The sequence below is a fragment of the Canis lupus genome, chromosome 2 (genome assembly GCF_003254725.2).
Source record: "Canis lupus dingo isolate Sandy chromosome 2, ASM325472v2, whole genome shotgun sequence".
NCBI lineage: Eukaryota > Metazoa > Chordata > Mammalia > Carnivora > Canidae > Canis > Canis lupus.
Window position 1 is genome coordinate 75,629,300 of NC_064244.1, and position 566,292 is coordinate 76,195,591.

At 50.1% G+C, this 566,292-nt stretch overlaps 9 protein-coding genes, 6 long non-coding RNA genes, 1 other non-coding gene and 3 pseudogenes across 49 annotated transcripts; 10 read left to right on the forward strand and 9 right to left on the reverse strand.

The window, feature by feature from the left end:
• The first annotated feature begins 3,853 nt into the window (after positions 1–3,853).
• Positions 3,854–30,919, forward strand: WNT4 (Wnt family member 4). Of its 2 annotated transcripts, none has more exons than XM_025447324.3 (5): positions 3,854–4,000; positions 18,096–18,331; positions 26,957–27,088; positions 27,170–27,312; positions 27,867–30,919. In XM_025447324.3, the coding sequence occupies exons 1-5, from the start codon at positions 3,924–3,926 to the stop codon at positions 28,332–28,334; spliced, it is 1,056 nt and encodes a 351-aa protein (XP_025303109.1). In that variant the 5' UTR covers positions 3,854–3,923; the 3' UTR covers positions 28,335–30,919. The 2 variants fall into 2 exon arrangements, with proteins under 2 accessions (XP_025303109.1, XP_025303110.1); XM_025447325.3 differs by having other exon boundaries at positions 27,966–30,919.
• Positions 30,920–53,037: 22,118 nt separating this feature from the next.
• On the reverse strand, positions 53,038–100,558 carry CDC42 (cell division cycle 42). 5 transcript variants are annotated; one of them, XM_049106020.1, is made up of 7 exons: positions 100,407–100,433; positions 96,903–97,009; positions 71,035–71,189; positions 68,644–68,716; positions 59,777–59,886; positions 59,459–59,656; positions 53,038–54,567 (listed from the first exon to the last, which is right to left on the reverse strand). In XM_049106020.1, the coding sequence occupies exons 3-7, from the start codon at positions 71,137–71,139 to the stop codon at positions 54,478–54,480; spliced, it is 576 nt and encodes a 191-aa protein (XP_048961977.1). In that variant the 5' UTR covers positions 71,140–71,189; positions 96,903–97,009; positions 100,407–100,433; the 3' UTR covers positions 53,038–54,477. The 5 variants fall into 5 exon arrangements, with proteins under 5 accessions (XP_048961977.1, XP_025302965.1, XP_035569010.1 ...); XM_049106024.1 differs by lacking the exons at positions 53,038–54,567; positions 100,407–100,433 and adding exons at positions 55,853–56,037; positions 99,480–99,538; XM_025447180.3 differs by lacking the exon at positions 96,903–97,009 and having other exon boundaries at positions 100,407–100,558.
• Positions 100,559–112,881: 12,323 nt separating this feature from the next.
• Positions 112,882–117,342, reverse strand: LOC112660222 (uncharacterized). Its single transcript, XR_004813647.2, has 2 exons — positions 117,060–117,342; positions 112,882–113,771 (listed from the first exon to the last, which is right to left on the reverse strand). It is a non-coding gene; the product is annotated as an uncharacterized LOC112660222 (long non-coding RNA).
• A 7,203-nt stretch (positions 117,343–124,545) lies between these two features.
• On the reverse strand, positions 124,546–130,178 carry LOC112660522 (proproteinase E). Its single transcript, XM_025448074.3, has 8 exons — positions 130,097–130,178; positions 129,035–129,120; positions 128,088–128,185; positions 127,839–127,973; positions 126,557–126,693; positions 126,055–126,197; positions 125,328–125,480; positions 124,546–124,633 (listed from the first exon to the last, which is right to left on the reverse strand). The coding sequence occupies exons 1-8, from the start codon at positions 130,134–130,136 to the stop codon at positions 124,616–124,618; spliced, it is 810 nt and encodes a 269-aa protein (XP_025303859.1). The 5' UTR covers positions 130,137–130,178; the 3' UTR covers positions 124,546–124,615.
• A 13,116-nt stretch (positions 130,179–143,294) lies between these two features.
• Positions 143,295–146,174, forward strand: LOC112660519 (uncharacterized). Of its 3 annotated transcripts, XR_004813648.2 has the most exons (5): positions 143,295–143,576; positions 143,868–143,952; positions 144,301–144,391; positions 144,588–144,779; positions 145,867–146,174. It is a non-coding gene; the product is annotated as an uncharacterized LOC112660519 (long non-coding RNA). The 3 variants fall into 3 exon arrangements; XR_003137002.3 differs by lacking the exon at positions 143,868–143,952 and having other exon boundaries at positions 143,367–143,576; positions 145,867–146,169; XR_004813649.2 differs by lacking the exons at positions 143,868–143,952; positions 144,301–144,391 and having other exon boundaries at positions 143,384–143,576; positions 145,867–146,167.
• Positions 146,175–156,711: 10,537 nt separating this feature from the next.
• Positions 156,712–157,284, forward strand: LOC112660409 (cytochrome c oxidase subunit NDUFA4-like; annotated as a pseudogene).
• A 791-nt stretch (positions 157,285–158,075) lies between these two features.
• On the forward strand, positions 158,076–160,634 carry LOC112660502 (uncharacterized). The gene is made up of 2 exons (XM_025448044.1): positions 158,076–158,196; positions 159,669–160,634. Exon 2 carries the CDS (start codon positions 159,741–159,743, stop codon positions 160,563–160,565), a length of 825 nt encoding a protein of 274 aa, XP_025303829.1. The 5' UTR covers positions 158,076–158,196; positions 159,669–159,740; the 3' UTR covers positions 160,566–160,634.
• Positions 160,635–170,564: 9,930 nt separating this feature from the next.
• Positions 170,565–269,835, forward strand: HSPG2 (heparan sulfate proteoglycan 2). Of its 6 annotated transcripts, none has more exons than XM_025447973.3 (102): positions 170,565–170,726; positions 204,212–204,347; positions 204,922–204,966; positions 210,541–210,650; positions 210,746–210,804; positions 211,077–211,237; positions 212,817–212,945; positions 213,200–213,460; positions 213,574–213,693; positions 215,422–215,553; positions 215,708–215,852; positions 215,945–216,096; positions 216,188–216,334; positions 219,179–219,342; positions 220,016–220,195; positions 220,295–220,491; positions 220,587–220,734; positions 221,444–221,571; positions 222,261–222,347; positions 222,440–222,498; positions 222,677–222,744; positions 223,802–223,963; positions 224,072–224,248; positions 224,421–224,600; positions 224,719–224,837; positions 225,484–225,595; positions 225,774–225,887; positions 225,971–226,098; positions 226,460–226,546; positions 227,008–227,057; positions 227,382–227,476; positions 227,771–227,911; positions 228,170–228,361; positions 229,367–229,405; positions 229,961–230,062; positions 230,631–230,828; positions 231,475–231,558; positions 234,307–234,399; positions 234,712–234,792; positions 234,974–235,204; positions 236,812–236,925; positions 238,665–238,792; positions 238,918–239,004; positions 239,749–239,807; positions 240,000–240,167; positions 240,320–240,430; positions 242,343–242,443; positions 242,553–242,733; positions 243,395–243,520; positions 243,629–243,781; positions 243,866–244,008; positions 244,313–244,448; positions 244,541–244,695; positions 244,919–245,069; positions 245,766–245,935; positions 246,030–246,177; positions 246,597–246,748; positions 246,928–247,063; positions 247,161–247,312; positions 248,075–248,210; positions 248,365–248,516; positions 248,946–249,084; positions 249,187–249,338; positions 249,937–250,072; positions 250,190–250,341; positions 250,547–250,685; positions 251,239–251,390; positions 251,574–251,721; positions 252,789–252,940; positions 253,380–253,521; positions 253,765–253,916; positions 254,299–254,440; positions 254,556–254,696; positions 254,899–255,033; positions 255,277–255,458; positions 256,109–256,304; positions 256,564–256,743; positions 257,050–257,310; positions 257,484–257,688; positions 258,645–258,742; positions 259,123–259,389; positions 259,877–259,986; positions 260,184–260,331; positions 260,414–260,530; positions 260,896–260,913; positions 261,176–261,287; positions 261,952–262,096; positions 262,185–262,284; positions 262,418–262,527; positions 262,648–262,756; positions 263,318–263,416; positions 263,744–263,965; positions 264,197–264,441; positions 264,725–264,896; positions 264,985–265,107; positions 265,198–265,242; positions 267,330–267,405; positions 267,497–267,575; positions 267,695–267,765; positions 267,947–268,030; positions 268,396–268,499; positions 268,600–269,835. In XM_025447973.3, exons 1-102 carry the CDS (start codon positions 170,664–170,666, stop codon positions 268,770–268,772), a joined length of 13,668 nt encoding a protein of 4,555 aa, XP_025303758.1. In that variant the 5' UTR covers positions 170,565–170,663; the 3' UTR covers positions 268,773–269,835. The 6 variants fall into 6 exon arrangements, with proteins under 6 accessions (XP_025303758.1, XP_048961991.1, XP_025303759.1 ...); XM_049106034.1 differs by having other exon boundaries at positions 223,823–223,963; XM_025447974.3 differs by lacking the exons at positions 229,367–229,405; positions 229,961–230,062; positions 230,631–230,828; positions 231,475–231,558 and having other exon boundaries at positions 223,823–223,963.
• On the reverse strand, positions 196,938–199,753 carry LOC112660445 (uncharacterized). The gene is made up of 3 exons (XR_003136939.3): positions 199,664–199,753; positions 198,941–199,022; positions 196,938–197,428 (listed from the first exon to the last, which is right to left on the reverse strand). It is a non-coding gene; the product is annotated as an uncharacterized LOC112660445 (long non-coding RNA).
• LDLRAD2 (low density lipoprotein receptor class A domain containing 2) lies at positions 268,875–279,019 on the reverse strand. The gene is made up of 4 exons (XM_049106044.1): positions 278,581–279,019; positions 276,402–276,854; positions 271,963–272,094; positions 268,875–270,653 (listed from the first exon to the last, which is right to left on the reverse strand). Exons 1-4 carry the CDS (start codon positions 278,648–278,650, stop codon positions 270,112–270,114), a joined length of 1,197 nt encoding a protein of 398 aa, XP_048962001.1. The 5' UTR covers positions 278,651–279,019; the 3' UTR covers positions 268,875–270,111.
• A 1,961-nt stretch (positions 279,020–280,980) lies between these two features.
• Positions 280,981–294,280, forward strand: LOC112660373 (SNW domain-containing protein 1-like; annotated as a pseudogene).
• On the forward strand, positions 285,850–285,960 carry LOC112660710 (U6 spliceosomal RNA). Its single transcript, XR_003137150.1, has one exon. It is a non-coding gene; the product is annotated as a U6 spliceosomal RNA (small nuclear RNA).
• Positions 294,281–303,199: 8,919 nt separating the features above from the next.
• On the forward strand, positions 303,200–387,440 carry USP48 (ubiquitin specific peptidase 48). 5 transcript variants are annotated; one of them, XM_035713133.2, is made up of 27 exons: positions 303,200–303,516; positions 330,859–330,979; positions 332,173–332,329; positions 336,409–336,536; positions 337,232–337,356; positions 337,841–337,949; positions 340,017–340,150; positions 340,811–340,893; positions 344,741–344,920; positions 348,109–348,237; positions 348,896–349,045; positions 353,119–353,316; positions 354,444–354,558; positions 355,524–355,654; positions 358,952–359,023; positions 364,542–364,666; positions 364,832–364,954; positions 365,253–365,314; positions 365,577–365,687; positions 366,883–367,013; positions 367,317–367,423; positions 372,217–372,321; positions 377,298–377,453; positions 381,418–381,543; positions 383,204–383,252; positions 385,791–385,817; positions 386,886–387,440. In XM_035713133.2, the coding sequence occupies exons 1-27, from the start codon at positions 303,383–303,385 to the stop codon at positions 386,906–386,908; spliced, it is 3,111 nt and encodes a 1,036-aa protein (XP_035569026.1). In that variant the 5' UTR covers positions 303,200–303,382; the 3' UTR covers positions 386,909–387,440. The 5 variants fall into 5 exon arrangements, with proteins under 5 accessions (XP_035569026.1, XP_035569023.1, XP_035569028.1 ...); XM_035713130.2 differs by lacking the exon at positions 386,886–387,440 and adding an exon at positions 386,549–386,769; XM_035713135.2 differs by having other exon boundaries at positions 303,203–303,516; positions 348,112–348,237.
• Positions 317,188–317,374, reverse strand: LOC125754405 (guanine nucleotide-binding protein G(I)/G(S)/G(O) subunit gamma-5-like; annotated as a pseudogene).
• An 8,474-nt stretch (positions 387,441–395,914) lies between the features above and the next one.
• On the forward strand, positions 395,915–459,944 carry LOC112659979 (RAP1 GTPase activating protein). Of its 15 annotated transcripts, none has more exons than XR_004813656.2 (26): positions 395,915–396,017; positions 412,846–412,881; positions 431,851–431,944; positions 438,010–438,045; positions 439,032–439,079; positions 440,017–440,055; positions 440,538–440,723; positions 442,777–442,880; positions 443,156–443,234; positions 443,610–443,663; positions 444,743–444,826; positions 445,043–445,143; positions 445,277–445,406; positions 446,423–446,578; positions 447,023–447,094; positions 447,748–447,834; positions 448,259–448,396; positions 450,812–450,943; positions 452,816–452,893; positions 453,790–453,899; positions 454,820–454,975; positions 456,529–456,652; positions 457,606–457,708; positions 458,049–458,183; positions 458,469–458,510; positions 458,915–459,944. XR_004813656.2 is itself a non-coding variant. In XM_035713139.2 (26 exons), the coding sequence occupies exons 1-25, from the start codon at positions 411,000–411,002 to the stop codon at positions 458,475–458,477; spliced, it is 2,304 nt and encodes a 767-aa protein (XP_035569032.1). In that variant the 5' UTR covers positions 410,967–410,999; the 3' UTR covers positions 458,478–458,510; positions 458,915–459,944. The 15 variants fall into 15 exon arrangements, 5 of the variants coding, with proteins under 5 accessions (XP_035569032.1, XP_035569035.1, XP_035569036.1 ...); XR_004813651.2 differs by lacking the exon at positions 395,915–396,017 and adding an exon at positions 410,963–411,043; XR_004813652.2 differs by lacking the exon at positions 395,915–396,017 and adding an exon at positions 410,966–411,043 and having other exon boundaries at positions 454,862–454,975.
• Positions 428,925–435,345, reverse strand: LOC112659980 (uncharacterized). 2 transcript variants are annotated; one of them, XR_007408505.1, is made up of 3 exons: positions 435,034–435,345; positions 434,240–434,316; positions 428,925–430,154 (listed from the first exon to the last, which is right to left on the reverse strand). It is a non-coding gene; the product is annotated as an uncharacterized LOC112659980 (long non-coding RNA). The 2 variants fall into 2 exon arrangements; XR_003136631.3 differs by lacking the exon at positions 428,925–430,154 and adding an exon at positions 432,487–433,088.
• Positions 459,945–472,811: 12,867 nt separating the features above from the next.
• Positions 472,812–526,781, reverse strand: ALPL (alkaline phosphatase, biomineralization associated). Of its 2 annotated transcripts, none has more exons than XM_025447283.3 (12): positions 526,633–526,781; positions 490,913–491,077; positions 487,164–487,283; positions 486,732–486,847; positions 485,052–485,226; positions 484,204–484,379; positions 480,953–481,096; positions 479,014–479,083; positions 477,287–477,421; positions 475,005–475,196; positions 474,404–474,523; positions 472,812–473,804 (listed from the first exon to the last, which is right to left on the reverse strand). In XM_025447283.3, the coding sequence occupies exons 2-12, from the start codon at positions 490,971–490,973 to the stop codon at positions 473,536–473,538; spliced, it is 1,578 nt and encodes a 525-aa protein (XP_025303068.1). In that variant the 5' UTR covers positions 490,974–491,077; positions 526,633–526,781; the 3' UTR covers positions 472,812–473,535. The 2 variants fall into 2 exon arrangements, with proteins under 2 accessions (XP_025303068.1, XP_025303069.1); XM_025447284.3 differs by lacking the exon at positions 526,633–526,781 and adding an exon at positions 501,722–501,847.
• Positions 479,741–482,555, forward strand: LOC118353935 (uncharacterized). The gene is made up of 2 exons (XR_004813660.2): positions 479,741–479,924; positions 482,196–482,555. It is a non-coding gene; the product is annotated as an uncharacterized LOC118353935 (long non-coding RNA).
• A 34,510-nt stretch (positions 526,782–561,291) lies between the features above and the next one.
• Positions 561,292–563,543, reverse strand: LOC112659999 (uncharacterized). 2 transcript variants are annotated; one of them, XR_004813659.2, is made up of 3 exons: positions 563,377–563,543; positions 562,680–562,814; positions 561,292–561,590 (listed from the first exon to the last, which is right to left on the reverse strand). It is a non-coding gene; the product is annotated as an uncharacterized LOC112659999 (long non-coding RNA). The 2 variants fall into 2 exon arrangements; XR_003136636.3 differs by having other exon boundaries at positions 561,297–561,594; positions 563,377–563,542.
• Between the last annotated feature and the right edge of the window lie 2,749 nt (positions 563,544–566,292).

A 566,292-nucleotide genomic window follows, 5' to 3' on the forward strand; every position in this document is an offset into this window, starting at 1 on the left:
TCTCAGTTTCTCCACCTAAAAATCTGGGGAGTTGGACTGGAAATCCCAGACACCCACTGGGCAGACACCCTATTCCTGGGTGTTCCTAAGATTGGGCAGGAGAACAGCTAACCACGTTGCTTTGGAGCCATTCATCGAGAACTGGCGCTAATTTAGACACGCTGTATGTGATTCTTTCTGATTAAAAACTTGGCCAGGTTTCCCTTCCCTAGTGTATTTTCTAGTAAGGAAGAATAACTCACTCCAAGAAATGGACCACTTGGAAAGTTAAAGAAGTGCTTGCTTCAACCAAAGAAAAGGAAACAACTAGGATGTATTCAGATTCCACTTCGTGGGAGACACTCAATACCCTGGGCACAGAGAGGAGATACAGAAGAGGGACCCCATCCCAGGCCCTGAGAATTGACAGCAGCTTCCAGGAGGAGCCTAGAGAAACTCTACGACCATCCCCTTCTAGACCCAGACATCAATCCTTACGTGGAAGGACACCTGTGTCCAAATCCTGGCTGGGCCACTTCCAAACTGTATGGCTGTCAGCAATCCTTTGATCTCTCCGTGCCTCAGTTTCTCCATATGTAACACAAGAGTGCCTATGTCCTAGGATTGTTGGTACATCTTAAAGCACTTTAGGGCAGCCCCTCGGCTTCACCTATAAATGGGAATAGCAGTTTCTACTTCCAAGGCTGTGGCCAGGATTAAGTGAGTTAATATAAGCAAAGCCTCTGGCACAGCGGCTCTTATTATCATATATGATTATATATGAAAGAGCTAATGACGAATGAACTTTCTCGTTAATTTGTATGTAAATCTTCCCAATTGGACTGTTCTTGAAAGTCAGAAGAGCATTTCCTCAAAGAGACTTTCACATTAAGACTTTCCACTGACTCAGACCAGAGGACTCCTCCTCTCCCTTATCACAATCAGGGCGGGTCTTTCTGGCCCCAGGCCTCTGTTCCGCCCTCCTCCGCTCAGCTCGGCCAGCTCTCAGGACTCTCACTGCTCCCTGTGGGTCTCCCAGCGGCCCCAGGAGAAGGCGAGTCAGGTGATGATGTCCCCACCTGACAGACACAGACATTGGAGGTCCAGCAGCTCCCCCCAAGGTCAGGAGGGCTGCGGGACAGAGGCTCAAACCCAAACACCTGAGTCCAGGCACATGACATGCTCTGGAGTCCCACGTCCATCCCTTTCCTTGGGCAGGTCATTTACTTCTCTAACCTTCATTTGCTCACCTGTAAAATGGAAACATAAAAGTATGTACTTCCTAGATTTGAACCAGTGACACCCCGCAAAACACTTTGAATGATGCCTGGCCTATGAGGACTCAACCTTTCAGCAGAACAAGGCATCTGAATGTGCCGGGTAAGGTACTGCTTTATGCCTAACAATTAATACATCTTCCAGTTAGAGTCCTGAGCACTCTCAAAAATGTCCTGGGGCGGGGTGGGGGGGGAGGCGCCTGGGGGTGCAGTGGGTTAAGCATCAGGTCATGATCTCAGGGGCATGAGATCCAGCCCTGAGTTGGGCTCCGCGCTCAGCATGCCTGAGCCACCCAGGCGCCCCAACAATTATTATTCTTATTTCCCACCATACCACACTGAGACTCCAGGAAGCAAATATGTTGGCTCAAAGTGGTTCAGGAATTCAGTTCTGCCCTTAGGTGAGAGTATCCCCTGCCCTGGGGTCCCTGGACTCTGGTTCTCCAGCCAAGTTCTCATCACAGGGCGAGGAGACCATGAGGCCAAAAGGATGTGTCCATTTGAAACCTGTGCCCCCTTCTCTAGATCACAGGCTAGGTGCCCAGGCCCCGGGGACTCCTGCCCAAAGAGCCCCAAGCCCACTTCCAGGACCTGCGTGGGCCTCTTCTGCAGATCCATCCCGTGGAGACAGACTGCACGGCGCCTGAGGGCTGGCCAAGGGGCAGCTCTCTGCGGGGAGAGGTGGTGTGGACTGGGCTTGCACGTGCAGGCTGAGAGGTTCACGTGCAAGGGCAGGCCAGAGGCAGATGTGGGAAAGAAGGGGTCTCCTCTCCCGGCGCCACCCTGCTCCACACAGGGTCCGTGGAGTCTGAGAATTCTACACTCAAAGCTGGCCTTCCGGGTTGCTATGAAAGTGTAGTTGTCAAGGTAGGAGAATAGGACATATTTTATTTCACATTTTGTTAGCTTGATTTATAACTTGCAAATATTTAGACATATGGTACGTGAGCCTCCATCTGTACTCTTGCTCAGCCCCACAAATCCCCGCCACCTTCTGCCCACCCTCAACACCAAATGTTTACTGAGCCCTTCCTCTGTGCCGAGCCCCGGGGACTCCATGGAGGGAAGGGCACTGTCCCAGCACCCAAACACGACCATCCACATGAGAGCAAACTGGCTGCTCCCAAAACAGTGAAGAGCGCAGGGTCAGAGGTGAGGGCACAGGCCTGGTCTGTGGGCCTGTCCCCAACCCCTAGTGTGGTGGGGCAGTCCCCTGCCCCTCCCTGGGCCTTGGTTTTCCCATTTAGATATGACGTCCTTCCAGCTCTGAGTCACCATGGGACACAGGTTGAGCAGAATCAGGTCCAGGACCTGGAGAGACCATGACCAGGGGACGGACAAATGACTCTTACCAGGCACCACGGTGTGGCATTGAGCACTGTACCCTAGCAAGGTATGGTCCCCGCCCCATGCACTTCATTCATTCATTCATTCATTCATTCCACCAACACTGCCGCCACCCCCTGCAGTGCCAGGCACTGAGCTATGGAGTGTCCCAGGTAGGGGAGGATAAACAAAACAAGCGCTCAGAGAACCAAAACCCAAAGCAGGACTTGGTGAGTGTGCGATAGAGACCTTCCCTAAGCATCTCCCATCCTCACGATCCTTGGCTCTCAACGTCCATTTCTCGGATGAGAAGACAGAGGCCCACAGGTGCAAGGGGCGCGGTGAAGCCCCAAGTCTAAGTCGCTTAGAGCGCCCGGGCTCGGGGCGCCCGGAACGAGGTCGCGGATTCCCGCAGCGTCCGGCCACCGCGCCAGGCTCGGAGGCCCCGTCCAGCTCCGGGACGGCTGCAGGGAGGTGAGCGCGGGGGAGAGGCTGGCCCAGGGGACGAGCGGCCCCGGGAGGCAGGGAGGGGCCCGGCGGAGCCCCGGGGCGCAGGCCGGTGCGCAGCGCCCGGAGCCCGGAGCCTGGAGCCCGCAGCCCGGAGCCCGCAGCCCGGAGCCCGCAGCCCGGAGCCCGGAGCGCCAGCCGCTGGGCGCGCGCGAGAGGCAGCGGCGCTCGTGGGTCCGGCTCCGCGCGCTGGGGTCGGGCTGCGGGCGCCGGCGGGGGGCGGGCGGCGGGCGGCGGGCGGCGCTGCAGTGCCCGAGGCTGCGGGCTGGGGGAGCTGTGCCCGCCTGTCCCCGAGGCCGGCGGGCAGCTGGGGGCCGCGCCTCTGCCCCTTGGCGCAGGGCGGGCGCGGCCGGCCGTGCCTGGAGCGGGCCGCGGGCCTCGGTGCCCCGGGCGCACGGCCGGGAGGCCCCCGCGGAGCCCAGTCCCGCGGGCCAGGGCGGCCGCCGCCGCCGCCGCCGCCGCCGCCGCCGCGGCCCGCCCCCGGGGGGTGTCCCGGGCCGCTGGGCCCGCCCAGGTAACCCCATCCTCGGCCCGCCCCCGGCCCGCCCCCCCGGCCGCCCGCCCGCCCGCCCGCCTCCGCCGCATCCCGGCTCCGGGGCGGCGCTGACAGTCTGGTCCGCGCCGGGCAGCGGGCGCAGCACGGGCAGGGCTGACGGCAGGCTCGGAGGCAGAGCCCCGCCGCGCGCCCCGGCCCCGGCCCCGGCCCCGGCCCCGGCCCCCGCCCCCGCCCCCGCCCGGCCCCGGCCCCCGCCCGCCCGCCGGGCGCCCACCTGCCGCCCCGACGGGAGGCCCCCGCGGCCGCAGCCGCTGCCCGGGCCGGGCGCCCGCGGCACCATGAGCCCCCGCTCGTGCCTGCGGTCGCTGCGCCTCCTGGTCTTCGCCGTCTTCTCGGCCGCCGCGAGCAACTGGCTGTAAGTCGGGCCGGACCGGGCGGGCGGGCGGGCGGGCGGGCGGCGGCCGGTGCCAGGCGGCGCGGGGCAGGGGGCAGGGGGCAGCGGCGCGGGCGCGGGCGGGGGCGCGGGCGGGGGCGCGGGCGGGGGCGCCGGCAGGTGTCTCGCCCGCCCTCGCCCGCCCTCGGCCGCCCTCGCCCTCGCCCTCGCCCTCGCCGTGGCCCGCGCCCGCCCCCGCCCCGGGCCTCCCTGCGGGCACCCCTCCTGTCCGGGTGCGGCTCCCAGCCCGAGGCGGCAGGGGTGGCGGCGGCGTCCGCACCCATGGGCGGCCCGGGGCGCCCGAGAGCGAAGGGGCGCGAGCGCGGGGCGGCGGCCGGGTGGGGTGCGCGGCTCGGGGTGCAGCCCAGGCTCGCTGACAGGTCGCCCGCCTCCGGGAAGGACCGTGCGTCGCGGTGGCAGAGTCATCCCGGGAAGTCCGGGAGCAGCCCCGGAGCGAGCTCCCCGCCGGCGGCGCCCCGCTGCGGGCTGGGCTGGAGGCGTGCAGGGACCTGTTTCTGCTCGGGGGGCGGGAGCCAGGGCTGGAGGGAGGGAAGGGACCGGGACACCGGCCTCGGGGAGCCCGCGGCGGAGCTGGCCGGCCTCACTCTCCGCTCTCCGGGGGAAGGAACTCCGGCCAGCCCTGCAAGGGGACAGCAGCCCACCACCTCCCTGCCTCGTCCCACCTAAGGCGGCAGGGAGGGGTGGTGGCCCTGGTGACCTGCCTGTTTCTCTCTTGCGGGGCCTGGCTCGGGGGACTCCCAGAGGAGGGACAGAAGGTTGGCTGGGACGGGGAAGGGGGGGGGGCGGTCTTAGGTGGAAGGAGGGAGATTCTAGAGGGATGAGCTTTGGTGAGGGGATGAACAGGGAAGCAAGGACACTCTGGAATCCTTCATCCCCCCTCAGGGATGGTGCACCAGGCCCCGCACTTCACCCCGGCCCCAATCCCTTCTGCCCAGAGCTCTGCCCCCATCCGCTGTGGGCAGCCAGTGGGGAGCCAAGCTCCAGTATTGATCTGAAAAGCATGAGGTGGGAAGGGGGATAGCCAACAGTGTAGCTGGGGTTTCCATGGAGACCGCGGGAGAGGAAAAAATTCTCTCTGCATCAAGACTAAAGAACAAATATCTCCCATGAAATTGCCCCGAGTGTCCAATGGCTGTTGCTATGAGGTCATTGCGGCCAGCCGGGGCCCTGCAGGCTGGAAGGAGTGTGTTCGTTGGGGTCAGAGCCACCCAGGGCTTGGGGGACCGAGGTGATGTGGAACGCTCCCAGCTGTTGGGAGAGCGAGCGACTCCAAGGCAGCCCAAAGTGGCTGCAGAGCTTTTGTTTTTCTTGGAGGCTTAATTTGATTAACACTTCAGGGGTAGTGGCAAAGTGTACCGAAAGCTGGGCACCACCCCCCCCACTGCCCCCGCAGGCCATCTTCCTGAGCAAGGACTAGGCCACCTAGCTGAGGAGGGGAGCTGATTTGGATTCAGGGGGTCTGTGGTCCCTGGAGCTGCCCCCTTGAAAGCCTGGGTTCAGAGCCAGGGTCTCCGAAGTGAGCGTGAGCGTCTGGAAGAACAAGAAGCGGGTCTGACCCACCCAATGCCCAGGGCTACAAGAAGGCAGAGAAAGAAGTGGCAGTGCCAAGAGTCTGACCAGGGCCTTCAGGGAAGAGAGTGACATCCACAGTGGAACGTCCTTCAAGGGCATCTAGTGTTTGAGCTCCTACAGATGAGGAAACTGAGGCCCCAGGAGGGGAAGCTACTTGCCCAAACCCAGAGTGGAGAACTGAACCCAAGTGCCGATTCCCAGGCAGTGACATACCCCTGCCCCAAAGTGGTCCCCGAGTCAAGCCAGTATGGCCCAGGTGGTGTCACCACCCACCCTCAGCCACATCCAAGCCCAAAGTCCCAGCCAGGGAGGCAGCCCCGGTTTTGGGTCATGCGAACCACGGGGAATTCCAACAGGTCGGTTCTCGGGCTTGCATCAAGGGGGGCGGGGTGAGGAGGGGCGGCCTGGAGGGAGAAGAGAGGTTGGCAAACCTGTTCTGTGCAGTGGTGATGGTTCAGGTTGCCATGAAGCAGGTCTCTGGATGACCCAGCTCACTCCTGCTCCACCCCGGGCCCCGAGCCAAGGGTCTCTGCCCCGCCCAAGGCAGGAAGAATAAGGGGCTTCCTGGGACCCCTACCAAACCAGAGAGGCCGTGATGGAGAAGAGAGCTCTGGGCACATTCCAAGACCGGGTTGTTTGCCTTGTATTTATTAGCCACCTCCATCCCTTCAACAGGGACTGAGCCAGCTCGGGGGGTGGGGGGACTCAGCATCGTAGCCCGGCCTCCAAGGACCTTGGGGTCTGGAAAGACAGGATAAAAGCAAAACCACGAGTGGGTGGAACGGTGCGCATGCTACTGCCGTCAGAGGAAGGGGTCAGCGAGAGCCGGAGCGGTCACAGAGGGGACTTGGCCTGAAGGTAGCAGAATCGTGACGATACTAGTAAATACTATTACACTAGCTCCCACTGTACTATCTAAATCCTGACAGCATCTGAATCCCATTCCACAGATGGGAAGATTGGGGATCACAGAGGTCTTTGCCCAAAGTCACCCAGCTGGTGAATGGCAGGGGCATCTGACCCGAAAGCTGCCCCTAGAAGGAAAAGCTCTGGGCAGGCAGATGTCCCTCCAGGCATGGTGGCTGGCACTATCTTTTCACGTGTGAGTCACCATGGAGGTCTGGCCCCAAGAGGAAGGCTGGTAGTGCTCTCAGAGGGGCCAGGCCGGGGTGTCCATTCCCCTTCCAGTACCTGGAGTCAGGCTTCCGTCCAGGGTCGGCTGGCTGGCTGGTTGCAAGAGACGGTGCTGCCTGTTGTCTCAGAAGGGCGGGTGGCCTGGCGGGGGAGGCCAGGTGTCCCGCTGCGTGCAGCTGTTGGGCAGGACAGAGCCTGGAGCTGGGAAGGCTCCACCGCCCGAGGCCTGGGCAAGCCCAGAGAAGCTGGAAGCTGTCGATTAGACTTGCGTCTAGCACCCCGGGCGAGCTGACAGCTTGTGGCAGCTCCCACCACCGACGGAGGGATGGATGGATGAAAACAGGCCACCGGTGGAGGGCCTGGCTCTGCCACAGATGGGCTCAGAAATGGCCCTGAACGCTCCCTCCGACACAGGTTGTGCTGAGAGCTGAGAGGCTGAGGTTCCAGTCCCTGCTCTGCGCCCCCACCCCGCCCCCCAGCTGGCTGGTTCTGGGTGAGCCTCTTCTGCCCCCTGGGCCACAGCCCTCAGCAGATTGCTCTGAAATCCGCATGGAAGGCCTGGGAAGGGTCAGGGAATAGGTGAGCCAAGATTTCCTTATTGTGGATTTGCTGAAGAAGGCAGTGGTGCACTGAGCGGGGGCCCCAGCAGAGGCCCACTAGACGAGGGTGGGGAGCCCATCCTGCACTCGGAGATAGTCCGGGACGGTGCCTAAGAAGCAGGTCTCTGAGACAGCCCGCGGTTCCATCCCAGGTCCGCCACTGACCAGCTGAGTGACCACGGACAGGTTACTTAACCTCTCTGGGCCTCAGGTTCTTCATCTGTTTCAGTGGCGCCCAACCGTGGGCAGTTGTGAGGCAAGTGCAAGCCCTTGCACACAGCACGCCGAGCACGGTGCCGGGCACGCTGATGGAAACAGCAGCCGTGGCTGCTGCTGGAAGCTGAGGGTCTCTGCGATGGGGGAGTCGTGTCCTTGTTTATAGGGATGGTGGAAAGAATGGGCCTTCAGGCCACTGCTCCCAGGTCTTGTTTACCCCAAACCGTTCTATCGGGAGCCTGTACTCTTACACAGGTCACATAAGTAGGATTGGAGGCAGCCACCCGCCCTGCTCTTCAACCGGGGCCCCCACCAGAGCCTCACAGAGCCAGAGAGGTCCAGCCTGGCGAATCCTGGTAGCCAGGGGACTTGAGTCTGGGGGCACCCCTCAGGGTGGCTGGAGGGTGAAATCTCACCCTCACGGGATCTGACTCCCTGCAGGTGTGTGTCTCAGGTCCAAGCTCCTGTGTGCCTACTTGACCAGCAAGGGGGGCAGAGGGAATGACTCCTTTGACCATGGGAGCCCCACAGGTAAAGGTGTGGCCCATCTCCTCCCAGAAAGTGTCCCCCAATCCCCAGCTACAAAGGATCTCTCCTTCCCTTCTAAACAGTAAACTCCACTCCTAGGAGCTCCTTCCCTGGCTCTGGACATTGGATCATTTGCGAACACGTCCGCAGCCCTTTATAGTTTACACCAGAGTCTCCTAAATCGTTCCATTGATATTTGGGGCCTGTCCTGTGCATTGAAGAACATTCAGCAGCATCCCTGGCTTCTACCTGTTAGATGCCAGTAGCAAGCCGGGGGCTCTAGACATAGCCAAATGTCCCTCGGGGGTGGGCGGGGGGTGGGGTGAAGAGCTCCCCTCGTTGAGATTCAGTGGTTTACAAAGCACTTTCATGCCCATGACCCTATGAGAACCACATCACTTCTCCCCACTTTGGGGGGAAGGAGTCTGTATTCTTTTTAGCCCCACTTCAGAGGCCCAGAGGTACAGTGACTTCCCCAAGGACATTCTGCAAGTCAGAAGCAGGACTTGAACTTGACTTGTACTCACATGTCCCACATCTCCTGGTTTCTATCCCCCGCGTATGGGACTGTTTCGTATTATGTGTAACTACAGTTCAGGAGCGTGGCTCGTTCTTCTACAAGGTTATAAACCCCTGAAGGCCACGGCTGTGGCACAAACGGCTCTCAACGTCTCCTAGTGCCTGGCATGTGTCTGGCATGTAGTAAGTGCTCAGTCAGTATCTGATGGATAAAGGGAAGAGGGGCTTGTTCCCTCCAGAAGGCTTTAAGTTTTTGTCAAAGGGTGCCCTATCTTAGAGACCTTGAATAGTAGGGAAGCTCCGCTCTACCGCTCTGAGTCTCAGGTGATGATAAGACAGGCCAAATGGGTGTCAGGAAGTGTGGCTGTCACCCGCAGGGCTGCTGCTCTGACCCTCAGCTCCCCTGCCAGGGCGCACCCCCTGGAGCCCGGCTAAGCCCTTCCCCCCCCCACCACCCTCCGCGGCAGGGCCCCGAGACCAGGCTCTGCCCGAGGGGTTTACTCAAGCGGCAGTAACCACCCAGCTGTCTGCTATGGCTTGACTTTCTTCCCTCAGCCCTGGATTAGCAATTGAGCAACTCAGCAAGCATCTGACAAGACAGTGTTCCCCAAACCTGTTGAAACTCGCCCAACTCGGGCCCTGTGGGTGCGTTTGCAAAGCTGAGCATTTACGCCAAGCCTCTTTTTCTTGTTCCTCCCCCTGGGAAGAAGGGCTTGGCCGGAGCCAAGTGGGCACAGGGTTGGCCTGGGAGCCACGGAAGCGAGTGACAGCCGCCCGCCACTGTCCCCCCATTCCGGTCACCCCCACTGCAGACGAGCTCGGCAGAGCTCAGCAAGCTCAGCTGGAAGGCGAAGCTGGGACCCCATGGTTGCAGTCCAGATGTCCACACGAGTTGCCAGCTTTTATCTCTGAGTCCCGAACTACATCTTCTGTGATTCAGCCAAACCCAGGAGAAGGCTCGCTCCCTGCCGTGACCCCACCAGCTCCCCCTTTCCCCATCCAAACCCCTCTCCGCCTCCCCCATCTCCTGGCAAACTTGAAACCAAACTATGTTCTAAAAGTTCCCCTGACCAAGTCATGAACCCTGCCGTGGACGGGACCTGGTCTGAGCAGAGAGGGGAGGAAGGTGGGTAGGAGGAGGGAGGGATGTGCTCAGAGAGGAAGGAGCCTCCCAACAGCTCGCCGCTCACGCTCACAAGGGAGCTTTGGAGAGGCCCATTAGAAGCTGTGGGAAATTTCCAGGGCAACTCCAGGGGCCTCTTCCTGCTGTGACTCCTGGATGGTCCTTTCCGATCCTATTTCGCACTCGGGTCACACACAGGACCTATCATGGTACGACTGGTCGAAACTTCCCCGAGGGCTGGCGGCAGCAGGGTATTCCTCTTGCATCAGGGATGCCCAGCAGTCCTGGGACCCAGGCACAGAGGACTGGTCGCAGCCCCTGTGACTGTCAGAGTTCGAGGGGTCCCCACAGATTGTCCGTTCAGCCCCTTCCAGCAACAGTGAACCCCCAAGCAGGGGCATGCCCAGTAAGCCCCGTTCAATCCTGTCAGATGCTCACTTGTGGAGACTACGCCACCAGGCACTGTGCTAGGCACGTGGGGTCGCAGCACATTAGTGCTAGGGCTGGAGCTCCATCCCAGGTCTCCTGGCGGTCTTCCCAGGGCTCTCCCTGCAGCCCACACCCTCGCCAGTCATCCTCTGGGGGAGGTTAGGAGCAATGGAGCAAGGAAGGAGCCCAAGTTGTCCTGGCTGCCTCGTTGGGATGGGGGTGCGAGTTTGACCACAGGATCTCCCAGAACGGGGCCTTCAGAAGGGATCCACCAAAGCCAAGGAACCCACTAGAAAGCCAGCACCCGCCCTGGACAGCCCAGCTGGGGTTTTACCCGCCCTCCGAGCTCCCCCGGCTCCCGCCCCCCGAGCTCCCTCGCAGAGCTCGGGAGGACAGTTCAACAGTTCAGCGGCTCTCCGGGACAAGAGTTGGGTGGGTCTTTGCAAGGGAGAAGCTCTCCGCTGCCACATGAGGGGGCAAGGCAAGGTCAGGAAGTGCCCTCAGTGTGACACTCACTCACCCCCACAGTCACACCTGCCCCGCGGAGAGAAGGAAAAGTCCTACATCCTGGCCCAGCTCTGGGGCCCTCCAGGCTCGGGTCCGAGTGGCTACGTCCTGGGTGTGTCGGCCACCCGCTCCCCAGGAACACACGCTACGAGATGGGATGTGGAATGGGGGCTCCCGCGCAGGAGGTGGGGGCACGGAGCCCTCGGGAATGCCATGTAGAGAGCTGGGGTGTGGCGGGGTGGGAAGTAATGGAAACTGGAAGCAAAAAGGACCCCAAAAAATGGGGTTGCTGAGGCTTCTGAGGATGGGGAGCCAAGGAAGCCAGGAATCCCAGGAGACAGAGAGAAGGGGAATCGTGCCCTGAGCTACAGGAGTGAGGGTTGGGCTCCAGGAAAGGCCATCGTTCCCCTGAACCTCCGAGGAAAGGGACTTGGGACCTGACCTGAGCATCGAGGACTCCCGAGTTCCACCAAGGCTGGGGAGAAGGTGGAGGGAGGCTGCACCCACCACCCCACAACCGCTGTGTCTCCAAGGCTGGCCCCTCCTCACCGGCTGCCCCACTGGGGGCTTCGGGCCACTGGCAGCAACTCCTTCCACAGCCCCAGAAGCTGCCGAGACCACAGGCCAAACGCCGTCCAGGCAGCCCCACTGAGACCCCTCGCTCCCCAGTAGCCCTGGCACCTGAGAGCGGTATAGACGCCTTTGCTGGGGTGCAGGAAAGCCCTGGGACCCCGACCCACTCATCAGTGAAAGAATGGAGCCACCTTCCTCAAATCACTGTCACTGCCGAACCGTCATGCCCCGGGCACCCTGGGCCATCCTCAGAGTCTGATCCGCCAGCCCAGGCTTAGGAGCCAGAATGATCTAGGTGCTGACCACCCCTGACTGGCTGCACGGCCTTGAGCTCGTGCCTCCCGGAACCTCATCTCTAAAATGGAGGGGATGACACCCTCCTGGCCAACCCTGCATGGCTGCAGCAAGGATATAGTCAAGCATGTGACTTGCTTGAAGAGCACAGGTGACAAGGGACGGAAGGTCCCTCCCGTCCAGCCAATCTCATCCCACAAAGGGCTCCCAAGTCCCCCGGGGCACACTGAGCCTGTTCTGGGCCCCACTGTCCCTGGTCTCCTCACCCCAGTGTCCCAGCCTCTGATCCCCTAACAGCCCTCCCCTCCGTCCTACCTCTCAGACTCCTGGTCCCTGGAGGGTCCATCCGATGGGCCCGAGTCACTGGCACACATCCTCTTGCTGCACATGCTCCATCTGGAGATTCCGTCCAGTTGGGGGGGAGGCTGAAGTGACCCACCGCTCCCAGCAGGAGTGTGTCCTTCCCTCAGGCTGGAGAACCCAGGTCTGAAAGAGTAGAAGGAGCCAAAGAAGACCAATGAGCAGGATGGTCTGCGGTCCAGCAGAGGGCCCAGCTCAAGGCAACAGGAAGGGGCCTGGAGGCGGCGGTGCTGATGGTGACGATGATGATGGCGTAAACATCTTAATGAAGGCCATAATGATATGATATAACGTAATAAGGCGGCCGAGAGGGGGGCAGTGTCTACTGTGTGACCCTTTAATCCACTTAAGCCTCCCGAGGCAAGCCCTATTGTTTTCCCCATTCTACGGATGAAGACCCCGAGGCTCGGAGATGCTCACTAATTTGCCTTTGGGAACTCAGAGCCGGGATTCTGCCCCAGTCGGCCGTCTCTCCCTTGCACAGTGCGCCACACTGTGGGCCGTACGAAAGGACAGGTCTCCGGGACAGGACCACGTCGGGGAGTGGGCAGCAGGGCTCGGAGACTGTGGGGGGACAGAAGCACCCGAAGGCCCGAGCACAGTTGAGGGGCGCGGTGAGGACCTGGGAAGCCAGGCTCCGCTGCCCCCGGGGAGAGGGCGGTCCTGGGTGGGGTCTGCGGCTCGGGTGCTTCACCCGGCAGGGTCTCGCCGGGCGGCTCGCTGTTGGGCAGGCTCTCGGGCTCCTTCCGGCTCCTCCTCCCACCGGCTTGGCCTCCTTCCTCCCTGGTGTCCCAGGCACTGCCACTCCTGAGGAGGCTCTAAATGTGGCCCAGGCAGGCAGGGAGGCCAGAGGGAGGGGGCAGAGAGGCCTGGGCTGGCGTCCCAGCCCCCACCTGGACACCCGCGGGGCCGGGACCCACGACACTGATCTGCTTGGCCTCCCAAACGCTCCAGCTATTTCCCGTCCCCTCTGCTCTGGACGCGCAGAGTAAGAGCCGGAGAGGAGTCGGAGAGGTGCGGATTTTCCTCTAGGAATTTGTATATTTTTTTTAAAAAGCAAGCAAACCTGGAAAAGCTTGGGACAAGCCCAGCTAATTTTAGTTTCTAATGAAAACAGCAGGTGGCCGAGAGGATCTGATCTCCCTGGCAGGGCCAGGGCCCTCCAGCCTTGCATGCAGGCTGCGCACACGGGCCGGCGGGGAGGGCCTCCTGGGAGGAGCCTGCAGGACCTGCAGCCCCCCGTTTGAGGAAATGGGGGCACGGGCTGCCTGGCAGCGGCAGCCGGGGCGGCCCGGGCTGCCAGGGTAACCTGATCGATGGCAGGGCTGTGGCTAGAGTTCGGGGGGGGGGGGGGGGGCAGCAGGTGGCAAATTGCTACGCCTGTCCTCAGCAGGGGCAGGAAGGAGCCTGGGCTGGGGCAAGGCGACCAGAACGGGGGAAGAAGCAGAGATGGTCGGGGCCCTCCGCAGGCCTGGCCAGCCCAGCCCAGTGACAGCCAACACAGCGCGCCCGGGAGGCGCTGTCTCCCCAGAGTGGCTTGTGCAGCCAACACTGGAGCCCGGCCCGGCCCCGGGGTCATGGAGTGGCACATGTATCTCTGGGGAGAAAGCAGGGCCACCTTAGGGTGCGGGGAGGGGCTTTCCGAGGCCCCCAGGGCCAGAGGGCCAACCCCTCACGGTCTCCGAGCGCTCAGCAGGCTGATAGGCAAGGGCAGCCCCCACCCTATTCCTCACCCCTGCCCCTCCCTACCCTGGGGGCCCTGCCAGGAGGCGACAGACCCTCCATCCGCCGCAGGCATCTACCCAACGCCTTCTGTGTGCCATGTGCCGTGCCAGGCACGGAGGAGGCCACGCTGGACGGGCCGCTCAAGGCACTGTCAGCCCCCGCAGCCGTCAAACAGGGCGAGACCGAGTTCCCGGTCACTCACTGGCTGCGTGACTTGGGGCGAGTCACTCCACCTCTCTGGGCCTCGGTTTGCTCCTCTGTAAAATGAGGCCAGGCCCCCAAACCAGACACCAGAACAGGCAAGCCATCCGGGCAAGGACCTGTAATGGGACCTGGGGTCCCCACTCTCTCCACGCCATCCCCAGCTGCGTGTCCAGCCACAGCAGCCACCCCTTCCCAGGCAAGACCCTGGGATCTGGGAGTGTCGGGGTGGGGTGGAGCTGTGCCCCCCGGGGCACGGAAGGGGACAGCTGTTGAGCCAGATGAAGCAGGGGCTGGGGGGTGGCACTGGTGCCAGCCGTAGGGGCAGGCACGCTCCTCAGCGGAAGAGGGTTCTCAGCTTCTTCCTGGAAGCTGTCCCAGTGACTCACGGCCATGGCAGCCCAGCAGCTCACCCCTAAAGCCCTACTACTGTTATTTCAGGCTGCCTCCCCTCATTGAGTCTGAACCTAGGAGAGAGGGGTGGGCAGCTCCTCCGGTCTACCTCATTTCTCATTTAACCGTAGGGGCTCCGTGTATCCGCCTGGCCAGGCCCCCGCCCCCGGTCCCCGTCTGTAGGAGGAGGACTGCCACTCTGACAGTGGGAACGGCCACACAGACCTACCAGTTTACTGTCCCCACCAGGAGACAGGCTCCAAGTGGATGGGGATTTGCCCAAGGTCACACTGTGGGCTGGTGGCTCAGCCAGGCCTCCCCAGCCTGCTGTCCCTACCCAGAGAACCCCCGCCCTTGAACAGCTCCCTTCACCAGGAGCCGGGAGCCCGGACATCCTGACCCGGCCCCTTGGCTGGACGCAGAGGGAGCAGGGGCTGAGATGGGTAGTCAGCTCTGTGCCCCCATGTCATTCGGGGGATAGGGGCCCCCACCCTTATCCAAGAGGCCAGGCCTGGGCCTGAGCAGGAAAGGACCCAACGTGAGACCCAACTCCTTGTGCCCTCGCTGGCTCGCTGCCTCCCAAACGTGGACCTGGCCCCCGGCCAGTAGCTGGGCTCTTGGCGCCCCCTGCAGGCCGAGAGCACCTGGTGGGACGAGCTCCGCAGGGGACCCCCTTTCCCCAGCTGGCCCAGGCAAGGGAAGCACCCAGACAGGGTTGAGGAGCCAAGTGTGCGCCCTCCCCTTCCGGATGCACCTTAACCATCCCCCCCACCCCCGGCACTTGTCTCCCCTCTAGGAGGCTCAGGCTCCTGCCCCGACCCTACGGGTCTCTGTGCATCCCCTAGGCAGGACCTGGTAGAGACGACAGGGAGGTCCCCCAGGAGGCAGGGAACATGGGGGAGGAAGGGAAGGCCGGGCCGACTCAGCCCAAGACCACCCACCTCCTACTCAGCCGTGCTGCCGGGGAAGGGGGGTCCTCACGGTTACAGCAACCTGCGGCGTGCCCGGCTGAGCCCAGCTGCACCAGCCGCATCAGATCACCTTGATTTCTCACAGCAGCCCTCCGGGATAGGATCCATTATCTCCACTTCGGATAAAGAAAGCTAGACTCAGACCCCACAGCTGGGGGTGGGGGGTGGCTGATGCGACCGTGAGGAGGGAAGTGGGTCCCGGGTTCAGATCTCCCTCGGGTGCAGGCGGAGACGCCGCCGTGGTTAGCCAAGAGCTTCCCCTGCAGTGCTCTCCCGTGCCAGTCTCGCTTCACAGATGCTCCTGGGAATGTGTGAAAAGCCCAGATGCCCACCCAGCCCCGCCTGGAGGGAGGCCCAGGCACCTGCGCTTTCGGCAAACCCCGCACATGTTTCGATGCACAACCAGATTTGAGGACCATCCCTCTGGTCCAACCCACGCACCTGACAAACAGGATCCACCTGCTGCTCACGCACCTCCGGGGGCGGGGAGCCTGTGACCAGCGGGCAGCCCACCGGCTGCACCCGGACCAGCATCCTTAGGTCCCACGAGCCCGCCAACCAGCGGCTTCTGCCCAGGGCGGTCAGTTCTAGTCCTTGGGCCGCTTAGAGCAACAGTGTGTCTGCCAATGGCTTTGAAGTCAGGCAAAACCGAGTCCAAGTTCAAAACCTTTTACTCGCTGGCTGATCTTGTGCACAAGGCAAACTACTTGGCTGCGCCTGTCTGTGCCTCAGTTTCCTCCTGTATAAAATGAGAGCCCATTGGCTTGCTGAGAGACTAAATGCAATAATGTAAGTAAAGTCCTTAGCCCGGTCCTAAGTTCCATTTCCACGGGGCTTTCTGCGGATTTTTCCATCTGCTCTCCATTCATTCACCTCTTTCAGCAAACAGATGGCGAGTTCCTGCCCCACTGCCTCAGACCCCTTGTCAGACCATCTTTCACACACACACAGGACCCCTTTTGCCCTGATGACAGTTCCTTGACTTAGCCAGAAGCAGCGCTAAGCTCCCTGCATTACGGATGAGAAAACCGTGTCCCAGAGAGTGGTGACCTTCCCCTCTGATCCTTCTTTGGACAAGAAATTTCGTGCAGTTTCCCTCATAGATGCAACAGCATCTTCGCCCCTGTGCCCTGGAAAGCACCCTCCCTCCCCCCAGACCAGGGTTCCTGGCCAAGCCCTGGGGGTGTGTGACTGGTTCACTAATAGAGTCAGGGCAGCAGGATGCCCACTCTCTTGTGTTTCCAGCTCCTGAGCAGTGTGACTGAGCCTGAGGGGAGAGCCAGGGTCTGGGTTTCCTCCTGGGAGGTGGTGGGAAGGCCCCTTTCCCTCTCTGTGCTCACCTGTAAAAGGAGGGGTCTGGACCAGACTATGTGTCAGGGAACATTCCCTAAGTGTGCGACTCTCTGTACTCTGTACTCCAGGAATCTGGAAGGCAGCCCCCGACAGCCCTGCCCTGGGAGGGAGCCGATCATCTCCCACGGAACGGGTGGAAGCGGAGGCAGGGAAAGGGGGAGGAGGCGTTCAGAGTCCACTCCTCAGCCCTCCTCCGCCGTTCAGCTGCTACTTGGGCACCTACTAGGCGCACGTGGCCCTGGCCAAGGATGCCAGTGGGGAGCGGGGACAGGCTGAGGGGCAGTGGTTGGAGCACAGTCGTGGGGTTATCGGACCTGGGCTTCAATCGAGATCTGCCCTCACAAGCCAGGTGACCCTGAGCCGGTCCCTCCACATGACCCAAAACACCTGAACCTAGCAGGTGTTCGGTTAATGCATACCTCTTCCCCTTGAGAGGGACCGCTTCTTCCGATGGCCGTTCCCTGGCTCTGCTCCCATCCTGGCGAGCGTTCTTGCGTCTTGCTCCCAGCTCCCTCGCCTCCTGGCCCAGACCACAGTGTCCGTCCTCCGGTGCCGCAGAGCCCGCCCGGGCCCCTCAACCTGCCACGGAGGAGGACAGGCAGGAGGAAGGGCCTCGGGGCTTGAAGAGGGCTGCAGGTCAGCCTTGGCACCTGCTATCTGTGTCACCTTGGTCCTGGCACCCTCTTAGCCTTCATTTTGGAATCCATAAAATGGGCCTAATAATTATGACCTCATAGACTGGGGCCGAGGCTGCAGCAGGAAGCAGGGACTGCCGCTGTGCAGGGCACATGGTGGGTGTTCAGTGAACGGTAGTGCTGTCTCCTGCCCTCCCCCGAGATGGACGCTCTGGAGCCCCCTTCTCCCCATAGGCCTGGTCCCCGGCACCCTGACAGATGACCTAGTTTGGGATCCTCACCACAACCCCATGGCACCGTTGCCCCATCTCCAGGCTGTAAAAACTCAAGGGGCTGAGGGAAGAGCACGGCACACTTGGTCTTTGAAGCCCTCCTCCCCTGCCACCATCCTTGCGCTGGCCCGAGTCCCCCAGCTGCACAGCCCTGGTGCTGGCCTCCATCTGGCACCCCGAGATGTGGCTGGCAGTGGCTTGGTCTTGCAGCCAGAAGGTGGGCTTAGGTCACTGGGGCCCTTGCCTGGTGGGGCAGGGTAGTGGGGAGACACAGGGCAGTGGTTGTGGCCTCCCAGCCAGAGGGACAGGAAGGGGCCAGAGCCCAGGGCCCAGATCTGAGGTAGCATCAGGGCACGGACACCAGTGCAGCACCCCCGGCCAGGAGGGGTCCCATGGGGGCTCCGTCCGTGTCCCTCCCGGGGCTTGGCCTGCTTTGGCTGGGGAAGAGGCTTTCCTATGCAAGACGGTGCTTCCCCCTCTGGTCCCAAGAGCCAGGCAAGGGGGTCTGTCCCTGGCTCCAGGAGTCATAGCCGGGACCCGTCAGCGGGATGAGGCGGTTCCCAGAGCCATGGGCTGGGCACAGCCTGCGCCTGGCAGTGGAAGGAGGAGGAAGGAGCACTGCACGGCGTTCCACCCCCCGCCCTCTCCCCAGGTACCTGGCCAAGCTGTCCTCGGTGGGGAGCATCTCGGAAGAGGAGACGTGCGAGAAGCTCAAGGGCCTGATCCAGAGGCAGGTGCAGATGTGTAAGCGGAACCTGGAGGTGATGGACTCGGTGCGCCGGGGCGCCCAGCTGGCCATCGAGGAGTGCCAGTACCAGTTCCGGAACCGGCGCTGGAACTGCTCCACGCTCGACTCCCTGCCCGTCTTCGGCAAGGTGGTGACGCAAGGTGAGGGAGGGGCTCGGGGGCGCTGGGGGGGGTGCATCTCCCGGGCAGGGGCGTCGGGAGCCGCCTGTCATTCAGGGAGCTAAAGGCCAGGGTGCACGGGAGCAGGGGAGGCGGGCGGGGGGCGCGAGCCCGGCCGAGGGGGCCGCTCCTGGTGTGGGCGGCGCGCCGTGGGCCGCAGCGCTTCGGTCCCCGTTCTCCAGAGGAAAGAACTGAGGCTCAGGCGGGGGACAGGACAGCCTGGCCCAGAGTCCCTCGCAGGGTGAACCCGGGCTCCAGCGCCGCCCCAGCCCCATGCTGCTGTGTGACCTCAACCCTTGGCCTCCTGGGCGAGCCCACCTGCGTCTGTACCCTGGCGGGCCATGTGGACGGCCTCCCCATGCCCAGCTCCGAGGCCGAGGAAGAGCAGCACCTGCTCTGTCCTCCTGGGATCAGTCAAGTCAAGCCCAGGAGGGGCAGAGGCCTCTACACCAGCAGCGCAGACTGGGGACCAGACACGGTTTTACGTAAACACCGACTCCCCCGGCCCTTGCGATAGGCGTTCACGGTGCAGATGAAGACACTGAGGCACGTGGAGGTTAAGTAACTTGCCCGAGGTCACAGGACGAGCAAGCCGCAGAGCCAGGGCTGGAGCCCGTGCCGTCCAGCTCCAGGGTCTTGCTCTTGCCCACAGCGAGAAGATGCGGTGACGGAGGGGACGTGGGAGCCTGGGGAACACAGGGGACACGCCTCCCTGGCCAGGCCGGTGCTCAGAGAACGCTGGCCTGAGGAGTTGGGCCTCCGCTGCGATGAGAAACATGAGAAGGCATTAAGCCAGAGGAAGGTGGGCAGGGCAGAGGGAACGTTCCATGCAACTGGAAGGCTCCTTGAGAGGTCACTGGGCCAAGCTGCTGCCCTCGAGGAAGGGCTGCCACCAGCTGCCTCTGTTTCTACTTCCTGAGCGTGAAACCGACACTCCGGAGCCACTCCCGGTCGCCGGGGCCCTTTGACCCGCGAGGCGGCGGGAGGGCACAGCCTGGGCCAACCTTTGTCTTGGCACCTGCGGTCCCGGACGGCCAGGGCTGCCGGGCTCGTGGCAGAGCGTTCGGATGTTGTCGGGAACCAACTGTGATCGAAATTTGGAAGCAATTCTCCTGGAAGCTGGCAGAGACCAAAAAGGCAGCATCGGGCTTGCCGTGACCGGATGTCGCTGCTCCGGAGAAGCAGCGGAGACCCAGTGAGGAGCCGCGTCGAGGAGGGTCTTCCCGGGACGACGGTGCGCGGCCGGGCCCTGGGGCCACCGCCTGGGGAGGCCCAAATACTAGGCTCGTGTGCAGCGGGTGCTTGGAGCCGTAGGTGCACTGGTGGCCGGATCGTCAGGGTTCCCGTGTGCCAGGCCCCGTGCCTTTGCACGTGCTGTTTGTTGCCTCCACCCCAAAAACTCACCCCCCTTTCTCTGCCAGCTCAGCGCTCCCCTCCCCGCTGTGCCTTCCCAGCTCTTACACCCTGGCGGTTGCTTTTTCCTCTGGGCTCTGAAGCTCTTTGCTCATGCTGGGGTAGGGTGGTTTGGGTTTTTTTTTTTGCTTTTTGTGTTTTTTTTGGTTTTTTTTTTCCGGTGTTTTTTTGTTTTGATATAATTTCAAGCTTACCGGGAAAAATTACAAAGTTTTTTTCCCCACCTCTAAATGATGGATTTACTTTTCTTTTTCTATTGAGGTATAATCGACACACAACATTACATTCAAGTGTGCAACGTAACGACTCCACGTTTGTATATATTATGATCACCACACACAGTTACACGTTTTTATTCCTTTTTTTTTCACATTTTTTTTTTCTTGTGACGAGAGCTTTTAAGACCTACTCTCATAGCAACTTTCACATCTGCAACATGGGATTATTAGCCGTAGTCACCACGCTGTACCTGACATCCTCAGGAGCTACTATTGTGTAACTGGAAGTTTGTACCTTCTGACCCCGTCCCCCAGCCCCCACCCGTCTCCCCGACCTCCTCACCCCTGCTTTGGCAACCACCAGCCTGTTCTCTGTATGTGTGAGCTTGGTTTTTCCTAAGGGGAATTCCCATAATACTCTTTCCCTAGATTCACCAAGTGTTCACATTTTAACCCACCTGCCTTATCAAATTCTCTCTTTCTCAACCTCTCTCCCTGCCCCTTAGTACACCTCACACACACACACACACACACACACACACGTCTAAACCATTTGTGTTCACACACCTTCCATTACACCTTTTATTTATTTTTATTTTTTGAGCAAAAGAGTGCGTGGGCGCATGCACATGCGCAGTGTCGGGACGGGGCCGAGGGAGAGAGAACCTTCAGTGGTCTCCACGCCCAGCGTGGAGCCCCACCCAGGGCTCGATCTCACGACCCTGTAATCATGAGCTGAAATCAAGAGTCAAATGCTTAGCACTGAGTCACCAGGCACCCCTCATTACACCTTCTAGGCTAAACTGCAATGCCTGTCCCCTCACCCTGCTCCCCGATCCCTGAACCCTGACCCTTCCATGGCCAGGTGTTGTGTCATGCACCTGTTTCCCGGCACACGGCACAGCCTGGCACGGAGGGGACAGCCAGTGGATGTCATCCAGTAACAGAGAGCAAGTCTGGGCAAGGACTCAAAAGGGCGTAGAAGGGGAGGCATGGGGGTCGGTGCTGGCCTGAGGCCGGGGAGGAGCCCCGCGGAGAAGTGCCCTCCTCACCGGTGTTTGCAGCAGGAACCAAAGACGGGCCCATCCCTGGCTCTGCAAGTTTGGGGCAACACTGAATCCTTCCAGGCGTGGCCGAAACCCACTTTGGACTGAAGTCTGAGCGGCTTGCTCGAGCGTCCGGCGCCCCCAGGGCCGAGTCAAGGCACCCACACTCCAGGCCGGCCCCACCAGGCAGACGTCAGGCGTGTCTGGAGGAGGAGTCCGAGCTCTTCTGTTCGTCCATCTCCTCACTCTTGTATTTCTCGTGTTCCTCCCTAGTGAAAGTCCTCTTGGGAGAGTCTTAGTTTGTCTCCACTGAACAAGAGGGGCTTGGCCGGCACAAGGTGCTGCTCTCAGAAGGGCCAAGGGCCGAGGAGGCAGCTGCAGGGACGGGGTGGGGAGGGGGGCGCAGGAGCAGCCGAGACCATGGGTGAGGGGTTGTCACTCTGAGCCGCCGTGTCCTCGCCTGTCAGACGAGCACATAGGGCCTGTCACGAAGGTCCCGTGACACAGTGTGTGGCAGCACTTAGTGTACACCCTGGCCCAAGAAGAGCCGTGCCCATCACCAGCTGCTGTCACTGGGGACAGCCACAGCAGCAGCCAGTCTGGGTAGGCCTTCTTTGAGGCCACCAGCTTTTGGGGTGATGGCAAGGGAGAGCTTGGTTTGGTGCCCACATTCGTGAGCTGCCTGGCTGGGATCGTGGCCTCAGACATTGGAGGAGGCTCAGGAGCCAGGCCATCCTTGGAGAAGAAAAGGAACCCCATTCGTTGACAGCCTCCTGTGCTATCTTGCCCTCAGGACAACTCTGAACATGGGGTGGTGTCCCCCACTTTACTGCCGAAAAGGGAGGCTCAGCAAGTTGAGGGTGGTGATACACCCAACTCCGGGACCTGCCAACTCTTGGCTCTGAGATCTCAGGCAAGGTCCATCCCCTCTCCTAGCCTTAGCATCCTTCCCATAAGGGAACAATTGTGGGGACAATCCCAGGACCCACCTCCTGGGATTCCTGCCAGACAGAGATGGTGCCTCTGAAGGGCTAGTTGGCTCCCCAGGACCCCCGGGCTGATGTTGCCTGAGGTCTCCTAGCCTCCAGCCCTGCACCCCACACCCCCAAGCAGCGGAGGTCACCCTGTTCCTGGCCTACGGAGGGGAGCTTGACGTGAGCTAATGGTGACCGATGAGGACAGCGAGTGACTGAGGGCCAAACTGTGTGCTCTAGGCTGACAATCTAGCAGAAATTTGGAGAGGTTAGCACCCAGGGCACCCAGGAATGGGGGCAGGTGGCAGTTCTTGGCCAAGCAGGGGTTAAGGACCAGATGTGGGATGTCCTCTCTACATCTTAGTCACTGCTTTGTCCCAGAATCTAGAGCAGCACCTGCACATAGTAGGTAACTGATAAATACATGTCGAATGAATAAAAAGGATTTGAGGATAGGAGGGCGAAGCCATAGAGTCTGGCAGAAGTTCAAGGTCACCAAGAGCAGGATATATACGGGCCTCTCGGAGCAGGCCGGCCTGAGCATGGCAGGCGGAGGTGAGAAAGGCACTGCAGACTCCTCTCCTCTTCCCTCCATCTGTGGGTAACGCTGTGTCTCTTCGCATCTTGTTCTGTGATCTTGACAGAGGCCTGTCCCGAGAGAGGGGACTCCATGAGCCCCGAGGCCCTCCAGCCTCTGGCTGCCATGGTAGGGAGGTGATGCAGTGCACTGGTCAAAGCAAAGTGAGGATTCGAACCCAGACCCGCCTTTCCATCCCTTGCATGTCTAACGTCATCTAGACGCCTTCCTTAGTGACTGTGGTAACATCAGCCTGGTTTTAAGATGTGAGGGCTTCTCAGTCCCAGGCTGTGACTTACCAAAACCTCTGCTCTCACCTTGATCCCCAGTACTGGCATCATGGTGAGCCCCATGAGGCTGAGAATGTGCCCTCCTTCTGGGGAACCTCCAGGCCAGCCTTTTGGTGTCATCATTAGTTACAGGTGGGCTGGGGTGGGTTCCCAGAGATCCTCCGTCACCAGGAGTTCCTTGAGGACAAAGTCACCTCAGTAGCCCTAGTGTGTAGCATAGGGCCTGGCTTACAACGGGTGACCAATAAGTGGTGGGGGAGCAAGCAAGGAAGTATCTCTACCCCAAGGAAGCGTTCAGCCCACTAAGTGCCCTACTGACATCTGTTAGCAAATGAATAAAATGGCATTAATCACGACAATAATCACAAAATATGTCTCGAGTGCCCATTATGTGCCAGGGACTTGACTAAGCATGTTCTAGATTTTACCTCATTAGAGTCCCATAACCACCTCTTGGGGTCAGGACTATTAGCCCCATTCTGAGGACAAGAAAACTGAAATCACACATCTAGGAAGTGATAGAGCAAGGAGTAGATCTCAGGCCTGCGGCCTGAGCCCTATCCAGACTCTTTCCCAATAACCCACTCCTGTCTCCGAGGGCTGCTGTGTGTGCAGCCCTGTGCTGGGTGCTGGGGGGCAAAGGAGAAGTATGGGCACAACCTGGCCCCGGGAGCTTCCAGTCTGGCTGCAGAGGACACACAAATACGCAAGACACTGAGAAAATAAAAGCACCTGCGGCCTGATTCTGGTCCTGGGGGCAGGCAGGCCAGCAAGAGCGCCGGCAGCCCTGGGAGGCCCGAGATGCTGGGCAGGAAGTGTGGGGTCTGGCCAGCCTGGGCGGCACTCTCCTCCCCTTGTTCGAGTTGGGACAATGAGGCTCAGAGAGGACGGTCATGCCACTAGTAAGAGTCTTAATTTACTCTTTCCCCTGTCCTACATGGTCTCTCACATCCCAAGAGACTTCCTGGAGGTGGTTTCAAGAAAAGGTGAGCTTTTGCAGCTAAGAGAACAAAGGAAACTGGGAAGGCAGGCTGGGAGCATGAAAGGGGACAGGACGGGGCAATGTCCTTCTGAGGGACCAGTGCCTGTCCTGCCCCATCTCCCAGGGAGATGGAAGCTTTGGAAACTGAGTTATGTTTGAATGGCCCTTCCCCCGGGACATCGGCCTGGTGCCCAGGGGATCACCATGCCCGTGGCTTCTTTTCCAGCCCAACTCAGCATCCGCGGCTTCTCCTCCAAACATTTCTTACCACTCCAGAGTCCCTCCTTCCAACATCTGGGAGAGACATCGCACATGACGTGCTCAGAAGGGTACGGGCCTTGAGTCACACAGGCTTCAGCGCCTGTTCCCACTTAGCTGCTGACAGCCTCACTCCTTCCTCCACAGAGCAGCGCCGGGGAGAGCCGGGTGCTAAGGTTGTCATGAGCCGTGGACAGCGTATGGAAAGGCCCTGGCACTTAGTAGGCCCTCAGAAAGGGTGGTTACTACTGGGCCCACGGGACAGCTCTGAATTCCCAGCCCCAGGCCACCTCAGCATCTCAGAAAAATGGCCCTGAGGTGGGACCCAGAGGACCCACATTGGAGCCAGGGGAGGAGGAAGAAAGGAGCTGGCTGCGGGATGGGCAAATGGCTCTATGGAAGAGGCAGGCGGTGGCCGGGCAGCTGCTGGCACCTTCCAGAATCCTGCCTGACGGCCAGCTCTGATGTCCCAGGAGGACAAAGCCAGGTCTGTCTCCCTGCTGCAGCTGGAACAGTTGAACCCCCGACCAGGGAGCAGCTATCTTGCACGACACGAGGGGCCTCCCGCTGCCTCGTTTGCGGGCGCGCCACCGTCCTCTTCTGTCTCTGTCAGGCACCTCTCTAGCGAGCGAGGCTCCAGCCTGGGCACCCAGGCAGAGGGGAGGAGCCAAGAGGGGCCGCAGCCCTGGAGTCCAAGGGCTGGGACCCGGAGCCAGCTGGAAAAGGCTGACAGGGCCACTGCTGTGGGATTTGAGGGCATGATGGCTTAGCCACACTCCCCAGGTCTTCTGGGGCCTTCTGGGGCCTCCTGGCCGAGCACAGGCCCCCTGCTCGGCATCCCCAGGGAAGAGCCCACAAAAGGGACCGGACTTGGCCCATGGCACATGGCACATGAGATTTCAGGCGGACCAAAGAAAGCCCTTCTTGGCTTCACTCGCTGGTGGGAAGGAGGTGGGAAGAGATCCACTGCACGTGTATTCCTGGGGGCTCCGGGCTCGGTGAGGAGGGCAACGTCAAGGCTGCCTGAGTTCCCATAGTGGTTCCACGACCTCCTGGCTGCGTGTTGTCGGTCCCGTTGCTTCGCCCCTCGGTGCCTCGGGTTCCTCATCTGTAAAACGAGGGTGAAGTCTCACAGGGCTGGTGTGAAGAGTGTGTAAATGATGTAAAGCGCTCAGGCAGGGCCCAGCACAGAGTGAGCGCTCTAGAAGCCTTCGCTCTTGCTATTAGTATTTTCCTTCCAGAACTTCTTCCTTCAGGCCCACTCCCAAGCAGAGAACAACGGAGTGTCCTGTTCCTGAGACCAGGGCAAGAGGGACCTGGAGCCCCCCGGAGATGGACGCTGGGTCTGGGGAATGAGGCAGAGGTCCCCCTGAGCAAACTCGCAGAGAGCCTTGCACACCAGGGCCGCGGCCCTCGGGAGGAGAGGAGCCCAGGGACGGGGAGGACCAGGGGCTGCCTGAAAGCCCAGAGAAACGGAAGTAAGGACCACGCCCGGCCAAGAGCTGGGGCCACCCTACCAGTCCCATCTGCTCTATCTCCCGCCGCCCTTCCCCCTTAGTCTTTGGGGCAAAAGATTTGTGCTGGTTCAGGCCTGGAAATACCAGAAATACCAGAAACTAAAGTCGTCCCTCTTTGGGCGGCCACAGCACAAAACCAACCAACATGATCCTGCTATTAACCTCGATTAACTTGGAGAAGATTCCATCTCAGGCTGTCGAGGCCCCTGTGGCTCCAGCCAAGCCCCCTGATGCTGGCCCAAAATGGCAGAGGGTGGGCAGCAGGGAGCGGCGGGGAGGCTGTAGCCCCAGCTCGAGGGCCGAACCTAGAACAGGGCGTCCTGAGCCATCGGGGCCCGAGCTGCCCCCCACCCCAGGGCTCGGCCTCTGCTGCCTGTCCCACAGACACGGGCACAGAGGAGGTGATTGTTCCCATCTGACCACGGCAACTGCTCCCGGGGGCAGCCAAAAGCCCAGGCCTGGGTGTCACGGTGGTAATTGCCAACCACGAGGCCAAAACCTGCCCCCTCCACTCCTGTGGACACAGACACTGCAGCGAGAGACAGAAGGACAGTCACGGGCACACAGAGGCCCTCACAGGGCCTAGAAGAGGAGCAGGGCCTGTCTGGTCACACACCCAGCCAGCCACACGCACACGCACCCCACACTCACACACACGCGTGCACGCACACACGCCCACTACCACCCACAGCCCCAGAAAGAGGCTCCACAGCAGCTACACCCCGAGGCACAGTTCCTAGGAGGATCAAAACACCCATTCAGGCAGGCGAGGAGGGCAGGCACCAAAATAGAACGGCTGAGAAGTCATGGGGCGGCAGGGGACGCACGGGCAGCAGGGGCGGGGTCTGCGTCCTGGTGGTGTCACTTCCTCGCCGCCGGGCCGCTGGGGCCAAATCCCCTCCCCTCCCCAAGCCCGCCTTCACCGTCTGTGAAACGGGCACAGCGAAGCTCCGCGCAGCAGAGGACACCCTCTCCCCAGCACTGGCCGTTGCTCCCCTGAGGTATCGGGGAGCAAGACGGCCTCAGCGGGAGGGCAGGGCCGCGGCACGCAGGGCCCTGCAGTCTTGGCGGCTCAGGTCACCCGTCGGGCGATGGCCCGACTCCCGTACTGGGAGCAGGGGACGCGGGGCCGTGTCGGGTGGGCCGGGGGGTGCATCTGTAGGGTGCGGCGCTCACCCCACGGACGCTCCGGGCTGAGCCATGTGCACCCGCGCGTGTAAGCGGCGGCTCAGAGCACCTCCTGGCCCCGGGGGCCCCCACGTACCACGGCTCGCGGAGGGGGAGCGGCCCGAGCACTGGGACCCAGCCCTGCCCTCCCTCTGCCTCCCACAGGGACTCGGGAGGCGGCCTTCGTGTACGCCATCTCTTCAGCAGGTGTGGCCTTCGCCGTGACGCGGGCGTGCAGCAGCGGGGAGCTGGAGAAGTGCGGCTGTGACCGGACGGTGCACGGGGTCAGCCCGCAGGGTAAGCGTGGCAGGAGGGGGCGTGCGTGGCAGGCGGGGCCGGGCCGCCCTCCCTCACAGCGGCCACTGTGCACCCCCGCAGGCTTCCAGTGGTCGGGGTGCTCGGACAACATCGCCTACGGCGTGGCCTTCTCCCAGTCCTTCGTGGACGTGCGCGAGAGAAGCAAGGGGGCCTCGTCCAGCCGCGCCCTCATGAACCTCCACAACAACGAGGCCGGCAGGAAGGTAGTGCAGCACGTCCCCTGCCACCTCACCACCGGGCGGGGTGGGCTCGGCGGGGTCCCCGGCACGTCCCTCCCCCGGCGCGCCACGCAGAAAATGTTCGGGCTCCTGCGGGCCAGCGGGCTACGGGGCGGCCAGGCGAGCAGGTGTCACAACAGCGTGTGGCCCCCGACACGCACCCACGAGGATATGTACACGCACACACCCTTCCTAAGTAGCAGGGCTAGGACGTGAGGCACGTGCCTCCCCCGACGCCACGTGCCTTCTCCTCCCGGATGCAGCAGCCCTGCTGGCCCCCTCCCGTCACTCCCCCGCTGCTTCCCCTAACAGTGCCCTCTGAAGCGTTTCCCCTCCCTCCACCCCAAGTGCCCCGAGGACAGGGACAGGGTCTTCAAGTCCCCAACACAGCTCACCGCCCACCCCAGTATACAGCAGGTGCTTAATACAGAGAAGATGCAGGACAGTAAACCGTTCTCCAATTCTGCGGCCTCCCCCCACCCCGACCCCCAGCCCCTGCCGCCTCCTGATGGGCCCTCTCCCCTCCCCGTCCCCTGCAGGCTATCCTGACACACATGCGGGTGGAGTGCAAGTGCCACGGGGTGTCGGGCTCCTGTGAGGTAAAGACGTGCTGGCGAGCCGTGCCGCCCTTCCGCCAGGTGGGCCACGCACTGAAGGAGAAGTTCGATGGCGCCACCGAGGTGGAGCCGCGCCGTGTGGGCTCCTCCAGGGCACTGGTGCCACGCAACGCACAGTTCAAGCCGCACACGGACGAGGACCTGGTGTATTTGGAGCCCAGCCCGGACTTCTGCGAGCAGGACATGCGCAGCGGCGTGCTGGGCACGCGGGGCCGCACGTGCAACAAGACGTCCAAGGCCATCGACGGCTGTGAGCTGCTGTGCTGTGGCCGCGGCTTCCACACGGCGCAGGTGGAGCTGGCCGAGCGCTGCAGCTGCAAGTTCCACTGGTGCTGCTTCGTCAAGTGCAGGCAGTGCCAGCGGCTGGTGGAGCTGCACACGTGCCGGTGACTGCGGCAGCCGCGCCACCAACCACCCCGTGGCCCGGGGAGGGCCGGTAATTTAAACAGTCCCCCCGCACCTACCCTGAAAGATACTGGTTGTATTTTTTGTTTTGGTTTGGTTTTTGGGTCCTCATGTTATTTATTGCTGAAACCAGGCAGGTGGCCCCAAGGGCACCAGCAGGGCCTCCCTGAAGCCTGGGCCTTTGTGGCTGCCACTGACCAAAGGGACCTTGCCTGTGCCTCTGGTTGTCCACATGTGGCCACTGCTGACCACTCGGTTGTTACCTGTATCTGTTTTTCTACTCGCAGACTTAAGCTGGGTAACAAGGAGTGTTCGCCACATGCCTACTGACCCTGCCATCTAGGGAAGGAGGTGGCCCTATGGCCAGGGGAAATCGGTGCCATCTTGATGGAAGTTGCACCCCTACACATACACACCTGACCCCTGGCAGCTTCGGCCTTGTAGCCTTGTCTCTCAAGCCCCCTGGAAAGGGAGTGCGCAGATACCAGCCCAAGGGCAGAGGGTTCGCTTCGGCCCTCCATGAGCAGCTGGAGGTTCAGTCTCTGTGGAACCTTCCAGGCAGGAAGAGCAGAGGAGACAAGGGCAAGAGAAGGCTCCAGGCCCACCCCGGAGCCCAGCCCACCCAGCCTCCCCATCACAGAGGGGAAGCCGCCACTCCCCGGGCCCTCCCAGGCAGAAGCACCAGCTGTCATCCTGGATCAGAGGTCCCAGCCGGGCCTTTGCAGGGACACCTCTATGCCTGTCTCCTCATGGTGCTGCTCCTCTGTGAGATAAAGAATGGAATCACACCCATAGAGGAACCGGCCAGTGAAAAGCCCTTTCCCACCCATTACTTCACACACTGAACCAAATTTACTGAGCAAATACTATGTTCTAGGGCCTCTACTGGGGCATCTCAGAGGATGATCACAACAGTCCTGGGACGTGGACAAGACAGAGATGCTTGTGCTCACTCTACAGGAGAGGGGGCAATGCTCAGCCGGGTCCCAGAGCACACTGGCTGCAGAGGCACAGCCAGGGGAGCCCTGCAGCCAAGGCTCCTCCTGGGCACCTTACCCAAAGGCCTGCTTGGGTCCCAGCCTTGGGGAGGGGCACTACCTGGAGGAAGAGGGGCCAGGAAGCAACAGGAGCCAGAGACTACAGGCGAGGCCTAAAGGCCACATGGTTCCAGGGGGCACAACAGGTTCTGCGGGAAGCAGTGGACAGCTAGAGGGCTGATGAAGTGAGGGGGTCAGCAGCTGAGGCACCCCTGCCGCCAGGGACCCTGGGCACAGAGGAAGAGTCTCCCAGATAAAGCAGTGGCAGCCTGGGCCCAGCCCTATGCCCAGCAAACCGGTAGGAGCACAAGGCCAACCTGTGTGAGTAGGACATGCACACAGCAAGGTTCGGCCTGACCCCGCTGCTGCTTCTCAGGAGGGCTCCCAACCTCCAGAGGAGCTCACCGGAGGCCCAGTCTCCAAGCTGCCCCCTTAATGGGGCGCCAGGCTCCTGGTTTGAGATCTTGAGTTCTTAGATCCCCACCGGAGGTTCTCAGACCCCAAGCTCCTGGCTCCAGGGTTCCACGTCTGAATTCAAAGTCCCAGTTTGAGAATACAGGCTCCAGCCTGTAGAAACTCTCCTCCAGGCCTTGCGGTTTGTGCCTCCTGGTGTTGGCTCCCTCACTGAGAGGGTCAACACCCTTGGCCCCCAGCCAAGCTCTCTGCTCAATGTCCATCCACGAAGAAGGCCAAAACCAAGTGAGATGCTGCAGCCACACTGGAATGAGGGGTAATCGTGGGGCGGGCAGGCTCTGATGTGGATGAAAGCTGAGCCCACTAAGTGTCCCCACAGCGGCCCAGCTGGGCTCACTGCTCCTCTGGCAGGCTCTCTTCAGCTGTCTGCTCAGTGCCAGGGAAAATGCTAGCCCTCACTGGCAAAGGCCAGACCCAGACAAAGGAAACAGGGGAGACCCCTCCCCCTGCAGAGACAGGGCAGAGGCACTCTTCCCCAACCCCGGATCCTGTGCCCAGAGCCAGGGGACTGCTAGGTCCAGGTTGGATGCTGGTATTACAGATAGTGCCCCAGAAGAAGTGAGAGGGTCTGTGTCCGCTCACAGGCGTCACCTTTCCACCTGCCTGGAGACTCTCTCAAGGCTGACCATTCTGGGCTTCTGAAGGGTATGACCTGTGTAAAGGAGACTAGATTCTAGGAACCTCTGCCCAACCCTTCTGCTGCCACCACCAGCAACCCAAAGGCCGAAGGGACCCACAGCTGCAGGAAAACGGAGCTTCCTTGGACACACCTACATCCAAAGTGTCCCAAATAAAGAGGTGGAACCAGCACATACCTGACGTAGCCCACCCACTCTAGAAGCTGGCCGGAGGATCCAAGTCCTGCCCGAAACCCTCTCCACTAGTCTCCACAAGACAAAGGTGATGTCCTCTGAGGCCTAGGGCTGGATAAGCCCCAGCTCGGGATGCTGCTACTTCCTTTGCTGCCCTACCCCATCCTCTAATTTTTATACTAGGCCCCTTGCCATTGTGACATCCCCATGAAATAGTCTGATGCACGATAAAATGATTATTTCTTTATCTTGCAATTGTGAAAGTGACTTTGTTTGCAGAAAAGGGAAAAGAGAGACATGGGGAAGGACACAGAAAAAGCAGATAAATAGTTCATATTCTAATACGGGGACTCTCCTGGCCCTCTTTCCTTCTGGGTTTGATCGCCACATGGAAAGGAGCCACCTGCCTCCTGTCTGGAATAATCCCCCTTTACGGCTCTACCTGCACTTCACCAAGCCACAATCAGCTATTTAATCCTTGGTCTGAGCTAAGGCCTCAGAACCCTTGCTGAGTGTTGATACAGAAGAACAAATACAATGACAGAGGAGGGTCTGGTGAAGTGGGTGCCAAGTGAGCAGGTAGGGAACAGATGGAAAAGAACTTAGTATCTGCCCAGGGACACAGGGACCCAAGGCCTGTGGCTAGAAGTCCACTCCAGAATTGAAGCCTAGTCAGGACAAGAAGCCTGGATGGAAAACTCCATCTAACTCAAGTCAGAGCTGATGGGAAGACCCAAGGTGGCTTCTCAGAAACTTCAGTCTAGTGGAGTCTTCGTCCTTACCAAGGGGGCCATGGTCTCCCCCCACCCAACTCTTGCCCACCCCCCTGTAGCAACTTCACACATCTGGGAGCAGTTAGGCTGCTATATGCTTGGCTTTCCAAAAGTTTCGTGGAGTATAACAGGGCTGAAGCAAGTGCTTTCAAGACAGCAGAGGTGCACAAGGATTTGTGAAGAATTAGGGAAGGAGTTAGTGGAGGGAAGGAAGGATCTAGAATGTGGGTGGAGAGAAAAAGGACACCCCATCCCCAAATCCGGGTCAAGGCAGACAGAAGGAAACTGGTGACAGAGAGGGTCTGAGATGGCAGAGCAAAGAGGTGAAAGTCTCCATACCCAACCATTTCCTACAACTGTGAAAAGGACCCAGGCTTTACAATCAGAACAGACATGGGTTGGAATCCCAGTGCTGCCCACTTCTTCACTATATGGAAAATTGAATAACTCACTGTCCCTCTCTGGGACTCGTTTTCTTCCTTTGGAATATGGGACTGATACCCCGCCCCAACTTCAAGAGGGGCTAAACAGTAACAGAATCAGTTTCTCAGGGATGTTAGATAAAATATGTAAATCTCAACAAATGGCAGCTACTATTATAAATATTATTACTCCTTTTTCAGGAATGTAGGAGGCAGTTAAGGTGGCTCTGAAATTGGGCCAGAGGAGGGGATGAAACAAGGAAGAAATCAGAGACCGTTGGGAGCTGAAGACAGGTGATCCTACTTTGGCCCCATCTCCCAAATCAGCAACAGACAGATGTCTCAGGACAGAGATCCCCAGCCTGACAAGAGAACCCCAGGGGTCAGAAGACCCAGGCAGCAGCGAGTAAGGCAGTGGCACCAACAGGAGAGGCTGCACCAAGTTCTCGGTATTGGCTGAGAAGCAGGGCTAGGACAGGGAACCGTGACCAAGGAGCGGAGGAAAGAGTGTCAGAGCTGTAGGAAGCATATGCAGTGGGGCCCAGGGGCTCCACCTGCGAGGATGGAAGGTTTTCAGGACTTCCAGGCAAGGTCAGCTCACAGAGGGCCTGTGTCCAGATTGTTCTTGACAGCTGCCCTCACAACTCAGGTCTCAAGGTCTCTGGGAAAGCTGTCAGAGTGTAATAAAGTGGACCTCCTTCTCAGCCCCTGCTGGACAGCCAGTGGCCCCAGAGATGTCTGGGGAAGACCAGGGACATGGTTTAAATGGGTCTTGGGGCAAGGAAGGAACAGAGAACACAGGATGACAGAGGGTAGAAGGAAGTACAGGGTCTGGGCAAATGAGAGGAGCCAAGACTGAGAAACAGAGTGAGGGAAAGACAAGGTGGGAGGACAGACACAGGAACAGAGAGGGTGACACAGGAAGAGTGAGGACAGCACCGAAGGACCATCTGGGCAGAGGAGCCCAGCAGCTTCCTGACAAAATGAGAAAGTGCTGAGCTTCAGAAGGCGTCTGCCTCGAGGAGAGGGGAGGGGGTCTCGAGGATATGGGGGAAGGGGAGTAAGGCCCAGCCTGGCCCAGGCAATGACTTCATAGGCATCTCCCCCCACTCCTTCCTGAGCCGCCAGCCCTGGTGACCCCCTGCCCGCATCTCAAGGGTCTGGGCCAAGCAGGCGCTGACAGGGGAGAGAGGGGCCCTCCTGGGCCAGGCCCCCAAGCCTGGCATAGCGCCTGCTGGGGAGGAGGGGCCTAGAGGCCCAGCCCTTGTCAGCATCCCGGCCGGCACTTCGGAGGCAATTAGCAGCCCAGCTGAGCTAATCCCCCGCCTGGCGAGGCCAACACAAACAGGCCCAGGCTGGGTGCACACTCGCCTCCCTGTTTGCTGAGGGGCCCGGTGGTCCGCCAAGAATAACACCAATAACCCGGGGCCTTCTCTAGGTTAAGAGGAGGACCGGGGCTTGCTGAAGAGCGGACAGTGCCCGACAGAGCATACTCTGGCCAGGCGCCCTGGCTGCCCCAGAAAGGCAGCCACTGTTCCCAAGCCTTGGGCCAGCCAGGAAGAGGAAGCTGGACACAAGGAGCCATATACTCTGATTCAGCACCCACCCCCACCCCTGCCCATGCCACCTGTGAGGGAGAAGGGCCAGCACAGGACTGTGCTGCCTTGGCCAGCCTGACAACTGAGGCCCAGAGGGGCTGGGCCCTCTGGTCAGGACCCAAGGATTACGGGCTCCATGCTGGATGCAGGAGCCCAGAGGCCATTCAGACCTGCACCCTACCCTCAAGGGGTTCACAGTCTAGCGAGGCCAGACTGAGTATGACCTTGGAGGAGAGCCAGTCTCTAGTCCCAGGAGCAACACCTTCAGACTTATGAAGACTGCGGTAGAAACCCCGCGACCGAGAAGCAAAGGGACCACGGAGAAGAGAAAACCTGAGGTCCAGAGACTGATAAATGGGGGACCTGGCACCAAGGGAGGCAGGAGGGACTCAGAACAAACTCTGGCATACACTGGTCCTGAACCAGGAATGACTGGATGTAATCGCTTCAACCCAGCAACCAGTGGGAGAGCCCAGGTCCAAGACCTGGCCCTGCTCCCGACTCCCCACTTCCTGGCTCCACCTCCACCAGCCTGCGGCTGGAGAGCATCTCCTTTTTGATCCTTACTTTCTATCCTCGATTTGGTTCCTCACCTACCCAGGTACCTCTGGACTTTGTGGCAACATCAAGAACTGCAGCCTCCCTGGAGCCTCCACTTGGGAAAAGTGATGCAGCCTCCCAGAATGAGCCAGGCCCCTCAGGATGGCGTCTGACCATCATATGTGACAGCGCCACCATTTACTAAGAACCTATTGACTCTGAAGTCAGGTCAGGCCCACACTAACCACGACCCACCAGCATTATCCCCCAGCACCATCACAAGCAAGCAATGGAACACAGGTAATTCCGATTGGATAAACCAGCTGAGAGGCAAGTGCATGATTTAACCCCACTTCACAGATTAAGAGATGGAGACCCACAGAAAGGAGAGGCATAACTGCAGCCAGAACTGGCATCTTCAGGCTCCTAGTCAGGATGTAGCGTGTCACCAGGCCTCTCCTCCAGTCCCACAGCCATCTCCATCTTCCCTCCCACTGCTGGCCTAGACTGACCTTTGATAGTCCTGGCCCAAAGGGCCTCAGAGCCTTGAGCCCAACCCTCCCCCACAAAGCAGCATTATGTCTCTGGCTAAGGGCTAAGGTCAACTCTACCACTCTGCTGGAAACCTATACACTGCTCTGTAGACAGCTGTCTCCAGGGCAGAGAGTGAGAAAGACTGGAGTCACACTGCTAAGGCTTACAAAGCCACAGCTGGAAACAGCAGCCCTGCTCACCACCTCCTGCCCTGGCTGGTGTGGCAGGAGAAGGTATGGTTCCAGTTCCAAGCCTGCCAGATGGGCTGTTAGGTTCCTAATCACAGCAGGAAGAGGCTGACAATCCACAGCCTGAACTCTCTCTGGGCTGTTCCCACACCTGCTCTAGAACATCTAGCCTCAACCAAGGTAGAAAGGAGTAGATGACTCTTTTTCCCCTTCAGTTCAGACAACAAAGGGAGATTTTTTTCGAAAAGATTTTTTTACTAAGAAACTGAAGAAAAGCAAACAGATGGTAAGTACACAGAAACCAGCAGATTCCTAGGCAGGCCTTAAATAGCTCCTAACCAGAGCCCTACAGATGCTGCCTCTCCCTTCCCGCCTCATGAGGCCCCTCCCAGACATCAGGACCCCAGGTCTCATTCTAGCTCCACTGCTGACAGCCTGTGGAATGTGAAGCTAGCTAATAACCTCTAATTTCATCAGTAAAAAAAGGTGAAGACAATAGCAGAACCAGAACCGGACCCAGTTCGAAATCCAAAGCCTCTATTCAAGATGGCCTCCACCCCAGAGAACCAACTGGAACACTGAGTGGGGAAGTACTCTGTGGACTGTAAACACCACTAATGGTTGACGTCACCAGCCAGCACCTGGCTCCTTCTTTAAGAATGAGGGAAGCGTATGTGAGGGCGTGGGAATGGCACTGAAGGTTCCTGGCCTCATAAGGGTTCAATGACACTCCAATTTGCTCTCTCTTCTCCTGGGAGCTTTTCCATCCCTTCTCCTCCCTCCTTCCAGTACCTCCTGCAGCCTGGGCCTCCTCCTCACCCCCATCCTGGACAGTGGCTGGAGCCACCTGGGAAGCTTCAGGAATGGCTGATGGTTATCGCAGCCAGGACAGGGCGAGTTGCTGCCCCTCTGATTCATCACAGAGCTGAAATAAATCCAGAGAAGTGACCAAGAGGATGCAGGGCTGCTGCTAAAATTCAGATTGCTTCAGTCTGGAAAGAGGGAGGCTGAGAGAGAGGGCAGCTCAATCATTCAAATCAGAGGGGTGTCAGGGGAGGGGACTTCAGACTCATTCCTCAGAAGAGCAGGCACAGAGTGGTGCAAGAAGCCTGAGCACCAATGTTAGCACTGATCTGGGAATGAGCCTCTTCAGGCCTCCTGTTAGCTGGGTGACCTCAGATAAGTTAACCCCTATGAGTCTCTGCTTCCCCTCCTCCTATGCCATTTCAAAGGCTACTGTGGGAACTAAGTGTCAAACAGGCAGTGTCCAGTAAACAGTTCCTTGTCCCGGTCCCCACTTCTGCCCTAGGACATGCATGCTCCCCTTCCTACCTAGCCAGTTAGCATAGCCATCCATCTGATGACAGTGCGCGTGCACACACACACACACACCCTCCCACCCCTCTGCTCAGCAATACAGCATGTGATTCCTGGTGCCCATGCTGCTCGGGCACCCACATGAAACCACAGCATGCTTCAGTGAGATAGAAGGGCCCAGCATGGTGAGAAGAGAAGCAAGTTACTCCCTTCCAACTTGCCCTGAAGGGTCAGAACCCTCCTTGGTCTACTTGCCCCACAGAAGGATCAGCTCATTAGCAAGAAAGGGGTTCTCGATCTTTAACCTACACACCTCCTGCCTTTAGAGACAAAACCCTTAGTTCATTAGCTCTACCGGACATTTCAAAATAAATCAGGTATCAAAAATAAGCCTTTCAAATTATATACGCCTTGTGTCCACCCCAAGGGGGTCTAGCGCTTAAAAGCCTTGGTGTCAAATAACCCCAGCCCTACCATGTCTTGTGTACCTTGGCTAAGTCACTCCACCTGCTCCCTCAGTTAGAAATTGAGCTACTGTGAAGATAAAGCACGAAAAGCACTTAGCACGCTGTCACACTGCTGGTACAGGGCCATTAAGCTAGCATTTCTGCTGTGAACATTACAGATGCTCCTGCTGCCACCTCCTCAGCCATGATCCTAAGCCTGGCCAAGCCAGATGCTTCAGGATGGACCCCTCAGACTCTGGCTGGGCAGAGGACACACTTTACAGAAAAATGGGGGGGCACCCCTTCTGCAGTTCTGTGCTTCCCCTGAAGTACATGGCACACTGTACACCACATACTACTGCTTACACTTTCATATCCTCCCTCTTAGACTGGGAGCTCCTGCGAGGTGGGATCTGGATCTTCTATTTTATATGGGCAAGGCAGGGCAGGGAGGCCGTTACCAGCAGTCATTGAATACATTTCAAATGAACCAATGCATGCGCTCCAGAAAATAATGCAATTCAGCCATCTGCTGAGCACCAGATAGGCTGAAGAAGGGCTACGCAGGAGTGGGCTCAAAAGCTACCAACACAGCTCTATGGCTTTATTCAGCTCCAGAACAAGAAAGTCAGGCAAATAGACAAAACCATCTTCATCTACCACTATTCCTGGACTGTAGGACCCCAACTCCCTTCCAAGGCCCCAGAGAAGAACCTCAGGCGGGGTCCACAGCCCTGGTCCCTGTGAAAGGCCTCCCCAGAGGGCCAGCCCACGTGGCCTCATTATAAACGATGCCCTGGACAGCCATCTGACCCACTGTTTCATGGTCCCCTCATCCCCATGTTCCTGAAGCCCCAGCCAAAGACAACAGTGTGGACTCATTCTTCGGGGCCCAGAGCAGAAGGCTCCCCAGCACCTGGGAGCAGCTGGAAGTTGGAACTCAAGGACTCATCGCCGCTGGTCTCCCCATCCCATGCCAAGTGCATCTGTAAACAAGACTTCTCAGTGGCTCCCTGCAGCTGTTCCCAAGGGGACAAAAGGGAGAGAAAGCAGCTAGAATCAGGGCAGCCCATGGCTTACAAGTAAGAACTGAGCCAGGCGGAGTCTGGTCTGAAGATGCTCCCTGGGTGCAGCCAGGCCTGCACTGCTGGTCCTGTGCCCAGGGTCTCAGATGGGTATACACCACTGCCCAGCACTGCTGCCCCGTGCCAGGCTGCTGGGACCCCCGGAGGCAAGGGGCCTGTGTCACACTGCTGTAGGTCCCACTGTTTTACAAGCTGGCGGAGAGAAAGAGCTTGCTGGGGCGGAGATGCCTGGATGCTGGGCTGTTGTGCGTGATCCTGTTTGCTATAAAACAGCCAGACATTCCTAGGACCTGGAACTGCGCCGAGGCCATGGAGCTAGCTTTCCCGGCCATATATCTCCAGGCGGGGGACAGGCCTGAGACATCTGAGATAATAAAGACATGATTGTCTCAGCCCTGGGGCTTGTCTCCCTTTGTCCCAGGGCCCAGCAGCCAACACGAAGTTTAAAGACATCCTCCCCCTTCTCCTGGGAAAGTACAAATGCATCAGATTCGACCGCCCCTGGGGTGAGCTTCCCAAGAACCAGGCCTGGGATTCCTGTTCTCAGCTCACCAGAGCAGAAGGCAATCAAGGGTCCATCCGTCGGCAGCACCCAGGAGAGACCACAAATAACTCAGATGCCCGACAGCCACTCAGGGACATACCTTCTCTGTGTACACATCTCTGACTCTTACCAGCCCTACAACATAGCAACCGTGCTACTTTAGGGATGAAGAAACTGAAGCCGAGTGAGGTTAATGGACTTGTCCAAAGTCACAGCTGTTCATTGGCACAGATGGTTTGAAACCTAGATCTGTTCTACTCCAAAGCCTATTAACTTCCTCAGTAACTCTAAAATTCCACACACAGGCTTTTTTTACATGTTCCTTCTTCCCTAGTGTCCTGCTTCTCAACCTCAAAGGGGTATAGTTTACCCTTTAACATCTGAAGGGAAAATCTTCAGATGACTGAAGCAAAATGCAAACTCCTTAATCTGGAAACCAAAGCCGAAGCTGCCAGCCTGGTCTCCGGTGAGTCACATCCACCTCAATCTGACCAAGCAATAGCAACAACCTGCCCCAGGGGTATGTGGCTTCGCAGAAGGAAAATGGACAGGAAAGGTGATGAGGATGAATCTCATTCATTTTGTGAATTAGTGGAATGCCAGTTCTAGCTTTCCTAACTGCAGAGGACACTCAGTGGAAGAGGGGCAACACTCACACGGAGGTAAGGTGCTCAAGCAGAGAGGGAGCATTGGACTCAGAACCAAAGACTCTGATTCCATCTGTGAAATCTTATAGAAGCTGAACTCTAGGCCAGTTTACTCACTTGTAAAATAAACACCTGCTCTACTTGCCTCACAGGCTTTTCGCAAGACGAACATGAGATGATATCATGACCCATGCATGTTTTTCCCCCTGCTGGGTTCTTTTGCGTTCCTGATTCCCCTTCTCCCTGTCTCTCTTCTGTTCAGACACCTGAACTCACTATGTGCTTCACACCAGACTAGATACAAGGAGAGGCTCATACACAGGTTAAAATGACAGAGACATATGAAGATTAGACAGTAGGAGACCAGAGCCAATTGGCCAGGGTCTGTTCAAGCCTCAGCCTGCCCAGGGCCTCTCAGCCATGGAGCTTCAGGACCAGAGGTTTACCCCTCCACTAATTCAAACATTCATCTGCCCATAGGCAAGGATACGGACCACATGATCTCTCAAGGTTACCTTCCAGCCCAGGATCCCACTAATCTGCCTCTAACTCTCTACATTTTCCATTTTCTACTCACAGGCCCTTGCAAGTTGAGAAGCCTCAATTCTATTAGATATACAAATCCCCTCCTTGGCGGCAGAAGGGGAATGGGAGAAACCAGTCAGTAGGAAATCTTTTTGGATGACCCAGGAAAACGCTGAAGATTCCGCTTTCCCTGGCTCACCTGTTCTGGCCAGCTAGGCTCAGAACTGTAAGAAAATGGCCCACTCCCAGTACCCACCTTTAAGAGGACTTCTCTGCCTGCATACATTCCAACCAACCCCAATCTTCTCTACATCCCTGAAATAAACCAATTCCCTTCAACTCCCATCCCACACATGGACATTTCACTCCTCCCTGGCAGTCTAAATGATTTTGCTACTTATAGGGACAGAATATGTCTATCTGTAACAAAAGGGGTCTTAGTCTACAACTTCCCTAAACAAAGAGTCTGCACCAAAGTTTAGTTCATGATCCAATTTTTAAAAATGGGGAGAATTAAGGACTGATGCTTGGCTGCAGGTTAAGTGAAAGATACTCAATTATTTGAGAAATGGAATGCAAGATCACTGGCTCCGGAGGGCAGTAATGGTTCTAAGAATTATAAGGCTAAAAGTATGAGTGACAAGTGACTGTGGGCAGTGGGTTCTTTTCCCAGCAATTTGAGAGTTTTTCCCAGGGGCAATGAGAAAAACAGAAACTCAAGAACCCTTGCTAAGTCCCAGGTGCACAACCAACCAGACTTTTCTTGCTATTTCTCTGCCATCTAGTGGCTCCTCTAGAGCATTGCAGGCCCACCTCTGGCCATTTCCTCCGCCCCTCCACTATCTTCCTAAATAATCTTACCACTTATGCTGGGTGCTTCCTCTACATTACTGCTAGTCTTCATAATACTGCAAGATGGCCTTTAATTCCATTTTTCAAACAGGAAAATCAAAGCTCACAGAAGTCACTTGTCCAGGGTTGCCCTGAAGGTCAGTGGAGAACGTGATACCTAAGTTCATCTTCATGCCCTTGCTTTGTTATCACTCATCCTGGAGGAACAGAAAGCCCCCAAACTAAAGACACTCTCAACTTCTCCATAAATATCTACGTTTCAAGCTCCTCACAGTTAGCTACCATGCTGGTCAAACAGATGGACACTCCCTCAGCTTCAGGATACACCAAGCATGGCACTGGGAACTGGGCAAATCACCCCACTCAACTTCTCCGTTTGAATATTGGAAGGTCACACAAAAAACATGTACAGAGGGATGCCTGGGTCGCTCAATGGCTGTGTCTACCTTCAGCTCAGGTCGTGATCCTGGGCTTCTGGGATTGAGTCCTGCATCAGGCTCCCTACAGGGAGCCTGCTTCTCCCTCTGCCTGTGTCTCTGCCTCTCTCTGTGTCTCTCTTATGAATAAATAAATAAAATCTTAAAAAAAAAAAAAGGACACAAATGTTCACAAAAGCAGTATGCATAGTAGCTGAAAGGTGGAACAACTCAAGAATCAATCAACTGATAAATGAATTAGACAAAATGAACTGCATATCCATACAACAGAACATTTAGCCATAAAAAGTAATTAAGTTCTCATATATGTTAAAATATGGAACCGTAAAAACATTATGTTAACTGGAAGAAATCACAAAGGACCACACATTGTGTGATTTCATATAAATGGCAAATCTACATCAAGAGAAAGTAGGTTAGTAGTTGCTTAAGGATGGAGGGACTAGGGGCAAGGGAGAAGGGTTTAGGAGGTGACAGCTAAAGGTGATGGGGTGAGTTTCTTTCTGAGGTAAAGATGATGTTCTAAAACATATCGTGGTCATATTGTACAAGTCAATGAATTATAAAACACAATGAATTATACACTTTAAGTGAATTGTACAGTATGTTTTATCTAAATAAAACTATTGCACCCTACCCCACCCTCCCAAAAAAGTGAGAGGGTTAGGCTAAATAGCCTCTAAGTGTCCTTCTAGTTGGCTTTTTACCAGATAGTTATCTATCACTCAGTCCCAGCACTGGTGACTTGGCCTGAACCAACTCAAACTGGTATTAAGATTAGTCCCATCAAAGGCCACCTGAGTAACTTGGCTCCACACCCTCCCCTCAAGCTCTAGGCAGCCTCTGCCTGGAATAGGTGGCTAGCCTGTCTTCCTACCTTAAGGAACCCAAAACACAGGCATCTACACACCTACTGACGCTAGGAAAGAAAAATAGGGCAGATAACAGCCTGCCTCCAGTTCTGGTCTTTTTTCCTTTTACAGAGGTTTTCCTAAAGTGTGGATCCAGCCTGAGCTCAACCTGAGAATACTCATTCACACTGGTGGGGTCGGGGTCAGCATATATGGTGGGAAACACACTGGCTCTGGAATCAGATGGATCTAGAGCTGAATCATGGTTTCATCATTTTTCAACTTCCTTCGGCAAGTTACTCTGAGCCTAAATTTCCTGAAAAACAGTTATGAGTAAGTGCTCATTACTGTTAGAGAACCAGCATGTGTATTATTTGGGAGTAAGAGTATCACAAATCAGACCCACTATCTGGAATTCCCATCAGGAATACACTCTCTCCTGTGAGCCATAGCTCAGTAACTGTATATTCTTTGAGACAAGCTGTCTCAAAGTGCCACCTGATTATTCTCCTCACTGACAGTCTTCCAAGCACTTAGGTAGAGAGTGTGATGGCCTACAACCTCTAGGGAAAAACTCTCGTTTCTGCAGATTTCCTGTTTTCCTATGAAATACTGTTTTGCTACTTTTCACTAAGAACTGTTCATCCAGTCATTTAAAATAGAGAGTATCCTCTGGGCCGCCTGGGTGGCTGTCAGTTAAGTGTCCGACTCTTGGTTTCAGCTCAGGTCATGATCTCAGGGTTGTGAGACTGAGCCCTAATTGGGCTCTGCACTGGGCATGGAGCCTGCTTAAGATTCTCTCTCTTCCTCTTACCCTCCACACCACCGCTCTCGGTCTTTCTCTCTCTCAAAAGAAAAAAAAAAGTGAGAATCCTCTGCTGTGAAACACTAACAAAATCCTAGACTGTATATATGATCTAGGTTGGCTCTGCCACTAAATAACCTTAGATCTATCTCTTCTAGGTATATAAGACCTGTCCTGAAAACCTGTGACTGCTAATACTCATCTGTTTAACAATCAATCAAACAAATAGTATGTCTGAAGTGGAAAAGATGTCTATAACCAGAAAGTAGAAAAATGCTGTCAGGGCCAGACTAGCCACTTGCTCAATTTTTAGCTGTTATCACTGGTACCATACTACCCAGACCTTCTCTCTGTGTGATCTAACTTTTCTTTCTACAAGACTCAACATGGATTTGTCATCCTGCTTTTAATAGACTCCTGAGGAGGTAGGTATTACTAGTAGCCCCACAAGAAAAATATCAAAGTTAAAATAATGGCTAAGATCACAAAACAGGTAAACAGTGGAACTAAGATCCAAACGCAGGCAGTCTGGTTCAGAAGTCTCTGTTCCTAATTATTCCTCTATACTGCCTCTTACAAAATGGACACTATATAAGCAAATGTTCCCTGAAATGAGCAAACACCAAAGAGTAAATCACACTAGGTGACTTAACATTTTCAACCGATTAACATAAAACTGGATGATTTTCTATGAGAATTCCCTAACAGACTAATCTTTGTCCTTTCATCTGACTCTATATTCACTGGGGGGTGAAGATACGTTATCCACCAATCCTTAGGACAATTCTGCAAAAGGTTAGCAGACTCAATTTAAAGATGTGTAAATCAAAACTAAAAAGCTAAAGCAGTCTGTTCAAACACAGCTACTCAGTGACAGAGTCTAATTCAAATTTACATTCCTCTACTCCAAAGTATATATGCTTTTCTTATTATTCAATATTCCTAGATCCCTTAATATAACACTGGCACCAGAATGATTCTCAAAACACAAACAACAGCAAATGTTCTACCTGCTTTATATAAATCGTAGTGGAGAATGCCAGGATACTTTTAAGAGAGAATGCCAGATACTTTTAAAAGCATCTACTTTCACTAGATCATTATATTAATGCCTGGATCATAATGGTATTCCCAGAAGGAAGTGATTCCTAAGAGAGGGAAATATGCATGTGCCTTGCCACTCTTAAAAATCATATTTATCCTACAAGCAAAAACTAAGCTAGTCTCTATTGGACATTGCAATATATTAAAGCATTATAGATGGAACCAAACTTTAGTATCTCAAATATATCAATGAAAATCTAATTCTTCTTAAAGACTCAATAGTCTACTTGTACATTTCATAAACAGGCTTTACAGATTTTTATTAACAACCTGTCAACAGCAAAAAAAAAATTTAGAGCTGTAGAGATGACCTGTACCAGTGACATTCACATCTCTTGGAAGAGCCCTAGAAGTCCCACAGTGGGGTACAAAGCACGTACATCTACATTTGGGACAAGGAGCAGTGGGAGAGCAAAACTGCTTGCCTGGCTTCAATTGCAGCATCAATGTTCCACAGGGCACCTTTTCTATTCCCCTCATGGAGCCGTCTGTAAGATTTTACTTGGAAGAAAGAAGATGGCACTGCTAAAGAGACACAAACCAAAAAGGAAGAGAAAATCACTTTTATCTATACATGGGGAAACTGACGCCCAAAGAGGTACAGCAACTTGTCCAAAGAAAGTGGTGGCTCAACCTCAAACCTGGGTTTCCAGCTCCTGATCCAGAAAGTTATATTACTACCATGGGAGAGAAATGAGAGAATATCAAACACCATAATGCAAGCTAAATGCAAAAACAGGGCTCCATTTAGTCACGCTGCATTTACTAGGGGCCAAGATCCCTGAGGGCTAAGGAAAGACTGATCTTAGAGCACACTGGCATCTAAGACAGGGAAATTTCTGCAAACTCAGCACCCTGGGGTGAAGTCATTCTCGCATGAGTCAAGTGAAGAATTCACAGTGCCTGCCCACCCTTCACAAGCTTCCAAGGGATGCATCGAACTCCCTAACAGTTACTGAAACAGTTGTGAAGTCCTCAAGTTATGAAAGAAAGGGGGGCAGCTCTTCAGGGAGTAAGAGATTCAGAACCAAGCCCAAAATCTCTCCCCCATCACACCAACGCAGACCTTCCAAAGCTTTACGATGGAGGTCTAAGAAGCTGGAAATGAGGCTCCACTGTGGGTCTGGAGCTCCAAACAAATGGCCAGCCCTATCACAGAGTTGGTTAGAGATGAGACGTAAGGGAGGGTAACATATACTCTCATGCTCGCTGAAAGTCATCCTATTCCTGGACGTGGAGCTGAGGGCTCCTCACTCATATAGCAGCCTGAGACCCAGAAGTCAGCAGGGTTCTCTGGCCCTGGTCTGAAGAGAGCTGATGAGGATGAGGATGAGGATGGTGATGACAGCTTCAATCCATCACATTTACTGTCTAGTACCTCCTGCTTGCAAACACTGTGCTAAGTGCTTTACATACAGTGTTTCATGTAACCTTCACAACTCACAGGTAAAGAGTTAAGTATAGCTATTTCCATTTCACAGAGAATGCAAAGCTCAGAAGGTTGAAGCTACTTGCCTAAGGTCAAAGGATCTAGTAACAGAACCAAAACTCAAGTTCAAAGCCAGTTATGCATTTTCTATCACAATGCCAACCTGTTTAACCTTACTCTTGCCATTTGACAACTGGTACCATCTAGCCACCTCCCTTTCAGGGTTGTATTTAAGGACCTAGTGAAATCACTAATATAAAACCTGATCTGAGGTTTCTAACACCTAAACTCCCAACAGTGTGAAGACCCCTAACCTTTGTGGAGAGAAGGTGGAGCTCCAGAATCCCAAACACCTCACTTTATTTGGGTCAAACTAATGAGATTTTTGTGACCTAATACAGTTCCTTTCTCCTAATAGGCCCCTATTAAGACATACAGAAAACAACGGTGCTATTCTAAAGGCCACCCTGTGGAATGGTAAAGAGAAAAGGAAAAGGTGCCAGGTTTCAGAGCTGGCACTCCCATCATCCCTCTGGCATTGGGTACTCACTAAAGTCCAGCTTTCTCATCAACAAACCCTGCTCTGTCAATTCACAAAGCTGCAACAATTTTTTAAAAGGGTAGCTGAACAGACTCTAGGGGCAGACTACCCAAATTCAAAGGCATCTCAATATCCTCTAAAGCTACATAAAGGTAAAGAATATTATTCTCTCATGCTACAATTGCTCCTCAAGTTGCCTTCCCCAAAAACTCCTACCCAGTTAACCTGTCATTGTAGATGAAGCCTTTTATACTGCTATCCTTGCTCTGGGCATCATACAGTACTTGAACTACAATTTCAGCATTATAATTAGTCACATATTTTTATTTTCACAAGATACCAATGGCAAAGCACACAGTTCCAGAATCAGACAGATCAGAGATCCAACTCTGGCTGAAGACATTAAGCAATTATATGGAATCTCAGAGTCCTTATCTATAAAATGAAGATATCTGTAGTATCAATCTCAAAAAGCTGTTGTGAGGACTAGATGTGATAATACTGTGGCTTTAACATAGTGCAAACCACAGAGTATGTGCTCAATAAACATAGCTGTTCTCTCACCACAGTATGGTCTGTTTCTGTATGATCCTCAGTAATTTCGGTAGAGCCCTTCCCTGAGTGTGACTGATGTTCCCTCCGTCTTGAACTCATTCACTTGTTTAAAAGGGGCCCTTAAAAGCTAGCTCTCTTCTTCTTACACTTGTCCCAAAGCAGGGCTCCAGGCCCCTCCCCAAACATGCCAGGTGTCTCCCATCTTTGTTCACATTCTCTCCACCCAGAAATCCATACTCATCCATCCAACCCCATCCCATGTATCTCTGCATGTCCAAACCAGACCTGTCTTTTAAGATATAACTAAAATGTCACCTTTTTCAAGAAGTCGTTCCTGAATTCCTTTCATCCCTCCACGCCAGCACCTCCCACCAAAAAATATACACAGTGGAATGTGATTTCTCTTCTTCCTGGTACACTCAGTTACCTAACTCCCTTACTTACATCCTTACTAGAACCAACTTCATCCACCCTGCTATCAGAGGCCCCCAGTACTAAACAAACATCTACCTGTTAAACTGACTTTACACAAAAGTCTGAGAGATTTGTGTTTTGTGGGTTTTTTAAAGATTTTATTTATTTATTCAGGAGAGATAGAGAGACAGGCAGAGACAGAGGCAGAGGGAGAAGCAGGCTCCCTACAGGGAGCCCAATGCAGGACTCGATCCCAGGACCGCAGAATCATGCCCTGAGCCAAAGGCAGATGCTCAACTCCTGAGCCACCCAGGCATCCCAAAGAGATTTGTGGTTCTTAATGTAAAATGTCTTCTGAGTATTTCTTATCCCTTAATATGTCCATAAACTAGTGTGAACCAGCTTCAGAGATTTAGCCAATCTAAAACAACCAGTCCTGGTAATTCTGGGACACAGGGGAAACTGCACAGCTGACCTGATCTTCAGAGGATTTTTGTTTCTCTACCTCCCAGATGTCCTAAAAAGACAAAGCAACTTCAGAGGTGAAGCATCTAGAGTTCTCTGGATACTACAAACTGTACACATGAAGTACCTCTACAATATTAAAAAGCTTGGGGGAGATCCCATCTCTGGGTCTTAGGTTCTTAAAGAAAGCTCTAAACTATCTGCAGCCCTAACACCCTAGTTCTAGAAGTATTCAATCTGTACTCCTAGAATTTCTAAAACACAGAATCTCCAATATATATATATCCAATAGTATTCCACAATGTTATCACACACAGCCTAAATTCTTCCCGTTGCAGTGCAAATCTGATGGCTGTAAATATTTTCATAGCACTTTTACATTTACAAAATATCTTCACCTATATGATCCTATTTAGTCCTCAAACACACCTCTGAGATATAGATGTTACCATTGTTCCTCATTTACAGATGAAGCAAATGGTGCTTAGGAACATTCACTGAACATATCCAAGATCACATGCTTAGTAAGGCCAGAGTCAAGACTCAGGGCAATTATTTCCCTACAGGAGACACCATCCTGAATTTATAGGTGTGAATAAAGCCTCAGACCGACCCATAAGAGTCTCTCCTAGATAACTCAGAGTCTCCCCAGTCCCTCAGTGTACTGACTCAGCCTCTAAGCCTTTCTGCCTCACCACCTTTTCCCCACCCTTCTGCCATCTATCAAAACCCCAACAGGAGTGGTGTCCAGATAGTAGGTAAAGTATACCCTAGATTCAACGGCCAGAGTTTTAACTTAAATTCACCACTAGGTGGAGCTAATCTCAACAATCCAAGAAGCTCAACGGTTAGCTCACTGGGAAAGAGCACAAGGGCCAGAGTTAAAAGTGGCTTAATAAATGGTTTAAAAGCAAGAAATAGATGGCACAGTACTGGCACAAGCTCACCCACCTTTTTGAGATTATGCCCCAATAGCCCTTGATCAGGGAGTTAAGAAAAAACTGTGCTTTTGGCTCAAGGGCACTAACTGCAAACCCCTCTTTAATTCCTGCCTCTGAGAAGACTGGCCATCTGCACCAATGTACAGCTCAACCACAAACCAAGACACAGAAACTAAGACCCTATCCAGTCTGAATCCAGATGAATGAATGTTAATTCATCAGTATCAGGCCAGAACACAAAGGGAGCAGCTACCTATTTAATCATTCAGACTTAGATCAATCCACCCAAAACTAAATATTCACTGACAAAAGGGGGAAATAAAGCCACATAACAACACTGGCCCACACCCTGCCAAAAAAGGTCTGACAAATAAGGTGTGGGGGTGGGGGCGGGAGATGGGGGGTGGAGACATGACAGGGGACTTCTACCAGAGGAACAAAGTGACCTTGAAGTTGTTAAGTTAGCAAGACACTTCATCTCCTAGAAGTCCAACTTAGTCTGTAAAAACTTCAGTTTCATACTCATTTCTAGTACTAACTTTACACTATTTGGAATATGGTTCAATGTACTCTCTGTAGGTGAACCGGAATTATTTGTGAGGGGAATGAAAAAGATATCCTTCTCCAGTAAAACTATACTTGTCTGGAAATTATCAGGGAAACATAGCTGTCTACACTCTAGCTTTGAGTTAGAAAACCTTAGCTGATCTTTACAACTCAAGAAACTGCTCTCTCTCACATTGCTTAAGATCTCAGTGCCAGTTCACCATAAATTATATCCCAATGAACTCTGTACATGTTCTTTTCTGGTTAAAGAGTCAAGAACTGAATGCCGGTTGGAACCACGAGTTTGGAAAAATCTCTTTCCTCAAAGAATAGGTAAAGCTGAAAAGACTTGTGACTCAAAATTACTCTAAAATTCATGTTGGATATAAATGAAACCTTAAGAAATTATTTAGTGGTATGGTTCTCAAACCTGGCAGAACAGTAAAATAATCTGGTAAGACTTAAAGAAGTGATGCTCCTCAAGACATAATTTGAAAAAAAGAATTTTTTGAAAAAAATAATTTAAGTGACATGATCTCCAGAAACTGCCTGAAATGGTCCCAGGCATTAATTTTCTTTTTTAAAAAATTAGCTCCCTAGATGACATTCAGAAAACCAGAGTTAAGAACCACTAAGCTGGGGCACCTGGGTGGCTTACTCAGTTGAGCGAACAACTTCTGATTTCCACTCGGGTCAAGATCTCTGGATCCTGGGATGGAGTGCAGGGGGGAGCCTGCTGGAGATTCTCTCTCTCCTGCTGCCCTTCCCCCCAACTCCCATGTGCTCTCTAAAATAAACAAAATTTTTTTAAAAGAAAGAAAAGGGAATAAAAGAACCACTGAGGTGTGCACTGGTCTCCAAACATATCTAACCAAGGTCCTAACTGGAAGTTTTTAAAACTAAATTGAGGGGCACCTGAGTGGCTCAGTGGTTGAGAGTATGCCTTCAGCTCAAGTCATTGGGATCGAGTCCCGCATCAGGCCCCCACGGGGAGCCTGCTTCACCCTCTGCCTGTGTCTCTGTGTTGTGTCTCCCCCATGAAAAGATAAATAAAAATCTTAAAAAAAAAAAAAAAAAAACTAAATTGATTCCCAGACCCCACTCCATATCTGTACATTCAGAGTCTCAGAGGAATTTTTTTTTTTTAAGTTTCCCATTAATTGTTGACCAACCAGGCAACTGACTTGCATCTGAGACCCCAATGATAACTAAATGCATAATTATTTTACAGCTAGAGCCTAGGAGAGTGAAAGTTATCTGCCAAAGGGCACACTGGGTTAGGGCTGTCCTGCTCCAGTGCCCAGCATGGAACAAGTGCTCTGATGAATGTGTGCTATGGGCATGCACACACAAACAAGAGTTTTACTTTCTTGATAACCATTCTAAGGGCAAAGAGACCAAATTGGTATTAAAAAAAAAAAAAAAAAAAAGCTATCAAGTTTGCAAGGAAAATTCCAACTAGAAGTCAGGATCCCACGTCCATTTTATTCTCCACTATATCTTCAGAGCCTTATTAAGTGCTTTATAAAAAAAAAAACTATTTAGAATTTACTATATATGAATGAATGAATGAATGAATGAATAAGTGGTACAGACTTTAGGCTTGGCTATATGGAATTTTCTGTACAAAGAAATATGAGAAATTAAATGTTCTTGAACCTTGTACCTGGCTTTGGCTTACCAGGCTCACAATAAGAAGTCCACTCTTAGATAGCTACTGCTCTCTGGAGCTAGGCTCCAGCTGAGAAGCTTGCAGCCAACCTGAACCAAAGCTGAAACCTAGAGGCAAAGCCCAACTGACCCATCAGTAAAAGAAAAATAAGCTTGTGGTAAGCCAGAGGGTTAGGCTGGTTTGTAATGCAGCATTAAGCAAAAGCTAATGACATGAGGCTTAAGAAAAAGGTAGGGCACTTTGGAAATATACCCAAGTTAATATACTTATAAACTTAAAAGTATAAAGTTTAAAAGTATTTAAACAGTCCCAGAAAGAAAATAATAAGGTAAGGTCTTCTGTCATTCTATGTTGTTAAAGGACCACGCTCTAAAGTTGGAGGAACTCAGAGTAAGGCCTACAGGCAACAAGGAGATCGGAATTAGAAGTGCAATTTCAGGGCAGCCCAGGAGGCTCAGCGGTTTAGCGCCACCTTCAGCCCAGGGCCTGATCCTGGCAACCCGGGATCGAGTCCCACGTCAGGCTACCTGCATGAAGCCTGCTTCTCCCTCTGCCTGTGTCTCTGCCTCTCTCTGTGTATCTCATGAAGAAATAAATAAAATCTTAAAAAAAAAAAAAGAAGTGCAATTTCAAGCTACTTCCCTCAACATGTCATGACCCTAACAGGAAGAGCTCAGCCCCTCCTGAAAGATAACGAAGTTGCCACTTCCTGGTGAAATGCTGTCCCTTATCCACCGGTTATACACCAAATCTCTAACAGAGGTTAGCCATACCCAGCAGCACTAAGTTGCGATCCTCCTCAAGAAGCAGGGTCCTTGTGTACCAGTTTCTTAGCACTGAGTATCCAAAAAGCTACCAATAATATCAAAATGGGAGGAGAAAAAAAGAAAATATTACAAAACTAACAATGAAGGAAAAAAATACCATTATTTTTATCCATTCTATGAAGACAGCAATTAGAAGACACCACGGGGGTTAATGACAGCTTTTCAAAACAAACAAAAAACAAAAACAAAAAAATAGTAAAAATACTACTAAATTAACTACAAATTTTAAGAGATATTCTGACAATGTGAAGATTGAGGATATATATAACTCAGAATGAAGGAAATACTACAATTGGTGTTTTCATACCATCATCCTCCCTTCCCCTTGGAATATGCTCCCCTATTGGCATAAAATCCAGCCCTAAGGGTACAACTTTAACAAACTACAGAACCTATTTCTAAAAGCTTCAATAAAACAGATATTTTAGAAAACCAGAGATGTATTAGTGTCATATTAGCCTAAATGTTGTACGTTTTGCCACAAGCTAAGTCTGCTAAGGGTTGTTTTTATTTTTTTTTTTATTTTTTTTAAGTTTTTTTATTTATTTATGATAGTCACAGAGAGAGAGAGGCAGAGACACAGGCAGAGGGAGAAGCAGGCTCCATGCACCGGGAGCCCGATGTGGGATTCAATCCCGGGTCTCCAGGATCGCGCCCTGGGCCAAAGGCAGGCGCCAAACCGCTGCGCCACCCAGGGATCCCTAAGGGTTGTTTTTAAAGAACACTTTTCCAACCTCTAGATCACACTCCCTGAGCAGTATCAGTTCACTAAGCCAAGATGACAAACAAGTTTAAGTCAAATAGAAAACAGTATTAAAAAAAAAAAAAAAAACCACAGTATCAGCTTCATCCATTTGTCACCCATGTGCTTCTGATTATGTGAAAGTCAAATTAAAAATATTTAATTAGGGGTGCCTGGGTGGCTCAGTTGGTTAAGCATCTGACTTTTGATTTCAGCTCAAGTCATGATCTCAGTGTCAGGAAATTGAGCCCCATGTTGGGCTCCATGCTCAGCATGGAGTCCGTTTGAGAATCTCTCTCTCTCCTTCTGCCCCTCCCCTGGCTCATGTTCTATAAATTATCAGATAAATAGGTAAGATCTTTATAAGAAAATATTTAATTAGAAAATGATGTTAGCTTCAATCAGTCCCCTTCTCTTTGTTGTTGTTCTGATGTATGATTTCATTGACCCAATCATGTGACCTGCTTTATTTCATTCATTCTTAAAATCATGTACCATCTAATGACTATTTTTAGAGCCATCTCTCATGTGTCAAACACTAATAATCTAGGCCAGGGATAGAGCAATAATCAGGATGGACCTATGTGCCACTGTACTAAGAACCAGGGATATATGGTCCCTGCTCTCTAGGATCTCAGAGCACAACCCTATACCTCTCCCTAGCACGGTCAACAAAGAATAAGTAAGAAACACTGGTTAAAATCAGTAAAACTTAAATCTGCCTCTTTCTCAACCCTTCCCAACCAAGCTACCTAGTTAGCTCCAGCACACCATGGAATCAAGCCAAATATGGTTCCACCTAGAAAACCACCAAAGTGATGGCAGCCTGGGTGGTTCAGTGGTTTAGCACCACCTTCAGCCCAGGGCCTGATCCTGGAGACCTGGGACCAAGTCCCATGTCGGGCTCCCTGCATGGAGCCTGCTTCTCCCTCTGCCTGTGTCTTTGCCTTCTCTCTTTCTCTCTCTCATAAATAAAATCTTTAGAAAAAAAGAAAACCACCAAAATGAGGTTATGTTACACCAAAGCTCTTAGTTTTCTAAGACTCTCCTACAGATCAGTATAATGCCCTGAAGGTAGATGAATCATTCCTGTCACCTAAAGAAAATGTATCCCATATTCAGATTCACAACACAGAATCTGGAATCTGATGGAAACATCTGAGTAACAACCTAGGACTAATGGTTCTCCAACTAGGATGTGTTACAGAAATACATGGAAAACTTTTAAATACCCATTGCTCAAGCTGTACTCCAGTTAGTAACAAAATCTGAAAAGCACTGATACAGAAAACTGGCTGCTCTCCAACTAACCAATGGATGAGAGAGGTGTGCTGGTATTCCCGCCAAACTTAGGGGAGAAGACACAAACCTGAACATACAGAGGGAAAACCATCACCTCAAACTGAGGCCAGAAAGGAAATCAGTACATTAAAAAAAAAAAAAAAAAAAAAAAAGTTTAAGATCTTATCCCAAAATTTGTTAGAAATTGAGGTTACTAAGAGTCAAGTTCCCACTCCTAAGTATCTAAAAACAGGCGGAGGGAAAAGAACAACCCCCAGGCTGGCTTGTGAAGGGTTTTTTGTTTGTTTAATACATCTGAAAAGAATGCATATACAAAGAATTGAGACATGAGAAAGCATTGGTTCAACACTAATGAATCTACAAGAATTAGGATTTGGGGAAGGGGGAGAAGATTACCTAAATATTTTTAAAAATTGGAAACTGCGACCAAAATAAGTGGATAATATCCCTATTAACACTTATGAAGAGTCTTCATAAGACTCCATGATTTTATTAAACTAGAGAGCCTTAACTAGCTACTCTAGGGTTCCTCATATGCAAAACAGAAATAAGGGGATTCCCCTGACTGGTCCCCATGTTGTTAAATGTTCTCCCCACCCCCACCCCCACCCCCAGCTTCTTCATGAAGCAGGTCTCCATCCTCCCAACTTAAAAGAGGATGTGCATCATTCCCCTAGACATCTGTCTCCTAGCGCCACCTCTCACATTTCTTCGATTCACCAGGTCTTCAGTTGTGTTCTAGGAACACTGTTATCATACACTATTAAGCTGGACATCTATGCTAAGCATATAAGACAATGACTGACAGGGAAAAAAATGTTTTTTAATTACGTACTCAATCCATTTGGTGTATTTCAAAAGGTGCAATACTTTTCTTCATTTATCAGTGAAAGAAGTTAGAAATTAACTTCAAAAAAAATTCAGTAAATGGCAAACAAATTTCCTTGAAAGTCACAGTCACATATATAGTGCATCCTAGAAAAGAGGAGGGGCAAGACAGGTTCCACCCACTTTCATGAGTTTCATCAAATACTGGACCTACTCAAGGGTGGAGAGAAAAGGCAACTTTCAAAAAGGAGTATGTTATTAAATGAGGCATTTACTATACTCCTTCCTAAGAGCACCAGGTGGGGAACAAGTTTTCTAAACTAGATCTAGGAAGTGGAATGTGGAATCAATCCGTCCTCCTCCCCTTAAGGGCTGTCCAATGGTTAATGAATTTAAAAAACATGACTAAATAAAAACAAACCCCACACACACTCCCCGCACCACCACCCCACCCCACCCCCGCAAAAAAAAACAAAAAAAAAAAAACAAAAACAAAAACTAAATGTCCCAGATCATTCTCCAGAGTGGATGGAGCCCGGGAGCAGCTTCAACAACCCAAATTAGTCTGTTACAGAGTCATCACAAGCATGCCTTGCTTTTAAACAAAAAAAAAATTTTTTTTTTGAAACGACAGAACAAAAACTAGTACTAATCACTTTTCTGACGATACACAATTACTCAAATTAACTAGTACTGAGAGGGGTAAGGGGACCATACCTATATGGGCCTTGTCTCACACGAGTGCATGTGGGTAGGTGCAGGGCATTTGTCATTATTGCAAAAACGAATTTTAATCTTTAATCTTTAGTTTGATTTAACATTGCTTTTAGTACGATGCTGACACCAGTTGTGCAGAAAGGGCTCTGGAGAGATGTTCATAGCAGCACACACCTGCGGCTCTTCTTCGGTTCTGGAGGCTCCAGGGCAGCCAATATTGCTTCGTCAAATACATTCTTTAGGCCTTTCTGAAAAGGGGTAGAGAGAAAAAAATGGGCAGTCTGATTTTCAGTATCAAATTAAAACATTCAAACCCCCAAGAGTCGGCAAAGAACAAAACGTTAAAAACAACTCTGAATCTCAACACAATCATCCCATTTCATTAAGTTTTGTCCAGGCAGGACAACTGGAAGGATCCAGCAATTCAGGAGCAGAGGACTGGATATTCATGAATGAGACAGTGGTCCTTTGAGAAAGCTTTTTGCAGACCAATGTATGTCACAAGAAGCAAACAAGCCACATGTGTCATTTGCTCATTCAATATGAGTTGTATAATATGCTGCTGAAACATTTTACATAAAAACAAGTGAAGCAGCTCTGCATTCCAATGAAACAGCGGAGTATGGAACAGGACCAAGAGGGCCGGCAGTGGGCAGCAGCATCCTTGTTACATGGAAGGCGCAGGCAAGGATGGAGAGAGCGGCTACCGCAGCTGCATCAAAGACCTTCACTCTGAACTCCCTGCATCCCACCAATCAGACAGAGCCAGGGGGCTCAAGGAAGCAAAATGTGGGCACCTGATACATATGTAAAACTAGAACCAGTCAGTGCAACAAGAATAAAGCTTCATCAGGCATTTATACAAACAATTGTATATTTTTAATTTCAAAATTTGAAGGTAACCACAATTTTATGTTTCCCTCAGAACAATAAAATCAGAAGCAGGAAAATATAAAGGTGGCAGCTTTACATCTCAACATTAACAAACCTTAAGTCAACTGTTAAAATGGATGCTATTCTTAAAAGATAGTGTAACAAATGATTTCATAAAGCAGTAGCAGATACATTGATACCTTTCCCACCCCAGACTGACAAATACTCCACTAAAGCACAGACAGCCAAAGCAATAGCAACACAAAGTTTCACTGCACAAAGGAAAACCAGAGAAGAATCCTCCCTTCCCCATTACACTCTACTAGCAGGTCACCCTTTTTCCATAAAGTTTGTCATGCAATTACAATTACAATTGATCATAAGAGTAAAATGATGTTTGTGTTACCTTCTCCATCTAGAGCTAAGAAGTGTTAGAACTCTTATTTTTTCCAAGAGAACATTCTTAATGCCACACCAAGTTCCCTTTTAAAATAGTAATCCAAACCAAAAGCTCTAAGCATCAGGCAACTCAAGAAGCAGAAAGTTAAACAAGTCCAACTTGACTACTGATCACAAAAAATATTCTATAAGATATTGCATTCTTGATCAAAAACTAATACAGAGGTTGCTCTTAGGTGGTGAGTAAAAAGACGCAGAGGCTTTCAAACAGGACGGTTTTATTCCTTTGTTTTTAAATGCTCTTTCTACAGTAGTGGGACAGGAAGCAGCAGCAAAGAGGGGAAGGAGAAAACAGTTTAGAATATACAGCACTTCCTTTTGGGTTGAGTTTCCGGAGGCTCGAGGGCAGCTAGGATAGCCTCATCAAACACATTCTTCAGACCTCTCTACAAGACAGAGGGGAGGAGAGAGAATAGCAGCCAGGTTAGAGGATTAGAAAGACTAGCAGATACAATAGCAGTCCGGATTAAATGGGCTGAATTCACAGAAGCAATGTGCCTTCAGAAAAATAACTGCCAGAAAGCGAGATCTTAAGCCCATTATCAGGACAGTAGATAACTGAACAGAAACTTCTTACATAAAAAAGGTTAACTGAGCAAGAAAGCAATTTTTATGAAAGTGCTATAAAAACAACATTTTAATGAAAATGCCAGGAGGAAAAAATAGATATGTAAGCGAAAGATAAATCAAGTAAGCCTTGTAGAACTCCCCAGTATTTCCAGTGAGAAGAATGGCACACACATTCTGGAACTAATTCAATTACAATTTCAGGCTTCTGTGAATTCAGCCCCTGAATAACTGAAGGACACAAATAGCAGACTAACAGGCATGCCACATGTTTCTAGATTCAATGACATAACTGGATGGGATTAATCAAGATTTAGAGTAAATCCGTTTCCCAGAACAAAATGGTGCAGATATTTACAAAGAGTGTTAATTGTTCAACAGTACCACCTAAGAGAAGTTTAAGGAACAGACTCTAGAAACAGCATACACTTCAGTTATTCAGTAATGTTATTAGAGCAAGTAACCACCACCCAAGTCATAAGAAAACAAAGAATGGGGTCCTAGAATGAGTTTTAGCAAGCAGTCCAATGCTTTAAGATGTCCGCATGGATATCAGAGCATAAAGCATGGAGTGAAAACAAAGAATATTCTCGAATCTACAGGGATTAAGATGCAGAAACACACTTACACCTCAGGCAGAACTCCAACGTGACAGTGTGACTCAGTAGCACTGGTACCTTGGGCCCAGGTCTATAGACTCATTTAAACTCACCTAAATCTGAAGCCACAGGTTTACCACCCAAAGAGGTTTCGTGTGTTCTTTAAGTCAATTTGATCAGTTTGGTAAAAATTTCCCAAAAGTCCCAGAATACCACTCCAGTAACAAGTACCAGCCCCAGACAATCCCAGGTATTCCCACGCCCACCCTAGGCATCCCAGAGGACTGGCACCTATATATCCCATGAGGTACAAAATAAATGAGAAATAACATTAAGTACTTAACAGAAGCAAAGAGGTTAAAAAGTTTTCTTCTATGTCTTTTACAAAGTAAAAATGCTAAACAAAAGTTCCTATGGAATTCTTTCTACACATCTCAGAGCAAACTCTGGTAGTCAAATATAAAAGGAAAAGAAGGGGATCCCTGGGTGGCGCAGCAGTTTGGCGCCTGCCTTTGGCCCAGGGCGCGATCCTGGAGACCCGGGATCGAATCCCACATCGGGCTCCCGGTGCATGGAGCCTGCTTCTCCCTCTGCCTGTGTCTCTGCCTCTCTCTCTCTCTCTCTCTCTCTCTCTCTCTCTCTCTCTGTGACTATCATAAATAAAAATAAAAAATAAAAAAAATAAAAATAAAAATAAAAGGAAAAGAGGAGGGTGGAAAGGGAAATTCCTTTTATAAGGTGGAAGAAAAAAAAAGGACAACCATGTGAAACTAGGGCACCCCTTCATAAAAAGCAAGTCCCTTTCTTGCTTATTGACAAAGATAGCTACTGCTCTACAAAAGAAAACTAATCTTTGCTTTACCCACACTATCTGATCATATGAAGAATCCAGTTTTAGAGGAACCAACAAGATAATCTGAAGTCCTAAAAATTCTATCTCCCAAATAAATACAACCAAACACCCCATTTTCTATCTTCTGACTTCTCCAAATGCCAAAATCTGGCTTAAAATAAATAAATAAATAAATAAATAAATAAATAAATAAATAAATAAATAAATAAAATAAATAAATAAATAAATAAATAAAGTTGCTAAATCTGTTCAATTTCCTACTGTCTGCAAAGTGACTTACTGTATAAACCTGTTCATACTGTAAGAAAATCTTAAATGGAAGCATCCAGTTCTTTAAATAAACTTCACCAGTGACCTAGAACTGGGTTCACATGGTCTATTTGCCTCCATTTCCCCCAAAAGCAACCCATATTTAGAGAACAAGGGTATGCAACGGATGCATATAGTTATAATCTGACACACGTTTCACATACATCCTTCCCCAACACACACATGCACACACACAAACACCCCTCTCACAGTTTTCTGTATCAAAACAGAAACATTGGGCTTTTTTTTTTTTTTTCTAAATCTCAGTGCTATGGATATAAATCTTCTGAACTTTAAAAAATCTTTTACAATAGAACTGAACTGCCAAGGAAAGTTGGGTTTGGGAGAATGACTTTAGACCTGGAAGTAATCCTGTGGAATATCCAGCTAAGCATAAAAATTTTATCTTCAAATATCCAACCTAGCACTGAATTGGAGATTATTAAATTATGTCTAGGCCATACATACTAAACACCTAGTACATGCATAATAGGTAATTATATATGCTATTTGCCTTAGTATACATATAATCAATCAGTATACATGTTTTTTAAAAAACTTAATAAAAAGAGCCTATTACCTAAAAAAAAAGTAAGCACGATAAATCAAAGTGGATTTAATGTAATTTTAAGAAACCTCTTCAGCCCTGCCCTATTTTAATTAGACATATTTGCTCAATGTTCAAACCTCAAAAGCACCAGTACCAATAGAATAAAATAGTTCTGTGCTATTTCCATTTTTTCCTTTGTCCCCAAAACAGTACTCCAAGGGGAAAATTGGTCAGTAAAACCATGAGGGTGGAAAAGATGAAACCACAGGTCAGTTACAGGTCCCTCTAAATATTCTAACACTGCCCCCTATCCTCAGAATCTGATGTTTCCCATTAAACTAGAGGAGCTCCAATTAAATTATTCAGAAAGGGACAAAAGGATAGAAAGGATCATATGATGAAGGAATGTCTCTAAACACACAGGAACTGACATCCTTTTATAAAGCATGCTTAAGAAATAGCCAAAGCAGCTTTCTCTGACATCAAAGTCTCAATTACAACTAATTCCCTATGTCAGCTGAATTACCCCAGAAACTGTAGCATTAGCAGTCAAAATTGACAAGAAAAGATCAGATACATTTAGCTAAAAATTTAAGTGTCGGGGGGGGGGGGGGATCATCCACATACTTTCTTGTAAATTAGTGCTAATCTAGAACTTTCCCATAAATTTTTTTTAACACAATCCCTGACCACGACAAATGAGTCAGTACATTACGGGAGCTCACCAACTAAGAGTTTTATTCAGACTAATAATTTTCTCCATAAACAAAAAACTTTTAGGAAAAGAATATATACCATGAAGCTGGTCCTAAGTCTTCCTAGGCAGCTTTCTTGAGCACTGCAGACCACTGTTAAAAATAACCCCCGAATCCTAATACTCTTAAGAAACTACCCAACTGGAAATAAACATGGGGTTACACAGTCCTCACCTGTGTGAGTGCAGAACACTCCACATACTTGACCGCCTTCAGGTCACGGGCCAGCTTTTCAGCAGTCTCTGGAGTGATAGGCTTCTGTTTGTTCTTGGCAAGTTTCTCGATAGTAGAGGGGTCATCTCGGAGATCAATTTGGGTCCCAACAAGCAAGAAAGGAGTCTTTGGACAGTGGTGAGTTATCTCAGGCACCCACTAGAGAAAAAGTATTTTAAAAATACACCTGCATTAATTCACAAGACTCTAAGGCTTTTCACAACTCAGTAGAAGTTCTATGACCACCTTTTTCAGGGCAAGGGTATCTGACCAACTCACCTTTTCCTTCACATTTTCAAATGAGGATGGAGAGACCACTGAAAAACAGACTAGAAATACATCTGTTTGTGGATAACTCAGCGGTCGTAATCTGTCATAATCCTCTTGCCCTGGGGGGAAAAAATTGGAGAAGTCAGAAACTGAATCTTGGTGTCCTCACAGCATCAAAACCATGAGTCAGTCAACAGACTAAGCATATGGCTAAGAGCACAATGACCATTACTGAGAAAGCAACTTAACTGATCTAATAAAATGTATGGCTTTTGTAATATAATAGTACTCAATGAACATTCTTACTCAGCTAGTTCTATTTAATATTTCAATCCCTGAAAATAGCAATGAATCATTATACATTAGTTGTTTATTACCAATTTGTGTAGTTTTCAATCTTTGCGTCCATCAGCAACACAACAATAATGTAATAAAAATAAGCTGTTGCTACAGAAATAGTTAAATCAATCCTACTCAGATCTGGTTAAGAAATAATAAAAGGGGGATGCCTGGGTGGCTCAGCGGTTGAGCATCTGCCCTCACACCCAGGGCGTGATCCTGGAGTCCTGGATTGAGTCCTACATTAGGCTCCCTCCATGGAACCTGCTTCTCTCTCTGCCTGTGTCTCTGAGGCCTCTCTCTCTCATGAATAAATAAAATCTTAAAAAAAAAAAAAGAAAGAAAAAGAAAGAAAGAAAAGAAAAGAAAAGAAAAGAACAAGAAATAATAAAAGGACTCTGAGATCATGACCTGAGCTGAAGACAGATGCTTAACCAACTGAGCCACCCAGGCACCCTACCATCTTATTTTTTTTGTTTGTTTGTTTTATAGGAACTTTTGTATATTGTCAAATGTGTCAGAGCTCCAGCCAGTGTCAGAGCTCCAGCTATTTAGATTGAGAGAATTAAGGAGTTTGGCTGATTTTGTTTTCTTTAAGTCGAGTCATTTCTTTTTAAATCTCTTTCAGGGATCCCTAGGTGGCGCAGCGGTTTGGCGCCTGCCTTTGGCCTAGGGCGCGATCCTGGAGACCCGGGATCGAATCCCACGTCGGGCTCCCGGTGCATGGAGCCTGCTTCTCCCTCTGCCTGTGTCTCTGCCTCTCTCTCTCTCTGTGACTATCATAAATAAATAAAAATTAAAAATAAATAAATAAATAAATAAATAAATAAATAAATAAATAAATAAAATAAATAAAATAAATCTCTTTCATGTCTGTAATTACACAATTTAAGAAGTGAAAGTTACACTTCTAAGTGCTTATCTTTAAAGTCTTTGACTGGGGATCCCTGGGTGGCGCAGCGGTTTAGCGCCTGCCTTTGGCCCAGGGCGCGATCCTGGAGACCCAGGATCGAATCCCACGTCGGGCTCCCGTTGCATGGAGCCTGCTTCTCCCTCTGCCTGTGTCTCTGCCTCTCTCTCTCTCTGTGACTATCATAAGTAAATAAATAAAAATTTAAAAAAAAAAAAAAAAAAAAAAAAAAAAAAAATAAAGTCTTTGACTGTGACCCTAGCATACTGTTAGAGTAAGCATGCAATCAGTACTAGAGGAGCTGATGATGATTTTATTTTTTTATAACCTCCTCTTTCCCTTTTCATTTAACCTTTATTTTAATCTCTGTATTGTCCTAAAGATAGATACCTTTATTTATTTACACCATTCACAATGTATTGCTTATTCAAGTGGCAATAACAAGTAATATCTTTAATTGTCATGTTCTGATAGTGACCCTAACTTCTTGTATTCTCTTTCAATGCTGGGGAAAAAAAATTCACTAGCCTACCAAGTATTTAACTCTCTTTATTTAACTCTCTTTTTTTGCCTCTTTAAAAATATTTTATTGTGGTAAAATATATATAATATAGAATTTATCATTAACCATTTTTAAGTGTACAGTCCAGTGGCATTAAGTACTTAACTATTCCTTTATTTTTTTTAAAGATTTTATTTATTTATTCATGAGAGAGACAGAGAGAGAGAGAGAGAGAGAGAGAGAGAGACATGCAGAGGGAGAAGCAAGCTTCCATGCAGGAAGCCCAACGTGGGACTCGACCCGGGTCTCCAGGATCACACCCCTGGCTGAAGGCGGGCGCTAAACCACTGGGCCACCAGGGCTGCCCTTAACTATTCACAGGATTACTATAGCTCATTTTTGAAAATGAAATGTTAAACCCTGTCCTGGCATCTCCTCTCCTCCTCTCATGATTATGGAAATGTATATAGATATTTTTAAAAAGTTTTTATCTGGAAATAATTTTCAAACCTACAGAAGAGTTGAGAGAATTGTACCAGGAGCTTCCATATACCCTTTAACCAGATTTACCAATTAGCATTTTGCCCTGTTTGCTCTATTATTCTCTTTCAATATAATACGCACATGAATTGTTTTTCCCTGAACTGTTTGAGAGTAAGTTATATACAGCATAGCCATTTAGTCTTGTATTTCCTAAGAATGTAAGTATGTATTTCCTGAGAACGGAGGCATTCTTGTGTAACAATTATAAACTTTCAGAAATTTAACTTTGATGTAGAATTTGATTCCAACATCTCTAATTCCAGCTTTGTCAGCTGAACCAAGTCCAGTGTTTTCTGCTTTCAGTACAGGATCATGTATAGCATTTACTTGTCATGTCTTTTTTTTAGTCTCTTATTTTGGATCAGTTCTTCAGCCTTTTTTGAAATGAATATATTTCAAAAAAATTAATCCTGGCCTAGACTAGAAAAGGCTTTATTTTTAATCATTCAGCCACTGCAATCAATCTGTGTAAGTGCACATTAAAAACAGATCCAACTCTATATTCCTGAGCACCACTAAGAGCATCTAAATGAGTGTCCAACGTGTTACATACAAGGAACTTTCTACTCAGATGGAAACAGAAAACAAACATAGCCATTCTTTTAGAATACTAGGTCAACAGAAGTATTGGTCAGTCCATTTATTTGTGATAAACTAGCCCTCAAAGCTATATATACCTTTCTTTTCCTCTCCCAAGGAAAAATAAAATCAGAAATGAAATTGTTCAATCAACAGAAAGTATGCTACCTTACCTCTACTTCTGCTTCAAGTGCTACATTTAAGGAAAAAGAATGAAGTTAAGGAAAAAGAAAAAGAATGGTTCCTTAAGATGAGCAAGATTCTTCACTATCCAAGCACAATTTATCCAGCTAAAATGTATCCTCTATGTATATCACAAATAGCTATTACTCAATAGAGGCAACGTCATCACTTAGCATCCTTTAAGGTACACAACATGATCAAGAAAATCTCACTCTACATGTAAGTCAGATTTTGACGACAGGTCTTATATTACACCTACTCTAACAGCACGCCAGCTCACTGCTTAACTTCCAACATTTGCCAAAAATCAGGGATATATCTCATGGGTTGCTGACCTTTCACTTGCTTAGAATCTATTTAAAACTGAAATTCAAGAGGAACAAGGTCAGCTTGAACTGAGGACTCTGGTCCAAATGAAAGTCTGAAAGAATCTCATGGTATAAAAAATAAGAATATATTGCTAAAAGCCACATTTTTAGAGAATTCCAGCAGGCACTATAAACACCAGAAGAAAGCAAATTAAACATTTCACAACAATTTACCACTAGAGATTCAAACCTAATCATTATGTTCTATAACCAATTGTTCAAAATTTAATGGCACTTAGTGATCCTGCTTCCTATGTGACCACCCCTGTCAGTGGTTATTAAATCTAGAGAGAGACCATTTAATGAGACCAGAGTATTCACACAGTTCTAAAGTTATCTTCTCACAAATTATTAATTATAAAAACTCTAAACAGGGACATGTGGGTGACTCAGTGGTTGAGTATCAGCCTTTGGCTCAAGTCATGATCCCCCATGTCCTGGGATCAAGTCCCCCAAAGGGCTTCCTGCAGGGAGCCTGCTTATCCCTCTGCCTATGTTTCTGCCTCTCTATATCTCTCATGAGTAAATAAATAAAATCTTTTTAAAAATAAATAAATAAAATTTTAAAAATAAAAATTCTAAACATACAGTAGAAAAACTGAATACCATAACCAAATGATCAAAATTATTTTACCAAAGAGTGATACCGTAAGATGGACATAACATTACTAATCCAGTATTCAAACCAAAAATGCATATTCTGGGGATCCCTGGGTGGCGCAGAGGTCTGGCGCCTGCCTTTGGCCCGAGGCACGATCCTGGAAACCCGGGATCGAATCCCACATCAGGCTCCCTGCACGATCCTGGAGACCCGGGATCGAATCCCACATCAGGCCCGGGGCACGATCCTGGAGACCCGGGATCGAATCCCACATCGGGCTCCCAAGCCTGCTTCTCCCTCTGCCTGTGTCTCTGCCTCTCTCTCTCTGTGTGACTATCATGAATAAATAAAATAAAATCTTTAAAAAAAAATGCATATTCTGAATCCGCTTGTAAGGAAATGGACAAACTCAAACTGAGAAACATTATATAAAATAACTGGCATGTTTCCTTAAAAAATGCCGATGGCTGTGAGGGGCTGAGGTTCCTTATTTATTTCTTCTTATTTAGTAAGATATTCTTAAGATATTCTTCTTATTTAGTAAGGATATTCTTATTTAGTATCCTTAAAGGATACTAAACTAAAGAGAGTAACCACTACATGTAATATAGGATACTAAATCAGAACATGTACCAGAAAAAACATTTGCTATGAGAGAATTATGTACTGACTGTAGATTAAAATTTTAAATGCTGTATATAATGTTAAAATTTCCTGCATTTAGTAAGTATACCGTTAGATAATATCCTTGCTCTTAAAAAATACATACACTGAAGCATTAAAAGCAAAAGGGCAGGATGTGTACAACTTACTCCTAAAAGGTTTAGAAACAAAAACAACATGCACACAGAGCGAGAGAAAGTCACGTTAAAAAGTGGTAAATCTGGTTAAGGAGTTCTTTGTACTGGCAACTATTCTGAAATTCTGAAAAGTCTGAAATTCAATCAGGATAAAAAGTGACAAAAAGGGGAGTGCCTGGGTGGCTCAGTTGGTTAAAGGTCTGACTCTTGACCTCAGTTCAGGTCTTGATCTCAGGGTTCTGAGTTCAAATCACACATTGGGCTCTATGCTGGGTGTGGAGCCTACTTGGGGAAAAAAAAAAAAAAAAGGTAGTAACAAAAAAGAATGTATGTCAAAATATAAAAACGTTTGACCAGAGAAAAGGTCTTAATATAAAATACCACAAACAGACCCCAAATTTTAACAGAAGAAACTAAACCATGGTGTGATCTGCCATACAACAAACTACTATGTCACCATGAAGACTGACATATAAGTACAACCTTGATAGACATCACCACATTATTTAAGAGAAAAAAGATGCTAAAGGGATTGGGGGGGGTGGATAGTAACAGCCCCTTTCCCTAAGGATAAATACAGTAAATGTATAGGAGGAGCTCTGTTTAGGACATACACTAAAATGTGGCAGTCTCTGAATACAGATGCTTTTTCATTTTCTTTTATCTATATTTTTATTATTTTCCCCTATAATAAGTAAAACCTGCATCTTTGTAATAAAGAGTAACATTTAAAAGTCTCACACAGAAAGGAACGGACAGTGGGGTGATTATGCAACATGGGAAAGAGTATGATAAACACATTAAGTAAAAAAAGCTAAATATAGAACAAAATACACAATAGAACAACATGTGAAGGAAAAAGAAAGAAGAAAATAACTATGGAGGGAACTCATGAACAAGAATATACCGTTATGATCACAGAGATAAATAAAAACCTCACAAGACAGAGCTCCATGTTCTTTTTTTTTTCCCTTTTAAGTAGGCTCTACCCCCAACCTAGGCTTGAACTCATGACCCTGAGATCAAAAGTTGTATGCTCTACCGACTGAGTCAGCCAGATGTCCCCCCATCTCTGATCTTAAATGGTATTAAATATAACTGTAAGAGTTGCAGCCAGCACCTCCCAAACTCCTTATACATCAGCCATCAGCTTTGTTTAGAAGTATGAAAAGTATAGTTCTCCCTTGTCAGTTTTTATTTCACACTAAAAAAAAAAAAAAAGAGAGAGAGAGAAAGAGAAAGAGAGAATGAGTTTTAGCCACAGGTGAGATAGGAAAAGCTATAAAAAAAATTCAGAACAAAATAACAAAAAGCAGATTAAACACAATCGAACAGTCTGAGGCCATCTCAGTGGGGATGAAAGCTTTAGCAGAAAGAAAACTAAGTTAATGGCATGACTTGAACTAAGGACAAGGGCTCTGAGATTAAGGCCTCTGCAGAAGTATACAAGTCTCCTCTTAAGTGTATCAAAGATAGAAACTCACGTGGATGCCTACTGCCCCAATTCTCCAATGCCTGTCAAAAAAAAAGTATCTCTGGCTTAGAGTGACCTCAAAAGCGAAGATGGAAACCCCCCAAATTGCCTGGGTTGGTAAAATCATTTCCTTAGTGAATGTTTTTAATCCCCAGAAAGATTCAGAATCTAATATAAAGATGAAAAAAATCAAATACTATTACTGTTAATTTTCAATTACATTTAGGAACAATCTATCCTTTCTAACACCCAGTGCCTATAATATTCAAAATAATCTGCTATATTAAGGAACATGACAAGTTTGTTCTGATTCCAATTTAAAATGTGTAACTGAGTAACTGATCTTAACCTTGAGATTTTTTTGTTGAAAAATGTTAAGAATTTTATAAAGGTTATAAATAACACTGTTTATGATAAATTAAAACATAAATACAGGAAATAATAAGCTATCAGGCTTACTGAGGCTATGTGTGTAAAAGTATGGGAATGTTCACTGTCAGACCAAGCAAACTGAATTGATTAAAACAGAAAACTGAATATATTAAATTTAAAAATGCAATTTAGGGACACCTGGGTGGCTCAGCGGTTGAGTGTCCACCTTTGTCTCAGGGCGTGATCCCGGAGTCCCAGGATCAAGTCCTGTATCAGGCTCCTTTCATGGAGCCTTGCTTCTGTCTCTGTGTCTCTCATGAATAAGTAAATAAAATATTAAAAAAAAAAAAAGAAAGAAAGAACTACTTTTATAAAAAAAATAAATAAAAACACAATTTAAAGTGCTGGAAAAAATTTAACACAGTTGTAAATGAGGCTGACTGGGACTAAAGTCTTGTCAATATAAGTTAATAAACCAATATTAATCAAAGGACACTTGGCCACCTTGAAAATGATTCATTAAAAGTGACTATTTTAGGGACACCTGGGTGGCTCAGTGGTTGAGCGCCTGCCTTTGGCTCAGGGCATGATCCCAGGGTCAGGGATCCAGTCTCATATCAGGCTCCTCGCAGGGAGCCTGTTTCTCTCTCTGCCTGTGTCTCTCATGAATAAATAATCTTTTTTTAAAAAGTGACTATTTTAATTAAAAAATGTATTGTTATACAACAAATTTAAAGGTTTACCCACTCCAAAACTACGTACTAAAGAGAAATAAAATATGTCCATACAAAAACTTGAATACAAATGTGCACAGCACCACTATTCACATAGCTTAAAACTGGAACCCAAATATCCATCAACTTGTAGATGGATAATCAAATTGTGCTATATTCACAGTATGGACTAGTACTCAGCAATTTTTTAAAAAAGTATTGATACATACAAATAGATGAATCTCAAAAACATGATGCTAAGTGAAAGAAATCAAGCACAAAAGACTCCATATTCCAGAATTTCATTTATATGAAATTCCAAAAAAGCAAAAAAAGCACAGTGACAGAAAGCACATCTGGGACTGCCTGAGGCCAAATCGAGAAGGGGCTCTTCAAGAGTTCAACGCAATGTTTTAGGGGACAGATCTTGATTATGGTGGAAATTACATGGCCATACAGTCAGTAAAATTAAACTGATTACTGATTTGAAATTCAAAACTAAAATTTTAAATTAATTTTTAACCCCGAGAGACAATAAATTATCTTTTTTCTGCGCATAGATTGCCTCCAAGGGCACACAAAAAAACACAGAAAAATCCCTCACCTATCTATCATGAGATGAAGTCATCATTTTATTTTTTCTATTTTCAAGTTTCCTCCAGTATACCATTACTCTTGTAATTTTTGATTCATAAATATTCTAAAGGTCTAAACCACCTTCAGGAAGCCACTGGTCTCTAAACTGAACTGCTTACTACTATCTCTCCATTTTACCCTCCCAACTAAATCTAGACAGTCCCTCCAAAGTGAGCAGTGTAAGATACTCCCTAAGAGCTATATGTCAGAAAGCAGACAAGGAGAGGCTAACTCATAAAAAGTGAAACACTTAGAATTCCTAAATACCAAACATTATCTTTCTGAAATTTTCCTTTGGCTAATTAAGCTGATAATTACAGAGACTGCAAAGAGAGAAGTCAGATATTAAGATGTATAGTCACTGTTAAAACAAAGAGGAATTGGGTACACTTAACGAAGAAAGCAATTTATTCCCTAAATTTCAAAAGTTGACCACAAATGTTCAACAATGTGAGCTAAATATTGGTTCACATCCAAAGTATTTTCAAGTGTAGTATAGAATAACAAGCTCTCTGTATAAGAAGCTATCTGTGCATATATTATACAGCCATAAATCCTAAGTAAACCTTCAAATTTCAAAGACTGATAATACAGCTTGCCTAATGTACTTTGTTCTTGCCCTACTTTATCTCCTTCCACACCATCCACCCAAGGAACTCCAAACTCCTATTGCAATGCCAGGACTGGGACTGCCTCTTGAGTCAAACATCAACCATCACACTATTCAATCCTGCCAATTATTAACAAAAGGCCAAGTAGTTTGCTAATATGCTAGCTTCCCAAAATGTCCACAAAAAAAGACAACCCGCAACTGTTAATAGTTATAGACTAAAAATAAAAGACATCAAGTTTTCACCTGCAGTATCAAAAAGTCCAAGGGTATATGGCTCTCCACCAATCATAACCGTGACTGCATAGTTGTCAAAAACCTAAAAACACAAAAATACAATACTGTTAGTATGCAAGGGGATGATCAAAATGAGATAGGGCAAATCTTAAGTAAAGGCAATATTCCTTTCCTAAGACTTAATCCTATCTTAGTCCATGTGGTTCTTATATAACCAACCTTCCCAACTAACCCCTGACATGAACTAAATGATTCTTGGAAAAAGTGACAGGGGACATATTCTGGGATGTCTACTCTACCCACAGTAAAGCCAGAGGTGTCACAGAAGCAAAATCCCCTAGCTATACAAAATGATCCTGTTCAAGTTTAAAGCTTTGAGACAGTAAGTTTATAGTTTACCTTAATGTTCAATCTGATTTCCAAGAAATTAATTCTTCACAGATCATTTCATTTTAACCTAGAGTTAAATAGTTAAATATCCTAGATCCATGATAATCTTTTTCCTTTCAGGGTTCAAGACAAGAAGTGCCTTATTGCAAAACAAGCCCATTAGAGAGAAATAAAGGTTCCTTCAAGGTCAAGAAAAGTGTCCAAGAAAAGGCTGGCAGGTTATTTGAGATTTCATGAATAAAACTTACGTTACTGGATAGAAACCACATGACCTAAGAGATCTTCTGTGACTAGATGCTTTTATTTTTGAACACTGTAAAACTCATGACAAACTCAGTATATACTAATATTGGTTGTGCTAAATTATTTGTGAAAATGGGAAGAAATGGTGTTAAATGGAAAAGACCCAACACTAATTCCTAGATTCCTCTGAATTGACAAATGAAAAGCAATCTCCCAACTAGAAGGATGTTATATTTTCAGATCAGCCCTGTTTTATCTAACTCTAACCTTCTGGTTCAGGCTTTAATGAATTGTTTAAATGTAAACAAGAGTGGAAGCAAGGGCATGGGGCAGGTGGTAGTTAAAGGAAAGTCAATTCTTGCTACCAAGAACAAGGAAAATTATAATGAATGTGGTTAAGTTCTCAACCACACATTATTTTAAGTCACATCTAACCCTCCTCCAGAGACCCACATACAAACACATGTATGAAATATCTACCAACCCGTCTTAAATAGAACACCTTGTGACCAAAGTCATAACACAGGCTTAGAAATCAGGTTTACAAGACAATAACTTTAATGGAAACTGAAATGCCAAAATTCCAATAGCTGCCCTCATGGTGAAACAAGATTCACGAATCTCTGAAAGTCCCCTAAAAGTCCCTCTCAATCTCAGAACTTCTTTCACTTACCTTGTCCCCAAATGGGCCAACCCAAAAATATGACTTTATATTGAATTATATCTTCAAATTCTCCCCCTCCAAGAAATCTAACCTTCCTTGTTCCTACAGCCTTGGCCTACCTCAATCACTTTACCTACTTTGAGATATTACAGATTGTCAATTCTAATTAAACATAACCACCAAACCCTTAACCTATACTCATCCTCTTATCAATGTTCATGTCTCTCAAGATTAACCTAAAGTATCCATTTTCTTCCTTTTTACTTCTAAACAACACTAACCCCATTTTAATTATATAGATGTTCTTCATAACCCCTAAAATAACTCACTTAACAGAGGTGGTCATTGCCAAGCCAGGCCAACCCTTAGCTCGGCCCTCATTACTGAAGGAACGTCTGTGTTTAACATAATTATACCACTGGGATGGGTCACCCAACCTGGGACAAACAGATCCCCAAATACATTCTTTCACAAGTGAGTGTTACTCTAAATAATTCTCCTCTCCCTCTTCATCATCTTTATTATTTCCATTTTCCCTCTACTCTTCTAAGGAGCTGATAAAAAGCGTTTGTGTGAGAGGATCCCCAGAGGCTTCTGTTAGTGTTCTCATAACAAAAACAGGTCTCTGCCTTAAAAACCAATTTGGAGCTCCATTACTGCTAAGACATCGGCTCCATGAGATTCTCTTCTATCCCCTAAGGAGAATAAATGAAGACAGACACTACTTTCTCTGAAGTTACAAGGTCCCAAAAAGCATCCCAGACCTCCAAGCTCTGATTACTCATTGGCCAAGTTACAAAAAAAAAAAAAAAAGTCACCTCATTCCAAGACATAGAGCATACTTCTCCAAACTGAGACCACCACTCTTTAGAATCTTGTCTATTGGAGTTTTGTCTCCCAGCACTTCTTGCATACCCTTGTGTCACCCCTTCTGACTCTTCACTGATTTTTCAGCCATTAATTTTAAAGTGTATATAATTTACCCATGAGAAGATCTTTAAAAACAGGACACAAAGGCAAACAACAAAGAAATTTCAGTACACACAGTTTTCAAGATATTCAAACAATATATTTCACTAACAGATGGAAGCCTTTATACTTACAGTCGGTACATACTCAGATGGAAATTTGTTTGTTGTGTAGGATATCAGGAGACATGTTTTACCAACGGCACCATCGCCCACAACAACGCACTTAATTGTCTGCATTGCTGAAACAGTTTTGTATCCACTTTAAATATATCAAATTCGATGATGACCTACAAAAAGATGAAAGATACCGGTTTCATTCGTAGTGATACGTGTATTTTTTTTCTTCTACTAGCAATAGATTCACTCACTCAGACCAAAAACAGAACTAGCACCCCAACTAAGAAAGAACCTAAAAAGAGAAATAGTGACTAGCTCAAAGTAACAATAAGAGTCAATTTTCTAAGTTTCTCATCTCTGATGGTTTCCAACATAAATGGTTTTCTTTTTAAAGTTCAAAATAGTGTAAAGAGGAGCATATTTATTTCTATAATGAAAGAGGAGGGGACACCTGGGTATCTCAGTCAGTTAAGTGTCTGACTTGATTCTGGCTCAGGTCATGATGTCAGAGTTGCAAGATCAAGCCCTGTGTCAAGCTCCATGCTGGATGTAGAGCCTCCTTGGGATTCTCTCTTACCCTCTCTCTCTCTGCCCCTCCCCACTGCATGTATGCTCTCTTTAATAAAAAATTTAAAAATTAAAAATAAAAAAGGAAAGAAAGAAGCTATTTCAGAATGAATCCCATGTAGGGATCCCTGGGTGGCGCAGCGGTTTGGCGCCTGCCTTTGGCCTGGGGCACGATCCTGGAGACCCAGGATCGAATCCCACGTCGGGCTCCCTGCATGGAGCCTGCTTCTCCCTCTGCCTGTGTCTCTGCCTCTCTGTCTCTCTCTGTGTAACTATCATGAATAAATAAATAAAATCTTTAAAAAAAAAAAAAAAGGGATCCCTGGGTGGCGCAGCGGTTTGGCGCCTGCCTTTGGCCCAGGGCGCGATCCTGGAGATCCGGGATCGAGTCCCGCGTCGGGCTCCCGGTGCATGGAGCCTGCTTCTCCCTCTGCCTGTCTCTCTTTCTCTCCCTCTCTCTGTGACTATCATAAATAAAAAAAAAAATAAAAAAAATAAATTAAAAAAAAAAAAAAAAAGAATGAATCCCATGTAGTGAGCCAAGTATGACTGTGTGAAACTTTTCCTTCAGATGTATGTGTCCTAGACTGCAATACTGACGTCACTGATTTAAAGAATGGTCCATTTATCCAATCTTACAGCTATTGTTACCCAGCTTTAACCAACAAGCTAAAGAGCACCACCACAAAGAGAAAAGCAATATGAGGAATTGGAAAGGTCAAGGTGATCCCCAGTCTTAGCAGCTATTTTAACACCAGGTTGCCTAGTTACTAATTCAATATTCATGGCATGGAAAGATTAAAACCTACATTTTTATAATGAAGAGTCAGATCACTCTAAAACACACTGATGTACTCCCTCTGCCCCTCCCCCATTCATGCCCACTCACAAGCTCTCTAATAAATATTCTGTAAATAAACATCTTTAAAATCAGAACATGTCTCTACTGAAGGATTCTTAAAATCATTATCATTTTTTCCCCACATTTTGACATCTAAGAAATTACGATAAATGGCATCTTATAGTCAATGAAAACTTAAGAAAAAATTTATTTGGGGCGCCTGGGTAGCTCAGTTGGTTAAGCATCTGCCTTCGGCTCAGGTTGTGATCCCAGGATAATGGGATCAAGCCCCACTTCGGACTCCTTGCTCAGTGGGGAGCCTGCTTCTCCCTCTCCCTCTGCTCCTCCCTCTCCCTCTGCTCCTCCCACTGCTTGTGTGCATGCTCTCTCTCAAATAAATAAATAACTTTATAAAAAATAAATAAATCAAATAAAAATAAAATTATTTATCTTTGACAGTGTGTTCACAGGAGGAAGGGCAGAGGAAGAGGGAGAAAATCTTCAAGCAGACTCCCCACTGAGCATGGAGCACAAAGCAGGCTCGATCCCAGGACCCTGAGATCATGACCTGAGCTGAAACCAAGAGCCAGAGATGCCCAACCAACTGAGCCACCTGGGCATCCCATCAATGAAAACTTTTAAGTTTTTTGGGAAGAATGAAGAAACATCATGCTCTGTATACCTACATTTTAAGATAAAGTCCTATTTCAATTACAATCCTGAAGGGATTACAATTTCTTAGTGGCGAGAGCAACCACCTTACTAACCATAAAAATGTCAGAACCACCTAACTCTGGGCTGGATGTCATGCCTACGTCATCCTACAGTACTCTTAATATAAATATCTATTAACATCTCTATACATACATTAGGAGTAACGTAAAGGAAATATACACTCTCCCTTTCCTCAAAATCATCCTATTATATTTCTCTTTATTTAACCTTTTATCTTGCTCCTTCTCTTTTCCTTACAATGCACTACAGAATCACTCATACTAGTACAGCACTAAAGGTTAAAATCTTAATTTCTAAACTAAATCAAAATTATTTATCAAAATAACTAAGCACACTGAGTACTAAGTGTAAAGAATTACTCCTAAAGAATGTGTTTTGCAAAAAGTGTTTTACATAACAATAAAAAAGAGGAAACAGCTGTCTTCTCATGGTTCCTGAATCCATCACTGAAGAAAAGCATAAACGTTCTGCTGGAAAAAAAAAAAAAAAAAGCTCTCCTATAGAATTTCTCTTCAACTCACAGTGAAGAAAAGAAAGGTAAACAGAGTTCTGATCATTCTACAGAATATTTTCCAGATGCCTACAAATCTATTTCAGGTTCAGTTCTTATACCTTCTACTTCTCCCAATCATTATTACCAGGTGACTTTTTAATATAGAGTTTAATCATAAATACTGGGCAGAAAGTAATGGCTGACCACTGTGGAAGAGACTGCTAGCAGTCTACCATTTCTTCCTTTCTTTTTTAGCAAAAGAATTTTCACCAAAGCATATGGTCCCCAGTAAAAACAGACTACGTTTCCTAAATTCCTTTGCAGCTGGATGTGACCACTGTGATTAATGGGAGTGGAAATGATGGATGCAACTTTCAGGACTAGCCTTAAAAGCAAGGGAATAGTCTCCCTGTTCCAGCCTGTAGGCTAGAATACAGACATGATGATGAGAGCTGAAGCAGTCATACTGAACCACAAGACACAAATTAGATGTTAAGGATGAGTAACACAATAAGAAGGACTAGCCCTGGATTGCCTTCAGGACTTTTACACAGGATAGAAAGAAACCTCTCTTTCATTAAGTCCCTAGTAGTTTGGATTTCTATGTTACAGCAGCAGAATTGATATCCTAATTACTATATTTCATAGATTCTAAGAAGCCAATAGTTTTTAAATACAACCTAAATTTAAAAGGGCTAAATGTGGGAGAAAAAGGTCTTAGAATCACTGAAATTATAGTAATATCTGGATTTATCAAGTAACTTCACAGTTAAGCTGATCACTTTTGAGACTCTGACTCAAAAACATCTAAGATAAAACCTCCTCCTAAATTTTATTTATTTATTTTTAAAGATTTTATTTATTCATGAGAGACAGAGCGACAGACAGACAGAGGGAGAAGCAGGCTCCATGCAAGGAGCCCGACATGGGACTCGATTCCGGGTCCCTAGGATTATGCCCTGGGCCGAAGGCGGCGCTAAACTGCTGAGCCACCTGGGCTGCCTCCTCCTCCTAAATTTTAATTGTGGTTGCAATCAAATTAATTGTCATACCCAAATATGAAGCTCCTTATCTTCATCCTATATCTGGTATTCACTTTTAAGACTTATAACCCATACTAACAAACAAATATAAAATCATAGGCCACAGCTCTGAACTCCTAGTGGAAGAAGACCATTGCTTCTTGAAATTTTCATTAGGACTCCTGAGGGAATAAGAGGAAACTGAAAACAAAAAAGTTCCCATGATCAGAGCTATGACTGTCTCGTGTGAAATCACAATCACAACTATCACAACCTATGATGGACAAGATCGGAGCTGGTCTAAAACATTCCAAAAAAGAGATTTCATTAATAACTGTATTTAAAAAGAATCATTTAAATCTGATTCACACTGAATTTCCTTTTTTCTATATTATAAATATGTTTGGAAATTCCACCCAAATTAGCTGTCCTCAGCAGGCCATTCACAAAAATAGTAGTCTCAGAATACTGGTTCTTTCTGTGGAAGCCTTAAATGCAGTACCTCTCTCTCATATCAGCAAGAATAAGAAGATGTTAATGAGATCATTCTTGGGGTGCCTGGGTGGCTCAGTTGTTAAATGTGCCCAACGCTTGGTTTTGGCTCAGGCCATGATCTCATGGGTTGTGAGATCAAGCCCCACGTTGGGAACCATTCTCTCTCTCTCAAATAAATAAACCTTTAAGAGAGAGAGAGATCATTCTGGCCACCAGGAAACTTTCAACTATAAAGTAAAACACATGGATACAACACAATTTGTACCAGAAGAAATCTACAATGTAAGTTTAGGAACAAAGGTAACAATATTTCAAATGGGCTCATAAATCTGTCTGCATTCTTTTTTTTTTTTTTTTTTTAAGTAATCTTCACACCCAGCATATCCTGGGCTTGAACTCATGACCTTGAGATCAAGACCCAAACCAAAATCAAGAGTCAGATGCATAACCAACTGAGCCACCTAGGTGCTTCCCCTCTCTGCATTCTTAAGCACAAATTCATTAAAGCTAACTGACAGACTTTCTGAAGGCAATCTTTTTTAAGATTTTCCAATGGAAGATAATGGATTCGTGTAATAGAGATGTGCCCTGCATATAGTTTGGCTAGATCATTAAACAAACATTACTACTTTGAGAACTTTTAGAAGTTTCTATCTTTTCTTGTCCCAGCAAAAGAACCAGCCCCCAAGCCACTCTTTGGGGGGCCACTCTTTGTGTGTCCTGCCTAAAAAGTTGGAAAACCTATCCAAAATCCATAAGCTTCACATATAAATAATTTTCTTAACTTTGAAGTCAGGAAAACTCTGAGTTTTAATCTCTGTTCAGCACTTACTTGTGACCTGGACAAGGGTCTTCACCTCTTTTTGCCTAAAAGTTCTTATTTGTAATACAGAATTATGTCAACACCTTGCATAGTTGTAATAAAAATTAAATAACATAAAAGGACTTTACAGCTCACAGCACATACCCAATATACATAAATTCATCTACTAAGTGTGGTAGTTAAATCAATCCTACTTCACACCTATTTTCATCCAGTGGGTCAAAACTTAGTACTTTTTCTCTTTGGTGGATTATTACCTAATCAAAACTTTTCATACTTTGCACAAGCTGGTACACCAAAAACATTAAGTTAAAATGAACTGAATATATTTGCTATTTAGCTAATCACACACACACACACACACACACACACACACACACGAAACAAGAAATCCACCCAACTACTTCTTCATCTGAAGACTTCTGTATTAATTGCTTCTTTGCCTTTTGGCTAAGATCAAGTGTGAAGACTTCTGTATTATTTTTTTTCTATTTCCTGTATCTTATTTATGTATTTAACGAGTAGTTTCTAAAAATAAGTTACCTAACAGGTGTTAACAAAATAATTTAGTATAAGAACAGACCCAATCACTACTGTTAAATGCCAAAATAAATGTTTTTAGTTTACAAATCATCACTGCCTACATGTTTGAATTTAGCCTCTAAATGAGCAATTCCAAAATTATCAGACCACCAGAATTACCTCGAATGGGTTTAACAATTCAGATTCCCAGATCCAAACCCCAAATCGAATAAATCAGAATTCAACACTCCCTACGTCATTCTAACGTATAATAAAGCTTGAGAACTACTATCTTACATGACAGCATGACAAGGAATACCAGTAACACAAGAATCTAAGCAAAGATAAACACTACTGGCATTTCAGATCACCTAGAAGTGATTTTCTTAAACTAGAATCAAAATTACCAACATGAATTAGTTGTATTAGTCAGGCATTTCACATTTACATTACATTTCATTTACTAATGAAAAACTCACATTACATATTGAGAAAGCATGAACCAAGATACTTCAGAGGCATTTCAATTATTAGTTCAACCTAAAAGTGCTCTCAAATAATAATAATAATAATAATAATAATAGCAAACACTTACATAGCACTTAATATGTGCTATATATGTTCCAAACATATTACCTATTTTTGTACATTTCATCTTCCCAACAACCCTACAAGGTATGTACTATATTATCCCCATTTTGCAGGTAAGAAAAATGAAGCACAGTAAAGTTAAGTAGACCAAGATTACTCAGGTAGTTAACAGCAGAATTAGAATTTAAACCCTAGTGGTATGACTGCCATGCACCTACTCTAAAATACTATACTGGCCACTACCTCTCCTGAAAAGTAACAGTGATTAAAAAACATGATCACTGCAAATGGAGTGGCAAGTATATACCTATAACAGCTGCCAGCACTGGGAAGAGGAAGGGAGAAGAGGAAGCAAGAAACAGGAGTTAAGTTCATTTCCTGTTTCTTCACCCTGCAAACTACTAAATTTTATTGGGGAGAAGGGAAGAATTAGTAAGGCAGAGTTTGCTCTTCCCCTTTCTTTATTTCCATAAATCTTCCATTTCTTAGGCTTCCTAATCTAAGCTCAGCAACGTTAGAAACTGGTTGTGGGTCCCCAGTTAAAAGCATTAGTTCACAAGTCAGACTGGGTCTAACTTCTCTGTGGCTGTTTTCCCTCCAAAAATGAAAATAGTAATAAGGCCTTCTTCATAGGGTACGTTGATTGAATACAATAATATATGTAAAGAATTTAGAACACTGCCTGGCATACAATAAATGCTTACTAAGTGTTAGCTATTATTCTTGAATGATTAAAGGCACTTTTCAAGACAATATAAATTTTATTTTATTTTATTTTATTTTATTTTATTTTAGTCAATATAAATTTTAAACAGGAACAATTCCATACCACTTAGAGAAGAGCACATGAATTTTTCTATTGCCAAAATAATTATAGTACTCATTGTTCTTACTACAAATACAGTCAAATTTAGCTGTAACTACAAAGGTGGTCATTTCAAAGTCAAGTTGCAATTTAATTAAGACTGTTCTATAAAGCATTTGACATGTATTACTAATTAGTAATTTCACATATTAAAATATCAGCAGATGACCCACAGATGGGAAGGGGGCAAGCAACCATGGAAGACTTTGGCTTTGCAACACCTACAATGCCAGCTTCAGCAACGTGGAAATAACTAGGCCAGACATGTCTCTATCCTACATTAGCTTCCTTTTTAAAAACGTCAAATCACTATAGCAGCAAACAGGCTACGTAGTACTAATTACCATTTTGCTATCCAGGGCAGCTAGAAAAGTTATTTTACATCAATAACTAAATACTCTTCCTCTTTAACACTGAAGTTCAATTGTACCAGCACTTAGAACTGGGGCTGGGGAACTTTAAGCATAAAAATGATTCTGCCGGGGATCCCTGGGTGGTGCAGCGGTTTAGCGCCTGCCTTTGACCCAGGGCACGATTCTGGAGACCCGGGATCGAATCCCACGTCGGGCTCCCAGTGCATGGAGTCTGCTTCTCCCTCTGCCTATGTCTCTGCCTCTCTCTCTCTCTCTCTGTGTGACTATCATAAAAAAATAATAATAATAATTAAAGGGTTTGTGCCCTTTAAAAAAAAATGATTCTGCCAATCATAAGCAAAATAAATTGTGAAATAAGGTGTATCTTTCCACATTCCTTCCCAGTACCCACCATTCCACCACATGATGACATTAAAACCCCTATCTCCTAGGTTCTTGAATGCTTTAGAGGTCCAATTCCCTCTTGAGAATCTCAGAACTACAGTCCCTTAAGTTTTCTGGAGTTCTTGAGCTCTAAGTTTAAAGAAGCCATGGAACCCTCTCTATAATACCATTATTACTGGCTGGCTGCCCACTGAACCCCACCAGACAATCCAATCCCTAGGGAAAAGATCAGTACGGGGTAAGAGGAAGCTCCTAGCTACAGATGCCCCTGCCCAGTAGGTTCATTCTAGGTACAAAGCACAGTGTATGAAAAGATCTGAAGATTAAGTTTTACTAAAAATGAGCATCTTTTGCAAAAAAAAAAAATATATATATATATATATTCTCAAAGAACTATGTCAAATATTAACAGTAAACAAAATAAATGAAAAGCAAGTTAAGGGAAAAATAAAAACAAAAAAATAACAAAAAAAGAAAAGCAAGTAAATTTTTCAAGAATTTCAATGTGGTAAAATAAGTTTTGGTCTTTCTCCTGGGTTCCTAGTACAGAGCTCCTAAAACCCCTGGAATTTCCTAGATGATAGGAGCATCTTTTGTCTTTCATAATGATCCCTTCCTAATCACACAAGAGTATATGCTAACATAACAGGGCCACGTTAGGGTGGGGTCCCCAGACAGCTTCTAGAAGGGATTGCTCACCAGAAAGACTAAGTGATTAAGGGGCTGGAACCCTACCAAGCTCAGGAAGGGGAGCTGGGGAAGCCCACTGGAGGTTGAGCTCTGTGAAAACTCTTGAACAAAGAGATCTGGAGAGCTCCCAACCTGGTAAACACAAGGATGTGCAAGAGTGTGCCATGCGCCTAGGGAGGACACAGAAGCTCTGTGCCCCACCCCCACAGTCCTATACATCTCCTCTTCATTAGACTGAGTTGTATCCTTAACAGTAAATGAGTAAATATATTTTCTTGAGTTCTGTGAGTCATTCTACTGAACTGTCAAAACTGAGCGGGGGCTAGGGGAACAGGCGAGCCAGAAAGGCAGACAGCCTGAGCACTCCATTCACAACCAGTGCCTGAAATGGAAGCAGTCTTATGGGACGGGCCTAAGCTCTTAAACTGTGGGGTCTGTACTCACTCTCAGAGTCAGTGTCAGAACTGAACTGACAGCAGTGGTATCAAAACAAACAGCTTTTACACTAACACAAAATACATCAAAAATAATACTGTTTTCATTCTAAATACATTTCTCCCTGAAGTAACCCATTTTCATACCTAGGAAGAAGGCACTACATAAATTAAGACAATAGTAACCCTGAATTTCACAAGCCTTCCTTACCTATCCAATGATTTGGCTACAGGAATTTATATAGAACAAATAAAATCAGCATCACTTGTCTCTCCTCCCAAATCCAGTCACCTCAGAGGGTATTTTTTATAACTTTCTGCTATACATTATAGTATCAGATGCAAAGCATAATTTTTATTTTTTTAAAAGATTTTATTTATTTATTCATGAGAGATAGAGAGAAAGAGAGGCAGAGACACAGGCAGAGGGCGAAGCAGGCTCCATGCAGGCAGCCCAATGTGGGACTCGATCCCGGTCTCCAAGATCACACCCCGGGCTGCAGGCGGCGCCAAACCTCTGCGCCACCAGGGCTGCCCCAAAGCATAATTTTTAAAATATCTGCCCATGCAACTGTTAAGTAACCCAAAACAAAATACTCAAACTAGAGACATATCCCATGCATTCACATGTATGCAGATGTTCTAACACATCATCTTGTTTGGTTTTGAGTCAGAACCAAATATGGTTCAAATATGGCTAACCTTATATGTTGAACTAAACACACAATATTGTTGAGAAAATCCTACCCAAAAATCCTATTACACCATCATAATTACCTTTCTCCCGCAAAACAAACAATACACTATAAAAGGAATGTTTTTAAACCTTGAAATAAATGTTAAGCTTCAAACAAAATTTAAGAGGTCAATTATATGAGCTCACCCAATATTACATAAAAGAACCAAAATAAATAATAAGAATTTTTTTTTTTTTTTTTTAGAATTGAAATACCCTTTCATAAACTAACTTAACCCCATCTTTTTGTAGATTTTCTGGCTTAAAAGCAAAGGACTTCCCCCAAAGCTAAATTGTTAACGCCCATGTATCCTGATATTCTTTTCCAACTCTTAAGCCTTCAGGCAAATAAAGAACAAACCACATAAAGACCATTCTTTTCAAACTTTATAATTTGTTTTCAGAGTCCTCAGTAAATAGCAAATAATCTTAGAAAACTTTGGCATTCATTCAAAAAGCCAAAGCAATATAGCTACTGCTCAAAGTTATCTGCCCTAATAAAAATCCAAAAGCAGCTTCATATGAACAGCAGTTTGCCTCAGTTTTCAGTAAGCGTATCCACTCCAATTTGAAAAATAAAATTAGAATCCTGTAAAATAGCTTTCAATTACTAAAAAGTAGACAACCCTGAGTCAGGAAAGACAGTCTCCCATGGGTCCCTTGTGCTCCTATACAGCTGGCTGAGTATGCTAAGAAATGCAAGGTCTTGACCAGCCCACCCAGGCCAGGTGACACTGTAGGGTTTTTGCAGCAAATAACCTTGAAGAATACAATAATGTGTCTCTCTAGGACAAAGAGCTGGCTTACTTCCTGCTTACTATTAAACAGTGGGTTCCCAAGCTCAATGCTCCTTAGCTGAGACACAAACCCACCATATCTACCATGTGGAAGTCTTGGCGGCAAAGGGAAGCAACACAGACACTGACCTGCTACTGGCTGTTCCTTTAATAATTAAATTCTTTGTCACCCAGGAGTCTCATGTCTTCGGCTCGCATCCATAAAACAATACCAGGCTAATACAACAAGGCTTATAAGGAGAGTAAAAGTCCCAGACCTTGTTTACTTGATTGAGCTTTTTAGACATCATCTTGTTGCAAATTTAAGTTTTTTTATGTAAACAATATAGCTTAGTTTCTTACACTAATTACTGGAATGGGAGCTAAGAATACATCATCTTAAGTATTTCATTCAATATTCAAATTTTATCTTTTTTCCCCACTTTCTCCTCCACACTTCCAAGCCAGCTAGCACATCTTCTCTAGAAATTGGTTTTAGTTTGTTTATGGTTCCATCTTCTAGGTGTCTATTCTAACAGGAAGAAATTAGTGAAGGCCAGAATCCCACTATCAAGAAAGGTAAGAGGTGGTGCCTGGGTGGCTCAGCTAGTTAAGCACTGCCTTCGGCTCAGGTCATGATCCCAGGGTCCTAGGATGGAGCCCCGCATCAGGTTTCCTGCTCAGGGAGAAGCCTGCTTCGGCTTCTCTTTGTCTCTCTCCTTCTACCCCTATGTGTGCTCTCTCGTTCTGTCAAACAAATAAATAAAATCTTTAAAAAGAAAGAAAAGAAAGGAAAAGTGGCAAGTGACGTGGTTCCTCATAGTGAGTATATAAAAATGAGGGAGATTGGGGCACCTGGATGGCTCAGTGGCTGAGGTCATGATCCCGGGTCCTGGGACTGAGTTCAAAATAAGGCTCCCACAGGAAGCCTGCTTCTCATTCATTCTGCCTACGTCTCTGCCTCTGTCTCTCTCACGATTAAATAAATAAAATCTTAAAAAAAAAAAAAAAAAGAGGGAAGTTATGTGTTTTTAATTTGTTTTGCTTTAAAGTAGTAAGGCCAGGGATCCCTGGGTGGCTCAGCGCCTGCCTTTGGCCCAGGGTGTGATCCTGGGGTCCCAGGATCGAGTCCCACATCAGGCTCCCTGCATGGAGCCTGCTTCTCCCTCGGTGTCTCTGCCTCTCTCTCTCTCTTTCTCTCTCTCTCAAGAATAAATAAATAAAATCTTAAAAAAAAATTCCTAGTATCTTCAGCTGCTAATTAAATGCATTACTTACAGGGGTACTCGGGTGGCTTAGTTGGTTAAGTGTCCAACTCTTGATTTCACCTCAGGTTGTCATCTCAGAGTCCTCAGATCAAGCCCTAAATCGGGCTCCATGCTGAGCATGCAGCCTCCTTAGGATTTTCTCTCTCCCTTTCCCTCTGCCCCCACCCCCACCCACCACTTGCCTGTGCGCACACATACACACACTGTCTCCCTCTCAAAAAAAAAAAAAAAAAAAGCAGCATTAATTAATTCAGAGTGTTGGACAGCAAAATTAACCACTCATTAAAGCAATTATTCAAATTCCTCCATTTTCTGCCACTTGTTTAAGAAATTGTTATGTGTGAAATCACAAACTACCTAAGAAAGAAGGGGCTCTCAAACTAAGGTTCTAGGAGTCCTCAGGATGACAAAAACGAAGCCACTGTTACAGGGAAAAGTGCTGACAGCAGCGCTCATAAAGTGAAAGATTACTAATCTATGTGGTAAAAATGTTTTCAGTGTTGCTAGAAGTTTGTTGTGGCAGCTTCATTTATGAAAATGACTTCATTCCAAAATGTCTGATCCAGTAAGAATTTAAGTCCTTATTTTTGCTGTAATGTTGAGTTTTCCTTCCTCAAATTGGCAAAAACAAAGAGATACTAGCCAGAGTGATCATTTTATATTGTATTTGTGAATCAAAAAATAACGTTAAAAAATATAATTCATAAATATTTAAATAAGATAATTTTTAAATTTAACATTTCCAAAAAATTTGGTAAAACTGAAGAATGTATTTAGTTATGTTTAAGAGTACTATTTAATTAGAAGAGAATGGAAATGAAGTGCTTGGGTGGCTTGTTAGTTAAGCAACCTCCTTTGGCTCAGGTCATGATCAGGCTCCCTGCTCAGCGGAGAGCCTGATTCTCCCTCTCCCTCTGCTACTGCTAATGTGCACGCGCTCACTCTCTAATACATAAAATCTTAAAAAAAAAAGAAGAAGAAGAAGAAGGAGGAGGAGAATGGAAATTACAGTTAAGATTTTTCCTCAAAATATTCAAGACTTGTAAATAAGGGGGGAGGTGGGATATCTAAAATTTATTCTCCAACAAGACAGCACAGGAGTTTTTCCATAGATCATACATTCACAAGGCATATTTGCTTAACAGTGAGAAAGCCTCTGGGTGTGTTCTCTGTAATAAGAACCCCTTCACAGTGTAAAGAGGCATTAGTAGTATTGTGTTCAACTTAAAATTCCAGAAAGAAAGAAAAAAAATGTTTTGGATCCTAGGGTCCTGTGTAGTAACACAAACTTCTGATAACAGTCTTGATCTACTTTTCCACATAGAAGGGGACTTCTCATATAAGCACTTACTATATGCCAGTACTGGCCTATACATAGCCATATCCCTCCTGTGCCTGGAACAAAGCTCATGTCCTCTGGGGCAACAACCCTAAGTGGAGTATCTGACAAGGAACAAGTAACACAACACCATCACCACCATCCCAAACAAACTCTCTTCTCCTTTGTAACATTACTGACACCCTCCTATGCAATTTTCCCATTCTGGTCTCTTAATTAGGGCAATTATCATTTTATTCTCTTATGAAAGGCCAAGGAGATATTAAACACATTCAAAGTCCCCCTCCATTTCATGCAAAAGAACAGATAACTACGGGCACCGCGGTAGAGCATGAGACTTGATCTCAGGGTTGTGAGTTCAAGCCCCACGTTGGGTATAGAGTTACTTAAAAATAAAATCTTAAAAAAAAAAAAAAAAAAAAAAGATAACTAAGGATAAGGGCGTTTTGCTTATCCCAAATCTCAAATCTGAATTTGCCATAGCTCTGAGGTCTACACAGAAAGGAAAAAAGGGGGTAATAACAGGATCAAAACTGTTCAACCAGCTTGTCTGCATCTTATTCTGCCCATCTAAACAGCTGCCAATCGCCTGGTACTATTTAAATTATCCAGTGTGGTTTGTACTTATTTCAAAGTGTAAGCCTTTATTCATATCATCTCTCTAAACCCTAGACAGATGTCTAGCCTTACAACTCCTAATTCTATCCTAACTTTCCACCCCCGATTCCTACCTTATCTGAGACACCTTCCCTATTTCGGCTATCAAAAAATGCCCCAATTTTCTGAACCCCCATAGCAAGGCCTTGCTTAGTTCTTAGATCTCATTTATACTCCTCTCCCTTTTGCTTCCCATGCTCTAACTACAGAGACTTCTTTCTATTCCTCCAATATGCCCTGTCCTTCCTGCAGGTCTTTATACTTGCCAGTACTGTTCCCCCTCCTCTTAAAGCTGCTGACTTCTCCTTCAGATCTCAGCTCAAATCATCCTCTTCTCAGAAAATCCTCCCCTGGGCACACACTATCCACAGGAATATCCAGCTTCCCCCCTCCTTACTTCTATCATATTACCCTGTTTATTTCCTTTATAGTATGGTCATAATCTATAATTATCTTGTTTGTTACAGTGCAATGAAGGAGACATTAAAAATAAGGAAATCTCTGTAAAGGTAGGGACTCCGTTGTATTGCCAGAAAACAGTTCAATACTAAATACAAAACAGGCACTCACTTAACAAATGAATCACACAACTAAGTACTTGATCATACTGGTTTTATTCACATGTGTTTATTCTAATAGATTTTAAGCTCTCTGGGATCCCTGGGTGGCGCAGCGGTTTAGCGCCTGCCTTTGGCCCAGGGCGTGATCCTGGAGACCCGGGATCGAATCCCACGTCGGCTCCCGGTGCATGGAGCCTGCTTCTCCCTCTGCCTGTGTCTCTGCCTCTCTCTCTCTCTCTCACTGTGTGCCTATCATAAATAAAAAATAAAAAAATAAAATAAAATAAAAAATAAAAAAAAAAAAGATTTTAAGCTCTCTGAAAAACTAGGCTTGTACTTCCCAAGACACCTAATGCAGTACTGACCTTATATTAAGGGTAAAATATATTTTAAATATATAATAATATATTTTTAATCTAATTAAATTCAAAAAAAATTTTAAGTCTTGCTGACTAAATTTTTTTTATTTAATTTAAAATATTTTTTAAAGATTTTATTTATTTATTCATGAGAGAATGAGAGGCAGAGACATAGGCAGAGGGAGAAGCAGGCTTCCTGCAGGGAGCCCGATGTGGGAGTCGATCCGGGTCTCCAGGATCGCATCCTGGGCCGAAGGCGGCGCTAAACTGCTGAGCCACCCGGGCTGCCCTAATTATTTTTTTTTTTAATCTTCCTGACTAAAGTTAATACGAAAAAAGCATGGGATTTTTTAAAGACAAGCAAATATGGGTTCAAATCTTAGCTCCACTTCAGTGTGTGATCCCGGGAAGTCACTTCACTTCTACATCTTAAATTTCTCATCTACACAGTCACATCTAACTTACAAAACTGCCATAAAAAGAAATGATGTGGGATCCCTGGGTGGCGCAGCGGTTTAGCGCCTGCCTTTGGCCCAGGGCGCGATTCTGGAGACCCGGGATCGAATCCCACATCGGGCTTCCGGTGCATGGAGCCTGCTTCTCCCTCTGCCTGTGTCTCTGCCTCTCTCTCTCTCTCTGTGTGACTATCATAAATAAATAAAAATTAAAAAAAAATTAAAAGAAATGATGTATATAAAGCCACTAATAGATCACCTGTCACAGAATATATAGCATTCTCATCCCCAATTAAAATTTGCAAAGACCAAAATGGGCCTAAGATAAAGATCAGAACTATAACTATTAAATGAAAGCATCGAAACACCATATATAAAAGGAAATTCAGAAAAATCTTCACTTCTACTTGCAGCCTTATTTGCCAAATTAATCCTTTCTGAAATCCCCACACTCTGATCTTGAAGAACAATTAAAACTAAACGTCATGTTTGTAGTCAGAGGATTCAGAATGTTACATAAACGGTTGTAATCTGCCTCTATTTTAAGAAGAGATAAATTAACATAACTTAATTATACAAGTATTTATCAAGTCTCTAATTAGCCCAAGGAAGACAATCTAAGAGTAGTAGTCAAAGCATAGAAGCTTTCAAGTCCAGTAATCCTAAACCCATATCTCCATTCCTGTGCAACTTTATGCAAGCTAGTCATCATCTCTAAGACTTTGTTTCTCCATCCATAAAACAGAAATAGTATTAACACCACAGGCTTAAGAATTAACTGAGTTCCTGTTCTGTACAGCACTTAATACTGAAATACGAGGTCTTTTTTATCATCATAAAGTAACCCAGATAAGCGATCAATTTAGAATCTGATTATCTAGACAATCTTGTATAGGGAGGGGGCTGTGTTTATACTCCATCAAAGTGCTAAGTGAAAGCAAATCACGTACTCTTCAAACCAAATCTGGCTTTAGATTAGTACCTAATACACAAGGCAAATTTTTGCTTTCAAAACAACAGAAACAAGACTTACAAGGTCTGGGCCAACACCTACCAAAATTTAACACGTACATTCTTTGACCCAGCAACTCCATTTCTCAAGAGGTAAGCATAAGGATATTTACCACAGCCTTGCTTACAGAAGCAAAAACAGGAGACTATAAGTCAACTAACAGGGCACTGGTAAGTTACAAAACAAAGGAATATTATAATTATAAAAATATTTTAAAAATGAACTATAGTGCCTACTATAGATATAATTTGGGAGAGGCAGTTTTATCTATAACCCCCCAAAATTTATGTTGAAGTCCTAGCCCCTGGTACCTCAAAATATGACTGACTGTATTTGGAGACAGGGCCTTTAAAGTAAGGTAAAATGAGGTCATACTGGTGAGCCCTAAAGCAACATGGTTGGTATCCTTAAAAGATTAGTACACAAAGAGGGAAGACCAGGTGCAGACACTAAAAGTCAGCTACCTATAAGCCGAGAGAAGTCCTCAGATGAAACGAGCCCGTCAACACCTTGATCTTGGGTTTCTAACCTCCAGAACTGTCAGGAAATAAATTTCTACTATTTAAATCACCTATTCTAGTCTTTGTTATGGCAGCCCTAGCAAACTAATACAGTGTCAACAAGGAAGAACCCCAAATGTATTGTTTTTAAAACACAAAGTACATGGGGCCCCCTGGATGGCTCAGTCGATTAAGCATCTGCCTTCAGCTCAGGTCATGATCCCAGAGCTCTGGGACTGAGCCCTGCATTGGATCTCCCCGCTCAGCAGTGAGTCTGCTTCTCCCTGTCCCTCCTCCTCCTCGTGCACTGTTGCTCACGCTCTCACTCTCATACTAATAAATAAATAAAATCTTTAAAATAAAAAATAAGGGACACCCGGGTAGCTCAGAGGTTGAGCATCTACCTTGGGCTCAAGGGTGCGATCCTGGGTCTGGGGATGGAGTCCCACATCCGGCTCCCTGTGAGGAGCCCTCTTCTCCCTCTCCCTGTGTCTCTGCTTCTCTGTGTCTCTCATGAATAAATAAATAAAATCTTTAAAAAAATAAAATAATAAAATAAAATGCAAAGTACATAGGGCACGTGGGTGATTCAGATGGTTAAGCATCCAACTCTTGATTTCAGCGTAGGATCCTGGGATCAAGCTCCATGTGCTCGGTGGGGAGTCTGCTTGAGATTCTCTTTCCCTCCATCGGACCATCTCAAAATATTTGTATCCCTCTTTAAAAAAATAATTCCAGGGATCCCTGGGTGGCTCAGCAGTTTAGTGCCTGCCTTCGGCCTAGGGTGTGATCCTGGAGTCCAGGGATCAAGTCTCACATCAGGGTCCCGGGATGAAGCCTGCTTCTCCTTCTGCCTGTGTGTCTGCCTCTTTCTCTCTGTGTCTCTCATGAATAAATAAATAAAATCTTTAATAAATAAAAAACTTAAAAAATTCCACTTCAAACAATGTATCCAAAATGAAGAAAATACTTTATCAAAATACAATGGAATACTATAACATTAAAATAGTTAATACAAGAAAAAGGTATTAAGTAATAGAATACCACAGGATGAAATGCTGTGCGTATTAAAAATAGTCACGAAGACTACCAACATAACAACACAATATTATTAAAAACATATATTATTGGGGCACCTGGGTGGCTCAGACAGGCATCTGCCTTTAGCTCAGGTCATGATCCCAGGGTGCTGGGATAGCCTGGGGTTGGGCTCCCCACCAAGCCTTTTCCTCTCCCTTTGCCCCTCCCCCTGACTCGTGTGCGCACCTTTGCACACTCTCTCTCAAAATAAAATCTTTAAAAACAAACATATTATCACTGTTAAAATGTTGAGTTCTCATGTATTAAGAAAAAAGAAAAAAAAGCAAAAGGAGTTAAACAGTAGCTGTGTTGGCATGTGTATGGGGTCAGTTAAAGAACAAGACTCAAGCACCTAACAGATCTGACCCAATCTTCCCCACATCAGGACACAAACTGGGACCTAGAGCATGTTACAATAGGCTTCTGTTCCTCCAAGAAACAACTCTATTAACTCTAAGCAAGATATTTAAGTGCCTGTTATAGCACTACATTTGGTAAGACAGAAACCCTGCCTTTAAAGGCCTTCAAAACATTTCAATAATTTACTGAATACCAACTCTGTGCCAAACAGTATGCAAAATAGCTTTACATACATCATATATCACATCATATACTTTACTGACTATAAGCATTACAGGGGAACACAGCTGTAGTAGTCTGCTAACAAAACTACACTATAAACTACAAGTGCCACAGATTTTCAAAAGAATAATAATTAATAGGGAAGAGTAGTCTAGAAGAATGTAAGAATAAATCTCTAGTCACATGGAGTATCAGTAGAATGAGTACAGGTAGTGCCAGCCTGAAAAGTGGAAGAAATTTTTAAAATGGGTAAGTACAAGTCATACTCTAAAAGCTAAGCAGAGGAGTTTTCATTTAACCTAGGTGGGAAACAGAAGGCTACCATTTCCTACGAAGAACAGCTTTGTTTTTGACTATCAATCTTGTACCTGTAGTCCAAGGTGGACTGTCAAAGGTAACCAGATAAGAAACGAACTCAGCTAAGAAACTATTTAATAAGCTACGATTTAAATGAAGGATCTGCACTAGGGTAGTAGCATGGAAAAAGAGAAGAAATACTTGAGGTGTGGGAGTGGAGGATGGGTTTAAGAAGATGGTCAATTATTAGGAAGTCTTTTAGTTTAGGAAATCAGATGATTGGTTTGTACACCAGATGGAGAAGTTAGAAGAAGAAATCTTAAGGTCAGGCTATATGTTCTTAAGCTCTCTTGTAAGAAAACACACAAAAGAATAGCCTTTTCACAATCAGTACACAGTAATTTGGTCCTAAGTCTATCAAGGATGAAATCATGTGCCAGCCTGTATCAGAAATCCCACATACAAGCATACATTTGCAGCAAAAAATAAGTCACTATATTACCAAGGCAACAATATACACTGTAAAGTGAATGGCAGAGAATCTTTCTTTTGAAAAATTACCAAGTGAGATGCCAACCACAAACCTAATGCATGACTTTTGTTACACCTGATGAGGCAGACGTACGGTACCTTCATTTAGATTATCGTACAGTATGTCTTATAAACTACAAGCCATATTTTTAAAAAATAAGATTACCAAGACTCTAAATCTACCAATTTTCTAACAACTTTGATGTGGAATTTATTGTTAATGGGGTGAACTTCTACAGAAGCATTCAACCATATATTTCAAGGAATAGTTTGACAAAGAATAAGAGAGGCTGTAACATCTGCACCAGTCGGTGGCAATGCAGTACAGCCGACATGAGGACATAAGGACAGACATTTCAGCATGGTTGCACAGCAGCTCAAGTGTAGTTTTATCCACTATAAGAAAGCAAGAGAAACAAAAATAATAAAGATAGAGTAGCAAATACTCTGAAAAATAACCAATATGTGTTGGCAACAATCTGCCTTTTCAAGAGCACTTTGAAACCAAAAGCAACAGCATCAAAGCACAAACTTCTACCTTGACCATCAATTGTTTCTCAGGTTAATTATACACATACATCATATTTTGGGAAACTAAGCTACTAAAATGGTAATCTAAATGCATTACAAAATGCACCTGCTTAATTTTCAATTTTCAAGTTTGTTACTGATTATAACCAGTTACGGGGGTGCCTGAGAGGCTTAGTCAGTTAAGCTTGTCTGCCTTTGGCTCAGGTCATGATCCCAGGGTCCTGGGCTAGAGTCCCACTTCAGTCTCCCTGCATGGTGGCAGGGAATCTGCTTCTCCCTCTGCCACCTCCACCCCCATGTGGGTGCACACACTGTCTCAAATAAATAAAATCTTAAAAAAAAAAAAAAAAGTCATTGCAGTTGCTCCCTCTAGAATGCTCTTGCCTGGATAGCTCAGTCACATCCCCACAGGTCTTTGCTTGAATGTCATTTTGGAGAACTCCTCTAAGTTATTTTAAATTGCAACCAAACTCTGAAGCATTCCACTGTACCTGACCACCAGCCCTCCCTTATCATCCTCCCCTTCTTTGCTTTTCTCCAAACACTAGTCTCCAACTCATACACTACGATGTAAATCACGAGGGCAGAGATTTGCTTGGGCCTATTTCATTCACTGCTATATCCCCAACCCCTGGAAAAGTGACTGACACAGAGCAGGCACTCAAATAGTTGCTCAATTCATAAATTAGTAAGACAGTATGGGTGAGCAATGCAGCAGGTCAACAACCTTGTTCTTTGTTCTCAGAATATCCCCTTTAACGGGTCCTCTAGGCTCCTAAACCCTCTTCTGTTACTATTTGGACAAAAAAATGAAAAACAAAAAATTTAATTGCTACCCTTCTGAAGAGAAAACTCAAATTCCTAAGGTGTAAGTCAAGTCCACAACCTGAACTAGCTGAAGTAGTTAACACCAAGTGTTTGAAACCACTTAGTATTATACTCTGTCCTCTGTTCTAGGAATACACAATTCTACCAAGTTTTAAACTAGCAAAACAAAAACTCCTAAAAAACAAAATCCCTAAGAATTACGTTTATCACACTGTGATGGCAACTGTACCACAGTGAAATAGTGTATATTATACACTCAGTAGTTCTAGATAATGAAAATATATCTAGTCTAATTTTGGAACAATACACTTAGATTTAAGTTCATTGATATAGTGTATAATGAACTTAAAGAATCAATCACAAAACTGCCAAAAAATTATCTCTAGAATTTAGGTCTTCACAAAAATCTTTACCATTGATTAGTTCCATTTTTAAAAGCTGCTTCTATGTATTGCTTCTTTTTTTAGATAGATTTTTACGTGGTGGGTCTTTTTTTTAATATTTGTAAAGAATCATCTCATTTTCATATTAAAAATAGAGACTGAAAGAGAGAGGGATTTATATTTTATAAGAACAAAACTTATACCAATTTCTCCAAATGAAAGTAGCAGAGATAAAGAATCTGGTTTCAGCAGAAAACAAACTTTTTTATCTTTAACACATGTCACATTCAGGACAGAAATCGATCTTCCTCCTGAAGAAAATGTCCCCAATTACTAAAAAAATAGTAATTTTTTTTAAGAAGACAGCCTAACCTAAGTATCTAACCCTGACCTGACTATATAAAATTGTATCTTTCCCCTCTCTCTCATCTCTTGGATAACTAGCAACACAGTTATAAGTAAAATTATTTTTCCTGGCTCTGATTTAACTAGAACCAAGGATAAGTTTTTAGGATAATATACTTTCACTGCCATGTATTAGGTGCAACCAGGAAAAAAAAAAAAAACTAAAAAGACAGGATCTGAGGTAGGGGTTTTTCTTGGGGGCAGGGAGGGGCAATATGTGTGACAAGGAAGAGAAAGTAAAAAAAAAGGTCAAATGGTAAAATACAAAGACTTTACAGACTACTGTACAAGCTCCTTAAAAAACTTGATTTCTCATATATGTGAACAATTATTTTTTAAAAACTTCACAAATTTTTTGGATCACAAAAACAAGTTATGAATTCTATGATTTCCAGAACATTGAAAGGTTGGCTTTGAAATTACGGCTTTTCAGAATATTGGAAGGCAGTAAAATACTGTAACTAGGATAACTGATTCAAGAACAAAAGAAACTGGAGATCGTGACCCCATTTCAGAGCATTCCCTTGCAGTCACTGGACAATCACTTCCCCAGTTCCTAATATTGGTCTGCTTCTCCCTTCCAATACCTTGCCCCAATTTTAAGTTAAGATGGAGCCACTTGCCCAGAGTGCACAAAGATGTGTTTTATATATAACACACAAAGATGTGTTTTATATATAACATACTCAGTTCAATCCCAAGAAATTGCAAATTAGCAAATTCTATGCAAATGTCTCAAGTGGGGCTTACTTAATACACCAAGAACAGATCATCCACAGCCTCTGCTGAAGTCTCTATCGTTTACATGCTTCAGAAATTTAAGAATATTGTTCCTATGTTTCTACCCACCACAAGCACTGTTTGGTCACACCAATATTCCTGGACTCTAATAGAGATTAATAAACCACTAGACACCATGCCTCCCAGTCCATTTTCTCAAAACTTTAAAGGATGTTTCATGGGAGCAGGGGAAAAAAGAAAAAAAGGGGGGGGGGCTCCATTAAACAAGCTTAAGAAACACTGAATTAAACAGACTCCTAACTAACTTCTCTGAACCTTTAATAAACATAGATTAGGAATTTCCAAGATGGGGATATAATGACTATGGTTTCCAACCTGTTGTCACCCGCCCCTCCCCGAAACATCTCTCAGGCATTCTGAAACACACTAGAAAAACACAGGCATTACTCTTAACATTAAAATTATCCCCTACCCCATTTCTACTGGTTTATAAACTCTCAGGATGATCTAACATTCCCCTTGGCCCCATGGTGACCAGAGCAAATAAATAACATGACCCTAAAATAATTCAAACTTCCATAACTTATACTTGGTATTATTTATTCTACTTGGACTTTCTGAAACAAATGAGGGTATCAGATATTGATTTAAACCCTAGGACTCTAATAATCATAGGAACTACTCATTTTTTTTCCTAGTTATATGATAAATGAAAATTTACATTCTAAAATCTAAGTGTGGTATGCCTGGGTGGTTCAATAGTTGAGTATCTGCCTTTGGCTCAGGGCATGAACCCAGATTCCTGGGATGGAGTCCCGCATCGGGCTCGTTGCATGCAGCCTGCTTCTCCTCCCTCTGCCTGTGTCTCTGCCTCTCTGTGTGTCTCTCATGAATAAATAAATTAAATCTATATTTAAAAAAAAAATCTAAGTCTGAGGCACCTGGGTGGCTCAGTCAAGTTGAGTGTTGGACTCTTGATTTTGGTTCAGGTCATGACCTCAGAGTGGTAAGACTGAGCCCTATGCTCAGTGTGGATTCTGCTTAAGATTCCCTCTCTCTCCCTCAGCCTCTGCCCCCTCCTCCCAGGTCGCCTCACTTTCCCTAAAAATAAATATTTTTAAAAATAAGATCTATTAATTTACTTAAAACCTGTGAAACTCCACAATAAAAATATGGTTTTCTAGGAATTAATTGATATATAGATGTTTAATTCCACCTCAAAAGATTTTAAAATCAAGCTCCTCTCAAATAGCATTCAGCTAGTGAAATAAATACCAGTCGCTACAGTGCAGTTGTATAATGAAAATCCCAACAATTACTTGCTAAGGAACTTCACTGAATTACTTCCCATTTCTCTTCCTCTGCTTTTAAAAAGATTTCAAAGCAAACCAAATTTCAAATACTCCTAAACTGCCTATCAACAAAACAAATGGATTGTAGCTGAAACCTTGCTTATGCTTTCTTCTACAAGCTATCTTTAACTCCTACTCCTTAACACAAATTAACACAGCGTTCTTATGTTCTACCTCTGCCACATACACATACATACACATACACACACACACACACACACACACACACACCGGCTTCATTTTCTCTTCATTTGGTCTGTTCTCAATCTCTTCTGTTTCCACAAGGAGTAGCAAACAATGATCATCTTTTTAGCTGAAAAGATGGTTGTGCCTTAATATCCAACACTAGATGGCTTCATACTGCCACCTGATACAGAATGGACACAGGTGTGCCTGAGACACTGCTCTCCAACTCTCCTGGGGTCTGTAACATGCCTAGCCAGCCAAGAAGAGCCTCATCCATTCACTTCCATGTGGCATACGAATACTTTTCTACTTCTGTCTTGATTTGAAAAGGATTAGGAATACTCTAAAGCATATACTGCACAAGGATAGTGCTGGTGGACCTCCTACACCAAATAGTTGAAGGAAAAGTTACTAGAGAAAAATGCGATATAATCCTTAAAAAAAAAAAAAAAAGGACGACTGGGCAGCCCGGGTGGCTCAGCGGTTTGTGCCACCTTCAGCCCAGGGCGTGATTTTGGAGACCCGGAATCGAGTCCCACGTCAGGCTCCCTGCATGGAGCCTGCTTCTCCCTCTGCCTGTGTCTCTGCCTCTCTCATGAATAAAAAAATAAAATCTTAAAAAAAAAAAAAAAAAAAAAAGGAAAGAAAAAAGGATGGCAGCTAAATAAGACTAGATTTTATTATCACTATTTTCTCTTGAGATTAGAGATATGGCTTATTTTAGGAAAGAAAATAGAAAAGATGTTATATTTCACCAGCTAAATGCCAACATTTAGGAATTATCCAACAATCATAGGAATTATCCTGATCACAGGCTCTTCCTAACAATGTTTTCAATAAAACATCATTTAGGTTCAAATGTGTAACTGATATTCTACACTAGAATTTATGGTTAATTAGTACTAAACGGGCAGTTGTACTTTAACAACTTTACACTCAACAGTGAGCACAGACATGAGGTGACTCTACACGATAGGCAAGATACTATAACTCACTTATTTAAATGCCACACTGGTTTCACCCACTTTCAGATTAGGATCCTTGCAATAAATTCTGGTACACTGCCTTAAAGAAACCAGTTCATACTTAAGTAGGAAGAAAAATAAAAATAAAGCACTCAATGCTATTTCTGAAATCCCATAAGACATCACTCTAGCAGTCTTTAAGAGCATGCTTCAAACTTTAGTGTGCATAAAAATCATGTGGGCATCGCATTAAAATGCAAAATCTGATTCAGTGGGATTGGGATGGAATTCCAAGGTGATCTTATGCTTCTGGTCCATAGTCCACACATTGTATTTGATTATACACTCTCATTTATGTAACACTAGTTAAGATAGTGGACAAAAACTTAAAGCAGGCAACAATCTCCACTTAATAATTTTTACAGTTTCATGAGATTAATCTAGGGAAGGGACAGTTATTAAAATTTTGATTTGGGGGGAAAACTCAGCTTCTCAAACATGAGGGCCTAAGAGAGGTGATAATGATAATAAGAACAAACGCCTACAGAGCACTTAGTATGTGCCAGTGAATTGTCTTAAGTACTTCACAAAGATTAACTGATTTGATTCTCATAACAACACTGCGAGGTAGGGACCATTGCTGGCCCTATTGTACAGAAGGTAAACCTGATTTCACAAAGACATTACTTTGCACAGTTAGTAAATAGCAAGATTTGAACCCAGGCAAGCTGATTCGAGAGTCTATACCTTTAATTATGATACTAGCAGTATAGCTCCCAAGATAGCAGAATTAAGATGGCAAACCAAAATGACTTACTTTGGGAGAAATTGATGCACAAGTTAAAGAACTGAGTGAGCAACAGAGGTGACGGATGGCCAAAGAAATATTTTCTACAGTATTTTTTGTAATTTATTTTATTTGAGAGAGAAAACGCACACACGAGTGGGAGAAGGGGCAGAGGGAGAGAGAATCTCAAGCTGACTGGGAACTGACCACCGAGCCCAACGCAGGGCTCAATCTCACTACCCTGAGATCACAACCTGAGCCAAAATCAAGACTCAGGCACTTAACCAACTGAGTCACCCAGGCGCCCCTACAATATTTTTTAAAGAAGGAAAACACCTGGTTTCATGGGGCACCTGGCTGGTAGAGCATGCAACTCTTGATCTTGGGGTTGTGAGTTCAAGTCCCACACTGGGTATAGAAATTACTTAAAAATAAAATCATAAATGAATGAATGAATGAATGAACGAACGAACAATAAAATCCTAATTTAAAAAAAGAAAAAAAACACACACACCCATGAGGATCCCTGGGTGGCTCAGCAGTTTAGCACATACCTTCGGCCCAGGGCATGATCCTGGAGACCCGGGATCGAGTCCCACATCAGGCTCCCTGCATGGAGCCTGCTTCTCCCTCTGCCTGTGTCTCTGCTCTCTATCTCTCATGAATAAATAAATAAAAATCTTTAAATAAAAATAAAAAAATAAAACACACACACACCTGGTTTAACTTCATGCACAAGCTTTTTGAGACCAATGTCCCAGGGACAACTAGTAAAGAAAAGTTTTGACATGCGGGACTTACAACAGCAGGAGTAGCAGACGTAACTAAAAAAACAAGTAACAAAAGTTACTTTAGCAAAAATATTTTGGACTGAAAGGATGAGTAACTAAAAGTAGAAACTGGTAAAGGACAAAGCATAACATGACCAGGAATTTGATACTGTTGAGCAGGGTGGAAAAAGTGGCAAAAATAAGCTGCAACAGCAAACAAAAGAAAATAGAGGAAAGAAGCTAACATTAAAGTCTAAATAATTTTTAGAAGAACAAGAACTGGTCATCAGAAAAAACTTTCTAAGCCGACAGTGAACAGCCCAAACAGTACAGCTGAGGAAGATACTGGACTAAACAGAAGGATAAGATCAAGCAGGAGCAGATTAGGAATCATCACTTCAATGAGCTGGAATACGGATATGGCTGACCAAGCACCAGCCTCAGGAAATACAGTAAACAAGACATGGAATATGCAGAAAGAGAAAATCTTAACCCACAGATCTCATTAAATTCACTCACTTGACAAACACTTCTTGACACCTACTACTATACATACGGCACTATTCTAGGGGCTAGGGACACAGGGGAGACCATGCCAGGTCAAAGTCCTGTCCGCACATCAGATACATTCCGGTGGAGAACACTAATAGTTTTGAAAGCAAACACTGAATAAGGCATTATCATAAAAGCCTAGAACGAAGCCCTTTAATATAGGATATAGGGAACTATATATGTGACCTAAGTTAAGAAAATAGTAACCCCTCCTTCCCCTGCAGAGCAAGCCCTTGTAGATTGAAGTGCTTCTCACTGTGTTCCCTAAGCTCTCAAAAAGACCCTAAAAACACTAAAGAAATGCATCTAAAATGTATCTACAAATAAAAGAACAATCTTTTACTCCCAAGAACGCCTATAAACACGACTCCCAGACAGGCACAATAAATTGTACTTCAAAGTTTTCCATATGTGACAGCTCTTGGATCAAAACATCTGATTAGTGTAACCAACTTAAAAATAACTAGAAATGCCTAACAGACCACAAAGTTCTAAGTGGATAAAAAACAACTGAATAAAGGAAAACCAATCTTGAAATTACAGAAAACGTCAAGATTTAGTCTTACTGTGCTTTAAGAATTTCATGGATGTTTGACTTAAGCCCCCTGACCTCTGCTGCTGTAACATGGGCCTTAAATTCCCGAAAAACTAAATTTAACTGTCTTAGTTAGTATCTGAAAACATTTTAAGAGGATGTGATGATACCTTCCGGATCTTGAAGGAATTACTGGAAAACAGCTCATTTTTAACACTCACTTAACTATCAATCTCTTGAATCCCTGCCTGAGTTTAAAAACTGCAAATGTAAACTATTCTCCTATATATTTTGAAAGGGAAGATACAAACTGATGTTATGTATGTTTAGACTTCTTAAACGTAGAAGAGTCTCAAGACAGGGCTCAGCAGAGAGTGTTTTTAAAACAAGATAACCACATTATGACAAATGTATTTCAGAAGATCCAAGCTCAATACCTATCCAATCATATACACCACAGGAAGTGGATTTAAATTTCTTCTTTTAAACGTTTAACAAGCGCTGTTCCCTCTACACACAAGAGGAACAATGGGAAAATACTTGTTCCAACATGAACTACCCTATAACAATGCCATTACACAATGGGATCTCTACAATTGCTCTACAATGCTAACATTTTTCTGCGCTGTATCCCAGTAATCAATGAAGGATATACAACTGGGAGGGAGGGCGGTGTATCTACTATGCTGGGGAAGAAACACTGTAATCGCCCAAAAGTCTGAAAAATGTCATTTACGTGTGGTTTTGGTTTTTTTTGTTTTTTATTTTTTTATTTTTTTACTTTTTGGTTAAGAATCCAAAATTCGTTTTTGATGGCAAAATTAAATGGTCTAGCAAGAAAGGTGGGCGGAAACTGAGGATTCTCTTTCCACCACACCCCTCGCCACACAGAGTGCACGTGAGCCAACTTAGGTCTGTACTGTGCATCAGTAAGTGCATCATACGGGGGACGTTGAGCAGCCTCGGAAAAGTCATTTTGGGCCAGAGAGAGGCTCCCACGGGTCACTCCATTCGACTGCAAAGGGATCTTTCAAGTTATTGCCTACACAAGCGGCCGGAGGAGGGGTTGTCTTAACGCTAGACTCCCTGGCACGGGCTGATCTGGAGGATTTTAAACCTTCCTGGCTTTTTTAGATGCTTTGTGAGACAGCCGGAAGGGTTTCAGAAAGCTCGTTTATGCACACGGTGCGTTGGGAGACCGGCAGGATGTGCCACCGAGCGCCCAACGGAGGCTGCAAAAAAAAAAAAACAAAAAAAAAAAAAAAAAAAAACAAAAAAAAAACGCTGTCTTCATTCGGCGAGCCCCTGACTTGTAGGAGTTAAAGCTCTCGCCCCTTATATTGCGATGACGTAATCCTCCACACTGCATTTCTCTTGGACTTAAAAGGGAGGGAAAAAAAAAAAAAACAAAAAACAAACGAACAAAGAAAATTTCACCCTTATAAGAGGAATTGAGCAAGCGGCGAACGGCAGTTTCGAGAGGCGGTTTAGGTAACTCCCTGCAAGGGAAGCCTCGGCTGAAGAGAGCAGGGAGACCTGGAGAAGCGAGCGGAAATGGTGCTAGGAAGTCGACCTGAAGGCTGGAATGAAGGAGGCTGGAGGCTCAGGCCCCCGGCCCTGCAGGGCGCGCAGGGGGGCGCGCAGGGGGGCGCGCAGGGGGGCGCGCAGGGGGGCGCGCAGGGGGGCGCGCAGGGGGGCGCGCAGGGGGGGCGCGCAGGGGGGGCGCGCAGGGGGGCGCGCAGGGGGGCGCGCCGCAGGCACAGCCCGGGCCGCCGCCTCCCCGCCGCGCTCGCGGTTCCGCTCCCCTCCCCTCCCCCTCCCTTCCCTTCCCCCGTCCTCCCCCCCCCCCCCCCCCCGCCGCAAAATGTCCGCGGCGGCGCCCGGAGAAGCAGGAAGTCCGAGCCGGGGCGCGCGGGGGGCACACCCGGCCCGGGAGCCCGAGCCACCCGCCCTCGGCGTCCGCGGGGCCCGGCCGGGGCGGAGGGGGCCCCAGGCGGCCGCGATGGGTGTGACCCCTTCCTTCCGCCGCTGCCGGGTGACAGCCGGGCCCCGCCCGCGCCCTCCGGCCCGCGCCCTCCGGCCCGCGCCCCGCGCCCCGCGCCCCGGCCGCGCACGTCCCGCCGGCCGAGCGCCCCCGCCCGCCCCGCTCCCTGACAGAACCCGGACCCGCGCGAGCCCGGACGGCGCCGCGAGGGGCGCGCACCCCTCCCCGCGCTCCCCGGGGCCCCAGAGGCGCGGTGCCTCCCCCACACACGCTCCCCTCGCCTCGCCTCGCCCGCGGGCGGGGACAGGCCGGGGGCCGCGCGGCGGGGACGGGACGGCGGGGGAGCCGCTCCCGCGGGGAGCCTCGGGCCCCGCACTCACCTCAGCTCCTCCGCCGGGGCGTTGGCAGCACTGCGCGGGGTCTCCTCGGCTGCCGGACAGGGGCACGCGCCTGACGTCAGCACGCAGGCGACGCAGGGTTGGGTGCCCGCGGAAGTGGGCGGGGTCCAGAGGCGAGCCCGGGCCGAGCGGTTGGAGGCGGGGCCTGAGTCACTCCCCCGCCCCCGCCCCCGCCCCCTCCCCCGCCCCCACCCCCGCCCAGGTTCACGCCGACGACCGCGCATGCGCCGCCGGCCAGCGCGGCTGCCTAGAAGCTCAGCGGTTGAGCCACCGCTGTTTGCAAAGCTCGGCCACCCACAAAGATTTTGTTCCATTCAACCTTCTGAGGCTGAAGTGTTATCATCCCTCTTTGGCAAAAAAAAAAAAAAAAGACGGAGGCTTGGACTTGCATGGAGGCAATGACTTACTTGCCTGGGACACCCCCCTCCCAGGCCTGCCTGCCTGCCTTGGGTCCTTCATCCGCCTGCACCACGCTGTCCCTTGCCCCAGACACTTAGGCAGTATCTTGGTTTCGGGACTTCCTGCCACAAGGCCTCGCACTCTTTCCCCCGGCTCCTTCCTCTGCTCACCCTGTGCTCCCAGCACCTGCTTATCACCTGTCCGTCCTTGCTAGTGCGCGAGCTTCGGGAGAATCCGAACGCTCCATCTTCGTCTCAGGTGTTTCCCCAGGAAAATCGCTTAATAACGATGCCATTTACTGCTGACCACCACAGACAGTTGGCCCAGCAAGACACCTGTTTCCAATACATCTGATATAACATAGTTTCTTCTGGGCTTTTCGATTGCACAGGAAGAATAACTACATTTTTGAGTGTTTACTACAGGCCTGGTGCTAACAGCTGTGCACGTAATAGTAGCTAATGTAATGCTCACAACTACCCTATCAGTTAAGAACCGTTACCATTCATCGATGCGTAAAGTGAGGCTCAGAAGTATTAAGGAATTGCCCCCCCAGGTTGCCAAGCCAGGCAGTGACAGAGTTGGGACTTGGACCCAAGGTGCTGGCTCTAATTGATCACTACACTGTCATACTACACTATCAGAAGGTTATTATAGAGAAGTCAGAAGAGAACCTTCCCTGTGATCCTATCCCTACAAAATATTTTTTTATCCCTACAAAATATTAACATTTTGGTGTACACCTTTCCAGATATGTAGAGATGTATACCGCATCTAGTTGCACAAAAACTGATTGTACTCTGTTTTTTCTCTTTCAAAACTACATTGTGAGTATCTTTGCCTCTCAAACGAAACATTTTTAAAGGCTATATCCTACTGTACGGGCATGACAATATATATCGAACCCATCTACAATTGGAATTTAGGTCGTTTTCAGCTGCTGTAACTTTCTATTATAAAATGCATAAGCTTGATTTTTGAAACTTGAGGAAAACTGGCTGTGTTTTCTCCCCTCTGCAAGACTGGTTGGCAGTGACCTTTCCTTCATCCCCTCTCACAATCCCATGAATGTCCCCAGACAATGTCTGCCCTTTCCATGCGCAGCAATATCTTGATGGGGTGTCACCCAACCGCTTGACTTTTCCTGCCTTTATTCTGAGAACAAGGACTCACTTAGCACTTTGTCTTTTCTGCTGTCAAGTTTTTGTCAAAACGGCCCTCACCAACCTTTTCACAGCCCCAAAGGCAGTAGCATTACTACTAGGCCCCAGTCTCTCCCCCCACCCCTTCCTTGCTGCCAGCCTAGCCACAGCCTCCAGGGGCTTCATCCCCACCTGCCCCTGTGGCTACAGCCACCTCGTACTAACAGGAGGGTCTCCAGCTCCCCTTCTCCTGTGGTCACCAGCCCAGCGTCCATTCCTCCTTCTGGTAACATCCCTTCCAGCAGCCCCTCCCCAATTCTCAATCCCTGTGGCTCTAGAGGAGAGGACTCCAACCCTCAGTACAGGGAGTAGACGCGGTGACCCAGGCCTAGCCAATCAGAGAATTTTAGCAGCATTTCAGCGATTGGGCATGTGACCCAATGAGAACCAGTGAGATTCAATTCTGGGACTTTGGTCAAAACGGTCCAATTGATGAATGTCTCTGCTGAGGGCGGGATGTAACCATGGCACTGCTGGCAGCCATATTCCCGCTGCAAGGAGAGAAACTGCCTGAGAATGGGAACAAACAGGGTGAAAAGAGAGCAGAGAGATAGAGTTGGTGAAACCAAATCCCACTGCCACTGTTTGAGCCCTTGGATTTAGTCTTACTTCAATTTTCAGGCACATTAGCTGATAAATTCCCTCTCCTGCCTGAGCCAGGTTGAGTAGGTGCCTGTCACTTGCCAATGCAAGATTTTGCCTCCCTACCCACCACGTCCACCCTGGTGTGGTACTTGACACCACCTTCTAGATGATTCCCAAATCTCTACCTCCTCCAGCCCCTATCCCCAACCCGACTTCCAAATTTCCACCTACTCACAAGTCCCATCAGAGCCACGGACACCATCTCCAGTTACCACCTGCTTCAGGCTCCTCCAATTGCTTTGGGTCCGTACACCCTTACACATCCAGGGGCTCCCAACCTTTCTGCATCATAGGTCCTATACCCACAAAGTTGATATCCCATTTCTAGAGGCTTCCTTTGACAATCTCTGTTTTAATTCATTTTATACAGCACAACCTTCAACCTCCAGGATCCTGGCTCCGGTTAAGTCACTTTCCAGCTCAGGAACCCTGGCATTTTTTCCTTTGCCTTCAAAATAAAATTCAAAGTCCTTTAGCCAGGCTTTCTGTATCCTCTGTGATCTGTCACCAACTTGCCTTTCCAAAGTGATTTCCCTTTCCCTTCTGTATTAGTCAGGGTTGTCCAAAGGAATAGAACCAACAGGAGGAACAGAGGGAGGGGGAGAAGGAATGGGAGAGAGATTGATTTGTATTACTCTATCCATCTAAAAAGATTTATTCTAAGGAATTGACTCAACACAGTTATGGAGGTTGATAGGTTCCAAGATCAGTGAAGTGAGTCGACAAGCTGAGACTCAAGAGAACGGATGATATGGGTCCAGTCCAAGTCCTCAGGCCTGAGAACAAGAACTGATGTTTCAGTGGCAGTCTAACGGTCAGCAGGCTCAAGACCCAGTAAAAGCCAATATTTCAGTCCAAAGCCAGGAAAAATCTGTTACTTGATGGAAGATTGGCCTTTTTTGTTCTAGTTGGGCCTTCGACTGATTAGATGAGACCCACCATACTAGGGAGTGCAATCTCCTTTACAAGGTCTGCCAATACAAATATTAATCTTATCCCAAAACACCCTAATAGACAGGTACACCCAGAACGACGTTCAACCGAGTATCTGGGCACCCGTGGCCCAGTCAAGTTGCCATTTAAAAGTAACCATCACTTCCTCTATCACACATCTTATGTATGTGTATGCGGCAAGACTGAATTACCTAGTATCATGTATGTAGGTACCATGATTTCTTGCCTCCATGCCCCTGCTCATGCTGGTCCCCTTGCTAGAACACCTTCCCAGCTGATCCATCCTACCAATCAAGTCCCACTCTCCTACCCACCCTTGGCCAACACTGACCACCAAGATTCGGTGGTCCCCTTCCATGTGTGCCAAACTCCTTCTCTCCTTCGAGGGTCAGCATAGACCTCAGCTCCTAAACCTTGCCTGACAACCCCAGGCAACCAATAACTCCCATTACCCTTTGTATTTATTTATTTTTTTTTAATTTTTATTTATTTATGATAGTAATACAGAGAGAGAGAGAGAGAGGCAGAGACACAGGCAAAGGGAGAAGCAGGCTCCATGCACCGGGAGCCCGACGTGGGATTCAATCCCGGGTCTCCAGGATCGCGCCCTGGGCCAAAGGCAGGCGCTAAACCACTGCGCCACCCAGGGACCCCTACCCTTTGTATTTAAAGCATGCTATATTAAAATCACTTGTATCTGTGTTAACGAAACCATTAAGCCATGAGCAGGCAGGGATTTTATCTTATTCATTTTTCTATCCTTATACCTAATTTCCTGGCACACTGCCAGCCCTCAAAAATGTTTGATAAATAATGCATGAATGAGCATACCGCCAGTTCTTCCACAACGCATGCTCAGCTTCTGGCTGCTAAAGTGATCTCTGCTTCTTCTCAACTCCCATAGCATTTACCTGAGAATTTCTTCAGGCCCTCACCCCACTCTGTCATGTTCATCCGTGCTTTCTCTGCCCTACTGGAAGCTCCCAGGGGCGGGCTCAGTTTGGGGTACATTTTCGTGCCCCTTCACATGCTCTTCAGGTGCCTTAAACATAAGGAGTGAGAAAAACCTCAAAACTGCGTTCCCTGCCAAATGCCAAAGACCACAAATCCACCACCATCTCTCCAGGGCCTGCCAAGATTTACTCAAGAAGAGGAGGATCCCCATTAAAGAGTCCCTCCTTTGTGGTCTTCAGTCTTAGGATTTACACGAGAAAGTCCTAATTTAAGACTTTCTGTGTGATTCACAGGCGTTAAAACTATAAAGAAAAGCGAGGAAGTAATTATTATAAAAATCCGGCTGCTGGCAGCCTCTAAAGGAATTTGTAATCTGGAAGCGATGGAGGGGGGCGGTGTTGGCAGTGGGCTGTTTCATGACCTTGGTGATGATTATTACATGGATATTTGCTTTATAATCATTTGTTGTACTATATATTTGTTTTATGTGCTTTCCCTCCTGTGTAATATTTCATAAAAATAAAAGTTGGAAGGAAACAAAGTCTCACGTTATAAGTGAAGGGTTGCTGTTGTGTAAATTCCTATTGCTCAGATGCAAGCCTACCCTTCCATCCTGATTTACCGGCTGGTCTTCCCCTCTCTCTGGCTGGTCATGGTCATGGCTCAGGCCGTGCCAGCAGCCCCACTCTGCTGCTAGGACTCCTGGTGTGCTCCTGATCTGGCCTGCCACACTGTAAGGGGCTAGGGCTGCTACAGCTGCAGCTCTACTCCATCAGCTCCCATGGAGGGACCTACTCCTTCTGCAGCCCCTCCTACCACTCAGCCTCCCTCCTCCACTTTGTGCTGTATCACTATGCTTGTCCAGGGACCTGGACTCTTCTTGGAGTCAGAGAAAGGAGAGGAACTGACCAAACCTGTTTCCTACTTGCCTTTTCTCTAACTGGCCCAGACTTGCCTCCTTCATCTCTATTACGATCTCTGGTGGAGACAATCTAGGTCACTGAAGAAGGGTGCCATGAGATAGGATAGGGGAGAGAAGAGCCTAGAAATGACTGAGCAACTCCATCTGCACTGGTAAAGTTTAGCAAGTACCCAGGGGCACATGGTACAGCGATGAAGTTTTAATTTGAAAACAATCTGAGGATCGTTCATGTGAACCAATTGGTCATGGGTGTGTTGTGACTAATATTCAACAGTTAGTGAGTATATTATGTGCTAGGCACCTCGAATGCAAAGATAACCAATATCCTTCTGCTTAACCTCTTCAATGGCTTCTCCTGGCTCTTGTCTACCTCTCCAACGTCCTCAGAACCATGCACTCACTCACTGGGCTCCAGCCATGCTGCCTTCTTTGTCAATCCTCAGACAGAACTGAGCTTACTGTGCCTGCCTCAGAGCCCTTGTGCTTGCTGTCCTGAGCTCTTCTGCTCTGTGCAAGCCTGCTCCTTTTCACCCTGTACATCTCTGCTCAAATAGCAACTCTTTAAGATGACATCTCCCCGTTCAGCTTACAGAAGCACTTCCAACCCACTACCACACCACACTGCTTTCTTGTTTTCCTAACCTTATCACTCTCCAAAATGATCTCACCTCTTTAATACTCCTACTGTCTCTCTCCATTAAAAAGTAAATTCAAGGACTTCTTTCCCCACTGTACCCTCAGTGCTATAATGTAGTGTACACTCAGTAATTACCTGTTGAAGAAATACAATGAAAGAAGACATAATCTCTACTCAAGGAGCTAAGGTCTCATAGTGGGACAAACAATAATCAAAACAAGTGCTAGGACAAGGGTTTGTACAAGTAATCTAGGAGAATCAAAGAAAAGCAGAACATTCATAAGAGTTATACTTAATATTTACTAAGTACTTCCTCTGCTCCAGGCATTGTTCTAAGTATTTAATATGTATTATCTCACTTGAAATTCACAAGAACTCTGGAATATGGAAATTATTACCTTCAACAAAAATGGAGCATGAAGAGGTTATTAGTACCACTTGTCTAAAGTCAAACAGCCGGCAGGTGGAAGAGCTGAGATTCAAACCCGGAGCTGATAAGGGAAGGTTTCCCAAAGGAGAGAGGTTTGATCTAAATCTAGAGGACCGGTGCAGGCTGGCCAGGCCAGGGTGGGGCACGCATGCTGACCACGGGCGGAAAGAACAGGCATGTCTGGGTACGCAGGCATGGAAAAAGCAGGAGGCTCCGAAAGTAGATGAACCTCATAGACATAATGTTGAACACAAGAAAACACATGAAAGAGTATACACTCTGTGATTCCATTCGGCTCAGAAACAGGCAGCACTACCCTATGGCAGTAGAAATCACCATAGCTTACTTTTCAGGAGATTGATGACTAGGAAAGGACCTGAGGGAGACTTCTGGGATGCTGGTTATCCTCTGTATCTTCATCTGGATGGTGGTTATAGGGATATGCTCACTTTATACAAATTCATCCAGTCATACAATTTCCAGGATGCATGTTACACTTACATTTAAAAAAATTAAAGGTCACTTTAGCAATAGTACTGGTCTGAAAACCAAAACACTTGCGATTTTTTCATAGAGGTGTAGAATTTTTGTGAGTCTTAATGGTGAGGTTTTAAGACTGCAAATAAGAAAAGCAAAGAGGAGTACCTGGCTGGCTCAGTCAGTGGAGCCTACCACCCTTGATCTCGGGGTTGTGAATTCGAGCCCTACTTGGTTGTAGAGATTACTTAAATCTCTTTATTTTATTTTTATTTTATATTTTATTTTTTAAAGACTTTATTTATTTATTCATAAGAGACACAGAGAGACAGAGAGGCAGAGAGGCAGAGAGAGAGGCGAGGGAGAAGCAGGCTCCACACAGGAAGCCTGGTGTGGGACTTAATCCTGGGACTCCAGGATCATGCCCTGAGCCGAAGGAAGACGCTTTAACCGCTAAGCCACCCAGGCGTCCCCCCCTTTTTTTAAGCAGAGAAATGTGACTGAAGAAACAAGAAGCTAAGAACAAGATTTAATGTGTAGAAGTTAGAAATGAGAAGATGGAGAGCTCAGAGAGGGGCTCAGAAGAAAAGAACAGATCAAAGGGTCAACAGACTGAGGAAGAGTCACTAAGTGAACCTTCCCCTGATTGGGCAGATTCAGCTACAACAGCAGTTATTGGATGTTTCTGTGATTCTGGTGCTGCGTGAGGGTGACTCTAGCTGGGCATAAGACAGGAACAAGACAGGTGTGGAAACTGAAGCTCAGAGGGGTGACATGACTTGGTCGGAGATCACACACTTGGTCGGAGATGACACACCTTGTAAGCGCTGGAGTTCTTTTTGCCAGAACCTCCAATTTATGCTAAGACAGGGCTAACGCTAAGTATCGGCCCCACTTGGAGGTGGAGTTTTGGCTCAGAGGAAGTGAAGGGGAGGCCCCACTGCTTTGGTGGTGTCGGTGGCTTCCTGCCCAGGAGACACACCCAGCTTCTAAATCACCATTCTGGGCAGTCAGGTTGTTGCTAGGCACCCAGGGGGCCCTTGAGCTTTCAAGCAGGGGCAGCCAAGGGTTGTTGACTTCACCTCATTTCAAGGTCAGGTGCAGAACCAAAAGGGAAGCCAGCCACCTGAGGGAAGCCTTTCCTTTTTTGTTTTGTTTTGTTTACCTCCATCCCTAACCCTCCCACCTGCCCCCTCCCATGGTCTGCCATGAATTCTAGTTGTTTGTGTTCACCGGAAGGAAGAGCCTTCAACCAGGCAGTGGTCATGTCTCCTACAAAAATCAAACTATTCCTTGAGGATCCATCACATGCAGGCCCTGGGTTGGAGGCCGAGGGCATAGAGATTCCCTCTTGATGGAGCTCACAATCTGCCTGGGGACACAGACTGGACACCACACCACAGGGCAATGCATATCAGGTACACCACATACATTTGCTGCATGAACAGGGACTGGAATTCAAGCTAAGGTGTTAGAAGAGCTCACAGGAGGGCTTCTGATGCCAATTCGAGGCAGAAATCAAAGAAGGCTTCATGAAGGTGACCATGCCTATCTGCGTCATAAAGAATGAGTAGGAGTAGGCAGGCCAAGATTGGGGGAGGCATGGGGGAAAGGCATTCCAGGCCAAGGGAAAATGTCCAATAAATGCATGGCCGTGGGTGGAAAATAGTTAGCAAAATAGTCAAGCTATTGTCAAATGTGTTGAACTGCACTGCCTGTGGAAAATGACCACACATGATGCTCCTGGAAGGGCCAGTTACACTGGAGTGCTCCAGCCACCACCGCCATCACAGTGGACTCCTCGTGGCCCCCAGACCCCGCAGAGCTGGCCTCCTCTCCAGCAGCCAGGCCCTGGCACCCACTCACAGCTCAGGGAGTAGCTGCCCAATAGATGACATATTTTTCCATGGCACCAGCCAGTTGCTAGGAATCTGATATTACCTTGTGGTCCCCACACTGGTTTTCACCAGCTGCCATCTGGCAGGAGCATTTTTCAATAACTAGACGAAATTATCCTTTGGAGAACTTGGAGTCAAAATAATCACAGGGGGGAAATCAGACGTAGGAGATAGTTTAGAACTTCCCTCTGGCTGCTCTACGTTTTCCTCCTCCTTCCTCTCACAGAATTAAGTGTTTAGGGTTCTCTAGAACTAGGCTCTACATGGACTCAAGACGTGACAGTAACCGGCATTAGTGGTAGCTGGGTAATGCTGGGCCGCAAAGAGAAAGCACGAGAATCATCTCAGGGAGTGGCAACAGAGTTAGGGAATTACCGTGCTCTCAAATCCCCACAGAGCCCTTGAAACACTGGACTTGGTCTGCACTTTGATATCCAGGCAGTGTGACCTCATGGCAAGGGCATGGGGCTGGAGCCAGATGAAATAGAGATGGACTCTCAGCCTCTCCTCTTACCAGGTTTGTTTGGGGCAAAGGATCTCATCTGTAAATTCACTTCCATGAGAAAAAGCTGGTACCACAGGGTTGCCTGGAGACTGTGCTGGACAACTGTGAAACTGTGAATTGTACCATTCTGGTTTCAGGATGTGGAGGTCGAGAGGTTGAGTCATGGCTCTGTCACAAAGCTCTTAGGCTTTGGAGGTCTGACCCCACCCCTAAATCCTCTGGTATGCGTTTTTTACTGAAAGTATAAGGCTAGGTATTAGCCATTTAAGGAATTATTCTGCAGCTACTTAAAAAAATTATTTTTTTAAATTAAAGCACATCTTTGTATGTTGATAGCAAAAGACCCCAAGACTTACTGGGCAAGAAAAATATATAACCTAAACATGCATTGTATGTATATTGTGCAAATAAAAAAGGGATATATGTGTGCATACACACATCTATGTGCTTACATCTGTATAATTCATGTTTTCTGGAAGTATATGTAACAGACTATTCATGAGAAGAAAGCCTTTAAATTTTACTTTTATTCCTTCCTATACTGTTGGGACTTTTCTATCCATGTGCTAATATAGCTTTTGTTTTAAAAATGTCAATGGGAGGGATCCCTGCGTGGCACAGCGGTTTAGCGCCTGCCTTTGGCCCAGGGCGCGATCCTGGAGACCCAGGATCGAATCCCACGTCGGGCTCCCGGTGCATGGAGCCTGCTTCTCCTTCTGCCTATGTCTCTGCCTCTCTCTCTCTCTCTCTGTGTGACTATCATAAATAAATAAAAATTTAAAAAAATGTCAATGGGAGTTGAGAAAGCTAAGAAATGTTATTGTAAATGTTAAGATAAAGATGAAAAAAAGCCAAAGAAACATCTTGCTTGCAGGAGATTCTCAAGAGATGCTTGTTAAATTCACACTTCCAAACATGATGGAAAAAGCCCAAGGCTAGGGGGTACAGATATCCCAAGCTTAGATCCCAGCTCCCCCATTCTATGGGCCATGTTGTGTAACTGCGTATCTCAGTTTTCTTATCTGTAAAGCAGGTGTATTTATATGAACAGGTAAGGTCAGATGACAATAAGGATTAAATAAATCACAAATGCATCTATCCTAGCACACAATAACCATCTCAATAGAACAGTTGGAGTTGGAGGTGTAATATTAACCTTTGTATCAAAGAATTTAAGATTTGCCAGACTAGGAGACATCACCCAAATACAGGGAATATGAAACCGAATTTTTAATAATTTTAAGTAGGCTTCACGTCCAATGTGTGGCTAGAACTCAAGACTATGATTAAGTCACACGCTCTACCAACTGAACTAGCCAGGTACTCCAATATGAAACCCAATTTATACCACTCTTCCTACAGCTTTCTCAATTCAACATTAAGCTTAAGAGACCAGGGATCCAAAGGTCATCTGCGGCCTACCTGTGATGAACTGTTAAGTCAGCAGTTCTCAACTAAAGGCAAATTTGCCCCTAAGGAACATGTGGCAATGGCTGGAGACATTTTTGGTTGTCACATCAGTGGGGTGCTATTGGCATCTGGGTAGGGATGCTGCTAAACATTGTATATCGCACAAGACAAGCCTCCAGGAAAGAGAAATTATCTGGCTCCAAACAGCTAACGTTGAGAAAATCTGTGCTAAGTTCAGTCAACTCCTCAGTTGACTCAGCTATCAAGCTACAAAATCCCGAAGGTCGTAACTTTTTAGTCCAACTGGAAAGTCAGCTCTTTTATTTGTATGCTGTATTCTAGACCATCGAAGCAGCTGAGAAACTGGTACAGGCCTGGAAATTTTTTTTTTTTTTTTTTTTTTTTAGGCCTGGAAATCCTTAACACCAGGAGTTCCTGATCTTTGCAGACTAAGGAAATATCTTCATAATGTTCTGAACAAACTGTATGGGAGATACTCTGACCCTACCACGGTCACTAACTCCTTTCCCCATATTAAATTTTACTCTCAGAATTAGAAGAGTTAGAAAAGCTTAACCTCTGGGGCGCCTGGCTGGCTCAGTCAGTGGACTGTGAGACTCTTAACTTCAGAGTTCTGAGTTTGAGCCCCACATTGGGTGTTGAAATGACTTACCAAAAAATAAAATCTTTTGAAATAAAATGGTTTTAAAAAGAAAACCTTAACCTAGTCAATACAAGGGACAGTTCACTCGTTTGCTGTTTCCAAGCATTCCTATACTTTTGCTCAAGGTGTGACTTTGTCCAGTGATCTCCCACTCAAGTTCAATTAAAATCTCACTTCCAGGGGTGCCTGGGTGGCTCAGTCAGTTAAGTGTCTGCCTTTGGCTCAGGTCATGATCCAGGAGTCCCAGGATCAAGTCATGAGTCTGGCTCCCTGCTTTGTGGGGAGTCTGCTTCTCCCTCTGCCCCTCCCCTGCTCATGCTCTCTCCCTTCCTCAAATTAAAAAAAAAACCACAAAAACCCCCCAAAACCTCACTTCCCTTACTTGGCTATTTCCTCTCTCCTCTGCTTCTAATGTACTTTTTAAAATAGGAAATGGGTTTTGGGGAGCCTGAGTGACTCAGTCGGTTAAGCATCTGATGTCAGCTCAAGTAGTGATCTCAGGGTCCTTGGATAGGGCCCCCCCGAGTGGGAGTGGGGTCTGCTTATCCCTCTCCCACTGCTCCTACCCCTTTCTCTCTCTCAAATAAATGTAAAAAAAAAAAAAAAAAAAAAAAAGAAAAGAAAAAAGTGTTTTCTTAGTGCTATCTCCAAACCAAATACCAAAAGACTAGTTTTATTAATGATCCTACTCATATAATTCAAGGTCTTCCTCTCTCTTCCAAACTATATGTTTCCTTTATACTGGGCTTTATATCTGTATTCTCACATCTAGACCCATTCCAAAGGCACAGGAAGTATTAAGACACCAGCAAAATCAAGAAGAGTTCCAGTTTAGGGCTAACTCGTCCCTCTACCAAAAATTAGTTTCTGAATTGGCACCTAGATGGTTCCAGGAGCAGATCCAGGCCAGAAGCAGAAAGGTTACTCGAGACTGGGTTACCCTGAAGAAAAGCAGCTGCTAAGTTTACTCTGTGCTTGTCACCACCACAGCTAGACTGCTCTGTCTCAGTGGTCAACCAAAGCACAGCTCTCCACACACAGAAAGCCCGGGTGACCGGTTTTGGGAAGAGCAGAAGAAAACAGTCAAATAGCTTCAGAGTGAGTTCTCTTGTGGGGACAGAAGCTGTGGAACACATGTGATGGAAGTGGGGAAAGAAAAAAAAAAAAACCAAACAGATCTAAGAGCTCCTTACCTGTAAGGACCCTGTTTTAGCCCCTTCTTTGTTTTAATTTAAATTGTGACCAAACACAAAGGCCTAGACTATTCCTATCGTATCTCTAGCTCACATCCCGATACTTATCTCAACTCCTCAAATGTCGAGTAAAAGCTAACATGGTAAATCACCACAGGACACTGTGATTGAGGACCAAACTTTAATATTTCAAGGACATCTCAAGTGAGTTACTGGTGGGGTTACAGAAGCTGCCATTCATGCCACCACAGCAAGAGTCAAGAATTCTGAAAGTTGAAGCAATTACTGCTTTGGATACATAACAATATATTAAAGCATGTCAGAAAGTGCAAAAAAGGAGGCATTCAGCAGAGCAAAAACAAGCAACAGGCTGATTGTCCTAACAGAAGCTCTTTCTAGAGCTCAGTCCCAGGAATTAGAGCTGCCTCAGCCAGAGAGGTCCAGACTGGGTTTTGATGGATTCTTATTACAACTAGTCAAAGGCAAGCTCAAAAAAACCGAGGTTCACATTTCCCCCATGACTGTCCTTGGATCTTGCAACAAAGAGAACATTTGCCTACTTCTCACATGTAGGCTGAGCAAGAACCCAGTGGCAGGACTTAGCCAGTGATTCTGACCCCAGGCTGACATCTCTGGGCCCGAGCTCTGAGCTCCTCAGGCAGGACGGCCTGGAACTGCTCCTGCACCAGCATCTCCACAATCTGCTCCTTTGTGTGAATATCGGGTCTCAGCCACTGTCCGGCAAGCTCCTGGAGATGTCTGAGGACATCCCTGGGCCCAGCTGCGTCCTCATAGCGGAATCTCCGGAACCTCTGCCTAGAGGCTGCCGCATTGGGAGGATTCCTTCGTGGCATGGTCTCCACGTCTTCAACGGAGTCTGCATCAAGGTGCTCTGGTGGAGCCTGGACCTGGGGAGCCGATATTAGGACAGCTTCTGGCTCCTCAGCCATCATCTCATTTGAAGGTGAGCCTATTTTATCATTCTGGACTTCTTTACTTCTTTGTGTCTCTAGGTACCCTTCAGTCTCCATTCTGGAACTCTGGAAAAGGAGGACTCCTAAACACAGAGAGGAGACAGGCTCAGCAAAAACAGAACAAAAACAGAGACTCTAAAAACCACCTTGATCTCATGGATCTGATCCAGACCCAGGTTTCATCAGTTTTTCAATCTTAACAGTTTTTTTTTTTTTTAAGATTGTATTTATTTATTCATGAGAGACACACAGAGAGAGGCAGAGACACAGGCAGAGGGAGAAACAGGCTCCTCACAGGGAGCCCAATGTGGGACTCAATCCCAGGACCCCGGAATCACGATCTGGGCCAATGGCAGACTCAGAACCACTGAGCCACCCAGGCGTCCTTTAACAGGGTTTCTTTCCTTTTTTTTCTTTTAAGATTTTATTTATTTATTCATGAGAGACAGAGAGACAGAGAGAGGCAGAGACATAGGCAGATGGAGAAGCAGGCTCCATGCAGGGAGCCTGACGTGGTACTCGATCCCTGGGTCTCCAAGATCATGCCCTGGGCTGAAGGCGGTGCTAAACCGCTGAGCCACCCAGGCGATCCTTAACAGGGTTTCTTAATAAAGCTATTAGAAATTCTATTTTTGTTTCTTCTGGATCAATTGACACAATTGAGAAAAATGTGTCAGTGGTTTATAAAAATGAAGAATGCAAGTCTCCTAGCTAGAGTCTTCTACAAAATCTTTCATCCATCTTCCCTGCATTACAAAGTATTTTAGATTATGTTAAAGCAAAAAACTATGTATGCATGACTTATAGGGGAAGAATATCTTTAAAATCATGGATGTTTGCTTCTTCCAATGTCTTTTATGGAGTTATGTGTGTCCAAAAGCAAGCTATGAGTACTAAAATATAAGAGATAAAGGTCTTTTCATTGATATCTACTCTGCTATCTTTTCTACCCACCCTCCAATCCCTTTCATGATGAAATAATGAATGTTAAAAAGTACTTTAGGGGATGCCTAGGTGGCTCAGTTGGTTAAGCAGACTTTGGCTTAGGTCATGATCTCAGGGTCCTGGATCAAGACCCACGTCAGGCTCCCTGCTCAGAGAGGGGGCCTGCTTCTCCTTCTCCCTCTCCTACCTTGTGTTCCTGCTCACTTGCTCTCTCTCAAATAAAAAAAATATAAAGTACTTTAGGAGCTACCATCAGAGTGGAATCTAAGCTCCCACTTCACAAAAAACAAAAAAGCTTCTATATTAAGATCAAGATCCTAAGTTCCTCTAATCAGGGCTGCCAGGGTGGCTGAGCTGGTTGAGCATCTGACTCTTGATTTCGGCTGCAAATCCTGAGCTCCATGCTCAGCAGGGAGTCTGCTGGAGATTCATATTCTCTCTCTCTCCACGCCCCCACCCCTCCCCTCAGTTGCATGGGCTCATGTTCTCATGCAGGCGCTCGCTCTCTCTCTCTCTCTCTCTCTGAGATAAATAGATAAAATATCGAAGTTCCTCAGTATATGGGAAACCAAAGTAGTCAGAATCCTAGTACCATAGACTTCCAACTCTTGCGATGTTTGTCAGCTCTAGAATTAGCAAACCAGCAGTAGTGGGGAAGGAGAGGAGGGGCACATTAAAGACCTGTAAAATGTCAGAAAAAAAATAGGCTTTGCTCCATTGGGGTTAGGGCCCCAGTCCACGAGAAAGGTTATGTACAGGAAAACCACAATCGATGTTATTAAGAGAGAGACACACACACACACACTCTTCAATACAGAAATATTGTATCTGACAATACAGAAATAACTAATTTCCACATCGGGCTATGTCCAAAAACTGTAACGCTGATGACACCGTCATTTTTCAAAGGCCATCTCTTTTTTTCATTAACAAACCCCCTCCCCCAAGAACTAATCCCTCCCTGGCCAACAAAGCAGGAGTGTTGACATTTAAGATCCCTCCCACCTCAGAGGCTCTCTCAAATGTTTCCTGGGTAACAACTGGCAGAGGCCAACAATCAACAACACGGACCAGCTGCCTTGCCTTAACTCGCTCACCGCTCCTCATCACCTCTTCTTTAAAGGTTTCACGACCCATTTTCTAGGAACCTTGAATTGATTCTAGACCGTACAGTTTGGATATTCTTGGGAGTATACTTATTCTTCTCATATTATCTGGGGTTTTTTGCTCAATGAACAGCATGTACTCTTCCCTAAAAGTAAGCTGTCACTAACCTAGAGTGATGAAGCCCAAAGCAATATAGCCTCTGGAGAAAAAGGAAAACATTTAGTCAAGGGAAGGCTGGATGAAACCTGAGAAAAATGGGCAGCCTGGGTGGCTCAGCAGTTTAGCACCTGCCTTCCACCCAGGGCGTGATCCTGGAGTCCCGGGATCGAGTCCCACGTCGGGCTCCCTGCATGGAGCCTGCTTCTCCCTCTGCCTCTCTGTGTGTGTCTATCATGAATAAATAAATAAAATCTTAAAAAAAAAAAAAAAAAAAAAAAAGCCTGAGAAAGCAAAAGTGACCATCAACAGGGGAGTAACTAAAGCACTGTCAGACATTCAGCAGAACAAAAGTGCAGGCTCCTAAAGCATGAACTCGGCCTGTGAGCGCGGATACAGACCCACCTCCCTAACACACCACCTGACCAAGGGGCAGATCCGTGAGCAGCACCATCTCACCTGAGGAAACTAAAATACACACAGAGCAGCATCCACGACCTGCTCCATCCACAAACAATACCTCCGACCGTATTTACTGGTGAGCGGCAGGGACAGGAGGAACATGGATCATCCCCTTCCCATGTGGCTTTCTTTTTAACTATGGATCACTTTCTTAACTCTAAAGGAAGCAATGTCCCCCCCTGCTCAAAGCCTTTCCGAGTGAAAGAAAGAAAAAAAAAAAAAAGAAAAAAAAAAAAAAAAAACCCTTGTATTAATTCTTCTAACGCCCAGCTCCAGAGGTCCTTACAACCCCGACTTGTAAGAGCAGCCCCCACTGTCAGGAGGCCAGGTTCTCAAGGCTGGATCTGAAAGATGCACCAGCTGCACGAGTCACCCCGCTTACAAAGCCCATCAGTTTCAGAAGCCCTCGCTGACGCTGTGCTGAGCATTTCACTCTCTTCCACGCCATCCTCCGGGCCGCTCTGGTCAAACCCTCCACCCGACCCTCTACCGCCCCAGCGGTCTCTACCAAGCACAGCAGCCGCCGGCGCTATCTGCGGGGTTTGACACGCCCGACGCCCCGCGGGAGCTTTCCCTCCTCCAGTCCTGCCCTTAACCCAGCAGGGCGGTTACGGTCATTTCCATTCACACGTAAACAAACTGAAGCTCGAGGAGCGGGGACTGTGCCCAAGGTCACGAGGCCGGGACGTGGGGGGACCAACCCGCCGAGTAGGAAAATCCCGGCCTCCAGGCGGGGAGCGGGGTCGGGCTCCTCCCACCACATGGGCGCGGCCTGGAGGGCCTCGGTCGGGCCGGAAAAGGGTTTCTGGGCTTCCAGACCGGGACCTCCTCCTCCTCCGGAGCAGAAGCGAGATCCAAGGCCACGCCAGCCCGAGCGGCCCGCAGAGCCCTCGCTTCCCCGCTCCGCGGGCCGCCGCCGCCGCTCCCAACAGACCGCGCGCGGGGAAAGGAGAGGCGGGAGGGAGGGACGGAGGGATGGAAGGATGGAGGGAGGGAGGGAGGGAGGGAGGGGGCGTTCACCTGCGCAGGTGCCACCTCGGAGGGCGGGGGGAGGGGGGAACGGGGGCGGGGGCCCCTCGCCACCAGACTCGGAGCCCGAAACCGACTCCGAGAAGAGGAAACCAACCACCGGGCGCAGAGCTTTGTAGCCCGCCGCCGGAACCGGAAGTCGCGCCCCGCCCGGAAGTTGGACGTGAAGGGCGGAGGGAGGGACTGGGTAGAGGGGGGCGGGGTCTCTCTAGGCCGTGGCGGGAGCTCCGCAGCTCGGTGGTTTTAACCCCTTCGTGGGCTTCGTGCGGTGCGCGGCTGGGGGTGCCGCCTGCGCCGCTTCTCCGCGGAGGCCAAGCTCTCCTACGTCTTCTAAGCCGCGGTTTGCGCAGCTGCGAAGTGGAAAGAGGGTGAAGCGGGAATTGAGACACTCCGGGAGCCCGCCCGCAGCTGACTCAGCGCCCCACCCTGAGGTTGCACCCTTGAGCCTTTGCACCACCCAGGGGAAAGAAACCAGAAGAGGGCTGGGTGCTGCTGCTTGGAAACAGTGGGACCGTGTGGCCCCCGGTGGAGTCAGTGCACGGGAGGCAGTGGGCGCCGTCTGTTGAAAGCTCCCGTGCCTCAGTCTACCCAGGGAGAAGTGGGCATGTGCGCGCGTGGGGTTGCCGGTGTCTCCAGGGGAAGACCCCTGCGTGTAGAAGGCTCAAGTCTCTTTTTATTTTATTTTATTTTTTTTCAAATCTCTTTTTAAATTTTATTTAAATTTTATTTTTTTCAAATCTCTAATTTTTAAAAAAAATCTCTTTTTAAATTTTATTTTATTTTATTTAAAAATTTTATTTTTTAACGGGTGTTATGCTATATGTTGGCAAATTGAACTCCAATAGAAAGTTTTTTAAAAATAAATTTTATTTATTTATTTTTTTAAAGATTTTATTTATTTATTCATGAGAGACACAGAGAGAGGCAGAGGGAGAAGCAGGCTCCATGCACCGGGAGCCTGACGCGGGACTCGATCCCGGGTCTCCAGGATCATGCCCTGGGCCGAAGGCAGACGCTCAACCGCTGAGCCACCCAGGCGTCCCATAAATTTTATTTAAATGCAGTTTGCCAACATATAGTATAACACCCGGTGCTCATCTCATTAGGTGTCCTCCTTGAGGCTCATCACCCAGTTACCCCATCTCCCCACCCACGTCCCCTTCTGCTGTCCTTTGTTTGGTTCCCAGAGTTAGGAGATTCTCATGGTTTGTCTTCCTCTCTAATGTTTCCCCACCCCTTTTCCCCCTCCTTCCCTCATGATCCCTTTCACTATTTCTTATAGCCCACATAGGGGTGAAACCATATGATGATTGCCTTTCTCCAATTGACTTATTTCACTCAGCATGATGCCCTCCAGTTCCATCCACGTCATTGCAAATAGTAGGATTTCAACTTTCCTGATTCCTAATATTCCATTGTGTTTGTGTACACAACATCCACTGTGGAAGGAGCCATGATGTCCTTTGACAGATGAAGAGAAAGAAAAATAAAAAAAAAAAAGAAGAAGAAGAAGAAGAAGAAGGCTCAAATCTTGGCCCTGAGTGCCTCTTTCCCAAGATTTTCCAATGGCTGATGGTTAAGAACTGAAGATGTGAAGTCACATTTAGCTACAGCGAGTCCGGGTTTAGCCTGGATTTGAGTCTGGAGCACACATGTTAAAATAGCACAGCCTGTGAAAGGAAGTGCAAAGATGCTAACCAAGCAACCCTCCCACATCCTTGCTCTTAACCCTGAAGGGGAAGGGACTTGGCTGTTAAGGACAGGCACTCAGGTAGCCCACCCATCTCTCCTCCCATCTGCCCTATCCAAGTGGGACAGGCTAAGGAATTAAGAGGGGGCACTCCAAAGACCCCTGCTGGGTTATCACGGCCCCCCAACTCTCCTTACTCTCCACCCTAACCCCCCACATGGCCCACTCCATCCCAGCTCACCCCTAGCCAATGTCCCTGGGAAAGAGAAGATGTACCTTTTGTCTATACTGCTGCTGCCGGTCGGTAAACCTCAAGATTGCCAGACACTCCAGCTCGTGGGTGGATAACCAGAGCTCCTTGCCATGGCCTTACTCTTACCTCCAATAGTGACTGCAGCCCTTCCCCCACTCACCCCTCCAGAGCAGTCTCCACCTTTCACCTCCCTTCAGCCTTGGTTTCCTCATCTGTAAAGTGTGAGGGTTGGACCACATGAAGGACTTCCAGTAGCCCTCCCCCTACCCCCATCCAATTCTTAGATTCCTTAGGAATGCTTCAGAAAACTGCTGGAATGGAGTGGGGGTGGGAGATGGGGCAGTGCTTTAGGTCCTAGAGCAGCTCGAATTTTAAAGATTTATAAATTCATGTGAAAAGTATATATGTTGTGGCTCTGTGTCAGATTATCATATCATTCAGGATAAAATGTAAACTTGGTACTTTGCCCCATATTCCTCATCTTTCCCCGCCCTCCTATTCACTTACCCTGCTCCAGGTACACTGGCCTTCTAGTTATTTTGCAAACCCAAGAAGCTCATCTTTACCTCCTTGGTGATCTCTGCTTGTGGTTCTCTTTCCTGACATCTGCTCCTCCAGCGTCCAGTTCAGATGAGGCCTCTCTAGAGCAGCCTTCTCTGTCCCCCCTCTTCTAAAGGCATCCATGCGGTCCCTTTGGAGCCTGTTACTCTGTATTGTTATTATCTGTTTATTTTCTATCTCCCCCACTGGAAGCAGTGGCTACAGGGCCAGAGACCTTAATTGTCCCATCACCATGTCTCTGGCACCTAAAACTGAGCATAGGGTGGGTAAACATCTGTCGAATGAATTGATGAATGAATGAACAGAGAAGGCTTGAATTTTATGGTAAAGCCAATCTGGTAAAGACCATGAGGGACACAGGTGTAGTTTAACAAAGTTAGGATTATTAATTTGATGCAGAAAGCACCCAAAGAAATCATGGATGTCCCACGAAATAAAGGAAGAAACAGGGTCACTGTAATATTTGGGGGAAGATTGGAAGTTAGAAGAAATTGAAATGAAGCAGTGTTGATAGGCTCAAGACAAATCTGGTCTTAATAGGAAGGGGTTAACATCTAGCTTGAGATGAGAAATAGACTCATACATAGTCCTGTATCTTTGGATACCACAAAGTTAAGATAAATATGGACTATTGTGTCCAAAAAACTCTTCGCTGAAGCTCTGCACCTGATTTGGTAATCCAGGCTGCTTCTATGTCAAATCTGGCTCTGACTCGCTGGACAAGAGTGGAATATTTCATCTCACTGACATGATCTTGAACAGCAGAGTTTCTCAGCACTGTCTTTGGTGTTAATTGAGAAAAGAAGGTTTGGCAGATTCACATGTGACAGGAATCTCTTGAGGCCTCAATCATCTGGATGTGAGGGTCATCTAGAGCTCCAAGCTTCCCATCCCAAGGTGACTGGAGTTCCTTGGGTCCCACCTCACTCTGGGTCTTCATTAGAACACCAAGTCAAGCCTCCGTCCCTTCTTGGTGTACCTGTCAGATTCTCAGCCAGACTCTGGGCCCAAGAGTCTGGCCCAAGTTTGGGTCATTTTCTTCTGTTCATGCCTGCCACAGAATATACATAGCCACCCAATCGATGTCCATTGATCTAACTGTTGATGGGTTTTCTGAATGTAAAGAAAAGGAAGTAGAAGAAAAGGAAGTAGTATGATGAAGCAGTAGCTGTACAAGAGATGTGGGAATGACGTGGGTGGTTTTTTAAAATCTCCCAAAGTGGAAGTTCATAAAATGTAGTGAAAATGAATGCTATGAAAAAGGAACAGAGAATGGGATTGTTGACTCTTTTAAGAATTAAGAAAAATGAATCACTGACCTGTTAATGAGTTTTATTTTTTTAAAGATTTTATTTCTTTATTCACCAGCAACACACAGGGAGAGGCAGAGACACAGGCAGAAGGAGAAGTAGGCTCCTTGCAGGGAGCCCAATGTGGGACACGATCCTGGACCCCGGGATCACGACCTGAGCCTAAGGCAGATGCTTATCCACTGAGCCACCCCGGCATCCCTCTTAATGTGTTTTAAATGAGAGAGAAATTGTTGACACTTTGTGATTAAGGAGAAGGCAACACAGCACGGATCCTTTATATTTTCCAAATGGGAGTTGAAGTGTTGACATTGTGCTTTTGCAAGCTGTGGATTTTCTTCATGATTTAAAGATTTTATTTATTCATTCACGAAAGACACAGAGAGAGAGAGAGGCAGAGACACAGGCAGAGGGAGAAGCAGGCTCCACGCAGGGAACCCAGTGCAGGACTCGATCCCGGGACCCCAGGACCACGCCCTGAGGTGAAGGCAGATGCCAACCACTGAGCCACCCAGACGTCCCTCCTTTGTGATTTAGAAAACAAAAACAAAAAGTTGTTGGCATTGACACTAATCATTAGTCAAAAAAATTAATTATGCACTATATGGTTTTTAAAGAATTTGCATTGTCAAGACTTGGAGATTAAAAAATGAATATTGAATTATTGATCAAGTTGTTCACACTTTTTTTTTTTAAAGATTTTATTTATTTATTCATGATAGTCACACAGAGAGAGACAGAGAGGCAGAGACACAGGCAGAGGGAGAAGCAGGCTCCATGCACCGGGAGCCCGATGTGGGATTCGATCCCGGGTCTCCAGGATCACGCCCCGGGCCAAAGGCAGGCGCCAAACCGCTGCGCCACCCAGGGATCCCAAGTTGTTCACACTTTTAGGTAAGATTTCCTAACTCCCTGTTGCCCACATGTGAGAAGTGTGTCAGCCCCCTCTGAGGGGGGTGGTTCCCCGAGGGCCTACTACCCAGCCACAAGGTGGAATTTTACAGATCTGACTGCCTTTTATCCTAAAACTATTTTGGAAAATTGTCCAAGGATCTTTCCCTGCCCCACTGGAAAGAAGTCGATACTCAACTTTTGCAACCCTGCTCTGCCCTGAGCACATCTGACTATTACACATATGTCACCTGGCATTATCAGTCTGATTCAACACAAATGATTAGCATATGCTGGTTCCAGTTTTTTTCTCATCCTTCCCCACACCCTTATGATGCAGAGGTCTCTGCTCTGCCTGACTCTGTTCCTTTCTTGCCCTCACTCTGGCCTTGCCGGACCAGTTCTTGGGCTTTTGTAGGAGCTGGAGTCAGGGGTATAGGGTTGAGAGTCCAGGAGTGGTTATGGAGAAAAGCGGGGAGGCAGTTATAATGTGTGGGGATAGTGGATGGGAAAAGGAAAAAAAAAAAAAAAAGGAAGAAAGAAAAATGTAAGTACTCTTGATATAATCACTTTGGAGAGCAACTTGGCAATTGGCGAAGTTGAAAATGAGCACACTCTCCCGCCCAGTAATTCCATTTCTTGGCATATACCCTAGGGAACCTCTCACACATTTGTACCTGGAGATACGTCCAAGGACATTCACTGAAGCCCTATTTGTAATCATAAAAAATTGGCCCTGCTCTAAATGTCCATCTGTAGGGGGAAAAGGATAAGGAAGTAGTGTTATGCAATAGGATACTCTTCAAAACTAGCAGCGATGAGCTAGAGATATATAAAGTAGCATGGAGACACTTAAAGAAACAAAGTTGGGTGAATGAACCAAGTTGCAGAATAATACATACAGCATGAAGCCATGTGTGGACTTTTAAAAACCTAAACAACGCAATACACTGTTTATAGATATTATATATGTGATTTTAAAAATATGTAACAGCATGGAGTGGAAGGATAAACACCCAATTCATTAGTAAGGATAAGTTAGGTCAATGCCACTGTAACGAACACCCCAAATCTTAGTGGCCTATACTAACAGAGTTTATTTCTTTCTTGTGCTGCATGTCCAGCCGGGGGGACTGGAGGCTCCCTCTCTTCCTCATGTCCTCACTGTGGGACTGGGCTGACCTATAGCCACCCATTGCCATGGCAGAGGGAAAGAGAGCTCCACAAACGTCCCACCTCTCAGATCTTCACCTCGCCCAGAGACAGCCATATGGCCAAACCCACCTTCATGGGGGCAGGCAAAGATTATCCTGCTGTGTGCCCCAAAGGAAAACCAGTGCCATTGGGTGAACAACCCCACAGCCATGATGATGTCCTCTGAGTACAAAGGGGCATGCAGCTTAGTAATGTAGGTATTATTTTAGAAAATATGAAGCAAAAATGTGGAATTTGTTAATTCTGGAGGGAGGCTTCATGGGTGTTTCCGATGTGATTCTCCGTGCTGTATCTTTTTAAAGTTTTTAAAACTAGAAGTAAAATTTTAACAGGAGGGGGCAATGGGGCAAGAGTAATATTAAACATTATAAACGTGCGGCGCCTGGATGGCTCAGTTAAGCGTCTGCCTTAGACTCGGGTCATGATCTCAGGGTCCTGGGATCAAGCCCCGCATTGGGCTCCCTGCTCAGCAAGGAGTCTGCTTCTCCCTACTCCTTCCCACCTTCCTGTGCACGCGCTCTCTCTCTCTCTCTCTCTCTCTCTCTTAAAAATAAATACATAGAATCTTAAAAACAAAACGAAACAAAAACAAAGCTGTAAATGTATATCCTTGCTGGGCTCCTATTTGCTTTCACAGTATCCAGGAGGAACACAAGTAAAGGAATTCCATTGTTTTTATGTTGCTTTTGCACTCCTTTGGGCCTCAGAAGCAGCTCAGTGGGCTCCCACCCTGTTTGTGGCATCGTGTGTGCTTCTGGGTGTGTGTCTGCTCCCCACCACAGCAGGGGCTCCCAATGTTTGTTATTTCACTCACATCTGTACCCCAAGCCCCCAAACTTGCCACAAAGAAGGTGCCTTGTAAATGTTTAATGAACAACTCTGATACGCTCATTTCTATCTGAATAACGAGCTGTTTTTCTCATTCTCATGAAAGGATTGAATCTGGTCTCATCTCCCATATATCAGATCTCAGATTTTAGGGATGCCTGGGTGACTCAGTGGTTGGGTGTCTGCCTTCAGCTCAGGGCATGATCCTGGGGTCCTGGGATCGAGTCCCACATCGGGCTCCCTGAGTGGAGCCTGCTTCTCCCTCTGCCTGTGTCTCTGCCTCTCTCTCTCTCTCTCTCTCTCTCTGTCTCTCATGAATAAATAAATAAATAAAATCATTTAAAAAAAAGATCTAAGATTTTAGGAATAGCTTCGAACAGAGCAGGCAAGTCAAAGAAGGAAGACTCATGTTGGGGGTTTCTGAGAGATCTTTATTTTTTACAAAGAATTTGGATCAGCACTGCCACCCAGGCCTTAGTTCTAGTGGCTTGACATGACCTAGAAAAAGTGGAGAGACCCAGAATAGTCTAGTTATGAGCAGATTCTGAAGCCATATGGAACTGGGTTAGATTTCCAGCCATGCTACTCATCAGCTGTATGACCCTGGGAGAGTGACTTGACCTCTCTGAGCCTCAGTTTCCTTGTCTGTATAATGGGTTGTAATCATAATACTCATCTCATGGGGGTGGTTGATGAAACTATTAACTAAGGATGTTTACATAGTTTATAAATGGTGGCTATTACTGTTATATCATGAACAATATTAACCTTCCCTGACTATTCATTCCCAGAAGAGATTAGCGCTTTTGCTGGGGCCTGAGTATCCCAGTCACAGCTCTCCCCACATTTCATGATTATTGTTCATTTAATCATCTCTTTCCCCACAAGGCAGCCCTTTGATTTGACACATCAATCTATCTTTCAGGACAGGACAAGACCTGGACCAAAGAAGACATTTCATAAACACTTGTTGAAATAAGGCAGTTCAGCCATAGTTCAAAGCTCCATCCAAAAGCCGCTGGAGTTGTTGGGGTCACACCATAGCAGAAAACATCCCCAAAGCCCTCTGAAATGTATCTGAGGGCCCCTCCACTCCTGACCTTTGGGGATCCTTTCAGCCCCTCCTCGGGATCTGCTGTTCTCACCCAGCCCCGGCATGAGGACACCCTCCTGCTTGCCCTATCTCGCTCACCTCCTCGATCCAGTCATTGAAGGCTGAGACTCGTGTGAATACTGTGGGCTTCTTGATGGTGTTGCAGCCGAAGGCAGACACAAAGCTGGTCACACCGTGAACCTGCCAGGAGCCATCTCCTGTGGGGCAGTTCAGAGGTCCTCCAGAGTCACCCTAGAATGGTCAGAGAGAGTGCTGGCAAGCTAAGCCATGTCTGAGATTGAAAGAATCAGTTCAGCCCGCGGGGATTTTGAGAACCCCCTGTGTGACTTGACCTCTCTAAGCCCCAGTTGGCTTGTTTGGGATGGGAACTTATATCTGACCTACAGGATCTTGGTGAGAAGTAAGTGAGATAATAAATGATCTTAGCACAGCACCTAGCAGGGAGGAAGCAATAGATGAGTGGTTGTTCCCATTATTTCCAAAGCCAGTTATCCTATTATGTTTCATCCTCACTTCTAATACAATGATAGTACCGTTTTATCATGACTTCAGGACCACAGAGGTGAAGGTGAGTCTAGGATCATGATCCTTTGCTGTGCTTCAGGGGGAAGCCTAAGGACCAGGTCAAGGCAGTGTGAGCTGGGACCAGAAGACAGAGGCCAGGGCAGCATGTCTGGACCTCACTGACTTCCTCCAAGTCTTGCCTGGCCTGGAGGCTGAGTGGGGCAAGCAGGGAGGAGTTCTCCTCCGCCTCCCAGGCAGATGGCAGAGGTTCCCGGGGACCATGCACTTTGAGTCAACTCACATTGCACCCAGAGAGGATGTCCCCGCCAGCGCACACCATGGTCTTCTTTACAGAGATGCCCCACCAGTCCAGCTTGGAGCAGTGCTCATAGTCCACCACGGGCAGCAGAGCCTGCTGCAGCTTGTCCGGGAGTGGCCCGCCGGCTGCAGGATACACCATGCTGAGTGGGGTGGCATGGGGGTGCAGGGCTGGGAGACTCAGAGTGGGGTGGGGGGTTGAGGAAGGCAGTTCTAGTCTGATGGGGACTCTCCTCCCACCAGAGGGTCCTGCCTACTTTATTCACCATAACATCCCCAGCACCTGGCTACCCAAGAGACACAAATAAAATGCTCAGTTGAACATATTAGTGTTTGGGCAAATGGAAGGAGAAAGTGCTCCTGGAGGAGGAATGGGGGGCAAGCACAGTGATGCATCCTGATTGCTCGACCGCCCCCCACCCCACTTCCAGGCCTTATCTTTCTGCCCACAGTCCCTGTGACGGGCAGGAGGGGTCAGCACGCACTGTAGAGACGGCCCCAGCCGCTGATGTAGCAGGGTGCCCCGTTGGGCAGGATTTCCCCAGCAGGAGGGAGACAGGCGAGCTGGACCGCATCTCCCAGCTGGGCACTGCGGGAGAGCTTGATGAGGGCGATGTCATTGCTGGGGGAGGAGAAAAGTCGGGAAGAGTCAGGGGAGCCTGGTCCTTGGCCAGACCAAGCCTCACCTTCCTGGCCTTGCTGCAGAGAGTTCATCACCAGGATGTCCCCACTGTTCTTGTCCCTTCAAATGGCACATGTTTTTAAGACCAAGCAACCTCCCACCCCTTGTGCTGATGCAGACCCTTGGCCTTCCTAGCTGTCCTCGGCTCTGACACCGAGGTTCGCACACTTCGACTGTGTTGGGATCGTGGAGGTCTTGTTAAAACACAGGTTGCCAAAAAACAAAAACAAAAACAAAAAAACCCCACAGGTTGCCGTGTCCTGCCCCCAAGGATCCTGATGCAGTGGGTCCGGGTGGGGCCTGAGGATTCACATTTCTCACGCTGATGCTGCTGGCCTGGGGACCACATTTTGAGAACCCCTGCTTGCTTGTCACTCAAGTCATTGCACGTCGGTCCCCTTTCCTCTCCACATACCCCAGGAGTCTTGTGAGGATGGGTTCATGGGTCATGATCAGGTCATGATCAGGATCATGATCATCATGACCCCTCTTTCCTGCACTGCACTTTCAGGGGTTCCACACCCTTCTTTGACCCTCACCAGAAAACTGCTGAGCTACCCAGACACATGATTTTGCACATGCTTAAGGGCCTTAGGAAGCCCTGCTTCAGTGTTCTGACCCAGTGATCACCTCCCTGGTCGTCAAACCACCCAGGAAGTCCAGAAAGTCATGCTTGACATATGATATACTTGAAGCCCAGAAGGGCAGTGACTTGCCCAAGCCACACAGCAACTTGGTTTTGGGCTTGACTCCTGGTCCAGTGCTCCTCTTTTTGCCCACATTCCTGGGAACCCAGAGTGCACTGGACAAATGTCCATTGAATGAAGGAACCCTTCGATTTGGAAGAAGGGATGCAGAGATGTCCTAGGCTTGGAGGAGTTCCTGACCCTCCCTGAGCCCTGATGTCCTTCCAAAAGCAGAAAAGTTTGGTGTAGATGACTCTCCTCGCTCTGCCCCTCAGTGTGTGGGACTAGGTCCCAGGCAGCTGGATCCAGCCCCACTGTCCCCGGAAGTCTCCTCAGAATCATCTTTGGGTCATGGGGGCAACCAGTAATCTCTGGTTCTAGACCAAAGCATTCACTCACCCACAGGCTACACAGTTGGAATTCCAGAGTGGGTGCACGAAGAGGTCCCCCGCATTGATGGGGATCACCTGTTCGGAGCCCTCTTCCTCAGCCCGGTTATACTCGCCCAACACCACCTGGTAGGTCAAGGAGCTCCTGCCGGTGGAAGTGAGATCAGTCTGGGGCTGACTGGCCTGCCTCCCTCCCCTCCCACAGCCACCCACTGCCCCAGGTTCTCATGCAGGGACAAGGGCCAGTAAAAGAACTTACGAGATGCAGTGGCCTGCAGTCATCACCCAGTCGGGGGCGATAAGACTGCCGCCACAGGTATGGTGGAAGGCTCCATTCTTCTCGTACTGTAGGGAGACCTGGTGGCAAGGGAGGAAGGAACCTAAGTGGTCTGAGCCCCCAGTAAGGGCTGACATCGGGGGCTTATAGGTTGTGTGCACCGTACAACTCTAGAGGGCATCATCCATGCAGAATGGCACCCTTTAGAAATGTGCAGTGTTCAAAACTGTGCCATTTATGGCTGCTTTCATACTACAATGGCAGAGTTAAGTCATTGCAATGGAAACCACATGGTTGACAAAAGCTAAAATATTTACTCTCTGGTCCCTTACAGAACAAGTTAGCTGACCCTTCCTGTAGACCAATGTCATCCAATAGAATTTTCTATGATGATGGGAATGTTCTATATCTTGGCTGTCCAATACAATGGCCACTAGCCATATGTTGTTATTGAGAATTTGAAACGTGGCTAACATTGACCAACTGAATTTTTAACATTATTTAATTTTAATTAATTTTGAGTTAAGTAAACACATGTGGCTAGTGGCCAAACACATGTGGTCTAGCCCCCTGTGCCCCACTGACCTCTATAAAGCCCTTCATTCATTCCTCTAGTGCTCTCAGACCTTGTAGCCCTGTTGTATAATTTGAGGAGTCTAGGTATGTATACCCCAAAATCTCTGTCCCTAAACATAGTGCCTGAAATTCCGCTATTAGTGCCAGATAAGCATTGCCTTCTCCCCAGACTCCACTTGCAATTTGCCAAGTGTTACGGGTTGAGTGGACAAGACTTCCACATGAAGTAGACTGTCCAAGAGCTTCCCGGCCTTTGGAAGCCAAAAAGGATACCAGAAGCGAAGCAGTGGGGTCATGACTGCATGCCTTGCAGCACCCATGGTGGGAAATAGTGCCGCTGGTATCCCTCTTACCTGCCAGGGCCAGCTGTAGGGGACTGCGTCCTCACCATTAACAACACGGGAGGAGGGCTGGTAGGAGGGTCGGCCACAGCCGGAGGCTGGAAGGGAGAGCACAGATGGCAATCAGTCAGGAAGTCCCCAGAGGCAGAGAAGAGGCCTGGGTCCCAGGTCTAGATGCACCACAAACTGGCTGCGTGCCCTGGTGCAAGCGCTTTCCCCTCTCTGGACCTCTGTAGCCGCATATGAACAATGAACATTTGGGCTAGAGCAGGGCTTTCCAGAGTCCCAGGGAGGAATGGAGACGTGACCTCATTCCACAGCAGGATTGAAGGAGCTGGGGCACTTAGCACAGTGCCTGGTGTCCAGTGAGCCCTTGAGAAGTGATAATAACTATTGTCATGAAAAGCGATGGCTTTGGAATAAGACTGCCTGGGTTCAAAATGCAGCTCTGCCCCTACTTCTAGGGTGGGCTGCTTTACTTCTCTGAGGGTCAGTTTCTCCATCTGTAAAATGGGGTTAATAGTGGTACTGCTCACGTGTTATGGGGATTATAAGAGATAATATAAGAAAAAAAATCCTTAGTACTCCCTGGCATATAGCAAGCACTCAATAAACATTATCTGTTACTATTGCTATCAGTGTAGGGAGACTGCTTGGAGGAGGTGGCCCTGAGCGGGGATAGAATATGGCAGAGAGACTAGGAAAGGGTGAGACCACACGATATGGAGTAGGGAAGAGGGAAGGAGAGGAGAGGTGGAGGGTTAAGCGGAGGAACAGAAATCCTGACCCCCTCAGTCTAACCACAGAACCCAAACTCTTCACAACTAGCCTCTTTACTGCCTCCAAAGAGGAGTCCCACCACAGTTTTTGGGTACCCCAGTCTTTCTCCGGAGCTGTCCCAGCCATGATTCCCCCTCCACTCTCCTACCCCAGCACCAAGGTGAACCCCCCCAAACATGCCAAGATATAAGCTGAGACCCCTTTTGTGGAGATAGGTGTTGGGTTCACGAGACCCAGGGTGGGTGACAGATTTCAAGGGCTCCTGGCCCAGGGCAGCACAGGCTGGGGTCTTACCGAGGGCCACAAATAGGAGGGAAGTCAGCAGCCGGAGCATCGTGAGTTTTGAGATGATAGGAAAGACATGCAGAGCCTGGGGCCTTATTATAGGGCAGAAAGCAGATGGGGGGAGGCAGGTTGGGCCCCGTTCCTGGAACAGGTGGTGGAACGCCAGCTCTCTCATGGTCCAAGGCCATGGCCCCAACCTGCTGCATATGGAGGAGTGACAGCCAACAGCAAGAACCAAGTTTCCCTCCAACCTGTGGCTACACAGGTGGCATTGAGTGGCCAGCTGATAACAGGGGAGGGGGGAGGAATGTTCTCATTAGAACAAGCCAACCTCCTCCAGGAAAGAACATGGGCTCTGGAACTGGTAAGACCCCGGGTTCAAATCATAGCTCAGCCATCTGCAGAGTCTTCATCCTTGGGCACATGCCTTAACTTCTCTGGACTTCAGGTTTTTCATCTTTAAGTTGGAAGCTATATAAATATCCACTAGAGAAAAAAAATCGTTGAGTGATTTCTCTGTATCAGGAGGTTCTAGGAGATGGACCTATGAACAAGACATGCTCCCAGTTTCCCTAGGGCTTAAGTCCAGTAGGGAAGACTATGACAAATCAACAAAAATAAATAAAGGCTACTTTGTGTGTGCGTGTGTCATTTAAAGAATAATAGTAAAACAAATGCCTTCATTCTCACCACCCAGCTTCAGAAATAAAACATTACCATCCCCCTGTGTATCTCAACCCTACGACATTTCCTTTCTTTCATTAGATTTTCACATACACATATATTCCTTTTTTTTTAAGGTTTTATTTGTTTATATGAGAGAGAGAGAGAGAGAGTCAGCAAGCACGAGGTGGAAGAAGGGCAGAGGAAGAGGACAGGGAGAGGGAGAAGCCGACTCCCCACTGATCAGCGACCCTGACGCGGGGCTCAATTCCAGGACCTGGAGATTCTGACTCGAGCTGAAGGCAGACACTTAGCCAGCCCACTGAGCCACCTGGGCGCCCCATACATATATATATATATATATCCTAAACAATACAGCCGCTTTCTTTTTGGCCTTTTATGTGAGTAGAATCACATAGTGATTATTTATTTGTGATGTCATTTTTATTTGTGTTCAATATTGATTTCTGAAATTCATCCGTAATGATGCATGCAATGGATTTATTTCTACTATTTAGTATCTATACTTCAAATATTCCAACATCTATCCAATCTGTTGTTAACAGATACTTGAGTGTTACTCATTCTTCGCTTTTGTGGAAGTGGGTCACATATATCTGTTCTATGCCTTGGATAAGAAGTAATGAAACAGGGACGCCTGGGTGGCTCAGTGGTTGAGTGTCTGCCTTTGGCTCAGGGCTTGATCCCGGAGTCCTGGGATTGAGTCCCACATTGGGCTTCCCACAGGGAGCCTGCTTCTCCCTCTGCCTGTGTCTCTGCCTCTCTCATGTATAAGTAAACAAAAATTTTTTTAAAAAGTAATGAAACAGGGTATGCAATGGTCCAGCTGTACTATGTAACAACAGAGTTGATTGTCTCATTAACAGGAAATGACAGTTCCTGTTATTCCATATCTGAGCCAACTTTTTTATTGTCGTTCTTAATTGTTTGCCCAACTGTGAGGTGTGAAATGGTGTTTCATTGTGACTCTAATTTGCATTGAATTTATGAAAAATGAAATTGAGCATCTTTTAAAATGTTCATTGTAAAAAGTAAATAAAAAATAAAATAAATTGTACATCCGTAGTTCATTGTGCACGAAATGCCTATTTATGTCTTTTTGCCATCATTTAAAAAAATCTTTTTAAAACTTTTTAGAAGAGCTGATCACTCATTTCTTCCCTCTCCCGTTCCTCCCCCCCCCCCCCCTTCTGCCTTGCAACCACCAACCTGTTTTCTGTATTTATGAGCCTGGGTTTTCTTTGTTCAGATTCTATATATAAAATAGATTATATGGTATCTATCTTTCTCTAACTTATCTCCCTTAGCATAACGCCCTCAGAATCCATCATGTCATAAGTGGCAAGATTTCATCCTTTTTTTTGGCTGGATTATATTCCATTTTACATATCTCACATCTTTATTCGTCCATTCATTTGGTGAACACTTAGGTCGTTCCCATAGCTTGGGTATTATAAATTGTGCTGCAATGAACATGGAGTGCGTATTATCTTTTTGAGTTCATTTTTCATTCTCTTTGGATAAATACCCAGAAATGGAATTGCAGGGTTATAGGGAAATCTTTTTTTAATTTTTCGAGGAACTTCCATCCCGTTTCCCATAGTTACTACACCAATGTACATTTCCACTAATAATGCACAACAGTTCCTTTTCTCCACTTCCTCACCAACACTGGTTATTTCTATCTTTTTGGTGATAACTATTCTAGGGATGCCTGGGTAGTTCAATTGGTTAAATGTCTGATTCTTAATCTCAGCTCAGGTCTTGATTTCAGGGTCATGAGTTTAAGCCCTACATTGGGCTTCACATTGAGTGTGGAACCTACTTACTAAAAATAGCCATTCTAACAGGTGTGAGGTGATATTTCATTGTGGTTTGGGTTTGCATCTATGATGATTAATGGTGATTAATGATTAATTAATTCTAGTGATTAATGATAGAGAGCCTCTTTTCATGTACTTGTTCAGATTCTTTGTTCAGATTCTATATATAGAATCTTCTGTCTTTGGAAAGATATCTGTTCAGATCTTCTGCTCATTTTTTAATTAGAATTTTGTTGCTATTGAATTGTATGAATTCTTTATGTATTTTGGATGTTTGCCCCCTAACGGATATATGATTTGCAATTATTTTCTCCCATTTGGTAGGTTGCCTTTTGTTTGAGGATCCACCATGAGCAGGCCCTGGGTTGGAGGTTGAGAACAAAAAAATTCCCTCTTGACGGAGCTCACAATCCGCCTGGGGACACAGACTGGACACTGCACCACAGTGTGACACATAGAATAGGGCATGGCACATTGGGTACACATTATATATTTGCTGAATGAACAGAGACCGAGACAGAACTCAAGCTAAGATGTTAGAGGAGTTCACAGGGGAGCTTCAGATGCTGACAGAGTCTTACCGGTTTATTTTTGCTTTATTGCTTTTGTTTTTGGTGTCAGATTCAAAAACATCATCACCAAGACCTATGTCAAGATGCTTACTGCTTACATTTTCTTCTAGGACTTTTATGGTTTTAGATCTTACATCAGGTCTTTAATCCATTTTGAGTTTTGTGTGCAGTGTAAGATAGTGGTTCAGTTTCATTCTTTTGCGTGTGGCTGTCCAATTTTCCTAACATCATTTATTGCAGAGACTGTCCTTTCCCTATTATATATTCTTGGCTCCTGTGTCAAAAATTAATTGACTGTGTATACATGGATTTATTTCTGGACTCTCTATTCTGTTCCACTGATCTATGTGTCTGCTTTTACACCAAGTCCATACTGTTTTGATCACTACAGCTCTGTAATAGAGTTTGAAATAGGTAGCATGGTGTCTCCAGCTTTGTTCTTTCTCCAGATTGCTTTGGGTATTTGAGTCTTTTGTGGTTCCACATAAATTTTAGTATCGTTTATTCTGTTTCTGTAAAAAAATACCGTTGGAATTTTGGTAAGGATTGCATTCAGTCTGTACGTTGCTTCAGGTAGTCTGGACATTTTAACAGCATTAATTCTCCCACTCTCTGAGCATAGAACATCTTTCCATTTACTCTGTCTTCTTCAATTTCTTTCATTAATATCTTGTAGTTTTCAATATACAGGTCTTTCAGCTCCTTGGTTAATTTTATTCTTTTTTTTTTTTTGCATGCAATTTTAGAATTTTATTTTTTTTATTTATTTATGATAGTCACAGAGAGAGAGAGAGAGAGAGAGAGAGAGAGGGGCGCAGAGACATAGGCAGAGGGAGAAGCAGGCTCCATGCACCAGGAGCCTGATGTGGGATTCGATCCCGGGTCTCCAGGATCGCGCCCTGGGCCAAAGGCAGGCGCCAAACCGCTGCGCCACCCAGGGATCCCCATTGCATGCAATTTTAAATGGGGTTGTTTTCTTAACTTTTCTTGCTGATAGTTTTTTATAAGTGTAAAGAAATGCAGGAGGTCTGAGTGGCTCAGTCAGTTAAGCATCTAACTCTTGATTTCAGCTCAGGTTGTGATCTCAGGGTTATGGAATGGAGCCCCATGTCTAGCACTCAATGTGGAGTCTTCTTGGGATTCACTCTCTCCTTCTCCCTCTGCTCCTTCCCCGGTCTCTCTCTCTCAAACAAGTAAATAAAATCTTAAAAAAAAAATAAGTGTAAAGAAATGCAACAGATTTTTGTGTACAAATTTTGCATCCTGCAACTTCATTGAGCTTGTTTTTTTGATAGTCTTTAATATTTTCCATATATAATATGTTATCTTCAAATAGTGACAGTTTTACTTCTTCCTTTCTAATTTGGATGCCTTTTGTTTCTTTTTCTTACCTCAGAGATTTCTCTGGTGAAGACTTCAAATACAGTGTTGAATAAAGATGGTGAGTGGAAATCCATGACTTGTTCCTGATCTTAGAGGAAAAGCTAAAGCTTTCAGCTTTTTACCATTGAGTATGATAACCACTGAGTTAGTTGTGGGCTTGTTGTATATGACCTCTATTATGTTGAGATAAGTTCCCTCTACACCAGATTTGTTGAGAGTTTTTATCATAAACGGATGTTGAATTTTGTCAGCCTTTTTCTGCATCTATTGAGATGATCAATATTTTCAGAAGGATCAATTTTTACCCTTCATTTTATTAATGTAGTGTATCGCATTGACTGATTTGTGGGTTGTTGACCCATTCTTGCATCCCTGGAATAAATCTCATTTGATCATGGTGTATGATCCTTTTAATGTATTGGGTTTTTTTTCTTTAAGATTTTATTTATTCATGAGAGACACACACAGAGAGGTACAGACACAAGCAGAGGGAGAAGCAGGCTCCCTGTACGGAGCCTGATTCACGACTCAATCCCAGAACCCCAGGATCAGCCCTGAGCTGAAGGCAGGTGCTTAACCACTGAGACACCCAGGTGCCCCTGCTAATAAGTTGTTGAGGATTTTTGCATCTATGTTCATTGGGGACATTGACCTGTAAATTTCTTTTTTGCGGCATCCCTGTTTGGTTTTGGTATCAGGTTATGCTAGCCTTGTAAAATGTGTTTGGAAGAGTTCCCCCCTCTTCCATTTTTAGGAAGAGATTGTGAAGAATTGGTATTGATTCTTCTTTGAATGTTTAGCGGAATTCACCAACGACATCATCTGGTGCTGCACTCTTGTGTGTTGGAGATTTTTGATGACTGGTTTAATCTCCTTGGTAGTAATTGATTTGTTCAGATTTTCTACCTCATTGTGAATCAGTCTTGATAGGTTATTATTTTTATGAATTTATTCATTTCTTCTAGGTAATCCAATTTTTTGACATATAACTATCTAGGGCAATCTTATGATTCTGTATTTCTGTGATATCAGTTGTAACATTTCGTCTTTTATTTTTTATTTTACTTATTTATTTAATTCTTTTTTCTCTTGGTGAGTCTAGCTAAAGATTTTTCAACTTTGTTCATCTTTTCAAAGAACGGATTCAGTTCATTGATCTTTTCTATTGACTTTTGAATCTCTATTTCTTTACATTTCTATTTCTGCTCTCATCTTTGTTATTTCCTTCTTTCTACTAGCTTTGGGTTTCGTTTGTTCTACTTTTTTCTAGTCCCTTGAGGTGTAAACCTAGGTCGTTTGAGACTTTTCTTGTTTCTTGAAGTAGGCATGTGTCACTATGAACTTCCCTCTGAGAAATGCTTTTGCTGCATCCCACAAATTTTTGCATATTACATTTCCATTTTCATCTGTCTCAGTACTTTTTTATTTCTCTTTTGATTTCTTCTTTGAATGAATCCATTAATTGTTCAGTAGCATATTGTTTAATTTTCACATATTTGTGAATTTAAGTTTTATTCTTATAATTGGTTACATCATTGTAGTCAGAAAAGACATTTGATACAATTTCAATCCTCTTAAATTTATTAAAACTTTTTTTGTGATATAACATATGATCTATGTTCTATGTGAATTTGAGAAGGATGCATACTCTGTTGCTTTTGGATGGAATGTTCTATAAATATCGGCCAAGACCTTCTGGTCTAACATTTCATTTAAGGCCAATATTTCTTTATTGATTTTCTGTCTGAAAGTGTTATCTATCCATTAACCTAAGTAGGGTACTGAAGTCCTCTACTGTTGTATTGCCTTCTGTTTCTCCCTTTATACCTGTTAATATTTGCTTTATACATTTAGATGCTCCTGTGTTGGATGCATACATCTTTTCAAATGTTATATTCTCTTGTTGAATTGGCCCTTTTATCATTATGCAATGTCCTTTGTCTGTTTTTACACTCTTTGTTTTAAAGTCTATTTTGTCTGATGTAAATATAGCTACTCCAGCTTTCTTTCAGTTTCCATTGGCATGGAATATCTTTTTCCATCCCTTCATTTTCAGTCCATGTCTGTCCTTGCACCTAAAGTGTGTCTATTATAGGCAGCATATAGATAGGTCTTTTTTTTAATATATTCATTTGTCCACTCTCTATCTTTTGACTGGAGAATTTAGTCTATTTACATTTAAAGCAATTATTGAGGGGTACCTGGGTGGCTCAGTCAGTTGGGCGTCTGCCTTTGGCTCAGGTCACAAACTCAGGATCCCGGGTTGGAGCCCCACATAGCATCGGGCTCCCTGATCAGTGGGGAGTCTGCTTCTCACTCTGTGGTGCTCTCTCTCTCTCTCTCCGTCCCTCAAATAAATAAATAAAATCTTTAAAAAATAAAGTTTAAAAAATAAAGCAATTATTGATAGTTATATGCTTACTGCCATTTTGTTGTTTTCTAGCTGCTTTTGTAGTTCCTCTTGTTCCTTCTTCTCTTGCTCTCTTCCTTTGTTGTTTGATTACTTTTTTTAGTAATATGCTTATATTCCTTTCTCTTTATCTTTTGTATATTTATTATAGGTCTTTATTTTGTGGTTACCATGAAGCTTACATGTTATAGCTTGTATCTACAACAGTCTATTTGATAACAACCTAAGTTTGATTCTATTCTAAAGCTTAGCTTTTCTACTGGCAGCAGCCAGAACATCATGAGTTTTGAGGTAATAGGAAAGACATGCAGAGCCTGGGGACTTATTATAGGGCAGAAAGCAGATGGGGGGAGGCAGGTTGGGCCCCGTTCCTGGAACAGGTGGTGGAACGCCAGCTCTCTCATGGTCCAAGGCCATGGCCCCCACCTGCTGCATATGGGGGAGTGACAGCCAACAGCAAGAACCAAGTTTCCCTCCAACCTGTGGCTACACAGGTGACATTGAGTGGCCAGCTGATAACAGGGGAAGGGGAAGGAAAGTTCTCATTAGAACAAGCCAACCTCCTCCGGGAAAGAACATGGGCTCTGGAACTGGTCAGACTCAGGTTCAAATCCTTGCTCAGCCATCTGCAGAGTCTTCATCCTTGGGCACATGGCTTAACTTCTCTGGACTTTAGGTTTTTCATCTCTAAGTTGGAAGCTATATTAATATCCACCTCAAAGAAAAAAAAATTCTTGAGTGCTTTCTCCATATCAGTTCTAGATGGAGCCATGAACAAGACATGGTCCCAGTTCTCCTAGAGCTAGTAGAGGAGACAATGACAAATCAGTAAAAATAAATAGAAGCCATGTCCCACTGTGGTGGTGGGTGTTCTGAGAAGAATGAAATGTGAGGAGCTGGGGTGGGAATGGGAGTAGCACATTTAGGGGGGACCAGGGAGAGAGAAGTTCTGGCTGAGGTGGGAGTGCCTGATTGAGTCTTAAAGGGTAAGTAAAACCCAGCCATGGGAAGCCCTGAAGGAAAAGCACTCCAGGTAGGGAGGATTCCAAGTGCAAAGGTCTGGAAGCTGGATGGTTTGAATTGTTCAAGGAGACGGATGTCAGTATGGCTGGAGCAGAACAGAGAAAGTAGAGTGATAGGGGATGAGGTCAAAGGAGAAACAACTCCTAAAGCTGAATTCACATGTGACTCAGCACTTCCACTCCTGGGCATAGACCTTGGAGAGAATCCTGCATGTGTGCCCCAGGAGGGCACAAAAGTGTTTCCAGCAGCCCTTTCTTCAACCCGCAATAGGAAAACTCTAGAAACAACTCAAATGTCCATTATGGTAAATGGATGAAAATACGTAGGACAGTTACAGAATGGACTATTAATCAGTGGTTGGAAAGAATGAATCACAGCGACATGCCACAATGCAGACAATTTCTAGGAATATCAGTTAAGAAAAAAAAGTTTCAGACAAGTTAAATAATGTTTAATACATGTATTACAGAATTTAAAACAACTAAAACTTAAAATATATTTTAAGGAATGCAAATATTGGATGAATAAGACTGTATAAAAAGGCAAGCAAAGGTGTGATGAGCGTAGGGTTCTAGATAATGGTTGACTCAAGCCGGTGGTGGGTGCAAGGATAGGTTAGATGTTGCTAGGAGTTCTAGCTTTGCTTTGGTAGTTTTTATTTTGTTTCGGCTTTCTTGAGGGTTAATTTTCACACAATACAGTTCATCAGTTTGAACTGCAAAATTAGTAAGCTTTGTCAAACATATAAAGCCATGAAACCACCACTACCACAAGCATATAGAACATTTTCATGACCCCCAAAATTTCCCTCCTGCCTAATTGCTTTCTATTCCATCCCCACACCTGGCCCCTGGCAACCAGTGGTCTTCCCTCTCTCTCTTTAGTCTCACCTTTTCTAGAATCTACACCACAAACAGAAGCATAGGGCACGCAGCTTTCGTTTCATGGTGTCTTTTATTTAGCATAATGCTTTCAAGTTTCATCCAAGTATGTTAGATGCACTAACATATTCTTTAAAATAACTATATAGCAGGGCACCTGGGTGGCTCAGTCATCTGCCTTCAGCTCAGGTCATGGTCCTGGGATCAAACCCCACATGGGGCTCCCTGCTCAGTGGGGAGTCTGCTTCTCCTTCTCTTCCTACCGCTCTCCCTGCTTGTGCTTTCTCTCTCTCTCAATAAATAAATGAAATCTTTAAAAAGAAAAGAACTATATGCTTAACTAAATAAAAATAGCCCATGAGTAGCCTAATGATACCTGAAACTACAATGAGAGTGTTTCATAGACTGAGCATGATGATTGACCCAATTCTGTTACCTGAAATCTAAATTGAGAAAGAGAGAATAAGACAAAAAGAGAGAAACAACTGGGTGAGAGCCAGACCCTGCAGGATCTGTCAAGCAGGTCTGATCATAAAGACTTGGCTCTTTAGTCTAAGGAAAAAACCACGGGGCAAGGGGGAAGTGATTAAGTAGGGCAAGGACCTAGGATCTTATTTATACTTTCAAAAAAAAATCTCTTTCTGGTTGCTGCTGACAGTGGAGGATTATGGGGTAAGAGTGAGGGGAGCCAGCTAGAGCTATTTTGGTCGCCCAACAAAGTGGGTGGGGCCTGGGGTGGTGGAGACAGAAATGGAGAGACATGGGTGGGATCAGGGTATATTTTGGAAGTAGGCAATCCCAGAGATCGCCTCCGGGAAGTATGAAGCACAGCACCTGGCACTAAATCAGTGAACTTAATTCACATTAATTTGCAGAAAAGGGGCACCTGGGTGACTCTGTTCCTTAAGCATCAGACTCTTAATTAGGCTCAGGTCATGATCTCAGGGTGGTGAGATCCAGCCCCACATAGGGCTCTGTGCTGAGTGAAGGGACCTGCTTGATATTCTCTCTCTCCCTCTCTCTACCCTACCCCCTTCCCCACATGCTCTCTCTCTCTTAAAAAAAAAAATGTAGAAAAGACTTCACACATCTTTACTGCCTGTTGGAAATAGCTTCCCAGCCCAGGGCCAGCACTTTGTAAATGCTCAGTAACTGTTTGCTAAATAGGGCAAACTGGGTCTGCAGCTTTTCCTGAGTAATCCTTGACATTCCCCATTCCTCATGCTCTAAGAATCGCCAGTCTCCACCCCCCCACCCCCCCCCACCCCCGCTAGTGTTACTGACTCAGTGTAGAGCCCTCCTTTGGGGTTCCTACATCTTGGAAGCATGGGAGAAGGGCAACTGCTCAGTTGCTTCATGGATTCCTAAGGGTGGAATGTCAGGCATGAGCTAGGCAGGGTTTCTTTCAGGAGCACCCCTGGCCATCACAGCCACAGTCGTGTCCACTGCTCCAGTAGCCTGGCCCCTGGAAAGAGCGTGGGAGCAACGGGAGCAGCTGTGAAAATCCTTCAAACGGTGATAAAAATAGCCATGGCCTCTCTTACCCCCTGTTCTCTATGGGCCTGGACATGTTTGTTTGCTCAGCTTTGAAGCTCAGAGCCAATCCCCAGACCCTGAGCTGTGGAAGAAAGAGGGAAAGCCAAGGAGGTGGCAGGGGAACACGAGGGGCAGGTCAGATACATCCAGACTCAGCCACAGAAAGTCTGAAACAGAGCCTGCAAGATGATCGGACCCTTCTCTCCTTCTGGCAGGCGGGGACATTGAGATCCAGAATAGTGAGGCCTGGCTCCAGGCCCCTGGTTGGTCACTGCTTGGCCTGGCAGAGGGTAATCGATGGTCTGGGGAAGGCCCACCTGCCCCCAACACTTCACAGGATAAACCGCCCAGCCTCTATCCTGGTGGCTTTGCGCAGCTCCCAGTTCCTCTGTCAGCCCTGCAGACAGATATGCAGCCACCCTGGCCCTCTGCTTGGTCCCGAGGGAGACGGGCCATCTCCCAGCACAATCCCTGTCGGGGCATCTCACCTTCAAGGCCCTGTGAACACTGTCAGCTGTGCTACTGCTGAACCTCTGGAGACTTCTGCCCCAGGCAGGCCTGGAGCAAAATCCAGAAAGGTGAACCTCCTCCTGACTCCTAGGAAGGGCCAGATCTACATACGTTAGGCCTTTGCAAGCCATGTCCTAAGTGGTCCAGGTATGTAGGAAAATATGGGAAACTGGGAAGTAGGTCGGGTGGGGGTGCAGCTGGGGAGACTTTTTTTTTAAGATTTTATTTATTTATTCATGAGAGACACACAGAGAGAGGCAGTGACATAGGCAGAAGGAGAAGCAGGCTTCCTGCAGGGAGCCCGATGCGGAATTTGATCCTAGGACCCTGGGATCACGACCTAAGCCAAAGGCAGACGCTCAACCACTGAGCCACCCAGGCGTCCCTGGGGAGACTTTTTCTTAGAGGGAAGATGTTTCCATTATTTCTGGTTCCCACCTGATGAGGAGTGCCATGGAGGTAAAACTTTCTCTTATGCATCTTTGAAGTTCCAGAAGAGGCCTGGCACATAGCAGGTACTGAGCAATGTGCACATTACCTTAAAAGAGGCAAAAAAATGAATGAATGGCACTAAAGGACACTTCGAAAGCCTGACTCTTCCTACCCTGAAAGTGCAGTTGACCTTGACATTCGTGAAAGGGCACATCTGGCGGCCATCACCTCTATGTGTCCCAGAGATGCTCAGCAGTGGTGTTTGGACGGTGGTTCTGATGACCAGCATTCTAGAGGATACTCATAGATATTCCATGACAACTGGGCCCATGAGAATGGAGCCCCACGAGGCAGGGGTTTTCATCTGCTTTATTCACTGCTATGGGCTCAGCTCTCAGAACAGAACCCAACGGGCAAGCAACAAAGAATCAAAGATCAGATGGGATCGGGAGACATGAGATCAAAATTCAAATAGTTCTTTCTTTTTTTTTTTTTTTTTTTAAAGATTTTTTTTTTTATTAATGATAGTCACAGAGAGAGAGAGAGAGAGAGAGAGAGAGAGAGGCAGAGACATAGGCAGAGGGAGAAGCAGGCTCCATGCACCGGGAGCCCGACATGGGATTCGATCCCGGGTCTCCAGGATCGCGCCCTGGGCCAAAGGCAGGCTCCAAACCGCTGCGCCACCCAGGGATCCCCAAATAGTTCTTTCTTGCGGGACTTTTCAGAGCCTTTAAGGTACCAGCGTTAACTGTTAATCACACATAATGATCTTAAGTCCAGACTCTCTGGTGCTTCGTCACCTTGTAGTTCCCCAAGTACCAGCCCCATTCCTCTAAGATGGGACAGCACAATGTCAGGGAGGCCCAGGATCAGGGAGGTGCCCCATGGCAATGGCACCAAGGGGACCCAAGACAGGAATGGCATGTAGGTTCTCTTGCCCCAAGGAAACCACTGCCTCAGCTGGGACCCAAGAAGATTGCTGGGCAATTGAGCTGGCGAGGGGTGGGGAGCAGGGACAGCCTTCATCCCACAGCCAGCGCCACCCCTTCTGGGGCTGAGCAAGGGGGAGTGGGAGGACCCCTGGCCCCCAGTGGGAGCCTGGAGGTGTGCAGCCCCCTCCCTCCCCTCATTCCTCTGCCTTCCTGGCACATACACGTCCAACAAATGTGGGACACCTGCTGGATTCCAGGCACCGTCCTGGTCACCGGCCCTTCTGCAAAGATGACGCTCACAGCCAGCAGGGGTGGGGTAGCGTGGCAGCAGGAATTCAGGGTCAGTCTGCTGGATGCTCTCCGTCGTTCTCCGCCCGGCCCCACCCTGTCGCGTTGGCTGCCCTGATGGATGACGTCAGCAGGCTCACTTGTCCTCAGGGTTTGGTTCAGTCAGGGGAAGCTACCAGCAGAGACCGAAGGACAGGAAGAGACAGTCGGGGTGTCTATTGCCAGCCCCCTTTCTGCAGGGCCTCAGGTATGTGGTGGCCACATTCCTCCACCAAAGGCCCTGGCTCCCAGCAGGAGGCCTCCTTTCCCCACAGCTACTACCTCTGGGCTCCAGAACCCCTCCTCCCTCTGCCCCTTCAGGCCTACGAATGGTATCAGCTCCCCATCCTTGCTAGTCCTGGGGTGCTTCCCCATCTCTTATAGTTTCTCCAACCCTGGCTGCGCTTCGATTAAATAGCCCCCTATCACCCTTTGGGGTTGACCTCTGTTCCCTTCCCGGACCTCGTTTTGGTTGAATGCAACAGAGACCCCCTAATAGCGGTGCATAAACGAAGGTAGGAGTGGATTCCCCTCTAACCGCAAAGTCCAAGCTGGCATTGCAGCCTCGCTCTGTGAAGCATCTGCTCTTTCCATTTCGAGGTTCCTAGAGCGTGCCCTCATCTGCAAGGCATTTGTTATGGGTTCAGCCCTGTCTCCCCCAGATTCCGATGTGGAAGTCCTAACTCCTGGCCCTCAGAATGTGACCTTATTTGGACATAAGGTCGTTGTAGATGCAATTAGCTAAAATGAGGTCATTTGGGTGGGCCCTACTCCAATATGGCTTATCCTTATAAAAGGGCAATTTGGACACAGAGACAGACATAGAGGGAAGACAGCCATCGACAAGCCAGGGAGAAGGACCTGGAACAGCTCCTGCCATCACAGCCTCAGAAGGAACCAACCCCACTGACATTTTGGTCTCAGGCTCCCAGAAGCTAGAGCTCTGAGGATACATTCCTGTTGCTGAAGCAGCCCAGTGAGTGGCCCCGGGAGACTCACACAGCGTGCAAGGCTCCTAGCCTACACCCACATTCCAGACAGCGAAAGGGAAGGGCAAGCATGTGCTTTATCTTTAAGCACCCAACCTGGAATCTGCATACATCTCTTCTGACCGAGTCAGAAATCAGCTCCTGGCCTCCCCTGGGCTGCCCAGGAGCCTGGAAATGCCCTCTGCGCAAGGAGAACGTCTGGTATCATAAAAGAAAGGAAGTATGGGTATTGGGGGCAGCTACAGGTCTCTGGCACCAAATACCACAAACGTTTTCAGATGTGAGCGGCAAGAAACCCCGCCTAAGGGAAACAGTGAGGACATGTACTCTCTCCCAGGACTTGACTTCAAGTCCAGAGGCCAGGTGAGCAGGGGGTTTCGGTGGCTCCGCCCGACCCCCCGCTGCTGGCTGTCTCCTGGGGCTGGATGTCACATGGCTGTCAGTGCCAAGCCAGAAAACAGGAATCTCAATTTAATTCAGGGAATTGGCTCCCCAGGGGATGGAAGTGCTGAGAAGCCAGCAGGAAAGGTGGAGGAACCCAGAGACTAGTTGAGCTACTCCCCGGATGGAGGGATAGAGGAAGGGGGTGCTGTTGGCAGGAGGGCAGGAGCCAGAGCCGCCCAGCAAAAGCGGGGCCCCGCCCAGGGCCGTCCAGTGGGAGCCATGGAGGAGGTGTAGGGAGACACTAGCCTCGTTTTTCTCTTCCTCCAGCCTTCCTGCCTCCCACCAGTGCCTCCAACCCATTGGCTGAACGCAGCTGGAGACCAGCTGTCACGGAACCTGGGAAATCCAGCCCATAGGAGTCAGTTCCCTCCTCCCTGCAACCTGCCCCCACCCCAACCTCAATGCTGAGAAATAAACCCAAGGCCAGAGCTTCCATGGAAGGGGAGGAGAGAGGTGGGACTGGAGGCCTCTGTAGGGCAGGCACCTCGGAGCCCCAGGGGCCCTTGAAGGGTTTTCAATGAGAGAACATGATCTAATGTATGCTTTCAAACTAGGTCTTCCCGACTGCTGAGTGGAAAATAGTCTAAAGAACAAGAATGCCTTCTGAGAGCCTCGCTGGGGTGCTGCAGAGGCTGTCCGGGTAACCAGGATGGCGGCCGTGGGTAAGCAGATGGCCAAGGACAAGGGAAGTGGCCAAGAAAGACGAAGCCTGGTATTCACGGGAGAACCACGCAGGACATGCACAAGTATGTCAGGCGACCCAATTCAGTGTCCCAGATACACAGCCAGGACACAGGGACCTGCACAGGGCAGACACTGGCTCGGTGCATATGGTGTGCAGATGCAGCCACCACGTGTGCACACACACGCACTCGGCAGGGCCGCACCCGCTGGGCTCGTCCTCACCTGGTTGCCCGCCCGCCCTTCCATGGAATACACCCCTGAAGAGTATATTCTCAGAAGGCTTTCAGCCACAAGCAACAGATGGTCGCTCAGTCGGTTAAGCATCCGACTCTTGGTTTCAGTGCAGGTCGGGATCTCAGGGTCATGAGATCGAGCCCCGCATCAGGCTCTGTCCTGGGTGTGGAGCCTGTTTAAGCTTCTGTCTCCCTCTGCCTCTGCCCTTCCCCCCTCAATCAATCAATCAATCAATCAATCAATCAAAATGACTTAAATGTAAGGCTCTTCTCACCTAACCAGAATGGGTGGTGGGGGTGGGACCAGTCAGTTAACTCAGTGGCACAGCGATGACACAGCGGACACGGGCACTTACTGCCTTGCACTCGGCCCGCCTCGGCGCGCACTGGCCTCTCCTCTGCAGCTGTCCCAGGAGCAGGTCTTGAGATAAGAATGTGGGTGTAGGTAGTTGACTGAGGAGGTGATCCTGAGAAGCACGTGTCGGGAGCAGGGAAGTGCGACAGGGAAGGAGGCCTAGACAAGGTGTGGTAGTGGACAACTGAGGCCCGATCCCATAGGGAACTCTGGGAGCCAATGCCTCAGAGCCGTCCATCCCATCTACATGTGAGGAGCCTGCCCGTGGGTCTTCCTACCTGCATCCCAAGACAGTACCAAGTGTGCACGGGTTTGGATTACTCATGCACACAGCTTCATCACACCTGGGGCATGGTGTGCAAGCACGTGCTCAGAATTTGAGCACATACACCCCCCCCACCTCCGCACACACCAGAGCACACACATATGTGATTCACGTGCGTGCTAGAGAGTAGACACCTTCTCTATGTTAAAACAAACATCCCGGCCTTAATCTGCTTGAGATGCTGTAACAAAATACTATAGAGTCAGTGGCTTCAACAACAAATGTTTATTTCTCAGAGTTCTGGAGGCTGGGGAGTCCAAGATCAAGGTGACAGCAGATCCGGTGTCATAGTGTGCAGACGGCCGTCTCGCATCCTCACGTGGCAGGAAGCTGCCATGTGTCTTCTTATAAGAGCACCAGTCCCGGGCAGCCCAGGTGGCTCAGTGGTTTGGCGCTGCCTTCAGCCCAGGACCTGATCCTGGGGACCCGGGGTCGAGTCCCACGTCAGGCTTCCTGCATGGAGCCTGCTTCTCTCTCTGCCAGTGTCTCTGTCTCTCTTTCTCTCTGTGTCTCTCATGAATAAATAAAATCTTTAAAAAAAAAAAAAAAAGAGCACCAGTCCCATTTTTAAGAGCTCTACCCTCATGACCTCGTCGCCTCTCAAAGGCTCCACCTTCTAACAGCCTCACACTGGGGGTTAGGATTTCAACATACACAGTTGTGGGGGGGACGGATGTTATTCCGTTCATAACAATCTCTCTCTGCTCCTTACTCTGATCTTAGGCTTGGGCCGGGCAAAGATCAGACATTTCTGATAAGAAGCCCACCCTCAGGAGCCCCACCTAAGGAAGAATTGCTGGAGAGAAGTGAGGGGAGCCCCAGCAGCCCCTCCTAGGCGGCCAGTTGGGATTCTCCAGCCCAAGGTGTAATCTCTCAAGTTACCAGCAGGGGATGCCCAAGAGCCACAATCGTGTTTCAGATATATATATATATATATATATATATATATATATATATATATATATATATTTTTTTTTTTTTTTTCCCCTAGCAGGTTCTTTGGTTTGTGTAAGGGTGTGTTTGTCTCTGGGTGTGTTTGAGGGAGAAGGTAGGTCTCAGGGGATCCTCATGAGCTGAGTGTGATGGGTGCACTTGCCACCAATGCTAGGGACCACATCACCCAGGCTCCAATGTCCTGGTCCGACATTGGTGCTTATTTCATGTTAGGTGAATAGATGAATAAACGGATGGATGGATGACTGGGAGAATAGAGAGAAAGGATGACTCAAGAGAAAAAGGTAAAGAGAGGAGAATCAGGAAGAAATGTGAAAAGCAGATGATGGTAGACGGGGGAGACAGACATGCAAAGAAGGTGGGAGTCAAGGTGGTGAGTGAAGGGGTGTAGTGCTGACCTGCCTACCTCGGTGCTTTGGTCTGAAATGTCTCTTCTCCCACAGGTCCCCCATTGCTGCCCACCACAATGTTCCCCCCATCTTTTCAGGCCAATTGGAGTTGGCCCCTTCTCCAGGAAGGCCTCCCAGAGCCCTCAGTGAGGGTCTGTTCTTCTTGCCTTTATGCTCCCACAGCTCTGGGAGATGCTACGGGGGACCTCTCTGGTCTGGTTAAAATATGTGTGAAGTCAGAGAGACCCAGGTTTGGTTTGAATTCAAGCTCAACCATTGCTGTGTGACCTTGGCCAGAAGACCTAATCTCTCTACACCTCAATGTCCTCAGCCAGGGTAATACCAGTCACTCCCTCCCAGGATTTTAGTCAGCATTTGAGCAAAACAAAACAAAACAAAAAACAAAACAAAGAAAAACAAAACAAAAAAACCACATAGCACAGGGCTTGGCATATAGGATGCATTGAACAGAAAGAAGGTGTCAATTATTACTCTTGCATTCCAGAGAGTCCCAACCTCAAATGATCTGCCCTCTTGTCTTGACTTGGGTTCAGAAAATACTTGACTTGGGTCATCAAAATGAATAGTGAGCACCACTGGTTAATGCATGTGAGCTCCTTGAAACACTCATCTTTGCTTAATTCATTTTTTAAACAAGTACAAGGTTATCTGTGGCAGTGTTGCTCAAAATAAAATATAACTGGAAACAACCTAAATGTATCCTGACAGGAGAGTGGATGAATTGTGGTATATTTGTAGAGTGCAATACTAAAGAGTGAAAGTGATTGAACTGGAGCTACATGTGCCCACATGGATAGATCTCAAAAGCTTTTCATTGAATAAAAAAGCAAATTATAGAATAATGCATTCAGTACACCATAATATATATAGCATTTGAAAGCATGCAAATCGATGATATGCCATATGGCAACGTGTAGGAACAGAATAAATGGGGAGAGCAATGATCAATCAGAGATCAGGATGGTGGCACCCTCCCAGACGGGAAGGAGCAATGTTGGCAAGGTCTTCATGTGACTTCAACTGTATCTGCGAGCTTATTTTTGAGTTCTTGAATATGGTATGAGACCTTCTCTGTTTCAATCTTCACAACAACTCTGAGCACGAAATATGAAGAAGGAGCTCAGGGAGGCAAGGTAAAGTGTCCACGCTTACTTAGCCTCAGAGAGACAGAGGTGGGAATCGAACCCAGGTCTCCTGATCCCAGCTGCCCTCCCTGTCAAGCAGGCTCCTTGGGTTTTTACTAAACTGGTGGCAGTGATCTCAGGGACAAAAAAAAAGTGCCAAGGAGCTGGGGCAGAGCAGTTCAACTCTGCTGGGCTAGTCAAGGAAGGAGGGCTCTGACCCACTGGGCTCAGAGCTTGGTCCATGCCTGGTAGGTGCTTAGGCCCAGGCCAACCTAGGGGAGGTTTCCCACCTTCCAATCTTTCCTGGTGCCCTCCTGGTTGGGTCAAAGGTCAGAGCTCTAAGCCAGCCTTGGTAGGGTCTCTGTAGTAGGAGGGAGAGGCCTTCTGGTCTCTGAACTGGATCTTCTCCTGCTCCTACAGCCTCTTCCACTTCCCACCCCAAGCACAAGCAACCCAAGGGTATAGGCAGGAGGATTGCCACTAAGTGAGCTCTAGTCCTGAGGACACATCAGGATGCCCAACCAGGACCTCAGCCTCAGACTCCATACCTGTCAGGGGCACAGATGTTCCAACTATTCCAAGACATGGCCTGGCATTCTTTCATTTTCCTTCCTTCCTTCCTTCCTTCCTTCCTTCCTTCCTTCCTTCCTTCCTTCCTTCCTTCCTTCCTTCCTCCCTCCCTCCCTCCCTCCTTCCCTACCTCCCTTTTTTTCCAAAAACCTGCTAAGCACTAGGGCCCATGCTGGTCACTGGGAGACAGGGATGAGAGACAGACCCTAACTTTCAGGGGCCCAGGGTCTGCTTGGGATGTCAGAGGTATAAATAGATAAGCACCAAATAGACACTCAATACATGTTTGGATCAAAGTAAAGGAGACTGGCCCATGTGGCCCAGAGAAGGACAGTGACTTGCTCAGGTCACAGAGTGGCCCAACGACATAACGGAAACTGAGGCCCAGGACTCCAGACTCGGTCTAAGCTCTTTCTACTGCATCCCACCTCCACTTTTTATTTGTTTTTCAAGTTGATGATTGTGAAATATTTCAGGTATACAAAAAAGTTTCATGAAAGGCACCTGGCTGGCTCAGTAGGTAAAGCATGTGACTCTTGATCTAGGGGTTGTGAGTTTAAGTCCAATGTATGGAGATTACTTAAAAATAAAATCTTTTATTTATTTTTAAGATTTTGTTTATTTGTTCATGAGAGACACACACAGAGAGAGGCAGAGACACAGGCAGAGAGAGAAGCAGGCTCCATGCAGGGAGCCCAATGTGGGACTCGATCCCGGGTCTCCAGGATCACACACCACACCGAAGGCAGGTGCTAAACCGCTGAGCCACCCAGGGATTCCCAAAAATAAAATATTTTAGAAGAAGAGGGAGGGAGAGGGGGAGAGGGAGGAGGAGGAGGAGGAGGGGGAGGAGGGGGAGGAGGAGGAGGGGGAGGAGGAGGAGAGGGAGGAGGAGGAGGGGGAGGAGGAGAAGGAGGAGAAGGAGAAGGAGGAGAAGGAGGAGAAGGAGGGCGCCTGGGTGGCTCAGTCGGTTAAGCAGTTACCTTTGGTTCAGGTCATGATTTGGGTCCTGGGATCGAGCCCCAGGTGGGGATCCTTGTTCTGCTTCTCCCTTTCCCTCCGTCACTCCCCCGCTTGTGCTCTCTCTGTGTCAAATAAATAAAATATTTTTTAAAATTAAAAGAGGGACACCTGGGTGGCTCAGGAGTTAAAATGCCAGCTTTCAGCCCAGGGCGTGATCCTGGAGTCCCAGAATCAAGTCCCGCATCGGGCTCCCTGCATGGAGCCTGCTTCTCCCTCTGCCTGTGTCTCTGCCTCTCTCTCTCTCTCTCTCTCTCTCTGTTCTCTCATGAATAAATAAATAAAATCTTTAAAAAAATAAAATTAAAATAAAAAAAAGAAAGAATAGTACCATGCCCCTTAGAAATTCAGCATCAAGCTCTGTCACATCTTCCCAGTGACCACGGGCGCCTCCCTTCCCAGCCTGAATCAATTGCTCTCCTTGCTTCCTGGGACACGTTTCTTTTGCAGGCTCCACGTAAGAGCTTCTTGAAACAGAAGCTCTGAGGTATTTTCTGACACCAGCCAAGTCTCTGAGACCTGCTGAGTAGCCAACAAGTTGATTCAATCCTGGCACTGTCTATCCGGTACTAGTGTCAGACCCCACAAGTTAAAGGGCTCTGTCCATGTGACTGTCCCCACTTCAGACACAAATCCCACCACTCCCTCCTTGGGTTGATAATTTGCTAGAATGTCTTGCAGAACTCAGAAAAACACTACTCATGGTTACCAATTTAGTATGTAAAGAATTCAAGTGAGCCGCCAGTTGAAGAGCTACACGGGGTGCGTGATGTAAAGAGGCGCAGATACGGTTCATGAGAACGGCGGGTCTGGAATGGCCGTTAGAGACCGTTCGGCAGCCCCTTCTGGAGACTTCTGCAGTTGAGCAAACGGAGGCCCGGGCCATGCAGCAAGTTAATAACATAGCCTGGCCTAGAACCCAATTTCCTCATCTGTCAAATAATGAACAGCCAGTATTTATTGAGAGTTGACAACATACCAAGGGCTCAGCCTTGTAGGGCAGGTGTTCTTATTATCTTCAGTTTACAGATGAGGAATTTGAGGCTCAGATAAGAGAAGGAAGCTGCCCGAGGTCCTACAGCTGGTAGGGCCAGTACCAGCCAGACTCTCCCCGGGAAGTTGTTCTCTGGGAACACAAGGCTTTTACCTCACTCTCTAATTGAAAGGATCTAAGTGATCTAAAGCAGATTTACAGGAAGCGAGAAATTGTCAGCAGCTGCTTCCCACGTCTCAGTGGGGGCAGGAGGAGGAAACCCCTTCAAATGGAAGGTGACCCCCCCCTCCGCTGAGAATCTAGGCAGCAGCTTTGCAGGGTACAGCCAAGAACCGGAAATGTCAACCCCACCACGCACAGCCTGAGGGGGGAGATGCCCCAGAATGGGGGTAGGGGGAGGAGGCGAGATGGAGCAGGGTCTCCTGCCAGCTTCATGGCAGGAGGCCTGAGCCTGAGGAGAGAGGAGGCCAAGACACATGAACTGAGTCATCTCCACTTATTCCAGGTGGGCTGCTTGTCGTCCTGTGCGGCGTTGTCACCCCTCTGTCACCCTCTGTCACCCTGTGCCTTTGGGAAAGTCTGTCATGTACAATAGCCGCGTGTCTGTGGTGGTTTGAGGCACCGCTGAGGAGGGACTAGTGGTCATGGTGGCCTGGTCATGGTGGCCAGGTGCAGGGAGGGGGGTGCCCCCGAGAGAAGGCGACAGTCACAGAAGGGGAGGCAGCAAGAGGGGTCTGAGAACTGGTCCAGGAGGAGGGAGACAGAGTGAGTGGGGACGAGAGACCTCAACAGCCCCCTGGGCTTCCTCCGAAAAAGTGGGCGAGGTTCCGAACTTCCCACAGCACATGGAACGGAGGCTTGGGCTGCTGTGTGTTTTGTTTTGTTTTGTTTTTTAAGATTATTTATTTATTTATTTATTCATGAGACACACACACACAGAGAGAGAGAGAGAGAGAGAGGCAGAGACACAGGCAGAGGGAGAAGCAGGCTCCATGCAGGGAGCCCGATGCGGGACTTGATCCTGGGTCTCCAGGATCAGGCCCTGGGCCGAAGGTGGCGCCAAACCGCCAGGCCATCGGGACTGCTCTGCTGTATTTGTTTTATTTTCATTTTTTTTAAGATCTTATTTATTCATTTGAGAGAGAGAGAGAGAGCATGAATGGGGGGGGGGGCAGGGAACAGAGGGAGAAGCAGATTCCCTGCTCATCAGGGAGCCCGACATGGGGCTCGATCCCAGGACCCTGAGATCCTGACCTGAGCCGAAAACAGATGCTTAATGGACTGAGCCACCCAGGCACCCCTGAGCTGCCTTATTTGATTATTTAAGGAAAAGGGGCAGCCTGGGTGGCTCAGTGGTTGAGCGTCTGCCTTCAGCCCAGGGTGTGATCCTGGAGACCGAGGATCAAGTCCCACGTCGGGCTCCCTGCATGGAGCCTGCTTCTCCCTCTGCCTGTGTCTCTGCCTCTCTCTGTGTGTGTCTCTCATTAATAAATAAATAAAATCTTTTAAAAAAATAAAATAAAGGAAAAGGAACCCCAGAAGGCCGGACGGCTTGGGGGTGGACCTGTTACATGTGGAAAACGCTCAGCACAGCGTCTCCACTCAGTAGATGCTTCACAAATGACAAAGCGGTGACAGCCCGAGCGGTGGTAGGTACTGCGATTGGCAGGCAGATTGCTTGGGTTCCTAACCTTGTCCCTGTTCCTTTAGGTGCGTTACTTCACCTCTGCCCTTCAGAGTCTCATGTGAAAAATGGGGGTGCTAGTCATATGTACCTCGTAAGGTTGGAACGAGTGACACATGAATGCGTGCGCCTAGAGCGCTTAGCGCAGTACAGTAGGCAGCTTCTCCAGAGAAACAGAAGCAGTGAGAAATAGAGAGATGTCTTAGCCTGGGTTCAGGTTGTGATACCAAAATGCCACAGACTCGGGGGCCTTGAAATAACACCCCTTTATTTCTCACGGTGCTGAAGCCTGGGAGTCTAAGATCAAGGCATTGGCAGCCTCAGTGTCTGGTAAGAGCCCGCTTCCTGGGGCACAGAAGCGCTTTCTTGCTGTGTCCTCACGTGAAGGAAGGGATGGGGATGCTCTCTGAGGCGCTAATGACAGGAGGGCTCCACTCTCGTGACCTGCTCACCTCCCCAAGACCCCACCCCCCCTTAACCACTGCATTGGGGGCTAGGTTTCTTTCTTTTTTTTTTTTAATTTTTATTTATTTATGATAGTCACACACAGAGAGAGAGAGAGAGAGAGGCAGAGACACAGGCAGAGGGAGAAGCAGGCTCCATGCACCGGGAGCCCGATGTGGGATTCGATTCCAGGTCTCCAGGATCGCGCCCTGGGCCAAAGGCAGGCGCCAAACCGCTGCGCCACCCAGGGATCCCAGGGGGGTTAGGTTTCAACCAAGGAATTTTGAGGGAACACAAACTATTAGTATATATAGATGCGTATTCAGTCCATAGATACATGTGCATATCAATCAATCATCTATCTATCGTCTGTCTATATGAAGACATTTATTGTCAGGTCTTGGCTCACGCATTATGAGGCTAAGGCCCAGGAAAGCAGGTGGTGTGGTTCAAAGGACTGAGAACCAGACACCTAGTCGTGTAGATGTCAATCCAGGTCTGGAGGTCTAGGACCAGGAGGTCTGATGTTGGGGTGATGGCCAGACTCAGGGCCTCCAGAGAACAAATTCAACCTTTTTGTTCTATTCCGGCCTTCAGCGAGTTGGGTAATGCTGACCCACGCTGGGGTCTGCTTTCCTCAGCCCACCAATTCAAATACTACCCCCTTCCAGAAACATCTTCACAGACACACCCGGAAATAAGGTTTAACCAGACACGCAGGCACACCCATCAAGGTGACCTAACCAAGTGGACACAGAAAGTGACACAGACATACAGCAGCTGGGATGCAGTGAGGACTAGATACACACAGGCCATTATTATGATGGTTTTATGGATAAGGAAACAGAAGTTCACAAAGGTTCAGCCACTTGGCCACAGTCGCACAGCTGCCGATGCTATGCTGGTGAACTGGGTCTCAGAAAAGAAACACAAAGAGATGCACCTGATTTGTTGCTCTGCCAATTCCTGCGATATGAACATTCCCGCCATGGCTGATTTCAAGCTACCAGGGGTTTAGCAGCCTGTTCATCAAATTCCAGAATATTGAACAACTTGGCTCTCAGGGGCCAGGACGAGCTGACTCCGGCATGCCCCTGCTGCTCCACAGTACCTGTAAGCAGAGGGGGCATTTCTCACACAGTCTACAGGGTCCATTGGGTACCTTCGTTGCCCCTTTTGCAGACTGGCAGACTGAGGTTTGAAGACGTGAAACCACTCACCCAAGGGCGCAGCATGAGCCAGTTACTTGCTGTCTACTTCCTATGTCTTCTCCCAGCAAGGTGGTTGATAAACCTACGGATGCCCATCGTCCCCACCTCCCCTGGAGGGAATTTCCTGATGACAGGAGCCTTGTGCCCTCCCACCTTGGCTACTGTACCTAAATCCCTAAGGTGGCTTGGCAGGAGGGAAGTTCTTGTTGGCTGGGGCTCCTGCCAAGCCACACCTGCCCCAGTGCTTCTGAGCTCAAATCTGTCCCAGCTTGTACCTGCCACATGTGGGCTCGGGGAAGGAAGGCTGTTTTGGCAGCTGGTGAGCAGAGGGCCTTTATCCTTGAGAGTGTTGGGAGAATGAGGGTGTGTGACTCACTGTGCTTGGGAGGGTGAAAGCCTGTAGCTACGGGGAGGGCCAGAACCCAGCCCAGCAGAGATTTTCATTCCTGCAGGCAAGCTGGTCCCATGCCAGGTAAGAACTCAGGTGAGTCACACTGCTAATAGTTGCCTGAGGCCGGGCACAGAAGTCCTCAGGCAGGGTGGGACAGCCAAGAAAGTTTCATGGCCCTTGGCTCTCGCTGTCCCCTGGACTGACGTGGGGGTCTCATGCTTGCAGCCGCTGAGCTCATGCTTGGGACTGCCAAGCTCTGCTTGCTCCTTATCTTTGATGCTTCCAGGAGCCATGTGACAGAAAGGACATGGGAACACCATTACAGTCCACAGGGGAGAAGAGCAGCTGCTGAGTGGCAGGTGTGGGGGTGGGGGGTGGTTAATAAACAGTATATAGGGTAATGGGGCAGGGTCCTAAGGTCTCTGGAGAAGGAGGCTGTTCCCTCCATTCTGGGAGAGCCCGAAGGAATGAGATGCTCTCGGGAAACTCCTCATGCCTAGGATAGAGAAGGGGCCCCCAATGGACATGGTGGGACACAGGAGGGGATAGGTTGAACGGCCCGGGTGGGATGCAGGGGGGTGAGGGGAGAGGGAGGGGCAAGGGATGAAGCAAAGCCCAGCTGGCTTTGGCAATGGAGCTAAGGATCCACTGTTGGAGTTGGACCTAGTGGAGCAAGGGTAGGGGCTTCTGTGGCTGGAGACTGTGTAGGGCACCCACCCAGAACATTCTGAGACTCTAGCATTCATCCCTACGGTGCTAGAGAGGGAGAGGCAGCTGGGCTCACTGGGTGGTGGAGGATGGGGTTTGGCGGGGGACAGAGCTAAAGCGGCCCACCAGCCTGTGTCTCCAGGTTGGACCGCTCCCAGTGCCACTCAGTTCACAGAGTCACTTACTGTGTCCTCACTGAGTGAGAGGAGTAGCCCCCTCTGCAAAATTAGAGTAGAACCCAGTAGAACCCTGGGTTTTAATTTTGAATGTGGGGTGAGCTTGGTAAGTCCCTTGCCCTTTCTGTGTCTCAATGACCTTATTGGAAAAACCAACTACCACTTCTTAGGGGCACTGTGAGGATTAAATGGGAGGGTAGAAGGTGCTGGCACCTAGCACGTACACCATGCATATCAGTTTCTTGGGAATGGGGCTGGGCACGGGGTAGGGCAGGCAGCTTCCCCATACCCTCCTCCTCATGTGTCTTCATGCTTGGGGTCAGCTGGCCCCTAACCAGCCGGCATGACTCAAGACTGGGCTCTGAGAGCTCAGGATCTAAGAACAGAACCTCCCCTTCTCCCCGCCCCCCACCCCCACCTGGGAAAAGCGCTTTTAGTCTCCTTGACTCTACTTTTGGCTCCTTGCCTCTTCTGGCTCTGGAGGCCTCTGTGGTCCCCAGAATACCTAGAGAGCCCCTGGAGTTGGGGGAGGCCAGAGAGGGACGGTCTTGATCTTCTGGGACACAGCCTGGCTTTCTGGGAAGATGGAGGAATAGCACATTCCTCCTAAAATAATTGTCCTGGAGCTATTTCCAGAGGCTTTTAGTGCCCAGGCCAGAAATGGCCAGTGATCTCGATGCCTGGGTACCTTCAGGACAGACGGCAGAGGCCCAGCCCTCCGCTGGCTGCCTGCCTGCCTGCCCGGCCCCCAGGCCAGAGGAGAACCAGGCCAGGCTGACGCCCTACAAGAGAACTGTTGACACCACTTCCCTGGTCCACCGAGCTCCCCACTCTTCCTCCTTCTTGGGGGCCCTCTGATCCTTCCTCTTGGCTCCCCGTTTCAGCAACTATAACCACCCCACCCCAGGCAGAAAGGACTTTCTTTCACCCTTAGTGGCTGTGGGTTGTGGAGGGCCCAGGCTGAGGCTTCCATGTTACAGCACTCGATGATCTTGGGTCTGATCACTCAGAAACATCAGATTAAACCCAGACCAGAGAACCCTCTCCAGAACAACGTGGCCGTGCTCTTCAAACGTGTCCCTGTCACGGAAGACAAAGGAAGGGTGAAGGAAACCAAAGACACCTGAGGACAAAGGCCACGCGTGCTCCTGGGTTGGATCTGGTGTGGGATGAAGAGTTGCCACGAGGAACATCACAGGGGCAATCGGTGAAATGTCAATGTGGACTGTATATTAGTCGGTCGTACTCGACCCCTGCCAAACATCCTGTATTTGGCCACTGCAGTATGGGGGTGTAAGAACATGTTCGAGACATCCATTCATTCTTGGTGTAGGGACTACTTAGTGTCCAGCTTTGATCTGTTCTTCTCTTGGACCGGCGGCCCCTGGCACAATCATGTGACACCAGATCCTGGGTCAGGCCATGAAGCATCCGAGCTTGATCCTCCTCTTCGTATTTATTGGCGTGGAAGGTACTGGAGCAGTGCTGTACGTCTTGGGCCTGGCATTGTTCGATCCAGAGGTCAGTTGGGATAGGAAGAATTACCCAGAACCCTGGAAAAAACTGGGTCCCCATGATCAGTACAAGCTCTACTCAGTGAAGATAGATTACAGCAAACTAAAAAAAGAAGGTCCAGACTTCCAAATGAAAGGTTTCACTACAAAGCTACTTAGAATGAAGGTCTTCCAGAAATCATTTGCACAATTTTCCACTTATCCAGGAAGTATTTCCCCTCTAATGCATGAAATCATGTTGATGGAGACGCCCGGGTGGTTCAGTGGCTGAGTGCCTTTGGCTCAGGGTGTGATCCCGGGGTCCAGGGATCGAGTCCCACACTGGGCTCCCTGCAAGGAGCCTGCTTCTCCCTCTGCCTATGTCTCTGCCTCTCTCTGTGTCTCTCGTGAAAAAAAAAAAAAAAAAAAGTCTTAGATTAAAAAAAAAAGAAAGAAATCATGTTGATGTATCGTGTTGGGGTTTATACAAATAAATAAATATCTAAAACTTGAAAAAAGAAAAAAGAAAATGTCCCTGTCTACTCAGCATGTAGGAGATCCATGCCCAGGTGTTCAGGGGTAAAAGATGGTGTTGTCTGCAACGTCCTCTCAAACAATAGTTGTGTGTGTGTGTTTGTGTGCACATGCAGTGATAAACGTGGCAAGAGCATTAATAATCTGTGGATTTGGATAAAGACTACAGAATTTGTTGTCTTGTGAGTTCTCAGGAAGTTTGAAAATTTTTCAAAGATAAAAATTAAAACTGTATTTTTAATATTTGAGAGGACTGGATGGAGGGAGGCTTTTCTTGGCAAAAATGTACTGGATGCCCCCAAGGGACCAGGGCTGGGTGAGGGCCATGGAGGTCCTGAGATTTGCTGGCCGGAGTCTTCAGGCTCTGGCCAGAGCCCGCCGTGTGCTAGATACTCCACGCTGGATCGCTGACCTCAGCGGGCAGGAGACACAGAGCAGTTATGGTCAAGAATGGGTCACTCCAAGGGTTAGCACTTTGGGGAGACTCAATAAATGTTTGCTGAGCCAGTGGGAAGAGGGAAGTGATTGATGCTGACCACGGCCAATGGGAGTTATATCAGGGCCAGCATAAAACTTCTTGACTCTCAGCATAATTAAACACTAGGAAAACAACAAGACATGCAGGAAAACATCCACCCTAGTCTCGTTTTAAAAATAGGGCCCATCTGTCCTGGAGGGCTTAATGTGGTGCTGGCCCTGAGGCAGGGGCCTGGCCAGGATGACCTCTGGAGGCCCCTCCCAGCTCTAGGATTCCATGATTCTATGACATGGCCAGCAGTCTGGAGTGGCGGCATGAAGGTATCTCCAGTGGAGAGCAACAGGAGGGCTAAGTCATCTACCTCCTAAAGACAGAGTGAGCGTGGGAGGGGGCCCTGCGGCAGATGGGGCCCAGTCAGCCGGGGAGGGAGGGGTCGGGCACTGTGCGGGTCAGCCCTCAGCCACCTCCTGTATTTCCAGAGGAGGAGATGGGGTGGGGTTGGACCTGAAAGGGAAGAGCCAAGGGTCTGTACATTCCACTCGATTCAGACCCAAAAGACAACGGCAGCTGAGGGCCGTGGGCTGGAAGAGGGGCAGGCAGCTGCTTCCTGGGTGGGACAGGCTCAGATACTGCTCTGTCCTCACTGGGCAGAAGTGGGAAATTAGCATCAAGCTGGCAGTCTTGGGGAGGGGGAGAGAGTGGAGCCTTCCTCCTGGTTGGGGGTAGGGGAGTATTAAGGAACCCAGGGACAGGGGGACAAGGAGGGGAGACAGGCTGAGACAGGAGATGGGGGTACATGGACTGAGCATCTTCTGGGCCTGGCCAGGCCTTAATCTCAGTGAAGTGCCCACATTCAGGCCACAACGAGTAGGGATCCCAATGCCCCCCGCTCTTGTAGAGTGGATGAGGAGACCTCCTACTGCCAGAGAGGGTCAAGACCACATATCCTGGAAGACTGTGACCTTACAAGTCCAGCCCCGTTGGTGGACTTGTCATACTACCCCCTCCCCTCATTTGGGATTCCTAAAGTCAGGATCAACTTAGTGCTGGAGTTTAGCAAGTGCCCCCGCCTCTGGTTCTCCCCATTAGTGCTCCCATCTAGCAGGCAGAGGAGATGTGGTGAGAACTCTTCCTAAAGAGATTGTGAGGGGGGCCGAAGTCACCCCAACATAGCCTTGTCTTTGAGGGGTTATCAGACACACACCCAAGATAGTACCTTGGCCGCACCACTAACAAGCTGTGGAATCTGAGGCAAGTCACATCATCTCTCTGAGACTGAGTTTCCCTTCTGTCAACCAGAAATAGAATAGTGACCACCTCCTTGATTCATAGCAACAATTACATGCAAGACACAAGCAAAGCTCCAGGCGCAGGGACAGTGCATATAGTGTTACATCACTTCCAGGACACATTTTTTTTTTTAGTATCAGGTGCATTGTGTTGTTGATGATTAGCTATTTAATATTACCTGGAGAGAAGGTCTCTCAGTGCTTGGAATTTCCCCATTAGAGATTCAGTCTTTGGATTTTGTGGTCTCCTGGAGTCTTTACTTAAAAGGCAAATGGGAATTTCAGAATATGGGTGTGAGTTCAAGGAACAAGGAGACTGCCTCACTTGTCCCTAAGGGTCGTCCTCTGGCCTCAGTTGTTCTAAGGGTCTTGCCTTCCTCCTCATCTCTTGCTTTCTGAAGAATAGGATGTCTGTTTTCCAGTGTGAAAATCCCTGGGTCTAGGAGGAGGAGGAGAGGGAGGAGGGTGGTGTTGGGGAGGCAGAGGGAGCACATGCGGAGAAAGTGTGCAGGGAGAGGGCAGGGAGCCATGGAGAGCCGACCCAACTGTCTTCTCCAGGCCCAGGTAGCCAGCCTCCGGGTGAGCCCAGAGCAGGTCGGCACCACGAAGCTCATCTGCCCAGCTGGGACGATGTCTGGACGCCCAGGGAGCCGTTCCAATGCTTGCAGCCGCTTGAGCCATCCCAATAGCCTGTCCTCCTCAGCCCAGACTCCCGCCTGGCCCCACAGCCCCAAGTGTCCCCGCACCCCCAGTGGCTCGGATTTCTGTAACAGCAGTGGCCCCTTGGAGCAATCGGAGGGCCCCAGCTCCCCCAGACTTCCCGTGAGGAACATCTGCATGGGCCGCCCCTACAACTCCAAGTACGTGGAGACGAGCCACCTCGCAAACCACCCCAAGGTGGCCAGAAGGCCCTCTTGCCGCAGCAGCCCCCATTGCCTGCTCTGTACAGAACGTCCCTCGGGCCCCTGCAGCCCCACCTTCCTGGACCAACTCATCAGAGGCATCAACTACCTTGACAGATCCACCAATGCCTTCTGTACCAATGGTCCCAAGTCATCACTGAGCCTGCCAAGGCTTGCAGCCAACTACCTGGAACGCGTGGCCAACTCCATCCACCTGGACCACCCAGACCACTCCTTCCCCCGCAGTAACTCCAGTCCCATCACCAGCACGGCTGCCTCTGACAACTACACCAACACCTGCATGGTGCCTTCCCCCAGGGGTGTCAACACGCTGCAGTATACGGATGAGCCTGCCGGCACCAGTTACCCGCACCGGCTTCAGAGCCGGAGCCTCACACCTGTGCTGCCGCAGAGGCCCGGGATGAAGCTGCCCGAGCTCCCCTTGTTCGGCAACGGGATCTTTTCCTTAGGTCGCCTTCCCAAGCTCTGGGAAGCAATCCGCTCGGGCTTGAGAGCCCCCGAGCCCATCTCTAAACCCTGTAGCTGGTGGTAACATCGACCATGAAATGGGTACATGTCCATCAAGCTGCAGGTGTAGAAAATAAATTGTGGCAAAATGTTCCTTCCAAGACTCTGTTGGGGAGGTTTGGGGGGGCGGGCAGTGGTTTCGACAGGAGGTTTATGAACTCGAGGACCTACAGAGCCAGGAAGGTAAAAGCTAACGGGTGAGCCGGGCTGGGTGGGGAGGAAATACTTGGTCTAAACCCAGCTCTCCAACGGGTTGTTGCTTTTTCAAGAGAAGCCAGGAATCTCATTTTTATATGCTAACAACAAATTCAAAAATGTCATAGTGCTCTGTGGGCTCAAGAAAAATACTTGCAGGTGGAATGTGAAGCACACAGGCCTCGGTTTGGAATATCTGGTTTACATCTTGAATGGGTCACCGGGGAGTTTCCCCATGGGAAGAAATGGACTAGCTATTCATTTCCAATCCCTCTCCATCCTCTTCTGATTTTGAGATTGTTGTTGATGTTGACTTCAGCACTGTTCATCGTGAGCAGAAATAATAATGACGATAGTAATAGCAGAACTTCCTAGAGCACTTACTATGTGGCAGGTGCTGTTCTAAGTGCTTTCTATATGTTCTTTTATTTTATTCTTTATTTTTTTAAGATTTCATTTATTTATTCATGAGAGACACAGAGAGAGGCAGAGACATACGCAGAGGGAGGAGCAGGCACTATGCAGAGAGCCTGATGTGAGACTCGATCTCAGGATCCTGGAATCACGACCTGAGCCAAAGGCAGATGCTCAACCACTGAGCCACCCCGGTGCCCCTTTATATTATTTTAAAGATGTGGTTTTAATGACCAAGGCTTAGGGTGGAGGTAGAGGAAAACTTTAGGATGCCGAGTGGGAGAGGCAACCAGGGATCATTGCCACTGGAGGTACTGCCCTTCCTGGGAAATCTCTAATGAATGGTTCTATCCAGGCTGGATGAGGGCCAGGAGGGTCAGAATGAGGAGGTCCCAAGTATCTTGCTGCAAATGTCTGAGAAACTGTTCTCTGGGCCACTGAGGGTTCCAAGCCTTCGGAGACCTAACTGATTTGGGTGATGAGAAGTCAGGACCCACAAGGCACCCAGTTCTCTACCATCCTGCTGGCTGAGGGACCATAAAGACTGTGATTCCAGCCTGACTGTGCCACTAGTCTACTCTGAGACCTTGGGTGCATCGCTTTCTCCCCCTTAGGCCTGTTTCCCCTTCTGTAAATGAGTAGGGTAGCTTTAATGGGCTCTAAGGGACCCAGGCTCTGATATTTCTGAGTCTATCCTCCTAGTCCCAAGCCAGGCCTGGGCTAAGAATCAAGAGTGTCTCCCCACCACCACCCCTCCCCCGCCCCCTTGACCCTTGAGAACTCAGGCCACCTGAGTCCTGAGCCAACTTCCCATTTCAGCCCTCAAGGCCATTTCTGTGTGGCTCTGAACTTCAGGTCCAGGCCCTTTTCTTGGTGGAGCTTTCCTGTCTCCTTGGAAATATGAGGGCCAATGGCAGGTCAGAGTGTGGAATGGGGCTGACCTTGAAATAATGCAGAACCTGCAGTTCTACAAGATTCCATGACTCTTGGAGGGAGTGGCCTGCTCTGGCTGAGCTCTATGGCCAAAAAGAGAAAGTGGCAAGCCTGAATATCCCTGCCAGGAGTTCACCATGGAGGTCTCAGGATAGGAGGAAGAAAGGGGGAATAGGATTTTAGTTTACTGAATTCACCCTCACTTGTATTTCATCTCCGGAGAACCTGGGATATCCTCTCTAGGTCCAAAGCTCAGCAGTGTAGCACACTCCTTTCCTTGTCTCTTGCATTCCTTCCCTCCCAAGAGAGAAGACTTTGGCCTTTGTCTGGTGGGTCTGGTGGGTTCTCCAGTGACCCATCCCCCAGGTGAACACTTGTAGGAATACAGCTTATTAGAATCCATTTTGGCCTGACTCAGGAGAGGGTGTCCTGATTCCCAAATCCTCTGTCTGGCCGCTCAAAGCCATCCCCTTCCTGCTTTAGGTCGGTATTTGCATAGGATTTGTCCCTGACTCTCCTGGAGATGCCTACCACCCAAATAGTTTAATTTCCCCTAATCAGAGCATAAGATCCTTGCCTAGGACACTGTTCCTGAATTCCCCAGTGTCTAGCCCACAACAGGGGCTCAGTTATAAATACTGATTATAGGGCCGTGTGCCCAATTGATGCTCAGCAATGATAACTACAATTGTCTGATGATTAGAGTGTCTTGCATGCAATGGGTGTTTAATAATTATCCATGATGGTGGCCAACATTTATTAAGCTCTTCCCTATACACCAGTCATTGTTTTAAGCGCTTTCTACATATCAACTCATTTAATCCCCATATCAGTCCTTCAAGGAAGGTATTATTGTCCTTATTGTATGAATGAGATGCACATCGAGGTTAGGCATAAATGATTATGATAAAGATGATTACACCGCATACAACACAGTGACTCTTCTAAAACTGGATGGCAGCCATCATTCTAGAGTATTATGTGTACAGTAGGTGCTCAATAATTATCTTCATGATTATAACATCTTTCAAGTAGTAGATGCTCTGCAAAAGTACACAGTGGATGCCCAATGAATGGCAAATATCATTACAGAGCGCAATACATAGTAGGTGCTCAAATGAACTTTGACCATTGGTGGGGGTTTGGGTTGAACGTGAAAGGGACAGGATGTCTGCATTTAGCCCAACTGCTCCTTGGATACTCACTGCTCACAAACCCCTTGCACCAGTCACTCAGCTCAAGTCCTGAGAAAATAAGGCTCTTCGCTAGAGAAGGCTCTCTGTTCCACATGGCCATGCAGAGGCCACAGGAAGTCCTCCACGTCCACTGTTCAAGCCATGCATCTGCAAGGTCTGTGTAAACAGGAAGCAGCGTGCTGGCTACAGAACAATGCCACAGCCTAGTGTGCTGTCCGGCTTGTAAACAGAAGAAGCTAGGTGTCCCCACCGCTGGGGGCGGTCGGGGAAAGTCCTTCACGCTGCAGAAGTACCTCATCATTTATTGAGCGCCCACACTGTGTTCCAGGCATGCCACCAAGGCCAGAAATATGGGCTTTCAGCCCTCTCTGCTCCCTGTGAGGCTCGGTTTTAGTACCCCATTTTGCAGAGGGGAAAACTGAGACTCAAAGAGTAGAAGTGACATGCCCACGCTCCTCCAGCTGGTTCGGAGGAGAGCTGGGATTCCCACCTGGGGCTTGACCCTCAGCCAATGCCCTTTCTATCCAAATTGCTTCTTTTCTTAGTGTTTATTGAATGGACTCCAAAAGAAAGAGAGGTAAATCTTGGTATCCAAAATATGCGGTAAATTAGACAAAACAAAAATGGTGTTTAACTCCAGGGGTTTGGGCTGCTCCTCAACACCAGTGTTCCAGACAGGGCAGTGTTAACCCGGGATATGCTCTTTCCGGGAAATAGGAAACAAAGGGAGAAATTTCCTCAAAGGTCACCTGTGTCTCAATTGCCCAATCCACTGGTCCCTGCATCGTTGGGGACCACTGGGGATAGGTGCGTGACATCAGAATGATTTTTGTATATATTTTTTGAAAATCTACCATAGCGCTTTTATCAGACAGATAATTTGATATCACTATTCTACGATTCCAGAAAATACATGTGTACTGCCAAGGCGCATGTTGGAGTGACACACTGTCCTGCTCCCAACCCTCACTCCTCCACCCACCTTTCCTGTCTCTGAACCTCATGAACCTGACTCTCCCCCACTCTAGCCCTCCCCAGCCCCCAGCTCATTCCTGAGGCCCACCTTACCCCTCACTGTCCTTTCTGTCTGCACACAACTCACTCTGCTTACTCTACAAAGGAAGCAGAAAACCAGGGGTGGGCGATACCCCCTCACCCCCAACCGCATCCACATTGCCCTCTTTTAGGTTGAAATCTCAGTAGAAGCAAAGAGCCTCAGACATGTGCTGTGCCTGAGTTGGTACCACCATTTTTGGCAAACTTAACAGCCTCTGGGCCCCTCCCAGCAGGGCAGGAATTTATCGTGAACAATTGAACAAAGCCGGGAACTCGAGGGAGAAGGCACAGGACATTCCAAAAGGATTTCTCTCAAGCTCCAAAAGACAACATGTGGGAACACTGCAGAAACCTCATAACCTAGCAAAGAAAAGCATGAAAGGGACGGAAAATCTGCCCAGTAGGAAGGGCCCTTCAGGCTGGAGGAAGGAATTAGGGGGCCGGGGTCAGGAGGCCAGGGTGGGAGGCTGGCCTCTGCCGTTCATGACCGTCCACCTTTCTGGCCTCGGATTCGTGGTCCTTAAAAACTGAGGGAGTTGCAGAAGTAAACACACAGATGCATGCGTACCCGTTCACAGCAGTGCTTTATTAATCACAACGACCTGGAAACAGCCCAAATATCCAACAATAGGATAGGGTTGACGAAGTATGGTGAGTTTAGGGGGCACTATACCAAATGACTATGAGAACTATGATGTACAAAGTCAGTGTGAGTGCTGTTCAAAGGAGCTGTCCCACAAATCGCCAACAGTTACCATTTGCAATAAAAGACCATGTAGTAGTATGTAAATCCCCGCACTGCTTGGAATCTGGAGCCAATATGGCAAGAAAAAAAATGGTCAGCTGAGCTAACCAGAGTGCTTACCAATTACAGTTGATCTACACTCGGCGAACGTTTCTTATCTCATCTCAGACTGGTAATAAATAGTTTGGGGACTGGCACCGAGCCGTAGAGACATTTGTAAGTAGCCCTGGCGTTGACTGACACATGGAACTGCGTTTCTGAAGAATTAGGCAAGGGGAGCAAGACATGAAATGGTACACATAACACTGAGCACATGCGGTAAAATGCATGTGTGTACGGGAGCAAAGGAAGGGAAATGAACAGAGCACCAGCTACGGGCCTTGCACAGAAGTCTTCTATAGCTGAAGCAAGAGTGTGCGGGTAGGAATGTGAGGGGGGGTGTATGCAGGCCATAAGAATTCCAGCCTGGCTGGAGAGCGGGGGGGTGCGTGAGTGACAAATTCAAATTATAGAGACCATTTATGGTCAGCTCAGGAGCGAGGCTCTGCAGCAGTATCTGCAAAGTGTGTTATGAGAAACCCCAGTCTTGTGCGATGTTAAAAGATTTTTTCATAAAAACAAATGGCTCCTTTCTCAAGTATCTTGAGGAATGCTGGATTAAGTAGAGTTGGGCAAGCCGATTTTGCTGGAGGCTTGCTCAGAAACTTTCCTGTGTTGGTATCCCTTGAGATGGCCAAAGGGTAGGAAAGAGCACAGCGTTCCCAAACTTCTTGAGCAGGGAACCCCTTTTTGAAGGAGCATCTCAGAGGGCAGGTGATCCATGAGGTACAGAGTGGGAACCCTGCCCTGGGGCCTGGGACCCCAGGTGGGGAGTTCAGCAAGAAAGTGATTGAGAGAAAAAAAAAAAAAAAAAAAAGAAAGTGATTGAGAATGATAAGGGTTGGTGGGGAGGATATCTGGAAGGGGCAGAGGGACCGAATCAAGGCCATTTTCAGAAATGTCACATTTCTGCCTAGGCAGAGTTGCAAATAACCCAGGTGGAGGCAGAAATGGATATGGTCAAGAAAGTTCTAGAGTCTGACAGATGTGGATGTGAAGCCTGGCTCTACCTCCTATTGACTGTGTATGATCTAGGCAAGCTGCTTCATGCTCGGGGGCCTCAGTTTCTCTGTCTTGAGGAGGGCAGTCATAAAACACACTCACTTGCCAACTCCCCAGAACTGTGCTAGTAACCAAATGCGATTCAGCGTGAATCAGACAGCAAGGGGAGTTTATCTGCCTGGAATACAAACCAGAAGGGGGAACATTTATATCTTATGCCATGCTTGAACCAACTTGTTCTTTCATTCAAGTGAAATCATCCAAGTGCCAGCTCCCTGCCAGGCACTGTGCCCTTCACAGGAGATGTGGTTGGGAACAATACAGAAACCAGACCATCATGCTCCCTGCCTTTATTACTCCTCATAATAATTTTTAAGAGATTTTATTAATTTATTTGAGAGAGAGAGAGAGAAGGAGCACAAGCTGGGAGAGGGAGAAGTAGGCTCCCCAGATGTAGGGCTCCATCCCAGGACTCCCAGATCGCAACCTGAACCGAAGCAGACGCTTAACCCACTGAGCCACCCAGGTGCCCCCATGCTCAGAATATTAAATGATCTTCCAAATTATTGTCATTGTAAAAATGTTGCAAGAGCAACTTGGGGGAGGCAGGTTGTGGGGAAGTGCAGCAGGGAACATGACCTAGCCTGAGAAGGCAGGGAAGGCGGGAAGGCTCCTATGGTGGCATGATCTTGGAACTAAATGCTACAAGACAGTAGGACAAGTGGGGTGGGTATTGGGTGGGAAAAGCACTCAAGAAGGAAAAGCATGTACAGAGACCAGGTTGGGGGAGGGGTGTGGCTGGAGAAATGGGCAGGGCTCTATCTTGCCAGGCCTGTAGGGTCCTCCCCCTCTGCACAGGAACTTTAACTTACTGCCTGCTTAGACTGTGTCCTCCTCTTCTTCCCAATACCTCCAAGTTTCCTCTCCTCCATCTCCACTCCCTTTTAATACCAATTTTCTAGCTCTACATTCTCATCCAAGGACATATCCCTACCCTGCCAGCATCTGTTTGCCCACACAGGCTTTGGAACCTTTGTACAAAATAGGTGTTTATTTCATAATTAAATGAATACAAGCCCACAGCTAGCCCACACGGTGCCTTTACTCAAATGAGCAAAAGGTCACCCCTCAGGGCAGACATAGCCCCAAAGCAGGGCCCACTTACTTGGCTGCATACTTTTGTTCAGTGAACAACCTACCCAACCATTCACTGCAGCCAGGAAGGAAGGAAGGAAGGAAGGAAGGAAGGAAGGAAGGAAGGAAGGAAGGAAGGAAGGAAGGAAGGGAAGGAGGAAAATGAAACAAGTGAGAAGCTCTGAGGCAGAGAAAATATTTGGAGTGGAAGTGGAAGCCAGGAAAAGCTGAGTCCTGTCAATTTTGGAGCGGCAGACAGATGACCCACAAACTCTAGCTCCTGGTTCCTGAAGGCACCCAACTGCTGTTTCGTACGAGCCAGATTGTTTGGCTGCTCTTACCTATCCAAACTCTTGCTGTCTCTCCTTATCTAAGGCACCTTGTGCAAGACTTGGATTGTTTCTCTCCAAGAGGATGACGAGCACCCTGAGCTATGAGTACGTACAGTTGCGATTACAGGCGCCTCCGGGACTCAGCAAAGCCCAAAAGCCCTGCCTCTGTTGCTCTTCGAAGCCATATGAGGAGATAGCCAGGCCCTAGACAAAGCAACTTGAGAACATTTACTAAAGATATCAAGGGCTGCAAAAGAAAACAGAGCTAGCCAAATCCCTTAGTGGGAAGGAAAGGATGCAGAATAAATAGGTGGGTGACCAATCCTCAGGGTGGGTGGAGTTACTTTGGAAGACTTTCTAGACAGGCCATATTTTCCTGCCCTCCGTGTCAGCCCAGCTTTACCATGTCTCTCCCCAACCCCTTTTAGTAAGCAAGACTTATAGCTTGGGTTTAGTCTTGACCAGACATCTACAAAGGCTTGCTTGTTCCCCGTTTCCCTTTGCTCATGAGCAAATCATCCAAGAAGCCAAAGCTCTGAGACTTAAAGGGCCCGAGGTGGGGAAAAGACACTGAGGCAGCTCACAAAATGTGATTTGTCATGGAGGCTGACCCTCCACAGACCGGCAAGGCCTTGGAAAAATCCTGCCACCAAGGCTGGCCACCTGCCAGCTCTGACGTCACTGAAGTTTTGTAACCTTCTTCATCAGAGAGGGAGTTCTCAAGCACAAGGCTGTACTCACGCATCAGACTGGAGATCCTCGGGGTAAAGGCTGCATCTAGCCTTCAGATTAGGAGCAACACATTGGGTGTAGAAGCTGCTCCTCCATCAGACTAGAGCCCCCTAACTGCAGAAGTGTGTCCCCTTCTTCAGATTAGGAGCTCACCCAGAAACAGCAGGAGAGATGGGACCCTTTACGTAGTGCTTACTTTGTGCCCAAAACTGTTCTTTAAAAAAATTTTAAAAATTAAGGGCAGCCCGGGTGGCTCAGAGGTTTAGCGCCGCCTTCAGCCCAGGGCCTGATCCTGGAGACCTGGGATCGAGTCCCACGTCGGGCTCCCTGCATGGAGCCTGCTTCTCTCTCTGCCTGTGTCTCTGCCTCTCTCTGTGTGTGTGTCTCTCATGAATAAATAGAATCTTAAAAAAAAAATAATTCATTTTTGCCCTCAACAACACTGTGAGAGAGGTCTTAGTATTATTCTCCTTTTCCTGTTTTCTAGACGATGAGACTGAGACATCAGAAGGTGGAGTAATTTGCTCAAGATTACATGGCAAGGTGGTACAGGCAGGATTCCCCATCAGGCTGAGAACAACACAAGGACAGAGACTATATCCTGCCCTTTGCCTCCACCAGATTAGGGGTCACTCAGAGCCAAGATCACACAACCCCTCTTCATCTACCTGTATCTCGCTGTTTGGAGCAGTAACAGCCTTCACTCAGTGTTGTGCCTGGCATCTGGGTCAGCGCCGGGTAGTTGGCCAAGCCACTGCAGATGTAGTTTCTGCCCCTTACAGCTCTAAGCTGGTCCCCCAGAAATATACCCCAAGGGGCGAAGAACCCAATCTTTGGGGAATGGAACATCTACCTGGGGGTGGGGGTCAGGATGCTAACATTCTCTTAGTCTGTCCCCCACCTCCACCCCCCTGTGCCTGGATGGGAGGCCACAGAGTGCCTGGGAGCCTGCAGGCTCCTATCACAGGGAACACGCCTTCCGGAGCCCAGCCTGGTGCCGCCTAGGTCGCTGGGCATTTCCTTCTGTCCACAGCTCACCTCACTCCTGGCCTCAAACCCAGCCCTGAGTCCCTGGAACCTAGCAACTCTCATAGGAAACAATGGAAACTTCAGTTTTTATTCCCCTCCATCATTACTCAAAAGGTTTTCCTCTAAGCTACATGCACACACGCACACACACACCAGTTTTCTCTCCACCCATCAGCAGCCTGGGTTGCCCTGGAAATTTTCAGGCAGAGAGGAGACCTGAGTGCAGGCAGAGAGGCCCAGTGGCATGGCCAAGTGTGCTGTCTGTGGGTCTGTGTCAGTGGTGGATCAGCGGGGACTGGGATTTGCCACTGGAGCATCTGTGTCTGGGCCTGGGTGTGCGAACGGTGTGTCTCTGGCACTCGGTCTCTGATGTATGTCAATACAAGTTGATGTGTCGTGGTTTATGGGGAAAATGGTGCGTGTGTGCGGGGCAATTCAGCTCACTCTCAAGTGCCCACTGTAAGGCGCTGTGGTTAGTGCGGGAGAAAAATGCAAAAAAGACAAGCCAACCCGTGCATGAGCCGATGATACGGGCCTGTGTATAAGGCACAGGCGAATTTGTGTGCGAAAACACGTCCTGATGCTTCGGGTCTGGGGATTCACACTTGTGAGTCTGCGTAAAAAAAAGTTAACAGGAACCTGAGCGGTGGCGTGTGTGTGTAAGTCATGTCACCCTGCGGGTGACAGTTTTGAAGACAGAGCGGGCGAGCGCGGGAACGCGGGAGGGCGTGAGGTCTGCAGGTGTGCACCGGTGGGGGTGGGGGCGAGGCCGAGTGTGAGAGGTCGTGGGGAGGCCAGCGCGGGGTGTGCGCGCGTGTGCGAGAGCGCGGGAGCCCTAGCGGCCCGAGTGAGGGGTCCCGGGTGAGAGGGGGTGACAGCGGGCCCCGTCCCATCCCGCACTCCAGGCCGGGTTTGGCGGGGAGCCGGGCGGGGCCGCGGCCCGCGCCGAGGGGGCTGGGGGCCCAGACAAAGGCCCAGTTGGCAGCGCGGCCGCTCGGGCTCGGGCTCGCGGCGCCCGCGGTCCGGGGGCGGGGCCTGCCGGGGGCGGGGCCTGCCGGGGGCGGGGCGGGGCGGTCCGGGGCGGGGCCAGGCGCCGGGGGGGGCGGGGCGGGGCGGGGCGGGGCGGGGCGGGCGGCGGGAGGGGCGGGGGCGGCGGGAGCGGGAGCCGGAGCGGGCCGCGCCGTCCCGAGGACTCCGCAGGCTGGGAGCGGGCGGCTGCGGGCGGGCGCCGAGCGACGAGCGGAGCGGGCCGGGCCATGGGACAGCGGGCGGCGGGCGCGCTGCTGCTGGCGCTGCTGCTGCACGGGCGGCTGCTCGCGGTGAGTGTGCGGGGCGGGGGGCGCCCGCCAACTTGGCCGGGACTCCGGCCCGGGACGGGGGCGCCCGCCGGGGGGGGACCCCGGGCCGGCACGGGCCTGCGCCCCCCTGCGCCGTGGGGCGGTGGCGAGAGGCGCCCGGGGAGCCCCGCGTGGGGGCGGGGGCGGGGCCGGCCCGCGGGAGAGCCCCCGGGTCGCCCGGCCACGTTGCGGAGCCTCCCGGTCGCGCTGGGCATGGCCCGGCCTGCCATTCCTGGGGACCAGGCGGAGAAACTTGGAGCAGGGCGGGAACTTGGCCGGGCCGGGGCACCCTTTTCTGTGCCAACTTGGAGAGGGGGCACTCACTGGTGATGGGGAGCCTATCAGCCCTCGCTGGAACTTTACCAGGCCGTCCGGCCCCCTGGGGAGCTAGGACCAGGCAGGCACAAGTTGAAAAGCCATTCCGGACCGAAGTGAGGTGTGTGTGGACACCCCCCCCCCTCCCCGGGCCCTGGAGCCCTACCCCCGGACTTGAATCCATCCCTGCTCCTCGCCCCGGAGCTGTGTGACCTCGGGCAAGCCCAAAGAGAACTCAGAATGCTTGGCCTCGAAGTGTCGAGCTGGAAGGTGCGTGGCAGGACTGCGTGGAAGGAGCCTGAGAGTGCCTGGTACGGGACCTAGGTCGGTCTCCTAGCTCTCCTCTTCCGGGGTCCTCAGGTGCAGGGGAGGCCTGCCCCGACAGCCAGGTTCCCTGCTCTGAGCTTGGACGGGCGGGTGCAAAGAATGCTTGACCAGGGACGCTCCGAGGACCTGAGTGAACTCCAGAAGGGCGGGGCGGGGTCAGTGGGCAGGCAGCTGGTGGCAGCTGTGGGTGGGGGCACATCTGGGAGCTGGGCCTGCCCTGGAGAACCACACAGCTACCCCCACCCTCTTTGAGGTGGTCCTAGGCGGTTCTTGTCCCTAACCCCCGCCCCCTACCCCCAGCCCCTTCTCAGAGCCAAGAGAGGGACTTTCTCTTAGCCAGTGTTTACCCAGTGACTGAATCCCTGTCCTGGCCTGGCCCGCTGTGTCTCACCTCTGCCCTCCTGAGTCACTTCTTAACCCCCACCCTGGGCCTGACCCCTCAGCTCACATGCCCCACCCGCCTAGAACCTCTCCTCCCCCACTCCCCACCTCAGCCTCTCACCCCAGGGTATCCAGCAGATGCCCATCCACTTGCTTCCCAGGCTTGATCCAAACTTGATCTTTACTTTCCAGAAAGTAGGCACGAACCTAGCACATAGGATGTCTTCCTTTTCTGCAGCTCCCCCAGCTCTGCTCCCTGCTGAGAGCTCCTGGATGCGAGGTTCCACAGGGATCCACAGGGTTCCACAGGGTTCCACAGGGCCGAGTGAGGAGGAGGGTGGAGCTATGTGCTGTGTGCTGGAGGAATTTACACAGAAATTCCAGATGGCAGCCAATCGTCTCACTCACTTGTTCATTCAACATATCTTCATTGAGCAGCCTTCCATGACAGTCAGTCAGTGGGAGTTCAGGGGTTCATTCATTCAGCAGCTGTTGCTAAGCACCTACTGTGTACCAGTGCATCTGGCACTGTGCTAGGGGTTGGGGTTTATGGGTGAGCAGGAACAGGCCCCGTCTTTGCTTTCCCAGAACTGAGATGGGTCAACAGGCAGTTCCGACCCTGCAGGATTATAGTCTCCTCAGCAACCACACCAAGGTCTTCACTTGAGTCCTTCCCCACGCTGATGGCGGAGAGCTGGAAAGAGCTTGGACCCAAGAAGTTTGAATCCCAGCTCAGTCATTTTCTAGCCTGTGATATGGGGCAATTTCTTCTTCCTCGGCCTCAGTTTCCACATCTGTAAAATGGGATAAGAAGTTCATTGTATATTTTACATGAAATCAGGTTCCTAGCCCAGGGCCCCAGCAAGCCCTGGGTTCCTCCTCACCCACACTGTCCTTTATCTTTTCCGCCCTTTGGTTCACATCCACAAGCCAATAGAGGAAGGTAAGGTGGTCCTTAGGGAGCTCGAGACCTCACTGGGGGCAGGAGGCAGAGGAAGCAGTGGTCTGTGATTAAGTGTGGGAGTAATTTCAGAGGAGGTGGAGAGGCTTGTTCGGGGTGGGGGCCAGGCCTGGGTGACTCAGTGCCTGCCTTGGCCTGCTGATCCCTGTTCTTCCTGCTGGGGCCTTAGCCCTTCCTTTCTTGGGGCCAGCCCCACCAGGAGACAGGAATCTTGAGGGGGCTGCCATGATTACGGTGTTTTTCAGGACTGAGGAGGGAAGTCACTGAGATACCTGTTTCCTGCCTCTGCTGGGTTTCCTCACTAGGGAGGCTGTGGGCGGAGGGGAAATGGAGGAGCTAAAGGAGCCTCCCCTTCCCCCCCTGGGGTCGTGCTACCTCAGCCCTTCCCTGGACATAACTGACTGCCCTGCCCACCCCCCTGCCCCAGCCCCCGCGCCTCTTGCTCCAGACCTGCTGTGGGGAGGTGGAGCTTGTGAGTATGCCTTGAGGATTTCTAGAGGGAGGGCTACAGGCCATAGAGGGAGGTGGAGGCTGGAAGGGGCAGAGAGGGACCCCCACCCCTCCATGCATGGGGCCCAGCTCCCTGTGTCTGGGGAGTAGTGGCCCCCACCTGGCTCGGCCCGGACCTGTTCTTAGTCTGAGCGCAGGCATGTTGGGATCTGTGGATCTGAGGTGCAGCCGGGGAGAGGGGTGGAAGGAAGGTGGCAGAAGGTGACTGGGTTCAGGGCTTGCAGTGGTAGGGAGGTAAGTCTTGGGCTGCCAGGCCAGATGCTGACAAAAATCATATGGACAGTTCACATTTATTGGTGCCTACTGTTTGCCAGACACAGAGTTTCTCAACAAATCCTCACGTGTCAGATCCTCCCTGCATTCCCCCTGCTGCTCACCATCAGACTCAAGCCCCTGCCCTAATATAGCCTACGAGGCCCTTTGGGATCCAGCCTCCCCTGCTCCCTCTCAAACTTCTCTTCTTGCCAACTTTCCCCTTGCTTACTCACTCCAGCCACACTGGTCTTTGTTTTTCCAATATGCCAAACACACTCCCACCTCAGGGCCTTTGCATCTGCTGTTCCTTCTACCTAGAACGTTTGTCCCTTAAATATCTATGTGACCCTCTGCCTCCCTTCCTTTAAATCCCTGACTACTCTGCCCAACACTCTTTGTCCCCTTACTGCTTTATTTTTTTTCTTGTCGCTATCTGATAAGTATTTGTTTATTTATTTACACACACCCCCCAATCAATTTAAGCTCCATGAGAACAGGACCTTGCGTATTTTTGTTTGCTGCTGCTTTATCTTTAGCATCTGGCAGGTAGTAGGTGCTCATTCAGTATATCTGTTGAATGCACGAAGCCATAGCTCCTAGTATGGTTCTCATTCTCTAAGCAGAGGACATTGATGCACAGAAAGTTCCATAATTGGGATCCCTGGCGCAGCGGTTTAGCGCCTGCCTTTGGCCCAGGGCGTGATCCTGGAGACCCGGGATCGAATCCCACATCGGGCTCCCGGTGCATGGAGCCTGCTTCTCCCTCTGCCTATGTCTCTGCCTCTCTCTCTCTCTCTCTCTGTGTGTGTGTGTGACTATCATAAATTAAAAAAAAAAAAAAAAAAAGAAAGTTCCATAATTTGCCCAGTGGGTCACCTACATATATCCTCGGTGGTACCAAGAGCCAGGCTTTGAAACCAGACTTCTCTCCTCACCACTCTGCCTAGCAGCCCACTTGCTTATAGCAGGCACTAATGTTGATAAAACTGTTGTCACTGATGTTGATAAAAGTAAGAACTCAGGTCTGAGGTCGTACAGAGGCTGCCTCAGACAAGGAATATCTGGGTCTGGCTTCAGGGACAGAGGCACTCAGGGTGGATATGTCTCGTCCACGAGGCCCCCTGAAGATGCCTGTCCTGGCAGGAGCCTAGAAAGATGGAACTCCAGGGTGGCCACTTGTGGGATTACCTGTTTATTTGCAGGTTTGTTAGTTAATTTCCTCATCAAATATTCCCTGAGATCCTATAGAGGGTTGAGTTAATCCCAGGGCTTTTAGGCCCAAGGGGGCCAGGCTGGGCCCTACCCTGTGCAGGGAGTGAGGGGGGAAGAAAGGCTAGCCACCATGCATGGATCTCTCACGGGGTTACCATGGTTGTTCCCTGGGGCCTCAGGGTTAGAGTGAGTCTTCAGAGGCTTCAAGGCTCCTTGGCCTCGTGGGGAGACTCTTGGAGGGGCTGCCCAAGATGTGGAAGGATACAGAGCCATGATTGAGAGGCCACTTGGAAGCCAGACATGTAGATCCTGGATCTTCAACCACTGGGATGTGTGGGAAGGGCTCTCAGCTCTGGCCCATGGCCCCCCTCCCCAGTCCATCCCAGCTGTGAGACATCAGGCTGGAGAGCCAATGGGTGAACTTGACCCTGTCCCCCAGCAGCTTCCCAAGGATATGGCGAGCACAGTGCCCCCGCCTCCCAGGGCCCACCCTGGCCTTGTTCCCATCACCCTCCTTCCAGGAAGAGGGAGGTTGGGCTGAGGATCCCAGCCCTACTGGAATGTTGCCCCAACCCAGGCCCTGGCCTCTTTGGCCCTGCTGCCCCCTCCTGCTCCCCGGTCCCGGCCGCCCCAGCGCCCAGGCTGGCTGACTGAAACCTAGAAGAATGTGTGGAACTCACTTCGCGGGGAGCCGCCAGCCTCACTGCTGGTGTTGGGTCCCTGTCAATAGTGGCCTTGAGAAGGGAGTGGCTTGTGGCTGCTGGGGGTGGCTGGGCTAGGGGCACCATCAAGAAAGCCTGAGAGCCCCGGGAACAAGGCTGCTTTTTGAGGCCTGGGAATGTGGGGCCTTCGAGCATCAGCCGCCCCCAGAACCCACCCTTCCCTCCTTTCCCCCATGGCCCCCTGTGCCAGAGTTGCAGGGACCTAAGAGCATCTCTGTGGCATCCCTGAGGTGTCCTGAGGTCCAGCTCCTGGCCACCTACCACAGCCCTTGCTCTGGCTTTGGGGTGGGGAGGGTACCTGGTCCACAAAAGCCTGCAGTGTGTGGGGAATGAATGAATGGACCAGTGATGTATGTGACTAAATGTCCCACAGACTAAAGTCCCCCTACAGGTGCATGGTGGACGTAAAATTCACTCAGCAAGTATTTGTTGAGCATCTTCTAAGGACCTAACCTTGTTCCTGGCACTGAGATTACAGCAGGGAACAAAAAGTCAAATTCCCCCCCCCCCCCTTGTGTTACTTGCAATATAGCTAGTGCAGGAAGACAGATAATAAATATAATATGTCAGATGGCAAGAAGTACTCAGAGGAAAAGAGAAAGCAGGGAAGAGGATAGAGAGAGTGATGAGGTAGGACGGGGCGGTCAGGAAAAGCCTCTGAGAAGATGATACTTGAGTAGAAGCAACTGAAGAAAGTGAGGGTGCAAGCCCTTCAGAGGCCTGGGGACAGGGCACTCCAGGTAGAGGGAACAGCAAGTGCAAAGGCCCAGAGGTGTTCAGCATATCTGCGGAAAACAAGAAGCCCACGTGTTTGGAGCAGTGGGAGTGAGGAGGAGCGTGGTCCATGTGCCGAGCCTTGGCCATGAGAAGGCCTCTGGACTTGCTTCTGAGTGAGATGAGAGGCCACTCTAGTTGCTGTGCGGAGAAGAGGATGTGGAGGGTCAAGGGCACAAGCCAGAGAGCCAAGGTCCAGGCCGGAGACAATGGGACCTCATACCAGGGCGATGGAAGTGGGAAGAAGCAGTTGATTGTTGAATATATTTTGAAGTTAGGCCCGATGGGATTTGCTGATGGATGAGGTTTGGGCTGGGACAGAAGAGGAGTCAGGGAAGTCTCCAGTCTGTGGGATGAGCGTCCAGAAGAAGCGGGGGGGGGGGGGGGGGGACCACTAAGATGGGAACGCTCCAGGAGGCGTTGGAGGGGAAGGCTTAGGGATGGGGCGGCCCTGCCTGACTCAGAGCGACAGCAGTCGGCCCCCCTCCCACACCACACGCGCTCCCAGCCTGAGCTGGGGCCTCTACACTGGCCTAGGGAGCTGGTGCCAGGGGGAGGGGGGGTCTTCCCAATGCACATCTAAGGAGCTGCAGGCCCTGGTCCCTTCACACCCGACAGCCTGAGCTCATGCTTAGATATTTATGTGCTTATTTAGAATTTACTGCCTTCCCCCCAGTCTAGCATGGACGCTCCATGAGGACCTGGCCTCAGATCTTGTTCACTGCAGTTTGCCTGGTGCTAGGCAACAGTAGGTGGACATTTATCAAGTGAATAAATTAATGGCCTTGGGAGAAGCCAGCAGGCCAAGAAGGCCCGGGCTCCTTGCTGAGGATTGCAGAGGGGGTGGTTTGGCCGCCCAGGCTCAGGGGGACCTGTCCTTCCAGCCACTGCTCTCTGCCGAGACCTGGAGCGTGTGGCACACGCTGGCACGCCCTCAGTGCTGTCTGGTTCCTCAGCGGACTCGGAGCCCCTTTCTCCGGGCACTGTGATCAAGGGCACTGGGCTCAGAGGGCCCTGCCCACAAGTCTTAGCTCGGCTCCAACTGGCTCTGTGACTTTGGGCAAGTTGCTTCATCTCTCTGGGCCTCAGGTCAGAAATAGGGAACATGATGCCTGTTTGCCCAATGGACGTGAGACCCTGCGGATGCACCTCACTCAGGGTGTGAAACGTAATGGTGGCTGTTCTGTTCGTGTTGTTCCTGCTGAGGGCAAGGCCGGAGTGATATTTGATTAAGGGTTCCCAGCACCCGGCACGGTACACCTTCTCCTGATCAAAACTGCTGCCAACTATTTACCAGGCCCCGCGCTCTGCTTGTGGAATCAGTGACCGAGCCAATGGAAGCCGCTGCTTCTCTGCTCCCTCGAAGTCCAAGAGCCCTGGATGTAACTGCATCTGATCTGTCACTGCCCCCCTTCCCCCACTGAGGCCACAGCTGCAGGACAGAGTCCACCCTTCCACCCTGATTGCTCCTTCCTGGTGGGGGAGCAGGAGGGGAGCACACCCCAGGGTGTGGCCTGGGAAAGGCTGGAGCCTGTGGACGCGTTGTCCCCTTCCCAGATGTGTGCAGTTGGTGGGCTCTGAGCAACAAGTGGTGTGGCCAAGTAGCTCCCACGGGTGCAGAGAGGATGTTCGTGCATCTTAGCAGGACTGGCGAGGGGGCTTCCTGGGACCCCATCCCAGCCCCATCCTCCTTCAGGCCGGTGCTAGAGGACAGAAGACCTTGCCCGGGGAGCCCCGAGGGAGCCCGTAGCGGGTCCCTTGCCAGGGATGGTAGGGCTGCACAGCCGTCGCTCTGACCCCCGTGGACCCTCAGAAAAGCAGCAGGGCTAAGCTAAGGGGAAGAGACACACAAGTATGTGGTGACCTGTCGCCTTGGCCTTGGGCTGCTGGGTAGAGACATGCCTCTTCCCCACCAGGGTGTGTCATGTCCAGGTGTTTCATTTTTTCACATCTGGCATCTTTCCCCATCTTTCCCCCTGGTCCCCGTCAGTGGGCTGGGGGAGGCAGCCTGGGGCTTGGCAGGGGGAGGACTTCAGAGGTGGCCTTGGGTGACCTCACAGATGGTCTCCTGGCATGGGGCTGGGAATTCCCAGCTGCCTCTGGCCCCTTCCCAGCCCACCTCCGGGTCCCTGACCCCATCTCTCCCTTCCCCGCCTCCCCATGCTCACCCCCAAGGAGCCAGCTCTGGCCTCCACCTCCTGCTGCTGCTGGCCTCTCCTCCTCACCCCAGCTGACTCATCCCCTCTACTTGTTTGGCGGTTCCAGTTTTCAAATAGTTGGGAACTGGGATCATGCCTCTTCTTGGCTGGATGGATTGAGATTCTGGCTTCATAAATCCTGGCCCCAGTGGCCTCTGTCACTCCACAGGCTCTTCTCTCTCTCCTCTGTTTGCCTTCCTGTGACCCTTGGGCCAGAAGAACAGAGACCTCGGAGTTTCCTGAGGACAGACCAGTGTCTTCTCTGCCCTGGGACATTCAGGGTCTCCTCCCCAATGACCTCAGTCACCTAGATCGTTAGCCATTGCTCAGTGAGCATGCACGCCTTCTTTTGGTTGAGAACCACCACCCTATCTTCAGCCAAGCCCCACACGGGGCCCTCTTCCTGCTGGCATTATTGCATATAATCCTCCCAGAAATCTCAAGGTTGGCATTATTATCTCCATTTTGCAGAGGGGGAAACTGAGGCACAGCAGGGGCATGACTGGCCCAATTCATCTGTCTAGTAGGTGGCCCAGCTACATACTAGGGAGTGGGGCCCAGGTTGTCTGCCTCCAAAGCTGTCATCCCTCCCCCTCAGTGGATCCAGCCCGTTGGGTATAAAGAGAGGGTAGTCGGGGAGGGCTGGCATAGGACAGGCCACGCGGTGGAGGCAGACTGGGCTGGCCTTGACAGAGGATACAGCAAACTGTATATCTGCCATGTGGGCTTATCTCACTCCTACTTGGGAGACTTGGGTGCCTTTTGCCCCTTGGCCTCCATCCCAACTTACTGATAACATTCCCCAGGGAGATGGATTTGGCTTTTCCTGGGATTGGGACCCTTGGGAACCTGGATCCTGCTCAGTCAGGTCCCAGACTCCTACAGGTGGGGCCTACAGGTTTTGTCATTTGGAGTTCAGTGAATTTTTGCTGGACAGGGCCTGCTGGGAGCCAGCCGTGTGCCCACCTCCATCCTGGGGACCTGGGTGAAGTACAAGGCACAGAACCACACGGCCCAGCTGGGAGGCGTGATTTACATATAAGGCCCAAACTGTGTCATTTGAGCATCCCTGTACAGTGGAAGAGTCAGGAATTTTTTCATCCATTCATTTCCTCGTTCATTCATTGCTTGAGGACCGACTGTGGGCTGACATTGTACTGGGTGTTTTATCTGCATTGTCCACTCTCCCATGTATTTGGGATTATCCCTTCTTTTCCCATGGGAAACAGCTCAGTGGAAAGCAGTGACTTGCCCAAGATCACACAGCCAAGTGCAGAGGGAGGTAGGAGCTGAGTCCGCATCTGTCAGGCCTCCTGGGAGAAATTAGAGGCAGGGTCCCTCCTCGCCAGAATCTCTGGGTCCTTCAGAGGCAGGAAGCATGAGCCATAAGCACCCAGTGCCACTCAGAGTACAGACAAGAGCAGGTAGTCAGGGAAGGAAAAGATCCATTTGGCATGAGGCGTATGGAAGACTTCCTGGAGGCAGCGAGACCTAAAGAGCGTAGAGGATTTGGCTGGTGAAGGAGGAATGCATCCGGGGCAGGGGTCTAGAAGTCATCTGCCCCCATTGTCCCTAGATTCACATTATTGTCAAGTGTGTGGGCAGGAAGCCCGGGCCTGCTGCTGGAGTCATTAACATGGGGAAAAGAATGAGAGGAAGCCACCAAGATAGCTGAGGTGACATCCATCCCAGCCCCCCACCCTTTACCTGGCCAGACCAGGAGGCCGGAGGTCGAGGCCTGGGCTTCCACTTAGTTGCCAGCCAGCTACTGACCCTCTTTTCTGGGCCTTAATTTTTCTATCCACAAAATGGACTCCTTCCTTTCTCTTTGGCCACCTGCCAACCCAGAGGAACAGAACTTTGAGTTCTTGGAGAAAATTGTAGCTTCCCGTCGGGGCATTCTTTGGAGCCGGGGAGGTAGCCACCTCGTTACCAACTCCACATCTTCCTTCACTGACGCTACCAGCCCCCACAGGTGCCAGGCCCCGAGCCAGGGAACAGATGGAGGAGATGGCAAGCTGCTCCCTTAGATCTAACCTGGCCTCTCCTGCGCACCTGGGATCCCTCTTGTGGCGGCCTGCCCACATCAGTCTCCCTCCGTGCCCTTGGGTACCTGCTGCTGAGCTAACACCTGGGGTATTGTCAGTTGAGTGAATGAGCAGTAGTTCAGGGGTCACGAGGTTCCTGTACTCCTCCTGGCCCTACCTGTGTGATCCAGGGCACATCGTTTGACTTCTCTGAGCTTCATTTCCTCCAGATGCAAAATGGGACCATCCATTCATCCAGCAGACATTTATGGAGTGCCAGTTCTATGCCCAGCCCGGTGTTGGGTGTAATCCAGCCAGGGGTTGATGGAGCTTTACAGTCTGCTAGGGAGACCAGCTGGGTGGTGGACTAGTCCATAAAAAGTGTGGCGTCTGGGGGAGAGGTCTGCAAGAGCAGGTTTTCAGGGCCATGCAACCTCTGGGAGCTACCTGGAGTCTCATTATTTTGTCTAAGCTCCCATTTGTTAGTCGTGGCTTCTCAGTCTGTTTCCCTTGTAGGAAGAGGGGACCTGGGGACACAGCTCCCCCCTGGGCTAGGGCAGAAGAGAAGACCCCCAGGGCTGGAGAAGAGAGCAGGCCGGTTTTGTTGGGAGTCTCAGATGAGCTCGTGGATGCGGGGGAAATCGCGGGGGCTGTTTAGGCTGAGTCTGGTTATTTGAATTTAGGAGAAATGGAAGCAGCGCACAGGGCTCGGGTTTGGGGTTGTGTGATGTGGAGTTGAGTGAAGAGCGTGGGCCCTGCTTTCCACCTTCCTTCTCTTTCCTGTCTCCTCCCTCTTCTGGGGAAGAAGAGCTCTGTCCTGGTTTTGATTTCGGGAAGTGGAGGAAAGGGTTAAGTCAGCCTGGGCGGGGAGGTGGGGAGAAGGGAAGGGGTGGCTGGGGCAGGAATGTGTGATAAGATCAAAGCTCTCAGCCTGCCGGGGCCTCACCTTGGTTTCACCTGAGCAACCGAAGGGAATTCTCAACTCTAAACGTTGGTGGAGGAGGAGGAGGATGACGGACTCCGGAGGGAGGGGGTTGTAGGTCCCACCTTCCTCCCTCCAGCACTCCAAAAGAGGTCCTCAGGTAGCTTCACATGCCCCCCCCCCCCATCTTCCAGAAGGCTCCGCTCTTGCCCTGACAGGTGCTAGAAGCCCCAGGGACTACCTTTACTTGGTACATCCAGATTGTGGGGGGGAAGGGGAGGGGAGCATCCTTGGGGTTTCTGGCTAGGATTCAGGGGGCTCTTTCAGTTGCCTGTTAGCCCCCTCCTCTGTTTATTCTGTTCCATTTAACTCTGCAGGTTGTACTTTGGGATAGTGTCATGGGCGGGAGGCACAGCCCTGAGTCTTATCCTTGTTCCATCACTTACTGCTCTGTGATGCTGGGCTGGTGGCTTAGCCTCTCTGAACCTCATCTGTCAGCTGAGAATGGTAATACCCTCTTGGTGGGATTTTAGAGAAGATTAGAGATCATATAAATCTCCTATAGCTGGAAGAGACAGTTGACAAATAACAGGAACCATTATTTTATGATTTTCTTTCCCTCCCTTTGAAGATTGCCTCTTGGTATTTGGTCCTAGGTAAACCCAAAGGCTCCAGTTTGTTCTGCACACCTCTCTCCTGCTTTGAGAAAGGCCCAGGCCCCAGGGTCCATCCTTCTGTCCAGCACCTTTCACTTAGGGGTCCTCATAGTGTTGAGAGGGGAGTGGGGCAGGACAGGTTGTGAGTGAAGAGGAGGCTCGGGCTCTTGTAAGTGTCCCCAAGGCACCGGCCAGGCCACCTGCCCTAGTGATACAAGGTTAATCTTTCCAGGCCAGCCTCAGCAAGCCGGGTGGTCCAAGCCACTCCCTGGAGTTCCAGGGGCCTCAGCACCCTCACCACCACTGGGGCTCCTGCCTCTGCTCTCTGTCGTGGCTCTGCCACAGTTAATGATTATTCTGGGCAGCAGGGGACTGGGAGGCCCGCCCTCGCAGCGCCTTAACCACTGGTTGCACCCAAGGTATGTCAGCAAGTGGCTTGGGTGTTCCCTGCTTTAATGTGGCAGCACAGTTCTGAGGCACATGGGCCAGGGGCGGGAGGGGAGGATGGTGAACAGGGAGTAGGGTCTTGGAGTCACAGATTGACAGGCCAGCTGTGCCCCTGGGGCCCTGGGGACAGACTTAGGGCCCATAGGATCTGGGTGAAATGTGAGCTAGGCAAAATAGGCCCCTGTGGTTTGTTGCCAGCCATGTGAGCAGACCCTACAATAATATACCAGGTGAGCAAGCCCCTCCCCCCACCCGCCAGCACAGAAGAACCCCTGTATTCCTCCTCACCCAGGCTCGGACCCTGCAGGGGAGTCCCAGGAGTCCCAGGTGGAAGGTGCTATGATGGGTAGGGCTTTGGGGCAGTTGGGCTTGGCCGCCCCAACCCTGGCTGTGTGACCCTGGATAAGTCACTTTACCTTTCCGAGCACCCATTTCCTCGTCTGAAACAAGAGACTACCAATCCTTTGTGGGCATCAGCAAGCCAACTTGCAGAAAGTTTGTAGCTCATGATTAATTCCTGGGGAATGGAAACAATTGTTATTATCATAATTTTTATTATCAGGAGAAAGTGAAAGCTGAATCCTAGTCTTGGGTAAAACCAGGGCCACAGTGGCCCATGGGTTCTGGGCCTGTGGCTGGTGGATTTGGGAGGAGGCAGGGCATGGGGAGATCCCAGGAACATGTTTGAAGAGGTCATGTATGAGAGGGCTGGCTGGCTGGAGAGAACAGGGCTTTGGCAGCCTCTCTGGGTCTCCCCCAGGCCCCCTCACTGCCCCCCCCACCGGCTCCCTGTCCACCCCCCCAAGGCTGGGTCCTGAGGTTGGTGCCTGCTGAGTGGGGGAGGAGGGATAATTGTTTATTTTGATAACATTAGGGCATATTCCCCCCCTTGGCGGCTGCTATTTTGAGAGCCCTGGAGAGCAGGGGCTATGGTTAAATTAGGTAATGTTGCTCCAGAAGGAATGTGTGAAGCTGTGGGGCTGAGGCCGCAGTGAGAGGACAGTGGGTTCGCTCCATATAAAATTAACTGCAACTTGGAGAAGAGCTGCTCGGGTCACTTTATAAGGCGATGGAGGGGGAGGCCACTGGGGGGGTGGTGGAGGTGATGGCTCAGGGCCTCTTTTGGGGGAGCCTGGGCCCCTGCCCGGAGGCCTGGCTGGCCCAGCAGGGGCTGGCGATGTGGTGAAGGGGCAGGGCTGCTGTGTCCTCAGCTCTGTGCCTCTGGCTGCTGCTTGAGGCGGGTGGGGCTTGGGGTGGCGTGATGCATGGGGAGGATGGATCCACAGACTTGGCCTTGAATCCTGCTTCTGCCTCTTTGTAGCCTTCTGTGCTTGGGCAAGTCACTCCACTTCAGTGGACCTGAGGTATTATCAGTATTGAAATTACCAGTAGTGAACATGGTTCCAGCCCCCTGGAGATGTTCCTTAAGGATTAAATCTCTAGAAGAGAATGCAGAGCTAACTTTTATTATAACTTGTGCAAGGTGGTGTTCTGAGTCCAAGGATGGTCCACACACCAGCCGCTGGCGCCTTATCCAGACCTACTGAATCAGGGCCTTATCCAGACCTACTGATCCAGACCTACAGGATCCCCAAGAGATCCCCGTCGGAGAAACTCTGCTTTACATACACGGTCTAATTTTATCTTGAAAACTACCCCTGTGATGTGGGAATCACTGTCATGTGTTGTGAAACTGAGGCATGGAGAGATGGCCAGCATAGATGCTCCATTCATGTTCATTCTCTTCCCTGGATCTGTCCTTTCTTCTCCTCTTTTTCGACTGGGCTTGGGCTGCGGGGAGATATGTCAAAATCCCTGGCTGGACTGGAGAAAGTCAAGAGTATCTCCTGCCTTTGAGACTTAATCAGACCCTCCTATCTGCATGCACCCATGGGATCAGCACAGCTAGACGAGGGATCATTCCAAAGTCATTCTATTCTTCCTGTCCTTGGAGAAAGATAGGGACAGGGAAGGGGCTCTCTATCAATGTAGAGATAGTGGTACAGACAGTGGCCGCTGCCTGACAGTCAGGGGGTCAGAGCAGGGCCTGCCCCGGCCTTAGATAGGGTCACCCTGCACATCCCTGGTACATTTGAGACTGACTTCATCTAGCAGCAAATAATTTGAGGGGCACTTACTATGTGCCCAGCCTCAAGGAAGTATTCTAAATTTCCCCCAATTCTGTAGACTCTTTATTATCCAGAAATGAAAATGCTAACTACACTTTGTGTACCACTTGACACGTGCCACACACTTGCATTCTCTCTTTTATCTATTAAATTCCACTGCCTGTTTCTTTCTCTTCTATAAAATGGGAGAATAATAATAATAATACCTATCTCATGGGATTGTTATGAAAATAATATTTGTCAAAGGGCCTGGCACATAGTGTTTGTTAAATACATATAATAAGTACAAATAATCTCCCAACCAAGCAGGTACCGTTACTGCCTTCCATTTTACAGGTGTGCATATTGAGGGTCCAGAATAAGAGGGGGACCCGTCTGTTGGGATCACAAGACATGAGGACAGAGCCATAAGAAATTGAGTCCCCAAATTTCTAAGCCACTATTATAATTCAGTTCACTTTGGTAAATGTTTATTATCTGCTAGTTGCTGCTCGGCATTGGGATGTATCCTGAGGTTAAAATACATGTAAATGGTGAGAAAACCCATCCTGGTGTTTGTCCTCAATGCTGGAAGCATTGGTTCCAGCAGGACAGTTAGAGACATTTACTCAAGGGGCTATAATTAAGACCGGATCTCTAGTCCTGTAAAAGTTAGAAGAAATGAGGTCCTATGGATGTGTGCGGGAGAAGGATGTCTTTGTGGGGGGTCCCGGAAGACCTCAGAGTCAAGGTGGTAATTTAGCCAGGCCTCGGAGGACGGAGTAGATTAGATTGCGAGGCGTAGGCATAGCATTCTAGGAGGAGGGAACAGCCTTCTTGGAGGCCTAGAGGGAGGAAATGTGCCCCGTGAGAGGGGACAGCATTTGGGGGCCAGGGGCTGCGTGGGGTCTGCGGAGATAAGGCCAAGAAGGCCAAGTCCAGCTTTCTTGTCATTGAAGATTTCCAGTTTTCTCCAAGACTGGCTCCTCTGCCAGCTGGGATTATTCCATCACCGCTTTGACTTTTTTTCATGTCAAGAAATCAAAGACTTTAATAAATGGTCTGCCTGAGCTTCTGGTCAATGTGTGATAACGGGCATAGCCGACAGAATTTGGGCCAAAAGCAAGAGACTTGATGTCCTGATTAACTGGGCAGCCTTATCACCCACACATGTACAATTTCCGTGAGTCTTTTCCAGCGTTGACAATGACACTGGGTGGGGAGCACAGTGGAAGGCCAGGCCTGGGTTCTGGTTTCCCTCTGCGGCTTACCAGCTGTGTGGCCTTGGGCAAGCCTCAGTTTCCTCCTTGGTAGAGTGGAGACAGCTCTACCTCCGTGGCTCGCTTTAAAAGATTGGTGATGGTGGGATCTGCGCTGTCCAGTTCGATGGCTGTTTAATAAATTTAAGATTTAATAAAATAAAATGAAATTCAAAGTTTTGAATAAAAAATTTTAGTTTCTCTGAGGCCTCAGTCACATGTCAAGTGCTCAGTAGCCACAGATGGCTAGTGGCTACCTTATTGGACAGAACATTTCCATCACTCCAGAAAGTTCCATTGGGTGGCCTATGCATTCAGTAAGGGGTGGCTGTTGTGACTGGTTCCCCTTCCTGGTTTGGGAGCCCCCCCTCCACAAGCTGCGGAGGCCTTGATAGAGGTGGACAGGATTGTCCCTCTGTACCTTCCCCACTTTCTCCTCAGTCCCTGGGGAGCTCTCCCTCTCCCTCCCCTGACTCCACCCATAATGCTAAAAAAGTCCCCCCTTCCTCCTTAATTTCCCACCCACTCCCCTCAGCTGTCTCTGCAGATCTGCCTGTTTAGCTGCTGGCATCTGGAATCTCCATGTCCAGGCTCCGAGATTCCCACTGCCCTTCCTTGGGCGTGGAGGTGGGGGAGGAGGCCTCCCCTGGCAGTCCCCTGCTCCCAGCTGAGGTGCCTGGGCCCCTCTCGGCAGGACAGAGATGATGGTTTGTTGTGACGGGGGCAGTGGGCAGCCTGCCCGCTCTAACACTCCTGTATCTGGGCACCAAGCATGTTGTTTGCACTTGGCTGGGCCTCAGGGTCTGGCACAGTGCCCTCAAGGGCTGGCCTAACTTGGCACCCCTGGTTACAAAGGCTGATCATGGGCCTCCGCCTGGTCAGGACACCAGGAATTGTCCCTGGGCTGGGTCCTGGGGATGAGGGGCATGCCTGACACCTGGAGCCGGAGTGCAGGCCAGATTGGCAACAGTGGCCAGATCTCGGACACCCCACCGAGTGGGGACAAGGCCCGGGCAGGCCTGGGCAGGGTGAACACTCTTGGGTGCCTGGCAGGAAGTCACCCTTGGCGATTCAGATTGGTAGGGTCTGCACGCGCCATTCACACTCGTCTGGGGAGGAACACTGGGTCTGAGATGCCAGAGAAGCTCAGGGTCACCTCTGAGTGTCATGTTCTGTCCTCCTTCTCCTGGTGGTTCCTTCCCTCATCAGCTGGGAGGTGGACAAACAGGCATCTCTGTCCACGAGGGCCGAGGCTGTTGAGCCCAGCAAGGAGATGTGATGTCTGACATCACACAGCCAGTCTGGAGGAGTCAGAACTCTGACTTGATCACCTTAGGAGCCTTTCCCATCCTGCCTCTCTCCCTGTGGGAGCTCTGGGGACAGTAACCCCTGGATATCTAGCTGAGAAAAAGGGTTGGATGCCTGGGTGGCTCAGCGGTTGAGCGTCTGCCTTTGGCTCAGGCCATGATCCGAGAGTCCTGGGATCAAGTTCCGCATCGGGCTCCCTGCCTGGAGCCTGCTTCTCCGTCTGCCTGTGTCTCTGCCTCTCTCTCTCTCTCTCTCTCTGTCTCCCATGAATAAATAAATAAAATCTTTAAAGAAAAAGAAAGAAAAAGGGTTGGAATCCTGGCCCTGCCACTTTTTCCGTGACCTGGGGCGAGCCTCTTTGAGTGTCCTGGGCCTCCCCTGGGGAATGGGGATAATTATACCTCACTCTCAGGGCAGAGTTGTGAGCATTAGGCAACTGGCCTCCTGGCTGTTTCTAGAACATCCTAAGGATACTGCTGCCTTGGTGCAGATACAGCTCCTGTTCCCTGTTCCTGGAGTCCCCTTCCCCTGTGCACTCGCTGCCTTCCCATTGCTGTCACCTTCCCTGACTGGCCTTGTAAAATAGCAGGTGTCACCACGATGGTCCCTGCCCCCCGACCCCCCCCCCCCGCTGTGTTTTTCCTTATAACTCTCTCACCATTTGACAAATAGTAGTTTATGGTCCAGTTGACTCCCAAGTTGAATGTTGACTCCATGAGGGCAGAAAACACACGTGACGCATAATACCTGCACACGTAACAATGACTGGTCATTTCCCTCCTCCACCGGGTGCTTCTCGGAGCCACCATTAATTGGGCCCGGGCCCTGCGCCAGGCTCTGTGCCCAGCAACTCCGTCTCAGCTCCATGAATCTCGTAGGGTCCCCATCGCAGCCTTGTCACTGGTCAGACACGAGCTGCAGCGACTCGCCCAGAGCTCCCCAGCTGCAGGGTCACGGAGCCGGGCTTCCACCCAGGTTACTTCTGCCCCAAAGTTCCCACTGTGCTACCTCCAGCATCGGGGTAACGAGATCACAACTTTTACCCAAATTTGGGGTTCGGACTCTACATTTGACAGGAGTGAATGGACCAGATCGTAGGGTGGTTCTCAATCTTTTTTTGGGGGGCACCCCTTCCAGCTCTCTCTTCTCCTGTGATCGGTTGATTATAACCATTCTCACTGCCCCAGAATGACAGGTACCCTTTGGCTGGGGAGCCCCAGAGGCTAACTGGACACCTCAGGGGTGGGGTAGGGAGCGGAGGGGGGCCCAGGTCCTGGGCTATCCCTTGTCTCTCTGGGGGCAAGTGAACAGGATGTTCCCTGAGGCAACAGACATTCCTGGTCGGAGGTGGCAGGCAATGGGAGATTTACCATTTCCGGTAACCCGAGTCCCTGGGAGATCAGGTCTTCCCGGCCAAGGACATGCACCCCTGGCTTGCCAGCCCTGCCCTTTCCTCGGCCTTGGTCTGCCTGCGGCTTAGGACCTACTTGGAGGGACCAGCTGTAAGTCCCAGAGGTCAAGACCAGGGTCTCAGGGCCTGATCAGCCCCAGCTTAATGCCACCCTCCCGGAGTCCCCAGCCTTGGGGAAGGAGGGGAAGGAGGTGACGTGATGGAAGGAGAAGGGGCCTGTGTCTGCCTCTACCATCGACTTGCCAGGACTTGTCTTCTTGGAGCTTCCATATCTTCTCTGAGCACCCGGCGCTTCTCTAAGTACTCTCCGTACACGATCTGTCTTATCCTTCACACACATGATCCAACTCATCCTTTTAACAGCACCTGGGTGGGGGGGGTGTCACTAAAATGAAGCTAAGGGGGAACTGACCCAGTGGGCTGTGTCACAGAATGGGATTTGAACTCAGGCTCTTCCATACTGGCTGGTCTTCCTTGAAGTCCTTCCTTACCCTCTCTGGGCTCTCTTTTGGCAAAAGAGAGAACTTTGGGCCAGGTGATCCCTCCTAGCCCTGGCAGCCTGGGACCCAGGAATCTGTTGGAAAGCTTCCCAGGCAGGTTTAGCTTGAGCCTTACCTCACCTGGTAGAGGGGAAGGGGGGCAGGCATATCAGGAATTATTCTTCCCCAGGGTTGGGGGGTTGGCGGCGGGTTTCTGGAAAGCTCACTCTCTGGGCCCATGAGCTCTTGGATGGGTGGGGAGCGGGCGGGGGAGGGAGGAAGTGACAGGTTGTCCTGTGAAATCTTCACAGCGGTCTTGTAAGGGGGTCATTTTTATTACTGTTTTACAGACTGGAAAACAGAGGCTCAGAGGGGTCAAGTGATTTGCCGAGGGCTACACAGCTAGGCAGTTACCAGGCTCAGGGCGTGTGGTCAGCTCCAAGTGCCGTGGAGTGGCATGTGACCAACACACATTTCCTAGGATGGCTTTGATTTATGAATAAAATAAAAATAGGCTTCCTGAAAAACTGTGACCGTGCCCGAGACTTGGAATACTTGTGCATCCAAACTACATCTCCCAGGCTGCCTCTGACACCTGGAAGTGGCCCAGGGATCCTTTGTTAAACTGTTTCTCCACATTCGCCTTGGAAAATATGGCCAGGCGTAATTATAGGGATGCAAGAGTTCAGAGGAGGGAGAGCCGCGTGGGCTGCAGGGAACTGGAAAGGGTTGGCACTGTGCAGGGCTGTGGGGCTGAGAGGGGCCTGGGGTGGGGAGAGCAGGACCAGGTCCACAGGCTCCAAGAAGGCTCCCTGCAGGGCCTGCAACCCCCGGCCATTTGCCAGGAATGGCACGAGGCCTCTCCCGGGACCCCCTGCCCACTCGGCCCTGCCCATCCCCCCTCCCAGCCAGGGTCTCTGGGGCACCCAGGCTCCAGGCAAGGCATCCTTGGCCCATAGACCTTTGCTCCAACCCCTCCCTCCCCTGCCCAGACTTCCCCCAGGAACTGGGTAAAGGGCTACAGGAATGAGGCCTGAGTCCTGGCCAGTGGGCCCAGCAGGGCCAGGGACCCTGGGATTTGAGCAGTTGGCAGCATGAGGACTGAGGTGACCCCAGCCCTGCTGCTCCCAACCCCCTCCTGCTGTGCGGCCCTTGGCCCCCGGTGCCCCAGCAGCTGTCAGCAGGGAAGGGTGATAGAGAAGGGCCAGAGGTGACTTCTCAGCCCGCCCCTTCTCCCCCTGCTTGGACCAGGCCCAGAACTCTTACCAGCTGTTGTCAGCAGCTGCTGAGCTTTGTTCCAAAGCCAGCAGTGGGCACCTCCCTCCTCCCGAAGGACATCTTCCCACCATCCTTCACAGCCCTGCCCCTAGGGAGAGGTTGGGGCTAATACGGAGGACAGGGTTGCATCCCTGAGTTCCTTTGATCCTACTAACACGGAGAAATAGGAATTAATGAGCCCGTTTTTACGGAAGAGAAAACAGATCCAGAGAGGCCAAGCTACTTGCTTGAAATCACACAGCTCTTGGCCCAGTGCCTACCCCATTGCCTTTCTTTAGACCGTGTTGTGTAGGACAATAGAGACTTTGAGGTTCCTGGGCCTATCACCTTGGCCACTTAGTAGTTTGAGGATTCCAGGCAAGCGCTTTTTTTTTTTTTTTTTTAAGATTTATTTATTTAAGTAGTCTCTACGCCCAGGATGGGGCTTGAACCCACAACCCTGAGATCACAAGTTGCACACTCCACCAGCTGAGCCAACCAGGCGCCCTTCCAGGCAAACTCCTTAACTGCTTGGAGCGGAACTCTCATTTTCTTGCTTATAAAATAAGAATAATACCTACCTCTTAGGATTATTGAGCAAATTAAAATGAGAGAATCAATGTTAAATACTTAGCATATGGCCTGGAGTGTTCTAAGTACCCAAATTGAGATCTAGCAATATTATCCTCAAGGACTGTTGGCCACCTGTGCACCCAGCACCGTGGCTGGCTCATGGGGGTTACAGACACATTCCACAAATATTTATACCAGTCAATAAATATTTATTTGATACCTACTGTGTGCCAGGTGCTTGAAAAAGAGCAGAGACAAAACAAACAAAATTCCCATCCTTGCTTACATTCTATCCCACGCGGTGGCTGGGGAGACAGAACTTCATCTTAACCACAGAAGCCGCCAAGCACTTTTATACACACTGCTGTATTATCCACATTTTCAGACGAGAAAATGGGCTGAGGTCACTGGCGGAGCAGAGCCCAAGACCCAGCTCTCCTGAGGGTCTTGAGCAGTGGTCCCGTGGGCTCCTTAGAGGAGGCGACACTGGTGCTGCATCCCTCAGGGCCTCAAGGCCTGGCAGGAGAGGTTGGGATGCAGCTATCACAGTCTGGGCAGCAACAATTTCAGGAAGGTCTTGCCTAGGTCAAGGCTTCTTGTTCCCCAGGGAGGAGGCCCAGCCAGAGCTTTAAATACCCCATGCAGCCCAGAATAGCCCCCATTGTCTTGGCCTGCAGCGGGGGGACCCTGGAGGATGCTGAAGGAGGCTGATCCTGGAGCAGGAGGAGGTCTTTCCTATATGGCAGGGGTGGTGTTTCTGGGCAGACTTTTCCATTTGGCTCCTGCAAGAAAGGCTGCCTGTGGGAAGGGCGGAGCGCTGCCTGGTTCTGCGTGAGCAACGTGCTGGCTGAAGGGGGAGCTCCGTGGGTGGGGGACTCCCAAGGAGGGCTGTGTGCCTGAGTGAAGGTGCTCCTTTGTGCGCCAGGGACGTGTGTGCATTGGCCCACTGGGCCCTCCGCTGTGGGCAGGCCTAGCCATGTCCCTTGCCCGGGGCCTCCTGGCACCCTCTGGTGCTCTGGCTATTTTGGGCACTGGCTGTGTTCACGTTTGGGGAGGGATGGGTAATCCTGCCCAGGCCAAGGATGCTGAGGGCAGGCTCTGGACGACTATTCCAGCCTCCTGGATCTTCGATGGCTGTAGCCTCTGCCCCTGACTTCAGCCTCAAGGGGTCCCAGTCCGTGGACCCCTATGGGATGTCAGCTCCACTGGCAAGGGGGAAGAAGGGCACCAGACAGACCTTGCCCTTGAGACATTCTCTGCTCTCGGTATCAGGAATAGTTGTGCTTCCTCTAAGCAACGGGTTTGTTTTGATCTCATTGGGACATGGAATCCAGGGACTGGTCAGGTTTCCTTCCTCCCATTGGCCACTGGAAAGCTCAGAGCCAAATGAATTGTTGCTTTCCCAGACCTCCAGAATTCAGCACATACTGTCTATCTACTCACCTCCCTCCAGACTGTCAGCTTGCTCTTGTGAGCTTTTCTTACGTATGTTTTGTTCATTCTCTCCTGCTATTATGTGTACATCTTTGTAAGCGGCTTTGAGTTTTTCTGGAAGAGGGTGTCAGGGGAAGTATAAATAGATGATGATGATGATGATGATGATGATGATGATGATGATGATGATTGATGATGGGGATGATGGCGACCCTGTGCTGGGCAGTTCCCTGCAGGCCACTCCTTAAGGCTTGGATCTCACTTCGTGATTACCTCTGCGAGCCTCGCCCTCTTTGCCGGTGGAGGCATAGCCTAGAATTCTACAAACCTAAGGTTTTGGGATTTCAGTGTCCTAAAATGTCAAAGGCAGAGGGAACCTTTGGGATCGTTTTAGTTGAGAGCTTTCAAACTTCTTAATGAGCAGTGAAACCCTTATGCCAATCAAGTAATAGTATTTTGGTTAAATCTTGCAATATTTTTTAAAAAGATTTATTTATTTTATTCAGAGAGAGAGAGAGAGAGACTGAGAGGCAGAGACACAGGCAGAGGGAGAAGCAGGCTCCTTGCAGGGAGTCCGACGTGGGACTCGATCCCAGGTCTCCAGGATCACACCCCGGGCTGCAGGCAACGCCAAACCGCTGCGTCACCGGGGCTGCCCAAATCTTGCAATATTTTGATAAATAACAGCAAACATCGGACGTTCACTGGGTGCTGGTGCTATTTGTAGCATTTTACATTTTTGTCTTATCCTTACAACAATCCCATGAGGTAGATACTCTTAACAGGAACTATCATGCCCATTTTACAGATGAGAAACGGAGAGGCATGGAGGGGTAAAGCGGCCTGCACCCAGCTAACCAGGGGCCACACCGGATGTATTATGTGGAGGGTCCTAATATAAAATGGAAAAAGGTGGATTTGTTTTCACTGAAGCAAGTATTTGGGGGAGGGGGCCCAAGTTCTATCTGTCCCCCCATCCAGTCACCTGCTGTCTGAAGTGGTCCCCGAGGCGCCGAGGACAGCCTGGAAAGCAGTGTTCTAGGCCTGCTTCCTCATGTGACCGAGGGAGCCCGAGGCCTGGAGAGGGGAAGGGGCTTACCCCGACGGTGGGGAGAGCTGGAAGCCCTTCTCAGTCCCTCCCGGCCCACTCTGCCGCCCGAGGAGCGCCAGCAGCTGAACTTCCCCGCAGAGACCTCAGCTCCCACCCACTCTCGTGGGTGCAGGGACCCTGTGACCTTTTGCATGGTCCTCGGGGTCCAGCGTGACCAGGTGCTGGGCCATGCCCTCTGTCCCCTCCAACAGGACTCATCTCCCCAGAGGCCAGGCTGCTGGCAGGGAGGGACAGGGCGGCTTCTGTCTGGCTTTTCTCAGGCTCTGACAGTGTTTCTCCCCGAGGAGAGAAGATACCCCTGGTGTCACCTGGCCTGCCTTTCCTCGACCAGCCCTTCATTGCGTGGGGCCTCGGGGCTTTCTGTGTTCAGAGCTCCTTTTTCAAAACCCCTGTGGCCATGGTGTCTGTGGTGCCAGCGGTGGTAGCAGCGGTGGTGGCCGTGGCAGCAGTGGTGGTGGCGGCGGTGGTGTCGCTGACGGGCCCTATCTCACATCCAAAGCCTCGCTGAAGCAGAGCTCGTTGGCTGCTCGCCCAGGGAAGGCGGTAGGTTCGGTGTGGGTGCCCCCAGTATGTGCTCCGTGGAACCCTAGTCCCCTGAGCATGAAGAAAGGGTTCCAAGTTATGCACGTTTGGGAAACAGTGAATCGTTCCCCCTCCTCCCGTCATGGTGTTCGGGACGCTGAGGACTTAGGGAACCAGCTCACCTTTGTGTCACCAGCCTGTCCCAGGTGTGTTTGTCTGCAGGACCCTCCCGCCACGTCCAGCTTTACTGTGTCTTGGATTGGACATTAGTCATGAGGAAAAGGGGTGGGGCACTTCAAAAGGAAGGGGCCCTTCCTTTTATTTCCAGCTCTGTGCCCCCTCCACCAGGCCTGTCCTCAGTCATGGGCTCGGCCCTGCCGGCCCCTTCCTCCCCGTCCAGGAAGCAGATGAGGAAAGCCCTGGGGGGCAGGGGGTGCTGGCCTCCTTGGCTGCAAGCAGCTGCCGTTCCAGCCTGTTTTTTCCTGTTGCCGATGCCCACGGGATCAAGCAGGAGTAGGGTCACTGAAGCCTGGGGGCCGGGCTGCCTTGTGCAAGGCCCTTGAGCTTGGGCTGTGGCCCCGCTCACCTCCTAGACCCCCACCCAATCCCTGGGAGCAGGTCCCTGCTCAGTGACGGGAAAAATGGGCCCCCTGGCTGAAGGCTCAGGCGTCAGAGATGGCAGGAAGAGGGCTCGGGCAGTACAGAGCTTGGGAACCAGGGAGGGGTCGGGCTCCTAGTCTTGGCTCTTCCAGCTCTTGACTCTGGGCAAGTGGTCTTCCCGAGACTCCAAGTCTTCATTTATAAACTCCACCTCTTCATTAACTTAAAAAGTGTCTTTGGGCAGCTACTCTGTGCCAGGTAGTACGACAGTGAGCACAATGGACAGAGTCCCTTGCCTTTGTGGCACTGATGTTCTAGTGGGGGTGACTGATGATAAACAGATAAATGTGTAAATGTGGGTAGAATGTAGGTGGTGAGGTGCTAGGAGGCAGGACAAGGGAAGTGACAGGGCTAGTGAATAGATGCTGGACCTGGGATATGGCCAGGGTGGGTCTCTGTAAAGGTGGCCTTTGAGCAGAAACAAGAAGAAGAGGAGTGGGCACATCTGGGAGCAGTGTCCCAGGTGGAGGATGCAGCAGGTGCAAAGGCCTTGAGGTGGGAGAGAGGTGTAGTTGAAAGCTATTGAGATAAATGTGACAGGGAGTGGGGAGAGCATAGGAGGGGAGGAGGTTGGAGAGGTGTGTGTGTATGTGTATAGGTCACACAGGACGTGGTCACCCTTTGTAAGGGCTTTTCTTCTCCTCCTTTGATGAATCAAGACTAATGGAAAGGCCTAACCCAATAGGTTCAGGAGGTGGTCATTGTTGTAAGTAGTGTCTCATTTCAACCAAAATTTGTGGAACGGGATCCCTCCTGTCCTCCTGTAGGCCTGGCACTGTGCTGGGGGCTTCATTCATGAAATCTATGGGTGGCGACCCCAGAGAGGATGGGCCAGCCCAAACAGGTCGGTGGGGCCTGGAAGGCCCACAGACACTCCAGCACTCCGCGGCAGCAGGGCCTCCTGGGTGCCAGAGAATCTGAGAACCACGCCAGGCTGCAGGCAGGAGGCAGGCACGTGAACACCGCAGGCGCTGTTGGCACCAGCCATGCTTGGCAGATAGTGTTCAAGCCCTGGGGACCTTCTTGCTGGGCGGCCCAGCCCGGAAGCCGTTCCCACTGGGCCACCCCCACCTGGCACACGGGTGGGGGCGGGGGCATTTCCCCGTGACTTCCTGCTTCTTCCCTCTAGGCTGGCAGGCAGCTCATCCACCACCAGGGGAGGCCCATTCTTGGGGTGTCTGTGGGGCGGGAGGAGAGTGCATGGACTCTGGGGGGACCGGGGTACTTGGGCGCTGTGACTAGCACCGTGACACCAGCATAGTCAAGGGACACTGGTCTTTGGGTGGAAAAAGCCATTCAGGGCTGGTCCATTGACGGTGCTGTGTCCTCTTCCCACCTCTGGGCCTGGGCACATGTGCCCCTTCCTTCTCCCTGGTGTACGCCCTCTGCCCCTTCTCCACCCTACTTAGGTGAGACGGTCTTTCAGACCCAGCTGAATTGTCCTTTACCCCGGAGAAACCTTCCCCAAACTCCCACCTGCCTCGGTCACTGAGGGGACTGTCCTCTGGGCCCTCCCAGCCCCCGCCCCTCTTCTGTAGAGTCCTCCATGCACTGTATTTCATCCTGCATCTCCCTTGGGAACACAGAGCTCTATGTCTGTTAACTTCCCCGTTTTATCCCCAGGACCCAGCACATAGTAGGTGCACGGGAAGTAAAGATCAAAGCAACTTGAATTGAACCTTCTAGGGAAGGTGGGATTGATTATCCTTTCCTTACCGGGGAGGAAGCTGAGGCTGCCCAGCGAGGTAGTGGCCAAGGCGGCCTGGAATCAGGGTTGTCCCAGTAAAGTCTGCCCTCTGCCCCACTGGCCGCATCTCTGAGACTCATAAAGTGCTCTTGCTTGACGGTGATGGTGGCAGCCCTGCTCGGGTGCAACCGCAGCTGTGTGCATAGGGACCTTGAAGGCAGAGACCGTGTCAGGCCCACCTGGTAAAGGGTCAGGTCCACCTGGTAAAGGGCCAGCCAGTTCTCTGGTCACCCTTTCCAAAGCAGATCACCCTTTATTCCCCTTGCCTCTCCCAATAGCCCTGGGCAGGAGGCAAACAAGGGACCTCTACCTGTTTCATCACTGAGGAACCTGAGATGTGGAGGGAGTGTTATCCATCTCAAGGAGGATGTTATTCAGATTCCCTTTTCCCTTGGGACAAGGTATTATGGCCTCAGTTTTATTTAAAAAAATTTTTTTAAAGATTTTATTTATTTATTCATGAGAGACACAGAGAGAGAGAGGCAGAGACACAGGCAGAGGGAGAAGTAGGCTCACTGCAGGGAGCCCGATGTGGGACTCGATCCCAGGACCCCGGGGTCACGACCTGAGCCAAAGGCAGACGCTCAACCACTGAACCACTCAGGTGCTCCTTATAATTAAAAAAAAAATTTTTTTTAATTTAGTTGAGAGAGAACACATGAGCAGGGGGAGAGAGGGAGAGGGAGAGGGAAAAGCAGACTCCTTGCTGAGCGGGGAGCTCTAAGGGGAGCTCCATTCCAGGACCCCAAGATCACGACCTGAGCCGAAGGCAGATGCTTGACCGAATGAGGCACCCACAGGCCCCGGCCTCAGTTCTAATGCTGGGGAACTGAGGCTCAGAAATGCAGCTTTTGCTATGCGATCTTGAGCAAGTCCTCACTCTCTCTTTCTGAACTTCATTTTCTTCTTCTGTCAGAAAGGCTAATTCCCACCTCGGGGTTGTTGAGCAGGTTCGCTTGTTCGTTCTCGCATTCTGTCTGTGTCCGCAGGTCTTAATTGAGCACCTAGTATGTGCTTTCTGTCTTGAAGATGCAGCAATGATCAACATAGACAAAAATCTCGGCCCTCCTGGTATTTTCACATCAACAGAGATGGCTGGTGTGGAAGCCTAGTGCATAGAGTGGGGTCTCACTGCAGTTTGCTAAATGGGAGGGGTGCCAAGGGGCTTGTCCAAGGCCACATGGTGAGTTTGGGGCAGAGCTGGGACAAGAGACCCCAGGCCTCTGCTTTCCCTCAGTGCTCCGACATGGCCCTGGATGGAGGACAGACTTTGCGGGTCACAGGCCTTGGGATGGGAAGCAGGGGCTTGCTGGCTGCTGTGCCTCCAAGCTAGCAGAGTGCAGAAGCGGGGGCCCTGCTTTCAAACTGGATTCCCACTGCCTTAGCTGTGTGACCTCGGGGAGATGAGTTCACTTCTCTGAGCTTCTTTTCTCATCTGTAAACTGGGGATGGTGGGAGCGCGGCTGGCCGGGGACCCGTATCTGGTTTATGGGGTTATGGGTTTGCACGAGGTAAGCCTGGTGAGAGCCTTATCTTGGCACCCACATCCAGTGAGCGCTTGCTGTGCCTCCACTATTCTCCTTATTTGGGGGGGTCATGCTTCTTTCTGGCCAGCGGGCTGGCGAAGCTCCTGCACCTTGGAAGCTTGAGTGTGGGAAGCTGGCCGGCCTCCCGAGTGGCACGGGCAGCGTAGGCATGCCAGAGGAGGCTGCGGCCGCCTCCTTTCCGGCCCGGCGCCCCTCTTAGCCTGCCAGGGGATTAAAGGCCTTTGGCCTTTGTGTCGGGCTCACCCGCCCCTGGCAGTTTGCACAACAAAGTGCTGCCCTGACAGATTCCTTCCCCTTTGCCGTCTGCTGCCCATAGACAGGGCACTGGGCAGTCTGGGGGTGGGGCAGGGCACCTTGACCCTGTATCTGGGGGCCTGGGTTATCGCAGAATCAGGGAGCATGTGTTATGGGGTCACCTGGGAGCCTCTATCGTCACAGAGTGGGAGTGGGAACTTTTTGAGGTCTGGGTCCTTCTCTGAAGATTTGGGGACCGTAGATGGGGGAAGGGACACTGAGGCAAAGTCTGTGCTGGCAGGAGGCAGGTGGGCAGGCAGGGGCTCGTTTGTCTCCCGCCCCCACACAGTCTCTGGATTTTGATGGAGTGAGCTCACTCCAGCCCAGATGCCTGGAGCCCTGCCCTGGGCAGCTGCAGCCACCCTGGGGACTGCCGTGCTCCGACCTTCCTGCCCAGCTGCGGGGGTAGTGGTGGGCTCAGCTCAGGCCTGGGCCATGAGGAGGGGGTGATGGGCCGGCGGCCCGAGTCATATATGAATAACATCTCTGCAGCAGCCCAAAGTCCCCCTGTGGTCCCAGAGTCAACCTCAGAGCAGGCAGTTAACTTGAGCTTTGGCACCAAACTTTGTTGTCACCCCCGACCTGGGAGCCACCCCGCCAGCCCGCCCAGAGCTTAGGCAGCAGTGCCAGGCCCTTCCCTTCATCCCAGACCTGGAGGCTGACCCCGGGCCTGAGCCCATGCCCCGCACCCCCCACATCACCCCTTGTCGGTACCCTCCCCTCACCTCTACTCTGCGTCCCCTGCATGGTACTAATTCTAACGCTTACTGAGCACTTACAGTCTATAAGGCATCAAGCTGGGCTCCTTACACGCTTTCAACTTCGTTCACAAGGTGATCCCTGTGATCTCCCTCTTCTCGTCTGCAAAATGGAAATGATAATGCACCTTGAAACCCGCGAAGCTGCTTTGGAATCCAGAAGTTTCCAGATAGGAGAAAGGTTACAATAGAGCACATGAGAACACTTGGTGGAGTCTGGGGCAACGCCCCTAATGAAACACAGTAATATTGCTGCAGCAAAACATACAACTCCTCACCCCTAAGTGGAGTAAATAGGATGTTAATAGCTTCCTGTCAGTTCAGGTCAGGACTTGGCACCAAATGAGCTTGTTATAAACTCATTTTAAAAAAGAAAACACTCTCGGTTTTCAGAGCTCTTTGCATTTCCCTTGCTACAGACGAGGGTTAATAGCCCTGCAGTGGCACCCCCACCTTACCTGCCCCCCAGTTGCTATGAGGATTAATCGAGGTGGTCCACACAGTGCTGAGGACAAGGAGGAAAGGAGAAAGGAGAAAGCCCTCCGTGGCGTCGGCCCATCCCTGTTGTCCTCACCCTCCTGCCACTTTCCTACAGCTTTGATTTTAGCAGCACAGGAAACCTTTACCTGCACACATGTCCTGTGCAAGACCCATGATCCTCACTTAAGAAATCCTTCAAAAACCCCAGACCTGATATCCTATATCCATAGCTGCACCTCCCCCTGCACCCCAAACTTTCTCTACCTTCTGTTCCCGTCTCCAGTGGCGATACAACCCAGCCTCAAGGAGCTGTCTCCCAGAAGTTCCCTGTCTGTCTGGTATCCCGCCTGTCTGGGTCCCCTCCACCCCCACCCCCCCACCCCCCATTGAGGGGCCACTGTGCCCACACCCCTGCCCCAAGCAATTGTTCCCAGTGCTTGAAAAAACAGTCCTTTGGCCTTGCCTTGTATGAGTCAGCTGCTTCCACTTCCCCCATCAGGAACCTGCCAGGTCTGGAAAATCCCCCTCTCTGCTTGGCTCCTTCCTTTCTGGCCCGGGTCTGCCTTCTGGACCCTTCCTCTTTGGCCCCGCCATCCGGCTCCAACGCCTGCCTGAGTACTGCGTTCCTCTGGGAGGAAGCCGGGCTTTCTCATTGCCGGAGATGGCTGGAGGGCAGGAAACCTGGGTTCTATTTCTGCCTTTGACCTTGGAGCCACCAGTGGCCCTCCTTGGGACATTAGGCACACATTGCACAGGCTCAGGCCACTGGCAGCTCAGGCATCCGAGGGCCATCCTGGGAGCTACTTGGATTGGGGATGGGAACCAGCCAGCCCTGGACGTTCTGGCCCTGCCCCCTTGCTTAGGCCTCAAGGCCAGCCTGGAGGCTCGGCCTCAGCCCTGCCTCTTTCCTGGTCAGCAGGCGCAGAATCTGGAGGTCCTGGGTCTGTCCTGGCTCCACTGCCACTCACCTGTGATCCTTGGGCAAGTTACATGGGGAAAGCGAGGTGCTATTCCCTTCTCTGTGAAAGGGGGCCTTTCACACCTGCTCAGCCACCTCAGGGGGTCATTGTCAAGGTCCAATGACACCAAGATTGAGGAAATGCTCTGTAGACTGTGAAACAGCACTGCGGTTAAATGGTTTTGCGGAGTGACTCTCAGTGACCTCAGCCGGTTCCGACTCAGTGGCAAAAGCTTAGACATTAGAACCGAATGACCAGAGAGGTCAAATCCCAGCTCTGCCACCTGCTAGATCTTCAGGCAGATGACCTGACTGCTCCATGTCCCCATCCCTGCCTGTAACCTGGGTTAGCATTTATAAAAATCCTTAAAGGGGTGCCTGGTGTATATAGCAAGTGCTCAATAAATGTTAGTTCTTTCTATTTCCAAGTAGATACCGGACTTTCCAGATCTGAATCAGAGTTCCCTTCTATGGTCAAGTCTCAGGCTCCTTTGGGCTCTTTCTGGGAGCCTCTTTCCGGTCTGGCTCCATCTCCCCTCCCAGATGTGAAATACAGCTGCTAGAACCTTTTGATCTTCAGCTTTTCACAAATGAAGTCTCTGCCCTTGCTGGGTTGGCCCTTGCTACAGGCCCTGATCTGACCCCAGGGCCTTGGGCCGCGGGGAGGGGGCTGTAAGCAAGGGCAGGCTGGCATGTGGAAGGGCCCATTCCCTGGAGCCCCTGGGGTGGGAGGTCTTCTATCCGGGCCGACGTGCTCTGGATTCTCCCACCCTTCTCACTGCAGATGTGTGTTCCTGACATTTTTTCCAAGTTGAGTCTCACTTTGCTATTTCCTGTCCAGTCCCGACACCACCACCTCCCCCCACCGGCTCCAGGCCTGGGAGAAGCTCTCTGGACCTTACTCACCACCAGAGTTTTCCTTTCCAGACATCCGTGTCTAGGGGGTGCTGGGAATCTCTATGCCCCATGGCCTGGCTTGCACGGGGAGGAGGAGGGAGTGGCAGTGACACAGAGGAGAGCCCTCCGCAGGTTGGGAGGATGCAAGCCTGCCCCTCTAACCCCATCAGCCCCTATGTTGTGCCCCTCTGCCAGTCTTAGCCTCGCACTTTCCTTAGGTCACTCAGGGCCTGCTCTGGAACTCCCTCCCACCCAGTGGAAATATTGCCCTCTACCTGCAGCAGGGAAGGGAGTAGAACCCCTCTTAGGGATTGATCTTGTGGTTCTTAGCTAGCAAGTGTCAGAGTTCTCTGAGCACATGCCACTGCATCCCTCCCACCTGGATGAGAAGGGGCCCAGGAATCCGTATTTCTCATCAGCTCCTGGGGAGCCTAAAGTTCTCGCCTGGATACAGACCCTGTGGGCATGGCCCAGAAGTCCACTAGCCAATTAGGAGTGGGGTGGGCCTTTGCCTTTGTACAGAGAGAGGGTGGAGAAGGAAAAGGAACAGGAAGGGGGGTTTGCCCATGGATGGGAGGGGAAGGGGCATTAGGCCACAGCAGGGGGTAAGTTGCAGGCAATGCAGACGTTGGCTTGGTAGCCCTGCAGACACAAAGGTGACCAAATGGCAGCCAGTCCCAGCCCCCGGAGCTCCCAGCCTAGGAAGGGAGGTGGCATGTAAACTATGGAGGGGCAGGTGGTACACAAAGCAAATCGAGTTCGGGAAGCAATTAGATTATATGGGTGATAGCATTTTTGACCATTCACTCATTCATTCATTCAAGTACTTATTGAACATGGGTTGCTGAGAGGGTAGAGGTGACTTTTTTTTTTTAATTTATTTATGATAGTCACACACACACACAGAGAGAGAGAGAGAGGGAGGTAGAGACACAGGCAGAGGGAGAAGCAGGCTCCATGCACCAGGAGCCCGACGTGGGATTCGATCCCGGGTCTCCAGGATCGCACCCTGGGCCAAGGGCAGGCGCCAAACCGCTGCGCCACCCAGGGATCCCTAGAGGTGACTTAATCCCCATCCCTGCCTTTAGGATGCTTCCGCTCTAGTGGAGATACAGGTGATTAGAGTGTGGACCCAGGAGTGCCCAGAACCCAGCCTGGGCACAGAGGGCACTGTGACAGCCAAGGGTCAGGACAAGGTCTCCCAGAGAACATTGTCTTTCTTTTTTAATTTAATTTAATTATTTAATTTAATTTAATTTAATTTAATTTAGATTTTCTTTTTAGTCCTCTTTCTTGAAGTGCAAATCACACACAATAAAATGTACCCATTTTAAGTTTACAGTTCAATCATGACATGTATATACCCAGGGAACTGTCACTCCAAGAGGTTCCCTTGTGTCCCTGCCGGGTCAGCCTACCCTATCCCTTGTCCCAGGCAACTAGTGACATTTCTGTCACTGTCGATTACACTGTCCCATGCCACTCCCCAGAGTTTCGTATCAGTGGGGTCACACAGTATGCAGCCTTCTGTGTCTGGCGTCTTTCACTCATCGTGTGTGATTGGACCTCAGCCGTGTCGCTGTGAATATCAGTAACTTGTGCCTTTTTCTTCCTGAGCAGTTAGAGGAGGTGACACTTAGCTGAGTTTTGGAGGGTGATTTAGCCAGAAAAACAAAGGGAGGAAGGGCATTCCAGTGGAGGGACTGGCACGAGAAATGGCCAGAGGCTCCCAGGGTTGTGGACTGGGTGAAGCTGGGCGGTGTAGGGAGGGAGAGAGACTGGCCGTCTCATTGTTTTTCTTCTCCTCCTTGGGCCTCTTTCCTGCTGCCATCACCTTGTCTAGCCAGGGAGGGTTGGGTCTGGTTTTCAAAAGCAAGACCGTTTCCTTCTGGTTGGGCTGGGCTCCCCAGAGAGGGCTGAGGGCAGGGCAGGGCCTGAGACACGCAGGCCAGGTTATCTGGGGCTGGACGTGCACTACGGGGCCACAGCAAATCCATGCGCACTGTGCTTAGGGGCTCTGGGGTTCCCTCAGGTTCCCCAGGGTTCCCCTGGGTTGGTGTTTTCCTCTGGGTTATCTGATAAAACTCCTTTGGAAACATCTTGATCTTGTCGAAGGGGAGGGAGGTGTTCACCACCCATCCCCCGACCTGGCCACTGGGGCCCTTCTGCCCTGGCCTGCAGGGCGCAGGGTCTCAGCAGGCCCTCTGTGGAGTGGGAGCCTGGGGTGGAACTTGTGCTGGGCTCAGCATCAGCCCGAGGTCATGCAGAGTTGACACCACGCCTGTCCTGCCCCCATCCAGCCCAGCTCCTGGGCTCCACCCCCTCTGCTGTGTGCACAGATGAGCTTGTCAGTGTGGCCACAAGTGCCAGAGCTAGTTGTCCAACATGGGTGGAATGTATTTCCTGTGGCTTGGAGCTTTGGAAGCCAGACAAAGGCAGAGAGAGGTGGCCAAGATGGCCCGGTGGGAAGCTGTCATTAGAGACAGCAGCTTTGGTGGACTCACCCTGTCCATGCTGACCCTGGCTGCCCTTCCTGCCCTGTGTCCCCCAATCTTTGCTGGCCCAGGTCACCCTGTACCTGCCCATGTCCCCGTATGATAGTGAGTACATACTGCCTCATGTCTTGGACAACCTTTGCCTTCTCCAGAGGAAGAGAAGTCTGTCATCACTTACCAAAGTGATTTTAATTTTATTCTCTGTTCATTTGAGGATTCATTCAGACTCTGTGAATTTGTAGGGTTGGTCTCTGAGGCCTCCAGGGGCTAATGGGGCTTTGGGGAAATGGAGTCAAAAATAGTGGTTCAGCCCCAGCCTGACTCTCTTAGCCAGACCACATCTGACTTAACCACTACAGGGATTTGGGGTGGGACTCTGGGTCCCCCTTGTAGTGAGGGGAGGGGTCCTGGTTTGGGCAAGGGACTGGAGATTGTGACCATCGGCTGTGTGAACTCCCACAGGTGACCCACGGGCTGCGGGCGTATGATGGCTTGTCTCTGCCCGAGGATGCGGAGACAGTCACGGTGGGCCGGGCTGGCTGGAGCTACTCAGACCTCTCTGATGACGAGGACTTGCTGGCAGACGATGCCTCTGGAGGTGAGCAGAGGGTTCTGGTGGTAGGGAGTGGAAGAGGTAAGGGGGTATAGGATTCTTCCCACTGGTCCTTAAAGAGGCTTCAGGAAGCTTGCCCCAGGGGATGCCTCAAGAGATGGCCATCCTAGGCCATGGTCCCAATGACTCCAAGATCCTCTGCTTGCAACCCATGCGACTCTGGGATGCTGACCACTCCTCTGCCACTGCTGTGTCCTCATAGCACAGGTGATTAGGACCGACATCTGGGAGATGGCAGACAAGGCACGGTAGGGGACAGTTACCGCCCCTTACTGCACCCCGTCCTGGCCTCACCTGGTGGCCAGTGTGACCAGGCCCCTCCCGCCCCAGCAAGGGCAGATGGTCAAGTCCCCAGAATGTGTGGCCTTGGCCCACACCGTCTCCAATGGAGGCTTCCGAGCTGTCTTTTACAAGCCAGCCTCCTTAGGCTTGAGTGGCGGCGACAGTTCTCTGCTTTATGACCTTGCCCGCCATGTGCCAGGTGCCCCGAATAGCACCCAACTCCTAGTAGATACTCAACAAATACTTATTGCTGCCTAAATCTCTCTTCTGCTTGCAGATGGCCTGGGGAGCGGGGACCTGGGCAGTGGGGACTTTCAGATGGGTAAGTTGCTGAGGGCACAGGCCCCCCTCCTCACCCCTGCAGAAGCCCCAGAGGTCTTCCCCCCACAGAGGTCCCATCACCAGGGCTGAGGGCCTCAAGGGCTTCGAAGATCTGCCATGCAGGTGGTCTCATACTCCCTGAGTGACAGTCTTGTGGCCTGGTTGGCAGGTCCCTGCAAGGTAGGGGATGGCCGGGCTCTGTGACTTTGCCACAGGGACAAGGCATGGGGCAGCAGGCTGGAAATACCCAGTTGTAATAGGTACTGAAAGCCAGACCCTCAGCATTCAAAGCAAAATTCTCATCTCCCAGGGCAGCTCAATATAAAGTCCTTCCCTAGAGCCCTTCTTGGGGATGCAGAACTGGGGACCCCAGGCAGGGGTGGGCAGGTAGAGGTGCTCTTCAGCATAGGACATTTGCACAGGCCAACAGAGCTGGCAAGGGATGGAGGTAGCCTTGCCCTGGACCCAGAAGGGACCCTGCCATTAGGTTGGGTCACCTGCTGGGAAGCCAAGGGTTCCTGGTTTGGGGAAGAGAGCTGTGCTTGGTGGAGAGAAAAGAATCAGGCCTCCATCAGCTGCTTGCCCTGCCAGCACTCTGTGCACGTTGGAGCAGCAGCCAGGCCAGTGCTAGGACTCAGAGTCCCCGCTTCTTCCCACCCCAGTAGAGAGTGAACTACCGGTGACAAAGCCCAGCAGCTCCATATGCCTTCTCTGGAAGCCAGCGCTGAGCACTCTGTGGTCTGGGCCAAGGGTGGAGCTCAGCTCAGGGGGGCCACTGGGCGCCCGCGCTGTGTCCAGTGCCGCCCACAGTGGTGGGCCTGCGCCTCCCCAGGGATGGGGTCACCCCCCTTTAACTGATGCATCAGGGGCATCCACCTGCCAGAGGGCAGTGTCCTGCCTGGGCAAGTGCAGACAGGAGGGTTGCCCCCTAGGTGTCCTGGTCCTGACTGTGACCTCCCAGCCTCTGGGGCTCAGGTCCTGCCTGAAGCTTTTCCACACGGAGGTCCTTCCAGGGCTGCAGGATCAGGGGTGGGGCAGGGGGGAGGGTGGGAGAGCTGCCTCCTGCTGAGGCCCTGGTCCAGTCCATACTGTCCATTTGGAAATGTCTATGGCCTTTCCTCTGAGGCTGTCTACCGTGGCAGCCGGCCCTCTCTGAGGAGTCTTTGCCAGCCCACCTCCCCCGTGAGATGCAGCTGTGAGGGCAGGAGGGGCAAAGGAGGGGAGGGCGGGGAATGGGGAGCAGCAGCTGGGCAGGGCCTGCTGGCAGGGCAGAAGCCTGTGCTTGTGAGTGGAGCCTATCCGTGGGAAGACACGGAGTCTCAGACCTTCCAGGCCCGACCCTGGCACCCACCTGCCGCCCTTGGGGCAGGTCCAGGCAGCTGGGCCGAGGCTGAGGCCTGGAGGCATGCGGAGTGTTGGTGTGCCCACTTCAGTCTTGCCCCATAGCTGTGCCCTCTCTGTGCTGGCCAGCAAGGGCCATCCTGACGGAGATGCGGCCCACACCCTGGAGTGTCCAGGCGCTGAGACGGTGCCACCCTCTCCTCGGGCAGGGCTGTGGCTCCTATAGCCTCCACCCCAGCCCAGTCCCACTACCCTGCCTTTTGTGTGTAGATACCCCAACCTGATGGACAGCCCTTGGCTCTGACTCTCCATCTCTGGGACCCCTACCCACCTCCTTTCGCCCAATTTCTTTGCATCTCTTGCCTGGCCTGCTCTGATAGCTGTCTAGTCTCTCATGCTCCCCTCCTCCTCCTCCCCTGCCTTGGTCCAGGTCTCTCTCCTTTGTCTCATCTCTGCGTCTCTTGCTTGGGGGACCCTCTACGTCCCTTGCTGTTCCTCCTGGCCACTCTCTCTGTGGCTCTACCCTGCAGGCCCTGGGCTACCGTCCTGTGGCTGGTGAGGAGTCTCCTCCCAGTAAGTGAGGCCAAGCGGCCTAGGTGGGGGGCTCCCTCTGTCTCCCTCCCACTTCCCTCTCCCTGCTCTCCCTGCCTGTCCTTTCTCCCTCTCCCCTTTCTCCCCAGCCTATACTTTGTCACACGCAAGGCTCTGTGGCACTTTCTTTTTGAGTCTGGGGGCCCTGCCGGCCCCTGCCCAGGACACAGCCAGGCTCCATCTGGGTATCCAAGTCTACACACAGTGGGCCAGGACCCTGAGTGTCCCCCCACTTCAGGGATGAGTACAACAATCCCTCAGGGAACAAGGCCCTAGAGGCTGCAGGTGACTTGTACCCACCTCAGGACTGGCTGATGCTGGGCCCACCCAAGGAACCCAGGGGGTCCTGGAGCTGGGGCTTGAGGGGCATGGGTGTGGGGCGGAGGAGTTCTGTTGAGCAGGGAGTTGGTGGGATGGTCTGCTCTGCTCCAGGGCCGGGCAGAGTCAGGTGTGTGTTTCCCACACCCACCTGGGCGCAGACAGCTCTGGCCTCCTGTCCCTCCAGCCTCTGGCTTCAAGTGAGCTGTCTGGATGGGGTCAAGATGAGGGCCAGCAGGGAGAGGACTGGCCAGGGTAGGCACCCAGAGAGCACACCCACCCTGGGGAGCTTCACTCACTTGCAGTACCCTCCGCCCCAGGGGCTGGTTCTTGGAATAGATAGGGCTTTACCTTCTGCCTTAAGCCTCAGACACTGGCCGCAGGGAGACAGTTCAGGGTAGAAGAGGGAGGGTGCTCGCCCTGACCTACCCTGGGTCTGGGAGAAGGCCGGGGTAGGGTCAGGCTGCAGGGTCCGAGCCCTTCCCAGGGCCTAGGAGAAAGGGGCTTTGTGGAGCCCCAGCCCCCTCCCCCAGGAGTGGGCACATTCCTGGGCAGAGGCCCGGCCTCCTCGCCCGCGCTGGGCCATGGGGCTGAGGCCAGGGGCTGGGGTGGGGGACTCTCAATGGGCCTCTGTGCCTGCTCACAAGGGGCCTCTGTGGCCGAGCTCACGGTCTCCACGCTCCAGCCCACAGAGCCCCACCCACCCGGCACCCAGGAGCCCAGCCCAGCACTGTCCCTGTGTTCCAGCCCAGGCAGCGCTGCCGTCACAAGCACCCTCTCTCAATGTAGGAGTCCACTCCTGCCCCATCCTGACACCCCAGGGCTTGCTTAGCCCAAGCCACAGAGGGAGAGGGTCCTTGCTCGGGGGCGTGTGCACCTGCGGGCCTGCCAGAATGAAGTGGAAGGGGGACTGGCTTTGTAGTCCGGCCCAGCCGGTACCGCTCCCTGCTTTACCAGCCTCACCCTGTCATTGGTCACCTCTCTGAGCCCGCTTCTGCCTCAGGGACTTTGCAGCTGCTGTTCCCTCTGTCCAGAAGATGCTCTTTTTCCAGATGCTTCTCCATGGCTCACTCTCTTCCTTTGAGGATCCCATTTGAGGAGAGTCCTTCCCTGGCCACCCTGGGGAAGAGCAACCTACCCCTACCCCAGCAGGCCTCTCCCGCAGCCCTGGCTCTCTCCCCCTGGTCCATGTATTCCTCGTTCATTTATTTCCTTGCTCCCCACTAGAAAGTGATCTCTGTGGGGACAGGAATGGGACAGTTCATTGCCATATTCTCTGCCCTGAGAACACCACCTAGAATGTAGTAGGCCCTCAATATAGACTTGTTAGGGCAGCCCGGGTGGCTCAGCGGTTTAACGGCACCTTCGGCCCAGGGCGTGATCCTGGAGACCTGGGATCGAGTCCAGCGTTGGGCTCCCTGCATGGAGCCTGCTCCTCACTCCGCCGGTGTCTCTGCCTCTCCCTCTCTCTGTGTCTCTCATGAATGAATGAATGAAATATCAAAAGTTGTAAAGACCAGAGACAATCACTAAAGCTAACCCAGGCCGCCCCTAGTATGCACTTGGCCCTGTTATAAGTACTTTACATTTCCTAACTTATTCAGTCCTTAAGAGAACCCTCTGGGGTGGGCACTGCTATTATCCCCATTTGACACCGAGGCTCAGGGAGGTTGAGTACCTCGCATGAGGTCACAGGGCTAGAAGTAGGGATTTTACTCTAGTAACTAAGCTTTTAACCACTAAGCTACACTGCTTCTCATATAGTGAAAGCTCATGTTTATGGCACCTACTATGTGCCAGGCCCTGTTCTAAGCACTTACACATATTTAGACATTTGTAACTCATTAACTTGGCGTTGATAATTTACACCTAAATTCATGAATATTGTAAGATTTTTTCAAGATTTTATTTATTTATTCAGGAGAGACACACAGAGAGAGGCAGAGAAACAAGCAGTGGGACTCGATTCCAGGACCCCGGAATCACCACCTGAGCCAAAGGCAGACGCTCAGCCACTGAGCCACCCAGGTGCCCTGAATAAGATTTAATGCATAAAAAATCTTGCATATAATAGGTGCTCAAGAAACTGTGCGTGTGTCTATCTGGATGGACATGCACACGTACATACTAGTCTGTGTATTCCGTAAGCATAGGATACACGTTGATTCAGCATCTACTCCATGCCAGGCCCAGGTTCTTAGCCCAGGTTCTAAGCCCTGTATGTGTGCGCTTGTGCGTGCATGTGTATGTGTATGACTCATTTGCAGCTCATATCGACTCGAATTTATAACTGCTATATGAACTCATGAACCTTATGAGATTTAATGTGTATAAAACATCTTATATAGAATCAGTTGTATGTATACGCTCACACCGATCTGGTATGAATTCATTCAGCCGTCACTTATTAGACACCAACCTGGCCAAGCACTACACTACCTCTGGGATGTAGGGTGAATGAGGACCAGAGCTGCTCTCATCAGGTTTACAGTCTCGCAGAAGAGAAAGGTGACACCAGCGTCTGATTCTCTAGCACTTGCTCTGTGCCAGGTGCCGCATCTCTAAGTGCACGGGGAGATGGTGCATGCAGGCGCGGTGTCATTTGTTCCATGTAGCTGCCCAGTGTGGTAAATGTAATTAATATCCTCATTTGACTGAGAAGAAAACCGAAGCTCAGAGAGGTGAGGTCAGTGCCTGTGGTGTGGCTGACCTCAGAACCCATGGTTTTCACCAGAATCTGTATAACCAGGCGGGATCTATGCAGTGCAGGGTGGGAGGTGCTCTGATGAGGGAAGAAGCCTGGGGGCTGGAGGATCCAGAGGAGGGGTCTCTAGCCCAGGCAGGGTTGAGGAAGGAGGGAAGTTCAAGTGGTCTGCTCGGAGGAGGTGATGGCTGAGCCGAGCCTTGAGGGATGACTAGAACCAGCCAGGGAAGAGGAGGGAGGCATGGCTCGGTCATTTGTGGAAGATCCCTATTGCAGGCCAGCCTCTTCTGGAAGCCGACCTTTCTTGTCCAGCTTCCTCCGTGCCACTGGGGGTCTCTTCTGCATCATCGCGTAGTTTCTGGTTCAGGGTACTTCCCTGTTGGTTGAAGGTCCTCACTCAAGGGTGGGGAGCCTCAGCTTTGATCCTGGGCAGGTCTGCCAGGGCTGCCGCGACAAGTGCTCATACGGGCAGTGCTGGGCATGGCTGTGGACACACAGGTGTCAACCTGGGCAAGAGGCCGCTAGAGACCATCCCTGAATGTCCACCCACTGGCCCAGCTGCCTGAAGCCACCGCATACCAGGCTGGACCCCTCACGGTGACACCCCACTCTTCTCTGCAGTTTATTTCCGGGCCCTGGTAAACTTCACTCGCTCCATCCACTACAGTCCTCAGCTGGAGGATGCAGGCTCCGAGGAGTTCCGGGAGGTGTCCGAGGCTGTGGTAGACACGGTGAGGTGAAGGGACTTGGGATCCCCGAGCATGGGGGCCGGGACTGGGGTGAGGTGAAGGTATCTGGAGGCTGATGGGGCTGTGTCGCTCTCCAGCTCGAGTCGGAGTACTTGAAGATTCCCGGAGACCAGGTTGTCAGTGTGGTGTTCATCAAGTGAGAAGGGTCCCCTGGGGGCCGGTGAGGGACAGGGGTGGGGGATGCTGTGGAGGGAGGTGACAAGGAGGGGAAGTAAGAGAGGGACACATGGAGTGGAAGTTCAGGAATTTGGGAGGACAATTAGACTTTAAACAGCCCCGCTCGGGTCCAGGCTTTCCAGGAACAGGGAAGGAGGAGATCAGGCCTGAGCTTCAGGCTGGGGACGAGGGAGGAGCCGAGGCTGCAGGCATCTACCTCACCCTGCTCTCCTGCCCCATCCCCATCCCTAGGGAGCTGGACGGCTGGGTCTTTGTGGAGCTGGATGTGGGCTCTGAGGGGAACGCGGACGGGGCTCAGATTCAGGAGGTGCTGCACACAGTCATTTCCAGCGGCTCCGTGGCCTCCTACATCACCTCTCCCCAGGGATTCCAGTTCCGTCGCCTGGGCACAGGTGAGCCCATCCTGGGGCCTGGGGCGCTTCCTCGTTTCTCAGACTCATACGGGTCCCCTTCCAGTGTCCATCCCCACCATGGGCTCTTCTGGCTTGGGGCCTGTACACCACTAGGGGCGGGGGGCTCACTACTCCATGAGTCTGCTCCATGGGTCTCTATGCAGTCCTGGCTTGGGTTGAGTGTAATCTGTTTCCTCTATCATGAGCCAAATTAGACACAATTTCTGTTCTTTCTCTCTGGACCTCTATACACTGACAATAGGTGATAATTCCTTTCTGCATCTAATACTTTCAGATCCAAACACTCTTACATTTGATAATAACCAACAAATGTTTACTGACTGCTGACCGTATGCTAGGCACTCAGTGGGGGCCTTATATCCAGCCTCCCATTCAGCCTTCATCATCCCTATGAAGTAGATATTCTTCCCGTTGCAGAGATGAGGGGACTGAGGCCCAGGAAGGACAAGTGGCTTGTCCCAATTCACACAATTTTCCAGTTCTGGAAAAGCCAGAACTTACACCAAACCCCAAGTCTGTGCCAGTCCTGCCAGAACCTGTGATGAGATGAGATGAGAAACTCAGGCTCAGAGACATCAAGAAACTGGCCCGCAGTCACACAGCTATCAGAGACGAAGGCCTGGCACCCCGTCTCCTGCTTTGACTCCCAGACCAGACAGGCTCTGTTCACTCCCCCACAGGCTCCACTTCTCAGGCCCGACTCCATCTCAGTCTCTCCCTCTGGGAAAGCTCCAGCACATCACAGTCCCTGACTTGGGGGAACCCAGAACTGAGCAGACTCTTTCCCTACCATGGTGTAGCCCAATCAGAAAAAAAAAACAAAAACAAAACAAAACAAAACAAAAAAACAGTGAAGTTATCATCTCTCTCATTCTGCACATAAAAACCCAGTGAATGCACCTGAAGATCATTTGTTCTTTTTGGCATTCCCCAGCCTCAGATCTGAAGATTGCTGGGGGCCCAGCTCTCTTCTCCCCACCCTTTAGGGAGCCTTCCTGGCTAGGGATGGTGGGATGGGCCTGGCTCAGCCTTGCAGCCCCCGGCTCCCAGGTCCCAGGGGGACGGTGCTGATCACACCTTCCTTTCCAGCACAGACACCCCCGCCCCCTCCGGCCGCCGTGGCGGCCGCAGTGACACCAGGTGAGAGTGTAAGCCAGAGCTAGGCCCAGCCAGGTACCTGGACAAGTTCGTGGATGGAGGAGAAGGAAGGATGAGGGCAAGATGGCTGGGCAGAGCTCGAGCCGAGCCGCCCCTTCTGCTTTTCCCTCATCCTCACTGGGCCAGGCTGTGGCCTGCACGTGTGTGATGTGGTGGTTGCACGCGTGTGGCTTGTTAACGGTGTGTGGGGTTTGCGGAAGGGATGGGTGAGGCCACCGCCACATGTCCCATGTCCCATGTGTGCTGTGATGTGTCCACTGTGTGCTTCTTTGCCTCGCTGAAATCTGCTGGAAAGCCGGACACGGGGCACCAGAGCCTGCTCCCAGCCACACACTGCCCGTACCACCCGCACCGTCCGCCCCCTGCCCCCTGCCCCTCTGACCCCCTCCAACCCCCACAGTGCCCCAGTTCGCAAGAGTCTGCACCGAGGCCGAGTTTGCCTGCCACAGCCACAACGAGTGCGTGGCCCTGGAGTATCGCTGTGACCGGAGGCCTGACTGCAGGGACATGTCTGACGAGCTCAACTGTGGTGAGGGGCTGTCATCCAGGGCTACAAGTGGCCCTGCAGACACCAAGCAGGGCCAGGGTGCACGAGGCCTCCAAGCCAACTGGGAGCGTGAGGGTCTGGTGCAGGTGGGGGGGCTCTGAGGCAGGTGGGCAGGGATATGGGAAGGGTGGGGGCACCGTGTGTGGCAGGGAGGGATGGGGAGGGCCTGCAGAGCAGGGGGGTGAGGAGCCACACACTGCCACCCTGTGCTGACACCAGGGGGGCTCTGTCCACAGAGGAGCCAGTCCCAGAGCTCAGCTCCATACCCCCCGCCCTGGTGGAGACACCACCACCACCTGTAGAGCCCCAGCCGGAGGCAACCACCACAAGGCAGCTCCCAGGCAGCCCCACTCCCCAGCTTCTGCTCCCCAGTCCAAGCAGGCCTTTGCCCTGTGGGCCTCACGAGGCCACCTGCCACAGCGGACACTGCATCCCCAAAGACTACATCTGTGATGGGCAGGAGGACTGTAAGGATGGCAGCGATGAGCTGGACTGCGGTGAGGACTGGCAGGGCAGGGGTGCTGGCCAGGGGTGGAGGGGGGCAGAGGGCAGGGGTGCCGTCCAGGGGGTGGGCGGAGGACCGCTGGCTGAACCTGGCCTCGTCCCCTAGGCCCCACCCCACCCTGTGAACCCAATGAGTTCCCCTGTGGAAACGGGCACTGCGCCCTCAAGCTGTGGCACTGTGATGGGGACTTTGACTGTGAGGACCGCACCGACGAGGTGGACTGCCGTGAGTGAGCCGGGGGGCCCCCCCCGGACCCAGCCCCCCTGCCCCGGCCCTGCCCCTGGGACTGTCTGCACTCCCTGGCTGAGTTCAGAGGCCCTGGGGACAGACTAGAAGGTTCCCCCCACCCCCGCTCTCTCACCCCAGCAGTGAGGGCTCTTGGCTCTGAGCTAAACTTTGCAGAAATCAGTGTGGCCAGACTGCCCGTGGCTAATGTCTCCTTTTTCTTTTCTGTACTTTGTCACCATTGATAACATTCTCTTTGTTATTTACGCTCAAGTAAAGGTCAGACAAGCCGAGAGGGCTTGATACCACTGTGTCCGCTAGTGAAGTGACTCCTGGCGGATGGGGGAGTCAGAGCCTCTCCCCGGCGGGCGTAGGGCTTCTTCACGTAGAGCTAGCTCTGAGGTTTCTGCACGTGCATCTGCCCAGCTCTTCTCATCTCCCCATTCCGTCCCCCATTGCTCACCTGTCCGTCCATCCATTCACCCAACTCTCCGTCCGTCCGCTGTCTGTCCACACAGCTCTTCCTCCATCTGTCCACCCGTCCACCCCACATCCTTCCTTTCTCCTATCCATCTGTCTGACCAACCGTCTGGTTGTTGCCCATCCGCCCAGCTGGCATCCATCCATTCAACCAGCGTTAAGGACGTTCTGACAGTTAAATGGGTGAGGCCGGAGAGCCAGACACCCTATTGCGTAGCATCTTGAGTGTCCTGTCCCATAGGGGAACCCTGGGGATCATTAGTCTGAGATTGAGGATGATCTTCAAACTATTTCTCTGCAATCCCGGGTCCCATGTCTGGGTACATGGTGGCCTTCCTTCTGTCCTCGAGTCCAGCTCCTCCCCTCTTTCCTCCACCTTCCCTGTCCCCTATTGGTGCTGGAGGGAAGCGACAGCATGCCACAAACTGACGAGGGTTTTAGGTTGTCCTTCCTCTGGCTGAGCTTGCCTGATGAGACATCCCCTTGGGGAAGAGGAGTAATTTAGGGCTTTAGTTGAAAAACCGTTCTCAGCTGGGGAAAAGGCAAAGGAGACCAAGTCATTGATGGCAGAGCAGGACGGAGAATGTGAAAGCTGAGTGGCCTTGGGAACTCATAGAGTGTTGGGCCAGAAGCCCCAAGCTGGTCAATAGATGGCTGCCTCCTGGCCTCTCTCACTTCCTTCCCTGTGGGTGTGTCGCCTCCCCTCAGGCTCGGCCTTCTCTGGCCTTGTCCGTGTGTCTGTCTCAAAGTCCATCTCCCCAAGGAGGAATGCCAGTCATCACCTCCTAGAGATGCCCAGCTGGGGCCCAGCCCTGGTGCCAGACTGCCTCTGGGTAGTCCACTGGTGGTAGCCTCGGGTCGGGTGCCACCCCTGGGCCAGTCAGAGGGGTACAGGCCCCCTGCAAGGCCTTCCTGGTAGAGAGAACTGCACCAGGCATTACCTGGTGTCTAGGGATACCGGCCACTTGGCCTGTGCCTTTGACAAAGGTCTTGTGTTTCTGAGGGTGCCGAGTGCGGGTAGACCTTGGTGACCATGATGTGCCGGGTATACCTCTGTTTTAGGGAATGCAGGTGGAGTGAGGGGGGCACGGGGTAATGTGATGAGCCATTCGGTGGCCGGCTGTGACAGTGGGCAGTGTTGTGGCGACAGTGGGTGGGTCTCATCAGGGCAGCTGTGTGTCCTGGGAGTTGGGTGGTCCTCCTTGAGGGCAGTGTCTGCTGCCCACACCGCCTGGCTCTGTCCCCCAGCTGCCAAGCGCCCCGAGGATGTGTGCGGGCCCACGCAGTTCCGCTGTGTCTCCACGAACACGTGCATCCCGGCCAGCTTCCACTGTGACGAGGAGAGTGACTGTCCCGACCGCAGTGATGAATTTGGCTGCAGTGAGTAGGGGCTGGGGTTGGGGGGCTGCAAGCTGTGGGCCCTGGGCCCGGGGTGGGTTCCAGTCCCCCTGTCCAGAGTCTTAGTCCTGCTCCCCTCATCTGCCCCTCTTCCCTTTGCCCTTCACACCCCTCACTCCTGCTCTGGTCTCCCCAGTGCCCCCCCAGGTGGTGACCCCTCCCCAGGAGTCCATCCAGGTTTCCCGGGGTCAGACAGTGACCTTCACCTGTGTGGCCATTGGCGTCCCCACCCCCATCATCAACTGGAGGCTTAACTGGGGCCACATCCCCTCTCATCCCAGGTATGGTTCTAAGCCTGGGCAGGGCCTAGGGTATGGGGGACACTGGGCCAGTGGCCCCGACCTGATCCTGCCTCTGTCTCGGGGCTCTCCAGGGTGACAGTGACCAGCGAAGGGGGCCGTGGCACACTGACCATCCGTGACGTGAAGGAGGCAGACCAGGGTGCCTACACCTGTGAGGCCATGAATGCCCGGGGCATGGTGTTCGGCATTCCTGACGGTGTCCTGGAGCTCATTCCAAAGCGAGGTATGGCCGGTGGAGACATGGGTCCTGGGCGTGTGGTGGAGCCAAGGCTGCCTGCTGGTGACCGGCTGCATACTCCTGTGCCACCCGGCAGGGCCCTGCCCCGATGGGCACTTCTACCTGGAGCACAGCGCCTCCTGCCTGCCCTGCTTCTGCTTTGGGGTCACCAACGTGTGCCAGAGCAGCCGCCGCTTCCGAGACCAGATCCGGCTGCGCTTTGACCAGCCCGATGACTTCAAGGGTGCGTTGATGGGTGGACAGTTGGGCAGGCGCCATGGTGAGCGGGGGTGTGGGGTGGCATTGCGGGGTGGTAACCAGGTTCCAGTGGGCTCAGGGAGGGGACAGATAAGGGAGAGCAGTATGCGTGGGGTGGATGGGGTCAGGTTCAAGGATGGCCATAGGGTTGCTGAAGAAAGGCTGAGCCGTGTAGGAATAGCATTTCAGGGGGAAACAAACATTTTAGGAAAAACCAAATCCAGACTTGATGTCTGCCTGCTTGGGTTACAAAGAGAATGGGCTCTGGAGCCAGATTCCTTTTTTTTTTAAGGATTTTACTTATTTATTCATGAGAGACACAGAGAGGCAGAGACACAGGCAGAGGGAGAAGCAGGCTCCCTGCGGGGAGTCTGATGCAAGATTTGATCCCACGACCCCGGGATCACGACCTGAGCCCAAAGGCAGATGCTCAACCCCTGAGCCACCCGGGTGCCTCTGAGTCAGATTCCTGGTGTAAATCACGATGCTCCCTTACTGCCTGTGTGCCTTTGGTCAAGTTACTGCCTTGTGTCTCCTTTTTCTCATCTACTAAATGGGGATAAAAGAAGAACTACCTCCCACGTTGTTGTAGGGACTTTAAGGGTTAACACTCAGAATAGTGCTCAGCCCATGGTAGGTGCCCAGTATACATCCCCTGGTGTCCTTGCCATCATCCTCATTATCCTCATCCCGAAGAGACTGAGAGGTGCCCGTGTCCCCAGAGCCAGGCTCTGGCATCTTCTTAGCCTGGGGCTGACCTCCAGCTACACCAGTTACCGTCTATGGGGCTCTTCGCTTCTCTAGGCCTCTTTCCTCAAACCTCCGTTCTCTCTGGCTCTGAAAGACAGAAGGGCAGGGGCCCAGGCATGACACCGATCTGGGTTCGAGTCCCAGCTCCTGTTTCCCGCCTCTCTTCAAGCTGCACCCCATCTCACTTCCTGCATCACAAAGGATGCAAGGAAGGGACTCGGCTGCCTCCATAGTAAACTCTCAGCACTGTGGCCCAACACACAGCCATCGTGCAGCTGGTGGTCCTTGCAGGGTTGGGGTTGGTTTTACTCCTTTAAGAGGAGGACCCTGAGGCCCTCCGAGAGACTGTGGGGCATCCCTGCAGAGGCTGTTTAGAGCTGGAACCCAGGCCTGTCTAATCGGAGTCAGAACGATCAGGGTTCAGGGTAGGCAGGGATTCCAGGCTGAGCAGGTGGCCTGGACATGGATGGTGACTAGGACACAGGGGACCCAAAAACATCCTGGAAGGAAGGGAGGAGGGCAGGCCTGGGGGAGCGTGACCCAGGCTTGGGGGCTATGTATGGTCATCCTGCAGATGAGGGTGTGACTCTTCCATGGTTACAGGGCTTACATTTATGATGAAGGGGAGAAGCTGTTACCACACAGATGTAGACTTAGCACAAGGAAGGAATTTCTAAGAGACAAATCTGTCCAGGGTTGGAAGGGACTGCCTTTGGAGGTAAGGAGCCTCTCATCCCTTAGAGCTTTTTCAGTGTGGCAGTCACTAGCAACACGTGGGTATTTAAATTAAAATTAATTAACTCGCACCCCTGGGTGGCTCAGTCGGTTAAGTGGTTACGTGTCTGACTCTTGGTTTTGGCTCAGGTCATGATCTAGGGTTGTGAGATCGAGCCCCATGTCGGGCCCCATGCCCAGCAGGGAGTCTGTTTGGATTCTCTCTCTCCCTCTCCACCTGCCCCTCCCCACCATGCACACGGGCTTTCCCTCCCTCTCTCAAATTAATTAATTAATTAATCTTTTTAAAATTTAATTAATTCACTTTCTCAGCTGCACTAGCCACATTTTGAGCACCCGGTAGCCACATATGGCTAGTGGCTACCGTATTGGAGAGGCAAGTATAGGACATGTCCATCCTCACAAACATTTTCTTAGATGGTTAGTGCTGCCCTAGAGACCTGGAAGCATGCTGTAGAGAGAAGTCCTCTGTGTGTGTGTGTATGTGTGTGTGTGTGCACACGCGTGAGTGCACATGTGCACACTCATGGGGGTGTGGGGGCGGTTGGGCTAGATGACCCTCATCATGACAGCTGTTTTTGAACACTCCTTTTGTGTCACACTCTGTTTGAAGCACTTCATATCAATTTGCTCATTTTATCTTCGCAATAAACTGAAGCAAGCCAGTATTACTTCCATTTTGCAGATAAAGAAACTGAGGCCTTTGTTCAGACTCACACAGCTGAAGGGTGGTAGAACCAGGACTTGGCCTCTGTTCTTGAGCCCTGGGCAGCTCTCTACCGCCCCCTGAGGGCCGTTCCAACCCTGACAGTCCATGGAGCTGTCCTCCAACAAAAGGCTCTGAGAAGTCCTGCTACAAAGCATCCCCTTGACCTTTCTTTTGACCCTGTGGTTCCCAAATGGTTCCCAGCTGTCATTCTTCAGCACTGACTTTCCCCAGAGTGTGCTTTGGGAAATGCTGCTCCAAAACCGTAGGAAAGGAAAACACTGCTTTTTTTTTTTGGCAGGGGTGGGGGTGGGGGTGGGAAACACTAAAGTTCTCTTTAAATCAGATTTCTTGGGATCTCTGGGTGACTCAGTGGTTTAGCGCCTGCCTTTGGCCTGGGGCGTGATCCTAGAGGCCTGGGATCAAGTCCCGCATCAGGGTCCCTGCAGGGAGCCTGCTTCTCCCTCTGCCTGTGTCTCTGGCTCTCTCTGTGTGTCCCTCTTGAATAAATAAATAGAATCTTTAATCAATCATATTTCTCCCAGAACTTTCCTGTCTTTCTGGATGACCACCTCTCAAGGTGGGTGTCAACGGCCCGCTCGTGCTGTGGCGCTCATCCCTCCCTCTTGCTGTCCGCAGGGGTGAATGTGACGATGCCCGCGCAGCCCGGCATGCCACCCCTCTCCTCCACCCAGCTGCTGATCGACCCTGCTCTGCAGGAGTTCCAGCTGGTCGACCTGTCTCGACGCTTCCTGGTGCATGACTCTTTCTGGGTTCTGCCCGAGCAGTTCCTGGGCAATAAGGTGAGCGACCAGCCTGCTGCTCTGGGTGGGGAAGGAGCCAAGCCCCCCTCACATGCCCAGAACCTCCCTGGGCTCCGCTCCCTCTGGAGCTGGTAGGCAGCAGGACAGACTCAGCTCTGGGGGAAAGGTGGGCAGTGGCTCATTCATTCGGGATGCCTGGCCACCACCCTCAGGTTAGAAGGAATGCGGACTCCGCCTTTAGGAAGGGTTCCTGGGGAACCCTGGGTGGCGCAGCGGTTTGGCGCCTGCCTTTGGCCCAGGGCGCGATCCTGGAGACCCAGGATCGAATCCCACGTCGGGCTCCCGGTGCATGGAGCCTGCTTCTCCCTCTGCCTGTGTCTCTGCCTCTCTCTCTCTCTGTGTGTGACTATCATAAAAAAAAAAAAAAAAAAAAAAAAAAGGAAGGGTTCCTGGACCATTCCCCCACACCTGGGATGGGGTCAGTGCCCCTCCTCTGGCCTCCCTGGGCACCTTTTATTCTACTACCCATTGGACCGAGTACCCCAAAGGCAGAGCCAGGTCCCACCCATTTCTGCTTCCCTGGGCCCTGCCCTGTGCCAGGCATGCCATGAGTGCCAGGCACACAGGGAAGACGGAGAAGGGCCAAGTGGACACAGAGCAGGCATGGGGTGTGCCCCAGCTTCCCTGCCCTGATCTGCCTTGTCTCGGCCAGGTGGATTCCTACGGCGGCTTCCTGCGCTACAAGGTGCGCTATGAGCTGGCACGTGGCATGCTGGAGCCAGTGCAGCGGCCGGATGTGGTTCTTGTGGGCGCCGGGTTTCGCCTTCTCTCCCGAGGGCACGTGCCCACACAGCCCGGCACTCTGAACCAGCGCCAGATTCAGTTCTCTGAGGTAGGTGGTGCCTGGGCTCTCTGGGCTGTGGGGGGAAGGGGCTATGGTCTGGGCAGGTGCTAAGGCGTGACGCCTCCACACACCTCTGTTCGTATCCAGGAGCACTGGGTCCACGAGTCTGGCCGGCCGGTACAGCGGGCTGAGATGTTGCAGGTGCTGCAGAGCCTGGAGGCCGTGCTCATCCAAACCGTGTACAATGCCAAGATGGCCAGCGTGGGCCTGAGCGACATTGCCATGGACACCACCGTCACCCACGCCACCAGCCACGGTCGGGCCCACAGTGTGGAGGAGTGCAGGTGCCTGACGGAACCACAGGGTCCCCAGCAAGGTGAGGGGAGAAACAGCAAGGCTCACGGTTCCTGTAACCACTGTCTTCATCCTGCCTCCACAGATGCCCCATTGGCTATGCCGGCTTATCCTGTGAGAGCTGTGATGCCCATTTCACCCGGGTGCCTGGCGGGCCCTACCTGGGCACCTGCTCGGGCTGCAACTGTAATGGGCACGCCAGCTCTTGTGACCCTGTGTATGGCCACTGCCTGGTGAGTAGTGCCAGTTGGCACTTGGACTGGAGTAGAGGGCACAGACAGGGTGGGAAACCCAGGCTGAAGCCTCTTGGTGCCCATAAGCTTAGCATGAGCCTCTAGAATGACTGTCATGGCTGCTGGATAAACTATCATGACCTCTGGATGCATTAACAGAGATAGAGCGTCCAGATAAGGGAGGTGAAGGTCCTGCTCTCTTCCACCCTGGCCAGAACAGTCCTGGAGAGTACTGTGTTAAGGATGGTCCTTAGCAAGGCGGCCCCAAGGGGAAGAAGCCTGGAAATCATCTCTCTAAGGAATAGTAGAGGGCGCTGGGATCATGAAGTTGACAGAAGACAAGGCTCCAGCAGGGCAAACTACTATCTTCAGTTCCTCAAGAGCTGCATAGGGTGGGAAGAAACCGATTCCGGAGGGCTGAAATGGCCAATGGGTACAGGTTAGAAGAGGGAGGCAGGCTTAGGTCAGTGTAAGGCAGGCATTTAGAGCCTTCTGTGGAACAGGCTGCCCGTGTGAGGTGATGAATTCTCCATCCAGATGCAGCTGGATGCTCCCCTGTCTGCAGAGCTAGGGAGTAGTTCCAGCATGATGGAGGAGGCTGGGCCAGCCTCAAAGGGCCACCCTCAGAATCCAGTGTGGCTCTACACTGGGGGCAGAGGGACTGCTCTGTGGGACCTGAACCACTCCTTCCCCTTCCCCTTCCCCCCAGAATTGCCAGCACAACACAGAAGGGCCACAGTGCAACAAATGCAAGGCTGGCTTCTTCGGGGACGCCACAAAGGCCACAGCCACTGCCTGCCGGCCCTGCCCTTGCCCATACATTGATGCCTCCCGCAGGTCAGACCCAGCTCGGGGTTGGGGAGGCGGGGATATGCTGGGGGGAGCGGGTCGTACAGCGGCTAGGGTATACTCTGGGCAGGGAGGTGGGAGACGTAGGTTCAAATCCTAACCTGGTCACTAAATTGTCCTGTGCCTCTTGACCTCTCTGGGCCTCAGCTTCCCTCCCCATATAATGGGCCCATCTGTCTTTCTAGCGTTGCTATGAGGCTGCAGAGCAAGAATAGGTGAGCAGGGGTGCCTGGCTGGCTCAGTCAGTAGAGCATGCAACTCTTGATCTCAGGGTTGTACATTCGAGCCCCATATTGGGCTGGAGAGATTACTTAAAAATTTTAAAAATCTTGGGACACCTGGGTGGCTCAGCGGCTGAGCATCTGCCTTCGGCCCAGGGCGTGATCCCAGGGTTCCAGGATCGAGTCCTGCATTTGACTCCCTGCAGGGAGCCTGCTTCTCCCTCTGCCTATATCTCTGCCTCTCTCTGTGTGTCTCTCATGAATGAATAAATAAAATTAAAAAAATTTTTTTTAATCTTAAAAACAAAAAAGGAAGAGGTGAGCAAAGAAACGGCATCATGTCTCATGGCAAACTGTGCCATGTAGGCAACAGTCATTTCCCAAGGTGGGAATGTAAGCCCTGGCCTGGCCCCTCATTGCAGCCCTGCCCCATGTCCTGCCACTTGATACCCACAGATTCTCAGACACCTGCTTCCTGGACACGGATGGCCAGGCCACATGTGATGCGTGTGCCCCAGGCTACACAGGCCGCCGCTGTGAGAGGTGAGGGAGAGCCAGCGGGGACTGGGGGAAGCAGGTGCTGTCCTGGGTGGGGACATGGAAGCACTGCTGACGACCCTCCCTCTCTCCACCAGCTGTGCCCCTGGATACGAGGGCAACCCCATCCAGCCAGGCGGGAAGTGCAAACCCACCAGTGAGTATCACAGCCACCGTCCCTCAGCACCTTCCTGGGCTGCCCACTGGGCCCCAGTCCTGGAGACCAGCCCCAGCCCCTCATTCCTTGGGGAGCCATCCCATCCTGCCACCTGTCTGGCCAGACTGGGTTCATCCCATTCCCACCTGCCTTGCCAACACCCACTTTGTGCTTTCAGACCAGGAGATTGTGCGCTGTGACGAGCGAGGCAGTGTGGGGACCTCTGGGGAGGCCTGCCAGTGTAAGGTATGCATGCCCTCCCCCCACCACCCAGGGGCCTCCAGTGGGCACAGCTGAGAGAGGGAGGAAGGAGGCTCCACCTTCTCCATGGCTCCTTGGCTGGTGGGTGGTGGCCTAGCCAGAGGCTGCGGGGCCTGGCCAGCTTGTCTTACCCTCACCGAGGTGGCCTGCCCTCAGGAAGGAGCCTCAGCTGGGGAGTCAGGTAACCTGGGTTGAAGTCCTGGATCCTTTGCCAGTCATTCTTAGCGTGACTGTTGTATCTGTGTTGTTGTACCTTTGCTTTTTATATTCTCACACTGACGTGACCATATGGGTATTAGCAGCCCCAATTTACAGTTGAGCAACGGAGGCCCAGAGGCGGGACATGATTTGCATTAAGAGTGGGAGAATCAGGTGTCAATGGAAAAAAGAACTGGACAGATTTTGGAGTTAAGCACTCCTCATCTTAAATCCCAAAGTGGGTTAGTGAGCTGAGGGACCTGGTGTAAATCATTTCCCATCCCTGAGCCTCCGTTTTCTCATGTGAAGCATGGAGGTGTCATATACTTCTCAAAGTACTGAGAAGACTTAAATGAGACTGATGGATGAACAGTAGCCAGCACAGTGCGTGAAACACTCCATAAAGAGTAGCAGCAACTTTTAACCGAGTTGCTTTACTTCAGATCTTTTTTTTTTAAAGATTTTATTTATTTACTTATTCATAAGAGATACAGAGAGAGAGGCAGAGACACATACAGGCTTCCTGCAGGGAGCCCGATGTGGGACTCGATCCTAGGACCCCAGAATCATGTCCTGAGCTAAAGGCAGATGCTCAACCACTGAGCCACCCAGGCGTCCCACTGTATTTCAGATCTACATGTGTTTCTGAGCCTCCCACCAACCAAAGAGAAAAGGGAAAAAAGATAGGTTGCATAAGCTCCCATTAATTGGGAATTGTTCCCATGGTGGCAGCCCTGCTTACAAGTGCTCTTTCCGTGGCTTTCCTGACCTTGGGTCCCCATCTAGAATGTGGGCAGATTAAGCTGGAAGCTCCAGGCAGCCCCTCCCGTGGGCCATCCTGCAGCTCCCAGCTCTGTGCCTGCAGAACAACGTGGTGGGGCGTCTGTGCAATGAGTGTGTCGCCGGCTCTTTCCACCTGAGCACTCGTAACCCTGATGGCTGCCTCAAGTGCTTCTGCATGGGCGTCAGTCGCCAGTGTACCAGCTCCTCCTGGAGACGTGCCCAGGTACCCACGTGGGTGGGAGGGGAGACAACTGGGATCCCCGAGCCCCAGGGTGGACCATGAGCCGGTCCCAGCCCCCAGCCACCGTGCCGGTCTCTCTCCCTCTCACAGGTGCAGGGGGCTTCTGAGGAGCCCGGGCAGTTCAGTCTGACCAACGCCGCAGGCACCCACACCACCAGCGAGGGCATCTCATCACCCCTGCCTGGGGAGCTGGTCTTCTCTTCCTTCCACAGCCTCCTGACCGGACCCTACTTCTGGAGCCTCCCCTCACGCTTTCGTGGGGACAAGGTGGGCAGGGGCTGGCGGGAGAAAAGGCATTCTGGGCAGCAGACACAGCACAGGCAAAGGCCGGGAAGCAAGAGTATTACGGTGCCTTCGGAGAAAAGGTGGAAGATGTGGCTGGCGCAGGGGCATGGCTGGATGCGGGGCCTCAGCTGAGCATGTCTACCCTGTGTCCCAGGTGACCTCCTATGGAGGAGAGCTGCGCTTCACAGTGACCCAGAGGCCCCAGCCTGGCTCCACGCCCCTGCACGGGCAGCCCCTGGTTGTACTGCAGGGCAATGGCATCGTCTTGGAGCATCACACTTCCCAGGAGCCCAGCCCCGGCCAGCCCAGCACCTTCACCGTGCCCTTCCGGGAGGTGAGCAACACGCCCCGGAGCCTTGCTGGGGAGGGGTGGGCGCCCTGCCTGTCTCACTCAGGGGTGTCAGTATTTCAGGACGTCAGGGCTTACAGCACATGTGTCCTCTCCTTGGCAGCAAGCATGGCAACGGCCTGATGGGCAGCCGGCCACACGGGAGCACCTGCTGATGGCCCTGGCGGGCATCGACACCCTCCTGATCCAGGCGTCCTTCAGCCAGCGGCCAGCCGAGAGCAGGTGTCTGGGGCCAGGGCGGGAGGACAGAGGGGCTGGGGCCAGCGGTTCCAGTCTAAGCAGTGCGATGTGGTGTGGCCAGACTGCCAGCTCTCCCACATGCAGGCTGTGTGGTCTTTGGTGCCTCATTTTCCCCATCTGTAAAATCAAGATCATGGGGCCTCTGTTTGGTCGGGCTCCCTAGAAGCAAAGCTGAGATGAGGATTGCGGCAGCACACCACTCACAGTGAGAACGTGGGAGGGAGGGGGAGGGAAGGACAGACGGACGAAGGAAGGGGAAGTGGCCAGACAAGGAAGCAGTCTCAGATAAAGACAAGCCTCAGCCTCACCCCACAGGGGGCTCTGCTTTAGAGCAAAGGGGCTTTTGTATGCTCGGTCACCCTGTCCTTGTCACCCCCAGGGTGAGCAGGGTGGTATGTTCTGCCCAGGAAAGGAAAGCTCAGTCCCCGGAGAGAAAGTTGCAGGTGTAAGGCATTCGCCTCGGCCCTTACAGCAGCTGGAGGATGGACCCCCAGCTGGGGAGCCAGACGGGGCCCCACAATATCACAGCAGGGCTGATGGGAGAATTAACGACATGATCACACGTGGAGCTCCAGGGATGCCTGGCCCAGAACGTGTGCTTGTTCATAGTGGGTCTTGTCATTTCCAGGGTCTCTGGTATCAGCATGGACGTGGCTGTGCCTGAGGACACCGGCCAGGACCCCGCGCTGGAAGTGGAGCAGTGTACCTGCCCACCCGGGTACCGTGGCCCATCCTGCCAGGTGAGGCCTGCAGCCCTGCCCACCCGTGCGCCAGCCACCTCCTTAGTGCTTCCCAGGCTCCTCCCCCTTTAGCTCTGCCGTCATCCCCAGGCCCACACCAGCCCCGCCACCCCGTGGGCACTGCCCTGAATGGGCCCTGCCAAGGAGGGTCCTCCTACTGCCACCTTCTTGCCCCTAGGACTGTGACACAGGCTACACACGCATGCCCAGCGGACTCTACCTGGGCACCTGTGAGCGTTGCAGCTGCCATGGCCACACGGAGGTCTGTGAGCCTGAAACAGGTACCTGCCAGGTGAGTCCTGCCCTCCTTCCTTCCGACCTCAGGGATCTGTGGCCTGCAGGGGCCCAGCCTCAACCTACGCTCTGCCCCTCCAGGGCTGCCAACACCACACGGAGGGCCCTCAGTGTGAGCAGTGCCAGCCAGGATACTACGGGGACGCCCAGCGGGGGACGCCGCAGGACTGCCAGCCATGCCCATGCTATGGAGCCCCTGCTGGTGGCCAGTGCGTCCAGCCCCTGCCTGTACCTGCCCTTTCCTGAAATATCCCCTGCCCCCTTCCAGACTCCCTTCGTCCCAGTCCCTTCTGAGAGGCAGTGGTTAAATCCTGGCCTCGCCACCACCAGGGGCCTGTGTCACTTTGTGTGAGATATGCTTCCGTCACTGGGCCTCAACTTCCTCATCTGTGAAATGGAGATAATGATACACCCCAGCTTGGCCACCCGTGTGAGAGCTGAATGAAGACTCTTAGCACAGGGCCTGGCACATAGCTCGCTTGCCCACTCTTTGTCTCCCTGCTCCCCTGGTCCTAAAGGAAGGGCTGCTGGCCTTCTAACTAGAAATTTGTACCCCCCCCCCCGCATCAGGGCTACCCATACTTGCTTTCTGGACACCGACGGCCACCCCACCTGTGACGCGTGCTCCCCAGGCCACAGCGGGCGTCACTGTGAGAGGTGAGGCAGGTGGTGGGCAGATGGGGAGCGTGCGGGAGGGGCTGCCCCAGAAGCTCCCACTCTCCCCCTCACTCAGGTCCCCAGAGGACAATCAGCTCCCCTCCCCGAGAACCTAAAACCTCAGAGATCTAAGCCTGCAGTTCACCTCCAGCCTCTGCCCCCACCCCCACCCCGGCCAGGCCAGGGCTTTCCCAGAAAACCCCTCATTCCTGCAAAAGGTCCTGGGTTCAGGGCCCGATCATGCTCACTCACTGGCTCGGTGGCCTCAGGCTTGTCCCTGCCCTTCTCCCTCCATCTCCCTATCTGTAAAATGGGCGAGTTAGGCTGATTGATTCCTTCCCACACTGTGAGGCCTGGTTCCAGCCTGAGTCCAGCAAGGGCCCCTGGCAGTCCTGGGATCACAGCAGGCTCCCCAGGATTCCGTGGCTCTGCCCTCCCTTCACCCCATGCTTTCTTCCTAGGTGTGCCCCAGGCTACTATGGCAACCCCAGCCAGGGCCAGCCATGCCAAAGTGAGTAGGGTTGGGGAGGCCTTTGGGGTTGGGCTCCCCTGTCTCCCCCAGGGGTGGATCTGGGTCAGAGCCTCAGTTCTCCTTCGACCTGCACCAAGTGACTTTACCTTCCTGCGCCTCGGCTGCTTTATCTGTACAATGGGTGTAGTAAAAAGCTCACTGGCTCCAGAGGGCTGCTATGAATGGATATAACGCCTCCGTGTGGTAGGTGGTCAGAAATAAATACTCCCTCCCTGGGTGGTGAGTTAGACGCCTAGACGGTGGTGGAAGTGAGGGTGCGTGGAGGCGGTTTGGGTTTCCAGCTCTGGCTTCCCTCTACCTCAGGAGACGGCCAACTGCCAGAGCCTATCGGCTGTGGCTGTGACCCCCAGGGCAGCGTCAGCAGCCAGTGTGACGCCGCTGGCCAGTGCCACTGCAAGGTTAGCTCAACCCCCTGCTGCCTCTGAGGCCCCGAACCACAGCCATGGTGGCTGCCCTGCTATTCCCTCTCACCGTACCCTTGGGGCCGTCCCGGAGCCCCCACCACCTATCCCGAGGCCCCATCTCTGCCCCGCTGTTCAGAGCCCGGTGGGAAATCAGGAAGCCTCTGACGGGAGCGGGGCCTAGGCACGGGGGCTGCAGGGGCTCCCCAGAACTTCGGGAAGTGACTGGGAGGCTGGAGGTACCAGAGATCCGCCCGAGCCCCACACCCACCCTTCTGTCCGTCCTCCCAGGCCCAGGTGGAAGGCCTCACGTGCAGTCACTGCCGGCCCCACCACTTTTACCTGAGTGCCAGCAACCCTGACGGCTGCCTGCCCTGCTTCTGCATGGGCATCACCCAGCAGTGTGTCAGCTCCTCCTACACCCGCCACCTGGTAAGAGCGTGTGCGCCGCCCCTCTCCGAGTCACCCCTGGGGCTGGGCAGAAAGCTGGCGTCCCCTATGCCTGTGAAGGCACCCACCCCCCCCGACCCCGTTATTGCTTGTGTCAGCACAGAGCCCAGCACCCCTTTCTTCTCCCCAGTGGCCTCCCCATTGCCCTGTTATTTCTGTCCTAGCCCTGCTCTCAGCAACCCTCACCCCATGACCCACCCCTGAGCCCACGCTGACACCCTGTCCTCTCTCTGCTGCTAGATCTCCACCCACTTTGCCCCCGGGGACTTCCAAGGCTTTGCCCTGGTGAACCCCCAGCGGAACAGCCGCCTGACCGGAGGCTTCTCGGTGGAACCTGTGCCCGAGGGCGCCCAGCTCTCCTTTAGCAACTTCGCCCACCTTGGCCATGAGTCCTTCTACTGGCAGCTGCCGGAGCCGTACCAGGGAGACAAGGTGTGATGCGCGGTGAGGGCGGGCAGGCTCTCCCCGGTCCCCGGTTCCGAGCCAGGCCCTGCTGAGCCCCGAGGCCAGCGGGGACTCAGACACAAGTTGACCTCAGAGCAGGCGTCGGCCACATTGTGCATAAGCGTGTGACCTTTGGGGTCAGATAGGCTTCAGTCTAAACCCAGCTCTGCCATTTATCAGCTGACTGCCTTTTGATAAACCTCAGCTCCAGGGTGGCTGGGAGGATGGGAAGCCGTGCCTGGCACACGAGAAGTGCCCTCCTGTTAATGATTATTAGCTTTCATGCAACAAAGAGGTCCTGGGTGAGGCCCTGGAAACACAGGGACAAATGACACAGCACAGTTTCAATTTCATCCATTTGCTCCCTCAACGTTCTCTCGTCTGTGCTATTGGCTCCGTGTCTAGTGTGATACTAATTCTGATTATAGGTCATCGTTATTGAGCCCTCACTGTCCCGGGCATTGCTCCAAGTGTTTGTACTTGTAAATCACCTCTACTGCCCCATGTCCCATGGGAAAACAGTCAGAGGCTGCCCTGGGATACTGCACTGGTCAGGGAGGAGCCGCGGTTTGGTGGGGAGGTGGTGGTGATGGTGGTGGTGTGGGATACAGGATCTTAGGGGCAGACTCCAGAGCAGCCTGCCCAAATATGTTCCTCGAACTGTCCATGCCCCCCAGTGGCACCCAGGGAAAGATGGTCTTGGTACAGGAGTCCCCTGCTGGCTGAGGTCAGAGCTCAAGCAGTTGTGTCCCCTCACCCAGGATTCCAGGGAGGTCAGGGACACAGGAGGGACAGTCCCCAAGCTGCCCTGTCCTTCCGTGGACAGACCCAAGTATTGCAGCCTCCTCCCCAGGCTGACCTTCTTTCTAGTCCCTTCTCCCTCTCTGGTTCCACCACTCCTGGCTTCCCTGTCTGCCTCTCTACTGCTCTGGCCTGCAGTTCACAGACCTCTTTCCCTGACTCCCTCTCTTGGCGTTTCCCTATGCCCCGCAGAGGGAGGCATATTTTGCACAGATGCGCCGGGCTCACAAGGTAGGCCCATGATCCGAGTGGTGTGAAATGGATGTGACACAGTCGTGGTGTTTTTGGAGGCTGTCAGTCCTGCATGGAGAAATGCCCAGTGCCCAAGGAAATGTGGGTCTGCATGAACCCAGGTAGTGCCTGATGGCCCCGCAGTCAGGGCACTGGGGTGCCCCAGCCCTGCAATGCCAGGAATTAGAGCTCAGAGGGTGTGTGTCCCATCTGCTCCGTGGTCTGGTCCTGGCACCTGCTGTCTGTGGCCAGAGTGGTGGCCGAGGTGACAGGGAAACTGACTCGATGCTAAACCACATGACCATACCTGGCCCACCAGGTTACCCTAGCACTGCCTCCCAAGCAACCTCCACTAACTCTGTGTGTGTGTGCGTATGCCCCTTCAGCAGCCTGGAGTTAACCCCTGTGTGCCAGCCCGGAGCGGGGAGTGTGCATCTTCCTCCCCAGCCAGTGTGGGCCTCTCTGGCCACTGTATCCATGGGGAGAGGTCACTTCCCCGGGCTCCAGCGCTGGGGCCCTGGGAGATCTGAGCTGGCCTGTGCCCTCCCCCATCAGAACCGCACGTCCCTCTCAGAGGAGCAGTTGCGGACAGCTATGACACCTGGGAGGACCATGGGGCCCCCGAAGGGCAGGGGCCGGGCACAGCGGCCATCACAGGTAACTCCGGGTCTGGCCGGGACAGGCTGCGTCTGGGGCCCCGTTCAGACCAGAGAGTATAGTTCAAGCAAGAGCCTTGAGCTGAGGTCCTGACCTTCCCAGACCATTTCCCCCAACCCAGGCCCCAGCCTAATGCCCAGGCCACTCCAGGGTTGCCCTGGGGAAACGTTCCAGAGCTGTGAAGGGCTTGGGCTGGCACCATAGGCATGCCTGTAGGTGAGGCCCAAGGAGCAGCCTCCCCAACCACAGAGGCCCCTTGGGCAGCCACCAGCCGCGCTCGCCTGAGCTGGACAGAGCTGTCGACCTGCCTCTGGCCAGGACATATCCTCTGTATGGGCGTCTCCCCGTGGGCATCTGGGCCCATCCCAGGACGACCCCTCCCTCAGGTTCATGAGGAGCAAGAGAACTTCAGATGCAAGGGCCAGAAGGCCAGGTATTCGAGAAGAGCTAGCACAGAAGTAGGGGGCTCCCTGGGCCTCGTGTGGCCTGAGGGGAGGCGAAGCGTCATGATGTCTTTCTGTCCCTCTCTGCTCCTTCCCTCTGTCCTCCCTCTCTCCCGGTCCCCCAGCTGGATGAGGCCCAGAGGCGGATGGATGCCGAGATCTGGGAGCTCCTTTCTAGCTTTGCTGCCCACCCCCACCCCCCCGCCGGGGGGCTCTTATCCCGTCCACAGCCTGCAGCTGCTCTGCAAGCAGCTCCACTTTCTTCCTCCTCCTCCTTCTCTTCCTCCTCCTCAGCTTCTGGGCCTTCCTCAGCAGGCTCTCAGGTATGCGCCGAGGCACCCGCCAGGAGACCCCCACCTGCCATGTTTTCTAGACTTCAGTTGGTTCTGAACCAACTCAACAAATTCCACCGTTTCTGCCCACTACCTGGACTCTTAGTTACCTCTTAGTTACCTGTATTTTATTTTAAGATTTTATTTTTAAAGTCACCTTAACACCCAATATGGGGCTCGAACCCACAACCCCAAGATCAAGAGTCGCATGCTCCACTGACTGAGCCAGCCAGGGGCCTCTCAGCTTTCCCTTTAAATCAACCCCGTACCAAGTCCTTTGTGCTAGTCATACATTTTCCAATAGACAATACCCACGGAATTTCTAAATGTTTTCTGGTGCGCCGTATCCATCATTGTGGGGTCCCCAGGAGGCACAGGGCAGACACGAGGAGATGCCAACCCAGCCACGCTCAGTGAGAGCAGTTGAGGTGGTGTCTGGGTTCAGGGTTGGGGAGCAAGTTGTCCCAAGAGCAGAACTTGAGCTTTGGGTGGGGGGCTTCCTCCTCTGGGCCTGCCTCGAGGGTCTACGTGCGTGTGCATGTGTGTGTATCCCTGCCAGGGCTGTAGCTGTGCTCTTGCCCGCCCCCCACCCCCAGCCCTCTCAGCAGCTGTCACTGCCTGTCCTTCTCTCTCCTAGTTCTCTCTCTCCTACGAAGGCTTCTCTCGGCTTCCTGGGAGCCTCTATTATTGGCAGCTGCCCCAAGCCTTCCTGGGGAACAAGGTAACAAGGACTTGGGGGGTAGCAGGGTGTCATCGAATCCTAGAATATTCAAGAGCCCTTTGTCAAAGCCCTTTAAGACCCAGACGAGGGATCCCTGGGTGGCGCAGCAGTTTGGCGCCTGCCTTTGGCCCAGGGCGAAATCCTCGAGACCCGGGATCAAATCCCACGTCGGGTTCCCGGTGCATGGAGCCTGCTTCTCCCTCTGCCTATGTCTCTGCCTCTCTCTCTCTGTATGACTATCATAAGTAAACAAAATTAAAAAAAAAAATTTGTTAAGACCCAGACGGGGGATACCTGGGTGGCGCAGCGGTTTGGCGCCTGCCTTTGGCCCAGGGCGCGATCCTGAAGACCCGGGATCGAGTCCCACGTTGGGCTCCCGGTGCATGGAGCCTGCTTCTCCCTCTGCCTGCTTCTCCCTCTGCCTGTGTCTCTGCCTCTCTCTCTCTCCCTCTGTTACTATCATAAATAAAAAAAATAAAAAAAAAAAAGAAGATCAATTTAAAAAAAAAAAAAAAAGACCCAGACGGGTAGACCAAGGCCCAGAAAGAGGAAGGGACTTGCCTGGGTCCCACGTGGAGCTGAGACTGTCTCACCCAGGAGGCTTTACCCTGTGTCCGGATCACTGACCTAGCCCTTGGCTCCGCACCTACTCCTTCAGGGAACGTTCATTTAGCACTTCCTGTGCGCTGTGTTGTGTGTGGGCAGAAGACGACCCTGGCCTCCCCAGCTCACTGTTCCTCCGATTGTGGCTCCTGTCATTGTCAGCATCGTCAATAATAGCATTGTTGTTACCGTTGGCGTAGCGTTAGGATTGACATCAGCTCTATGTTGTTCCAAAAGACAGAATGCCTCTTAAGAATACACATAACAGGGACGCCTGGGTGGCTCAGCGGTTTGGTGCCTGCCTTCGGCCCAGGGCGTGATCCCAGAGTCCCAGGATCGAGTCCCACATCGTGCTCCCTGCAGGAAGCCTGCTTCTCCCTCTGCCTATGTCTCCGCCTCTCTCTGTATGCCTCTCTTGAATAAATAAATAAAATATTAAAAAAGAAAAGAATACATATAACATGCAGTAAAATGACATTCAGAGAAGCAGATAGGACCACACGGTCCAGGGGGAACTGAGGATGAAAAAGACTTGCTAAAGCCGAGGGCAGAGCCAGGGGTCACGAGAAGCTGGCAAGCTTGTAGGCCGTGCATCCCGCAGGCACTCTGCTCAGTGCAGTATTTTACACAGCCTATGTTACTTAATCTTTGTGCTACCCTTCAAGTTACTTTGTTTTTTAAAGGAAAATTTTATTTATTTGAGAGAGAGAGAGTGCGTGTAAAAGAGAGGGAGTGCAAGCAGGGGAGAGGGGCAGAGGGAGAAGCAGACTCCGCATGGCAGGGAGCCCAATGTGGGACTCGATCTCAGGACCCTGGGGTCATGACCTGAGTTAAAGGCAGACCCTTAGCTGACTGAGCCACCTGGGCACCCTCTTCAAGGTACTTTTCCACATTTTATTATCACTTCCATTACCCTCAGAGAGGGTAAGTGACTTGTCCAAGGCTGTCCAGCCAGTACAGCTGGACTTGAACTCCAGTCTTACACTTGACAGTCTGTTCCCTGAACCACCCTGCTGCACATGCCTGTGGCTTGGTCCTAGATGTGGCAACGGACTTGCCGACATCCAAAGCAAGCAGGAAACTGCTTCGGCGTTGTCCGGTTACACCTCACAGTTCCTTACCTCACTCTGATCTCATGGAGAACATCCTCAGGACTGGTGTAGCTCACGGCCTGGCATGTAGTCAGTAGGCATTTAATAAATGCTCACCAACTGAATGAACAAATGTGCTAGACCTGACATACTGTGATACCGATCTGAACATCTGCCCTGGTGGCAGAGGAGAGAAAGTTCTGGGGCAGAGCCAGGGCCTTGGCTGCCCATGTGAAAGCCCCCAGCAGGAGGCCTAAGGACTCTTCCAGTTATGAGCAATAAAAAAACTCACGTCCAGCTGGCTGGTATGCAGCAGAGAATCTACTGACTCCTGTAACTACAAAATCCAAGGATGCTGGTATCAGGCATGGCTGGGTCCCGGGTCCCTGCTGCTTTTATCTCAATTGGCATCATTCTCTGTCTTCCACTCTGGCTAGTAAAAGGAAGTGTCTTTGTTCCAGTGGAAAGAGCAGAAGTGCCAGGTTTTCGTGTCCATCCCTGAGGAGTGGAAGAGAGAGCGGTAGAAGATGGCACACTCGCCAGGCCTGGCTCGTGTCTGCCCTCAAACCACATGGCCCGCATGCAGGACATAATTTTCTTTCAAGGAAACCAAGGCCACAGTTTGGCAAAAAGCGGGCAAATGGATCCTAAGCAGACACAACCCAGCTGCCCAAGAGACAAGACCTCGGAAGGCCCACCCTCGGGCCTGCCCCCACGACCGGAGCCTTTGGGCCTTCTGCGGCCTGCAGGCCCTCGTGCTGGTCACCGTCAGGATCCCCGTCTACTGTATGGGAAATTTCTCCCAATGGAAAGGGACTTGGAGCTTGTTTGCTGAGTCATCAAGCTGCGCAGGGTCACCACCAGCTGGCCCAAGGCTCTGAAGGGATTGAGAGGTGTCCTGTCTCCTGGGCAAGCAGAGGCCATGCACGAGGACCTCTGGTTGAATGGAGGGGACAGCGCAGGTGCAAAAGCGCCTTGAGGGGCTCCGCCCACTCACCTGTAGGGTCCCTGAAGGCAGAGTCAGGCCATGACTATAGGGCTTGCGTCTTTGCAGGTGGCGGCTTATGGTGGGAAGCTGCGGTATACCCTCTCCTACACAGCAGCGGGGCAGGGCAGCCCGCTCTCTGACCCTGACGTCCAGATCACGGTAAGCACATGGATCCCAGTCCCGTGGGCACCCTCGGTGTCCTTTCAGCCCAGCACTCAGCCGGCCTGGCATGAGCTGGAGGGCTAAGGCCTATGCCCCCCACTGCCACCATCCAGTTAGACACTAGCCGGGCAGAGGCCCAGCTGCTGGGAGAAGGCGGCAGTGAGCATGTACCCGCTTGCTCTGGGCACATGAGCTTGGGAAATCAGAGAGGTGGGAGGCTGGTGTGACGGAGAGGCTGGGACCAGTGGAGGACTCCTGTGTCCCTGAGAGCCCCTCGGTCCCCCCCAATCCTGCTGGTATCTCCCCCAGGGCAACAACATCATGCTGGTGGCCTCCCAGCCAGCGCTGCAGGGCTCTGAGAGGAAGAGCTTTGAGATCATTTTCCGAGAGGTAAGAGGCGCCCGACAGTACCGTGTCTGACACTCCCCCATCCCCACCCTGCTTTGACACCAGCCACCCCTGCCTGTCCCCAGCCGGTGCCTGGAGGCTGGGGGTTCGGGTAGGGGGTGCTGCACGAATAGCTCACAAAGCCCAACACCCCGCACCCATGCTTGCTCTTTCCCCCACCCAGGAATTCTGGCGCCGGCCTGATGGGCAGCCGGCCACCCGTGAGCACCTCCTGATGGCGCTGGCTGACCTGGATGAGCTCCTGGTCCGGGCCACGTTCTCCTCGATGCCCCTGGCAACCAGCATCAACTCAGTCAGCCTGGAAGTCGCCCAGCCGGGGCCCTCGGAGGGACCCCGGGCCCTGGAGGTGGAGGAGTGTCGGTGTCCTCCGGGCTACATTGGCTTATCCTGCCAGGTGGGTGGGGCCAGCCCGGACACCTGTGCTCTAGTTCGGCCGGGGCAGCAAGCTGGTCATCTGGCATTTCCATGACCTGTGATTACTGCCATAACTAGCGTACGGTGCAGAATCTCATTCTTCCTGACACCCCCGAGAAGTGTGTAATTATCCCCTTTTGACAGATTCTTTTTAAGTAGAGGCTCTGAAGGGTGAGTGCTTACCCAAGGGCATACAGCTACATTCACCCAAGCTAAGACCCAGCTCTTGCTCCCAGAGTGCCCCCCAGAGACAGGGAGACAATACCAGACACAGGTTACCCTTGGCCAAAGCAGAGCATAGGCCTGCCTCAAGGAGGCAAACTGTGGAGCAGGGTAGGATTCCGGGCAGGAGGGCAGGATTAGCAGAAACTCAGAAGGAGGAATGTATGTAGGGTACGTATGTAGCCTGCAATGCAGAAGGGTCACCCCTGGAAAGCTGGGCGTGGGTGGGGGGCAGGGACCACTTCCTTGGGCCCAGAACAAGGCTCCGTTCAGCAGGGCATGCCAAGCTGTGAAGGGAGTGCTGTGATCTGCGCTGGGCCTCTGGAAAATTCTTCTGCCCCGGGGAGAGATTAGGAGTCCTATTTAGAGGGAGGGCGGTGGGGGGGAGCAGAGGGTGTCAGTCGCAGAGAACATAAGAGAGCGTCCTCAGGGTTTGGCTGGAGACCGTACCACCGAGTTTCTAGGCACATGGCAGGCACCCAGTCAACACCAGATGAGTGAATTTGGAACTGAGCAAGGGGGGCGGCGGGAGGGGAGGGGGCGGGCTGCAAGGCTAGGTGGGCGGCCAGGAGGTCAAGTGGGGGAACAGCCAGCACCCGGACTCAGGAACCCCCCAGTGGAAAGCGCACACCTCCGCAGTCTTACATCTGTGCCCCTTTGCTGTGGCCACAAGAACTTTCAAATCCAAATAGATGAACTGCACATCCTTTGAAGTGATAAAATTTAGCACATTTTGAAGGAGAAGTCCTGGGGTGAGCAGAATAATCCCGTGTGCACATTTTCTGCAGCGAAGCAACGCAGATTTATAAACATCCCTTTGAAATGGTTGGGGTGGGAGGGTCTGGAGGGGTTTCAAAGGAGGGGTAGTGAATAGAAATTCTTTGTTTCCAGAACCCATGATTACTCACGTAGAATGTGTAAAAACATCCTCAATCGTATGTGTGCTGCCTCTTTCACTTCATTTAGTGAATGTAAGGCAGTTGTGAAGATCTCCAGGGGCTCATTCCAAATCTGGGTCTCCTGAACCTGGGTTTTTCATCAGAGAGTGAAGTTTTTCAATAGAGACCCTGCCAGAAGAATTTTCAGAAACAAAAAGGGCAAAATGGAGAAGGGTTCTCCGTTAAGGGTGACCTGCAATTTTAGTAACTTCAGAGCGGCTGGAGGTGGCAAGCAGGATGGGGACAGACAGGGTCCCCAGCTTCCAGAGTGAAGACAGAGAGAGGATGCTGGGGTGGGGGGAGGGCTGGGCCTGGGATTTCCCAGCCTGGAGCCAATGGGAGCCTAGACTGGAGAGATGCTGGAGGGAGAGGATTCTGGTCTGTAGTACCACAGTGGAGATAGAGACCAGCCCTCCTCTCTCCCTAGGACTGCGCCCCGGGCTACACGCGGACTGGCAGTGGGCTCTACCTCGGACACTGTGAGCTGTGTGAATGCAACGGCCACTCAGACGTGTGCCACCCAGAGACAGGGGCCTGTTCGGTAAGCTGCAAGCAGGGCAGGGGCAGGGGTCAGTTTATTCTGGCCAGGTGGGGGGGGGGGCACTGGGGCTGCCCCGAGAGGCAGGGAGAGGTGGGCTTGGCAAGGTAGGCCGAGGCCCAGGGGTGGGACAAAGCTCCTGGACCCGCAGTCTGTGGAGTGGGGGGGAGGTAGTGCTGCAGACATGGTAGGTCGGCCAGAATGTTAGAATAACATCTTTCTTTATAAAAAAAAAAAAAACGTTGGTTCCTGCTATGTCATATCACCAGAGTGACACTTGTTGTCTGTGGAGGAATCAGGCTACAGAGACAAACCAAAAAGAAAGTAAAAATCCCCTATAATCCTACCACCTGAAGGTAATCATTGTCAGCATTAGTGTGAGTGGAACTCTTTTGTTTTTTTCTTGGGCTAATATTTACACATATCAATATGCCTTTTGTTTTACAAATAAATATATCATCATTGTGTTTGATGATCAGCTTTATTTACTTAACAAGTTCATGAACATCTTCCCAGATCATTAAATGCGTGTTTGTCTGGGAACTTTTCAGAGAGGTGCACACGCACGTAGACTCCCCCCAGGTGTGTGGTCAGGGACTGGGTGGTTGACAGATCCACAGCTAAACCCAGAGCAAGGAACAGGGGCTGTTAATAAAATAAACACAGATCTCATTGGAGGAGAACATAAAACCCACACATATTTTCTTTTCTTTTTTAAAGATTTTATTTATTTATTCATGAGAAACACAGAAAGGAGAGGGAGGAAGAGGCAGAGGGATCATGCATGGAGCCTGAAACGGGACTCGATCCCGGGTCTCCAGGATCACACCTCGGCCGAAAGCGTCACTAAACCGCTGAGCCACCCGGGCTGCCCAACCCACACATATTTTCATGATGAAGCATGAATTACAAAGCTCTGCCCCCACCCACCCAAGTGTATGCCTTTACTTTTCTCTGATGTCACAGGCATTTGGGTAGAAAAATGTGACAAGTGCAATCAACATCATCCTCTTGAAAAAAATATTTTATTGGTGCGCCCGGGTGGCTCAGTCAGTTAAGCTCCCAACTCTTGGTTTTGGCTCAGGTTGTGGTCTCAGGGTTGTGGAATTGAGCCCCAAGGTGGGCTCCGCACTCAGCACAGAGTCTTCCATGGCATTCTCTCCTCCCCCCCCACCCCCTCACAGGTCACATGCACTCGCTCGTGCTTGCTTTCTCAAAGAAATAAATTAATCTTTTTAAATTTTTTATTAAATTTGTATTTCAATTCCAGTATAGTTAATATATAGTGATATATTGACATCATCCTTTTTTTTTTTAAAGATTTTTATTTATTAACTCAGAGACACAGAGAGAGAGGCAGATACATAGATAGAGGGAGAAGCAGGCTCCCTGCAGGGAGTGCAATGCGAGACTCGATCCCAGGACCCCAGGATCACGACCTGAGTCAAAGACACTCAACCACTGAGCCACCCAGGCACCCCAACATCATCTTTTTTGATAGCTCTGGGGGTGGATGTTCATTTTAATTTATCCAGCTCCCTGTTTATGTTTGTTTCCAGCATTTTGCTTTTATAAACATCACTGAGGTGAACATCCTGTAGTGAGATCTTTGTGCCACTCTACAATTACTTCTTTAAGTAGGCTTACAAACCTGGAATTTCCAGGTCAAGGGATTATAGAATCGTACAGTTTTTGGTAAATGTTGCCAAATGGTGAGCGGCCGACACCCTTGTGCCTTGTAGCAGTGCCAGCACAACGCCGCTGGGGAGTTCTGTGAGCTCTGTGCACCTGGCTACTATGGAGATGCCACAGCTGGGACACCTGAGGACTGCCAGCCCTGTGCCTGCCCACTGACCAACCCGGAGAACATGTGGGTGCCCTCACTCAGGGCCCAAGGAGGAACTCCCACTGGGGAGCAGAGGGCACCAAAGAAGCGGAGGGGGTAGGGTGGAGAGTGGGTGTCCTGTGGCCTGACCTCTGCCTCCCCCATCCCAGGTTCTCCCGCACCTGTGAGAGCCTGGGGGCTGGTGGGTATCGCTGCACAGCCTGCGAACTTGGCTACGCTGGCCAGTACTGTGAGCAGTAAGTTTGCAAATAGAACGGATGGTGGGCGGGGCGGGGGGGTGGGGCATGTGCTAGACTCCTAGGTAAGAGCCCTGGGTGCTGTTGCTCAGAAAGGTCCCTGCCAGGATCACATCCCTCCCCTGCCCCAAACTCACCCTTCCAGGAGTCCCCATTATCCTTGAGCCAAGCCCAAGCTCATCCCACTTTTGACACCCAGACCTACCATAGGTGGGCTTAACCTCTTGACTTCCCAATGTTCAGGTCTTTCCACGTTCCCTCTACCTGGAACATTCCTCAACCCTCAGACTTCCCCTTCCCAGCTAACTCCTGTTTGGCCTTCTAAGCTCAGCCTCATGCACTCATTCAGCATGTTTTTATTGAGCAACTACTGTCCCTCATTCTCATTTACAGTTTCCATGTTGGTTTCCCCACAACTGAGTTCTCTAAGAGTGTCATGGTGTTCACTGTCCTATTTTCATAACCTAGCATAATAGTTGCTTAATAAATGCTTGTGGAATGAATGTTTCCCTGGAGAATACAGGCCTTATTATTAGCCTTGTTACCCAACCCGATGACATTGCCCTCTGCTCCCCTTCCTCAGCTCAGTGAGACCGTGTGTTGGGGTCCCTTTGATCTATAAAGTCCCACCGGGGTTGCGAGCCTCCCTTCCCCACGGGCTTCTGGCTCCCCAAGCCCACCGTGAGGCGTGGAGTCCCCTGGGCTCAGGGGCCTGCCAGAGCTGGGCTTTGTTCTACCTTACAGGTGTGCCCCCGGTTACGTGGGTAACCCCAGTGTGCGGGGGGGCCGATGCCTGCCACAGGGTAAGTGGGATTGTGGCCCTGGGTGAGGGTGATGGGCAAAGCAGTGAGCCTAGGAAGTTGGAGGACTACTAAGGCCAAAGAGAGGAGACAGGGCTGAGGGAGGGGCCTGCCAGTCTTTGGGAAGACAGACCTGCCACAATGCCATGCGGTGGGAGCCGCCTGCCTGAGCGGCCTCTCCTGCCCTTTCTCCAGCAGATGCAGCCCCGCTGGTGGTCCAGGTGCATCCAGCTCGGAGCATAGTACCCCAAGGTGGCTCCCACTCCCTGCGGTGCCAGGTCAGTGGGAGCCCACCTCACTACTTTTACTGGTCTCGTGAGGATGGGCGTCCCGTGCCAGGCAGCACCCAGCAGCGACACCAAGGTACCCATAGCCCCAAGCCCCTCAGCCCTGTGAGCTCACCCTGCTGGGAGGGGAGGCACAGGCCTATTCACTGGGATCCTATCCTTACACACAGGGCCACGTGGGGGAAGGGATGCATCTGCACTGACAAGCTCCCATCCTCTTCCCACCAGGCTCTGAGCTCCACTTCCCCAGCGTCCAGCCCTCAGATGCCGGCGTCTACATCTGCACCTGTCGTAACCTCCATCACGCCAATACCAGCCGGGCCGAGCTGCTGGTCACTGGTGAGTCCCTGCGCCTGCACCTCCCCACGCCCATCTGTGCTGGGCTGGACCGTGGACACAGGCGGAGAGCATGTTCCTCTGCTGGAGGGGGTGGTGGTGCTTAGACAGGGGTGCCGGCCACAGAGATGGAGAGATAATGGGGCAGAGGCTAGTTTTAGAGGCAGATTCAGCAGGACTTGGTTGTCGTCACCGAGGGAGAAAGAGAGGCTAGGCTAATCCCCTCGGGTCTGGACTCCAGCAGTAGGCAAATGAGATAGAATATTTTCACTTGGGCTCCCCCAAAGCTGAGTCTGGCATGAGGATCCACATGCCAGTGGTTTATTTGGGAGGGGAGGGGAGGCAGGAAAGAGAGGGCATCCCGTAACAGGCATGTTCCCGAGCACATTCCCACCGTGGGTGTTTATTGCTGAATGCAGCCAAAGAAATTCTGGGAAACTCTAGAGTAAAATATCTACCTTGGAGTCACCCCACCCCAGGTCTAAGTGATGAGGCCTATTTGAGGAGCACCAGTTCCCCCTGAACACTGCACCACCTGAGGGGTGGGCACGGTAGTCTCCAGCTGCCTGAGAAAGACCTCAGGCTTAGAAATGCAGCAGCTGACAGAAGTCAGACAGGCGGGCCCTGGAGAGACAGGGCCAGGGGATGTGGGCAAGGCACCCACAACACCTGCTACAGAGGGCATCACAGCGTTGGCTTGGGACTAGTTAAAGTTTGAGAAAACATCTAAGCAGGTACAGCAGGCAGGCATTTGGGGATGAGTCTGGAATTCAGGAGAGAGGCCCTGGCAGGGAATGAATTCGAGAACTGTTGGCTCAGAGATGGTGTTTAAAGCCATGGAACAGAAGGAAATTACCCAGGGAGAGTATGGCCCAAGGACGGGGCCTACGGAGCCCCCAGGAGCTCCTGCTCAGACATGTCAAGTAGAAGCCAAAGGACAGCAAAAGGGGCAAAGCAGGTACAGCCGGTGAGATAAGAGGAGAGCAGGGGATGTGATGTGTTGGGGGTCGTGAGGAGAGGGGGCTCCCGAGAGGCATGGTCAGCCTCACCAGACACCCTGGGGAGGTCAGATGTGGGCAGAGGGCTACCCTCAGAGGTCACACTTGGACAAGAGCCATTTTCAGTGGAGAGGAAGGGTAGAAACCAGACTGGACGGAGGCAAAGAATGGAGGGGAAGGCCAAGTATAGACAGCAAATATAGACAGCACTCTCAACAGTCTTGGCTCTGAAGGAAGGCCAAAAAATGGGGCAGTAGCGGGGGGGAGCATGAGGTCAAAGGAGTGTTTTTGAAGGTAGAAAATTCTAGAATGATCCATGGAGAGAAAGAGAGAGAGAAGGGACTGATGTAGCAAGAGAGTGCCCAGCCCCGGGGTGGGGGGAGTCCTTGGGAGGGGATGGAAGGACAAAATGGGGCTGGGGTGATGGGAGGGGAGGGTCCATCCTGCAGGGAGCAGGCTTGGGAAGATGGGCCAAGTCCTGCCTCGTAGTTTCGATTTGCCCAGCGAGTGTGAATTGAAGCTCTTGGCTGTGGATGTGGAAGGGGGGTGCGGGTGGGTGGAGAGGGTGGGAGGAGGTGCGAAATCGTTGGGGAGGATGGAAACTCGAACCAGACAGAGAAGCCCAGTTGCAATGAAGCACGAAGTATTAGGAGCAATTTTGTGCTCTGTGATCCTGAAGTGGAGCCAGGTGGACTCGTGGCACAGTGCTCTCTGATCACAGCCCGCGGCTGCTCAGGGTCAGCAGGAAGAAGGTGGACCATGGGGTTGAGCCAGGGTGCCCAGGGAGGGAGACACCAGGGAACAGAGTGGAATCTAAGCGAGCCTGGAAGGGCAGCACCACCCAGACAGGGCGATGGAGAGAGAGAGAACCACAGGAGAGAACCACCCAGCTTACGGGGCGCCTCCTGTCCCCGCAGAAGCTCCGAGCAAGCCCATCACAGTGACAGTGGAGGAGCAGCGGAGCCAGAGCGTGCGCCCCGGAGCCGACGTCACCTTCATCTGCACAGCCAAGAGCAAGGTGGGCAGAGCAGGGCGTGGGCATCAGGAAGGGAGGCTCGGCTTCCGGTGGGTGTCTCCCGCCTTCACCTCTGACCCGCCCGCCGTCCACCTCCCTGCCTCACCCACAGTCTCCGGCCTACACCCTGGTTTGGACCCGCCTGCACAACGGGAAACTGCCAACCCGGGCCATGGACTTCAACGGCATCCTGACCATTCGGAACGTGCAGCCGAGTGACGCGGGCACCTACGTGTGCACTGGCTCCAACATGTTTGCCATGGACCAGGGCACAGCCACGCTGCATGTGCAAGGTACGCGGTTCATTTCCGCAGCTGGCCCACCAGGACCGTGACCATTTCTTCAGTCGGCTGACGGTGTGTGAGCCTCTGCGCTGTGCTAGGTCCTGGCTAGGCTCTGAAGCAGTGGGGGAGAGGACAAGCGGGGGCTCTGATCCGGATACAATAGGCCTGGGAGCAAATGAAGAAGCAACATAATGCTACATGGTGATGAGGGCTGGGATAGGAACAGACAGCGGGGTGGTCAGGGAAGGCCTCTCTGAGGAGCTGACATCTGGGCAGAGAGCTGAAGGAAGAGGAGGTGCTCAGCCACTGGAAGAACTGGCAGTGTTCTTGGCAGAGGAAGCAGCATGTGCAAAGGCCCTGAGGCAGGGGCGTTTTGATGCGTTGGAGGACCCGCAGGGCCAACGTAGCTTGAGCTATGGAAGGGGGGGTAGGTGAGGAAGTTGAAGATGTGGCCAGAAGTGGATCACAGCAGAGTTCAGATTTTATCCTAAAAGCCTTAGAGAGCCACGGACAGGCCTGGAGTAGGGACGTATGAAGAGCCCATGGACATTTTAAAAGCTCTCTGTGGCCACTCCGTGAACAGACCATAGGAGGCTAGAGCAGAGGCAGAGAGAGCAGCAAGGGGGACCCTCCCCACCCTGACCACCTCCTCCCTCTCCGCCCCTGTCAGCCTCGGGCACCCCATCGGCCCCCGTGGTCTCCATCCATCCGCCGCAGCTCACCGTGCAGCCCGGGCAGCTGGCCGAGTTCCGCTGCAGCGCCACAGGGAGCCCCGCACCCACCCTCCAGTGGACAGGTGACGCCGTGGCAGGACGGCCCCTGGGGATCGCCGCTCCTGGACGTGGGGGGCCAAGGCTCTGGCGATGCCAGTGCCAGTGGTGCTGACCCCACCTGTCTCCATCAGGGGGCCCCGGTGGCCAGATCCCTCAGAAGGCCCAGATCCACGGCGGCATCCTGCGTCTGCCAAACATCGAGCCCTCGGATCAGGCCCAGTACCTGTGTCGTGCCCATAACAGCGCCGGGCAGCACGTGGCCAGGGCCGTGCTCCACGTGCATGGTGAGGGCACAGGGCCGAGGGTGGAGCGCAGCGCGGGGGCGCCTGGCAGCGCGGAGAGGGGTTGTCACGGCGTTCTGTGTGCAGGGGGCAGCGGGCCCAGGGTCCAGGTGAGCCCAGAGAGGACTCAGGTTCACGAAGGCCGCACCGTGAGGCTGTACTGCAGGGCCGCAGGTGTGCCCAGCACCACCATCACCTGGAGGAAGGAGGGGGGCAGCCTCCCCCCGCAGGTGAGGAGATCTGTCCGGGGCAGAGTCCCAGCACCTGCCACCTTCACTGCCGCCTTCCCGCCCCGTTTCCTGCCCCGTCTCTTCCTCTCCTGGTTTCCCTCACTTCCCAAAGCGTAGCGCTGGTGGGTAGCAGCTGCCGGCCTCTTGCTTCGCCGCCTGGCCCTGCCCTCCGTGTCCAGCGGGGCCCTGGCCTCGGCTCCGTGCTCGCCTCTGCCCCTTAGGCGCCCCTACCCCCCCTCGCGGGCCGGGCCTGGCCGGGCTGCCTCGCCCCCTCGGGCAGCTGACCCTTGCCCCTGGGCGGCAGGCCCGGTCCGAGCGCGCCGAGATCGCCACGCTGCTCATCCCGGCCATCACGGCCGCCGACGCCGGCTTCTACCTCTGCGTGGCCACCAGCCCCGCGGGCACCGCACAGGCCAGGATCCAAGTGGTTGTGCTTCCAGGTGCGGGGCCTCTGGGGTCTGAAAGAGCGGGGAGGGCAAACCAGGGCTCCCCCAAAGCTGACTCAACCCCCGCGCCCCCGCTCTGGCCCCAGCTTCAGGTGCCAGCTCCCCGCCAGTCAGAATCGAGTCTTCCTCACCCACCGTGACCGAAGGCCAGACCCTGGACCTCAACTGTGTGGTGGCAGGGCTGGCCCACACCTCCATCACCTGGTACAAGCGAGGAGGCAGCCTGCCCCCCCACAGCCAGGTACGAGGGCACCCGGGGCCGATCCTTCCGGGCAGATGCTTCACACAGCCCCGACGCCCTCCACCAGCGACGGCCAGCCCTATTGCCGGCCCTCGCCTCTTCTGTCGTGGGGCAGCTCAGGGCGGAGCCAGGGGGAGCTCCATGACCCACTCACCACGGCTCAGAGGGAGTCGTGACGACGACCGGCCTCGTCCCCTCACGCCTCTATCCCCCCCTGCCCCAGGTGCACGGCTCCCGGTTACGGCTTCCCCAGGTCTCACCAGCTGATTCTGGAGAATACGTATGCCGAGTGGAGAACGAGGCAGGCGCCAAGGAGGCCTCCATCATCGTCTCTGTCTTCCACAGCACCCACTCGGGCTCTAGCTACACCCTAGGTGAGGAGCCACGTGGGGCTGGGCCGGGGCCGCGTCCTAGGACCTCCCCACTGTTCCCAGGGGAGGTGCCTGTGGTCTCTTCCGGAACCTCGGGGAAGAGGGGGCGCTCTAGACGGGCTCTGGTCACTTGAGGGGTACTGAGAGTGAGGGTGAGGTTGACCTGGCTTACCTGGGGCCTGACAATGAGGATGCTGTTTCAGACGGCGTCGGGGGGTGGGGGGCAGCAGAGTCGGGATTACACTGAGCTGGGAGTCAGGCTGACCTGGATTTCAATCCTGCCTCTACCCTGTATCCAGCTTTGAACTAGTTGAACTTCCACATTTTAGGGCCTCAGTGCCCTCACCTGTAAAATGGGGACAATACCACTACCATGTGTTGTTAGCGGGTGACAGACACTGGCTAGAGGAGAGTTGTGACATTACTGTCTGCATCCGCTGGCCTGCTTTGGTTGCCTGCAGGCCGTAGTAGCTCATCACAGCTCAGGAAGTCATAGGTGGACAAATGGGCCTCGAATTCGAAGTTAGAGGTGGGTGAGGGAAGGAGGGGCCTGACTGGCCATGCCAAGATAGAAAAGCAGGGTCCCAGGCTCAGAAAGGCTTCCCGTCAGCCCTCCCCTGCTAGGGCCTCGGCCTCTGCCCCGGGGCTGCGGGACTGGGGCTCAGGAGCCCAGGCCTCTCACTAGTTCCTCTCTACCAGCTCCGGAGGGAGCCCCAGCTCCGGGCGGCTCCCAGCCCATCCGCATCGAGTCCTCCTCCTCCCACGTGGCCGAGGGGCAGACCCTGGACCTGAACTGTGTGGTGCCCGGGCAGGCACACGCCCAGGTCATGTGGCACAGGCGCGGGGGCAGCCTCCCCGCCCGGCACCAGGTACGGCAGGCCCTGGGACCAGCCTGCTGCAGGGGTGGACAGGGCCCCTCCGGCCCCCTCCGGCCCCCTTCCAACCCTCTCTGTTTGCCCTCAGACCCACGGCTCGCTGCTGCGGCTGCACCAGGTGTCCCCGGTCGACTCGGGCGAGTATGTGTGCCGCGTGATCCTTGGCTCTAGGCCCCTGGAGGCCTCTGTCCTGGTCAACATCAAGGCCACCAGCTCCCCTGCGGGCTCCATCCCTGGTGAGTAACTGCCCAGGACAGGGCAAGCAGGAGGGCCTTCCAAGGGGCTGAGGTCCTAGCGACGCCTGCTGCCATCGGGAGGGTGGGACAGAGGCCCACACTGGAGCTGGCGACTCCACTTCTCTAAGCAACCTGCCATCTTCCTATCACTTTTCTCTGACCACGCAACGGTCTCCTCTTCCTCTCTCTCAGCCTCAGCTACCCTCCTCTCCCCCACTTCCTTGCTCCCTTCTGCAAGGCTCAGCCCCTGCCCTGGCCCTCTGCTCAGGGCGACTCAGCTGAGGACATCAAACCCAGGCCACCAAACCCCAAACGTATGAGAGCCTGAGCTCAGAAGACCAGGCCGGTCTGGCTCAGAGGTGGACCGTTCTTGCCCACTCTTCTGGGGGCACCTGCTACCGCTGCTTCTTTCCCCACAGCCCCAGGACCTGTCCCACCTGTCAGGATCGAGTCCACATCCCCCACGGTGGCCGAGGGGCAGACCCTGGATCTGAGCTGTGTGGTGGCAGGGCAGGCCCACGCCCAGGTCACGTGGTACAAGCGCGGGGGCAGCCTCCCCGCCCGGCACCAGGTGCGTGCTGGCAGAAAGGTGGGAGGGGCTGGCCAGGCCGAGCTCTGGGCAGTGAGTTGAGGGGGTCCTCGCCCATGAGCTGAGCGGCTGGCAGTTCCCAGCTCGGAGGAGCAGGGCAGAGGGGCGTCTGCTGGGCTACAGGAAGCCCCCATCTCACATCCCTGCCCCTGTCTGCCCAGGTCCGCGGCTCCCGCCTGTACATCTTCCAGGCCTCGCCGGCCGACGCAGGCGAGTATGTTTGCCGGGCCAGCAACGGGATGGAGGGCTCCATCACAGTCACAGTAACCAGGACCCAGGGGGCCAACTTCGCCTACCGTGAGTGGGGCCAGCAGGTTGGGCTGGGACGGAAGGCAGGGCCAGGCGGGAACAGCTGTAGAGAACTGGAGTGACCGGTGACCGTCTTTTCCCCCAGCTCCGGGTAGCTCCCAGCCCATCCGCATCGAGTCCTCCTCCTCCCACGTGGCCGAAGGACAGACCCTGGACCTGAACTGCGTGGTGCCCGGCCAGGCCCACGCCCAGGTCACGTGGCACAAGCGCGGGGGCAGCCTTCCCGCCCGACACCAGGTACAGGCCTAGAAGATGGGCAGGCCAAGAAGGAGACAGGAGGGAGGCCCTGGGTGGTGGAGGTCAAGGATGGGAAGGACTGGAAGCTCCTCGGAGTCAGGGAAGCCTTGGACCCCATTGTCCAAGGGTGTCCAGGTGTCTAGCACCATGGTTAGAACCCAGACTCTAGGGCTGGCCAACCTAGGTGTGAATGCTATTTCCCCCACTTACTAGCTTGTGACCTTAAGCGAGTTGCTTAGCCTTCCTGTGCCATTGCTTCAACATCTGTAAAATGGTATCTGTCTTATATAATTGTTTTAAGGGTGAAGTGAGTTAACATCCCTGCAAAGTGCTCAGAGCTCTGGCACGTAGAAATTGCCCAACTGTTATTACCGTACTGTTAGCTGTTATTAATATTACTGTGTTTTAAAGAGTTGAGGATGCTATCGATTGCAAGGTGTGCTATTATTCTTTGTACCTCTAAGGAAGAAAAGCTGCCATTTGTAACTGTAAAATTATTCCCCATAAGACAAATTATTCACCGTAAGACACATCTTGATTTCAGAGACATTAAAAAGTGTCTTAGAAGCAACAGAAAGTGGAATTAATGTTTGCCCAGTTCTCCATGGCTCCTCCTGGCCACCTCCTACTCTTGGGACAAGTCTCTCCCTAAGCAAGACAGTGGATGGCCAGGCCCCAAGGGTCAGAGTGAGGCAGGGCTGTAGGTTACAGGTGTAGGGGCCTCGTGAGGGCCCCCTCTGAGCTCACCTCCATTCTGGCCAGACCCACGGCTCACTGCTGAGACTACACCAGGTGTCCCCAGTTGACTCGGGCGAGTATGTGTGCCGCGTGGTGGGTGGCTCGGTGCCCCTGGAGGCCTCTGTCCTGGTGACCATTGAGCCTGCAGGCTCTGTACCCGGTAAGCAGTCCTGGGGGTAGGGCAGAGTTAGGGGCCCAGCCGTGGGAGATACTGGCAGGACCCCACGAGACCAGTAGCCCTTACATTCACACACACACCCACCCCCCACCCTCCCCTCCTAGCCAGGGACTCACCCTCTGCCCTCTGTCCCCAGCGTTGGGGGTCACCCCCCCTGTCCGGATCGAATCATCGTCCTCCCACGTGGCGGAAGGGCAGACTCTGGATCTGAACTGCCTGGTTGCTGGGCAGGCCCACGCCCAGGTCACGTGGCACAAACGCGGGGGCAGCCTCCCCGCCCGGCACCAGGTAGGAAGCAAGAGAGCTAGGGGGGAGCCTGAAGGACCCTCGTGACTACAGAGTAGGGCATCCAGGCTTTGAATTCAGGCGTACCTGAGTTCAGACACTGTTCTGCCCTGTGCCTGCTGTGTGGCTCTACGCCAGTCACTCGACTTCCCCGATCCTCAGTGCCCTCCTCCGTCAAGTGGGCTCCCACTGCCTACCTCACCTGCCCCATAGCACGTCAACAACTGTTGGCCGCCCACTCCTTTTCACTGGGCCCAGTCCCACACTGGAGCAGGGGAATTGACTGGCCATGAATGCTGGTCTTTCCAGCAAGAGCGCCTCGCAAGGCCAGCTGGCTGGACTGGGCTGGGAGCAGGGCCAGGGGAGGGAGCAGGAGCCTGGCCCGGAGCCCTGGTGCCTGACCCTGAGCCAGGCTCCCTCCTGCCCACCCAGGTGCACGGCTCCAGGCTGCGCCTGCCCCAGGTGACCCCCTCCGACTCTGGGGAGTACGTGTGTCGCGTGGTGAGCAGCTCGGGGACGCAAGAAGCCTCCGTCCTGGTCAGCATCCAGCAGCGCCATGGCCCCTCCCACCGTGAGTATCTGGGGGGGCGGTCCTGACAAGCAGTGGGGGGACCTCGAGGGTGGCTCCAACCTCAGCAGCTCCCACACCCTGTCTCCTGTCTCGGCCTCCCAGCCCAGGGTGTGGTGTACCCCGTCCGCATCGAGTCCTCCTCGGCCTCCCTGGCCAATGGACATGTCCTGGACCTCAACTGCCTGGTGGCCAGCCAAGCCCCGCACACCATCACCTGGTACAAGCGTGGAGGCAGCCTTCCCAGCCGGCACCAGGTATGGAGGCACTGGGTGTGGGTGCAAAAACTGGGCACACGGGTTCTAACGGGATTCAGGAGCGGCTCTCAACCCCTTCCCTGTGCTCATTCAGCCATTCAGCAAACATTGAGCGTTCTTACTTGATGGGCACTACTGACCTCAGTGGAGCCCATATTTTACCAGAACATTCTATGATTTACTCACTCACTGAATGTCCCTGAGAATCTGCTCCAGGCCGAATGCGTGTGCCTGGCACTAAGGATTCCAGGTAGAATGAGACAGGTGCCCGCCCTCCGGGAGCTCACAGGCTAGCGGATGGGGCAGACATGTCCTGTGACAGCAGTGTAATAGAAGTCAGAGCAGGGCACTCGAGTCACCAGGGATGGCCTCCGCAGGCTCTAGGGCCAGGTAACAGGTGAGAACAGGACAGAGGCTACAGAGGCCTGTCCGTGCCAGCTGGGCCGTGGGGAGGCCACCGAGGGGTTCTGAAGGACGTCTTGGTGGCGGCCAGCCCCGACAAGGCAGGGGAGGCTCCGGGAGGCTCCTGGAGGCCAGGGCGGCGGCACCTGAGATGTGGAGGTGCTGCCCCCACCCACCGACACTTGCTCTCCCTCAGATCGTGGGCTCCCGACTCCGGATCCCCCAGGTGACGCCGGCCGACTCGGGTGAATATGTGTGTCACGTCAGTAACGGTGGCGGCTCCCAGGAGACCTCACTCATTGTTACCATCGAGGGCAGTGGCCCCTCCCACGGTGAGAGGGCACAGGGCAGGGGGTCCAGGCAGGTGATGCAGGGGGAGGCGGACAGGGCCCTGGTGCCATCACTGCTGCCTGACTCCGGCTGTGGGGCCCGTCCTTCTCTGTCTCCAGTGCCCAGCGTCTCCCCCCCCATCCGGATCGAGTCCTCGTCCCCCACGGTGGTCGAAGGGCAGACCCTGGATCTGAACTGTGTGGTGGCTGGGCAGCCCCAGGCCACCATCACGTGGTACAAGCGTGGCGGCAGCCTTCCCACCCAACACCAGGTACAGACTGGAGCCGTGGCCGTGAGGGCAGAGCCCCTGCCCCCGGGGCGGGCACTGCAGGGACAGCCTCCATGGGCAGAGAACGGGAAGTGAAGTCCTCCCTCCCACCCTGGGTGGGCAGAGGGCGGCCTGGAAGGAGGCCTGGGCCGGCTGGTGACTTCCTGGCCGCTCACCCCTGTCCCCCTTCTTCCCCATCTGCCCCCAGGCCCACGGCTCCCGCCTGCGGCTGCACCACATGTCTGTGGCTGACTCGGGCGAGTACGTGTGCCGTGCCAACAACAACATCGATGCCCAGGAGACCTCCATCATGGTCTCCGTCTCCCCCGGCGCCGGCAGCCCCTCCGGTGAGTCTGACAAAGGCCCGGGAAGGGACCAGGAGACTCCGGGAACAGTGCTCCCTGGGGAGTCAGCAGTCAGAGCTCTCACGTGATGGTGGCAATCCGGGACAAGGGCTCTGCAGAAAGATGCCTGGGCTCAAATCCTGCCTGTACCACTAAGAGACTTGGGTTCCCTCAGCTTCATTTCCTCGTCAGCAGCACGGAGATGCCGGTCATCCCGACCTCGCACTGTCCACGACGGTGGCCACTGGCCGCACATGGCAATTACAGTTGAAGTTTAACACTCACGTCGTCACGTTTCAAGTGCTCCAGAGCCACACGCAGCTGGTAGCCGCCGTAGTGGATGGTGCAGATATAGAATGTTTCCATGATCACAGAAAGTTTATGAATTCTGTGAGGATTAAATGAGTTCACACACACCCAGTGCTTCTGACAGTGCCTGGCACGCTATACGCACTTAAGAGGTGTTAACCATTGTTATTACCTTGGGCCCCAGGGGTTTCTGTGGCTGAGGCTCTTACCAACCCGGTTGTACCCAAATCTGCTTCTGTGCCCACAGTCCCCGGTGGTGCTGTACCCATCAGAATTGAGTCCTCCTCCTCCCATGTGGCCGAAGGGCAGACCGTGGACCTGAACTGTGTGGTGCCCGGGCAGGCCCACGCCCAGGTCACGTGGCACAAGCGCGGGGGCAGCCTCCCCACTCACCACCAGGTATGGGAGTCAGGGGGCTGGAAGTGATGGGAGGGCTGCTGAATGTGGGGGCGCCGGTTAGAGGCCCCTCCCCCAAGAGCTAGTCAGGAGGGAGGCCACATGCCTGCCTAGGTCAGAGGGTAGACCTTGACCCTCTGACTCTCTCTTGCTCTGCTCCTGTTCCCCTGTCCTGCCCCTGCTCAGGCCCACGGCTCTCGGCTGCGGCTGTACCAGGTGTCCCCGGCTGACTCGGGCGAGTACGTGTGCCGCGTGGGGAGCAGCTCAGACCCCCTGGAGGCCTCAGTCCTGGTCAACATCGAGGCCTCTGGCTCCAGCGCTATTCCTGCTCCTGGTGAGAGTCTCTATGGTGGGGCTGGGAGGCTGGAGCAGGAAGGCAGCAGGGGGGTAGGGAGGGTGGCAGTGACCAGCAGGCAGAGTCGGGAGCCAGGTGAACTGGGATGTCCAAGGCCCGAGAACAGACTTGGGGTTCTCGGCCTGGCATAGGTGGGCTTGAGTCCCAGCTCCTCTGTCCACACTCTGAGATGTTGCACAAGAGGCTCCATGCTTCACCTTCCTTGTCCGTAGAGTGGGGCTAGCAGAACTCTTGCAACAATCCATGAGCTCCCTAAAGGCTGGAACCGTGCTTTTGGGGGTACAGGAGGGTGCTCTGGAGCAGTGCCCTGGTAAAAATCTTTCATATTAGTGGTGTTATATCAGAGAAAAACAGCCACATATGAAACCCACCATGATTTCAGGGAAATCATTGCCTACGATGGGGCCAAGTATTTAAGGGTTCTGTTAAGCGACTCAGTTGACAGGAAAACGTAACATAACGTGATTAATACGTGGCTGTAGCAGACATGATAGTATATGAAGTGCTAAGTAACAAATGTGATCTAGCACTTGCGAGGTGCTGGGCCCTGTTCTGTTTACCCATATTAACCCATTTCGTCCTCACAAGAACTGTTGGAGGTCAGTATGGTTGTTCTCCCCATTTTACAGATGGGGAACTGAAACTCAGGCAGGTGAAGTAGTTCTCCGAAGGTCATACAACTAATAAGTGGCAGAGTTGGGTTTGGAACCCAGGGAGTCTGGCCCCAGAGTCTGGGTTCTTAGCCACACATCGCTCAAGTTTGAGAAAAATGAGTGACCTATGTGGAGGTGCCTGGCCCTGTGCCCTGGCCACCGGAGGTGCTGGGAGCACAAGAGGAGATAGTGGTGGGGCCGTGGTCTGGGGCTTGCCATTTCCTCCAGGCCAGCCCAGCTGCCCCAGGCTTCAGAAGAATAGGCAGTGGGGGGGATCGAAGCCATCTCTCCATATGCGGTCTGGCCCCTGGTCTGAAAATCTGGGCACCCGGGGGTAGGACTGATGGCAAAGGGGTGGGAATTACAGCTCATTGATCTCTTCCTGTGCCTCAGCCCCAGGTGGCTCCCAGCCCATCCGCATCGAGACCTCTTCCTCCCACGTAGCCGAGGGGCAGACCCTGGATCTGAACTGTGTGGTCCCTGGACAGGCCCACGCCCAGGTCACATGGCACAGGCGCGGGGGCAGCCTTCCTGCCCGGCACCAGGTACAGGGGCTTGGAGAAAGCAGGATGTGGGCCCTCCCCACCCCACCCCACCCCTGCCCGACAATCCTGCCTCAAACTAGCCAGGAGGGAAGGTGGCCCCACCATCCAGGGCTTTGGGGGAATTGCAGCAGGAAGTCACTGACATCCAGGAGGTGGAGAACAGGCTGGGCACAGCAGAGCCGCCACCAGCTTCTCAGCACCTTGGTGCAATAAAAAAAGGCACCTGTTACTCAGGATGCTAGACTTCTTCCTACCACAAAATGTTATAAATGTACTCCACGGTGTCTGAAGTCTCAGGGGGTCACCCTGCACAGGATGCAGCCTTCACAACTATACGTGACGGTCCTGGGGTGCACGTACCAGAGGGCTTGGGCATCTGAAGGCCATGGCTGCCAGGCCCCCAGCTCACCCTCCCCACCCTTGCCCTGACACTGGCCAGGTCCACGGACCCCTGCTGAGGCTGAATCAGGTGTCCCCGGCTGACTCTGGAGAGTACTCATGCCAAGTGACCAGCAGCTCAGGCACCCTGGAGGCTTCTGTCCTTGTCACAATTGAGCCGTCCAGCCCAGGCCCCATTCCTGGTAAGTGACAGGGGCAGGGGGTGAAGCTTGGGGACCTCTCCCTGGCCCTGCTCCTCCCGACTCTTCCAGCAGGGCTCTGGCTCTCTGCTCCTTGGAGGTCGTCCAGCCCCTCCCCCCACCACTGGGGACCAGCCCTGGGTCTGGGTGGCGTGAGCCCATGGCGTCTTGTCACTACCACCAAATTCAGTCCCTGCCTCCATGCCCCAGAGCCTCACCCTTCTTACCCACCCTCTGTGTCCCCAGCTCCAGGACTGGCCCAGCCCATCTACATCGAGGCCTCCTCCTCCCATGTGGCCGAAGGACAGAGCCTGGACCTGAACTGCGTGGTGCCCGGGCAGGCCCACGCCCAGGTCACATGGTACAAGCGTGGGGGCAGCCTCCCTGCCCGGCACCAGGTACAGGGGCCTGCTGGGAAGCGTTCCAGGGCAGGCAGGGCTCGACTTACATTTGCTTTCTGCACCCCAAACCTCACGTGGACCCCAGTCTCCTCCTGGACCCCAGGGGATAGTGTAGTTTTTGGAGCAGAGCTGCTCAGCATGAGAGTGGGAGACCTGGGTATCCCGGCCCTGCTGCCACAGTGTTCCCGGGGCAGCTTCCTCCTCTGCAAAGTGGGTCGGTCAGACATGTAGGATCCAGTAAATGACACTCCCTCATCCCTCCCCGCTGGAGCCCTGAGCTCCTGGGACTTTAGGGAGAACCAACATGGCACAGTGGGCTTGGGGACTTGCCCTGCCCCAGTGCTTTGGCCTGACAGCTGCCCCCTCCTAACTCCCACAGACCCACGGCTCCCGGCTGAGGCTGCACCACGTCTCCCCAGCTGACTCGGGCGAGTACGTGTGCCGTGTGGTTGGAGGCTCGGGCCCTGAGCAGGAGGCTTCCTTTACAGTCACTGTCCTGCCCAGTGCGGGGTCCTCCTACCGTGAGTGTGGCAGATGCCACGGGCAGGGGGAGGAGGGAGACCGTGGAGCTGAGGCGGGGAGGCCAAGCCGAGCCAGCCCTGCTGAGCCCAGCCCCCCGCCTGCCTCATCCCCCAGGCCTCAGGAGCCCCGTCATCTCTATCGACCCACCCAGCAGCACCGTGCAGCAGGGCCAAGATGCCAGCTTCAAGTGCCTCATCCATGACGGGGCAGCCCCCATCAGCCTCGAGTGGAAGACTCGGAACCAAGAACTGGAGGGTGAGCTGGGGGGTGGGGGGAGGATCCTGGAGGCGGGTGTGAGGGTGTGATCATGCCCAGGAGTGAATGGGCAAAGGTGGAGGCCTGGGCCCCTGTGAGCTGGACACAGCCAGGCTGGAGGGGTGGGGACGTGGGGCAGAGCCACGCCTACGGCAACACCAAGGCACAAGGACCACCTCACTGACCAGCGCCAACTCCGCAGACAATGTTCACATCAGCCCCAACGGCTCCATCATCACCATCGTGGGCACCCGGCCCAGCAACCACGGGACTTACCGCTGCGTGGCCTCCAACGCCTATGGTGTGGCCCAGAGTGTCGTGAACCTCAGCGTGCACGGTGAGCGGCCTCAGCCCTGGAGGCTCCACCTTCCTGTTTCCAGCCCTGATTCTGAGCTTGCAACCTCCAGATCTCCATCCCGCCTCAGCCAACGACTCCCTCTCGGGCGTCCTCCCTCTTGGCCTCGGTTTCCACATCCATGCAGAATAGTGCCCACTGGGCAGTTACTGCGACAGGGGCCGTGAGGTGCATGTGGTGGGCAGAGCCTCGCAGGTGCATCAATGATGCCATTCCTCTGCACAGGACCCCCCACTGTGTCTGTGCTCCCCGAGGGCCCCGTGCGGGTGAAAGTGGGCAAGTCCGTCACCCTGGAGTGTGTCAGTGCTGGGGAGCCCCGCTCTTCAGCTCGCTGGACTCGGATCGGCGCCCCCAACAATGTGGAGCAGCGGATGTATGGGGTCGTGGACAGCCACACGGTGTTGCAGGTGAGGCAAGCCTTCCCCTGGCCACAGGCCAGGGCCTTTTCATCTCTGGGTCTGAGGGTCTAGCCAGGGCCCATCCTGGAGCACATGCTTAGAGGAAAGAGACGTGAATGGGCAGATGGGTGATGAATGGATGGATAGAGAAAGAGGGGCATGGGATAAGTGTTTGGTGGGTAGATTGGAAGATGGGCAAGAAGAAAAAAGGTAAAAGACAGGGAAGGAAGAAAGAATGGCTGGAAGGATAGATGGATGGGTGGGTAGGTGGGTGGGTAGATGGGGGAGTGGGTGGTTGGGTGGATAGGTAGGTAGATGGGTGGATGGGTAGGTGAGTAGAGGGTGGGTGGGTGGAAGGGTGGCTGAATGAATGGGTGGATGGGTGGGTAGACAGGTAGGTGGGTGGATGTATGGTGAGTAGATGGGTGGGTGGGTGGATGTGTGGGTCGATGGGGGAGGGGTGGGTGGGTTGATGGACAAGTGGATGGGATAGACTAATGGGCTGGATGTCTTGAGTTTGTAAGTCCTCAAGCAGCCCAATGGGAGAACCAAAAGCAAAGGGAAGGGTAGAGGGAAGAGGTGAAAGCAAGCCAGACCTGGGGGCTGATGCCGAGGTGCTTGTCTGTGCCCACTTACCCAACATCCTTGCTTTCTTCCAGATCTCATCAGCTAAACCATCAGATGCAGGCACCTACGTATGCCTCGCTCAGAATGCACTGGGCACAGCACAGAAGCGGGTGGAGGTGATTGTGGACACGGGCACTGTGGCCCCAGGGGCGCCCCAGGTCCAAGTTGAAGAAGCCGAGCTGACCGTAGAGGCTGGACACACAGCCACCCTGCGCTGCTCAGCCACAGGTGTGGACGGGGGCTGGCACACAAGGCAGGCAGAGCAGTGCTGCCCTGGGGCCTGAACTGTAGACACAAGAGATCTGAAGATGGCATCATACCCCGGGAGGGGACTCTGTTGCTGGCACCACCCAGTGATGGCTGAGGTGCCCACTCAGTGACCCCCGTGAAGGGACAAGGTCACCAGATCACTTCTACACCAGCCTCATGCCCAGCTAGTCTCTAGGGCAGCCCACTGACCTCTGTGGTCTTTTATTCCACTCTGCAGGCAGCCCCATGCCCACCATCCACTGGTCCAAGCTGCGTTCCCCGCTGCCCTGGCAGCACCAGCTGCAAGGTGACACACTGATCATCCCCCGAGTAGCCCAGCAGGACTCGGGCCAGTACATCTGCAATGCCACTAGCCCTGCCGGGCACGCTGAGGCCACCATCGCCCTGCACGTAGAGAGTAAGGCGCTCATCCGCCCTCCTTGGGCTCCCCTCTCTGCCCTGCATGCAGGTCTGAGGCCCAGGCAGGCTACACCCTGGACAGAACCCAAGGAATGCCATCCAGAGGGCCCCGTGCACCTCAGGCCCCCAGAGCCCGCCCTAGTCTGAGACCCACCTCTCCTCCCAGGACCCGGGCTCCCCTCATCCTGTCCTCTGCTTCACTGCTGGGCATCTCGGGTCCTTTGGCAAGTCGCCTGGGTCAGGCACCAGCTCCCACCTGACCACTGATCTTCCCTGCCCTGACTCTGTGTCCCCCCCACCCCAGGCCCACCGTATGCCACCACAGTCCCGGAGCACACTTCGGTGCGGGCAGGGGAGACAGTGCAGCTCCAGTGCCTGGCTCATGGGACACCCCCGCTCACCTTCCAGTGGAGCCGTGTGGGTGGCAGCCTCCCTGCAAGGGCAACCGCCAGGAACGAGCTGCTGCGCTTTGAGTCCGTGGCCCCTGAGGACTCGGGCCGCTACCGTTGCCAGGTCACCAACAAGGTGGGCTCGGCAGAGGCCTTCGCCCAGGTGTTTGTTCAAGGTGAGCAGCCCTGGCTCAGGAGGCGCAGAAGGGGGTCCTACGAAAAGAACATCCCTTGGATATTAGGATGGGGAATTTCTGGGTCCTGGGAGGGGAGGCATCATGGATATCACTCTCATGCATGCGTGCACACACGGGCACACTCACAGAGAACCTCTCCCATGTCCCCACAGGCCCCTCTGGCTCTGTCCTGGCAACTGCCATCCCAGCAGGATCCACGCCCACCGTTCAGGTCACACCTCAGCTGGAGACCAAGAGCATAGGGGCCAGCGTCGAGTTCCACTGTGCTGTGCCCAGTGACCGGGGCACCCAGCTCCGCTGGATCAAGGAAGGGGGTCAGCTGCCTCCTGGCCACAGTGTGCAGGATGGGGTGCTCCGGTGAGTCGAGAAGGGCAGCCAGACTGAATTTGAGCACCCTAGTCCAAGGTGCATAGGGTGGGGATGCCCAGGGAGAGGGGGGTGTTAGGACACCTGTCCTGTGGGGCTCAGCATGAAACCATGTCCTTGGACAAGTCACTTCTATTCTCTGAGCCTGAATGCTCTTAGCCCTGCAAGGAATTACGTGAGACCAAATGAGATTAATGGGATTACTAAAGCACATGGAAGGCTTTCAGTAAACAGTGGCTCATATCTGTATCCTTATCAGTAGGGGAGAGGGAATAGGCTCTGAGGCCAAATACATACACATGACCCAGATTTCAGCTCTGCTGTTCTGTAACTGTGGGTTCTTGAGATCTGACCATAAGGTCTTGACCTAAAATGATTGTGGTGGGGATCCCTGGGTGGCTCAGCGGTTTAGCGCCTGCCTTTGGCCCAGGGTGTGATCCTGGAGTCCCGGGATCGAGTCCCACGTCGGGCTCCCAGCATGGAGCCTGCTTCTCCCTCCTCCTGTGTCTCTGCCTCTCTCTCTCTCTGATAAATAAATAAATAAATCTTAAAAAAAAATGGTTGTGGTGACATTAGTCGGCCTGCCTGCCTGTCTACCTCACCTTCTCCCTACCTCACATGGTTAGTGGGAGACCAGAAGCTTATGCCACGTGCTAACCTCTGATGGCTTTGAGCTTGCCTACCATTGCAAAGCATTCTTTTTTCTTTTTAAGATTTTACTTGACAGAACGAGAGAGCACAAGCAGGTGGAGTGGCAGAGGGAGAAGGAGAAGCAGGCTCCCCACTGAGCAGGGAGCCCCATGCAGGGCTCAATCCCAGGACCCTGGGACCATGACCTGAGCCTAAAGCAAATGCTTAACCTGTTGAGCCACTCAGATGCCCCCACTGGAAAGCATTCTTGTCAATTATTTGTATTCACTAATGTTGTATCATTTTTTTCTTTACAGAATCCAGAACTTGGACCAGAGTTGCCAAGGGACATATATTTGCCAGGCCCATGGACCGTGGGGACAGGCCCAGGCCAGTGCCCAACTGGTTGTCCAAGGTAGGATGGCGCCTTCAGGCCTTTCCTAAGAGCAGGAGACAGAGATGAGGGGTACAGGGATGGTGTTCCCCAGGAAGCACCTTAAATTTCTATGAAGAAAGAGAATTATTGCTTGTGTCTAGCACAGCATAAGGGGGTTTGACAAATATTGCAAGGAGGGGAGAAAAGGAGATGGGTGGAGCAAGTGGGTGCTCAGACCAACCAATGAAGGACAGCAGATACCCAAGAGGGTGAACCTACAAAAGAGAGCAGACAAGTGAGCATGTTCATGAGTGAATGCACGAGAAAGCAAATGGACGCCAGGGGCCCCAGTTCTCCCCTCCTTGGGCCAGGCCTGCGGCAGGCTGGCCTCACTCTGCCCCTGCTTCCCTCCTCCCTAGCCCTGCCCTCGGTGCTCATCAACATCCGGACCTCCGTGCAGACCGTGGTGGTCGGCCATGCCGTGGAGTTCGAGTGCCTGGCCCTGGGTGACCCCAAGCCTCAAGTGACATGGAGCAAAGTTGGGGGACGCCTGCGGCCCGGCATCGTGCAGAGCGGAGGCATTGTCAGGATCGCCCACGTGGAGCTGGCCGATGCAGGACAGTATCGCTGCACCGCCACCAACTCTGCCGGCACCACCCAGTCCCACGTGCTGCTGCTCGTGCAAGGTGAAGGCCGGCGGGGACCTCCACGGGGATGGGGGGCATCACGCACTAAAGCACCGGAGATGCTGATGGAGACCCACAGCCCAGTGTGATGGCAGAGACTACATAAACACAGACACTCGAGAGTGACAAAGAGCAGTTGTCAAGGGCTGACACATATCTGTGTTGTCTTTAAAGGAAGCTCCTTTTCACCCCAACCCGCATGACTTGCCCCCAAACTTACCACTGCATACTGCCCTGGTGCCCCTCCTCAGGTCCTGAGGGGGCAACACAATGTTCTACCGGGATGTGTTGAAGCGTCTCGGGCTGTGGAGTCCAATGGACCTGTCCCTGAGTGTGCAAGCAGCAGTGAGCCTCATCTGTGAAATGGGGATGCAGTGCCTCCCTTCGGGGGGCTATTGTGGGGATGGAAGGAGTCAGGACACAGTCTGGGCTCTGAAACGGTGGGTGTCATCAGATTGATGGCCTGTGTCTCCTTCCCCACTCCTAGCCTTGCCCCAGATCTCAACACCCCCAGAGGTCCGTGTGCCTGCTGGTTCTGCAGCCGCCTTCCCCTGCATGGCCTCTGGCTACCCGACTCCTGACATCACCTGGAGCAAGGTAAGTGCCAGGCAGGGGCGCCGCGGGCCTGAGGGGCGGGGACCGAGTCTTCACCATCTCGGTGCCCCCAGGACCTGGCCTGGGTTTGGCACAGAGCACGTCCGCAGTGCTTATGGGTGGGCCCGAGGTGAGATGGGAGGCAGGCCCTGGAGAGGTTCGGGCCGAGGCCAGGCTCCAACGTGCGGCTGTGTTTGCAGCTGGACGGCAACCTGCCACCCGACAGCCGCCTGGAAAACAACATGCTGCTGCTGCCCTCTGTCCGGCCTCAGGACGCCGGCACCTATGTCTGCACCGCCACTAACCGCCAGGGCAAGGTCAAAGCCTTCGCCCATCTGCAGGTGCCGGGTAAGACGACAGCCTCCGCACTTGGCAGCGCCCTGCCCACTGCCTGGGAGGCATGGGTTCGAGCTGCGTTCTCTGCCCGCAGAGCGGGTGGTCCCCTACTTCACGCAGACCCCGCACTCCTTCCTGCCGCTGCCCACCATCAAAGATGCCTATAGGAAGTTCGAGATCAAGATCACCTTCCGGCCTGACTCAGCTGATGGTGAGCAGGGGAGGGGCCGCTGTGGGGTGGGGATCTCCCGGGCTAACCGCCACCACTGTCTGAGCCCTGGAGGCCCCCGGTCCTACCTACCTCCCCCGGCTCCCTGTCCCGGGACCCCTGGCCTGCCATCGGGGCCATCTCTCACACCCCCTCCTGTCTCTATCCCCACTGCTCAGTACCTCCCACCTCTGATGGGTACACCCACAGCCAGCCTCCTGGCCCGGCTTTCTGTTGGTTCTGTCCTCCTCCTTCCCTCCTTTGTCTCCATCTCTCAGCCTTTCCTCCTCTCTCTCTTTCTCTCTCTCCCTCCCTCTCTCTTTTTCTCTCTCCCCCATCTTCCTACGGCTCTGACTTTCACTGTCCAGGCCTCCTTCTCTACTCGGGTGAGTCTCTGCCTCCCTGTCCTCTCAGGTAGGCCCTCCGGTGTGAATGAAGCAGACTCCATGTGTTTGTAGGGACCGGGAGCCAGCCCTGGGTAGGGCGCCTCTGGAGACAGTGAGAAGGCCCTGGCTGCTCGGGGGTGTGTGGAGGGAGGGACGGGAGCTAGACAGTGAAGGCTCCCCGGCTGTGGTCACTCACTCCTGGGGCGGGGCGGACGGGGGGCCCGTGGCTGGTGGGAGGCCCTCACACGGCTGTGCCCTCCAGGGATGCTGCTGTACAACGGGCAGAAGCGGAGCCCGGGGAGCCCCACCAACCTGGCCAACAGGCAGCCTGACTTCATCTCCTTCGGCCTCGTGGGGGGCAGGCCTGAGTTCCGGTGAGACTCTCCCCCACCCCGTTCACAAGGGAAGGGGCTAGAGGACTGGACCACGGGGCTTTGGTCAGGCACACAGCACCCTGCCCTGAGTTGAATGAAGGAGGAGATGCGGCCGTCACCCTTGGTGACCGCATGATCTGTGGCGCGGGGACAGTGTGCCGACCGGGTAAAGGAGGAAGCAGCCCCAGACTTGCTCAGAACCGTGGCAGAGATGCTCGGTGATCCTGAGCGCGTGTCTACCGGGTAGGACTCCTGCAGACAGGATTCATTCATTCACTGGCTCAAAAATTATTTGCTGGACTGGACTCCTCCTCTGTGCCATGCACCGGTAGAGACAGATCAAGTTCTGGCCTTGGGGAAATCCATAACCTAGTTGGGCAAGAGCAGCCATAAAGGAGGAAAGCAGCAAGGTGATCTCTAGGGCCATAGAGCAGTTAACACCCGGGGGCTGCTCTGGATAAACTCTGGGGATGGGGGGTGGAGGAGGAGACCCGAGGAAGGGGCAAGGATGGGGTGAGCTGGGGGTGGACAAGGCAAGGACAGGAACTAGATCAGAACTGTAGGAAACGGTGACATCGCCTTCCCCAGGCCGGGCCCCCTGCCCAGCCCTTCTGACTAGCCCAGTGTGTGCTCTCTCCTGCCCTGGCCCCACCCCACGGAACAGGTTTGACGCAGGCTCAGGCATGGCCACCATCCGCCACCCCACACCGCTGGCGCTGGGCCAGTTCCACACCGTGACCCTGCTGCGCAGCCTTACCCAGGGCTCCCTGATTGTGGGCAGCCTGGCCCCCGTCAACGGGACCTCTCAGGTGAGGCCCCACCAGTCCCCCCCATTTCCAGCCACCTGCCCACCGCTGCCCAGCCCCTGTTCCCCATCCCGGCTTCTCCACTCCCCAGGGCAAGTTCCAGGGCCTGGACCTAAATGAGGAGCTCTACCTGGGTGGCTACCCCGACTACGGTGCCATCCCCAAGGCCGGGCTGAGCAGCGGCTTCATAGGTGAGCCCCTGCCCCACCTCCCCGGCTGGCTGGCTGAGCCCATGGGGGCCTGGGAGAGCACCCCAGGGTGCAGGGGGGGCAGGGCAGGCCCCTGGCACTGCCACCCCTCTCATCGTGGCTGCCCACCGCGCAGGCTGCGTCCGGGAGCTACGCATCCAGGGCGAGGAGATCATCTTCCACGACCTCAACCTGACCGCCCACGGCATCTCCCACTGCCCCACCTGTAGGGACCGGCCGTGCCAGGTAACCCCGCAACAGCCCACCCAACTGCCCCTGGCTGCTGCCCTCCGCCAGGGAAGCCCCCGTGGGAAGTGGGGGAGAGCCAGGGTGTTCTCCACCTGACTTCTGGGGCCGGCTTCACAGAACGGGGGCCAATGTCAGGATTCAGAGAGCAGCAGCTACGTGTGCATCTGCCCGGCTGGCTTCACCGGGAGTCGCTGTGAGCACTCGCAGGCCCTGCACTGCCACCCAGGTGCGTGACCCACCCTTGTGACCGCTGCCACCCTTGGGTGCAGCCTCTGCCCGTAGCTGCCCCTCCATGTCCACCCACAATCTCACTCGCCCAGGTTCTCACCACTCCTCCCAGATACTGACCTCCATCACTGCTACCCTAACACCCACTCTGCCCCCTAGCTCTGCCCCCCAAGTTCTCACCCCCATCACTGGTGCCCAGTTACTCATCCTACCCCCATCACTGCTCCCAGGCGCCGACCCCCGCCAGCCTCTTACTACCCCAGGTACCCACCACCTTCTCATCCCTCACCAAAGCACTCACCCCATGACCTGCATCCCAGGTACCCACCACCCCACACTGTTACCTGGCCACTCATGCACCTCCCTCCCATGCTGCCCCCTGCCCAGCCTCCTGGGTGCCCCCTACCCCTCCGCCATCCATTCCTCCTGCCCAGTCTCCCAATGTAGTCCTCCCAGGCTGGCCAAGGCCCCTGGGGTGCTATAGGTGGGGCTGTAGCATCAGGACCCCACCCTCTCCCGGGCCACCTCAATGTTCCTCTTACTGCCCTCTGTCCCCCAGAGGCCTGTGGGCCCGATGCCACCTGCGTGAACCGACCTGATGGCCGAGGCTACACTTGCCGCTGCCACCTGGGCCGCTCAGGGGTGAGGTGTGAGGAAGGTGAGTGGTGCCAGACCTGAGTCCCCAGGGAGCCCGGGAGTTGGGGGAAGCTGGACAGGGCACCCTGAGGCCACAAAGTCCCCTGTGAATGACAACACTTAGTCCAGACCCAGAGAGCCCCAAAGTCACCTGACCAAGCCTCTGCCCAGTCTGAATCCCTCCCATGAGAGTCCGTGAAGGCCCCCTCCTTCCTAGAGACACCTCCAGCCTGGTCTGCGGTGCCCAAGGGCAGGGGCTCCTGTGCAGCTGCAGCTGCTGGGCCTGAAGCGGGCCGGGCAGGGATGTCAGTACCCCCCCACTACCCCGGCTGAGCTGTGGCTGCTGCAGGTGTGACGGTGACCACCCCCTCCATGTCGGGCACCGGCTCCTACCTGGCACTGCCCGCCCTCACCAACACACACCACGAGCTGCGCCTGGACGTTGAGTTCAAGCCGCTGGCACCCGACGGCATCCTGCTGTTCAGCGGGGGGAAGAGTGGGCCCGTGGAGGACTTCGTGTCCCTGGCAATGGTCGGCGGCCACCTGGAGTTCCGCTACGAGTTAGGGTCAGGTGAGCACCAGACACCAAAAGCAGATGGGCTTTAGGTCCCCGTGCCCAAAGGAGGGCTCAGATCCACTGAAGTCCCCTGTTCATTCACGTCCCTTCTCTCCATGCATGACCTTAGGCAAGTCCCCTAGACCCCTCCCAGGTTCCTCCCGGAACACCATGTCCACTCAAGTCCCCGTATGGGGACCGGGGGGCCCTCCGCGCCTGTGCCATCCCTGCCCGGCATCCCCCCAGGGCTGGCTGTGCTGCGGAGCCCCGAGCCGCTGGCCCTGGGCCACTGGCACCGAGTGTCGGCGGAGCGTCTGAACAAGGACGGCAGCTTGCGCGTGAACGGCAGACGCCCGGTGCTGCGCTCCTCGCCCGGCAAGAGCCAGGGCCTCAACCTGCACACCCTCCTCTACCTCGGGGGCGTGGAGCCCTCCGTGCGGCTGCCCCCGGCCACCAACGTCAGCGCTCACTTCCACGGCTGTGTGGGCGAGGTGAGGAGCAGCCCCAGGACCGCAGGGGAGGGCGGGGTGCCAGATGCTTCCCTGCGGCCTCAGGTCCCTGCTCTGTGACTCGGGGATGAGGACGCCTCCTGGAGAGGACCGGCTGCACCCCTGGACCTCCCCGATGCCCGGGAGGCACGCAGCTCGGGTCCCTCCGTCACCTAGGCTGGGACGCCCCGTGACCGCTCACGCCCCAGCTCCGGTTCCCAGCCACCCTCCGCTGCGCCCTGCTCCCCGCTGGGCCAGGGCCCCTCAGCGCCCCCTGTGCCCACAGGTGTCTGTGAACGGGAAGCGGCTGGACCTCACCTACAGCTTCCTGGGCAGCCGGGGCGTCGGCCAGTGCTACACCAGCTCCCCGTGCGAGCGCCAGCCTTGCCAGAACGGCGCCACGTGCATGCCTGCCGGCGAGTACGAGTTCCAGTGCCTGTGTCTCGATGGCTTCAAAGGTGGGCGAGCCCAGCCGGCCCGGCGGGGGGCGTGGGGTGGTGGGCAGCCACTCCGGCCCACGCCCACTCACTGCGCCCTGGCCCACAGGAGACCTCTGTGAGCTCGAGGAGAACCCCTGCCAGCTCCGTGAGCCCTGCCTGCATGGGGGCACCTGCCAGGGCACCCGCTGCCTCTGTCCCCCCGGCTTCTCTGGCCTGCGCTGCCAACAAGGTAACCGTCCTGGCTTCCCCCCACCTGCCTCTGGGGGCCATCTGGGGTTGGCCACCCTGGCCCAGTGTCTGCAGCTGCCTTTCCTCACAGGCACAGTGGAGTCTGACTGGCATCTGGAAGGCAGTGGGGGCAATGGTACGTACTTCCTATGGCCACACTGGCTTCCGGTCTCGGCCCCTCTCCCAGGTACCCCTGTGAGCAAGACAAGGCCACGTGAGAGGCTCACTGGGCTCAGAGGGACAGAACAGAGCCCAGCCATACACAGCCCGGTCCCGCTGTGTACTTACAGGCCAGGTGACCCGGGGTGGGGTCCTGAGCCACTCTGACCTCAGTTTCCTCCTCTACATTCATGCTTGTCGACAAACTATTGGGTGCCCATCCTCACCCTGAAAACGGGAAATATAAGATGAATGAGGCAAGACCTTCATTCTCAAGGATTCCACAATCTGTTTAAGAGCAGTGATCATTTCTTAAAAATCAGTGCTTATTGAACATGTGCAGGCACTGGGCTGACGGCTCTGTAGGTATCTTCTTATTTCTCACTAATGTAATAGGAGAGGTAGTGGTAGGGTGGCTAAGAGCGCGGACTCCGGATTCAAATCCCCCCACCCACTAGCTGTGTGACCTTGGGTGAGTCACTTACCCTTCTGTGCCTCAGTTTCCTTGTGTGTAAGGTAAAGAGAAGAAACATCCTTTCCACAAGAGCTGGATAAAAATTTGTGTCACGGTACAATTATTTAATATACTTGGAATGCCTAGAACAATGGTCCACAGTGGGTACAGAATGTTAGCTTTTGTTAACATTATGTCTAAACCATAGGATTATTTTAAGAATTCGTTTTTTTTTTTTTTTAAAGATTTTATTTATTTATTCATGAGCAACACAGAGAGACAGAGACACAGGCAGAGGGAGAAGCCGGCTCTTCACAGGGAGCCTGATGTGGGACTCGATCCCAGGACCCTGGGATCGCAACCTGAGCTAAGGGCAGTCACTCAACCACTGAGCCACCCAGGTGCCCCTATGAGGATCCATTTAAATGAAAGCATGCTTGCAGCTGGCTGTAAAGCTCCCTGCACGTTGATTGGCACATAGTAGGCGCTTGGTAAATGTTAGCTGTTAGCATCATCTGGTGGAAGGTGGCCAAATGTCCCCTACCCTCGTAGGCCCGCAGGGACCAGTGCTGGCCTGCGGGATGGGCCTGAGCAGTTAGGGCTGAGGATGCTGGAGCCACACACAGTATGGACGTGGGGGCCAACAGGCCCGGGGTGTCATGCAGGCTTCCCACTTGTGGGCAGGCCGCTCACCACCAGCCCCCCACCCCCACCCCCACCCCAGCCTGTCTTCCCAACTGCAAGATGGAGGGAATACAAACGTTCTGAACTTTTCATGTGCCACGGACCTGGGTGACCAGCTCTCCCCGTTTGCTCAGGACTGAGGGGTTTCTCGGAATATGGACTTTCAGAGCTAACCCAGGACAGGACTCAGCAAAGAGGGATGATTGGTCACCCTATCTGGACCCTACTGACTATATAAAATAAAATACATAGGATTTTAGAGGAAACCAGTTATACTGAAATAAGGTTCTCAAAATATGTAAAATTTCCTGATTTGTAACATATGTAGTTCTGTATTAACGCAGTAAACGAGACCTCGTGGTGGCCCTAATAGCTACCACGATTTCGGCAAGCTCTGAAGTGTTGGTAACTACTGCGGCGTGATAAGGAAGTCTGTTAGTGGGACGCCTGGCTGGCTCAGCGGTTTAGCGCCTGCCTTCAGCCCAGGGAGTGGTCCTGGAGTCCTGGGATCAAGTCCCACATAGGGCTCCCTGCATGGAGCCTGCTTCTCTCTCTCTGCCTGTGTCTCTGCCTCTCCATGTGTGTCTCTCATGAATAAATAAAATCTTTAAAAAAAAAAAAAAAGGAAGTCTGTTAGTAATAAATCATAGGTCCTGCTACTGCTCCTTGGGTTTGCTGCCCACATGCCCTAATGAAAGGAACTGCTACACCTCATGAGAAGTGAGTGAAGGTAGAGCTACAGTGTCTCCCCACCCAAGTTCACAGGCCCCTGAATTGTGTCCATAGCCCTCTGTGGTCTCCAGAGACTGCAGGCTCAAGGCCCCCATAGTAGCACACGTTGGGGTGGAGGTGGGGGTCCAGAGCCCGTGCAGTGGCCGCTCCATGAAGGCGAGCAGGTGCCTCACCATCCCCACATTGTCCCACAGATGCCCCTGGGCAGTACGGAGCCTATTTCCACGACGATGGCTTCCTAGCTCTCCCAGGCCGCATCTTCTCCAGGAGGTGAGATGGGTGTTGGGGGAGCCTGTGGATCCAGGGAGGGCAGCAGGAATCTGCAGCTTCTTCCCCCTCACCTGCCCCCTCCACTCCCCAGTGTGCCTGAGGTGCCGGAGACCATCGAGCTGGAGGTTCGGACCAGCACGGCCAACGGCCTCCTGCTCTGGCAGGGCGTGGTGAGTGTGGGCGTCTGGCCCGGTCTTAGGGTTCCTGGTGGCCAGGGCTGTGAGGCCACAGCGGCTGGGGCCTTGGCTCCCAGACCAGGAACCCCAGCGACCCTGTGCTTCCCTGGCAGGACATGGGCGAGGCCGGCCGTGGCAAGGACTTCATCAGTCTTGGGCTTCAGGACGGGCACCTGGTCTTCAGGTGGGTCTGGGCACCTGGCCCTTCCTCCCCCCATCCCTGGCCCTTCTCACCCCTTCAGTGGCCTCCCCTCTGCTCGGTGCCGCGGCTCCTCCCGAAAGAAGCTGCAGCCCCCGGCACCCCAGCCCCACACACCACCACCGTCTGCCCCAGCTCACACTGTCTTGGGCCTGCATGTCTGCAGCTACCAGCTGGGCAGTGGGGAGGCCCGCCTTGTCTCTGAGGACCCCATTGACGATGGCGAGTGGCATCGGGTGACTGCGCTGCGGTAAGGGAGTCCACCCGGGCCCTAGGGCGGGGGGCACAGAGTTCTGGGGTGGGACAGATCGCCGCCCACCACATGCAGGGAGGCAGGCTTTGAGCTCTGGAGACAGAACTTGAACCACGGTGGGCGGAGAGCCCACCTGCCGGAATGCAGACTTCCAGTGGGGGGACAAAATGCCATGGGGGGGGGCCGGCAAGCACCCGAGTGGGATGATGGATGAGAGCTGGGAAGCTACACCGGGCCACATCGCATCCAGTGGGGGAAGGAAAGGGCTCGGAGCAGGACCAGGCTTTCCTAGCTGGCATATCTGAGGCAAAGGGAGGGGACTCGGGATTGGTGGTGAGGGGTCCGCCCCCGTCCCATCACAGAGAGGGCCGGAGAGGCTCCATCCAGGTGGACGGCGAGGAGCTGGTCAGCGGCCAGTCCCCAGGCCCTAACGTGGCAGTCAACACCAAGGGCCGCGTCTACATCGGTAAGTCCCGGCTCGGTGCTGGCCTAGGGCACCATCCTCTGGGCAAGGGAGGGAGGGGGGCTAGAGCATGCCCCTTCCTCACGCCCTGGGCTCCCTGCAGGCGGAGCTCCCGACGTGACCACGCTGACCGGGGGCAGGTTCTCCTCGGGCATCACGGGCTGTATCAAGAATCTGGTGCTGCACTCCGCCCGGCCCGGCGCCCCGCCCCCGCAGCCGCTGGACCTGCAGCACGGCGCCCAGGCGGGAGCCAACACTCGCCCCTGCCCCTCGTAGGCAGCCGCCTGCCCCAGACGGACTCCCGGGCAGTGTCCCAGCCCCACAGCGTCGACTATATTATTATTATTAATATTATTATGAATATTTTGTAAGAAACTGAGGCAATGCCACGCTTTGCTGCTACTGCCCTGGGCTGGACTGGAGGGTGGGCACGCCACCCCCCATACACAAACGCACCTGGGCAAAGCCGCAGGCTGGTAGGTAAGGCAGGTTGGATGGGAGCCGGTGCCTCAGAGGGCCGCCAGGACTTGGGGTCAGACACGGTGGTTGAGTGGGCTCAGAACTGTCACCACCAGTAGAGAGCCCCCCCTTCCCCTAGAGCTGGGCTGTCCGGGTCAGCAGCCCTCGGGCAGCCCTCAATCCTACGAGAGCCAACTGCGGCCTGTAGCCTGGTGCCTCACCAGCTACCTGGAGCAAGGAGCATGGCCTTTACCACCCTCCTCCGGGTGGGGAAAGCTCTTTAGTGCCAACTGTGGAACAAAAGGCAGCTCACCCCTGGGCGGGCAACCACACCCCCGCCAGCCCACGTCCCAGCCCTTGTCACCCCTGCCCAGCCAGCTGGGCCACCTGCCCCTGGCAGCCTCCCCCTCCCACCGAGCCCTCCTGGCCTGCATCCCCCCCACCCCCGCCCCCACCCGACACCTAGCCCAGGGCCCCCCCGGCCTCAGGGCTGCCAGGGAAACTCCACCCCAACTCTTACCAGGAGCTGCTACAGGCAGAGCCCAGCACTGAGAGGGTCTCCCCGCCCACACCAGCCCATAGCCCCCCCACTGATCTGGAAGTGAAGGCCCAGGGGACATGGGGGGAGGAGGGCATTGGTGGTTGACAAGAGTTAGTGCCTTGGGTGGGGGATGCCAGGACTCATGACTGGGAGGGACAGGAAGGGGACATGACAGCCCTGCCCCATCTGTGGGAGCCTGAGGGCCCAACTGGGGGCACGTACCCTCCCCACCAGCAGCCCACAGATGTGGGGCCAGGATGCCTGGCCTCTGTGTCCTAGAAGGGACCCTCCTGTGGTCTTTGTCTTGATCTTTCTTAATAAATGGTGCTATCCCCGCCAGAGCGTGTCCTGCGCCTTCGACGGGGGCTTGACTCGGTGGAACCTGCGGCTGGGCTGGGGTGGGGCAGCGCAGGGCAGGTGAGCTCTGGGAGCCAAGCAAGGCCCCTGCTCCCCACCCTTGACGGATCCAGCAAGGCTACAAGGCCGGTTAGCTCCCATGTATTTCACAACAACCAGGAGGCAGGAATCTTCCCATTTTCCAGAGGAGCAGACCAAGTCTGAGGGTTACGTGACCTGTCCAAGGTCAGACGGCCCTCCTGGGGCTGAGGCACAACCCTATGTCCATCGGACCCCAGAGCCCAGTCTTTTTCTGAAGCCACAGCCTCTAGGGACGTCTTCCCTGGCCCTGGAAGGCCGGGCCACTGGGCTGCAGCCCCCCAGGAGCCACCTGGCCAAGACACGGACAGATGCTGCAGTGGGGGCAGAGGCCACGGGCGCCAGCCTGCCGGGCCAGCCGGCTGGAGGCACAGCAGCACCAGAGGAGGCCCAGGAGGAGGCCCGCAGAGGCCAGGACCAGCGAGGAGACCAGCGCCGCGGCCCGGAGCCGGGGACCTGCAGAAGGAAAGGGAGAGTGGTGCCCGGGTGGCTCAGCGGTTGAGCGTCTGCCTGGTGGGAGGAGTGGGAGCAGGTGGGAAGCAAAAGACATCTACCTCCCGGAGGGGCTGCGGCATCCTGCTGTTCGGGGGCCCGGCCTGCAAGGGGGCTCCTCCCGGCGGCCACCTGGAGGGGACCTGCAGACCCGAGAGCCGGGGAGAGCGTCAGGGGCCTGGGCGGAGGGCCGTCTGTACTCCCTGCCTGGCTGGGCGCCAGCGAGGGACCTGCAGCGGGAAATAAGAAAGTAACACTTGGAACTTTCCAGGGCTTGACTTGGGCTCAGTAAAGCCTCCCTAAACCCATCTGGGCTTGTTACTCTCAGTGCTCACTTCGGCAGCACATATACTAAAATTGGGCTTGTTACTCTCAGAATTTCCATCTTACTCATAAGGGAAGTGAGGCAGAGAGGTTAAGTCCCCTGCCCAGGTCGCAGGGCAGGAAGTCCTAGGGAAGGACACGAGCTCACGCGGCCCAGCTCCGGCGCCTGCGGTTTGCCAGTGGAGCGTCTCCCCAAGAAGGAGGATGTGTCTGGGCGCCTGGGTGGCTCCGTGCTTGAGCATCTGCCTTCAGCTCAGGGAGTGATCCCGGGGTCCTGGGATCGAGTCCCACGTCGGACTCCCTGCATGGAGCCCGCTTCTCCCTCTGCCTGTGTCTCTGCCTCTCTCTCTCTCTATGTCTCTCATGAATAAATAAATAAATAAATATCTAAAAAAAAAAAAAAAAAAAAAAAGACGAGTCCAGCTGGCAATGCAGTAGGAAGGAGACCACGGAGGGAACTGGTGCGGTGAAGGCTGGAGGAAAGGAGGGTATGGCAACGGGGCCTCAGGCACGAAGCACAGAGTGCCAGGGAGATAATGAGGAACCTGCAAAGGAGACTGAGAATGGCTTAGGAGGCAAGTGTGTGGGGTCCCAGGAAGCTGGACTGCACCCTTCAGCCAGGTGGGTTTTTGCAGTGAACAGTCTGTTCAACAGTACATGGCAGCCCTGTTTGCAGGATGCGGCTTCTTAGATTCCCAGGAAGGATCTTTTGGGGCCCCTGTCCACAGAGGTCATTCCTGGTCATGCTCCTCCCGGACTCTATGACCTTGGGCAAGTCATTTCGCCTCCCTAGGCCTCGGTTTCCCCATACGTAAAATGTGGGAGTCAGACTGGATGAATGATTTCCAAAGTAAGACTCGAAGGTCCCCACCCCTGGGGACATCAACAGTCAGCTAGGGCCTGGGCCTCCACGTCCAGTTAGATAGAGCATCTCTCCTTGGGAGGTCTTGGTCCTCTGTGCAAAATGCCCCTTAGGAAGAGCTCCCACCACTAGCATACCATTTGGCCACAGCTGGATTAGATCCTCTCCAGCATCATTCTGGTTCTAACCGGCTCTGATCCTCAGTCCAGCCTCCACAGATTCCCCACTACCCGCTTCATCTTATTCTCCCCTGCCTATTTCTGTACCCCAGCTCCACCTCTGGGCTCCCCACTGAGGCCCTGCCCCTCCTCACTGCTCAGGAGGCCCCCCCCCGGGCCACACCCATCACTGACCTCTGCAGTTGGCTGGTGGCCAGGAAGCCTGGTCACTACCGTCGCCACAGTTGTCCACGCCCCAGCGATCGCACACCAGGCTCGGGGGGATGCACCTGCCGTTCTGACAGCGGAAGTAGGCACCACAGGATCCTGGGGCCAAGAGGGGATGCACGAGATGAGGACCCTGAGTCTGTCTGTGACACAGAGGGATGTGCAGCCCTAGGGGGAGGGAACGTGGGAGCTTCGAGCAGCAGGGCTGCTTCCACGTGTATGGATGGAAGCATGGGTGGGTGTGTCACGGTGGACAGGTGCATGGTCACCAGATGATGCTGATGGCTGACATTTATGGAGTTCCTCTTCTGTGCTGGGCACGGCCCTAAGCACTTGGCTCACACCCCATCTCCTTAAGTTCTCACAAGAATCCTATGGGAGGGACACCTGGGTGGCTCAGCAGTTGAGCACCTGCCTTCGGCTCAGGGTGTGATCCCGGAGACCCAGGATCAAGTCCCGCATCGGGCTCCCTGCATGGAGCCTGCTTCTCTCTCTGCCTGTGTCTCTGCCTCTCTCCCTGTGTCTCATGAATAAATAAATAAGATCTTAAAAAAAAAAACAAACTACAGGAGAGCTCAGGTCTCTTGCCAAGGCGACACAGCCTGTACCTAAGTAGCAGAGTGGAATTCAGTCCCCTGCTCATGAACCCTGTGGTGCACAGTGGGTGTGAGGGTGTCTGCTGTGTCCCAGCGAGCCTGGCCGCTCCCAGCAACTCCTCGCTCGGGGCCTGGCCCTGCCATCAGCTCTGCCCGGCATCCCCTCCCAGCAGTAAGTGCATGGCTCTCTCCCTTCGGGTCCGCACTCATTACCTTACAGGAGGCCCCTAAGCTCCACGTGAGAACGGCACGCCAGTGTCCCCAGCGCTCCAGCCCTCCTTGTCCTGGTTTGCGTCCCTCGGCAGCACTCCTCACCCCGGCAGAACGTGGATTCACTCAATTATCTGCTTTCGGCATGGAATTAGAACGCCCCATCTCTGGCCACAGAAATGGACACATGACCTACATGACCAATCAGATTTGGCCCTGGGACTTTTGCTAGAACCGTAAGAAAAGATGCTAGCTAGCTATCTTGTCAAGGTGAGAGCTGTAAGGGGGACCGTGGTCTTGGAGCTGCAGGGTCACCTTACTGCCAGGTGGAAAAAGAAGCTGCCTGAGATGGAAGCCAAACAGACTCCCACAGTGCAAAGACAGAGATCAAAGAGAGAGCCCAGGTGCCCTTACTCGAACTGCTGGATCCAGCTGTATCTGAACCAACAATTTGATATCCTGTTCCAGGGGTTCCTCCCCATTCTCCTTTGGCTAAACCAACCAGAGTTGGGTTTCTTTTGTCTACAAATGAAAATGAATAATACATAGCAGGTATGTAAGCTTAAGAGTGAATATGAGAGAAAACACAAACAGTAGTGTGGTTGTGTATGGGGAGTCACATGTGTGTGTCCATGTAAGAGGGTGTGCATGCAGCAGGCAGGCTGTGCCTGCAGGTGTGAGTGGCAGGGACTGTGTGTGTGGCCGGAGGATATGAAATGGACCCTTCTTCATTTAGATGACAAATCTGATCTAAGGAAGCCAGAGCTGTGACAGGGCTTTGCCACTGCCACCTTCTTGTGGGAGTCCAATCCTGCTAAGCACAAAGTGGCCATAGCACCCCGGCTCCCTGGCCGATAGCTACCTCTTGCAAGCAGGCAAGGCCACAGGGAGAAAGGGAGGGAAAGAGAGAAAGAGGGAGAGAGGGCGGGGTTCATTCTCAATCCACCAGTAAGAACTGTTTGCAAAACATAATAGGTCCCTGGGCACCCTACTGCCAACAGGAGCCAGAAAGGAGACCCCGGCACCACTGGTCTTGGCCCTAAGGATTTATGGTTCCTCCCAGAGCTAGAGACTAATGGTAAAGAGAGAGAGAGAGAGAAAATCTAAAATCCAGAATTCAGGCAGCCCGGGTGGCTCAGCGGTTTAGTGCCGTCTTCAGCCCAGGGCATGATCCTGGAGACCCGGGATCGAGTCCCACATCGGGCTCCCTGCATGGAGCCTGCTTCTCCCTCTGCCTGTGTCTCTCATAAATAAAAAATAAAATCTTTTAAAAAAATAAAAATAAAATCCAGAATTCAGGGCACCTGGATGGCTGAGTCAGTAAGTGCTGGACTGCTGATTTCGGCTCAGGTCATGATCTCAGGGCCGTGAGATGCAGCCTCACAACGGGCTGCATGCTGGGCCTGGAGCCTGCTAAGGATTCCCTCTCTGCCCCTGCTTCCCGCCCCTGCTCTTTCTTGCTCACGCGCACTCGCTAAAAATTGAATAATTAAATAACATCCAAAATTCAGACCAGGCGCCAGGCCCGGGAAGGAGAAAGGTGAGCCTGGTCCGAAGAGACCATGGGGCGCCTGGGGGCGCTCCCCGACCGGCTCAGTGCTGAAGGGCTGCCCAGGGCCCGCAGGCGGGGGGCATGGGGAGCCCATGGGTGCTCGGACGGCCCTGCTCTGGGCTCTGGGCGCTCGCAGTCCTGGCTGTTTTGCCAGAGTTGGCGGTAAAGCTTCTCTGCGCGTTTGGAGTCCTCTGAGTCTCGGCAGCCGCCTGCTCGCCTTCCCCGGACACGGCGCCTGCTGCGACACAGGCTGAGCCTCCGCTCGCCGGGCGCCTGCGGGAGCTAAAGCCTTAAACCCATTTGGGCAAGAGGACGTGCTCCGGCCGCTAAGGCCCCGCTGCTCCAGAGAGCAGGCGGCCTGGGCACCTCCCCTCCCCTCCCCTCCCCGAGCCTGGGTCTCACCCACAAATAGAGGACGAGAAGACACGCACGGCGTGGCCCTGAGGAACAGACAGCATCCAAAGAGCAAGGGCACACTTGCTAAATGATGATTAATCACCCTCTGTTTCCTTAACGTGCTTGGGGGGGGGGGTGCGTGGCTTACAGCCACTCGCCCCCCGCAATCACCTGCGGGGCCGAGCCAGGACAGAAGAGCCCGGTGTGAACCTGAGACTGGGTAAGTTGTATCTAAGTGTGCAAAGGGGTGCTGTGTGTATGAGGTGTGTAATGCAAACTGTGAGTGCAGTCTGTGAGGTATGCGGGTTGTGTTGCACTGCGTGAGGCACATGGGCATGTGTGTTGTGTAAATGAGTGCAATGTTGTGGCTTCTATGTACATACAGAATGTGTGTGAATGTGGGTGTCGGGGTATGGGTGTGCGAGTGTAGGGTCACGTGAATGAGTGTGAAGGGTGTGTGGCGTATGTGCAGTGTGTAGGGGTGTGGAGGTGTGAGGTTTGTGAACGTGGGGTCATGTGAATGGGTGTGCACGGTGTGAGAGTGTGTGTGTTGGGTGTCAGGTGTGGAAGTGGGAGTATGTGTGTCAACGAGGGTGCGCAGGCTGTGAGGGCTGTGTACAGTGTGAGCGTTGGGTGTGCAGTGTGTGGGATTGTGTGAAACGGTGCAGGACGTGTGAGTGTGTGAGTGTGGGCATTGGGTGTCAGGTGTGCAAGTGTGGAGTTGTGTGAATAAGTGCAGGTTGTGCGCAGCATATGAGCGTGAGGTGGTGTGAACGAGTGTGCCGCATAGGTGGGGTAGGTGTAGTACGAGAGGTGCTGTGGCGTGAGTGCATGGTGAGTGTGTGCGATGGTGTGAATGAGCGTGCAGGGTGAATGTGCATGGTGGTGTGAATGAGCGTGCGGGGTGAGTGTGCATGGTGGTGAATGAGCGTGGGGGGTGAGTGTGTGCGGTGTTGTGAATGAGCGTGCAGGGTGAGTGCGTGTGGTGGTGAACGATGCGTGCAGGGTGAGTGTGCGCGGTGGTGAACGAGCGTGCAGGGTGAGTGTGCGCGGTGGTGAACGAGCGTGCAGGGTGAGTGTGCGCGGTGGTGAACGAGAGTGCAGGGTGAGTGTGCACGGTGGTGTGAATGAGCGTGGGGGGTGAGTGTGCGCGGTGTTGTGAATGAGCGTGCAGGGTGAGTGCGTGTGGTGGTGAACAAGAGTGCAGGGTGAGTGTGCGCAGTGGTGAATGAGAGTGCAGGGTGAGTGTGCGCGGTGTTGTGAATGAGCGTGCGGGGTGAGTGTGCGCGGTGGTGAATGAGCGTGCAGGGTGTGTGCACGGTGGTGTGAATGAGCGTGCGGGGTGAGTGTGCGCGGTGTTGTGAATGAGCGTGCGGGGTGAGTGTGCGCGGTGGTGAATGAGCGTGCAGGGTGTGTGCACGGTGGTGTGAATGAGCGTGCGGGGTGAGCGTGCGCGCGGGCGTCAGGCGCTGGTGGGGGCTGGCACGCTCGCGGCCCGGCAGTCGGACGCACGGACGCACGGGCCTGGGCTCGGGGTTCTGGAACCTTCGCTGCCAGGAGCGCGCTCGTGGGGGGTCCCTCCGCCCCCCCCCGCCCTCCCCGGCCCCTGCCCCCGCCCCCAGCTCCCCCCGCCCCGCCCCGCCCGCACCCACCCAGCCGGAAGGAGGTGGCCTCGCCCACGAAGGCCACGCGGGGCTGGCGGCCCCGGGTGCGCAGGCGGAGGCCCAGGACGGGCCCGGAGGACGCGACGGCGGCGGGGATGCTGCGGCCGCACACCCGGGCGCCCAGGGGCCGCGGCGCCCCCGGCGGGCCCTCGTAGAACTGCACGTACGAGCCGGGGGCGCAGGGGTCGGCGGGCGCGGCGGAGGCGGCGGGGGCGGCGGGGTTGGCGGGGGGCGCCGGGGACCCCGGGGCCGCCGCGGCCAAGCTGTACACCAGGAAGAAGCGGAACTGGAAGCGGATCCTGTCGCCGGCGGCCGCCGCCCGCATCCAGAGCGCGCAGTCGGCGTCCCGGGCCACGAAGTAGGAGGAGCGCGAGGCGGCGTGCGAGCGCAGCAGCAGCCCGGCCCCCTGCCACGTCCGCCCGCACCGGGCCGCCAGGTCGGCTGCGGGGGAGAGACCGGCCCTGGAACCGCGCCGCCGGCGCCCTGCCCTGCGCGCCCCACTCTCCCGCCGCGGGCCTCAGTTTCCCCGTCGGCAAAATGGGACGCTCGCGCCATCTCGGGACTTTGGGGGGAGGGGGGAGTGATTTAAGTCAGGCCCCCAGCCTCTTCGTGAAAGACCCCCGGACGTGTTTCAGAATCTTCCAGATTTTAGAAAGGTAACGTGGTGTGTGTGCAGGAGATTATGTTTGCAGCCCTTGGTGATCAAGCCCATTTTCTAGAGCGAGTCTAATAGGGACATAACCCCGAGCAGGACAAATACAGACAAGAAACAGCCTCCTTCAGCTCACGTCAGGTGCTGCCAGTAAATTAGTTAAGAAGGACTTCTGGTCTTCCAGAGCTTTTCATATTCTGGAACTGGAGGACTGTGGGCAGGTAAGGGTTCGGTGCTTAGGCCGGTGCGTGGCGTTTCATGAGTGGCACAGAAATGTGAGCTGTTGCTAGCATCTTGTTGGAGGAGAGGGTGGACGGAACTGGGCACCTGCCCACCCCAGGCCTTTCCCTATTGCGCCTATAAAAACCCTAATATCTCTCAGCTGTGGGAGAGCAGCGTACCAGCCCTCCTGGTACCGGGAGTGCCTAAACTAAGCTCTGTCATCCTAATTCTGTTTGTAGGGCTTGTTGGAATGCCACCTGATTCTGGGCAATGAGACTGAAGAGGTTTACTGAAGGGAAGGTTTCCGTCTCTGAATAAAAAAAGGAAAAGAGGAAAAAAGAAAGAAAAGAGAGAGCTATGTGAGGAGGAGGCTCCTTCTTCCTGCTTTCAAAAGTGGTTGACTGAGGATGTGATGGCCAGCGCCGTAGCAGCCGTCTTGCATGGGTGAGGTCATGAGATTCATGGAGAAGTACTGACATGGTTGAGCTGCTAAATTAACCATTTCTGGAATCCTCTATGGCCACTCTTAAGTGAAATAATGTCCCTCATGGGTTAAGCCTCATTACTTTGGTGTCTGTAACTTACATCCCAAAACATTCTCACACTACAGAGTTGTTGTGAGGATTGAATGAGTTAATGTGTAAATAATCCAAGTAGCTCTAATTTCTGTAAGGATGGAGAAGAGGAGGTGGCTTTTCTGGTACATAGTAGGGGCACCTGTGGGTCTTGAGGACCAGCCAGGATGTGGGTCTTTGGGGAAGAAATCCACCATCAGGGCCTAGGACGTGGAGGCATTTTCTCAAATCTGCGCAGACCTACTAAAGCCAGGGGCTGCCCTGGACGCCCACGGGGGTGGAGGGAGGTTTGGAGAGTGAGTGAATTGAGCGCTTTCTATGTGCCAGGTGCAGAAGGACTTGCACGCTTATCTCATATGCACAATAATAATAGTCCCTTAAGGGGTGAGGTCCCTTATTCCCACTTTGCTGCTGAGGAAACAGACTCCAAGAGTTGAGGCGGTGATGTCAAGAGTGGAAACGTAGGAAGAGGTGGTGAGAGTGTGAGCCCAGACTGTCTGACCCCAACACCCACGGTGTTGTCCATTGCCACACACACACACGCACACGCACACATTCTGGACTTGGGGGCACCAAGCAAGATCAGGCACAGGGCTTCCCAGCCTCCTCAAGTCAAGGGGGTCCCAGCCCATCATGGAGAAACGGTCTCTAAGGGTGGTAGGATCGAATCTCCTGCCTGCCCCAGCCAAGCCCCCACCAAGCCCCCCCCCATGCTCACCTGTCTCCAGAGCAGATGCAGCCAAGGCAGCCGCCCCCAGCAGAAGCAGCTGCAGAGGACAGGCCTCCATAGCCCCGCTGTGCCCAGCAGTGGCGCAGACCTGCAGAATCCTCAGTTTGGATGTCCCTGGGGAGACCAGGGTGTGGGGACCCAGCAGACGGGCTGGCAGGACACAAGGAGCAAGAGGAGGTGAGTCCACCAGCCCTCTGGCCTCCTTATAGTGGTCTTTATGCTCCAGATCCTTCTTCAGATTAGGATTGTGTCTAGGGTTGCCATGGAGATTGGGGGCTGAGGCTGGAGCCTGGGGAACGAAGGCAGTGAAAATGTCCACTCATCCCCTGCCAGACGGGAACCAGGAAACTCAGATCCGGTTAACCCACAAGGCTTCTGGGAGGGGGACCCACAGCCTCAGAGAACTGCTGTTCTCTGGGTAAGCTGACAGCTTAGCGCTGAGCTTGAGGGAGGCCCAGGACAATCACAGGGCGGTTCTCAGGGCCCCAGAGAGGCAGCAAGTGGTAAGGAGCACTGGACCAGGAGTCCCTACCTCAGGGCCTTTTCACTCACAGTTCTGTCCACCTGGAGTGCTCTTCTCCCATAGCATTGCATGACTGGCTTCTTCAGGTCATTTGGGTTTTGGCTCACATGTCCCCTCCTCAGATCCCACTCCCTAGCCCACCTCTCAGTCTGAATCGGTGCCATCACCCCTTGTCGCTCAGTCCCATCTTCCCCAATTTATTCTCTCGGCACTCACTCCAGTTACTTGGCTTACTTCTTTCTTGGGTATATGATCCATTGGCCCCACTAAAATTGTGATCCACAACGGTCTTGTTGATCTCTGGAGCCCCGGGTCATAGCACAGTGCCCGGCACAGAGCAGGCATCCAGAAAATAAGAAAAATGTGTAGTATTGAGCACATGACCTCTCATCTGCTGGGTTTAACTTCTCTGTGTATAAAAGAAAGGGCTTGGCCCATTTCAGGTTTTTCCAAAATTTGTTATTAGACCAATGTTTGTCATGGGGTGCCTGGTTGGCTCAGTCGGTGAAGGATGCGACTCTTGATCTCAGGGTTGTGAGTTCAAGCTCTACGTTGGACATAATTTTAAAAAGAATTTAAAAATTAAAAAACCAAAGGAAGGATGTAATTTCCTTTTTCAAATATCACAAACCTCTGTTGTAGACATTGGAGATATTTCAGGAAACAAACAAAAACTCTACTCTTAGGGAACTTATATTCCAATGGAGGATAAATGAGCGAAGGTGTGGTGTATTAAATAGTGATAAATATTAAGAAGGAAAAACATAAAGCAAGGTGGGGAGATGTGAAATGTCAGATGTTGAAGTTTTGATAGGATATCTTAGGACTCGTGGAGAAGGTTCTTTTGAGTGAAGATCTGAAGGTCGAGGGAGCCAGTCATGTAGTTATTTGAAGGAAGAACATGCTAGGCAGGAGGAAAAACAAGTGCAAAGGCCCTGAGGCAGGAGCATGCCCGATACAGGCAACAACAGCATGGAGTGAATGCAGTGATGGGGAGAGTGACAGGAGATGAGTTAGATCAATAAGTCATCATTGTCAGGACTTTGGCTTTTTTTTTAAGATTTTATTTATTTATTCATGAGAGACACAGAGAGAGGCAGAGACATAGGCAGAGGGAGGAGAAGCAGGCTCCATGCAGGGACCCTGATGTGGGACTTGATCCCGGGACTCCAAGATCACGTCCCGAGCCTAAGACAAACGTTCAACCGCTGAGCCACCCAGACGTCCCAGGACTTTGGCTTTTTCTCCAAATGAGACAAGAACCACTGAGCAGAACCAAATACTAGAGGACCAGATAGGAGGCCATTTTTAATAAGTCTACAAATGATGGTAGCCTGAAGCAGGATGGCAAGAGGTGGTCAGATTCTGGATATATTTTGAAGGTGCAGCCAATTGGATTTGCTGACAGGTTGGACTTCTGTGTGAAGGAAAGATGAGTCAGGGATGGCACCGTGGGCTTCAGCCTGGCATCTGGTATAATGGCGTTGCCATAACTGGGATGGGGAGGATGAGGATCTCAGCTTTGGACACATTCTGATTGAGATGAGGGTTAGACTTCCCAGCGGAGATGACAAGTGGCTCTCTGGAGTTTGGGGGGGGTAGTGAGGGCTGGGGATACAGTTTGGGAAGCAGTTGGCGTGTGGATGGTGTGTAAAGCCACACAACAGGGTGAGTCTGTCATGGGAGTGAGCAGAGACAGAGGAGAGAAGATAACCAGGAGGCTTGGGCAGGGCCCCAACCCTTTTTCTTGGAGGAATGCACCCATGGGTCTGAAGAAAAATGTCCCCTAGGGGGCAGTCAAAGCCAATACAAGGACGAGGAACCTCACTGTGCATCCTAGAAACCGGCGGTTGGGTGGCCTTGGGATGCCCTTCAACTTGGAGGCTGGCACTGGTGGCAGCTCCATCCGAAGCCAGGGGCTCCGCATCTCAGGTCTGAGTCCTAGATATCTTCCCTACATGTTCAGGTAACTGTAGAAAAGGGTAAGTGTCCTGTTCAATTGATGTGTCCTTTTTCTGTCCAATGGGTCAGCAAGACTGAATCATTTCTAAGGGCTCTTTCCCTGAGATCCTCTGTGAATCTGGAATATGGGCTGCTGCTTCTGCATTAAGGGTGTCACATCTCATCTGTCATTCTTTTTTTTTTTTTTTTTTTTTTTTTAAGATTTTATTGGGCAGCCTGGGTGGCTCAGCGGTTTAGCACAGCCTTTGGCCCAGGATGTGATCCTGGAGACCCGGGATATCGAGTCCCACATCGGGCTCCCTGTATGGGGCCTGCTTATCCCTCTGCCTGTGTCTCTGCCTCTCGCTCTCTCTGTGTCTCTCATGAAGAAATTTTTTAAAAAATTTTTTTAAGATTTTATTTTTTTGTCATAGAGAGAGCACAAGCAGGAGGAGTGGCAGACAGAGGGAGAAGCAGGCTCCCTGCTGAACAAGGAGCCTGCAGTGGGGCTCAATCCCAGGACCCCAGGATCATGACCAGAGCAGAAGGAAGACGCTTCACCGACTGAGCCACTCAGGCGCCCCTCATCTGTCATTCTTTCTTGCAGCTTACAGTTTGATAAGCTACTAGTAAATAACTATTCATTGATCTAAATCCAAGCCTAGGGCCTTGAAAGTAGCCCAGGAGGCAGGAGATAGATCTAGGCCTGCCCATTCTCTTAGAGCTCCAGACCCCAATTCTCTTCTTATTACATCATCCCTTGAGTCATAATTTGATCCTAATACGTGCCTTGGCCTCATAAGTCCTAAAGTGCCTGGCCCTGTGCTAGGAGCTGGTGTCCAGTGGTAAAGGACACACTTCTGCACTTAGGCAGCTCAGAGCCTAGCAGACAAGCAAAACAAAACTACAACTCAGCATTATGAGAGCCAGGGCTGTGGGAACAGAGAGGGTGAAGCCAGCTTCAGCCAGGGCAGAGAAGGCAGAGAATAATAAAATGAGCAAGTGTTAATAAAATGAATAAATGATCATTATTACTAACGAAAATTATTATTAACAATAAATTAATCATAATTTATCAAATGCTTTCTGTTCGCCAGGCATTGTTTTCATGTGTCTGTTCATTCATTCTTCAAAGTAGTAACAGGACCTAGGTATGAGGACCAGCCTCATTTTTCAGATGAAGGAGCTAAGCCACTCAGGCGCTGAGTACTCTGTAGAGGTGTGGTATGTAGCGACGAAATGGAGAAGCGGCCTGGCTGCCGAGAGGAGGGATCCTCTGACCTGAAATCTGAAGTCTGAACAGGACCTCAGCAGGTGGAGAGAGGCTCCGCAGTGTTCTCAGCAGAAGAGGAAGCAGGCACAGATCCGAGAAGGCTTGGGAGAGCCTGCCCCCCTCCCCAAACACACACACCCTGCCCTCCTCCCTCCTCCCTCTTCCCTCCTCCCTTGTAGCTTTTACTGGGCAAACTGGGACAGTGCCCCCTTCTGGTCACAGCAGGCTCACATCTCCCAAAGCCAAGCAGGTGTTCAGGTTCAATAGCCAGCCCAAAGGGACAGAATTTAGGGTCTTTCTGACGTCTAAATCCATGCTCATTCCATGACAACAATATTAAGAAACCTTTCTCGATATTGAGTTATGTGAGGAGATAGTTTTTCTCTTTTGGTTACCCAGATATTGGCCAAGCTTATTCATCGTCTACACTACAGAACCCGAGGATGAGATAATGAGATCGCAATCATTTTTACAGGATTCGAAAAGAAGGTATAATTAGGCAGACCTGAGCCCCTACAAGTTATTGGTGTGGCTGGAAGGAAGATGCATAGCGACAGCGGAAATAGAAATAAAAGTAAAATATAATGCGCAAAATAAAACCATATGTACAAAATTACAAGATAAATGTATGGGGAGCCCTCATCCAATTCCAGAAAAGGTCTCTACATATCCAAGAAAACACACGTCTTCCACAGATCCTAATAACATGTTTTTTTTTGCAATACCAGTACCTCCAGATCACCAGGCCACTTTGCAAAGAAAACGATAGATATTTCAGAAATTAGTCCAGGGACATGAAATAAAATAGTCTTGTACTTGCAGGGATTTGAGAATGTTAAACTCTCTTTTACATGATTACATACATGATATCATAATTAGAGAGAGAGAAAACATACAATAAGTTGAACAGAAAAAATCCTGAGATATTCAGGGATGCCTGGGTGGCTCAGTCAGTTAAGTGTCTGCCTTCAGCTCAGATCATGATCTCAGGCCTGGGATTGAGCCCCACATCAGGATCCCTGCTCAGCGGGGAGCCTGCTTCTCCCTCTGCCTCCGTCCCTCACCCCTGCTCATACTCGCTTTCTCTCCAATGAATTTTTTTTTTTTTTAAGTTTTTTAGGGGCAGCCCTGGTGGCGCAGCGGTTTAGCGCTGCCTGCAGTCCAGGGCATGATCCTGGAGACCCTGGATTGAGTCCCACATCAGGCTCTCTGTGTGGAGCCTGCTTCTTCCTCCGCCTGTGTCTCTGTCTCTCTCTCTCTCTCATGAATAAATAAATAAAATCTTAAAAAAAAAAAAGAAGCCTAAAAAAAGGTTTTTAGTTCACATTTTAGGTGAAATCTAGTCATTAGAGGGAGCATCACATCAGAATCAATAGATACATAAAGGACATAGTCTAGGATTTAAAAAAACCCAAAACCTAAAATTGATAGGATTATTTGACTATCGGGGAAAACAGATTCCATGCTAAATATTCTTTTACAAAATGTCAAATCAGTAGAGAAAAAGCCCAAGACTTCCCACAGGATCAAACAACACAGGTCCTTAGATGAATTAAAGAGGGCAGCACAACATCATCATCCTGAGCACCTGTACTAAAGAAAACAAGAGGGAACTTGGCTCAGTGGTTGAGCATATCTGACTTTGGCACAGGTCACGATCCTGGAGTCCTGGGATGAAGTCCCACGTCAGGCTCCTCTTGAGGAGCCTGCTTCTCCCTCTACCTAGGTCTCTACCTCTCTTTGTGTCTCTCATGAATAAATAAATAAAACCTTTAAAATTTTTTAAATAAATAAAATGTAAGTCATACAACATAGGCCAATAGGCACCAATCCAGAAAATATCATCTTTAAAAAATAAAAAGAAAACGAGATTTCAGTGACTCATGGTCATGTTGCCTGGTCACTCTGGGTTAGACTTTGAGGGTCATGCATAGCACTATTTCAGCCTACTGGACAAAGAAATTTTCTGATACAGAAAATTAACCCGATAGAAATAAGGGGACAGGGCACCTGACTGGCTCAATCGGAGGAGCATGGGACTCTTGATTTCAGGGTTGAGTTCAAGCCTCACATTGACCGTAGAGCTTACTTAAAAATAAAATCTAAAAAAAAAAAAAAATCTAACCTAACAAAAAGGAATACTGGTTACATTCCTTGCATTACAGGGTATAGTGGAACTGATGATAGCCCCAAAATAAGAACGAAGTAACTCCTCTTGGTATGAGCTAGATTCAGTGCTGACCAAACTAAGTGGGTAGCACAAAGTCCTATTCACCTAAATGGAAATGATACATAAGAAAAAGGACAAAGCAAGGTCCTCCACTGAGAAGACAGCATCTCGGCCTTTGCTAGATTTGCCCCATGAGCAGAGAGGGTGGGGAAGACCTGGACCGCCACCCTCCTGGTCTGAGCTGACATGAGGGCACAGGCCATGTGATGGCCCGAGGAAAGGAGTGCCTCCTCACTCATACCACAAGACGAGTGGAAGGCTGCAGCCCTAAATGCAACCACAGGAGAAACCTGGCAGGCAGAGGGGCAGGTGAGGCAGCTCAATATGATGAATTAAAATCAGTATAAAAAAAATATAAATAAATAAATAAATAAAATCAGTATAACTGCCAGTAAGTCAGAACGTATGCAAAGGACATCCTGAAGTTATTTTGAATTATGACCGATGGGCAGTAGCCAATGGCCTAATACTTTGGTGCCCCAAATGAAAAAATAATAAAATAATAATTGTCTAATAAACAATCAGTAGGGAGAAAACCAATATGGAAGAACATACATCAGGTTTAGCCAATCTTACATAACAGGAGATGATGTCTCAGCACCTAGAAAGGTAAAACTCACTAAGCAAAATACAATTAGAAAGTAGAAAAAAAAATAGAAAAAAAAAAATAAATAAATAAAAATAAAAATAAAAATAGGGATCCCTGGGTAGCGCAGTGGTTTGGCGCCTGCCTTTGGCCCAGGGTGCTATCCTGGAGACCTGGGATCGAATCCCACGTCGGGCTCCCGGTGCATGGAGCCTGCTTCTCCCTCTGCCTGTGTCTCTGCCTCTCTCTCTCTCTCTCTCTGTGACTATCATAAAAAAAAAGAAAAAGAAAAAGAAAAAGAAAGTAGACAAATTGGGATGCCTGGGTAGCTCAGTGGTTGAACATCTGCCTTAGGTTCAGGGCGTGATTCTGGAGTCCCAGGATCCAGTCCCATGTCGGGCTCCCTGCAGGGAGCCTGCTTCTCCCTCTGCCTGTGTCTCTGCCTCTCTCTCTGTGTGTCTCATGAATGAATAAATAAAAATCCTTTTTTTAAGAAAAGATAAATGAACTAGAAGTATAACATTGAAAATGGTTAATTGACAACACTGTAGCTAGATGGGTTCCCCAAACAGATGGACAGTTGGGCACAAATTTGTCAATTAAAGGATGAAGGGAGAAAGGTAGTCCTAAAACCGCACATGCTAAAACATTGTCAAATCTGCCAGCCTTTTCTGTGTCAGTTGACAATAGAAAAAAGGGCATCTGTGCTTCCTTCGGCAGCACATACATATACTAAAATTGGAATGATACAGGGAAGATTAGCATGGCTCCTACACAAGGATGACACACAAATTCATGACGTGTTCCATATTTTTGGATGGGATGAGCACTGGGTGTTATATGTTGGCAAATTCAATTTAAATTAAAAAAAATTTTTTTAAAGGATAAAGGGGCACACAATTTGAAGAGCTAGCAGAAGATAATCTGGTAGATAGGATATGCTGAAGCCAGGACTGGGTCACCAGGAGAACAGAAATGGCTGTAGTGGGTACTTCTCAGGGCTGGGGGTTACCTAGATGCTACAGCCACGATGCCACACATACAGACACTAGTATCTATGGAACCTCCCTAGTCACAGAATCAAACTAGGAAACAAACTTTACAGTAAGTGCATGGGTCTAGGCCAGAAGAAGAAAATCTGATGCCTCATAATCCTACAGCAGCAGGAATGGTAAAAAAAGTTTAATGGGTTACTAAGGAAACACCTAAACATAGCCCCGGGTGAAATAAATAGAAAATGGAACAGTGTTCTGGCAAAATAACTGGTCTAAATTACATAATAACCAACTATCTTGACACCCTAGAGCTATTCAAACAGCCGATATATTCCTACAGGGGCACTTGGTTGGCTCAGTCAGTAGAGCATGTGGCTCTTGATCTCAGGGTTGTGAGTTTGAATCCCACACTGGGTGTAGAGATTACTTTAAAAAAAAAAAAAAAAGGGATCCCTGGGTGGCGCAGTGGTTTGGCGCCTGCCTTTGGCCCAGGGCGTGATCCTGGAGACCCGGGATCAAATCCCACGTCGGGCTCCCGGTGCATGGAGCCTGCTTCTCCCTCTGCCTGTGTCTCTGCCTCTCTCTCTCTCTCTCTCTCTCCCTCTCTCTCTGTGACTATCATAAATAAATAAAAATAAAATTTAAAAAAAAAAAAAAAAAAAAAGAGGTACCTGGGTAGCTCAGTAAGTTAAGCATCTGATCTTTGATCTCAGCTCAGGTCATGATCTCAGGGTTATGAGTTCAAGTCCTGAACTGGGCTCTGCACTAGGCGTGGAGCTTACTTAAAAACAAAACAAAACATTTTTTTTTAATCTAAAAAAAAAAAAATGCAATGGATGGAGCTATGTCTCTGTCTTCCTGCTTGGCAAGACTCTGTGCCATGGACATTTTATGGGAGTCTTGATATAACCCTGGTGATTGGATACACTTCAACATTATCAAAAACTTAAGGAATATGCTTATTTGTTATGATTCTGGTACTAATCAGGTCTGTTGTAAAGCATATGCGTAACAGGGTGTGAACTGTAGAGCAAGTATGTTTGTAAATTATATCTCAGTTCTGGACACAGCTTCTTATTTTTTTAAATAAAGTCTCCTCTCAACATGGGGCTTGAGGGATCCCTGGGTGGCGCAGCGGTTTAGCGCCTGCCTTTGGCCCAGGGCGTGATCCTGGAGACCCGGGATCGAATCCCACGTCAGGCTCCCGGTGCATGGAGCCTGCTTCTCCCTCTGCCTGTGTCTCTGCCTCTCTCTCTCTCTCTCTATGACTCATAAATAAAGAAAAATTAAAAAAAAAGAAAACATGGGGCTTGAATTCATGACCTCAAGACCACCAGTTGCATGCTCCACCAGCTGAGCCACATAGGCACCCTTGTCACAGCTTCTTATTGATATCAGCTATTAAATGCTGCTTGCAACCCACTGAAGGCCAGCTCACATCCTAACAGTGTCAAAATACTAGCGTTAAACCTATAGTCCAATGGTGAGGTGGCAAGGGCCAGTATGTACCGTAATCATATTTAGGATCCACACATTAGGGCTTGCTAACTTGCCAATAACCAATTAGAGCAAGAGTGTGAACAGCAACACACCAAATACATGATTATAAACAGTCTAATGGTTTGGACAGTGTCCACCCAAAACTCATGCCCCTCCCATCCCAAATCTCAGAATGTGACTTTATTTAGAAATAAGATCTTTCCAGGGGTGCCTGGCCTGATTGACTCAGTAGGTTAAGTGTCTGCCTTCGGCTCAGGTTGTGATATCAGGGTTCTGGGATGGAGCCCTGAGTCAGGCTCCCTGTTGGGGGTGGAGGGGAGAGTCTGCTTCTGCCTCTGCCCCTGCCCTTCCCCCTGCTCTCGTTCTCTCTCTCAAATGAATATATACAATCTTTAAAAAAAAAAAGGAATATGATCTTTCCAGATATAATACTGGATTAGGGTGGGCCCTAACCCCAAGGACCAGTGTCCTATAAGAGGAGAAGCCATATAGAGACATACACAGAGGAAAGATGGAGAGCCAAGGAATGTTGGGGGACACCAGATGATGTAAAAGGCCAGGTAAAAGCCTTCCTCAGAAACTTCTGGGGGCCCATGCTGTGCAGGTAGCCTCATTTTGGACTTTCAGACTCCAGAACTGTGAATAATTAAGTTTATTGTTTTAAGACACTCAGTTTGTAGTAATTTAATATGGCATCCCTGGGGGAAGATTATGCCCAGAAAGGGAGGTCTCCATTTTAAGATTCCTGATCCTGGTGCCACTTGCTCCCACAGCAAGAGTGCACATGGGGGGCACCTGGGTGGCTCAGTGGGTTAAGCATCTGACTCTTGGTTTGGGCTCAGGTCATGATCTCATGGTCATGGGATCAAGCCCCACGTTGGGCTCTGTGCTCAGTCTAGAGTCTGCCTGAGATTCTTCTCCCTCAGCCCCCACCCCCACTCTTGCACATGCTCTCTCAAATAAATAAATCTTGGGGATCCCTGGATGGCTCAGCAGTTAAGTGCCTGCCTTCGGCCCAGGGCGGGATTCTGGAGTCCCGGGATGGAATCCCACGTCAGGCTCCCTGCGTGGAGCCTGCTTCTCCTCTGCCTGTATCTCTGCCTCTGTGTGTGTGTGTGTGTCTCTCATGAATAAATAACTAAAATCTAAAAAATATAAATATATATAAAGAAATCTTTTAAAAAGGGTGCACACTATCCTTCACTCTCCTGAAATTTGAGGGTCAGGCTCTACTCAATGGATCATTGCCAGATCCAATCAGCAGACAGTCTAGATAGTGGATAGGGAGAAAGAGAAGGAACATTCTTACTGAGAAGGTGACCATCACACTCACCACCTGGGGTGGTCTTTCACCCTAGCCCCGGCCCAAATGCTGGGCAACTCCCATCAGGCGTAAGCTGGTAGCTGGGAGGTGAATGAATTCACCTGAGGCAAAACAAAGGAGCTAGCTAAATACCCCTACAAGGGAGCAGAGAAGAGACCTACACCTGAGACAGTGGGTGGGGGATGTTTTTAAAGAGGAAAGGTGAGGAGGTGTGGCGCTGACAGGATGTTGCCTCTTTTGGTAAGTGCCTGGTTGTTGGTAGCCCATCTATAGGTCATTTAGGGATGTTTTGAGGTGGGTCCTCTGATGGGTCTTTCTGTATTCAGGCAAGGGGTCACTGTGGGCCCTTCCTACATCCCATTGTTCAATCCTGTTGACAAAAAGTGGCCTCTACACCCAGAAAGAATATGTGTGGCTGGGGGCTGGTGTACTGATAGGTTTATTCCAAGTGGATAAGATACCATTATATTAGGTAATCCTTTGTTATACTGAATTATTCTATAGTAAGGATACTTTTCAAAATGTTGCCTCTGGGGATGCCTGGTGGCCCAGTTGGTAAAGTGACCACCCCTTGGTTTCAGATCAGGTCATGATCTCAGGGTTGTGAGATTGAGCCCTTTTAGGGCTCCCGGCTCAGCAGGGAGTGTGCTTGAAATTCTGGCCCTCTCCCCTTGTGTGTGTGCTCACTCTCTGTCTCAAATAAATTAAAAAAAAAAAATCACATTCCTTAAAAAAAAAAAAAGGTTCCCTCTAGCAGCTCCTACATGATTACATTAAAGCCAATGGGGTTCATATAACATGGTTCACTGAAGGTCTCATCTCCTCCCTCCACTATGCTTGCCAGTGAATAACTCCTGGGTATATGAGTTCACACTATAGATGTCAGAGGGGACTCAACTCTAGAATGTGATCATACGCATGCTGATGCATAGTGCTGGCAAGGAGAAGTGTCAGTATACTGTCTTCAGCATTCACATGAATGTACTTCATGGGCAGGGCAGCCCTGACTCCACCCATCCTCCTCTTCCTCGGTGGTGAGACATTCCAACCCTCCACTTCCCCTTTTTGGCTGAGTGATTTCCCCTTTCTTCCTAGTCTTGGAAAAATGATATTAAAAATCTGCCTGTGCTTTATAGATACTTTGTGAGTCTGCCTAGATTACAAGCCTCTCTCATATCAGAAAAAGAATCTACTTTCGACAACACATCTGGAGCTAAAATAGTAACCCTTATTCAAACTGATGCACAATCATTATGTAGCAAGTGTTTCTTAAGCATCTACTAGGTACTAAGGCACTGTTCCGGGTGTCAGGAACATAGCAATGAAAAAGGCAGTAGGATTCCTACTCTTGAAGAACTGACAATTGAAGGAAGACCTCAATGAGCAAGTAAACAAGATCAAAATGAAGACACTTTTTTTTTAAAGATTATTTGAGTAATCTCTATACCCAACGTGGAGCTCCAACTCACCACTCCGAGATCAAGAGATGCAAGCTCTGTACCGAACCAGCCAGGTGTCCTGAACACAATTACTTTATTTAGGCACGAGAGGTGGGGGGGGTGGGGGGGTTGTAGTGGGAGAGGGAGAGAATTCCAAGCAGACTCCCCATTGAGCACAGAGTCCAACATGGGGCTTGATATCACAACCCTGAGATCATGACCTGAGCTGAAACCAAGAGTCAGACACTTTACAGGCTGAGCCACCCAGGTGCCCCCACAACACAATCACTTTATTTATATATTTTTTAACGATTTTTATTTATTTATTCATGAGAGACACAGAGAGGCAGAAACATAGGCAGAGGGAGAAGCAGGCTCCATGCAGGGAGCCCAACATGGGACTCGATCCTGGGACTCTGGGATCACACCCTGAGCCAAAGGCAGACGCTCAACCACTGAGCCACCCAGGCATCCCTATTTATATTTTTTTAAAGATTTTATGTATTTGAGAGAGAGAGAGAGAGAGAGAGAGAGAGCATGAGCAGGGGAGAGGGGTAAGGGAGAAGCTCCCCGCTGAGCATGGAGTCTGATGTGGGACTTGATCCCAGGACCCTGAGATTGTGATCTAAGCCAAAGGCAGACGCTTAACTGACTGAGCCACCCAGGCACCCCAACACAATCACTTTATTTTTATTATTTTTTAAAAATGTATTTTTATTTATGATAGAGAGAGAGAGAGAGAGAGAGGCAGAGACACAGGCAGAGGGAGAACGTGGGACTCGATCCCGGGACTCCAGGATCGCGCCCTGGGCCAAAGGCAGGTGCGAAACCGCTGAGCCACCCAGGGATCCCCCACAATCACTTTAGATGTGAGAAATATTAGGAGAGAAATAAACAGGGATGTGGTAGTAGGGGTGTGAAAAGGAGGCCTCCTCTTGAAGGCTGGTCAGGGAAGTCTTCTCTGTGAAGGTTACATTGAACTGACATCTGAAGGATCTGTCTTAAGAGCTGGGGAAGAGCATTACTAGCAGAGGGACAGCAACTGCAAAGGCCCCAAGGCAGGAAAGTACTTGGATACTGTGGCTAACTCACAGTGGATGAGGGAACAAGAATATGAGGTTGAAGTTAGGAGTGCCTGGATCCTCAGGTGCCCTTTATTTTTATGTTATTTTTTATTTTTTTTTTAAAGATTTTATTTATTTATTTACGAGAGACAGAGAGAGAGTGAGTCAGAGACACAGACAGAGGGAGAAGCAGGCTCCATGCAAGGAGCCCGATGTGGGACTCGATTCCAGGACTCTAGGATCATGCCCTGGGCTGAAGGCAGGCACTAAACAACTGAGCCACCCAGGGATCCTCCAAGTTTTAGTTTCCTTTTATTTTAAGCAAGGTGCAGGGGTGCAAGAGCACCTGGCTCCAGGGGCCCCAGACAGATCAAGTTCAGCCACTCTCCAGTGACAAAATCCAAAGGCAAAGATACAAGTGGTGGTGAAACGAGAAAGGATTTCTGTGGGGCCGACACCGGGAAGACAGCAGGCTGGTGTCTCAAACACTGTCTTTAAAGTGCTGAAGCTTAAGCAGAAGAAGATGGCCTCACCAGCTTTTTACCTGCACTGACTTAGCTATCTCAGGACCAGCTTAAGGCTGAAGAAAAAGCAATTTCCCAGAGATCAAGACAGACTTCACTGGTCTTGTCCTGAAGATAACTTCCCCAATACAGATACAGGAAAGGCTGGATACCTCAATTATTAGCATCCAAAATGGAGATGCTTTTCCAGAGATCCATGAGGCCCAGTATCCACTGGATATGCGATGAAAGAAAAAAATGTCAAATACACTGGCCATTCAGGTGGATGCTGAAGGAAAAATTAAATATGATGCAATTGCTCAGCAAGGACAGTCAAAAGACAAGGTCATTTATAGCAAGGGTACTGACCTGGTTCCCAAGGAAGTCATGAATGCAGATGATCCAGATCTGCAAAGACCTGATGAAGAAGCCATTAAAGAGATAACAGAAAAGACAAGAGTAGCCTTAGAAAAATCTGTATCACAGAAGGTTGCTGCAGCCATGCCAGTTTGAGCTGCTGATAAACTGGCTCCTGCTCAGTATATTTGATACACACCATCTCAGCAAGGAGTGGCTTTCAACTCTGGAGCTAAACAGAGAGTTACTCGGATGGTGGAAATGCAGAAAGATCCAGTGGAGCCTCCAAGGTTCAAGATGAATAAGAAAATTCCCCGAGGACCACCTTCTCCTCCTGCACCTGTCATGTATTCTCCTAGCCGAGAGATGACTGTGAAGGAGCAACAAGAATGGAAGATTCCTCCTTGTATTTCAAATTGGAAAGATGTAAAGGGGTATACAATTCCATTAGACAAATGTCTGGCTGCTGATGGAAGAGGCCTGCAGACAGTTCACATCAATGAGAACTTTGCTAAGCTGGCCGAAGCCCTCTATATTGCTGATCGGAAGGCTCATGAAGCTGTAGAAATACGTGCTCAAGTAGAGAGAAGGACGGCACAAAAAGAAAAGGAGAAACATGAAGAGAAACTTAGAGAAATGGTCCAGAAAGCTAGAGAGAGAAGAGCTGGGATTAAAACCCATGTGGAAAAAGAGGATGGGGAGGCACGTGAGAAGGATGAAATCCGGCATGACAGGTGAAAAGAGGACAGCACGACCAGAATCTTTCCAGGGCAGTTCCTGATAAGAGGTCAAAACTACAGATAAATGAAAATTGAGATATCAGTGAAGTCATCGCTAGTGGTGTGCCCAATCCGCGGATGTCCAATGAAGTTCAGTATGACCAAGGCTCTTCAACCAGTCCAAGGGTATGGACAGTGGTTTTGCAGGTGGAGAAGATGAAATTTACGACATTTATGATCAAGCCTGGAGAGGTGGTAAAGATATGGCCCAAAATATTTACAGGCCCAGTAAAAATCTGGACAAGGACATGTATGGTGATGACCTAGAAGCCAGAATAAAGACCAACAGATTTGTTCCCAATAAGGAGTTTTCTAGTTCAGACCGTAGGCAAAGAGGCCGAGAAGGACCAGTTCAGTTTGAGGAAGATCCTTTTGGTTTGGACAAGTTGTTGGAAGAGGCCAAACAGCACAGTGGCTCTAAAAGACCCTCGGATAGCAGCCCCCCCAAGGAACATGAGCATGAAGGCAAGAAGAGGAGGAAGGAGTAGACACACCTCTCTTCAAAGTGAATGAACTTTTATCCATAACCCTAATAATGCAAGTCAGATGGGGAAATACTTTGTAAATGGCCAGGATAAAAACCAAATCTGGGTGTCAGAACCCAGCACTACCTTTTATTATGGGAGTAAGGGGGAGGATGGAAAATTCTTTGAACTATTTAGTTTTTTTTAAAGAGTGGGTTGTGTTTGTGCTTCTACCTTTTGGCACTTATAGAACATACAGCCCCACATATGAAATTAAGACCACTTCCTTTTGTGTGACATTGGTACTTTGGGGTTAATATTTTGTGTAAGAATGACTGCTGATGAATAAAGTTGCCCCAGACACAGTGAGTAGAAGGATGTTCACGTACTGGAACTATCCTGCCAAATGACGTTTGCCCCTATTACACTCTGTTTTAATTTGGAGTGGGGAAAGTAAGCTCTTGCTCAGTGCAACTATTTGTTTCAAATAAAAACATTTAGACAAAAAAGTGCTGAAGCTACTTCTAGGTTTATATAAAGAAAGTGTGAGACAAAGGTCACGTAGGTATACACAGGGAGGCAGTGAAGGTCAGAGCAACGTGTTGGGGTCAATCACTCTGGGTCTTGCTGGCTCAGGGCAGTCCTTTTTTGCTTGAGGCAGTAGTTTTGGCTCACAACAGGGGATGCTTTGCCTGCGAGGTCTTTTGCCTGATTTAAGAGATAAGCTGGAAAGAATATAATTAATTAGAAAATACAGACTGAGGTCAAAATGGAAGTAGTCGAAGTCCTCTTTCATTACTACTGTAATTACCAACTTAGCAACTTATAATTCTGGAGGTCAGATGTCTAGAGAGGGTTTCTTTGAACTAAAATCAAGGTATTGTTGGCAGGGCTGCAATCCTTGTGGGCACTCCAGGAGAGAATCCATTTCTTTTTCTTTCCCGGCTTCTAAAGAGTGCCTGCATTCCTTGGCTTGTGACTCCTTCCACCTTCAAAGTCAGCTGAGTAACATCTTCTCTGGCTCTGACCATTCTGCTTCCCTCTTATAAAGACCCTTGTGAGGGGATCCCTGGGTGGCCAGCGGTTTAGCACCAGCCTTTGGCCCAGGGCGTGATCCTGGAGACCCAGGATCGAATCCCATTGGGCACCTTGCTTGGAGCCTGCTTCTCCCTCTGCCTGTGTCTCTCATATTCTCTATCATGAATAAATAAAATCTTAAAAAAAAAAAGACCCTTGTGGTTACATTGGGTCTATTCAGGTAATCCAGGATAATTTCCATATTTTAAGATCTTTAAATCTCATCTGCAAAGTCTCCTTTGCCACATAAGATAACATATTCACAAATTTTGGGCACATTTGTCTTACTCTGAGCTTCCATAACAAAAATACCATGTTAAAATAGAATAAAAATAAATAAAATACCATAGACAGTGTGCCTTAACAACATAATTTCTTATAGTTCTAGAGGCGGGGAAGTTCAAGTTCAAAGTACTTGAAGATTTGGTCTGGTGAGAACTCAGTTTCTTGGTTCATAAAAAGCTGTCTTCTCAGTGTCCTCACATAAGTAGAAGGAGCAAGGGAGTTCTCTGGGGTCTCTTTTATGAGTGCTAATCCTCCTTCATGATCTAAGCACCCCCAAATATCATCACACTGGGCATTAGGATTTAAGATGTGAATTCTTGGGACGCCTGGATGGCTCACTGGTTGGGCACCTGCCTTCGGCTCAGGGCGTGATCCTGGGATCAGGGATCAAGTCCCACATCGGGCTCCTTGCGGGGAGCATGCTTCTCCCTCTGCCTGTGTCTCAGCCTCTCTCGGTCTCTCATGAATAAATAAATAAATCTTAAAAAAAAAAAAAGATGTGAATTCTTGGTAAATGAAAGCATTCAAAATATGTCAATAGCTTTGGGGGAGGGCATTATTCTGCCTACTATAGTCCTATAGGTCATGAAAAGTTTAAATTTTGTCTAAAGTGTGAAAGGATGACAGAGTGACATAATCTGATTTCTTTTTCTTTTTGTTTTTTTGTTGATTGATATAGAAGTGGGTCCAGGACAAAGGCTGGCAAAAATCCAGCTGTGCTTTATAAGAAATACTTGTTTAGTCTTCCTCCATTCCCAAAGTTTCTAAACCCTTGAAATTTCCTAGAGTGATAAAGTTGTCTTTTGTTATTTGTAACAAGCCCCTTCCAACCACACCTGACTTCCTGTTAAGGAAGTGGCTTTTGGAAAGCCCCTGGGTAATAATCTAAGAATGGAGACTAATTGCCAAGAAAACCAATCATGTTTAGAGGGCTGGAATTTTCATCCTCAGGCCCATCCTCCCCCCACCCCTGGGGAGTGGAGATAGCGATCAATAATCAATGGCCAATGATTTAATCAACTCCCGCTGCGTAATGAAATCTCCATAAAAACCTAAAAGGATGGGGTTCAGAGAACTTCTGGGCTGGTGAACAGTGGAGATGCTGGGAGTGTTGTGTGTCCAGGATGGGTATGAAAGCTCTGTGTCCCTTCTTACATACCTTGCTCTATACCTCTCTTCTATCTAGCTGTTCCTGTGTTACATCCTTTCCTTTTCTTTTTTTAAAGATTTATTCATGAGGGACACAGGCAGAAGAAAAAGAAGGCTCCTTGCAGGGAGCCCGATATGGGACTCTATCCCAGGTCCCGGGATCACGCCCTGATCACGAAGGCAGATGCTCAACCGCTGAGCCTCTCAGGCGTCCCCGATACATTCTTTTCTAATAAACTGGTAGTTAGTATGCTCTCCTGAGTTGTGAGTTGCTCTAGCTAATCAGTCAAACCTGGGGAGGGGGTGATGGGCACCTCTGACTCAAAGCCAGTTTGTCAGAGACACAGATGAGAACTTGGATTTGCCATTGGTGTCTGAAGGGGTGTATGTGTATATACAGTCTTGAAGGTCTGAACCCTTAACCTGTGTGATCTCAAGGTAGTCACAGAATTGGGTTAAATTTGTAGGACATCTGGCTGGTGTCACAGAATTGCTGATGCGTGGAAAACCCATACATCTGGTGTGAGAAGTGAAGTAGTAATGTCATGTAGAGAAAACAGGGAGAAGTTTTTATTTTATTTTTTTAAAGATTTATTTATTTATTTATGATAGAGCGAGAGAGAGGCAGAGACACAGGCTCCATGCTGGGAGCCCGACGTGGGACTCGATCCCGGGACTCCAGGATCGCGCCCTTGGCCAAAGGCAGGTGCTAAACCGCTGAGCCACCCAGGGATCCCGGGATAATATTTATTATTTTATTTTATTTTATTTTATTTTTTTTATTATATTATTTTTTTTTATATATTTTTTTAAGATTCCATTTATTCACTCATCAGAGAGAGAGAGAGAGAGAGAGAGGCAGAGACACAGGCAGAGGGAAAAACAGGCTCCATGTCAGGAGCCCGACATGGGACTCGATCCCAGGTCTCCAGGATCACATCCTGGGCCGAAGGCAGCGCTAAACCGCTGAGCCACCAGGGCTGCCCAAGTTTTTATTTTAAAATAGCATTTAGAAAACCAACAGAGGAGGAGGCAGCAGCAAAGAAGACAGAAAAGGAATTGCAGCTGAGGAAAATGGAAAACCAGGAGAGGATAATGTCCAGAAACCAAGAGAAGGACATTTCAGGATGGTAGGAGCAGTGACTGTAGAGAGCTGAGGACTGAGAGAGGACCCCTGGATTAGGTAACATGGAAGCTAACCTTGATAACGTAGAGGAGTGATAAGGTCAAAGGTCATAGGCCAGATCGGAGTTGGTTGAAGAGTGAATAGGGGGGAACTGATCCCGGGACTCCAGGATCATGCCCTTGGCCAAAGGCAGGTGCTAAACCTCTGAGCCACTTAGGGATCCCCAAGGGTTAAGTATACTGTTAAAGTGAACTTCACCTCTTTTTACTTTTTATTTAAAGATTTATTTATACTAGAGAGAGAAAAAATACACATACACACACAGGCATGTGAAGGCAGGGGGAGGGGCAGAGGGAGAGGCTCCCAAGCAGACTGTGCTGAGCTCAGAGTCCAATGGGGTCTCAGTCTCAAGTCCCCAAGATCATGACCGGAGCCAAAGTCAAGAGTCAGATGCTCAACGAACTGAGCCACCCTGGCATCCCAGATTCTCCTTATGTCTAACAGTTGTTTCTTCCGGACCTTCCTTCTAGGGTCCTTCCCCTGTTCCCAAAATGTATTAGGTGAAGGAGCAAGCCGTGTGGCTGTGCACAAGAGAGTTCCAGGCAAAGCAAGCCGCCAATGCAAAGGTCTTGAGGCAGAATGGTGCTTGGGTAATCATGCACTGGGAGGAAGGCAGGGTTGGTGGAGCAAAGTTGGGGTGAGGGAGAGTGGTGGGAAATGAGGTCTAGGGGTTAAGTTGCAGAGGAAAGGGCCCTTGTTTATTATTAAGGGAGACAGGAAGTTTAGAAGGTTTTTAAACCAAGGAGTGTCCATCTGGCTTATGTGCAGACTACAGAGAGGCAAGGGTGAAACCTGGAGTCCAGTTAGGAAGCTTTCTAATCCAGGTGGGACCAGGGTGGTAATGGTAACTGCAGAGTGGTTGTATGTATTTTGATGGCACAATTGACAAGATTTGTGAAAGGACTGGATGGGGGTGTAAGAGAAAGACAGGTTAAGCCTGCCTCTAAAGTTTCTGGCAGGATAGAGTTGCCACCTGCTGAGATGGCCATGTTTTAGAAGGGTATTTGGGGGCAAATGCAAGTAGAATAAGGTAGGTTTTGGACATGTAAAGTGCAGAATACCTACTGCACATTGGAGATGCCAAGTAAGCAGGAGGGGATATACAAATCTGGCATTTTAGGAGGAAGGTCAAATCTAGAGAAATGAATTTGGCAGTCATGAGCACACAGCTGGTATTTAAAGCCACAGGAGGAGATCAGATCATCCAGGGAGTAAATGTATTAGAGGAGCGGTCCAAGGACAACCCTATGCCACTCAAATTTACAGATGAGAGAGGAGAACGGACCAACAGAGGACACTAAAAAAGAATGACCAGTGAACCATGGGAAAAGCAGGAGAAAGTGGTGTTCTGTGACTTAAGGAAAAGGTTCCAGGGCAGAGGGTGAAAAATGAGTCAAAAGCTTTGGATAGGTCAAGCAAAAATCAAGTGTGAGCCTACCAACAAGATTTCACAGTGTGACCTTCATATGAGTGGTTGTGCGGGTATTAGAGGCAACAGCCTGATTTGGAATGGGCTTACCGGGGATAGGAAGAGGGAACTGGAGAAAAGTATAGACAACCCTTTCTGGTTTTGCTATAAAGGGAGCAGAGAAATGGGACAGTAGCTTGAAGGGGATGTGGGGGTCAAGAGACGGTTAAACTTGGGAGAAATCACAGCATATTTGAATGCTGACGAGAATCATCCAGTAGAGATTGAAAAATTCATAGTGTAGGACAATATATCCCACAAGACTCAAATTCCTGTCTGCTGTTATGGCATGTATGTCCCTGATGGATTAGAAATCGCCTAAAAAGCATGAAGTTGAATAAAAGTCAAAATAGCTGCACCAATGCTTCGGCAAAGCTCAATTTTAAAGTAACTTTCTTCCCTCTTCCATAAACCTCCCCTACCACCCTAAAGACAGGATGAGGAGGCTGGCAGCACAACACAATTCCTTTCAAAACCAGCTATAGCCTGTATTTCCCTATAAAACACCCTAGCCCCTTCCTCTGGGAGGACTTCCAAATTTTTTTTTTTTTTTTTAAGATTTATTTATTTGGGAGACTGAGAACATGAGCTGGGGGAGGCAAAGAGAGAGAAGGATAACATTCCCCGCCAGGCTTGGAGCCCGCTATGGGTCTCAATCCTAGGACCTGGGCACGATGACCTTGAAATCAGACACTCAACCTACTGAGCCCCTACAGGCCCCCTCGAGGGCTAGTAGTTTTTGAAGGCCGTAGCCCGCTGTGGGGCCTCCTTTGCCTGGCAAAGCAAAAAACTATTGTTCCTCTTTATCCCTAACTCTGTCTTCCTGTTATATTTTGGCTCTGAATCATGGAAGTCTCTTTTCGATAACACATCTAAAATGCAATACAGTTGACTCTTGAACACAGATTTGAACTGTGTGGGTCCATTTATACTTTTCTCGATAAATACAGTACTATTTTTTTTTTAAATAATTTTTTATTTATTTATGATAGTCACACAGAGAGAGGGAGAGAGGCAGAGACACAGGAAGAGGGAGAAGCAGGCTCCATGCACCGGGAGCCCGACGTGGGATTCGATCCCGGGTCCTCAGGATCGGGCCCTGGGCCAAAGGCAGGCGCCAAACCGCTGCGCCACCCAGGGATCCCTAAATACAGTACTATAAATGTATTTTTCTCTTCCTTATGATTTTCTTAGTGACATTTTCTTTTCTAGCTTAAGAATACAATAAAAAGGGGATCCCTGGGTGGCTCAGCGGTTTGGTGCCTGCCTTTGGCCCAGGGCGCGATCCTGGAGTCACAGGATTGAGTCCCACGTCGGGCTCCTGGCATGGAGCCTGCTTCTCCCTCCTCCTGTGTCTCTGCCTCTCTCTCTCTATCATAAGTAAATAAATAAATATTAAAAAAAAATACAAGGGATCCCTGGGTGGCGCAGCGGTTTAGCGCCTGCCTTTGGCCCAGGGCGCGATCCTGGAGACCCGGGATCGAATCCCACGTCGGGCTCCCGGTGCATGGAGCCTGCTTCTCCCTCTGCCTGTGTCTCTGCCTCTCTCTCTCTCTCTGTGACTATCATAAATAAATAAAAAAATTTTAAAGGGATCCCTGGGTGGCGCAGCGGTTTGGAGCCTGCCTTTGGCCCAGGGCGCGATCCTGGAGACCCGGGATCGAATCCCACGTCAGGCTCCCGGTGCATGGAGCCTGCTTCTCCCTCTGCCTGTGTCTCTGCCTCTCTCTCTCTCTCTCTCTCTCTCTCTCTGTGACTATCATTAATAAAAAAAATCTTTAAAAAAAAAAAAATAAAAAAAAAATAAAAAAAAATACAATAAAAAATACAGTCTAAAATACATAGAACATACAAAATGTGTTGTTATCGATAAGGCTTCTGGTCAACAGCAGGCTATCCGTAGTTATGTTCTTGGAGAGTCAGAAGTTATACCCAGAATTTCCACACCACCGGGGGTCAAGGTACAGCACATGGTTCAAAGGTCTACTGTATATTAAAAATTGAAGCCATCTCTCTTCTAAACCTGCTGCTGCTTCTGTAGTTCCTATTTTACTAGGGATAAACTCAACTACCAGGTTAGAAAACTGCATAGAGTAGTGACAGCATGGTGACTAAGATCACTATTTCATCATGTGCCAAGGAAAGGGCTATGACCCAGAATTGAAAGTCAAATAACGGGATCCCTGGGTGGCGCAGCGGTTTGGCGCCTGCCTTTGGCCCAGGGCGCGATCCTGGAGACCCAGGATCAAATCCCACATCAGGCTCCCGGTGCATGGAGCCTGCTTCTCCCTCTGCCTGTGTCTCTGCCTCTCTCTCTCTCTCTCTGTGACTATCATAAATAAATAAAAATTAAAAAAAAAAAAATTTAAATCTTTAAAAAAAAAAAAAAAAAAAAAAAAAAAAAAGAAAGTCAAATAACAAGGTGACTAGACAAAAAAAAAAAAAAAAAAAAAAAACCAAGGTGACTAGACACTGATTAGACCAACATCAAGTTATAGCAATTCCACATCCTAAATATCTTTCAAATTTGTCTCCTTATGCCATACCTATTATGAAATAGGACTACCTCCATTTTGACCTTAGTCTATACCTTCTAATTAAATTTGTTCGTTTATCTTTCAACTCGTGCAAAAGACCCTGAGGGCAAAGCATCCCCTGATGTGAGCCAAACTATCCCCTCAAGCCACAAGGACTGCCCTGGGCCAGCAAGATCCAGAGTGATCCAGGTTAAGATGGATGTGACCTTCACTGCCCGCCTGGATGTATTGAGCACTGTCCCACATATTCCTTATATAAACCTGGACGTATTTTCAGCACTTGGGAGACATTCTTGGAGACACTAGTCCACAGTGTTCCCGGTGTCGGCCTCACTGATATAAACTCCTTTCTTATTTCACCACTACTCATGCTCCTGCTTTGGATTTTGTCAATGGTGAGTGGCTGCACCTGGTCTGTATGGGTCCCCTAGAGCCCAGGTGTTCTGAAACCCCAGCCTAGTTACATCTCCCCAGTTGAGGCCTTCATTATCTCAGACCTGTGTTACTTCAATAGTCTTAGTAGAGGTTTCTCTGCCCTTGACCTTGGCTGAGACTGAGGAAGCCGTACAAAATGCAAATCTGCACTTTTATCTCTCACCAGCTTTAAACATTTCAAGGAATCTCTTAGATAAAAGCAAGGTCTCAGCCTGCTTCTCATAGCTTACTTCTCCCTGTCTCACAATTTGTTTTCTGACACCAAGAAGTTTCTTCTGTGCCTTTTCTCTTTGTGGTTCCCTTTTGTAATGGTGCCTTCCCCGCCCCGCCCCCCCCCCTTCCTGGCTAAGTTCTACTCAACTTTTAAAGATGTACTTAGACAAAAAAAAAAAAAAAAGATGTACTTAGAGATAAGGTCTTCCGGTAAGCCATTTCCCGAGTCCTGCAAACTTCCAAGGCTGATAAGGGGATCTCTCTTTCTACTGCACTCCCCTCGCCCACCCCCCAAAGGCGGGGACCACGTCTTATCTACGTCATGCTTTCTGCAAATGTTTGTCACTTTAAGCATCAAGTCCAAGGTTATCCAGCTGGTAATTAGTGCTTAAACCCCCGGCGGGCTCTCATTCAAATGCAAAGTCCCCCAAAATCTTCCCTCTAGCAGTGCTTTTAATAGTTTGCAAAACACTTCGATGAGGCTAGTCTTCATATCCTGGGGCAAGACTTGTAAAGAGGAAATGTTTCTAAACCCGGGAGCTTCAGGAAAGTACTAAGCAGTCATCAAGAAAGAGAGAACAGCAGCCGGGAGGGTCGGCCAGCTGCAAAGAAGACCCTCCCAGCCTGAAAAACCGCACCCAGCAGCCCTCACCCGAAGCCCCCTCCACCTCCAGGACTATAAATCCCAGCATGCCTAGCGTCCAGTGAGTGACAGCACGCAACGCACGCCGGGAAACGTAGTCCAGCCCTAGTTCAGGAAAAGGCCAGAACGTCCCGTGACGTCAGGAGGGCTCGGGAAAGGGGTCGGAACCGGTCCAGGCTCAAGTTTAATCATTTTGTAGCGAGCCGGCCCTGGTTTTCTTTTCTTTTCTCTTTTTTTTTTTTTTGGTGACCCGGTTTGAGGTCCTACCCCCGCAGTCCAGCGGCCCTATGTGCGTTGAGTAGCTTCTCGCGTGACTCCTTCAAGGTTAAAGGGGAAGTAGCAGAGAGCAAGAATAGGCAGCCTTTTGCTCTCGACGCGCCGACTCGTTAGGATAGTGGTACTCAGGACGCTGGCCTGTGCGAGAGCTGAGACGCTGCTTCCCCAGCAGCGCCGGTGAGGACGTGGCAACACTAGCTCGAGCGGCCGCTTCCTTTTCCTCTCGGCGCGTCCGGCGAGAGGCGCGGGGAGGCGCGAAGGCTGCTGGGAACGCGCATGCGCTCACAGCGGCGGAGAGTACACCTCCAACGTCTCCGGGCGCGGGGGGTGTCGGGTGTCGGCGGCGGCGCTTTGCGGCCGGTCGTGCGGGTCGGGCGCGGGCGGGCGGGCGGGCGCGGCGGCAGTGGCGCGCACAGGTGATTGGCCAGCTGGCTGAGGAATCGCCTGGTCCCGGTTGCTGGCAGGTGGCGGAGCCCACTTGGGCGGCGGCAGCGGCGGCAGCGGCGACGGCCCGGCTCGGGAGGCGCTCCTCGGGCCAAGGCCATGGCCCCACGGCTGCAGCTGGAGAAGGCGGCCTGGCGCTGGGCGGAGACGGTGCGGCCCGAGGAGGTGTCGCAGGAGCACATCGAGACCGCCTACCGCATCTGGCTGGAGCCCTGCATCCGCGGCGTGTGCAGGTGAGGCCGGCGCACCGGGGCCTGGCGCCCGTCTGGCTCCGGACCTTGGAAAACTGGGCTGGGGCCCGGGGGTCTCGCCGGGGGAGAGGACGAGGAGAGGACGGCGGGCGGCTGTGCGCTTCCAGCGGGCGCGGAGAGGGGGCAAGGCGGAGGCTTCCTTCCTCCTTGACGCGTCCGGGCGACCCGGGCTCGCCGCTCGGAGGTGATGCTGCTGAAAAGCCCTTTGGGAAAGGTTCTGGCTTCTTATCTAGAAGATGGCGGTGGAAATGGTTGCAGGCAGGAGCGGAGAGCTTAGCAGACGTTGTTGGCTGTTGCATGTTGGCCACGGCTCGGCCTTTTCCATTGTAGGAAGGGAACTTGGAAGCGAGTTTCATCCCCCGGTATCTTTTATTACTGTGGACGCTGGGCTTGGTCACCTTCGTATTAGTTTTGGAGACGGCAGGTTTAGAAAAACGTCTGGGCAGCCTACGTCATCGGTACCCTTCACCCCCAGTTGACCTCCCCTCTCTCCGTTCATCTGTTTTAGCCCTTTTTTTTTCTTCTTTTTTTTTGGGGGGGGGGAAGGGGGTTGCGTTCCGAGTGCGCCACTTGACCCAAGTTCGAAGTTTGAGCTGTGTTGGTTCTGCCCTTCACGTCTGCTCAGCCCCCTTGAACCTTTGCCTTGCCTTTTAGTTGGAATTCTCAGGCATTGTTCCTTATCTCTTCGGATTTCTCTGCCTTCTTTTAACGCGGGAACTATAGTTTTTTTTTTTTTTCTTCTTCTTCTGGAATGTCTTGTTGAATCGACTTGGCCGAGCCGGGCATGCTCAGTAGCCTCACTTCAGCAGGCGTTTAGCAAAGGCTTTCTGGAGTTTTTACACTCCGCGGCGGGATCCGGAAGGCATGGAAGTCCAAGGTCTCAGCTCTGGAATTTATAAAGTCGGGTTTGAGAAGTGATTCCAGGTAGGGAGCTTTCATAAGGCAAACGAGTAATTCCGAGCTCTGGGCGTCCGGCTCGCTAGGAGGGCGCATCTGACTCCCAACAGTAAGTACTGGCATGACAAGAGTCTGTGCGTAATAGAATGTATGAAGTTGCAGTTAGTTTCTCAACGTAATTAGATTCCAGAGTAACCAAAGAAACAACAACAAAAAACAACAAAACTTTTACACTGTTGCGATCCTGATTTTTTTTTTTTAAACACAGGTGAAGGAGTAGAAATGGGCTGGAACCACTATAAGAATAATGTCAGTTTTAAGTTGCAGTTGCAAGGTTTATATCCAAGCAGGGGTTTTTTTGTTGTTGTTGTTGTTGTCGTTTTGTTGTTTTGGCATTGAGATAGAATTCATATATTGCGTGATTCACCCATTTAAAATGTACTGCCCAGTGTTTATTTGTATATTCATTCACAGGGTTCAGCTATCACCACAATCTTAGTTTAGAACACCCCCCCCCACCACCGCACCCCTAACTCTTTAGCCGTTAGGTTGGCACTTGCCCATCGCTGTGCACCACCACCCCAAGCTCCAAGCAACCACTGATCAACTTTCTGCCTCTAGATTTGCCTGTCTTGGACATCTCATGTAAATCGAATTATAAAACAGGTGGACTTTGGGGGATTCCTGGGTGGCTCAGCGGTTTCGCGCCTGCCTTTGGCCCAGGGCGTGATCCGGGGGTCCCAGGATCGAGTCCCGCCTGGGGCTCCCAGCATGGAGCCTACTTCTCCCTCTGCCTGTGTCTGCCTGTGTCTCTGCCTCTCTGTCTCTCATGAATAAATAAATAAAATCTTTTAAAAAGTCTGTAAAATATGCAACAAAACTTACTAAATGTATAATTAAGTGGCATTAAATACCATTACAAGTTGTACAGTTGTCACCATTGTGTAGTTCTAGGGCTTTTCCATCACTATAAAAGGAGACTATCCGTTACACTTTGCCTTTCCCTCCTTGCAACCCCGGGCAACCACTGATCTTTCCATCTCTGGGTTTCTGTATTCTAAATATTCCATATAAATGGAATCCTACAATATAGCTTTTTTGGTCTGGCTTTCACGAAACCTGTTTTTCATTGTCTTCCATGTTGTATTATTGATCAGTACTTTTATTCCTTTGTGTGGCTGAATAACGTTCTGTTTGAATATATACCATATTTTGTTTACTCATCAGTTGATGGACTTAAACCCCCCCAACCTTTACTGAGAAATAGTTGACAAATAGAATTGCCTATTTTTTTTTTAATATTTTATTTATTTATTCATGAGAGACAGAGAGGCAGAGACACAGGCAGAGGGAGAAGCAGGCTCCATGCAGGGAGCCCAATGTGGGACTCGATCCCGGGTCTTCAGGATCACGCCCTGGGCCAAAGACAGGCACTAAACCGCTGAGCCACCCAGGGATCCCCCAGAATTGCCTGTTTTTAAAGTGTATTTGATAGACCTATGTAGTGGAATGAGTACTAAGATCAGGGTGGTTAAACACATGTCACCATAATAAACTCGATGAGCATTTTTGTTATATCCATTTGGCCTGTTGTGCTGCTATGAATATTTGGCTCAAGTTTTTATTAGAATACTTGTTTTCAGTTCTTTTGGGTGTATACCTAGGAGTGAAATTGCTAGGTCATGGTAATTATGTTTAACTTAGGAACTGCCACACTGCGTTCTACAGCTGCTGTGCCATCATTTTAAATTCCCACCAGGAATGTATGGGGGTTTCAGTTTCTCTCCATCCCTTGCCAACATATGCTATACTTTCTGTTTGCTATCCTCGTAAATTTTTTTTTAAGTTTTTATTTATTCATGAGAGACCCAGGGGGTGGGGGGCAGAAACAGGGAGAAGCAAGGCTCCATGCAGGGAGCCCGATGCAGGACTTGATCCTGGAACCCCAGGATCACACCCTGAGCTGAAGGCAGGCGCCAAACCCCTGAGCCACCCAGGGATTCCCCCATCCTAGTGAATTTGAAGTGGCATCTCGTGTTTTTGGTTTGCATTTTCCTAAGGACTAATGAATTGAACATCTTCTCATGTGTATGTTGGCCATTTTTCATTTATTGCCGAATAATCCATTTTATGTATTTTCCACATTTATATATCCATTCATCAGTTGATGGACATTTGGGTTTCCACTTTCTGGCTACTATGAATAATGTAGCGAAGAATATTTGTGTAGGGGTTTTTGTATGGATGTATTCATTTATTATCTTGGGTATGTATGTAGGAGTGGGATTGCTGGGTCATAAAACGATGTTTAACATTTTGAGGAACTGACAGATTATTTTCCAAAGTGGCTGTGCTATTTTACAGAGCATGAAGATTCCTATTTCTCCAAATTCTTGCTCCTGTATTTTTTTTCTCGCAGCCATGCTAGTGGGTGTAGGTGGTATCTCATTGTAGTTTTGATTTACATTTCCCTGCTGAGTATAAAGTTCAGCATCTTTCATGTGCTTCTTGGCCTTTCGTGTATTTTTGGAGAAATTTCTCTTATAAAATCCATTTTAAAATTATGTTTTTCAGGTGTTTTTGTTGTGAGTTTTAAGAGTTCTTTATTAGATACAGGGATCCCTGGGTGGCGCAGCGGTTTGGCGCCTGCCTTTGGCCCAGGGCGCGATCCTGGAGACCCAGGATCGAATCCCACGTCGGGCTCCCAGTGCATGGAGCCTGCTTCTCCCTCTGTCTGTGTCTCTGCCTCTCTCTCTCTCTCTCTGTGTGACTATCATAAAAAAAAAAAAAAAAAAAAGTTCTTTATTAGATACAAATTCCTAATATTTGCAAATACTTTCTCATTTCTCTGGGTTCATATTTTTGATGGTATTGTTTGTAGTAAAAAAGCTTTTAGTTTTGTTGTAGTTCAGACTGGTCTTTTTCTTTTTTCTTTTTTTTAAAACTATTTATGATAGTCACACACACACACACACACACACACACACAGAGAGAGAGAGAGAGAGAGAGAGAGAGAGAGAGAGGCAGAGACACAGGCAGAGGGAGAAGCAGGCTCCATGCACCGGGAGCCCGACGTGGGATTTGATCCTGGGTCTCCAGGATCACGCCCTAGGCCAAAGGCAGGCGCTAAACCGCTGCGCCACCCAGGGATCCCCATCCACCTGTTCTTAATTGATGTTCAGTTCAGCGGCATCTTCTTTCTTAGTTGGTTCACGTTTAAAGACTTAAGAGAGTGCTTGTGAGTGCCCAGGGAGGGGCAAAGGGAGAGGGAGAATCTGGAGCAGACTTCCAACTGAGCAGAGCCCAACCTCCTCCATCCCACGACCCAAGATCATGACCTCAGCCGAAACCGAGAGTCATTAGCTCAACTGCCTGAGCTGCCCAGGTGCCTTTAAGGCCAATTTAAAATATGCATAGTAAGCTGAGAGGATGGTACCCCCCTGAACCCTCTCCCTCATTACCCAGCTTTAACTTGTTAACTGATGATCTCAATCATTTGTTTTATTTTCACTGTATGTTTTTTTATTTACACAATTTTAAACTACAAATTACCAATTTTATGCATCTTATTTGTTTAAATAGGTATTTTTTGTTCTGTGAAACTTGAGTCTATTTTTGTTCATGATTACAGATTTTTCTGCTAGCATTTTAACACTCGGAGAATACTTAGTCCTTAATTTTTGTGCAAAGTCAAAGCCCCTCCTTAATCTCAGGCTAACTAACCATTGTTAAAACAGTATAAATAGGGACACCTGGGTGGCTCCATAGTTACATGTCTGCCTTCGGCTCAGGTCCTGGTCCTGGAGACCTGGGATGAAGTCCTGCATCGGGCTCCCTGCATGGAGCCTGCTTCTCCCTCTGCCTATCCCTATCCCTATCCCTATGCCATTCTCTCTCTCTCATGAATAAATAAAATCTTTTTTTAAAAAAGTATAAATATTGGTATTTTTTTATCTTTTAAATTCAAAAAAATTTTAAATTCAGATATTTAGTGACTTATACCTTCCTGGAGTAAATATTCTTTTATTCAACAAATAATTTTGGCACTTACTATGGGCTTGTTGTAGTAGTCTAGACTGGCTCTGGGATAAAGCCCCAGAAGATGCATTTCCTTCTTTCAGGTGCCATGTATTTTACAAATAAAGCAGAATATGATTAAACAATGTAATTGTTTTAGAAAAAAGAGCAGTCACACTGCATACTTTTTGCAACTTGTTTTTATTTGATAACATTTTCCATATTAGTGGATCTAGAAAATTTACCTTATCTTTAATACGTATGTAATATTTTCTGTAACTGTAGATGTATTATAATTTAACCATTTCCCTGTTGATGGACCTTTGAGTTTTCAGGTTTTTTTTTTTTTTTTTTTTTTTTTTTTATGATAGAGAGAGAGAGAGAGAGAGGCAGAGACACAGGCAGAGGGAGAAGCAGGCTCCATGCACTGGGAGCCCGACGTGGGATTCGATCCCGGGTCTCCAGGATCACGCCCTGGGCCAAAGGCAGGCGCCAAACCGCGGCGCCACCCAGGGATCCCTAGTTTCAGGTTTTGATACTATATAGACAGTACTTCTGTGAACATCCCTCTATGTATCTTGGTTGAGTGAATGTTTTCACTTAGGTTGTAAGATGAGAAAACAGAAAAAGGTCACTATAACTATATACAATTTTGGTAGGCGATAAAAGGTTATACTGTTTAACACTGCATCCTATATTCACCCTATTTCCCACTCTAGCTAGGCATTCTTAACTGCAAACACCAACGTTAATAGTGAAAAATAGCAAGTTATTTTCATGTGCCTTTTAATTTTTGCTAGTGGCATTGAGCATCTTTTATATATGTTGGCCATTTGTATTTTTCCTTTGAATTTTGTGTCCGAATTGATTGTTTTCTTACTAATTGTCAAGAGTTTGAGTATTTCTGCTGAACATCCTTTTCCTACATTTTTTAAAAGATTTATTTATTCAGAGAGAGTGAAAGAGAGGCAGAGAAGCCGACTCCATGCAGGGAGCCCGACATGGGACTCGATCCTGGGTCCCTGGGATCACACCCTGGGCTGCAGGCAGCGCTAAGCCGCTGCGCCACGGGAGCTGCCCTTTTTCCTACATTTTTTAACTTGACTTCGTGGTGTTTTTTTTTGTTTGTTTGTTCCTTTTGGTACATTAAAACTCATGTTTATGTTGTCAGATTTATCATTGTTATTAAGGTTGCTGGATTTCCCCATTCCAAGATTATAGAACTATTCACTCATTTTTTAAAAAAATGTATTAAAGATTTATTCATGAGCAAGAGAGAGAGGCAGAGACACAGGCAGATAGAAGCAGGCTCCATGCAGGGAGCCTGACCTGGGACTTGATCCCAGGTCTCCAGGACCAGGCCCTGGGTTGAAGGCCGCACTACCAGGCAGCACTAAACCGCTGAGCCACCTGGGTTGCTCTCATGTTTTAATACTGATGGTTTTATCCTGTGTATTCAATCTTTGTGCTCTACAGTTTAATTTGATTTAGGGTGTGAGATTTGGATCAAGCTTTATTTTTACTTTTTAACCAAATTAGCTACTCAATTTTCTCCACTTATTTATAAGATTTTTATTTATTTGTGAGAGGGAGAAAGCAGAGACCTAGGCAGAGGGAGAAGCAGGCCCAAGGCAGGACCCCAGGATCAGGCCTTGAGCTTCTGGAAGGCAGACACTTAACCGCTGAGCAACCCAGGTGTCCCGGCTACTCAATTAATTTAAGCCATTTATTGAATAATCTAGTCTTCGCCCTGTAGTTAAAAAGGCCACCTTTATTATATGACAAGTTATTATATGTACTTGGGTTTGTTTCTCACCTATTGATTTGACTCAGTATCTTGGTATTATGACCCCAGTTCAAATTACTTAGTATTTTAAAAATATCTGATAAGGCAAGACCCTCTTAATTCCTCTTAGAATTATTCTACTGTTCTTAACATACAGAAATGAACACAAATCATAAACATTACTCAAGGTGAATTATCACAAGGGGAACATATCTGTATCTACCACCACGGTTAAAATGTTGCTGGCATTCCAGAACACACCCATCTTGAGTTTATTGCCTCTCACTGGTTATTAACATCCTCCTCAAGTAACCACTACCCTTACTTTGGACACCAGAGACTTTGCCTATTTTGAACTTTGTATACAATTAATTATACATTGTAGTTCATTCTGTGTCTGGCTTTTGCTCAGCATTGTGTGATTTGTCCACATTTTGGGTAGCAATGTGCTCATTTTTAATGCTGTGCAGTATTTCATTGTGTTACAGTATACTTTATCCTTTCTGCTGGTAATGTTCATTTGGAATTTTTCCAGTATTTGGCTGTGAGGAATAAAGCTGCAGTGAGCATTCTTGTACATATATTTTGGTGCCATATATAGACATTTTTTTCGTTATATGCCTTTTTTGATAAAAGAGGACTTGCTGGGTCATAAATATTTAGCTTATTAGATAATGCCCAAACTTATCAAAATGATTATATTTATCACATTCAACTTTCATGAGTACTATGTGAGAGTTCATTTGCTATGTATTGTCACTATGATCATTTTAATTTTAGCTATTATGGTGGGTGTTGTGGTATCTCATTTGCAGTTTTAATTTGCATTTCTCAAATGACCAATAAAATTGACCTTTTCGTATTCAACTGTTCACATATCCTCCAATGAGTTACTTTTTTAAGCCCCATTAACAATTTTTTCATTTATTTTTTAAAGATTTGATTTTTAGGTAGTCTTCTCCATACAGCATGGAGCTCAGACTTACAACCCCAATCAGTCATGCTGTCAACTGAACCAACCAGGTGCCCCACCTTATATATATATATATTTTTTTTTTTAAGATTTTATTTATTTATTCATGACAGAGGGGGAGAGAGAGAGAGAGAGAGGCAGAGACACAGGCAGAGGGAGACGCAGGCTCCATGCAGGGAGCCCGACGTGGGACTAGCGCTAGAAGGCAGCGCTAAAACCGCTGAGCCACCAGGGCTGCCCTAGCATCTTTCGAATGAACCATAAGTACTGATTACAGTATAGTCCAGTTTATCAGTATCTTTCTTTGTGGTGATTGCTTTTTTGTGCGCATCTTATTTAAGAAATCTTTACCTTCCTCTAGGTCCTAAAGATACTATCCTCTGCAAAGTTGTATTTTCTTTCAGAATGAGATTTACAGTCCGTTTGGAATTATTTTATTCTTGTCATTTGGGCAGTAAGGGCCTGGAAGAATTTAAGGGTTTCCTGTTATTTAGCAATGTAGACTTGTTGAATGACTACTAGTTGTAAAGATCTGTGATAGAAAAAGTAGAGGTTCCAAGGAAAGGGAGGACATACATAGGGGAAAAAATAAAAATTAACCAAACGAGACATGCTTTTTGTGAATCTCCTATATTTCTCCTGGTTTACAGGGTAACGATTTAATTATTAAGAAAAATTTTTTTGTATTTGGGACAATTTTACAAAGGAAATAGACGAAAAAATTCATGGATTTAATTCGTTTTCTGTGTAACATTAAAAGAAATCCTTTAACTTTTTAAAATTTTTTTTTGTAAAACAAATTGAAATTTAGAGTCCAGGATGGCACAAGATGCTTTTCTTGTGGCTTTATTTATTTATTAATCCTTAGCTGATGTGAGTTCCAATTTGAGAAGTATGGATAAGCTAAAATGAAATGTAGTTAACAATGGGCTTCTAAGGAGTCTGAGCTCACTGCTAACTTGAACTCCTCTCAAGTAAAAGCCACCACCCAGAGAAATATGTTGTAATATTTTTCGTAGTAATCCCTTTTGATTTTTCTGCATGTACATAATAAAAACAATGCCATCAAAAAAAAAACCCACCAAAAAAACAATGCCATCATGTTTTATGTGCGTTTTGAAAAGTTACTTTTGAACTTAATACTAAGAGTCCCCAGGGCATTACAGAGTTTATAAAATACTAATTTCTAATCGTTGAATATATTCCATTTTACAAGCCTGAAAGTATTTTTCCTATTTGCATTTGCCTACTTATTCTCCTTCTCCCCTTCTACTAATTTCTTTAAGTTTTTTAGGAGCTTCCTTATAAGGAAGTATTTTTTTCTATTGTTCATTTTCTTAAAATAAAAATTGTAGAAGTTTTATGAAGATTCCTTTTTTGGGTAAGATTTTATTTATTTGAGAGAGTGAGCCAGCAGAAGGGAGAGAGAATCTGATACAGACTCCCTGCTGAGCTTAGAACCTAATGAGAGCCTCCATCCTATGACCCCTGGGATCAGGACATGAGCCAAAAGCCAGAGTTGGACGCTTAACTGACTGAACCCCCCAGGCACCCCAAAAGTTAGATGAACATTCTTAAGGTTCTTTATTTACTCCCATCATCTTTGTACAGTACCTGAATATCCCTGTCTTTGTGTCCTTGCCATCGAGTATGACATTTTAAAGACTTGTGAGTTTAATAATGTATCAGTGAAGTTGGAAGGTATTTTTTTTTCTCCTTTTTTAAAGATTTTGTTTATCTATTAGAGTGTGCACAAGTGGGAGTTGGGCAGTGATGGAGGGAAAGGGAGAAGCCCCACTGAGCAGGGAGTCTAATGTGGGGTTCGATCCCAGGACACTGGGGTCACCACCTGAGCCAAAGGCAGATGCTTAACTGGCTGAGCCACCCAGGCACCCTGGAAGGTATTATTTTTTTCAAACATGAAGCCATTTCCCAAATTGTATAAAGAAATGTTTCAAGTCGTCCTCCTTAGAGAACTAAATCCCACTGTAAGAGGGGAAAATTCTGAATTGTAATGGTTCACTAAGCCTATCCACATAGGGAAAGAGTTGATTTGCCAGTCAGCCCATCCTCTGTCTTACCTCCCAGGGTTTTTCCTTTAATACCAATTAGGCGGAAAGTAGATTCATTAGAAAGTAGAGTCATAGTATTTCTGAGTTGGCTCACTTTTTAAATCCATTTTGCTTGGCTAATCTCTTTCTCTAATAGAAGTTTGAATTTCAGGCCAACTGATTTAATATGCTTATTACAAGAGTATTTGGTAAATTGGTAATTTTTATAGGGTGCAGTGTTTGAATCCCAATTTAGTGAGGTATAACTTAGGGTTTGGAAAAGGAAGATTTTTCACTTTTGTTAGGTGGTAGAGCCTCAAAGGTTGATTGGATTCTAAAACTTAGAGTACATACTTAATTTTAAAAAATATCCAATAAACTATTTAAAGGATGGCTAACACTATAGGACAACTTCCATCTGGAATATTTAACGTAGGTTTGGTGTTGAATTTTATTGACTTTGTCAGTTGCGTCTCAAACTTTTTTTGCCTAAGTTCTAGAAGAGGGGCACACATACCAAGGGACCTGGTTATAGTTGTTTTTTTATTTTTGCCTACCTGGTGTATGTATAATACCCTGAGACCTTGATACAATAATGCCATGAATAAAAACACTAACATTTTCAGTCATTAGAACCTGGAGTTTAGATTATCTTGTTCCTCGTTTATTTTCACTGCTTCAGGAAAATAGGTACTTTAGTAACATAAGTAAACAAGTTTGCTTGGTAAAAATTTAAAGTAAAATAATTTTATGTGAATAGTTGACAGTCGTATAGTTTTATAGGAAAATGATTTTCATTTTTATTTCTAGGTATTTTGTTAGGAAAATGATCTTTAAAAAGTATGCATTGAGGGATCCCTGGGTGGCGCAGCGGTTTGGCGCCTGCCTTTGGCCCAGGGCGCGATCCTGGGGACCCAGGATCGAATCCCACATCGGGCTCCCGGTGCATGGAGCCTGCTTCTCCCTCTGCCTGTGTCTCTGCGCCTCTCTCTCTCTCTCTGTGACTATCATAAATAAATAAAAATAAAAAAAAAAAGTATGCATTGAGAATGTGTATTCCCATGGCTGCCCCCATCATCCCATTCTTTCATATCCTCTGTAAGGAGCAACCTTTTTCTGATTCTTTTCAGTGTTCATAAAAGCAGCCACAGACATTTTCTTAGACAACATAGCATTGCATACTGTTCTATACTTGTGGAGATTTTTCTATCAGTAATTAAAAGCTTCCTAGTTTTTATTAAAGGAGTTGAAAGCTTTATAGACAATTGAGGTAAAAGTATACATTGAAATGTTCCTGTTCATTCAGGTTTTTCAGTAGATTTTATTTTTGTGTTTTGTATTTAGGGGCTCCTCTTTGGTTTTTGTTTCAAGTAGGCTCCATACTCGATGTGGGGCTTAAACTCCTAACCCTAAGATCAAGAGTTGCATGCTCTTATTTACTGAGCCAGCCAGGTGCTCCCTAGACTTTTTTTTTTTTTTTTTAGAGAAGTTTTAGGGTCACAGCAAAATTGAGTAAAGTACAGAGCTTTCCCATGTACCTCCTGCCCCATACATGCCTAGTTTCTCCCACTATCAGTGTTCCCTGTCAGAGAGTTTCTTCTTTTTTTTTTTTTTTTATTTTTCTTTTTTTTTTTTAAGATTTTATTTATTCATGAGGGAGAGAGAGAGAGAAGCGGAGACACAGGCAGAGGGAAAAGCAGGCTCCAAGCAGGGAGCCTCACCTGGGACTCTAGGATAATGCCCCGGACTGAAGGCGGACCGAAGGCCGTGCTAAACCACTGAACCACGAGGGCTGCCCACATTTGTTATTTAGAGATGGAGGGAGGGAGGGCCAGAATCTCAAGCAGGATACCCCTCCTCGCCCCCCAGATCATGACCTGAGCCAAAATCAAGAATTACACAACAAAAGCAACTGAGCCACTCAGGTACACCCAGAGGGTTACATTTAAGTCCATGAACACCTGTTCCCTCCTTATTAATCACCCAATGTCTATGGTTTTTTGTTTTTTGTTTTTTTAATTTTAGGTTTTTTTTTTTTTCTCTTCCAACACTCAGTTACTTAAACTGGTGACACCTGGGTGGCTCAGCAGTTGAGCATCTGCCTTTGGCTCAGGACGTGATCCAGAGTCACAGGATCAAGTCCCACATTGGGTTCCCCACAGGGAGCCTGCTTCTCCCTCTCCCGGTGTCTGTCTGTCTCTCTCTCTCTTATGAATGAATAAATCAATAAATAAATCTTTAAAAATAATAATAAAAAAATAGTAAACTCTACACTCAATTTGGGGCTCAACCCAAAACCCAGAGATCAAAATTTACATGCTCCTACAACTGAGCCAACCAGGTGCCCCAGTATTGTTTTCTAATACTGGAAAAAAATGTGGCATATGGTAATATTCCATTCTTTCCTGCTGGACTTTTTTTTAGGTTTTTATTTAAATTCCAGTTAACATGCAGTGTAATATTAGTTTCAGATGTACAATATAGTGAAATAATTGAACTCCTTAATCCCCATCACCTATTTAACCCACCGCACCCCCTGTCTCCTAACTTTCTGGTAACCTTCACAATGTCTGTAGTTTACATTAGGATTTGTTCTTGAGTGTGTACAGTCTGTGGGTTTGGACAAATGTATAATGACCTATCGGCCATTATAGTATCATGGAATAATTTTCACTGGTTAAAGTCCTCTGCCTTGAGCATTCATCCATCTCTCCCTCCTGCCATCCCATAACTATATTTTTACCGTCTCCATAGTTTTGCTTTTTCCAAAATGTAATATAGTTTAAAATAGCACATAGCCATTTCATACTGGCTTCTTTCAATTAGTAGTATGCAGTTAAGCTTTTTTCATGGCTGGATAGCTCATTTCTTAGTGCAGTATATTTCATTGGATGTACCACAGTTTATCTGTTATCACTTACCCTTTATCACCTACTTAAGGATTTCTTAGTTACTTCAGAGTTTGGCAATTAAGCCTAAAGCTGTTTTTTTTTTTTTTTAAGATTTTATTTATTTATTCATGATAGTCACAGAGAGAGAGAGAGAGAGAGAGAGAGAGGCAGAGCGAGAAGCAGGCTCCATACACTGGGAGCCCGACGTGGGATTCGATCCCGGGTCTCCAGGATCGCGCCCTGGGCCAAAGGCAGGCGCCAAACCGCTGCGCCACCCAGGGATCCCCCTAAAGCTGTTTTGTAAAGATTTGCAGGCAGGCTTTTGTGTGGACAGGTTTTCAACCCTTTTGGATACCTACCCAGGACCACAATGAGCATGATTTTTGTATGGCATAAGGAGTATGTTTGAAATTTTAAAATTTTCTGGTATTCTGCCAATGTATATAAAATAATTGCTCTTGTGATACAGAAATTTGTGAAACGAATTCAGAGAGGTAGATGTTAAGGACTGACAAAATATAATTTTTCTTTTTTTTTTAAATTTTATTCATGAGAGACACAGAGGCAGAGACATAGGCAGAGAGAAGCAGGTTCCATGCAGGGAGCCCGATGTGGGACTCTGATCCCAGGTCTCCAGGATCCCACCCTGGGCCAAAGGCAGGCGCTCAACCACTGAGCCGCCCAGGTATTCCAAAATAGAAGTTTATATAGTATGGCACGTGTTCTAGGGATAAGCTTTTTTAAAATAATTTTTTTAAAGAAATTTTATTGAGAGAGATAGTGCGAGTGCACAAGCAGGGGGAGAAGTAGGACAAAAGGGAAAGGGAGAAACAGACTCCCCACCGAGCAGGGAATCAGACATGGGACTCGATCCCAGGACTCTGGGATCATGACCTAAGCTGAAGGCAGATGCTTAACTGACTGAGGCACCTGGGCACCTCTAAGGATAAGCTTTTGTACAGGCTACAAATTTAAATCTTTTAGATATTCACTGTTTCATGAAGAGTGATGTAGAAAACCATCTGAAGATTCAGTTTACTACAAAAAGGAACAGACTTTCTGATGTCTGAAGGGATTCATACTTGAAGATACCCAGAGAGCAGGTGGTGTGTTGGGCATTCTGCAGACAGAACTGTTTCAAATCTGCAAGCTGTCTGGGAAACCTTCACTCCAGAAAGAACTGTTGAACCACTTACTTAGCAGCGATGCTGGAGGAACCAGACATGGTGCCTGCGAGAGTGGGGCAGGTTCAACTGTGTGGGGATCAGTGGAGTCGTGGGTCCGCTGGGACAGACCATGGAGCACCCCAGAGGGTGTTTCATTTTGTAAAACTGAACAGAACACCAGACTGTCTTTTCATAGTGGCTGTATCAATTTGTATTCCTTCCAGGGACCAAAGTTCCTGCTGATCCACATCCTCACCAGTGTTTGCTATTGTCAGGGTTACGGATTTTGGCCTTTGTAATAAGTGTATGGTGGTATTTACTTCGTATTTCCTTGCTGTCACATGACAGGGAGCATCTATAGTGATGTGTCTAAGATTTTTGGCTCATTTTTTGAAATTGGGTTGTTTTTCGTTATTTTTGTGTTTTAAGAGTTCGTTGTATGTTTTGAACAACATCCTTTATCAGATGTCTTTTGCATATATTTTTCTTTTTTAAAAAAAATTTATTCATGAGAGACAGAGGCAGAGACAGAAGGAGGCTCCCCTCAAAGAGCCATATGAGGGACTATCCTGGATCCCCGGATCACACCCTGAATGGAAGGCAGGCACTCAACGGGTGTGCCACCCAAGCGTCTAATTTGCATATATTTTTCTCTCAGTCTGAGGCTTGTCTTTATTCCCTTGACAGAGTCTTTCATAGAAATTTTAATTTTAATGAAGCCCAGGTTATTTCTTTTCATGGATCCTATAGTGGTGCTATATCTAAAAAATCATCACGAAACCCAAGATCATAGATTTTTCTGCCTAAGTTATCTCTGAGGAGTTTTATTGTTTTTTGTTATTTATGTCTGTGATCCATTTTGAGTTAATTTTTGTGAAGGGAGTTCACTAAATTTTAATATGTAATCACCAGCCTAATCAATAGAACATTTCCATCACCCCAGAAAGTTCCTTCATAATTCTTTTCCACCTAGTTCCCATCTCCCTTTAGGATCAGAATCATGATTCTGATTTCTTTCTACATAGATTAGTTTTGTTTGTCCTTGAACTTCATATTGATGGACTCTAGCTTTATTACCTTATTTGTCGGGATTCTTTTGCTCAACATCACACTTTTGAGAATCACCCATGTTTCATGTGTCAGTAGTTTTTTGAGGGTGAGGGGTGGAGGGGTATTTTATCATAATTTGGACGCCTGGGTGGCTCAGTGGTTGAGCTGCTGCCTTTGGCTCAGGGCCTGATCCCCGGGGTCAGGGATCAAGTCCCACATTGGGCTCCTTGTGGAGAGCCTGCTTCTCCCACTGCCTATGTCTCTGCCTCTGTCTGTGTCTCATGAATAAATACATAAAATCTTTAAAAAAAAGAAGTTATCCTAATTTGTTTGTTCTGTTGGTGGACATTTGGATCATCTACAGCTTTTTACTGTTTAAGTAAAAATTGCCTATAAACTTTCATGCATAGTGTTTGGATATTTGCATCCATTTCTTTTGGGTCCTCTTTCTACATACATTTACATTGTATGCTATATGGATTTTCCATAGCTTATTCAACCAGTTCCCTATAAAGGACACTGGGCTTATTTTCAGTCTTGCTGTTAATAACAATGCTTCAATATATTACTTTTATTTTAAATTATTTTCCATGTGTGCAGACAAATCTGTGGAATAAATACCCATGTGGGATTACAGGCTGTCAAGGGTAAGTGCATTAATAATTTCAATAGATGCTGGAAATTGTTCTCCATAGAGATCATTCCATTTGTTAGACTCAGTAGCAGGGTATGAGAAACTGCCTGTTTCCCCATGGTCTCGTCAGGCTCTTTGACTTTGCCAGACTGATAGGGGAGATGAGACATATCTGGGATGGGGCTAGGTTATGCTGTGGGAATAAATAACTCCCCAGTCTCAGTGACTTAAAACAACAAAGGCTTATATCTGAGCTAAGCTATGTGTGGATTACAAACTGGAAGTAGGTTGAGTGGAGGTGAGGTGGCTCCTCTTAGTCACTTGGATAACTGACACTGGGTAATAGCCGCCATTTGAAACACTCTCTGTACCACTGGAAGGTTTCAGTGTCCTGAAGTTAAATGCAAGCCTTAAAATTACACACATCATTTCTGCTCACAAATCATTGCCCAGAGCTTGTTTCTTGGTCCCACCAAAGATCCAGAAGGTAACTAGGAGGAGAGGATTGGTAGGTAAAATGCTCTTGGTGGTAACCAATTAAGGTGTCTCAGTCTAGTTTCATTTTGTGTTCCTCTTGCGGCAGAGGTTGAATGTCAGGGCCATTTGCATAGTTTTGAACTTCCTGTTAGGTCATTTCTGTGTTTTTATATTTTTAGTTTATCAGTTCGTAGGAGTTCTTTATGTAATGAGATTTTTGTGTGTGTGTGGCATGAGTTGCAAAACTTTTTCAGTTATTCTTTTTCTGCTTTGCTTATATGTTTTGTATACAGAAAGATTTTTTTTTTTTTTTAAGATTTTATTTATTCATGAGAGACGCAGACAGAGGGAGAGCAGGCTCTGTGCGGGGAGCCCAATGTGGGACTCGATCCCGGGACTTAAGGATCATGCCCTGAGCCAAAGGCAGATGCTCAACCCTGAGCCACACAGGCATCCCATGGAAAGTTTTTTAAGATTGAATTAATGTAACTTTTATAGCTTCTGAGTTTTGAATCCTAGAAAAGTCTTTCTCATGCCAAGATTATAAAGAGATTTGTTGATGTTTTCTGTGTTGTGGTTTCAATAAACATTTAAGTCTTTGAGTCATTTGGAATTTGTACTGAAGCATGCTGTGAAGTGTGTGCCCAACTTGATCTTCTTCCAGATAGCTACTGCTTGTCCCAGCCGCTACTTATTAAAAATTCTATCTTTGAATTCCCTCCTGATTATCCTTTTAGGGGTTTCATTTTTGAATTTTTGCTCTAATCCATAGTTTGCTTGATTTGATGAAATTCTAATCATTGTATAAAACTTAAAATCCATGAAGAGGCACCATGTGTATTCCGTGGCTGAGAATAATGGGAGGTGACGTGTGTAATGAAGTTTAAAAGATTTTATTTATTTATTCATGAGAGACACAGAGGCAGAGACACAGGCAGAGGGAGAAGCAGCCCCCTTCGGGGAGCTCAATGTGGGACTCCATCCCCGGATCCTGGGATCAAGCCCTGGGCTGAAGGCAGACGCTCAACCTCTGAGCCACCTAGGTGTCCCTTTTTTTCTTCTTTTTTACAAGCAGGAGCTAGTACCTTGAGGTTCTCCCTACTGCCTTTCAGTTTGAAATCATGATGATGGAAGGAGGAGGGGCTCTCTTCAGGGGTCTGGTAGGCTGCCCTTTGGCGACTTTTGACCCTCTGCTTGGACACTGAGCTATACTTCCTACAAAAAGATTTACTGACATTGTCTTAATTATTTGCTTTGAGGGTTTTTTTTTTTGTAACTTGCCCTGAGAAATTGAAAACTTTGGATGAATGGCTATTTAATAGCAGCTTGCATCTTAGTGGGATGAAAGAGATAAAACTTTTGGGTACAGTCTAACCTTAGGACTCTCAAAGGAAAAAAGCTACTACAGAGCCAGTAACCTCACCTTAGAATGGTAACTGCACATTACAAAACATGGTGAGCAAGGATACTGAAGCCTTGTCTGTCCTGTTTGCTGCATGCTGATTATCTCTTGGATCCTTTTGGTCAGATTTCAGAATTTCAGATGAATATCAAATTGTTAGATGAGGGGCGTGATCCCGGGATGCTGGATCCAGAGTCTCACATTGAACTCCTGGCGGGAGCCTGCTTCTCCCTCTGCCTATGTCTCTGCGTCTCTCTGTGTGTGTTTCTCCTGAATAAATAAAATCTTTAAAAAAAATTGTTAGATGAGGGAACATTTCCCGAATTTCTAGATGTGAGTATTCTCAAAATATTTATTTCCATTCTTCCTTTGTTTTTTAAGGTTTTATTTATTTATTCATGAGAGAGACAGAGACCTAGGCAGAGAGAGCAGCAGTCTGATGCCAGACTCCATCCCTGGACCCTGGGATCACACCTTGAGCCAAAGGCAGACACTTCAACCACTGAGCCACCCATGTGTCCCATCCATTCTTCCTTTAAAAGAAAAAAGGTTTTAAATAATCCTGCATTCATAAAAACCTGATTTCTTTTTTCCCCTGACTCCCCTCACCAAAAAATGATCAGTAACAAGTGCTATTGATTTGAATTCTTACCTGTACTAACCTCTTATTTCTCATTCTCATTTGTTATCTCTTCTATTGTAAAAGCATCCCCTTTAAATTTATCTTGGTGTATCCCCCCGCCCCCGCTGCTGTGCATGCACACACGTACATGAGAACACGAGTCAAGAGATTATACTTTGAAAAAAATCTCCTATTAAAGAAAAATAACTTAGAGGCTTAAAATTTGTTAAGCAGCAGGAGGAGGGGCACCTGGGTGGCTCAGTGGTTGTCTGCCTTCCATTCAGGGTATGATCCCTGAGTTCTGGGATCAAGTCCCACATCAGGCTCCCCTTGGGGAGCTTGCTTCTCCCTCTACCTGTGTCTCTGCCTCTCTCCATACCTCTCATGAATAAATAAAATCTTATAAAGCTCTTCTTTTTCTTTTTTTTTAAATTTTATTTATTTATTATAAATCTCAAGAGTCACAGAGATAGAGAGAGAGAGCGGCAGAGACATAGGCAGAGGGAGAAGCAGGCTCCATGCACCGGGAGCCCGATGTGGGATTCGATCCCGGGTCTCCAGGATCGCGCCCTGGGCCAAAGGCAGGCGCCAAACCGCTGTACCAACCAGGGATCCCTCTTTTTTTTTTTTAAAGAATGTTGTTCATTGACAAAACTTGGGGAATCTTCAGGTGATTCTTACAAGTCACTAGTAGGCATAATTAGAGGATCTTTTAAAAAGTGCAAATCTGATTATTTTTCTTTTAAAAACCTTATGCTGGCTCCTTGTTGCTTCCTGGATGAAGTCCAAACTCTTACCACATTTTTTTTTTGCAGTGTTCTGTGAACTAAGCTAGCCCCTGACTTCTACAGCCTCATTGTTCCTCCTGCCTTCTCCAACAGCTGCCAGTGGCAGGAAGACTTCTTCATGCTGGAGCATGGCAGGAGAACCTGCATTTATGTCCTCTGGCTTGCTCCTCCAGCCTTCTTTGTCCATAAAGCTCTCTGCTGCAATGATCTTTAGTCCTCCTCCCACATGGATTGAGTTCCTGAGCGCCCTGGAGATGCTCACCTTCACAGCACTGCCACCCTTCCTGTGGCATCTCAGCTGCGGAGCTCCGTGCTTGATGCCACACCGCATTTGTCTCTGAAGCTCTTTTACCTGTCGCCTCATGAGCTCTGAGCCCGCTTTTGATGCTTTTGATGAGTTGGTCTTTCATTTCAGGATGCTTAGGCCCTATAATTATCTAAGCATCTGGTGATAGAATGTGTCAACCTTGTGAAGTCTGGTTGCTTTTATGAGAGGGTAGGTTTGGTTCTATAAAATGATAGTGTTTACTGTTAACTCATGTTCGTTGTGACCTATCTAGTAGACATTTATTGATAGCAGTTTGAAACTGCCATGCAGCAGCCCTTTGAGCATCCTGGTCTCAGTCAACATCTAGGACCCAGAGCCTCTTCCAACTTGTTTGCATTAACTTCTGCTCTGGCTAGAGGTTAGAGAAGCAGAATGGTCTTATTGCCATGTGTATTACTCAAATGTTTTATAAACCTGAGGCTTTTTAAAGGATTTTATTTATTCATGAGAGAGACACAGAGAGGCAGAGACACAGGCAGAGGGAAAAACAGGCTCTATGCAGGGAGCCCTATGTGGGACTCAATCCTGGGACTCCAGGATCACACCCTGGGCTGAAGGCAGGCGCTAAACCACTGAGCCACCCGGGGATCCCCTAAACATGAATTTCTAAGGGGATTCAAATTAATCATGAATTACCAAAATATAAAGTATCTGTCAAAATTTGGTTTGGTGTTCCTGATATTTGTGATAACAAAAACTGGGGTAAATATGACTTGACACCAGTTTTGGTTTTTTATTTTAAGTAAACTATACCCCACACATGGGCCGCAACTACCACCTTGTGGTCAAGAATCATATGCTCTACTGTCTGAGCCAGCCAAGGACCCAGAGGCTGATTTTATATATATCTATACTTATCTATCTACCTAAGCTTTAAATGCCATAATTTCCCTTACAAGCACTAATTTAGTTTTATGGTTTTCAAAGTATATTCTAATTTCTCTTGTGAACTCTTCTCAAACTTTTTGAAAAATATATAAAAAATATCACTCCTGGAGCACCTGGGTGGCTCAGTGGTTGAGCATCTGCCTTCAGCTCAGGTCGTGATCCCAGGGTCCTGGGATTGAGTTCCATATCAGGCTCCCTGCAGGAAGTCTGCTGTCCCCCTGCCTATGTCTCCCTCTCTATCTCTCATTAATAAGTAAATAAAACTTAAAATCACTCCCTCTTTCGAAAAATCAGTCATAATAGAGTTCTAAATCAATAGGATAGAAAGTTGTCTTGAGCAAGGTCATATGTCTCAAAGTATTGCTTGAAAAGAGTTTTATTTTTTTTAAAGATTTTATTTATTCACAAGAGCGACACAGAGAGGCAGAGACCTAGGCAGAGGGAGAAGCAGGCTCCCTGCAGGGAGCCCAACGTGAGACTCGATCCCCTGGGACTCCAGGAACACGCCCTGGGCTGAAGATGGCGCTAAACCACTCAGCCACTGCTGAGTCACTCTTCAAACCACTGCCCTTGAAGAGTTTTAGTGGCTGCATAGTATTCCATCATGACTGTACCGCTGTGCCATGGTTGAACATTGTCCCTGTGGTTGCTCAGGTAGCTTATTTCTAAACCAGCCATTTTCTCTTATAGAAAATACAGATGACTTTCCTGTGTTTGGGCAGATAGCTTATTTAGTGATGATTACCTTTGAAAGTATTTGTTTATCTATGTTGGCTTAGGATATGTTCTTTAAAATGGTGGTTCTAGGTCAAAGGACGTGAAGACCACTATTTTTTTTATAGTATTATATGTATACTCAAATCGTTTTTCAGAAAACTTGTGCTGCTTAAGCAAAGCTTCGGTATAGACAGATCTTCCCTCAAAGCAGGAAAGTTGGCATGCCTGGGGCATCTGTGTGAAACAATGTCCTAAGAGCTAAGAAACTAAGAGATGATGAGGAAAAGCAAAGGAATAGCTCTTTAAATGGGCTGGGAGCTCTACCGCTTGCATTCAAATAATGGTTTTTCTTTCAACTGCATAGCAACTATGAAATGTTATGAATTTTTGTCCATTGTGTTGTGAGATAACTCTTAAATGGCAGATCCTTGGAGATCTGTCAGAACAGCTCAAACTTCATGCCACTCTTTTAAAAAAGATTTATTTTTGAGAGAGCACATATCCCCTCCTCCCCCAGTCACACACACAAGGGGCAGGCAGAGGGAGAAGCCAGCTCCCCACTGAGCAGGGAGCATGATCACGACCTGAGCAGCCAAAGGCAGCCACTTATGAACTGAGCCATCCCACACGCCCTCAAACTTCATCTCTTAGCTGTGGTTAATACTGAAGGAACGTAGTGGTTTGTACCTTAGATATGTAGTCTGTTTTCCAATCCTTTAGCTAAATAGTTTTTGATTTGTGGAAAATTGTTTCCTTTCTTTACAGTTTTGGGCATTACTGCAAACACCCCCCCCCCCTTTTTAGATTTTATTTATTTATTTGAGAAAGAGCAAGCGCGAGTGACAGGAGGGGCAGAGGGAGAAGCAGGCTCCCCTCTGAGCAGGGAGCCCAACTTAGGGCTTGATACCAGGCCCCAGGGATCATGATCTATCTGAGTCAAAGGCAGACGTTTGAAAGACTGAGCCACCCAATTGTCCCTTTCTTTCCCTTCTTCCCCCCACCATCTAAGGGGTCCTCAAAGTATTGATTTCCTCTCATAAACTTGAGGTTTCTTGCATTCTCATTGCCATTAATCTAGTTTAGGACATTATCCTCCACTAGGATTGCTGCCAAGGTGTTTTGCTGGCCTAAAATCACGCAAGTCCTGTCACAGCTGCTTAGCATGTCATACCAAACATTTTGGAACCTATCCCTTGTCTACCACTTTAGCCACTTGGTGTTCTTCTATCACATGCTTCTGGAAAAAGTATCTGTTGGGATTCATCATTCTGTTTAATTGCCAGAGTGGTGGTGTGTATTCTGTGGATATATGGCCAGGAATAGAATTATTGAAACAATATATTGGTGTCATTTAATATTTTGAGACATTTTCTCAAGTTTTTCCAAAAGGGTTGTTTGCACTTCCTGTAGTTGGTGAGTGCACAGTGGCTCTCACTTTATCTTGGCTCATCATTGGAAAGTTTTTGCTGATTGTGTAAGAGAAAACCTCCTTCATGACTTTTAACCTTGCATTTCTTTGGATCTGAGTGTTTTCTTCCTCTGTTTGTTAACTAGTCTAAGAAAGTTCAGAGGAAGAGAGCAACCATTTTTAAGAATTAGGTCTGGGATCCCTGGGTGGCGCAGCGGTTTAGCGCCTGCCTTTGGCCCAGGGCGCGATCCTGGAGACCCGGGATCGAATCCCACGTCGGGCTCCCGGTGCATGGAGCCTGCTTCTCCCTCTGCCTGTGTCTCTGCCTCTCTCTCTCTCTCTGTGTGTGACTGTCATAAAAAAATAAAAAAAAATAAAAAAAAAAGAATTAGGTCTGACAGAGACTGACGTGGTTTTTGGAGCATTAACCGGAAAAGCTTTAGTTCATGTTTGTTACTCTGAGACACAGGTGAGAGAACTTGAAACCAGCATAGCTGAAAGGAAAGTAGCTTAGTTAAGAGATCTAGAGAGGTTTTTTGTGATTTTTGTTTTCAATTCAGGAAAGTTTGGACAAATAAGTCATGGTAAGGCAGGGATCTAGGTGGGCCAAGGAGAGTTTCATGAACTTCCTTCTGTTTCTGCTTCTCAAGCAAATCAGCATGTTGATTCCTTCTTACACAGTCAAGTTTTCCAAGTCCCACACCATCCAGAGGTGTCTGCTGCCACCTGAGAGGGACCATTGTTGTTTTTCTTGCATCCCTCACTTCCCATTTGGAATATCTTATGAGATTTTTGTTTGTTTTGGTGATGGATTGGAGCTGCATTTTAGCTCTTGCTAGTGTAGCCAGGACACGGGTGCAAGAGCACCTGGCTGCAGGGATCCCAGACAGACCAGGTTTGGCCATTCGCCACCGACAATCCAAAGGCAGAGACAGTAATGGTAAAACGAGAAAGGAATTTAACTGAGGCCAACACTGGGAAGTCAGGGGACTAGCAACTCAAAAAATTCTCTCAAGTACCAAAAATACTCCCCAATTTCTGTAAGGAAGATAAGAGGCAAAGATTGGTGGGTACCTGCAGTGGGGGTGAGATTTTATTGCTTAGAGAGGGGCTGTGGTTCCCATCAGGGGATGCTTTTCCTATAAGATCATTTACCCGAGTTAAAGAGATAGATGGAAAGAAGAATTTTATCAATTAGAAATTTCAAGGTCAAAATGAAGGTAGTTGAAGTCCTCTTGCCAGAACCACAGGACACGAGGAAGTTTGTTCTCCTAGGAGGCCACTATAGGGAAGAGGTAGATGAATGTAGAAACTTAGCGCATACAATAATACAGCAGTAGGCATCTGCCACATAAAATAAGCTATTTTTTCTTTGGTCTCTAGACCCAGTGTGGGGCTCAAACTCAGAGCGTGAGGTTGAGTCACACTCTCTACTGACTGAGCTAGCCAGGCGACCCTAGAAACCTGTTCTTAAGCCAACCGATGTAGAAGTGTAAATCAGATGGAAGAGTAGGAGAGAGCCAGAGAAGAGCCAGGTTGACTGCTTGCTCTTACTTGGTTTTTGTGATTCGTTCTATGTTCCCCCTGTAGGCAGGAGGGATTTCTGAGAAGACCTGTGGCGAGTGGGTAGAGGATACAGTTAGTTATAAGGTTGTAGAAGTTTCTGTTACAAAGAATCTTAGTGGCATCACTGTCTAGTTTAAATCAGGGACACTTATGATCTTGAAAAGAGTTAACCTGATTTCTAAGTCAGCGGAAGCACATCCTGCTTTCTTTGGCCAAGCAGGTAACATAAATGAGTCAAATTGGCTGGGGTATTTACACAGTAAATAGGTGAATCTTTCCAGGCAAATGTATACCTGTCTTAGATCGTAAAACGCTCAGCCTTCTTGATTTCTTTCTACACAGGCTGATAGAAGTAAGTGCAGAAATTTTTTCAGTGTGAGAAAATTGATAAAAACATGATGAAAAATGATACTTGACACCCGTGGCCTACTCCTCCTGTGGATAAAATGAAGTTTGCAGTATTGGAGTCTGATGAATGGGAGAGGTTTTCTTCTGTAGGAGGAGTCTAGTCTTCTGTAATGGTATTCTGTTCTGCTTCTTAGGTTGGCTTGGGAGTAATAGCTTGTAATTAGAAATGTTTTTACAATTTATACTTCTTAAATAGATTCTCTACTTCTCTAAAAAAGACAACAAACAAACAATACTGGGCTCATGTGCAAAAGGCATAGCCACTATTTGGAAAGCTTTAATCCATTAGCTTAACTGCTTTTGTTGCAAAGCACTGCCACTGGTTTTTTTAGTTCTTATCTGAAAGTGTGGCCCTGGAGACCCATAAGACATGGGGCTGGTGCTTTTTCACTGCTTCATCTCATCTACGTGGTGATGGTGTTCTAGGTATTTGAACACTTAATTCAGTAATAACTAGCCAGCAATTAATTTAAGATGTGTACAAATAATGCCAGCACTCTAGAGCCAAATGATACAAATTGCTTTCAACTTCTCCCATCTATTTTGAAAGTCTTTTCAAAGTTAAACCCTATTTTCTGGAATTCTTAGGCCACAGCTGGAGCCAACTTTGGACCAAGTTGAATGTTCAAGATTTTGGGGTGGGGACAAAGAAAGACTACTTTTTTTTTTTTTATAAGTTCAGAATCACCAGAGCGAGAGAAGGAATGAATTTTTAGCCTGGAAGCACAAAATGTTTCTGGAGACAAATTGAGGTGTTTTTAAAAATTATTTAAGTAAACTGCCCAACATGGGGCTCAAACTCAATACTCCAAGATCAAGCATGATGAGCTCCTCCTCCTGAGCCAGCCAGGCATCCCAGGAGAGCCTACTTTCATGTTTCTCTTTTGCTGCTGGGAATAGGAGACTAAAATCCAAATGGTTGCATAAGAACCATCTTCTGAGAATGTGTCTGTTGAAGTCACAGGAGAGTGCCTGTGTGTTATTGTGATGGATGACAAATGGTGGTTTTCTGATTTACTTCTAATTTGTGAATTGACTTTCTATAAGGAGGGAATTTTCCCATCCCATGTCCATCCGTTTCACTATGGATTCCTATTTTATTCAGTAGATCAGGATTCTATCATTAATGTTTCTTGTTTCAGATTTTGCCACATGGAATTTCCTTCAAGTTATCCTTTTAACATGCCACCCCCCCAATCATTCTTTGAGTACATCCTTATTTGGGGGGCATACCAAGATGTTCCAGGCTCATCCTGTACTCTATCCAGCCTCAGAACCACGGTTTCTCCAAGGAGTCATGGATTCTTTGGGGAATACTTAGAAATCAAGACCTGGTTGCTAGGAGTGCTCATGTTAATGCTCGTAGTCTCTTAGCTGAACCATCTCGTTGGCCTGCCCAATTAAATTTAATTTTAGACAACATGTATTATTTGGTAAATATATCTTTTTTTCTGAAATTCAAGTAACTAGTGTTCTGTGGTTTATCTGCCTACAAGTTTAGACTTAGGTCTTTTATTCCTGATCCAGTACTGTAGGCTTCTTTTTCTTCCATTATTATTATTATTTTTTAATTTTGTACTTATTTATGATAGTCACACACAGAGAGAGAGGCAGAGACACAGGCAGAGGGAGAAGCAGGCTCCATGCACCGGGAGCCCGACGTGGGATTTGATCCCGGGTCTCCAGGATCGCGCCCTGGGCCAAAGGCAGGCGCTAAACCGCTGCGCCACCCAGGGATCCCCTTCTTCCATTATTTGTAACTCCCCAAGTCTACGTTTCCTTTATCCCCCATATATTTACTTATTTGTTTAAATATAGAATATACAGAAAGAAATTTTTTAGAATTGTTCAATTCTAAGGGAGAAGAAATGTGTGGGAAATGTCAGAAAGGGAGACAGAACATAAAGACTCCTAACTCTGGGAAATGAACTAGGGGTGGTGGAAGGGGAGGAGGGCGGGGGTGGGGGTGAATGGGTGACGGGCACTGAGGGGGCAATTGACAGGATGAGCACTGGGTGTTATTCTGTATGTTGGTAAATTGAACACCAATAAAAAATAAATTTATTATAAAAAAAAGAATTGTTCAATTCTCAGTGAAAAGGAAATTAAGACTTGCTATTCCTTTTATCTTTTGCCTGAGGACACTTCTGAATGAGCTTGCTAATTAATGACTGAGATCTGGTTGTTAGTTCCTCATCCCCCTTCCCTTCATTGGGATATGTTATTTAATTGAAATGTGTTTGTTGGGCAGCCCCGGTGGCGCCACCTCCACCTTCAGCCCAAAGGTGTGACCCTGGATTCCCAGGATGAGTCCCTCCTTGGGCTCCTTGCATGGAGCCTGCTTCTCCCTCTGCCTGTGTCTCTGCCCCCCGCCAATCCTCTCTGTCTCTCTGAATAAATAAAATCTTTAAAAAAATGTGTTGGTTTTGGGCTTAGGGTCCCCAAAGTGTGTGTGTGTGTGTGTGTGTGTGACATTCACACAGGCCCTCCCACCCCCATTCAGCGGTGTATGGAATGGTATATTCAGGAAAGTGTCACACACCCCTCCAGTTTTTATGTAAACCCACTCGTGTTCTGAAAGTAACCACTTTTAGTCTCTGGGTAACCCTTTTGCTTTCTTTCTCTTCATATGAGCAGATACATTCATATATTCTTATCCCCCATCTTTCTTATACCAGAAATCGCCTACTAAAAAAAAAAAAAAGAAAAGAAAAGAAATTGCCTACTATACTGTTTTGCACACTGCTTTCTTCTGATACATCCTGGAAACAACTCCAGAGGTTTGTCATGTGGTTTTCACCTTAGACTTGCATAGTACTCCATTGTGCCGAGAGATAACCATGTCTGCTGTGGGGTCATTTGGCTTTCCAGTTGTTGACAAACAGTGCTGTAATAAATATCTGAGACATTATTTATACATAGGTTTGAACTTTTAGCGGTGTATCTTCAGGGTGAATTCTGAAAGGAATTGCTAAGTGAAAAGGTATGTGTTAGTTTTGTTACAGATTACAAAATTCCTGTCCCTAAAAGTCCCACCAGTTTGTATTCCCTCAGGAGTAAATGAGTTCTGTTTCCTGACAGCTGCACAAATTGAGCGTGGTGTTATACCTTTTACCTTGTCAGTTCTCTTAATTTTATACATACATGAGAAATAGATGAAATTTGGTATATCATTACAGCTTTAATCTGCATGTTTCTTATGGAACTAAGACATTTCTTAATCTATCAATTTTTTTTTTTTTTTTTTTTTTGTAGACGAAACTGCAAAGGAAATCCGAATTGCTTGGTAGGGATTGGTGAGCATATTTGGTTAGGAGAAATAGATGAGAATAGTTTTCATAACATTGATGATCCCAACTGTGAGAGGAGAAAAAAGGTAAGCCATCCTTTTAAAAGTGATTACTATGTGGTATTCCTCTGGGGTTTTGCTGTTTTATTTTGCGTCTGTCATCAGAAACTATTACTGATTTGGAGGATCCTATGCAGTTTGAGGATAAGGAATAGAACTTAAATTGCTTGCATTGGAACGGTTTTTTTGTTTTATAGTTGGAACAGTTTTTAATGGTAATGCTTTAAAACAGGGATCATGTAATCCAGCAAGCCTTCAATTGATAGTTGTAGTTTATTTTTTTTTTAAGATTTTATTTATTCTGAGAATACACAGAGAGGAGAGAGAGAAGCAGAGACACAGGCAGAGGGAGAAGCAGGCGCCATGCAAGGAGCCTGACGTGGGACTCGATTCCGGGTCTCCAGGATCCCTGGGCTGAAGGTGGCGCTAAACCACTTTAGCCACTCGGGCTGCCCGATAGTTGTAGTTTAAATGCTGATTTTATGTTTGCTTTCATACTGCATGGTTTATTTTGAACTCATTTTTAAAAATCTCTTTAAAGGAAGTGATAAATCAAGGAAACAAGCTCCCATGATACTACTTTGGTGTCCTAGGCTTGTATTTTTATATACATGTTGTGTGTGTGTGTGTGTGTGTGTGTGTGTTTGTGTATACACACACATACATACATTTAACAAAACATATGTGTATATATATATATACATTTTAACAAAATATTTAGCAAAACATATTGTTTTGCCTTTTTAAAAGTACACATTAATATTGTATAACCAAAAAGCCTGGTGTCTAATATTGTCTAACGAAGTAGCTACATTGATATTTTGTGCATTAAAATGAATGATTCTAAGTTCAAGAATCCTCAGTCGTTAGAAAAAGTTGCAACCAATTCCCCATGCTCTATTCCTTCCTGATCTATGGGATAAAAAGGAACTTTTGTGGAAGTTTTACTATGTCATTCTCCTTGATTTTAGGACTATTGCAAATGAAAACCCTATGTACACATGTTTGGAACAGATTTGTCATTGAGCCCACCATTTTAGTTTTAGCTATAAGAGGCCAGAGAAGACTAGAAGATTGGAGATGAGCTGTCCTAAGACTTTTCCACTCCTGTAGCCAACCCAGATGGGTATTGCGTAGAATTATGTTCTACACGTGGCCTTTTATAATTTTTTGTGTAAAAGGAAATTGATCTTGTAATTGTAAATTTTGTATTTTTGTAGAACTCATTTGTGGGCCTCACTAACCTTGGCGCTACTTGTTATGTCAACACATTTCTTCAAGTGTGGTTCCTCAATTTGGAGCTTCGGCAGGCACTATACTTATGTCCAAGTACCTGTAGCGACTACATGATGGGAGATGGTATCCAGGAAGAGAAAGGTTAGTGGGGTGGATGTGGTGCGGGCTCACTTCACAGCATATTGCCAGCTAGAACACTCTGCAAATGCAGGAAACAAACTTCTGAATGCTCAGTATGTGCCAGACATGATGATAGGTGTTTCATAAACATTGTAAGAATTCAAAATAGTTCCCCCCCCCCTTTTTTTAAATTTTTATTTATTTATGATAGACACACAGAAAGAGAGAGAGAGAGAGGCAAAGACATAGGCAGAGGGAGAAGCAGGCTCCATGCACCGGGAGCCCGATGTGGGATTCGATCCCGGGTCTCCAGGATCGCGCCCTGGGCCAAAGGCAGGCGCTAAACCGCTGCGCCACCCAGGGATCCCAGTTTCCCCTTTTTCTATAAATTATTTATGCACTGAAATGGTTCATATTCAATTGAAGGAAATACATTTGATTATTATGTAATTTATCACTACAGTGTCTCTATGTAATGTGTTGTGATTGTAGTCCATTTAATTTATAGTGATTTATTAAAAACCAGTCAATAAAGCAGAAGAGTTTGAGAGACTTAATACTTCATTGTGACCACAGACTTTTGTCTTGATACCCAAATATGCTGGCTACATTGATAGCCTCTATAAATTCACTAACCTTGGCAAAAATCAATCACCAATAGCAAAGGCACTCATTGCAAATTTAGAGTTGTTGTTTTTTTTTTTAAAGATTTTATTTATTCGAGAGAGAGAGAGAGAGAGAGAGAGAGAGAGAGGCAGAGACACAAGAGGAGAGAGAAGCAGGCTCCATGCAGGGAGCCCGACGTGGGACTCAATCCCAGGTCTCCAGGATTACGCCCTCGGCTGAAGGCAGATGCTGTCTGCTGAGCAAACCAGGGATCCCAGAGTTTTTGTTTTTAGATAGAATCAATTTCAAACTGTTTCTAATGGAATTACTTAGTTTATTTCACATACAGTATGTGGATTAGTATTCCTGAAAGATACTATCTATTTAGAGATTCTCTTTGAAGTGGAACTTTCCTGGAACAAATCAGATCTTATCTTTTTTCAAAACGGGATTGAAGGCAACAAATGTCTGAAATTATGTAGGTCTGAGAGCTCTAAGTTGGGAGCTTTGACTCTTGCTCCCATATATAAATCCTGTATTTGAGAAAGAAAAGATAGAGGACTCATAAGCCCCACATCTTCTGGTAGCCCCATAGACAAGGGTAATGTGTTAGAGTTTTGGTCCTTGTTAATAGTGACCTTTGCTTCAAAAACACTGTGTTTACGGGCAGCTGGCATAGAGCATGTGAATATTCATCTCGGTTAGAGACCCATGTTGGGTGTGGAGCCTATTTAAATAAAAAGCAAACACAGGACTTAAAGTTTTTTCCCACCTCCCCATAAAATTATTTCCCCCAAACATTATTTTTATAGTTTTGAATATTTAAATCTAGATTTAAAGATGAAGGTAACATTGTGTGTAAAGGATGATTAATGTAAAATTGATCCTTTTTGATGTTTAGCATTATTTTGCTAAAATATAAATTTACCAGGGATATGACAGCTACATAACAAGTGAAAACTAAATTTCTGTTTTATAAAATGATGTGTCATGGCCTTTTGGGTATTGTGGCTTTAACATAATCTTGAAAAATCTCTCTTTTTTTAATTTCTAAGTGCATGGATTTTTAATATTTCACCAAAATTGTTCCCTCACTTCATTCTGAGTGCACATTTCTACTACTATTTTATTTTATTTATTTATTTATTTTTTTTTAAATTTTTATTTATTTATGATAGTCACAGAGAGAGAGAGAGAGAGGCAGAGACACAGGCAGAGGGAGAAGCAGGCTCCATGCACCGGGAGCCTGATGTGGGATTCGATCCTGGGTCTCCAGGATCGCGCCCTGGGCCAAAGGCAGGCGCCAAACCGCTGCGCCACCCAGGGATCCCCTCTACTACTATTTTAATAGACACAGTGCAGTAGAGTGCAAAGGCTTTGTGTTGGATAATGATGGAATCTGGGTTCTGCTCACAGCTCAGTCACTCCCTTATTTTATACATGCGAAAGCCAGGGGCACTTGGGTGGTACAGTCGGTTAAGATTCTGACTCTTGGTTTTGACTCAGGTTGTGATCTTGGTCATTAGAACAAGCCCCACATCAGGTTCTATGCAGAGTGTGAAATCAGCTTGAGATTCCCCCACCCCCACCCCCACGCTCATACTTATGCTTTCTTCCTCTCTCTCATTTTAAAATAAGTAAATCTTTAAAAAATAAAGGAAAGCCAGCAGAGGAGTAGTTATTATTATTAATATTATTATTATAATTTTAAGAGCATGAGAATGGAGAAGTGCAGAGGGAGAGAGAAACTCAAGTAGACTCCACACTAAGTGCCAAACCAGTCACAGGGTTTGATCTGACAACATTGAGATCATTATCTGAGCCAAAATCAAGAGTTGTACCCTCAACCACCTAAGCCACTCAGGTGCCCCAGAGGCGTTGTTATTTTGGAGTTATAAGTATGGAGTGTCTAACCTGTGATATAAGAGACTTGCAGTAGAGATAAATTTACTTGAATTGATTGAGGGTCCACAAAACCTTAGTACCCTAGGAAGTAATATTTTTACATTTATTTTATAAACGAAATGTTGACTTCCTGAAAGTCACAGTTGTTAGTAAAGAAATAAACTATTCAGTGTCCAAATAGGAGACAGAAACAACACAATAGGTTTGAACATAAAGAACAAGGAATTACTATTTTATATATATGTATCTAAAGTTTTTAAAATTATTGTTAAGTAGTCTCTACAGCAGTGTGGGGCTTGACTCCCAAGATGGAGTCATATGCTGTTCTGACTGAGCCAGCCAGGTGCCCTGGATTAATATTTTTATAGCATACAGGTAGACTTTTTATTAATTTTTAAAAAACATTTATTACTTGAAGATTTCTTTGTAAGGAATCTTATTGAAGTATAGTTTGACAAAATACATTTAGGGTGTACTGCATAGTGGTTTGATAATTATATACAAGGTGCTCACCAAGAATACAGAATTATTAATAAATAATAAATATTAAATAATAATTATCTAAATATTAGAGTAATGGAGGATTGGTTAGTGAGAATTAAAGAGGAATTGAAGAAAACAAGAATAGGAGATACAGGGAGCAGCTGCTACCTCCAGGGCAAAAGAACAAACACCCAAGGAGGAGTCTCACTCCCCATTGCGCAAGTCTGAAATGACTTCTGAAGAATGCCCTGCACAGGCTCACTTGATGGCTGAAAAGGTCCTGGGCTGTTTCCTCAGTGGGGAACCCTCCTTGAAAGTGTGTACAGGGAAATCCTAGGTGTCAGAACCAGGCATCATAGTAAGTGACCTCAGAGGGTCCCTGCGGGGTCATTCACATAGTGGTCATTTGAGAGAACGTGCTGCACAAAAGACCACTTACCACCGTGCCACCAGAGGAGGTGCTGGAGGAAGTTGCTAGACGCTGTTGGCTGCCCAGGCCTGGTGGGGCATGCACAACTGAGCCCTCCAGTGCCCTCTGCTGACACGACTGAATGTTGCACAGGCTGGTGAAAGAGAGGTGGGCCTTAGCTGATGGATGTTATCAAAGAGCAGGCAATGCAGTGTGGTGACTGACACAGAAGATAATGCTCAAGTCCTTTGGGGCTCTTGAGATGCACATTTCTTATTTACAGTACCTTGCCCTGACCCACTAAAACTTGGCACTCTAAAATACTAGGAGCTTAAAATTATTCATTCAAGTTTGAATCGTATCACTGGCTTAATGTGTGGCAAGTTCACATTAGTGAGATTAAAGTATTTGGCCATCTTATGTAAATGGTAAATATAGCCTGCGGTTTTTATATTGCACTCAACATTTCAGTGTGATTTGACCCTAGAAAACTAGTCCTGGTTGCTGTTGTACATATAACTCTTGCCTCTAGGGGATGTATATGGAGAGTCATGGCGTCATTACTTCCGAAACAAATGTGATTACTAATTTGTTTCTATTAAAGTCTTTAAAAATAAGGTGTTTAATATTCTGTGAAGAAATACATATTTTAAATAAAAGTAGCAGTTTTTTAAAAACAACATGTATTTTCCAATAGATTATGAGCCTCAGACAATTTGTGAGCATCTCCAGTACTTGTTTGCCTTGTTGCAAAACAGTAATAGGCGGTACATTGATCCATCAGGATTTGTTAAAGCCTTGGGCTTGGACACAGGGCAACAGCAGGTAAGAACTTTTAAATTTTATTTATTTTTTTTAAAGACTCTTTAGAGTAAGAGAGCACAAGCAGGGGTGGGGCAGAGGGAAAAGGAGAGAGAGAATCTTCAAGCAGGCTCCCCACTGAGAGCAGAGCCCGATGCAGGGTCCAATCTCAGGATCCTGAGATCATGACCCGAGCCGAAATCAAGAGCTAGATGTTTATCTGACAGCCACCCAGGTACCCCAGACACTAATTTTTTTTTTAATAAGTGGTACCAAAGTGTTCTTTAGAATGTTTGTAGGAGGAAATTAAGTGAAATGCGCCTTTTTTAGAAAAAGATTTTATTTATTCATTAGAGGCACAAAGAGAAAGGCAGAGACACACGCAGAGGGAGAAGCAGGCCTCCAGCAGGGAGCTTGATACAGAACTCGATCCCAGGACACCCAAGATCATGCCCTGAGCTGAAGGCAGACGCTCAACCACTGAGCCACCCAGGTGTCCCATGAATTAGAGCATTTATTTACTGTCCATTTTACATTTTACTTGATCCGATTTCTGAAAATTACATATGTGGGCACAAACTGGTTCAGCATAGCTCTAGTCCTTATCTGAAAATGCTAAGTTCAAAATGGAGAGTTTCTGGAACATTTCACTTACTGCTGTTTGTATCAGAAGTCGAAAAGCAAGGTATTTTTCTTATTAATCCCAACGTGTGTTGTAGGATGCCCAAGAATTTTCAAAGCTGTTTATGTCTTTGTTGGAAGATACTTTGTCTAAACAAAAAAATCCAGATGTGCGGAACATTGTCCAACAGCAGTTCTGTGGAGAATATGCTTACGTAACCGTGTAAGTGTGTTTCAGCTTCCCGAGGTATACTGTATTCTAAGACTGTTGCTCGCCTGCTATCTGATTTTTCAGTTCATGTTACAGCTCTTGTGGGCTGTCATGGGGCCTGTAATATTTATACTAATTCATTTCCATGGGAACATGTAAACAGCTGACGTGGTAAATGTAGTTGAACTCATTCAGATGTTGAGAGCTGTGTGTGGTTGAGCTCTCACCATGTAATTTATGACTGTGTTGCGAGTTCAGAGAAGGAGATTGGAGTCCATGGAATACTGAAGTAAATGTAAAATTCCTCTTGAAATTTTTCTTAATCGTAAGCTACATGCCTCACCAATCACTTTGTTTTTATTTTTAATATGTAGCGTAAATAATTTCCCTGAAAGAAAACCAAGGAAATAAATGCGTCCTTCCATAGTTCTGAAATGTAATACAATGGAACTTGATTGTTTTCCCTTCTTAATTTTATCACTCTGTTTTATTATAGTTGCAATCAATGTGGCAGAGAGTCTAAGCTTTTATCAAAGTTTTATGAACTGGAGTTAAATATCCAAGGCCACAAGCAATTAACAGATTGCATCTCAGAATTTTTGAAGGTATTCAAATTTTGGTGTATGTTGTTTCTGCTCATTATCGTTAAGTACTATTCTGAATGGTTTTGTTATTTAATGGCCAAATTCATCATGTTAGCCTTTTCTACATATGAAGTGTCTATTTCTGTAATGATCTGGAGAAAACTTTGTAAATTTTAAAGTGGTGAAGCAGGCTATGTGTTAAAAACAATTTGGGGCAGTTTCAGTTATGTAAAGTTATGTGTTAAAAACTTGTATAATTAGGGAAAAGAAACTTGTATAATTAGGAGTGGCAGAGGGTTTTAGGAAATGTAAGCTCTACTACTACCAGGTTAATTTGAATTTGATTTCAGGAGAACGTGTGGAATGTGTGTTTGTTTTTTAAAGCACTACTGTGGTCTTCAGATCCTCCACTCCATATTTCTCCTTTCAGTGTATGTAGATGCATGTGGAGGAAGGGGGGTGGCTCCCTTTCTTTCTAAGTTAGAAAAGCTTTTAGGGGGAAGCCTCTTACCAAGTGGGAACAGGCACGTGGCATGATAGATGAGCTTATCCTATAGCTTCCTTTCTTAGCACAGCCGTTAGCCTGCTTTAGTCATTTACTGAATTCAGTCAGCTAGATATTGGTTGAGTGCTTAACTGTGTTCAGCCACTGATTCAGTGGTTAGGGATAACCCTAGTGGTTGAAACAGAAAACTTGCCCTACAACATAGTATTGTGGGGGACCGGGGAAGACAGTACAATACATCTAAGTAAAATATTTAGTGTGTCAAGTATTATAAGTGCCGTGGAAAAAAATAAATCTGGGAATGGGGATGGAGAATGTGGTGGGGTGAGAGTGGGATTGGTTGCAGTTAGAAATAAAATGACTGAAAGTGAAGGAGTGAGCCTTGTAGGAAATGGAAGTACAGCTGCTCCAGACAAGAATGTGCCTGGTGGTTTGAGGAGCAGCAGGATCTGTGTAGCTGAAGTGAATAAGCAAGGGGAGACAGATGTTGTGGAGGTAACCAAAGAGCATATCAGATGGAGCCTGGTGGGCTTTTGCTAGAGGCTTGACTTCGAGTGCAGTGAAATGCCATCAGGGAATGGTAAGCATAGGAGACTTATGGTCTGCCTGTAGGGGAGAACTGAGGGCCTGTCTTGAGAATTGGCTGAAGGTGGGATGGGGCAGACAGAGGAGTTGATGCTGGCTTTGACCAAGGGCTAGATAAGAAGGTGATAAGTAAGTAGTATTCTGATTTTTGATATATTTTCAAAGAACTGATACAGTTTACTGACTGGACCTGGAAGTGAGTCAAGGATTACTAAGCTTTGGCCTGAGTTCTAGGTAGGATGGAATTGCCAAAACTGCTCTGAGAAGGGCTGTGGGAGAAATAGGCCTGGGAGAGGGATTGGGAGTTTGTTTGGGGGTGTGTTACATTTGAGACATGGTTCAGGGGAGTTGGGGCTGGATGAAATCGGGATTGAGAGAGACCAGGACCAAGGATCAAGCCCTCAGACACTGAGAGGCTTAGGGAGGTAGGAGTTGCTGACAAAGGAAGCTGAGGAGGAGGAGGACTGGCCAGCGAGTTAAGAGGAAAAATTTAAAAAGAAACCACCAAGCTATACCACTGAATTTCTCACAATCTTTTAGCTTTACCTCATCAGCATGATTCAGTAATTTTAACTGTGTGATTTTTGTATATATGTAATTTTGTATTCTGGTGGCCATGTGTAATTTCAACCCATTTTTCATTGTCCTTAAGTTATTTTTGTTGCATCAAAGTACATAATGGTCTTTGTTTTTGGTAGAACCTGCTTTATAGTTCTTATAATTCCCAAAGTGGGATTATCAGGGAAAAGTTTTTTCAAAAGTATTTAAAAAAATTCTACATCTTAAGAGGCACATCAATTTTAAATCATTGCATACAAATTAATAATATCACTGCTATGTAGTACCTTTTATCTTACGTATCCTTCATTACTTATAGTGGCTTGATCTTCAACAGGTGGGGGGTCTGTTACTTGAAATTATTCTTTATATCATAGATTAGGATCTTTTTACTAATCTTTCTTCTAATTCTTTTAATATAATGTCTTATTTGTAATCAGGAAGAAAAATTAGAAGGAGACAATCGATACTTTTGTGAAAACTGTCAAAGTAAACAGAATGCAACAAGGAAGATCAGACTCCTTAGCCTTCCCTGTACCTTGAACTTACAGCTGATGCGTTTTGTCTTTGACAGGTAAATATGTTTGAGCAGCAGTATTTGTTCATTTGTTCATTATGGACTAATGTGGACAGATTTTACCATAGATCAAGTAATAGAACACTTTGAGACTAGATTTGGAAATGAAAGTTGTAAGTGGGACTTGTCATTTTGAAATGCCAATATTTCCTGATTTTATCACAAAATTCTTAAGGATGCCACCAATATATTAGTGACTAGAAATTAGTGAAAGAATCCTTGTTTTAATTCTATCAAAAACGGCAAAGGAAAACAAACATAGGTAAGAACTGAATTATCTTCAATGTTTATATAAGAAATAAATTCCTACTTGTTAATCCTCCACCCCTAACCCACCCCTAGGAATAGATTTTTATACTATAATTAAAGGAAATGTTTGCATGAGCACATTACTTAAAGCAAGGTCAATGGCTCTCTTGTGATTAAATTAAAACTTCTGAAAAGTTCGGCATCAACCATTTAAATTCATACTTTTAACCTATTTGCCACCAATTGTCACAGCACTATGTTGACTTCTAATTATACAAGTTTTTGAGTAAGATTGCTGAATGAAACTTACCTAGGTGCCATTGAGTTCATTAAAAATAGCTGATAGAGCTTATGCATTGTTTTATGATTGTTTTATATATAAATGTAATTAGCTTTCTTCTTGGTTAGGCAAACTGGACATAAGAAAAAACTGAATACGTACATCGGCTTCTCAGAAATTTTGGATATGGAGCCTTATGTGGAACATAAAGGTAAAACTTTTACCAGGCAGTGATAATTAAGATGCTCAGAGACTGTAACTTTTGGTCAACCTTTGAATACAGAATAGCAGCTTATAACTATTCTTTGCTAAACTCTGTCTGGGAACAAAGACTTTTTAAGTGAGCTGAGATGTTACTTCCATTTTCTTTTTTTTTTTTTTTTTTTTTTTGTTACTTCCATTTTCCATGAGTAAGTATACCACAAAGATTAGATGGCTCATCAGTATCTACAAAAGAATATAAAGGGGAGAAGGTACTATACTGTATGAACCCAAAAGTGGTCCCTTAGGTCAGTGCCATATCTGTAATCCCTCATAAAATTAAATCTTTTTGAGCTGCCTCCATGTGTTTTTTTTTAACTTTTTATCAAAAACTTTTGTTGGCATAATTCCAATACTTACACTGTAATTCTTCCCCTCTGTGACCATTGATGAATCCTAGGATGGTGTGACATATTTTCAAGAAGAAATCATTGATTCCCTATTCCTCTTGATGGTCATCAGCTTACCATACAGGGCGGTGCTTAATAGAGAAAAACTTCTGGCCCTTTTGTTTCTCTTGCCCTAATGTGGAAGGACTGCTTCACCTCTTCCTTAGATTCATCTTCCTATTTATTTAATATAGAAATTACATCATAGTTTTTTTGTCTCTCTCCAGAAAAAGCTTCTGGAGGCAACTTAAAATAGACAAAAACCTTAAAAACTGTTGAAAGAAATCGTTGGGGGGCTGCCTGGATGGCTCAGTGGTTGAGCATCTGCCTTTGGCTCTGGTGGTGATCCCGGGGTCCTTGGATTGAGTCCTGTGTCAGGATCTCTGCAGGGAGCCTGCTTCTCCCTCTGCCTATGTTTCTCCCTCCCTCTGTGTCTCATGATTCAAGAAAAAAAAAATTTTTTTTTAAAAAAGAACAGTCTTTGGGTTGCCTGGGTGGCTCAGCAGTTATGCACTTCCCTTTGGCCCAGGGCGTGATCCTGGAGTCTCAGGTTCAATGCTGAAGTCCCTTTGCTCATCTAATCTTTAAGAACCTGATATATGAAGACCAATCTAATACCACAACACCCCCCAATACTCTTTCTGTTGCTCTGTCCATGGCTAATCAGTTTTCTTTATGGTTTCATGAGGTTGGGGAGATGGAAAGGCTTTTTTTTTTTCTTTACTGGTTCACCTTTACTGTGAAGTAATGGGAGAGGGCTGTGGCAGAAAAAACAGTAGGTAGGTGAGTCTTCGTAAGCCCTAAAATGTGGACTGTGGACCAGCGCACAAGGCGAATGCAGGTGGGCTGTTTATATCGCTATTTTATTCTTTCTAATTAACCTAGAAATTAAAATGGGCACATTTAACTCTGGAGTTAATATCTACATCTAAATTCAGTACATGGGGCACCTGTGTGGCTCAACGGTGACCGTCTGCCTTAGCTCAGGGCATGGTCCCAGAGTACTGGGATCAAGTCCCACATTGGGCTCGCCTGAGAGCCTGCTTTTCCCTCTGCCTATGTCTCTTGCTCTCTGTGTCTGTCTCATGAACAGATAAATAAAATCTTTAAAAAAATAAAAATCAGTACAAGTACTGTGGGGTGCCTGGCAGTCTTGCTTGGAAGACCACATGCACTTTTGATCTGAGGGTTGTGCATTTTAGCCCCACATTGGTTGTAGAGATTACTTAAGTAGGAACTTTAAACAAGGCTCTCAAACCACTGAAAACTCAATCTTCTCCTAACTTATTTTTAATATGTATTTTTAGTTCAGCTCTTAAAAATTAAAGGAGGACTTCTTGTTTGTACTACTGTTGGTGTTCAGTTTTTCAGCATTTTGGGTTTATCCTTCATTCCAATTTGCATTCTAGACCTCCTATCTGCAGTAACTTTTTTTTAAAGATTTTATTTATTTATTCATGACAGACACACAGAGAGAGACAGAGGCAGAGAAACAGGCAGTGGGAGAAGCAGGCTCTGCGCAGGGAGCCCAACATGGGACTCGATCCCAGGTCTCCAGGATTACACTCCGGGCCAAAGGTGGCGTTAAACCTCTGGGCCATCAGGGCTGCCCTGCAGTAACTTATAAATATTGAATTAGAGCTTATAAAATTCTTATTGAAAGGGCTGCTGATGGCAGATTGTTTTCACATGCCACTATCTGAAAGTGTCTGTATTTTGTTCTTGAAAAATTTATTTCCTCTGATGTGGGCAGTTATTTTCATGCAGGACATTAGAGACTTGTTGTCTCTCAGGGCTTCTGTTGCTGGCAAGGAGTTGGTGGCTAAGTCTTTTTTTTTTTTTTTTTAAATTCTTGTGAGCAACACAGAGAGACAGATATAGGCAAAGGTAATACCAGTTTCCCTATGGGGAGCCTGATGCAGGACTCGATCCCACGATCTCAAACTGAGCAGACAGAGCTCAATCACTGAGCCACCCATGTGCCCCCTTAGTCTTTCTTGATGTGTGGCCTGTTTTGTCTGATTTTCTTCCTTTGGGTTTTTGGGGTCTTGCACTGTCACGCTTAGTTATTGGGGTAGGTTTGAAACGTGTTTTTCTTCCTGGGAAGGACAGTAAACAATTCCTTGTCAATTACCTCTTAAAATGTCGTTTCATTCATTTGTTTGTCTCCTGAAATTCTGCTAGGTGTGGGTTAAGACAGTTCTCCATGTCCCCTGACTCACTCGTTGCTTTCTCGTTTTGTCGCTTTCTCCTTTCTACTTTGTTCAGCTCTATCTTCTACTTTATTGATTCTCCATTCAGGTGTTGACTTTGAGTTGCTTCAGTTTGGTTCTTTATCATATGATTGTCATGTTTTATCCTTTTAATTCTAATTATTTATTTAAACATACTTAAGTGTTCACTTGTCTGTTTTCCAGTAGCTGAGGAGAAAAATCCTTATGCGTTTTGTTCCACTGTCTGTTGGGTAGGCTGCCTCTCAGTTGTAGTGATGCATGTTTTGTGTTGCAGTGTGTGACCGCATGTGTTTGACAGAATTCACCTTCCTTAGAACCGTCACTCATCCCAGGACCACATGTAAATAAACTCTTGTGCACTTTTTAGACTTTGTAGGTAGTGTGAATTGTGGTAGATAGAAACATGAGTCTAGCATCTCAAGAACGTGTAATATTTGGGGTTTTATCTCCCTTCCTCCTCCTCCCCAGTGTCAGCTATAAGGCAGATCATTTTTTCCTGCTATTTCCTGTGCTTGACAGGTTTGTTTTCTCCACATTTCTTGAACTGAGGAACCCTAGTTTCACCCTGGGAGAATCTGGCTAGATTCCTCTCAAACGGACTTCAACCACTCTCTTTGGCCCCATGTGCATGTGCAGAATCATTCTAGATTTCTTAATGTTTTCTCTCCTGATAGTTTCTAGTTATCTATGCCAGTACCTATTTTGACAGCAATTCGCCTTTAATGACGTTCCTCCAGTTTTTCCTAAAACATTTTCTTGTTTTATTCTAGAAACAATAGCTTTTTAGTTTCACTCTCCCATCTGGTTAGTTTGTGTAATTTTGTAACGAGTAAGAGCAGCTGATACTTGCTAAGGATATAGCTGATAGGCAAAGTCTACAACAGAATAGCTTTGTAATCATGACTTGGGTGCCCAGAATGTCAGAGCTTTCCAGCTGTATATTTTAGAGAAGAAACGGAGAGTTAAGGTAGCGAGCTGCTTAAGACAGTGTCGGCTATATTACTGTGTAAAACTAGATTTTTTTTTTTGGTTAAGTGACGTTCTTTTTAAGGTGACAGGCCTTTAATTCTATGAGATGTGTAAACAATTTTAATCATTATAATTCAGACTGAGGATATAAGAAGAAATATTGTTCTGCAAACCATCTTTCACTTTATCCCTTTTTCTTTTCCAGGTGGGTCCTATGTGTATGAACTCAGTGCAGTCCTCATACACAGAGGAGTGAGTGCTTATTCTGGCCACTACATTGCCCATGTGAAAGATCCACAGTCCGGTGAATGGTATAAGTTTAATGACGAAGACATAGAAAAGATGGAAGGGAAGAAATTACAACTAGGGATTGAGGAAGATCTAGGTAAAACCTTTAAGTTGTGAGTGCCCTTTTAAAATATAAATTTTTCTTAATGGAAATCTTGGTACTAAATACTTAGGGCCCAAGATTGTTATGGGTTATCAAGGATATTTGCATTTCTTAATCACATAAAAAACATCTTAAGGAATTTTTCTCCCAGAGATGATTTTTGTAATAGTTCAATGCAGTTTAAAGGCAAATACTCAATTACCAGTTTAATTATGGATGGGATGGGGAGAGGATAGTGGATTTTAGGTGTAAAATGAACAGAGCAGTAGATTTAACATAGTAGGATTTGTAATCCTTTTCTTTGAGTTAGAAAATATACTTTGAGGAAATAATTTAGCAGGAGTCCTTTGCTCTTAGAATAGTGCCTACTCCTCCTTGCTAAGTATCATACCCCATCCCTCAAATGTGAGCAATGTATCTGGGGAGTGTTGAGGTCTACCCTTAGGAGTATTTGAATATCTGTTCTCCATGTTCTTGAGCCAGAGTACCCACTTACTCCCTAAAGAACGAATACGCAAGTAAGAGCTATTTCAGCTGAGCTTCTTTTCACTTTATTACCATGCTTTGATTTTTGGGTAAGGTTTGGACTGTGGGGCCTAAATAAGAGAAAAGGAATGGGAACAGGTATGTGTCTTCTGCCAGTGTTCTTGATGCATCAGAGCTACTTTCCCAAGGTTTCAGGGAGGAGCATGGCCTTTGGAGTTGGCTTTTGATGTGTATAAGGGAACCTTTCCACAGATGTTTAAGTGAGACCGTATTGTAATTTATAGAGAGTTTGTATTTTTAAATCATGATTAGGTGTTTATAGATATTCAGCAATGTTATTTCCTCATTAATAATCAGGTTCTTAGCATTTTCTTATATATATCTTTATTAGACTATTTCTCAGAAGAAAACAGATGTGTCTTTAGGTCTTCTCTACTGAGGTTTACTATAGGATTAAAAGCATTGCTAAGGTGGTCTTATCTTCTACATATAGATAGTCCTAAATTTTAAAACAGTTCAGGAGAAAGAGACTCCCTATCACCCTATCAGGATCCCATTCCATACTTTTAATGGCTCTTATGCTGTATGCAACATACACTATAAGTGTTATCTTTCGTTTTCTTACCAAAAATAGAAAATCCTTGTTCATTAAATTCTGTAAGTCTTTTATTCTTGTATTCTATCATGCACTTTGAATTGTTTTATATTCCATCTTACACAAAGTATTGAACATGTTGGGCTTGTATGGCTCATTCAGTTGAGAGTACAATTCCTGGTTTCAGCTCAGGTAACGATCTCAGGGGTGAGATCAAGCTCCACATGGGACTCTGTTCGGCATGGAGTCTGCCCTTTGCTCCTCCCCCTGCTTGCGCATGCCTGCTTTCTTCATAAAAACTCTTTTAAAAAATATTAAACATGGTAAATCTTAGTACATTTTAGTTTGAAATGCCTGACCTCCTCTTCACTGTACATGCTCATGCATTTTTAAGTCCACGGTAGTCTTCAAACTTTTTACTCCTGTGTTCTCTAAAGAATACTGAACAAATTTGAGTTCCTTGCGTGTGCATACACAAGTGGAGAGTAAGAGAGAATTCTAAGCAAGCTCTGCACTCTACCTGGCTCAGTGTCAGGCTCAACCTTAGAACACTGAGACCATGACCTGAGCTGAAACCAAGAGTCAGATGCTTAACCGACTGAGCCATCAAGGTTGCCCCTCCTTGCACTTTAAAATCCAATTTTTTTTAAAAATCATAATTTTAGCTACAAATAATGTGATTTCTGACTTAAATAGGAAAACTATTAAAGCATAACTCTTTTTAAGGACATCCAAATGAAATTAGAGTCAGTACCAACTTTTCAGAGACACATAGATGGGTCTTTCTTTAGAGCAGGACATTATTAACTGTTGCCCTTTCTTCCTTGGTAGTATTTCCACTATAACTGACCATATGGGATTTTGTTCTTATGGAATGTACTGAGGATGTCTGTAACCAGAAATCTCTAACTAGTTTTTTTGGATTGAGCTTTTTAAAAAATTTATAAATACCACCACATAATCAACCAATATAAATATGTTAATAGACTTGATTTAAACAAAGCAAAAAAATTTATTGGAAATATTTCTTCTAATGACACAGCAAAAACCTTTATTTTCTGGGTGAGAGGTTATATCTTTTTTTTGTAAACTGGGCAGATGACTGAGAAAGGCACAAAACATGAGTGGAAGCTCACCCTTGAGGCAGATGGATTTTAGAAAAGAACTTATTGAATCGAAGGGGGTCTGGTCCTTGATTTCCCCAGAACTAAGTAGGAACTCCTCTCCTCACAAGTTACTCTGGGATACACAGCACCATTTTGAAGATCACATTCAAGGACAGACTTGACATGGAAACACTTAACATGTCTACTTGCTACTGAATTCATAGATATTAGTGACTGATCTTTATGGTCATTAGCATTTCACTTTATTGAACATGCCATTTTGTTTGGGCAATTAAATCTAAATTTTAAGAATTATTAAATTTTTATTTTAATTCCAGTTGATTGTGTTATTAGTTTCAGGTGCACGATATAGTGATTCACCACTTCCATATGAAACCCAATACTCATCACACCAATGCACTCTTTAATCCTCAACACCCATTTAACCCATCTGCCTCTCTGCTCTATTCTGGGAACCATCAGGTTTATTTCTATAATAATCTGTATTTATTTTTATAATTTAAGACCAACATAGAAATACATGGATCAGTAATACCTTTTTTCTGTTTCTAGCCTTGTTTTTGTGAAAAATAGTACTTTCGTAACATCTTTTAAAAACGTATTATGGCACACAATGGAGTTAGGGTACTAAACCTGTTCAAATATTCAGACATCTAATGGGCCTCCTGAATTTGTATTACCTTTTGGTGTTTTAGATCCCTCATAACATAACTTGAATGTGGGGTGCTTGGGTTGATCCGTTGGTTGGGCGTCTGACTTGATCTAGGCTCAGGTCTTGATCTCAGGGTCATGAGTGGAAGCTCCGAGCTGGGCTTCACACTGGGTGTGGGTCCCTACTTAAAAAATAGTTAAGTGAATTAGTATCTTAAATGTGTATTGTAGGAATTATGTTCTCTGGCCTTCCTCTTGTCCCTCCCCAACAAAAGCATGAGTGGACTATAGGCATTCTAATTTATTTTATTTCTCGACCTCAGCAGAGCCTTCTAAGTCCCAGACACGTAAACCCAAGTGTGGCAAAGGAACTCATTGCTCTCGAAATGCGTACATGTTGGTGTATAGATTACAAACTCAAGAAAAACCTAACACAACTGTTCAGGTACCAGGTAAGCAATTTTCCAAGATTACATAAGGCAAATACAGTAGAATTAAAATAATGGAGGCTTAACAGAACTGTTCCACTGTCCCCTCCTAAAGAAAAGCAAAAATATTTTTAAAATTCTGTAGGTAATCAAAACATGTATTTTAAAGAGCCATTTGGTTTTATTTATAAAGCATACAAATGTATTTTAGCCACTTTTAATTTTATAGATATTTTTTTCAAGGAATAGTTGCAGGGTACCTTGCTGGCTCAGGTGGTAGGGCATGTGACTCTTGATCTCATGGTCGTGAGTTTGAGCCCCACCATGGGTGTGGAGCCTAATAGAGTTACTACTGGCCTAAAGGCGATCTTCGTTGGTATTTTACCTAATACTGCTCTTTGCTCTGTGGCTTCCTCTTTTGAGTGGTATTCCTAAGCCATTTGATGGCTCCAGTTGGCTGGTGACATCATGGAGAACCAGGTCGGACATCACCCGGTATTGTTCTAGTGGCTGTTTTTTCAGTTTTATTTTTGCCTTCAGGGTGGAGGTCTGTCCCTGAAAGGGAGTCTTCAGGAGAAAGTTGCCACCACAATCCTAGCCAGTCTTTGGTATAACTCAGAGATTGGCATGGTTGTGTTTTTGAAAACAGGAAGACGTTATTTTCTTTCTTTGTGTTGAATAGCCTTTCTTCAAGAGCTGGTAGATCGGGATAATTCCAAGTTTGAAGAGTGGTGTATTGAAATGGCCGAGATGCGCAAGCAAAGTGTGGACAAAGGAAAAGCAAAACATGAAGAGGTTAAGGAGCTGTACCAAAGGTTACCTGCTGGAGCTGGTCTGTAAGATATTCTGGGACAGCACTGTTGCCATGATGTGCCTTTTTTCTTTCATGTTCACAGATGTATATGAACAAACTTTCTCCCACCCTTTCTTATAATCCACTTAATGCCAGCTCAAGCACTACAAAAGTATTGTGTAAACCAGCAATAATTTGATGTGTAGCATTCCATATAATTTTCATTTTCATGTACTTTTAAAAACGGGAAGCTCTTAATAAATTACAAGGTTTAGGTCAGCACTCTATGTATATGTGAGTCCGATAGATGTTTTTATTTTGTGAGATATTTGTTCTTAAGGAAAAATCTGATGGATTATGGAAGCAGCTCACTATGTTGTTTCCTTCTGCACTTTGTGCCCTAACAGTATTAACAGGCATTGTTTTCTATGAATTCTATTTTTATGATACTATTACCCTAATTTGAAATTTAACATCAAATATTATGCTAAGAATAGGAGAGTTTACTGCTGACACCTAATTTCTTAAGAATTATCCCACATGAGCCAGCTCATCCCGTTACCGTGTGTTTATTCAAGTTTACCTAGGGCCTTAGAGAAAACCCCACCATTTCAAGGTTGCTAGGCCATTAGTAATGATACACTGCTGTCTTTTTCGTTTCAAAGACAGAAATCCCCATGCCCAATTCCTGCCTAAAGAGGCAATTTAATCCTAATTTTAGAAAATAAATACTCAAGCATAACTGTACTTGTTTTGTCTATTTCATATTATCAATTACTGATACGAGTATAAATTGCTAAATATGTAAGAATAGGTCTTAACAGTTCTTTCTGAACGATATCTTACTTCATTTTGATCTTTTTTATAACCTGTTAGTGTCACTCTGTCCTAAGGTGTGGGGTTATTCTAAAAAATTAGACTGACCTTACCGGAAATGATTTGGAAATGAGTATGATTCAAATCTCCAAATTTATTAAAAGGAGTTGAGACCCAGAAATCTATTTTTTGAACTGTATTCCCAGTTTTCCTGCATTCACTGAACTAGAGGAAGGGACTTACTGAATCTAACATTAAAATGCTGTTTTTGAACCACTCTTTAAGACTAGGGCATGGCCCAAATATGTAATGTTTCAGATTAACACATACTTGGGCCACCTTAGCTTTTTTACTCAGTCTATAAGAACCTGTGCTTATGTCTCTTTGTTAGCAATACTTTTACCAACTATGAACTTACAATTTTTTTCCCATTTGAAGTAAACTTAAATAGAAAATCTGTTATGCCAAGATGTTGAAAAATCCCAAAGTAGATAAAGAAGGTTTTGTGCTGCCAATCCAAGTCTTTGTGATGCGTTTTCTAAATCTTACCTGTGTTTGTGAACATATTTAAAGCAGACTCACTTACCCTAAAATATAGGCCTCATAGGGAACACAAACACTTTTAGCCTTTTTTATTGAAATGAATTTTCTCTAAATCTTAAATTATCTATAGGTGGAGTGTTGAAAGTATTTTTGATGCCACAGTCTTTCTACGTTTTCAAAACTTCACCAAAGTAAATTCCTTATGTTCAATCCAGGCATTTAAAAAGTTACAAGTAACTTTTAATCAAAATGTACATTTTCCTTAATAAATATTTTAACATGCTTTCCTGTTTTACCAAATGCTGGGATATTTTACCCTTTGATATCTCCAAATTTGTGAATAGAGTTCTCATTCCTTTGCGGTGTTCATTACTCATGCCTTCAGAAGGCAGTGCTCAGGTGATTTACAGGATCACATGTCTTAGAGAACCTGCCATGAGTCTATCTCTAGACCAGTAACATCTGTAGTGTAAAAACTATTCAGCAGATCTGCCTTAACTGTTGAGCCTTGAGCTCAATCCTGATACTCGGGGAAACTCTTGTCAGAGATTGACATAACTCTTTACAGTAATGGAGATTGAAAAATGGAGACAGACCTGTGTGATCACAGTAACTCGTCCTCCAGCACACTAAAACTGGCACCCTGAATTTAGAAATATGGCAAAATAAGTAATATGTATGGTATTACATCAGAATCCCAGGCCTGCTCTCTGCTGTCTTTCTCCTCTTACTATAAAATCAAACATGATTTTTCCTATCTTGTATCTTAACATTTAATTCCTATGAAATTGCTCAAAGCCCAAATAAGCTTAACTTGGAAGTTTTCTGTGGCACACTAGTAGGGGATTGGAAAATGTTGCGTGGAACAGACTGCCTTAAGCTTCATTGTTGTCAGGCATAGCCACCCGAGGATTTGAATTCCAGCAGACAGCCCAGCCCTTGCTTTTGTGCATTTGCAGTTTTCTTAGGTTCCTTTTCTTGTAAGAGTCAGGGTCCTTACTGCTTTTTCTTTCAGTTAGCAATGGCAGGTGTTGTCGGTTCTGCTCCCATTCCCAGGTTCTTGGGGAAATGAGAACACCTGCTGAATCATTCTTGAATGTTGCTCCTTGTCGCAGTTCTGTTTTGCCTCTTTTGATGGCCTTTAGGTTAATAACAATTTTAATCTATGTGACTGTATTTGGGAAGATATTAGGTAATGCTAAAACTCTGATTTTCCTTTCTTGGATAGAGATCGTTTATCTTTTCATAAGATACACAGTGTACTCTATCCCTGGCAGATTAAACTTGATGAATGGCAAATAAAATTGGGAGGTATTTTGAATTTAACCCCACACCATTATATATTGTAAAGTGCCATTACCGTGTTACCTATACTGAATCTTAAGGTCTCCTCTTTATATATTATGTGAATGTATGATTAACTTTTCTATATCTCTTTTCTTCCAAAAAGCTCAAAATGCTTCACATATCTTATCTTTTACATTCAACAACATCCCTGTGAGGTAGGTAGAAGGCAGGTATTATTACCTTCATTTTACAAATTAAAGACCTGAAGCATAGAGAGTTTAAGTGACTTGCTCAAGTTCAGTTTCTTGGTGGCAGAACTTGGATTAGACCTTGGTCTCAACTTGCAGTCATGAGCTCTTCCTCTGCAGCTTTATTAGGGCTGACCACTCTGAAGGCTTTCAATTGACAATGTACAGTCTTAGCACAAATAAGGGATGTGACTATGCTGAATTTTGTTATTGTAAAAATTGAAATGTTTCAAACTAAAAATGGAAATTAGCTTTTTGGACGTGTAGTATAAAAGTGATCAAAATGGGCTTTGATTTGAATTGTCTATCCCTCAGATCTCATCAGAAGTAGTACATAATACAAATACGTAAATTCAATCTCTGTATGTTTTCTTCTATGTTTTATGCTGGGACTCACTGGAGATCTTTGTAAGTAATCAAAGCTGGCCCTTTGTCTTTAATTTTGACTTTTAGGGAACTCTGGGACTGTTTTCCCAAATGAAAACTCAATTTGAGGTGGCTTGGTTTTGTCTTAATTTTTGCAACTTCAAAATCAATAACAATTATACTGTACTTCTTCCTGAAATTTGTTTTAAATACCTTACTTTCTTGAAATAACAATGTAATGAATAGCTCATGATACAGATTGGGGTGGGGAAATCAAATACGTTTTAATTGACATGATTATTAACTTGGATGAAAAAACGTTCAGCGGTTGATACTGGCTTATAAAAATATGATTTCACCGATGAGGTTAAATTCTAACTTGGAACTCAAGAATTTTCATTTTCATTTCCAGATGTGTATCACATAATCCGTGAAAAGTGTTTATGAAAATCATTTATGAAAAAGCATAATAGGGAAAGAGGTTATGTGATTTGCAAGCCATTGTGGAGCATGGCTCGGAGTTAACGGTCGTGGGTGTCCTGATCAGAGCTCTGCTGTGCTGTCAAGCAAGACACTTCTCTCTGTGGATGCCTCTTTTGTAGAATGTGGTTAATAATACCAGCCGATCTCATAGGGCACTGTACAGTCTCGTCCCTATCGTGCACTGCTCCTTAAACCAGAAAAGGGGTAGTTACATGGAGCTTTGTTGTACTCCTGAAACATTTTCCCCGAACAGCGATTCGTCTGATTGTGCTAACTTTGGACATTTTGCATTGTTTAGGAAACTGAATGTATCGCTGAGTCATAAATCTGTAAAAATACATAGACTCTTTAATTTGCTTTCTTGCTCAGAGCCCTATGAGTTTGTGTCTCTGGAGTGGCTACAAAAGTGGTTGGATGAATCGACACCCACCAAGCCTATCGATAATCATGCCTGCCTGTGTTCCCATGACAAGCTTCATCCTGACAAGATCTCAATTATGAAGAGAATATCTGAATATGCAGCAGACATTTTCTACAGTCGTTATGGGGGAGGACCAAGACTTACTGGTAATTCTGGGTGTCTTCTCTGCTTACTAAGTAACATGTCAAGTCCTCACCCTGAAGTCTCTAATTGACTGAACCAAACTGCCAGCCAGACCAAATGTTCTGCATACTTTGCAGAGAGGATTTGCTAAGGAAAGAAGTTATGTAGCATTATACACCAATTTTTGTTCCATTTTGGTGTTTTTTTATTTTCCCCTCTCCAAGTAGACAATTTTCTTCTTTTGAGAAAACCATATGGTAGTATTTTGTTACTTTGTGCAGTAAACTTCAAAGTACATGAGCAACAACAAAAAATACTTGAACCTTGGTCTGGTCAATTGCACATGTATTGTAGATTGTTACCTAGCTTATAAAAGGAAGCTACTTGATTCTACTTTGAATATAGAGCTATATAATACCACCCAGTATCCATAGTCTCTTTGGTTCTGGTTTTCTTTCCTCAAAACCTTTTTCTTTTTAATGAGCAACTGATAGCACAAGCCCCACCTCCAATCTATAGGTGAGTCTATAGGTGCTGTCACCCTCCTATCTTTTCCTAAATTAAATCTTGTTTTCTGAAAGTACATTGTACTGCATAAATACTGGCGTTTAACTGTATGATCCAGGCCTTCTCTTAAACACATTTGGAACTTTGCTTTCTAAATTTGTTTTTGATTCTTGATCAATTAAGTAGAGATAAAAATCTTTCAAAGAATCACATTGCATATGATTCCTACAACTGAGTTTTAAATTGGCCCACAGTGGATAGTACTGTGCTTTGAACTGTTCCAATATGTGATACTCTTAAGAAGATTTCAATTAACATTATTTTTAGACTCCCCCACCTTAGAGCCTTAATTATTGAACTCTAATCTTGCACAATATGCATCTAAACCCTGTAAAACACTATACCTGAGGCATAAGCAATTTTAGCATATTATGACATTTCACCTCTCATTGTTCTTTATGCAGATAGCAGTATTGATGTCTTGCAATTGGTATCATTAAATAAATTAGGATGTATACCAGTTTTCTGTTTTGTTAAAACTTGTGACTTTGGTTTAGAAATCTGTGTTCTGTGAACTTCTAACAGTTTTGTCACAGGTAATCTGTGTGCAGGAACTTCATTTGCTCTCCTCTCTCCCCTCTAGTGAAAGCCCTGTGTAAGGAGTGTGTGGTAGAGCGCTGTCGTGTGTTGCGTCTCAAGAGCCAACTAAATGAAGATTATAAAACTGTTAATAATCTACTAAAAGCAACAGTAAAGGGGTATGTTACACAGTGTATACTGTTGATGATAAACTGAAATGGTTGCAAGAGCTAGTAACCAAATGACAAAGGAGTTAGCGTTTTTCAAAGAAAGATTAATGACACGCACTACAGGAAGGTTAGATTTTTGCAGTGATTGCCACTGTGGCAAAGATGAAGAAAGCCGAGTCACCCAGCCTTTGTGACTGTATTCCTTCCATAATTAGAAGCAGAGGTATGCTTCCGACCAGGGCTGCACGTTAGTTTGTGTTCTGGCATAGGGGTGTCCCCTTTAGAAAGGCTGAAGTATGTTAACAAATGGTATCCAGGGGAGCATCCTTGGCATAAATACCCAGCATACTTGAGGTATGTCAAGCACCACTGTATATGAATATAATTTTAAGATTTTATTTATTTATTCGTGAGAAACACACAGAGGCAGAGGGAGAAGCAGGCTCCCTCCAAGGGACTTGATGTGGGACTCGATCCTGGACCTCAGGATCATGCCCTGAGCCAATGGCAGACGCTCAACCACTGAGCCACTCAGGCGTCCCACATTTTATATTTTCCAAATAAAGATCAATTAAGTTCACTGCTTTTTGATCATTCTGCAAACAGCCTCATGACTCCTTAAATGTATGTTTGTATATAGGCATGGATCTATGTATGTGAGGACCTGTCTGCATGAAGGCACAGCTGTATGTCATTAGGAACAGCAGTCAGCTGAAAGAAAGTAGCCCATTGAGTTGTGTTTGGCATGAATGTAATTTAGGAAATAGGATAAGATTTGGGATGGGAAAAGAATCTGAGATACCCACATTTCAGTAGTGAAGAGTAAAAATGGCCCCAAAGAGGGAGTGGGTTAAAAATTGTGTGCACAGTAGCAGTTATTGAATGTTTCTATTTCATTGTAGTTGTGGGCTTTACAAGTTAAGAAGGGTAGAGTAGGTATTAGGAAATGATTTCACACGGTCTCTATTCCACAGCAATGATGGATTTTGGGTGGGGAAATCCTCCCTGCGCAGTTGGCGCCAGCTCGCTCTTGAACAGTTAGATGAACAAGATGGTGATGTAGACCAAAGCAACGGGAAAATGAACGGCAACACATTGAGTAAAGGTAACATGTAATGCCTGTGTGTTTGGTCATGTCTGGTCAATTCTGTGCCGCAGAATTCCCATCTGTGCAATTTCAAAGGCCATTTTTATTAAAGCTCCCACATATGTCTGAACAAATAAGATTTTTAAGTTCTTGAAATTGAGCAAGGGGTCCGCAGGCACACAAATGAATTCCTTTGACCCTGGCATCCGTTTTGCTCAGTCTCTAGTTCATCACGTCCAAAATTCTGTTTAATTCTGCTCTAGGCTAAAAATTTTTAAGGTGAGTCTGCTGCCAGTTACACGGTATATTGTCAGCTTAGTGTGTTTGGTTAAAGATTATCCGCAACACTGAAAAGCCGCCTTTGTCAGAAAAAATGGAGCCTGTCCTGCATTGTTCATCTAGGAGAGAAGGCAGCTTATGAATAACATTTAGATTATAAATTCTTTGGAATTTTCTGAAGCTAGGAAATTATGTGCATATAGGTCAACTACTAAATTGAATATTATAATCATTGTTTTAAAGATACAGTGAAAATTAGGGCTCTAAAATTATTTGTAGGTTTAAAATGGAAGCTAGTGGTTTGATCAGTCTATTTAGCTGCTGTTTTCACCTAATTTTCTTATTCAAAAATCTACACACACACATATTACTTACTGAAATATTCTGAATGTTCATGGTTTGGCTCTCCCCAGATTACTACCTTTTAATATTGTGTGTCTGTGTGTGTATATATTTTAAGATTTTATTTATTCAGGAGAGACACAGAGGCAGAGGAAAAAGCAGGCTCTCTATGGGGAGCCCTATGTGGGACTCAATCCCAGGACCTTGGGATCATGCCCTGAGCCAAAGCAGACATTCAACCACTGAACCACCCAGGCGTCCCTATTAATTTTTCTAATTTTATTTATTCGTGAGAGACATAAACAGAGAGGCAGAGACAAAGACAGAGGGAGAAGCAGGCTCCACGCAGGGAGCCTGATGTGAGACTTGATCCCAGCACTTCAGGATCACACCCTGGGCCGAAGGCAGGCTCTAAACTGCTGAGCCACCCAGGGATCCCCGGTATTTTATTTTAATAAATGTACTATAGTTATTTTCTGAAGAATAATTAACATACAATATCAAGTTAGTATCAGTTGTACAACACAGTAATTTGACAATTGTTAAGAAAATATAAAGTCTGAATCCACTATTTGTTTTATGCTGTGATTTTCAACGTTTTTAAATTTGAAGAGCGCTGTGGGCAGCCCAGGTGGCTCAGCGATTTAGCACCACCTTCAGCCCAGGGTGTGATCTTGGAGACCCGGGATCGAGTCCCATGTCGGGCTCCCTGCATGGAGCCTGCTTCTCCCTCTGCCTGTGTCTGTTTCTCTCTGTCTCTCATGAATAAATAAAATCTTTAAAAAAAAAAAAAAAAACTTGCTGTGCTGCTCAATTCACAGACATCATGTTAGTTGCAGTGTTACTGACCAATCATTTAAAAAATAAATGTTTAACACATTGCGTCATATGACCCTTCTAAATGCTTACTTGGTGCTGTTTTAAGCTGCTTTATGTATTAGTGCCCCCCCCCCCCCACCTTTTAAATAAAAGCCCAAGTAATCTCTATACCCAACACATGGGGCTCAAAATGACAACCCTGAGACTGAGTTGCATGCTCCATCAGATGAGCGGGGCAGGCACCCCAATGATCCTCCACCTCACTTTTAAAGATTGTGTTTACTTATGAGAGACACACAGAGGCAGATTCATAGGAAGAGGGAGAAGCAGGCTCCCTAAGTTAACCTGGACCCTGAGCCCGAGGGAGATGATCAACCACTAAGCCATCCAGGCGCCGCAACCCTTCCTTTTCAATAAAGTCAGCTCCGTAGTAGAAAGTATTTTGATGTTGGCGTAGCTTGAAAGTAGTTTGAAAGTAGTTTTCATGTTGCTTTGAGAGGTATATGGTTCTCTTCTCTCCCTTCCACCATTCAGAGATTGTAAGAGCCTAAATCAGTATAGAGGTAACAACAAAGTAAAATCTTCAGGCTTTCCACCAGATTTAATCACTATAAATAGGGTTGTTTTTTTGAAATAACGGTACTCCTATAGATGCAGTTGTACATTTTTCTGTTAGAATAAATAGTTCTTTTTATTTAGTGGCTATATTTCAGCATATGGAGGTATTATATTTAACTGATTCTTTTCAGTTTTGTTCAGTTATTAGATAAGAAAAGATAAAGTGAGCATATTCTTAAGCTTGTATCAGCTCTTTGCGTAAAATTCCAAGAATTTTTGGATCACACAATTCAACCTATTTATGTCCTGACACGTATTGGTTTTTTCCAGAAGGCATATTGGGGTTTTCTTATTGTATGCTTTTGCCAACATAAAGAGTATCCTTTTCACATCAGTTTTAACTATTCTGACGTGAAAAATGACTTACTGGCAAGGCTTTGCCTTTCAAAATCATCGATCAACCATGGTTGTTTATTTGAGAAGTTGTATTTATGAAAAAAACTTTTTTTAAACTTTTTTTTAAAAAACTTTTTTTAAAGTTTTAAAGTTAAACTTTTTTAAAAGTTGTATTTATGTATATGAGCATATCCATTCTTTGCTTGGTTTTCTACTTTAGCTTTGTAATGATTAGTAGTATTCTTTAAATGTTCTATTAAGTGTATTCAAAATATCTTATGTGAAAAAAAAAACAAAACAAAATATCTTATGTGCTTAAACTGAAACCATGATAACTATTCTACTCTCCTTAGACTTAAGGCTTTCATTTGATTGTTTTCCTGGCATATACAACTACAAATTCATGGTGACACAGTGTAGACAAATAGGAAAAGTGGATATTGGAAAAGAAATTTTAACGGGAAGTTTTAAGAATTCTTAATATACATGTTCCATGTTAAAGGTTAAGTCCTTATTTCTCAATAGTTTTTTTCTGAAGCTTTCTGTTCAACCCTTAAAAGAATCAGTGGGTGAAAATGACATGACATGTAGATGATTAACTTGGTTTATGATCCTGTATTCTGAATAGCTTGACTAGAATTAATGGAAGGAGATGTATTTTTCAATTAGACGAAAGGAACATTTTCTTGCATAATCTACATCTTGAAAAAGTAAAGCTTGCCATTCGAGTATTTTTCTTTCCTTTTAAGGGAAAGAAATATAACACTTCCTAGCAGGAGAATAGGAATCACGTGGGTCTAATTTTTAGAATGTTTTTAAGTTTTCTTTGGTCAAAATTATGCACTGTAGTGTCTCTGCTACTTTGAACTTCAAATACAACAGCTAGAGTGGCTATTATTCATCTGTATTTCTTTTGATTAGATGAATCAAAAGAAGAAAGGAAAGAAGAGGAGGAGGAATTAAATTTTAATGAAGACATTCTTTGTCCACATGGTAAGCTAGAAGCATTTTTTTTTTCAAAGTTTGCCAGTCTGACTTTGGCATATCATAAATGTTTTGTTCATTGTTTAATGTGTTTCTTAGGGATTGGGCCCTGATATGGTCGCCATGTGGAGTATCCACTTTTCTTAACTGTGCTTGAATTTTAAAGTTTGTTCTCTTATCCTTTTTAACAGTTAGCTGCTTAATGCCGGTTTTCATTCCAGTGTCTCACATATCTTTTTGTCTTTCCTTGCAAAAAAAGTTTAAATAGGATATTTTGATATTTAGAGAAGAAACTTTTTGTCACTTGCCATATTGAAGGACTGTGTTTAAAAGCAAGAATTTCAATTATGTCTCATGACTGAGTCTTTATTTGACTTATTTCAGTTTTTTTCAGTTAATATATTAGAAAGATATATACAATGTATTTTAATATAATGTATAATATATATGACTTATGTCAGTTTTGTTCAGTTAATATAAGAAAAGCATTTTCAGAATATTGTTTACATATTTCTTAATATTATCAGGGTTATTTCTTGTTTCACTTCTTAGGCATTTATTGACCAGCTACTTTGTGCTGCGTACTCTTAATAAAGTCTGGTTGTTTATTAATCCTATATATTGTTTATGTATTTCTTATTTGTGTTGGAGTGCTGACTTCTAATAAGTAACTTTGCAGGGGAATCATCGTATATGTGACATGTTTTTCCATTCTGTTTGTGCTCTGCAAGTCAAACAGGCATCTACATCTCAAAGCCATGTAACTGTTTAAATCCCCATCTCCCCTACTGTATCCAATTCTTATTTCACTAGTTAATTACTAACTGTGCATCGTATCTCACACCTACCCTCATGCACACTAGTCCTTTTAGATCATTAGTCCTTGAGGTCAGTAGTGATAATAGCTCTCACTGGAGTGGTACTTGTATACTGATCTTTGGGACATGACTCCACTGTCTTCAGCTTATTAGTTGAGTGACTGAGCTTGCTTGCCTACTGGCCATACAGTGGTAGGAGGGATCATGGTGGGATGTGGATTTGGGTCTCTGTTGGTCCCAACCTCATGTGTCCTTCCTGTCACTTCACTCCCCCCCCCCCCCAGTAGTAGCGCACAAGAGAAGTCCACACACAGAATACATGAACTTGAGCGGTGGACAGATCGAGTAGGTACAAGAAGGTAAAGTGACTAGCCAAAAGTGGATCAGGTTTTCTCATGATGCTTTCATACCTTTTTTGTTTTGTTTTGTTTTTTGTTTTCCTTACCTGTCATAGCATGCTATAGACAGTGAGGTATATTCCTCCCTTTTGAGAGTTGAGGATTCTGTGGCACAATGTTGAGTTTCCTGGTGACTATTTAGAGGCTGCTTGAAATAGTGTTAGATTGTCATCTTACTCCTTACCTCACTGACTTATGCTGTCTTCCCACCTCTTGTATCATCTTGTCATTTCAGTATTACAATTGGGACAAAAAGCATGGCAGAGCTGAATGTGGTTTCAGAATTTGAGCTGCGCTCCTCAGCAGAAAACTTGAGCATGAGCTGTTTTTTAGTGCTTTAGCTTGATCTTAACTTAGTGGCTGTACTTTATCTTGTATTTTATTATCATTTTTCCCTGTATTTTGTACAGTCACATGGAGCTTGAACCCAAGACCTTGAGATCAAGAGTCTCGTGTTCCATTAACTGAGCCAGCCAGGCACCTCCACTTTAGTATTTTTAAAGAGTTTCTCAAAGCCTCGGTATATAATTGTTTGAAACCATTTTTTTTTTTCAAAAACCATAAGGAATGCTTTGTGTTTTAGTAGACCATTTCTCTAAAGCTATTCTTTTTAGAATACATTTTTTCTTCCATTTCTGACAACATGTAAGATTCTTGTCTCCTGCATTGTGACATCTCACCCCAGTCTGCCTTGGTGCAGACTCTACCTCATGCATTGTGTTGAATGCTCTTTGGCTGCCGTGTGTGTGGCAGAGGCTGTTGAGGCTGAGCTTTTTGCTGTTAGGGTGCCCTGGCGGGCCCGTTGCTCTGGGGTGTTCCTATTGTTACCTGCCCTTGGGCCACTCAGATTTCTCCATGAACATTTTCCATTTTCCTGCTTGGAAAGTGCAGACTGGGCTGTAAGTGCTCTGGGGTCATGAGAGACAGGGTGCCTGGGAGTCTCTCCCTTCTGTGTGGAAACATGTACTTGACTCAATCTCAGCTCCTGACCATATTCATCTATGCACCATATTCATCCCTGGCGCAGAGGCCTGAAGTGACCTGTCGGCAGCAAAAGCCTGTGGTATTCTGTGGTTAGAGAGGCCGTTATCTAGAGGGCCTAGAGAAAGGAAATGAGAATTTTAACAGCCTCCTAAATACAGACTTGGTCTATTCTCTTGTGATTTAATCCCTTCTGTACTTGTGTGCTCCCAATTCCTGGGCTAGTGGGGGCCGTTCTGCAATTTAGTAAATCTGGTTACTACCTGACTTTTGCTAATTTTAAATTCATTTTCTTCCGTCTCATCCATTTCTTCCTACGTTTGAAAAATTTTTGTTGGCATTGCTCCTTCTGTGTTGTCTTTTTCATCGTTATGATTTTAGAAATTTTTAAAAATCCCTTTCCTCTGGGGGGCACCTGGGTTGCTCTGTCATGTAAGCAAGCACCCAACTCTTGATTTTGGTTCAGGTCATGATCTCAGGGTTGTGAGATAAGAGACACTGTTGGACTCTGCCCCTGGCAGGGAGTCTACTTGGGATTCTCTCCTTCTGTCCCTCCCCCTTCCACTGGCACAGTCTCTAAAATCTTTTTTAAAAATCCCTTTACTCAGGTTTAATGGTATTTGAGGAGGCACTGAAACTCCAGTTTGAAAGTGTCATTTTTATCTGGAAACCTTTATTTTCAATTTGGATGTTTTCATAGTAAATCCCAATGTATCTATAAAGCCCTATGTATATTTAATCAGAGATTTATGTGAAATAATCATCAGATTATACTGCATTGGGAGATTTACTACTGATACAGACTTTGGTATTGATTGCAGAGAGAGACAGAGACAGAGAGAGAATGTGCGCTAATGAGCCGGGGAGGGGCAGAGGGAGTGAAGCAGACTCCCTGCCGAGGACAGACTAATTCCCCACTATATGCCCCATGGGACTATAGATCCCAGGACCCAGAGATCATGACTGATCTGAAGTCAGGTATGAGACAGTTAACTGAGCCACCCAAGTGCACCTAAACCTTTCTAATTATACAGTTTGCTTAGCCGTTGGGCAGTTTTTGTGTTTTTATGTGTTCTTCAGAGGTTTTGTTCCCCACCTTATTATAGTTTGAACTAGTTTTTTTTTGGATGAGGGTATTTATACACATTTAACCTCCTTGTTTACAAGATTTCTGTGTTTAGCAGAAGAATAGCTGTGTTTAGGTTCTCCAGGACTGTTTGAATTTAATCTTTCATGACTGATTCAATCGAGTGTTGGGAGATGAATTTAGGTGATTGGCTTTTTTTCTTTTATAAGTTAGGAAAGTGATACTAATTACAGGATACACATCTAAAATATACAACAAGTGAAATTTAATGATCATGAGATCATATAAAGTTTCAGATATGTTCAATCATCGTGTTTTTTAAAATGTTATGCTAAATTTAGAAACATGATAAAAAGTACAATGGAAAGCCTTGTTTCTTACCAGTGAAAGTGCAATAAAATGATTCTGACTTCAGAAATATATTTTTCTTTTTATACATCCAGCATTAAGGCTAGTAAAAATACCCTCTCATCACAACAAGGGCAACACATCCCTAGTGACAGCAAATCCTATTAAAGTGTGTGTGTTTGTGTTACTGTTTCCTCTGTTCACATACCTTTTCTGTACCACGCACATACAGGGATAGCACATATATACTCTTCAGTCATTTTTAGGTAGGGTGAGGTGGGGGGAGAAAACCAGTTTAAAATTATAATTGCCTCGGAGTTCTTTCTAAATCAGATTGTGGAAATCCGCTGTCCTCTTTGTTTACGGCGGCATTGTATTTCACCATAAAGATGCAATAAATTAGAGTCTGGTAATCCAATAAACCTTAAAAAAGTTCCCTGCTTGTATCTGAGGATAGACGTATTGGAGTAGGTCTTCATGACCTCCTGAAATTGAAGTCAACAGCCTACTCAGAAAGAAATTTAATTTTTACCGTGTGATCTGTTTTTCTCTGATAATTTTTTCTAAAGCGAAGTAATCTTGTGATTATTCGAAGCTGAAAAAGAGAGGGTAAGCCAGTGCCTTTTGAGGGGTTAGAGGATTTGAACAAGACAGAACTGAGGTTGTATCCCAGCATCATCATAAACAAACTATAGTAGGGACTCATTATGTCAATTTTTTTTTTCACTCAGTTTGTTTATTACATAGAACCTATAAAGTAAAAAATGATATGGTATTTTGAAAAGTTACTGGCTTTATTTTTCTTAATTAAAGGGGTAGAAACAAATGTATGGCCTTGAAACCTTAGAGATGGTTTTTAAGGTAATAACTGCACATAAGTACAGTTCACTAATTTATCAACTGGGAGCAGCTGAAACAACAAGTAGAAGGATAAAGGGAGAGAAGGGTAGAGAAGGGAGATGGACCCCCGAAAGCTGGATGTGAGTATGAAACTATAAACCGGCGTTGGGCCCATGAGATGGTGGTCACCACTGCTTGGGCATTGCTGTGGTCTGAAAAGAGCAAGAGTGGTCCTGACTAATATTCTCTCCCTCTTGGATTTTTTTTATGATTTAAGTTATTTATTCATTTTTAAAGAATTACTTTAGGAAGAAAAAAAACGAGCATGGGGTGGTAGTTTCCCACAGACTCCCTGCTTGAGTGAATAGCCTGACTCGGGCTCAATCCAGTGACCCATGAGATCATGACCTGAGCCAAAACCAAAGGTTAGAGTCTTAACTGAGCCACCGGGGCATCCAGGCCTGGGAGTTTTAAAGATCCTTAGGGATTGGGGTGAGGGCTGTAGCAAGGAAACCATTTGGATTTTGACTCCGAGATGGTTTTCTGATTGAATGGAGCTTGCTTTATTAAACTTTGATAATGTACAACAATGATTCTGGTAAGATTGGACTCAAACTTGAAAATTATCTCTCAGGTGGGACAAAAGAAAACGTGTAGATAAGTGTGGCATTTTGAGTGTGACTCGAGGTACATTGCCCTTGAACAACAACCTCTGCCCTGGCAAAGGTTACTAGGATCCCCAGAAGCCCCTTTAATTGCTTCCTTCAGTGGCAGGAAGAAAGATGGGAAGTGCATGGCTCTAGTCCCCTGTATTTTTAATTGCTTGGTTTTCAATCACAGATGTAGATTAAGGACCTATGGCAATGGCTAGCTTCTTTAGAATTAAGAACCTTAAAGGTGAAGTTTTGACATTTTTGAAACTAAGGAAACAGATAATCATAGGAAAGAAGAATACATTTTTTCTTAGTTCAAAGGAACAGGAAATAAAATTTTAGAAGGGTCTATACTAACCTTGTTGAAGTTTTAATTTATTTAAAAATTTTTTTTTAACTCAGGGGAGTTATGCATATCTGAAAATGAAAGAAGACTTGTTTCTAAAGAGGCTTGGAGCAAACTGCAGCAGTATTTTCCAAAGGCTCCCGAGTTTCCAAGTTACAGAGAATGCTGTTCACAGTGCAAGGTACTGGATGTTGAGCTGCCCTGTGTAGGAATCACATGCCGCCCCCTGGATTGACTTTCCCCCAGAGAACTGACATTGTGCTTTTGTAGGGAGGAGTAGGGAGGGGGCAAGTCCTTTAATGTCGGTAGGGGGTGGCTGATTGCTTCTTGTTTCATTCTCTTGCAGATTTTAGAAAGAGAAGGGGAAGAAAATGAAGCCTTACATAAGATGATTGCAAATGAGCAAAAGACTTCTCTTCCAAATCTGTTTCAGGACAAGAACAGACCCTGTCTCAGTAACTGGCCAGAGGTATAGTGATCCTCACAAAGGAGGATGGAATGAATACATTTTACGTTTTGAAGGTTCTTGCCAAATTCCCAGTGAACTATTGCAGAACAACCAAGAGCATCTCTCTGATTCTCATGGTTTAGTTTTCTAATTGGGGGATTTATTCTAGACTTTGGCCTCTTGACAGAGGTCTATATTTGGGCTAAATTTATAAAACTTGAATAAAGGGAATCATAGTATATGAAAAAACATTTTGCCTAAAAGATTTATGCTAAGGGTACAGTGAGATAATGGGCATTTGTGTGTGGTTCTGTTCCAGGAAACGGATGTCCTCTACATTGTGTCACAATTCTTCGTAGAAGAATGGCGTAAATTTGTTAGGTAGAGCTCCAAATTTTCCATTTTTATTGTTGTTTATACTAGGATTTTTAAGAATTACAGATTCTGATCACAGTAACTTTGGTTACTTTTTAAGCATGTACTAAAAGCTTTCTTTTATTTACATTAAATGAATGTTCTTAAGAAAACACATTTAACTACTAGACTATCCTTTTAAATATATCTATTATTTAAAAATACCTTAAACATCTTGAGTGATTGCTGTAGTGAAGCAATATTGCTCCTCTTTGTCTCACTTGAGTAGAAAACCTACAAGATGTAGTCCAGTGTCATCGGTTGGAAACAGTGCTCTTCTGTGCCCCCATGGGGGACTCATGTTTACATTTGCTTCCATGACCAAAGAAGATTCTAAACTGTGAGTTTCTTCTCTTGTGATTTATCTAGTGAATTAGAATGGTAATTTTGCATCTGACACAGTGTATGTGTGGGATCTAAGCCTTTGCTGAATTGTGGGGTTTGTCCTTTGATAAGCTCTGCTAGAGTGAGCACTTCTCTAAAAAACAAAAACAAAAAAAACCAACTCCTCTTCCCTACAGAATGCTAGAAGCTGCCCAAGGCAGCTTTGCTCTTGGTCTCTACCTTCCCAGAGCCCTGGTTTTCTTCATCCAAGTTGTGGACCTTTTGCAGCATCCTGTAATCACCATGCTCTCTGTCGTACTTGCTTTTCCTGCAGCCGGCAGAGCAGAGCCAGTGAGATGGTCATCTGCAATTCTGGGGTCTTAAAGTTAAAATATTTGTGCCACCCACTGTTCAAGTGCTTCCAAAAGGGCTGACATCTGAAAGTCACCTGATGTTCCCATTTTACCTTTTCAAATAATTGAAAACTATGTAAGAGAATATATAAACTCTCTCTGACATTGCTTATAAACAGTGAATATTAAGAACACAAGTAACAGTTCCTTTGGGACTAAGCTCAGAGGTAGGGTGTTTACGATTTATGTTGATAACTGTCTCATAATTTAGGGAAGCTTACCATTAATTTTTCCTTGTAAGTTCTCCATTAGCTCTTTTTTATCCCTTCCTTCCTCTTTGCAAGGAGTGTTGTAAATGGTAGACACCAGGAAAATATCTATAATACTCAGAAAAATGTATGTGCCAGCTAATTTAAAAAGTTAAACAATTCAGATAAAACTGAAGGCCCCTCAGTCTTAATATATCTTCTCTTCCTCCTCTTCTCTATGTTCTCACAATAACTGAGTCTGAATTTGAGGGTTATCCTGCCCAGAAAGTACTACTTAAAAAGTAATATTTTGCATATTAAAAATGTTTGCTATAAATGGACATCGTACAGTATTTGTCATTCTGCAACTTAGTTTACTTTCATATTTGGGATTTAGCCATGTTGATTCCTATAACTTGAGTCTTGCATTTCACTGCTATAACACCCTCTTATATGAAGAAAACTGTTCGTTATTGAGGATGATGCATCTTTAACTTTCTGTATTAAATATTGGTCTTGGGAACTTGGGATTGCTCTCAAGAGACTAATGGATTATGTTAGTTGTCTTAGTTTCCATGTGTCTTAAGGCATGTTGTGTTTTTTTGCACAGTATAGCTCTCATATGGCCCAGTGAGTGGCAGATGATACAAAAGCTCTTTGTCGTGGATCATGTAATTAAAATCATAAGAACTGAAGTGGGAGATGTAAACCCTTCAGAAACACAGTATATTTCTGAACCAAGTAAGTTTTTTCATAAGGAGAGTATGTCACTGTTGTCTTCCCTACTTAAAATTAAAGATCATGTGTGAGTCCAAACTCATATACCCTGGTTGGAATTACGTATTAGACATCCTATTATTTGTATGTTCATTAGTTGATAATAAATGAATTTCTTTACTGGTATTCTTTATATACAAAGGAATAAAACAATAATAGAAAATAAGAGTAATAATTATTGAATACTCACTGGTAACTTTGCTGTGTGTTTATAGACTTTTGGTTTTGTGAAATTAATTCCTCAGCCACTTCTGTTTTGTTTTTTAGAACTCTGTCCAGAATGCAGAGAGGGCTTATTGTGTCAACAGCAGAGGGACCTACGTGAATATACTCAAGCCACCATCTATGTCCATAAAGTTGTGGATAACAAAAAGGTACCAGTCCCTTTCATGGCCATGACTAGTAATAATTGAGGCCTACCTGGGCTCACATTTTTATTTCCTTTGAGCTACTCGACTTAAGAATTCAAACTGAAGTTATATGATTTTATGTGGATTTGGTCAGTTAATTTGATACACATGACAAAGAATGTAAGCTGTGTGCCACGAACGGTCTTGATATTGAGGGACTATGGTGGTAAAGCAGAGACACCAGGTACCTGACCTCAAGAATGTATGTTTCTAATGAGTAAGATTAAGAACAAACCCAAAAAAGGGTGGTGGTTCAATATGGCAGGATAGGAGGATTCTGAACAGAACCTTTTCCCAGGATACAGCAAATCTACAGCTGTTTACTGAATAATTATCTCTGAAAAGAACTTGAACTGAATATACAGCTGTTCCACAAAGGATGAAGGAGTCACATCAAGATAGATAGGAGAAGCAGAGATCTCAACAAAAACACCACCCCCTATTACTAGCACAGCAACCTGCCATGGGTAGGGGTCTCAGAAATATGGAACTCCTTCTTGAGGAGAAAAGGCATTGTGAGAACTATACCAGAGAGAATTCATTTTCTAAAGATTATTATTTTTAAAAGTTTTTATTTATTCATGAGAGACGCAGAGAGAGGCCAAGACCCAGGCAGAGGGGCAAACAGGCTCCCTGCAGGGAGCCTGGTGTAGGACTCAATGCTGGAAGCCCAGGATCACAACTGAGCCAAAGGCAGATAGATGTTCAATCACTGAGCCACCCAGGTGCCCCTCATTTGTTAATCTTAAAGTATCTGTCAAACACAAATGCTCATTGGGACTCTTCAGGAACTGGGGCCCCATGTCAGGACTAGTTTTTACTTTCTCCACCTTGCTATTGCCCACAAGAATTCTTTTTTTTTTTAAGATTTATTTAGTAATTTCAGAGAGAGACACAATTCATGTTCAGAAGCAGGGAGCAGAGGGAGAAGCAGACCCTTCCTGAGTAAGGAGCCCAATGCATGGCTTAGTCCCAGGACCCTGATAGTATAGCTTGAGCTAGAGGCAAATGCTTAACTGACTGAGCCACCCAGGCACACCCCCCCCCCCAAAAAAATTTTTTTTTAATTATACCAGACATTCAGGAAGATTTAATACTAATCCTTCTCACATTCTTCCAAAAAATTGAAGATGAGGGAGTGTTCCCAAACTTACTTTTCAGCCATCATGGGTACCTCCTTAAAAAAGTTTCAGGCCAATATCCCTTGTGGACGTCAATATAGAAATCACCAACAAAAGATCTGCAAACCAAATTTAACAGTATATTAAAATGAACTTCCACTGTGATTAGATGGGAATTATTCCAAGGATGATTCATCTGCAAATCTCTCAACATGAAGCACCAATAAATAAAATGGATAAAATCATGATCATCTCCATATATGCAGAAAAGGAGTTGACAAAATTCAATTTCGCTTTATATTAAAAGCTCTCAACAAATTCCTTAGAGATGGAACGTAATCCTATATGATACAGGTCCCATATTACCCGCCCACAGCTAATATTATACTCAGTGGTGGAAGGGAAACATTAGCCTTAAGATTAAGAACGAGGATGTCCATTGTCACGGCTTGTATTCAACATAAAATGGGAGGTCCTTGCAAGAGCAGTGAGGTGGCAAAAGAAATTTAAGCATCCAGCATCCAGACTGGAAAGGAAAAAATTATACTCACTGTTTGTACATGATTTGATTTTATATATGGAAAACCCTAGAGTCTTCACCAATAAGTACTAGAAGTTATAAACAAGTCAGAGGAAACAAAAATTAATACATAAAAAAATCAGTTGCAAAGAACCTACCCTGGTTCATTTCCAGACCATGTGACTCTTGATCTCAGAGTTGTGGATTCAAGCCCTACCTTGAGCATAGGGAAAAAAAAAATCAGTGGAACCTGGATGCCCTAATCTGTTAAATTTCTGCCTTTGGCTCATTTAATGATCCTGGGGTCTTGGTATCGAATACCATGTTGAGCTCCCTACTCCACGTGGCGCCGCCTCCTGCCTAGTGCTCCCCCTGCTTTTTCTCTCTCACTTTGTCAAATAAATCTTAAAAAAAAAATCTTACTCTTCCTTTAAAAAAGAATGGCTGCTTCTAAAATAAGTCGTGCGGGATCCTTGGGTGGCCAGCGGTTTAGCGCCTGCCTTTGGCCCAGGGCGCGATCCTGGAGACCCAGGATCGAATCCCACGTCGGGCTCCCAGTGCATGGAGCCTGCTTCTCCCTCTGCCTATGTCTCTGCCTCTCTCTCTCTCTCTCTCTCTCTCTCTCTCTCTCATAAATAAATAAATAAATAAATAAATAAATAAATAAATAAGTAAGTAAGTAAGTAAGTAAGTAAGTAAGTCGTGGGTATATAGAGCATGTAATCTATGTATATAGTGGTAGCTATAGTCAATAATATTGCATAATTGAAAGTTGCTTAGAAAGTAAATCTTTAGCGCATCCCTTTGGCGCAGGGGGTGATCCTGGAGACCCAGGATTGAGTTTCTCATCACGCTGCCTACATGAAGCCTGCTTCTCTCTCTCTCTCTCTCTCTCTCCCTCTCCCTCCCCTCCCCCCCCCCCCCGTCTCTCATGAATAAATAAAACCTTGAAAGAAAATTTTTATCACAATAAAAGAATTTTTAATGGTAACCATTACTCTGGTGATCATTTTACAGTGTACACAAATGTCACACCTGGAACTGGTATAGCCTGATACATTAATTATACTTCAATTTCAAAAAGATGTAGAACATCCCGTAAAATAAACAAACAGGAATATGCTCATAAACTCCTAAGATGACTAAACAGGAATGAATGTTTTTGAAGGAAATCTAGCAGGGTAAAGTGGGGAGAGACTAATCAAGGTGAAGGTGGAAGTGTTAGATGGGAAATGGAAAAGAAATGCATCTTGGGAGAGTTATTTTACTCATTTCCATAATTTCCCCTCTGTACCTTTAATGGACCTCTGTACTTCTGGTAGAGTGGTAAATCTAATGTACTGAAGCAATAGAGTTATGTGTAGAGCAGCACTGTCCAATCCAGCTTTCTGCAGTGATAGTATTCTGTCTTCGCTGTATGCTGTGGTAGCAATAGCCACAGATGATGTGAAGCACTGAAAATGTGGCTATGGTGACTGAGGAACTGAATTTTTAATTCATTTAAATTTAAAAAGCCAGAGGTGCCTGCCCCGGTTTATGATCTTCAGGTCTTGGGATTGAGCCCAACATCAGGCTTCTTGCTCAGCTGGGAGTCTGCTTCACTGTCTGCCCCCCCCCCACACACACACACAGTTCCCCACTCCTGTGTTCTGTCTCTCTCAAGTAACACTACATTACACTAGTATTCACGAGTGTTTTTCCAATGAAGGATAGTAAAATAGGGCAAGGACTAAAAGCTATCATAGTTTGTACATCATACCAAGGATTCTAGGATTCTGAGTTATAGATTCAAGTCACTGGAAAGTTGCAAGGAACGTCGTGGTGCGAATGGTTTTGTGCTCTAAAGATGTCACCCTCACTGTGTTTGTAATTGGCAAGAGCAGAACAGGAATAAGAAAGGCCAGTTTAGAGCCCCTTGTACTCTTCTCTCAGAGTAGATGAAATAGACAGATTTTGGTGTATTTTGGGAGCCAGTGTGTTAAAACTTGCTGTGGGGCAGCCCCCGTGGCGCGGTGGTTTAGCGCTGCCTGCAGCCTGGGGTGTGATCCTGGAGATCAAGTCCCACATCGGGCTCCCTGCATGGAGCCTGCTTCTCCCTCTGCCTGTGTCTCTGCCTGCCTCTCTCTCTCTCTGCCTCTGAATAAATAAAAAAAATCAATCAATCTTGCTGTGGATTGAATTTGGAACATTTTATTATATATATTAAGAATGGATCTTAGGTAGATCCTGACCCAGATCTCTGGGCATGTCATTAATTTGATTCCAGGATTCACGGAATTCAAGACTAGACTATATTGTATTTGATGACTGTTAACCAAACACATTGTTTTAGTGGGATAATTCATAAAGTGTGCTCTTGAAGCTCTTTGGTTCTGCTTCACACATTGAACTTTATTTCTTTCCTGCTTTGCTGAGAAAATGAAGTTAGTGTCAATGACTAGTCTTGTGCCTATTAGTCCTTGTATATATTGGTATCTAAAATCATTTCCAACTTATGAAAGGTTTTATTATTTATTTTGAGTTCTTTGGGGAAAGATTGCATTTATTTGAGAGAGCTACCAAGAGAGCATGAGCAGGAGGGAGAGTGGGTAGTAGGAGAAGCAGACTGCCCACTAGGCAGGGAGCCCAACATGGGCTTGATCCCGGGACCCTGAATCATGATCTGAGCTCAAGGCAGATGCTTAAGTGACTGAGCCACCCAGGCACCCCTATTTTGAGTTATGTATTTCATAACATAAATGAGTCTTTCCTCCATCCTTCCCTTTCTCGATCTTAAGGAAATATTGTGGTTCCCAATGTCTAAATGGTTTGATAGTTCCTGTGCTGGGGACTTCTTTGAACTTCTGCAAAATAACATTGTAAAGGCCTAATAATAATAATAATAATAATAATAATAATAATAATAATAATAATAATAACTTCTGCACATACTGCTTTTGTTTATGGCGACCACATTACACATGAGCAATTCCTAGGATAAAAAGTAAATACGAACATGTTAAAAGACAAGAACCAGCCACTGGGTCTTGAACTTCTGCCCGATATATTATCCCACCATTGATAAAGCTCCCACACCCTGCAAGTGTCTGACCCATCTTCTCTTTGTTTGCATTCAGGTGATGAAGGATTCAGCTCCAGAGCTGAATGTGAGTAGTTCCGAAACAGAGGAGGATAAGGAAGAAGCTAAACCAGATGGAGAAAAAGATCCAGATTTTAATCAAGTATGTGTCAAAGCTGCTTTTCATTGTCCTACCTTCTGCCATTCTGAAATCAGCCACTTTGTGTCCCTAGACATCTCTCTGTACCTTCCGTGGGACTTTTGATTCTCTGCTCCTTTCTTTGTTTCCAGTCTTTCCTTCGTTTTGATGGCACACAGTTGTAACCTTGATTTCTCTCAAGCATCTATAAGCTGCATTATTCCAGAATTAATATATTTGTTGCCACTGAGTTAGGTTAACATGTAATACAATGATTAGTCCTTTAGCTGGGAAAGAAGACTAAAATGAGAATCCTATATATCTCGGTTTATTGTTCAGCCATGGATTATAGAAGTATGAAAAAAAATTTTTTTTTTATTTTTTATTTTTTATTTTTATTTATGATAGTCACAGAGAGAGAGAGAGGGGCAGAGACATAGGCAGAGGGAGAAGCAGGCTCCATGCACCCGGAGCCCGATGTGGGATTCGATCCTGGCTCTCCAGGATCGTGCCCTGGGCCAAAGGCAGGCGCCAAACCGCTGCGCCACCCAGGGATCCCAGAAGTATGAAAAAATTATCTTAGTTTTCTCATTACAAGCAAAATATATTGTTATCTTACTAATGGAGTTTATAGAAGGGATTTCTGGGTCTCTGAAGTGTCAGTTAAATGACCAGCTTAGCATTAGTATTTTTGTATTTCATCATGATAAATTTTTTTCTGTTAAAATTGCCTATTTTCTGTGTATTTTGTTAATATTTTTGTAATGATTTTCCTATTTGGTTGCTTGATTATATTCTGTGTATTCATAGTGATATTGGAGAAAAGTATCTTAAAAACATGAAATAACATGGGAATATGGTTAATATATGGTGTAGATATGTTTCAGCATCTCAAAGTCAGATGATGGTGGCCTTTTTTTTTTTAAATATTTTATTTATTTATTCATGACACACACACACACATAGAGGCAGAGACACAGGCAGAGGGAGAAACAGGCTCCATGCAGGGAGTCTGTCGTGGGACTCGATCCTGGGACCCCAGGATCAGGCCCTGGGCTGAAGGTGACACTAAACCAATGAGCCACTGGGCTGCCCGGGGTGTTCTTTTTTTTTTTTTTTTTTTAAAGATTTACTTATTCATGGGAGATACAGAGGCAGAGACATAGGCAGAGGGAGAAGCAGGCTCCATATAGGGAGCCCAATGTGGGACTCAATCCCAGATCCTGGGATCGTGCCTTGAGCCAAAGGCAGCTGCTCAACCACTGAGATACTCAGGTGTCCCTCCAGGGTGTCTATAAATACTTTAAATTTCATCAAATTTCTGTCCTAAAAAGAGTGTAGTTTTAACTGATGAGACAATTTTCTTTATTTACTGCTAAAATGCAGTAGTCACGTTATGATTAACTTTCTTCCTAAAGGAATAAAAGTGTTATACGGGCCATCTGCTATCTCCGTCTCTGTGCCCGAGGCAGAACTATCTGGATTTGTTGTGCTGTCTGTATACACTGATCGTGTTACTTAATTTTCAACATTTAAGAAAGCCTGAAAAGCCCTCTTATCTTGAACCTTGGTCTCTGTGATGTACTTGTTACTAGTAGTTTTCCAGCTGGTACAGAGGTATCCATATTTTTATTTCCTGGCTTTTTGGAGCTCCTAAAATGCTCCCTGTGAATACCTCTGGAAGGAGAGTAACAAGCACTTTGTGCATCACCCTGCTGACCAGGACCAGCCACTCCAGTCTCCTTTGTGCTGCGGGTAGCACTGGACTCCCCCTTTGCTTTAGCAATAAGGCAGAACCATACGTTTTACGGTAACGCAGACCAAATTTTGACGACATGTTATAAATACTGTGCTTAATCAGACCACTGAAGATGTAGGTCTTCAGTTTTTTGGGGATGGTTTTTCAGATTTCTTTTTTTAAAGATATTATTATTTATTCATGAGAGACACAGAGAGAGAGAGACATAGACAGAGGGAGAAGCAGGCTCCAGGCAGGAGTCCCAATGTGGGACTCGATCCTGGGGCTCTGCAATCACGCTTGAGTTGAAGGCAGAGGCTTAACCGCTGAGCCACCCAGGCATCCCCCTGAGTTGATTTCTTGATTGGAGTTTGGAAACATATCTTTTGTGGTCAGCTTCTAACCGTGTTTGTCATCAACTCTTCTCATGTCCCCATTGTCCCAGCCCATCCATCTTGCAATTCACAGATCCGCAGACTCATTTTGCTCATTTTAGTTGCTGCATTAAAATCATAGGCATGGGCAGCCCCAGTGACTCAGCGGTTTGGTGCTCCCTTCAGCCCGGGGTGTGATCCTGGAGACCCGGGATTGGGTCCCACGTCAGGCTCCCAGCATGTAGCCTCCTTCTCCCTCTGCCTGTGTCTCTGCCTCTCTGTCTGTCTCTGTCTCTCTCTCATGAATAAATAAATAAAATCTTTAAAAAAAATCATAGGCATGTTGGTTCATGAACATATCCATCTTCTCTTTCATTGCTTGGCTGGCAGTATGATACTGTTTCAATGATTATCTCTTGGAAGTATGGTTTAATAATTTGGAAATCTCATCTTTTTTCCAAGTCCGTTGTCAGTGACTCATTTTCTGTTCTTCTGGTAAACTTGGTAAATGTTCACATTGTCCTTAGCTTCTGTTATTTCAAGCTTTGCTTTTCACCCTGAGTTGTTTAAAACACTCTTTATATTTTCAAGTGATTTAGATTTTTGGGAAGCCAGTTTTTTTGAATGTCTAGTTTTGTTCATTGTGGTTATAACCACAGCAATTTTTACAGAGTGGATGTGGAATTACTTTTCTCAGTTGTGGATGACAACAGATTTCATATTTACAAATAAGACAGAGAATGTTGGGAAACATTGCTTTTTATGCTGGCATTTCTTTTAAATATACATTATAATTTTCTCCTGTCTTCTCTCTCCTTGTTTGGATATTGTAAAATACTCTGGAATGTTTTAAATATTTTAGTCCTCAAAAAAAAAAAAACTGAAGTGTGTCCTTCCTTTAGAAGAGGAGATGGTCCCAGAAGAATGTCATGCCTTTCAGAACTTCAGCATCCTGACATTATCTTTGTAACGTGTTACAGTATCTTAGTGCGTGGTGACTGCAACTGCTGTTTTAAATCCCCATGATAGGACATGGTGCATCTCTGTGTATCCTTAATGGGGAGAAACAAATCCCCCTCCCCTTTTTTCTAAGCTAGATCAACCCAGTCCCTTTGACTTGGACATTTTCTACAATACAGGTTAATGATGCATCCGGGGTTGGATATCACTTAGGTAATTGAAAGCCATCTAAAAGCAGTCAGCTGTTTTTTGTCAGATAAGTTGGATTTAAATTCTATGTGGTATTTTTTGTTTTTCTTTTTTGGAAAAAAATAATTCTGGGAAAAGCTTTTAGACCTGTTTAAAGAGCCATTTAAAAAGTATATATCTTGCTTAATGTCCAGGGATTTGTCATTTGGTTGTGTTTTGTATGTCTACAGTACAATTTTGTTTTGTTGCAGCTATTTTTATCCTTCCTAATTGTGGGATTAGTTGCAGCTTCCTTTCAACCATTGAGATTGAGGAAAATGATAATACCTTTTTGTTTATTTTTAATTCCCCCTTCTGCACAACTTTTTCTTAACAAATATTAGAACCATTTGCGACCCTCTATATAGCCAGGGCCAAAGCCAAACCTATCTTTGTGCAGTGAATAGCCAGCGGGTGTCACCCTGAGCCAGTGCTCTTCTGTGCTTGCTTCCTGATCCTCCTCTGCTGTGTAAATCTCTGGAGCTCTGTTAGTAATGAGGATGTGGCATGTGTGTCCATAATGACCCCTAAACCGCTCTCCTTATGCACAGCTAACACTCAATGACAACTGCAAAGAACAGAGCCATGGCCTGGGGGTTACCTCATCCAGATTTAATTAAAGCAGGGGAAAAAATTTGTTTAAAGAATCTTGTTTCTCTCATTCCTTGGCCTGGTTAAAAGAAGACTCTTGACAATGAACCTCTTTATGGGAGTATTTTAGGAAGACAGTTGAGTCTTTACCTATAATTTTTTTTTTGGCCTGCTACATTTTGAATTCTGTACTCATGTATACCTGTACATTTTGTATATCTTTGGGTAAATGGTATTCATCATGACTTTTCACTTTTAAATACTTATATCAACCTGTAACTAACCCAGTGTTCTATATTACCCATATTCAGATATTTGCAACTATCACAAATATTTTCCTTTCAAACCAGCATCCATCAAGTATATGTTCGTTATATCTAGAATATTGGTCCTACCTCCTCAACTCCTTTGTTTTCCTCTTTGTTATTTAAGTAGATCTCAGTTTCATTTTTTGTAGATTGTCCCACTTCCTGGATTCAGCTGATTGCCTCCTTATATCACTGATGTTAATTTCTCTGTTCTTTATATTTCCTGTCCATTGGCAATAGAATATAAATGTTTGATTAGTCTCAGGTTTCGTATTTTCCAAGATTTCACAGACAAAGCTACTTGGTGATCCTGTCAGGGAACAACATGCCATCCTGTTTTTAGTTAACCAAGTTTGATTCTTTATTAATACTGTCTTTTGTTTTCAAGTCCTCAGCTGTTTACACTTAGTTTCCATGCCACTCTCAAAAGGGAAGGAGATTTTGATACAATGTTAGGATTCACAAATCAAATTTAATAATCTTAAAGGTTCTTTAGTTTATCAGATGTATGTTTTTCTGATTTAAGGTCAGGCTTAGCATTTTGCTTTTAAATGTCTTCTTGTAATGATAGCCTGGAGCATACATGTAGTGAGGTATATCTCCCTCAACTTTTTCCCCCTCCAATTTTGTGTGAGCTGGCTAAGTATGAAACCACCAGTAAGTTTCTACTCCTTGTTGACACTGATTTCAAATGGTCGAGACCAGTAAGTAAACTGCTATTGCCTACGTAATGAACTTAGCTGCGTGGGTCACAGAGTGGGTAATTTCAGTGCTTTGTTTGTTTTGGATCTTTTATTACAGAGCAATGGAGGAACAAAGCGACAAAAGATCACCCATCAAAATTATATAGCCTATCAAAAGCAAGTTATTCGGCGCAGTATGCGACATAGAAAAGTTCGTGGTGAGAAAGCACTTCTTGTTTCTGCTAATCAAACGTTAAAAGAATTGAAAATTCAGGTGAGGAAAATACAACTTTTGTTTTAAATATGCTCTGGACCCTGAGGACCTTCATGAGTTCCTGCTTTCCCCTATGTTTACGTATTTCTCTCTGTTTTCTTTCACAGTCGGCCGTGTTAACCTCTGTCTGCTCATGGTATTAGTCCACTCAAAGGGGGTTCTTTTGATTTCACAATCATGCCTACAGGGCCCCTAAATTGGAATAACCCTTTCTTTTAGAAAGACTCAAAGTTTTAAAAATATCCAAGAATCAAGGGTGCCTGGCTGGCTCAGTCTGTAGGGCATGCGACTCCGGGTCTCAAGGCATGAGTTCAAGCCCTTTGAGTGTAGAGATTACTTGAAAAAATTTAAAAATTGTTTAAACCACACAAAATCGCCAAGAATCTTTCTGTGAAGGTGAAAGTGATTTGAGTTCTGAAAACTTGCACAAGTTCTGAGTAGCTTTCAAATCATGAGAAACATTGAGATTCATTGCACTTGCTGCCCAGAGTGTGTTTCCAGGATAGTCGGTCCCTCAGTCCTCATGCTGTGTGTTTTCCTTTGACCAATTGATAGGTATCAAGCTGATTACCATGATGTGCTGTGAAACGTAAGGGGAATTAAAAGGCAGCGACTTCATTGTTTATACACTCCAACGAGTCTGGAATTGTCACAATATTTTTGGTATCAGATAAATCTACTTGATAGAATTTTATTTTTATTTGATTGATTGATTATACCGGGAGTGGGGTAAGATTGATAGAACTTTAAAGTTACCTTTACCTTTCTTTGCAGTGGTGTTCTCCAAATAGTGTTTTTAAATACTCATTTTTGATTATTTACCTCCTTACTCCACCCCCCACCCCACAAAAAGCAAGCGTTGGTTTCCACATCAGTTCACTGAATGCAGTGTAGGCATCATGAAAATGCTTCATGATGCACTAATTCCTTGGTATCAATACTGAAGTAGAATAAACGAACATGGCAACGATATGTCTCAAGACCTAGGCAAGAGGGGCTGATAAGTTCAAGATGTCCATGAAGAAAATTTGGCTCCTAATCTGTTTCAGGCACTGATATATATCCAAAAAGTTGACCAAATTTCCCTCTTTGCTACTTTCATGTGGCATAGTTTACTGTTTCTGCATTTTTTTCTTGCTGATATTTATCATTGTAATTGAGGCAAAAGTACAGGCTTCCTTTGAGGGTGTTATATGTTCCAGATTGTCCTGGGAACAGTATTTCCCTTGGTTGAACCCGTAGCTCTGAAAATAAACGTGTTGGCATAATATCTTTACTCTGTTATTGTACCTTTTACATCTGAGAAAGCTTGTTTCTGTCACCGGCCTTTTGCCTGTCAGTGGTAAACCTCGAACATTCAAAACCTTTAAATTACAAAAAGAGCCCCTGTGGATAAAGACATTCAAAAAGCCTGTGCTGCTTTCTGCTTTTATTATGGGCTGCCATTTTTAAAGAACAAATCAAAAGTCAGCAGAAATCTCTGTGTAGGAGCATGTTACTTGCACCGAGTTGCTATGAGAAGCAAGCAATAGCTCAAAGGAAACCCCCGATGTGCTCTTCTCAGATGGGTCCTTTCAGTGTCCTTCCTCTCGCCCCTCGCCCGGGCTTTGAGGTCACTGTGATCCAGACTCAATACAAAGGACCATGCAATACAATTTTCTGTCGCCTCTTAGTAGTGGTAGCTTTGAATGCTTGCACTAGATGTGGCCTTTTACCTGGCAGCCTAGCCAGCATTGGGGTATGTAATGGGTATGCCTGTGACCCTCAGTTAGCAGTGGTGGGTGATTTTTTTTTTTTTAAGTATGTAATGCCCTTTTTATATTTGATGGAGCCTTTCCTCTCAGGGATATTGCATTTCCAAATTAATAAGAGGACAACCTTTATAAAATTGTAAATGTTTTATTCTAGACAAGCCCATTTACAGTTGCTTAAAACCTTAAGACGCTTGCTTTGCCTGATTATTAATTCATCCACCTCTTCTACCGTAAAGTTAATGGAAGTACAATTGATTCATCTCCTTTCACAGATGTTCAGTGTTTAATTGTATTATTTCATTTTCCCAAAGATAGGTTTTGAGCGGGTGTTGATGCGCGTCTTATGGAGGAGGAAACGTTAGCACCGAGGTTAAACGGCTCCCAGCTGAAGCTGCTGCCTCTGTGTTTCCTTATTTTAGCCTCCACCGCCTCCCTCACCCTGCTCCCCAGCATTATAGCAAGCAGGCCAAAGCTGCTCTCCTTTAGGGAACCGGGTCTCGTTCCTGGTGTGCTCCATAGATCATGGATGCTGCCCCTACTTCACAGACACACATACGTAATAGTGATTATACTTGGGCATTTTTATGATTTTTGAATTACCAAAAGCCTCCAGGCCTTTAATGGTCCTGTACCTCATTCTGAAAGAGCGTTTTCTCCTTGCTTGTGAAGACTTGTGTATCTTTCGTAGCACCTCTGCTACAAACCTGTCTCAGCCTTCAGCTGTAGAACTGATGCTTTCCTCTTCTCCTCCTCAGATCTGACAGGTGCCTTCCTCTGTCACCATCTCCATGACATGGTTTGCCCTTGCCGTCTATACCCCCTCCAGGGTGGGTTTACTCCCTGACTTTCCTATTTCCAGCCTGAGGAAAGCATTCCAACTCACAGTGGCCTTTTAATAAAAGCTTCAGTAGTTGTTGAAAGAAATTAAATGCCCTTGTGTGTATGCTCAAAACATAAAGTACTGAGCATGAGCCCCACAGTGAGGGTGCTGTCTGGAGGTATTATTTGCTTTATCCAGCCTCATAGAGGTGATGTGGAGAAACTTGGAAAGTGTCCCCACAGTCCAGTAGCTGTGACATTGCCCACATTCAGTTGGCACTAGACACGTCCACTGAAACTCTTTCTTCCTCCCAGGTTCCATTTGATAACCTGGGGCTGGTTACTTTTGCCTGATGCCTTTGCAATGGCCTGGCTTAGGTAGAAGTGTCCTGTTAGTACTAATTGCTCAGCTGAAATACTTTAGGGATTCACAGGCAGATCATTGATATCAATGCACATTAGCCATAGATCCATCTGTTTGTTTCATGGGAGCTGATGTCATTTTGTGAAGTCCGGTTAAGATTTTCGCCTAACAGGGAGGAGAGGCCAGTGTTTGTTGTCCTGGTTCTTATTTTTCTGTATGCCATCATTAAAGTCGCTTTTTTGGTCATAGTCTTCTCAGCATGGAAAGCTCTTGAGCCCTATTATTCACACAGTTGGCTCAGGGCTGCTTAATCCTTTGACATTCTGAAGAGTAGAGGAATAGGGCGTGTATAAAGTTAGAATAGTTTTCCTACAACATCATGGATATTGGGGTAATAAAACATACATGTAATAAAATACATGAAGCAAGACATTTTATAATAGGGTACATGGTCCCTTCCCTTAATTCCTATTTGGTTCCTGGAGAAAAGACTGAGAAGTTACAGCGTTCCCAAGGTCTGAATTATATAGTCCAGGCTTGATGACGGAATTAAGACTGAAAGAAGAAAACAGATGTCCTGCTGGTTAATTTAAAGATGGTTTTATAAAAGAAGTTGGACTCGACTTGATAATAGAATGTGGGATCTGGGCATGATGAGAATGATAGTGATGTCCTTGCCCAAATCTTAGAACCAGAGGAGATATCAGCCTGGTCCACCTTCTGCTCCTTGGACAGCCCACACCACCACTCTTGGGGAGGTGGCAAGGTGCTGAACCAAGGTTCTGTGGGTATAATTGTTCTCTACCAGACCTCCTAAGGATGTTCCCACATGGGCTGGGATTAACTCCCTTTTTTTTGGGCGGGGGGGATTAACTCTCAATGGGAGTGTTGCCAGTGTGCTGAGAGTAGTGTCTTTTGTACCCTGAAGACTTGTTTTTTGTTTAAAGAACCCATGTGTTCATTTATTCAAATAGGGTATAAATATCAGTGTTTTGCCTTATACAGACTTTCTTTTGTATTGGCACAGATCATGCATGCCTTTTCAGTTGCTCCTTTTGACCAGAATCTGTCAATTGATGGAAAGATTTTAAGTGATGACTGTGCCACTCTCGGAACCCTTGGTGTCATTCCTGAATCTGTCATTTTGTTAAAGGTAGGTAACGGCTCCTTACATGAGGAAATTCTACAAGGTTTTGAAGACCATGCATGTGTAGACGCTGGTTAAGATCGCATCTAGTCCTCGGCAGGGTGTGGTAATGAGTGACTGCTGGGAGTTTCTGCTGGCCTCTGGATTCCAGCACTGGCTGAGCCACAAGAGACTGAGAGGAGGTCCAGATATCGTTGGTTCTTGTGGGGTTTTCATAATATTTGTTAAAAATCATAGATGTTGCCTCCACCCAAACTTCTGGATCAGCAGAATTACTTAACCATACTTCTGTTAAAGCATCCTCTTTCTTCCTTTGGCTCAGTGGTACGGGCCAGTCAAACTAGGAAATAAATGTTAGACACGAGGTTTGGCTACAGCAGTCAAAATACTTCTGGTTGTCTTAATAGGATTTTTGTCCAAGGCATGGAAATAGGCTTTAGGTAGAGTAGATTTAGGAGTAGTGGGAAGTGTTTCAGAAAGCAGGGGCTTCGAGAGTTCATCAAAGAAGAGTCACTGAGCAGGCTGCATTAGGGGCTGCGTTTCGCCGCTTCCCTCTGCCTCATTGGTTTCTCGGTGGCTAGAAATATCCCTACTTTGAAGTACCAAACATTACTGCATCAAATTCACACTGCTTCCAGTGTCATCCATGCAGTAGAATATTTGTCAGGTATTTGAACTGCAATATGTACTTTTCCTACCCTGGACCCTCAGTTCTGGTGGCAGATCCAGTTAGGCCCCTCAGTGAAGCACATCCATGCCCAGTCCTCCACACATCCATGTACCCTCCTCCTAACCTGCCCTCTCCTCGTGTTCATTTTTTGCTTTTCTTGGCAACCGTAAGTTCTGTGGAATTCTTCTAAAAGCCCAAAGTTGGGGCACCCCTGTGGCTCAGCGGTTTAGTGCATCCTTCAGCCCAGGGCATGATGCTGGGGACCAGGTATCAAGTCCCACATCGGGCTCCCCACATGGAGCCTGCTTCTCCCTCTGCCTCTGTCTCTGCCTCTCTCTCATGAATAAATTAAAGCCTAAAGTTGCCCCGTCCTTAAGGACTCTACGTCCAAAAATTCTCCAAGCAGCTCTTATCAGTGTAAGCATTTGCAGTGCCGCCAGGCAGGTAGAGTCCAACACTGGTTGTTGGCCTCTTTGCCCATGCAGCTCCTCCTGCCATAAGCTTGGACAGCTGCTGACTTCTGTCCTGAAAGGGGAATGGGTGTTTTGTTCCTTGTGGCAAGGGGGAACAAAATGTCTTTTTCAGCTAACCTGTTTCTAGGGGACCGGCCTGACTTGGTTTCCACCTAATTCACACTCACTGTCACCACTGGCTTCCTAGCTCCTATAATTCAATCTGAGTTTAATAATCTCTGTTGATCTAAACATATCCACATCGAAAAGTGTTTTTAGGAGTGGGAAAACAACGCCACAGATAATGTGTAGTTTGGGCAGTGATGAGTCTACAAGTGCGTCATTGTTGGGATGGGCATCCTCTGTTATTCCTGGACGTCACTGGCTGTGGCTTGAAGCCCATTCTCTACTAGACAGTGCTTACATCTGTGTCTGATTGTAAAATACTCATTGACTCAGGTCCGACCCGTGTGAGGGTCTGGCATGCTCCTGCTCCAGGCTCCCGCTTCTTAAGGTTTTGAATTGTCTTCCTTTGTCTTTCTAGGCTGATGAGCCAATTGCGGATTATGCCGCAATGGATGACGTCATGCAAGGTAAAGAAACTTGTTTGAGGAATGTGTTGCTTAACGTGTTAGAACTAGCTAACATCTAACTAAGCTTTTAACTTTGAAAAAGGTTCTACATATTGATAGATAGCCTGATATGTTACATCATTTATCAGAGAAGCTCAGAAAAAGAGAAATAGGCCTGTAACAATTGGGGAAATGGAAAGCGGAGAAAAGAGTAGTAATTAACTGCCCTGAGGAAATTGAAGTACAGGTAAGTCTGCTGATGGAAAAGGTCTGCAAGGACCCAAGTTAATTCAGACTCCAGAGCCTGAGACCAGAAGTAGTGAGACCGCCCCTCCCACAACAACAATCACTGCTCCTGTCACACCTGTGTCCCGGCTCTTTGAACAAATTAAACCACAAAGGTGAGATTGAGGCTGTTTATAGCAGATAGAGCTCCCTTAGCTTTTTGTTCAGATGCTGGCAGCCGCTTCTGCCTCACACAGGAGGGCGGAAAATACCACTTGGGAATATTGGCCAATTGAAGAAAGTCACCTACAGACGGGTAAATTTCTAAGTGCTTCATCCTGCAGGTACCCTTCAGGAAAGCCTTCTGGTGCCCCCTGAATAGTCCTCACACGTTAGTCGTTAGAAACAGGCAGCTCCAGACCACCAGACATGGAATGAGAGCACAGAACTGAAAGGTGTCTGTCAGCAGATTAAAATAAGCAACCCAGAGAAAGCAGTTGATTCAGGAATCATAAGAAAGTTTAAGTATTACTATAAATAATACGGAGATACCACCTAGGTAGGGAACTAGATAGAAGGAACATTCAGGGAACCGAAAGGGATTCACAAAATTAAAACGATTACATGGACTAATGTAGTCAGTGAAAACCTAGGGATTCAAGGATCCTAAAAGCATCCTTAGAGGTGAAGGAAAAGAGTCCCATTCACAGGATGAATAAAAAGGTAGACTGGTGGATTCAAGCTGTTATCCACAGAATTCTAGGAACATTGAATTCCGGTCTAGAATCCTACAACTAGACAGACTTTGTTTTACCCTCACACTTAATGGTTTTTCGAGAACACATGTGAGGCCTCAAAACCTTTCTCTCCCATGCACCATTTGCCAAGATACTATGGAAGGGTGTGCTCCTCTTAAACAACAGTGTAAGTCAAGATGAATTATAATGGTTCAACCAATTAATAGAGATCCAACATGGGGAAATGCCCTAGGAGACGGTGAAGGGATATCCCAGAAGAGAAGTTCTGTGTAGGCAAGGTGAGCACCCCATGTCCAGATCGAAGCCAGGGGCACAGGCTTTGGCAAAGGATGTCCATGGGGGCAAAGTGGAAGTGATGGATGGCTGTCTGCAGGTTTACCCATCTTTAAAAGAGCTTATGATTGATTTGGAGATGGTACAGAGAAAATGGAAGACATAAATAATGCAGCAGTTAACAACTCCAGAAAGATGAGACAAGCCCCACCAGACAGGAAATATAACCAAGACACACGAAAGAGTCCCGACTGTCAGCACTGTTCATGGAATAAAAACAACGTGAATATCGGAGCCTGACTGGCTTAACAGAGAATATAATTGTCAGGAGGATAGATGGTCTGGGGGGCAGGTCCTATATAAGCCGTGGTAGAAGAACTGGATTTTTACTTTTCTTTGAGGAAGGTATTAGATAGCATCTAAGTAAGGAGATAACAATACAGTTGACCCTTGAACAACATGGCTTTGAATTGTGCAGGTCCACTCATACATGGATTTTTTTTCTTTAAGTGCACGTACAGCATTGTAAATGTATTTTCTCTTATGATTTTCTTCATAATATTTTTCTTGGGGTGCCTCGGTGATTTAGTTGGTTAAGGGTCTCTTAACTTCATCTCAGGGTCCTGGGATGAAGCTGTACTCAATGGGTTGTCTGCTCAGGATTCTATCCCCCGCCCTCCTTGTCTGCACTCTCTCAAATCTTTAAAATGAAAGAAATAACACTTTTTTCCTCTAGTTTACTGGATTGTTATAATACTGTCTGTAATACGTGCAACATAGAAAATATGTGATGAATGACTATCTTTGGGAAAGCTTCCAGTCAACAGTAGGGTATTAGTGGTTAATTTAGGGGAGTCCAAAGCTCTGTAGATTTCCAACCATGCTCTGGGTCAGTGCCTCCATCCCCACGTTGTTCAAGGGTCATCTCAACACATTATCTGGAAATAAAAACCAGAAGAAAGCACTATCCAAATCACAAGTGGTTCCTTCTAGAATGTGGAAATGGCAGGAAACGGGAGACTCGGCTCTCAAGGACACGGGTCGCCTGGTTTTCTCCAGGCCTCCCCCAGTGTCCTGCAAAAACTGGCTCCAGTTACTGTGTTTGGACTTTTTTAATGATGGTACGTGTGCTGCTTTGATAAAAATAAAAATCATCATCTGTTTATTCTCACCCAAAACTTCAGAGGTAATCATTATGGGTGAATATTTGTCTTTAGACATCGAAGTGATCTTACTCTTGTGTATCCCAACAGTCTTTTCATTTTGGAATTTTTTTCTCTTTTTCTTCTTCTTTTTTTTCTAGTATGTATGCCGGAAGAAGGGTTTAAAGGTAAGTTACATTTGTCATGTTTTGCTCATGAATGTCAGAGTCCTACTGTAATTTTCTCTTAAAGCGAAGGCTGTAATTTGATTTTAAAATTTAATTCAATCTGAGTCTCATGACTGAAATTAATTTTAGTTAAATGCATTTTTTATTCAAGCTTCTTCATTATCTTTTTCAGCACTCAGGCCTCAGATAGGGCCGTGTGTTCAAAGTATCTACTGCCAGATGTCCGTCTTACTTTCCCTTTCTCATTTGGTGGAGGGGGGCGGGGTGGGAGTTTAAGGGATTAGCTAGTGGTGTTTTGACATTTACATTTACCTTTTCCCAGTTCCTTCAATCAGTCCCATCTTAGCGGAAAACAGATTGTGTATCACTGTTAAGAATTAGAGGAAAGGAATTTGCTGAATTATATCTGGTACAGTGAAAAGGTTTCGTTAATCTATTAAGAATGCAGGCATTTCTTGGATTATTACTTTGGATGGAGACACAGTGGTGTGTTGTCACATCATGGCCACTATAGTTCGGTGCAGCAATACTTATTAACTCATCAGATACAGACCTTTGACATCTACAGATATAACTGTTGCCATCATGATTCTTTTTGGCCTACTCCAGAGGTCCGAGGCAGCTGGTGATTCTGCCAAGAAATGAGCTTGAATCAGATACCAGGGGTTATTTGCTAAAGCAAATGAGTGAGCAAAGATACTGGCCTAAATAAAACCCTCCTCTCAATGCAGCTTTGTTGTCTACACGTTACTACTACAAAGAAACTCCTGATGTGGTTAAAACAAAAACAAAGCAAAAAATTTCTTTATGAAAAATGGCCATCAAATGAAAGCATCAATAGAATCTGATTAACATGTGTGAAGATACCACGTAGGAAACACATGGCTTTCAACAGAAATGTGATTTAGCTGAAAGCCTGGAGTCTGCTGATATTTTTTTTTTTATCCTTCAACGTCAAGGGGCTGCTGTGATCATTTATTAAGTTGGATGTTCCCTGTTGATGATGCATTCTTGGCAAATGGAATTTTCGGTTCCCAACTGTACCTCCACGTGTGTTTCTTTTCCCAGGTACTGGTCTACTTGGACATTAATCTCTTGAACAATTGCTGACTGCTAAAGAAATGACCAGAAGGGAAGAGAGGAGTTTGGCATGTTAGGGCATTAACAATAACGAAAAGGTGGATTTAAGAATCAAACCATTCTATGACTCTTCCAAAAAGGCGGAGAACTATTTCCGAAGTGACTGTCCCAAATGCCTTATGTCAAATAAAGCAGATTGCACTGAAGGACACCAGACTTGAAGGAAATGTTTCAAATTTTATATTTAAGGGAGGGTGGTGGGCGGGAGGGGGGCAAGTGAAGATGGAACCAGTTTAGTAGCAGTAACCGTAAATCATGTTTACATACGAGATTTATAGTCACGGGAGGGAATAAAGTTCTGTTATATTTCCTTGCTCGAGTTTCATACCAGATGCATTGGTCCATAAAGGATTTGTATCACAGTAGATGGGACAACATTCTGCTCTGAACTAAAAAGTAATTCTTAGAGACATAACCTGCTTACCAATACCTGTCTTTGATTCATATTTTACTTTCAATAAAGCATGAAAGTGAAGAACTTGCCGTAATTGTGGAAAAGTGTCTTCAGATTAGATGCTCCGTGTTGGCTCCAGCGTACCCTCCTTACACACCGTCCCATGGTCTTAGTGTTGGGTCCAAGAGGAGGCACCTGCATGTCTCCTCCAGGGAGCGAGGGATTGTGTCTCAGTTTGGGGTTCAGTGCCTTGGCTTTCATGCATTCCAAAATGATGGCAAACATGTATTGCATGTGACATTCCTCTCATGCAGTTTTGCTATTAATTCAGAATCAGGAAATCAAGTACTCCTTGCACTTGCGAAAAATCTGACCACCTTATCAGAAGAGGAAAGTGGACTGAAGTACATTTGGATAACATGAGGTTTTTATAAAAGTTATTTCTTCCCATCCTCTGAGTCTACCATTTCTTGGATCTCGCTTCCCTTTTTGAAAGCATTCTTCTGAAATGCCCAGAAAGGAGCTTTCAGATCACTTTGTTTCAACAAGAAGGAAAAGTGTGTGGAGGAGGTGTATTTTATCCAACATTCTTAAGAATATTGGGGTGCTTTTAAATGGAACCTAAAATGTGTTGGTTTCACTGTTTTCTAATGAGTATGTACAGGTTATGGCAGAGATGCTGACTCCGGGTGTCTCTCTTGTAAACACTTTTTTAAAAAGCCTTGGGGTCAGTGCTATACTCTCACCGTTTGTCCCCCTGAAAATTTAAACTCAAATGTGTGGGGGAGGTAGGTTTCAATTTGAGGACTGGTAACCTTGGCAGATCCCTTTTGTGAATAGCTCCATTTATGAGAATAATTGTGGCTGTTTGGTAAAATTACAACTTCTTGTGTTTTCCCCTCTGTTTACAATGTCTCCAGTCTGTGCCCCCTGATGAGCCAGGGGGCGTTTAATGAGCCTGTGTGGGAGAGTGAGAGCCGCACACAGGACCCTTGAACGCCATCCTAGCAACCAGCTGCTAACGCCTTGTCGGTCAGCACAAGGAAGGCACTCAGTTGAGATTGCCGATAGCTAATTGTGAGTTTTAGGTCTCCGTCCTTTATTTCACTCCAAAGAAGTGAAGCTGCAGCATAAAACTTAATACCAAGCAACTTGTTCTTGCCCCAAGGTAAAGACTTGTGAGCGAGTTCACTTCATACTTCACAGAGCAGTTTCCCTTTAACCTACAAAGACAGAGACATGTCTAGCCCCAGAAATGATTTTTCCCCCCAATTTGCTGTTTATGACAGTTTTAAAATATATTACTTGAGTCTTTTCCCCTTATGCTATGATACAAAATATGGCTTTTGGGGAGTCTTTCAATATGAATAATCCACTCTGTGCTGTAGTGGCTCCTTTATTAACTCTGCCCAGCGTTGGGAGTGGGCCAGGTCCAGCAGGAGCCAGCAGTCATGCAGACGGCGGTCGTCTTCCTGCCCTGACAACTTACCTTATCCGACCCGCACTACTCATCACAGCAGCAGCGCTGCAAAGCTTTATGAGAAGTGCAGGAGCTCAGGGTGGCACCTGGCTGGCTCTGTTGGAAGAGCATGCGACTCGATCTCACAGTCATGATTTCAGGCTCACATTGGTTGTAGAGATGACTTCTATATGAAAGGAAATGTAGGAGTGCAGGCCCCAGACACACAAGACTTGCATCCTCACCCACTCCTGTGGTCTTAGGGGTTGAGAAACCTTGGGCTGGGTCCTGGGACCTCTTTCCCACCCACAATAGGGATTGTTACCAAGAGACATATGCATGTTAGTGTCCTTGTATTGACCCCCTCCCCACTTGGCACAGGGAAAACAGGTGCAAGGTATAATGTAAAACCCAATTCTTCCTGTGTACTTAACAAGTATTTGGAGACCAATTGTCCGGGCTGTGACCACACTGAAGCACAGAGACTCCCATCAGATTTTTTTATGCCATGCACGAGTGATTCTTGGTAGAAGGGAACATGAAGCCTCAGATCCCCCCCCCCCCCCCTTATATTTCTGACCGCTCCTTAAGCCCGATCTCATGTGTACTACAGCCCTGCTGGTACAGTTTGTTGACATTACCTGAAATACAGCTTGCCATTTGGACATCTTCATTCCCTGGGGGAATATTTCTGTGTATTAATAAACCTTGTTGTTTAGAATTATTCTTACCTTTCTGCAAAATTAAAAAGAAATGAGTGTCCCTTTATTTCCACGAAATCCTAAGCCAGAGTGCATTTGTTACCTTCAGTTTCCAGGCAGTGGTCTGTGCGGTCACGGCCTTGTTGATCAGACCCTGGTTAATATTTGAAGCTGATGCTGGTACTGAAGAACCTGTTTCAAATGCCCGAGGGATGATTTATCTCTGTCCAAACAAGCTGCTGAAGTGAAATGAGCATTAAAGCCTGTCCTTCCTGTTATGGAATCATGGAGTACCCCATCCTTTCTCTTTGGCATTTTAATGTTCTGTTTGCTCAGTGTTACAGGGGACTGGGAACAGAGTTCAGTCCAAGAAAGCATTTTCATTTTAAGGAGATTCTCCCCCTTTTTCCAACACCCTGAGCCCCACACCCATCTCCAAGGCACAGCGTTGTCACCAGCCACATCTCTGATCCTGAAGGCTAACAGTTCACCGCCCCCAAATCCCAGACATCGTGCAGATACCAATATTGCTGGGGATTTTAAGTCTGGCTGTTGAGTTAATTGGGCTAAGGAGTGCGCCAGCTGTTCAGTATGGCACATGTGTGTGTGGGTGGGTGTTGAAATGGCAAGTTTGGGATGTCAGGTCACCTGGTAATTCTACCATTTACCTTGTAACTAAGCAAGGTTACTTTGCTTTGTCTTAGTTTCCTTGTCTCTCAGAAGGCGGTAGTATTTGCTGCCTCGTTTACCCTCCCACACCAAAGATCAAGCAGTAATAAGTGTCGTTGGGGGTAAAATACTTTACATCATTCTTTGTAATTAGAAAAACCCCAGTCTTTGTGAGGGAACGCCATGGAACCTTTCCTGCAAGTCTCCCAAAAGGGGTGATGGAACCACACCCACACCCCTTCTCTCGGAACTTTAGCGTGCACCTTATGCCGGAAACCCTTAGAGCTAAAATCATGACTGGACAGGTGTTCAACCATCCTGTTACATAAATCTTTCCTGTTGGCCGGTAAGGAAAATGAAGCTAATGGCCAAACCGTAAGCTGCCTTGATTCCGTTTGTTTGCAGGGTCATGTTGAAAGGTATTTGAAACACGTTCAGAATGCGTGTGGAGGGTTTATGTCTTTGTGATGGGCAGGTCCTGCCCTAGAGGGGAGCTGCCGATGTTTTGATTGTCATTGCCAGGATCATCAAGAACAGGTGCCGTGAGCTCCAGAAGCCGAGCTCTGTGGGCCCCGGGGAGCACGGTGCAATGCAGAAGCATCACGTGCTTTTCATTTTTTATTTACCTATTGAGACTTTAGTGAAAAATATTATTCAAGAGTAGAGTATGTGAGACCGGCGTTTCTGTGCTTCCCCTTCTCTAACAAATAAACCACAGGACCAGTTTTATCAAGTTACTGCTAACCAAAGCACATCACTTTTTAAAAAATGCATACGTTTCAGACAAATTGGTGACATTTCTTCATATGGTAAGATTCAAGTATCTCTTCATGAGATTTTGGGAAGAAGGAGGTCGCAGCATTCATCTCCTGGTGACCAGCCAGGAGTGGTATGACCTCTTGTAGTTGACACTGGTTTACCTTTAGAACTGGGATCTCCCGTCACTGCCTGAGCCTTTGCTGTAACCCACCCAGGAGAGGCAAGATCATGATCCCCAAAGAGGCAGATCCTACTGCCAAATGGCCGCCATCCCACAGGCATAAGTGACATGTTGGCTCTTCCCATACTGTGTTTTCACACTTTCTCATTCATGAGAGGCTGTCTGATTTTTCCTGAAGTCAGTTCTTAGAGCTTGTCCAACATAATTACTGTATTGATTTCAGAGGGCATCATCTGTCCCACCCTCCCCCACCCACCCAACAGACCCAAGGGGCTTGGGGGCATCCCTGCTTTTCCAGGACTTGGCTAGGACTGCCTGGGTCAGGGCCTGTGGAGTGAAATCATCTCAGCCAGAGCAGGAGCCAGGCTTCTGACAGCAGCTGGAATGGCAGCTTGATTTCCAGATCTGTGTTAGTACTGCCAGAGGAGGCAGGCCCTGGGCCTCAGGAAGTGGGGGACACACCCCAGGGCAACCATAAGGCCTAGGCAGCCACCGCCTGGGTTAAATCATTGCTAGTTGGCACATTGACCTCTGCACACTTGTATCTTGATTCCCCTCCTCCCCTCCATTCTCTGGTTTATTTGTGTTTATAACCAAGGGAACACTTAACAGCTATGAGCTCTTTTTATGTTCCTGGACAGATATGTTCCCCTTTGGGCCCAAGTGTTCTCTCTGAAAGGAAGTTGGATGTGTAGAAGTTGTCAAACATGAACTAGGCGGAAGGAAACACTGGGGCCTCATCTCTTGGGCTCCACTCCCACACCCACCTACCCTCTTGAGGAAGCGCTAGGGAGTGCTTTGGGAAAATCCCCCAACTCTACCGCCTTTAAGGACGTCTTGTCTCGTTTTATCAGTCTGCGTTGTCACCTCTTTGGTTTCTGCCTATGGTTTTTGCCGCATCTTCTCCCACCTGCAGCACGCACTGGTTCTCTGGAGGAGAGAGAACTATGCCAGACTATCTCAAATTCTAGAACTAGAGTGAAACATTTATTTTTGTCTTACTGGGAGCTAGAGTTAGAGCTGGGCTGGATCTTAGGTCTGCATCAGAAAGCACTCGAGTCTCTCAGAAAAGGCATCAACCTAGTTAGTACCAGACTCCAGGCTCCTAGGGGCTCTGGCCACCTTTTTCTTCATCGTAGCCACAGTAGCCACATGATAATGTTTGCAGCTAGGAAAAATGAATGAACAGCTCAGGATCCACTAGAAGCTCTTCTGTGACAGTAAGACCCCTGGAGCGAGCTTTCTAGTGCTTTGGTATGACCAGGGCTGCCCCCACCTTTGGGCTTGCCTCTTTTGTCCTCAAAGAGGGACTCCCTAGCTATGTTCACATTCATGATCCAAAGACTTCTGTAACCCAACACTGAGTCCCTCAGGGCAGCCTAGCATCAGCATGGCAGCCTTCCACCCACCCTGTCTGTCCTCTCTGGGCTGGAACTATCCCACCAGCCACCCTTGCAGGCCACCCTCTCGTTCCCCAGCCCCTCCTAGAGCTTACTCAGTGCTCCATGGATAGCAGACCTTGGGGACCCGCCACTTTTGAGTTTTCTTCCCCTGCTTCTGCTGGGCCACCCCATCCCCATTTTAGGGGGCGCATTTTAGGTTGGGGGGGGCACAGAGTTCTTTCAGGAGGCAGCTGCCCAATATTTGGACTCCCTCGTGCATTATTCTGAGTCTAATGTGCCACCCACATATTCATTCTCCAGGCTTCTTAGATGTCAGATTTTTTGAAGCCAGCTTTCATTTTTCAGCACTTGGGAGGGCAGGGGTGGTGGCTAGGTTGCAACGTATTAAGTGTTTGAAAAAGAAAAGGCTTGTGCCCAGAGGCAGCCATGCGTGAGCGGTCAGTCCTGAGTGGTTTGGATTGAAATAGGCCAGGGAAAGTAAAGCTCTGGGGCCTTTGTCCAATCTTCCCTTCAGTACCTAGGCTCCATGCCAGGCTGCGTGCCCAGCCCCCTACGGCACGTGTTGCCTTCACCCCAGGAGCCCTGACAGTCTCAGAATGGTGCCCCCCAGAACACACTGGAGATTATAAGCCTCTTGCGTTGAGGTTTTCTGTAAAGAGGAAAATGCTGTAATCGAAAGCTCCTTGATTATAAAGAAGGACTAGAGAGGCTTGGCACGGAAGAGCCTTCGTTCTTTGGCCTGCTCAGGGTCGGTCACGTTCAGTCCCCCAGTGCCAGTAGGCCCTTGGGCCCTTGGGGATCTTGGAGTCTGCTAGCCCAGACCATGAAAGGTCACAGCTGTGACTGCTTGCTTCGTGTGTTTTCGCGCCACTGCTGCCTCTGCCTGCCCCTCTTGCTCTGGTTCAGTTGGGGCCCCTTTGTGTCCACTCACGGTCTGGAGTGGTACCATTAGGCAGAGTTGGGAGCCCATGGTCTCTGCCTCCCAACATGGAGGGGGAGAGAGGGCTCTTTGTGGGAGTATTTGAAGCAGGAAAAGACACTGGGATTGTGATTCGAATTGAATTCAAGGATCCATCTGGCCCAGCGTACAAAAAAGCAGGAGAATGTGAGGAGATGTGCCTCCCGGAGCTCTGGGATTTGTGTGTCCCTCCTGAGATGTGTGAGCCCAGGCCTACTGTAGGCAAGCCAGCCGAGTGCATGCTGCCCTAGAAGGCTGTTAGGCTTTCAGCCAGCCTGTCTCAAGTGGGATTTTATTCCACCAAGCATCTCCCAGGACCAGTGCCCTAATGAGCATACCTGTCTGGGGCAGTTGGCACAATACAAAATCCCTTCTGCACCATCCCCAGAAGTGCCTTGACCAACCTCATTGAACTTTTCTCTCATTACAGCTTTGAACCAACTATATACCCCGGGGATCCAGGCCCAGGCCCAATGCTGGGCAGGAAATGAAGGGGTCCTGCACCCGGGGCTGGGGGCGTGAGGGATGGCTCAGAGTAAGCAGGTGGTGTTCCAGGTTTCTGGCCTCTGGCCTCTGTCCCAGCAGTTGTCTTCTGACTGCCCGACAACCTCATTGTAGAGTGCCGCCAGAAGTGTAGTCACTCTGTGGCCCGGCAGCACCAGCAACACCGCAGTAGCTTTATTAGAAATGCAGGAGCTGGGCAGCCCGGGTGGCTCGGCGGTTTAGCACTGCCTTCAGCCCAGGGTGTGATCCTGGAGACCTGGGATCGAGTCCCGTGTTGGGCTCCCTGCATGGAGCCTACTTCTCCCTCTGCCTGTGTCTCTGCCTCTCTGTGTGTGTCTCTCATGAATAAATAAATAAAATCTTAAAAAAAAGAAGAAAAAAAAAAAAGAAATGCAGGAGCTCATCAGACCCTCTGCATCAGTATCAGGCCACTCCTATGCTGTTCAGAGTTTAAGGAGCCCTAGGCTGGGGCCTCTTTCCCACCCATGGCTGGCGAGGGCTTGCAGGAGGGAGAACTTGACCCAAGGACTGGAAAGAACTGATCCACACTTCCCCTCTGCCTATTCGAATGTGCAGATGGGACTGGAGGTGGAATGAGGGTGAGGCATATCCTGTTATTCACCATTAATTTGAAGCTCTTAATTTGAAGCTCTTCTTGGTTGGGTGAGAGTCTTGGTGGAGAAACATGGCCCTGGTCCCAGCCCTCATGGCACTGAAAACTAAGGGGGCTGCATGTTTCCTGCAGAGGCTGATGTAAGGGATGCTGAGGTCCCAGATATTTTCCTTAATGAAATGCAGTCCTGGTGGCTGGAAGGATGGTGGGGGACTGGGAAGGGGTTTTGGGGTGAGGTGGGGAGGTGGATCTGACAGTCCCTTGTTAAGCACAGCAGGTGCTTAATAAATAAGCTGAATAAGTGAATAGAGGCTTGAGTCCTCCCTAACCTGTCTGTGAAGTGGGCCAATTGGACTCTGACCTCAGAGGGTCCTGCCGGCTTGATCCATTAATTCTCGAGGGTTGGTTAGATGGGACGCTTGTCTCTACCTCTTTTGCAGACTCAGTTTCCCCAGTTATTAGAGCAAAGGAGTGAGATCCAGAGGTCTCAAGGATCCCCTCTAACATCAATGTTATATGTGGCTTGGGACATGGTCACGGGGCCACCAAGCATACCCTCACCCATCGTCGCCCAGAGCTCTGGCCCTGATGACACCCGGCCACTTCCTCCTGGAGGTGTGTGACCCCCACGGCGTCCCCCTCGGTGAGGCTGGCTTGCATGTGACCTTGGGCAAATCTCTTCCCCTCTCTGGGCCTCAGCAGGCCGGCTGGAGGGATCCCCGTGGCTCCGGCCTGGGTTTCAGCTCTTGTCCTGACCCTCCTGCTTCCCGCCGCTGTCCCTCCCCCCACCCTCACCCCCACCCCCGCCCCCGTTCCAGGCTAGGCTGGGAGTGGGGAGCCAGCCGCGCAGCCCGCAGCCCGGGGCGCAGGTCCAGAGGCGCTGACCGCGGGGCGGGGGGGGCGGGGGTGGTCACGACGCGGCTCCTGCTCCTGCGAGGACTCCGGCAAGCTCCCCGGCGCGGGGGGCGCGCAGTCGGGGCTCAAGCCTTTTCCTTCCTCGCCGCCCCTGCGGGCCCGTGTCCCCCACCTTTCGCGTCGCCCCCTCCCCCGTTGCCCCAGAAGCTGTCCCCCTCCCCTTGGGGCGCAGGCTGTTAGCCGGGCCGCTGGGTGCTCGCCCGGGGCGCGTCCTGGCGCGCTCTGGTCCTCAGTTTCCCCACCTGTGAAATGGGGGCACGGGCGGGCGCGCGGGGGCCGGCAGGGCGGGGGCCTCCGCCGCTCCCGCCCGCTCGCCCGCGGCCCGGGCTCCGCAGTGACGGGGGGAGCGGCGCCGGGAAGGAGCGCTCCGCGGTCACGTGAGCCCCCCCCCCCCCCGAACTGCGGCGGCGGCGGCGGCGAACGCGGAGCGGCGTCCGGGCAGAGCTGCAGCGGCGGCCGCGGGCACCGGAGCGCGGAGCCCAGGACGCCCGGCGCAGGCCCGCGGTGAGTCCGCCCCGCCCGGGGGCTGCGGGGGGCGGCGGGGGCGGGGGCAGGCCTGGGCCGAGCCCTGAGCACCCCTTCCCCGCGGGGCTCGCTCGGGCCGGGGCTGGGGCCGCGGGTGCCTCCCCCTGCGCGCAGGCCCGGGGAGGGGGCGCCTCGGGCGCGGAGGGGTGGGCGCGTCCCCGTCCCCGTCCCCGTCCCCGTCCCCGGGCAGGGACCCCCCCCGCCCCCGGCGCTCCGGGCCTCGGAGGACGACGCGGGGGTCCTGGGGCAGCGACCCCGGCCGAGAGGCGGCGACGTCCTCGCTTCCCGGGGACGGAGCGCGCCCCCACCCGCGGCGGAGCGGGGCTCTCGCGTCACGCAGCCGGGCGCCCCCTCGCCGCCTCCCTCGGGCTCCGCGGGGTCTGAGCCCCCGGGGGAGTCCGCAGGGCGGTCCCCGCGCCCCGCACACGCCCTGCCGCCAGCCTTGGGGTCCTGCGCGTGCACACACACACACACACACACACACACACAGGCGCGCGCGTGCACACCAGCCCCGGAGGCCCGCGCCGTCCCCGCTCCGTGGTGAGACCCCCCAACCTGTGCGTGACCTTGTTGGGCAGTTGTTGGGGTCCTTGTTGGGGTCACAACACAGGCCTGAGGGTGGAGTCAGGAAGGACACCCCAGCCTCACGCCCAGCGCATCGGCATCTGTCCTGGAGCGTCATTCCCTCCCTCGGGGAGTCAGGGGCCACCAGGAAGGGCCACTGAGGAGCTGGGTCAGGACGGAGCTGGAGAGAAAGGGGAAATGAGGCGGGAGGTGTTGTTTTCTTCCAAAAGGGAGCTGGGGCCCGGGGCCCTTAGCCCACCCTGCTGGGGGCACTGGTGTCTCCCTCCTGTGTGTCTGTGCGGTGCGGGTGGGGAGGAGGGTCTGTTTTCTAGTAGTGGGAGGAAACACCAGCCAAAGTTGCCCTTGAATGGGGAGGGGGCAGCCGCTGCGTGGGAGTGGGGGTGGTCCTGCCCAGCTGGCCACAGAGGTCCCCCCATTTCTCCATCCAGGGCCTCAGCCGCCCTCTGAGCTCCTCTCTTGCATGTGGAGGGTCCAGGGGAGTGGAGGGGCGCCTGAACAGCCTCAGAAAGGATTCTAGGTAAGATTAATCCCCAGGTGGCTTGAGCACCTTCCCCACGCACAGCAGTATTTCAGGTGGGGTGCGTGGGCATGTGCACGCGCACTGAGCTCTCCATTGCACAGATGGGGAAACTGACGCTTAGAGGGGCTACGTGGACTGCCCAAGGTCACGGCGTCGCCCTCTGCTGGGGCTAACATCCCTTCTCGGACCCCTGATCTGGGTAGATCTTTGTGGGGTGGGGAGGGGGGTCTGTGACAAGTGGAGCGGTCTACAGGTGACCCGCTCCCTGAGCTGCTTGAGGAGGTGAGGGTGCCTCTGGGTGGAGGTGGGGAAGGTGACTCAGGTTAAGGAGAAGCCCTCCACCTCGCTTCAGGGTCCAGAGCTCAGACCTTCCTTCCTCCTCTCCCAGAGCCCCGTGCTTGCTTTGCTGCCCCTTCCCACAGCCAGGATGGTAGTTCCCACCCTGGGACTCAGCTTTCTTTGGGCAAAGGCCCCTCCTCTTCCCCGGGTGCGGGAGACCCCTCTCCTGGCTCTATGCACCCTCCACCTGCCATGATGCTATGAGACAAGAGGGAATCTTCCTTTGGCCTCTTGAAATGTAGTGTCTCCTTCTTGGCTCGGAGATCTTTACTGCTCAGGCCTCAGGACCCCGCAGCCTCCGCCCAGGCCTGGAGTAAGGGAGCCCGAAGCCCCTGCCTTAGCCCTTAGCTCCCTCTCCGCCGGCCGCACCCCTTGCCTGGCTGCCACGTTCCAGAGCTCAGAGACCCTTTGAGGACTCCTGAGGCAGGTCTGTCTTCCACACCACCTGTCTGTCTAGAGAGGCTTTTGTCCCGGCTGTCAGAGGCTGCCGAGCAGCCAGCCACACATGCTGCAAGAGCAGCCGAGACCTGTGCACAGCCAGACACAGACGAAAACACCGCTCGACTCACAAAAACCCCGAGCCTCAAACACAGGCACACGCAGGCACGTGCAGGCCGAGACCCCCGCTACAGACAATGAGGCGCACACCACCCAGTACGGGGATGCACAGAGGTGGAGGTCGTGGTCCACACGAAGAGCCTCCTCAGAAGCCCTCATCGAACTGATAGTTCCTGGGCACACGCGTGACCCCTACATACATAGGAAAGGGCACACGCGTGACCCCTCCACATGCAGGAAAGAGCACAAGAAAGCCCCACGCCCTTTTTAAAAATTAACCTGGCAGATATGCACCTGTACCCACCCACACCCAGGCCACCACAAGTGCACACACGTGTGCATTACATCAGCTTCCTGCGTGTGGGATGTGAACTCCTCCTCACCCTGGGAGGAGGTGGCACAGGCCCCTCTGACCTCCCCCAGCAAAGCCTCACCTTGTTCTGCTTCACGTGAACCCAGGACCCTGAGACTCCTGGGAAAGTGCCTGGTGTTACCCCCCTCCTGGACCCTCCTCTCCCGTCTTCCCCCCACCACCTGCAGGGCGGCCACAGGAGCTTCTCCACTCTGCTGCCCCCTGGTCTCTGGAGGTGCTGCTCCACCGGCCCCTCCCCACACAGGACAGCCCCCAGCCCCAAGCAGCCCGGGGTTCCCTTTCCTTTGCCACTTTGCCAGGAGGCTTCACCAAGTCCTGGTTTCTGCTTTGCCCTCCCAGCAAGGCTGGGGGCCAGCTGGTGTGAAGGGAGGGAAATCTCTGAGATCCTCCACCAGGCTGCGCCCTGGCACCCTGGTGGTACTGGCTGTACCCCCTGTGAGGCTAGTATTGCTGGGAAACAGCTTCTGAGGGGTGCTTCTGTGGGCTCTGATAAAGTCTCCAGGGCTGACAGATGCTAGAGCGGGGCAGCGAGAGGCTCTGGGCTTTGCCATTCTCATTTGGGCATTCATCCTAGGCTTGCCGGAGTGCTGGTTCTGAGTCCAGGCCTGGCTGTGCAATCCAGGCAAATCATTTCCCTTCTCTGGGCCCATCTCCAGCTCTGGGAGGCAGCTCAGCCTGGCCAGCAAGTGCAAGGTGTAAGGTGGCAGCCCTTGTGCCAATGAGGAAAGGAAGTTTGGCTCTGCTGCACATCATGGGGCAAGGAGGGTGGTTCCTGGCTAAGGATGTCCAGCAGATTGAGAACCCTAAGTCCACACTGGGTGAAGCAGGGACCATCAGTCCTGGGACTTCATGGAATGGCCACCCTGGGGTCATCAGAGGGGGGACTTGAGGGCAGGGGGCGCTGACGCAGTGTAACATCTGCAGGTATTTCTATGCCCCCAAATGTGCTCTATTTTTAGGACTGAAGACTAGCACTTACAGGCAGTGACTCAGAGAGGAGGAAGGGAGAAGCAGAGGGGTGCTAGTGGAGAGACTCCCCAAAACAGGGGGGTCCCTATGGTGCTCATGCTGTGTGCTGGTACAATGGCAGGGACCTTGGTGGCACACTCGGTAAGCATTTGTTGAGCGTAATGTGTGTCTCATGTACTGTGACAGGCACCAGGGACAACAGGGATGAGCTGGGCGTGGCATCATTTGGTCCCTTCCACAGCCCAGTGTGATGTTACTGGGGCCACATCTCAGGGCAGGGAATGAGGCTCGTGGAGGTGAAGTGATGTGCCCAACCCCCTAGTCCATACCTCTGCCGACACGAGCCACCCTCCCTGGGCAGCCTTTTGGAAGCAGAAGGCCTGAGTTCAAATTTTGACTTCGCCACTGAAATAGCTGTACGATTTAGGGCAGATGATTCTATCATCTCTGAGCCTCTGTTTCTTGATCTGTAAAGTGCGGATCCCCTACTTTATTTGCCTGATGGGGGTGTTTCAAAGGTTTGGGAGGCTCACGGAGGCAAGTACCCAAGGCAGCAGGCAGCTTGTGGTGGGGATTTGTCAGAGACCAGAAGGAGATGGGCTGGGAGTCGTCAGGGATCCAAGTCCAGTCTCCGAGATATGACTTCGGAGAAGCCACTTACCCTCCATGTGCCTCTTCTCCTTCTCCATCGAACAGGCATGATGCGCCCTCGTTCGCCTGCCAACCTGGGAGTGCGGTCTGTGCAGATCAGACCTGATGGCCAGGGGCTGCTTTGCAAAAACACAGAGCTGCACTCAGAGATAGGAATGCACAGAAGGAAAAACAAACAGCAGAAAAACACGAAGAAAAATCTATTTGAGAAACTTCAAATGTTTTATTATCGCGAAAGAAAAAAATAAGCCTTTTTCTTCAATGTTTTGAGGTCATGGTGATTTTCTTCCCCATAACTTCACATTCCCAAGGCAGTTGGCATTGCGATCGCAGGAGATGGGTGGTTTCCTCCTCGACGGGGCCAGTGCCTGGCACACGGCAGACAGTCAGGGGTAATGGGGGCTCTTCGTGGGATTACGAGCTGCGCGGTGATGGGGAGTGAGGGTGCTTCTGGTGACGTGGCTGGCGACAGCGTGAGAGGCGGGCATCTCGACACTGGCTTGGCTCTGGTGCAAGGTGTGTGTAGGGACCAGCTGGAGTCCTCTCCTGGACGGCCTCGAATGCCAAACTGAGGAGTTTGCCTTTCCCTGAAAGCCGGTGGGGAGACCATCAGAGGGACCAGCTGAACCCTCTGTGGGCAGGCCTTGGGGACCCGCTCACCTGTGCAGAAGGAGGAGCTAACCTGGCACGGTTCTCTGCCCTGCCCCATCGTGGAAGAAAGGCTCCTTTGCCTGTTTCCCTGAGTCTCCTTTTCCTCATGTGTGCAAAGGAGCGTCTTCTATTCGCAGGACAGGCGAGAGGACCGAGGCACCGGCTGCTCAGGGAACTAGGGGGCTGCCATCTATGCTGGAAATCAGGAGACCTATTTCCCCCTTCTCATGCCACCCCACTCGTTAGGTGACCTCAGGCAGGTCACTGGGCTCTTCAAGCCTCTCTTTCCATCCGTGGAATGGGTGGATGCAGTTTCTGCCTTCGTAGTGTGGGTCCGATCAGACTTAGCTGGTGACGGTACTATATGTGGCTCAGGTGTGTTGTGTCTCTGGGGGAATCATGCTGTTTCTTGTAGCTACTTGTTCCCCAGGCTCTGCTGAGAATTTGGGGCTGCTAAGATTTGGGGTAGAAAGCGGACGAGGATGGATTCCTGAATTTTCCGGTCACTGGCCGGAAATGCTGTGACCTGCTCAAGGCCACAGGGGCCACACGCCTGCTAGGCTGTTGTGGGAAGTGGAAGGGTGGGACTTGTGGGTTCAGCCCTCTGCCCTGCTCCTGAGTTCTTGGCCCCAAGTCTGTGAGGGAAAGATACCCTGAACCCCAGCTCGGAGGACAGCCTTCTCCAAGGTCCCGCTCCTCTAAGTCGGGGCTTTCGCGGTGGGGTGGAGGTGGCTGATGGGAGGTGACCTTGGGAACTTTTCTGCTGCTTGTATGCTCAGTGCCAGAACTGCTGGGCCTTGATTCCCCCAAAATAGGGTGTGTCATCTCCCTGCAGGGGACTGCCAGGACGAGGCCCATTGGTAGTGGAAAGCTTCCCATCCTTCTGCCTCTTCGAGGTCCAGAGAGAGTCCATCCACCCCTGGCAGACTGCCACAAGCCCTCCCGCCAACCCTGACAGCAGGCTGTGGATACCAGGGCTGAAAGCTCTGTGTATGTGGGCTCCAGCCTTGTCCCATTCACCACCTGCTTCCACCTGAGATACTGGAGCGTCTCTAGGTACATACATGTCCCTTCCCCAGGACCTCAAGCCCCCAGAAACAGGACTGGACAGACACTTGCGGCAGAGCCTTCCCCTGTCCCCCTCACCAGGCAGGCCCCCAGACTTCCCCGGCTGGGGCAGTATGACCTTTTCTGGTCCTCTGATGGACAAGAGAAACCTGGGACCTGTCTCCTGTCCCTACACCCATGCCCCATTGTTGGGAACTAGCTGGCTAGCTCAGGGATAACATAACAACCACCTGGAGGGTTCTGGCAAAGGAGAAGCAGAATAGAGGCTGAGTGATAGAACACAGGTCGGTGGGGGGGGGGGGCATTAATTGAGTACTTGAGTATGTGGGCCTCTATGCTAGGCCCTTCTCATGGATCTCATTGAATCCCCAGAACAACTGTTATTAGACCTATCGAGGTTCAGAGAGGCTAAATGGCCTGCCCAAGGTCACCAGCTGGTGCATGGCTGGAGCTATTTGAATTATGGGCTAACTCCACTTTTCACCACTTTGGCCTACTGCATGCAGAATTAGATGGGGTTAGGGGAGGGGTGCAGTAAGGAGGAAGAGGCTGAGCCCTTAGGGAATGACAGCAGTTCTGGGCAGGGGTGGAGAGGGGGTTCACACTCTGGGGCTGTCCCCGCACTTTGAGGACATGGCCCTGAACCTCCTCCTCCCCTTCCCTGTGGCCTTCCCTCAGCCCCCAGGCTGGCTTGGGAGAAGAGGATAAATGGGGAGATTCTTTTGCAGAGGTTCCAGGGTATGTAGAAGCCCACAGACCCTGGCTTCTCCTGGCCTGTGTCTCCCTGGCTTCTCCTGGCCTGTGTCTGCATAAATTCCCAGCTTGGAAACCGAGAAATCCTCAGCATCAGAGCTGGAGAGGAGCCCATGGGATCAGCTGGTCCAACCCCCTTGTTTTACAGATAATAATTATTATGATTATGCCCGATGGTAGCAATTCACAAAGGGCTTCCACATCTGGGTTGCCTCTTATGCGCGCCAGAGCCCTTGGGGCTGGCAAAACTCGGGTGGTGGTTGTTATTCACCTCCCCGCTTGGCAGGCGAGAAAAACTGAGGTTTAGAGAGGCTAAGAGATGGGCCCCAGCTAACTTTGGTCCTGTGCTCCAGACCCAGATCTCTCCTCCCCCTGGGCCCCTTGCACCATCCTGGGACCCCCGAGGCCCAGAGCCCATGTGGTACGAGGACAACCTCTGCATTAGGGGCAGGGCAGGGGGCAGTGTCTGGGGGGGTGTGGCTGGTTCTGTTCTGAGATGTGTGGAAGGGGGAACAGGACAAGTTGCAGTGATGCCCACCTTCCTCCCTGCATGGGAACGTACTTTCCTTCTCCAAGCCAAGGGACAGAGCTGTTCCCCAGAGACCTCCCGGCCAATGTGCCAGGCTGCCCCAGAATATCAGACTCAGAAGGTGCCTTGGAGAGCCCTCATTATACAGAGAAGGAAACTGGGCCCAGAAGGGTAGAGACCTGCCATAGTCACACTGAGCCAGCGACAGAGCTGGGCCTTGGGCATGAGTCTCATGACTCAGTGTATGGCTGTGCTAGCACATGTCCAGCAACAGTACCAAAGAGAATTCCTACTTACTGAATGCCTACTGTATGCCAGGGCTGAGCACTTTACACTGAATCCTAAGAACGACCCTATCAAGAACTTTTACTATCATTACCATCTCTTTTACAGATGGAGAAAATGAGATCTCAAGAGGTTGTGAATGTGGCCCAAAGTCACAAACCAGAAAGTGACAGAGGCGAGGGTTCAAACACAGGTCCATCCAACCCATGCCAGTGTCAACTCCCATATGTAATAGGATAGGAATAAAATTGATTTTATCTTTCTTCTTGCTCAACAGCCAACGTAGGACATCATTCATTCATTCACTAAACATTTACGGAGTACCTACCATGCTGAGGAGACCAGGAGCTGATCTGGAGTCTGAGGTGGGGAGTTGAGGGTCAGAGATGAGACAGTGAGGTTGTGGGTCTCCAGACATTCCTAAACCCCCACCTCCATGTAGGATGGCTTCCTCTCCCCACTCCTCCTGCCCCCTGACCCAGCTACAGACTTGCCTATGGGGTACGTGGCAGCCTGATTTACCCTGTGGAAATGGGGACATGACTCAGCAGGGGTTTCTGGATTTTGTACGTCCCAAAGAAGACCCTCCCTGCTGACAATGGCATTAGCAAGCCCTCTGTGGGCACAAGGCACAGTGCTAAGTATGCATCACCTCTTGTACTGTGCATCAGCACTCTGTGAGCTACCAGCTAGTGTATCTCCATTCTCTGGATGTGAGAAGGGAGGCTTAGAGTCACACAGCTCAGGACTGGACTGGAGCCCCACTCTCTGGCTCTCATGTCTGTCCCCCACCCCGTGGCTCATGCTGCCCTGCTCCGTGTCCAGGCTCTGTGCCCTGGCAGTTGTGGCTTTGCATTTAGAAACCTGGTTCCTGGAAGGCAGGACTTCAGCCAAGCAGCAAGTATTTATTAAGCACCTAATCTGTGCTTTGGGGAAATGCTTTGTGAGGCTAAATTTCGTGAGGATGGGGAGATAGGAGTTCTTCTGTGAGGAATGGGGGTTCCGTGCAACCGCCCCACCCAACTCCTGAGGTACCGGAGGTTTTTGGGCCTCCAAGGGTGTCACAGCAGGGCAGCAAGTGGTGTTTGAAGGGCTTTCTTCTTGACAGGAGCGTTCCTGAGAGTGACTCAGAGCATAGTTCACACCTCGGAGAGTCTTTACAGTCGACTTCTGCTCCTATTAACCCTCGGGCAAGCCCCTCAGGGGCTCGGTTTCCTGGTCTGTGAACGAGGGATGATAATTGCACCTAATTTACAGAGTGTTCACGAGGACTGAACCAATGAGAGTGCCTGGTACAGGGCCTCCGGGACTAGTCGCTGCTCTTGCTGAGCTGGGGTGCATGCATGTGTGATGGGGGCTGAGGCCTTGGGGAGGGGGCGTCAGAAGCCAGCTCCACTCTGTTTGCGAGCCTCAGTTTCCCCATAAGTCGTCGCTGACATAAAAGTCTTGCATGATCTGGGGCTTTTGTGGGGATCCCGGAGGTCCCAGGGCGCGTAGGTGCGGCCCTGTGATCTGAACACGGAGAGAAAGGGTCCCAGGGGGAGAGGGGGCGGCGGGAACACGGTGGGCGGCGGCACAGGTGCCACTATTGTGGCGGGCAGGTGTGCCATTGGGGGCGGGGAGAGGCGCGGCGGTTCGCGCTAGGGGGAAGGGAGAGGGCAGTCTCTGGGGGCCGCCTCCGCACTAAGGGAGGAGCGAGGAGCGCGGGGGGTGGCGACTCGGAGCCGAGGACGCAGACGTTGCTCGGGGCGCCTGCAGGGTCTCCCCTCGCGCCGGGAGAGGCGCCGGGGGTGCGGGCCCGGGGCGCTGTCCCTGGTGCTGGAGGCCGCCGGGCCCTCGCCCTGCAGTTCCTGCGATGGCCAGCTGGGGGCGCCCGGGACCGCGGAGGACCCCAGCTTGGTTAGAAAAGGATTTAAAAGCGCGTTATTTTCCTGTGACGGTATTCCTAGATAATAAGCCTACCTACACGCCTAATTCAAAAGCCAAACAATATACTACCCTAAGAGGAGTAAAAGCCCTCACTTCCATAGATAAATCCTCTGGCATGATCACACCACAGGACCTAATGAAGTAACCAAATGCTTGCACCTGTTTATGTATAGACATAGATATAGATAGATAAGTATATATATGTGTGTGTGTGTGTATAGGTATAGACATGTGTGTAAATATATGCATACGTATTTACATTTAAGGGCAGAAAATATCGCTATACTTGATTTCGGAATGGCTTCAGTAGTTGCATCTTTGGAAGACTCAGTATGTATTAAACCCACACTAAAAATACTCAAATGTAGGGGTACCTGGGTGGTCCAGTCAGTTAGCCTGACTTGATCTCAGCTCAGGTCTCGCTTGATCTCAGGGCATGAGTTCAAGCCCTACATTGGGCTCCACCCTGGGCATAGAGCTTACTTAAAAAAAAAAAAAAAAAACCCACATATGTAAACTGGACTTAGGTTCTAGGCTGAGGGTTTTCACCCACATGAATGTTTGGAAGGATATTTGATGCATGACAGGTTTTCTTTAGATGAGAGTCTCCTGACAAAGCTCTCCTGGCTGCTACCCACTGAATGAATTGCTAAAGACCAAAGCCACCCTTGTGTATTTCTCTATGGCTCTTTAGGGGGTAGAGCCACGGTTGTTGAGAATCACTGTCATTGTGAGGACCTTGGCCAGGTGAAGGGGGGTTCACAGAGCCCCAGACTGGCTCAGTGGGGAGGGTTGGCACTTTAGGGAATCTTCAGGGCACCCTATCCCCCATCTTGGGACCAGTGGAAGTCCCAAGTGGGAAGGAGTTTTGCTAGGCAGAACTGGGGGGGGGGGGGGCTCAACCCAAGTCTCCTCCTGGCACAGGGTTCAGTCAGCTCAGCTGCCCTGGGTGGAGCTCTGGGCATCAAGCAGTCTCCCTTCCAGTTCAGCCCTCCTCCTCCTGAAAATGCCCTTAGCAGGGGGGTAGGAGAAGGAGGCTGGCTGGATTCCAGCCTATAATATGTGAGAGGGGCCTTAGCCTCCCCTTTCCTTCAGGATGCAGCAGTTGCACACCTCTGGACCCATGCCCCCCCCCAAAGCCATCCTCTCTCCAACCTCTATTTCTTCCCAATAGTTAGCTGGGCACTCTATGTGTGTGTGTGTGCTGTGTGCATGTGTGTCTGTATATCACACGAGCAGAATGTGATCTAAGGGTGTGTGGGCCTGTGACATCTATGCATGAATCTGTTGTCATTGGTGTGTGTTCACAAACACACACATGTGTATACAAATGCAGCCATAGTCAGTAAGTGAGTGCACACTGATTTGTGTGTGTTTGGGGGGGCTTGGCAATATAGAGACTGATGTTTATGTTAGCACATGTGCGTGCATTTGATCTTGATATGATCTGTGTAGGTGTGAGTTAGATGTCTCTAACTTGCATAGTACAAGGGCAAGTGCATATGTGACCTCATGGAATTTCTGTGCAGGGGTGCATGCAGGTTTACCACAGATCTTATCTGTCTTGTTCATCCACTATCACTAGTGCCTAAAAAGGGTCACTCACACAGTAGGTGCTCAATGTGTATTTGCTGAATAATGGAAGGAAGGAAGGAAGGAAGGAAGGAAGGAAGGAAGGAAGGAAGGAAAGAAGGAAAGAAGGAAAGAAGGAAAAGGAAAGGGTACCTTCACATGTGCCTGTGTTTCCAGAAGGACTTTGTTTTCAGGCCCCTCGAGGCACATGGTCCATAGGGTGAACAGAGACACATCCTCAATGATGGGGGTCTGGGTGAAGGCATTTATTTTGGTCATTCTGGCCAGGCCAGATCTTCCTAGTCTCAGATGGGGACGCTTTGAGTAGGCAGGGGTCTCAGGAACCTATTGAATGAGACCGGGGTCACAAAGCCAGGATAGAGGATGCCTGGGTCAGAAACCTCCCTGGGAAGCTGCTTGGAGAAAGGGTGTGAGCCAAGCCACACACACTCTTCTCTCTCTTCCCAGGACCAGGGGACCCCCCAGGAGACTCCTCTGGGAGTTCAGGGCTTAGAGCATCTTGGAATTGGGTGGGTGTGGCTTGGCTAGAAAAGCCTCAAGCTAAGGATAATGATGCCTTGAGTCCATGGAATTCTCTCAAGGCAAGTGCATTTTTCCATTATTATGTCTTTAACCCATCAAAGTGAGAGTGGGTGTTTTAACAGATGAGCAAACTGAGGCCGAGGGAGGAAACCTGATTAATGCAGAGCCACACAGGAGGCTGCCTGGCTGGGCAGGAAGCCCAGGACCGCGCTGTCTCCTGCCCAGGAGGTTCCAGGCAGATAGCCTGAATGGGAAACAAGAATGGACCCCGCCAGCTCCATCTGGAGCCTGGGCTAGAGATCTTCCCAGGAGGCTGCCTCTTCCTATTCCCTTACATTTCTCTGCTGATGGTTGAGAAGTGGGAGGTGGAAGCAGGTAGGTGGAACTCCCAGAGGTCAACCCTGGGTGGACTTGGAAAGGGAGCTCTGCAACCCTCCACCCCTGCACCCTTCCCTCCTCCTTCGCACAGTCTGGCACCTGTTTGAACAACTTGGGTGCAAATCTAGGAGGCCCAGAAGTGGAAGCTTCCTCCTGGAGGGAAGGCCTGAACCTTGGGGGGGAGGGGGGAGCCTGGCTCTGGTTTCTAAGCGAGAGGCTGGAGGGAAAGGAAGAAGGGAGCTCTGTCCCTCCCCAGAGGTGGAAGGTCCTTCCGGTCTCAGTCAGGGAGCACTGGCTCTGTGCTGCCCTCAGAGTATTGAGTTCTCAGTGGAGACCAGATGTCTGGGGGGGGTGTTACATAATGTGTTTGGGGTCACACAGCTAGGAAGTGTCAGAGCCTGGTCCAGCACCAACACCCTTACTGCACTGCTTCTGTGTGTGTTTGTGTGTGTGTGTGTGTGTCTTGGAGGTCATCCCACGTGCCCACACACAGATCTGCCCCGTTCTTCCCAACAGCTGCATGGTACTGCATGGTATACATAGACCTTAATTTACTTATCCGGTTCCCTCTGGATGGCCATCAGTTTGTTGTGGAATTCCTACTAATAAATCTTCACCACCTTTACAAAAATAGTGACTTCAGGTTCTTCAGACTAGTGAACAGTGACACTGCAGCAAGTGTTTTATGCAACAGACACTAGCTCTTCAAAGACTATTCCCAGTACTTATATAACTATTAACTTAGTTAATTTTTGGCAAAACCCTTTGAGCTGGGTACTGTTATTTTGTCATCAGCCCATTTTGCAGATGAAGAAAGCGAGGCACAGAAAGGTTAAGTGACTTGTCCAAGGTCACACAGCTGACAAGTGGGTGAGCTGGGACTTGAACCCTGGGAGAGTTGAAGGATGGAGAAACAAGCACCTGCCTCCCTGTCCCTTTGTCCCTGGCCATCCATCCATCTTCAGGCTTCCTTGCCGTGAAGTGGCAGAGGGTAAATTCTTGGAAGTGGTCCTACAGGTTAAGACAGCACATTTAAATTCTGCAGTTGCTTGAGGGACCTGAAGCTGGCCAGGGAGTGTCCTGCACATCCCCGGCAGAGGGACTGTGACCCCCACCCCCACCCCACCCCCAGCTCTCTCCAGTGAGGCAGCTGCAGCTGGTCAGAACCCGAGAGGCCGGAGCCCACACTGGGCTCTTTGTCTTCGGTGGGAATCCTGCAGCCCCCACAGCCCCTCTCAAGGGCCCACTGTCCCAGCACCAGCAGGGCCTCCTGGGGGCCAGGCCCGGCTGGGAAACTTGGCACATTGGAGACTACTTGGCCACCCTGCCAAGTGGACATGGAGAGCCCACTCAGGAATCATTCCCACTGAAAAGACAGACTGAGGAGGCTGAGTGTCATGACCAAGGGGGTGCAGCAGCCGTGGGTCCCAGTCCTGGCACTGCATATGCCTCCCCCGCACCATGGCCCAGGCCCAGCTCCTGGTCCCCCATCTCTCCCAGCTTTCTGGGCACCCATGTGCTCCTATCACTGAGGAAAGGAAGACTTTCCCCTACTCGGGCCAGCCTGCGTGTATCTAGGGCTTGCCCCTCGGGGGCCCTCCTGGAGTGCCCTGTGAAGAGGGGGCTTCCTACACTGGCGTGGCTGGTCCCTCCACCCAGGAATCTCTGGCCCTGCCCACGCAGAAGGGACCCAGCCCTGGCTAGCACCTTGCCAAGAGGGAGCCAGACGCTCCTCTAAAAACCAAACCAAGGGGTTGGTTCTGGGCCTGAGGGAGGGGATCTCCCTTGCCCTGCTCGGCCTTGGAACAAGGGGCTCCACTCATCAAAGTGTGTGGAGAGAAGGGGTCCAGGGCAGAGGCAGGGAGGGGAGCTGGGGGCTGGCCCCCCAAGAGAGATGTAATTGCTGTGAGCCAAGGTCTCGGTTTCTTTATGTTTGAAATGGGGAGACCGGGGCATCACCTCCCTCGGCCCGCCCGTGTGAGGTGAACTGTGAAGGTCGGTACCCAGACACTCACTTCCCAGGGGAAGCTGGAGCGAGCTGAGCCCTGGCCCAGGGCCCAGGTGGAACAGTTCCTGAAAGGCTTCGGAAGAATCCCTGCCGCCCTGTCGCCCTGGCCTGCTGGTGTACCCTCGCCCTGGCCTGCTGGTGTACCCCCGGTCGTCCTCCCCCGCCCCCAGCGTACTGCATCCCTGCATCCGTCCTCTGTGCATTCCCTTAGAAAATGCCATAGAAAACCTCACTGCTCTGAGCGCCTCCGTGGGGTAATCCCTTCCTCTTTGGGGGCCAGAGTGGGCATTCTGGACGGGGGGAGGGTGACCTAGGGGCAGGACCAAGGTCCTGTGTCTCCTGACACATCTTCAGTTGGGGGTGGGAGAGACAGCTTCCTGTAGGGTGGAACACTGGAGGGTCAGCGCTGGGTGAGCGGCAAGCGGAGGAGGGGGGCAGAGTGTCGGTGAGCGCGTGAGTGACCTGCTCTAGGACTCAGAGCCCGGTTCCTCCCCCCGGGAGGCTGCTGAGCCCGGGCACCTGGTGGCCACCTCCATTCCTGCGCGCCTGCCCCTCCGCTTCCTCACGGGGCTGTGGGGGGCACCCAGAGAGGGGGATGAGAGTGGGCAACAGCAGGGCGTTCTGGGGATTCTTCACTCATCCTTCTGCCAGAAGAGAGGAGCTTTTGACTTGCGGGGAGAGACTCTTGCAGCAGCCGTTTATTGAGCGTTTGTTGTGTGCCAGGCCTGGGCTGGGCGCTCGCGTGAATCAACGCCATCACCCCAGGGCCTGCGTGTGCGTGTGCGTGAGTGTGTGTCTGTGTGGGGGGGGTTGTTCCATTTTACAAATGAGAATTTTGAGGGACAAGCGAGGGCAGGGACTCGCCCACAGAGCAGCCCACTTTGACCCTGGTTCCCAAGTTCTTGCCGGGCCCGCTGCGTGCTCCCCCTCGCCATGGGGGCTGGCGGGCGGGGGGGGGGGAGGAACAGGGTGTCGCCCCCCGAAGAGGGTCTGCAGCCCGGGCCCCCCTCACCCACCGAGGCCCCGTGCGCCCCGCGTCCTCCGCCCCCGGGACCCCGCTCGGAAAGTCCCGCGAACCCCCGCCCCCGGCCGCGGCGGCGCGAACAAGCGGCCCTTTCTGCGCGCGGCGCCCCGGCAGCTGGCCCCGGGCCCGCGGGGCGCGGACGGTCCCGGGCTGGTGGCCGGGGCGGGGCGGCCCGAGTTGCCAAGGTGACCCGGGCGCGGGGAAGGCGGGCGGCGGCGGCGGCACCATGAGCGGCCGGAAGCGCAGCTTCACCTTCGGAGCCTACGGCGGGTAGGGGCGGGCGGGGGCGCAGCGGGGCGCGGGGCGGGGGGCGGGCGGGGGCGCTTCTGCACGTGCCCGGCGCGCGCGCTCCTGGGGCGGGGGAGGCCGGGCAGGAGCCCCCGCTCGGCCTGTGCAGTTGGGCCCCTCCAGTGAGGCGTTGGAAGAAGGGAACCTAGAAGCCCGCCGCGGGCCAGGCCCACCTCCCCGCCAATTCCAGGGCGCCCCGGCCGCCCCTGTCTCCTGCCACCCAACTCTCAGAACCCCCCCCCCCCCGGGGGGCTGCTTGCTGCCTGGGCTTGGAGACCTAGGGCCTGGAAGGCAGAGCGGTGGCTGGTCCATCTTGGGGCACTGTCGCTCCCGACCCCAAGTGTCCACCGCAGAGGGGGGCCGAGGAGGGCTGGGGGATTCTTGCCTTGGGCCGACATTCGGTCAGTCGGTCAGTCGGAAGGAAGGCTGGGTAGAGAGACTGGCGCGGGAGCCCCTTCCCTGGCCAGCCAGGTAGTTGGATCACCTTGCACTAGGCCCTGCCTCCTGGTGCTCAGGACTCACCTTTGGGGTGCAGAGCGATTGAAGCTCACACACACATGTCGTTCTGCTGCTGCTGCTCTCTGAGGTGCAGGGGTTGTGTCAAGGTGCCACCCATCGCTGACTGCCCTCCCTCCAAAGGCACCCTGGCAGAGGGGCCAGGTGGGGTGGGAGACAGGCTTCCCTCCCTGTCTGGGGCCTGCCGGCCACCAGGTGATGGGAGGAGGCTGGGTACGCCCTGAGACCGCAGGTCACTGACACGGAGAGGCCACCCAGGGGGTGGGGGAGTGGGGCTGGCTTCTTGTAGGAGCAGGGCAAGCCCCGGCCTCTCTGGCCTCACTTTCCTTGTCTGCAGAGTCCACAGCAGTCCCTAGGACACCCCAGCCCCGCCTCCCCAGCTGGCAGCGTCTGGTTCCGGGCCCCTTCCCCACTCTCCTCTGGCCTCTGGGCAGGAGGCAAGACTTGTTTGTTGTCCCAACAGCTGCCCTGCCTCTTGGCCCCCAGCTGGGCGGGATGGTGGAGTTCTCTCCAGCCCCCACCCCAAACCCAAGGTGCCCTCAGAGGACTATGTCCACCCCCTCTCTCTGACGCTGGACTTGGAGGGATTTGGGGAAAACGAAGCCTGGGGGTGGCCCCTGAACTCCGGGGCTTGCGTTCTTCCTCTGGCTCTGCTTTGAGGGCCAGGGTGGGTGTGTGCTGGGGGTGGGGTGGGAGAGGAGGGTCCTCATGATCTACTCCCAGATCCCCTGGGTGGATATGAGTGAGCTCCCGCTCTGGGATGGAGGCAGGCTGCCAGGAAAGGCGGCCTGGGGCGGGGGGCGGGGGGAGGGTTGATTTCTTCCTGCCTACCATAAACTGTAAACACCCACATCCTTTAATCCTGGCTGAAAACACTCTAAGCTGGCCTCTGCTGCACCCGTAGGTCCCTGCTCTGACCCCAAGCTGCTGTAGTCAGTGTCCCACTTCGCCTGTTCCGAAACCTCCCACAGTGACCCCCCTTCTGCTGCACCCCGTAATCTAGTCCTGGGCCCCTGCTCCCCTATCCCTGTGCCCCGTTCCTACCTTTTTTCCTTACTGTCTCACTCTACACCTTTCCACGTCCCTAACCTGATATCGGGGCCCCCCGCAGCCTCTGGGGGATGGTGACAATGCATCAGGCCCCCAAGAGGCAATACCTCCTGCAGCCCGCTCAGGATGGGTGGTGGGTCGTTGGGGTTGCCCTGATGTGCCAGGCTGGCTGAGAAAGGGCTGCCCCCTCATTTGCTGCCCCTCTTGCTCTGTTTCAGAGTGGACAAGTCTTTCACCCCTCGCCGGAGCGTGTGGTGAGTACTGGGAGCTCTCAGGAGGGGCTGGGCTGCTTGGCTGAGGACACTCCCAAACCATTACCACCCCGTATCACAGACCAGACCCCACCAGTCTTTTGGCCGCCGTCCCCAGGTGATGGGGTGGGCAGACCCTCTTACCGGTTCTTCCCCCATCTGTCTTCCCCAGTTCTCTCTAGAGCTCCAGCTTGGAGTCAGGCAAGTCAGGTTAAATCTTAGCTCGGCCCAGTGCCTGCGTGACCTTAGTGATTCACTAACCTCTCTGACCCTCGGTGTTCTCATCTGTGAAATGGGGATGAAAAAACCTACTTGACAGAGTATAAGATTGCAAAAAAACCCGAAACACCTAAAAAGCAAACATAGGGCCTGTTATACTCTAGGCCCTCACCGAAGGTGCTTCCTTCCTCTCTCCCTTCCCACATCATGGCCCCTGGGGGGGCTGTGCGTGCCCTTCGCCTTTTGGCTGACCCACAAGTCCCCGAGTTCCACCCCATATGTAGCCTTCAGGACCCCTTCCTGCAGCCCATTGCTGAAGTCTGAGGCCTCCCTCTCTTTGGAGGAAGAGGGGGCAGCTGTGTCTACAGCTTTCTCAACACCGAGAGCAGTGAGTGGAGGTGCAGCCTCACCTCCAGGTTCACAGCATCCCTGATGCCCTGCAGGCGGGCGCCTCCCAGCTTCCCCAGCACCAGCATCACACGGGCCCAGCTGGCTGCTCCTGCTGCTACTTCAACTCCAGCGGGAGAGCTCATGCTTCCCACCCCCACTGGGGGCTTCCTGGGGTCCCCGGGCCCCGCAGTATGCCCCCCAGCTACTAGACGACCCCAGTCTGGCACCATCGCCTCACCAGCTGCAGCGCTGCCCCCTCTAGGAGGCCACACCTGGGGTGCAAAGCACATGGGTGCCCAGGCTGAGCTTCAGGGCCTGCCCTTTTATCTTCCTTTGATGCTCTCTGTGCAGCTTAGGGCCAGTTTCTCCCCCTCTCTGGGCTTTATCTCCTGCTGCTGTGCCCAATTTGAGCCTCCACCAGTGCAAGACCATGGACTAAGCCCAGAGCAGGGTGGACTAGGGGAGATACAGGTGGGTAAGTTGAGGAAGATGCCATCCTTTTCTTCAAGGACTTTATTAATAATCTCCTAGGACCTGCCACTTGTCAAGCACCTGCTGCATACCAGGTACTGTTAGGTGGCTGAACTGTATCATCTCACGTCATCCTTACCACATCCCTGAGTTAGGGACTCTCATCTCTAATTACAGATGAGAACAGTGATGCACAGAGTTGGGGTGAGTGACCTGCTCAAGGTCATACAGCTATTCGGGAGCAGATTTGGGATTTGAATCTAAACCTTCCAGACTCTGCAGAGCCCAGAGTCTCATGCACTTTGTCCCAGGGCCTCCAGACCACACGGTGGGTCTGAGCACTTAAAGGGAGACTTGAAGATGGAGGGGTGACCCAGAAAGCCTACTCTAGGGAGCCCTAAATGAAGCTTCAGCGATGAAGGCCCGGGACTTATGGTAACTGACCAGCTGTGTGACTTTAGGCCAGTCCCTTCCCCTCTCTGGGCCTCAGTTGACTAATTTCTGGAGTAGGATTTTGGAATCACCAGGATCTGTCCATTACCCACAGGGCCTTGCCCCAGGCCCTCCTCCCCGGAGATGCTGTCCAAGGTGCTAACCCCAGTGGCCCTCCCTTCTAAACCAGTTGCTTAGCTCCCAGCCTGTACCTGGCACATAGTTACTGCTCTGTTAATGGGAGTCATTTTGATTATTAATTATGGTTTCCTGGTCTGTGATTCGAGGCCTATACCCACCTGTCCTTTCCAGTCTGGAACTCACTTCTCTTGTGAGCTGCATTTCTGATCAAAGGGACTATGGCCCCTGAGAGCACCATCTCCATACCTTTGCTCACATTTCCCCATCCCCTTGGCATGGCCTCCTCTCCCGTTTCCACAACCCTCACCACGCCTCCAGCCTACCTTTATTGCTGTCCGTTGAGTGTTTTCTTTCCCGATTCCCGTGCTCTTTCTCTCCTTAAAATACCTCCCTCTGCTTACCATGCCTGTAGAGCACACATTCGTGCTCGTTTCTGGGGTCGTGGATCTGCCTCTGCCACATGATAGCAGTGTGACTTTGGGCAGGTCACTTCCCCTCTCGGAGCCCCACTTGATGCTCAGTAAGTGTTGAGTTGGATTTCTGAGTTGAGTGTATCCATGTACCGCTGTGGTATAAGGCAGGCTCTGAGGTCTTTGAAAGCGGGGGTTCCTTGAGTTACTTTTGACTTAGGCCCATTTTCTAGCACGAGTCACCAAAAAGTTGGGCTCCATTCTTTTCATGTCTCTCTGTCCTCCACACTGTCTTACACAGCTGCCCAGTAAATGCTTAATAAATGCCTGTGAATTGAACTAAATGGGTCTAGAGGGTAGAACAGTTGAAACTTTGTCAGGTAGGCTGGGAGAGCTTCCTGGAGGAGATTTGGTTTCCTTTTTTTTTTTATTTATTTATTCATGAGAAACACAGAGAGAGAGAGAGAGAGAGAGAGAGAGGCAGAGACACAGGCAGAGGGAGAAGCAGGCTCCATGCAGGGAGCCTGACATGGGACTTGATCCCGGGTCTCCAGGATCACACCCTGGGCTGAAGGCGGCGCTAAACCCCTGAGCCACCTGGGCTGCCCGAGATTTGGTTTCCTACACCCCTTTTTAAAAAAGGATTAAGAAGTTGGGGCTTAGCTTGGGGAGCAGCAAGGCCTGGTGTAGGCCAGATGTGATCATGGCTGGATTCCCCTACCCCTCCGCCTCTGAGCAGCAGGTCATCTGCATTGCAGAGGCTCAGAACAAAAAAGGATGAGGCCCAGTGGCAGGATTAGGAGCTAGTGGGACAGGTGGTGGCTCTGGTTCTGCAGACCTCACAAAGATTGGACATTTAGGGGGGATTCAGATGCTGGGTCGAGGAAGGGGGGTGGAGCGGTGCCAGCGTGGGGGAATGGCTAGGTAGAGTTGTGCAGGGGAGGGGTTCTGGAAGAGGACTTTGAGGCTGGGAGCCTGGGAGGGGGAGGCAGGACCCAGCAAGGATTAAGTGCCAGGCGTCGTGTCGGGCACTTTCGTACCCGGTGGTCTCAGTTGTGATGATAGTCTTGTAGGTTGGCCTTAGTGTCTCCATTTTGGAGACAAGATCCAAGACAGAGCAGAACTGGTGAGGGCTTGATTTTAATCCAGCCTTTTCTCCTGTCAAGGAAGGGCCGTTGGCCAGACAAGGAAGCCATAGCAATGAGGAAAGTTCTGATTATGGGGTGAGGGAAGAGAGGGGGATGAGATGAATGAGCACACCGAAAACGGGTCACTGCCCAGCCCATGTGTCCCACCAGGAAAGCCCATCTGGTACCCAGATACCTCCAGTTGACAGTAAGGGTACCAGTTACTCACATACATGAAGCTTTTCCTGGGTCTCGGACCCTGGGCCGAGCTCTTCATCTGAATTATTCATCCCATCCTTATACCAGCTTTACAAAGTAGAGACTATTAGAGACTATTACATCCATTCCCCATTTTACAGATGAGCAACCTGAGGCTCAGGGAGGGGACGTGGCTGACCCAGGGGCACAGTGAGTGGTGATCCAAGACTGGCGGTGTGGTCAGCCTGAGCCCGTAACCTTAGCCCTTGCCCTCCTGGATGCTGTGTGTGCTGCGTGTGGGACTGGGTTGGGTGGCCCCTGTCCTCAGGTGGCTCCTCTCTGTAACCACTGAGCTGGAAGCCCTGGGGGCCCGTGTGCTGCTGCAGGAACCATGAGGCTGGCCTCATTAGTGGCTCTGAAATGCCAGGCAGGCACAGCCCGCTGGGCCTCCTCATCTATTATGCATCTGGTGGGCAGGCCCCCGGCGGGCAGCTGGCACAGCACAGGACGGGGGAGCCAGCAGCTGCTTCCTGAGCCCACACCTGCCACCATACCTCTGGGCAGGGATTCCCCCAAGGCATGCCAAGGCAGCTCCTGCCTCATCACCCCGGCCCCCCTTGGGTAAGGGAGGCCCACTGTGGACGGAGGCATGGGTGCTGATCCCCAGCTCGTTAGCCTGCCCATCCCAGCAGCCACTTCTGGGACTGCGCTGGGGGTCAGTAGGGGCTAGGGTGGGCAGAGGCAGGCTGAAACAGAATCTTAGGCGCATGGGCTCCTGGCTACACAGAACCTCAGAGCGATAAGGTTGTGGTCATTTATTCATTCAGCCACAAGTAACTAGTGAGCAACTACTGTATGCCAGGGACATTTCTAGGGACTCCGATTCACTAGAAAATGGGACAGGCACAGTCTCCATCTTCAGAGAGCTTGGTGAGGCCAGAATTTCACCACTTGGAACCTCAATTTCCTCATCCATAGAATGGGGGCTAGGGGAGACCTAGTCTATAAATAGATAAGAAACGAACCTCGATGGTTGTGCTGAAATTTAAGGATTTTATTTTTAGGCGATCTCTGCATCCAGTGTGGGGGTCAAACCCACAACCCTGAGGTCAAGAGTCGCACGCCCACCAACTGAGCCACCCAGGCATCCCAGTGGTGCTGAATTTTAAAGCAAGGGTTCATGCTACCAAGAGCTGATCCTTACCTAGGTCTTACTGCGTGCGGGGCTGTTCCAAAACACTTTCCACAGATCGATGGATTTAATCCTCACAACCGCCTCATGAGGCAGCTACAGTTCCTGGTTTAGGGCTGAGGAAACTGAAGCAGTAGAGGGGTTAAGTAGCCTATTCAAGGTCTCTTGGCAAGACTCAGATTTGAACCTAAGCAGCTGGGCTCCAGTTTGCATATCGCCCGGTGCCGTACGGCAGGGAGGATGATCGAGGGAGTGATGGAAGGGCTTTCCGAGGAGGTAGCATTTGAGCCAAAACCTGAAGAATAAGATGAGCTGGAGATGTAGGAAGAGTTAGCCGGGGGAAGGAGGCATTCTTGACAGAGGGAACAGCAGGTGCAAAGGCCCTGAGGCAGGAACAAGCTTCGCGTGTCTTGGAGACAGAGAGGAGGCCCGTATTGGTGGAGGGAAACAAGGGAAAACGAGGTCGGGGTGAGTTTGCAGACAGGAAGAGGTAGTTTGCAGGAGGAGATAGATTGAGCACTGCCTGGTAGGAGTATGGATGTAATGTCAGTGACTGACGTGCAGAACGATTGTGTCTCAGACTCCTGGCTTTGTAATATCTTAGAATCAGAGAATTTGGGCCTTCTGGAGTCTTTGAAGATGGAAGAGACCTTTGAGATACCGTCCTGTGATCTCCCTCTTAGCAAGGAACCTTTGCCTTGGTACATGATCCCTTTGAGTATCGATCGGAATGAGGCTTTGGGGGGTCTCCTGAGAAGAATGCACTTTTATTTCTTTTTTTTTATTTTATGATAGTCACAGAGAGAGAGAGAGAGAGAGAGAGAGAGAGAGAGAGAGGCAGAGACACAGGCAGAGGGAGAAGCAGGCTCCATGCACCGGGTGCCCGACATGGGATTCGATCCCGGGTCTCCAGGATCGCGCCCTGGGCCAAAGGCAGGCACCAAACCTCTGCGCCACCCAGGGATCCCCACTTTTATTTTCAAGACCCCTGAAGCCCTCCATCCCTGGTTGAGACCATCATGACCTCTGAGCAGCTCCTTAGCTAGCTCTTCCTTGCTCACTCCTCATGACAGGAGGCTCACTACCCTCAATGTAGTCCATTCCAGTGCTGGATATCAAAAATTCTTCCATACTTAAAACCAGCTGACTAAGCCTAGATATAGCCTCTGGGTCCTCCCATCGCCCACAGTGGCCCTTTGATGAGATAAGGACAGGGATCATATCTCCACCAGCCTGTTGTTTCTGGACTCAACAGCTACTTGCCCCAGCCCTTTCTCATGTTTACCCTCTGATCAGCTCACTCTTACATGTGTCGAAGCGCTTTATCTTCCTAGATAGAAGGGGGCCAGGCAATGCCCCCTTCTAAGGAAGGCCATGTCCTTCTGGGGAGGATGCAGCTGGCGGGGGGCTCCTGGGAGCGACCCCAGACCAGAGAGGCCTCCTCTTCCAGGAAACAGCCCCTCTAGCTTCGGAGATAAGAGAAGATCCCCTCCAGATGGGTTTTGGTCCTGGGACTGCCACTGTTTTCCTGTGTGACCTTGGGCAGTGAGTCCCCATCTCTGGCTCATTCCCCCATGCCTGCCTTCGGCCCAGTGAAGGGACAGAGGGGGTCCCTAAGGACTCTGAGGTTCTCAGTCTGGTGGGCTCTGTCTGCCTCTACATCCCCAGCAGTGATCAGCCTCAGGTCCCTTCGTCGGTGGTGCATGGAAGGATTTGGGCTCTGTTTTTAGGCAGACTTGACTTCAGATTCCAACTGCTCACAGTTTCTCTTACTTGCTGTGTGGCCTTGAAATTGCCAGTCCGCCTCCCCGAATCTCAGATTGTCCACAACAGTGAGAGCTGTCTTGCTTACCCCACGGGAGTCTTAGAATGAAAGAAGTCCAGTGTGTGTGCTCCGTGGATGTTTTCCCTCTCCCTGAGCATTTGCATTTTGAGAGAAAAGCCTCATTAAGCCAAAGAGAGACTCATTAAGATTCTAGTACTACAATTTTCAGCACTATTGAGGTGGTTTGGTGGAGGAGCAGTGGTTATCAAGGGGACTCTTCTAATATTCCCAAATCCCCTAAAGGCTGTCCTCAGTTCAGGGTCCTCCCCAAGATAGTCATTCATTCATTCATTCATTCATTCATTCATTCATTCATTCAGCAAATTAGTTCAAACAAATATTTGGTGTGGGGATGCCCTCTGAGGGCCAACCAGACCCTGGGGACATGGCACTGGAGATGACAGACAGGGCCACTCCCCTTATAGAGTTCCCGGTCCAGAGCAGGAAATGAGAAAAGAGGTGGTTCCAGTGGAGGGATAAGTGTCAATTGCAAAGATGTGGGGAGTTCTGAGGAGGACTCCTCCCCTACACCTAGGTATCAGGGGGGGCTTCCTGGAGGAAGCGACCCAGCTTCAATGTGGAGGAGAAAAGCATGTGATGGCATGAGCCAGATACAGGACAGAACTGGACCTGGCAGCTGCAGGTGGGAGGGGTGGCCATCAGGTCATGTTGCTGCAAGCCCCACTGGACTTCCTGTGGGGCTTGCAGGGGCCTGCCCCCCACCACCACTGGGTAGAAGCCTGCTGGGACCCCCATCACCCACTCTCCTTCCCGCTCCAGGAACTGCTCTGTGCTGTGACGTCTAGTGCTGGGTACACCGTCGGTTCCCTTCTCTGGGTCTTGTTTTTTTCACCTGTAAAATGAAGAAAACGAAAGCACCTACTTCAAAGATTATTGTGCATATTAAATGAGATAACGTGTGCCAAAGTGGAAAACCAGGGCCGGGCCCGGAGCGAAGCCAGCGATCGTGGTTATTGCCATGTCGTCCTTATCTGCTAGGCCCCACAGAGGGGCAGATTTGGGTAGACTCTGCCCTCTGGAAGCTCACCAACTGCCGGGAGGTGAGAGCTGCACATGAGCCTGCTCCCTGGCCAAGGGCACCAACCTGACACATTGGCCCTGAGAACACTGGCTTCTGTAGCCAGACAGGCCTGCACCAAGTCCTGGCTGGGTGACCCCCTGCGGTGCCTCTCGTCACTGATCCGTGGTTTCTTCCTTTGTTCAGTGGGGGTATTAGTATTCAAGCCACATGCTCCAGGAGGGACAAAACATTCTGGGCCCAGGTGACCTGGAGAAACCCTCACTCTCTGAGGCTCGTTTCCCTACCTATAAAATGGGAAGATTGGCTACAAAACACTCTGATGTGCTGGGTTTCTAGCAAAGTCAGATAGTCCCTAATCTTGACCTGGTTTGACTGTTGGCTGCGTGATCTTGGGCTAGAGACTTAACCTCTCTGACCCTCAGTTCCCACACCTATAAATGGGGACAATCTTCACTTCACCATTCTTTCATGGCTTCCATTAGCCATGTGTTCGTTCAACATTCATCGAGTCCCCACCATGTGCCAGGTAGTGTCTAAGAATTAGGGATACAGCAGCAAATCTTGTGGACGTGGTATCTGGCCTCATGCAGGTTACCATCCAGTGCAGGAGACAGATGCAAAATGAGCTGACAAATTAAGTAATTTCATATGAGTAATGGGTAATGAGTGACGGGGCAGGTGGAAAGGGTCCCCTTTTTGCTAAGAGTATCAGGGAGGGCCTCTCAAGGCCTGAGTGGGAAGGAGCTGGCCGTGGGAAGGGTAGTCCAGAAAGAGGGCAGAGTGAGTGAGTGAGTGTAAAGGCTTTGAAGCAGGAACAAGATCCCTTGCCCTACCCCAAATCTGGAACATTCCAGATCCTCTCTTGGCAGCAGGTGGAAGGCAGCTGAGCAGCCAGGGGCGATGGAGGTCTACCTTCTCTCAGATCAAGAATGGCTGCTCAAGAGGCAGGTCTAGAGGAGGGGGTGGGCACTGTGGGCAGGCATGCAAGACCAGGCTTGGGTTGGGCCCCGAGTGAGCAGGACGTCCTCTGAGCTGGCGGGGTGGAGCCCTGGTGCCCACCTGGCTGCCCTCCCGCCCAGAAGTATTCTGGGGTCTGGCACAGAGAGTCTGGGCCTGGCTGTTTGGGGAGGGGTTCGGGGCAGGGGAGCAAGGGAAATTATGCTTACTTTCTCTCTCACCCCAGCCACCCTGGGTCTGGGCACTGGCCCAGATCTGGCCCATCCACAGGGCCAGAGTGCTTTGAGATGACCCCGTCCTATGCACATGCATGCGCACACACACACACATACACACACACACGCACACTTTCCATACTTATGCTCATGGACTTGCTCATGTCCAGACAGCTTGGTCATGAACCGAGTTCTGTCCATACAGTCACTCCTGGAGCAGAGTGTAACTGACCCTCGACTAAGTGCTAGGCCCCCAAACAGATCCAGTCCTCACCTGAGGAAGCTCCGTTTCTAGAAGGAGAGATTGACAGTGATCTGGGTCACAGCAGGACATGTGCAAAGCAAACTGGTCAGTCCACAACGGCCCAGGCCCCGGACAAGGCCTCTGGGGAAGCCCGTCAGGGTGGGCGCGGCCCGACCCAGCGTGAGGTGGGGGCTCTAGGAAGACGGGAGAAGCGATGGGGGGACAGGGAGAGCGTAACAGGTGGGGAGCGTGCTGCGTGCAGAGGCCCGGAGGTGGGCCAGGCGCGCGGGGTCTCGTGGGCCGCGTGAGGCCTGCATGCGGTGAGAAGCCACCCAGGGCTTTCAGGCGGGCGGATGACGCGACAGATACAAACACGCTCGGAGCTCGGATGCGAACCCCCACACGGCCCAGACACGAACGCTTTCTCTCCCACCCACATTTCACGTTCCTGCCAGGCCTCCATCTACATCCTCCCCCGCAGAGACACACACCCTTTTGTACCACCAGGCAGAGCTGCAGAAACTCCTGAGCAGGCTACTAGCAAAGTGTCAGACGTGTGCCCCGCCCGCTTGTTGATTGTGTGTGGCAGGGGGAGGGGGAGGCTCGGATCCAGCCAGGATTGACCGTGGCTCACTCCACATTTGCACGGCCGTGTGCCTGCCCCCTGCACGTGGAAGGTGGCTTCTAGCTCAGGGAGTACTTCTACATGCATTATTCCGCTGAATTCTCCCAGCAACCCTGCAGGAAAGATTTATCAACACCCTTTCACAGCTGAGGAAACAGGCTCCAGAGAGGTGAAGTGACTGGCCCCAGGTCACACAGCTAGAGTACAGCATTGTCAGGATTTGAACTCAGCTCCATCGAACTTCTAGATGTGTTCAGTGGCCCATCTGAACTCAGGCACACGTGGATGTGCTTGCCCCCTTTCTAGGCTGTCACAGAGAATGTAGCAAGTGACCCTTTAATGACAGATTCTTCCAGAAACAGGTGGATCAACATGGAAAGTTATTTAGAGCTGCCCCCACCCCCGCCATGTGTGCCCACCTGCCCAGTGACCCTGCAGCCTCTGGGGGTAAGGTCGGTGGTGGGGCTGGGCACCTGCCAGGCTGCCAGGCTGGGGCAGCGCAGGGCATAGAGCTGAGGCTAGGAGCCCGGCCTGCATTTGCATTTGCAAATGAGGCAGACAGCCCTGTCTCTGAACTGGCTAACTAACCCCAGCTGGCCTGGCTCCCGGGACATGACAGCTGAGGTCCCGGGGCACGGCCCTGTGCCCAGCTGCCTGGGGTGCTTTTCTCCGGCCTTCTCTCTTCCCTGACGCTCAGAGAAGGTTGCCTAATGCTTAATGTAGGGGAAAGAGCGTGGGCTTCAGAGTTGGCCAGAACCGGGGACACAGCCCAGTACTGTCACTCCTGGCTAAGGGACATTGGCCACGATGCTTAACCTCCCTCAGGGTGTGCTTCTCCTCCTTGGAATAAGGAGTGAAGAATATCTCCTTCTCAAGATGATTGAGAAAGGTTAAGAGTCAGCTACTTAGCTGACTCATAGTAAGTGCTCAGATTTTCTTAAAGAAATCTCCACCACCCCCCCACCGTCTCGATTACAAAAATAATACGTGTTCATTGTAAAAATCCAAACAATGCAGAAAAATACATCCTGTAGAAGGCAGGAGCTCCTTGTGGTCCTGCTGCCCAGAGATAACCCATGTGAATTTTAATTTTCGCAAGTGAGCTTTCTGTTGTACAACCTTGCTTTTTGTAACTTAACAATATGCCTCAAACCCCTTTTTCCATCAGGACAAGAGGCCTCCTTTGCGATCACTGTGTGGTAGTCCATGGTTTGCGTGGGCCCTGATGCATTTATCCAGCCTCCTTTTAGTGGACGTTAGGGTGGCTTCCAGATGGTGGCTATTGCGAACGCTGCTGCAGTGAATGCCATTTGTTCATATATTTTTGTGCATTTGTGTATAAATGTCTAGAAATGGAGTGGCTGGGCTAAAGAGTATACACGTTTTCGTTTGTTAACAGGAGTGGCCAAAACCCCTGCAGAGAAGTGGTAGCGATCCATGTGCCCCAAAAGACCAGAAAAAGTCCACTTCCTCAAAGTCATGGGAATTTACTCACTGCCTCTGCCGCCCACCACAGGGACCCTAGAGCCATCAAGAGGCATAGATTCCCGAGAAGGGAAGGCCAGGAAATGCTCAGGGTTAATGTTGATATACTTTGCATGGATGAACTGACCCAGTCCTCATGACAGCCCTTTGGAGGTAGGCATTGTTGTTACCTCCATTATATAGACTAGGAAATTGAGGCCCAGAGATGTTAAGTAACTTGCCCAAGGTCACACAGCCATTAAATGGCAGAGCTGGCTCCAGAGCCCACCCCTGTGATGTTACACGGCTTCTCTGGGCAGGAGCTTGTGATTTAGTGAGCACTTACTATATACTCAGCTGTAGGCTAGTCAGATGGTGCATGTAACCTCTGATTTATTCTACACAACCACCTGGTGAAGTAGGTCTTACTATTTCATGTTGCAGATGAGGAAGCAGGCTCAGAGAAGAGAAGCAGCTCGAAGGAGCCAGAGGCCTCCTTCCCAAACCCCCCCGCCCCGGGGCAGAGCGAGCCCACCTGGCTGCTGGTGCACCCGGTTCTCAGCTGACTCCTCCTGGAGGATGTCAGAGCTGGGCCTTAGCATCATCTAAGCAGAGTCCCAGTTTCCAGTGGAATCTGCTTGGAGGTGACTTAATCCTGCCATGTGGTGATTTAGAGGCAGAGCCAGGGCTTCTCCTTGTCACTTGTGGTTAGGAGATGGCAACCCTGTCCCTCCTGAGCAGGCTACTAGCAAGTGAGGGGTTTTACCTTGGCCTGGACAGGGACTTCTGCTCACCAGCTGGGCCTGGGGCCCACACCTGGTGAGCCTCTCAGCTAGAGAGGGAGAGGGATGAATTACACAAGGTCTAAGCACTGGAAGGTTCCATGTCTGGGCGTTGGGACCCAAGGAATGCCGAGAACAGCTAGAGAGCAGTGGGGAAGGTGTCCCTGGGGCTTTGCTTGGAGGTGGGGGAGGCCTGGCTCACCCTGCTCAGATGCCAACACCCCACACCACCGTCTGGGCCAGAACAGGCGGCAGGGTGTGAACCCTGAATGAGTGACTAAGCGTAAGAGAGGAGGGCCAGTGGGGGAGTGGGTAGCTGATGGAGCGTGTGAGCGAAGGAATGTGTGGACCTCGGGAAAGGGAGACTGACTCCCTGGGCTGCAGAGGCGGGGAAGGACAATGAGGTTAATGACGGAGACGGGGTGTAGGTGGCATCGGGCCCCAGGCCGCGGTGCTGGGAAGGGCCCTGCTCACAACCTCCTGGGCACTGCGCTGGGGCTGGCGGCCTGTGGCAGGCTGGTCAGTGGGGCTTGTCCTGCCCATGGGGAAGGAGTGGAGCAGAGGGCTCGAGCTTCAGGTGCAGTACCTCGGGCATGCCACCATCCCCATCTTGGCCTCAGCTCTCTTCCAGGTGGAACAGAGATAACGTTATCTGCTTTAGGGGCCTTGGGAGGCTGTTGGGAAGGCCTAGCGCGAAGAAGGCAGTTTGTAAAGTACGAGGCTGGGTCAGCACACGTTGTCATTACCCCAGCGGGAAGAGGCCCCGTGGCTAGGTCATCTCAGTGTCACCCCCCGCCCCACGCCGATTTCAGGGAGGAGCTGGTTCCAGGGAAGCGTGAGGGTGGGGGTCAGGCCTAGGCCACAGCCGAGCTCTAGCCACCTGGGCAGGGCAGGCCCTGGCATACAGCAGGTGGATAGGAGGCCCAGTCCCTAGGTGCCGTGCCCCCGGGTGGGGGCCGGTCCCATGACCTCCTCTCGGGGCTGCCAACCTGTTGTTTGCTCAGGAGGCCACTACCTGGCCCGGCTCCGGCATCCGGGTGTCTTGGCGCTCAGCCAGCGTGGAGTGAGGGTGGGGGCCCCCAGTGCTGCCTTCCTGCTCAGCCCCTCTGCCCAGCCTGGGGCCTGAGGGCTGCTCCTCCCCCTCCAGGGTGGGGGTGGCCCTGCCAACTCTACTGTGTGGTGGTTGTGGGTCCCCTGGCCCATCTTGCAACCTCGCTGAGCCTAGGCTTCCTTGTTCTGCAGTGCTTGATAACGGCAGCCCTGTCAGGGTTGTTGTAAGGACTATATGACCTCACAGCGTGTGGCTCCCCCACCCCCAGGTTCCCTCTGGAGTCCTGGTAGAGGTCAAAGGCGCCTGGGGAAAGGAGAGCCAGGAGTGACCATGTCTGTGTCCCTGCCCTCCCTGTGGGCCTTGCGGGGAGGGGGCCAGGCTCCCTGGGCCTGGCTTCAGAAACTTGCTCGCCGGGCTGTCCTGGCCACCTTCCCTGGCACCTTGGCAAGCCAGGGGCAAGTGGTGGTGGGCGGGGTGGGGGGGGGAGCAGCAGCAGTGCGGGGTGGTTGAGCACTGGAGACAATGGGCCTCTGTGGCCCACGAGGGAGGGGGCAGCCCCAGGGCAGCCTCTAGTCTCCAGTTTCAGGAGATTAGAGTCCCCTCAGACCTGATACCACAGCCAGGAGACCTAGGCAGCCCCCCAGCCCCACCCTGAGGGGCCTCTCTTAGGGGGTGAGGGCCCACCGGCGTGGCCCTCCACACCCGCGTTTCACCTTGAGGTCTGTATCCTCTGCTGCCCCCCACCTGAGTCATGAGGTTGGTAGAACCAGTTGTTTTCATGGAGACCAGGGAGACTGAAGGGATCCTGGCCTCTGATGACCAGCGCTGAGCTGGTCTGGACCCCCGAGGCCCTGTCCTGGGCTAGCCCCCCACAAGTGCTTCTCAGCCCTATGTTCTTTGGCTAGCTGAGTAGCTGCTCTGCCCTCCCAGCCCCCCCAAGTCTAATTTCTCAACTTGTGTGTGTGTGTGTGTGTGTGTGTGTGTGTGTGCCATCCAGCACCTGCCCAGCACCCTGCTCCCCGTCACAGGCTTTCTGCCTTGATGGCCATGTGTCACCGGCTCTGGCCACCAGGGTTTCACCATTTAAAATGAACTTTAGGGGCGCCTGGGTGGCTCAGTCGGTTAAGTGTCCACCTTAGGCTCAGGTCGTGATCCTGGGGTCCTGAGATGGAGCCCCATGTCGTGTCAGGCTCCTTGCTCAGCGGGGAGCCTGCTTCTCCCTCTCCCTCTGCCCTTCCCCCTGCTCATGCTCTTTCTGTCTCTCAAATAAATAAATAAAATCTTTAAATAAATCAACTTTAAAGCACGAATAGTTTTTACCAGGATGCAAAGAATGAAAAGGGAGCCCCCAAGCAGAGGAAACAGCCTGTGCAGAGGCTCAGCAGGGAAACAGTGTGTCTTCTTTGGAAAACTGCTGGCAGCCCAGCCAGGCTAGGACAAGGCCACAGGGCAGGACAGGAAGGGGGTGTGTGTGGAGATGCGGCTAGGAGAGTCACAGGGGCCACAGCGCCCTGGGGACCTCCATCCACCCAGGGCACCCATCTTTGGGGGGCCATAGGGCCAAGTCGTACCCACAGGACAGCCCAGCCACTGACTGCTCTGGTGCCCCGAGAGGGTGGAGTTCTCCAGGAGAGTGGCTAACAATGAAAATAACAATAGCAAATGCTTCTGTAGTGCTTACTCTGTGGCTCACAGCAGCCTTATGAGGGCGTTTATCGACTGTCATTTTCAGAGGGGGAAAAAGACAGGACCCTCCCACCAACTCTCCAGCTGGCTAATAGGGGGGAAGCAACCCAGGAAGGCACCTGGGCAACTGTCCTCAGCCTTACCCATCTCCTTCCACGGTGCAGGCATCTGATCTGCAGTTTGGCAGTGGGTGGAGACACTGTGAGATGCCCCCGGGCCCCAGTGCGGCCTCGGGAGCCCCTCATGGAAGGCCTAGGTTCTGGTCCCGGTCTGCCTCTGCCTTGTTGGGACACCTCCAGGGTGGTGGTTTAACCTCTCTAAGCCTCAGTTTATCCTTCTGGGAATTGGGGATCCTAGCGACTGCCTTATCTCCCTCTCCAGTTCCGGTGAGACTCCCAGGAGTGAGCAGATAAAGAGCACTTTTGAAAAGTACAAAGAGCTGTACTCACGACAGTGAGATTATTATTGTTACCTCGATGTGGAGATAAGGGATGGGAGGAGGTGCACTGACAGTTGCCAAGAAACCTGGGAGCTGTCAGCAAGTGGCTTCCGGCCTGGCCCATCCCACTCGGGAGCTGGGCCACCGGGGCCCTCCCCCACTCCCCTGCTATGCCCTTTCCCTGGGGGAGATGGGTGCTCCGGGAGGGTGGGGAGCTGGGGCCAGCTGGCTGGCGGCCACGTACCTCCAGGGCCTGAAGGTGACCCTGGAATGTGCCTGGTCCAGACGCCAGCTTGGCTCAGACTTTCTGTGTGACCTTGGGCAAGTCACCTCCTCTCTGACTGACACCTTTTCCTGTGTACAAGTGTCCTGTACCTGGAGGCAGGTGTCCAGGCCAGACAGAGCAGGATTGGAGCGCTGGGCCTAGGGAAGATGCTTGGTGGTGGCTGCTGGAGCCGGGGGAGGGCTGCCATGGGGCGGCCACTGGGGGTCAAGGTTAGGCAACCGGACTGACTGGGTTGAGAGCAGCTGTGATGTGTGTAGTAGAAGAACCTTGGGCTGGAGTTTATCCTCTGCTCTGCCCTTTCCCTGGTGGGACCGTGGACTTCTCACTTAACCTCGCGCTGATCCTTAGTTTTCTTATCTGGAGAAAAGGTGAATAATATCCAACCTCATGAAGTTGCCATGGTGCCCAGATGAGACAATAGACTGTAGAGTGATATGCAGATAGGACTTTGGTCACAGCAGGGTGAAGGGAAAAGAGGGGAGAGCTCCCCATGTCCCAGCACGCTCCCAGCACCCCTCTAGCTGCTGTGTGTGCAGAGAATCCGAAGCATTTTAAGCTGAGCCAGGCCATAGGGTCAGGAAGGTTTTCAGAGAAGTGGGGAGGGACAGACCCCGTGGGAAGAGAATGGTGAAGACCAGGAGGAGACCAGGGTGGGACAGAGACTGTCGGGCGGGCGGGGGGGGGGGGGGGGAGGCAGTGGAGAAGTTCAAGTTTACAAGAGGGAGGGAACCAGCCAAGTTGGTGGGGGTCTGGAGAGGCCAGAGGCAGGAGGGGAATGGGGGAGCCAGAAAGAAGGGGGTGAGATGGGTACGAGATGCGGGAGGCTGAGAAGGGGAGGGAAGGCAACAGGACTTGGGGGGGGGCAGGAGACAGGCTGAGTTTACTCATCCCTGCCAAAGTATTTATTGAGCAACTAGTATCTAATCAGAGTCAGGAGACTGTGGCATTAGGGCACCTAGACCCAGATGGTTGAGGGTTCCGGTCCTCTGTGTTTCACTTGCTGTCAGTGTGACCTTGGACAAGTTGCTTAACCTGTCTGAGTCTTAGTGTCCTCCTTTGAGAGACTGAATCCAAGCAAAGCAGTTAGAGCAGAGGCTGCCCAGGGCACATCCGGTATCAGAGGTGGCTGTCCTTGCTATTACTGTTATCATTGCCTCTCAGATGGGACCTGCTGGGTCCGCCCATGTTATGAAGTTCAGATCTTGGGCTCTGGAGTGACAAACCTGGATTCCAGTGCCTGCTCTGCCTCCTTCACTGTGTGACCTTGGGCAAGTTAACATATCTTGCTCAGCTTCAGTCGCCCCATGTGTAAAGCAGGCAGTTTTGGGGCACCTGCCTCCCTGGGTTGCTGTGATGATTAAGTGAAATCAAACAAGGCAGGCTGGCTGTGGCTTTTGTGATTGCCATCCTTCTGTTCCCTAGGGCTGGGATGGATGGGGGCAGGCAGGGCCAGAGCCTCCAATTCCTGCTCTGTCCCCTGCCCTTTAGGGCCTCGAAATGACCTTGTAGGTGGAGGAGTCGCCTGGCAGGGGGAGGGGGCTGGGTACTGCCTGGGAGGGGCCTACTCTAGCCAGCCAGGGACTAGAGAGTTGAGGGCCTTGGGGCAGGGTCCCTGATAGAAGTCAGACCCCTATTTCCCCCTTGTCTTGAGAGGCCTCCCTAGTCCTGTGCCAGCATGAACAGTCCTGTGTGTGGGATGGGTACCCGGACATGCAGAAGCTCAGACCCAGAGGTTCTGGAAAGGGAGTGTGTTAGGGAGCTGTTGCCAGACTGACCTGCAGCAGCCACTGTCCGAGCCTGGGGGCTGAGGGGGCAGATAGAAGACCACCACCCGAATAGCTCCACCGGGCCACACCCAAGACCACTGTCCCCGTGGCCCCACCACTAAGGGGACCCAGCTTCACCTGGGCTGCAACGCCAGCACTTCCTGCCCCTGGGCAGCCTCTGCTCTCCTCTCCACCCCGCTGGCACTAGCCTTGCTCATTCCAGGGCTGGGGGGGGGGCGGCACTTTAAATTCAGGCTTTGGCACTGACCTGGTGGGGGAAGTGGCTTCACCTCTCTGAGCTTCAGTGTCTCCATCTATAAAAATGGGGATATTATTTTTATAAATAACTCTCATCTCCCAGCACTGAAGTGAGGGTGTAAAAATGCTTGACACAGTTCCAGGCACGTGACCCAGGTCTCAACAAAAAGTCCTCAGGGCAACCTCAGTGGAATTTGCCTGGACCACGTCTGTGGGCCTCTCTCTACTCCCCCGGCTCCCATCTCTCCCCAGGTCAGCACACCTTGCAACCTGCAGGGACCTAAGTTTGGCTATTCCCTTGCTCACAAACCTCCAGTGCCTCTCTGCTGCCAACCTTCATTCATTCCTTGATCCATTCAATCATTTCTCCGTTCAACAAATACTTGAGACCCTAACTTGGGGAGCCAGAGTTGACCAGGAATGAAGGAATACCAAAGAATTCACTGAGCAAATACCTATGGGCTGCCCAGGCTCTGTGAGTTTTTTTGGAAGCAGAGGCTGGGAGGGGTGTGTCCCCAGCTCAGGGTCACACAACAGGTAAGTGTCCCGGAATATCTTCCTCGCACTGCCACACTGATGCCACGGCTTGAAATGCCACTGCCACCATGTCTATTTTTCTAGGTCAAGCACTGCTTTAGTGTAGGCCCCACTTTAAAGATGCCAGGAGCCCGGAGAGGCAGAGAGGTATCAGGTGCCTGCGGCAGGGCTGTGGAGGGCTCCTCTGGGCCGTTTCTCCTACTGGAGAGGCTGGGCTGAGGGGAGTCAGCATGGGGGCTCGGAGGGTCCTGGGGGCAAGGGGTCTCCTTTCTGGGCCAGGTTCCCCAAGGCTCTTCTCCTTTCAGGGTGTGGCAGGCCCGTCTCCGCCTGACTCAAGCCCGCCGCTGTGGGCCTGAATGACTCACCCTCTCAGGACCAGCCTCAGTGGATGGGACTGGGGCGGGGGTGCAGCCACGTCAGGGTGGCCCTAGGCAGCAGGCGGAAGCCAGGCCTGCTCGCCCGGCCCCAGGCTCCTGGGTTCCAGGAGCCACTGGGCACTTCCTCTCCCTGACCCCCGAGGTGGCCTCCCCAGCAGGCTTTCTGGGGTGACGGGAGCTGACTTCACCCTCACCAGACCTGCTTCCTTTCCTCAGGGAGGGGTGTGGGTGTGGGCAAAGAGTCAGGCTTCATGAAGATGCTGGTTCTGCCCCTGACCAGTTGTGTGACCTCTGCATGCCTCTGAGTCCTCATCTGTTAAGTGAGAATACCAGTGTGGTGAGGAGTCTGTGCCCTCAGGCCTGGAAAGAGGGGCTGGCACAGGGCCCAGCACACAGTAGGCCCAGTGGGTGTCTGCTGTTGTTATTGTCATTAAGAACAGCAATAGGCCAAGTGTTCTCTCAGCTGTCTCCCTGAAGGCTCAGGGAGGGTTTATAAAGGTTCAGCACCCTGTTTAGTACAGAAGTCAGAGGACTCAGCCCTCTGGATAGCAACTCTCGCTGCCCCCTGCCTCAGTCTACCCATCTTGAGAATGGGCTGTGGACATCCTCTTGGCTGGAGTACGTATTGGGGGATGCCCAGTGGAGAATTTGGGGAGAGACCCTGTCCACATCTCTGATCTCTGGGAAAGGAGAGCCTGCTTGGCAACCTTGCTCCCAAAGCCCCTCCTCTCCTACCATGAAATCTCTCCCCCAACTCTGAGAGCCTCTCTTTCTCCCCAAGCTCACTGACCTCCCAGCTTGGGGCTCTCCCTGACCACAGACTCTTTCTCTCTTCCAGGAGGAGTGATGGGCAGAACCAGCGCTTCCCTCAGGCATTAGACCTGCCACGAGTGGACTTGGTTCCCTCCCATCCTGCTTCACGCTACCCCAAGGTCAGTGCCCCCTCCCCATTGCCCCTGGTCTGGAGACCCCTGGGACTGAGAGATCATTAAGAAGGACCACTGGACAGTGGTAAAACATTCATGCAGATGATGCTTAGGGCTTAGCTCCCAATGGGACACCACTGGGTAGGTTGGTCTGGGGTCTGTAGCACTGTTGGTGAGGGGATAGAATGGCTGCGAATAAATTGGCCAAACAGTTATTCTACATCACCCTCATCATCAACATCACCATCAGCTTCCTCATCTGTAAACCAGGTGTAATGAGAGCACCTAGCACAGAGCTATCATGAGGTTTAAATGAAAAAAAATGCCAGTAAAACATTCCTTGCATGATATCTGGCACAAGGTAAGAGCCCTATAAATAAGATCATTAGAATCAAACATTTGCCTGGCATTTGATTTGGGTCAGACTCCGTGCTGGGCGCTGAGGGGCCAGGAATCAGTCTGGTACAGACCCTGCCCTCCAGGAGCCAGAGTCCAGGTGAAAGATAAATAACCGAACAACTTAGCAGAATAGCAGTGACAACCACCAGCATTTATTGAGACTTATTATGTGCCAGGTGGGCACCTAATGCTTTATAGGCATTATTTCATTCCATCCTCAAACTATAAGTATTATGCGATAGCTACCGTCATTAGTCCCATTTTGCAGATGAAAAAAATCAAGGCTCAGAGAAGTTAAGCTACTTGCTTAAAGACACACAGGTTAGGATATGATGGGGCTGGGACTGGAACTCGGGCTGTGTGACCAGAGTGCCTGGCCTTGTGGCCTCCCTGATACAGAAGGTAATAAGCCCTCACTTTTGCAGTACACTTTTTGGTTTCTAACAGACAGACATCATGCCTCTTGGTCATTTCATCAAACCTTGGGGTAGGCATTCTCCAGATGAGGATCCAGATGCTCAGAGAAGCTTCCCCAAGGCCACACAGCTAGGAATTAGGAGATGCAGGGCTGGCCAAGCTCCTTTTCCATCACTCTGGCCTGAAGCAAGAGCCATGTATCTCTCCTCAGCTGGGAAGGCAGATGGCCAGGGACCATAATCCTTGTGGGGGACCACCATCTCTAAGGGGGTCCCATGTGGATGTCCTTGGGCAGCATCAGCAGGTTCCTGAGACCCTCTCCCGTGCTCTGTGCCTGGAGAAAAGCCCAAGACAGGGCCATGTGGATCATGGGGCTTGGCAGGAAGGGAGCAACTCGAGGGCACCTAGGTTCATGAGGCCCCCAGCCCATCTCCCCCAAGGCATACAGGAGGAATTCTTGGTTCTCATCAAGGGCTGTGTGCCCTTGGACCATCGCTTCCCCTCCCTGGTCATAAGTCTTCCTATCAGGAAAATGAGGGTTGGAACAACCCATTGTCCTGAGTCCTGCCTGCTTAGACAGCCTGGGGCTACCTTTCATGGGTTAGCTCTGAGCCACCTCCCCTCAGGCTTCCTGGCCTCCACCCAGTCGGCCAGAAGCCTCCATTTGTGCCAACACAGCTCAGACGGCGGGCTCCAAACCACTCCATCCTGACAGCCCACCCCCACTCCAGCAGAAGCAAGACCCTGTCTGTAGATCATCCTCCTTTGACAGCGAAGGAAACCAGACTACAGACAGATTGAGTGATCCCCCTGGATGCCCAGCAAACCAGTGGTGGGGCTGAGGACACGCCCCTCCTCCAGCACCCCTAAGTCTGTGCACATTGATCATGTTGACGCAGCCAATCTGGGAGGCAGGTCACCTCCCTGTGCCAGTGGGCAAGTCCCTGCTCCTCTCTGGGCCTCAGTTTCCTCATCTGTAAAACAGAGGTGACAGTTCCTCCTCTACCCACCTTGCCAGCTTCTAGCTGGGTAATGACTATGAAACTAACTTTGGAAAGTAGAAATCAGGAAGCTGAACTGTATGGGCAATGTTACATTCCCAGGACAGGATGGAACATCCAGAAGGGACAGTCCCCTCTCATTGGAAAACCACATTTGTACAGACACTGAGGTATTGAGGGCCCCCTTGTAGGCATTTCTATACTCAGGGATTCAGAAATCTGCACACGTGTACATGCACAGTCTACCCACACCTGTGTCCATGGACACACTCACATGTCTGCAAATGTATTCAGAGACTTGCAATATGTACACATGTATGTATATACAGACACACGTGCACAAACATGAATACAGATACACAGGATGCCCGTGCACACACACATCTGGTCCCAGAGTCACACACATACAGCTGCATGCACATGTGTGTACACTCGCTACTCTGCCTGTCACACAGACGTCTCCAGTGATGCGAGCAGTTCTCACCTCCTCCCAGTGTGGGAATGGATGTTTCTCTGGCTGCATTTTGATGGGTGCCCGGAAGCGCTCAGGCCTGGAAGTGCCTGCATAAATCAATATTTGCTGCTGTTAATTATTAAAAACAAAGCTACACCGTGTCTGGAACACACATCTCCAGGGTTCCCACCGGCTCCCGGGGCTCCAGCCTGACCCAGGGCTAGGTCTGGAGGAAAAGAAGGCCCAGTGCCTTCCTTTCAGGAGCCCTTGGCCCTGGAGATGGAGGGTGGTGGGCAGCTGCTGGCAGCTACTCGGGGAAGCTGAAGAGAGATTGTGCGCTGAGCTGGTGGGCAGCCCTGCCCCTGCAGGGTCCAGAGCAGCTGGTGTTGACTTGGCCACACACAGCTCAGGAAGCAATTGCTGCTTTCCCAGTTATCTGTCTGGGGAGGGGGTGCCGAGGTCCCTGCCCCTACTGTACAGTGGCGGACGCAATGCAGGGTCAGCTGGAAGGGCCTGCAGAGGTGGGAAAACCGAGGGCCTTATATTTTACAGATGGGGAAAGAAGCCTACAGAGATGGCAGGGCCTCACTCAAGTCCACTCGGCAAGTTGTAGCAAGGCCAGCGCTAGAAGCCTCAGGTCCTGAAGTCCTTGGCAGCGTCTGTTCCCTCCCTCCCCCAGGGTCGGGGCAGTTAGGGTCCGGGGTCGGCATCGGACCTGGGGAAGGAAGGAGACAGGCCAGCCACCAGCAGGCATGGGGGGTGGGGGGATGAGGGAGGGGCCGTTCCCTGGATTCCCAGTTTCTGCCCTTCCTAGCTGTGCGAACCTGAGCATGACACTTCACCTCTTCAACCAGTTTTCTACTGCGTAATATGGGGCTGACTCTCGTACTCCCTCCTGCATTGCGGGGAGAGGTCATCCTTGCCAAGCGTGCAACATTCAGTAGCTGCTCCAGGAGAGCCCCGTCTGCGGGGTAACCCTCTCCTCTTCCTGCTCAGCTTCGCAGCCTGTGCCGAGAACCTGGTTCTTGAGGCCCTGGGGCGGGGTAGCCAGAGTCTGGGAAGATAGAGAAGGGGGGTAGGGGCGCGCTGAGTGCAGCCCTGGGGCTCCCGGGGGCCTCGAGCGCGGAAGCCTCACGGCGGGAGCGCGCAGGCGCAGAGTCCGGGGGCCGCGGGCCGGGCCGCGCGGGGGCGGGGCCTCCGCGGTCCCCGCCCCCGGGCTCCGAGGCCACGCCCCCGCGCCGCCCGTACCTGGCGCCCCGCCCCCTCCGGGACGGGACCCGGCGAGCCCAGCGCAGGCAGCGCGCCGCCGGGAGCCCGGGGCCGGGAGCGCGGAGCTCGGCGCTGCGGGGCCCGGGCTGGGGCGCGCGCGCGGGCGGGGGCCGGCCGGGCCGGCAGGAGCGCAGCCGGGGCGGGGGCCGGGCCGGGCCAGGCTCGGGATGGCGCAGCCGCGGCCCCCGGCGCCCCCCGGCCGTCCGCGGAGGGGCTCGCTGCCCGCCGGGGCCAGCTGGCAGGTGAGGACCCGGGCGGGGGCGGCCTGGCCGCGGGCGTCGCGGAGCCCGCTCAGCCCGACTTCCTCGGGGCCGGGCGGGCTCTGCCCCAGCCAGGGCGGCGTGCGAGGCTCCGCCATGGAGGGCGTGTGAGCTTCTGGGCTGACACCGGCCCGGCCCGGCGGCCCCGGGGCGCAGCCCTGCCCTGGGGGCCCTGGCCTCGGGCTCTTCCTAGAGCCGGCCGGCTCCGAGTGGAGTGGCGGGGTGACACCGCGCCTCTGTCGGCCTCGGGACCCTTCCTCCCGTCCCCCGCCCCCTCGGGAGCTGTCTGAATGTCGCCCTGTAACTCTGCGTGGTGCTCCGGGCCACTTAGCTCAGGTCCTCCGTGTGTCCGGGGCGTCTGTGAGGCTGCAACTGCGGGCATCACTTGTTGCCGTGCTGTGCTCTCTGGGTGACAGTACCATGTGTCAGTGCTGATGTGGCTCTGACTCCCGGGGCATTGTTCCTGGCCATTGTTCCCTCAGGTCACCCTGAGTCGGGTGCTCTGGGGGCCACTGATGCGCCCACATCGCTGCTGGGACTGTGCTGGGCCGAGGCCTTGTGCTGCCCAGGCAGAGAGCCCCATGTTGCTGTTGTACAGGATATGGAGTTAACAGGTGTATTTGTCTACCTGGACTGCAGGTGTGTCAGTGTTTTCTGCTGTAGCTGCTGCCTGGGGGATTGTCTCTCAGAGGGTTGGGTGTGGCCGTAGGTGTCCATGGGTCAGTGTCTGCCGTGAGCTCTCGTAGTGCATTTGCAGGGTGGGTTTTGCCTCTGTGGGCAGGCCTCCGAGTGTGCACATGGGGTGTTTGTGGTTTGTGGTCTTCAAGCTGTGTGTGTGCACATGTGATGTACCCATCATGTGTAAGGGGGTGTGTGTGAGGGTCGGACCTCTACCCTTCATCCTTGATTAACCACTTCCACAGTTGCGGCGTACTTGTCCCCCCTCAAAAACTCTCTTAATGTTGTGGTCAGGTCTGTCATGTCTGTTGACAGAGGTGAGCAACTCTGTTAGAGAAGGGTGAGCTTGTACAGGGGAGTGGGGTTTTGCAGTTAAGTTTCCGGAAACAGAGCTGCCAACATGTGAGTGCGTGTTATTGTGTCTCTTGGCACACAAATGTGAACGTGACTTTGTAGAGTTTGTGTAGCTTTATGTTCAATGTGCGCATCTGCACAGGAACATGGACCTGTGTGTGATGTGAGTGGGTGTGCTGTTGTGTAATTTAGGACAATGACATGTGTATTTGTGTGTTAGCGTATAGCTCTGCGGCTCAGAATTGGTGTGCACAGACCCCCCCCCCGGGTTTGTGGGGGGGGGGCGGTTTATGTGTGTTTGCTTTCTTTGGTATAGTGAGAGTGTGTTTAAATATTGGTGTACAAGGCTGTGTGTGTTCAAGCAAGAGAGAGAGAAAGAGTATGTGTTTTCTGGTGCACAATCCCAGAGCACATGTGTGTGAGCTCAGGCGGTGCCCCCACCGGGCGGCAGGAGCCAAATGAGTTGAGGCCTTGGAAGTGCTGGGGGAGGGGCATAATTGTGGAGACCCTGGGGGCTTCCCAGGCCCAGCCCCCAGCCCCTCCAACCGGCAAGGATGCCGCCTTCCAGGAAGGCTCGTAGGGAGTTGGCGCTAGAGAGGCCGGAGCTGCCAAGCACAGCTGGCAGATGCCCCGATTAACCCTGTGTGTGCCCTGGCTAGCCTTGGGAGAGGCTGCCTGGAGCGGGAGGGGTAAGGGGATGCATGTGGACTCACGCACTGCTGTTGAGCCAATGGGACATCCCACGCTCTCTCCCCCAACAGCCCCCAGCCCATACTGCTTGCAGGGGAGGGTGCTCTTCCAGGAGAGGTGGATAGAACCACAGACCCTCCTGAGGATCCCAGCCGTTCATCTCTGGGGCAGGAACCAGGGATACTTGGCCGATTCTAGCACTGCCAAACTTGCAGTGAGGTGGGGGAGATGAGTCTCTCCCTGAGGGTCACATCTGTCTATGTGTGAGAAAGCAGCCTCTGGGAAGGGGGCTGAGTGGGGTGGGCTGCCTGGGGAGGGCCCTGGACTGGCTTCACGAAGCAGTTGGTCAAGCCCTGCTGGTCCTCTGCCCAGATCTCCCTTCTACAGTGCCCTCTCCACTCCCTCTTGCTGCTCAGACAGGCCCATAGTGACTGGTGAGCGTTGGGGGGGCCCAGGAGGGCAAAGGAGGGTGGAGGCTCTGCGGGGGCATAGCAGGGTCAGCTGGGCCAACCCTGAGGACTGACCTGCCATCCTTCATCTCTGTTGCAGAACACAGATCTGTTTGAGATGATTGAGAAGATGCAGGTGAGGTTGGCTCTGTTGCTCATTCTGGGGAGCCACAGAGGGGGCTGGGCTGGGGTGGGGGCCCTTGCTATATCTCTAGCCCTACCCCTCACTGAGGACGGGCCAGGAGCCCTCAGCTGACTATTCTGGGAGGAGGTGGTGGCAGTGCATTGTCCTGAATTCTCGGTCTGGGGGTCAGAGTAGAGGATGGAGACTGGGAGTGCTAATTCCCTGTCCGACCCTGGGCCCAGACCCCACTTATGTCTCCCCTGCTCCCATCCCTGTGTAGGTCCCTGGCAGGGCTGGGATCAGTGCCTTATCCAACTCTCCCATCCCCCCCACCCCACACATCCACACATACACACACATTTCCCATCCCCCAAGAGGCATCACAGGCTCTATAGCGTCCCCATGTAGAATGGGAGGAGGTACAGATGCCAGGGCACAGGGCAACCTGAGGCTGTGCTTCAGGCTGGGGATGTGCCCCGTCCCCTCTGCCTGAGCCCTGCCCACCTCCCTTCCACTCCCAGCCCTGGTCTTCCAGGCCTCTGTCTGGTGCATGGGTAGGTGTGGGAGGTGCGCAGAGGGTGGGGCAGCTTGAACAAACCTCAGGAGCTTTCCCTGATGTCGATGTTGGTGTGCCCTCCAAAGCCTCTCTTTATCTGTGTGTCTCCACCTCTCCCCTCCTTCTCTCTCTTTCCCTCTGTCCCCCCGCTTCTCTCTCTCAAATACACACATCTGTGTAGATGCAATGGCCTCCCCCCACACTTACACACTAACGCGTGCAGGCCACCCCTGCCCCCGGTCCCAGCGGCACACGTTCCCGCACAGAGCCCCCAGCCCACCCCACAGAGGCCTGAGCAACTGACCCACCCAGCACCCTGGCCTGGGAGTACCCCCAAGTGGCCGGGCTTTCCCCTCCTCGTGAGTGTGAAGCTCCTGTAGGGTGGCAGCGCTGGCAGCAGGTATGGGAGGGGCACAATGGACATGTCACCTTCTCTTTGCAGGGAAGCAGGATGGATGAACAACGATGCTCCTTCCCACCACCCCTCAAGGTAGGTTGGAACCACGGCCCGGCTCACCTTTCTGTGGCTGCTTACCTGAGCAGCCTCTCCAAAGGGATTGGGACCTGTAAGAGGTGGGGGGACTCTCTCCCCAGGTGTGAAAACTCAAACCCAGGACCCAGGGATCTTCTGCCTGGGAAGGCTGATGGGGCTCCCCGGGGAGGAGAGGGAGAGATAGGGGGTGGCTGGGTTGCCCCCTACCCTGCTGTGAGGAGTTTGACGGCACGCAGGGATGGAAGGAGATGGGAGGAGGCTCTTGTTTAGACTCAGGATTTTCTTGGGGTGAGTGTTGCACTTCTTCTCCCAATAGGCGTATGGTTCTGTGGTTGATTTGGGATCTCAACAATCCCAGAAGGCTGATGGCTGGGCCTGGCGGGGGAGGGGGAGGTGAGCCCAGGGCTTCAAGGGGAAGGTTGGAGGGGGCGTTCTTGTGCATATGCCGATACTCTGTCCAGAGCATAGGTTCTCAGGGTGTGGTCCTCAGACCATGGAGCGTCAGCATTGTTAGAGTTTGTTAGAATGTAAATTCTTAAAAAAAAAAAAAAAAGGTTGTATATTTTGGGGCTACAGCCAGACCCTGAGAAACTGGGGGTAGGGCACAGCAATATGTGTTTTTAGAGCCCCCCAGGCCATTCTGATGCTGCTGAGAACCACTGGTCCCAGGGTTTCTTCTGGGGAGGCCATGAGCCTCCTTTTCCCCAGGCAGAAAGAGACCCAGAAGAGGCTGCCAGCACTCAGTGAGCTAAGTTTGCCTCAGCCCCTGCCTCGTGGGGTCACCCCAAGGCAAGCCCTGGGGAGATGGCACAGCCCTACTCACACTCCCAGCCCAGGTGGCTGGCTGAACGATGGAGCCTTCTGGGGAGGCTGGAAGTAGTAAAGGGTGAAGACCCCACCCCAGCTGGGTCTCTGCCCTGTTTGTGTTTTGTAGACGGAGGAGGACTACATTCCCTACCCGAGCGTCCATGAGGTAACTGGCTGGACCCCCTGAGCCCACCCCCACCCTGACCCCCAGCAGCACTCACAAAGCGAGTCTGGACTCTCAGGTTCCCTCCCTGCCAGGAGCCTGACCGCAGGCCTTGCTGTGGGCGCAGGAGCCTCAGCTTACTGGCCCACGTCTTCAGAGCCCATGTGAACTCTTAGGCCTCTAATCCAAACATTCCAGCTTTTTGGTCAAGGTCATGCTCCCAACTCTACCTTCCCCCAAGTCCTCATCCTTAGAGACAGGAACACGGGTTTCCATGCAGTCTGGGTCTGTGCCTGCAGTAGGAGGAAGAGGGCCAGAGCAAGTCTGCTGGAAGGGGGTGGATGCAAGCCCGGGGCCCCCATAGACTCTGGCTCGTTCCCTAGCACTCCTGAGCCATAGCAGAAGTGACCCAGTCTGAGTTGGGGGGTGTCCCGGGGCCCTGGTAGGGTGCAGCATGGGTGGCTTTCAGCTGAGTCCTCTTTCAGGTCCTAGGGCGAGAAGGACCTTTCCCCCTCATCCTGCTGCCCCAGTTCGGGGGCTACTGGATTGAAGGCACCAACCACGAAATCACCAGCATCCCGGAGACAGAGCCGCTGCAATCACCCACGACCAAGGTGAAGCTTGAGTGCAACCCCACAGCCCGCATCTACCGGAAGCACTTTCTTGGCAAGGTGGGTGGCCCACTGGTGATGGGGGCTGGGCCTGGGAGGCAGCCAAACCCATGGGCTGGGGCTGGGTGATAGTCTCGGGTCTCAGAACATTTGTGGTGGGTTCACACATTCATTCAACAAACGTTCATTGCAAAAGGCAGTGTTATGACATAGTGGTTAACAGCAGAGGCTCTACCACTGGCTCTGTCACTTGCTACATGACACATTGGGCAAGTCACTCACGCTCCCTGCACCTCTGTCTCCTCATCCATAAAAACCGAGATGGTGATGACACCCATCTCCCAGGGTTGCTGCAAAACTTTAACGAGAATGATGCTTATAAGGGGTTTAGAATGGTGTCCGGCCTAAAGCAAGTGCTCGGTCAAGGTTGGCAGATAATGAGCACCAGCCATGGGCCCAGCCCTGTTCTAGGCACCAAGTATGCAGCAGCCAACAGAACAGACCAGGCCCTGCCCTCGGGTAGCTTGAGGTTGGGGCTGGGAGAAGAGTGCAGTGGTCCGATGCAAAACCCTGCCCGGTGACAGCTTGTCACTGTCACCCCGTAGTGTCCCTGGCAAGAGTTAGCAGGTGAGACTGGGGGGGTGGAGGGGAGGTCACATGCTGCAGGCCCCACGCCAGGTGCTCTATCTCTGCCAGTTTACAGCCCAGGTGATGGGGAAGGGTGTGGCTCTGGAGTCTCACGGCCTGGGTGTGCATCTGGGCTCTTCCATTTCTTGATGGTGTGACCTTGGGAAGTTATTTAACCTTCCTGGGCCTGTTTCTTCATCTGTAAAAAGGATCAGAAAAGCACATAGAGAATCATGCCAGGCACAGAGTAAGTCCTTAATCAGTGTCAGCTGTTACTACATCTGTCTAGCTACTCTGTGAGATCAGGGTCATCCTGGTTTCTACAGAAGAGGAAACTGAGGCTTATAGAGGTCAAATGTCTTGGTCACGGTCACACAGTTACCGAGCTGGGAATTGGACTAGCCCTGGCTGACATTCCATTAAGACACGCCGGGAGGGTTCATGCTCCTAGCTCAAAGGACTTGAGGACCTCAGTGCAGTCCTTGTTGCCAAGTGCCTGCTACTTCCTATCTGCAGATGGTGCCAAGCATTTGAGGATTTCGGTCACTGTGCCCAGGGGGGACTCAGGGGAACCCTCAGCTCCAGGTCCACTCAGACCACCCCCGAGCTGTGGATTTGCCCCTGCCTCTTTCTCCTCCTTCCTCTGAGCACAGGTGTTCACCATTTGACAGGACTTAACTTCCAGGATGACTCCTGGGGCGGGTGTGGCCGGGAGCCAGGCCCACTCCCAGGGCCAGCAGAGGGAGCCAGGGCCAGGCAGGGGTGGAATAAGTTATCGCTCCTGGCCTGCCATTGACTTCAGGACTTCCCCATTCGGAGGTGCCAGCCCTGGGCTCCTCTCTGGGGGGGACCATTCCTGCCACAGCTTCCCCTTGGGCCCTCTGTAGTATTTGTTCCCAGCTCTGGGGCTCCTCCAGGTGAGGCAGGAGGGTGGGAACCTGCCCGGCCAGCCGCCCAGTGTGTTTGTGAGATGTTTCACTTCCTGTTTCTCATGGGTCCTGGCTTCAGGGGCCACAGAGCCACAAGCTGAGCAACCAGTCAGAAGATTTTTATTGAGCACCTACTGTATGCCCAGCTCTAAGGGCAGGGGCTGGGAGACAAGTATGCAGGTACAAATGTGGTCCTGACTTTGGTGAGGACCCAGATGGCCAAAGTAACTACAAACATTCATTGACCACCTACTCTACACTAGGCTGTTTATCTCTTTCAGTCCCTGCCACCGTCCTACAAGGTAGTTGGCTTCCGATTTTACAGAGTGGGACACTGAGGCACAGAGTGGTGAGGTGACCTTCTTAGGCTACCCAGCTGGCAGGTGGCAGAGTGGGGATTTGAATGCAGGCCTATCTGATGCAGAGTCTGCCGTTAGCCACGACACCTGCTGCTTGATGAAGGACCCCATCCGGGAGGGAGTTGGCTTTCTGGTCTAGTTTCCGGAAGCCCCGAGCTCAGCTCTACCCTCTCTCCTGGCCCCCACCTCCCACCACAGGAGCATTTCAATTACTACTCACTGGACACTGCCCTGGGCCACCTTGTCTTCTCACTCAAGTATGATGTCATTGGGGACCAGGAGCATCTACGTCTGTTGCTCAGGTAAGGGTGGGGTGAGGGGACCTGCAACAGCAGGGAAGGCTGAGGTCTTACAGTCTGAAAGCCCATCTCATTATACCCACTGTCCTGATTATAGCCCAGCGAGGGTAGGGATTTGCCTCAGGTTGCTCAGCAAGTTAGTCCCCAGGCCAGGCCTGGGCCCGTCATCACCTCTGGTCCTCCCCAGGGTGTGTCCCCTCCAGTCTTACCTGGTGTGGAGGGGCTCCCACCTCTCTTTCCCACTGCCTAGCCCCTCAGCGTGGGCTTTCTCCTCCCAGGACCAAGTGCCGGACACACCATGATGTCATCCCCATCTCCTGCCTCACTGAGTTTCCCAATGTGGTCCAGATGGCAAAGGTGAGACCTGTTTGGGCACCCCAGGTAGGCGCACAGTTGGCTGCAGCTTTGCCCATGTGCACCGTCATCTTTAGCCCCCAGGTCCTTGCCCTGCGTGCGCAGCCCTGCCTCCGAGGTCCCACGTCATTGGCGTGCTGCTGTGTGTTCTGGGCTCCTGTCCCCAGCCCATGTGCTTTGGGGTCACTTTAGAGCATCTTTGGATATAGGAGACCCCAGTGCTCTGCACCCCATCCTGAGCAATGATGAGCCCCCACCCAGTCCTGCTGCAAACTTGGCTGTTCCCTCTCCTTTCTGCTCCCGTGCTCCCCAGATGGTGGCCTGGGGAGGCCCAGATGCCCTGAGGCCCTCCCCTCAGCCCCTCCCTTCTCCCTGCAGCTGGTGTGTGAAGATGTGAATGTGGATCGATTTTACCCTGTGCTCTACCCCAAGGTATGGCTGCATCTGGGTCTCGCTCACCGGGCTGGGTGGCTGAGCATTTATGGGCCACTTGTTGTGTACAGGGTACCCCCCTGCCAAGTTCTCTCATTTCATCCACACAACAACCGTACAAAGTTGGCAGTTTGCAGAAGAAGAAGCAGAGGCCCACAGTGGCTCTGTGCCTTATCTGGCAATGCACAGCAGATGGAGGCCTGCCTTAATCTTAGCGTCATCCACCTTGGAGGCAAGCCTTACTTCCCGGAACTCTCAATGCCATTTGGGGACCCTCCCTAGGGCAGTCGGAGCTCCTGAGCCAGGGGATGCCACTGGCCTTGCCATCTGACCTAAGGGGATGCAGAGAGAGGGAGTAATACAGGGGCCTCCATTAATGCTGCCCCCCACACAGCAGCTGTGCCCCCCCCAGCTCTGGCTTGGCTTCGAGGCACTGTGGCCATGTGGGGAAAAGACAGGGGCTTGTCTTCAGTGAGATAGGGGTGCTTCTAGGAAAAGGCCCTGAAAGACCTGTCAGCCCTGTGGCTCTGACTACATTCCAGGACAAGGTGAGGCCCCCATGGGGTGGTGTAGTCCAGGAAAGGTCCCCCAAAGGAAGGGGCCTCAGAAATCAGATGTTACCGCTCAGGTACGAAAGAGGAAACAAGCCCCAAGGTAAGAGGATCGTCTCAAGGGTCTATAGCAAGTTGGTGGGACTTGACTTATTCTAGAATGATGCTGTGGGCTTGCAGAGGGGCCGAGGAACAAGTTGGGTATCACAGAATGGAGTCGGGCAGGAACCTGTGGGCAAGACTCTGGAGCAGTGAGCTTAAGCTTCGGTTGTGAGTTCGAGGCCCAGCTCTGCCACTTGCAAGCAGTTGACCTTAGGCAAGTCACACGTTACTTAAGCTCTCTTAAGTAACCAAGGTTTCTTCATTTGTAAAATGGGGACAGCCGCAGTGTCTCCCTCACGGGCTTGTCGTGGAGGTTAAACCAGACGGCACAGGTACAGTACCCGGCATGGCGCTGCGCACAGAGTCAGAGCAATAAATGGCAGCTTGTAAAGGCGGCCTGTTTCATCCGTGCACCTCTCCCCCCAGGCTTCTCGCCTCATCGTCACCTTTGATGAGCATGTTATCAGCAATAACTTCAAGTTTGGAGTCATTTATCAGAAGCTTGGGCAGGTGCGCTCACCTCCTCCTTCCTGCTCCCCTACCTGCCTGGCTGTGGGTCTGGGGCCTCAGACCTTTGCCAGCGAGGGCACCTGCCCAGGGACTGTGCTTCCCAGGAGCTCAGGCGCCCTGGAGGTCCTCCTCCCAGCCTTCTCTGGGTGTGAGTGGGGGCGTGCAGGGGCAGTGGCTGCACCAATTTGGTGACCTCTGCCCTCCGTGTGTCCCCAGACCTCTGAGGAAGAACTCTTCAGCACCAATGAAGAAAGCCCCGCCTTCGTGGAGTTTCTTGAATTTCTGGGCCAGAAGGTCAAGCTGCAGGACTTCAAAGGGTGAGCATTAGGTGGGAAGAGTATCACTTAATTGGACCCATGCCCTCCAGCAGGGAGGGAGCCCCCTGTCCTGGCCCTGTGGAGGCCTGGCTGGGGCTGGAGACTGAGCCGTGGCCTGGGGGGCCTGGGGCAGGTTCCGAGGAGGCCTGGACGTGACCCACGGGCAGACGGGGACCGAGTCTGTGTACTGCAACTTCCGCAACAAGGAGATCATGTTTCACGTGTCCACCAAGCTGCCCTACACAGAAGGGGACGCCCAGCAGGTAGCCTGGGCACCCACCCACCTGCTCCCTACCTGTCCTCCTGTACCCCTACCTGCCTCTCTGTTCAGTGTTCACCACACCAGGTTCAGGGGGTGCTGGGATACAGGCATGCGGATGATCCATTCCTCCCACTCGTGGGCTCTAGTGGAGGCAGGATGACACTACAGGGTGCTGTAGTGTCTGGAAAGTGTTTCCACATCCATGAAATGGGCACGATAATGGCACCTACGTCATAGGTGAGCGCACATGAGGGAATGCATAGAGTGGCTAGAACAGTGTGTGGTACGTAACAAGAGCTAGATAAATGTGAGTTAGTGTTTTTAAGGGGAGGGAGGGACACTGTGGGGTCACATGGGGGCACTTAAACTTGGCAGAGGTAGGAATCAAGAAAAGCTTTCAAGATAAAATGATTTGTAGGCCACAAAGGAGCTGGGGGGGGGCGGGGAATGTTCTAGGTGGAGAAAATGGCTTCCACCTTCTGCAAAGGCCTGGCGGCGAGGACGTACAGGGCATATTCTGGGAGCTGAACTCAGAAATTTGTCACCTGTCCTAAGCTTCCTGCAGGGCTGCCCCCTGACCCCATGCCCCCACCCCAGAGGAATCCAAGAATAATAAGAGAAAAATGGAAACTTTTGGGTTTAGTGTCTTTTAAGTTTCTTGTGAGAAGATCCTGTGTTCACCTGCACAACGTGACTGTATACCGAGTGGAACTTGTCTGTTCACGAGGGGCCACGTTTAGGGTACTGAGACTAGGAGGTAGAGCCTGGGGACCAGGAGCCTGGGTTCAAGTCCTCTGCTCACAGCAGGGTCTTGCAAGTCACTTCTCTCTTGGCCTCTGTTTCATCTGTCCCAGGATTCCAAGAAAACTAAAATATGTTGCAGAGTAGTTTCTCATGACATTTTTGGGGGGAAAGCAGATCCTTAGACGCACCTCCCACAGTCCTGCGGGCACCCTCCCTTGCACCCGGTGAGCCCCCCTCTAGCCAGGTGGTGAAGGCTTGTGGCCCTCTGCTCAGTTACAGCGAAAGCGGCATATCGGGAACGACATTGTCGCTGTAGTCTTCCAGGACGAGAACACACCCTTTGTGCCTGACATGATTGCATCCAACTTCCTGCATGCCTATGTGGTGGTACAGGCCGAGGGCGGGGGGCCTGACGGCCCGCTCTACAAGGTGGGTGATCGCGGAGCCTCCCGGGGGTATCAGCCCAGCCCCAGCCCCACCCTGAGTCACTAGGAGACCTCTCTGAGCCTCGGTTTCCCCACCTGTAAATAAGGGGACTGTCCAGAGGGCTCTGAGCCCCCCTGTTGCTCTGTTGATGGAGGATTCCTATCTTGCCTTCTCTGCTCCCCCCACCCCCCCCCCCCCGCCCCCGCCAGATTATCCACCTCAGAGGAGCTGGTTCCCTCCTCTACCCTTCAGCCTTCTGGGCTTTCACTATCCTCCATGACCCCTGAGATCCTCCACCTCCTCTCAGGACTGAGGATAGGGGGGCTGAAATCCTGGGGTTCACGTCGGCAGTGACTGACCCTTCCCCAGCAAGGGGCAGGACACAGATGAATTCAGGGTCTGTGGTCTGGGTGGCGACTCCACAAAAACTCCTGCTTTCCCTTCCAGGTCTCTGTGACTGCTAGAGACGACGTGCCCTTCTTCGGGCCCCCCCTGCCAGACCCCGCGGTGTTCAGGAAGGTGAGGGGTAGCCCCCAGCCCCGGTCATGGACAGAGCAGAATGAAATGGGTGGGGACTGGGAGGGGCGCACAGTCTGCCCTAAGAGGTCCTGAAGCCCTGCGGGTGCCTGGGCTGCTGGGCTCCCCTGACCCTGCAACTGGAGCCTGGCTTTTAGTTCAAATTGATAAAAACTGTGATCTTTATTTGTAGAGTCATGGAGCAAACTTGCACCATTGTTTTAGATTTCTCAGAGCAGACTCTGGCCTTTCCTAACTTCGATTATCTTTTTTTGGCAATTAGTCTTCTTTCTTCTAAAATGTGTGGGAAGGGAGCACCCGTCTCTCTCGCCTCTCTAGAAGCCACGCTTTGAGCCCTGGCTTCAGACCCCTCCTCCCCCAGACTGAGGCAGTAGGAGACCCCAGGCAGCCCCTCCATCTGTGAGGTTTGCTGTCCCAAGGGGCGGGCACAGGGGCTGGTCACAGGTACCTAGGCTGGGGAGCTGAGGCCAAGGAGATGCCCCTCTGGGGGTGAAGAGGCCGACAGGGGCCCCGCAGGCAGGTCAGGTCGCAGCTCGGGAACTCTGGCCCCTGCGTCACTGGGGCTCAGCGCCTTGCCTCTGTGCTCATCTGCACGCCTTTCTCCTGTCCACACCGTCCACACCGTGGGCTCCCAGGGGCCTGAGTTCCAGGAATTTTTGCTGACGAAGCTGATCAATGCTGAGTATGCCTGCTACAAGGCAGAGAAGTTTGCCAAACTGGAGGTGAGGCTGGGCTGCAGGGCCCAACCCCTCCCCCAACCTGGGGGGAATGTTCTGCCCGGACTTGGGCCTCAGGGAGGGCCGTCCGGGGTGGGGGCGGATGTGCCGCGCAGGCTAGCGTCGGGGGAGGGGAAGCAGGGCTTTCCTAGGCATCTGTGAGTAAGGTCCCAGGAGGCGCCTGCGGGGCGCGGGCAGGTGGGCGGGCAGGTGGGCGGGCAGGTGGGCAGGCTGGCCCCCGGGGCCCGGCGCGGGAGGGGGGAACGGGAGGTGGGGGCGGGAGGAGCCCGGGGGCTGCTGGAGCTGCAGCGGGGCCCCACCTCCCTGCTCACCCCGAGGAGGTGGCGGATCGCCGCGCCCCTCCTGACGGCCTCCGCCTGGCGGCCTCCACCTGGCGGCCTCCACCTGACGGCCTCCGCCTGGCCCGCAGGAGCGGACCCGGGCCGCCCTCCTGGAGACGCTCTACGAGGAGCTGCACATCCACAGCCAGTCCATGATGGGCCTGGGCGGTGACGAGGACAAGATGGAGAACGGCGGCGGCGGCGGCGGCTTCTTCGAGTCCTTTAAGGTGAAGCCAGGGTCTACCTGCGGCCGCGGCCGATACCTGTCTAGGGTGGAGTCGGGGCGGGGTCACGGGCCGGGCGCCGGGGTGCGGCCGGGGGCGGGCTCGCGTGGGGGCGGGGGCGGGGTTAGGGGGTGGGGCGGAGTTAGGGGGTAGGTGTGGGGTTAGGGGGTAGGTGTGGGGGTGCGGCCGGGGGCGGGCTCGCGTGGGGGCGGGGGCGGGGTTAGGGGGTGGGGCGGGGTTAGGGGCTAGGTGTGGGGTTAAGGGGTAGGTGTGGGGGTGCGGCCAGGGGAGGGCTCGCGTGGGGGCGGGGGCGGGGTTACGGGGTAGGCGTGGGGGAGCGACCAGAGGCAGACTCGCGTGGGGGGTGGGGTCGGGGCGGGCTCGCGTGGGGGTGGGGGCGGGGTTAGGGGGTGGGGCGGGGTTAGGGGCTAGGTGTGGGGGTGCGGCCGAGGGCAGGTTCGCGTGGGGGTGGGGGCGGGGGCGGGGTTACGGGGTAGGCGTGGGGGTGCGGCCGGGGGCGGGCTCGCGTGGGGGTGGGTCGGGGGCGGGGTTATGGGGTAGGCGTGGGGGTGGGGCGGGGGCGGGGTTACGGGGTAGGCGTGAGGGTGCGGCCGAGGGCGGGCTCGCGTGGGGGTGGGGGCGGGGGCGGGGTTACGGGGTAGGCGTGGGGGTGCGTCCGGGGGCGGGCTCGCGTGGGGGTGGGTCGGGGGCGGGGTTATGGGGTAGGCGGGGGGGTGGGGCGGGGGCGGGGTTACGGGGTAGGCGTGGGGGTGTGGCCTGAGGCCGGCTCGCGTGCGGGGGGAGTCGAGCGGGGCGGAGCTCGCGTGGGGTCTGGGTGCGGGGTTAGTAGACTCCAGGCTGCGATGAGCCAGGAGCCAGGTGGCAGGCGCCCGCGGTAGAGTCTGGACACAGGCGAGCCTCAGGGAGGATCTGACTTGGGAGGAGTTAACGGCCGGAGGCGGGGCCTACCTAGGCTTGGGGGTGGAGTCCACCTGGGAGGTCCGCGAAGGTTGGAGCCTTCTGGGCGGCGACCCGGTGCCTCTGGGGTGGCTACCAGGTCAGGAGGCAGGGAAGAGAAGAGGAGGTGTCTGTCCTCAGAGGGAAAGAAACAGAAGTCTAAGGTGCGGTATGTGGCCAGAGTGGCCACAGGAGAGGGACCTGGCCTCTAGGACTTCCGTGGCCGTGATCTGGCTGATCTGGTTTAGCTTAGAGTTAGGAGAACTGACACCCTGGGTTCAAATCCCAGTTCTGCCACTTAACCAGCTTGAGCACTCTGAGCCTCAGTTTCTTTACTGGATAGAGGCAGTTTACCTCTTATGACTATTGAGAATTATTTGTAAAGGAGTTAGATGACTGCAATGTAAGTTCAAAAGTAAAACACGAAACCCTGTTCATCTACCTCAGCCTCTGCTGTCCAAAGAGGCAGAGGAGGGGGGAGCTCCTCTTTCCCCCACTGGTCCTGGACTCCCCCAGGTTGCAGGTCCCCAGGCCATGGCTCCCTTGCCACCTTCTCCCCCCTGCACAGGGGGGAACTGCCCATCCTCCAGGTGCCTAGCCAGGGTGTCAGGCCTCACCCTCACCCCAGGGCCGGCAGCAAAGCTGGAGATGTGGGTTTGCAGTGGGTTTGCATAAGGGCATTGGCCCAGCTGCTGGGCCTGCCCTGGTCTTAGGCAAACAGACTGTCTTTGAGAAAAGGGGCCTGAGAAGAGCCCTGCCTCTGCCCAGTGGAGTCAGGGAATGGGTGGGGTGAACATGGGTCTGGGGTGCCTGAGGGGGGCTGTCCAGTGGTCCCACATCTCTGGTAGGTGTGGACAGTGGACCTGGATCAGGTCAAGGACTTCTCAGAGGCAGCAGAGCCCACAGTTAGGGGCCCGTGATCTGGCATATGGGTTCCAGGCTTGTCTTGTATGTGTGAAATGGGCGTGATAATAGCGCTCCCCTCTCAGAGTGGATCGAATAAGTGAATGTAAAGTACCTAGTCTGTAGGAAACATTCAGCATAGATTGGCCAAGGAAAGCAAGAAGAAAAGGCAAAAGAGGGGAAAGAAAAGAAAGTAGGATCTATGGAACCCTAAGAGCAAGAAACTGAGGTTTCTGGAGGGCTCTCTGTGCACACTCTGGGTCACACCCCAACATCTTCTGTAGTCCTTTCAGTAGCCACAGGAGAATCATAGGAGGCTCAGAGACGTGAAGTGGCTTGCCAAACGTCACCCAGCAAGTTGGTGGTATAGCCAAGGCCCAAACTACCCTTAGGCACCATGTGGACTTGCCTCTCCTGTGGCCTCACAGGCAGAGACTTCCTGGGGTTACTGGAGTGGCATTGGTGGGGAGGGACCAGGTGCCTGGGCTCCTGGGTTTCCCATGGTGGGGAGGACCTCATAAAGTCTGTGCCTCCTCCACCCCCACCCCACCTTCACAGCGGGTCATCCGGAGCCGCAGCCAGTCCATGGATGCCATGGGACTAAGCAACAAGAAGCCCAACACCGTGTCCACCAGCCACAGCGGGAGCTTTGCCCCCAACAACCCTGACCTGGCCAAGGCAGCTGGAATAGTGAGTGCCCTGCCCCAGCAGCCCTTGGCTCACCCCCACCTCTGAGGCCTGCCCCCCGCCCCATTGCCCTGCTGAGTGCCCATCCTGGGTTCTAGACTCAGTCTAGCCACTGTTCTCCGTGGGAGTCCAATGTCCAGGCCATAATAGTGGGGTGCTCAGAGCCTGCAGCCCCCTTCCAGCTCCTCAGCCCTTCCCTCCTCCTGGTCCCTTATTCTGATGACTTTCTGCTGGGTCAGCTCTGGGGCTACCTCTCTATGACTTTCCTTATTGAGCACCTACTGTCTATCATGTGCTGGGAACTGGGCTGCTTTGTGGGCACCTACTGTCAAGCCTTGAGTTGCTGGGGGCACCTACTGTGTGTCAGGACCTGGATTTCTATGTGAGCACCTGCTGTGTGCCTGGCTCTGAGATGCTGGTGGGTACCTACTGTGTGTCAGGGACTCGGGCTGCTGTGTGAGCACCTACGTGTCAGAACCTGGGTTGCTGTGTGGACATGTACTGTGTGAGCATCTCCTGTGGGCCTGACCCTGAGTTTCTGTGAGCACCTAGTGTGTGTCAGGTCCTGCTGTGTGGGCATCAGCTCTGTAAGTATCCACTGTATGCCCAGCCCTGGGTTATTGTGCGAGAACCTACCGTGTGTGAGGAGATGCACCCCTGAATGAGCACACAGTATGTGCCAAGCCCTGGATACCGGTGGCTCTTCACTATGTGTCAGGTAGTGGGCTGTGGTGTGAGCGTTTACTCTGTGATCACCTACTTCTGTGTGCCTGGCCCTCGGCTGCTGTGCGAGCCCCTACTGTGTGTTGGGGCCTCTGGTTGTGGCTCCCTATTGTGTGTCAGGAAGTGGGCTTCTGTGTGAGCATCTCCTGAGTGAGCACCTACTGTGTGATTACCTCCTGTCTGCCAGCCTCTGTGGGATTCTGCTGCTAACACTCGGGGTGTGTGCTGGGCACGCAGGGTGGGTAAGGCCTTCAGCTGCGGGTCCATCTGCTTTCTTCTACTGCCTAGTGTCCGCCCCTGGCGCTGCACCTGCAACTCTGCTCCTCCCCATCTGGCCACTCTCTTCCACCCATCTGTCCGACTGGCCTTCTGTCCCTCATTGACTGCGTGCTGCATGCCAAGCCCTGTGCTCAGTGCTGTGAAGCTGTGTCCCATGGCAGGAGGTCTCCCCCACCCCCCATCCCCAGCCACCCCTGCCCCGTGGTCTGGCCTGACCCCGGGGAACAAGGCGGGGCCTCTGCTGTCCTGTGGTCCCCAAGCCCACTGTCACTGGAGAACCAGGCCCACCCCCCCCTTCCCGCCGAGTGGCTCAGCTTCCTGTGGGTGCTGTAGAGGGGCCCTGGGGCCGGGCCAGGCCAGCAGCACCACGGCAGTAACCAGACCCGTTTCTGTTTTTGTTTTTGTACATCTCTCTTCCGTTACTCCTTCTCCTTCTGCCGTCTGCATTTTCCCGGATGTCCCTTTCCTCTCTGTCCCCCCACCGACCCCCGACCCCCGTCTCTGCCCTCCTCCCACTTCCACCTGTACTGTTCTCTCTCTGCTTTCTCCTCTCGGCCTTCCTGGTCTTCCTGTCTGTCTGTCTGTCTGTGTTTGTGTTTGCCTATCTGCTCTGTGACCTCCTGTGCGCTCCCCCACCTGTCTGCCCATGCCCCTGTCTGTTGGCCAATCTCTCGCCTCTGTCTATCCATCCATCCGTCGGGTTGGTCCGTCCACCCACTGTGCCACCCCTTCCTGGCCGCTGTCAACCCCCCTGCCTCACTGCGGGCTTTGTTTCTGTCTGTCCCTCTGTCCTCCCCCTTTCCCTGTCCTGCCCCTCCCACCACCTCCATCTCTCTCTCTCTCTCTCTGCCCCTGCCCTCTGCTGCTTGCCAGTCATTGCTTATTCCTGGGAAAAGCGCGAGTAGATTCGGACGCCGGGGCAGTGCCATAGGCATAGGAACGGTGGAAGAGGTTGTCGTCCGCGGGGCCGCCGGCTCTGGAGGCTGCCTGCACGTGCTGTTCTCTGCTCGCTCTCGGGACGGAGGCCATATTGGGGACGTGGCCCCCCCTTGCCCCTGGGCTGGGCCCAGGGGTGTGCAGGATGGAGTGCCGGCAGCTCTGGTGGCACCAGCATCTGCTTTGGGGCCTGCTACCTGTGCCAGAGCCAGTGCCCCCCGCCAGGGGCTTCTGGCCCTGCCCTGGCCCTTGGGACCCTGGCTGAGTCCCTGCCAGGATCTGGTACCCAAAGACCCTATGCCCAGCCGCACGTCCCCCAATATCGCCGGTTCTGCATGGAACGCCATCCCCTCCTCTGCCCTGACTCCCCCTCCGCACCGTGAACTGGCCTGGGGGTTCCTGGCCCTCCATGCCTCCCGGGGCCCACCTTCCTGCCTCCCCAGATAAGCTGGGTGGGGGGGCATGCTTCTGGTGCCTGGGGCTTCCCACCCTAGTATGTTTAGAAACTGGGGGGGAGGGAAGGTATCCTTCAAACTTCGGAGCCGGAATCTCGCCCAGCCAGTTTGGAGGTTCCCAGGTGGGGCAGGGGCTGGTGTTGCTGTGTCCACTCTCGCCCCGCGGCCCTGAGCCTGCAGGCCTCTGCCCAGCGCAGCCCACTCAGGTTGCTGCCTTCCTCCTGGGCTGAGATTCCAGGCCCTGCGCTGCTATGTAATGTTGGGGGCCTGGGCCCTCCCCAAGCCTGTTTCCCTCTCTGTGAACCTAGAAGGCTGTCTCTGCAGATGGACATTGCCCTCATTCTTTCTTATTCCATTGCCTCTGCTTCAGGGCCTGGGGCAGTGGGGCAGGTGGCACGTGGGGGACGGTGGCTGTTCCAGAGCAGGTGGGCACTGAGTTGGGGCCTTTCCCTGCAGTCACTGATCGTCCCTGGAAAGAGCCCCACAAGAAAGAAGTCGGGCCCGTTTGGCTCCCGCCGCAGCAGCGCCATCGGTATCGAGAATATACAGGAGGTGCAGGAGAAAAGGTGGGTGGGGCGGGTCCCCTGCCTCCTCCCAACCCTTCCCTGACCACCCCTGCGGCAGGGTTAAGCAAGCAGGAGGGAGCACCCATTTTTCTGCTCCCGTCCCTTTCCGGGGACAGCTGTACAGGCAAGTACCTGCTGTGTGCCAGGCACCAGGGCCAGCTCATCACCTCAGTGGGATGCCTTCCTCTGCCGGTGGTTCTGCTGGCTCGCCAGGGGGTCATATTTTGCATGTCAAGATGCTGTAAGTGAGGGGGCTCAGGGGCCTGCCCCGTCACACTGCCAGTGAAAGGCAGAGCTGGGATTTACGGCCTGTTTTGTGGGGGTCTGCAGGGGTGCACCTGCGTGGGCAGGGTGCAGGCAGCACACATATTAGCAGCAGGACAGCCCCTGGGAAGCAGAGGATGGTTCCTGAACGTGAATCCTGTCTCTACCACGCTGGGGCTGTGTGACCCTGGAAAAGTCACTGTACCTCTCTGAGCCTCACTGTCCCGATCTGGAAAATGAGGATAAGAACATGGGGCTGCTGGAGAGGTGCGGTGCAGGGCGTGATGCAGGGCAGGTGCACGGAGTCCTCAGGAGTGGAGGAGGTACTGTCCTTATGGCCACGAGAGCCCAGAACCCTATGAAGCCTGGATTCAGAGCTTGGCTTTGCCATGACCTAGCTGTGCATCCCTGGGCAGATTCCTTCCCATCTCTGGACTCCAGTTTCCTCACCTGTAACAGGGATAAGGAGGGAGGACCTGAAGAGTGTCCTGTCTTACGTAGGTGCTCCCACACTGCTTGCTCCTTTCCTCGGCCAGGCCAGCCAGGGAGCTGCAGGGACTGCTCTGGGGTTGGCCCCCAAGGATATAGGGTATGGGGACGAGGCAGGAGGCGCCCGTGACCTCACCACCTGGGCCTCGTTCTACCCTCAATGCCAGGCCTGGTGCTGAATCCCCCTGCTGCCCCCGTGTGCCCCGCAGGGAGAGTCCCCCCGCCGGCCAGAAGACCCCAGACAGCGGGCACGTCTCACAAGAGCCCAAGTCGGAGAACTCATCCACTCAGAGCTCCCCAGAGATGCCCACGACCAAGAACAGGTTGGGGTTCGGGGCACGCCGAGCCAGGGGGCTTGGACTCACCCTTTCTAGTCCCTGTGTGGGCCTGGGGCTGCCCGGGAGCATTGGCACTGCCACACCAGGGCATCAGGGAGGCCCGGGCCCTCTCCCAGGTCCTCCTTTGACACACACCCGTTGAGAGCTTCATTCATGCCAGGCCCTGTGCCAAGCTCCAAATCCATCAGTGAGCTGGGCATACATGGCCCCTGCCCCATGGAGCCGACAGTCCAGTGTAGCATGACCACGTGGGCTATTTCTAGATGGTGACGCAAGAGGACAACAAAGCAGGGGTTGCAATGAGGACTCACTGGGTGTGTGTGTTGGGGGGTAGTTGGTGCTCAAGAAAGACATCTAGAAATGAGGGAGGCTTAAATTGAGAACTGAGTGAGGAGCCAGGCCTGCTAGGACTGGCATGGCAAAGGGAAGAAGACTCCAGATGAAAAGCACAGCAAGTGCAAAGGCCCTGAGGCATATGCTTGAAGGATAGAAAGAAGAGTGGTGCGGTTGGAGCCAAGTGAGTGAGGGGCTGGGCCCAGGCAGACATGTGCTGGGTGCTGCTGGGGATGAGGTCAGAGAGGTGGGCGGGGGCTCCATCCTGGCTTTAGAAGCCATATGAGAACTTTGCATTTTATCCTAAGAGGGGCCAGGGAGGAGCCTTTGGGATTTTAGTTAAGAGGAGTGATGCTTTCAAACCTGGCTGTGGTTGCCACATGAAGAGGTGGGGTGGGGAAGAATGGAAGTGCCGAGGCTCAGCCCCCTCTGCGCTGGCTCTGGGAGGGTCTAGACTCCCAGACTGTGCTCCTCTGAGGAGTCAGGCAGGCGAACAGAGAGGCAGGAGAGGCGGGCTCGCAGACCCAGAGCGGAGAGCTCCACTCCCACCTCGAGAGGAGGAGTCAGGGAGGAGGAGATCCTTGGCTGAGTTTTGAAAGATGAATTTGCTTTTTGGGATTTGAGGGAAGGAGTGAGACACGAAGTCCTGAGCATGGAGTGAAAGTGAGAAGGTTGAGAGTAGGCTGTGGGGTTGGGTTGGAAGGCCTGGGGCCACACCCCTGTTCTCCCACCTGTGGCTGGGTGACCTTGGGCTGGGTGCCCACCCTCTCTGAGCCTCGCCGTTGCCTCATCTCTAAGATGGGCCTGTTAACGATAACGATGAGATAACTCAGGTCAGAGCACTTGAAACAGTGCCTGGCACGGAGCAAACATACACTGGACCGTAGTTTTTTTTTGTTTTTGTTTTTGTTTTTTTTTTTTGCGGTTAACAGTTCTTATTACCAAACACCTCGCCAAGGAGATGAGACTTTATCTGGGGCAGTGGGGAGCCGCAAGAGGGCTTTGCTCGGGGGAGGGTGTGCTCGGATCCGTGAAGTAGGAAGGACAGTAGGAAGGACAGGGCGGGGAGGCTCCGAGGCCCGGGCAGCTGTCCCGGGCTGCAGAGGTGCGGGGGTGGCTGCAGGCTGGGCCTCGCAGGGCCGGAACCGGGCTCGGCGCAGGAGGTGCCCGGAGCCCACGCCGGCTGACGGTGCTGTCTGTGGCAGAGCCGAGACTGCGGCCCAGAGAGCGGAGGTGCTCAAGGACTTCTCCCGCTCCTCGTCCAGTGCCAGCAGCTTCGCCAGCGTGGTGGAGGAGACCGAGGGCGTGGATGCGGACGACACAGGCCTGGTGAGAGGCCCAGGGGCCCCTGGTGCTCTCCAGCGGCCCGGAGGGCGGCTCCTCGGTCCCTGTAGATACTCGGGGCAGAAGCATGAGCCTGGTGTGGCTGAGATGAGATCGGGGGACTCCGCCGCAAAGGAGTACTGCAGACTACCCCTCCCTTACTCCGAAGCCCTCCGTGGCTCCCCAGCGTCGCTCACAGAGAGCCCCGTCTCAGACCGTTGAAGATCTGGTGCCTCCCCAGCCTCATCTCTTACCGCTTCGGTCGTTCTGGGCTTCTCTGCAGTCCCCTCAACACACCAGGCTTACCCCACCTCTGGGCCTTGGCACTTGCCGTCTCCTCTGTCTGGAACACTCTGCCTGCCTCCTCTTTGCCCCTTTGTCTGACTGACTCCTCCTTATCCTTCTCTGCTCAGCCTCACATCACCTCCTCCTGAAAGCCTTCCCTGATTCTATAGCTAGGGTAGGTTGGGAACCCCCACTTCCATGCTCTCACGGACCCCCGAGGTGTTGCCCTTCGCACCCTTGTGTCATTCTTCATTCAGCAAACCTTGCCACGCCCGCTTCCACGTGCTGCAGGTGCAGCAGGGAACGAGGCGGACCAAGGCCCTGCCCGATGGGGCTTAGAGTCTGGGATCCCAGTGGTCTCTCCACAGCCTGTCTCACCTCCTAGACCGAGGGCAGGGACCCTGCCTGGTTTCTCTCACTGGCTTGGCCGGGAAAGCATCGGTGAACGTTGGCTGAATGAATGAATGAATGAATGGGAGGCTGTGCTGTATGCCTGGGTCTGTGCCTGCTCCCACCCTGTCCTCCCATGGTCTTCTGGGGCAGACATTGCTGGGGGGCGGCCAGGGTGAGGGGTTGTGGGGTGCAGCAAATGGAGGAGGCTGGGAGATGGGAGGGGAGCCCAGCGGTGCCATGGATGGGGGCTAACCTCCCTTTGTCTCTTCCCCCACCCCCAGGAGAGCGTCTCGTCCTCGGGGACACCCCACAAGCGGGACTCCTTCATCTATAGCACGTGGCTGGAGGACAGTGTCAGCACCACAAGTGGGGGCAGTTCCCCAGGTACCAGGCCACAGGCGGCTTCCCCTGCCAGGCCAGGCTTGTGGCGGGAGGGGAACAGGCATAGGCACAGAGGGTCGAGACCACCTCTCAGGCCCCAGGCAGTGGGTGTGTGACGGGACTGCCACTGACATTGGAGACAGTGGGTGGGTCATTATCTAGCCTAAGAAGGTTGAGGGCTGATAGCTTCTGGAAGGGTCTTGGGGGATGATGGGGTGGTGGTGGTGGTAAAGAAGGGAGTTAAAGGTGGGGTTCCCTGAGGGAGGGACTCTGCAGGGTTGTGGGGCACCAGTGCCTACCACCCATCCATGTGTCCGTCTCCCTGGGGCCTCCCCGCGGCCAGTGAGGTGGCTCCCTCCTGCCCCCTTCCCCAGGCCCCTCGCGGTCACCCCATCCCGACGCCGGCAAGTCGGGGGACCCTGCGTGTCCCGAGATCAAGATCCAGCTGGAAGCATCTGAACAGCACACACCCCAGCTGGTAAGCGCAGCTGCTGGGGGTGGAGGGGGGGGGAGGGAGGAGGCCAAGGCGGATGTGGCCAGCCTAGAAGCTGCCTTGTGGGACCGCTTGCCCAGGAGGTGTTAGGTGTCAGGGAAAGGGGACGAGGTGTCCACAGGGACCAGGGGTGGGTGCCAGATCAGGAGGCCCCCTGAAGCCAGGAGGGGTTGGGTTCATCTGGCCCGGGCACAACCGGTGTCTTCTGCTTGCCCGTCTCTCCTGCCCCATGTCATCTGTCACCTGCCTCTGGTCACTCTGTCTCTGCAGGGCTGTTAGCCAGGCCCCCTCTCTGAAGGAGAAACTGAGCAGGTCAGAACCAATCCTCAGCTCCTGTTTGGTGGGGAGAGGGTGGGCGAGGGCGGGAGTGGGCAGGACCAGGGGGTGGGGTGGCGGGGTGGCTCCTCCCTGTTCCTCTGTCATTGCCCCGAGCTAAGAGCTGTGAATTTGGATTCGAATCCTCTGCCACTCAGATGCTGGGGGACTCGGGGAGCTCACTGGCCTCTCTCTGAGATGCAGTTTCCTTATCGGTGCAGTGGGGCCAATAGGTGCTGGGAGGGTTCCGGGGAGCCTGCAAGGGACTTGGGAATTGCTGGGAGGAAGGGGCCCGGGGGATTCCCAGTGGGATAGAAACACCCCGGTGGGGAACTCCAGGGTGGGCCACTCCCTCTCGTGTCCCCCTGCTTCTCCGTCTGTTCACCCCCCTCTACCTGCAGATGAGGCCGCAGAAGCACAAGGTGAAGATGCCGTGTCAAGTCCAGGTGGCTAGGACCTCTGCCCCCAAGGCCAGCACCAGCCTGTGGGCTGCCCCCTGCCCCCACCTTGGCCACCCATCTGGGCTGTCTCTGCGGGGCGGAGCCATCCAGACCTGGGAGGGGGAAGCTGCTGGCATCATCCCCACCCCCGAGGCTGGGGCAGGCAGTGTTCCGTTGAAGCAGAACTCCAGCCTGGCTTGCCCCCACTCCGGGCCCTTCATCACACCCCGGTGCCCCTCTGGACTCATGGGGAGCAAGGTGGGAGGGGAGGTTTGAGATATCTCAGTGCGTACAGAGCCTACCGTGGAGGCAGTGAGATGTGAAAATGGTGGAATGAGCACTGGGCTGGGAATCCTGAGTCCTGGCTTCCAATTTGGTTTCTGCTCTGTGACCGTGGGCAAGTCACTGTCCCTCTCTGGGCACCTCTGCTGCAAATGGACGAGATTATTTCAGAGGTCGCTGAAGACTGTGATTCCATGCACCTGCCCCAGAATGGGAGGTTTTCCTCCTAGGGGGCCCCCATTGCCCACCCTTGCTTCTTGGGTTCCCTGGGGCTGGGCTGAGGGGCTGGGAGCTGGCTATGCCCGTTACCCCTCGTGGACCCTCAAGCTCACCACAGACCTGCCGATGCCCTGTCTACTGCCTCCACCTGACAGACAAGTGCCCCCCTTAGGGGGAAGGGGGCCTCCCTGGCTTCTCAGCCAGCACCCAGCTTAACCCCTGCCATCCCATGCTCTGGGCACTCCAGGTCGAGGGGTCTCAGCTGGCCTAGAGTTACGGGCCTCGCCGCTGCGCCCTCCCCCAACTCCCATGGAGGGGGCAGCCAGGCACAGCTGCTGTGAGCCCACATCCTTGTGTGTGTCTGTCCACACTTTTTAGGCACCATGCCAAAGGCCAGCCTTCCGGCCCCAACACCCATTTTGGAAGCCCCCGTGGCTGTGTGTATGTTGGTAACAGTTGTACAAAATAAATTCTATTTATCGCTATTGTACCCCGAGTTGGGCCTGGCTCTGCGTGAACCCTGCCAGACCGACTCCAGGCCTGCCCGGCCCCCTCACCCACCCTTCGGAGCTGCTGGGCTCGGGGGGACCTCCACGGCCGGGCCACGGGTCCTGTGACCGCCAGCCGTGCTTCCTCCCCCGCGTGCTGCCCTTCGCTGCACCCTGTTCCCCTTCTCCCTCGGGAGGGGAAGGGGAAGAAGACAGCTCTGGGGCCGACGTGGGTTGCAGTCCTGGCGCCATCCCTTCCTAGCTGGGTGGCCTTGAGAAGCTCGAGTCACAGCTTCCACTTCTGTGAAACGGGAGCGGCCGTATCTCTCGCAGGGGTTTGTGATGAGGGTTCATGAGGCCGGTGGATATGAAACACCTGGCCCAGGGTCTGGCACTCGGAGGGGGCTCAGGACGGGCTTCCCCTCGGTTCTGTTGCTCAGCGAAGCCCAAGGATGTCCTCGATGTGGCCAGCAGGGGGCGCCAAGGGATCGCTTACCAGGGGCAGATGGGGGCCAGGGAAGGGGCTCGGGAGCTGGGCAGTCACAGTAGAGTACGGCGTGACCAGGGCGTGCACAAACCGGGGTCCGGCCTGGGTGAGGGACACATGGAGGAGGCTCCACAGCACTGGTGCCTGAGCATCCTGGAAAGGCCTAGGAAAGTGTCCCTGGGGCGGGGAACTGCAGGTGCAAACGTGCGGGGGGGTGGGGGGCCCTGGAACTGGGAAGGTAGCAAACAGTTGTTTTTGTTTTAAAGATTTTCTTTCTGTACTGAGAGTGTGTGTGTGTGCAGGAGCCGGAGCGGCAGAGGGAGGAGGAGAGGGGATCCCAAGCGGACTCCCCGTGGAGAGCAGACCGAGGCTCCATCTCAGGACCCTGGGATCGTGAGCGGAAATCCTGACCTGAGCCGCGCAGGCGCCCGCCCACAGCTCTGGGTGATGGGAAGTGACAGGGTGGCGATGAGGCCAGAGGCCACGTGGCCTTGAATGCCGGACCAAGGGGCCCAGAGGACTTGAAACCCAGACTGCCATTGAGAGAAGCTGGGGTTGCTGGTGGAGAGCAGCGGGGCAGCGTCGGCAGGGAGGGGAGGGTCAAGGAGGACAGTGGGCAGGCCTGGAAGGAAGGCGGGAGGGGGGCATCTGGGTGTGGGGCTGAGGGGGGTCCAGCCCCGGGACGGGGTGAGGCAGCCCCCCTCTGAGGTAGGAGTGCAGGGGGGAGAGCAGCTTGGGGTGGGCACATGCCCTGGCCTCCCCAGGACCGTGGTGAGCGCACCCCGGGGCTGCCCTGCTTTTCCTGACCTTGGCGCTAGGCTGTCTGGGGCCACCCAGGGGCGGTGACTCACACCCCGTCCCTAACCCCACCCACCCGGTCTGGCTCCGGGCTGCCCGGCTCCGCGGTCCCCCACCAGTCGTCCCCCTCCCCTGCGCAGCCCCCCCCACCCTGTCGGGTCTGCGAGCCCGAATGCGCCCCCTTCCTCTTGTCTTCGTCTCCCCTCGGGCTCCTGCCCTGTCTCCTCCCGCCACCGCCACCGCCGCCAGCGCCGCCGCCGCCACCGCAGGGCCGCAGCCACAGTTCAGCACCAAGGTCAAGAGCTTCGCGCCCAGCTGCTTCACCTCCTCTCTCTACTTGGGGCGCGGGGTTTGGGCTCTCCGGCCTCGGTTTCCTCATCCGCACAGTGGGGTCGCCAGTAGTTCGGGCTTCGCTACCCTGACCTGAGGAGTCGGGTGCGGCCCCAGCACGCCGTGTGCTCCAAAAATACTGTGCGGGTCGGGGGGCGCGGGCAGGGATTAGTCATTAATGGGGACCATATCCAAGGATGTGGGGTCGGCTTTCGTGCGGAAGATGGAGTAACCGGTGCCGGCCCGACAGATGTCCGGACTTTGTGTGGTTGCCAGTTGCTCCCCTGAGCCTCAGCGCCCGGCTTTGCTGGGATCCACGGTCCTTTCATCAAGAGGCTTGGGCACCCCCACCCGTGTCCCTTTACTCCCCGCGCACGCATCACTGCTGCTGGAGCCCTGGGGCCGTTGTGGCGGGTGCACAACCTGCCTTTGCCCCTCTGCCTGCCCAGTCCCGCCAGCACCCCATGGGGGGCCAGGCCTCTGGGCTGGGCCCTGACCCACCTCGACCTCTCGGGGCTCTAAGGTGAGGCTGAGGATGACTCTGGCCTCTGGGATCAAAGTGTCTAACGCTGTTTCTCTTGTGCCCGAGCCAGCTGCATGCTCACTCCGGGTTCTGAGGTGGGGAGGGCAGGTCAGGACACTGACCTGAGGCTGGAATTAGGGCCCGGGTGGGGGGCGCCGGGCTCCGGGAAGCACTGGACTCTACTTAGGAATGACTCCGGTGGTGGAAATGGCAGCCAGAGGTTTCTCCAGACGCAGGAGGCAGGAGGCCTCCCGTGGAGGGCCTTGGGCATGTGGCTGACCTGACACCCATCTCCCCTGCCCCAGAGCTGGTACCTGTCCCTCCAGGTCCCAGGTTCATTGCCTGTAGAAGGAGGACAAAGCCCCACCTATTGCTGTGAAGAGGCTGTCATGGCTTCTAAGGTGCCTGGCATAAGACCCATGCCCACTAGGAAGGGTCCTCCCCTGTCCCCCAGCAGCTGGGATGTCCCTGAGCATCCATGGCTAACCCAGAGGTGACTTTGCCAAAGAGACGGCCACAGGCCCAGGCCCGCCCAGCGCCGGGGGACTAGGACCTGGATGTTCTCTACTGCTTGGGCCACAGGGGGTACTTAGCCAGGGACCCTGGAATGTAGAGGTCCCTCCCTCCCTCCCTGTACCCGCCCTGCCAAGGGGACAGCCAGGGACGGAGCCTCCTGAAATAACCAGATCTGGTTAGTGAGGCTAATTTTAAAAGCCACTCTGGCTGCCCCATGGGCCTTTCTGGGAAGCCATGAATGTCCCTGTGTTGCCCCTGGACACGGGGTGAGGGGGGAACAGCAGGAGCTGAGGATGGACTCCCACCCCTGACTGTGAGCACAGGAGACCCCCAGCTGCCTGCCACAGGGCCTGCCCACCCCAGGACCCAGAGCCCCGGGTCCAATGTTGGGGCTCAGGGGCCCAGCCTCTGCCCCGGTCCACTCAGGGCAAACCCTGGTGGGCTCTCTGGACCCTGCAGGCCCTGCGCTGGTCTCCACAAAGCATGCTGGGCAGGGGGCCACACGTAAGCTCTCTGGCTCTGACTCGCCTCCCTCCCACGATCTCCACTGCTCACTCTCCATGTCCCTTCATCTCCGGATCTCTCTCTCTCTGTGCATGACACCCGAGGTCCCTCTTTGCAGGGGTGGCTCCGTCCGCCTCTCTATGGGCCCATCACAAAGGAGGTCAGACAGCATTCCTGAGGAGCCATAGGCTGGACCATGCATACCAACTGGGAGTCATGTCCTCCTGAGCGCTGGGGACCCGCTGGGAAGGACAGCGGTCCTGGAGGCAGACGGGAGCTGTAGCTGGGCAGGCAGGGGCCACGTCCAGGCACGACGTGGGCCATCTGGACAGGCCAGATGCCAGCAGAAGGAATGAGCTCCAGGGGTAGGGTTGCCAGATTTAGCAAGTAGAAACACAGTGCCCAGTTAAACTTGAATTTCAGATAAACAAGAAATAATTTTTAGTTTAAGTATACCTCATGCAATATTTGGGACATACTTATACTAAAAAATCATCCCTTGTTTATTTGAAATTCAAGTTTAACTGGGGCATCCTATATTTTAACTGGCAACCCTAGCCTGGGAGGCTCCAGGAGTGAGCCGAGAGGTTTCTCAGGAACAGCGGGCTTCAGAGACCGCGGGAGCCCCAGCCTGGGGGGCATAGCATGACCGTGCCCAGGCTCACAGTGGGGCACACCTGCCCGCAGGGAGATTTCAAATTTCTGGGGGTAGGGACCGTCCTTGGGTGCCTGGGGGCAGGGGGCCATGACCCTGACACCAGGCACCACCTATGCAACCATAGACCTCAGAAGGGAGGGGCTGCGTGCATTGTGCTGACCCGCAGTGCCTCACCCGGCCCTGCGCATAGTAGGGGCTTCATAAATATCTGCTGAATGAATGAAGAATCCTCCCGACCCATCCCCATGAGGACCGATGCTTGGCCAGCAGGGGGCTCCAGCAGCCTACCTCCCCAGCTCCTTGGTGCTGACGGGTGTGTGCAGCGCCCCGACCCTGGGGGCTCCCCAAAGTGAGCTGCAGAACGGGAGTGAAGGGCAGAGGGGACCCGGAGACGGGACCCATTTTTCTCTGTAGCACCCCTGTCCCGGACTCCACTCTCCACTCAGGGGTCAACCTGGGCAAGAGCGTGGTGGCGGGTGGGGACTAGGGAAAGGTGACATCTGGCTTCTGGCATTGGGGGGTTGCCTGGGACTAAAGTGGAGGGGCAGGCCACAGAGGTATGTCAGGGCTCCTTCGAGGGGCACTCGGCAGCCAGGGGGAGCTGCTGGCCTCATCCCCACTGCAGGGATGACACGACCCAGGTCCCGCCCCATTCATTCTTTCATTCATTCACTTGCTGACTCACCTTTTGTCACCATTTGCTGAGATGACCTCACTTGGGGTCTTGTGCAAAAGGACCTGAACAATTTGTCTGGGCTCAGTGGGAGCACACCTGTTCCACGGCCCGCACCACCCCTGGCTCTCTGTGCGATCCTGGGCAAGGGACTGAGGACCTGGGTTGTGTCATCCCTGCAGTGGGGATGAGGCCAGCAGCTCCCCACTGGGGTAGCTGAACAGGGAGCCGGGGCCTGCCCACAGCAGGTGCTGCAGGAGGCGGGCCGTCCTGGTCACCGTTATTATCAGTGTCCTTGTGAGGTCCCCGAGTGCCGGGCAGGGAGCTGCCACCGGCCCCCGAGGCCCTGGCTTCATGGCCAGTGTCACACTGAGGTTTCATTGTCTAACCCCCTGTCCGTCTTTCTCAAGGAAGGTCATCTCTTTCAAGCATCTTCTGGCTTCTAGATGCAGCAAGGAATCCTTCGGGGGCGGTGGGGGGCGGGGTGCGGCCAGGAAGCAAGAGGTAGGGATGGAGCTTGGAGCGGTCATCGGAAGGCAGGGCGCGCGCCTGGCCCCCTCTAACTGCAGTGTGAGCTGGAGCTCGTCTCTTCCTGCCCCCGGGCCTCGGTTTCCCCAGTGGTACAGCAAGGGTGTAGGGCTGGACACCCTCCATGCCCTGGAAGGGGCCTTTCTGTGTGTCATCCTGTTAGTAACGGTTTAGCCTGTAATCACATCTGCCCTGGGAAGAACTAACACAGCGTTTCTTTAAATGGGGCTCTAATTGCGGCTTGTAGTGGAGTCAGATGCTCCCCATCCCCCAGCTGGTCTGAATCAGGGAGGCTGTCCCGACCTGCCCTGCCAGGCCCAGGAGTCCCCTGGGATGGCTCTAGCTGTCCCCCGGTCGGTGACGGGTCAGGGACTGACCTCTCCTGAGGACCTACTGTGCGCCGGGCCCTTTCCATCCTAAGGGCTCTGGCTCATCTCACTACGGCTCTGGGAGGTGGGGGCCACTGAAACCACTTTTCAGAGAGAAAAATGTGCGGGGAAGTACAGTCACTTACCCGAGGCTGCTCGCTAGGATGCGGCAGGGCTGGGATTTGAACCCAGATCTGTTTGATTCCAGGGCTTTGTTCTCAGCCTGAAGCTGAGGAGACACGCCCCCCACCCCGGCTCAGTCAAACCTCCCTCCTGGGGGGCTCTGAGGGAGCACCAAGCACCGCCCGAGGCCCCTGCCAGCGCCCCTGTCGCAGCTTTCTCTGTCCGCATGTGACCACAGCCATTCTGCTCCTTCCCCAGTGGTTCGGACGGAGAACAGGGTGTTAGTGGACGTGGCCAGAGGCAGCTCCCCTCTCCTGGGGTGGGGCAGGGGCCTGCGGTTTCCCTGTTTGTTCTGGAGATCCCAGCCGCTTCCCCGAGGAGACAGCTAGCGGTTCCCAGGCCGCAGCCCCTCGGGTGGAGCCAGACCACGGCTGGCCAGCCTGGGAGCACTGCCCGCCAGCCCCACTGGGCTGTGCCAGGCCCTGGCGCTGGGTGGTCTGGGCAGGGGCCAGGGTGGGGGGGCTCGATCTGGGCTGTGCGACAGGAGCCAGGACAGAAGCCAGGCTCGGGGCTGCCCTGCCAGGGACTTGGGGCTGGGTGGGGGGGTCCTGAAGGCTGGGGATGGCTGGCCAAGGGGTAGAGACAGGCATGGGGCAAACATTGCCTTGTGGGGAACCCAGGAGGGAAGGCCCCAGCCCCCAGGCCCCTCTGAGGGCCTCAAGAGAAACATTCACCCTCCCCAGGATTGTCTCTGTTGGATGGTTTCAACCCAACCATTGAGTTGGTTGAGACAAAAGCCTACCTGAGAGCCTGGTGGAGAAGTCAGGGTGGCAGGCAGAAGACCTAGATCCCAGCTCCACCCTCCTCTGGACCTCAGTTTCTCCATCTGTACAACAGGAAAGGGACAGGAACCCATGCTTGACCAGAGCTCCTCCGCCTGGGTAGGCAGTAGGTGAGGGGTGGGTAGCCCAGGCTGGAAAGATTGCAGCTGTTCCCAAATTCACTTCCAGAAGCCTCTGGCACCACCTCCTCCCTGCCCAGCACACACCTTGGACGAGACCCAGAGGTGACACCTGCCGGAGTGGAAAGAGCTCCTGTGGGTTTTGGAGTCTGACAGCCCCCGGTTCAAATCCTGGCCGCTGGCCGTCTGTGATTTGGGCACATCCCACTCTCCCTGTGCCCTACAGCTTTAAGTACCATGGTGACCTCCTTCTCTCTCCAGCTGGGCTCTTCCACGGAACTCCAGACTCTTCCTTCCCAGCGACCTATGGGCACGTCCGCTCCCAAGTCCGATGGGCATCTCTAAGCTAACGTGGTCCAAACCGCGTCTGTATTTTCCCTCCACATCTGTTCCCCCATATCTATAAATGGCACTCCACCCAGGTGCCCAGGCCAAAAATCAGGGGGCATCCCTGCTTCCGCTATTTCCTCTGCTCCCCACAGGGAGCCCATCAGCAAGCCCTGCTGGCTTTAACTACCAAACATGTCTGGGATCCAGCTGCTTCCCGCCACCACCACACTTCGCCGGTCCAAGCCACCGCCACCTCCACCCCAGCAACAACTGCCCTCCGGCATCTCCTCCTGGCGTTCCCGGTCCCTTCCCTGCACAGCAGCCAGAGCGATCTTTCCTAAGCGTAAACCGGACCACATCACCCATTGTGCTGTGTGACTTCAACTTGTTGTCTGACCGTCTCTGGGCTGCCTTCCTCCCTGGCTTCCAGCCCTGACCTTTGGCAGAGGGACAGTGCAGCCCCAGGAGATCCCTCAGGAGTGGGGGGCAAAGGGCCCACGAAGCATCAAAACCTGCTGCGAGGTGGACGTCAGGACCTGCTCGTGCCCAGATAGCAGGCGGCAGCTGCTCGGCCTTGGCCCAGAGCTCTGGCAGGCAAAGGGGTGACTGGTCACATCTCAGGCTCCTCCGGATCCTGCCTCCAGACCCTCCCCCACCCCAGCCCAGCCAGGCGTCCACAGGGCACAGCCTCTCCACTGCCCTGGTTTCCCAACCAGGTGACCTGAGTCAGGCTAATTCCAGGGCCCTAAGCCAGAGTGTACAGGCCCAGGCTGACCTCGGAGACCCCGGAGCCAGCCACCCTGCACGGGCAGGTGCAGGCAGGGGTTCTGCTGGAGGCCTAGGGTCATTCCCCACCAGGACGAGGGCACAGGTCCCGCAGGACAGGAGCTCCACCAGTGAGGTCTCTCCCCTGCCACCTTCGCAGCGTTACATTCCTGAGTCCTCCTCGCTGCTCCTTACCCTGCTATCGGGATGATGAAATCCCCCACTCGGGAGCCGCAGCGCTTGGCTTCCCATCCTTCACCCCTTGTTAGTGGTGTGGCTTTGCTTAAGTCACCAATTTCTCTCTGCTTCTGTTCCTTCATCTGGAAACCGGGGATAGAAACAGGCCCGCCCTCTGGGAGTGGGGGGTGGTAAAGGGCTAGGTGCCCTGTGAGGCAGTAGGAGCAGTGCTGGCACTGAGGATCCCATAGAAATGTTGGCCAGTGTGCCCGCAGCTCGGGTTCCGATGATCCTCGGCTCCCGCTCCAGCGGGTAGGAGGGACAGGTGGCTGCGGCTGGTGGCGGCTGGTGGTGGACCCCAACCCAGCGTGCCCCTCGGCCCCCGCTGCTTGCCTGGTGAGACCCATGTGTCCCCGCCCCCCATCCTAAGGCTGAGGAGCCAGAAGAGGGCCTGGAGCCATGGTCGTGGCAGCAACACAAGGAAGCCACCCAGAAACTCGGGAGACCAAATCCCCTTCTGAGAACTTAATCTCCCAGGCCCCCCACCCCCAACCCTCAGATCGGCTGGTGCTAGATCTCACTGGGAGGTCTTGGGTTAGCCACCAGGGCTAATTATAAACTCCGCGGGCTTGGGGCTCTTACTACCCCATCGAAGGGCTTCTGCGGCTCATGCGACCTGGGTTGTTGGCCTTGGAGAGATTAGCACCCAGAGGCCAGGGAGGGGATACGGGCTGCGAGTCCGGCAGGCCTAGGTGCAGCCTGCAGCTGGCACTTTCAAGCCATGGCCCCAGCAGGTCCCGCTCTGCCAAGCCTCTCCTTTCTCATATGCAAAACGGAGATGGTATTTTCTAGCTCACAGGATGGTGGGGGGCTTATATGTGACAAATGTACCCTCAAGGTGGCAACTTCACTACCATGTCTTGAGTGCTTTGGTGGGTGTGCGGTGCAGAGGGGGTATGTTACTCTCTCCTTCCCTCAATCTCAGAGCAATTTGCTGATGACCTTTTCATTCATGAGCTGGTCCAGCTTCTTGACAAACAGGACTAGGACTCCCAGGCCCATACTTGGGGTTTGTCTCAAGCCCCCCACCTGCTGTCTCCAGGGCCCCAGCTTCTTCTGCATGGTCTACTGTAGTAGATTCCTTGGGCAGCCAAGATGATCTTTTAAAAAATGATGTTTACTCCCCAGCTCCAGAACCTTCCATGGCTCCCCAGGGTGTTCATGGTCTACTTCCAGCTTCTTGGAATGGCATTTGAGGCCCTCCTGCCCCCACGTCCCCATGATGTCTCCTTCTGCAGTCTCCTCTGTACCCTCACGTCCCACCTCAGGGTTCCTCGGCCTGTCAAGCCCCAGCTCACTTCTTGCCTTCTCTGCCTCTATGCCTGTCCCATCGTGCCCCCTCCCCTGTTAGGTAGGTGCCCCCTCCCTGCCCCCATAGCTTCTTGCTTTTCTGCTGCACTGGGACAGCTCCTGGAAATCTGGGTCGTGAGATAGGAGCTTTCCCAGGACAGAGGCCTTCCCGTTCATAGCCATCTCCTGGGCATAGCACGGAGTAAAGCAGGGGCCCTGAGCTCGTTACCATCTGTCCGAAGGGGCTTAGTGCCAGAGCACCAGAGTGCTGGGGACTGTGCAAACAGGGGAGCCATATACCCTGGATGGGCAGCCATCTCTTGGCTCTGATCACCCATTGCCCTGCAGAAACGTGGGGCAGTACGTTTTTTGAAAAAGCCAGAGACTTCATTTCTCAGCCTCTTATGCATCTACATGGGGTCATAAGACTAGTTCTCACCAATGGATCATGGGTGGAATTGATGCGTGTCACCTCCAGGAAGAAGTAGTTAAAGAGGAGCGCCCCCCCTCCCCCGCCAGCCATCAATGTGCTGCTTGGACAGAACTTCAGTAGCTCTGGGGAGACAGAGCAGGGCATCCAGGACTTGGAGGGCAGAGCCACAAGGTGGAAAGAACCTGGGTCCCTGTCACCTGACCAGAGGCACCACCGGATGTTTGAGATAGAAATAAACTTTTTTTAAACAAATTTTATTGGGAAACCTGGGTGGCTCAGTGGTTGAGTGTCTGCCTTCAGCTCAGGTCATGATCCCGGGGTCCTGGGATCGAGTCCTGCGTTGGGCTCCCTGCAGGGAGCCTGCTTCTCCCTCTGCCTGTGTCTCTCATGAATAAATAAAAATAAGTAAATAAAAAATGAAAAACTTTTATTTATTTAACAGAGAATAAGGGAGCAGAAGCCAGGGGAGTGGCAGAGGGAGAGGGAGAAGCAGGCTCCCCACTGAGCAGGGAGCCCAACACAGGGCTCGATCCCAGGACCAGGTCCCAGGACCCTGGGATCATGGCCTGAGCCAGAGGCAGACGCTTAACCGACTGAGCCATCCAGGCACCCAGAATAAACTCTTATTGTGTTAAGTTCTGGATTTATCTGTAACACAAGGCAGGATTATGTGGATGAATAGAAGTGGATTTGTCAGCCCCTCTTTTTTCTTCTTCCTGAGAAAGCAGCTGAAGGACACTGGAAACCCCTGTGTTGTGGGCAGATGGTCACCACTAGCTTCTTTTTTTTTTTTTTTTAAGATTTTATTTATTCATGAGAGATACAGAGAGAGGCACAGACACAGGCAGAGGGAGAAGCAGGCTTCATGCGGGGAAGCCTGACGTGGGACTCGATCCCGGGTCTCCAGGATCACACCCTGGGCTGAAGGCGGTGCTAAACTGCTGAGCCACTGCGCTACCCACCACTAGCTTCTAATGGGGGTGGTGGATGGGTAGGACCCATCCTGGGCTGGGACCTCTGGCTTGCCCTCTGGCATGGATTATAGTTACAATAAAGGTGACAAGTGACATGAGAGCACGGGGGGCCCAGCTTGGGTGAGCAGGGCAGGGGGTGTCTGAGCACCGTGGATTCTTCTTGAAGCTCATGGCCCAGACTCAAGGTGGGAAGAGCTTTCTGCTCTGTGGGATAGAAGTGCTCACTACGTGCTTGACACTGCTGCCCTGGGCTCTCTACCTTCAGGTGTAGGGATGAAGCAGCAGCAGAGTTAAAGAACTTGCCCTGGGTCACAAACACATGCTCCCGCTTGTCTTGGGCTCCTGGGCCATACTTTCCAACCCCCTTAGTGTGTCCCAAAGTTTAACAGATGCTGTGGGTGCCCTGTTTGTCTCCTCTGAGCATCTCATGTTCCAGAACATGCCTGGGGGCTTTCTTTCAGTCCTCAGAGGCAAGTTGGAAGTGCCAGAGTATTCTCTTTCCGGGAAGCAGCCCCCATCCAACAAGAGTAGAGTTGGGGAATAAACGTCCCAGCTCCCTCGCCTGGCAGTGGGAGGATTGAGGCACATCCTCTACTGGGTCTCCCCATGGCCCAGGGTGGGCTTGAGCCCTACCTGCCCCTGATGGCAATCTGCTTCATAACTTACCTTTTATCAGCTTCCTTTCTCTGTCCTACCTCCCCGCTTTCGGCCTGGCTGGTGCCTTCCGTACTCTTTCACAAACCACTTGTACACAAATCTCAGGGTCTGCCTTTGGAAAACCCAACCTAAGACACAAAGTATGGGTTTGTACCCTGAGTCGCGGAAGTTGATCCCAGGTGGTACTGGTGAACTTTTAAAACTTGACTGCTCACCTGTGAATTTGAACCAGTGTTAGGAAATAATAGTAGAAGTAGGACAAACATTGTGACGGTGGTATGAGGGCATCTCTTCGCCCTGGCAAGAATGTAAGAATGCAGTTTTTAATTTTCTATCCCGGCATTAGCATGGCTGTGTTTTTTGCCAGGACTGCTGGGAAGTTCAGAGAGAAAGGCTGCTCAATTGCATTTTCTCCCTGAAGGATGGCCCACTTCTGACATGGTCTCTCATCTTTCCGAGCTCACACTTGACTGTGTGTTGAGTCACTAGCATTGGCTGCGTCAGAATTTTGTTGGCAGGAGGTTGGAAATGTATTATAAGCAAATAAAGAATGTCATCAAGTATAGGAGCTTTGGAATGGAATGTGCTGGAATTCGAATCTAAGCCCCACAGCTTAGGGGACCTTGAGCAATCACACCACCTCTTGGACTCTTGATCTCGGCATCTATACATGAGGGTGACGGGAGCCTACTACCTAGTGAAGGTTAAATGAACCGAATCCATAACAAGCATCAAGCACAGAGCTTTGGCAGATGGTAAATGATCACTGTGAATTGTTATGATGGTTACCATTCTAGGGACTGTCATCCCAGTTGAGGAGCAAACCTGTATACCCCAATGTCAGGTGCAATCCTGAGTCTAGTACCCAGGCCTGATCATCAGGAAGAGGAAAGAGATCACAATGGCCAAGCGAGGTCGAAGCTCTGTGAAGGCAAGGAGTCGGTCTGTGTTCTTTGCCACAAAATTCTTAAGACCTGGTACAGTGCCTCGCTCACACTCAACACAGCTGACCCTTGAACGCAAGGGTTAGGGGTGCCAAACTCCTGCAGAGGCAAAAATCCATGTATAATATTTGACTGCCCCCAAATTTAACTACAAACAGCCTCCTACTGACTGGAAGCCTTACTGATAATATAGTCAATTAATACATATTTTGCATATTGTATGTAGTCTAGACTGTATTCTTACAATGAAGTCAGCTAGAGGAAAGAAAATATTAAAAATCATAAGGAAAATACAGTTACAGAACTGTATTCATCCAAAAGAATCTGCAAATAAGTGGATCCATGCCATTCAAACCCATGTTGTCAAGGGATTTGTCGAATGAATGAATGAATGAATGATCAGACAGCCCCACTGGGCCAGGCCATGTGTCTCTGTGCGTAGGCGCCGTGCGGTGAGGGTGTCACAGGGCCCTGGGAGGGTTTCTTGCTGTGGGTTTCAGGGCCCAGAGGCATTCTGTTGGATTCTCACAGAACTCAGGACTGGATTGTGTCCCATTTTATGGTTAAGAAAACTGAGACACAGAGACACGAAGCACTTTGTCCAAAGTCACGCAGGTAAGGAGTGCTGAAGCCCCCAGGTCAGCAGGCGGCCCCTTCCTCCCGGCCCGACGCAACCGGCACTCCTGGCCCAGAGTCCAGCTCTTCCCAGAGAAACAAGCTTGTTTCTTTCTCTTCCTCACTGACCACAAAGACTCAGTTCTGTCCTCAGAAATATTTGGAAAGTTTTATTTAAATGTTTTGTGTTCCCTTTTAACCAACACCAAAAAGAGGGGAAAAAAATTTTGCCGTCCCAAACAGGAGTGTTCCTTCAGAGAGGAGTGGGCAATGCATGTTAAGAGCTGAGAAATGTCTGTCTGTCCAGGCTGCTGCTCTTCCCAGCCCAGGAAGCCCTGGGGTCGGATGGCCAGTTCCAGTTCACTTCTTGGGAGCCCCCGGCAGCCTTGGAATGAGTGAGCAAATCCCCTTCCTGTGGAGAACCTGGTCTCCCTTGCAGTAGGGACTTAGCATGATGGGGCCTGGTGGTTCCAGGAGGGGAGGGGAGTGGGAAGGTCAGATCCGGAATGTTCCATGGAAGCTCTGGGGCCTCCAGGTCTGGAGAAATGTGTTTGCTAGAAAAATAAGATGCTTTGAGAATTTCTGCAGTCTGTATTCTCTGCCTGCCCGAGAGAAACCTACTCTGTTGGCCAAAGGGGGCAGCAGGGAGGGAGCGGAGGCCGGAGGCCAGGAACTCGGCTGGCCCTGGTGGAGGATTCCAGAGGGGAGTGAGGTGGGCAGCAGACTTTGGTTTCCTGGGTCCTCTTTCTGGCAGCTGCAGAGGCTGTGAAGGCCTCCGCCTACCTGGCCCTTGAGGTGTGGGCTCCCAGGCGGTGGGCAGCACTGAGAGAGGGAGGCTGGCCATCTGTCATAGGTGGTGGGTGCCCAGGTCCTGGGCCCTCAGAATAGGATGCCCACGGGGAGCAGGGCCAGCAGGAGGAGCAGGGGACCTGGAGAAGAAGGGCCACCTGCCGAGCTGGCTGAGGCACAGTGGTCCTGGTTGGCACCGATGCAGGCCGCATAAGCCATCACGTGGGGGATGTAGTTCTGCTCGTGGACGCCGTGCAGCAGGTGTGCCATGGGACCCTTGGCGAAGACTGCTACGTCCTCCCCACCGTGGGTCTCGTGGCGCAGGGGCACCGCGGACTGCGCCTGGTAGTTGTTGTGAGCTGTGGGCCAGAAGAAACGCTTGCTGAAGGGCTGCCAGGGGACTGGCACTCTGCAGCAGCCGCCCTGCCCTTCCCGGCTGGCTGGAGCGCTCGCATTTTATAGAGGAGGAAACCGAGGCTCAGCGCGGGGACGTCATTTTGTGCAAAGCCGCGGGATTTGGGCCGGAGTCTGCTCCCTGCACCCCCGGACCCTCAGAGGAGAAGACTCAACCTCATCTGGGCTGTTTAGATTAGAAGCAAAGAGCCAGCTCAGGAGAGCCTCTCACCATCGGCCGCACGGTCAGACCCGCGAGGCCCAGTGGGGCATCGTGAGCAACCAAACAGTCAACAATATGGAACTAGACAAACACTGAGAAGGGCTCCGGCTTGAGGGATTATACAGCCAGCAACATGTGCCGGGCGCCAGGGTAAGCCCCTCAGACCCAGTTAGGCGGTAGAATCTTCTAGGGAAGAAAGGGAAGCCGAGAGAGGCAGAGTTCGCATGCCCAGGGCCACAGGGCTGCTCCGCAGAAGGGGATTGACTTGAGGTCCTTCTCACCCAAGTCCTGGCCGTTTGGAGCCCTCCCCGCCACCCCAGCCCCGGATTTGGGCAACCTCACCGTAGTCCACCATGGAGACGTTCTCTCGCTCACCGCCCACCACCTTGTAGCCAGGCCCGTTGCCATACAGGATGGCCGTGAAGGGCTTCTTGTCCGTGTCACTCACCATGGGGGCCAGACCTGCACAGGAAGGCATCGGCCCAGGAGTCAGGTTGGAGAACCAGGAGGAGAGTCCCGGGCCCTCGCTTGGAAGTCCCGAGAGCGCCTTTGAAGAACCTTGAGCCACTCCTTGAAGCCACCTTCCAACCCTGGTTTATTTCCAACTATTCCTCAGTTTTCACTGTGCCTACAACCCTCCCACCTGCTGGTCCACCTGTGTGTCCACCCATCCATCAGGCCATGCATCCATCCTCCTCCCTCGTCCTTCTATCCACCCATCATCCAGGTAGCCACCCATCCACCCACCGGAGCGCTCACTTCAGTCCGTCCCCTTACCTTGTGACCACGCGCACCCCTACAGCACCTTCACTTTCTTATCCGATTCTCATGGAGTCCCACATGGGCCAGGCCCTGAACTCACTGGCTCTCCCACCCTACTCCCGCTCCCGGACAGGCGGCCCCTGGGAATGCCCAGTGCCCACCCCAACAGAGGCCCACCTACCAAAGATAGAGTTGCCCCGGGGGGTGTACCCGCCAAAGGTGAAGACGTGGGAGTGGTCCGCAGTGACGACGGTCAGCGTGTCTTCCAAGGAGGTCATGACGCCTGCCTTCCCAATTGCCCGGTCCATCTCCACTGCCTCGTGCAGCGCCTGCTTGGCCTTGCCCTCGTGATGCCCGTGGTCAATCCTGCCTCCTTGAGACACCAGGGTGAAGGCCTTGGGTAAGAGGGAGGCCTGCACCCCCAGGTCCTGCCACAACACTACCGCCGGATTAGCTGTTCTCTGACGGGGAACGGCCACGGGCCAAGTACCGTGCCAGGCATGTTATGCTGCCGCTCAACCTTCACAGCAGCTCGGGGAGAGCAAGTCGTGGACTAAGGGCCCACACACGGCGAGGGCAAAGCCAGGATTTAAAGGAGATCCGCCTGACTGAAAGCTTGAGCTCTGTCCGCCACCCCACACGGCTCTCCGTGCGGCTTCTTCACCTGCTTGAAGGCGTCCGAGACCTCAGACAGGTAGAGACGGGAACCAGCGTGCCTAAGTGCCTACTGGGTGGTGCCAGGCATAACAAGCTGGTGTCTTGTTCCCCCTTCACAACAATCCTGGGCAGAGATGGGCACGATCAGTCCCGTTTACCGATGGAGCAACTGAGGCCTCAGGTACCAGGGTGATGTGCCCAAGGTGGGGGGACTGGGATTTGAACTCAGGCATAAATGCTCATTCTCAGTGCCCAGGGGGTGCCCAGGCAGGCCTTCATAAAGGACTCTGAAGCCTGTGCCACCTCTCCTAGGTGAGGAGCTTTGAGCCTGGCGAAGGGCTGCGTGACCCAAGGTGACCCCTCCTGTCTCTAACAGGAGGTCGCTGCCGGAGTGGACACTCCCAGTTCTGAGGGTCCTGAGCCTGGGTGTCCTCCCTTTCCACTGGCCTGAGCCTCACCACTCTGGCCTGGCAGGCTGGCAGGGTGGGTCCTCCCTTTGTTGTGGTTCTGGGAGCAGTTACAAAGAGGACTGCTCCCGGGGGAGCCCGTGTGCTCACCACCACTGGTTCCTGGCCGGGTCCCTGGCGTCAGAGGCCCATTTGGGCCAGGCTGAGACCGCCATGCTGGAGTGGGAACCCCGGGGTTTGGCAAGAAAGTGGCCAAGCTGAGCTGGCGGCCGTTGGCCTCTGGAAGGCAGAGGGGCCTGAGTGTGTATTGTGTGTGTACAAATATATCTTTGTGTGTGTGTGTGTGTGTGTGTACAGGGAGAGTTCAGTGAGGCAACATCAGGAACCCTGGGAGACAATGGCTGTTAGAACTTTGAAAGATTCCGGAAACTTTATCACTTCCTCACACTTCCTATTGTTACTGACTTAGCTATTGTGTAATCATAATAATGGTAATAATAGAAACATGGAATATTTATTTTCTGCTGGGCCCTGTTCCAGGTACTTTATGTCTCTGAACGCAATGGATGTTAATAACCCTTCTAAGACTATTTTTTACTTCCTCTTACAGAAACGTACGGGTAGAGGTCACACAGCCAGGATAGGGCAGCACCAGCAAAGAACCCAAGCCTGACTCCAGGGCCCCCCACCAGCGCCGGGAAACCACGTGAACGTTGGCGTAGAGCACTGCCAACTCCCAAAGGGACTGGCTCTCCCAGTCTGGGGGATCCCAGGATATCCCAGGACCTGCTCCGGGCCTGCTCTCAGGTGTAGGACTCACGAATTGGACTTGGCCCCACAAGTAAACACACGTTTACTCTTCTCATTTCTTTCTTTATTGAGGTTTACTCTTAAACTGTTAAGTTGGAGATAATTTGTTACCCAGTAACGAGTACCTTATACAATCTCCTGGTAAGAGCAGATGCCCACCACCCAGCCGAGGGCTCCTGCAGATTGATAGGCATCTGCGGAGGAGGACTCTGGGCCTGTGTCCTCGAGCCCAGCCAGGCAGTGGCTCAGAAGCAGATGTCCACCAGGCCTGCTGACTTGTCCTTTGGGAGGAGTGAAGCTGAGAGGCCTCAGGGAGGGACCCCCAAAAGGAAGGCTCCCACCTCCACTCCTGGGAAGCCTTCCTGGATTAGTTGGCCTGACAGGCTATCTTCATGCCCACAGGAGGACAGCTCGTTGGGCTGGGAGCTTCAACACCATGCATGACCCATCTTCCCCAAAAGGAATTTCCCCTTCTCTTCAAAAGTGGACAGCTGCCTTTGAGAGTTGGAGCACCCAATCCCCTCACCCCAAGGCTAGATACCCAGAAGTTCCCAGGGAAGTGGCCCTGCAGCCAGGCCTGGGGCCCTACCTTCCACCAGCAAGAAGAAGCCTCTGGGGTTCTTGCTCAGAATCTTGATGGCTATTTCCACCATCTCGGAGAGTGACGGGTCAGTCACGTTGTTCCTGTTCAGCTCGTACTGCATGTCCCCCGGCTCAAAGAGACCTGAGGAAGATGCAAGGAGGACGTGGATGGTGAGCTTTCCCGTGACCCTGTCAGGGGGAACCCCCACCCACCCAAGGAGCCTGGGCTGTCTCAGGGAACACAGGTTCCCCACATACAACTTGGGGTTAGAGCGAGCAGGGAGGAAGCTGGCCACAGGGGGCCCCTAAGTGTGCCCAGAGCTTTGGGAGCACTGCCCCCTTTCCCACATGCCGTTCTAAGCGGTTTGGAAGCACATATGCACCAACCTTCAAGATGGTACCCAAGAGTCCCTGCCTTCTGGAATTCACATACTTGTGTGTCCCCTCCTACACTAAGACTATCTTGTGCATCCAACAGAATGTTGCAGAAATGACGCTATGTCACTTCCAGGCCAGGGCATACAGTATTACAGCTTTAGCCTTACATACTCTTCTGGGGGAAGCCAGCGCCACGTCCTAAGGACCAACTCTGTGGAGAGCTCCATGTGGCAAGGACCTGAGGCTTCCTGCCATGCAAACAAGCCATTGTAGAAGCCCACGTCCCAGTCAAGCCTTCGGATGACTGTAACCTCATGGGAGACCAAGCTAAGCTCCTTGAAATTCCTGCCGCCAAGAAACTGTGTGAAGTAATAAACGTTTACTCTTCTCATTTCTTTCTTTATTGAGGTTTACTCTTAAACTGTTAAGTTGGAGATAATTTGTTACCCAGTAACGAGTACCTTATACAATGCATTGGCTCATGTGTACTCATGACAGTGCCGGGGTAGGCCCTACCATCGCCGCATCTTACAGAATAGTTATTATTCCTACTTTACAGAAAAGAAAACTGAGGCACAGAGAGGAATCACTTGCCCAAGGTCGCACAGCTTACAGGTGATAGAGTGGGAAGATCCACGAGTGGGCCTGTTGTGCTACATGGGAACATGCACAGCTCTACACAGCCTGTGTGTGTGTGCGTGTGTGTGTGTGTGTGTGCATGTACACACGCGTGTTGTGTCTGGGGGATCCTCCTCCAAGGGGCCCAGCTTTGAGCCCATAACCCCTAATGACACACCCAGGACTAGGGGCTGTGCTCCTTGGGAAAGGTTTGCAGAGATTTTGCCACCACTCGCTGGGCACAGCAGCCAGGTGGGACAGGGGACCCAGGTGTTGGCAAGGTGGGGCTCAGGGCCTCATTTCACCAAGCCAGGGCCCCTCCCCTGCTCCCCACTCCCGGGGTACCGACGCCCAGTCACACCAGCAGAGACAACGTGGTGGGCTTCTGCCTGGGTCACACAGCAGGGCTGGCTCCAGGCCACCTGCCCCAGCCAGGGGTCAGATTTACCGGGGCCATGATGCTAATGGGCCCAGGAGCCCGCCGCAATCTCTTCCCCAACCTGAGCGTCTCTTTCCCTTTGTGTTCAGTGGAACCATTCACTCTGCACAGGCAGCAGATTTCAGGCCCAATTCTGTGAACCAGAACCCCCCTTCCTCACCTCTTCCAGGTCCTAGAGCCTGAGAGCCAAGGTCTCTAAGTACGGGGAAGGCTGGGGCCTGGACCCCCCAGGTCTGGACTCACAGCCCCAGCCCCAGGGCACCCAGTTGGGTGTCCTCCACTCCACCCACTCCACTTACCCAAGAGGTAGTCCACGGTGTAGGGGTCGAGGGCCAGGAGTTCCGTGCGGTTCCAGACGTAGTGAGAGTGCTAGGAAGAAGGGCCTCTGTCAGCCACGTGGGGGCTGGGTGGTTGGAGGGCTGACCCCAGAAGGGCATGTATTTGTTTCCTTTAGCCATTTACTAATCCCTCCCTGAGGATCTACTATCTCTGCCTTCAAGGCATGACAAATAGGCAATTCAAATGCAGAGGTATGAGAATTGAGAGACAGGGTGTGTGTTTGTTTGTTGTGAGCCCAGAGGCAAGATCGAGGAGGGCCTCCTAGTGAAGGTGAAGTCCTAATGCGGCCCTAGAGGACAGGAAGCCCTTGATCAGTCTAGGGTCAGGAAGGAGAGTTTTGAGCAACAGGGGAGGATCGTGGGGTCAAAAAAGCTGAAGATATGGGTCGCCAAGGGGCCTTGGGTATCCACCAGGTGTGGGTTGAGTCAAGGAGGAAGTGAAGCCTAAGCTCTGCCCCAGGGACCCCAACCAAGAGGGTGACAGAGGAAGTGCTGCTTCCCCAGGACAGAGGCCACGGGAAGAAGCCAGCGGACGCATCTGGAGATGGCACCACTTAGCGCCTGGGGGTGGGGGTGGGGGCATGGCACTGCCGGGAATCAGCTGTGCAGCCTCAGGGCAGCCCCTATCTGGATTTGTGGTTTTGCAACCTCAGAGGCTGTTATGGGAAAAAGGGCGGGAAGGCCGAGGAGGTGGGGCTTCCCCTGCCCTGCCCTGCTCAGCAGGTCCCGCTGTGTTACCTCATCCGGTTCTCACGTTGGCCCTGGTGCTCACATTGGCCCTCTGAGGGAGGTACTGTTACTCTCATTTTGCAGACAAGGACACTGAGACACTCAGCGGGCAGGGGAGTCTGACTCCAGGATGCACTGTTAAGGTACGATCTGAGGCATGTACGGCCTGCCTGGGACCCTGTCCGGCCCAGTGGTGTGGGTCCAGTCTCTCCCTCTTGGAGTTGACACCGAGCTCCAGGGCTGAGCACTTGCCCAGGCCAGGAGGACTAAACCCTGGCTCCAGGTTCTACGGAGAGAAACTGAGGCTGGGAAGAGCAGTGTGTCTCTGGCCCTGCCGGGGCTGACTCAGAGCAATGGAAAGGGTTCACAGAAGCTCAGTCCCACCCTCACCCACCCTGTGGGGGCCATCCTCAGGCCCCTGCCCCCACCTTGCTTTTGGCCCGGCCTCATCCCACAAGGCCTCCCCAGGGGCCGGTCCTGGAACCCTCAGAAATCCAACCCCAGAGTGACATCAAAGCGGCTCCCAGGCTGCTCCCCACTGTCTTCACTCCTGACCACAGTCATTTCCAGACCCCATCTGCTCCAGGCCCAGCGGCCGCCAGAGCTTCTCCAGGGAGCCGGTGCTCAGGCCCTTCCAGCGCTCCAGCCTCCCAGCCCCAGCACGTGCCTCGCCGGGGGCCAAAGCCAGCTCACCATGGTTGGCTTCCACCTCCCACCATGGCTCACACGCTCCCCCCCCACCTCCACCCTTCCTCCTCCTCCCCAGGGCTCATCAGCTCCTTCCTTGTGGTCTGATCCCTCTGGGTTCCCGTAGGTCCTGGGCTGCCCGCCACCCGAGCACACAGTGATCCACAATCCCTTGACCATCTGATTCATCCTTTGGCATTCACGCCCAGCGAGCGGCCCTGCACACAGTAGGGGCTCAGGTGGCCTGAATGTCCATGCAGGCCCACCCTCCCCACTGTCTAGCTCTCCGGCGGGGGGAGCCCTCCTCTGAAGGGAGGAATTGACTGATCACCTACTGTGTGCCATTCATGTATCAGACCACTTGGGCCCATCAAGGTAAGAATTACAACCCCATTTACAGAGGAGGAAACAAACTGAGATTCAGAGAGGGGTCCTCCAACCCTTCCCACCACAAGCCGTCCCTGCAACCAAGCCAGCTGGTTACCTTGTGTCTCGGTTTGAAGTTCTTCCAGATGTCGATGAGGTTCAGGCCATCCAGCCTCGTGCCCCTGGACTTCTCGTCCATCTCATACTCCACATCTGTTCTATTCTTGGGGAACATGTACTTCCGGCCGCCCCCCATGATCACCTACAGGGGACAGGAGCCATCAGCACCCCAAGGGTTCCAGGCTTCAAGAGCTGGACTCCTGGAGGCGCTGGGGTCAGTGTGGATGCCTCTCCAGCTTGGAGAGTCTTGGGTTTGGTCCACACTGCCCACCCTGGGCTTCTGCTTTTCCACTTGGGGAGATGAAATCATGAGTATATGGGGACCATGGTTTGGGGCTTCTGGGTGAAATATTGGCGGTACTGACAATTCCTCGTACCTGGCTTTCCAGAAGCCTGACTCAGCTCCTACTCGTGTAAGAATAACACCATCTAGGGAGCACTCACTGCATGTCAGGCACTGAACTCTAGATACGTTATCTTAATCAACTTCGTTACCAAGGCCGCAAGGGAACCTGTGTCCCCATTTTCCAACTAAAGAAATGGGAGCAGCAATATGGTTTTTCTCCCCCTAAGGGCACACGGCAAGGGGCACAGTCAGGATTCGAACCCGAGGCTTCGCTGCCCCCAGCACGGGCGCCTGGCGCATCTGCAGAGCTCCCTCTCCCCAGTGGGAAGCAGCGGGCCACAGGCCAGAGGCCTCTGCCAGGGAGGTCTCGGGGCAGCCCAGCCGGGAGCCTGGGCAAACAGTGGCCAGCGCTCACGTCTGTGTAGTCCCCGCCAGGCTAATTTTACTCACCACGGCTGGCGTGCGTGGGCGGACGGACGCGGGACTGTTTGTTTTCCTTGGGAGCCCATGTTTGAAGTCCTGACTATTTTTAAAATGGGGCCAAGAGCATAACAGCCACCGCCTGCGGTGACCACCACACCGGTGTCCTCCTGTCACCGCAGGCGCCAGGCCAGGCCGCCGCCCCTGGACACCTTGGGCGAGCAGAGCGCTACGGCTGGCCTCAGGTCCTCCGTCCCCGGCCTGGCATCGCCCAGGTTCCCTTCTGTCCCTTCCGCTTGCTTCCCTCCTGAGAACCCAGGAGTCCAGGCGGGGAAGGTGCCCAGGGCCAGCCAGGGCCACAGGGACCCAGAAAGGGCACAGGCCTGACTTCCAACTTGGGTTTGACTCCGACTGTCACCTACGGACCAAGGGCCTGGCGCTTAACCCCTCTGAGCCTCAGTTTCCTTATCTGTAGGATGGAAGGAACGTCCACCCGCGGGATGGCTGCAGAAGGAAGTGCAGGAATAGGACGGGGTCCCGGCGCCCCGCGGCCCCAGTGCAAGGTGTTCTCAGCGGCAGAAGCGGCGGACACCAGGGCTTCCAGCAAGGCCACCGTGGGCCCCAGCCAGGAGCTCTGGGGGCGGGGTGGGCCGTGAGGGGAAGGAGAGGGGACCCCGGGTCACCGGCCCCCGGCTCCCCACCCCCGTTCCCACAGAACCTGACCCCTTGGCATTTTCAGAGTGGAAAATGAAGCCCCCAATCTTCTTGCCTGGAGCCTCATCATTTCCAGCTCCAGCAGGGACTTCACACGCTCATTAAACTCCCAAATAACAGACTTGCTGTTTGGCTTTGGGGTTTGGGTTTGTGTCTTTCTTTCTTTCTTTCCCTTTTTTTTTAGCAAAAGATATTTATTTTCAGGGCGGACACCAGGAGTTGTGTTTCATGTGCAGCCTGGGGGCTGGGGGGCTTTGGGGCGGTGGAGGTGCAGAAGTGGACGGGAGGGCAAAGTGGGATGGAAGGAGAGAGTGGGGGGCAGTCTTCACCCAGGCCCAGCCCAGGCCCATCCCCTCAGTCACACCCCAGCTCGTCCCCCAGGGGCCCGAGGACCCCCGTCCACCCTCACCCCACGGAGACATCTTCCCTAAGCTCCTGTCCCCCTCTCAGGCTGCTCCTGGCACATGTCCCCGAGTAGCAGCCCCGTAATTACACCCTGCACTTGTACAACAAATGTTCTCACATCCATGACCTCATCTCGGCCTCCAGCGGCCCTGGGAGGGGGGCAGGTGGGGCTTGCTATTCTTGTTGCACAGGTGGGGAAACTGAGGCTCAGGAAGAGGAAGCAGCTTGCGCCAGGTTGTGCAGCAGGTAGAGGCACAGTCAGGACAGAGGTTTGCCTCGGATGCATGCTCGCTTGGAGGGGTCACCGCAACTGTGTGTCTAATCCACTGCTTGGAAAGGGAAGTTATGGGTGGGTAGGGGGGCCTTGAGAATGGGGTGGGGAGGGTGGTGCATGGGGGACAGAGGGTGGGTCTGGGAGCCAGTGCGTTTGGCTGCAGGTGGTAGAAACAGGTGAGACCTGGGGCTTTCTCTGAGCCTCACTGAAACCCCACTTTAGTTTCAGGGAGCTAAGGTCCCTGTGCCCCCTCGCCAGACCCCAGCAGCGGGTAACAAGAGCCTAAGAAAAGGAAGAAGCCAGAGGTCCTCAGTTAAGAAGACAGTAGGGGCCCCTCTGAGTACCACGGGAACGGTGTCTGGGCTTCGGGCGTGCACCTGCACACTCGAGCCTGCCTGCTAGGACAGGGATATGTGGCTTGTGCATAATGCTACCGTTTTCTGAGAGCTCACTAGGTGTCAGGCCTCCCTAAACTCTCAGGATTATTTGATTTGGATCTCGCAATGGGCTTGTGAAGGAGGCACATTTCGGGCTGTAAAAGGGAAGCTATAGAGGTTAACTGACCCAAGGTCACACAGCTAGCCAATGGCAGGGCAAGGGTTTGAGGCCAGGAAGTTTTAAAAATGAGAGCTTGTGCTAACCACTGGCCACACCACCTCTTCTCTGGGCTTAACTGGTCGAGCGCACGGGACATGGGCCTGTCTGTGCATGTGGGAATGTGCAGGGCAGGTCCTCCCCTTGGAAGGCCACTGTGTCACCCCTACCTTCCCATGTTGGTGGGGGCGGGGGGCAGAGGGGTGCTGTTGGTGCAGCGCCAGATTCCAATTTACGGAATAATCCTTGGGCGCCTGATTCTTGGGGTGTGGTGGCAGCTACATCAGGGCTTATCCCTCAGCCCCACCGCGGAGAAAGCCTCCAGTGCTTCCCTGCCCCAACCGCAAATCCCCTAATGGGCTGGGAGCCTCCCAGGTGTGTGGGGAGCCAGGCCGAGCTGCTTTTCCTTCTCCTGAGCCAGCAGAGGCCTGAGGCCCACCAGAGGCCCCGCCTCACAAGCCTGCCCCTCCCTGATCGCCCGCACCCCCACACTCGCCTCGATGTCCTTGACGTTGTGCATGAGCTGGTAGGCAATGTCCTTGCAGCCCTGGCTTAGGGCCTCCGGGGGCATCTCGTTGTCCGAGTACCAGTCCCGGTCAGCGGAGTGGGCGTAGGCGGCACTGGGGGTGGCGTGGTTCACCCTCGTGGTGGTCACAATGCCCACAGATTTCCCTGGGGTGTGGGAGAGGACGGTTGGCTTCGTCTGGGGATGGGGGGCTGTCCAAGCTGTCTTCTCCTTGCCTCTCCTGACTAAAGACTGGCCTCCCATTGCTTCCACGGACTGCCTGGACCTTGGGCTCCCCGGCAGTACCTGGGGGTGGGGGGGGTGATGCTGGCTTCCAACTGCCCGGCAGCACAGCTCACTTTGCCTCTGTGGCTTCCCCTCCATCATCTGCCCGCAGGGTCCCCTCCTCAGGGCCCTCTGATGGTGTGGCTCTCTCACCTTGTCAGTCAACCTCATACCCTGACCCCAAAGTGGACCAGGGCCTCCCACTTGCAGGGAGGAAGGGAGAAGTAGATGCTGAAGTGCTATGGGGCCTGCACCAGGCTACGTTCTCTACCTTCCTCACGCCATACCTAGGAGGGGGCCATGTCTTCATGTCCATTTTATTGTCAGATAAATAGCCTCAGGGAAATGAGCCGGGACCAGAACCCACATCTGAGTAACCCCTAAGCCACTAGCCTTCCCTGCTGTGGAAAGGATTCCAGGAATATCTCCCAGACTCCCAGACATCAGAGCTGGAGAGCATCCTTCTCTGCCCTCTCCCCATTATCCAGTGGGGCAGACTGAGGCCCAGACAGGTCATGGAGCCGGGCCCCACTCCCTGCCACTTCCCCACTCACCAGCGTCCTTGGCCCAGCGCAGGATGGAGGTGACCTCGTTTCCCTGAGTCGTGTTGCACTGGGTGCGCTGGGTCGCGGCGCTCACGCCCACCGTGCCCTCGTTGGCCTTCACTCCACACAAGTAGGCGGTGGCAGTGCCTGCGCTGTCAGGGACCTGAGCGTTGGTGTTGTATGTCTGCAGGTGGGTGGGAAAGGAGGGTCAGGGATTGGCCAGGCCTCACGGTGGCCTTCACCCCAGCCCCCCTCACACCATGAGGACTGGGGCATGATGGAGACAGAGAGGCCTCCTGTGGCCTTGGCCAAGCCCTGCTACCTACCGAGGTCCCCCCAGAGCCACAATATCACCTAGCTGCCTGCTTCCTGTACCCTGGCAGCCAGGGCAGCGGGAAGGGGTGAATGCAACCCTACGGCATGCGGAGGGCTGGGGTCCAGATCACTGGGACCTCTCTCTGGGTCTGGGGTTGTAAGATCCAGTAAGGGAGCGGGGTAGGCAGGTGAGTCTTGGAGAAGGAAGGAGGAGGTGGTTCTTGAAAAAGTGATGTGGGGAAGCTATGGAAAGGGAGTAACTGGGTGAGGGAAGCAGGATCTAGGATGGGGAAAATGGGGAAGAGGCTCCCTTCTCTTCCCCATTCAGACCTCTAGTTGAGACCCTGAAACTATTTGCCTGTCTTCCTTCACACCAGACTGAGAGCCACAGAAAAAAATCCCAGTCCCTGCCATTCCCCCAGAAGTGAGCCCTGGGCCTGACCCAGAGTGTCCAGAGGATCTTTATTATATAACGCCTCCACAGTCGCCACCGCCACCACCAGGGACCCCAATAACAAGAGCTGCAGTCACTAGGGACCCCTGGGTGGCCAGTGCTTGAGTGTCTGTCTGCCTCTGGCTCAGGGCTCAATCCCAGGGTCCTGGGATCAAGTCCTGCATCAGGCTCCCTGGGATGAGCCTGCTTCTCCCTCTGCCTGTGTCTCTGCCTCTCTCTCTGTCTCATGAATAAATAAATAAAATCTAAAAAGAAAAAAAGAGCTGTAGTCACTAATCTAATCCACTTGGAGGTGCCTGGGAGGGGATGACGGCAGCAGGACTGGCACAGAAGCATATACACCGCGTGATTCCGTGCATAGCAATGACAAAAGCCGAACAGCTTCTCTGTGGTGTTGGAAGTCGGTGGGGGTCAGGGGGACAAGGGGCTGGAGGGGAGCTGGGGGCCTTTTCTGGCTGCTGTCACGTTTAGCTTCTTAGCCTGGACGCTGGCTATACAGAAACATGCCGTTTGCAAAAATTCAAGGTGGGCTTGGGCACATGCATATTATACCTCAATTGATTTTTTTTTATGATAGTCACAGAGAGAGAGAGAGAGAGAGAGAGAGAGAGGCAGAGACACAGGCAGAGGGAGAAGCAGGCTCCATGCACCGGGAGCCCGATGTGGGATTCGATCCCGGGTCTCCAGGATCGCGCCCTGGGCAAAGGCAGGCGCCAAACTGCTGCGCCACCCAGGGAACCCTCAATTGATTTTTAAATCCATGACTAAAACCCTCAAAAGCAAGTCTTGAGTCCTCATTTCACAGTGGGGCCCACAGAGACCCCAGGAGGGCTGACCGCCTTGCCTGCAGGCTCGGCTCCCCGACCCTTCCTCGCTGCAGCCGAGAGGTGGGAGGCTTGGGCGTGTGGGGCCGGGCTCACCTTGGAGAGGGCCACGTAAGGGAACTTGTCCATCTCCAGCCTGGTCTCCTCCCCGGGGTTGTGGTGGAGCTGACCCTTGAGGATGCGAGTGGCCGTCACCGTGGAGACACCCATCCCTGCAGCAGGGGATGGAGGGGGAGGCTCAGTCCCCTGGGCTCCCTGCCTCTCCACCCCGGGCACCTACAGTTTTCCAGTTTGGTGCCAAGGCTGGCTGGGTGGTGGGCACCAGAGCGCAGCTCAGTAAATGTGACCCTGTGGCATCTTTTCCCTTCCTTCCCCAGACCCTCAGGGACTGCCTGGGAGAGCAAACCTCTTGGGTCCGAAGCCAGGCCCCCCATCCCAGGGCCCCAGCCTCATCCACATAGCCTGGCTCCCTGGGCCTCCACCTAGATGCCCCCACCTGGCCACATCCTTGGGGACCCCAGGTCTCACCATCTCCCAGGAACATGATGACATTCTTTGCCACGTTGGTGTTGAGATTCTGAAGCCTGAGGGCGTATTTCAGGGTCTGTTGAGCTTGGTCTCTCCAATACTTGGGGTCTTTCTCTTTCTCTGTATAGACAGAGAGGCAGTTATCTGGCAGGGGTGGGAGGCAGCTCCCCATCCCCACACATCACAGATACCCCAACTTCTCATGCCTGAGGGCAGGGCAGGGCTGCCTGGACTTGGGGGAGGGAGCGGGGCTGTCTCAGCCAGCCATCGTTGGTCTGTAGACAGACATAGGCCAGTCCAACCCTCTGAACAAGCCTGTGGACCCTGGGCCTTCTTCTCCCCATGTCTCAGACTTGAAGAAACCAAGGCTCAGAGACACGAACCAACGTGCCCAAGGCCACACAGTTCTGGCGCCACCCTCCAGAACCCACGCTGTTTCCTTCCACCCAGTAGAGAGAGACATTCTGCTAAGGCAGCAAATGAATTGTGCAAGCACAATTAAGAGGGTAATGTTTAATCTGTTCAAGAGAACAAACTACTTTCACCTGAAGGAGTCCCCAGAGGTATCCAGCCATCAATTATAAACTCTGCTTGGCTTATTCATTAAAGTCAACAGAAACCTGAGTTAGCAACAGCATTGATAGCAGTACTGGAAAACAAGACAGCCTTTTGTTTAACGAATCAGATTTAAAGTAGCCACGCACAATCTCACTCCTGTTAGGATGAATTAGCAAAGAGGATGTTCTGTGTCCCCAGTCTTGAGAAAAACTGGGAACCAGAATGCTCTTCTCTGTCCCTCACACCCCCGCCGCCCTCCATGTGCCGAACAGTCAATCCTCCAAAGGAAAGAACACAGCTGTAGTGCCCGACAGACCTCATTACAACCACAGCTGTGCCAAGTACCCCCCAGGGGGCGGGTCACAGCTCCCTGAACCTCCATTTCCTTCCCTGTCAAATGCAGTCCTTTGTAGATGCCTCTTGGGGTCACTCTGAGGGCCAGATTCAATAAATGACACACCTGACTACGGGAGGTCACCATCCCCCAGGCCCAGGAATTCCTTGCCGGAGCTGGGATCCCTTGTGCCCAGGTGACTGTCGGCCCCTCGCCCCCGACAGCCCCCAGCCACCACTCTTCTGAAGGTGTCTGCTGACTTAAACTGCAGACCTCTCGGGCAGAGACCCAGCTGGAGTCTGGGGAGCTAAGGCCCTCCCATCCAGCTGTGTACCTTTAGGCAAACCCCTTCCATCTGAGTCTCTGCCTCCAGGAAAATGGGAGTGCATGGCTACCTACAGGCAGTTTTAGGATTGAGATCAAGTCTCAACAAATACCAGAGCCAGTGGTTTTGATCAGGGGGTCCCACTGCCTCAGGGCTGGTTTCTATCTCCTTCCTGCCTTCCTGCACACACACCACAGTGGCAAGGCGTTGGTCAAGGAGCTACTCTGGCCATTTGGGTGCCATCTGGGTGGTGAAGATGGCACCATCATTCTTCTCGTCCTGATTTACCTACCACCAGGCCCTTCTTCCCCCTCCCCCAGCATTTTGGCAGCCACCTCCAACCCCCCATCCAACCAGGTGCTGCACTGACCCCAGCCTGCACTGGTCCTTCTTCTGGATTTCAGCTCTGATCCCAGTTCACCAGGTTCCCTACTCTGGATGCTCCCGGAGACTGGAAAAGACTGGCGAGAGCCCTTGTCTTTTTCCACCAGTGCCCCCCCAGCCTCCCCCCCACCCCGGCCCCCCGCCCAGGGCCTGACCCTGAGAAGGGTTTAGTGGATGTGAAGCTGACTTCATTGTCAGGGGACTGGCTTAAGCAATCATGGCTTTGGACAGCCGAGTCTCAGAGGCCATTGTTTTTAGAGAACATTAAATGACACGCACAAATGCTCAGAATATAATGCTCTGTGAAGAGTACTTGCCCGTATGTACGTACTGTATAATTCCATTTACGTGAAGTTCAAAACAGGCAAAACTCATGTCTGGTTGCAGGAGTGAGCCTGTGTTGCTTCCTTTGGCCTGGGGGGCAGGGTTGGTTGGGGAGTGCATAGGAAAGCCCTAGTGTCCCATGCCTGGAGATGGGTGGTGACTATCTCGGCATAAAATATGCAAAAACTCACGAAGCTACACATTTTGATTTGGTGCACTTTACTCTAAGTTATACCTAATCTTTTTTTTTTTTTTTTAGATTTTATTTATTTATTCATGAGAGACAGAGGGTGGGGGCAGAGACACAGGCAGAGGGAGAAGCAGGCTCCATGCAGGGAGCCTGATGTGGGACTCGATCCCGGGACTCCAGGATCACACCCTGGGCCAAAGGCAGGCACCAAACTGCTGAGCCACCCAGGGATTCCCCTCTAATTTTTAAAAAAGAAGAGAGAATGTAACACCACTACACACCCATCAGAATGGTTAAAAAGGAACAAATACAAAGGACTGAAGTGCTGAATATTTGAAGATTTTTCATGTTGTTGCTTGTTCGTCTTTTCACTTTTCATTCATCTGTTTACCTTTCACTTAGTAGGCTGTGAGTGTTGAGAAGGTAGGGCTGTGGTCCCACAGAGCGACTGCAGGTCCCCAAGGGGGCACACCAAAAGGCATCATAGGATCACAGGGGGGCGATGGCCTGAGACTCCAGAGGCCCAGGTTCTATCTCCCCAGCCCTGACTTGCAGTGTCACCTGAGGTGGGCCAGTCCTTTCCCTGCATCCTAATTTCCCCATCTGTTGGCAATATTCTTCCTAAGAACACCCCACTCCCTGCCCAACACTGACTATACTGTGTGATTCCTACAACACAGTCCTAAGGAGGACGACTTAATATCTCCACCAGACAGGTGGATCAACTAAGACTCTGGGAGATCAATCGGGGACTTCTGACCACATAATGGATTGAGCCAAGAAGGGCTCCCCTCTCCCACTGGGGCTGGCACTGAGCAGCCCTTGGGGTGTCAGACCAGATACAGGTCTAGGCTGATACGTGCATGTGTTGTTAATTGGAGCTATAGAAGGGATGAGGCAAGAAAGCCAATCTTGAGAAATGTGAACACAATTCCAAATCTGAGCCAGGTTGGAGTGGGGGTCTGAATTTACAGCTTAAGAACCCTAAACTGAAGAATTAACATAAAAACTTGTCTAGAATTAAAGAATCAACACAACACTGCACCATAGAAACACTTCCATGTGAATCTCCAATAAGAAACAAAAAACAGGATGCTTGGGTGGCTCAGTTGATTGAGCACCTGCCTTTGGCTCAGCTAGTGAGCCCAGGACCCTGGGATCCTTCATCTGGACCCCTGCTCTGCAGGGAGCCTGCCTACCTCTGCTTATCCATCTCTGCCTCCTTCTCTCTCTCTTTCTGTTACTCATGAAGAAATAAATAAAATCTTTAAAAAAAGGCAAAAAAGAAACACAAAACTCCGGTTGAATTCACTGACAAAAATTACAAGCCGCAGGAAAACGTTATCACCACGAAGGAAAGTTAAGTAGACAAAACCAACAGGAGACTTAGCATCCCAAGACTTGAAATATTTTATATGCCAATCAAAGAATAGGATAATATAAAGAGAAAAGGAGTGGTCTGTCCACATCCTACTGCATGCAGCAGCCGGGATCTCCTGCTCTGGGAACATTTGTTTCCAGCTGTTAAATAATTTGTATAGTTCTATGACCCTGAATGTAGAAATTGCCCTCCTCCTATCCCCCCGCCCCCGCATCAGGTTGCCCCACCCTTCTACCTGGGTCCTCCATCCTACCTGGCACTAAGGAGTTGGTAAGGCAGGTGCCAATGACCAGCACTAGGAAGAGAGAAATCATGATGCCCTCCGAGACCTGCTTTCTCTCTCCGGCCCAGAGGTATGACCAACGTGGATGGGAGGGGATGGGCTGGCAGTAGTCAGATGTTAATGGATGTTCCGATCCTAGAAATTAAAAGGGGGAAAAAAAAGACACGTGGGCCACAGCTCCAGAATTCATTTGTCTATCCCCTTATACATTTACTAATTTGTTCGTTATTTGCTGAGCATTTATCACTGGCCTGGCATGGGGCTGGATGCAAACCCAGGCGTTCCATCCCTTAGGAAGCTTACTCACACAAACAGTTGTGGAAGTTGAATGAGTTCCATGGTGCCAAGTGGTCCCATCCGCATTTCCCAGGTGAACTCCCACTTTCAGCCCATCTGGAGCCCAGAACCCACTAGAGCTCGGTCTTCCTGTGCAGTGCTTCCCCAACTTCGGCATGCACCAGAACCTCTCAGAAGACTTGTTAAAATAGTACAGTGTCCACCGGCCCCCACCCAGGCTCGAGCACTGCTCCTGTTCCTGAGTCTGACTTGTCTACAGCCTTTTAATTACCTGTGTCCCAAGCACATCAGAGCCACAACAGGCCCAGCCTTTCTTACAGGGACAACCATATTGCCACATTCCCCTCTGGAGCTTGGTATTTATGGTGAGATATAAAAGCTATAGGAGTGATGCACAGGAAGATTGGCTGCTAAGGGTGCCCAGTTCTGGGTGGTGACATTCCAGAGGCCTTGATTGATCGCTTTTTCACTGTCTTTGCATTTCCCAAATTTTCTTCTGTGTTGAGGTGTTACCGTTATAATTTTAAACAACTGTTAAACACACACACACACACACACACACAAACTAGAAGGAAATGCAACAAAACGTTAACTGGTTTTCTCTGGGTGGTAAAACTGCATGATTATTTCCTCTTCTTATTTTTAAAAAATTTTCCAAATTGCCTAAAATGAGCGTGTGTTAGAATAAGAAAACAGGCGTAAGAAAGTTTTTAAATTGTGGTCATCCTGTCAGGATCACAAGGGATAACCCCAATTGCAGCTGAGAAATGTACTAACCCCATTGTGCATAAATATTGGTGGAAGAGGAGAAATTTCAAATTGCTAGAGTTTCACAGGAAAATATATTTCCACCAGAACCCAGATAAAAATGATTATGCCATTAGTTTCAGGAAATGGCAGTGATGCCCAACATTCTACTGTTGACTGTGCTGTCAGATAAGAAACCACCTGCCACTAAAAATGGGGATCTTGATTCAACCTTAAACGTGCACACTGGGGCACATGGGTGGCTCAGTTGGGTGGTTAAGTGTCTGACTCTTGGTTTTGGCTCAGGTCATGATCTCAGGGTGGTGAGATCAAGCTCCCAGCCGGGCTCCATTCTCAGCCTCCATGCTCAGTGGAGAGTCTCCTTGAGATTCGCTCTCCCTCTCCCTCTGCTCTTCCCCTGCTCTCATGGGCACATGCACTCTCTCGAGAATGTGCATGCACACCCTCTCTCCCTCTCTCTCAAATAAATAAATCTTTTAAGAAAAAATAAGTGCACACTGCATTTCAGTGCCCAGAGGCAAGGCACCTCACCCAGAAAACACCCAGCATTGACATAAAGCACCATCCAGTTTTTACCCTTATTCTTCTCTGCCCCTTTCTACACCCAACTGGATGTGGTGTGTGTGTGTATGTGTGATGGGTCATGAACAAAGAACTGAACAAAAACACTACATCTGACATCTACCAGCACTTAACTCTGAGAGGTATGATTTATTTTCTTTTCTTTAAAGATTTTTATTTATTTATTCATGAGAGATACAGAGAAAGGCAGAGATATAGGCAGAGGGAGAAGCAGGCTCCCCATGGGGAGCCTGATGTGGGACTCGATCCCAATACCCTGGGATCATGACCTGAGCCAAAGGCAGATGACTATCACTGAGCCACCCAGGTGCCCTGAGAGGTATTATTCCTGATTTCTTTTTACTCTACTTTTTTCAAATGTTTCTAGAGGAAACCCTAACATCAGAAAGAATGCTATTAAGTTGATATACAATATTAATACATTATAATATTATTCCAAATAACTTAAAAACCGAAGTCACCTCTTTTAAGAAGCCTCTGGGATGGACACTTATTGCAGTTTGCTATCTCTGGACTTCATACCACCTCCATCATTGTGTGTATGTCTCTGTTTCGAAAGTCATTCCTTTCTGGTCCGTTTCCCCCACTACACCAGGAATTTCTAAGAGTGGGACTTTGGCTTGTTTGTCGAGGCTCCAGTGTTTGGCACAGTAAATACTGACACCAGTTGAAAGCCAGTGCTCTAAGGAGGGAGGCAGGGGGACAGGGAGACTTAGCCCCCAAATCCTTCCTTTGTTGTGTGCAGAAAAGTGCAAGTGTTGGCAAGCGCATGGGGTCTGGCTAGGGTATCCATTCACTGCCAGGGGGTGTAGATTGGTACGACCACTTCGGAAAACTGGCAGCATTTACCAAAGCTGGAGTGTACATATGCCCTCTGACCATTGTCTCCCACAGAAATGTACACACACAAGTTCACCAAAAGAGGAGCAGGAGAATGTTCGAATCAGCCCTGTTCGCCACAGCCTCAGCACTGCTCCACCTGCAGCAGGACGGATAAACACGCTGTGTGGGTTCACAGAATGGAAGTCTACACAACAGTGAGGACGAATGATCGACAACTCCGCCCAACACGGATGAGTCTTGCAAAGGTAGAGTCGAATGAAGGAAGCCCACCCAAGAGTACCTAGAGAGTGATTCCCACGATACAAAGTATAAAGACAGAGCTAGGTGTTAGGAGACCAAGATAAAGGTTACACTTGGGGGTGTGAAGAATGAAGGGGGGTGCAGAGGACTTGTGATTGATCTGCGGGCTGGTTACATGGGTGGATTCCGTCTGAAAATCCAACAAGCTGTTGATGCAGGACATGGACACTTTTCTGTATAAATGTGGGTGTGTTCTACTTCAAGAAGATATAAACACTGAGAGCTCAGGTAAACAATCTATAAACACAGACAAAATGCAAATGACCTGTGTACTGCACTTCACTGTTTATGAAGACTTCCACCATGATTTCTCACTAATAACCTTGACAGTGGCCGGGGGGTGGGAGTGGGGGGCTGTGATCTCCTTTGCAGGTGAGAAAAGCAAGATTCATGATAGTACACCCATGAACTGAGAGACAGAACTTCATGCTCTTTGCATCTTGGGCCCAATACAAACAAGGGAATAAGGACAAATCAAAGTGAAGTATGACCCAAGGAGATCCAAAGGGCTCATCCATCCTGCATGATTATTCTTGTTTCTCTTCTCTGTTAGCCTGATGCTCTCGGAGAGAGAGTAAATACCATTTTCCCCATTGTTGAATCCCCAACCCATGCATAAGGAAGCAGCTCTGTAAATGCTAACTTAACGAAAAGCCTCAAGATTCAAGATTCAGGCTGGAATGCTCTGAATTTTGACCCCAGGGCTGTGGACTTGAGACCTCCTATCCTAGAGAGAGACAGGTGCCTTCTCCAACTGCCTCTGCCTAAAAAGGAGAGGGGGTTAGAATCTAGGAAACCCTTCACAAGCCAGAGTCTGCTCTGCTGGCTCCTCCTCTTGGCCCTCACCCTCACCCAGAGGCTCCAAGCCTCTTGCAGCCCTGGTGCTGGGCTCCGTGGGGCCCAGTCTGGGGCTGCAGGGGCCCCGGCTGCCACCACCCTCTGCCAACACTCTACTAGCTCAGAATGGAGCTTCCGAGTGTGTGCCAGCCCCACCACCCCCCACCTCCCAGCTGGACCGTCTCTGCCAGGCTCCCAGCTACGTGCTCTGATTATTCATGACAAGTATGCAGAAGCCCCAGCTGGGCTCTGGCACCTGGAGAAGGAGCAGCTACTTGGCAGGTCAGGAGAGGGAGCAGAGGGGCTGAGCCTCTGCCCTGAGGACTGACTCAGCGTCCTGGGGCAGAGGGCATGGGAGCCCCCTGGAGTCAGGCAAAAAGCCAGTCCTGGTGGCTTGGTCTCAAAAGGTCCAGGGCAATTGACAGATAAAAATCACTACCATTTCTTGGGCACTCATGTGGTAGCGAACACTGTGCTAACTACTGACATCTGTGATCTCGCTTAATGCTCACAGCAGGTGTCATTAGCCTGTTTTACGGTGTTGGTCCTGGAGACTGAGCAAAGGATCTCAGCTAATGCGTGGCCAAGTGGGACTCAATCCTAGGGTGACTCAACCTCTGTGGGCCTTAGTTTCCCCACCACGGAGAGGGAGAGAGACCAAGAGCTGCCCTTTCTCTGTCCCACAAGGGCAAACTGTAGCCAAATGTAGCATTTGGCTACAGGACATCTGACGGGGAGTGGGGGGAGTTGGGCCCGAGTGAGCTTTCCTACCTGAGTGGCCTGGCCAGGCGGCAGGTGAAGAAGCAGAGCAGGCCCAAGGCCAGCAGCAGGAGGAGAAAACTGAGGAGCGCCGTGAAGACGGTGCCCAGGGTGGGGGACAGAAGAGCCATCTTAGGGCAGAGAGGGCCTCACGGAGCACCGTGTACACACCCAGACACGCTAGCCTTGGATGCTCGCCCCAAAGCCCCAGGTCAGCAGCTGTGACCTGGCTTTGTTCCTTGGGGTTAATCTTTTGGGGATTAGCTCAGGGGGGATGAAACGGGAGGGGTGGGGGGGACAGCCCATGAAGCTCCCCTTCCCCCAGCCAGGCCTTCCCCACCTGATGATGCCTGTTCATTCAACTTTGTTCATTCACTGCTCATTCCCAAACATTTAGCGAGCACCAGTTGTGTACCTGGCTCTGTGCTAGGTACTAAGGACTCACTGGGGAACAGGATAGACACGATCGCTGTCCTCTTGGAGATTCCTGACCAGCCAGGTTTTTTTTTTTTTTTTAAAGCACCTACTATGCAGCAGATATTGTGCTGGTCACACTGTGGGATAAAAGTGCAGAAGGAAGGGCATCCCCCAGCTGGCCAAGGCCGCAATCGGTTATTCCCCTGAAGCAGCAGCAGTGGCTATTCCACCCCATTTACAAGCCCAGGGAGGAGAGACTGCCCTGAGTCAGCCACTCAGGGGCGAACCTGTGTTCAGAAAGAGAGGGACTGTGCGCCTGGCCCGTGAGATAGGCATTAGCAGCCCCGCTTACAGACAAAGGAAACAGGTGCTCGGAGGTACACTGTTAGAGTTGGGATTTGAACCCAGGTCCACCAGCCTCCACAGCTTGTCACCCCAGCCCCTGCACTGCCTCAGAACTGGGAGAGCACCGGCCCTGCAGGACAGCAAGCTTTGGTAAAATCACTACCAGCCGCTGGTTCGAAGCCACCTATTGCTGGAGACTCTGCACACGCAGGCTGCAGGTAGCTGAGCTGCTGCCTGCCCCGAGGATCCCCTCTGCTTCTGAAGCCCCCCTACCCGTATCCATCTCTCTTGGGTCCCAACAACATCTCATCAAGTCAGGATGGTGTTATAATTCCCATCTTAAAGATTCAGAAACTGAGGCTCAGAGAAGCGAAGCCACTAGACATACCCAGAGCCCAGATGCAACACCAGCTGTGTGCCTATAAGACCAGGCCTTTCCCAATTATGCCTCCTGCCACCTGGGACCCCCTCAGACCCCACAGAACAAAGCACTCAAGTCAGGGGAAGAGGCTTTTACCCTCCCATGCCAAGAGAGCTCCTCTTTCTGGTCCCAGAAAGGCCACTAGGCTCACCATAAAAATAGGAGATCCAGGGGTATTACTCCACGAAAGTCTTTTCTCAATAGGCCCTTTACTCAAATTGCATCAGACCCTCACAACATACCACTGATACAGGCGGGGTTGGTTTATTGGCCCCATTGACAGATAGGGAAGCTAAGGATCATCAGTAAAGTCATTTGGTCCAAGCTGTCACAAAGCCAGCACGTTTGAGCCAGGCCTCAGCCCCATCTCCCTCAGCTATGTGACGTTGGGCCAGTCCCTGTACCTCCGAGCCTGCTGCCTTGTCCCCCTAACACCCATCGCCCACTCAGGAGAGCACCTGTGGTGTGTACCAGACACTGAGTGTGACACACCTGACTTTAGTCCTCATTAACAACCCTGAGAGCTGGATCATTTGTCCCCCTTCCCAGGTGAGGGAAGGAAGGCCTGGACATTAGAGGCAGGGGGGCAGACACAGTGATGGAGGTGATCCAGGCTCACACAGATGGAAGATCCTGAGCCGCACCCTGCATAGGACCCCTCAAGGATCCTACCTGGAGGTCACTCCTGCTCCAGGCTCTCTCTCCCACCACTCAGCCAGAGACCCTTCCTGCCCCAGCCGGCTCTGCGGGGCTGGGACAGCTCTAAGGCTCCCCGACCCGCCAGCCTCCCAATTCAATAGGAGACCCAAAGGGTGTCACCTTGTGCTCCCTAGCCCTACCTGGGTGGACCAGAGGGCTAGAAGTCACAGCCCAGGAAAGTCTGGGCTGGGGAGGGTCCTTTGAGCAGATTTCCCCAAACCAGGCCATAAGAATGACTTGGGGCAAATGTGGAAAAAAAGTCCAATTCCCAAGTGGTTTCCTGGGGAGGAGGGACAGGCTGGGAAAAGTGTGAGAGTGATGGAAGTGTTCTTTACAATGACTGGGAGGTTGTGTATCTGTAAAACCCCAGCCAGGGGCTCAGCCTCCACTCCCACCCACCCCACCCCACCCCACCTGTATTGCTAGGTACTGAGGACCCGATGAGCTTTGGGTGAAGGAAGCATAAAGATGCAAAAGGTGTGGCTTATTCAAATTTAAAAGATTAAAGAGACACCAACCCCCAAATCCCCATTCTCCCCACAGGACCTGCCGAATCATTTGTGAGCAGATTAATATGGGAAACATGGCTTTGCAGATTGTCCCATTGCCCAGATGGGAAGACTGAGGCCCAAAGAGAAAAGACTTAGCCCGGTTGCCCAGCTCCTCTTTCCCATGGACGCATGCAGGGAACAATCAGAACAGGCGGAAGCCAGCGCCCTCTGGGCGGTCAAGCTGGGCCTTCCTGGCTCTTTGAAGGAGCTGTGGCCACAGGAAGTGCCTGGCGAGTGTCCCCTGAGCTCCCGCGGGCTGGGGACTGGGGTGGGAGTTGGGGGCCCTGCCAGAGCCCCAAGGCGGGCTGCCGCAGCTGCCCAGAAAGAAACATTTCAGCTGCAGGGTCAGAGAGAGGGGACATGGGATCCCTCTCCCGGCCAAGTCCAGCGGCTCTGGCAAGCCTTGCTGGCCAGGACTTTGTTCATTCACTGACGTGGGTTATTTACGGCTGCCACGAAGCAGCCTCTGGGTGTAGGGCTCAGGAAGGAATGTGTGGTGGTCACAGTGGGCTGCAGGTCAGACCCAAGGAGGGACTTCCCCGGAGGGCAGTGGGCCAGATGCTGGGGACAAGGCAAGACGCAGACCTCCAGCTGCTGACAGCACTCCATCTGGGCAGAAAGCAGATGTGCGAGTGCCCGGGGAGGCACGGCGTCAGCCCTGCTGGCTGCCAAGCCATTGCATCTCTAGGGCTCAGCTGAGACACCAGCTGTCCCCTGAGTGCTTCCAGCCTCAACGTCCCTGTACACAGTGTTCCTGGTCTAGAATGTTCCTGGTCTCTGCTGTCCACTCCACCCACCCATCTGCTCCACGGAGTCTTCCCATCATCCTTCCACCTTGACAGCTCTGCCGAGCTGCCCACACCCCCCGCCTCGGCCCACGCGGTAGTTATGGCTCCTCCTCAAGCTCCCAGAACGTGGGCACCTCTACCAGAGTCTTAGAGAGCCACTGGTTGTCACCTCCTTAGCACAGCACGAGCCCTGTTGATGGTGGCAGCTCCGTGGTGGTCGGGGACTGTCGGTAGGTGGGTGAGTGGGTGCTGGGGTCAAGGGGTGAGTGGCTGAAGATGCAGCCCAGCAGCAGTTAGAGCGAGCTGTGGAGCCAGGCCACCTGGATCGAATCCTGCCTCTGCCCCCCCAGCTGGGTGGCCAAGGGCCACCGACCCGACCCCCACCCCATGTCTCAGGCTTCTCATCTGCGAAGTGCGAGACTAATAGAAACCACAGGCTTGTCCTAAGGATTGTAGGAGTTAATAGATGGACAGGCTTACAACAGATCCTAGGGCATGGAACGTGGGGGTAGGAGTGGGGGAGGGCGGGCCCATACACACACGGGATGGGCAAGAAGAGGGGTACATGGGGGTCTGGGGCAGAAACGGACAGTCTGTTCTCTGCTCACTTGGCCAGGCAGCTATTTACCCTTGGGGCTTCTCCACAGACCTGCTTGTCTGGAAGGCCCCACAGAGGCCATCAGCACACCTCCATGTGGCGGGAGGAGGGGGTGGTCAACGAAGGGGAAGGGGTCAAGGTACTGCGCTTCCACTCGGGCAGAAACCACCCACCACGCAGCCTGACATGTTCTTTTCCCCTTGAAGGGGAGGGAGAGGACATCCAGGATCAGCCAGGAAGGTTCTGTGGATGGAGTGGGAGGAAGGCCAGGCTGGAAGAATGGTGAGGTTGAGATGAACAGGAGGACAGAGGGGCGGCCCACACCGGCCGCAAAGGGCTCTGCTCGCTGAGCTCAGCCTTGGCCGAGGGCGCGCCCTGCGTGTCCCTGCGTGTCCCTGCGTGTCCCTGCCTACTTACACGCCAGCCCATCGCACAGGCGTGGACGCTGCACCCAGGCGGTCTGCCATTGGCCCAAGGCCGCTCAGCGGGGCTGCAGTTAGAAGCCCCAAAGGCCTGAGTTCTTTCTGGAGCCCAAGCTGTTCTGAGGCTTCTGGATGCCACAAGCTGGCTCTGTGGGCATAGGACTGAACCAGTCAAGGTCCAACTGGTGGGAAGAGACCTAGCAGGGGTGGCAGTGGGGTGGCAGTTGGGGTGGGGGGGTGGGGGTGATGGTAGGGCCCAGAAACCCATGCCTGGGGCCCGAGATGGCTGAGTGGCAGGGAGAGGAGGGCCAGGGATGGCTGCTGTATGGGCACACAGGCTTCCACCATCCCACGGAGGGGACATGGGGGCGGGGGAGGGCATGTGCTGTGTGTCTGTGAGGCGTGTGCCACCCTGTCCTTGGGTGCTTCACTCAGCGCGCCTGCGGCGGGAGCCCCTCTGCCACCAGCAGACAGGACCGTCCCATCCTTGCTCTCACTCTCACTATCGACAGCGCGGAAAGGAAGGCACAGGGAGGGCACACGCCTCCCCGGGGTCACACAGCGCACAGGTCTCCACAGTCAACCAGCCCCGATTTGAGGGCTGTTACCAGGAAGCACAGGGCAATCTCCGAGGCCTAGCGTGGGTGCCAACAGTCTCAGAGTTCCAGACATTAATGATTTGTGTCAACTGAAGAGAACAATTCAGAGCCTGTTCTTAAGAAGCCTCGTTTCACACTTTGTCACTGTATTCTGAGTAACAGCAAACCTTTCACAGCCCTTCCCGCGTGCCAGCCATTGTCCTCACTTGGGCTGCACCTCCGTTAACTCATTTGATCCCTACAACAACCTACCACGTAGGCACTACTATTACCCTCATTTCACAGATGGGGGTGGACAGAACAGAGGCACAGAGAGGTTAAGTCCCTAGCCCAAGGTCACACAGCCGGTAAGGGACGGAGCAAGATTTCAACATTCCTTGTGGAAGTTTCTGTCTCCCTGGGGCAAGTGTAAACTCCTAAGCGCAGGCGAGCCTGGAAAGGAACCGCATCTGCCCAGCTGCAGCACGGGCGTTACGTGTTTGTGGATGAATGGACCACGTGCAGCTACTGCTGGACTCAGGCTCCCTACACACTCATCCCATGTCACCCCAGGCCCCTGAGGGAGGGCTTCCCCTTGTCCCCACTTACAGAGGGAGGTGAGATGAGGTGACTTACCCGAGGCCACACAGCGTGAGTGACCCTAGACACACACCACCCCTGCTCCTGTGGGTCCTCATGCGGGTCCCCGGGCCACCCCGGCTCTCCCACTCCCCGCCCCCGAGGCCCACTCACCCTGGCAGCCTCGGCCTGGGTGGGGGTGGGTGGGAAGGGGCCATTCCACGGGCCCCACGTGGGCCCTGAGAGGCCGCCACGGCTCTGGATGGGGGAAGTAGGCAGTGAACTTGTAACCCTCTGGGCAGCGGCCAACACAAGCAGCATCCCTGGGTGGCATGTGCAAGGGGCTCGCAAACACAGTGCTCACGTCAGAGCCGGGAGCACACGGATGTTCCCAGAGACAGCGCTCTGCAGCTGGCCCTGGAGAACCGCCTTCCTCACATTCCCAGAGAACCTTCCAGCAAGAGGTGATGGCTCCTGCCCCTACTGCACTAGCCAGTGACCCCAGGAGGTGCCAGGGCAGGGGTACTGTCCAGCCCTGCAGGAAATCCGAGCCCACAGACACGAGGGTCCCACCCAAGGGTGCACAGCTCAGCAGAGTCCCCATCGCTTACTGGTTCCACGACCTTGGGCGCATCACTCCACCTTTCAGGGCCTTGGTATCCTTGCGGGTCCAAGGCTGACCATCCCAGAGCGTGCCTGGGTCATGGTATGATCGTAAGCTTGAGAATACAATAAGCCAGGAGATCAATGCCCAGGACCTGGCACAATAAACACTGAATAAATGTTAGTTGGTAGTAACGGGCACAATGAGCATGCCAGGCCCCATTTCAAGTGCTTCGCATGCCCTGACTCGCCTGACCCACACAGCAGCACTCCCGGATGTGTCATCACTGCTCCCGCTGTACAGAGAAGTTCGGTAACTTGGCCGAGGTCACACAGCTGTAAACAGGACACGATGGGGATGGAAGGGGAGAAACTCTTAACGGAGCACCTACTATGTGCTGGAGCTTTGGGTTCCACCTTCCGAGGATCCTGTGAATTAGCAGCTCAGGGTCAGAAGACAAAACCGAGACTCAGGAAGTGGGAGGGAGCAGCAGGGTCACACAGCTATCGCGTGGGAGAGCTGGGATCTAGGCCAGGCCTGGCTGGCTCTACATCCAATGTACTTGCTACCCCCACCCCAGGCATCTGCCAGGACAACTTCCATCACTGAGGGCAAGAGCCGAGGCCTGAGCCACCCCAGGTACGGGAAGCCCCGTGTCAGTGTGCCGCGTGATCTCATTCCGTCTGTGTGTGTGTGTGTGTGTGTGTGTGTGTGTGTGTGTACACTGGAGTCCGGGCAGCGGGTGCTGCAGGATGTCCACTGTATGTGTGTGCCTGGCCACTGTCCCCACCACCGCACCACCGGTCCTGAAGTCAGGCTGTTCCCTCCACCCCCTGGCCAACTCCCCTTGGCCTGCCTCCATAAGAGGAGGGACCTCAGTTGGTCACATTGGCTCCCTCCCTTGCAGGTCAGCCTTTCTGGGTGTATAACTCCTCGGAGAGACTGAGGTGGGCAGGGGCAGCCCAGGGGTACAAGTCAGAGTGCTGGCCAAATATTCAAGAGCTGTTTCTTCATCTGTGAAGCAGGGATGATAAATGCCATCCTGCCTCCAATACCAGCTTCTTGGGAGGGAAGGAACTTTGCAAACTGTAAAGTGCTACACTGATGTCCCTATGGCTTTCCACATCTCCCCTTCTGATGACCAGAGAGGAGATCTGCTGTAATCTCTGGCCACTCAGAATCCATTGCCCCCTTCCTGACAATACTGAAGTTTCCCTGGACAGCAACCCTCCCCCTTTCAGCTGAGTGATTTGGATGGGATTGATCCCCACCCCCAGCCGCTCTAGGTGGGTCCTGATTGGCTTAAACTGGAAGACTCTCCACCTGGATGGAGTGTTGTAACCGTGAGGCAGTGGGAGGAGCACTGTAGAGCCTGAAGATGGAGCAACTTGTTGGAAGGTGAATAGAGTCTGCAGTTGGGTAACAGTGCTTCGGTTCCTGGATGCAGCCATGCCTGAAGCTCGCCTCTGAACATCCAGATTACACAAGTCAATTAATTCCCCTTATTGTTTGCCTTGAATTTCCTGTTACTTGGAACACAGTTCAGTGAGTTTTTCTGAGCCTCTCATAATGTAAGCAGTCACATCGTGTCATGCTCAGCCAGCTGTTCCTACCAAAGGAAAAATCTTGCAAACAAGCTAGAGATAGGTCAATAAATTTCAAGTGCATGGTTAAATAAGAGTCCAGCTGAATACAAGTTAAGGTTTTCTTTTTAGAATCTATAAACCCTTAGAACCATAGGAGGTCCTTGGACAGGACCTAACAACCCTACCACGAGCAGGATTGAGACCCTCCCCTCCCAACAGCTGTTGTCATGGAGTTTAACTCTTCGACACGCTGCAGGTGTCTCCTGTGTGCCTGGCCCTCTGCTCAGAGCTACAGGTGTAAGCTCTGCCTTGCAGACCCTTCAGTCTAGTGAAGATTGCTCATAGTACACATTTTTACTGGGTTTTTATGCAAAAGCCCAAGAGGTCGGAGTACAGGGGGAATACAGCCACACCCATTTCCTAGAGGAGGGAAACAGAGATGCAGAGAGGTAAAGGGACCTGCCCAAGACCCTTCGGCTAATGAAGGGCAGGGCCAGGCCGTGCTCTGGGATCTGCCTGCCTCCAAACCCAGTGCTTTTTCTCCTAGCCCTTGGGGTACAGGGTTGGCACTGGGGCTGTCATTTCTCTGAGGTGGTCTGTTCTGCTTAGAAGTCAGAGTGGTTTAAGGAGCCGAAGAGGGGTGCCTGGCTGGCTCACTCGGTAGAGAGTGTGACCCTTGATCTCAGGGTCATGAGTTTGAGCGTCATGTTGGGCGTAGAGATTACTTAAAAAATAAATAAATGAAATTAAAAAAATCTAAAGAAGAAAGCCAAGTATCATGGCCTCCTGTTTGCCTGAGGCTCTTGGCTCTGTGAGAAGCCCTAGTGCTCAGGCCCATCCAGCTTGACTCTCCACAGGCTGTGGCTGGAGAGGGACCAGGCGCCACCCTGAAATCTAGGCCCCAAATGCTTTCACAGGCAGCCCTGGGCACCCCAAACGAGCTGTTCCAGCCTCTACCCTGCATCTCCAAGATCCAGCTGATACTGACTGAACACGCCCTACCCATGAGGGCCTTTGCTGTTTGTTATTCAACCACCATTCAGTTGACCACTGTTTATTGGGCACCTACTATAGCTGGAGGCTATTCTCTCTGAACAGAACAACCCAAATCCCTGCTACTGGGCTAAGCAGACAACAGAGAAGGAAGAAAGTCAACAGGGTGCCAGGTAGTGCTAAGCCTATGACAGAGAAAACGTGGGCAGGGAGGAGAAACTGGAGATGGTGTTTGCAGTTTTAAACAGAGAGGCCAGAGAAAGGCTCACACAGAAATCGTCTCACTGTGGCCTTACAATAATCCCATCCCTCGCAGCTGAGCATGTGATTCCCAAACTGCAGATAAGAAAACTTCAGGAAGCTTCAGGATTAAATCTGATGTCCGCCTACATATGCTAATCTAACCTGGAGCTGCTGGGCTCCTCTGTGCCCTCTCCCCTAACTCCACCAAATGGCACTAGCAGCTCTTTTGCATATGATGTAAGCAAGGCTCTGAGAGGTGAAGCCACATGCCCAGGCCCGCAGGAGCACAGAGAGGCCGGGGTTCAGCCCCAGTGCCACCCTCCGCAGCTGCCTCTGGGCAAGGCCCACATCTGCTTCCGCACATTTTGCCTTCCATCTTCAGCTCTGGACTTGTTGGGACTCAAGCCTCCTCTTTGCTGATTCCCTGTCCTCCAAGAGTTCTCCTCCCTCTCCCAGAACCCCTTTGGCTTTCTACCCTAGGTCTATGAGCCCCTGATTAACTTCTGGCCCATCGCTAAACCCACATTTGCGTGAAACCTACAAAAGACAGCTTGTGCGGATGGCCAAGGGGAGACAGCTCATGCGGGTGGCCAAGGGGATGGTCAAGGGAATGGTCAAGGGAATGACCAGACAGCTGGGATACATGTGTAAGGGGGTGGGGAGCTCCTCATTGAGCTTTCCCATCTGGATTTGGCCGGTAATCCCCCAAGCCCCTATCCAATCTTTCTGAACGCTGGAGCACAGTAGAAAGACCTTGGCTATGGAAGAGGCGGACATGGGTTGAGTCTGTGTAGCTTCGCAAGTGACTTTGCGTCTGGGGCTGCAGGTTCCTTATCTGTCAAACAAGGTTAGTCATCCCTGTCTTGCAAGGTTGTTGTAAAGATAAGATGCATGGAGAGTCTCTGTTAAGAGATAAAATTCAATAGAAAGTGTATTTAGAAAACATTTAGCAGGGCCTGGCAGACAAACATCAAGAATTTGTTGAACTGAATTGACGAAGGTTGTATAATGGTGAAGGACCACCAGCAGCAGAACAATAGCTCCATTCATTGTGCTCCTACCCTCTGAGGTAGGCATCCATAGCATCAACTCCATTTTACAGAAGAAAGGCGGGGGTGGAGTGGGGTGGGGGGAAGCACAGAGAGGTTAAGTAACTTGCCTATGATCACACAGCAGACAGTGGTAGGGCAGGGTGTAGGAATCCAGAATGAAGTACAAACTCTCAACAGTTGCCAGGTTAGTAAATTGAGGCATTGAAATACAGTGATTACGTACTTGACCCAGTAGGGATCATAGGCAGCCCACCCCTTCCAGAACCTTCACTCTTAACTACCCCATCAGCTTGTCAGAGCTGAAAAGGACTAAGAATAATCTACCCTGACACTCATTTTCTTTCCCAGCAGGATCCTCAAATCCAGAGAGGTAGCATGACCCTCCCAAAGTCAGCTAGCCAGTGAGTCGAAGAATGAGGACAAGCAGCCAGGGTTCCTAACTCCAGAACCCCATGCCATCACTGAGTATCACACTGCCCATGAGGGGCCATCAGAGGAGTCTCGAGGGTGCACCAGAATTCTTCCAGCAGCAGTAGAGGGAAGGCAGTTTTAGCAGAGGGAATAGTCCATGCAAAGTTCTGGGGGACTTGAGAGTCTTATTTGGAGAACAGTGAGCTGTGAGGTGCATGTAAACGTTGGGGCAGGGGCAGACGATGAGGCCGGTTTTTCACATTAAATATTTCCACTTTATTCTTTTTTTTTTAAAGATTTTATTTATTTATTCATGAGAATACACAGAGAGGAGAGAGAGAGGCAGAGACACAGGCAGAGGGAGAAGCAGGCTCCATGCAGGGACCCCGATGTGGGACTCGAACCTGGGTCTCCAGGATCACACCCCAGGCTGTAGGTGGCGCTAAACCACTGAGGTGAGCCACCGGGGCTGCCCTTTTATTGTTTTAACACTTATTCTGTTCTGTGTTGCCAACATCTTCCCTTATTTCTTTTGCATTGCTTATTTAAAATCTTGGTCCAGGGGTGCCTGGGTGGCTTAGTCAGTTAAGTGTCTGCCTCTGGCTCAAGTCATGATCTTAGGGTCCTGGGATAGAGCCCCCTGTCTGGCGCTGCCCCTACCCCTGTTCCTGCTCAAAGCGTGCATGCGCTCGCTCTCTCTCTCTCTCTCAAATAAATAAAATCTTTAAAAATATAAATAAAATAAAATTCTTGGTCCATCTGTTCTTTTTTTTTTTTAATTTTTTATTTATTTATGATAGTCACAGAGAGAGAGAGAGAGAGGCAGAGACACAGGCAGAGGGAGAAGCAGGCTCCATGCACCGGGAGCCCGACATGGGATTCGATCCCGGGTCTCCAGGATCACGCCCTGGGCCAAAGGCAGGCGCTAAACCGCTGCGCCACCCAGGGATCCCTTGGTCCATCTGTTCTAATATTGCTGCTTCCAGTGGCCCTCTAATGAGTGTACTGTTTTTCTATTGAAGCCACTATGCTCCAGCTGATGGTCCACAGGCGGCGGTGCAGTGGAAGTAGGGATGCCACACACAATCTTAAAACAGTAAGGGGAAAAAATTAAAAAACAAAAAACTAACAGTAAGGGAAGACATCTGGCTCCTGGACCCTCTTCCTCAAATTAACACCTGAGTAATAAAACAGCAAAATATCACCAAGTCTAGGAAATTATGGAGAAAATGGAATCTCCTGGGGAGATCGAAGAGGGTTTTAAATTGTGTGTAGGGGGTTGGTGGTGCAGCCAGGAGAAGGAGGAGGGCATAATCTTTAGGGTGGTAGAAAATATTAAAATAGAAAAGAAAATCAGGTTTGAGTTCTGGTCTTGCCTCTTTGCATCAAGCCTTACCCAGTATATGCTCCCTTCTCCAGCATGCTCACTGCCCTGGAACAACCAAAGCCAGCACTCTCACTTGGACATGAGTGTCTGTTCAGGCAGATGGCACAAGTGTCTGCTGGCATGAGTGTTTGCTAGAGTAAAACCAGGGCAAGAGGCACCTGGCTGGCTCAGTCAGCAGAGCATTTGACTTTTGATCTCAGGGTTGTGAGTTCAAGCCCCCAAGTTGGGTGTAGAGATTACTTAAAAATAAAATCTTAAAAAAAACACAAAACCCCCAAAACCCCCACACAACAACCTTGGAGTGAAATCAGGGCAGTGCAGCAGGCAACATGGGATTGCAGAAAGACAATCTGTCTTTCCTGAAAGACAGTTTCAGGAGGAAACTGACAGGCCTCCAATCGCTCCGCCACCCTTCCTTTCTAGACCTCATGGCTCATAGATTCTTATCTAACCAGACAGCCCCCTTCCCTGGCTACTGCTTCCTGGGGTGATAGAAGTGAGCCCCAGTTCTGGGATGTTGGTTACTTGGGGAGGGGAAGTGGCAATGCTAAACTGATGGTCTCCACTGCAGGACTGTCACCTCCTTGGACTCATTGGTGCTGATGGAGACTAGCATCAGGCTTAGATTCCCAGCCCACTAGGCAGTACCAGACAAAATCACCAAACATCCTCCCACCCCCGGCCCCCAGAAATATGAGATCACAGGTTAAAGAACGGAATTCAAGGAACACAGTGGCTTCAAAACAAACTGATTAGGAATACCACAGGAACCAGCTGCATTCGACTAAGAATTTTAAATAAGCACTAGAAACACACAAAAGAAGGAAAGATATTAGCGATATAAAATAGAACAATCAAGTGTTAAGAGGACCCAAGTGGAAATATTCTGTATGAAAAACCAGTTGAAATAACAAATGTAATAGGTAGAGTAGAAATAGGGAACAGATATTAGACAGAGGAACACTTCCAGGAAGAAGTCAGGAAGGATTAAGAAACAGAAAAGATAAAAGGGAGGGTAAAATATCAGTTAAAAGTTAAAACATCAACCCTTACTCCATTAATTTGAAATGGATCATAAATCCAGTTATAAAAGCCAGAACCACAACGCTTCTAGAAGAAAACACAAGGGGATATCTTTGTAACTTTGGGGAAGGCAAAGAGTCTTAACCTCATAAAAGAAAAAAAAAAAAACCTGATAAACTGGACTTCATCAATAGTTAAAATTTCTGCCCATCAAAAGATATCAGGAGAAAAAATAAAGACACCATTAAGAAATTGAATAGATGGGGAAGGGGGGCACCTGGGTGGCTCAGGTCATGATCAGGGTCCTGGGATCGAGTCCAGCATTGGGCTCCTGCAGGGAGCCTGCTTCTCCTGTCTGTGTCTCTGCCTCTCTCTGTGTCTCCCATGAATAAATAAATAAAAATCATTAAAAAAAGAAAGAAAGAAACTGAATAGAAGGGGCATGCCTGGGTGCCTCGTCCATTAAGCATCTGACTCCAGTTCAAGTCATGATCTCAGGGTCGTGGGATCCAGCCCTGCATTAGGTTCCGTGCTCAGGGGGAGTCTGCTTCTCCCTGAACCCACTTTTCCTCCTCTCTCTCCCTGTGCCCCTCCCCAGCTCGTAAATAAAATCTTAAATGAAAAAATAGACAAGACGCATGTTGGAAAAGAACATGCATAGTACATATAACTGACAAAGGACTGTATCCAGTAAATAAAGAACTACTGAGGTTGACAATCAAATGAATAATTCCCCCACCCCCACACCACACACACACACACACACACACAAACTGCTCAGCAAAAAGAGGTGTGAACAAAGGATACAATAGATGCATTTCAAAAACGTTATCCTAAGTGAAAGAAGCTGAACATAAAAAGAGTACATACTGTGTAATCCATCTGTGTGAAACTCCAGAAAAGACCAGTCTAATCTATAGTGAAAGGAATCAGATTAAAGATTGCATTTAGGGGATCCCTGGGTGGTGCAGCGGTTTAGCGCCTGCCTTTGGCCCAGGGCGCGATCCTAGAGACCCGGGATCGAATCCCACGTCAGGCTCCCGGTGCATGGAGCCTGCTTCTCCCTCTGCCTATGTCTCTGCCTCTCTCTCTCTCTCTCTGTGTGACTATCATAAATAAATAATAAAAAAAAATTTAAAAAAAAAATAAAATAAAGATTGCATTTAGGAGGCAAAATGGACTGGAGAGGGCATGAGGGAACCTGCTGGAGAGATAGAAATGTTGTTTTTTAAAATCTTGGTTTGGGATCGTGCTTATAAGGTAATGTATACTTGTCAAGCACACTGAATTGCACACTTAAAATCTGTGCATTTTATTATATGAAATTATACATCAACAAAAAGAGAGAAGTATAAGTGCCAACATCTACATATTTCAAAAAATAATGAAGTTAACCTTGGAACTAAAGATGAAAGATCTCCTTTGATAGGGCACCAAATATACCAAACAGGACAGAGAAGAAAAAAATGCACACTTAGGAATATTATAGTGAATATCAAAAGACAACAAGAACATTCTAAAGTCTAAAGAAAAACAGGTCCCTTACAAAGGAATACATATTAAATTCAATTGACCAAAGCACCAAAAGAAAAGAATTTGAACCAAGAATTTTATATCCAGTTAAACTGTCATTCAGATGCTAAAGACTGATGAAAGGCAATACATTGAAGGGGTCACATTTATCCAAGATGACACCCTCTAAAACTTTTTTGAAGTAACTACCTAATAGAAACAAAGTCCACCAATGATAATAAAGATATATGAAGGCAGAGCAAATAACAGAAAATTTAGTGTTTAAAAGAACAAGAACATATATTGAAAAATCACTCCATGCTAAAAATATATAGAAAATTTTATAATGTGATTACACAGAGGCTGAAAACAAGTCAGTGAATATGAAGGCTTAAGAGGGAGACCAAGAAATATAAGCAAATGTTAATTTGGTCTTCGTATGGAAAAACTACAGCTGACAATCTTTTTCAAGTAATAAAACATTAAAATGAAAGAAAAAGCAAGATAAATTGAAACAAAAATGTAGGTAGGCAGAAACAAAAGTACATAGACACTTTCTTTTCAGGAACACTTATCAAACTTTTTTTTAAAGATTTCATTTATTTATTCATGAGACACACAGAGAGAAGGCAGAGACACAGGGAGAGAGAGAAGCAGGCTCCCCACAGGGAGCCTGAGGTGGGACTCTATCCCAGAACTCTGGGATCACTCCCTGAGCCAAAGGCAGATAGATGCTCAACCGCTGAGCCACCCAGGAGTCCCTTATCAAACATTTAAAAAGTTGATCACATACCAGGCCATAAAGCAAGTCTCTTATTTTTATTTTTATTTACTTCAAAGATTTTATTTTTACGTAATCTCTACACCCAACATGGGACTCAAACTCACAGCCCCAAGATCAAGAGTCACATGCTCTACAACTGAACTAGCCATGTGCCCCGAGTCTCTCATTTTACTTTATCTTAAAGGAATAAAGGATTTTAAAGGATGCTTTATTTTTACTTTTTTAAAGATATATATTATTTATTTATTTATTTATTTATTTATTTATTTATTTGAGAGAGAGAGAGACAGCTCCCAGGGAGGGGCAGAGGGAGAGAGTGAGAAGCAGACCCCAGTAAGTGCAGAGCCCCACCAAGGACTTGATCTCACAATTTGAGATCATGACCTGAGCTGAAATCAACAGTCATGTTTAACCAACTGAGCCACCCAGGCTCCCCTAAAACCTCTCATTTTAAATGACAGGTTTTCACATAGCCCACATTCTCTGACAATGGTACAATTAAGTTGGAGTCATGTTCTTTTGTTTTTTCTTTTAGAAGTCATGTTTGTTTTGTTTTTAAGATTTATTTATTTGATAGAGAGCAAGTGAGTACTAGGGCACAAGCGTGGGAGAAGCAGTCTCTCTGCTAAGCAGGGAGCCAGTCGTAGGGCTCCATCCCAGGACCCTGGGATCATGACCTGAGCCAAAGGCAGATGCTTAAGAAACTGAGCCACCTAGGCGCCCCAGAAGTCATGTTTTTGAAAGGATATACAATTCCCTATACACTCAGATATTAAAAACATCTGTAAACAACACATGGATCAAAGAAAAGTCGCAGTAGAAATTTAAAATTACTCAGAACTGAGTGATAACAAAAACATTTATATATCAAAAAGTATAGAACACAGCAAAGAAAGGACAAAAATTAATGAGTTAAGGGGTGCCTGGGTGGCTCAGTGGGTTAAGTGTCCAACTCTTGGTTTCAGCTCAGGCCATACTTTCATGGGTGGTGGGACTGAGCTCCTCGTCGGGTTCCACTCAATGGGGAGTCTGCTTGAAGATTCTCTCCCTCTGCCCCAACCCCTGCTCTCTGCCTCTCCCAAATAAATAAATGGATCTTTAAAAAAAAATTAGCCAGTTAAGCATCTAACTTAGGAAGTTAGAAAAAAACAGCAACTCAAAGAAAATAAAAGATTATAAAGAACAAGAATCAACAAAACAGAAGACACATATTCATATGTCCACAAGTATTCCTTTAAAAAATTAATAAAAAAATACAAAATAGAGATAAGACAATTATTATGGAAAAGGGGATACAATCTTTCTTTCTTCCTTTCTAGTGGGTTCCATGCTCAGTATGGAGCCCAGTGTGAGGCTTGAACTCATGACCCTGAGATCAAGACTGAGCTCAGATCAAGCCAGATGCTTGGGTGGTTTAGTCAGTTGTGTCTGACTCTTGGTTTTGGCTTAGGTCCTGGGATTGAGCCCCGCACCAGGCTCATTGCTCAGCTCAAAATCTGTGCATCCCTCTCCCTCTGCTCCTCTCCTCCCACCCACCCACTCTGCTCTCTCTCTCTCAAAAATAAATAGATAGATAGATAGATAGATAGATAGATAGATAGATAATTTTTAGATGCTATACAAGCAAGGATATCTGGGTGGTTCAGGGATCGAGTGTCTGCCTTGGGCTCAGGGCATGATCCCAGAGGTCCAGGATTGGGTCTGCATTGGGCTCCCTGCAGGAAGCCTGCTTCTCCCTCTGCCTAGGTCTCTGTCTCTCTCATGAATGAATAAATAAAACCTTTTAAAAAATGTCATATGCAGCCTTATGCCAGTAAATTTGTGAACATGTAGATTAAATACATACATTCCTAAAAATAGGACTTACCAAAACTGACTTGAGAAGAAATAAAGAACCTGAATTAAAAACTTGAAACAGGGATCCCTCGGTGGCGCAGCGGTTTGGCGCCTGCCTTTGGCCCAGGGCGCGATCCTGGAGACCTGGGATCGAATCCCACGTCAGGCTCCCGGTGCATGGAGCCTGCTTCTCCCTCTGCCTGTGTCTCTGCCTCTCTCTCTCTCTCTCTCTCTGTGACTATCCTAAATAAATAAATAAAATATTAAAAAAAAAATAAAATAAAAAAAAAAATAAAAACTTGAAACACTAATTAAAATCTCACCACAAAGAAAACAACAGGCCAAGGTGATTTTATAAGTGAGTTCTATCGGACTTCAAGAGACAAATTATCTCAAATTTACCCAAACTTTTCCCAGAGGAAAGCAAAAGAAAAAACATTACCATCTAATTCTATGAGGACGTTATCATTGCAATACCAAGGCGAAAACAGTACAATATAAAAATGAAAATTACAAGCCCTCTTTATTCATGAAAACTGATATAATGATTCTAAGCAAGATATTATCAAACCATAACCAAACACACACATAATGAACAAGTCAGGTTTATCCTAGGACGCAAAGATGGTTTATTAGAAAATCTATACATGTAAGTCAATTCATTAACAGATTAAAGGAGAAAAACCATCAAACAGGGCTTCCTGGGTGGCTCAGCGGTTTAGCGCTGCCTTCGGCCCAGAGCCTGATCCTGGAGACCTGGGATCGAGTCCCACGTCGGGCTCCCTGCATGGAGCCTGTGTCTCCCTCTGCCTGTGTCTCTGCCTCTCTCTCTCTGTCTCTCATGAATAAATAAATAAAATCTTAAAAAAAAATAAAAATCTACAAGACACTGGGGCAGTTAGTTAAGCATCTGCCTTCCACTCAGGGCATGATCCCAGGGTCCTGGGACTGAGCCCTGCATCAGGCTCCCTGCCCAGTGGGGAGTTTACTTCTCCCTCTCCCTCTACTCCTCCACCTGCTCATGCTTTCTCTTTCTCTCAAATAAATAAAATCTTAAAAAAAAATTTGTTCTAGTCCTGGTAGTGGATGATGGTTCATAAGGGTTTAAATCTACTTACTTGGGGCACCTGGGTGGCTCAATCTGTTAAGCATCTGCCTTTGGTTCAGGTCATGATCTCAGGGTGCTGGAACTGAGCCCAGCATCCAGCTCCCTGCTCCACAGGGAGTCTGCTTCTCCCTCTCCTTTTCCCCCTACCCTCCACCTCCACCCCACTGTGTTCACTCCCTTTCAAATAAATAAATAAATAAATAAATCTTTAAAAAGAGATTTATTAATTTAATAGTGCAAGCAGGAGAGGGGCAGAGGGATTCTTTGTTGAGCATGGAGCCCAAAGCAGCTGGATCCCAGGACCCTGAGATCATGACCTGAGCTGAAATCAAGAGTCAAATGCTTAACTGGCTGAGCCACCCAGGCTTAAGTTTATTTTTAACAATAAAATAGACAAAGGACCATGAGGACCAGTGATGAGAGTGCTTGATACAAGGATCACGATTAATCTATTGAAAGATCCAAGGGTCCATACAATCACTTATACAAAAATAAAACTGCTCAGCGCCAGATGTGTACTCTCATTGCATCCTCAACAGTCTATGAGCTAGAAACCATTACTGTTCCCATTTTATAAGTAAATTGGGGTTTATCCATTTGGCCAGGGCCAATTATAGGGAACCCAGGTCTGAATGATCCTTAACCAGGTCCCTGTACTGCTCTGAGCCTCACCTTCCTCCTCAGACTAGGCAACATATGTAACTTTCTTGGCAAACACTAAGTGCTTAATAAATGTCCACCTTAATTCAGAAGGGCTGTGTGGGCATATTGGTTAAAAACTGGTTGGTAGCTATGCGACCTAGATCTAGTCCCACCACCTCCCTTTATGACCTCGGAAGGGTCATCTTCCCTCTCTGGGCCTCAGCCACCCCATCTGTGCTCAGAGAGGGCGGGCAATGGCAAGTCCCAAAGGACATTCCCACTCAAGCTTTTTAAGGGGCCATCCAGCAAACGGGAGGTCACCCAACCCCTTATTTGTCCTGGTCACCCTGCTCATTCTTCCACAGCTGGTGGGAGGTCTACGAACTCTGGGTCCTGCCCACTTCTGACATCACCTCCCAAACCCCACCCTGCACCATTCCTACCTTCTCTGCCCTGCTTTCCTCCCTTAGGGCTTTTGCACTGACTCACCCTCTGCCTGCAACACTCTTCCCCCAGGACTATGCTGGGCTCACTCCTGCTTCTTCAGGTCAAAGGTCACCTCTTTCATCCTTTCCTGCCCTGCCAAGTGAAGAGGCCTCCACTCCTCTCCAATCCCCCACTATTTCACAATCCTATTTTCTTCTCAGCATTCCCACAGTCTGAAATTAACTTAATTACTTTATGGTCTGTCTCTTCCAATACCATTGAGCTCCTGGAGGACTTGACGGCGGTCGCTGCTGTATCCCAGCACCTAGAACCACACGTGCCTATAGAAGATACTCAGTAAATATTTGTTGGGGGAGGGAGAACAGATCTAATGCCACCTCCTCCAGAAATTCTGCCCAAGGCTTGGTGAGGTGGCCTCCTCTGGGCCCATGGCTCTTGTACTTTCCTTCATCCTACACCAGCTGGGGCTCTGTAGGGGTCTGTTTACATGAGGATCTCCTCAAACACTGGATGTTCTCTGAAGGCAAAAACTAGATCAGATTCATCTATGAATTTTAGCACCTAGACCCGTGCCTAATGGGCAGTTGGGATAAGAAAATATTTGTTGAATGAATGAATGTTGGCCTCCACATTCATCTTTCTCCCTTCCTGGACTCTGCTTCCTCCTTTCCTTACCCTGACAGGTGCCAAGAAGTTGACACCCAGGTGAGCAAGGCCACTCCAGCAGGAAGATCCTGAGCAGGGAAAGCCCCTACTTCTCCCACCAGGAGCCACTTCAGGCCACGAGAGGACACAGCCCAAAGCCAGCACTGCCTCCCACAGGAATCATCCAAGGCCCGACCTGGCCAAACCAATAAGATAAGCGTTCTCCCCATATTTCACCCTCAGTGACGGCTGAGGAGGTTGACGGGCCTGCCTCAGAGCCCCAGCTAGAGGCCTTGCACAGCTGAGCTCTCAGTGACCAGGTGCCACTTAGGAAACACCCAATTATTCAAACCACGTAGCTACCCAAGATGAAAGGATCCACTTGCCTCCAAAAGGGAGAAGGGGGACAGGCAGATCCACCCAAGGATTTGGTGTTGAAGGAGGAAATTTCAGTGCAAAATTCTCATATAAGCCAGGGCTCTGACATTTTCTGCCCCAGGAAGACTTTGGAAGGCTGGGATAGAAACCCAGGACGGTCAGGCCTGAGGCCAGATCCCCGGACCGAGGCTGGGGCCAATCTCCCAATGAGGTTTCTGAGTTAGCAGTGGCTTCAGCCAGGCTAATTGCCCTGGCCTCCCCCTGACCCTGGTTCCCAGAGACACCAGGACTGTCCTGCTGTGCCCCCCACCCCCAATCCTCCCTTTCCCCAGGAATCACACAGGGGATAGATAAACTTTGCACTCCTCAGCTTAGGGGGCCGGGAAGTGTCGAGGAGTCTGTTCCTGCCTTGCACCTCCTCCTCAAGTCTGGCTCCGGAAGAACCAGGAGGTTCAGGAGGAGTTTACACATCTGGCCTGCAGAGATTTATCTAGTACTAAATGATTATGGGCCCATACTCTGGAGCCAGGCTGCCCAGGTTCAAATTCTGGCTTAACCTCTAACAAGCTGCATGACCTTGAGCCCTCTTCTGTGCTTCTATTCTTTACCTTTAAAAACAGAGTTTTGAGGACTACTCTGCGGGGAGGTAAAGATGACCAGAGAAGGGTATATAAACACTTACTTAGCAGGGCACACCACCCAGAGGGATTCAGTGAAAGACCACTCTTATTATCATTATTAAATAAATTGAGATTGTTTGGAGCCAGGCCTGGAATACTGGAACCAGACATCCCCAGATAGACACAGCAGAGCCAAAACCAATCTGTTCAGCAGATTGGGAGGGAAAGGGGAGAGACTCCAGGCTCTCGGTCCAAATTCCTGCTCCACCACCTACCAGCCCTGTGACCCTGGTCAAGTTATTTAACCATCATGAGAATCATTTTTGCCTCTGTAGATTGGGAGGGAAAGGGGAGACTCCAGGCTCTCGGTCCAAATTCCTGCTCCACCACCTACCAGCCCTGTGACCCTGGTCAAGTTATTTAACCATCATGAGAATCATTTTTGCCTCTGTACCAGATCACAGCAATACCTCCCTTGGAGCGGTCATGGTCCTTCCTCACCTGGAGAGGTGCTAGTCTCTGCGGCTCTTGGCTGTGGGTCATGATGGGCAATTAGGGAGCTGACACACACTGGGGCTAATTCCAGGCAGGGGTGAGGTAACAGGTTGATTTCCCTTCCTGGAAACTTCTGTTTAGGCCCAGTCTCAGGGTATGATGCACGAGTACCCATTCATTCACCAAATGTGTATTAAGTGTGTACTCTGTGCCAAAAAGCATGGTACACAGAGATGCAGTGCATGACGGCTGTTACTATTATTATTAAATAAATTAGTGTTGTTTGGCACTGAGGGTACATCTGGGAACAAAACGGACAAACAGACTGGTGAGAGAGGTAATTGCTGGGGGAACCCATATTTGACTCAGGGCCTGAGCCACCAATGGGAAACTGGCTTGTCCTGATGCCAATCGCTATCAAAGTATTTATGAGTTGACATCATCAGTGAAGACACCAATGGAAATGTAAGAAGAGCAGCCAGGCTCATCCTGAGGTGGCTCAGGGGTTGAACCCAGCAGGACAGCCTCCACGGGGTTCCCTATGGTAACAGAGTCCAGCTGGGCTGGGGAAAGGCCCGCCAGGTGTGGCGGCCTTTCGTTAAGCCAAGGACATTGTGCACTTGCTGAAGGCAGCACCCTGCTAGATGCCAGAATTCACAAAGGATTTGGATGGGGTTCTTTCCCTCCAGGAACTAGTATTCTGGGGCAGATACTACTTAGATGATCAGATTGCAAGAGTCTAGGGGAGCCATCTGGGGAAAGATTATTAACTGGCCTGGGATTCTGACCTGAGTTTGAGGGCTGATTTTCCCATCAATTTGACCCAAGCCTCAGTTCCCACTTTTGCAAAATGCAGACAATATTTTTTCAGGCTGTTTTAAGGATTCAGTGAGTTTATGAATAAGAAGGGGCTTTAAAGGGACGCCAGGCTGGCTTAGTTGGTGATGCATGTGACTTTTTTTTTCTTTTTTTTTTTTAAGATTTTATTTACTTATTCATGAGACACACAGAGAGAAGCAGAGACACAGGCAGAGGGAGAAGGGAGCCTGACATGGGACTTGATCCTGGGTCTCTAGGATCACAGCCTGGGCTGCAGGTGGCACTAAACCACTGAGCCACCAGGGCTGCCCTGACTTTTTTTTTTTCTTAATTTTATTTTATTTTTAACTCTACAGCCAATGTGGGGCTCAAACTCACAACCTCAAGATCAAGAGTTGCATGCTCCACCAACTAAGCCAGTCAGGCATGAGACTGGAGCATGAGACTCTTGATCTCCAGGTCACGGGTTTGGGCCCCATGTTGGGAGTAGGGATTTTAAACAAATAAATAAATGGGCTTTAAAAATGGAAAAATAGGAGGGGAGCTTGGCAACTGAAGTGGGGAGTATCAAAGTGACTTGTCCAGGGTCATGTGCTTGGTCAGAACAGGAGCTAGGACTGGGATAGGTGGGTTTGGTGGGCCAGGATAGGTGGGCCAAGCCCCACCCCATCTCAGTCAGGGGTCAGCTCCCACTCCTCCTGAGTTCCCACCTCCCACTCCTGCTCCCCGGGGCCAACATTTCAGCAAGGCCCAGGGAACAGACTTTAGAACACTAAATCCCCTGGTGCAGGGATTACCATTTCTTCCCTTTGGACCCCAGGCCCAATTTTTTAAACTGCCAAAGCAGAGATGCCATTTGCTGGGCTGATCCCCCTCAGGATGTGCAAGGTGCTGCATGGGGAAGAGCGCTCTCTACAGGTAAAGGAGTGTCACGGTCACAAATAAAAGTGAGGATGGTGAGCTGGGGAAAGGCAAGTGCAGTTGGCCAGTCTCCACACCCAGCCAGGGAGGGAGTCAGCTGCGGGGTTGCACAGATGTGCAACTCAATGGGTTGACCCACTTGAGTTTGCCTTCCCCGGGCAACTCAGGCCAATTGCTTCACCTCTGAGTCATTTCCTTCACTTGAAGAATGAGTTGCTAGAAGGATTAAAAGTGTATATACATAAAAAACGTAGCAGAATGGCTTGGTGCATAATATTTGTAAAACGTTAATAACTCTCATTACCACCACTATTACTACTATTGGTACTATTATAGAGGATAGGGGAGGAGTGAGCCTAACTCTCCAGGATGATCCGCAACCAGCCTCTTTCTTTCCATTCTCACTTTATTCTTTTTTTTTTTTTTTTTTTTTTGAGATAGAGAGGGAGAACGAGTGAGAAAGCACAAATGGGGAGAGGGAGAAGGAGAGGGGAAGCAGGCTCCTCGCCCTCGCTGAGCAGGGAGCCCAAAGTGGGACTGGATCCGATGCTTAACCGACTAAGCCATCCAGGCGCCCTTCACTCTCACTTCAAAGCCTGGGTAGTCACCAGCCCTAAAAACCAGCATCACCCCCCTGAGAACTAAACATGAGCACACCAGTGTGCCCCAGTAAAGGTCCCCACCCTACACCAGTGGTGAGTTCTGGCCCACTCTAGCTCGGAGCACCTCTTCTTTCCTGTACAAGGATAAGGAAACTGAGGAGTAGGATGACACTGACCTGGGAGCCACCCCGGGCCTGTCCCTTCTCCACCCTCTACACAATGACAAAATCTAATTTGGTTCTGGGATCTCCTCTAGTCTTGTACACTGACTCTAATTAGTTGACAACAACTGCCTGGAGGACTGATCTAGAAGGAACTGGAGGTTCAGAAGGAAAAAGGGCAGTGGTTGACTAGTGTCTGACTTGAGTGTAAGGTAGGCAAGTGGCAACATGCAAGCCAACTACTTGCCATCCATTAGCTAGAAAAGCCCTAAGCTCTTGCCTCACTCAATACAAGCCATGGTTGGCAGGTTGGGTAACTGAAAGCCAAGAGGAAAAGGGACTTGCCCAAGGTCACACAGCATGAGAAATGGCCAGGCTGGGACTCAAATTCAGGCTTCTCTGGCTGTCCAAGGATGCTTCCTGCCAGGACTGTCACTTCCTTCCTCTGGACTAGAAGAGGGGGTGTCCAGGCCCCAAAACCAATTGTCTGAGAGAATAGAAGCTGCCACCCAAACAGGGCCCAAACAGGACCATCCACTTGGTTCCTCATCCCCATCCCTCAGGCTTCCTACCACAAATCACTGTGCAAGCCCCAGAGGCAGATGGTTCCAGTGAAAACAAATGTAGACAGCACCATCCCCTGAGGGCTTGTATCTTGTATCCAAAGATTTGAATTCAGATGTTAATCTGATTAAGCAAGCCTGCGTGAGACCTCGATTTGGTTCTCTTTCCACTTTCCAGCTGTGTGTCCTTGAAAAAGTTACAGAGCTTCCCTGAGCTTCAGTGTGCTGCTTGGTAAAATAGAAGGGAGAACAATACAAGAAGGTCAATACAAGAAAAAATACAATAAGGGCATTCAAAGTGATTAGCTCTGAGTTCCTGACGCAGAGGTAATGATCAAGATTAGGTAAAAGGGGAAAAAAAAAAAAGATTAGGTAAAAGGGAGGGGGAGGCAGGGAACCCACAACATTTTTACATAAAAAAATATTCGAGTGATCCAGGCATGGTTTGGACAGGCTGCCAAGAGGAACCCTGTCCATCTTTGATATCTTCTTGGCTAACTGAACTGAAATATTAATTACCAAGTTTGATGATTTCAAAATAAATAAGGAACCAGATTCTTCTAGGAAAATGGATTATGTCATTGATGTCAACAGAGAAGGAAGCAGCCCTGAGTGGATGGATTGGCGATGGTAGGGGACAAACTGTATGCTTCCCACTTCCCAGCTGGTTGACTTCGTGCCTCAGTTTCTTCCTCTGTAACACGGGGATCATAGCCCTGGACACACAAGGCTGCTGTTAAGACCAAATGAGCAATACCAGATGAGGCACTGGGCCACCACCGCTGGCCTGTCAATCAATGTTAGCAGGTATTATCTGCGGACATTTAGTTAGCAGCAGAACATGTAGGTGTGGGGTGTGGAGGCAGAGAAAACAGCAGCTACAGCAGTGCTAAGCAGGAGTGAGGGGGGGGGCAGACCCGGTGACTCAGCGGTTTAGCGCCACCTTCAGCCCAAGGCGTGATCCTGGAGACCCAGGATCGAGTCCCACATAGGGCTCCCCGCATGGAGCCTGCTTCTCCCTCTGCCTGTGTCTCTGCCTCTGTCTCTCATGAATAAATAAATAAAATCTTAAAAGAAAAAAAAAAAAAGGAGTGAGAGAAGGGAGGAAGACTGAGGCACTTTCTGCCCAGAATGGTGCCAGATGGTTAGTTATTATGTCCTGCATGTTAAGAAGCCAGTAAGTCAGGGTGGGGACAGGTGGAAGGAGAAGTGGACAGATAATACTCAGAAAGGCCAAGCCTAACACAGTTCAGTGACAGCTGACAAGAAGCCTGGGGGATTACAGGACACAGACCAGGGAGCCTCAGCCTGACATCTGAGAGGCCACCCACCCTGTTGTTTCACAGACAAAGTGAAAAGGTAGATCAAAGAAGGCAGGAGATTGACTTAACAAAGTCACATGGTAGATCCTTTTAAAGGTTGGATTCATGGCTTTTCCAATAAAAGCCACCTAAACACTTTTCTCAAGAACATAAAATGTTTGCTGAGCTTTGCCCAGCAGCCTGCACACCTGACCTGGTTAAGCTCACTCACCTGAATCACAAACTGAGATCTGGGGGGAGGGGGGTGCTTGCCAGGTCATGGAGGTCTCATTCCCAAAAATAGCCTGCCAACTTCCCCTCCCCTCTCTTCCCTTCCCTGGATCAGAAGTACAGTACAGGGGAAGGGTTTGAACTTGACATGACTACCCTCTGAACTTCAGTCTCAACTGCAAAATGTTGGGAGGTGGGGAGGAAGTAAGGGATCAGAGATAATGTTGAAGGTGAAAGGTACCCTGCAGGTACTTAAATGCATGTCTCTGACTCCTCCACAAGCGCAAATACAAGGGGGCCTGTGGTACTGTCAGGAATCGAGGCTCCTCTTTATTCACCTTGTACCCCTACAGCAAGGTGGACAACTTCTAGAATCACAGTGACTTGGAGGTCTGTGCTGCCACGATGCCTGCCTATCACAGCTAGGCTTTGGCACTCAGCAAAGGGGACACCGCAGAGCCATGGGTTCAGAGTGCAAGATGATGTTTCCTGTCTAGGAAGTGAGTGACACCAGCACACAGTGCTGCTGGGAGCATCAGCTGAGCTGGTGCTAGTCCAGGGAGTCCGTTTCCTGAGAGAGCCGCATATTCTGTACACTGAAGCACCCAGGACTGCCCATCCCCAAGTAGGTAGGCCCCAGGCCCAGCTGTCTAAGTCCCGACAGGCTGAGGCTGTCACCTCTAGACCTCGAAAGTCCTTAGATTCTTTCCAGGGACCACCAGAGCAGGAGGAAAGCTCCCTCCATGTAGCCACAGAAGAGGGGCTGATGTCCACATGTCCCACATTCCTACTGTGAGCCCCCGGAGGGAAGGCCCAAGCCTCATGCAGTCATTTAGATGAGATCTGAGCCCTCCTTCCAAGGCCTCACTGCAAACTGGCCCAGAAACTGCAAACTCAGAAGGCAGGCAGGTGATGTCCCTGAGGTTAGTGGGCGTGAGGGCGAAGAGAGCCATGGGGACTGTGGTAAAGTGGACAGAACAGCTGCTAATCAGCTCCAGCCACGGTGGCCAGGCCGGGATGTGGCCCAGTGTGACCACATCTTCTGAGCTTTCAAGAGAAGCAAAATGAAATCACTTGGCTGAACAGCAACATCTAAATCAATGTTTTTAAATCACTGCAGAAGTCAACAATCTGCCACAGCTGTCCCCTGCCCCATTTGGAGGGCAGTCTGTGACAGACCTGCCATAACCAAGGCCATAAATATTGGAAGGCCAATTGACTGAACCAAACTCATTCCTGATCTTGCAGACGTTAGGCATTGTGGCCTACAGACAGGACATGGAAGCTCAGAGAGAGAAGTGACTTGCCCAAGGTCATATCGGGTCACATATCAACAGCTCAGGACTAAAACTCTGCTCTCCTGAGTTGAAGATCCTTTTCCTACCAATCCACACCGTCTGCATCCTCCCTGAACAATTCTTTCTTGTCAAAAAATAGATAAACTGGGCAGCCCCGGTGGTGCAGCGGTTTAGCGCCGCCTGCAGCCCTGGGTGTGATCCTGGAGACCCGGGATCGAGTCCCACGTCGGGCTCCCTGCATGGAGCCTGCTTCTCCCTCTGCCTGTGTCTATGCCTCTCTCTCTCTCTCTCTCTCTCTCTCTGTGTGTCTCTATGAATAAATAAGTAAATAAAATCTTAAAAAAAAAGATACACTATGGATGTACTATGGAAGTGAGACAATACCAAATTCAAGACAATGGTTACTTTTAGAAAAGCCATGGACCGACCTTTGAGCCTAGAGACTGAATTCCCAGTCCAATTCTGCCCTAAACGGCTGGGTGACCCTGGGCAAGCCCCTTCCCTTCTCTGGGCCTCAGTCTCCCTGGTCTACAAAGCAGCCAGTTGACTGAGCTAGCTTCTAAACACCTTCCAGCTCTGAAATCCCAGGCATCTGTGAGGTATTCTCACCGCTTAGTACTTTGTGGCTGCAGATGAATATAAAAGAATAATAATAATAATAATAATAGGGAGGGCAAGCCCACATTTGCTGGGAAGGAACACTACAATTTTTAGTGAAACCTGACTCCTGGTTACTGGAATCCAGAAAGAACCATGGTAATGCTCAGGCAGTTTAACCACTATCCGACAGTTAAACAAAAACACATCTGGTTTAACTTCGTTTTCCTCATCTCCTCCCCCAACCCCCTACCCTCATCTCAAATTTTACCCCTTAATTTGAGAAGTCAAATTAAATGCAAACAATTGATTTCATGCCACAGTGAGGTTGAGAATTTCAGCATGGAAAACTTTAAGCATGAACTTTTTCTGGGAGCAATCATGAAATGTTGGGGAGGTGGCATGAGGGGGTGGAAAAATAGAAACTGTTCTTGAATGTTCTGTGGACAAAGTTGCTAAGGGCCTACTGTGGATCCAACACTCAGAGGCCAAGTGACTTGCCTCAAGTCACACAGCAAGGACTGGAACCCAAGATGCTGAGCCCAGAGCCAGGATTTCCCCTGCTGGTTATTTAGGCCTTTGAACCTAAATAGGGCCTCTCTCTCTGGCCCCATATGGATTGCTTTCCAGTGCTGAAGGAAAAATGCCCTGGGAACATAGACCTTCTCAGCTACCAAGCCTGGTTCATCCCAGTATTGGAAAACCATTTATGATCTTGCTGGCCCCTCATAGCAGCTGCAAAGTACACATTATTAACCCACATTACAGGTGATTTCCTCATCTGAGGCTCAGAGAGGGAAAGTGACTCATTCAGGGTTACGTAGGAATGCTGGGAATAAACCTCCAATCCTACGGCCCCCAGCTGCCCTCTAAAAGTCAGGATACCTCTGGAAGGAAAGGGGGAAAAAAAATGAAGCCATACTGCCCAGCCTCGCTCCAGTCTGTGACTACGATGCCCTGGGAAAGCTGAGTCAGCATTCCTGTGGCCTCGCAGATTTCTGAGCGCTGGTCCTTAGCCCAGCTGGCTCAACTCTCCCTGCTACGTTCCCTCTCTCCGAGCTCCAGGGTCTATACTAATAACTTTTGTGGGGCCTATTTCAAGGTGAGAACTCTGGGCTGTGCTGCTGGATCCTACTCCTGGATTAAGTGGACCTCTTCCCCAGAGATGTGTAGAACACAGATCGCCTGACTTGGGATTCCCGCCACCTGGTCCCTCATCCCAGCTCCCCAGGTAGCATCTGTGCATCCTTGCAAAAATCCCCTCCATCTCTAAGACTAGTTTCTTTATCGGTAAGGCGAGGACAGCATCTAACTTGTAGGTAATGTCGGATAGGTAAGCTCCTGGACAGGAAGGGCTTGAGCTCTGTTTCACTCCATTTCCAAGCTGGGACACGGTAAGGTATGATAACAGGCAGAGGGCGGGAGGCCCTGGAGAGGTTAACAGCCCCACACTTGTGCCCAGCACAAAGCTCCAGGCTCCTGATCAAGGCTGTGTCTAGGACGGTAGGAGGTGGCTTCTGAGTATGGGCAAGGGCACCGTGCCATCCTCTAGGGCAGCCCATTGGAGAATGGGCAGAGCCTGGGTGAAGGTGGGTGACCTGGGTTCAGGGGCAGTTAGTGACATAACCATACGCCCAGGGTTAGTACTGCATTTTTTGCTGAGATTAGAGCTGACGGTACCAATATTTTCTTAAGCACAGGCACCAGCTAAACACCTTGCACGCATTAGTCATATCCACGTCTCACCACCAGTAAGTAGTTTATTGATGTCCTCAGCTTAAAAAGGAAGACACTGAAGCAACAACAGGACCCAGAACTCATCTCAGGTCACACAGCTAGGTTACCTTTCCTATTAGTGAGAACAAAACGTTGGCCAACCAATTTTACACGTGTTATTGCATTTTAATCTCCTACCTTCTGAATTGATTCTAATTCTATGCAAATGTCCAAATATCGCTTCGCGAAGAGGGATTGTCTGTTCTCTACTGCTGCGTGGCCAGCACTTAGAAGAGGGCTTGGAGCAAAGCTTCATGGGTGTTGAATAAAGATAGTATTTTGTTGCTGGCCTCAGTTCAGTTATATTTCTCACAACCATCTCCTGTGAACCTCGTGTGAACGAGGCACACTCCCCATTTTACAGGTGGTGCCACAGACACAGACGCTCATGCTGGTCTCACTCCAGGGGCAGGGAAGTTGGGGAGCTGTGTCAGAGGTCTATTCTACTTAGTGAATCCAGATGCATGAAGTTCAGCAAAAAAAAAAAAAAAAAGGGACAGAGGGACAAGATGGACAAGGGAGTAGAGTAGGTGGCATGGAGGGGGCTAGGGGGTGACCCAGGTGGGGAGGAGCGAACGTTTGGAGAAAGCAGGTTTGGAGGGTGGGTAGGAGTGGAGTCCTGGAACTGAGGCTCTGCTCCTTCTCTCTTGGGTAGCACAATGGAATCAGGAACCTAAGATCGTTTGGATTAGACTCTGGGTTCAAGTCCTAGTCTCATCACTTGCTTAATTTCTCTAAGCCTCAGTTTCCCCATCTGTCAACCAGGTGATGCATGTCAAGTGTTGGAGCGGGCCTGGCACACAGCAGGCAATCAATGAACAGCTGTCACCCTCACTAGTGTGGGAACCAACCCTTGCTTCCCTGGGAAGTCTGCCCACCTGCAGTTCTCCCCAGTTCAAAGCTCTTTCTGGCCTGAGAATGGCCCCCTCTTCTGATCTCCAGTGTTTTCCTCCTCCACCCAGAGGCCTTTGTAAAGGCCACCTCCCCATTATGTGTTGGGAAGGGGTCAGAAGAGACAATGATGGGGCTTTTCTCAGCTTCCACCCCCATCATTGTGACAAGGCATTTAACTTTTTTTTTTTTTTTTTAATTGAAAATGGGCATGGGAACCAAATCTGGGCCACTCACCTGAGCACTGCCAGAGGTCATCGCACAGCCCGAGGTGACTGCACAGCCAGAGGCTCCAGAGCTTTGCCCCCTCGGCTGCTGTGCCCACCCCAACCCCCAGACAAACACCCACTGGCCCGACGTCCCCTCTCCCCATCCCCCCACCCTGCGGGTCTGAGAGCCCCCTCCCCCAGGGCCTCCCTCCCTCCACCTATCCCAGCTCTGGCCCAAACCACTTGGGACCTCACAGGGACACACTGGCCCCCTCCCCAGGAGGCAGTGGCGTGATGTCGAGGTCCGCAGGTGGGAAGCATGGCAGGGCACCAGGTAGGGCGCTGGGGCTGGCAGCCTGATCTCCCACGAAGGGGGTATCCTCCGGGCTGCTCAGCCACGGGACACCGGGGAGAGGAGCACGATGGAAGGTGTTAAGTCGTGGGCAGAGACCTGGGAGGCAGGACACCCCAGGACTACGTAGTGGCGGCGCTCCCCGCACGGTCCCCTTGGCCAGCGCTCCCCGGGGCGCCACGTCCAGCCCCAGCCCGGCCCAGCGCGCTGCGGGAGCCCGGCCCAGCGAGCGCGGGAAGCCGACAGGTGCTGCGGGTCCCGAACCCGCTGCCCGGGGAGGGGGCGGCGCAGAGCTCCGCGCGCTGACCCTTCCAGCCATGCTCGCCGCCACCCCCGGAGCCGCGGAGGATGGAGGAGGGACCGGGATCCACCGCGTCCCGGGGGGTCCCCGAGAGCCGGGGGCGGCACCGAATCCTTACCTGAGCAGAGTTGGTGGGCGAGGGTCCGCCCTGGGGTCGGTGCGCCGGGACCGAGGGCGCGGAACGGCGGGAGCGCGACGCGGCCGGGGCCACCTCCCCCGCGGGCTTATAAAGGCGGCCGAGGGGCCCGGAGAGCGGCCGGGGCAGCCCGCCCCCGCCCCCGCCCCCGCCCCCGCCGCCGGCCCCGGCCCGGTCCTCCCCGCCCCCGCCCCGCCCCCGCCGCGCCCCGCCCCCCCAGAGCCCGGGCCGGCACCTGGGCCACGCGGTCAGGGCGCCCCCTGCCGGGAAGCGGGGTGCCCCCGGCCCCCGAGCTCCGGCTGGTGCGGGACGGGATGCCGGGCGGGGGGGCGGGGCGGCTGGATGCAGGGGGCGCTGGATGCAGGGGGGCGCGGCAGCTGCTGGCACGTCCCCGGCCCGCGCTCCCGGGCCCCCTCGGCCTCCTGGCTTCCCGCCGGGCCCCTGGCCCTGCCCCCTGCGAGGTCGGGCGCACTCCCGTCTCCGCGCGCGGATCCCACTCGTCTTTGGGGCTCCAACTCCGTCCCGGGTCTCTTGGGGTCTTCCTCCCGCCCTCAGCCTTGCCTGCCCCTGTCTGTGTCTGCCGGCGTCTACCTGTCTCCCTTCGGGTCCCTCCACATCTCTATCCGTCTGCATCCGCGTGTCCTCCGGCCACTGTCCCCCTGTGTTGTCCGACTCTCCCTGCGCTCTCCCTTCCCACTTCAGACCAGCGCTGCCCCGCTAGCCCTCGTCCCTGCCCTTGGACTCTCTGGACTAGGCCCGGAGGAAGCAGAGGGTGACCTAGGAGGGGCGGCTTCTGGAGGGGAGCCTCCGCTGGACGGGGGCTCTTACCTCTTTTATCCTGAGAGGGAAGGGGCCCGGGCAGCATTCATGCTGACCTGTCCCAGCCGCAAGCCTCCCTGAGTGACAGGAGGAAGCCACTCTTCCTAGCAAGGCAATCAGCCAGCCCAGGTTCAAGACTCCACCCTGGTGACCTTGCACAAGTCACTTGGCTCCTGTGGATCCACCTGCTTCTTAGCAAGCAGATACTGTCCCCTCTGGCTTCCCTCACGACGGGCTGGGACAGTCATATGAGACAGTGGTTGGAAAGTACACAGGAAACTCTAAAATTCTAGATAAATGTGAGGGGGGTGGACAGGAGCAGATGCTGAATGCTACAGGCCCCATCCCTGCTCCCCGGGGACCAGCACCCCACGGACAGGTGGGAGGGGGTTGCCCCCCATCCCTGAGACCCAGACTGAGTTGGAATTCTGACAATCTCCTTCCAGGTTCCCAAGCTCTGTTTGAATGTCTGTAGTGACAAAGAACTCACCACCTCCCAAGAAAAGGATATTCTTAATGGCCTTAGGGCTGCCTGGAGCAATTTGTGCCTCTAACCCACAGCAGCCAGAGATTTGAAGGCAGTGATCTTGGGTCCCCCAGATCCCTGCCATCCTCAATATCTAAGTCCCAATCTTCCTGCAGTCACTTTTTCCTGATGGGAAGAAGGGGTCAAGTCCAGAGCAGATTGGAAACCATGTCAGCACCAGGAGAACCACTAACCAGCCCAGAACTCTCTTACCTGCTCCACGGCAGCTCAGGGCCAGGCAACTTGCATGTAATATCTCCCAACAATCCCATTTTACAGAACAGAAAACAGAAAGAGCATATGACTTATCAATAAGACTGGAGCCAGAACTGGGACCTGGCTCCCATTCCTGGAAGAATGTCTTCCTATTTGTTTTTCTTCCTGTTGTTTTAGCAATTGGTACAGTTTCTTTGTTTATCAGAGCGATACAAAGTTTCCTTTTGACATACGTTCATGTTTTTTAAGAAGTTAATCAAAACATTGAGTAAATATTTTTTATTTATGTATTTAATGGGTTAGGTTATTATGGCAAAAATCATGGAGGTGGTAAATGAGTGAATTTTAGGAAATAACAACACTTTTCCATGAGACGTTGTGGATGAAAACATCCAGAACTGAGCCTAGAATCTGAGAGGGGGTCTGTCATTGCTTCCCAATGCCAAGGAAGGGTTTAAAGATACCAGGAGGCTTGAGATGGTGGCTCATCATCAAATGAGCCAACGGCAAACCCCCCCAGGCATGGAAAGTCTGCCTGTTGCAACCTGGACAGAGGCTGGGAGGCAGAGCCAGCAGGAAGTTGGGGGAAGCCCATCCCACCTATCATGAGCCCCCAACACCTGCCCCTGACTTCTGATTTCCCCAAAGCTATAGGGACAGCTCTTCTAGTTGTACCACATGGGCAGCATTGGGGCCTCTGTGTCTGGGTGATTTTCCCTAAAATTCCACCCCACCTTGGGGGTCCATTGATAGGTTATCAACAAAATGAACTGCTGCCTGGGCATCCTCGCCACCTTCCTCCCTTACCTCTCCTATCCTGCTCCTGGCCTTTGTCCCACAAGGAAAATTCAACTTGTGGCAGGGGACACCCAGCAACTATCGCTGCCCTTGCTCCCTAGGTATCTCCCCTCCTGGTGCTATCAGCATAGCAGGAAGGAGGCATGGATAGGAAACTAGAAACCCCACCCTCCAGCTTTGCCCTAGCATTCTGGGGACCCTGAGAAAGTCACTCTCCCTGCATCCGTTCAGATGCCCTGTGGCTGGTTGGACCGACAATCTCTAAATCCAGCTGAGATTCCAGGATTCTAGGACCACTCTGCTGGTAGAAGGCAATTCATTACATTAGGTTTCTCTACAGCTATACATACCTTGTCTCTGGGGTTCTGTTTCTTATTGGAAAAATAAGCAAATTGGATTGTTTGACCTCCAAGCTCTCTTTGCTCTAAGAACTAATGATCTCATGATTCTCACAATAGTTTTTTTTTAAAGATTTATTTATTTTTAAAGATTTCATTTATTTATTCATGAGAGAGAAAGAGAGGCAGAGACATAGGCAAAGGGAGAAGCAGGCTCCCTTCTGGGAGCCCGATATGGGGCTCCATCCCAGGACCTGAGGGATCACAAACTGAGATCAAGGCAGCCGCTTAACCACTGAGCCACCAGGTCCCACGGTTTATTTATTTTAGAGTGACCAAGAAAGATGGAAGAGAGACACAGAGCTCAAGCAAGGGGAGGGGCAGAGGGAGAGGGAGAGAATCTCAAGCAGACTCCCTGCTGGGAGCATGGAGCCTGATTCAGGGCTCTATCCCAGGACCCTGAGATCATGATCTGAGCCGAAATCAAGAGTTGGATGCTCAACCGACTGAGCTAGGCACCCCTTCACAACGGTTTTATATGGTGCCCAGGGCAGGTATTTATAATCCCCACACGAGATGAGGAAACTGAAGCCCAAAGATGTTATTTACCTAAAGGTCAGGATCAAAGCTAGGGCTTTTTCTACTTTTTTCTACTCATCCATTTATTCCTTATTTATTTATTATTATTATTTTTTATTCCCTATTTATTAAGAGCATACTATGAGCCCCCTGCTTTTAACAAGGCCTGAAGTTTACCAGGTAGTAGAAGCCAAGTTTGAGATGAAAAGGCCAGGAGGTCCAGAGTTGTAATTCTCACTTCCACTGCCCCTTCCCTGGGGAGCAGTGGGAAATGCTATGATGGGAAATGCTACATGGAAATGGAGGGCACACGTGGGTCAGGCCCTGGGTGGAGAGGAAGGAAGGAGAAAGAACAGAGAGAGAAGAGACAAAGCAATGAGGAGTCGGTTCTGCCCCTCCCCCGGGGGTGGGGTGGGCAAGGAAAAGACTGCCTGGCTGGGAAAAGACTGCCTGAGGTCTAGGAGGATATTTAAAGGGGACGGGGTCAGGAAATGCTTTGCCTGTTTTGACCCTTGTATTCGAGGCATCGTTTTTTTCTCAAGCCCAGGCATGACCAAAGTTTCATTTACTTGCCTCCCATTGCCCCTCCAGCACCCCCTTCAACTCCATAGAACAATGAACCAAGGAGACTCAGGACAAGGCACTTTCATTAAACCAACATGAGGCCCAACATTAGCAAACACTGACTTCATGATAGGCTCCGGTCTAAGTCTTTTGTACCTATTAACCCATCTACTCCTCACAACAGCCCTACAGAGTAGGACTTCAACCCCACTTCACAGATGAGGAAATGGAGGCATATCATTGGCGCGGTCATAGGCAGAAGAGCCCGCCAGCCTAGTGGGAAACGAGATGTCACTTGTTCCTCTCTGCAACACTGAGGCTGCATCGTCAATGTCCCTCCTCAATTTTCAAAGGAGGAAGCTCTCAGATCGGAGAAGTTTAACAACTTGATTCATCCAACAAATACTTATTAGATGCCTGGTCTGCGCCAGGCACTGTTCTAGGAACTGGGGACACAAGTGAATAAAAGATTTCTGTCCTTGTAGAGCTGACATTCTAGTTAGGGAAGACATAATAAATAATGAATGTTATAAATACACAAATTATACAGTACGTTAGAAGATGTTAAGGGAGCAGATAAACAGCTACAAGGAAGAACAAGGGTGCCAAGTGGGACAGATCATGGCAGTGAATAAGGTGTTCAAGGGCAAGAAGATGACACTGGAGCAAAGACGAAAGGCGAGAGAGCCCCCAGCAGGATCCCCCCTCCAGGCAATCAGAGGAGAACCTGAGCTGCCTATGTCTGATGCCTGGGCTTTTGAACTATGTGTAACATGCCCTCCCAGGACAGTTCTTCTACCCTCCAAGCCTCATCCCAGCCCTGGCTTCAGCCCTAGTCCTGAATTTACCCCCTAATCCCGCCCCAGCCCCTGTCCTAATCCCATCTGAAGCCTAGCCCTTGCCCTAGCCCTTATCTTCTTTAGTCCAATGTTTTAGGCAGTACTAACCCAAGGTGTCCCTTTCACATGTACAGCTTCATCCCTAGGGTTCCAGGTCCCTCCTAGTAGTCAGCTTGCAGCTCAGTACCCTAAGAACTGGCCAGTCCCAGCTGCTCTTAAAGGGAGCCCTCCTCACAAAAGGGGAAGCCCGCTTGTGAGAAACCCCATTGTCCAGAGAACAACGTCCCTATTTTGTCCTTTATTTCTAAAAGGATTTATGAGCAGGCTCTGAGCTCCAAGCTCCCAGCTCTGAAAGGGAGCACGTTGCTTCCTATTCTCAGCCCTGGAGAAGGCGGTAGGCCAAAAGGAAGGGTCAAGGCCATCTTCTGGGGGCTGGATTCCAGAGGCCAGAGTAGATTCAGGAAGGCCCAGCCATAGCAGTTTCATGGCATTTCCAGAATGGAGGGAAGAGAGACACCATCCCGAATGATTAGGAGAAAGCTGGCTCTACCCAGGATAGCAAACCACCCCAACACAGAGGGTTTTCAACATTTCTGATAAAATCTTTCTTGACGATTCTCCCATCCTCCTGCCTGTGCATTGACCTACCTATCCACCTCCCTGTCTTCTATGGACACATCTGAGATGGGCCTTGGAGATGATCCTCCTGGAGGCTGCACGACTTTGGCCTCTCGCTTTCTGTCAGACGCAGTCAGGGACCTGAGGATGCTTTGGGGTGTACATGATGGCAGGCTGACATTGTTAGATTGAGGATTATAAATAAGCAATAGTCTTAAAGGCTTAGTAGGTAGATCTAATTTATTCGCTTTTAGTCAACTACACAGACTAGTATCTAAGCCAGGGACTGCCACATCTTTGTATCCAGAACATGGCCTGAGAATATCTATCTCCTGTCAACTGGCCTTGAGCTCCATGTATCCCCTTGCCCTTGGTTTCATGGAGGGCCTTTACCTTGACATGCCAGAGCCATGGCAAGGGTGGAGAGGTACCACTGATTGGCCTCTTGTCCCAAGTCTGCATACCAGCAGAAGCAAAAGAGTGGGAGTTGGGTGCGTTTGTCAGACAAAGAATGCCTGACAGGATATGCTTGTGAGGGACCTGAGGGGTGTTTGTTTTATCTCCTGCCAAGGCTCTTACTTCCTGGCCTCTGCTTGCACTAAATACAGCTTGATGTAGAAAATTCTGCTTTCGACAGGAATTCTGGACTCAGTGTCAACTTGGATTGCAGACCTCCAATCCAAGATGCAAAGGGTTTCTCTTAGCAAAGCTTTCCCCCTTCCTCCCCTCCTTTCAAACAGGCCTATTTCCAAGGAGTCCTATCTCTCTTGCAGGAATTTACTAATGACTGAAAGAAATGAATGGCCATTCCAAAATCATGAAATTTTCTACAAGTCTCTGTACAGAGCAGCCTTAAAGGCACCTGGCTTGAATTCTGAGATTCAACCGACTACAGTATAAACCAACTCCTTCACCACCAGCTATTTGAGAATGGCCAACTTCTCAGCCACCTATCATCTGGGGTCCACCTATCGTCTCCCTACCTCCTCAGCCCCACAAGCTCTCAGCCTATTACTTACAACACCCCACTTCTGGTCCCAGTTTCTTTATTAGCTAGAAGTTGTAACTGACAGAAAAATCCAGGTCCTCAGACTGGTTTTGAAAACGAAGAGAATTTACTGGCCCGCAAAATGAAAAAGTTTACATTCAGGAGAGAAGCTTTGCTCAGTGGCTCAATGATGTAATCAGGACCTGGTTTTTCTTTTTCCATGTCTCAGCTCCTCTTCCTCCTTCTTGTCCTGGTCCCATTCTCACCCAGGCCAATATTACCAGCTTACAGAAGTCACCTTTAATATATCCACAAGAGTGGAAATCTATTTCCCCAATCAGATACAAGTCTTCGGATTGACCCAACCCTCCATTGTAGGCTCCCTAACACAGTCACCACGATGACTGATTCAAGCCAATCCAGGCCCACCGGTGGAGATGGGATGGAATTCAGTTCATCCAATCTGCTCTGAAAGAAGGGGAGAGTGAGTGTTGGGGAGGCAACTCACAAATCTCCCCCATGCAATGGCTTTAGGACTTAGGCAACTACTCACACTCTGGCATTTATGGAGTACTTTGTACTTGCCAAAGCACTTAGAAGAAAATAATAATAAACATATTTTACATGTGTAAAGTATGGTATTTTAAAAAATATATAAACCATTTATGGTCATGTGAGAAAGTTTAAATGCAAAAGGAAAAAGAAGATCAAAATACCTTGGCATCTTAACACACAGAAATATCCCATTTAACACCTTGGTATTTATGCTTCCAGATTTCAAAACAAAACAAAACAAAAATTCTAAAAGAACAGGATCATAGGATATAGACGGAGGGTCCCTGCTTTTCTTATGTAATAACATAAACATTTCCCCAATCCCTCCCAGATTTTTAAACCTTCTGGATGCATTATCTCAGCTTTTCCTCTGGATGGAGGTTATTAGGATCCTCTTCTACAAATAATTAAACAGAGGCTTGGAGAGCAAATCAAGAGCAGGCAGCCAGCATGCAATTCCCAGCCCCTCACCATGGGGCCTCACGGTCTCAGAGTGGGAGAGGAAGAATGCATTGCTGCCTGTTTACGAAGTGACCAGCAAGTGCTCCTGGAAGGTGAGAGTGACCGTATGCCAACCCTCAGGACAGTTCAGTCTCCTTTCCAGCCTCCTCCTTGGTGGTTCCAGAAGGCTCTGGGCACTGAGGAAGGAAAGCCAGTGGTTTAATCTTTATCACCCCAAAGTGCAGTGTCATGGAAACCCAGGGACTCCAGACTCTTCCTCTACCTCTAAGGGTAGGGGTGGTGTTAGGGTAGGACAGAGGGCAAACACTTCACCTCAGCTGTCACCTCCCCCAGCCTGCATGAGAGTTCTGTATGGGTGCAGCACTGGAGTTAGCATGTGATAGGTGGCCTCAGAAGGCCTGAGCCTATCTCCCAGCAGCTTCTCCTGAAAAGGCTGTAGTGATAGATAGTGACCCAGACTCTGAATCAGGCTACCTGGCTTCAAATCTGGCTTCCTTGGCTCTTGTGACCTTGAGCAAATAAACCGTGTGACCTGAGTGCCTTCTTCTGTGAAATGGGCATGGAATTGTTGAGAAGTTTAAGACAGTTTTTTGTTGTTGTTTGTTTGTTTTAGATTTTATTTACTTATTTGAGAGAGAGAGAGAGAACATAAGCCAGGGGGAGGGGCAAAGGGAGGAGGAGAAGCAGGCTTCCTGAGGGGAGCCTGATGTGGGGCTAGATCCCAGGACCTTGAGATCATGACCTGAGCCAAAGTCAGATACTTAACCAACTGAGCCACCCAGGGGCCCCAAGAAGTTTTTTGTTTTTGTTTTTTAAGATTTTATTTATTTATTCATGAGAGACACAGAGAGAGGGGCAGAGACACAGGCCGAGGGAGGAGAAGCAGGCTCCATGCAAGGAACCTGATGTGGAAATTGATCCCAGGAATCCGGGATCATGTCCTGAGCCAAAGGCAGGTGCTCAACCAGCTGAGCCAACCAGGCGTCCCGGGGCCCCAAGAAGTTTAAGGCAATCTATATAAACCTCTTTGTAAGAGTGTATCATACATCATAAGCACTCAATAAATATCAGCTATTGCTATTATTTTATTAGCCATCTGTACTGAGGATCCTAGCTGCAGGTAACAGAAAACCACTCCTGCTGTACTAACAGGAAAAAGGAATTTACTAAAAGGAGTTTTGTTCTTTTTTTTTTTTTTAAGATTTTATTTATTCATGAGAAACACACACAGAGCGAGGCAGAGACACAGGCAGAGGGAGAAGCAGGCTCCATGCAGGGAGCTCGATGTGGGACTCGATCCCCCGACCACAGGATCACGACCTGAGCCAAAGGCAGATGCTCAACCGCTGAGCCCCCCAGGCATCCCAGGAGGTTTGGTCTTGACGGCCAAAGGCAGGGAGGCTGCTGGACCTCCAGAAGAAATTAGAGGCAGGGGATTTGATCAGTCACCAATCCAAACCACCTCCTGTCTCTGCGTTTCTCTGCACCTGCTTCACGTTCTTCTCCCTGGGGACCCTCTTCCCCGCTTCCCAGTCTTTGCAGCATGACCTCGCCTCCCTAGGGCTGCCCACCAAAGCGCAGAAGGTGGTGTAGCCAGGGGTGCCCAGGAGAGAGGACCGGATTGGCCCGGCTGGGTCACATGGCCCCCCCTGAGCCAATCAGCTCCGGAGGGGGCGGGGCCACACTGTGCCAACATGGCCGGTGGTGAAGAAACAGGGACCGGCTTGTGAGTGGAACCAGACATCCAGGTGATGGGATTCTCTCACCCCACTTTCTTCGTCGTAAACCACGTGTACTCCTTGATTCTCAAAATAGGAAGCCATACTCTCGTCCCCGCGACCTCCTTACGTCGAGGGCCTGCTCGCAGCTTCCGTTGCCCTCGGGGAGGCCTGACCGCAGTACCCGCTGCGCATGCGCACATGTGCACCTGTGGACACAGCGGACTGCATCGAGTTCCGCCAGAACCTAGACTCGCCTCCTAGCACCACGTGAGCTGAGAAACTCCGCGGGGAGGGCAGCTGTCCATCAAGAGAGGCAAGGTGAGATCCTCCTGGGGGGGGGGTGGAGCCATGTGGAACCTGAGGACCTGGAGCATGACCGCGGAGGGAGGAGGGCGCAGCTACTCAGAGGGAAACTGAGGTAAGAGTGACCTGCTGCCCTAGCCGCTGAGCAAGTAGCTCCAGCCTCCGCCTCTCCAGTCTGCGCTTTTAGCACAAAAGGCCTGGCAGAGCGTGATTTCCAGGGCTCCTGGAGATTCCTGAAATTTCCAGCTACAGCCTTGACAATTCCCTCTTTTCCCAATTTTTGTTCTGTGTCACCAAAAATGCCCTGCCAGGAACATTTACTTCCTCATTTCTCCCTAAAATGAGCCACAAAGCATCCAGCTTCCTTATTTCTTCAGGGAGAGAAGACGCAACCCACCCACCCCTTTATTTCTCCGGCTTAAGGCCTATGGGGGATGTGCAGGCCTGTGCCCATGTGTGTGCCTAGAGCGTGCACCAGAATCACATCCATTTAAGGACACTTGAAATGCTGGTGTCACACCACAATACTCTTCTTGTCTCAGTATCACCTGATCTTCCCAGGAGGGAGGGGATAGAAAGCAACTTGCCCAAAATGGCCTGTAGAAATGAACATTATGGCCTCCCACCCCAGAGCGTGGGCACTGCATTCCTTAGGGCAGCAGGGAATGGTCTTTAGGATGGAGAAGCGTCCCAGGGCCTCAGAGTTGGACTGGTCATGACACGTCAAAGTACGGCTGGAGTACGACTTCCAGGAAGCTATTTCCTTCAGGCATCAATCTCAGTGCTTGATATAGAAGCTACTGTACACCAGGCAACCATTCACTGGCAAACATTCCATCTGCCTGGGAGTGGCCCTACCTAGCTCTCTTCCTCCCTCAGTCTCCCCACTGGGCCTAAGGAGCTCAACCTAGACCTGATTCCACTCTCTTCTCACTTCAGTAGATCTTCACTGAAGATTTATTCAGATTCAGGGAAGACTTTTTTTTTTAGCACCTACTATGTGCTAAACCTACTATGTAAAACCTGTCTAAAAAAAAATAAAACCTGTCTATAACCAAATTATACATGTACTTATTTCTTCTCTCTCTCTTTCTCTTTTTTAAAGTAGGCTCCATGAGGGTTGCCTGGGTGGCTCAGTTGATTGGGCATCTGACTCTTGGTTTTGACTGGGGTCACCAGGTCGTGGCATCGAGCCTCAAGTCAGTTCCCAAGCCTCAGCGAGAGTCTACTTGAAATTCTCTCTCTCTCCCTCCACCCTTCCCCTTGTGCACATTCTCTCTCTCTAAAGTAAATAAATCAAATCTTTAAACAAATAAATAAAGGGGATCCCTGGGTGGCGCAGCGGTTTGGCTCCTGCCTTTGGCCTAGGGCGCGATCCTGGAGACCCGGGATCAATTCCCACGTCGGGCTCCCGGTGCATGGAGCCTGCTTCTCTCTGCCTGTGTCTCTGCCTCTCTTTCTCTCTCTGTGTGACTATCATAAATAATAAATAAAAATTAAAAAAAAAAAACAAATAAAGTAGGCTCTATGAGCAGCTTGGGGCTTAAACTCATAACCTCAAGTTCAAGAGTTGCATGCTCTACTGGCTGAGCCAGCCAGACCCCCCGAGCCCTTCCTTTTCAAGAGCCACTGGTAACACAAATCTTATTTAGGTTGGGGCTGTGCCTGGATGGCGTGCGTAGTCAGTTACGTGCCCGACTCTTGGTTTTGGCTCAGGTCCTGATCTCAGGGTGGTGAGATCGAGCCCCGAGTCAGGCTCCGGTTCAGCATGGAGTCTGCTCGAGATTCTCTCTCCTCCTTTTGCCCCTCATGCTTGTGCTCTTTCTCTAAAATAAATAAATCTTAAACAAAAAAAAGACAAGTTGGACAAGGCATGGTCTAGGGCCCTGCCCTGCTCTGATAGACTATGAGGTGTCTTGTCACAACTCTGCATTATGATAATAACTGGTAGACTATTTCATTTCTTATTCTACACCTGTGTTTCCTGATCTCTCCATGTCCCAAGCACAGAGGGTATGTGTGGAGTAAACTGGGATTGTTTGCTGAGAATCCAGCCAAACCCAGGAACAAAAGGCCAGTTCCTGACTGGCTGGCTAAAAGGCTGATGTCAGATTAACAGCACAGAGTGACTCTGACAAGTGACACACCAACATTCTGATCCTGGGTGCAGCAGCAGTCCCCCTGGGCAGGGCTGGGTGATACTCCCACCCTGTCCCACCCTCCCTTAGCAAGCAGAGTGGTTGGGCTAGTAAAGTGCCCAGGACACCAGCAAAGTAAGAGAGTCTCCTCAAAGCCAAACATAACCCAACAACAAAAGTCCATTTTGACAATCTTATTCAGAACTTTACGATCAGTAAATTTAAAATACAGAAGTATAAGATAATTTTAATTGTGGTATACCTGTTAGGTATATGTTTGTGGTTTGATGTTATTTGTACTTCGAATCTCATGAGAAGAGGTTGGTATGGGACACCACAGTGCTCAGACATCTAAAGGGCTAAGATAGGTCCCGATGGGACTGGTGGCCTCAAGTCATCACCTTTCTCCTAGTGGAAGGACTCGTCTGTTTTCTTATCACTGTCTCTTAAAATATCTTAAGACCTTCGTTGCAAAACAACGCTCAACTCACGTGGTATCAACTGAGTCTAAGTAGTTTTGTTTATATTATTTTTTTCCTGGGGTGGGGAGATGAGAGGGAGGAAAACAGTCCCCAAAGAAAACAATAACAAAGTTGTTAATTATTTTTTTTTAGCCCAAGCTGGTCCTTTGCCACTTGATCCTGGACCAAAAGAAAAATACATTAATCTCTAGGGTATTTTGGAAATAGGTGGGGACAGATGTTCCACAGGATAGGTTTGAGTCTATGGCACTGGCTTGGGACAGTGTGTTTCATCTGGCTTACCGCTAGATAGTTGCTGGAATGCCCTGTGTCAACACCTGTACCATTACTGGTTGATATACTTCTTCAAGTAGATGCATTTTTACTTTTTTCTTAAATTCAAGTTATTTTATTTATTTTTAAAATGTCTATCTATTTATTTATTTATTTATGAGAGAGAGGCAGAGACACTGGCAGAGGGAGAAGCAGGCTCCCCATGGGGATCCTTATGCAGGACTCTATCCCAGGACCCCAGGATCATGACCTGAGCCAAAGGCAGATGCTCAACCACTGAGCCACCCAGGTGCCCCTCCAATCAATTTATTTTAGAATGAAATCTCTGTTGTAAATGGAAAACTGATCTCATTTGCCCTAAATAGAAGGTAACCATCACCATAGATTCAGTGAATTCTAGCTTTAATCTGTTGCCTGCCAAAGGCTTTAAGTAGGGAGGTGTTGGAAATATCTTGATTGATAGTCTGAAATAAAATTGAAAAAGGAAAGCCTTCTCAATATGTGATTCAAGGTTACTTAAGACCACAATGTGGGTATTACCCCAAATAGTTGCCTACTCTGGCTTCTTTGGGGCTGCAAGCTCCCTGAGGGAGAGTGATAGGTGGATGCTGTTTGTTACCATGGCAGCCCTGTACCCCCACCCCACCAGCTCTTCCATTAGGAAGCCTGGTTTGCTGATGGGTGGGGGAGCCTGTGCAGAAGAGTGGGAGCAGAGTTTCACTGACTTGGACTGCTCCAAGTACTGGGATCTTACAAGCAGGTTGCGACTAGGAACTTGCATCATCATCATAGTCTGAACCAGAGGTCAGGGTGAGAGGCAGAGAGAGCTCTTCTCTGGGAGCACAAGTCCTCAACACAGTCCTGGAATTGGCTTATTGATGCTTGTAATTCTAAAAGAACAATAATTTGTTGCTACTTCCCCCATGACCCCTAGCCAGTGTGTACTTTCCCCTATTTTCAGCATTCAGTGCTAATTACCTTTGGGGGCAAATTGCCAAGGATTTGAATGGGATGTAATTATTTTCCCAATTTAGGAATTTTATCCCCTCCCCATCTTTGGGTGCTTTGAAATTCAGCTCTGCCAATTATATCAGCATCAGTTTTACTTTTTCAAATCCCGAAAGCATGAGGGATTTCAGAACCAACCTGGATCTAATGGTTCTGATGTCAAACCTTGCCTGAGGGATTGGACAGCCAAGTTGGAACCACACATTTGTCACTTGCTGGCTGTGTGTCCTTGAGCAAAAGTACTTCTCAAAAAAAAAAAAAAAAAAAAGTACTTCTCTTTCTGAACTTCAAATGGCAATTCATTTACTCTTCAAATCAATCTAGTAAATAAATCCTCACGATAGCTGTGAATGTGTCCCTGACACATGGTAGGTATTCAAAAAAGTTCACTTTTCCTTTCCTTTTTGTCTTGACACCTAGGTTTTCACAGTTAAGAAAGAGACACTGTTCCTAATTTGATCCCTGAATCTGAGGTAGACACGGGTGAATGAGTGAGTAAAGCATCACCTCCATGGTCCCAACCTTCAGGTGCTAGGCCAGCATCAGCAGTCACTGGTTGCTGAGCACCTACTGTCTGCCACACACCCACACACTGTCAGCAGGATGGCTGCTTCCCAGAATATTTTTGTGCTTTCAGGAAACAGTTTTTTGGCTTCACTCTTGCTGGCTCTGTCTTCCATATGAGGTATGAAATCCTTTCCAGAATGCCCAGACATGGATGTTCCCAGATCTTAAGTAATGGGGTATTTCTAACCACCACCTCCACTCCCTGTCACACACACTAGATGGAAGTTTCCTTAGGATCAGCAGGTGCTCAGAACAGCACCACTACCCCTTCCCACCACATCCAGCTGCCTGGCCATAACCAGTCTTTCTACTTCATAGAACCTCAGTTTCTTCAACTCAGTGGAGATAACAGTACCCAACTGTTCCCCCACACCTCAGTCCTGGTCCCCTGAGTTCCCATCTCACTGGCACGGCCTTTCATCCATGGTCATCAGAAACCCAAATGTCCTCCTTGTCTCTCCCTCCCTATGTCCAGACCATCGCCAGCTCCTGTTTTGTTTTTTGTTTTTTTTTTAATAAGAAAGTGTATTTTCACTGTTCAACGGTTGGCTGCCTTTTTTTTTTTTTTTTTTAGATTTTATTTATTTATTCATGAGATACAGAGAGAGAGAGAGAGAGAGAGAGGCAGAGACACAGGCAGAGGGAGAAGCAGGCTCCATGCAGGGAGCCAGATGTGGGACTGGATCCCGGGTCTTCAGGATTACACCCTGGGCCGAAGGCAAGTGCCAAACCGCAGAGCCACCGGGGCTGCCCCAGCTCCTGTTTGTTTTACATGATAAATCCTTAAGTATTTCTAAATTCTGACCACTCCCCTCCATCTCACCACCCAGGACCCTACTCAGAGCAACCAGTTCCTCATCAGGATGACTGCAAGGCCTCCTCATGGTCCTAGGATATAACACTACTCTCTCTTCTAAGGACAAAGCTGATCACATCATGCTTCTACCTCCAACCCTGCTGAAAGCCATCCTTGGTGCCTCCTTGCTCTTGTGCTAAAGAACTGATTTCTTCCTTTGGCTTATTGGGCCTTGAAAAGTCTGGCCCTCTCTACCTTAGCTTCACTTGGCTCCTTGCTGTGGCTACCTGAGCCTGCCTTTGGTTCCTTGAATGCATCATGTTCTTTCCTGCCACAGGGCATTTGCATGTCCTGTCTTTTCTGCCTAGAAAGCCCTCTTGACTCACTAAAAGCCTTGCATTTCTCTCCTGTTTACTCAGTTTTCAGCTAAAGGGTCATCTCCTCTCAGATGCCCTCCCTGATTAACAGCTCTGAGAGAGTTTAGGTTTCTGTTATAACATTTTGGAGAACCAGACCCATGTTACTAACATTAGTATAGTTATTTGATTAACACTCATCTTCCAGGGATCCCTGGGTGGCGCAGCGGTTTGGCGCCTGCCTTTGGCCCAGGGCGGGATCCTGGAGACCCGGGATCGAATCCCACATCAGGCTCCCGGTGCATGGAGCCTGCTTCTCCCTCTGCCTGTGTCTCTGCCTCTCTCTCTCTCTGTGACTATCATAAAAACAAAAAACAAAAAGCACTCATCCTCCATCTTTCTCTCTTGACTATAATCTTCAGGTAGGCAGCGACAGTGGCTATTTTAATTCACATTGTTTCCTCAGAGCTTAGCACCTGATGCATAGTAGATGCTCAAAAAGTATTTGTTGAGTGAATAAATGATTGAATAGAAGTTGTTTTGAGAATTAAATAAGGAAGAAAGAAGGTGAAATGGAGAAGGAGTTAATATTTGGTAGGTGACCCATGGTCACCATGGTAGGTGTTTTAGATATGTTGTTCTAACTAATTTTCACTAATGATACATTTTACATTTGAGAAAACAGATTCAGAGATACTGGGTAACCAGCCCATGGTATACAGCTAATAAATGGTAGACTTAGATAAGAGCAGGGTCTGTCTACCACCAATGATCACAATCTGGTGCTTTCCCTAGTCTGCCTCCAAGTTAAAAAAATGAAGGGAGGGGAACATGGGTGACTCCGCTGGTTGAGTGGCTGGCTCTTAATTTCAGATCAAGTCATGACTTCAGGGTCTTGGGGTCCAGCCCCATGTCAGGCATCATGCTCAGCATAGATTCTACTTGAGTTTCCCTCTCCCCCTGCTCATCCCCACCGTGGTCTCTCCCTCTCTAAAATCAATCAGTCAATCTTTAAAAACAAACAAACAAACAAACAAACAAACAAAAAACTGCTAAAACTGAATTAAAAAGAAAAAAAAGAATATCTGAATAGACATGTAAATGTGTAAAAAGAATGTGTCAGTAGTCAAAAAATTCCAACAAAGGAAAGCCCAGGACTAGATGGTTTACTGGTGAATTATATCAACTGCTTAAGGAAGAATTAATGGTAGTCTTTCCAAAACACTTCTAAGTCTTTTCAAAACACTTGAGGAGGGAGCATTTCTCAACTCATTCGGTGAGACCAATATGAACGTGATACCAAAGCCAGATGAAGATGTTATAAGAAAACAACAGAGGCAGGGGCCTGAGTGGTTCAGTGGATAAGCATCTTCAGCTCAGGGCATGATCCTGGGGTCCAGGATCGAGTTCCACATTGGGCTCCCTGGAGGGAGCCTGCTTCTACCTCTGCCTGTCTCTGCCTCTCTCTCTCTCTGTGTCTCTCATGAATAAATAAATAAAATCTTAAAAAAAAAAAAACAGGCAATATCCCTTGTGAATATACATACAAATATCCTCAACAAAATAGTAGGACTAGGGGCACTTGGGTGGCTCAGTCAGTTGGGCATCTGACTCATGATTTCAATTTAGGTCATGATCTCAGAGTCATGAGATTGAATCGCAGGTCAGGCTCTGCACTCAGCAGGGAGTCTGGGATTTTTTTTTTTTTTTCCTTTCTCTGTCTTTCCCTCTCCCTCTGCCCCTCCCCCATCTTAAATAAATAAATAAATCCTTAAAAAATCATAGCAAAACCAAAAAAAAAAAAAAAAAAACGAATAAAAAATGGCAAACCAAATATAACCAAGCAAGACTTACTCCAGGAATTCAAGACTGATTTAACATACAAAAATCAGGGACACCTGGGTGGCTCAGTGGTTGAGCCTCTGCCTTTGGCTCAGGGCATGATCCTGGGGTCCTGGGATCAAGTCCTGCATCAGGCTCCCTGTAAGGAGCCTGATATCCCCTCTGCCTATGTCTCTGCTTCTCTGTGTGTGTCTCTCATGAATAAATAAATAAAATCATTACAATGAAGGAACAAAAGTATAGGATCATCTCAATTGATGCAAAAAAAGAAAGAAAGAAAGAAAGAAAGAAAGAAAGAAAGAAAGAAAGAAAGAAAGAAAAAAAGAAAGAAAGAAAGAAAAGCAAGCATTCTAAAAGATCCAACATCATTTCATGATAAAAACACTCAACAAACTAGTAAGAGAAGAGAACTTTCCTCAACCTGAGAAAGGGCGTCTATAAAAAAAACCCAGCTAATATCATATCAGTGATACTTTCCCCCTAAGATCAGGAACAAAACAAGAATATCTGTTCTCGCCACTTGTATTCAATATTGTACTGGGGGTTCTAGGCAGAGCAATTAGACAAGAAAAAGAAATAAAAGGCATCCAGATTGGAAAAGAAGAAATAAAACCATCTCTAGTCTCAAATGTCATGATCTTGTATAGAAAATTTTAAGGAGGGATCCCTGGGTGGCGCAGCGGTTTGGCGCCTGCCTTTGGCCCAGGGCGCGATCCTGGAGACCCGGGATCGAATCCCACATCGGGCTCCCGGTGCATGGAGCCTGCTTCTCCTTCTGCCTGTGTCTCTGCCTCTCTCTCTCTGTGTGTGACTATCATAAATAAATAAAAAATTAAAAAAAAAAAAAGAAAATTTTAAGGAATCTACTTAGAACTAACAAGGGGCCCCTAGGTGGTTCACTCGGTTACACATCTGCCTTTGGCTCGGGTCATGATATCAGGGTCCTGGGATAGAGCCCCAAATCAAGCTCCCTGCTCAGTGGAGAGCCTGCTTCTCCCTATTCCTTTGCTGTTCTCCCTGCTTGTCCTCTCTCAAATAAATAAATCTTTTTTAAAAAAGAAGAATAAACGAGTTTAGCAGGATAGAGTTTTACAGGATACAAAATACCAATATAGAAACATAAATAGTGTTTCAAAGCACTAAGCAATAAATACTTCAAAAGTGAAGCTATTAAAATAATCCCATTTACATTATCATTAAAAAGAATAAAATACTTAGGTATAAATTTAACCAAGGACATGCAAGACTTGTACCCTAAAACCTACAAAACAGGGGCATCTGACTGGCTCAGTGGGTGGGGCATGTGACTCTTGATCTTGAGATTATGGGGTCAAGCCCCATGTTGGGCATAGAGTTTATTTAAGAAAGAAAAATAACAAAACAAAAAGAAAGAAAGAAAAATAACATACATATATACTACAAAGCATTGTTGACAAGAATTAATCCCTAAATAAATAGAAAAATGTCCAACGTTCATGGTTTGGAAGACTTATTATTTATTAGATGGCAATTTCCTAGACTGATCTTAAGATTCAGTGCATTCCCTATCAAAATTCCAACCACCATTTTTGCAGAAATGGACAAACTGATCCTTAAATGTATATGGAAACTCAAGGGACCCAGAATAGCGACACAATCTTGAAAAAGAACGAAATTGGGGGACTCAATTCCTGATTTCAAAACATATTACAGGGGTGGCTGTGGGGGTCAGTCAGTGTCTTAACTCTTGATTTCAGCTCAGGTCTTGATCTCAGGGTCATGAGTTCAAGGCCCACATTGGGTTCCACGCTGGGCATGAAGTCTACTTAAAAACAAAGACAAAAAGTTACTACAGAGTTACAGTGTTCAAGACTGTGTGGTACGGCATAAGGATAGACAGAGATCAGTGGAATAGAATTGAAAGTCCAGATATAAACCCATAAATCTATGGTCAATTGATTTTTTTCCAAGAGTGGCAGGACTATTCAATGGAGAAAGAATAGACTTTTCAACAAATGGTGCTGGGAAAACTGGAAATGCACATGCAAAAGAATGAAGTTGCATCCTTTCCTCACATCCTGTACAAAAACAACTGAAAATGGATCAAAGACCTAAATGTAAGAGCTAAACCTGTAAAATTCCTAGCAAAAAAGCATAGGGATAAATCTTCATGACCTTGGATTTGGTACTAGATTCTTAGGCATGATATCAAAAGCATAAACAATAAAAGAAAAAGTAGATAAATTGGACCTCATTAACATGAGAAACTTTGGTGCATCAAAGGACACCATGAAGAAAGTGAAAAGACAACCCACAGAATGGGAGAAAATATTTGCAAATCATATATCCGAGAGAAGTTTTAGTATCCAAAATATATAAAGAATGCTTACAGGGGTGCCTGGGTGGCTCAGTTGGTTATGTGTCTGACTCTTGATTCAGCACAGGTCTTAATCTCAGAGTGGTGAGTTCAGGCGCTACGCTGGGCATGGTGCCTACTTAAAAAATATATATTCTTACTATGCAACGACAAAAAGAAAACAACCCAATTTTAAAAGTGGGCGAAGGACTTAAATAGGCATTTCTCCAAAGAAGATATACAAATGGCCACATGAAATGATGCTCAGTATTATTAGTCATTAGGGAAATGCAAATCAAAATCACAGTGAGGTATCACTTAAACATCAGGATGGCTAACAGGAAAAAGAAAATAAGTTTGAGGATGGAGAGAAATCAGAACTCTCACATTTTGTTGTGGGGCATGTAAAATGGTGCAATTGTTGTGGAAAACAGTTGGACAGTTAATCAAAAAGTTAAGCATAGGGGCACCTGGGTGGCTCAGGGTTGAGTATCTGCCTTTAGCTCTGGTCATGATCCCGGAGTCCGGGGGGTTGAGTCCTGCATCGTGCTCCCTGCAATGAGCCTGCTTCTCCTTCTGCCTATGTCTCTGCCTCTCTCTTTCTATCTCTCATGAATAAATAAAATCTTAAAAAAAAAAAAAAAAAAAGAAAGCATAGATGGGCACTTGGATGGCTCAGTGGGTTAAGTGGTCAGCATCATCGAAGGGGTCATGAGATCAAGCCCCGTGTGGGGCTCCACATTCAAAGTGGAGCCTGCTAGGGATTCTCTCCCTCCTTCTCCCTCTCTCCCCACTCCCCACCACTCACGTGCTCGCTCTCTCTGTTTAAAAAAAAAAAAAAAAAAAAAAAGTTAAGCATAGAATTATATGACCAGTAATTCAAGAGAATTGAAAACAAGTGTTCAGACAAAAACATATACACCAGTGTTTATAGCACCTTTATTTACAGTAGCCAAAATGTAGAAAAAACCCAAATGTCCATCAGGTCATGAGTGGATACACACAATGTGGTGTATTTATGCAATGGAATATTATTCAGCCATAAGAGAATGAAGTCATATATGCTACAAGCTGGATGAACTTTGAAAACACTGTACTGAACAAGGGAAATACAAGGAGGCAGGCATGAAAAGCCACATATTGCATGATCCCATTTCTATGAAATGCCCAGGTAGGCAAATCCATAGAGATAGAAAGCAGATTAGTGGTTGCCTAGGGCTGGGGGGCAGGAGGGAATGCAGAGTGACTGCTTAACAGATATATGGGGGTGGAGGCCACCTGAGTGACTCAGTGGTAGAGCGTCTGCTTTTGGCTCAGGTCATGATCTCAGGCTCCTGGGATGGAGTCCCGCATAAGGCTCCCTGTAGGGAGTCTGCTTCTCCCTCTGCCTATGTTTCTGCCTCTCTCATTAATAAATTTAAGAAAACCCCCACACACATAAAAGGATTCTTTTGGGGGTGATGAAAATTTTCTGGAACTAGAAGTGGTTATGCCCAGCATTGTGAATTTACCGAGAGCCACTGAAGTGTATAGTTTAAAGTGGTGAATTTTATACTATGTGAATTTTACGTCACGATTAAAAAAAAAAAAAAAAAAGGAATGATGTTCTGATACTTGCTACAGTATGTGTGGACCTTAAGAACATTATGTTTTTTTTTGTTTTGTTTTGTTTTTAAGAACATTATGTTAAGTGAAAGAAGCCAGTCACAAAGGGCCACATACTGTATAATTTCCATTCATGGATGTCTGAAACAGGCAAATCCATAAAGATGGAAGGTAGACTGGTAGTTGCCTAGGGCTGGGGTTGACAGAGGAGGAGGTAATTGGAGATCAGAAAGGGAAGTAACTGCTAATGAGTACGGGTTTCTTTTTAGGGTGATAAAAATGTCCTAAAATTGATTGTGGTGATAATTTTGTCAGAGGGGAAGACCTCCCTCTGCCCTGTGGTCCTTCTAGCTAGACTTAGAATCAAATTGACATGAGATGAATTAATAGGAGAAAATGAAATTTAACAGGTTTAGGTAAGGGGGGAATCCACATGATGAAGTTTTGGGATGAGGTCCAGAGCCGATGACCAAGAAAGAATTCTTGAAACATCCTTGGTGCAAAATGGTGGTTTTATTAAAGCACGGGGACAGGACCCATTGGCAGGAAGAGCTGCTGCCCCAGGCCTGTGAGAAGTGGCTGATTGATTATATACCCAGGAGCTGGGGGAGATAAGCAAAAGGAAGATTCCAAAAGGATTGTCATAACTAAGGAGGACCTACATACAAGACAGTGGAGGCCTTGCCATTGTCAAGGTGATGATTGTTTTTCCCTCTAGCATTAAGACAACTGGAAGCCTCCTGAGGAATGTCACACATATCCCACCCTGGGTGGGGGGTTGTTTATGGGATATCAGCTGTGCCTCGTCCTCTGCTAGCCCTGCTCCCTCATCACACACAGACATGGAAACTCCAAAGACAGTTTGGCAACCTGAAGCTTATATGAGTTCAGGAGAGGGATAGGGGCCTGTGAGATACAAAGAGGAGGAAGACCATTAGTAAGAAAATGAAGGTAGGAGCACCAAGGTGGCTCAGTCAGTTGGGAGTCTGCTGATCGCAGGACCCTGGGATGGAGCCCTGCATCAGGTCCCTGCTCAGTGGGGAGCCTGCTTCTTCCTCTGCCTGCCACTCTTCCTGCTTGTTCTCTCTTCCTCTCAAATAAAATCTTCAACAACAACAACAACAAAAAAAGGTGAAGGCAGATGTTTGGAAAAACAAAGTTTGTAGATAAGTTTCTTAGGTAAAGGGGAGTCTGTTAATAGCTCTCTTCCCAGTACAGGCTCTACTTTCCAATGTAAATTTAGGCAGTTGAGGGGGAGGCAGAGAGCTTTTTCTGCATCTGCTGGGTTTTTATTACTTTTAACTCAAAATAATCTTTATGCCAAAGTAGCTCATCTTGGGGCAGCCTGCCCTGGGCCCCTACAGTTTCACAACTCTGGAATATACCAAAAAATACTGAATTGTGTACTTGAAGTGAGCGTATTGTGTTGTATGTGAATTTTATCTCAATAACTTTGCTGTAAAAAAAATTCTCAGTTGTGATATTGGTATCCTATTTATATAGGAAAATGTCCTTGTTCTGAAGGAATATAAACTCAAGTATTTAGGGGTGGAGTGTCATGAGGTCTGCAACTTATTTTCTTTCTTTCTTTTTTATTAAGGTTTTAATTCCAGTATAATTAGCATACAGTGTTATATACTTTTTTTTTTACTGCAGCACTTTATTTTCCTCACATAATGACACATTGTTCTCACGTGACATTAGAAAACCAAAATTTGTTGTCATCTCTTAAAGAATTGAGAATTGTGTACAAAAACTTTACATAAATTAAAAGGATGAATAAATTTACAGTTGTAAATGCAAACCATTTTCCAATCAAGGCAATTAACAACCTATGGTATTCTGGCAGGAAAACATCCGGTAAGAAAGGAAAGTGGGTCCTAAGGTTCGACCTTCCCAGTGCTGTCAGATTGGCAAGACAGAAATGACAACTGATTCAGGACTCCTGCCAGCATCTAGAGAAATCTATAGAGCATCTATAATAGACAGCTTTTACACATTAATACCCTCCACAGATCAAGAACCTCATGTTCTTACAGATTCTCCAGTCAGTGGATTTCTCTTCCATAAACATGTTCTTAACCTTATCCACAAAGTGACCAAGCCAAGCTACATGTGCTAAGTGTTTAAATCAAAGATTTGTCCAGGCTATTCAACATACACCAAGGGAACAGTTAGCTTGGAAAAAGGTCAAGATCATCAACAAGTTCTACAATCCAGGGCTAGCATACATGTTATATTAGCTTCAGATGTACAATATAGTGATTTGCAGCTTATTTTCAAGTGGTTCAGCAAAAATAAAAGAATGTTTACATAGAATATGGGAAACAAAGGCAGAAAAAGTTATTGAATGTTCTTACTACTTAACAGCCCATTGATAAGTCCTTGAGACAGGCTGAATGACATTCCTCTAGGGACTCAAGTGACTGCCTTGATGATGACACTTTGCTAAGGGCAAAAGGCAATCTTAGCCTGACTCTCCAGGATCCTGTGAATCTACTTTAAACCTTTGGAAGCTCCTTTTATCTCTACCCCACCCCTCTAGGTACACATTAGGAATCGTCTTCCAAGCATATGGCCCACTGATGTACATCTGAAAGGTCTCATGACTAAGGGTTTACTAAACAATAATAAATGACCTTTTCTCACAATAGCTAGCCCCCTTAGGATCCTAGAAATCTTGTTTCCAAAATATCTGGGTTACACTATCCCTAACCCTCTCCCAACTTGAAACTCCTCACAACTCCAGTGCAACTCTTTCTGCCCACGGGTCCTGTCCTGTGCTTTAATAAAAACACCTTTTGCACCAAGGGCATCTCAAGAATTCTTTCTTGGGCCATGGGCTTCGAACCCTAACATCTTTCCTACATGGCATGGAGCCACCCAAAGCAGTAGCCACTGGCCACATGTAGCTCTTTACACTTAAATTTAAATTAATTAAAAATAAATAGTTCAGTTCCTCAGTTATACTAACCAAGTGCTCAGTAACCACATGTGACTAGTGGTGACAGTTTCAGACAGTGCAGGTATAACACATTTCCATCTTCATGGAAAATTCCTATTGGCCAGTGCCAACATATAAGAGAGATAAAACAAATGTAGTCAAAGGTTAGCGAATGATAAATCTTGGTAAAACATATATAAGGGTTTCTGTGGGGCAGCTGGATGGGGTGGAGGCCAGTGGCGTGGGTGGTGAAAGAATTCACCCAAGGCAGAACAAAGGACATAGAAGTTTATTGAATACACTGTAAGGGAGCAGTTGGCAGGAGAGACTCTGCTGGGAGGCAGTGGTTGGGGGCTATAGCTTAGAGGGGCAGTGAGGAGGTATGCGGACGTATGGAATTTAATTTTTTTGGTTAAAAATATCTGTGCCTGGTTGTAAGTAGCCCATTGGTCAGCTAGGGCCTATGGCTATTTTAAGGTGGGTCACCTAATGAGCCTGTTTGCATTCATCAGGGTTATCACTATGGACTCTTAACCTTCCGTTGCTCAAGCCTGTTGCCTAAAAGTGGCCTCTACAGCTTCTTGTATTCTTTCAGTAGAGAGAGTAATAACATAGAAAAGAATTCCCAATATGGGCCTAACCACCATGTGAATCCAGTTCTTTGGAAATTTCTAGATCCTTGTCTCAACAGCCTATTCTGCTTTGTTCAACACTTTGTTCCTAGGATCCTCTTCCTAAAGTTTAGTACAAGATGTTCTCCATACCTCTGTTCATCCACATTTCTTGGGAGAGGTATTACAGGGTAGTAGTTTTAGAGCTAAAAAGACTCACATTAAAATCCCTGCTGTCACTTAGCTGTCACTTACAACATGAGGCTGAGGATAGTGATTGCCTCTCACATTATGGAAGGCTCTTATCTTTGGTCCTAGCACAAAACAAGCATTAATTACAAGCAGCTAAGATTGTTCTAGAGTGAGGAAGAGTTGGCTGGCTGAGACTGCAGGGTAATCAGCCTAGTTTCTTACTTTAAAGTAGTTTCCAGTATAAAATGGTCAGCCACCTGCTGGTGGCCCAGGGTTGCCATTCTGACAACTGTGGCTCCCTTGTGTCAGCAACAACAACAAAAGAACAAAGAACAAGTGTTGTGGCTATTCAATAAAGTCAAGTGTGCCCCTATTCTGCTGTTAAATGTCCTTAGTGTCAGGAAAGATGGAGTGTAGTTGCCAGGAATTGTGTTTTTTTTTTTTTTTTTAAAGATTTTATTTATTCATGAGAGACAGACAGAAAGAGAGAGAGAGGCAGAGACACAGGCAGAGAGAGAAGCAGGCTCCATGCAGGGAGCCCTGATGTGGGACTTGATTCAGGGACTCCAGGATCACACCCTGGGCTGAAGGCAGGCGCTCAACCACTGAACCACTCATGTGTCCCAGGGAATTGTGGTTTTTAATGCTCTTAGTGGCAATTCTACATCCCTCCCTGTGACTTTTCTTTTGATGGCATTCAGGTTTATGAAACCCCATGTCTGGGAAACACTGATTCCAAGAGACACTTGGAGTAGGAGTGGGGTGGGGGTAGTGTGGCCAGAGAGAGCCCAGCCTAAGAGTAAATAAATTGAATTGACCCAGACATTTGCATTTTTTTTTTATAACTAGTCAGGGTAGTGATGGACATTTGCCTTGGAGAGTTCCTGAGAATGTATTTGCATTATTTTTTGTTTAACCAATTGTCTGGAGTGGTGGGGAGCTGGCATATCCTTCCTGTGCCTGCTTGCTCCTTGTTACAGATTTGGGATGGAGAAGGGCCAGGGTGAGGTGAGGCTCTAGGTAGCCAGAAAGAGGCAAGGTAGGGGGGATGTAGGTTGGGCTGGACCCATAGGGGTGCTGGAGTGCTCTCTTTCCAAGGAAGACTGCAAGAAGGCTCCGGATCCTGTCCTGTTGATGCAGTTTTGGAATATAGGTGAGGTCTGGAGCTGACAACCAAGAAAGAATTCTTGAGACGTCTTTGGTGCAAAATGGTGGTTTTATTAAAGCATGAGGATAGGACCCTGTGGGCAGGAAGAGCTGCTGCCCCAGGCCTGTGAGGAGTGACTGATTGTGCATCTGGGAGTTGGGAGGGCCTTGAAGATAGGGTACTCTCTAAGGAATTTTGAGGGGATCCCTGGGTGGCTCAGCGGTTTGGCGCCTGCCTTTGGCCCAGGGCGCGATCCTGGAGTCCCGGGATCGAGTCCCACGTCGGGCTCCTGGTGTGGAGCCTGCTTCTCCCTCCTCCTGTGTCTCTGCCTCCCTCTCTCTCTCTATGTCTATCATAAGTAAATAAATATTTTTTTTAAAAAAATAAGGAATTTTGAAAGCAAGGTTTCCAGGGCCTTCAGGGTATTATTGTTGGGAAAAGGTCACTTATTACCCTCTAATAAAACCTTAGTCATGATACCCTTCAGATGTATACCGGTGGGCCATGTGCTTAGGGGATGATTGCCAACATGGATCTTGGGGTTTAGAGATAAAAAAAATTTCCAAAGGAATTTTTATATGTTAAAGTAGACTCACAGGATCCTGGGGATCAGGCTAAGATTACCTTTTGCCCTTGGCAAAGTATGAATATCGAGACAGTTGAGTCCCTAGAGGAATGTCCCTCTGCCTGTTTCAAGGACTTGTCAATGTGCTGCTCTAGGCCCAAGCTTTGTCCTCAGCTAGCCCTGTGTTCCCCCATCACTATGACTTCCTTGCTTTCTAACCCAGATCAAATCATTTCACCTCTCTGAGCCTCCATTTTGTCATTCATTAAAATAGCATCTTTTCCCAATGTCAGATAATTTCTGCACTTATGCTCAAGCTTAAGGCTCAGTTACCTCAGCTGTAAATGGACATAAAAATCACACCTATTTCATAGCATGGAGGTGAGGATTAACACCTAGTACAACTCCTGGCACATAGTGAGTACTTAATAAATGCTAGCTAATACTGGCTATTAAGCTTTGTTAAAAAGAAAACCACAAACCCAAAATGGTGTTCCTGGGGCCAGGCCCAATTACCAAACCAGAGTTTAGTACTTAACATAATGGCAGTTTCAACTTCCCGCAGAAATGTAAATCTTAACTCATCAATCAAGAATTTTCTGATAAGCTGGGATCCCTGGGTGGCGCAGTGGTTTGGTGCCTGCCTTTGGCCCAGGGTGCGATCCTGGAGACCCGGGATCGAATCCCACGTCAGGCTCCCGGTGCATGGAGCCTGCTTCTCCCTCTGCCTGTGTCTCTGCCCCTCTCTCTCTCTCTCTCTGTGACTATCATAAATAAATAAAAAAAAAAAAAAGAATTTTCATGAATCATTTGATAAAGCCAATTAGATCTTCAAATTTACTTGGTAGAGTTTTATTTTTTAACAGGTCTTTCTACAAATCTACAATCCATCAGCTGCAGTCTGAAATTTATAAAGCTCTGAAAATTCAAGTATTTTTGTAAGTTTGCCATCAAAACACATTTGATAGCAAAACCTAATCTAAACTGATGCCAAGCTAGAATCGTAATGGGCTCATTACCATGAACATGTTTTAATTAGAGATAGAGCAGGGGGAGGAGCAGAGGGAGAGGGACAAGCAGACTCCAAGCAGAGTGCCATGTGGGGCGGAGCCCTGAGTTCATGACCTGAGCTGAAACCGAGAGTTGAATACTTAACTGCTTACTCGACTGAGCCACCCAGGTGCCTCCATTTATTATGAACGTATTAATGTAGTTGATTACTGGATATGGGCACAGAATATGCACCAAATCACCCTTATAAAATCTGAAAAATTTTTAATTCTGAATCACCCCTGGCCAATAGAGTTCTGGATAGAGGACTTTGGACTTGTTTTAGGGGCATAAAATGACATAGCTGTGGTCAAAGCCAGGGCTACCTGGCTGCAGGGAGTGGATATACCATTGGTGTTTCAGGAGCCTTAGAGGTGAGAGAAGAGGAAGAGGAAAGAAGACCTATCAGAGGAGGTCTTTGTCATAACAGAAACTAACTGGCTAATTTAAGCAGCAAGGGACCTTGTTGGAAGAGTACTGGGTTTGCTACAGGGTATTGGTATGTGGGAGAACCAGGTTCATGGGCCTCAGGGCCAAGAAGCCACTGCTAGGGAGCTAGAATTCTTGTGCCCTTGAGAGTCCTTCTAGCGGGACTAAGAATCAGATTGGAGCAGATGAACAGGAGAAAATCAGATTTAATAGAGCATGTACAGGGCATCTACACAGACATGGAAATTCCAAAAACAGGCAAAATGAGGTATATGTGTCTTTCTGAACTAAGAAGGGAGTAGGGGTCTGGGATTTTAGAGGAAAGGAATGCACTTCACAGTGCAAGGAGAGCAGATATTTTTTTAAGTAGATGTTTGTCCTGCCATACAGATGGGTCACTGAAATAAAATTTATCTTTAAAATTTATCTTTTATAAATAAAATTTATATTTAAAAAATAAAATTTTTCCTTAAATAAATAAATAAATAAAATTTTCCTTATTCCAGGATAAAGCCCCCAATTTAGATCTGACTATGTAGTTATGGGAGAGACAAATTTCTTTTGAGCCTGCAGGGGCTCAAGTGCCTTCAGCTCTAAATAATCCACTGCCAAAGTGGCACATTTGGGAGTGGGGGAAGGCTGACTTGAACCCGTTCACTACCAAAGTCACCCATGGAACTGGTCCGGTGAGTAACACCCAGCCACAAAGCCACAGCCTGCACTGCTAATCCTGATCCACAGCTGATCCCAGTTGACTGAGACCACCTTCCACCCAGCTGCTGCCCCCACAGGGCACTGTCTCTCTGTCTCTGTTTTGAATTCGAAGTGGTAATGTCTGATCGGGAGAACCAGTGTCACATGACAATGCCCAATCTGCAGTGGAAGCTGGGAAAACAGAACTCTGAAGCTTTTTGCCTTTAAAATGGGGGGGAATCAAGTTGGGCTCCCTGCCCAGCAGAACCTACTTCTCTCTCTCCCCCCTCCTCTTCTTCTTCTCTCTCTCCCTCTCACTCCCTCACTCTCAGATAAATAAAATCTTTCAAAAAAATAAATGGGAGGCATTGGGGTGCTTGGGGTTCAGTCGGAAGAACATGCATGCAACTTGATCTCAAGGCAGTGAGTTCAAACCCCACATTACATGTAGAGATTACTTAAAAATAAAAAACAAAATAAAATGGTGGAGGGCAGGCCTGAGTGGCTCAGTTGGTTAAGGGACTGACTCTTGATCTCAGCTCAGATCTTGATCTCAGGGTTGTGAGTTCAAGCCCTGATTTACGCTCCACACCCGGTGTAGATCCTACTTAAAAAAATAATAAGGGATGCCTGGGTGGCTCAGCGGTTGAGCATCTGCTTTGGCTCAGGGTGTGATCCTAGTCTGGGGATGAAGTCCCACATTGGGCTCCCTGCAAGGAGCCTGCTTCTTCCTCCTGCGTCTCTGCCTCCCTCTCTGTGTGTCTCATGAATAAATAAATACAATTTTTAAAATAATAATAATAAAATAAAATGGGAGGCATTTCTGCCTCTTGCTATATGACTCCTAAAGAAGAGATTCCTCTAGAACAGGAACCAGAGTGCAGTTGTCAGACAGTGAAAACAAACCAGAATAGACAAAGGCTCAGTAGTGACAGCTTCTCAGAGGAGGGATTCTACTAGGGCCATAAAGGGTGTGTAGAAAAAAAAAGAGGGGAGGGGGTGAGTAGACCTCAGGTAGAAGGGTAGAGGAGTTCAGAATCCGGACAGGGGCCTGTATGTCTGTCTAGAGGGTGTTTACTAGATGACAGTCACTGAGCTAAATTCATTCATTTAATTTTACAATTGCAGGTAGCAGAGGAGCTATTATTAGCATTTTGCACACCAGAATCTGAGAATCAAAGAGGTTAGGTCAACTTGTCCAAGATCATGCAGCTAGAAGTTGGGGGAGCTGGGATTTGAATGCAAACATTGAAACCCTGTACTACCCTCCCTACGGCCCCTAACCCCTACACTGTATAGGAAGGAAGTAGATTTCATATGGAGTGCCCACTCCTATCAATTGATTGTGGCTGCTTGGAGCCCTGCATAGAGAAGAGTTCTGAGGTTGTCTCTGAGATATAATGTAAAAAGGGCTATGATCAATTAGTGCTATCTTTTAACCAAATTTGACCTAAGAACTCAAAATTCACATTTTTTCAAGTGGATATGCACATTTACCCAAATCGAGCATAAACTGAGCTATAAAAAAAGACAGTGCATTTCAAAAGATTGGAATTGTTCAGACTGTATTCTCCAACCCTCAAGGGAACAAAATTATACATGAACAAAAGAAAAACAGAAAATCCCTAACTCCCTAGAAATTAAACATTAACACTGGTCAAAGAAGAAATCAAAATGAAAATAAAAAACATTTGAACTGAATGATAATGAAGATATGCGTACTGAAATTGTGGGATGTAGACAATACAACTCTTAGAGGAAAATCTGTAGCCTTAAAATGTATGTATTAGGGGCGCCTGGGTGGCTCAGTTGGTTGAACATCCGACTCTTAATTTTGGCTCAGGTCATGATCTCAGGGTCGTGAGATTGAGCCTTGTATCAGGCTTCATGCTCAGTGCAGAGTCTGCTTGAGATTCTTTTTCTCCCTTTTCTTCTGTCCCTCCCCCTGCTCATACTCTCTCTAAATTAATTAATTAATTAAATAGTTTTAAAGAAGTATTAGTCAATTTAATTTGAACAAGGTCAAAGAAACTGAATGCTTAAGGGATGATGAGTAACTCAGTTTGGTTGGTGTTAAAACACTATAAAGGGATATGAATTAATCTGGACTCTGTTGTAAGTGACAGAAGAGCCCAAATCAAATTGTCTTAAGCAAAGACTTTATTTTTTTGTGTCACTGAAAATCCCAAGGGGAATTCTGGCTTGAGACACAGTTGACCATACGTGTTCAAATGGAGTTGCAGCAATGGCTCTTCATGTGTTTTCTCCTTTTTCTATATTCACTGAATTCTCAGGCAGGCTCTCCAGCCTAGGCTGCAAGTGCAGGCTACTCCAGTGTTCCCATGGTGATGGCAGCAGTGCACAAGGACAACAAGCTCAACTGCACAAGCCTTTTTCATGAATCCACATGTGTCTCACTTGTTCACACGCTATTGGTCAAAGCAACTCACATGGCCAAGCCCAACATCTAGGACTGGAGAAATTCTCTCTGCCCATCTTGAGGATATGACAAGGATATAGAGTGAGGAATTGAAATCATTATTTAATCCACACAGATACCAACTCAGTGTTGGGCTTTCTGGGTCATAGGGTACACACATGCTTAATTTCCCTTACATACTACCTGATTGTTCTCTATTCCCTCCTGCAATTCCCAAGGGTGGGTGTTTCCCTAAGTTTTCACCAATGCTCAGCATTGTCCAGCTCTCTTGTTTTTGCCTGCCTGATGGATGTGAAACGGCATCTCGCTGATGCTTTACTTTGTGTGTCTCTGATTATGTATGCATCCAAGCATCTCTTCACATCTTGTTAGTCATTTGGATTTCCCTTCTGTGAGTTGCCTATTCATATCCTTTGCTCATTTTCCCTTGTGTTTTGGTTCTTTTCTTGTTGATTTGCAGGAGATCCAGCAATACAGTCTAGGTATTAATTCCTTGTCGGCTTTAGACATAAAATCTCTTACAAGTTTCTCAACGGTTAATTTTGTTTTTAGGATCCTTCATTCTTCAGCAAAAATCTTTGAGATAATTAAATCCAGCATTTCTTGCCTTAAGGCTTGTGCTTTGGGTCTAATTTAAGAGGTACTTTCCCCATCTTTAGTTCACAAAGATAATCTGTGTTTTTATCATTCACATTTAGGTCTTTCATACATCTAGAATCTACATTTGTGGTGGGTAAGGGTATGAAGCCAGATTTGTTTTGTTGTTTCCCATATAGTGAGCCAGTTTTCCCAGTACCATCTATGAAAAAGTATGCTACTTTCTTCTTTGAATTATGGCACCACCCTTGTTATAGATAGATTTATCTACCTACCTACCTGCCTACCTTTCTATTATCTGTTATCTGTCTTTATATCTATGTTTATCTATCTTTCTATGTTTACATATCTGATAGGAGGTATCTCTCTCACTTTCTAAAAAAGATTTTATATATTTTTTCATGAGAGACACAGAAAGAGAGAGGCAGAGACATAGGCAGTGGGAGAAGCAGGCTCCGTGCAGAGAATCTTTTTTTTTTTTTTTTAAGATTTTATTTATTTATTCATGAGAGACACAGAGAGGCAGAGACATAGGCAGAGGGAGAAGCAGGACTCCTGTGGGGAGCCTGACGTGGGACTTGATCCCAGGAGCTCGGGATCACAACCTGAGTCAAAACATGCAGAGAATCTGATGTGGGACTCCATCCTGAGACTCCGGGATCACACCCTGAGCAGAAGGCAGATGTTCAACCACTGAGCCACCCAGGCATCCCATATCTCTCCCATTTAGTTCTTCATTACAGATTGACTTAGTTCTTTGTGGACTTAATTCTTCCATATATAATTTAGAATAATCTCATTGGTTTTCTCCTAAACAACTTCCATCTAGAATTATCCTTAGGATTGTACTGGATTGTACCCAGATGAATTTGAAAAGAGCCAGAAATTTTATGATGTTAAGACTCCCTAAACACAAGTGTGGAATTAGGTACCTATTTATGTCTTCTTTTATATCCTTTAATGGAATTTTTTTAAGATTTTGTTTTTAAGTAATCTCTACACCCAACATGAGACTCAAACTTAGAACCCCGAGATCAAGAATTGCTTGCTCTATTGACTGAGCCAGTTGGGCATACCTGTTAAATAGATTTTTAAAAATTTCACCTTAGGGATCTTCTCCATTCCTTAATTTCTAGATACTTTACTTTTTTAAAGATTTTATTTATTTATTCATGAGAGACCCACACAGAAAGAGAGAGAGAGAGGCAGAGACACAGGTAGAGGGAGAAGCAGGAGCCTGATGTGGGACTCGATCCTTGGTCTCCAGGATCACACCCTGGGCTGAAGGCAGCGCTAAACCGCTGAGCCACCCAGGCTGCCCAATTTTTAGATACTTTAATGTAAAGTTTAGGGTTGTGGGATTTTTAAAATATTTTATTTACTTATTTATTCATGAAAGACACACAGAGAGAGGGAGAGACATAGGCAGAGGGAGAAGCAGACTCCCCAGGATCCTGGGATCATGACCTGAGCTGAAGGCAGACACCCAACCACTGAGCTACCTAGGCGCCCAAAGTTTAGGTTTTTAAATTTTTTTTTAGGTCTTTAAAAATTTTGAAACAATTTCAAACCTGCAGGAAAGTTGTAAGAATAATACAAAGACGTTTTCTTCTTAAAGCATTTGAGGTTGCCAATCTGATGCCACATTATTCCCACTTACTTTATTTAGTATTTATAAACAAGAACAGTCTCATATATGGCCACAATGTAACTATCAAATATGGGATATTGACCTTGATACTTTACTACCATCTTATCCTCAGATCTCGTTCAAGTTTCAATAATTGTCTCAGTAACATTCTTTATGGCAAAAGGAATCATGTGTTCAAGACCACATCTTGTGTTTGGTTTTTTCTCTTTAATCTCCTTTGGTTTGGAACAATTCCTCAGTCTTTCTTTGACTTATAGGACCCTGATACTTCTGACGATCACAAGTAAGTTATTTTACAGAATGTCCCTTAATTTCAGTTTGTCTGATAGTTCCTCACGATTAGATTCAGATTGTGCATCTTTGGCAGGAACATCACAGAAGTGATGCTGTATCCTTCCCATGGCATCCTATCAGATGGCACACAATTTCAATTTGTCCCATTGCTAATGGTGTTTACTTTGATCACTTGATTAAGGTGGTATCTGCCAGGTTTTGCCATTGTCAAGTCATTCTTTCTCTCTCTCTCTTTTTAAGAGTTTATTTATTCATTTGAGATATATATATATAGAGAGAGAACATGAATAGGAGACAGAAGGAGAAGGAGAGCAGACTTCCCACTGAGCAGGGAGCTGGACGCAGAGCTTGATCCCAGGACCCTGGGATCATGACCTGAGCAGAAGGCAGACGCCTGACCAACTGAGCACCCTAATCCAGGTGCCCCTAATTCTCCAACTTTAGAGTTGAGACTCTGATACCCAGAGAGAGGGGTGGATTTGACAAAGATCAGGGGTTAGGGATATTTTCCTGAAAAAGATCCCTCTTGGAGATAACACTCAGCCTGGGCTCCGTGTCAGGCAACAAGTGCTCCAGACACTACAGGGTTATCTGTTCTTAGCTCTGCCAATCAGGGAAAAGAACACTGGGATCTCCAGTTTGAGTCTTGGCTGTGTCACAAGACTTTGCCTCTGTGATCTTGTGCATTGGTTTCTTCCTCTGCAAAATGAGGGCATGGAATCAGGCAGCCCTCAAGACTGCTCTATCCTGAACAATTGAGGCCTTTATCATCCTTGGGCACCCTCCTGGGGGTTTAGGCCAGGCTTCAAAGGCACAAATAGAATCTGGTGAAGAGGAGTACATGGTGGGAGCATGGTCCACACAGGCAACAACCTTGGCCTTGTTTTAATCCTAGTCTTGGCCGAATTTGCAGCCTGGTGTAGATCCCCCGTGTCTGAGAGAATAGGCTCTGGGATGTCTGATATGTCCACTGAGACAACAGGCAGGGGAGCAAAGGGGGAAGGGGAGACAAAGAGGAAAAGGAAGAGGCTACCTTACCACCTACTGGCAGGAGAGTGGTGCATGGAGACCTCCCTGGTTCTACAGAGGCTTCATCTGTGCAGAGGAGCATGTGAGGCTAGCGCAGCCTGGCTTGGCTGCTGGGTCTGAGACTCTGACAGGGGGTTGTGTCTGTGCCCCCGGCTCTTCTAGAGTCTGGTTCTCCCCCATCCTTCCTCCCTCAGCTGCCTCCCCACCCCTCATGGGACTTCTGTGCCCCCAGGTCCCTACTCTACTTTCTAACTCCCACCCCACCAAACCCTCATAGCTGCTTCACCCCCCAACTCAGCCTGAACCCCAGCCTGAACTCTGTCCTCTTCAAGCCAGCACAGTTCCCCTCCCTTCCCTGGGCTCATCTGAGTTCCTTCTTTTTAAATTTTTTTAAAATTTTATTTGTAAGTAATCTCTACATCCAACATGAGGCTTACACTCACAACCCGAGACCAAAAGTCACATGCTCCACTGACTGAGCCAGCCAGGTACCCCAGCAAGGCTGCTTCTCAAGCTGGACTGGGCTCTTCATCCCCTTCTTTCCAGACCATCCCTGGTCACCCTCATGGTCTGGCTTTGGGTGCAGGAAAATTGATAGTATCAATTTGTCTATTTTCCTTTTGGCTCATCAAGGCTGTTGCTCCCTTCTGCTCATAAAACTGTCTTTACTGTTGCCGGAGACATGCCGTGAGCCCACACACTGCTTGCGCCCCATCCCACCTGAGCTGGGGCACCCCACCCCACTCCTAACCCTAGTTCCCACCCAAATGGGGCTCCATTTGCTGGCTCAGGTGCCTTGACCCAGTCAAGCACCAAGTCCTTCCCTGCAAGAACATGCTGCCCTCTGCTGGTCTGTTATAAAACCTGACAGGTTTTCTGGCCCCAGGGAAGGGCCACCCTTTGCTGCACTCTTACAAGTTGTAAGCACTTAACACACTTTATCTAATTGAATCTTCACAGCAAATTTATGAGGAAGGTTCTGCTATTAGCTGCATTTTACATATCTGAAACTAAGACAGAGATGGCATGCCACTTAACTAAGAGGGAGAGCCAGTTGTGAACCCCATATGATGAATGACAAGGAGAGCAGCTCATGACCTGGCTCTTCCTTAGGATGCAAGCTGCACTGGGCTTTTTAAATAGGTCTCTTTAAACCCTTTCTACAACCTGGTATCAAAGTAATCAAGGTTCTCCATTAGCCCCACGCTTTCAGCACTCCTTCCACAAACACAGCCTGCAGGCCTCCCCTCTCAGCTGGGGATCCTTGACCCGCCCACAAAATGGGCAAAACTCCCCACACCTCCCACCACCCACTACTGGCCAGGCTGTCTCAGCCCTTGGTCCCATTCCTTCCTGTCTTCACCTAATTATCCCCTCTCTGCAGCACATTCCACCCTCTAAGTCAGACTGGCCCCCAGATGTTTAACATGCTTAACTTCTAAAAGTGTAGGCAAACAACCTTGCCCCCCCCCCCCCCCCCGCCCCCTCAAGCCACCATCCTATTTCTCCTCACAGCAAAAGTTCAGGAAGAGCTATCTGCTTGCTCACTGGGCTCACTTCCCTGTTTCCTCATTCTTCTACAGCCTGGGCCCTTTGGGGTTTTACCCCCTCCCCCTTCTTCACCAAAGCACCCTGAGGTCACCGCACAGTCCAAGTCACCCGATTCAGTGGACGTCACTCAGGCTCCGGGCACTCTAGGTCTCTCAGCAGTGCTCCTTCTGGAAACACCCCCTCACTTGAGTTTCTGGCTTCTGGTACTCTTGATCCTCTCTGTTCCCGGCCTCCCTTGACAGCCTGCAATACCAGTACCTGGCATTAAGTGCTGGTGCTCCTCAGCACTGGGTCCTGGGCCCTCTTCTTCTATCCCATTCTCTCTCCTTGGGCTACTGTGGCCACCACCCACGTACATGCTGATGACTCCCAAATGGACTAGAGTAGCCCAGGGTGTCTCAACTGTCAAGGGCAGCTGGGCCCTCCAAAGGACCTTCCGCAAAGCCTGTAGACATTTGTGATTACCAATGCTAGGGAGGGTACTACTGCCATCTAGTGGGTAGAGGCCAGGGATGCCGCTAAATATCCCACAAGGAAGGGGGCGGGGTGGGGGGGCTGCTGCGACAATTACCCCCTCTCAAGTGTCAGCCATGCCAAGATTGAGGACCCCATTCTAGCCCAGCTCCTCCTCTGAGCCCCAGGTCGGAACACCCAGCCACTTGTTCTACATCTCCATTTGGGTGTCTCAAACATACCTCAAGTCCAACCTGTCCAATGGAATTCATCATCTCCCCCAACCCAATTGACTAGCAATCCTCTGCACCATAAACCTGGGAGCCATCCTGGGAAGGACCCTGTCCCTCACCTCAATATGCAGTCCATCACCAGGTACTGTCCATTCAAACAGCATCTCTCCAACACTACTCCAGGCGCCATCATCTCTGGCCTTGGCTTTTCTGAGAAAACATCCTGCCTCATCTCCTGTCTCCCAGCGTGGCCTCAAGGGCCCCCTCCAGACTTCTCACCATGCAGCAGAGTGCTCCGTGTCACAGTGCAGATCTGATTATGACATCTCTGTGTTTGAAACACACGTCTTCCCATTGTTCTTTGGACCAAGACCCCAAACCTTAACACAGCCTGCAAGGCCACATGTTCTGGCCCCTGGTAATTCCCCAGTGTCTCTTAGAGCCCCTACCCAGACCCCTCTTTGCACTCCAGCCACTGGACTCCTTCCCACCCCTGCGCCTTTGCATATGCTCTTCCTCCTTCTGGATTGTTCCCTCCCACCTCCACTCCTTCACCTAGTTAGCTATTATTCACCCTTTAGATCTCACCTCAGAGATCTCACCCTTTAGTCTCACCAGTGAAACCTTAAATGACTCTGGAGTCTAGATCAAATCCTAGACTGGGATGCTTGGGTGGCTCAGCAGTTGAGTGTCTGCCTTTGGCTCAGGGCATGGTCCCAGGGTTCCAGGATCGAGCCCTGCATCGGGTTTCCTGCATGGAGCCTGCTTCTCCCTCTTCCTATGTCTCTGCCTCTCTCTCTCTCTCTCTCATGAATAAATAAATACAATCTTTTAAAAAAATTCTACGATAAACCTTCTCAAAAAGCCATGTCTCAGGGTGCCTGGGTGGCTCAGTAGGTTAAGCTGAGACTCTTAATCTCAGCTCAGGTCTTGATCTTGGGGTTGTGAATTCAAGCCCTGTGCAGGGCTCCTTGCTGGGCGTGGAGCCTACCTTAAAAAACAAACAAACAAAAAAAAAAACGCCATGTTTCCTTCCTGCCGGAAACTTAGTTCAACTTGTAATTTGACTCATTCATGCAATGAGTTGATTGATGTCTCCTGACTTGACTCTGTGCCCACCAGGACAAGGCCGCATCTGTGCCTGCTCACCGGCCCCTAAGTCACATAGAGGGGGGTCAATACAATCTTTGAAGGATAGAGAGAGTGAAATCCAATCTTTCCACCTGGCCACACAATGATCACACCAAGAACATCTGAGTCATCACATTCCCCACCCCCACCCCCACCCCCAAAGGCTTTGAAGCCATTACATTTGCTTGCTTGTTACCAAAGCAATCCACGCTTGCTGTGGAAAACCAGAAAACAAACAAAAGGAGGAAGATCTACTCTGATCCTATTTTGCAGACTGCTTTTTATCCTAAGCAATCAAACATGACCAATAGGTAGAGATGGGCTTCAGGAGGAATAGTTCTGTAATGTTTTTCTGGCAAAGTCGGCTATGTATAAAGAGCCGAGATTCTCTCTCAAAGGGCCTGCTGCATTAGAACAGATGGGAAGCATGTTAAAATACCAATTTCAAACTCCATGCCCAGGAGACTCTGACTTGGGTCTCAGGTATTGCTATGTTTTAAATTTCCCTCAGAGATTTGGACAGGTGCACTCGGGGTTGGAACCACCGACTGAACCAAATCCTCTTTTTTTTTTTTTTTTTTTTTTTGGTCACAAAGGGAGGATCCAGTATTTTGTTACTTCTTGTGCAGCGATTAGAATCTTAGTTAGGGGGATCCATGGGTGGCTCAGCAGTTTAGCGCCTGCCTTTGGCCCAGGGTGCGATCCTAGAGTCCCGGATCCCGGCATGGAGCCTGGTGTGTGAATAAATAAATAAAATCTTAAAAAAAAAAAAAAAAACAAGGAATCTTAGTTAGGCCTGCCCTAGCATATGTTCTAGAGTATTTTGGAAGCTGATTCTCGAGGTGGCCTTGCACGCTGATGAGTCCACTGAGCCATACTGCCAAACTGCTTTGAGTTTTCATGCAACTAGGTCTCTTCTCCCTAGTTGAGTTAGTATGGATTGGATCCCGTGGAGGGAGGCAGTAGGTGGAGGAGGCAGGATTTTCATCTCTTTACTTTGTGCCCTGCAGTCCCACTTACGTTGAAATCCAAATCTTGGGCAGCCCAAGTGGCTCAGCAGTTTAGTGCCTGCCTTTAGCCCAGGGCCTGATCCTGGAGACCTGGGATCAAGTCCCATGTCGGGCTCCCTGCATGGAGCCCGCTTCTCCCTCTGCCTGTGTCTCTGCCTCTCTCTCTCTCTCTCTCTCTCTCTCTCTGTCTCACTCTCTGTCTCTTGTGAATAAATAAATAAAATCTTTAAAAAAAAGAAACAAATCTTGTAGGTGGCCCACCAGGCCCCACAGTGTCTGGCCCCCTGCCTGCCTCTCCTGCCTCACCTCTGTCTGAGCAGTGACATCTCTGGCTTCCATGTGACTCCCCGTGACAGGCGGTGGAGCTATTTCCCTCCTGAATGCCTTCACACATCTCTGAAACATTCTTTTCACCAAGCCTCACCTTCCTTGGGTCTTAATTTGTTTTTTTTTTGTGTGTGTTTATTTTGTTTCTAAGATTTTTATTTATTTACTTGAGAAAGAGAGAGAACACAGAAAGAGAAGCAGACCCCCACTGAGCAGGGAGCCTGACTTGGGGTTCATTCCCAGGATCCGGGGATCATGACCTGAGGGAAGGCAGACGCTTAAACCACTGAGTCACCCAGGTGCCCCACTTTGGGCCTCAATTTGAAAGTCCCTTTCCAGAGGGGGGGTTCTCTGGCTTAATCTAGGGTAGTCTTCCTCTATCCTTTCCTATAACTACCTGTGCTTTATACCCTTCAGGCTCCGTTTGTAATATATTTAGGTGTGTGATAATTGGCTGTTACTGGTTTCATTGGCTGGAATATAAGATCCCTGAGAGCAGAGGCAGACATGGCTCTTTGTTCATCGTGAACCCAGCACTAGCACAACGCCTGACATGTGGTAGGTTCT

Bases quoted from the DNA above. Each gene is read 5' to 3' on its own strand.
- WNT4 (XM_025447324.3), top strand. From the start codon at position 3,924: ATGAGCCCCCGCTCGTGCCTGCGGTCGCTGCGCCTCCTGGTCTTCGCC. The intron at 4,001-18,095 runs GTAAGTCGGGCC...CCCTCTCCCCAG, and splicing joins GCCGCCGCGAGCAACTGGCT to GTACCTGGCCAAGCTGTCCT. The intron at 27,089-27,169 runs GTAAGCGTGGCA...GCACCCCCGCAG, and splicing joins GCACGGGGTCAGCCCGCAGG to GCTTCCAGTGGTCGGGGTGC.
- CDC42 (XM_025447180.3), bottom strand. From the start codon at position 71,139: ATGCAGACAATTAAGTGCGTTGTTGTGGGCGATGGTGCCGTTGGTAAA. The intron at 59,657-59,776 runs GTGAGTTGGTCA...CTTTTTCTCTAG, and splicing joins TTGAAAATGTGAAGGAAAAG to TGGGTGCCTGAGATAACTCA. The intron at 54,568-59,458 runs GTGAGGACTGTG...ACCCCTTTTCAG, and splicing joins AGTGTTCTGCACTCACACAG to AAAGGCCTAAAGAATGTATT.
- LOC112660522 (XM_025448074.3), bottom strand. From the start codon at position 130,136: ATGCTCCGGCTGCTGACTTCCCTCCTATTTGTGGCCCTCG. The intron at 126,694-127,838 runs GTGAGTGAATGC...CTCCTCCCCCAG, and splicing joins TCCAACTGTGTAGCCTGTGG to CAATGACATCGCCCTCATCA. The intron at 126,198-126,556 runs GTGCGTGCTGAC...TGTATCCTGCAG, and splicing joins CGGCTGGGGCCGTCTCTACA to CCGGCGGGCCACTCCCGGAC.
- LOC112660502 (XM_025448044.1), top strand. From the start codon at position 159,741: ATGTCTGGACGCCCAGGGAGCCGTTCCAATGCTTGCAGCCGCTTGAGC.
- HSPG2 (XM_025447973.3), top strand. From the start codon at position 170,664: ATGGGACAGCGGGCGGCGGGCGCGCTGCTGCTGGCGCTGCTGCTGCAC. The intron at 238,793-238,917 runs GTGGGTGCCCTC...CCCCCATCCCAG, and splicing joins CTGACCAACCCGGAGAACAT to GTTCTCCCGCACCTGTGAGA. The intron at 257,311-257,483 runs GTGAGCAGCCCT...ATGTCCCCACAG, and splicing joins CGCCCAGGTGTTTGTTCAAG to GCCCCTCTGGCTCTGTCCTG.
- LDLRAD2 (XM_049106044.1), bottom strand. From the start codon at position 278,650: ATGGAGGCCTGTCCTCTGCAGCTGCTTCTGCTGGGGGCGGCTGCCTTG. The intron at 276,855-278,580 runs GTGAGCATGGGG...TCTCCCCCGCAG, and splicing joins TGCATCTGCTCTGGAGACAG to CCGACCTGGCGGCCCGGTGC. The intron at 270,654-271,962 runs GTCAGTGATGGG...TTCCCGCTGCAG, and splicing joins GCCACCAGCCAACTGCAGAG to GTCCCTCGCTGGCGCCCAGC.
- USP48 (XM_035713130.2), top strand. From the start codon at position 303,383: ATGGCCCCACGGCTGCAGCTGGAGAAGGCGGCCTGGCGCTGGGCGGAG. The intron at 337,357-337,840 runs GTAAGTGTGTTT...GTTTTATTATAG, and splicing joins GAATATGCTTACGTAACCGT to TTGCAATCAATGTGGCAGAG. The intron at 364,955-365,252 runs GTATAGTGATCC...GTTCTGTTCCAG, and splicing joins GTCTCAGTAACTGGCCAGAG to GAAACGGATGTCCTCTACAT.
- LOC112659979 (XM_035713139.2), top strand. From the start codon at position 411,000: ATGAGCGGCCGGAAGCGCAGCTTCACCTTCGGAGCCTACGGCGG. The intron at 445,407-446,422 runs GTAGCCTGGGCA...CCCTCTGCTCAG, and splicing joins CAGAAGGGGACGCCCAGCAG to TTACAGCGAAAGCGGCATAT. The intron at 450,944-452,815 runs GTGAGTGCCCTG...GCTGCTTGCCAG, and splicing joins TGGCCAAGGCAGCTGGAATA to TCATTGCTTATTCCTGGGAA.
- ALPL (XM_025447283.3), bottom strand. From the start codon at position 490,973: ATGATTTCTCTCTTCCTAGTGCTGGTCATTGGCACCTGCCTTACCAAC. The intron at 484,380-485,051 runs GTGAGTGGGGAA...CCCACACCCCAG, and splicing joins GCGCTGGGCCAAGGACGCTG to GGAAATCTGTGGGCATTGTG. The intron at 481,097-484,203 runs GCGAGTGTGGGG...TGTCCCCTGTAG, and splicing joins ACAACGTCAAGGACATCGAG to GTGATCATGGGGGGCGGCCG.